This window comes from Balearica regulorum, chromosome 15, assembly GCF_011004875.1.
Source record: "Balearica regulorum gibbericeps isolate bBalReg1 chromosome 15, bBalReg1.pri, whole genome shotgun sequence".
NCBI lineage: Eukaryota > Metazoa > Chordata > Aves > Gruiformes > Gruidae > Balearica > Balearica regulorum.
In genome coordinates, this window is record NC_046198.1 from 9,778,623 (window position 1) to 10,266,209 (window position 487,587).

At 46.3% G+C, this 487,587-nt stretch overlaps 4 protein-coding genes and 1 long non-coding RNA gene across 26 annotated transcripts; 3 read left to right on the forward strand and 2 right to left on the reverse strand.

Annotated features, from left to right (window-relative positions):
• Positions 1 to 422: 422 nt before the first annotated feature.
• On the forward strand, positions 423 to 10,434 carry SSTR5 (somatostatin receptor 5). 3 transcript variants are annotated; one of them, XM_075767389.1, is made up of 3 exons: positions 429 to 870; positions 2,514 to 2,848; positions 8,430 to 10,428. In XM_075767389.1, the coding sequence occupies exon 3, from the start codon at positions 8,494 to 8,496 to the stop codon at positions 9,604 to 9,606; it is 1,113 nt and encodes a 370-aa protein (XP_075623504.1). In that variant the 5' UTR covers positions 429 to 870; positions 2,514 to 2,848; positions 8,430 to 8,493; the 3' UTR covers positions 9,607 to 10,428. The 3 variants fall into 3 exon arrangements, with proteins under 3 accessions (XP_075623503.1, XP_075623504.1, XP_075623506.1); XM_075767388.1 differs by lacking the exon at positions 2,514 to 2,848 and having other exon boundaries at positions 423 to 870; positions 8,430 to 10,434; XM_075767391.1 differs by lacking the exons at positions 429 to 870; positions 2,514 to 2,848 and adding an exon at positions 1,184 to 1,310.
• Positions 10,435 to 37,421: 26,987 nt separating this feature from the next.
• Positions 37,422 to 48,403, reverse strand: C1QTNF8 (C1q and TNF related 8). Of its 18 annotated transcripts, none has more exons than XM_075767485.1 (5): positions 45,516 to 46,268; positions 43,312 to 44,185; positions 42,966 to 43,084; positions 39,912 to 40,152; positions 37,422 to 39,144 (listed from the first exon to the last, which is right to left on the reverse strand). In XM_075767485.1, the coding sequence occupies exons 4-5, from the start codon at positions 40,135 to 40,137 to the stop codon at positions 38,597 to 38,599; spliced, it is 774 nt and encodes a 257-aa protein (XP_075623600.1). In that variant the 5' UTR covers positions 40,138 to 40,152; positions 42,966 to 43,084; positions 43,312 to 44,185; positions 45,516 to 46,268; the 3' UTR covers positions 37,422 to 38,596. The 18 variants fall into 18 exon arrangements, with proteins under 18 accessions (XP_075623600.1, XP_075623598.1, XP_075623602.1 ...); XM_075767483.1 differs by having other exon boundaries at positions 39,912 to 40,157; XM_075767487.1 differs by lacking the exons at positions 43,312 to 44,185; positions 45,516 to 46,268 and adding an exon at positions 47,996 to 48,402 and having other exon boundaries at positions 39,912 to 40,157.
• Positions 48,404 to 84,555: 36,152 nt separating this feature from the next.
• TEKT4 (tektin 4) lies at positions 84,556 to 97,321 on the reverse strand. Its single transcript, XM_010306746.2, has 6 exons — positions 96,636 to 97,321; positions 89,516 to 89,586; positions 87,874 to 88,017; positions 86,867 to 87,089; positions 86,442 to 86,596; positions 84,556 to 84,949 (listed from the first exon to the last, which is right to left on the reverse strand). The coding sequence occupies exons 1-6, from the start codon at positions 97,197 to 97,199 to the stop codon at positions 84,733 to 84,735; spliced, it is 1,374 nt and encodes a 457-aa protein (XP_010305048.2). The 5' UTR covers positions 97,200 to 97,321; the 3' UTR covers positions 84,556 to 84,732.
• Positions 97,322 to 97,467: 146 nt separating this feature from the next.
• On the forward strand, positions 97,468 to 164,160 carry LOC142604044 (uncharacterized). The gene is made up of 4 exons (XR_012837937.1): positions 97,468 to 98,517; positions 112,635 to 112,764; positions 163,677 to 163,851; positions 164,037 to 164,160. It is a non-coding gene; the product is annotated as an uncharacterized LOC142604044 (long non-coding RNA).
• A 67,182-nt stretch (positions 164,161 to 231,342) lies between these two features.
• Positions 231,343 to 484,884, forward strand: CACNA1H (calcium voltage-gated channel subunit alpha1 H). Of its 3 annotated transcripts, none has more exons than XM_075768013.1 (35): positions 231,343 to 231,709; positions 231,965 to 232,250; positions 359,087 to 359,199; positions 362,207 to 362,340; positions 367,056 to 367,153; positions 372,296 to 372,455; positions 381,757 to 382,072; positions 394,872 to 394,964; positions 396,891 to 397,680; positions 401,788 to 402,200; positions 428,604 to 428,755; positions 429,757 to 429,942; positions 430,615 to 430,732; positions 432,392 to 432,547; positions 437,181 to 437,271; positions 439,433 to 439,641; positions 441,340 to 441,774; positions 442,470 to 442,570; positions 442,985 to 443,108; positions 443,249 to 443,317; positions 443,427 to 443,611; positions 445,753 to 445,879; positions 446,496 to 446,621; positions 447,337 to 447,426; positions 448,243 to 448,456; positions 456,251 to 456,402; positions 458,402 to 458,511; positions 459,641 to 459,774; positions 460,354 to 460,424; positions 469,122 to 469,200; positions 471,308 to 471,429; positions 471,866 to 472,186; positions 477,839 to 478,022; positions 481,124 to 481,302; positions 481,920 to 484,884. In XM_075768013.1, exons 2-35 carry the CDS (start codon positions 231,980 to 231,982, stop codon positions 483,093 to 483,095), a joined length of 7,299 nt encoding a protein of 2,432 aa, XP_075624128.1. In that variant the 5' UTR covers positions 231,343 to 231,709; positions 231,965 to 231,979; the 3' UTR covers positions 483,096 to 484,884. The 3 variants fall into 3 exon arrangements, with proteins under 3 accessions (XP_075624128.1, XP_075624127.1, XP_075624129.1); XM_075768012.1 differs by having other exon boundaries at positions 231,344 to 231,709; positions 471,866 to 472,204; XM_075768014.1 differs by having other exon boundaries at positions 231,344 to 231,709; positions 448,243 to 448,435; positions 471,866 to 472,204.
• The last annotated feature ends 2,703 nt before the right edge of the window (positions 484,885 to 487,587 follow it).

The window sequence follows — 487,587 nt, forward strand, 5'->3', positions numbered from 1 at the left end:
ATGAAAACAGGCAGGGGCTGCGGAGCCCTGCACTCGGCTAACCGCACAGCCACCACTCTGATCACCCCCTGCCACATACATGGGGCAAGCGGCGGAGCAAAGGGACTTAGGTGACACTGGTATGGGTGTTTATATATATAATAGCAGAGGAAGGGTGCAGGGCAGAGGCGGGAGCTATGCCTGACTTTTAATCACCTGTTGCATTCAAAGGACAAAATATTTCAGCCCCTTCCTGCCCTGCAGAACCCCGGTGAAGTCAATGAGAGTTTAGTTAGTAAATCAAACACAAAGTTTAGCCTGACGGCCTGGATATTAAGCCCTGCATCTTTTCACTAGCTAGTAATTTTAGGACGTGATTCATAGCCAGCTGGAGTAAACCATCCCCACATGGGATTTCAGCTCCCATTCTCCACGGAGAGGCAGGATGCCGAGCGCGACCCTGTCATTCCGTCTTCCCTTATGTTCAGTGCCCAGGGACAGGAACGTAAAATAAACGTGATGAAGATGACAGTCCCTTCTCATCGCCCCTGGAGGAGCCTGCACGCTGAGGTGCTGCACTTTCCGAGGAGCAGCAGTGAGTCCCCTGAGCTCGGGGAGGGGGCTCACTCCAAACGAGCCTGCAGGAGTCTTTAAAAGGACTTCTCGGAGCTGGAAGGGAGCTAGATCAGAGGAGGAAATGCAGGTCTCCTGTGATACCCCTTTCCCTTCTCCGCGGGCACACAGTGGGTGCTCCCAGCCCCTCCCAGGAGACGCCGCTCTCCTCGCAAGGCGCAGACCCCGCACCCGTGGCAGGGGGCTGCCGCCTCCTCGGGGTGCAGGGCACCGGGGCAGAGCAGCGGGGCCGGCAGCACAGCGGGGCGACAGAGCCAGGTAAGGGCGTCCCTGAGTTTGGGGAGGGGGGCACCGGCATGCCAGGGGGGTGAGGGGGCAGACCATCCCGGCGGAGGGCTGCTACCTTCAGCATCGACGGCTCGCTACCTCCAGCCCAACTTTCTGCAGAGTGGGTGGCCCCAGGCTGTCCCCTCCCGGGCTGCGGCACCCTCCCCTGCCGCTGCTCCGTGTGTGTGTCGTCGTCGTCCCCCCCCCCCCCCCGCCCCGGCGGAGGCAGCCCCGGCCGGGAGCCCCGTCCCTCCTCCCCGGGGGAGCGGCCGCGGTCCCCGCCCGCCGCCGGAGGGAAGCGGCGGAGCGCGGGGTGCGCTCCCGGCTCAGGGAGCGGCCCGGGGGGCTGCAGCCGGAGCGGCGCGGCAGCCCAGGGGGGAGCGGGGCGGTTCATGCCTCCAGCCGGCGGAGAGGAGTCCCGGGAGCTGCAGGTAATCATTGCGGGGGGGAGAAAGGAACAGCGAGCAGGGGTGGGGGAGCCTAAAGGGATAAATGAGGGGAGAGGCAGGAGGGATGGGGACGGGGCAGGCTGGGGCTTTGCAAAGCGCACCCCGCTTTTGAGCGCTCTCTGGGATAAATGAGGCACCGGAGCGTTCGGTCCCGTTTGCGGCTCCCCCGAAGCAAGCGGCCACCCCGAGTTTGCCCTTCTTACGGGGCTCTTGCAGCTGGAGAGCGGAGTGACCCTGTCCTGGCTGGAGGGATGGCACGAAGAGGACCCACTGTCCGAGCGGGGAATGCGGTGTTTAAAGCAGGACAATCCTTAGCGTCGCTTTAAAGCGGCCGCTTGAAAGGGAGGAGAAAGGCACCTGCGGCAGGGATGCGCAGGCACAGCCTGATATGCCACCCGCTCAGCGCTGCTTGAGCCCCACCATGACCCAAAAAGGTGGCAGAGCCTTGAATGCTGCACAGCCTGGTGGGACGGGGGCACAGAAAGCCATGGGGGGCCAGAGCTGAGCACACGATGCTCCTTTCTGATAAAACATGGGAGGGAAGTGCGGCGGTCGGATGTGCTCCAGGGTGGTCAGCAAGAAGTGGATGGTCAAGGTCAAAGCAGAGTCCTGGGAGTCACCCTTGGTCTGGGCTGGGAGTAGCACCATGTACCTGTGTGCCTTGCTGGCTTACTGCAGCTCCCAGCACCTGCAGAACCTGGCACGGCTTGTTCCCTGTGCCCAGACCTTGGCGCTGAAAAGCAAGGAAAGAACAGCCTGGATCAAGCGTTTTGAACTTGCAGGCTTGCATTGGGGTAAACTAGAGACTTTTTATAGTTTTGTGGGGGAGGAGACATGCAGGTCACACCAGGCAGCCAGTACTTAGGGTGCTGGGATCAGCCTGTTAGTGCTTGTGTTGGGAATCCCAGCTCCTGGGGGACCCTGTCACCAGGGCTCTGTGGATGGAGTGGATCTGCACTGCTGGTGTGGGGTGCGCCTGAGCCAGAGACCTCGCACCTCCGGAGGTCCAGAGACCTCACACCTCAGGAGGGCCACAGGACCACCGGTGGGAAAGGATCCCCAAGGGTCCTCTCCTGGACCTGCTCCACTTCATGCAGCAAGAGAAGCTGTTTCTGAGCTCGGTCTGACCTGGGGACTCTCTCCTGGAAGGAGTGCCTGAGCTGAAGGGATCTGTGGTTGTTTCAGCTCTCCCTCAGCCTGGGAGAAGACGCAGCCCATAGTTAAATGCTCAACTGAATTGTCTTTGAATCTGTCATGTCCCTACAATCAATTCATGTCAATGGATGGCAGAGGAGAGAGGGGCAGAAGAGAAACATTTTGGTAAAAAGCCCTGGTTACAGTGATGCACCGGTGCTGTTGTTGGAGTTCAGTCCCAGCCACGTCTGCCCGGGTGAGAGCATGGAGATGTTGGGCTCCACATTTTCCTCTGGCTGAAGTTGCTTAAATCAACCGATCTGGGAGCAAAACCAGAAGCATGTGATTTACACGACTGTTTGTGTGACAGGACCAACTCAGCCAAAGTGAGTAATCTCTGAGCATAACACAGCCTGACATGTGTTTTGGAAGAAAAAGTATTTAGTAAATATTTGGCAAAAGCAAAAGTGGTTTATGGCTCTTTGTAAACTAAAAACAGGATCAAATCATCAGGTAACATCTCTGCAGAGTGCTCTAGGAAACACTGGGCTGGCCTGAGCAGGGTGGTAACAAAGTGTTGCCAACTTGAAAATACAGTTCCTAAAGCTTTTGATTGTGCTAAAAGTGGCAAGACAGTATTCAACTTTGACTTCAGTTGATCAGTGTTTAGTATCAATACAGCTAGTCAAAACAGAAAACCAATTTAGTACAAGAAAGTTGTTATGTCTTCTGTAGAGAAAAATCGATCAGTTTTTTTTGGAGTGAGAAACACATCCTGAGAAATATCAAATGGCAGATTTTAACAAGGAGAAAGTTCCCATCTGAACGGAATCCTTTTGCTTTTTATACCCCAGGTGGTGGAATAGGGTAGGGAGTGGGGAAAACCGAGACTTTTGTATATGAAATGATGAGATTTCTATGCTCTCAGGGAGCTACTGGTTTAGTACAAGAACATTATTATAACTGTAAGAAGTTGAAGCAGGTCTTGGCATGATGCTGCATTTCCCTCCTCCTCACGCAGAGCCCTGCCTGGGTGTTTGTGCTATTTCAGAGCTGCTCTGCCAGGTCGCACCAACTTTCACAGCACCACCTCCCTCCTTTCCCCTTCCATCAGCAGCTCGCTCTCCCTCCTGCAGCAGCAACCCTTGGCTCTGCCTGCTCGATCCGTGCAAATACAAAGCATGAGGCCCCACGGGTTGTATCTGAAGAAGCAGGTGATGAACACTCATTCCCAAAAGGGCCAGTTTACTAAAGGACCAGGAGAGTTTTTCTTTGCTTCATTACAGCAAATTGCTCCACTAACTCATTGCAACTAACTCAACGGGACAGGGGGAAAACCACAAAGTTCTACTGTGATAGATACTTCTTGGATAATTATCCAGATGCTTTTCTTGTCATTACTACCGAGGCCATCTGTTTTAAAAGCGTGTCTGTCTGGATTACCATTTTGTCTGTTCCTGCTAGTTATTCTGCACCTGGAAGCAGGAATCTGCTGTTCTGTTGTCATAATTCTCTTCACAACAATTATGTTTGATGCTGCATAAGAGACAGTTAGGATTCCAGTGGTAAATAGGCAGTGAGATCAAATCTTGACTCATAAAATTAGGTTTCTTCATGTAATTCCTTCTTGATCCCAGCTACACCCAGCTTTGACTCCGATGAAATGCACTTTATAGAGTTATTTTTCCTTTGCTATTGTAACCACAGCCAGAAAGAATTTCAACCTTGATCTGCCTGGACAGTTTTAAGGTTTGTTCTTCCTTATGTTGTGATGATGCTTCAGTCACTAATGGGATGCTCTGTGCTGTTAGACAGATACCTGCTCTTGTGTCCAGGAAAAGCATGTTTGTTTAGAACACCTGCTAGAGAAGTTTTCACAAAGGCTAAATACCTTCTTCCAAGCAGAATGGTCTGTACCATAACACATCTGCTATTTCTTCTCTCAGTTTTCTTGGGCAGGGACACAGGCAGTCAGATATGTTCAGCTGCAGTGGATGCCTTTTTTTTTTTTTTTTTTTTTTAATTTTCAGGGTACTATTCTGTAAAAGGAGAACTTGGAATTATACTAGTGATTACTCAGGATCTATGTTCTTAGCTCCATTGTCTTTTTTTTTTGTTCATATGTTTTAAGCAGAAGTACATAATTTATGAAGTATACCAGTGTGATGTCTTGGAGATCAAACACCAAGGGGAAAAAAAATCTGGACGAAAGTCCCCTACAGGTGGTTTTTTATTAATCCATTAATTAAAAATACCAAAACAAGTGTGTAAGATATCAGTCAGCATGCCTTAATTATGTTTAGTCATCCTTTGTTGAGGTTCATGGTCATTAACTGCTGTAGTGGCAATATAAGTTCAGACAAAAATTGTGCTGGTGAGGGGCAATCTTTCAGCTAGACAGCAGAGGGAAACAGAGGGAAAAATCATCTATGCTCACCAAAGACAGCCAGCAAAACATGCTTTTGCAGCTGTTCAGCTTTTTTTGTTGTCGCTATGCCATAACGAATCCCAAAATACCAGTGGCTACAAGGCAAAGGCAATGTGGTTTCAGTGCCTTAGTGGATAAAGGACTGAACAGGGACTCTGGAGACCTGGGCTCAGTTTCCAGATCTGAACAACTCTTAAGTACATCACCTCCCCAGCCAGTGTACGGGAAATGTGCAGATGATGGCAGCTCCTTGCAGGTGCTGCCAATCTGCAGGCTGTCACCAAATGAAAACACGAAAGACTTTGCATGAGAGCCTTAGCAATGCATTTCCTTCTGAATCCGCCCGCTTTTGAAGGGAAAGGTGCAAAATTCATCAAAAGGAATAAAAAACCTGAAAGTAAAGGTTGATGTTCACACAAAACCATGAGAAGAGCCCCAAAATACTAAAGACGCACACTGACGAACTGCTGAAGTATCACTGACTCCTGGGGACAGCACAGCAGCAGGAGACTGCTACAGCTGCTGTTGAAGGAGGCTGGAAGAACTGTTCCCCTCCACGGAAGGTCCCTCACAAAAATCCTTTGGGTGCAGCAGGAATGCCAGCAATGGATGGCTCGAAGAACCTGAGGCCCTTGGCAAGCAGACATTTTATGTGCTAGGTGTTCAATGTAAAGGAACTCCCTCAGTGCTTCTCCCAAGGCTTGCACTCTAAATGTAATGGAAGGAGCAACAGGCTTGAAGAACTTACTGTGTAATATCTATAGTCAATTAGTTCAAGGATATGTACTGTGGGGGAAAAGGAGGTAACTTTAGAAGAAAGATGTCCATCCTCAGTTTTTATAGTACTAGAATGAGAACCACACATGACTGTGTTTCCTGACCTTCCTCTACTGAGTGGCAGCACTGCTTCCTTTTACTGTCCTCTTATTTTCGCAGTTCCAGAACAAAAATTTTGTTTTTTGGCCCAGACTGGATGTTGCTGACCTAGTCTGGGAAGAAGTGCCTTCCCAATCTCAGCACCATACTTGCTCCCAAAGATGCAGTTCCATGAATATGAGTTTATAAACACTGACTGCCCCATCCCACCACCCATTCCCTTTATATTCTTCCCTTCAAAGATACTGGCTATCCAGCTGGGTCACACAGCACCTGGCTTGCAAGAAAATGCAATCTTCCAAAGATCACATGCTCATAGCCCAAGAGGATTGTGGTGCTGCCTTGGCTTCTCCCAGATTTCCCCACAAATAATCTGAGTTTCAATACCACTTAGTGTCAGAACAGAATTAAAAAGTCCATTTTTTTGGCCAGACCTGGAGTTTGCCTTTTCTTATACAAGCATTAGGTTTAGTCCTATTTAATAGACAAGGAGCATGGTCTCAGCTGACCTCTGCCTGCCGTCAGGGACTGCAATGACTCTTGCAGGGAGCCCATAGCTGCAATACCTAAACCCCAAACACACGGAGGCATAATCAGAACATGCAGATCCTCCCTGCCCCTTTCTCATCTCCATCTCCAAGCCAGCATTTGTTTGAGCTTTGGCAGCTCTTTCAGCTTTACCATCCTAGCCACCCTGGATTTCTGATTTCTCTAGTACATCTCCTCCCAGCCATGGAGTTACATGTGAGACACCTACTTCCCATCTGCACATTTCCAAATCAGAACAGTATATTTATGATTACTACTGGTAGCTGGAGGGACTTCTACTCTCACCCACTGCAGTTTTTCTCACCCAAAGAGAAAGCACAGTAACCAGCCCATGGAGGTGTTTGCATTCCTCTTGGAGATGAGAAGTCTCTTGCATGCTTACATGATGCTGAATTTTGCTTTTGCTTGAAAGGCACGGGTGCAGTGTGGGCTAGGTGTTTTTGAATACAGATTTGTGCCCCCAGATTATTATAGAAACCCAACCATCAGGCGATGGGAACAAAAGTTGCTGGGCACATCTTCCTTGAGCGTCTTCACCACTGTCTGCTGGCCAGACTTGGAGAGATCTTGGGTCAGATTGGTGTTTTGAATCTCCACTCTTTTTTTAGCAAATGCTTTAACTTTTTTGTAGTGGAGAGCTTTATAAACACCTACTTAGGCCATGTTCAGACAAAGAATGAAAAAATCAAGCATGCCACAGAAATAGAGCGCTGGAAATTTTCAACCCTTTTCAGATTGTCTAATAAGACATATTCTGTCACCAAATCTGTTCAGCTGTCTGTGTCCTGAAGCTGCCCACTGCAGTTTGGATTTCCTGCAGAAGAAAGGTGTTTCTTAGACAAAAAGCGCACTTCAGGGTGAGAGGAGAGGGATTCAGAAACACTAACAGAAGAATAGTCTTGAGAGATGGAAAAGAAACAGCTTGTTCCTTTCTGCTGCAGAGTCTTCGTATCTGCGTGCACGTGGCCTGACCCAACTGAAGAGTGTTCTCAGACATGGTCCTTTCCATCTTGGAGTTCACTGATTTTTTTTCTAGGGTTTTGTCGGTTGTTATGGAGGGTTTTGTTTCCCCACCTACACAGCTGCCGGTTTTCCCTGGGGGTTCTCAATTGGTTCTGCCAGGCAGTAAGTGGCATTTGAATATATCAAACTGAGACTGTTTCTGTGTAAACAGGGAGACCTGTGACACATTGCAGCGGAGCTTCAGATACGAAGAGCCAGGAACTGTCTTCGATTTTGGATTCTGAAAGCGCCCAGAGCTTGTACCGGAGTGAGACAGGGCTGAGTCAGTCCCTGAGCCTCCCCAGACACCCTCTGCTAAATGACAGCAGAATTGCACCAAGTTGGACTTTAAAGCTTTCGGCACTAATGCCAGGGCTCTGCTTTCAATCTGACTTTTATGTGCTGTTCGGTCAGACTCTTTTAAAACTATCTTGTAATATTTTCTGTATCAGTTTTATACAGAAAGGTAGGAGGAAGGGTGGGTTCTGGATTTGTGTATTTTTGTGTAAGTTGTGAAGTAGAGGGTATTATCCCCCTGCTCTTTGATTTCATAACAGAAGAAAATGTGTTTACAACAAATTACAGAGAGTGGGACCATCAAACGGTAAAGTTTGCTTGCCAAGTGGTACAGGAAGCACGCAAGAATTAACATTTCTCATCAGCAGAGGAAGAACTGATCTTGTTACCACCAGGCTTTGGACCCGAATGGCCCGCATGCTGGGGTATTCAGCCTCCTATGCTGCAGGAAAGCTTCTGCTCTGACTGTGAGGTGTGATGGCAATCACCCTCTCTCCTCTCGCTTGCGTTTACCGGCGGGATGCATGCTGTCTTACTGCCGTGCAGCCTCCCATCTTCACAGTTACATCCAGCGCCGACCCCACTGCATGGAGCTTGTGAAAATTAAATGGATACCACCATCTACTGGGACGAGCACTTGGGCTCTCTCATTGTGCAATTCCTTTGTTCAGGCCTTGATCTCATCACATGTGCTAACTGCATAATTCAAACACAAATTCTAACTACAGATAGAAAATTAAATAATGTGCAAAACTTAGTCTACTTTGAATTCACTCTTTCTTTCTCTTTTTTTCGTCCTTATTTTTTCTTTCTAGGAACAAGATGCCCATGAAGTTTAATCTCTCTTAGCCTTAAAAGAAAAACGGAGGAGTAAAAGTTATGGATCCTTTATACTTTTCCAACACATTTACCACAGAAGCTAGTTCCAGCGATGTGAATTCCTCGCTGTTCACAAATGTGACAGAGAACGGGACGCTCTCAGAGCAGCCCTCATTCAAATACATCCACAAGGTCCTGATTCCCATCTGTTACCTCCTTGTATGTGCAGTTGGACTCAGCGGCAACACGTTGGTCATTTACGTGGTTTTGCGCTATGCCAAGATGAAAACCGTCACCAACATATACATCTTGAATTTAGCTGTTGCTGATGTACTCTTCATGCTGGGCCTGCCCTTCCTGGCCACCCAGAACGCCATCTCCTATTGGCCCTTTGGCTCCTTTTTGTGCAGGCTGGTTATGACTGTAGATGGTATTAACCAATTCACTAGTATTTTTTGTTTAACTGTGATGAGCATGGACCGTTACCTGGCAGTAGTTCATCCCATTAAATCAACAAAGTGGAGACGCCCCAGGGTGGCCAAGCTCATCAGCGTCACTGTCTGGACATTCTCGTTCTTGGTGGTGCTTCCAGTCATCATCTTTTCGGATGTGCAGGAAGACTTTCAGACCTGCAACATGAACTGGCCAGAGCCCGTCAACATCTGGTCAGCAGCATTCATCATTTACACATCGGTCCTTGGTTTTTTTGGTCCTTTGTTAGTGATCTGTCTCTGCTACTTGCTGATTGTGATTAAAGTCAAATCTTCAGGGATCCGAGTTGGGTCTACGAGGCGCAGGAGATCAGAGAGGAAGGTGACCAGAATGGTGGTGATCATTGTGGTGGTCTTTGTGTTTTGCTGGCTCCCATTTTACATGATGAACATTGTCAATTTGATATTTATACTGCCAGAAGACCCTGTGTTGGTAGGGGTGTACTTCTTTGTGGTGGTCCTGTCCTATGCAAACAGCTGTGCCAACCCCATTCTTTATGGATTCCTTTCTGACAACTTCAAGCAGAGTTTTCAGAAAGTCCTTTGCCTCCGAAAGGGCAATGGTGTAGAGGATGGTGACCCCATTGAACACAGGCAAGAGAACAGCAGCCGCTTGCAGGAATCAATGTTAACCCAGAGAAATATTGAATTCAATGGACATATGCAGACCAGCAAGGTCTAAGGGCATGGTTTGGTACTGCAAAGCACTTGTAGACCTGGAGAACTTGGGGACTTAAAGGAGAGATTAATTCACAGAGAAGCTAAAATCTGGAGACCCAAAAGCTCAAATAAATGTACATAGACTTCTCTTTACTCCTCTCCCTTTTCCAGCTGAAAGTGTTATGGGTTATGCTGGGCTGTGTGAAGATCTTACGATGTTTTAGTGAAGTCAGACATGTGTTACCACTTTCAGTACTCTAGAGAACTGATTTACTGGTACACACTGCTGGCTCTGTACTGGTCCAGTGATGCAAAACAACACTAAACCTATTTTAACTACCTTGTTAAGCTGAGGTTATGGCTGCTTTGCACTGTTGGGATCAGCTCAAAACAGAAAACAGCTCAGATGATAACATCTTTAGAAGTCTTCAAGGGGATCTCTTAAAAGAAAAACACTGTTTCTTAAGAGGAAGTTTCATATGAAAAAGGCCACAGCACTGATCTTGAAATTGTGTATGAGCCGTGGTTATAGAGTGCTGTGTAGTCCATTTACATTGGTTTACTGTCATTAACCCATACAAGAGATTCATAGCATTCAGGAATCTTTCAAAAATAATAAGAAAGAATAACAAGACTAGGAAAACATTGTTGAATGGATTCAATGTATTCATAATACTTTCACATTCTAAACCAAACTGCATATAAAATGTAATGTAATCACTTTATTATTATGTAAGTGACGATGGTTGTGAAGTCCTGGAAAGCTGTTGTGTATATTTATTGGTTCTGAATGTAAGTATGGCCATGAATATAAACTGTATTTTCAGAAATTAAAACAAGTTCAATCCCCTTCTGACTATCCATTTCATGGCTTCACCAAACACTGTCAGGCACTGCACAAAAAAGATACAGCTGAGTCTTCGATGCTTAAATCATTGTGGATGCAATATAGTTTAGTATGGTAGGACCAAGTACAGGCACCTGTGGGGCTCTGTCCTGCTCAGACGGCAAAAGGAAAATCGCTGTGCCACATGGTGCTTGGGAGCTCAGGAGATAAACAGATCAAATGACTAATGTGAGACCATATAGCAGGATGGGGGGAGCAAGGAACAGCATCCAGACCTGATTCCTGCCTCGTATCTGATGCAAACACTTGCACTGTAAAGCGAGGACTCTTCATACACAACCAGAAAGAATGGAAATTATGTATTTGTTTTAATCCAGGAAGAAACTATTTACTTTCTGTAGAAATTGCTTTCTACCACCACTGTCACCCACACAGGTCAAACAGTCCTTCTGTAAGGAAATTCATTTGTATATAATAGCAAGCGGGGCACGGGATACAAAAGGAGAGGGCATCTCAGCTGTCCTTCCAACCGTTGGTGACCTTCTATAGCATCTCTAAGGGATGTGGATGAGCCACGGCACCAGCAGTAAATATCAGCCTGGCATTTGTACAAGCAAGGCAGATTATTCAAATAACTCTAAACAGAACATGATGCTGACACGGTTCCCCCCTAGAGTGCAACCCAGAGAAGGGTGGACAAGAATGATTAGCGTGAGGCCCCATTTTGACATTACTGAAGAATTTGGGGTTGACGGCCTTCCAAAAGGAGAGGTTGCTGTCCTCTCCCCCTTACAGCTTCTCAAAGGCTCAGCAAGCTCAGCAGAGGAACCTGAAGATGTCGTTTCAAAGACAAATTATCATTATCAGCTAGTCTGTGGCAACTTGTTTCCATGAGTCCTTTTGACTGAGGCCTTCAGGTCTGCCTGGGACCTGTTGCTTCTCTTTACTGTCCTTCCCAGGAGATTGTAGTTCCCAGTCCAAACTATGATGTCCTGACATGCACCGTTCAAAATTTACTCACGTGTTGGGCCATCTGTGCCATAAGGTGCTAAAAGTAGGTCTAATTTGTTAAAACATCTGGCATTATGGTACACAAATACTTCTCCTTAAAATGTACTTCCCCTTAAAATACTCTCCAGGAGGTGAAGTTAAATCCCTGCTTACAGGCCTGGTCATTGGGCTTCTTAGTAGGCTAAAATGACCCTGGATCTACCCGTCTTTCCATCAGCTCTAGCAGGCAAGTTCTTTTTGGATTTGTGATCATACCTAAGAGATTTCTAATTGATGGCTGTCTTAGTTGGGAAAAGCATGTGTTTCTGTTCAGTGACATATATTCTGGCCTACCATGGGTGGGTCCCAACCAGCCCATACATCTATCTTCAACAACCAAGTGGAGGAATGAAAACAAGCTCCCGGGAGGGTGAAAACAGAGTAAAATCTGTCCATCTTCCCAGGCTGTTCCAGGAAACTACTGTGCATCTGCAAATACAAATTGCAAAGTGGTGTTATGTCCAAAAATTCGACCTGGGGTGAGAGGTAGGGGCTACAATGAACCATAGAGCTGTGTATGAAGAATGGAGAAAGCAGGACAACAGCCAGAGCAAAACATCTTTTGCCCGGTGGGCTGAGTCCAGCCAGCAGGACCTCTAGCTCAGGGTGGACAGAGCCTTTGCTCCCACCCAAGGATGTCCTGTCCCCTCTTATCTGTGCAGGTGGAGAACAGACCTGCCTGCGTGACCACTGGCCCTGAGGACCAAGCACACCAGGCACAGCGATAGTCTGAGCTAAAACCACTCAGGCCTCAAAACTGCTTACTCCTGATGCAACTATTTAACATGAACTCATAGGATGGACCGATTCCTGTATAAGTTCTTCTCCTGCCTGCTGTTGCTATGTATATATATGCACCTTGTTCCTTCTTCATGCCATCATACATGGCCACACTCACATTCCCCAAACACAAGAACACAAGAACTCACCAGATACAATGAGAGATAATTGTAGGATGTATCCAGAACCTGGTCCCTGGCTTGGGCCATTAGTAGGTACATTTAGACTTCTCATAGTAGCAGGCTGTAGCCCACCTTCCATACACCTGCGCGATTACCATGGCTGTTAATTCAAAATCACAGCACAAACAAGTTTACATTGATTAATTAAGTCATGCAATATCTATTATTTCCGGAATTATCAGGCTGTTCCAGGCATAAATCAACTCACTTATCAGTTCTTGAGACACGTGGAGTAATTAGTGCAGGCCTTTATGTCATCTCTCCCAACTCCATCTGCCTCCAGTTGATTAGCCAGAAGTTCTTCTCCAGTGACAGAATTAGAAAAACCCATTTTAGTTCACAGATCATTTTGCAAGCAGCAGTAATAATTAATACTCTCACAGAGAGAGCGTGCCCCATGTACGCAGCATTGGTAGCTTGCTCTGCAGAAGCACAGAGATGCATAATTCAAGTCAAAGTGTGTTGCTGAGTACATCTATGGTATCACCCATCACCGGCCTGATCCTCTGGAGCAGCTGAGCTCTTAAGCACAAGGAAAATTAGCAAAATGAAGAAACCAGAAGGTTGTTCACACTAGCAGCAAAGCTGAGCAAGGCTGGTTGCTGTCACCAGCTATATGCCATATTAGTATTTGCTACAGAGGTAGCAAAACACAATTATAAGCAGGAATAGCTGAAATTCCAGGGCAAGATTTAGGAATCGTGCAGTTCTAGAGAGAGGCAATGCATCGGGGACCCGAGGGGAAGGGTGACATCCCTGCCAGTCTTCACCAGTATTTTCCCAAGGCTGCCTGTGAGAAGGGCTGCTTGGGTATCTCAGTCTTCATTTTTAAGAGAAATCATTTCACTTGGGGAATATGAAGGATTCCTGATAAACTTGAAACAAGTGCACCCAACAGCCTCGAAAGCAGCAGTCCAGCAGAAACCCTTGATACGCTTGGGACTGGCAGCACCACCAAGAGAATGAAAACGTGCAAGGAACAATAGTCTCATACTTAGCTTTTTATATTCTAAAAGTAGAGCAGAGACTTGTGTATGATGTAGAGAGGTTGTGAGGTGGATACTGGTTTGCCAGAAGGCTGCTCAGAATGGAGATGCAGGAATTTGGAGTCACCCCTTTTAGACATCTTTCAGAACGAGGTGTATCAGACCCACAGGGACTGCGTGAGTGTTACTTTAACGCAAAAATAAAAACACATTGCTAGAATAAGTCACATACCTAGAGATTAAACAATATAACAAGAAGCAGATGGAAGAATAAACTCCAAACCCAAAGAAAAAAAAAAAAAACTCATCAGTAGATTAGGTAAGAACACAGAAGAATTGAGGAATACTCACAAGACCAACACTTGAGTAAAAATTGGCAGAGTTGAATTATCGATGATTTCTGGGTAGCTTCTTATTTTCTCTTCAGGGAAAAAGCTAATATTAATTTCAAACCTCTCTGAGCATGGGAGAGAGCTAAAGAGGTGTGATAAATGAAGATCCAGAGTTTTATTGCTCTGTCACGTTAATCTGGTGCAGTATCAGGAGACAGCAGTGTAACAGTAATCTGGTGCATTAGGGATACTCTGTTTTTCTTTCCATGATGATTTTATAACATGCTGGAAAGAAAAGCCAACAGTGTTTCATGCCAAGACGCTTTATAAACATTAATATTGTGCTAACAAAACCATCATCTTTTACCACAGAGGAAGAGTTTTAGTGCAAACTAAAAAAAAAAAAAACTTCTTTGTGTACCCAGCAAAATTTCTCTGTTGTTTTCTCTGACTCAAAGTTGGGTCAGCATGCACTGTGTGGAGTTACCGTGCACTAAACATCTACCGTGGTCTTCAGGCTTATGCAACAGAGATTGTCTTCACTTTCCACTGATAAAACACTCTGGACAGAGTATACAATTTATGCATCGAATGAAACAAAAGCCAAAATTGTTTGCATGTTTTTCTAGGTCCTAAAAGGTTTTTGGTTGTGTGTTTGTTTTTGTTTTGTTTTGTGGGTTGTTTTTTTTTCCCCCAAGTAATCCGGCTGTTGCTATGACGGTAACTCTAAGGTCTCTCACCTGCTGTGACAAGCCTGCCCCAGCCTGCCTCGCTGGGCTGTTATCTCAGCCCCCAGCTCGTTTCCCGGGTGGCAGCACCGTTCCCGCGGGGGCACAGAGGCTCCGGGCCCCCCGGACATTGGGGCTGCTCCGCTGGCATGTCCGAGCTAGCCCTGGAGGTTACTCTCACATCAAGATTGAACAGAAGTGGAGCAAATCAGTGTTGATTTCAGTGTGAAATCAAATCTGCAGTCCACGATGAAGGGGTATACCTTGCTAATCACCCGGTTTTTTCAATCGCCCATTTGATGCTCTGACCGCAAGTGATGATCAGAGAGACACAAAGGATGCTGAAAAACATGATCTATCTGCTGATCAAGCCAGGGATCCTCTTTCCCTTGATTTCAAAGGAAAATGGTCTTGATAAAACACTGAAGATTAACTGCTTGCAAGAAAGAATGGCACCAGAATGTGGAAAAACTGAGAAGTGTTTGAATTTCTTTCTGATTCTTCTCTTGACTTACAGCAGGGGAACAGGACTTGGCTTCTATTAATTTGCCATAAAAAAGTAAAGAAAACATTTTAGAAATGTGTGCAGCGTTTATCCATGAGATTGAAAAAGCTTTCCATTAGGCTAATGACTGATTTGCTTTTTATTTTAAAAAGTATCAAAACTAATTTTATTTACTAAACAGACAGTAATGGTCATGCTCCAGTGAATGAATAAATGTGCATTTCAGAAGGAATTCTTGTTTTGCAAACACATTTAATTTAACTTAATATATTCCTATAAAAACAGGGGACCTAATGAGGAAGGGATGACTCTGTTCTGTCATGCACTATCTGTGAAGAAAAGATGGGCTTGTGCTCTTACAGTGTCAACCTAGGACTCCATAAATCTTGGTTCAGTTCCTGCTTTTAACCTTACAGCCTTGTTTAATGTCAGGCAGTCTGTGATCCCCAAAGTTTTCCACCTGTAAAACTAACCCAGTGTTTCCTTTCTCATACCTGTCCTACATGGCAGAGATATTTGAAAGTTCCATCACAATGTGTGTGTTCAGTGCCAGCACCACGGAGTTTACATTTGTTTTGTCGAAGTCTTGCAGGAATAGTCGCTTTTTTATGAAAAGGGTAAGTTCTGGTGCATTGATTTTGTGTCTCTTTGACGTAAGTCTCCTTTCCCTTATTCAGGTGGGGGTTTTTGCTGGTAAAAGCTGTGCTAGATGGCCAATCAGGTGGCTCTTGTCAATAATGCATCTCCAGAAAATGTGCAGCTTGCTCTGTGCGCTGCGAGCCTACTTGTCATTATCCTCTCCAAGAGGGACCACTTTGAAAGAAGATTGGGTTTCAGTGTGGCTGTCTTGGGGCAAAGAGGATTGAATAGATCACACAAGCCGGGCCTTGATGGACCATCCAACACGTTAACACACCATCCATCAGTGGCATGGCCAGGATGATGACGCTAAGCCATGCCAAACAACACCCCCGTGAAACCTGGGTAAGTACTCATTATCACAGATATCTGCCATGTGCAATACTCAACAGCCACAATATCGATTAGGGAAATGGTATATGAAGCAGATAACTTTTGCCAGTTTTTAGGGGTTATATATGTGTGTGTGGTATAGGCTAGAAATAATATTCGTACTTGATGGAGAAAATGCAGGTAATTTGTACGCAGTGGAGGAGGAATGAAATCTGGGTAAAGCCTTGGGAAATCACGTCTCTGAAGCACATGAAAGAGCATTTCAGCATACAGCATGAAGTAGGGTCTTTGACATCTTGAATGCTGAAATAGGAATGAAACCCAGGCTGCTGTCTTAGTCCTTCTGTAGTCAGACTTGCCCTTGATATATGCTCTGTCTTATCTGTCATGGTCCATGTTCGATCGCACTCAGCCTCATCCGTAATTTCCCTCCCTATCTCTGAGCCACAAGCATATTTCCTGCCCTCCAAGCACACCTACGTGAGCAGAGTGCTGCTGTGCTTCACGTGTTGAGGCATTTCATTCAAACCTCCTCAAAACCCATAGACTTGTCTGAATTAAAATTAAAAAGAGAAATGAATCCTTCTTTCCTCCTCCCTGCAGATTGCCAATATAGTCAGGCACTTTTTGGCTTTTATAAGAGGTTTTGCATCCAACATCAACGCAGGTTTTACGCTTCAGCAGCCTGTTTGGAGCTTTGCTACCATCTCGTCTGTTGGAGGAAGATAACTCTGACCACCAGAGCCATAGTGCCAGAGACCTTCAGCGGATGATGAGTCCTCAACTTGCATCTGCCAGGTTGCACTGATGACTAATCTCAAAGCACAGCCAGTGGAAGGATTCTGCCAGCGCTTTATAACCAACCATGCCTTACCTAAATAGTATTGACTGATTTTATTCTCTGCTGGTTGCTAATCACTGGCAAATAAATGACTGACTGTGCTGTGACAATATAGAAAGTATTACAAAGCGGCAGCGTGATCTATGAGAAATATGTCATTTCTGTTGCTAAACTAACAAAAAAGGCATGGAAATGTTTTTGCCAAATTCTCTTTATATACATTAAGAAATCAGGCATGCTCCTAATTTGCATTAGAGCAGAGACTCTGGTTAAACAGATTCAGCAGAGGATGCAGCAGGTTTTCAGCCACACTAACTCATCTGCCTCTCAGCCCAAGCATACTCAAAAAATACGGGGCTGCTCCTTATCACAGCAGGCCAAAGCAATCGAGTCAAACTGTGTTTTATCCTGCCCTTGGTACAGTCCACAGTCACTCTGCTCAAGCCAGCAGTCCTTGGAATGTCACTGGAAGCAAAGTGTGACCATCCTGAAGAACCATCATCAGTTCTGGTCTACAGCGAATATCATCCCTCCTGCTGTTTGTGTGGTTTGCTGTGGTACAGCAGCTGGAGAAGGTGGTGTGTCATTTCTCTGGATGCAAGCCAATCTTCTGCTTTGGACAAGTCCTCATTTGCAAGAAGAGTGTCCACACTGTCTTGCTTGGTGTAATATGACTGTTGCTATGGAATTGCTGGCGCTATAAGCACAAATTTTTGTGGACTGAGCTGGAGGAGATGCAATACTGCAAAACAAGATACATGATGGTTTGTACCCCTGCATCCAGAGGGCTGCCTGATGCATCTTCTCTCCTTAAGGATGTAAAACACAGGGAGGAAAAAAGACTATAAGCTGAAAGGGTTGAGTCTAGACCTCAAGGCAGGGCTCACAGCAACTTCATTGGCGGCTGCAAACAGCAGGAGTTGCTGGCATGCACTCACCGAGGAGCAAGATCGATCTTGCACTGCAGCCAGATGCAGGAAGATGATGCTTTCTTTACATGGCACAGTCCCTCTTACTTCAAGGGATCAGGAGTGTGCTGGGAAAGAAGAGAAGCAGGGACCATCTTGGTCCCAGCCTTTCTTTGGTGCCTTTTCAGTGAGTTACAACAGCTGCAAATCGTCCCCAATTGTGGCACTGAAGTGACAATCAGGAAAATCGAAGCTGACAGCAGATAATGACTCTTTAGATGTCAAAAAGCTGCAAGTATCAAACAACTCACATAGTAAAGCTGGAGCCTTTTAACTAACACCAGGGGCATTGTAGGTACCTGGTTTTTGGGCCAGGCTGCTGGGAGAGGGGGCTGCGATGCCTCCTCAGTGCAGACTTTTCCCTGCCACCGTGACCTCTTCGCCTTTCAGGCGTTTCAGTGAAGGCCAAAGGTACCGGACATGATCAATGACTGTCTCTTTTCATTTGGCAGAATGGTGACAGTGAATAAACGCTACCTGCAATTAGGTCATCCTTTTAATGAATTAAACCATTAAGGAAACAATTAGAGAGGGAAGCTTGGTTTGAGGGGTGCAAGACAACTGAGACTTGGCAGGCCATCTCTGGCTGGGTGACTTTTTCCAGCTGATGCTTCTAATAGAAGCAATTATGCATAACTTGACGAGGGGCAAAAGGGTTTGCAAAATTAAAGAGATGGCAGCAATGAGCAGAGCCACATCTACAATGATGGATGAAGGGGGAAGGGTGTCCTGAGATAAAGGGAAGGTTCTTGAAAATATTTTCAACTGTTGAAACCAAGGAACAAGTGCTTTCAGATCCAGCTGCAATCCAGTTCAACACTGGGAAGAAACCTGGCTTTACACCTTTCCCTTTTTCCCCATAATCTAGTTTCCTGCCAGATGAAAATTAAAGAGAACTTTAACCCAATCTAGCCATTTGTTGCGTTGGGTGATGGGGGTCAGGATCCCTCCTAGAAGCTCAGGAACGGGAGATGACTGTAAAAATTCAAGCCTGGGGCAGTCAGGTAAGCTAAGAGCCCAGCTTCAGGACTACCTGGTAAAGCAGGCTTCCAAAGGCTGCCCAGTTAGGAACAGAAATAGAGTATCAATTTCTCTTCCACCCGCCCCCCCCCCAAATGACAGAACAAAAGAGAACTTATTCCTTTTCCTTGGCCACCATTAACCATTTCAAGCTGAGCCACAGCATTGAAATCCCCCTGTCCAACCCAAAGGCATTTATATGCAGCCGTTGTTCTCTTCAGCCTTTCGCTGCACTGCAAGCAAGATTTATGCTCTGAAGGATGATGAGAAGGGCCATATTATTAATCATGAAATCCATCATCTATCCTGGAAACCTGATGGAAGAGGTCCCACAGAGATGCTAACACTGTATTGCCAACTCCTGAGACTGCTCCCAGGAGCCTGGTTGATTTGCCTTCACAGGTTGGCAAAGTGTGGGCACATGAAGTATCTGCCTGCATTGAACGCACCTGCCACACGCAATAGCAGAAGGACAGGGCTGTCCTGCTGGGACCTCAGCCCCATGGCACTTGGGCCACCTACAGCTGCCAAGAAGTTGGCCTTGGTCCCACCTCACCTGCCTGTCTCCGGCTGGCCCCAGGTGATGCAGCTCCCTGCTTCTGTAGCGGCTCAGGTGAGCCTTCTCTAACCCATTTCAGTCCAAATCAGACAAGTTAGCAGAGACTTCTTACCGAAACCCTCACCTGGGCTCAAACAGGCTCGCAGATTTTGCACAGCTTTTTGTTGTGTGTGTTACTCTCCACGTTTAGCAATTGATAAATCAGTGCTATCACATCTCTTGCGTTACACAGTAATGGTGATGGATTGCCACTCTCTCCCCGTCCCTTTTTTGTTTCTGTTTTTGTTTTTTTTTTTTTAAACCCATTTCTGAATATTTTCTTGTTTCCTCTTCTTTTGATCATGCGCTAGTGTTTGGCTGAACGATCAAAGGTGGTGTAGTCAGTGCATGGTGAATTAAGCTCTGTCCTCAGGTTATGTCCATGCAAATCAAGAGCAGCAGGAAAACTATCTTAGACTTTCAAGAAAGGAGAATTTGACCCTGAGGTCAGTGGAGTCAATCATAAGAAGTTTGGCAAAGTTTTTTGGTTTTGCGACTTGGAGGACTCATGGTCTGGCACTAATTTGGGTGCCAAATCAATCCAAACAGGTAGGGTAAACACAGATGGGGCCATCCCATGAGACTTCAGCCCACAGAGGCAACATGGTTGCACGCAGAACAAGTGCAACAGGAAGAGACAGAGATGCAAACTGGTCTGGCATCATTGTGCCACGCTATCTAAAGCCTAAATTAGCCATCACGCAAATACAGCCATGTAAATCCAGCTTGGCTGCTCTATGACAGCAGTCTTACATTTCTGGTCAATATTGGTGTAACTACTGATTTACAGCACTATTTGTCACTAATATTAGTGAAAAGCCAGCTAGTACTGAGCACGCTCATTGCTGTAGTGCACACCAAGAATAGTGCTCCTTCATGCTAGGAGCTGCACGAACACAGAGCGGGGCCCCTGAGCAGCAGGTGATGGAAGAAGCAGGGCACCCCAGGACAGCAGAGCCGTGCTGCTGCATTTAGCCAACATGAAAAAGTATTTGGTCTTTACCTGAAAAAGATGAAAATGGGAGAGCATGGGATGAGGGATGGGAGGTGGCAGTGAGACAGGCAATTCTGAGAGCTCCTGTGGCTTGTACACATTTCAGGTTTTCATCTCTCTCTGTCTCCACACAGCTTGTGATTAACATCAGTAACCTTCCGTCAGCTCATTCTGTATGTGCATAGTTTATGATGAGGCATGTCTTGAGATTCTGGGTAACAAAACAAAAATGACTAAAGCCCTTTGCCTCACAACTCAATAGCGAGGGGGCTATATTCCATAGAGATTTGTGAGAGTTGGGGCAGGGGCGTGGGAGCCAACATTAGCAATTCCCACCTCCTCATCAGGACATTCGTGGACTTCAGGATTTGAGTCATGAGGTGCAATTCAGTTGTCATTTTGGGACATGTCCCCCTTACTCCAGCCTTCCCCTTGGTGCATGCCTACCTTCACTCACCCACTCCTCCCGCAGTGCTTCCCTGCACCCTGGCTCTAAATTCTTTCTCCCTCCCATGGTCTGCGTCGTGATCCTGGATTTTGCTGCTCTGTAGGGACAATAGGTGCCCACATCGAATTTTTTTCCCAGTTCCTGCTGCTGCCTCCTGCCTTCTCCTAATGCTATCCCACACCTCATCTGCACTGGTCTCTCCTAGGAATCCCCCCGCTTTCTCTGATGCCTGTCTCTGACCTCTGGCAGGACAGGGGGTTTGCAGCATCTGGGCACCAGATCTGGGGTGGGGAAGGCAATCCTTCCCTGCTGGTGTTGCCAGAGTGACTCATGGCTGCTGAAAGCAGCGTTACGTGGTTCTAGATGCTCACAAGTGGGAACTGAATTTGCAAACCGCTAAGCTTTGGTATGTTTTTTGGTGTATATCCCCAGCAGTGAAACCACAGGCAGCTCAGCATCCATGGGAGTCATCTGGAGAGTGCGGTGTGTGGTTGGCCAGATGACGCCTGAAAACCCAGCTTGGAGGGAGCGACAGGGCTGTTTCACTGGCATCGGTGTGTAAATGCTTGTGGATTTTACCACCCACTTATCCTGGCTTGATTTATGAATTCAGCCAGGAACATCTTCTGCCTTGGAAAGAAAAAGGACTTTAATAAATGAAGATGTATGGGAAAGAATTAAAACCTGGCATTGCATTAGCAGAGCAAAGATTATTTTTCTCCTTCCTCTACAGAATTTGATCATATTTGGACTTAACCAGGAAAAGTTTTATCTGATGGTAATAGTGAGACACCTGAAAAATAGGCTGATAAAACTGAGATCAAAGCAGGGAATGCAGAAGTCGTGTTGCCCCATGCCCTTGAGCGTGCAGGGACACTGGCTCGGTCTGTCCAACCCTTGTGTGGGGCTGCCCCCCTTAAGCTGCTGTCTGAGGCAGGGGTGAGACCTGTGTGGCAAAACAGGCAGTAGTTGTGCTTGTGTGCTGGGGTTCCTAATTTTGCCATCCTTCCTACCAGCAATCACAGCCTCGGGGAAGCATCAGAAATCAATTGGCCGAACAGCCGGCTCACTGTCAACAGTGTGGAGCTTTATTCCGAACCTGCTGTTACCTGAGCTTTGAGTGTGCAAAGCAGTTGTGAGACCAGCTGCCTGTGCAAGGGCTGAAAGCATGTTTTGGAGAACCAGAGGAAGAAACCCACTTTTACCCATTTCAATGCTTGCCTTCTAACAGAATAGGGAAATATAAGCAGGGTTCCCTCTGGCATAGCAATGCACCTGGTACCATCTGCTATTGCAGGGAGAAAACTCATTCTTGCATTATCCTAATGGTGGAAACTGTCTGCCCCCCTTTGATTCAGTTTCAGCCCTGTTTCCTCTGGTCCCAAGTCAACATTAATCTTAATTATGTCTCAGCTAACAAGCCTCTAAGAGTTTATTAAACAGGCTTTTGTGTTCCCTAATTGAAAATCTCAGCACAAAGCTTTTCAGTGCTGCTTCTGACTCTCACGCTGCTTTGACAAATTGCTACAAGAGGCTGGCGGAGGGGAGAGGGGACAGGGGCACTGTTCCTAACGCCGCCGTTTTGCTCGCCAGCTGCTGCTACGTCTGCGAGGGGAGCTGATGGGGAGAGCTGGGAAGTCGCTCTGAAACACAATGGTCCTCTTGGGCCGACAGTGGTATCCGAAATGCCAGCCGTGGAAATGCCTGATTTCCACACACGGCCACATGCAATCGCTAAATGTCTCTAAAAAAGAAGGGCAGGACTGCCAGGGACTATGCGTGGCTTCACATCACAAAATGTGCCCCAGTCCCTGTAGTTCCTGGCAGGAGCAGGAATGTTATTCAGGGAGCTGAGGTCTGTCTTCTAGTAATGGGAGATTTCTCAATTGCACATGCTTTGCCTTTACTGCAGGTCAGACCCATTCCCAGAGACACCCACAGGAATTCCCACACCTTCCCCAGCTCCATCATCTCTCCTATGACTTTGACGTTTTGTTCTTCTATTCTTCTCATCCTTGGATCTATGTGCTACAAGAATTTGCAAAGAAGGTTGGTCTGAAAAGGTATAATTTTGTGTTCTGGTTTTGAACAGGGTTCAGACCTACCCCGCCTCTACTCCTGCCACCCCTGGGTCAGGATCGGGACCACAGTTACCAGAAAATAGATGTTCCAGCGAGAAGCCTGCCTGCCAACATTTTCGTTGATAATGTTGCAATGCATCATATTTAATGAGCAAATTTAGGAAAGCTTTCAATGCATCAATTTTCAGATAAGACAGCCAAATGACCTTTCCAACAAACAACCGTCTGGGGAATTTGGTTTCATAACGAATGCCTGTCCCCAGCTGGGGTTAGAGGAGGAAGCACGGTGGCAGTTGCAGCCAAGAGCACACGCAGGGTCTGCTTCCCACCCCCCAGGGAGAATCCAGCCCCTGGGTCAGCCCTGTTGGGCTCTGAGGCATCATCTCCTCAGCGTGGCTCACATAAAGCAGTTCTGGGTAAATTTGGCAGCACTTTTCCTGGCCCAGGACTTTTTTTCTGAGAGTGGCTTTGCTCCTTGCAGATCTCCTCCACGGCTCTTGTAGAGCATCTCCCCCAGTGCCATGCAGCCGTTTTACCCCACAGGATCCTGTCCTCATCCCAGGAAGACTTTTCTCAGACTCGAGCTGTGCTTTCAAAAGCTCCACTCGCTCTTTCTCCAAAGCCTATATACTGCTCTTGGGGAGACACGGGTTTCCCCAGCAGCTTGGCAGTGGATTTCTGAGGAGCCAGGCAAGCTGACAGCATCTCTGAACACATTTCATCAAAACATGTCATGCTTTGACAAAGACTGACAAATTCAGATGAAAATCTGTCCTCCCAGCCAGCCATTCCCAGAAAGCAAGAGACAGAAGTGACACTCCCCAATGCAGGTTTTTTTTTTTTTTTACACATTTCAAATCCAGTCACTAAGCCTGAGGGACTGACTGACATTTTTAATGCCTTGAAAGACAATTCTTCAAATTAAACTTCCTATTCAGCTTTAAATACTCCTTTCTTGGCCAACCCTTTGATTCATTAAAGTATTACAAATGTTAGCTCTCCTGCTGCACTACTGAAAACAAACACCCACCTGCACATGAAGGTCAAGGAAACCTTGCCCTGTGCCCAACCGACCTTCACCAGGTTGCAAAATATATTTGCTTGTTGCCATTTCTGTTTAAGTTGCCAGTTATGAATATTCATTCAGATTCATGCAGACCTCTCAATAAACAGACTTTCAAATGCTGGATACTGAAGTGCCTTGCTGAAGTATGTGTGCAAAAGTAAAACAAGCAACAGCTGGGATAAAGGAGGACTTTTCCTAAGTGTACCACTTTTTATTCCAATAAAAATAGGTATAAGTGAGGGGGAAGGTCACATATTCAGTTTGTACAAGTGGCATTTGCAGAACACAGCAATTCTAAACAGCAGCTCCCAGGTGGGTATCTCAGAGGGGTCAGGAGTGACTTCTGGCCCCCTGGGTTTCAGCAGGGTCACCACTGACTCCGCGGCCATCAGGATGTCTCTCTGGTTGCTCTCTAAAGGAGGCAATACCCAGGCACATATGTGAATCGGGGCCCGAGGCAGGAGTATATCCAGAGACTGATGGATTTACACCAGAGTAAGAGCAGAGCCAAGGATGGTATTTTTACTCCTTCCCTCTTTGAGTTGCAGCTAAATGTAGTCTAACTTCCAAAATCAATATTGCTTATGTGTGCCTTAATGCAAACCTCCTTGGGACTACCACAAGCCTAAGAGATCATCTGTTAAAACCAGATCTCTGTTCCCTGAGGCTTTGTGCACTACTGGCTCCAGGGACTGGGTTATCATTGGGGTTCAAATGTTTTCCTGCAATGTGTGGTCCTGGCACAGCCTCCACACATGCAGCAGCATCCCTAAAAATTGCAAGGCCATGTTTCTAGTGCGTGCAAACGGTGCCTTTTCCCTGGTCCTCCTAACTGCCCATTACCTTCTGCAGCCAGAAAGAAGGCAAAACTTGCTCATTTTATACTACTGTGGTTTGTTCATCCAGCTCCACCATCTCAGCTACCTGAAATATCTTAGTTGGTCACCTCAACCTGCACTTTGTTTTCATGTCATATCTATTCCTGCACATTTCTGTATTGTTTAAATAACTCCGTCTAAATGCAGTCTTGTTGCTATGAGATGGACGATGCTCTGGGGTTTCTGTGTTCTCGCTCTCTTTCCTGCTGTAATCTCGTAACACTTAATCCTCTGTATTTCTTCATCTTTCCCTGAAAAGTCACTAAAGGTGAAAGCTTTCCCTACTTGCTCTCTTACCATCTTTAAGCCTTTAAGCTCTCGATCCACGTTTCTGACCTCGAGCACTGAGTCGTCCCAAACATCCAGTGTGTCCTGTTCCCTTAGCCTACTCTCCATTTCCTAGGATGAACCTTCAGAGTTGCTGTAGTATTTTGTTTTTTTCCAACATGGGTAATGAAAAACCAATAGCCCTTAAAAGAAGTGGGTGCTGCAGGGGATGTACAGTCCTGTCCTCTGGTGATGTGAGGTTAGGTGATGTGAGGCCAACAGGTATGTTTGCATCTGAGTCGACTCAACAGCCCCTGTGCTGCAGACGTACACACAGCACAGCCCTGGACCTGCAGCACAGCCGTGGTCTGGGAATTACCATCGGAGACAAGTGTTTTGCTGTATCTTTTCATATAGTCGGGCTGCCCCTCTGCCAGGAAGTCTAAGGTACAAACTGTGGACCTGGGTTTTATATTCCTTGTGCAAGTGAAGAGTGTTTGGATGGGAGGTCCTGGTCTGCAGCCATCACTGATCCAGAGCACCTGCCACTGGCTTCCCCATCTTGAAACTCCAGAAGGAGCTTTTGGGCTTCCCCTCCCGGTGCTCCAGGGGCAAGTCCCACCATGTCTTTCTGTGGAGAATCTGTAGAAAAAAAATTTCCCTCCCAAGGTCTCAATTAACATATGCTGTCCTGGATTTTCCCAGCATAACATCCTCTTGCCTTCTCAAAATTTGAAATAAAAGTGTGTTGTGCGCCTATCCTGGGAGTTAACAGCATTCCCAGAGAGCACAAACAAAACCAGGGTGGAGGTGAAGGGCTCTTAGCAACACCACACAGAAGGTCCAAGGCTTCAGGACTGCATGTTCAGGTTCACCACCTCTCCAGCAGAGAGCACCTTTCAGTCTGTTTGACCATCATGGGTATCTAGTCCATGAACCTATAGCCACCACCAGATAATAACAAGTAGGATTAACGGAAACTGTCTACTCAAATTAATAACATGACGATTGCACAGGCTCTTCCTACCAGCCTCAGATTGATGCGTATGAGTCATGGCCATCACTAACCCTTTGGGGCTGCAGCAGCTCCGCACAACAGGAGAGATCGTGCATGTCACACCCCGACTTCTCTGCAAAACTGCTGCTTCGAACAAGCAGAACAAAGACAGGCAGCACACACGCCAGAGCACTGTCCTGTCACGAGAAGAAATGCTGGCTCTGAAGAGACGTGATGACAGTAGCTCCCATGGGCAGGGGGAATTAATTGTGCGGCTTCCAGAATTAATGGAATCATTCTGCTTTCCTGTTTGCACCGCTATTAAGCCTCACACCACAGGCTGCGTTCGCTTTCTGTAGCCACATGTGTGAATCCAGTCCCATATGCCAGGTGATAGACAGAGGTCTGATGGGTCTCACATCTCAGCCTTGCAAATATTTTATTTTCTGACGTTCGTGTGCCTGACTACTCCAGACAGGGATCAGCGCAGCAAAGTGTCATATACACGGAATAAATTCATGTCGCCAAATTGCATTTGGATTTCTCCAACACCTGTAAAACCTTATGTGGGGGAAATGCAATCGCATTGCATTTCTGACCTGATGTAGCCATGATATAGATGTGGAGCTGAGCTGGAACATGCTGACCAAGGCAACCAATGTGAACAGGGGGGTTCTGCACCCCTGAAATGAACAGGTTCATTGGCAAGGTAGCATCAGCCCTGCCTCCCGGTCTGGGATCCTCAACCAGGTTCTGCAATGCCGGTAGCCAGCTAAAACTGTCTCAGATCACTTCAGGCAGTTCATTTAGGTGAAATTCACTGCTGTGCAAAAGGTCAGAGAGAAGTCTATGAACTGCTTACGTCTCACAGTGACAGACCTGGTGCTGGCTGGCTGCACAGGGGTGGATTTCATCCTTTGTGAATCCCTCGAGAAATTTTCCAGTAGGATATTAAAACACGTCCATATTGTTCAGTGAGCAGGAGCCAGCATTGTCAGAGATGCACTTAGCAAAGAGTATTTGCAGTTTCCAGAGAGCACAAAAAAAGTGTGGAAAGTTGAATTGTATGAAAAGCCCACACATTAAGTTTTTTCTCTTCCTTTTTTCTCCTTTTCCGATCATCCTCCTTCCCCAACCCTTAAAAGGTGCAACCTGAAAGCTGAAGCCGATCCTAATCACCTAATTAAAATGCTGAAAAATTTCAAAGTGCAGAATATGCTGCACATCAAGATGAAAAAAATACAATAGTGTCAAGATTTTTGACCATGCATCACCAGCTCTTCGATTCACTCTGGGACTGGGAAGATCTTTGTTTGAGGAAGACTGTGATAAATCGTAAAAAGAAACTGAGATGCTTATGACACATAGCTGAGACGTTTAAGTTCAGTCTGGCCGAGACAGAGCGTGCAGTTGACCCTGGCCGGTGGCTTGGGGACGTATGTATCACCCAGACCATGCTGGGCGCTGGATGCTGTTGCAGCTCAGCTGGTCCAGCCTGGAGGGTGCTGCTGGTCCAGGGATGGTCTTCAGGGGATCAGAGAGCCCGTATTTCATGGGACATCTCTCAACAGGGACTAGCTACATTATTTTTTTCATGTGACAAAACCAGAAAAGAAAGGTGCAGGTTCTGCAAAAATTAGTTAGGAATTGTTCTGAACTGATTTCTTGATGTTGCACTGGTTAGTCAGGCTCAGGACAGCTCAGCACACACCTGCACTTCTCACATGGGCTCAAATCAGCATGGGGAATAACCTGCTCTGTGGTCAACTGGGCTTAGCTGAATAGGAGGGGGGACATCAATTACACTGTGAATGTTCCAGTTTGGACACTATTTTTTGGTGTAGCCTCTTTTGTGTCAAAGGCATCATTTCAGCTGGGATATTTTGTCCAGTTTGGCTGCACCACAGGTCTGAGACTTAATAGCGATAAAGACTAAAACTTGCTGTTGTTGCTAAGTTCTCATGAGCGTAAGCATCAAGGTGAGGAGCACAATAGGAGCTTGCATACACAGGCTTTCACCGACATTTTCCCTGTCAAACTGAATTTCAGAGGGACATGAAAGCACAAATTTGTGACACTTGACAATTTAGCAAGCGTCATTTCCAGTGAGTAACAATCACAGCAAGTTCAAGAAGCCTGAGAGAAACTCTTCCTGCAGCACAAGGCTGGGAAAGTACCGCTTTGCTCTGCGGCTTCTGACGTGCTATCACATCTGAAATTCTCTAAGAGCCTTTTTCAAGTAGTTCTTTGCATCAGGACTTACTGGCCACAAGCCACTTTGCACAAAAAGCGCTGCTATATTTAATTTGGTTACAAGTGCTAATGCACAAACTGTTTTTACTCGGCAATGACTGAGGCTGCAACCCAGTAGCTGGGGACAAGAGATCACAGGACACTTCCTGAGGATGCGAAACAGATCCCAGGCAGAAAGATATGAATTCTGCAAGTAACTTCAATAATAGCAGGATCTTATTCAACTCACAAATCACATTGGAACAATATTTTATCCAGTGCCACAGGGTATTGTTCAGTGCGAAACTAAAAGCATTTGGGGAATTTTAAACGGAGTGCCATGACTCTTCTTGCATTTTAAAGACCTAATACTTGACTTGCAAAGCCATTCTGCCTCTGATGAATGCCACCTAATCATAAAAGCTTTTGGTATTTTCCTTTTCACTAGTTTAGCAAAGAGGCCATGAGTCAGCGCAGCAATTCAGAGGCTGTTGCACCGCTGCAGGTTCAGCCTGTGGCATCATCACAGCTTCTTCAACTTCACACAAGAGGAGCAGTCCAATGCACCCCGAGACAACGGCTTCTGCTGCAGGTGAACAAGCCACAGCAAAACAGGAGGGACGCCTGTGCCACTACTGATTTTGGGGACAGATCACCTAGTTATTATCTCTCCCACCCATCACAGGGTTGTTCTGAGATGCTGCAGATTGACTTTCAGCTATCCAATTGTCAATGAAGGCAGCGGGCGCTGAGAGGAAAATTTGCATGGGCAGAAGAGCGTGGCAAACTGCTTGAAGTGGGCAAACTGCTTTGTCCAGAACCTCAGTGGGGAAGGAGCTTTTCGGCTTGACAGAGTATATGGTATCCGTCAGCTCCGAACACCCACTGCTTTCTTCCCCAAAGCTCCTAACAAATTACATCGCCAGTAATTAAGCAAATGTGGTTAGCGGTTTTATGGCTGATAAATTGTAACTGCTATTCTTAATGAGCAGAGAGACTCAATTAGATGAGGTTAATATACCAAATAAACGTTATTTGCTCCACTTCAGAATCATCCAAGGTGAAACACCCCAGCACTGGGAGATACTGAGCACAAAATACAGCCACACCAGAGACAGTGATGATAGAACATTTGCTAACGTGCAAACCATTAGGAGACCTGTTGCTAAATACCTGAAATCCCCAGGACACAATAACTGGAATCGTCTCCAGTAACGGGCCAGGTCTGACCGGTACAGGCAGTGCTGGCTCTACAAGCCAGGCTCCATGAGATCACTACACTCAGGCCAGGTTCCCACTCTCTGCTTGATTTTACTTCATTCTAGTCTCAGAGGTATAGGTAGGGGAACGACTGGAGATGAGGTTGAGTCACAACTCCAAATATTTTAGCTGTGGGACCTACACCAGCCATTCCTTCAGCCTTCACAAACCAGAGCAGGGCTGGGGAGGAATCTTTGCCAAAATCCTGAATGCACCAATACCTTTTCTTAGCCCTGGTACACTTTCACTTCAGGTCTCCAGAGCACTAAGCTTTTCTGTTTCTTAATGAAATAATGTAATACATTAGCTGCTCTGGTCTCCTAAGTGTCCCTGTTTTAGCATGGCAGAGAGCGACTGAAGCAATGTCCACTGTGAGAACTAAGGCTGTGCAAGGAGCCTCTATGACTCAACATCCTTGTTGTAGCATCCCAAATTAAATGTGCCTGGTAGGTTTTCTCATGTTTCTTGCATTACATACTCCTCCCAGCCCTGTATTTCCATTCCCAGAAGAGCAGCAAGGCTCACATTCTCTCTGCAATGTATAATAAAGCCAAGACATGCAGCACCGCTGCCAAACGGGCACAGAAAGCATGGCAGGAGAGAGCAAAGAGGAGCTGGCATCACCTGTTCCAGCAGTGCCTTTTGTGTTTTGTTGGATCTTAAAAATAGCAGACAAGTCTTGCACACAGTGAGCATCACCACAGAAGTGTTATGCTGCTGTCAGCTCATTTCTCCACCCTGGGGAACAACTGCCATTAGTGTGTGGTCTGAGGCAGCATTTCCTACAGGGAGGAACAGGTTTCAGAGCCAGAACCTGTGTTGCATGTTTTCAAAGCTTTTTACTGAAGTTTGAAAGTCTTGGCATTTTCCTTCTCTGGAGTACTTTCTGAGCTTGTCCCTACTTGATTTTACCCAGGACTGAAAGTGAAAACAATGGGGACTCCTGCCCAGGCCACTTCAGAGAAATTCTTATCAATGGAATCCAGGCACCACAAATAAGAGTGGCAGACCCCCAAAAACCAGGCAGACACTGTTTAATTCCCTGGATGCTAATGCTTGTCTGGACCTGCCATCCAAGATCTAACACAGCAGTGTGTGATTTACACTTCACTGTACAGGTGCCTCTTCAATCAACAGCAGAGTCAGAATTCTGCCTGGAAAAGGGATGAACAGCAGACAGAGAAACAGAGGGAAGAATGACCTTGTCAAGTAATTGATCTGCATTCATCCTTGCTTGGAAACAGGGTGATGTGATTCCCTGGGTACGCACAGGCAGCCGAGCAGTGCTGGCATTTTGCGTTAGCAAAAAAACCAACCCCAGTGGCAACGCCTCTGTTTCCTGCAACAGACATTTTGCTCCTTCAGTGGCCTTTTGGTGGCAAAGGCAGGAGGAGATCCCCCACTTCTCACACTGCAGCATTCAGCTCCCTGAGCCAGCAAAAAATGTGCCTGCTTCCCGCACGACCGAGGGAGGAAGCAATTTCTTTGTGAGTTGGCTTTAATGCAATTTTCCCTGGAAGAAAGGAGTTGCAAATAGCATTAGGTTGTCATGCCCGATGTATTGCAGCAATGGTCGGGGTGCCCAGATCCTCTGCAGCAGCTTTTGGATGGAGGATGAAGTGCAGCTGCTGTCGAGAAAACATCCGCTGGTTTGGGAGAAGGGAAGCAAAGCCCTCATCAACGCAGCACCAGAGGGGCTCCACCAGCTCAGCCTCCCTGTTTGCCAGTGCCTGAGCTGCTGGCAGAGGGGATAAAGCTCTGCCCACATTTCTGCTGTGGCCACATCCAGTGCTGCAAGGACATAAATAACCAGCTCTGAGCTTTCCCCACAAGATAGGTCCTGCCCCATTGTAGTCACACAGTGTGAGAAGTCTTTTACCCGGGAACTTCTGACTGAGGACCTAGGTAGGTAGAAAGCATATAAAATCTCACAAAATTAGGCAAAGAAAAGGTGGCGAGGAGCCAGGTAGCATGAACTGGCAGAGAGAGGTTTGCAGTTTCCAGGTGCTGCTGCTTGGACCTTTGCCATGAAAACTAAAATCACCATGGAAAATGAGGGCGCAGGAGGAGAAAGGCATCACCAGGCTTTGGCCGGGCCAGCCACGGTGCACAGCACGGGATTCCCCCTCCTCCCCCCGCTGTGTCCCATCTCCCCCTGGGCAACTCATGGGGGAGAGCAGGGAGGGCTCCCCAGCCTGTCCTGGGGCACCCCTTGTTGCGGTATGGAGACACAGCCCAATGGTTTGGGAAATACCATTCCCAACCTCCTACCCGAGCGGGCTAAAGGGCAAGGGTGGGGAGAGCAACCGATGTCTGCCTAGCTTGCACAGGACAAAGTCTCCAGCCTTTTAGCTATGTATTGCTCCCTGGATTGTAAGTGGTTTCTATTTGTTTTAACACTTTCCTATTCTATCTGCTGCATTTTATCTGCTATTTTGAATCTTTGTTAGTGAATAGGTTCTTACTAGAATCATTAAGTTCCATTCAACTCATCCAAACGCAACCCATTAGGTTTATTTGTTGCCTGGTTTCCTTATCTGCATTGATGTTATCTGCCTGTTCCTGTTGTAAAATAAAAGTTTCCTTATTGAGAGGAAAAAAAGCAGTTCGCCGAAGGCAGAGGTTCCTTTTGTTCTTACCCTGACCGACAGAGAATGATGCTTCCAGAAAGCCAAGAGGGATGAAACCTCACCAGAAACAGCCTCCTTACCCAAAACAAGGCTGGGAGAAGATGGGAAAGCAGGATCTGTTGGATACCCCTGCTGCAGCAGATTGCAGCATCCCGGTGACAGAGGGAGGTGAGCACCCATGAGCAGAGCAGGCAGGATGCAGCGAGGCACTGCACGACAATACATGTTTGCAATATTAGCTAATCCACTGAGCAGCTGATCCTTAAGCACCAAGTGTCAGAGGTGCCACACACCTGCAGCTCACACCCATGCCACAGATATTCTCACACATCCCCAGATGTGCTCAGGAATAATTTTTCAGCTTTTAGTTTTCATGTCATCATTGCTTTTAAAACTTGGTTACCTGAAGAGAGGTTTCAAAAGGGATGAGGAGGGTGATCAGGCTTCCAAAAGCATCCAGCACATCCTCAGCGCTAACTGCTTAGTGCCTAGACAGGCTTATAGCACAGCGCACTTTATCACTGCGTGCCCAACATGGGATCAAAGGAGCAACACTAAACTGCTGCAAGGGAGAAGCATGTTTGCTGTTAGGTCCCATTCAGAATATTTACAGGCAGAAAAAACACAAAGAGCTAGAGTTTAGGGGAATTTAACATCTTGAGTGAAAGTTGGCAGAATAGGGATTTCACCAGTCTCATTTGGCTGGGAAAAGCCTGATTCTAGCTCACAGCCCTTACTAAGCTTATGATCAGCCAGAAAAGAACAGTGATTACAGCGGTTACTAAGGGATGGCTTATTGCTGGAGGCTGAAATCAAATCAAGGAATCAGGCTATCTTTGAAGAGCATAGTTGAAAGACTGAGCACTGAGCAAGATTGCAGGCTTTGCAACCCTAACCCTGGCACAAAGAGCTGCTGTAAAGCAGGGACCAGCAGCAGGACAAACACATCCTGTCTTCAGGATAGTGCAAGCACATGGTGAGCAGGAGAGAGCACAGGAGCCAGCTTGCTTTAGTGGTTAGCTCAGGGGACAGTGTCAGTCCTCCCAGGTCCTCATCTTATCTGGCTTTGATTACTCATTGCCATCATAAGGGTGCAAGCAAGGCAATTAACTGTGCTTCAAATGCACTGCTAAACCTACAGCAAGATGAAGACCTAATCTTCACCTGCTGCTCTATTTATTGAGAATTAGAAAGTGCTATGAGGGCTCTCTTAAAGGAGATGACTTTTGCCTTGCAGCTCACCAGAACAGCATCAGAGAGTCAATGAAGGAGTTTAGAAGTTTAATCAACTTAGACAAGACTGACAGTACAGAGCAGCAGGGTTTGACCAGAAGCAAGCATGCAGGAACAGAATAATTAGGGGAGAAAACAGGGAGCACACAGAGGTTTTACTTTCCTTGATGCCATTTGGCATTAAGAGCACTAAGCATCAGCCCAGTCACCAGCTCTGCCAGGTATAATGAGCTCTAGGAGCACTGTAGGAGCTATTAACCTGAACACTGGTTGTTTGTCACAGCCAGGATTATAAACCCTTTAACACCTCTTTTAGGAAAGTATTTTTAAGTAGTTATAATAATATTTAAAGACTGCACAAAAAAGGCATTAAATTCTTTAAGAGCAAGGTCTTCTGCTAGGTCAGCAAAGAAGTTGCAGGACCAGCAACAGGACCCAAGAAAGATCCTTGTAAGAACACCCTCACACTCAGTACTGCTGCAGCTCATCACAGGTAACAGAGAAGACATAAGCACACTCAGAACACTGCAAAGCACAGTGCCTTCTCTAATCTGTTATTAAAAATTAAGGGAAAAACTAATTTTTATTTTTCCCCAGCACCTTACTCATTATACTTACATGAAACTCACCTCCCTCAGCAAGTCCAAAAGGCACTACAGCCTTTACTGCTGCCTTATATAGCCCCTCAGCTTGTTAAGGCAGACTCAGGTGGGCTCCAAGTAATTTGCTGCTTCTCCGTGTAAAGAGGAGTTCAAGCACCACCCCTAAGCTCTGCTCTGGGAAAAGAGAAAAGGAAGAAGGTCTGTATTATTTTTAAGCCTCTAGAGAAAAGAGGGTCAGACTCTGTTAGATGCTTCTGTGTTTGAAATCAGAGAAGTGGTGAGTTTAGGTTAAGTTTGTAAGTGCAAAGATTTATTTTTTTCCTGCCTTGTACCTGCAAGGGTAAGAACTGAGAAAATGAGTACTTATGTAGCTAAGTAAGGGCTCTGTAGAAATCCTACAAGTCATAATGTGATGCTTCATTTAGTGCAATTATGTAAAGAGGGGTAGTGAATGAGCACATTTGGAAGTCATAAGATAGACTTAAGCAGAGGATTCAATGGGGCAGACAGATTCCCAGTAATTACTGAGCTGTGCTGCAGGATTTCTTATGTGTGGGTTAGTGATATTGGAAACTGCAGCTGAAGCGTATTTAAAGAAAGTGAAAGCAGGCCTGACTCAGCTTCTTCATATGGGGATTTTTAGTGAGGAAGATTTCTTGTGGCTTTTTCAGGCTTTCCTAAAGAGGAAAATAAAAAAGCTGAAACCTAAATCTGCAGGAAAAGAAGGTTAAAGGGATACTGTGCAGCTATGTGCTTTGTTCCTCTGCTCTAAGCTAGAGCTGCCCTTGTTGTTCCTGGCAAATCCTAGGATGCTGTTGAAGGCTTTCTCCTCCTACTTGAGGTGTTTTTTCCTTATATTGAACATAAATCCTGCCCTATCCCCAGTGGATATGGGCAGGTTGTTTGCTTGCTCTCTCTGTTCATCACCTTTTTGGTACAAGGACAGATGCTGTCCCAGCACATGTTCCTTGTGAGGTGCTGCTGTGGGGCTCTGATGCTAAAGGACAAGATGTTAGATGAGTTTATCTCTTCCCTGTTGCCAAAGTTTGGGCTAATAAGTGTAAATCCTGTACAGATTTGCTGTCAGAAAACAAAAGGTATGTTTTCTGAAAATCTGTTTTAATCTTCCCATGCCAACCAAAGGAGATTTTTTTTGGGGGGAAGATGCTTCTCAGCTGATGTTTTCCTTAATCTTCCTGTTGTTAATGAAGGCTCCTGTTTTCCATTTACAGCTTTTTCTGCACAGCATATGCTCTCAGCAGGTGCCTCTGCTTCCCCTATATCCTGCCCCAAGGACAGGTAAGGTTATTTTGGCAAATTTGATTATTGGTGCCTTGTACCACGGGGGCTTCATTTTCCACAAGGTTCCTGGGGTGAGAAGAACCTACAGGAGAGCTAATGTTTCTTAATAAAATGCACCTGGGATTTATGGCAGCTGAGGCAGTTTTGTCATTTCTGTGTAATACTGTTTGCTGAAGGATTTGGAAGAAAGATTCTGACGGATCCCTGATGACTTATTTCAAAGTATGAATTACAAAGTGCCAATTTAGGGAAATAATTGGAAAAATAAATACAAATTAAGTGTTTTTTCTTTTCATTTAGATTTCAGCACTTAACCCCTCCCAATTTCTTCTCTTTTGAAGAAAACTTAAAAAGCTTTTTTCAAAGTTTAGTTCTCCAAGCCACATATTGCTGGAAAAGGGATTTAAATTCTGTTCCTATAAGAGAGGCCCTGGCAAGCTGCCTGTATGTTGATGAGCAGATCTCAAATATTTGTGCTTTGGATTTGGCTCACTAAACTTCTCTAAACAGGGATGCTTCTCCCAGCCCTTGAAGTTGGAAAAAACTGATGGATGTGTTCAAAAGGTGGCAGTATGAATGTCTTTGTACGTTAACCTTTTTAGATATTTCAATTTTTTTCCCAAAGAACTCAGAAAGTTGAGACTTCTAGATCTTTGATGCTATAAATGACTAACTTGAATAATGTAGGCAACCCAATAACCTTTTTATTATTTGAAAGGTTATTCTGCACATGAAACCAATATGGCTTTAATGATTTACCTGCTTATGCTACTGGTGTATCAGTCATGAGCATTTTGATTGTGTCCTATTGCTTCAATAATCAGTCTCTCCTACTGTGTGTCTAGGTGTTATGGAGATATGCATATATAGTGGTATAGATGGATGGATTTTTGCTTGCTTCCTGGTAGAAAGTAACTTTTCCAAAATCAGTGCGGATTGAACATAAACACATTCTGGGTGTGTTTTTTCTGTGCTGGATTAAGCACTGTCAATAACTCCAGCTGAGCATGACATTTTAAGAGAGCTGGATCTTTTTTTCTTTTTAATTATAGTCAATGCAGTAAACTGCAGATGGAGGTGAGCCAAAGCTGTGGTGAAACTGCTCAATATGTGAGGAATGTTTGACAGCCCCATGACTGCATCAGCCTCAGTGAATAATCCCTGCTCCACCACAGGCATCTCATGTGGTCCTCTGCCACCCTACCACTGGAGCGGTACCCTGCAGCTGGAGTTTGACTTTTCTGCAGCTGCAAAATCTGAGTGAGAAATGGCTCAAAACTAGGGACAAAGGATGGGAAAAAAGATGTTGAGCTCTTAAATGTGGTAAGAGGCTGGGAAAAACAGCCTGCAGATGCCTTCACTGAGTCCAGTGCAGTGGAAGGGTTTCTGCTTGTGCATGTGTTTGCTCAGGGCTGGCACCTCCCCGCTGGTGCTCTCAGTACTAAGTGGTGTGCTGCAAATAAGCAATGCACCCATTAGGGCTTTTACCATCATCCTAATGGAAACAGCTGATTAGGAAGCTTTTTTAGAAGGAGAGTTGGAAGGAAATGCTGTGCAATAACCTGACCTAAGCAGCTGGGATAGTTGACAGCAGGTCAGTGGAGGATCTACATAAAATGCCCTTGGGAGTGTTTTTTAAGGCTGTGCAAGTTTCCCACTTCTCCTCTTCAGGGTTGCAGGCTGTGATAGAAGCATGCATGATGTTTCAAGGCTTGTAGACCCATTTTAATCATGCATTTATTTTGCAGATAGGCTACTTAAAAGTTCCTATCTTCACAAGGATTGTGAGATGTCAAAGATTTGGTATTTATTTTGCAGCAAGGGATCACTAACTTCTTTGTCCCCATCCTAATACTTGATGATAGCTGTCTCCTGGCCTGCAAGGAGAGGAGTTGGTGTCAGTTTAGTTTCTGGAGTCCTTTGGTGTTAAAGTAACTAAAATTGCCACCTGAGACTGTTATATGGCTGCTGCTTTTAGCCCCGTACTGTGGAAAAGCGTATGGAGGTAAGATAAATAAAACCAGAGTACTCAAAGAAATTGTACTCAAAGCAATATTTTTATTTCAGCTACTTTTCCAAACAGCTGTGGATAGGCAAGGTACAGCAGTGAAGCAGTTTGCTTAGCAAGAACTTTTCATGTATCCTTCATACAAATGGCTTGGGATGCAAACAAGAGACTGGGGGAATGGGCAAGGAGGAACTGGGGAAAATGATGTTTCTTGCTGATGCATGTACCTTTCCACTGTGACGTCAATATTTTTTTCAGGAAAAAAGAAACCAAATCCCCTAAAATATCATTGCTTGTAGTAAAGCACCTTTTTTCTTTCCAGTTTTCCACTTTCCAGAAATTAGGGTGCTATGAGACAGTAATTTTCAAACAGGAGCATGGCCTCAAATTCCAGCTTGGCAATGAGCACTCTGAAACTGGATCCTAAGGCAGGGGCCACCATTTTCCTTAAAATGGGAAATATACACATTCCCAGCCACGCTGGATGTTCTTGTGTGAGTATTGCTAGCAGTACAGAAGACTAGCAAAGTTACAGCATGTGGCTACAGCTGTACTTAAAACTGTGTGCCTCTGAAAAAGCTTTGCCAGATCGATATGCTGTTATTTATCTAATTCTACCATTATGCTCTCAGAATGTAATATTACATGAAATGGAAAAAACCCAAAATTTAGGGTAAATGTACTGTGCAAAATATTGTTCTTAACACTGGTGCATTCTTGCCTACCTGAGTGGAGCAGACCTAGTGTAGGTGCTGGCAAATGTGGGCTCTTTTTAGCAACACTGCAAAGATACCCAAGTATTGTTGTAGGAGTAACGACATCTCTTAACTAGCACCCAGATAACTGGTATCTGAACAAGATACTTAGATATAATTAAAATGTCTTCTATAACGCACAGCAAAGAAGTTAAATTTTTGCTACCAACTTGGCAAACTTTTTAGTGATGTTACTGGGGATCTGTACAGGGCTGCAGAACTGGGGTCATTTCCAGGGCACATAAGGGCTAAAGCCTTCTCAGTACTTGTGTAGCTTGCATCACCTTGAAATAGCAGCCTCCATCCACACAGGTGTCCTTGGCATGGACAGACAACCCTGTCAGCAGGCCAGGAGGCCTGTACTCCTTTGAAGTGGAACTAGATATATGGGTTTCTAAGGGAAGACACAAATCTATCTACCAAAGCCTTGAACCTAAAGCTGATGAATAGCTACTCTACAGCTGGCTTGATTAAATGGCCATTGAAGATGATGTAAACATCAGACTCCTCACTATAGATGGCGTTTTCTCGCTCCCGCTTGAACATCCTCACCCAGACCTCATCTCCTTCCTGCAGGTCCAGCATCAGGCTCTGGCTCTGCATGATGCTCCGATCGCTGGGCTGGGTGTAGAGGATGGCCACCTCTTTCTCATTCTTCATCAAGTGCAGGTAGGTCTCCTTGAAGTTCCAGGTGTGGATGTTGAGGCTGAAGTAGTAAATTCCTGCCACATAGCAGAAGAACTTTCCCGAGAACATGTTGAAGTGCTTGTAGAGATTTACGAACTCGATGTCAAAAGTGACGTGCTGGAAGTAGTCTGAGCTATGAAGGGGTTTTCTCCGACCCACTGAGAAAGCAGCATAGAGCTGCTTGCACGAATGGCCTTGTGGGCCAGGCTGGCCTTTTTGTCCCTTCCGTCCATTAAAGCCACGCAGCCCTCTTTCTCCTTCCTTCCCAACTGCTCCAGGGTACCCTTTCTCTCCCATTTCACCCTTCTCACCTGCGAGCATAAAGGAAAACTTTGTCAAACACAAGCACATGGATCCCAAGCTGCAGACATATCCTGTGGGAGACAAGCAGCAAAGCAGCTGCTAGAACACTGTTTTCCCTGCACAGATATCTGGCAGCATTGGTCAGACACCAGCACCTTCCTAATTCTCAGAAGGATAAAAATGCCAGGTGAAAGCTTGGCTCCACTGAGCTTGTGGTGTCAATGTTCAATGTCCAATTGGAACACCATGGCCTGACCAGGCTGGTTACATGAATGTGGTATTCATGAACCCAGCCCCTTCGTGCAGAGGTTAAGGCAAGAAAAGTTATTGCTTTTGAGGTCTGATTTGGGCCTGGGAGAGGTGGTTGGGTTTGTCTGGTCCGCACATTCCTGCTTGCAGGATCCCTGGCATGTCTCCTGTGTTATATGCTTTATTTTTGTTTGCCTGCCTTACTGAGACAAAAAATGTGCAGTGGTAAAAGTGAGTGTCTTTCCTAGTTTCTAACTCTGTTGCTTAGTAATTCTGTGATAACATTTGCATCTGGTTTTTAGTGTGACCTAACTTGAGCTTCCAGTGATTCTGGGTTTTGATGCACTAGAGCCTTTTGCCAACTCTTCTCACTTGCACACATCTACAGCCTGAGCCATGTCACCTGTTGACCTTCTTTTGGGTAAAGAAAGTGGATGAGTTTCTTAGTGTAGGGAGGACCACAGCTTGCAAAATGAGGCTGAGCAAGTCAGATAAAGGATGTTAGCACATAGTCAGCTTTACCCACCTTTGAGGATAGTGATATCTATAGTGGGTTGGACTTTGGGTACCGAATAGGCAGGGTCGCTGCTCATCCTTGTGTATCGTGAGGAAATGATGGAGACGGGCTGCTCTGAAGGCCCGCAGCATCGCACACATGAGAGGCGCCGCGGTTCCCGTCTTGGCAGACCCTTTTCCAGCGTGGCACCAACGTTCACAGTGGACACCAGGAGCAGGAGAAACACAGCACTCATCTTCAGTGGAGCCAGCTGGACTGAGCAAAGGAGCAGAAATGATTAACATGGTGATTCAAATCAGAGCTTCTGATGGGCCATCTGTTAATGTTACCACAAGGTGCATTTCTTCTGATTAATTATTAGCTTATCTTGTAGTGGCACCAGGAGACTCCAGGTAGGAAGGGTGCCCCACTGCGTACTGTTTACAAGCAACGGAAAAGGCAATCCCTGTCTCTCATTACCTACAGTTGAAATATCTGACAAGGGACACCAGGTAAACAAAAGAAACAAAACAAAACCTGCTGAGATCAGAAGCTAAGCCTGAGATGCTTAACGCTGTTCTGGCAAGCTCTGCTCAAAGTACACTCACTGCCTGGCTGCTGTTGGAACAGCCCTTGCAAAAGGTGCTGGGTAAAAGACATGATGTGTTGCTCTGGTTACTGTTTCTTGCATTGCTGTTCTGAAAAATTCAAAATCATATACAGAAAATGAAACTTTAAATATAGACCCTAAACCTGATTTTTTTTATTTTTGAGGAAAAACCTGGAGGGAAATGAAACTAAAAGAAATCAAAAGCACTTGTCTCTTTAGATAGTTCCTCTTAGCCTCTTTCCAAGGTGACCTAGCCAAGCTGTTTGTGGCTTTGACAATATCCATGTGCTGTTGCTAGCAGAATTTCTGTGTATGCTTTCCATTTTTATTCTCCAATGTGCAGGAGGGAAAGCCAAATATCTGCAGACTGAACTGGGACTTGCTCTGCACAAACACTAGTTTTTGAGATCACCTATTACATGTTCATATGCTACTGGCAAACTCCAGAGGCCCTGAATACTGGGTGAAATGAGCAGAGAAAATGTTTTGGGTGGTGCAAAGGAGGTGAGTTTTCTCTAGCTCCCCATTGCTTTCCTTCCTAAGGAGGGATTGGAGCTGGAGACAGGAGACTGCCTTGTACCATGTGTAATTAGTGTCATTCTACTGATTGCAGTGGTGTTTCATAGAAGGCAGATTTTGGACCAATGCCTTTTTGAACCTTATCCAAATTCTAATTAGTCAGATGGACTCTTGTTGACCTCAGGCTGGGAACAGCTTTTACAGCTCCCCTTCTACCAACTTTAACTCCTGGAATAGAAGGGAAAGCAGTAGCTGGATGTTGTAGCTTTCAGAAGTAGCTCAATGAACACAGGTCCCACCTGCAGAGGGAGGGAGAGGATCCTGCCTTGGAGCTCTACAAGGGCTTCACTGGGCATAAAATGGACCAGTTGAAAAAATATTAAAAACAACAGAAATGTGTCAGTCTGGGGCAAGGTACTGGAATTGTACTGACATTCTTGGGAGATGCTTTCTTCTAGTTCTTACCTGTCCCAAAAGAACTGTCATTCACACCTTTTATTACTTGGTGTAATCCAGCTCCCGGGAAACCTGATGAATACTTATTAGCAGCAACATAATATAATAACTTTCCTTCTGACAAGCAGTGAAAGTTCTTTCATCAAATCCGTCATAACTTGAAATGATCTTTCTATTCATAATTGTACCTCATTCTAGGTACAAGTCTGAGGAGAGATTAATACTCCTTTTATATCAGTGTTCAGGGCCTGAATTTCATTTTCATTAAGCCCTTTTTAATTTTCATTCACTTCTTAAGCCATCTTTGTGCTGCCAAACAGGAACAGAAATGCAATGCAAGTCTAAACAGACAGCAGGTCATAAATAACCAGCCCATACGTGACCAGAACAGAAAGTTGGCACTGTGCAGAGCATTTGGGGTCCACATAATGTTTCTGGGGTCTCCTCTGCTGTGATTAAAGTTTGTGCATATATGTAATGGTCTAAAGAAGGCCCACCAAGAAGCCAGGCACCAGGTGACCCCTTTGGGCAAGCTGAAGTGGTCTCTGTTGATCTACTTGAAGAGATCCCTGCTCATTGCAGTGGGGTTGGACTAGATGACCTTTAAAAGTCCCTTCCCACCCAAACCATCCTATGACTCTATGTTCACTCACAGTCCCAGGCAATCAGGGCTGATATATCCTCTTTGAGACTAAAAGCTATTTAGGTCTTCTCAGGACCATGGGTAGTCAGTAACCTGGGCATAAAGTATAGGGCATTTGATTACATTATCAGAACATTAAAACCGGAGGACATAATTGCTCATAATACCTTCATGAAGGAAAAAGAGCATTCATTAAGATGGGAATTCATAATGGGCGGAAGGGAAAAGATTCATAAATATGAAGAAATTACTTTACATTGTTATAGGCCATTATTCTCCCTAAGATGAATGACTTTCCTATTTTTAGAGGTAACTTAAAAGAAGAAAAAAATGTCGGGGTGAAAAATCAGCGTTCAGGTTGTGCATATTTCACATTACTGTAATCTAATCAGCCATTAAAGAAATCAGGGCTACTTGCATGAAGAACAGTTACTCAGGTTATTGGCTAGAAATTGCATGTGGAAAAAAATAATGAAGCAAACAATGCAACAACCCAGTCAATTCAGAGCATCCTAGGGCTGACACCTCCTCACTACATTTTCCTTGTGAAGTTAGTTCACTAAAGTGGCAGAAACATGTGTTTTGTTGCAATATCTGTGGTTAGGTGAAACCTTAATGGTGCCTGTGAATAAACAGTTTTAGATTCGCAGTCTGCTCCTAGCAGACAGGAAAGGACAGGAGAGGAAGTAAAATAGGAAAGAGGTGGAGAGAAAGGAGTCAGAGAAGACTACAAGAAAAGGGTGATGTATTCAGCAGTATGGGATTATGTTTGGAAGATATCAAGCACAAAGCCAGAGATCAGGTGAAGAAAAACCTCAAAACAGAAATCAAATGTGCAACAGGAAAGGAAACAAACCTGGTAAGGATTTCCTTATAACAAGATCATGTCAATCTGGAGAAAAGAATCATTTGAGTCAGATTTCAGAGGAGAAGCAAATATAACTCTCGTGGTGGTGGTGAAGTCAAATCTTATTCCTTAAAAAAAAAAAAATACAAAAAGGATGAAGCTCAGAATTTAAGATCTGTGAGGTAAAGTGAGAGGTTGTTTATAGCCATTTGTTTTTTCCCCCTAAAGATAATTATTGTGACCTTATTTTGTCAAATGTTGCGATGATGGATTCAACTTCAGCTGTACAGGTTTATCTTCTTGAGAAGACAGCAAACAAGCAGCTGGGCTTTGCTCTGCTATGGCTGTGACTCACCAGAGCACAGGCTGGGAGGCTGCCTCTCCTGCACATCATTCAGATCCCCACACGGGAGGGACATCCATCCTCCTTCCAACCATGATCCGACACGCTCGTTAGTGCCTGAGATGATGCATTAGTACTGCACCGAACGCCCTGAAGCTGCAAAACTGAGTATGTTCCTCCATGGTCATCCTTCATGACACCTCTGTAAAGATGGACAGGAGCATCCTGAAAGCAACAGATTAAAACTGGAAGTATAAATTATCGTCTTTGTCTTCTGCACTTGAACCTGCAAATCACAGCCTGGTTCGATTCTGAAATCTTGTTTTTCCTGTTCAGTAGAAAAAACCAGATGATGACAGATACTCAGACACCCTAATGGCTGGGAGGAAAACTGGTGTCCTGACTTTGGAAACTTTGCAATCAGTAAATGTTTCACCCTAGGACAAGAAGCTGGTCTCAGCCCTCCCTCTCTCAAAACTGTTTTTTCAGTGCATCTTCTTTGGCTCTGCTTTAGCTCTCAGATTCATTTTGAAACAGTTGATTGTCAATTGATGAGTTTGAAACATTTCAGTTGAAAAGCTTGCGGCGGCACGTAGGAAAACGTAAATCGTTTTGATGCTTCTGACACTTCTTGCAAAATGCTCATGAAGCAGAAAGCTCACCACGAGGCAGAGTGCACAGCCCGTTTGGCTGTAATAGGTAATTTCAAGATAAATTATTTGCTCTTCCCATAACACTTACAAGCCTCCCCACTCCAAAGCCATGAAGCACAGCGCAGGCCCCAGCCTCTGCAAGTGGAACCAGGATGAAACCCAACAGCCAAGGGTGAATTTAGTCTGATGCTAAGGAAGAAATTCTGCATGTGCTGAATGGGCAGATCTACCTGCTGGCAAACAAAATGAAAATTTATGAATGATGAAATGAGGCATCTGAACCTGATGAAAAGGCAGTTAATTGCAGAGAATTTTGGTGATGAGGATGACTGGTAGTTGTGTTCATCATAACATTAGAATATATGTTATTGTTGGGGAACTGTTTAAATGTAATGAAAGGTTTCTTTGACTGAAACCACCCTTTAGCTAAGGTTTAAAAAGACTGTTTGCTTTTTCTGTCCCTTTTCTTCCCCTCTGAATTTCTGAGTAGAAAGATAAGATTAAAATACTGCCAAAAGGGCTTGTTTGTTCAGGTATTTCTGCCTGGCCCAAAACAAGAAGAAAAAGCAAGTGAAAATACCAGTCGCCTTGCATTAAATTCAAACACTTCTGTTGTTCAGACCCTTTTGAAAGGGTGTGTCTGTCTTCCTAACCAGAGCTGGCAATATGAACCCTTTAATGGCTGCTGCCGTGCAGAGCTGGTGAGGATGTGATGCCCAAACCAGGGACACTGTTGCCTACCATGCTCAATCCAAGGCAGAACAGATGATTAAATAACATATTTTTGCTTTGCACTGACATTGGAAATACCCTGACCTAAATATAATCCACCAAGCTTATTATTTACACATTTTTTTACCTGCTATGAATAACCTGCATCAAAAGTGCGGGTTTTCCAGCGACATCTGGCATTCCCGGTATCTGCCAGCAAAAAGAAAAAGCCTAATTCCTCCCATGCAAGGCTTTGGAGATGCTACAAACCTTTGCTAGGGAAAGGCAGAAACCATTAGTTCCAGTTCAAGGAGTTAAATGATGTGATTCTGTCTTCTTGTGTGCAACTTCTTATTTAAATATATTTTCTTGACACTATTACAGCTGGAGAGAGCACCTTGATTGATTTTTTTTTTTGGTTCATGATTGAGTTTAATCTTTTAGCTCAAGGTAGACAGCTTATGTATGAGGCACATTTGCTCATGCAAAGCTTTTTAATCATTCTGTGTACCTGAAGAATTTTAACACTTTGATATAAAGTAATACGTCTGGGCAATAGAAATGATAAGGAATCCCCATAATATCTGTAAAAATAGCTTACTTGCTCTGCACACAGAGAGAATAAAACAAGAAGGCAAAGCAAATCAGCCTGGAGGCTGGACCAAAAAGTTTTCCCTGTGATTAACAACATGGAGTTTGCAACCTGACCTCTAATCTTGGCCAAGCCTTGACTGGTCCATCGGCACTGCAAGCAGCCCCTGTGGGATCTATAGGTCAAGTCAAAGGTACAGATATACCTTAATCTACCCCGGGCCCAAGTTTTCAGTGGGTACAGGGTAAGTATGTCCTTACCTCACAGGGATGCTGGAAGAATAAATCCCACTAATAACTGTGCTGAGCTCACACGCTGCTTTATCGCGAGTTCACGAGGCAGAAATTGTTCTTGGATCCCTGAGCCGTGCTTTAAATTTCTGCTAACGTTTTTCTTCCTGTTATTCCTACGACTTCACTCTGAAAAGTAATCTATGACTGTCTTTGCTTTAAATTCAGAGTGCACAGGACAACGTCAGCCACTGCCCATTTTAATTAGTGACAAATCTCGACTGAAAACCCAAGAGGGCAGTTAAGGCTTAAACCTTTCTTGCGCCGCAGAGATGGAAAACACATGGATGTGTCAGCCTCGAACCTCGGCATTGTTCCAGAGATGGAAAATATTCCATTTCTGCTTTTTTACCTTTTGTCTTCTTTCAAGCCTCGACTTCCTCACTGCTCCAGACCTCCTTGCATCGCCAGCAGCAGGAAACGAAGCATCGTTAGGGCTGGGTTTGTCTGGCCACTGGACTTCCCCTTGGAAATGATTTGTTCAGGACTTCTTTTTTTTTTTCTTCCCCAGGAGGATCTAAAATTTCGTCATGAGCAACTTACTGTAGAAGAGCCCAAAATACTGAAGGAGCTTGTGAGTTTTCAAAGGTAAAGCTGTGACAGCTCAGCTGTCCCCCTGCCCGTAGTGCCAGAGCCGAGCGTGGGGCAGGTCCTCTCCAACACGATGCTGCAGAGATGCTTCGCTCGAGCTGAGCATCAGGAGCCTGTTTGCAGCCATGAAATGATTTGAGGGCTCCCAGACAAGAATATTTGGATCCCAAAAAGCAAAGCGGTTTAAAAATTTCCGCTGTCTGTAGTGGTTTGCAGATGACCAATGTTAACGCCCTCCTGTCTGCAGTGTTTACACAACGCACTGGGGTGAAGCAGAAGAGGGGTTGGGAGTGCTGCTAGAGACAGCCGGGTTGGTTCGAGCCCTGTGAGTTGTGAGTGGGGCAGGAATGGAGGCAAAGCCAAGATCTGGCCGTGGAGAGGTCCGGGTGTGTTAGCTGCATCCATATTTGTAAAGGCCTGAGAGAACATTTGGTCAGTGAGTCTGTAGCTCCACTTCTAGTTATCTGATCTGGTTTTTATCTTCTGGTGCTTTTTTAGTGTGTGCCTATTGCCAGTGTGGGTGAAGCGCCCTAATTCCTCTGTCCCAGCAGGAGCTGTGAACCACCTTCACCCCATTAGTACGTGCCCCCGCGCAGCAGCAGTTCATGTGGTCACCACGTGCTCTCTCCAGCTGTGACTTCACCTATCAGGCATGAGAAGAGATGACAATCCCAAGCAAACATCCCTTCCTATTACCTGCACACGCTTAGACCTGGGGGGTTGCATGGATTTAACACAGCCCCTGCAGGCACTATGGGAGTGGGCACACTGTGGGCTGTGCCTGGATGGAAACAGTCCCGTGCGCCTGGGCACCCGCATCTTTGCATGGTACTGCCTTTCCTGGTCTGTGACAGGCGCTGTTATCCCACTTGGCATAAACAGGGAGCTAAAAGGATGTTTGCCGGTTCCTAAACAAACAACTTTTCCCTCTCTCCTACTCTTCTCTGCCTGCACCTCCAGCATCAGGAGCGTGTCTGCAATGTCCCGGGCTAGGCGGCTCCTTGAAAGCGGTTTTGTCTCCGTAGCAAGCCCAGACAGTGATTCAGCCTGGCGCTGCCGAGGCACAGGGCAAGTTACAGTCAGTCATTGCCAGGGCAGCTTCTCCGATAGAGCAAATCATCCTGCTGAAGTGGTCGGCACGAAACCCTCCTTCGCCCTTCCCCAGGGGAAAGGCAGCTTTCCCGTGACTTGCCACCGCTGACTCAGCCACTCCGGGAACTCGGCTTTCAGTGTGCCGAAATAAAGCAGGCAGAGGTCCCTGCAGCAGGTCCCATGTGGTGCTGGGTGGGTGGGTGCACCAGGACATGGGTGCTGGCAGCGGCAGGATTGTCCCGTCCCAGCACTGCTGCAAACCCCTGCTTATGGCTCAGGCACGAGCAGCACATTTCAAATGGCTGCAGTTCTCTGGTGAGGCTGGAGAAGCAGAGTCCTCTGAAAGTTTCCACATCTGCAGAGGATGCCAGGAAACGGCTTTTTCCTGCCCTGGGCTCCCGCAGCGGTGGCGGAGCCTGCATCAGATCGGAGCTGTGCGGGATGGGGCACCGGTCCCCATCCCACTGCTCAGCCACGGCTAAGAGCAAAATCAGACTAGAAGGAAGTATCATTCTGGAGTGCTAAGGGTGGTTAATGAAAGAAGGAGTGTTAGTAAGAACAAATTAAAGCCAGCTCAGCAATAACCTGGCCTTGCACTTACTTCACTGCTGCAGTGAAGCAGAAAAAGCAAGATGAAGCCGTGCAGGCAGAGACCACCTCTATTTATGACTCACCCAAGCAACCTGCTTCTCCAGGGTGGAAACACTTTGTTCCCTATAGCAATAGTATTTTTTTTTTCCCAACTTATTCAGATCCATTTAACTTACCTTGTGACTCAGAACCCCCTGTCTCTTACTTTCCTTGCTGTTGCTTAGCAGGATGCATATTATGAAAGCTGCTGTTCATTCAGGTTTTTTAGTTCTCAGTGGTGGCTGCAGCCTCCTAGCTGGAGTCCAAATGAAACACTGAAAGTCAGTCCGGCTCCTTATGAAACCCAGCAGCTAGGTTGTTTGCAAAAGCAGGGTTTTTTTCTTGTTTCTTTGCTTGCATCAACTTGTGCTGGGTTCCTGTGCTTTTGTCCTGCTACAGTTTCCTTAGGACTTGCAGCCTGTCTGTTGGGTTGCACAGTGCCTCTCACAATGATGGAAATGAAGACCAAAAAATTTGTGAATAAAAAAAAAAATATCAAAAAACCACAGACCCAAAACCACATCCAGTGTTCCAGCCAAGAAAGAAAGTGCTGGGATCACATGGAAATAATTTTTCTTTGGGAGATTTCAGCATCCTTTTAGGCAGGAGAAAGGAGGGGAAAAAGAAAACAAACCCACAATAAAAGCTCTGGCTTTCATGCATGAGCTGTAAAGGTAGCAAAAGCCTTTTGAAGGAGTTCAACTATGGAAACTGCCCCTGCAGTGACTTTGGGGGAAGGCATACATGTGCGGTTGGGTGCCTGGGGACAGGCCAGTGCCTAGGGAAGGCGTCACCCCCACCATCCCGTGCACCTCCCTGCTGAAAAACACAGCACTTTGCTTCTGTGTGAGCAGATTTGGGGCCAGTCTCAGGAAGGTGATGTGCAGCAGCAGTATGCTGCTTTCCCTCCCTGCTTCACTGGTTTAGGGGATAACACCATATGCCAAACCATCCGTGGCAGGATGTGATGAGTATTAGCATCCTACGAACAGGAAAGGAAGGTGAGATCAAACGCAAGCACAGGGATGAAACTTCCTCAGTGTGCGTTTGCAGACAGTCTTCTCTCATCACTACCTATTTGCTGATGTTCAGTTTTGCGCTAACTTCTCCTTGACACCCAGAAACGGCTGAACAGCAAGTTGCCACTATTTCACATAGTTGGGACTGAATTGTCAACTCCTCTGGCTGCAGAATTTACAGCCGGGGTGCCACAAGGCTCTGAGCTGGATGGGAGGCACGGAGATCGTCTTCAAAGGAGGCTGAGCAGAGGGCATCTGCAGAGAAGCTGTCCAGCCCTGTCCTGGCCACGCTGGGCCATCTGCAGAGGAGCACACGGTGGTCCCGGCCCACGTGTGAGTCCCACGGGAAGGCTGGTGGCTGCCTCGGTCCCTGCACTCATGGCAACAATGAGGCTGCAGAACTGAGCACAGCATGGCATGCTGCTGCGTGCTGGCAGGGTCACCCCTTAGCCAGGAGATAATGTGGGATGTAGCACAGATTGCTCTTGTCCAAGGGACCGCTGAGACAAAGTCCCTTGGGACAGGAAGGAGCAAACCCGGGGGTTTCAGAGCACGCTGAACATCACACACCTCCCTGGCCCCGGGGCAGAGCAGCACTGCACCATTGATGTTTGATTTTAGTGCCCACACTTTCTTAGCTGAAATTGTTCACTTGGTCGTTCCCAGCCTTTGGAAAAAAGGTGACTTCATTTAAAACCAGGTTTGGGCTCTGAATCTGGGGGGGGGGTGTTTGCATTTTTTTTTCCTTTCTTTTTCCTTTTTCTGTTTTGTAACTGCCTCCCATGAATTGTAAAAAAGGACGTTAAAAGAGACGGGTACCCTACATAGTGCAAGCTCCAGCATCATTCCTGCACTAAGACTGAAAAAGAAAAGCAATGCTTTGACAGTCTCGAGAACATCAGGAGGGGAAAGGTGTGGTTTGTTCTCTCACAGTGCCTTTCCCCAATTCAGGTCACAACTCAGTGCTTTAAATATTCCTCCCCCGCAGTCCTCCTGCTCTGTCGCCTGCCCTGCACCAGACCCCAGTACTTCGACACCTCACCAGTCCATGGGGGGCACATGCTGGCCCAGTCATGTCTTTTTTCTTTTTTTTTTTTTTTTTGAAACAGTCTCTGCCTTACATAAGGAGGGATGAGATGTGAGAGCACCTTGGGAACTTCTCTGCTTTTTCAAAATCCCTTCAAAACCTCCCTATCCCTCCCTGACCCAGGTGGGCAGGGGACATTCAGCTGATCCTCAGAAAGGTCCCTCATCTCTGCTCCAGGTGCTGATGTGCCCCAGCTCCTAAATGCTCCGCACCACTGTACCGCTGCCCAGCAGTCACCCATCCCCTGTAGCTCGGAGCCCTGGATCAGAGGCAGGAGACAGCTGTCACGATGGAAAAGGGGTTTTGCACATCTTTGCAGAATTAAATAAGAAACAAAACAACCTTTAAAGCTGTTGGTGAACCTGGGTTATATAAGGGAAAACTCAAATTGTTTGCAGATGACTTATGTTGGGAATGTTTTTATATTGGTGGTGTTAAATAAAACAGCAGGTGATTAAAACAGACTGCAGCATGATTTTTTATTTAAAATCAAAATTCTGCAACCAGAGGGGTGAGGAGGGGGAATAGGGGCTATTGGGGAGTGAGGGCTGGCCCCGCATCCAGGTTCGGGATGATTTACACGTGCCACTGGTGCTGTGCTGGGAGGCTCCGTCAGCAAGGACCAGCGAGATGACATGCGGAGGTTTGCTGCTGTCCTGGTATGAACCCAGGCAGCATCCAGCTCTCCATGAGTCACACTCCAGTGCTGGGCTCCTCCAGCCCAGCCCTCCCTGACCTCCCCGTCCCCATCCCCGTCCCCATCCCCTCCCGCCGCAGCAGTGGTCCCCGTCCCAGCCCCGCGTGGATGGGCAGGAGCAGACGGTGCTGGGCAGGAGCCACCCGGAAACGGGCACGTGGAGCCCGGTGCAGCAAGGGGGGGACATGCAGCTGCAGCCTTTCCAAAGCTGCCAGGAAAAGAAAAACTGTACTCATGCTCTTTTTGGAAGGACCTCAAACAGTCTCTAAGAAAACAAATTACTTTGCCTCCCAAATGCCAACCAAAAGCCTTTCCCATCATCTTCTCTGATCTTCTCTGAAATTTGTGTAATCTTTTCTCATCCGTCATGTTTGCCAGGTACCCTGCTCCATCTCCCTGGTCTCTTCTTGATGTTGGTCGACACCTTTTGTGGAAGGGAGAGGTTCCTCCGTGTGTCCTGCACCGATGCCTCCAAAGCTGCCCCACTGGGGTTGCTGCATTATTAATTTGGTCCCACAAATCGCCTGGAAGCCCAAAGCAAATGTTCTGCATCAACGCATTTGTGTCACGGTCAGTAGAGGCTCCACATGGGTGACATCGGTGCCTTTTCAGGATTTGGGTCTGTCTGCCAGAAGCAGATCAGTGAGTGTGTCCTGAGCACCATGTGCACGCTTCGGTGAGTTTCTTTCCCTCCCTTGTCATCCAGCAAATATTTATAATTAGAACGCAATTAGTAAATAATATCTATTAGCCCTGCTGTGACACGGGAGCAGCTTTGCATCAGGTATGTCCTTGCAACAAGAACCAATGCAAACAAAAGCACAAAGGCAAATGCCAAAGCACTTAAAGCAGAGGAACAGCATCCTGGAGATCGGAGTTTGGTTCCTGGCTCTGCTGCCGACTGTGGGGTTTTGGAAAAGCTCCCCTCCGCCCTCCTGGGGATGGCACGTCTCTTCTCCCATTCTTCATCGCTTATTTTTAGACTAAGCTCTTCAAGGCAAAAAAATGTACAGAGTGCAGCCAGGCAGAGCTCTGGTTTCACAGGGGGGTGTGAGGCCACCACTGAGAGCTTACTTGCATGGATATAAAATAGTTCATAGGTGTAACTCAATAGAAAGAGTGTTCGGGGCTCTGAAAATTATCTTAGCTGGTCAAAAACTGTCCAAAAACAGTCTGTATGAGAGATTTTTATTTTTACTCTGAAGCTTAGGACAGAAAAAAGTTATGGTAACCAGTGCCTGGCATCAGAGCCGGTGTCTCCAGATTAAACAGGTTTTCTGCCTCTTAAAACCTTGACCTCCATTTTTGAAATAATAATCACATTCAAGGAAGAAGGATATTTCTGTTTACACAGTTGATTTATAAAGTTTGGCTTTTGTCCATGCAGGGAGGAAAGAAAAAAAAAAAACAAAAACAAAAAACCCCAACAGTTCTGCACACTGCTGAAGGCTTGCAGCAAATTAATAAGAAACTCTGTGTGCACCAGAGCCGCGAGTTCAGGGCACGCTGAGCCCGTCTGCCTCCTTTCTGCAGTGCGATGAGAGACTAACCACCACTCAGCTGGCAAATGGGCACACCTACGGTAAATCTAAGGGACATAAATGGTCGTGGTTTTCTTTGCAGCCTTGGTGTGCTAAAATTGGTGTGGTCTACTGGAAGTGAACGCTTCGTTCCAATCAGTTAATCGATGAAGTGCCTAGGTTTTTAGGAGGGTGCTGACTTTGTCCGGCGGGAAGAGGAGGTTTGCCCGTTTGGGAGCACGCGTTCGAGGACGAGCACTTACGGCTTGGAAAGGACACCCAGCGACACACACGTACACGAGCTGTTGCTCCAGGCAGTCAGTATTAGTGACCCTCTGCTGAACCTGGGATGTGGGTCAGCTGCGGCGTGCCGGGGTGCTGGAGCCTCCATGCTCTGCAAACGCGTTTTCCTGCGTGGTCAGGCCACGGTCACAGCTCTGCTTGCGTAGAAAGGCGTTGGAAATGCCTCGGCCAGTGTCCGCAGGCACACTCAGCCTTTCTCCTTTTAAAAGAAGGCATATAATTTTTTTTTTTTTTTTAGCTTTCAAAAGCACTATATATAATGGCTGAAGTTATTTGAGTTGTAACCAGCTCTTTAAACGAAAAGGCATTTTTATATGGATTTTTCCACCGTGCTGAACTCGGTGAGAGTGATGCGTGTTTGCCCTCCCCTCCCGCTCGAGGCTGGGGCTCTGTGCCACGACAACGTCTGCACCACGTGGCAGAGACGCGCACGGATGATTGCTATGGAAACATTAAATATTAAGCTAAGTTTCCTCCTGGCTTTCTGCTGGGGTGTCATTTTGGATCACAACAGCCCCCCGGCATTCACAAAATGCAGCCAGACCTCTGTGGTGTTTAACTGACAGCCCAGCCGATGCAGGGGAGCCGGGAGGGTGTGTGCAGGGATATGAGTAATGCAACGGCTGTGCTAAACTCCAAAATTAAGTGGAAAAAGCGAAGAGCAGCTCTCTATGCATTGCCATGTCAGCCAGGCAGCCCAGGAAGAGTTTTTCAAAGCCTCTAATATAGTAATCCCCAACCGATAATGTAATTTAGTGCAATAAAAATAAATATATGTATATGTGTATGTCTGTGTGTGCGCGCGTGTGAGTGTGTGGTGCTTTCAAGTGGCCAATTGCACAAAGCCGAAAATAATTAAGAGCTAATTGGAATTTAAACAGCGGCATGTGAATGATAATTAGGAACTGCTTAAGAATAATTTGCTAAATAGCACGAAAGCTATGATTTCACAACAAGTGAGAAAACATTTGTGTGGCTAAAGCCTGGTTCTGAGGGGAACTGAAAGCGTTCTGGATGAGAAGAAATGCTATATAATATTAGGGAACGAGGAGAAGTGGGTAGCTTTCCCCAGGCTGCTGGAGTCTTCCAGGGCTGCTCACACCGAGCAATATTTGCAAAGGGGAAATGAGACGACCTGGATAAGTACAGGTTAATCAGCCTGACGGTGAGCCTGTCAAAGTAACAGAATTGCTGATGATCTCTAATGAAGAGTTAATGCAGGGTAACGCAGGCCAATGCCAGTCAGCCAGGACTGGTGGGAACAGATCTCATGGACCTAATTTCTATTATATATTACAAGTTCATTTGATGCAGGTACACAGACTTTGGCAAAACACTGGTCAAAACCTTTTGATTAAAAAAATGAAAGTGATACTAATTCAGGCTGGCATGGAGAGATGGGTGAGTGTGTTTGCAGCAGCTTGTTGGGGAGGGATGATCTCTCCTGCCATCAGGGCTAATGAGGCACGATGCCACGAGGCCTGATCGCGATGAACCAGGTCAGCTTTGCCAGAACCTGCTGAATAACCAAGTGGTACTCTTAAAATTGACTCTAACTGCACTAAGCTGCAACATCGATTCACCATTAAACTTCATCTACAAGCTGTCAAGCTTTAGACGTTTAAGACCCTGTTCTGAAATCTAAATTTGGAAATCCTGAAAGATTTGAATTAAGGTTTGAGTTAAGCCTTTGTTAAATGGAAATGGGAGTTCATGGTGGTCAGAAATAGCATATCCATCTCTCCTTGTATCCACCTTCCCTTTGCATAAAAAGCAGCTTTGTCTTGCTGAATAACCTCTTAGGCAGGACTTAGAGCATGAATTCACTTTAAACCCTGGGTTTAGTGTGATTAGCACGAGCTAATCTTACAGGGCTTTAGGTATGTGTTGTAATGCTATCCAAGCCCTTTCTGTGCATCACCTTTTAGGGGGAGGTTTGTTGCCATTCTCGTAGCTTCTGTCTGATGGCGGGAAGAGTGTTTGCTCAGGTCTGTGCCACATCACCCAAGTTTCACACCATGCAACAGAAAAGGTGGCTTGACTTTGTGCATTTTCTCAAAAGTCCCCATTATTTAGAGTAATATTAGGCAACATGCATTGTTTCTGCCTTTAGAACCTCTTAAAAATCCAATCCAGTGACAGACCCAAACCAAAATAGCCAAAGCCAGGAAGAAATCCTTGGCACAGCTCTAGTGCTCAGTGTTCGGATAGGTTTATCACACTGACTGTATTTGTACAGAAACCAAAATGAGCTGAGAAGGAAAATATTTCTCTTTGTTGTTTTTCTTCCAGGACAAAAGGGAGTTTTGATTTTTCACTTTAATTTCCTTTCCAGTTTTTAGATTACTTGTAATTATATGGTGCCGAGCAAATAAATGGTGCTCTATCTTTTTGTAAATGACTTGGAAGTTTGCTTTAATCCCTTGGTAGGGTTCACCTGGTATGTCATTCATCATGCTGCTGCTCTGCATTCCAGAAACTGGGCTCATTTAATTTGCTAGGCTGAATGAAATAGCTTTACCATGCCTGCTTATACAGAAGTAATGATGGGTAGATCCCTGTAGCACATAATAATTGCTATTTTCCACAGAGAGATGCATGCATGTTCTCAGAATAATCTTTAAAAAGTTAAAACTTATGAGAGTGAGACGGGCTATGGACAACAGAGTAAAAATGATGGGGGGTGGGTTTCTTCCCAGATTTTTTTCAATCTCTAGTTTTCAGCTTTAAAATGGTATCTGCTGGTTGAATCGCTGGGCTATGGGACACCACGGTCCCCTTCCCCAGGGTGGGCAAGAGCAGCTGCAGGTCCTGTCTCTCCCTGTATGTGAAATGTCCCCACGTCTACATCCCCAGAACTGTTGCAGCATATTCAAGGTTTGAGCCTCTAACATGCTCACGCCCTCATAAAAATGTCAGTCTGAAACCCACCTTTCACCTAAGACTTTTCTATCGGAAAAGGAAACTCAAAACAGATTGCAATAATTTTTCACTGGGACATAAATGCGAGGGATGGGTCCAGACAAGCGCTTTTGTCCGAGGACGCGTTGCCTGGCCGGCTCAGCTCAACCCCGCTGCCTCTGGCAGCACATTGACATGTGTCGGTCACCCCAGCGCAATCAATACGCCGACATTTCGGGTTGTCCTCGCGGACCTTTCCCCAGCTCAAAGGAGCTCCGGCTGCCTTTGCCCGGAGGGTTTTGCACCGCAGCCCACCTCTCCCTCCCCTCCGCTCCCCGGGCTGAGCCGGGGCAGTGCAGGCTGCTCAGCTCCGGCAGCGTTCCTGCTCTGGGATGGCTCGCAGCTCCTCTTGTAATCTCCTGTTAAACACTCCCCGGCTATCGCTCCTCGGGCTTCACACTTATTTCCTGCGCTGTGGCTGACAGGGCTGAAGCTATCGGTGAATTTTGATTCCCTGGTGGTAGTTGCAGAAGCAATGTGGAAGAGTTGGCTGAGCTATCAATAAACTAAATCTGTCTCCTCCGTTCCTCTGAGTATTATTCTTCATTTCTTAAATTGAGGCTATTTTATGAAGTCATAGATTTTTGCTCTTAACATTTGAAGAATACCCAGCCAGAATCTTCCAAGAGAAAGGACCTGTGATTTAAAAGTGGGAGCAAAAATCCCTCATCTGTGTTAGGGAATCAGAGGCAGTTTGATAATTAAATTAAAAATTACAGAATGTGCTTTATAAACAGATACAATGCCAAAATTTTGCTGCTCTCGTGTTACTCCTGAGTTGCCACAAGCTCCAGGAAGAAAGTCTTTGCTTTTACGAATTTGTAATTGAAGGAAACAGAGAGAAAAGACTTCAGGCAAGTCAGGGGCAGAGATGGGCACAGAAAGCTCAGGACAGCCTGGGCAGAGCGTGAGATGTCCCCTGCACGAGCCGTGCTCAGATACAAGACCGTGAGACGTACGTGCTCCTGATGCACGTCAAATGCAGAGCAAAGTAGTCAGACTTGAATCTCCTTCCCTGGCATTTACTTTAATGCTTTCATTCTTTCTTTCTTACCTTCCAAGGTGTGAGCACTCACATAGACAATTCATATGGCTCCGGTGCCACGTCATTCATTGAGCCGTGAACATCAGACAGGAATCCACGTGCCCGTGGCAGCAGGGAGTGGTGATTTCAGCTGGTCTGGTATAATTTTGGAGACTATTTTCATATGGATTTGGGTCTCATTTTTAAGCAGATGCAACATTGTCAGTAGTGTGAGACCTGGATGGGAAAAGGTCTCTGGCCGTTCAAGTGGAGCAGTCCGCTCGGGTGGAGCCAGCACCAGGAACAACCACACAGATCTTTTTTCCATGCTGGCTGCCAGACTGAGAATCTCAGCTCGGTGCCCTGTACCCACAGCTAGCAGTGGCCAAAAGCATCATTTTTCTTCTTGCATCTGGAGAAAAAGAGGAGGAAGGGCAGCACGTAACATTGATCTGCGGGAGTGCTTGACATTGACATATACCATGAGTATTTTTAGCATCCAAGCACACTTTTTCTTGGCCACATCATGACACCTGAGACCACTCCTACAACATCAGTATAAGGGTAATCGTTTTATGACGGGAAAGCGAAGGCACAGAAAGGTTAAATGATTTCTCTCCATCTGCGCAGTGCGACAGCAGCAGACCTGGGAATAAATCTCAGGATCTCCCTGCACCTCCCCACGGCTGTCAGCAGAGCGGCAATGGTTCAAGGGCTAGCTGCCACTTCTGCCGCTCTTTAGCAGCTCTAATGGGGACACCTTTGTAAGGGAGGCAGGCAAAGCATCCGCTCCATGCCAGTGGTATTCCCAGTGCCCTTCCCAGCTTGGCCAATGCCGCTCCCATCCATCATCAAATGCCTTCCAGCACTATACTTTCGAAAGAGGCTGTAGTATGACAACGTCTAGGCACAGTAGCAGCGATTTCGGAGCAGTCCTAGGTAAGAGGTGACAGAGAGCACCAGGAACACTCCCACAGGGCAGGCAACTGCTATAGATTGGTCTAAGCAACTTGCAAAATCAGTTGAGTTTTTGGCAGAGAAGGGCACTGAGCTGGAGCTCTTCCGTTCACACTGGCCTCTGAGAGAGACTATTAATAGCTGCAGAACTGATTAGAAGAAAAGCAAAGAGTTTTATTTGGACATGTTGATATTAAGAAATTGGCCTTTGATGGGAACCCAGTCCTGTGAAATGTTTTTGGCAGCAGCAATTACCCCATTCAGGATCTCTCAGGTTAATGACTTCCAGGCTGGTTCAAATGGGGTCAATGTGACAGTCGGGGTTCATTTTGTTTTCTTCTTGGCAATAGCGTAAGAGCAAAGCTGCTGGCAATGCTCACCAATGTTACTGCAGCTGAAGGCCTCCTATGGACTGCCTGTGCATTTTAAAATCCTATTCTTGCACAACCACCACGGATCAAATGAGGCATTGCGGTGAGACGCTTCTGTGCTGAGCCTACCTCCTCCTTTGTTAAATAAAAATCACGTCTCTCGGCTTTGACATTTCACTATTGGCCACGGATCAAATGCGTAGGATGAAGTCAAAGCTGTCCATTCGCATGGCCAGGAAGCGAAGTCTACGACTGATCTTAGTGATGCTCGTCATCAGGCTGGGCTCCTGCCTCACGGCGGCGAGCGCTGATACAGAAGTACAAAGAGGAGAAAGTATCTGCCAGGGGCAAAGTGTGGAGCACAGACCAAACCGGAGCAGATCTGCCCAACCGCAAACAGCAATTGCCAATAAGCAGATGTTTGTCTGGTCTTAAATTACACTGCCTGCATGCCTGGAAAAGATACTGTCTTATAAATAGCAGTGCTTCGATCCCCTAAGGCTTTGCATATTCAGGTCTCACCGTAAGGCATACAGGTGTTAGTCAAAACGGGCTGGAAATGGGCTGTGGATAGAAAGTCCTGAGGGGTGTCTGGCCATGGGGTGTCTTGAGCTTCTTCATGGGAAGTTTTTGGTGGAGAGAGGGGGAGTGATTCATCCTTTCTGTTCTGCACTGCACAGAAGGAGAAACCCTGGGAAAGTGCCATGTTTCTGGCTGGAAAAAGAGTTTTTTAAGGTTTTTGACATTGAAGAGGTTCAGCAAGAGCCCAAATTCTCTATGAAAAGCAGATACCATGGATATACAGAAGATCCAGCATTTCCCCCACTCCTTCATTTCCTGGGCAGGATCTCAGACACCTTCAGCTGAGTAACAGCCCCAAAGAGATGCCAAGGATTGAGTACTCATTGCAGACTAAAACCCAAATAGAGCCAGCTTCACAGCCCTGAGCGTTGCTGCCAGGGGGCTGTCCCCTGGGACAGGGTGCGGATGATCCTGCGCAGACCTGCGTCTCATCAGCTCCCACTCAACTCACGGAGCAGGGCTCACTACTTGCAGAGTTAGCTTCTATTTCTGTGAGATCCACCTTCTATCAGTGTCAAAACCACTGATGAGCACGGACCCAAAACTTCATCTCCTGCTTTTTTAGGAGGCGGATGATGGAGCTGTGCTGATGCAGCCAACTTGCACAAATGCCAGGAGAAGCAAGACTGCTTTCTCCTTCCCCAACCTGCCCCAAGCTCTCTCCTCACCAGGCGGCAGGGCTCAGCTCTCCTCCCATGCGCGCTGGCCCCAGCGATGCTGCAGCCCGTCTCAGTGTTCATGGGGCCTATTTGGCACCTACACCGGGCTCGTTATGAGCTGCTCCCTTTTCGGACCTCGAGGCATCCTGTCCGTGCTGCTTTCTGTGAGTAGCCATTTCTGCATATTGTACAGGCAGAGAAACAAACGTCATCTAACATTTTGGGGAGAAGGAGAGGGACAGCCAATACGACTCACCCATGGACTAACCTGAAACATTCTGCATTACAATTTAATGTGATGGAAAGCTACAATTAGCTCTAATTAAGGCAGCCTCATTGCCTCGCCAAGAGCAGAGCTGCTGTCAGTTCCATTTTCTTACCTTTCCACAACACCGACAAGCTGCAATTCAGAAGATTAATACTCCCGGCACGAAGTACTCCCCACGTAACACCGATGAATGGGTGCTGAGGATTTATTACTAACACGCTGCTGTGGGGCCCCAAGGTACCCCCAGCACCGGGCTCCCTCGAATAGGGGGTGTATTTATTCAGGGTAAAAAGTCAGAGCATGGAGAGTGCAGATGCGGGATGTGCCCGGGGTGACACAGTGCCCTGGCAGGGCTGGGATGAATCCACCTTCCTCTGACTTACGAGTAGTGATGGACCCATTAGAGCGCAGAGCCAGTTGCCTCCAGGCATCGCAAACTGAGCATCATTCACTGCTGTATGTCCTGTCTCGGTGACATTTCTGAGCTGCATCTCAGAGAACTGCTAATAAAAGGAAAAACCCCAGAAGTTATTATAAAGAATATCTCATAAATTTTTGTCTCAGTCAATGAGCATCGCTGGGCTTCCTGGAAAGAGATTTAAGACCTCTTTCACATCCTTTCTTAGGCTGATCTCTTTGCAAACTATTTCATGTGCAGATAAGGCATGTAACATGCACCTCTGCCTTAGGATGAGTGAGCATTTCTCCCCTTCGGTGTGCGATAACAGCCGGGGCTGCTCCGCTCTGTATTCGGTGCAGTCGTGAGCAAAGCGAATCATTCTCATCTGTGATGCACTGTATTCAACGAGCAGAGATGCTCTATTCTTGTAATTAAACGTAATTTCTCTGTTGCCCTAGAGAATACAGAACCTTACCTCATTAGTGCAGCCAGTCTTTTACCGGGGCCAGGCCAGGATTTTATCGTAGCTGTGTTGCACAGGATACTAAGCCGAGACTTGTGCCATTTTGGGTCATGTTATTAACTGAAAAAATCTCTGTTACAATGGATGGATTCATATCAGCAGTATCTTGAATCTTTTCCTGAAATCAATCACCTTCAGGGATTAATACAGCTCTTGTTATGAAAGTGCCGAAGCCTCTGACAATCGCACGGTATCAGTCTGCGTACTCTTGGGCTTGGCCAGGAGCTGGATTGCCCCACACAGGAAATTCTACCCCATTTTGCTTCTTATTTTGAAGAAGAAAGGAATTAAACAGAAAGTAATGCTGTGATTTAAATGCAAGGCTTTATGTGATTTTCAAACTTCATAAGATCATAGAATCATAGTATCATAGAATAGTTTGGGTGTGAAGGGACCTTTAAAAGCCATCTTGTCCAACCCCCCTGCAATAAGCAGGGACATCTTCAACTAGATGAGGTTACTCAGAGCCCCATCCAACCTGACCTGATAAATATCGGTGCATAGAACGAAACCATTTCATTACAGTAAGAAACTCATCCATTCCCTCCTCGGAGGGTCAGAAGAGGACATCTTGACATGGGGTGGCTTTCTCATCTCCTCCGCAGAGCGATGCCAGGACTTGGGAAAAGGGTCCCAGGTGCTGGGCAGCGCAAGGAGCTCAGCGTGGCCAAGGCATTCGGCTCCATACAGGTAAAACATCCACCTCCCGTCTGCAGAGAGATGTGAACAGCAGAGGGATAACTAGCTGAGACCCAACAATTGCACGTCATCGTGGTTAATGGCTTATTGATGGGATAACAGCTTTTCTCTCCATCATTAAGATGCGAGATCTGGTTTTAGATTTTTACTAATTTGTTTGTTCGTAACTGTTCAATAGAACTTTTCTGCAAACATGCTTCAATCTCTGGGTTGTTCACAAACGTGTTTGCTCAATGTATTCCCGTTCGCTTAATGAATTCCAGCTGTTTATTAGTATACCTATCATATGATATTACTCCTGTTTCCTGAATGGATGCAATAAAATAGATACATTAAATAGAAAGTAAATTAAACAAAAAATGAAGGGTGGAGGGAAAAAAAGTTGCATCGATATTTTCAGGAAGAAGAAGTGAAAAACACATGAACTTTACACTGAAGAGGGAAACCTTTCTCCTGTGGAGGCAGAGCAGTGGGGCAGCGGCGAGGCAGCAGCAGACATATACTGCATCAACCATGGTCCAAAGCCATAACCCTGAGTCATGATGAGTCAAAAACATGGAAAAGTGACAAAGTTTCAGTGTTCACGCCTCTAGTAAAAGCTAAACCTGCTCTGTATAGCCGATTTCACCCTGCACTGGCATTCTCACCGTATAAACCGCAATCACAGTGTAAAGCTTGTATCTCAAGCAGAGCAGAATGGAAAACAGATTTCCTATTTCCCCAAGGAGCTTTTAGGATTTCCAAGTGGTTTCCCGCCCTGAACCTGAGAGAGGATGGAAGATCTCAAATTTTTGTGATCTGGAATCAATGAACTTTCTAATTTTGGCTTAGCTTGCAAGTTATATTGATTTTAATTTTATTTTTGTTTTCCTAGAAAATTATTTCTATTTCACAATGGAAATGAGTTCAGTTAGAAAAAAAAATAAATTACTCAAGGTGTCTCCTTCCCCAGGTGCCAGGCCGGCTGCTTTGACAGATCAATCCCATTTTTCTTCCTTGGGAATTTTTCAAAAACACAGATTCTGAATCCTATCACGCAATCTATGCTGGAAAATGGAATTTTGCAATAAAGATTTTTTTATTATTATTAAATAATTTTATTCAAATACCACAGGATACCTGGCAGATGTGGGATTCATCCTACCTCAGTGGAGCCACCCATATCCCAGCCACCCATATCCCAGTTGGAATAATCGGGACTGCAGACTGGGGAACAGTTCGGCAGCAGCTGTCGCGTTTTGGCACTCTCGCACGAATGTGTTTGGAATATATTTTCAGTTCCTCCTTGTAATTGAATCAGATAAACACGTGGAAGGTACAGCGATATTCAGGCGACACTAAGCACTAGTTGTATGATTACAGCAAATCTTTCAGCTCCTCTGAGCTCACTGACAGTGACTTATTTCTGTATTTGTAAGTGCTGCTGTTTATGATGGAGGAGTTCATGGGGCAATAAACAGGATAAAAAGCCAGGCTGAAGAATTTGATTACTGTAAAATCTATTTATTTCAAGTATACCAGTTATTTCTATTATGGGACATTTTAGAAATAATTCTATGTCTTGAAGTAGTTTAAAGAAGATTAATTTTCCAAGGAAAAAAGCCTTTCTCAAATCCATTTTATCTGCTTCTTGGACAAAGCGTGAAATTAGGAGCTTATCCTAAAAATCACTGAAATCAAAGACAGGTCTTTCTCTTGACTTCAGAGGGTTATAAATCAAATTGGATGTGAATAGCTGAGCATTACCGTTGCAACGGATAACTGGTACACAGAGGAGCGATGGGGCTGGAGATGTGCAGTACCGATAAACAGACGCGTGTCATCTGACAAAAGGCAGGGTTTCGCTGGGCTGAGTGGTGGAGATGCCACCTGAGAGCTTCAGACTTCACCCAAGACATTTCTGGATCAAAATTATTTTTCCAAACTCAGTGTTTTGTCGTACTTTCTGCCTAGCTAAATGACCAGAAACCTTGAAAAGTGGGGTAAAAGGGGGCAAAATGGACAAAGGTTCTTCTTTTACTCTGAAAAAAGGAAAATATGAGGGCAAACCTCATTCTGGGAGGTGACAGTAGCATCTTCCAATGCTCCACCTGGATTCAAAAGAGATTAGTTGTCCCCACCCTTAGAAAAAATTGAGAAATGAATTTTCAGGCTTACTTCCAGTTTCCAGCTAGTTATGGGAGGCAGATGATGAGACCGCTCCTGTGGGCAGGTTGCCCCACGGGCTCTTCCCAGGGTTACTGTGCAGCCCATGCCTGTGCTGGCTGCTCACCATGTCAAGTCCCAGAGAGGGCTGGAAGCTGCTGAGTTTATGCACCAGGAAAAAAAGCTCTTGGCCTTCTCCATCCCTGTTTCTGCATCGTGACCCCTGCTGAGGACACTTCTCAGGAGTTTCCCACAGATCTTGGGACTGTGCTCCTGTGTCTGCTCCCAGGGAGTAACATTAACTGCAGCTGCGAGGTGTGAGCCCAAAAGCACTGACAGATCATCCATAAGACTGATCTGTTGAGATCCTACTGCTCACAAGGGTTACTGGTGCTTCCCAACAAAAATTTTTGCATTTCAGTTACATCCTTCCTTTCTAAATAGAAAACTCATGCTAGTTACTGATGAATTTGTGAGGGGGTTTTGTTTGAATTCCCAATGTTCGTCCTGAAAAGAGTTGATGTTTTATCAGAAACCCTCATTACTGCACATGGGCTAAAATTTCCCTGGATCTCTGATTCTTTTTGATTCTCTGCTCTATTGTTCTTTATATTAGACTGACCCTTTTGCTCAGTCTATTCAGTGTAGTTGTTTTTCAGCAGCTGCCTGGAAATATTCACAAAGAAACCACAAAACCCCCTCTAATGCATCAAAAAACACTTCTATGGACTATTTGAGAGAGAAATTAGAAGTAAAATAATCAAGAGGTGGCAATTAATAAAACATAAAAATGATCTTCCTGCTAAATGGCTCTTAGTTACATTTTAGAAAGTGAAAAACACGGTGGCCTTTGCTCTAATCGTTTATCTGATGGAATGGATGATTTTGTATACATATTCAGATCGCTGTTGCTGCTGCTGCTGCAGCAGAGTTAATTCTAGCTGCCTGTCAAGGAAAAAGGCTACAATTACCTTCCTACTGCTGCAAGCGTCCTGTTCTATATGTGTAAGAGATGGTCCTATCTAAGCAGGTCGTAATTACTATTGCCTGGAAGGGCAGTCTGGGCTAGGTCTGTAACAACGCCAGTGTGTCAGATCTTCTTGCAAACCTAACGGGTTGGTAAAAATCTTTTCCTGGGGCAGCTGCAATCCACAGTACGGATTCTGGCACCCCAGCCCCTTTGTCATTGCTGATGTCCTGCAAACCCTGGGCACGCGCCAGCATCGGCACAGGCAGCTCTGTGTTTGGGGGCTGTGGTCCTCGTACAGCCTGAGGCTCCGGTTGTAGCTCACCTTCAAAATTAGCCTACTCCTACCGCAGAAAAGAATTTATTTCTGTTACAATTAAGGGAGATGCAGGGTTTGATGGCAGGCTGGGGGAATCTTGCTCCTTTGAAGTCAGTTTATAGTATTGGCCTAGAACAGCTGAGATCTGTCTCACGATGGTCTGACTTCAGATTATCAGGGATGCATCTTCTGTGTGTTACTGAAGGCATCGCCTCCCATATCAGTGCATATTAACCATATCCTTCAACTGAACAACCCCCCTTCGATAAACACCTGTTTTGAAATACATCCCTGTGAGGGTCCGCTTGATCAGAAAGGGTGGGATACTGAGAGAGGAGGGAGCGTCTCATTTCGAGGATGTGCTCACGTAGAAACACACTGGGGATATCGGGGGGGTGTGTGTGTAAATGCCACAGTTTTAAACTTTTGCTGAGTTTTTTTCCTTAATGAGTCCTGAAGTCTCTGTTTCTTAATCCAATGGTTTAATTCAGCTTTTGACTTCTGAGTTTAACCAATCAAAAGACAAAGTGAAGCTGAGTAGGATCACATTTACTGGTAAAAGGAACAATCTATTCAATTTGATAGATTTAGAGATAAAATGACCATTTTTTTCCTAATCTAAACACAGGCCTTCATTCATTATGTTTAACCTTGATTTATTAATGCATTATGTCTTTCCTCAGAAGTTCTAAAATTCCTTCTCAAGAGCTGCCTTCACTGCTACACTGTCTGTTCCCCTTTGCTTTGCTCCAATTAGTGTGTCTTCCTGTGTACCTTGAATCTGTCCTCTGAAATATTGATATGCAAAACTGCCCTCACAGCGGACCCCACGTAATGAGCTCTGCACAACGAAGCGCAGGCCCTGGCTAAGGAATCTGGATTAAGGCACCTCACTGAAAACATTTTGCTTTTCATTATTAGGAAGAAGAACAATGTTCAGATTAGCATTCAGGCTTGGTGTGAGTATAGGGAGAATAATTGCGGATAGTTAATTTATTCAAACTTAATTCCTATTCCTAATTACTCCCAAATAATATTATCTATATAAATCTCCCTAGAAGAAGAATAGGAGAAATTATTTTCAATGGTCCGACAAAGAGGAAAAGCTTGTAACAAAGTACAAGTCTGTTAGTTCTGACTAAAAATTAGGGGAAGCTGAAGTAGCCCTGAGAGCTGAGATGGTGCCAGAGGTTCCTCCAGCCTTCACTTGCCCCAGGCTCTGCCCTCCCGACTAACACTAACCTCATGCAACGGCAAAGCACATACGTGATGTGAAAATTCATTCCCCTGGCTGGCACGCTGGAAGGAAATCCCTTTTTTTCCCTTTTTTGGGACAGTATGTTTTAGGGTTGAATGGAGGCTTGCCATCGGGTGGGAGCCGTTCTCCAGGGCAACACGTGTTGCTCCAGTGGTTCCCATCTCCAGCGAAGCAGCTTGATGTGCTGCCCTCGCCACCTGGCAGGACTTTTCCTGCCCATTACTTCTCCACCCCTGCCTGCCCTGTCTGCCAGCGTAGGCAGGCTGCTGATCCACCTAAATCTCCGCAGCTTGCACAGGCAGCTAAACCCCAGGACACCGGCCGGCAGCTTCCCAGCTCCATCCATCACAAGCCTGGGAGGACAACGCTGCTGTCACCCCAGGGGCCTGTCCTCAGGATGCTCTCCGCTCTTTGTTGACAACATGGCAGTTTCTTGCAGGTTGAAGTGTCATTGCTCAAACTCCTGACATTTACTCACCAAAAACACAGGTCCAGCCGCACCGTGAAGCATGTTCCCTGCGGTGGTGAGCACCCGCGGGTTTCACTGGGTCAATATTGGGGTGGCATCGGCAAAGGGTCAGGAATTAGAAGGATAAGCCTCCAAGCACCCACTTCCGACTTAAGCCAGCTAGTACCATGGTAATCAAAAGCAACTTAGTTAAATGCTTTGTCTCTGGGTGCCTGTTTTTGCTGTATTTGGAAACCAGAGGCTGAATGAGGGGCTCCAGCACCACTCTCATGCGGGGGAAAGGGTTCCTGCGATCTTTGCAGCATAGCTGCAAACAGTTCATGCTCCAAATGAAAGGAAAGCAGGAAGGGAAAGCAACCAGATGGCAAGATTTGCCTGTGGCTGCAAAACTGGTGATTAGCAGAACGAGGAGGAGAGCCCCGGTTCCCTAACCCCCATCCCGAAGCAGCTCGTCCCTGAGGTTCTGCAGGGTTTTCCAGCACATGGCCAATTTGTCATCACTTTTCCTGTTTGACTTTTTTATTATGCCAGCTCAAAGCTTCTCTCTCTTGCTGATCAAGTCTAAAATAATTATTATAATCTGAAAAATTGTGTCTGTCTTCCTGGGAATTAAATATTTAAGCTCTCAGACAAATGGGCCTTGCTTATTTCTGTTAAAGGTTCATACTCTCAAATGTCACAGTAAGTTAAATGTACCTTGAAAAATAATCTCATTTCTGGTTACTTTACTTTTCATTCCATTTTACCTCCATATAAATTACCCACACTAATTCAATCAGAGGGTTTGACACCGCAGCTCCCTGGGTGGAGAGCTGGGAAAACAACTGTCACCTCTGATAGGGAAAAAATAAAAATGGTTTGGTGAGAAAAGCCGAAGGGAGTGAACATCTCCCTTTGGGGCACACACCGACCCCGTGAAGCCTCTCAGCCTTCCTCACAGCATTGCTATTTTGTTATGAGCATCTCCTCTTCTGGGGAGTTAACCTCTCCCTGCCAATGGGAAATGTCAGCACATTACGGTGTTCCAGAAGACAGAATAGTGAGGGATATGCTCTTTGGGTTTTGCTTTTATAATTTAATTAGGAAAATTAAAGGTCACGTTGTGTAAAGTCGGTTAGGCAGTGCCCACTGCAGCAGCTCTGTAGGTTTTTGCATTTGCACGACGGCGAGGTCTGGCTGAAAGCTGCCGAGCACCAGCCGTGAGCTTGCTAACTGGCAGCTCGGGACTGGGAGAAACCTCCGAAGGAGAAAGTCACTGCAGTCACTGTCACAGGCTGTGACTTCATGGCCCTGAAAGGACTAAAGAGATACTGGCACTGCCTGAAAGCCTGTGTGAGATTTGACTTCTGAATGATTTCATAAACCACAGTTGGAAAGTCTCTAGTTCAGTGAAAATTGGCACACAGCTAAAATAGAATAGCATAGCATAGCATAGCACAGAATAGAGTATTTCTGTTGGAAGGGACCTACACTGATCATCTAGTCCAACTGCCTGACCACTTCAGGGCTGACCAAGTTAAAGCACGTTGTTAAGGGCATTGTCCAAATGTCTCTCAAACACTGACAGGCCTGGGGCATCGCCCGCCTCTCTAGAGCCTGTTCCAGTGTTTGACCACCCTCTCGGTGAAGAAATGCTTCATAATGTCCAGTCTAAACCATAGACTCTGATGCTCTGGATACTCTGAACACAGCTGTCTTGAAGCAGAAAGTGTGCTGCTGTGGCCTGCTACATACATTTAGTGTATCTCAGTGTACAAAGTCTCATTACCAGCAGCATCTGTTGGATCTGGCTATTTATTTTGCTCACGGGAGGAAGGATGCTGCCATTCAACCTCATCTCCTGGGAGCTCCCATGGCTGGATTCAGTGAGGCAGGATTTGACCCATCAGTATCTGGCACTGCCACCTGCAAGAGGTGTCCAGGCTGGTGGCCCGTAGCACATCAGATTTCATGACTGACGTGGACGTACTTTGACGGCAAGGAGCCGCCAGGAAATGTTTCATTGTGCTGCCACACGATGCTCGAGGTTTGCTGGTGACAGACTTGTCATTGCTTTGATGCCTCAGCTGGTGATGTGCTCTGTTTCAGCTCAAAATGTTGCAAAATGGCAAGAGAAGCCCAGTTTTTAGGACAGAGGGAATGATCTTCCACCAAAATCGCTAAAAAGGCACAGGAATCCTTAAATAGATTTTTTTGCAATCCTTACTCCAGCAGAAGTGCCAGCTCCAGAGTCCTCTGCAGGTTTTTCCCTTCTGGCAGTGCACAGCTCAGCACCTTCAACCTGCCAGTCCTACAGTGCAGCAGTGGTGGGGAAAACGGATCCCTCCTGTTCCCGAGAATAGTCACGATGACAAATTGCCTGTCACCGCATCGCCTGCTGCTGCCGTGGCAGGTGCCGAGCGCCTCGGGACCCTCTTTCCCAGCCCGGCACGGAGCGAGGAGCCGCAGCTAATTTTACTGTCACCTTCCCTGAACTGCCTGAGGAAAGGGCAAAGCAGACAAAAGTTCATTTCTGTGGGATGAGAAATTGGGTTGTAGGTGGCTTCCCAGCTCGGGCGACCTTGGGGATGTGTTTTAAGCAATGACCACGTTGAGTCCCTGCACAGGAGCCTCTGGGTGCTCTACCTGGCTCCTGCTCTCTGGCCATGTGTCTCCAGGGATTGATGCCAGAGGTAGGAGTGGTCCTAAGAAAAGTCTGCAGAGAAACTCTGCACGTGTGTGAACAGGAGTGGAAGAGGAAAGAAACTCGGGGGGGGGGGGGGGGGGGGGAGTTTGTAGACAGAAAACCTCATAAGAACCAAAACTTAAGAAAAAAAATCCATGATTAAAAGAGATTTTGAAAGTGGTAACGCTGCGCTATTTCAATCAATTCATTTGACACCCACTCATTTTGAAGTAATTTATCACAATTAAGATAGGCATTGTAACACAGCATTGAAAACTCTAGCAAATTACATACCATTATGCCATTCAGTGATGTTTGCAAGCCTACAGGTTTTTTTTTCCTTCTTTTTTAATAAAAGCACCACATTTACATAAATCATTATTTTTGAGTGCTCAGAGCCAGAACTCATTTTCAGCTGGTGATGTGGGCTCTGGGAAGGGGGCAAAGCGCTTCGGCTGCCGCCGGTCCTTCCCAGGGCGTTAAACTGGGATCTGGAGTCAGCAACAGGGTGGTGGGGAGCCATCTCCCCACTCTCATCTTCACCCGTAATCACTTCATTGCTGCTAAATGCTGCTGAAAGCCCGAGCCCTGAGGGCCCAGTCCAGCACTGGAGGATGTGCTCAAACCAATTCCCATCAAGGTCCAGTGACTGACATAATTTGATCCATTCCAGGGCTGCTGCTAGACATAGAAAAGCCAGAGGGAAAACAACCTGATGCATCCCCCAATGCTGTTCCTCTGCTAATATGCCCAGGAGCCTTTCTTTTCAACCAGTGATAAGAAAATCCACTTGTTTCTTCAACAAAATGATATTCTGTGGGGCTGAGATGGGTAAGTTTAATAATTTCCGCTAAATTAAACAAAGCTGCAGTTCCCCTGGCAGCCAGAGTTATCTGTGAGTGAGTGATTGCAGAGAAAAATTGAAAGAAGTCAGGACGTTGCATTCTGGCTTTTTCCAGAGGAAATATTTCCATCTTGAAAAGTATCAAGCATTATTTTTTAAGTAGGGGAGGGTCGAAATGGTCAGGATCAGTAAACAAACCAAGCCATTTCAGAGCAGCTCACAGGATGTTTTGCTTGACTTGTAAAACAATACTTCCCCCCACTCCCCAACTTTCATTTCACTAAGGCAAACATGCTGTGAAAAGAAATCTCATATCAGCAGAGGATGGCAAATGTGTTTTGATGGTTTGGGGTTTTTTTCCTCCCCAGCCCTTTTTTCCATCTTCCTTTACTTATTATTAATTAAAGGCAGCAGTTTCCCACTCCGCAGCCCCACCTTTCATGCCCTGATGGCTTGAGGCATAGGTAGGACCGACACTTTGCCAACTGCAGCCACGGGAGAGATGGGGCAAATTCATGTGCAGTGTTTTCCCTGTCCTACCCATCAAAGTTTGGAAAAATCCTTGCTGAAAAAACAGACGTGAATGTGTCCTGGAGTCTTTTCAAGCTGTGAATTTGCTCCTTTCTGTATATAAAGTGCACAAGAGGGAAAAACGTAGCTGGACTTGCAAGTTGTTGCAATTCTTGAGTTTATTTGGTTTTTCTTTAAATTAATTCCTCTTCATCCACAAGCACTACAGGCAATGAGAGCGGACAAACCAGGACAGCAGGATCTCAGTTGCTCCATTTCTCTTAAGCGTTCCTCGGCTCAGCACTCAGTTCATGATGAGCTGTCAGGGAGAAAAATGTAACTCTTGTTCAGCATCATAACCAGACAAACAATTTGTAAAAAATAATCTTTTTGACAGATCATCTTCCTTTTCCTGCATGAAAACAGCTTGTGGGCTTTCCTTTCCCCTTCATCAATTTTTTTCCCCCCGAAGCATTGTAGATGAGTTGAGTGGATTTCGGTGCAGTGATTCAGAGATTAAAGTAGAAAACGGGAGCTGTTTCGACAGGATGCGTTGACGGGTGCTGGTTTCTCTGTTCCCAACCACATCGGTGCCTGGCCATTGCTCAACATGGCACCGATCAGACCTGAACGCAGACCTCCCCTTCCCCAAATCCATCCAGGGCTGCCCAGCCCTGCACCGTTGCTGTGCCGGCGCCATCGGGACAGCGTATTTAAGGGAAGCTGGTACAGGAGCAGTTTTGGCCCCGACAGGCTGAATGTGCTGCATGCCATGAGCACTCGCACTGCAGCGGGAGATGGGCACGTGGTGGTGGCCCTCCTGCATCCCTCGGGGTGAACAGAGGGACCAGAGGGCCAAGACATCACCAGGGTTTGACCATGCACAGTGCAGGTTGTAGGTTTGTGCTTTACACGTGGTGTTTTGCCCAGAGAGGCTTCATGAGTTTTCTTTGAAGGTGAACAGGGCAAAGAGCCTCCTTCGTGCCAGCTGTGGTCCATGCAGGGCTGGGGAGCGGGGCTGAACGCACGGGGTGCATCCCCCCTCGCTGGCCCTCGCCCTGCAGGAAAAGCTGGAGAGGCTGAAGGTGGAGAGATGCCTCTGATCCTGCTAATAAAAGATAAGTGGAGTTGAAAAGTAGAGGCTGAGGAGACACCTCTGGCTTTAAACAGAATAGCTAATAAGTAGTGTCGGCACATCTCCAGCTGCCTCTGGAACAGGGGGTTAGAAAGCAGGAGGAAAGGCTTTGCACACAGAGAGTTTGCTCATTAATACCTCAGAAATGGGTGTGTTGGTCAAGCTGGGTTGTCCCTGCTGCTGTGCAGAGCTCCAGCCCTCCACCAAAGCCCAGGGAACATGTCCACGAGCGGTTCTGCTGGCTGCCTCTCTGCAAAGCTCAGAAAAGCAAAGCTCGGGGTCTGTCCCCAACAGGCCAGGGAGCAGGTGAGGTTCCTGCCAGGGCTGGGGGCAAGTACTGGCTGCGGTAAACCAAAAGCCAGGCTCGTGCGACAGACGTCTTGCTCCCAGATGGATATTTTAGGCCAATCTCAGCACAGGAGTGGGAATAAGAGATTTTTGTGAACTTTTGTTTACCTCTTCTCAGCACAGAAGTGTCAGCTGGAGCTGATGGTGCCCAAAGGTCCCAGAGCAGACCCAGGCAGCCTCAAACCTCAGAAATATGCTCAAAAATCTTCTTCCAGAGACTAGAAATACAGAGCAGCCTGCGGTACCTGTGTGCTGAAAAGTGTTTGACAGGAAGGCAAAGTGACAGGGAAAAGGCCACATCTCCGCTACCGATGGAGGATGGCAGGGGCAGCACCGGGTGCCCTCGCCCAGGGTCAGGTGCCTTGGGGGAGCTGCCACTCCCCCTGATTTAAGAAAGCTTTTATTTCAGGTATAAGTGGAGCTGAGCATTCATCAGCATGAAAAATAATCCATCATTTGAGTCAGCCATTAGACCACAGGGTCAAACACTTAGGGAAGCACCACATCCATTCTGGTGTAATGCTGCTTAAACTTCTCGGAGCCACAGAAGTTATTTGGTTCAAACTTAGGGCAAAACTCCAGCTCCATCTTTTTTTGTTTCTCTCGAACCCATTTGCCAAAGAAAAATATTGTTTATCTAAAGCCCACTTTCATTTGCAAGATGATTTTTAGCTGTTTGCACTTATCACGTTAGTATATGAAAAGTGTTAGCAGTGATTTTTATTTAAAGAAATATTTCTTTTTCCTGCCAAATGGAGTCTTTTGAACCTGGAAGAAAAAGATGGCTGTGAGCACTCAGATGTCTCCCTCGCCTACAGTAAAACCCGATAGCTGGTAAGTCAGTACGGGTAACTAATGAGGATATGAAGACAGTCTCTACAAAGATCCTATTTTGGACAATCTCAAAGCTGACATTTATTTACATAAAACATATAATTGAAATGTCAGAAGAGAACAATTAAAAGCATCAGCTGACATGAATGTCAATGGAAGCAGTACCGTGACACTCTGCTTTCTGTGGAAAGGGAAAGATGGGTTTGGGCTGATTTTCCCTTTTCATTAATTTCCTTAATCTCTTTTCAATGTACCAAATGTCATAATCTACCAAATACAATATGTGGCAATAGAAAAAGGTTTTAGCCTCCAACATCTCAATAGATCTTCCTGCAGCAGCATGGCCACGGTCTCATACTTACTAGGTAGTGATGGCTTTTTTAGAGTGTAAATGACATTTTCCCATGTGTTCGCAAAGGACAGGAGGCATCAGGGTCATGATCCGCGGGATGAGCCCCTGCAGCCCCACCGATGGCCAGGACAGGGTCTTGCATGGTGGCAGCACTTAACCATTTATTAAAAAACATTTGCAAAGTGTTAATGCCAGAGCTGGCTCCCTTCCGGAGGAGATTTCTGCAGCTCCAGGCTGAAGCTGGTGGAAGGGCAGCTCCAGCCCGACCTGGGGCTGCACACCCAGAGAAGGTCCGAGAGGTGTAAGACAAGCAGAAAGGCCCCAAGTAGCAGGGCTGCCCGTTTCCTGCAGGATTTGAACCCAGTAGAGGTGTTTTCAGGTTTCTCCTTGATCTTTGTGGTACACCCTCAGCTTATTCCCTCCTCTGTAGCTGGAAGATCCTCAGCTGGTCTCACTGCAGTTGGTCAGACAAGGTCATGTAAAATAATTGCAGCTCGTATGCAGTCCTTGGTCTCCAGCCTGTTTCTTTGCTGCAGAACATCCTTTTATTGTACATGACCTTCAGGTCATGGTTGCAATTCTACAGCAGTGATAACATTATTCAAGATATGGTCCTTTTGGCATTTCTGGTTGATTTTTCAAACATTTCAGGGAAAAAAAACCCTAAAAAAAAAAGAGGAAGCCATTCTTACACCCAGCATCATGTTTTTCCAGAGAGACACCTAATGAGACCATTAGCACGAATGGTCTGTTTGCTCTATCACATAATTCCACACCAGAGCCCTCCCGTTGTTATTCTGGTTTCCCTTATTGTCACAAGGAGATTTGCACCAGACTGATCATCAGAGGGCAGTAAGTAGGGCTGAAAACGGATGTTTCCCACAAAACTCTTAGCTCATCGCAGCGTGCAATGAGCAGCAAGGAGAACGTGACAGTAATCAGAGCTGGCAGCAAGCAGTGGAAAATGTATTTGTAAGAGCTTTGATTAAACTGTCAGCTGGAATTTTGGAGTAGATGCAGAGCATTTAAACATAGGCTGTTTAGTGGTGGGAAGCCTAATTCTTTTAATTTAAATGTTGGTTTAGGGGGAAAGCTGTGGAATGTATTTACCTCTCAGCGCATACACACATCTTGTGCTATGACACAAACTGAGAATTAGGAGGCTGTGTGTATAATCACAGAGGTTTGATGCTCGTGCTTCTGAAGGATGCTCTCTTGCATGCATGGAAAAGTTTCCCTTTATTCAGCAGTCGAGTACAGCCATGGGGAAGTGTCAGGGTAAAAGGAGGAGGTGACATCTGTGACAAACGCAGGTGGTGGCTCAGCCTGGGCTCACCCCCAGCCTGGGCACCAGCCTCGTTCAAGGTTGGAGCAAGCTGTGAACTAAGCTCAGGATAAACTTGCACCAAGCAATGAGGAAGGTAATTAGAAATCATAAATGATTTTAGAAGGGTATAGCCCTTATAGTGTTGTGCCAAGGAAAGGCCAAAATTAGAGACGATGCTTCCAAACATTGGTGCTTGCAGCAGCAATGAGGCCGGTGTCTCTGCGGGGTAGTCAGTGGCCAGCATGGCTAGGTATCCCCAGGGCCAGTGGCCTTTCTGCACCCAAAAAAGAACAGTGGGATACCAATTTAAAGGGTTATATTAATGGTAATAGACCGTAAAGATTACCAGCATGTTGGGACATAAGACTGTAAATAAGTAAGTAAGTGCCCTGTTTTGAACAACTTTTAGAACAAAAATCCTGTCCCCCTCTGCCTTCACAGCTGTGCCCCATACATCCCAGGCTGGGCACATTAGATCATTCAGTCTGGCAAGTTCTTTATAGATAAAAAGAGAAATAGGAAATGTAATCTCTCTGCTAAATAAGGTTACTTCCAAACTTAGCTGCTTTCTCAGTGTATGTGGATTTTTGTCACGGTTTTCACCTTGCAGGGAAATCATTAGAAGACAGACACTGAACCAGCCCCACATTGCTGCAGCGCTTCACGGGAGGTGCTGTGCCGCTGCCAGCCATCCTGCTCCCCTCCCTGGGCTGAGCACCTTGGCTGGGCTGTACCGCCCGTGCATCCCACTGCATGGGATATTCACAATTTAGGAAAGCACTTAATTCCCAATAGATTCCATGGGACAGTACATGGTAAGAAATAAGCTATGTTTACGGACACTTCATATAAGGCCACATAATGCAGTAAATTTACTTACTTAGAGAGATCCAGCCTAGAAAGGAACGCAGAGGCAGACGGGAGAGGTTTGCTGGGTGCCGGGGCTGGCCTGAGGTGGGGAGGGAAGAGAGCGGCACGATGCACATGGGGGATCGGGATATGGCACTGGTAGACTCAATTCGAGCTGCATTTGCCGGGTGCCTGCCTGCTCTGTCACAGGCTTCAGCTCGGAAAAGCATCAGATTTACTTACCTTTAGTTCTTTATTTTATTGAAGGAGACAGCTGGATACCATTTTGCATCATCAGCTCCAGAGACACAGAAACCTTGTGAAAACCATTCTTGCCTGTAAAGCAAACTGAGCGTGTAATAACTTCAGTGACCAAACAGTATTGTCGCAGCCAGGAGGAGGACACAGTAAGAGGTGTGGGAGGAGGGTGAGGTTTGATCCTTCCCAGCACAGGGTTCAGGGCAGGGAGCACGGACCCTAGGAAAGTTTCCAGTTTAGACCCATGAGACCCATGAAGCAAGAAGCAATAATCTGAAATGAATTAAAGATAAGAGCTTGCTTGTTCAGCTTTACCATCTCTCAGCATAAGCTGAGCTGCACAGGCAAAGCTCTGCCCTCCTTTTCTTTGTAAGCCAGTAGAGACTCAACACAAGTTTTTATAGCTGCTCATTTGTTTTTATACGAAGCTTTCTGCATTTATTTGGCCAGGGGGGTTGAATGAGGCTGGTCTCCTGGGAGGACAAGCCCTGTTTGTGTTATGTGAGCAATGAGGACGTCCGCTCACTCCCCCGCATGCTGCCTGCAGCCTGTTCCCGAGCAGAGCTGCCACTGAGCCGCTCAGTAGCGATGGCCCATGGAAGGCAAAATTGTCCCTCCTGTGCTTTGGGCAGCTCCTGTTAAGTTGCTCTGAGAATATCCACAGCCTCGGTGCCTCAGTCCGTCATCTGCTGTGAAGCCTCTGCAGCTCTGCAAATTCTGCTGTAACGCAGCACTGTTCCCCGTGCCAGAAACGGCGCAAGGATGGTGTCCTGTGAACAAGGAATCCTCTGCTGAAAGTGTAAAAAAGCTGTTTGCTGATTTCGTCGGTCATGTAGACACTACAGCAAACCTGCCAGCTCTCTGATTTTTGGCAATAGACTTTGGTCAGCTTTTAACAGTAGCCTACTGCCAGGTTTCCAGACAAGTGACCACTGTACATGGACAGAGAAAGTCTCCCAGACTTTCACAGTAAGCACAGAGCAGTTTGACAGCCAAACTGGCCTTCGCAAAAATAAATTGGAACACGCAGACTGAGATAGATGCATGCAGCCCCACATTAATCTCTTGCACGCTTGAACCCATTCGGATTTTAAAAGCCTCTCCTATGAAGAGCTCATACACTGCAGCAATCATAAAAATGATCTTCTATTTACAAGGCCTGAAGGCAATCCTTAATCATTCGCCCACATCTGAACAAGGCACTCCATCATTATGGGATAAGCGTACAAAATGGAAATACAGCCAAGGACTTTGCTGGATTTCAATTTGTTCAATGTGTAATCCTGCTCTGCAGTTCTCAGCGCAGGGGATGCTTTCACATCCGCACACCAAAGCTGCAACAGGCAGCTCAGTGCATTGCCCACAGCCAGGACCGCACGTGCCAGCACCCGGGATGGGCTGTCCCAGGGGCAGCTCAGGGACCACTGCTGAGCGCTCCACCTCCACCAGATGTGTCCCACTGGGGACCCAGGACACCCAGTCACTTGTAAGTGCATGAAAAAGGACTTTGAGCACAGCTGCTTTGGTGGGCTCATGCTGCAGCAGGTAATTTCACTGCCTGGCAGAAGAAACAGTCCCAAAATGAACAGGTCCCTCCATATTCCTGTATCAGTGATGTCTCTGACCAGCCTCCTCCTCTGGGAAGGGCAGCTATGGATTAAATTTGTAACCTCTCCCTTTTGCTGCCTGCATCCCACCTCCCCTGAGCTGCTGAGCAGCCTTGACTCAGTTCTGGCTGATTTAATTCCCTTCAGTAATGATTCACCCAGTTAAAAGGTTGTCAAAAGGAGCTGGTTAAGGAAGGAGAAACTGCAAACATTTCCAAATAAAGAAAAAAGTTCTTACATTTAATCTCAATGGTTTTGTCACTTTCTTCTGCCATTCCACATCTGGGACAAACCCCGTATTTTTGCTCAATCTGTGAATGCAGTTCAAGGGAGATGTGTGATATTTTGGAAAAAAAAAAAAAAAAAAAAGAAAAGAAAAGAAACCCATCCTGTTCTCCCCCTTTCCATTTTCTCTCCTAAACAGACATGAAATGAAAAACTTGGGTGGTAATTCATGGTCTAGACACTGTGTTGCCACAACACACTGCTAATGCTGAACTCCGCAAGAGTCCTGCTGGCTTGAATCTTGATTGTGCTGTTTCCTCTGTGACTCCTAATGGGTTTGGGAAAATGTCTACAGAGTGAGAAGAGCTCCAGCTAAGTGCAGCTACAGCTAAGCAAGAATTGATTACAGCCCTACAATTATCAGGGACCATTTCTTCTTCCCTGGCATGCCAATAAGCCCTTCATCCTGGCAGCATGGATGGGCAGGAGTGGCCACGGTCCCTCCTGGAGGAAAGCCCCTGCCTTGGAGGAAATTTCTTTCAAATGTCCTGAAAACTCAAAAAGAAAGATGGGAAGTTCATTAACCCTGCAGGAAGAGAAAGCTCAGCATCTAGACAAGCTTCCACCTGGTGTGCAAGGGGCAATGGAGAGGTTTGAAAGAAAGGTTGGGAGAGAGACCAAGAGGCAGCAATCCTGGCTCCTCACAGCCCTGTTTCGTCTCACACCATCCAGGAGGCAAACTCTGGTCCAGCAGCCAGGGAGTGTCTGCAGATGTCCCACTTGGGAAGGATGTGTTGGCCAAGTCCTGCCCAGAGTCCCTTGGGTGCCCAAGGGTCACAGTGGTGGTTCCCCACCTCCTCTTCCCAAACTGAACACACTACTCTGCCTTCACCCACTCTGCCAGCCTGTCCTCTCCCCAACAGCAACTGGTGGATCAGGAGTTTTCAACACGTGCATTGATGCCTTTCAGCCCTCTGGAGATGGCCTAGCTTTACTCCACAGAGATTTAGGGTAACAATTTTACACCTCTTGGCTGCTCTCTGCTCCATCCACCTCCTGCCTATCCTTTAATGGTGAAGCCAAAACCACATGTGACTCGCAGGTTGGGTTTGTTTTGCTGGTACAATGTGTGTTGTTTACAGCTCTAGAAATACATACACAGAGACCTAAGAGCTCTTTCATGACTGCAGCCTGTGACTGATGCATATGGGAGTTACAAGGCCTTATGATCCCTCCCTCAGTTTTACAGATTTGAATTTATCCTTAGGCAAAAGCTGGTGTCATAAAATGCTAAGAATCTTGGCTCAGGAGATCCCACGTCCTGTACCCTCTCATCCTGCAATTACTGGGCAGATAATGTTCTCAGCCAGGGAACGTCCATGGGAGCACGACATGGCTTGACTAAATGCCAGCAGAGCTGATGTAATCGTTCACATGCTGGGGCTGCGCGAGTAAAATGTGCTACAGTCTTGCGCACATCGTATCTATATAATCCCAAACCAAGGAGCAGGAGAGGGAGGAATCACAGCGGATCGGCTCATTGACATTCTTCTGGAGTCTGGTGACCCATCTCCTGGCTCTCTGTGTTTCCTCATACATAGCCTGGCAGAAAAAGTGTGAAAAATTGAAAAGATGAAGGTGAAAGGATCTTTAAAGCTTGTGGAGAGGAAAGCTTCCCACACTGGGAAGGACAGTGACATTAGCATCAATTTCAGTCTGCAAAACCCAGAGATTTTCTGTCTGTGGGGTGCTCAGAAGCGCTGGTCTCTCTCCACTTTGTGTTGTCGGCATGAGGCAGGCCGCGCCGGGCAGGGATGGATTCCCAAAGTCTGAGCTTCTCAGTGCCTCAACTCTGATTCAGAGCTGTTCGCTGCTGTCTGCGGACCTCTGGTTGTCCATAAAGCATCAGAAATAGCTACCAGCTCCTGTCAGTGCCTGCAAGAAAGCCAGGAGGAATTAGCAGGAACTGGCAATATTTAATAATAATTAGTAACGTTGTGGTTGTTTTTTTCCAGTAGCAAGTATTGTTCCCTGCCAGGTTACCCGTGTTTCAGCCTTTGCTATTCTGCAGATTCCCATTTCCCTGGCCACTGAGCAACAGAAACAGGGTGTTTTCTGGATGTATCTCACATTGTTTGGTGCTGCTTTGGTTTAAAGAAATTAAAAGCCATTGATCTGAAAGACATCTCTGTCCCTTAGCATGGAAGGTCATTGGCAACATTATGAATTTTTAAAGGATGAAACAATAAGTATTTTAAAGAAATAAGCGAATTTTTTCCCCTTCAGAGTTTTTTCCTTTCCGGAAGATTTTTTTTTAACTCTCCCAAATTACCCTATGATGGACATTTCAGTCTTCTTAAGTGTGCATGACTATGTGAAAAAGTAATTCAATTTTTCTTCATTGTCATTACATTTGTATAAAACCTCTAAGAATCAGCAATAAAATACTTCATCTTCCTATTTATTTTCAAAATATTTGTTTTTACCCTCTTTGGTCCTTTCCCTGAAGTTTTCATCTTTTCCTGCTGCTGTTTTACTTTCAGAGTGGCTGGGTTTGTTGAAACTGCAGTCACACTTGAAGCAGTTCTTGGTGCAGCACGTGAGAGGAGCATTGATGTTCTTCCATGGAGACTTGACTTACAGTCTGGCTTCTTTTTTCCATTCCCCAAATAGATAATAAAAGGCATTTAAAGAGCTAAGATAAAGTTTCTCTCCATATATGAAGAAGCATCACAAGCAGAGACACAGCATGTTCAATGTGACTGAATTGCAAGACATAAGGGAAAAGAAGCAAATGGGGGAACCAAAGAGGAATAATTCTCTATCAAATTCCCACGCTTCTGCATTTCCAAACCACAGGCTACATGCAAGCAGGCTGACTCCTGCAACCGTGTCCAAAACAAAGTGTCTCCTAGCATGGTCTGCAGATCAGGTAAACTGAGGCACACCTCCAGAACCCCAGCTTGGAGCTGTTACCATTGTAAGTGTTTGGGGTAAAATCCATCTCTGCAGGAGAGGGTATTACTGCAGTGGCTGATTTTCCTCATAACACAATAGTACTATGGATGATGCAAAATTATAATTTTTGTAATTCCTATCAAAAACCATGGGATTGAAATACTGTCTTAGGAGCCAGGTGTCTAAAAACATTTGTCAACATAGGCTTGCTTCAAAAAGGTTTTCTTACTGTCTAGTCCTCCTAAATACTCAACTTGCTTACTCTTCCCTTCCTCCTTTGTTTTTTCTTCTAAGGAAAGCTTCAGAGGAATTTGTAGGGCTAAAGTGCATGTGCCTGGCACATGTAACAAGTTGTAGTAACCAGAATATCCCCCTATACACACGATTTTTTAAAAAATAATGATGCAGTAGTGAGCTTGTCATAGGAACAACTACATTCATCACCCACAGAATGGTAAGAACAGACTGTGGTTCCTCATTCAGAGAGGAATGCAGCCACGATGTGGTCCTGAGGGGCCCGTCACTCCTCCTGAGACAACAGGCAGTAGTGGGAATTAAAGACATTCAGCATCTCAAGGGACGAACTCTCATTCCGGCACGTCATGAGCGTTTCAGCCTTGATGAAGACATGACGAGGCATGATGCCTGTTCCCGAGCAGACTAAATGTAAGAGTCCCACTGAAGCCTTTCTTCAGGCAAACTTTCTTTGAAGGGACTGGATGCAAAAACTTTCGATGAGATAAACTAGTTCTCATCCATTTGGTGATAAGCATGATCCCAGAGACCGGAGACCACAAAGCCTCTAGTAACAAAGGAGCTTGAAGTGAGCAGATACTGTAAGGTGGTGTGTTGAAGGCAACCGTCTTTGCAGGCTTTCATAACCCCTTTGGTTAATTGTGGGCTTAAGCGTTGGTTTAATAGCTTGAACAACAACAGCTCGAAGTACACTTTGCTCAGAGTGTGGATTGGTCAGAGTCTGCTTGGGTACCCGGGCACATGAAATATTTTCTATCTGTTAACTTCAGGTATATAAACTCTGAACAGGAGGACAAATAACAAACAGCGGATAGCTATTTTCCAAACAAACTTTAAGAAATTTTCAAGATTAATATGTTTATCAAGTGCTACTTAGTTACAAAATAATATCCAATTATGTTATTGATGGCAAGTCCAGCTCAGGTTGTTTGTTCATGGACATATTAACCGCACCAGCCTTTCACTATTCAGCCAGTTCTCCTCATTCCTGTTCAGCTGGGGTTTATTTCTCAATGCTATGAAGACCATGCTGCCACTTCGGACATGGAAAAGGGGATCGAATATATGGAAACAAGCCTTGCAAACAACCTTGCAAAGCTCCTGCAAACAACCCTTGTATGAGGAATTTTTGGATCTGCTTTAAAGGTTCTTCATTGCTGCCTGGACCCGGTGTGTGACCTAGCTATCAGACACATCCGAGGAATAAAAAAGGGCACTAATGAGCACTGTACATAGCTATAAAGTTGTTATTGCAACTTTTATTACTGCTAAGACTGATGTTGGGATGCAATTTACTTAGAGGGGCCAGTAGAACTAAGAGACTATCCAGAAATTACTTGGAAAAAATTGCTCAGGAAAAGATTTTAAAATCATTTCCACTTCTCTGCAGGTTATTTTGTAATTACGCTGCAAATTACCTCAAACAGAATCTTGAACAACAATAGAAAAAACTGCCTGTGTTCAGATCTCTTCTTTAAGACACAGTTGGTATTACTGGCTGTCCTTGTGGCTATTACCACGTACATTGAATTAAAGATCAATATTTTAAGCGGGTATTGTTTGTACCATGTGTCAGGGGTCCAAAAGCAGAGACAGAGTCTTCTGAAAAATCTCACCTCAGCATCTTGGTGCTGGTGTCTGCCACTTTGGTACTAAATTTTTGAGTGACCTGTGACATGGTACAAGGCTGAAATTATTAGACAGCTTTTCTAAGCTTCAATCTTAGAGAAAATCAATTATTCATGATAAAAATACCACACAAATATTATCTCCCATTTCTCTGTAACCTTCTTTGCTCCCTTTGCAGAATGCCATCTGCTCTTAAGGAACAAATAAGTTTTTAATGGGTCCTCACTCCTGTTTTTTCCTGAAGTCCTTGCACCAGGCATTATAAGGTATTATTTATCACATCACTAATTCCTTCCTCTACCTGTAAGCAGATGAGAAAACTCCCAGACTTTCCAGAAATTAAACTTTGTCTTCACAATCAGAAATTTCTCAGGGTAATAAACAAAAAAATCCTAATGAAGTCAAAGAAGTCCAGACTTTTCATATAGATTAACAGGTAGAGCTCAAGACAATTGGAAGCTATAGCTCACCTGTGACCCTAGCTCATATCAGAACCAGCTAAAAGATATTTTTAAATATTTCCTGGTAAATCCTCAACTTAAAAATGAATTATGAAAAATTAATATAAAACATATTTACATGCTAGAGCAGTGGCGTTAATGATTATTTTTTAAAAATCAGTAATTAAAGAAAAAATAATTGCTGAAACTTAAAGCTATTCCGTCTAGTTCTTACTCTTACCACTCACTTGTATTCATCTATTATCATGTGAATAGGGCAGTGATTACACTCCTGTCCATGTATTAGGTTTACCAGAGCAAGATTTTCCTTGATTGGCCTACAGCAAGGACAGACTCATTTAGTTCACAAAGGTAAATTAAACTGATAGGCTTTAATTAGGGAAAGCTCCATTTACTACCCAATATGGAGCAGAAGGTTATTTGTACTCAGCACAGTCTCAGAGAAGATGACAGCACTTTTCTTTTCCTCTCTCTAATGCAAAATTCTTGAATCAAAATAATAGTTCTGGGTCCTGGACTGAATATTCTCCTCATCCTGTCTGCCATAATCATAACCCAAATTCCACTTTGATTCCATGGTTTTTTCCTTTAGTGGGTGAGTAAGGTCAATATGTTGCTCTTTTCTGTACTTTCTGAAAAATTTCTGTGACTATCCCCATTAACCTAAAGCTTGGTTCACTGTCTTACTTCTCTCTCTATTTTAGGTGAACACCTAGAGACATACACGACATCAAACAAGCAGCACTGTCTAGAGGCTGGGGCTAAATGACCAAAATTCTTAACACCACAGCTCTGAATACTGTAAGACCCTTTAAAGCATTTTATTCTTCTAGTGCAGCTAAAGTCAGTTTTATACACAATTGTGCAGTGATGTAGCTGCATATATGGCGTGTAATCCAACCGATTAGGCTGCAAGATTTGAGCATGAAGAACAGGCTAGAATATGCTGCCAAGAAGAAGGGTGGTGAAGGTCTTTTAAGAAAGGCAGAATGAAGAAGAATGTTTTCAGTCTACAGAAATAACCTTTAGTAACTGCTTTAAGTTCTATGCATAGTAGAGCCACATTTATTTTTTTTAATCTATGTGCCATTTCTCTCTAATAAGGATTCAACACTATAAAAATATAATCATGAAGAGGAAATCTCTTAAAAAAGCAAAACAAAACTCTTCAACACAAAGCCTGTAAAACAGAGGCTTGGGTCAAAAGCCCTCACTGACGCAGCTGGTTTTCAAAGAAATGGTAGTAGCTTTTAGCAGGAGCACAATCGCTGTATAGTGCCCCGCACATCCTGAGTTAAGATAATACAAATAGCTGTCTGTGAGAAAAACAGATAGGCTAATGGCCTCTCCTGTTCTGGTTAACAGAGCAGGGCTATTCAGAAATGTATGCTGGCTAGGGTTTTTTTGTGTGTTCTGCTTTTTGAGTTTGTTTTTTTTTTCTCTCTCTTTGATCAGCTGCTTTTTAAAAGTAAAAAACTGTAATACAGGAAACCATAATGGAATTTTGTTCCATGTCATCTTTTCTCCTTTTTTTTTTTGACACACGTCACCTATTTAACCAAGTGGCCTACTAAGCTAATGGATGAACGACATTTGTTACATTGCTCTACTGGAGTAGATGAATTTGATGTGTTCTCCATTATGGGTACTAGTTCAAACACATGCCTTGCTTCCAGGGAATGGCTGGAACAGATCAAGAGCTCAATTCAACATCCAAGTGCTTAAGTTGAAAGTCATGATTGCTATTCACAAGCTGTTTAGGGTTTTTTTTCTGAAAAAAAACCCCTAAATTTATTGACTTGAAGGTTAAAAATCCTTGGACTCATTTTCAAATTATACAAGCAGGTGTCACGGACTGGGAGTGGGTTTGCCAATAGTCAGATTGTCATCTAACCTGTGCAAACTTTTTTTTAAAACTAATAATGTTTGAGGAGCTTAAAAGTCTATCATCTGTTTCCTTGCTGATCACGGGATCTTCTGTCAGGCAAGCAGTTTTATTGCTCTCATTTCAGGCTGCCTGAAAATGCTTGAAAGCTATAAATGTTGTATCTACATCTGTGTATATTATTATTATTCACAATAAATATTCACTCAACATACTCACTTATTAGGGTGAAACCCCCAAATATCACATACTGTGCATGTATGATGTTATGAATTACCTTTAAGCTGTGTTTTAAACTCACTATAAACATTTGTACTCAGACTGAACTTTTAAAGGCAAGACTCAAAGCCCACTATTTTAATGCATTTTACCCCAAACAGAGGAAAACAGAGGAAAATAACAGTGAATACAGTACTTCTGTGTATAATATTATCCATGTATTTGATATGAAATATTCTAGACTACATTTTTCTTCCAGACTTTGCATAGTTAGTACAGACATTACTACTGGTAACCTGCTAATTTAAGAACAACAGGGTGGCGTGTGCGATGGGCCATGCACTTTTGCCTATCAATAAAAATACTGTTTGTTTTCACAGCTATTTCTTTTTCTAAATTCATACGTGTGTCTTCCAGGTTCCTCAGACACTGTTCAGATTCCAGCAGTTTTTTCTTCAGGGATACAGTGGACTCCGTCAGTTCTTCAGCTTCACTGATCAACCTGAACAGAATTACATTAAGTAATAAAAAAAAGAGCAAAAGCCAATTGGTGTTCAAAAAGACATATGAACTGTAACGGGAATAAAGATCAACAGCTATAGAATCATAATACTCGACAACAAAGGGCCTCAGAGAGCTCCCACATACTTGGTCAAAAGCAGAGTTTACTTTCACAGCTTCGGTACAGAAGTCTCCCATGATTTAGATGGTACCAAGAATGTCTTTTGCCACTGAGCATAGTGGAACTATCCATCCTCACCCTCTCCCACTCTGTGGGACACTTGTACTAAGAATTATAGGACAGAAATTGTTAGGTAAGTCACCCAGTTTGACTGGATCAGCATTTTGTTAAGCCTGGTTTTTTACATCTGTTCACTGGTATAAAACTCAAGTAGCAAAGATGATACTTGCACCGGAGATCAGAAAAGTCTTTGCTTTAAAAGAATATAAGCTTTTAAAGAAGCAGCAGCACATCATTTTTAAAAAGCAGCAAACCATTTTTAAAGCAGCACATAATTTCAACTACAAGTCAGTGGGGGTTAGGTGCTTTACTGCAATCTGTCTGCAGAGAAGGCACATATTTACTTCCTGGGAAAACAAGATCCCTGTGTGCTATGCAAACTGAGTAACTACAAACAGTATAAGCCTGGCAATTAAACACATGCCCATTCAGCAAAGGACTTGCATGTGTCCTTAAATCCCATTAAAGGCAATGTACATACTGAAAAGCTTGCACATGGATGGTTTGCTGAATCAGGACCTTAAATGAGTGTGCCTGAGACGATATAAAGCATCTGGATTAACTATATCTTCTTCCTCACTCTATAAAGAACAGCATATTGGCTTTGAACGGTAGGCACCTTTGCCTGCAAAACCTGATTCCCCACTTTTCCTAAGGGTAGGAAAATGTGAAGGAGGAGAATGAATTACAAAGCTTATAATGAGATCAAAGCTGACAAATGTGACATTCAGACCTTTAATTTGAAAGGATTTGTTGACCTCCAGTTTTAAAACTGATTATTACTGAAAATCAAATGCCACCAGCCCAATGCTTTGTAGCACTGTAGACTTGTCTCAGACTATGAGTATGTGCAGCCCATTTACATGCTCAGCACTTGAAGCATAATTCATTCAGCGCATAGTCCACCTTGTGGTGAACTTTTACTAACAGCAAAAGGGTTGCAAGTGATTCACATGCTGTCAGATTTTTTTGGATCATCTAAATCAAAAAGAAACCACACAGTTCAGAGAAGAAAACACAGGGACAAAAGGCAGAGTTGAGTCTATAGATTTTCTATTTGTCAATGCATTAGCTTAAAATGCTATTTTCCTCACAGTGATTTCAGTCAATTGAACTATTTCTGCCTTATATCAGGGTCAAACCTAGTAATAAAAGCTAAAGGCCATGTGTTGCCAATAAAAAGTGCAAAAGCTGTCTAACCTCACTTCTGGATAGAATGGACACCTTGGAGGACTTGTTTAATAGTGTTTACCTGAATTGTGCTTCATCTCTGCAAAGCTCCACATTGGGCCTAAAAGACCTGTCATATAGCCTTGTTTGAGCAACTTTCAGTGGGGCTTCTTTGTCTTTGATAGCTTGTTTGAGAGCAGCAATGTTAGCTTCTTGATCTCCAACCTCCTTAAGGATCTAAAGAGGATACCCAAGAAAAAGAACTGTTTAGAAAAAATACACATTGTCTCTGTGCATGCTATACATCTCTTCACGGTCCTAGTGAGTCACTTATAGTTTTGACCTCCTATTTGGCCAGAATATAGAAGAAATAGCAGTACAGAAATAGAAGTACTCTTATCAGATGATAAGCTGACACAAAGTAAGTGTTCTGTACCTGACATGGATTAAGCCATTTTTCCTGGAGGATAAACCTACTGTAGGCAGCATTTCAAGAATAACACTTACTTTTTCCAAATGATGCTCTAGTTTGTGTTTTGTGTCATACAGTTCCTCACAGCGTTTGGTAAAGGCCTTGTTAACAGCAGCACATTGCATCCTCAGGTCCTCAGATACGTCATGAAGAATATTGTCAATCAAGGCACGAAGATTGATGGAAGCCAGTTTTTCTCGTTCTGCTCTATAGATGTTGTCATGACTGAACTTGGCCCATGTCTCCGGTGTTGAGGCACTGGAAGAAGAGGTGGATGGTATACAAATAGGAACCTTGCTCTTTTGTTCAAGTTGCACTTAAGAAGACGATCTGAAGCTGGTTCTCTCCCTGCAAAAGTGTTGTCAACCTCTATTTGTTTTTGCTGTTGCATGCAGTCTAGACTTACCATGAAGCAAGAAGACTACTCCTTTATAAAATTAATAAACTCTCATTCATCTTGTGGCTTCTGAGGGAAGTAACACATGACACAAAATCACCCAAAGTTCTTCCATCTTTAGCTAATACTACTAAGGCAAAAAAACTATACATATACTTTTTTGTGCAAGCACAAGCAGTTAAGTCATCAGCAAATAAACACAGGAATATATTCAAGCTTTACAGTCTGTGTCTACTTTGAAACAAAAAGAAACAAGATTTTTTTGCAAGTAATAGTAATCCTCTCTGTGTAGAGGAAGAAGCACGTGCCTTTCCTGAAAGAATGGCACGCCTGCTGATGTCATATGGTAAGTCTCAATAGGATTTAGATCAGGCTTTAAAAGTATAAAGCCAATTATTTCTGAGAAAAACTTCTACAAACTCAATCTGCATATAGTGAACCAACTTTGCTATGAGTTGTGCGCCATGCTGAGATGGCAGCACTACCTTTACTATCCATGCAGCTATTTTAAAGCTATGGCATTGTATGTCCAAAGAAGCAGCAATCACACCTTTAATTCAGAGCAGCATTACAGCTTTCACTGACACAAAGGATGTATTGTGTTACCAGGGTTATTTGTCGAGGATAATGACAGTAACTGCTCACCTCTCTTCAAACTTCACTGAGCCAGGATGGAACTGGACGTTGGTGCTCTGGTTACTGTATCTTCCACAGTTAACATCAATGTTGTATGTTTCAACTTTGTCTGACCGGTCCATTTCACAAACCTCTTTCTGATCGCAATTTAATCTGAGAAGTCATCATTATCACACATTGTTAGTGGAAAACAATACACTTAAAACTATCACAAACATTTGTGAAGCTGGGCTCCGAGCCTTTGTCTTTCAAAGAACAATGAGAAGATACACTATCATTTTTGTCCCGAAAATCCTAACCAAACACTCTCTCTGACAACTATCATCTGCTAGAACAGGAAGACTGATGTGCTAACCACTACTCTAAACCTTCAGTACTGTTCTGTGCCTACTGAAGACTTAGGGTAATCTCTCACTTCTTAAAGCCAGAGACAAAAGAGTTGTTGGACTTTGGGTTTTGGCTACAGCTGCAGTTATTATGGGGAGACTAGGTAGGAGGTTTGCCCAACAGAATGCTCTCCTTATGATTCAAAATCAGGTAGTGCTAATAGAAGACCCGTCCTCCTTTTTCACTACTATATTGAGCCTGACTCAAATTTAAGACCTTCATAAAGTGACACTATATCATTCTCCGAGCCCTCCTATCAAGCCTTTCAAAGACTGTAGCATGCAGACAGTGTAATCTGTCTTTGGAAGATACAGGTACAATGATATTCAGAGTTAAAACTGCTGTTTTATTGTCATAATGAGTCACATGTCACTAAATTAATTGGAATGACTTCAGATTACAAAAGACAGTGGGTCATTATCAGCTGTTAACACCAGATGTCACTCTCAACTAAGGAATTAAAAAGACTGTGCTGGCCAATGACAATACTAAAATGATCTTAAAACAACTACAAAAAAATGAAGCCTAACCTCAGTAGATTACTCTCAGACTCTAATTGATATAACAGAACTAGTTAAATTATTTTGCATTTATAGACATTCTTTCTAAAAACAACATTTTATTTTATCTGGTAGAATAGCATAAATTGGACCAGATTAAAAAAAATTAAAAATGAAAATATCAAGGTTTCCCACAGTTAACTCATCCTATTGATGCACCTTAAGATTCGGGTAACATCTTTCCCAAGGGCTTGTTATAAATTAAAAGCAAATATTCTTTTTGAAATGCAATGAACATATATGCTGATACAGAAGGTAGAGTGAAGTCTCATATTTTAAGCTCATACTGACATCTGGCGGCAAAAAATTCATCTTGAAAAGGTCCTTTGATCAGATAAACAATTTTAAAAGATTCTATACTACAAATATATCATAAAGTGCAACAATGTAGAGTGATATCCAGATAATATTTTTATTGCACTGAAGTTTAGTGTTTGAAAATTGGAGAACTGAATACACATACTGGAAATCAGGGCTGAAAATCTAAAGCATGGCTTTAGGGCATGGCTCTTCTCTTACCTTACCCTACTTGAAAATCCCCAAGCTTCATCACTGAGTACCTCCTTTCAGGTTTAAATGAAATTCATGTGGCTCATAAGCCTGGCATGGTTATGAACTTTATCCACTGGGCATTGTAGCCCTATATGTCAGGAATTATTTGGCTATATAAATTAGTTACTAATGGAGCATGAAAAATGTCTTACCGCATCTGGTTGCCAGCTTGTATCAAAGTTCTTTTCAAAAGCTCCTGGATATTTCTAATGAGTTCAACTTCCTAGATAAAAACATTCAGACTTCTGTGATATCCAGTGCAGTATATGCTATCCTGCAGAGCAATTTTATTTCAATGGTTGTGGAAAAATACTTACATCTTCTACTCATTACCCACTCTTACCTTATTTTATTACAAGAAAAGGTCTTCTGAGGAGTTAGCCAATACCGAGGTAACTCAGCTATAAGTCTAAGGCGTCAGCAATACTTGGATACATCTAAAGCCTGGGGATTCATTATTTTCATATTGCATGTGTAGTCTATGAAAAAGCCCATCTTCTATCCGATTAAACAGAACATCTGAATTACTTGCACAGTCTCGAAGTAGGGAAAAATAAGGCAACAGCACCATGCTCAGCAGGAGACCAGAGTCACTGCCCTGCGCAAACACAAGGTGCCATTTTAATACTGAACAGAACACTGTCTGCCCCGCAAACACAAACTCAGATGTCCGAGGCTGCTGCCTTGCACAGGGGTGTGATCCAGCAGATCAGCTTCTCTGGCAAGGCACTGGCTTCTAGAACCTGGAGTCCCTTCAGATACTGTCAGAGCCCGCTGCCTTGCTCTGTAGTAAGCGTTTTATCTGTATGCAAGGCAGAGGCTTCCCATCAGATTCCTGCAGATCTCCAGAAATACAGTTTGTCTGACATATGGTGATAAGGTGATATTTAACATAAAGGAGTGGCAGCATCATAATCTTCTGTTGGTCTTCCTCCTTTGAATGCTTTGTATTAACTAAAAATAGAAGTTGCTACTCTATGATTTATACAGCTATTGTCTGCTTCAGCAGGTATAGGAGAGCTGTAATAATATAAACCCAGCGGCACTTACAGCTTTAATTTTTGTATTAGATCTATTTATTCCAGAACTCATTGTGCCTCTGGTGATAGCCAGTATCAAAGACTGCAGAATTATCTCAAATACGCAATGTCGTTTGACGGGTTAATTTCCTCCGAGTTGCAAGACCGTGACTGCTCAAAGTCACGAAGCTTTGCCTCACCTTGATAATGGATCCGACGTTTCAGCTCAAGCTGGTTTTAGTAGGAACGTTCATTTCAACACAAACGTGATCAAACCAAAAAAGACCACACTTTCTAATAATCTTTTGTTGAACAAAAAGTACCTTGTGCTCATTTTTGACTGCAATAACGCTGCTTTGGTGATTAACTATCAATGCTCTATGAACTGACTTTATTGACCTGGTGATTACATGTTATTATACAAAAGCCAGTCAAGTAAGCATTTTCTTTTTTCTTGTTTAAAGGAATTTAATATTTGAGGCTCAGATATTAAAAAGAGCTTTTGTATATGAAAAACTCCTAATTAATTTTGCTGTTTTACATCAATGACAGTCATCCAATGACAGCTAGGGGAGTATATACTTACTAATAAACTCTGTTCCCAGAACACTGCTGGCACTGGTTGATCCTTGTACTGTTTTTGACAAATAAATGAGTGTGTATGTCCCTGCAGCGTCAGTTTCTCCATCATAAGAAACCAACAGGGACTATAAAAAAGATCATTTTATTCTAAATGGAAAAGAACAATCATGATTGGAAAGAAAATATTCTTTTTTTTTAAGGCTCTGAAAGAGCACAATTTAAATAAATAAATAGCTGAAGGTATCATTTTACAAACTGTGAGAACACTAAAACTCACTTTCTGCAGGCAGGAAGTATTACAATGGCTGAATTATAAAAGTAAAAATTCAAAAGGATTTTAAAGGGTTAGAAAGATCCAGGAGTTGGAATTACATTTATAGTAATTGATATTATTTTGTGTTGGGTAATCAGTCTCCATGTAAATAAAGAGACAACCAGTTTCCTGTGAGTAATGTGCACAATTTTAAATGAGAAAGCCTTCCTTTAGCAATTAAGGTCTCTCACATGGAAAGAGTGAAATAATGCAAAAATAAAGAATTCCCTTGTTGAATGACCTAAAATAAAATTTAAAAATGGATTCCCTGTTGAGGAGATATTCATTCAAATGTGACATTTAAAACTGAAGATACAGTTCCCGTAATTAATGGAAGTCTAAGACTAGTTACAGTGAATAAGCAGGTGTAAATGACAATGAATTTTCAATGCTTATCTAATAAATGATTTTTCTCAACTTTTAAAACAGTTAGAAAAAAGTCAGATTGTGTGGCAGGGAAAAGCTGTGGCACTAGGTTGAGGATGAAGATCCTTTGATTTAGGTCCCTCAGTCCCAGCTGTACTGTTGGCCACGGCGGTACAATCCAGCCTGCTGCCCGCTCGTAGCTGTGGCTGGCTGTGGGGTTGATGTGGGAGAAGGTCCACACTGCATGGATGCCCGGCAGGCAGCACAACCTGCAGAGGAGCAGGAGCTGGGAATCTCATATGCCGTGCGGAGGATTTACAAAATGCCATGTCTGCTCCTTCACATTTTCTTTGCAGAGTAAATTCCATCAACAACCACAGCAGAGAGAGCTGCAGCCAGGAGCACAGCTCTCCCGGACTTTGTGAGTTCAGCCATAAAAATGTGGGTGATTCCACATTAAAATCCTGGGGGCAATCTGGGCTTTAGCAAGCGGCAAAATAGATGGCCTTTACATAGTGTGTGCACAGACTTGTGTTGGCAATTCATTTGAAGGCTCAGTCTGCATTAAGAGAGGAAAAGCATGTGAAAGAGTTTTAGTAGCTAGCAGCATCTCTGGTTCAGAGGACAACATTAACTGAGATTTGCATTTCTTCAGTTCATGAGACAACTTAGTGGATGAAATGTCTTTTTTTTTTCTCCTTATTTTCCCCATATATGTCTTCATGTGCTGTTTATTAAAATGAAATACTGTCAAATCTGAAGTGATCCTGGCTTCTTTTCAGCTGTCTTCTCCACAGTTAATACTAATAATAAACCTCTGTTATTACAAATGGTTGTCAATTAACAGGGAGAGAACATTTTATAGTTTAGTGTGCCACTTATTTTATTACAGTATTTAATGTTTATGATGCAAAAGTTGGATTTTCCTCAAATCTAGTGATAAAACCATTGCGGTTCATCACTTTGTAAGTGTCTAATTAATGGTGCAAAGAAAACGTTTAAGAGCAGATGTTTGTGCCTTCCATGAATTTACAAATTCATTTTTTTTGCAGCCTGTCTTTTTACATCAGTGACTTGCAGATGTCAGCAATGTCTAAATACAGCACCCAGGGCCAGAATGACACAGTGAGAGAGCAGCTAAGAGGAACTGGTAGAACCCCGTGAGAGAGGCTGTGCAGTTGCCCTTGATTACAAATCCAGCTGCATCCATCCATCAGTAACAACACGACACCAGATGTCCCACACATCAGCAAGCTAGCTTACGGTACTCACTAGAATTAGACTCCCAAACAGCATGTAACAGTAAGACTGTTACTCATTACAGCTGGGAGTGAAAGCAGGTAACAGCCTTCAAAATCTCAGCTCTGTGACTGGCCTTTTTCCTGCTGGTCTCCAAGAGTCATTTCAAAATCCATGATCTGCAGATGCTGAAGATAAGCACTGCACTCTTCACTGAGGTGTCTAGGTGCAGGACTGCCCTATTGCACACTGGTTCACTTGGCAAAGCTGCAGATCCCAGTGTTTGAAAATGGTATTCTGTTGTTTTCCTTGCCCCATTATTGCAGTTAGCAGGCATACATACATATGTATCCTTTCTCCGCTTTTCTAAACTTTAATTTTACACAGTTGACAGGATCTTGGCTAATGCCTTTGTCTTCAGCATCAGGGAATAGCTGGGGCTGACTTCATTGTTGAAGCAAACACACAACAAATCAACACTCTGAGTCTACGGTAAAAAAATGGCATAAATGTAAGTACATCCACTTATTCCACAGTCATATCTGGCACTCAGTTAATGAGTCTGGACACTGGACATGTGGAAATAACCTCGAAATGCAGGATATATGCAGCTGAAACATGATTTATGGACAGTATACCACCACGTGGTAAGTCTTTGCTAGGGCTTACATTTTCAATATTAAATGCGTGCACATAAACATACTAAACTGTCATTAAACTGATGCAAAGGGGATTCAGACAAGATGTCATGTGGTTATGAAAGTCAAAAGCCTCATACAAAACAGATGCATGTACTGCTTTTTATGAATTCAGCTATTTCCAATGCAGCAGCATAAAGAAATAAAATTATTCTATTTGAGAGATTTTATCTTATTGTCAGTCATCAAAGATCCTTCTTTATTGGAAAAACAGTTGCGTTCTTCCACTTCTTTTTCTTAACCAGAATTGCATTAAGAAAAGATGAATACGCTGTTAAGTGGAGTCAATGAACTTCTGAGGAACAGCTGATTTTACTATGCATGTGAGCAGCTTTCACTTAAATACCCTCATCCCTCATTCCAGCAGTGGCTATTTAGTGGTGGTATGTATCACAATAGGTGATCTAAATATGACTCCATGCTGCAAAGCAAATAGGACAGACGAGTTGGAACCAAAACTCCCTAAAAGAAATAGATGGTGTGCCAAAAAATAGGAAAACCCCAAATATTATCTGGATGCATAAAGCTTGCATCAGAGATACTTCTGTTTTCTTTGTGAGTCATCTGAAGTGATTCCTACTGAACAGATAATAAAAGTGCAATTACATGCCGAGATTCACAACTGCTTGTGTATGTGTGTTTGATGTTGTCTCTTTAAATGTCATCTGCCAAGGGGCTGCTGAAAGGTGGTTATCTCCTCAGGATGCTCTGGGAACTGAGAAATGTTCTTCACTGTTGCAGAAAGCTGAAAGCAGGAACAAACCCGATGTCCTATGAAAAGCTTTTCCATGACTATGTGAAGTCCCTTGTCCAGACATGCTCTTCCCCAAGTTGCAGTTTCCCCCATGCTCCTGTCCATGGGAGCTGGCAGGAACATCGCAGAGATATCAGAGAATGAAGCCAACACAAGCCTGGGCTGCTAGTAGGAGAGGAAGAATTTCAAAGGAAGGAAAACATCCTAGAATATCAATTAACTGTGCAATTAAAATTGCAAGGAAAAGAATGTCTGTTTCCTCATATAGCCAACTTGTGGAAACTATTTCTTTTTTTCCTCAGTTTTCACATGGGAAGAGAATAAATTAGTCTTGATCCCCCTTGCATTACCATTTCTTAAGAGAGTTAAGATTAGAAAGTGACTGGACAAGTAAGCAACATTCAGAAAAAGTATGTTAGTACTTTAGTGATAAAATTTGCATAACTCCTCCAAATAAGCAAGCGTTATAACACAGAGCTACCAGTGAACTGGGCCATTAACTTGGAAATCTGCATAGTGAACAATCAGAATTCATGGAAGAGCAGGTCTAAGTGTCAAGAATTATTAGTCAGTTTTGGAGAGAGTAAGAAATACAAGGTATCATCTGATTTCTTGCAGTGGAAGAGGTATAGAGTATAGCTGCAGTTTAAAGAGCTGGCAAAGCCACAGAGGGCACATTTTAAAATCTATTTGCAAACATTCACGCCATAAAATCTATTCCTCTCTGAAAATGGGAAGGATTTCCTCTGATGTTATGTACTCCTCTTCCCTCTGCACTGCAAAGGTCATTGGCATAGCAACAAAATCTTCATTTCTCTAGAGTCCATCTGCTGCTGGTATACACGCCTCATCTGAACTCACATCATTCTTTTTTGATGACATCCCACTTGGCTGTTGACAGTCTGTCGTCACAAGCAGAGAATCACAATTTCAGGTGAAGAATTAGCAGCAGCAGATGTACTTCTGAGCAATGAACAAACTATTCTCTGAGATCAGGAGGAAAGAAATATAGGGGAGAAATCTGGCCAGAAAATGTTTTTTTTGCGTAAATCTGACTTTTCACAGACATCTCTAAAACATCAGAAGCTGATCAAATTATTTTTTTCTGTCATCGGAATCTTGTAACAATTCACACACTGAAATATCCTATACACTAACTCTCACATTTATATTTTTGACTAGAACAACCTCTTAAATATTGATTCAGCAATTGTACACAATTTCTATTTAAAATATTGCTAAATACTATCATGCCATCAACTGTGTAAATCTCTTCAATATTTTTCTAACAACAAATATTAATCATCTAGTTTAATCAGTAACTCATCATGAATCAACTTTCACAGTATATTGGAGGCTGCAGGCAAATAATAAATTTATTTGTGGGGCACTAGAATATGTATCACTCCAGAATGAAAAATGACCCAGAATCTGTTCTCTGTAACATGTGCAGCCACTATAATTACATCGGCCTTGAAGGCAATCTGCACGCAGTGTTGGATCTCAGTGACAGATAACAAAGTGTCAGCTGGAGTAAAGAGTCCTCTATGGGAGGAAAGGAATCAAGCAAATTTCAGGAGTCTCAGGTTTGTTGAAGTCACACTGTCAGAAATACCATCTGTCTGTGCCCCTCTGCTTGCCTGGAGCTATCATCTCATACAGGTGTCACACGACTACGTTGTAGAGTTCGGAGAGAGCCGTGCTGCTGTCCTGCAGGACTTTTAAAATGATGGTTTGTGTTGAGACACTGTAGTACAGTGTCGGATCACCACCTCATCATGAACCTTGGCAAGACTACAGCATCAGACTCGGTAGTAAAAGGTAAAGGAAGAAACTGCCAGACTGGGACAGCTTGAGCGTGGAAAAAGGCAAGGAGAATTTCACTGGTCCTGAATAGTCTGCTTATTGGGTACTGCATTTTTAAGGTGTAATGTGCAGAGATGAGGGGACTTTAATCCAAGTGGAGGCTGGAAAAAGTTTAATGCCAGAATAGGATGCCTATCTTGGTTCAAGAAACCTCTGTTTTGATTTTGTTTGTATCTAGTCTCCTCTAGTCATACTCCTGTGATTTTAAATACTTTTTAAACAGAGGAAGGATTTTAAATAATCCATCCTAAACTGTGGAGTGACAGAGTGAGTCCAGGCTGCCAGGAAGGGGCACTAGGCCTCTATGCATTGCCAGAAGATACCCTTATGAGCTGCAGTTATCACCTACTGACCAAGCTGTTCACCATTTTAAAGCCCAGGGCAGCGCTAAGAGAGGGTAGCCAACTACCCTTAACATCCTAACATCCTGCTCACCTTCAGCAACTCTCTCTCCACCTCATCACTGACCAGGTCCGGGGGTTGCCTCCTCTCCCGACACTGCAGGTTATCGGTGGCAATGGCATAGGGCACCTCAGTGGCATCGAGCGCCCTTTCCAGCCGCCGCTTCTGGGCTGCCAGCAGGCCGGTCTCAGCATCAAGGTCCTCAATCTCCTTCTGGAGCTCGGCCTTCCAGAAGTGTACGTCTTGCAGGCGCTGGCCCAGGGCAGCCGTGGAGTCCTGTTGGGCACGCTGGGCGGCGGCAGCAGCATGCTCGGCCAGCTCCTTGCCCTCGGCCCGGCCACGCTCAGCCCGCTCGCAGCCAGCCAAGGCCTTGTGGTACAGACTAGAGTTCCGCTGGTGCCACTCGGGGGGCAGATACTTGGTGGTGCGGAAGACAGCAGTGGCCAGGCCGCTGGAAGAGTCGGGTCCCGTCTTCAGGGCCACCTCGCACACCTTCGTGGGCAGGTCGGAGACGGGCACCGCCTGCGGCGGCGGCTCCTTGGTCAGCAGCCCCCTGGCCTGCGCCATGGCACCGGGGCCTCCCGCAGGGCGAGCCATGGCTGCCCGCTAGGCCGCGCCGCGTCCTCCCGTCGCCGAGGCAACGGCAGTAGCCAATGAGGAGGCGGGTCCCCCCACTGCGAAGGGAAACCCGAGGCGGTAGCGGGCGAAAAGCCCGCCCCTCGTTATCGCGCAACGACAGTGGCCAATCAGAGCGCGGATCCGCCCCGAGGGCGAGTTGGATAGGGGAACGCGGCTGCCCGCGCCCGCCTCCAAGCTGCTTGTTGCTATGGCGACGGGGACACCCAATAGGGAAGGAGCAGGGCCTGCCGGGGGGCGCTGGCAGTGTCATGGCGGCGCCGGGCGGTCGCGGGGCACGGACCGCTGCCGCCCTCGGGGCTCGGGGCGGGAGGATTCCCGGCCCAGGCCTTGGTACATGTTGTAACGTTTGTAATTCGCACGTGCGTGTGGTGAGAACAAAGATCCGCTGACGTCTCTACATTGAGTTCTGGCTCCCCTTTGTGCTGAGGAACTTCTCTTTTCCAACGGCCGCGTGTGCACAAAACCACTTCGTCCTGCTTGCTTTGAAAATCCGAGAGGATCCTGACAGGACTTCAGCCCGATTCCTGCCCAGCAAGCGGTGGAGGCGAGGGAAGGCACTGCATGCCCCTCCGTGCTTGCCTCGAGGCCCAGCGAGTCCCTCGGCCGTGGGCAAGGCCCTGTGGAGGCCTCAGGGCCCTGTGCGCGGCCTGCGGCATCCGCTAGTTCTGAGCCATTCAATTTAATACATTTTTGCACCTCACTCTGTTCTTATACCCAAATGTTCATTCTTTGTAAGACAATTTGTGTGACTTGCCTCTTGATGGATCAGGTGCATGTGAAATCCATCTGCTGCGGCATTCCCTGTTTAATTATTACCTACAGACAGCTTATGCTTGAATTATATTAAATCTTTTGGGCTTGCCATCACCGTGCAACAAGGAAAGGAAATGAAAGGAGAGGCTGCGAGGCAGAGGCGTCTCTTCAGAGCCCTTAGAGGAAGGAGGGAAGATGCTGGAGAGCACGGTGACAATAGAGGGCACTCTCGTCCTTGCACTGCCACAGATCCTCTGTCTTCAATGTCATTTTGATTTAGAAAATAAAAAGGAAGAAAAAGCCATGTGCACTGCAGCCCGCCCAGTGTCATCCAGGCTAATCGGCTCCTTGGGTGTTGAGGAGAGCGATGCCTGAACTGCACCGAGGTGTGCACGGCAGATAACACACGCACCGCAGGAACGGAGTAATGACTCCCCGGCTGCTGAGAGATGCCGTTTGCACCGCACAAACTTCTGCAGAAGACACTTTGCTTTATGAGAGTTTGCTCTAAATCCACAGAAAGGTAAAAGTCATTTTTCCTACGGGGTCTTGCACTCTTTAGAAAGATCAAGTGGTTGTCCCTCATAGAGAGCCTGCATTCGAAAGGCGCATCGTGCATCGGCTGCCCACCAACCCTGTGCCGTAGCTAGCAGCACATGCCCAGCAAAGGCTCCCTTCCACAGAGACAGTGTTGGAAAAGGAGATTCAGTCCCAGCAGAGATAAGAAATCCTTCACCTTCCCTTTTGCAACTAATATAATATAAATTTCCCTCCAATTAAACAGCAGCAGTGGATGATCTATTTGCACTGCTGAAGTCACTGGAATGACACCCTTTGCACTTCATTTCTGTTTCTCTCCTTTTCCATGCATCTTTCCTCTAACTGTAACTATCCTAGCTGTTCCTTTCCTTACGTTGCCCCCAGCCTGTACCTTTCTTTGTCTTTCCTCTGCTTGTGGCCTCCTCTGCATGATGATCTATGCAAATTTTGCATTTTTAAAGTACAATAAGTCTACAGGAAAAGCCCTGCTGAGCTATTCAGAGTGAAAGTCCTTGGTACGGAAAATAGTTTTTCAAAATAAGGGCAGCAACAATTTGCTATTAAGTAGCATTTTTCTCTGAAGGTTTCAAAAGACCTTTTATTAGTGGTGTCTTATCACAGCCCATTCAGTGTCACCCAGGCAGTTTTGAAGGAGGGTCAGTTAGGGCCGTGATGGGATGTGGCTGAGGCTGCAAACTTAGCAGTAGGCTGGGCTGAGTCCCAGGCCCTAAATATGACTAGTAAATTATAATCTTCTCCAATAGGGAAACACTGCACAAACACCTCCCCCCCCAAAAAAAAAAAAAGTAAAAAAGTAAATTCTTCCTGACCCAGAGCAAGGATTACTTCAATGAGCAGTTTTATGGTTGTTGTCCCAACTGGTCAATGTTTCCAAGGACCAGACAGATTTTGGAGAGTATTTTCATCAGGCTGTGGGTTTTTCTTTTTTTTTTTTTTTTTTGGTCAGTCTAAGCCTGTTTTCAAGTGTTCACAGATGCATCATGTCCTAACAGGCTGCATATCACGTTGTTGCAAGAAATAAAAGCAAAATCTATTGGTACCTGGAAGATTCAGGAGTTCCCTTCGTTATCCAGGGCAGACCCAAGGACCCTGTGTTTCAAAGCCATTCCGAAAGCTGAGTGATTTAATATGCCACTGTGAGATATAAATTATTAACAGCTATTCAGTATGTTTCCAGAGCACAAAATGACAAAACATACTGGAAGAAAAGAACAGAAATATTTTCCAGCTCAAATCTTTTGACATGCAATAGATTAAGATTTCTTGTGGCTAAAATACTTTTTACAGGAAACTGGTTCCCCTTCCCACAGCAAATGCTCCTGTTTATGTCAGGTGATCTGTGAGCTTTTTGGCTTGCTGCTGCTTCTTTTTGCCTTCTTTCTTTCATTCGTTCATTCATTTGATTTTTTAAATGAGCACTTAAATTAGCATGAATGGCCAAGGCAATGTTGTCATCTGGATCCAATCTTCATATTTACACCTAATTCCTTCTGTAGGACAGACTGCAAATTGCTCAGTGGAGTAGTATAGGTCTTCTGCATGGAGGTGGGAAACATTCCCTCTCACAACCCAGCAGCTAGGAAATTCATGTCTTGTCCACAGCATAGAATTACTGGAAACGCTTTCTCCAAATCAAAACCAAAAGCTTGAAAATGTGACCCATCTCTGCCAAAATATCCCTCCAAGCAGAGGCCAACACATGATATAGCATTCTGAAAATTGGCTTTTCAAGGTATGTTGATGCTTTGGGCACTGCCCAAAGGGAGGAACCCAACTTTGTTGTTCTAAGCTTAACAAAATCTCAGCGCAGATTGAATGGCCACTTTCTTGGAATTAATAAGCATAATTACTAATTAAATGCTGTCCCATCAGCAGAAAAATCAGAAACAAGACCAACAAGACCACCTGCTATATATTTTCTTGGAAGAAGGAGGTTTGTCCTCATGTTTAATGTAGGGGAACCTTGCTAAGAATGGAGAGCACATCATAAACCTTCTATAGTTGGCCAGGTATAAAGAGATATACTGCAAACAGGCTACAGACTGATCACCTGGCGTAAATATAATTTACTCCCCTTCCCCTCCCAGCTCTGTCCCAATTTCCACAGAGAAAATATCTGGATGTGCCGGCTGGCAGGGAGACGTGGTGCCTCTGCATCAAAAGCAGTGCAGTCACTTCTCGTATCTCTGTGGTGAAGTGCCAAAAGATGTTTCCTCTCTCTCAACTAATGTAGTAGGGTGGGCAAAGAGAGCTGAACCACTTTCCTGGGTGGCTGGACTGACTGTTAGACTTTGAAGTGCTCACTGCTAACAAATAACCAGCCATGCACAAAGACAAGCAATCAGTCACACAGTCAGGAAATACCATCTAGCATTTAACTGTAATTCAGCATTCTGCAATGAGAGGGAAAAAAACATAGCTGAAATTGAGTGGTAGTACATTAAAGTTTATATGGTACATTAGAGGGGCGTTGGCCAGGGCTGCCCATTCTCAGGACAGACTTACTTAAAAAATACATCTCCCTTTTTTTGTTCACAATGGACATTCTCATGATGAATTGTCTGTGAAGCAGGCAAGGGTTGCTTTCACTGCATTTCGGATCCCAGATCCCAGTCCTGTAGTTTGGACTACTCCCATGACACAAAAATTCACACCAATGGCCCTAACTGGTCCACTGTTTTACATCCAAGAATCACTGCATCTGAGGATCCTGATTTGCTTTTCTTACCTCTATGAATCAGGCAGATATTGACCATACCTTTTAAATTTATATAGTTTTGTCATATATGCTGCTGTTTGAATGATCCGGTTTCTTGAGTCATTTAATAGCCTTCAAAGCTGTGGGTTTGTCTCTGAAATGCAGCTTCCAACCCAAACTCTGACCAAGGAGAAAAACTTGCTGGTAAATGGTGACCAGGCCTGAGCCATTAAAGATGCAAAAGCTAGATGCCAGGCTCTTAAATCTGAACAGCTTTCATGTCCTCTCTTGGCTCATCCGAGCACAGCACCTGGTTCTCCTTGCTGACACTGACCAGGACAAGAAATCCTGGGCTCAAACTGGGCATTGGCAAGGATGGCTGTGTGAGCCCCAGCGAGGAGGGCTGGGGCAGAGGGAGGAAAAGATGAACCCTGGCTTTCCCAGGCCACATGGCATTGCAAAGAAAAGCCTGTGAATATCATGGACTTGGAGCACTGCTTCAGAAAAGCGGCGACCCACTTGTTAGAATTTGGGTCAGTTTTTCTGAGAATTTTTGATTTTCTTTATTTAATATAGCATCATTATACTTTTTATCTGCTGGCTGCATACCCCAGTGATGAGTACCTTAGCAGGGTGATAGATAGAAAACACAGTGCATACATCTAGATGATAGATAGGGAGAAAATGTGGTGAATTAGTTCAGAGGAGAGAAAATACAGTCAATTATTTTTACAGAAGGCAGTGTCTGGTACTCACAATCCCTGCCTGAGAGCAACGGAACACATGAATAAAAAGATTAAAGAGTTCAGAAGTGAAATTTTTGTTTTAATATCAACATATGGGTAAAATGTTACATTTCAGCTTAAGAAATAAACATATGATAGCCTTGGGAGCACTGATGTTCAGCAAAAGACTGAGAGCAAAGGTTATCTAAGAATGTAGGCATTGTTGTTATATTGTCTCGTATCATTGAGATTAGAAATGTCTCTGCTGTTTTGAATCTAATCACCCCCTCCTAGAATTTGATAGATTCAGATAACATTAATTATTTGTAGCAGTATTAGCATTTCCTTTTCAAGAGCAGTTATTTCACAAGCAAAACAAAGCATAAATTGAGCCATTTCAGCATGGAGGAAAACACCATTTAAAGCTTCATTTCCCAGCCTTGTATCTCGGAGGCAGACTGTGTTTGATTAGATCCTTCCAGCGGGTGAGATCAGTTTGAGTGACAGCTATCTATGCCAGATCGACGCTCTGTTTATTTGCATTTTCCACCAGTGCTGGGAGTTTGCACTTTCTCCTTCCTGAAATCCATCTTGATGGGGCAGGATTAGATAAATCATTTTAATTATAGTGCAGGGACTGGAGGCTTTTCAGAAGGTCAGGATCTCCATGCTGACAGGTTTGATTAAAACCAGACACGGGTAAAGAGACCAGAGTTAGACAGAGAGCAGCGAGTCTGGGCCGAAAGGGAGAGGGACGGCAAGTAGAGATTATCTCACCTCTGTGACCCCCTGACGTGTCCGTTTTCCCAGCAGTGGCAAGCCAGGACCATGTGTCATACTGAGAAAAGTGAGGACATTTCCACTTACACCACAGCAGGGATGTCAAACTGAGAATGTGCATTGCAGGGACATTTGGATGTTAAGGATCATTAGCTAAAATCCCTGCCGCCTTCTCTCCCGCCCCAGTCAGAGCTGCCATATCCTCCATGTGGGTAGGTAGCTGATTTGCAAGAGTTGGGATCTGCTGCCCTCTCATTAGGTCAGGCTGGTTGATGAGGAAAATCAGGGGCAGTGTTGGTCCAAAGTTGTGCCATGGTATGACTTGTTTTGGCAAGAAGCTGCCCGCCGTGCGCTGCCAGGCAGAAGGACTGGAAGCGGGAGCTGGCAAGTGCCTGGTCAGGGTCAGGCTTGGCAATGTGGTCAGTGGGCTGCTGAAACAAAACTGATACCGTCCTTACCCAGTACTGCCAGGCACCTTCCCACTGCTGGCAGCTCCTTGTACAGGCATGGGTGGAGATAGCTCCTGCATTATTTAAAAAGAGAAAGCAGTCTGGTTGTTCAGATCTTCACTGGAATAAACTGGTTTAATTCCAGTAGGTAAATGAAATGACACTGATGATTACCAGCAGCAAATCTGATCTCATGTTTACAGCAAGACAAGAAACTTTCTCTTTAAAAACTTCTCAGCTTTTGACTTTCAAATTCCATTTAGCTATTTTCTTTTGATATACTTTTATCTTATTAAATTCCCTTATGCTCATCCAACCATTATCTTGATGTCTATCTTTGGAGCATGTCTTCCTTCCAAATCAAACACCTGGCACGTGAGCATGGGTCCCATTGGTAAGAGTGTGGGTGTGGGAGCACAGCACTGAATCATGATTAAGTCTTGAGTTTGTTGAGTTTCCTTCACCAAATTGCCTTCCCATGTGAAGGATATGGTGCTCTGTCCCCTAGATCTACGTGAACGATGAGTCACACGCGTTTATTTTTGCTTTCCAACAATTGCTATCAGTCAGGGAAGCGCTGGGAATTATGTCCTGTGATTCTTCAAAATTGAAATCCATGTGCGGTTGCACCAAGCTCTTCTGCAGAAAGCAAGTCTTGGGCTGTCTTTTTGGTGTTTTTTTTCTCTTTTCCTAATTTACTCTGCTTAAAGGAGACACATGGTGATAATCAGACAGTATACTGCTGACCTTATGGAGTTCAGCAGCCATCTGTTTAAAACGGAGATGTAAAGAATTTCCAGAGAAGCCTTTTATTACTCTCTTGGTTCAAGAGAATAACAGGAGGAGTCCTCAGCATGGACAGCAGTTTTACAGCACTAACAAATTCCACAGCTAAGAGGAAAACAATCAATTTATCACCCAAGGCCGCTGCTTTCTCTGCATGGAGTCCGGAGGTTCGCTGCGGTTTGGAACGATAGGCCATCAGTTTTAGTTAGCTTCATTTTCCCAGTTTTTTCCAACTTTGTAGTTGAAAACAAAGTCTTCCCTTCAGCTTCGTTCTCTTTCTGCAGCCAAAATGTACATCTGCAGGCAGAGCAGAAAGCAGGGGGTTTGTTTGAACAAGCTCAGGCCTGTTTGGGATTTTGTACAAACCAGGGCCTTGATCCTGCACTGAGATGTCCTGAGAAGATCCTTGTTCTGGCACAGAGCCCTATCAGAACCATCCACCCTCCTTATATGCTTCATGCAGCCAGCCGGGGCCTGAGATTTATGATGGATGGCTAAAGTCTATCAACATCATGGGATATATTAGCATAAATTATGCATAAATATTTGCATAAATTAGCAGAGGACTTTGGGGTTTAGCTAAATAATTTTCCTCTTGGGAAAATTTCCTTCAGAGCCCCCTCAAAGGGGAGCATGGTCATCATGGACCACTCCACAGTCTCCAGTAGTAATACTATGCAAGGTAGAACAATCAGGGAGCTGATGCTAAAGCTTTACTTGTTTTTCTCAGCATGTCTAAACCTGATATTAATCATTTGTTAGTAAATAAGGAGTGTCCCCCATCCATTGCATCAGTACTTAAGAGAAATTCACTGAAGCTCCAATGACGGCGCTAAGTTTTGCCCCATAAAGGAGAGATATTTAAGAAAAGAAGCTGCTGCTTTTTTTTTTTTTTTTTTTGGCAAGATATATAATGTGCGGCTATGTAAAACATATAAAAGCCTGAGCCTGAAGGTCTTTGCAAATGGAAGTAGAAAAATGTTTAATTTCCATTTTAAACTTGAGCTGAGGTTGCACTCTGTGCTGTTCACATTGTTTTCAAAGTAGGGAATAAAGAACAAAAATTTTTAAAAGCTGTGACTTGGGTAGGTGGGAATTTCAGCACACGATAGTCTTGGAAAGTGTTTTCCATTGCAGAGCTGAGCATTTCTCCTGAAAAGCACTCCTTAAGCAGTCCCTGCTCCCACTAGGGCAAACCAACCCATGTCCTGGGCAAATCAGTCTGTGTCCTGGGATTTCCGAGCACCTCCAGCTACTGCGTGGGCAGCAAGGCTGGACGCTGCTGCGTTAAGCCATGGGAAGGTCATCTGAGGGAGGTGGTGAAAGCTTTGGTTTAGAGTCAATACAGTTGGGGTTTTAAGTCCTGAAGACAGAGAATGCACATGTTGGGACAGGGCTGCCCTTGGACAGGTGAGTGAGGAGGGAGAGCTCAGGCCAGATTTCATTACTGGAGGAAGAACCACTCTTCCTGCAGGTAGTTTCTATGCGTTTGTGTCTTTGCGATCTGCTGCCAGAGTCTGGACATGTTGCCGCTTTCCATATCTCTGGCAGCGGTAATCAAAAGCACAATATGGTCTGAGAATTTCACTTCATACCAGGGAATTAGTCAGCAGGAGAGAAGGCTGATAATCTGCACCGTGCAAGTTCTCACCTCCTGCAGCACCTTGCAGTGAGTCACTTGGAAATGGCTTTTGCTGAGCTGCCATGCTTTGGCGAGACATTATTTCCTATCAATCAGAAATGTTCAGTGCTCGAAGCCTGTGTGAATGGGCAGCTGGGAGCAGAGGGGAGCTGAGCTAGGTGACAGCAAGCAAGCGCTCGGGGTCACACAAGAGCAGGATTCAGGCCGTAGTGGCAAGAACATGGTGGGGACAATGGCACTAAATATTTGCACAAATAATCTCAATTTCAGGTTATGATCAGTATTCAAGACTCAGACTGTCTAACCAAAACAGCAATCCTGTGCAGTTTAACTCTTCTAGCTCTTTTTTTCTCCTTTTCTGAAAAAAATTGAAGTCCCATAAAATTTCCAAGTATGGAGAATGAAGCCCTCTAATGTTCTCAGGAAAACCAGGTCCAGGCAGAGAGATGAGTGATGGGGAATTAGAAATTAAAAGCCTGAGTGTGAATATGAAGAGGAATCTGAAAGCAATTTTCTTAAATACATAGAAAAATCCACAAACCAGGTTTCCTCTTAGGAAGCTGAGAATTACTGATCTATTACTTCAGTGTGCATTTCACTTGCTAGAAGGTATTTAGTATGAAAATTCACAGGGATATGGCAGGACTTTCACAGTCACTAAGTGGAAGAGCTTTAATGAAAATGACATTTATGTCAGGTTTTTGACTGATCAGCACTAAAAGCCTTTTCTTTTTTTTCCTGTCTTTTGTGGGTGGCTGATTATATTTGGGTGGCCTGGCTCCAGCTCCCATCAGACCACTGTCTGGGAGGTGAGAAGGGGGATTTCAATACGCAGTTAAAATTGATGATGTTTTTTGGGTTTAATGACAACAACTTAAAATTTCTGCAGAGTGTTTCTGTTCTAAGATTCTTCTGATCTCAGCCATTGAGTTTATCTTCACAAACTGCAAGGAAAATGGAAAAGAAATGTCCTTGTCTAAGGAAGGAACTTATTCAAATTTGTAAGTTAGAGTAATATTCACAATATATATTATTCTCTTCTTAGTATTAGCAAATCTGACATTAACAGATCTTCTGCAAAGCTATTAGTCGTTGGAAAATATTTATTTAGCAGCATCAGGACATTTCAGCTTATTTCTTTTCTCATGAATCATTTGTTCGTAATATCTTTCTATTATTATTCTTGATGCCTGATCGGTCCCCTGAATTGCCAACACTGTTTCTGCTCCCTGTTTCCTGGCTGACACCAGCAGTTGACTCTCTGGCGCATTGTTTTGGGTGATAAAACTTTGGTTCTATAAGTCCTGAATGCAGGAGACGGTGAACATTTTCCATAACTTCCAGATACTTATGACAAAACATTAATAATATAATGTTCCCTGAGGAAAAAGCAAACAAGAAGTGATGCGTTTCCAGATCAGCTTATTCTCTCAGATGCTCTAAAACAGGGGCAATGAGAAGTGAAGTTATTCAACAAATGCCTGGACCAAACTAACTGTAATTCTTTGGAGAAATGTGGGTGTATCTCTGCTGGGAAAGTGAAAATCAAAGATGAGTACATTGGGTTCAGCAAAGCTCAAGGTCTTTTTTCAAACAACAAGTCATGTGTACATGAGCTAACCCAGAATGATGCTATTTGCCTCTCTGTCCGCTAACGACACTCAGCCAGCTCCATCTTGAGTTGGCTCAGCAGCTCGGAAAGCTGCTGTAGATGGCAGAGGAAAAGGACCCGAGTCTTGGATGCTCTGGGGAGGCCGGTGTGCTTCTTCAGGATTCAGTGTCTTCTGGATGACACTGGGCTGTGTTCCCAGTGGGAATGGTGAGAGGCAAGACAGCCGTGATACCAAGCTTGCCTCTGTAATTCACTGGCCCTACATATTCCCCGGAATATATCTTATTTATCATACCTGGCTTGTTTCCTAGGACCAAGTCCAAAACTGCTTCTGATCTTGACTGCTGGAGTATCAGTGTAAATACAGCATGCTGTACGCCCTCCAAGAGCAGTCCCCAGCGAGTCAACTGTGGTTATCCCAGACAACAGCCTGATATTAAGATCCCCCATTATCAATGGTTTGACTTTTACAAAGCCGTCTACATAAACAAAGCCTATTTAGCTTGTGATTGTGCCCTGGAGAGTGTCCTACAATCACTTTCATTTCCCCTTTTGCCTTCAAGGGAGGAGTCTGTCCTAGTGATGAGAGCAGAGACCGGGAGCCACGGCTTGGATCCACTCCCAGCTGCGTTACTGCATTGCTCTGTGGCCCTGGCCATGGCAGGGCCTCTTTGTTTTTCAGTCCATTCAACTAAATAATGAATATTCTGTCTGGAAATGGTTGAGAGAAACTCTTGTCCCTACAGAAAACTGCACAAGAACAACTCGATAAATGGTAATACAAGGGAAATGAAAATTTAATGGAAATTAATTGAAAACAAAACAAAACCCAAGCTTAAATTCTTAAGAAATGTTGAACATGATTTTGAGATCTTTGCTTAGTGATAATGGGCACCAATATTTTTAGCTAACCATCCATAAGATAAATTCTGCTTTTTTTCTCTTTGTTCTTCTATGAAAATTACATTTGGTCAGCACTTTCCATGCAAATTTTTGCTTCAAAACTGTGCAACAGCAGTGATTTACATGAAAAAGCATTCTGATAGAAAAGTTTTCTCTCGAGTATATCAATCGCTCCCATCCTTAGCAAAGGATCAGTGCCTTTTACAGTACGTACGTGATATCTTAAAATGTTTGTATCCTTTGTTTATTTACTGAAAGGATACGTGTCTCTGCATGACATGTGCTGGTGAAGAGCATCCTCTGTCCTGCCAGGTCTGTGCCCCAGAGCCCACTCACCTACTGTTCTGACCAGCAGCATCTCTCCGAGGCGCCTTCACTCTTCTAACAGAGATGAGCTTCTCTAAGTGATACCCATGACTGCTAGCCAGAATTTCATTATAAGATTTTCTCAAATGAGTGGACATGTGCCAAATTAACACTTTTCCTGGGGCCATGACTATACATGGGGACCCATTTTGTAGCGAGAGGCTTTGGCAATTTTTTCTTCTCATTAGCACCGACAGTTAATTTGCTGTTCTCCTTTAGTCACTGCTGCTGTCAGATTTGTTTCATCTTCCTGGTATTGCTCCTGTAATGGGCTGAGCCCCATGGGAACATGCTGTCTCACATGTGCCCCCTCCATTTTCCAACCTGGGACGTGATGCTGCCCACTTCTCAGGTGGTTTGTAACACCTCACACCTCTGTCCTCACACCTGTGGCTCTTCAGGAAACCTTAGTTATTTCTACATTTCTACGTTTATTTATCTCCAAAGGCACAAGAAACATTTCAGAGCTGTAAGTTTGTTTGTAGTGCTCCCACAGAGGAAGGGGATTTTCTGCTTCACTCCTGGTACACGTCTCCTTCAGATCGTGCAGTTATCACCTCCAGGCAGTGCTACTTTCCTACATCTGCTCTAACACTTGTGTTTTCCAGCACCTGAAGTTGTAGGAAGGTTTCTGCATGACAGACCTGCCAACCTGCTGTCCTTGGCTTTGAGCTGATGGCCATGCCATCAAGAGAGCAGGCAGGGCCTTTAGACACCACCCGCTCCTTGGGCATACTCCATTGTGCAAAAGACAACATGGGGGACAGCCTCCCAGATCTACAGATTTCAAAGCTGAGAATATCACTGTTGTAACTGAACTGGGATTTGTTTCTTCTTTTTTGTTTACATGGGAAAATTGAGAAAATTAACATGGACTAACTGAAGGCTGGAATTTAAAGTGGATTCATTCAGCTGCATTCGCTTCTATGTGGACAGAATAACAGAGACCTTTATTTGATTTGTTGTGATTTGTTTCCAAAGTGCATTAGGATAAACTAAATTAAATCCATTTTTGTTCCAAAGAAATATTTTACATATGCTCATTCATTTTAAAAGTTCTTAGATTAATTTTGGAGAAAATGTCCCTGTGTAGACACATCAACATTCCTAATAATATTTGGCTGAAATGCAAGATAATAGCCAAGTCCAGGCTCAAATAAAAGGGATGAATCATCTCTAAATCACATGTTACGATGTAGTAGGCTAAAGGACAATTGTTTCACTGGAGAGAAGCTTCTATGCACAGACCAACTGTAGGGTCATCCGCTGAGACAAGAGCAGGGCAAGTTTGGGAATCATCCCCTGTGCATCTTTGGAGGGTAACACAGCCTGATTTCCAGAGCACATGTCAGCCACAGCTCTCACCACCAGCCTGGATGCTCACCTGCAAATACACAGTGGGAGCATTTGATTCATTAGGATTTGTCTCTTGGGACACCAAAAATGAGCACAAGATTGAATCAGACCTCATCCAGGGACACGTGAGGGTGAAGATGTCCTGTCCCCCACCGGACTGTAAGGTACCTGAGTCCCGCTGCTGGGTGGCAGTCTGTGTCCGGCATCCTTTAGGCCATTGTAAGATCCATGGGGTCACACAGTTATTCCATGCACACAGCTTTAAACCTGTGGGCACTCTATGGAAGCAAAAAAAAGTTACTTCATATTTGCATTAGTATATCCCAGAATAGGTGACTCCCTCTGCCAGCAAAAAAATTAAAGACCAAAATGCCTACCCATTACTTAAGCACACATGGACCCATTTTTAGAGCCTTCATCTCCTGTGCCCCTGGAAAAACTGTTCCTTGGAAATTATAGTAATTGTTTTATTCTCTTTGATCTCCACTAATAAAGCTATGGACTATCACTCAGCAGGAGCTGTTTCTCTTAGTTAGGATCTTTCCAACGGTACTTACATTAGGAAGGCTCTGGGGAAATTTCAGTAAATGCACTTGAAAAGAGCTCTGCAAAACTGCTTAGAGTTTCTGTATAAAAATATTTCCCCCGCATTTGCTCAGCACACTTCTCAGCTTGTTTGTTTTTCTCTTTACTGCAGTTGTTGTTGGACTGAGGTGAAACCTAGAGAAAAGAGTTGTGAATCCTTGTCAAGAGATCTTACAGCAGCTGGAGAACAGAGTGAAAGATTTCTGAATCCCAGACAAGTCACTGTAGAAATCACTCTTGGGAATAACAGTGTCTTGCTGTTCGTATTTTACTTTCCAACCTTAGTAAGGAGGATGGAGGGGTGATGGATATCCATTGGTCCTCTAGCAGGGATCCCTTCATGTCCAAAGTGTGACGTAAGAGTCCCCAGCGTCCCTGATTATATCCAATTATAGGAAATACCATTTTATTCCCACAAAGGGCAGCATGGATCAGACTTAAAAGTAGCTAGGTACCTCACTCTCATAGAGATCAGTGTAAATTGGGCCTGCTACATTGAAAAATCCTATTCCCCAGTTTTGTGCATGCAGATGTTAGGAACTGTTGCCCTTTGGTGTGGTAGCCATGTCATTGCCAAGTACTGGGAGACCTGCTGGGTTAGTCCGTTCAGAACTGGTGCTGTACAGCAGCGTCTCAGTTCTCCAGCCCCTTGGACAGCAAAGGGCTTGTTTAGGAATATGGGAAGTTGTTAGATTTAGTTTTTACTCCTTAGGCTTTAAACACCACAGCCAGAGCTGAAGATCAGCTTGGCAGGTCAGGTCAGCAAGGCAAATATCAGCCTACCTCTGGTGCACACAGGAGTGACCGTCATGTTGCGCATGGGTGAGTTCTCACACGTGGCTCTTGGTGATCTACAACACACTGCAGTCACCTTCTGTAGAGCTGACAAATGTATGGGTGGTTGTAAGAAGATGCAAAGAGAAAGCCAAATGTCAGAGCCACTGGGCACTGAGGGAAGAAATCTGACCCTTTAAAAGCTATTCTGCATTTCAAATGAAGCAACCAATGAGTTCCCCAACGTGAGACATCTTTTGGCCACTTCTTGCTGTTGTAAGATGAAGGTGGCAGTGGCCTTCACACCAAATAGGAAGGGTCTAAAGCATATCCATGTACCTGCCTCTTGCATAAACTAGCAATTGAAAACAAGAGTAATCGCACCAGCTGGTCTCTTTTGTTCTTTTCCCCCTCCAGCTAGAAACTGTAAAATCTCAAAAGACCAACTGCACAAGTCATATTTACTGTGTTTGGCATCCTGCCACAGGCAATGGGAATACGGTTCTGTAGATGTTGCTAGCTGACTGCTGCTTTATACTTAATGATCTCATGGATGTGCAAAGTGAAGAAATACAATCCCCAGTGAAGACAGGGGGCAGGGTTGGTAAGGAATAAAAAGCCTCTTCCTCTAAACTGGTTTTGATCTTTCTAGGGGCTGGAAGTGAAGAACAGTAATTAAAGCTTAACTGGAAGAGATCAGAAAGCTTTTAAAATTAATAAAACTTGTAACAGGCATCAAGGACAATCATATTTAAAGACTATGCAGGCTGCAGTGCCAGTCAGCACTTAGAGTGAGGGTATGCTCCCTCTGTATAGGTGTGCCAGCCCTGGCAGTGCTGGTATACACATGGGAGCAGGAGCTGTGTTCACAGCTATGTTGTAGATGGCACCTCCCTCATCTCCTGCTGAGTTTTCCCTGATGTAATTCCTTGGATCACACCAGGAGTATTCCAGATTTACTCTGGTTTGTCAGGCCTTACCTACAGGGATGCCAGCAGGTAATGCATGAGAGCCTTATTCCCAGCCTGGTCCCTCACATGGAGATGCATTGTACTTTTCACCACTCAGTTATTTTTTAATAATGACACCATCACCACTTGACATGCCACCAGCAGCTGATGCTTTATGTGAAGAAATTCAAGGTGCGTGAATTGACAACACTGAAAAAAATAAAATAAATATCATTCGGTCCTGATCTTTTAAAGGCAAGGACATCCTGTGTATTATTTGTAAAGATAATAGCTTAATTGTTCAGTCTGGCATTTTAATTTAGCCATTGTCCTTTTAAACACAAATGTGCTTTATATCAGGGGAGAGGCAGACAGACTGACCACTGCCTCAGAGACTTTGAAAGCAGTCATTTGACAACAGTTTTGGTCCATGCTGCTCATGTTTTCCCACAGGAGATAAATGTTCTTGGTCTTGTCCTCCGGAGGATGCAACACTCACACCAGAACAGCCGGGCTCCCCCGCTGCAGGAGCAACTGCTCAGAGCAGGGGACAGAGACCTTCGTGGCTACAAGTATCTCAAAGGTCTGTGCCAAATGTCTGTGGTTTACATTTTCTTTATCCCACTGTTTGAAGGACTGTGAAACACATAAATGGCAGATGTACGTGGGCACCAAGAGTGGGTCTCCTAAAGGGGAGGAGCTAAAGCTTCACCACGGACATCAGAGAACTTGCCCAGGAAGGAAACATCTTTCTGCAATGCTCCAGCATCGGCTTAGAGCACTGCCATGTGTGTAGCAAAGCTCCAGGTTGGCAGCACCCTGGCAAAGGCATTTTTTGCCAATTAAAAAAGTCCTGTACACAATTAAGGCACTTTTCTCAGCTCTGAAGCTGACCTTTGGGAGAGTGAAGAGAGGGAAATGTTCCACCTCTTTGCTTTTGCCACCTGGATGCCAAAGAGAGCTTAAACTTCATCTGGATGTAAGTGATGTGCAAGGAAAGGACAGAGAGCAGCCGCTACCTCTGGCTATGCTCCATCGAGAGGGGAGGATGGGAAAGGAGAGGACGTTTCAACCCTTGACTGCCATTTATTCCAGCATGAAAAGAAAATGAATTTTTAAATCCTAATGCTGAAACACCTATTAAAAAAAGTACTAAACTATGGCAGAAGAGTGTCTGGGAGGCAGAGCTTTTTGGATTAACCCAACTGAGTTTTTTTATTTATTTTTTACTGCAAATGAACTCTCACTGGCTTTCTTTAAAGGTCACCTTTTTTTAAACTACTATGCTGAGAAAATGCTTTTAAGTTTCATCTGCTTTGTGTGTGTGCATTTTCTAAGCCCTAGGTTTATTTCTTATTGGAAAATGGTCTTGGATCATCTCTGAGTTGGAAATTTTATTTTATTTATCAGGTACAGGTAAGAAAGAGGTTTTTTAACTCTTTAGACTCTTTTTTATTGGTTACTCAGTACCATGTCTGGACCTCAAACTGTGACCCAAATCCTACCTGCTACACTTTTTCTTCCCCCTACCACCCATCCTCTGCCAGCATCTTATCAGAGGCCCTGACGCTCCCTGTCTCATCTCCTCATGTCTCTGCCTTGATGCACAGAAAGGGTTAAATGGGTTCTCTCAATTCTGCTTGACTGCTAACGAGCTGTTATTTCCTCCTGGCACTGACCCTACCAACAGCTCCAGAAGGAGAGGCTGTTTTTCCTGCAACACCCTCCATGGTTGGTGGAGAGGTCTGGAGGTGTCCCAGAGATGCAGATATTTTCACAACTTGTGCCCCTGACTATAACCAGTCCATAGCCTATGGATGTTCATGGGCAAAGTAAAGCTTTCAAAAATTTGATTGCAAATCCAAAATGTTATTACATCCTTCTACACCTCAGTATCTCTCTCAAGAAAAAGCTCCATGCTGGCAAATAACATCGAGAGGGGAACATTAGTGTAGGGATGTACCAACTCAGTTTGCAACCTTAAATCCTTATTAGGGATTAGCTCTCTGGCCAAAACCCGTTGCCTGAGGATTACTAATAGACAAATAGATTTTCAAAGGGTGCCCAAGTCAGGTTATATTATCCAGATTTTGTCCATACTCAGCACTAATTCTCATGAGATGTCTCAGTTTTAGGTGGCTCAGAAAGAAACACAGCAGGACAAATGCCCACATGAAATACATCAATCACTCTTCCTCCCAGGAGACTGCTACTTGCCCCATTTTGCCAGAGCCCTAGGCTAGACCAAGCATTGCAGGATGTTTCTTACGCTCTTGTGCAGAATTCCCTTTATAAAAAAGCCATATCAAGTGGGTTCCCTGAACATATTGCACAAATTATGTTTTTATTGATTACAGAGTAGCACCAGCTCGAAAGGACACTCCCAGGATGCTCCATATGCAAGTATATCACATCATTCTTTTATATTTATCAACTTCCATCTTCAAACTAGTTAGATTTTTGTTTCATTAATCACATTAAAAGGCTGTTCTTGAGCCTCACGCCTCTGATGGTTAGAATTACACTTCTGATTTCCATCTTGATTTATTTATAGCCAGTTGATTCACGTTGCCACATAAGTAATACTAGAAATATAAAAATAAAAAATGATATTTAACAATCTGTCTAGACTGAGGACAGAGAACAAGTCAAAAATCCCTATTTTTATTGTTAACTAAGCATATGATGGTATATTTTACTAATAGGAATTTGCATTTCAAGCGCAGATGAGCAGCCAATAGATGTTAATTTACTGAAACCAAAGCACTTCTCAGTCAGTAAGGTCATGTACAATTTGTAGCCCAATGGAAACAGAAAAAAATCACTGTTAAACCCTGCTCTTGCAAAAGGCCTGGCTCTGCTTCAAAGGCTCAGCTCACTCTGCTAGCTGGTGAGGCTCGGGCTTTGAGGCTGCCTGCCCAAGCTGAGCCAACCCTCCTGCCATCTCTGCCTCTTTGGACACTCGTATCTCCAAGGCATCAAATTTCCATCATATCACTATTCTTCATAGCATGAGTAGAAATCAGAAAGCCACTGGTTTCGTTCAAAGGTATCTGGATCTTTATCTGCTGAGTGTTTTGCCTTCGAGAGGCCAGAAGTTGCCTTAGGTGGGGCTTCTTTATTCATATGCTTATAAGAACAGATCAGCTCTTATGCTCTGGATTGTACAGCAATAAAAAACATCTTCCTTGCAGAATAAAGCTCATGTTAAAGCCAAAAACTCCTTCTAAAGCACAGAAACTCCTTCTATTGTCTCCAGGGAATATTGTCCATCCCAGCAACTTGAAAGCCAAAAGGCTACATCTGAAGCTATTTCATCTTCAAAAAAATCTGCCTTCCACAAGAATATGCCTATCTGCAGCTATGAAAAGAGAGTTATTTGTTAGTGTTTCCTAGCAATGAAATAAGTATTGTCAATTAGAAATGCTGAAGAATTTTATTCCATGAAGACACATTTCAGAGTGTGTATTATCCCTCCTCCTCCAGAGGAGGAAATGCAGTGTAAAATGGCGTAGTTTTCTTGCTTTGCCAGCACTAATAAGTTGTAATCAAGCTGTCATAATCCATGTGATTCAAAGGGTTTCTTGTTATCTGAACTTCCCCAGGGAATGGTTTACTCCTCGCACTGCTCTGCCATGTCATGGTCCCACCTGCAACAGGAGGAGGCAGCTGTGCCCCCTCCACATGCCTCTGCTTATCGGTCAGCCGCAAACCAGCACAGCTCCGGGCAGCTCCTTAAACAGGGTTGGACCTGGCGCACCTCATTGTGCTGGAGCAGGCTAAAAGCTGGTGATGCCCAGCAAAGGCTGGTGATGGCCAGGCACTGGTTCATCTGGATGCAGAAGAAAACATCACTGCATTCATGTTCCCTTTGTTGAGATGACGTGCCAGCAAAGACTCCCTCTGTGCATGATTTCTGAGGTGTATGATTTTTGCAGGGAAATGCTGGCCCTTTGCGCTGCTCGGAGTAACCACCTTTGCTGCCTGTCCATATCTCCTTTCAGAGTTTGGTGAGGGCAGCTTGGGACACGTGCGTACTCATGGGCCATTTCAGAGTCCTGGGGAGCACACGAGGGCTGAGGGCAGCTGCTGTGCTGCATGGCCATGCTGCAGGTTACAGGGGCTTGGGAAACCCATTTTTTTCCAAGCCAGCACAGCTGGGCTTGTCCTTCTGCTTAGATTGCCTTAGCACCATCACTGCTGCTTAAAACCTTTAATGCTTTGCCTCCTGTGCCTAGCCAGCTGGCTTCCCACCTACCCAATGTGCCGTTGTTGTGTTTATCATGGTCAGGGGCTCTGCACCGCCCTTTTGGCTTGTCACTGTTGCAGGGAACGGCTGCCAGCGCCAAGTGCGCGGCCAGCACCCAGGCAGGTGTCGGGACTGCCGCTCGCCTCCCCATGGGCCCCTGGGTGGGAGCGCTGCCTCGCAGGGTGTCACACATAGCCAAGGGCTTATCTCTGTCGCTGGCAATACCATGGTCACCTGGCCCGCAGGCATGAGTCTCAAAGCTAGCACCGTGCTGCTGGAAAGGCTGGAGCATCTAACACACACTGCATTTTTTCCTTTGACATGTGTACATATCTATAATATGGCATATGTTTCTTTTTCATTTGATAACAAGAGACATCAAAAGATGTATATTGATTTATTGCCTACAGAAATGCACGCTGTAATATGGCTGCAAGATCCCAATGAATCTGCTAAGTCAACAGCTCCAGCCCCTTCGAAATGAGCAAACTGTGAATTAATAACTTCCCTGACCTCCAGCCTCTGCGAGGCTGAACAGTCAATGGAGGAGTTAATCCAGTAATCCATTTTAGCATCTGGAAGGCAGCACACTCCCTGCCTGAGCCTGGACCTACAAAAAACAGTGAAAAGAAGGAAAAGCAAACAAATTTTAGTGCTGGGGAGGGGAGGAAATAGAAGGGGAGGAAAGAGAAGGATTGCAACCTGACAAGAAAAGTGGCAGACTCATTTGCAGTCCCTGGCTGCATGATGCCTTCATCTTGCAAAAGAGGTTTGGGGCTTTATTTGTTCCACCAGGATCAGCCGGCCTTTGTGGGCACTCATTGCGGTTTTTTTGCATTGCCTGTTGCTCAGGAGAAACTAAAGCTTCTTGCAGTGACCTCAGCCCAAATTGCTTCTCGCCTCCGCAGCGAAGTCCCTGACCTTTTCCTGCCTGTTCAGCCAAGGGCACGGTGAACCTCCCGCCCATCCTGGGACCTTGGAGTGGTTCAGCAGCCACGCAACTGCCGCTGATTTGGGAATTCTGCTTTCATACACTATTCTAAATCACCTTATTACTTTACCAGACTCTAACTAATCAGCTTGAAATTTCCTCTGTAACATTTAAATTAAAAAAAAAAAAAAGAGGAAAGAAACTGGCTAAAATATTCCAGCCACTCAAAAAAGAGAAGGGAGTTTCAAAAATACATTATATTCCTCATTTTAAAAGCAAGGCAATGGTTTGCTTTGCTGTGAACACTAGCAGTCCAGCTTTCAAATCCCAGTGTGAGGCTCAGGGGGGGTCAAGGATTTGCTATTCTCCCCCTGTGAAATTTGCCTGTGTTGGGACAGAGTGTGAGCCGCTGGCAGACAGCTCTGCACCGGGCTGGAGCACTCCCAACGGGCAGCAGTCGATTTTGCTCTTTTAAGTTGCACCCTCCAGACAAGCCATTGCAGGGACATGAATAGACGCTGCTCCCACTGCACTGCACATCAAAGCACTTGGAGGGGGGAAAACACCTTTTTGAGGTGATGTCCAATGGGATGCTTGGAAATTGTGGAATAGCTGCTATCACCTCTTCATAAAGCCATCTGCTGAGCATACATAAATGTGAGCTGGTGAATTCGATATCATAGATTTTATTAAAAATCCAGTCAGTTGGATGGAAGCTGTTAACAGCATGAATGGACTTTGGTAGCAGACAGAGCCCAGCTGCTTTAAGGAAGACCCACTCCCTGTGCTGGGCATCAACTTGTATTATTTTGATTTTGGATTACAGTACTCTTTAATTAAAGGTCCTGACTTTATAATCCAATCAATCTAGATAAATAACAACTCTCTTTTGCAGATAAAGTTGTAGGCTTATCATTGCCCAACAGCCATATTTTAAAGATGATCCATAAAATTACACAGCAAATCAGCTTACATAGCATCTGGTCGCCGCAGCTGCGTGCAGGCAGAGCTCTGCACTTGTGCTGACAACCGCATTTCAGCGACACAGTGCCATCCTGGGCATATGTCCTACCCAGCCCTTCTCCTGTTCCCACTATAACAAAGTTACTGCTTCCTAAGCAGTATTATACTCTCTACTCCTCAACCCATTCATCCCACAAAACCTCTAGCTCAGAGTTATTGTAATTATAAGGGGGAGGTTACAGTGCTGGAGGATGAAATGTAATGCAATTAGTAGACTATTTTACCCATTCTTCACCTTTTCCTGCCAAATAGCTTTGTTCTAATGAAGGGTATCAAACAACCATTTCATTGTGATTTAATTGAGTAGCTACTTGTGCCACACAGACATCAAGGAAAGGTTACGGGAATGCTTTTCAGGGATCAGTGGAAAATGCAGCATACTGGATTAGAATACATGTCTGTAAGGGATGAATCGTGCCAGTCCTACCTTTAATGCCTGCTTGTTTGCATGAGCCTTGCTAGACTCAGCCTCCCTCCAGCCTATATAAAAACTTAGAGCCCTCTACAAAAGCAGAATAGGGGGATGGAAACCCTTTCCTTGGGTTGGTTGGGGTTGATGGGTGCAGAGGAGCAGTCACGATAGGAGCCATGCTGCTGAGAGAGACTCTGAAGCAATTTGCTCAATATAATGCAAAGAGCTTAGGACTGAGCCCAGACCTTTTCTCCACTCTTGCACATGAGCAACCCTTTTCCCACACCTTGTGAAACTGCATTTTCTCAATACAGCTTTGCAATGAATTTGGCAGAGATGAAAGCAAGGGCAAGTCAGGCAGCCGCGGCAGGGCTGAGTATGAAACTCCAGAGGGTATCCATAGAGCTGAGACAAAAAGCCTGTGCAGACCTATCTAAGCTAAACTTGCCCCCAGATAGCACCACTGTCTCATTTCCTGGAATATATTACCTAGATGTAGCTGACAAAAATAAACAGAGGAAAAGAGACCATTCTGTAGTGCAATCAAACCTCAATTGCCCATTTGTTTTTGTCCTTTAAAAGAGCTAATAACACAGTAATTGGTGGAGATATCTCCAGGGCTCCATAAGTGAAAGCAAGAGAGAGATTCTCCCACCATGAGAGAGAGGCATGTTTTTCTGAAGAAGAGAGGGAGGTAATACACAAATTAAAAGAATACATATAGATTTCTACCTGATGTCCAAACCAGTGAAACCTTGTTCCTTTCAGTGTTGGCTTTTAATGGCTCAGAGATTTTTGGTGTGATTGTGGTAGAAGAGCATCCCTGGAATCTGCTTCTTTGCAAGGAAGGATCCAAGCCCACTGGAGTGTATCGAGGGTCAAAAGTACATGGAACCAATTTCTCCACCATGGTTATTCTAGTTTACATGGGTTCTAGCTTTGCCCCATGACACACCAAAATGGCAAATGTTGTTTTTATGTCCCAAACCCTGTAAAGTGAAGAGCCAACCAAGTGCAGAATATTCAGCTAAGGCACATTTCGCCTTATAAAATAATGTCCCTGAGCTCCCTTGTCCCCCTCCTCCTGTCATCAGATTTGTATTCAAATTCACCTGCTTTAATAACCAGCCATCATCACCCAAAAGGCACACAAAATTTTGGGACACAAACAGCAAAATTGCTTTCATCTTTCACAAAATGCTCAAAGCAGACTCTGATTTTCTGAAATATCTGTTCATTTACTGAGCCTTTATTTTTTTAATCATCATATCTCTAGCTGAGGTCCAAAAACTATAGAAACATCCTGAAAACAGGTCCTAAAGTCCAGTTCTTGCATTGGTTGGAGTCTGACTTGGAGCAGCTTCTTTTGACTCTCCCAGACTGAAGGACTCCTGAGGGAGAGACAAGACACTGTAGATGCATGGGGCAGCCATGAGAGTCAAGATCAGGTGCCCAAATTCCAACAAGTGTCTCTGAGTCTCAACCTTAAAAACATTTCCCAAAATCATAGCCTAAAATTGTGGAGGACTTGAATACTCCACACACACCCCAAGTGTGTCTGTGAAGCACTTCTGGATCTCACTTTGCCACATTGTGGGTGTCCTTGCTGGGCTCTGCAGGGACTTCCAGTGGGCAGTGCCATACCAGCTCATCGGGAGCACGTGTGGGCTTGCACCACTGGGTGCTGGCCTCCACAGCACCCACCTCCACACTGCAGAATCCAAGAGGATGGTCGGATCTTTAAAGGAGAAAAGCAGGAGTGCAAAGGGCCAAGCCCCCGGGCTCTGCCTGAGCCCTCCTCCACTTCATTGTCTTGCACTGCCAGTGCCAGGAAGACCCTGAGGTACATGGCAAGCATGAACTTTTAGTCCTCCATTATCTTGCACATTAATTAATATTATTTAGAGCCTGATCTATGCTGGTTTTATCCTTTGCAAAGTACTTATGGTTTCTTTAGGATCCAGGAGCTATAGAACAGTAAATCATCATTTTATTGAAGTGATTGGCTTTATCCTAAAGCAGGTTCTTAAAGAACAGGCTTTAAATGTTAAACTCTGTGCCAGGGTAATATGTATATCACATTCCCGGGTGCCTTTTGTGTTTAAAAATCGACAGTTTCCATCTGTGAAAAGAGGAATTTAGACATGCTGATACTCTGACATTTAAATGTGAGCAGTGGAAGATAAACACAGTCTGACATAAAGTAAATGGGGTGATATTAGGGAAAGTTACATTTCAAATATTCATGCTCCTGCTTCTACCTGCTGGGGTACTGTGTACCAAAAGGAGCATTACCGTGCATTAACACTGCCGTGTCTCTGGAGTTCATTACAACAGATCGGCACAACACACCCGTGAACGTGATCTTTTCAAAGCAAAGGGCCAGTGTTGGCTGTAAGCTTGTTCAAAACCTTTTCTGGTTAGTGATGAGTCTTACATCCCTACTTTGCAGCTAGCAAAGCTAGGCTCAGAAGAGATTTAGGATGCAGGTCTCTGCCATGATCTCAACTGCAAATAATTTTACAGCAGTTCTGGACGTGCAAGGACCGACAAGTGCAACTTTTAGCACTGAGCTTCCCTGCTCCAGCCTGTGCCCGTACCTGCAACCCAAGCAGGTCGCTGTCTAGACATGGACACCAACTGTGCCATTCTCCAGCCAAGTGAGAGTGCAGGTCTGAGTGGTGATGAATACCTTAGTGGGCTGCTGTGAGGGGCTGCGAGCATCAGCAAAATCCATACAGAGATGTAGTATCTTTTCTCCTTAAAAAAGAGGGGGTTTCTTCACTTGATATAGCAGTTACTGTAGTAAATAGTATTATTACAAATGAAATACAAGCACAGAAAGATGTAAAATGTGCTTAAAAAGGTGAGCTAGTGAAAGCAAACAGTAAAGTGCTAAGGGGATAGCACGATATAACATCCCTTTAGAGTAGTCCCAGTCTGGTCTGATTTTGGTGTTGACACTGTCTTGTACCCAGGCAACCTTGAACTAACCCAGGAAAACTTGCATTTGTGAATATTTCAAAAATCTCCAACACCTTCAGTAACCTGATCCCACACACAACTGTGTGTGACAAAACAGCTCTTCAGGATCTTGTCTGACTTTCTCTCTTCGAAGCCCCAAGGGTGTGTAGGCAGGTTAAATAATGCAAAAGCAGCTGTAATTACGCTGTGCAGTTTCTCTGGAAACATTTCAAAAATATTAGCACATTGTTCTTTTTTTTCCTTTCTTCCCCCCCCCCCCCCCGGCCTCTTTTTTAAAGGGTCTAAAACAAATCTAATAGTTTAATGAGATATATGACAACATACGACATGAAAGAGATTTTTAGTGACTTTCATTACCCAAACTCAATTAGAGGAGAGTAATCAGCAAGTCCCCTGCCGTGAGAAGTGCAGAATGAAACCTTGGCAAGATGGGACAGATGCAAGAAGAGAGACTCATCGTAAAACAAGCACAGAGATACTCACTGTACCCCCCAAAGCACCCAATGAATACTGAAACATATAGATTGCAGCATTAGCAACTTTTCTGCTTTTTTCTTCATTTAAGCTGGATAATTAAACATAAATAGTCCCTCAATCTATTCTTTTAAGAAAAAAAATTTAATGTCATATAAAATCCTTTATTTGCTTGATTCCTGGAAGGGAGAGGAAGGCAAATAAAGGCCTGTTCAGCTTTTGTTTTCTTTCTTTTTGTCCCACTGTAAAACATTCTTGCATTTTGCTGTGCGTTGTTGTATCAGTGCCTGGGACTAACTTAGTGCTGTTTGATGCTTGGTGCCGGAATTTCACAAAATCTGTGAAATCTAGGTCTGCTGTGGCTAGTTCACACATGTTAGTGCTGGTCCTAGGCTTAATGCTTGGAGGAGAGGCAGCATGTCGGGTCGTTACATACTCTTCCATTTCTGATCTTGCCAGTGTTATCCCTTGCAAGCTGCTACAACAAAAACACATCTTATTTATCCAACTGAGGACCAGAGCCACCATGTTGCAGTGACTGAGGACACAGAAAAACCCCACAGATTTGCAGAAAGCGGTGTCACAAGCATTTCTGTGGCAGGTATAGGAACTCACAGCTCAAGAGACTGAGAAAAGGTAGCTTTAAACCGTGTCCGCTCCTCTTCTTCCTCTCTTCTTGTGTCTTTTGTGCCTATTTATGTAACATGCTGAATAATAACAGGTGGGCAAACCATGTATCTAAAGTTCAGATGATCTCAAAGACAACCATTTCCAGCAATTCTGCAGCTCCAGCTGGCTGACCGGTTGTGCACACCCACGCTGACCCTCCAGTGTCTCTTCTCAAAGGGCTTCTCACATCAAATCCTTTGCAATGGGCTCTCAGCAGCTGGTTTCCACCCTCTTTCCTTTCCCTCATGGCTGTGCCCAGCCTGCAGGATGATGCTCTCCTGGCCTATTGCTCAGACACATTGCTTCTTTTGACTCTTCTCCATTAGGCAAGGCAGTGATGGAGGCCCTGTGTTCCCCTCTTTCTAGTCCCATCCGCATCAGTGTGGGAGAGCTGCCTGCCAGCTCCTATGCTCCAGTTTCATCTCTGCTCTCACAGATGCACCACAGCCTCACAGACGTGCACGTTTTGCCATTGCTTTGTTTGGCTTTTTGGTGGCTGGAGCTGTGCCTGCTCAGCTGCGCGTTGGCCTCAGATCCAAGGCTCTGTCATAGCAGGCAGCCTGCCTGGCCCGGCCTGTTTTAACTATTGTTAACTTGTGTCCTCTCCATCTTTCCTCTGCTGGATTTTAGCAGACAACCCCCACTGGAGAAGCAGCCAGCACTCTGCTTTCCTGCCCATCACTCCTTCTAGCAGGGTCCTGTCTTGTGCTATGAAGGATGCATTGCAACGATCCCACGATACAAGAAGGATTCCCTGTCGGTTGCCCGTCTTTACATCTGACTCAGCCGTGTCAGTTCCTTGTGAGCACCAAACCCCTACCTCCTCCAGACCCATTTCAATGCAGCTGCAGCCCATTGCCTGATAGGGAGTACACTTCCAAAACCAGGGCTGTCCAGAGCTGCCCAGGGCTCTGGGAATGCCAGCATTAGGCTGTATGACAGGGGCAGGACTGAGGGTCGTTAGCTTGTGCCAGTGTTGTCACAGTGTCACACGACTAGAGCCGCCCTCACAACCCCGTGCTTGGCAGGCAAGAGCCTACATTACCAGGCTGCCAGATCTGCGCTTTCTCGCAGCCATCCTCCCAGGCAGCCCCTCGTCCTGCAGATCTCTGCTCCACCAGGAACCGAAAGCTATGCTAGAGCAAAGGAGAAGCACCATGGCAAGGAATGGTACTGGGAGACATCCTCTCCTCTGCCTGTGAAACTGGAGAGCTGAGTTTTGGTAGACTGTTTTTGTTCATTAGATACTCTGAACTATTTTGCTGTCTGATGATGGCTGGACACTGATGCCTGGCGAGACAGTACAGTCTCCAATTTGTCTCTGGCACACCTCTCTCATAAATCTAATTCTCTTCACGAATGAAGAGCAATATACTACTGCTAACAGAGGTAACCAGGTAAAGTACTTTGAAGAGGCATATGATGAGTGATTTCCCCCGAACAGCTCGGTCAGTGATGGCTATACACGCTGGCCTGCACTCAGATATACTACAATTTTACTCATGTTTAAGGATAATCTCCATTAGCAAAATGTATTCATGTCTACAGCATAAATTCTTTTAGTAGGAACATGTCAGTCTGCAGTCAGGCAGCTTTGCTGGCTTCTGCAGGATTGGCTCAAGCACTTTCCCAAAATGGGAGTGAACAGAGATCAATTTAAACATGTCCTTGCATTATTGCAGGAGGGCAATAACACAACATCATGTTGTTTGCCACCACTTGCAAGGAGCAGAGTGTAATCCCTACTACAAATCACTGCTTGTCACTGGTGTGGGGGAGAAAGAACTGTCAGCTGCTGGGAAATAAATGACTATTACTTTCTGATCCATTTACATCTGGAGATTCCTTAAATGGTGTAGCTTTAATTCTGCCCAAATGAGGAAAGCACATGCAGGCTACAGGAGAGACAGATAACTATTAATTTAACATTCCAGGCAAGACTTTTGCTTTTATTACCCTCATTATATTTTAAAGACATAACCAACAGCATATGCAAATTATCACCTTAGATTATTAGCGGGGAAAACCTTACTGCATATATAAGTGCACAAATGTGACTTAGTAGCAAGCACACTAAGGATATTATACATGGTTGCTGATATCCATTTAAAGGCTTCTAGATCACTGAATTCGTTCCATGGGGCTGACTGCAGCTGGAGTTTGGCCGAGTTGTACTGTCAAAGTGATCTCAGGGCTCACTGTTGTTGAAAGGGGCAGTTCTGGTGCTCCCTCTGTCCCCATTCTCGTCCCCCAGGGCTGCCTGTAGGCTCCTGCCTCTGCTGCAGATCAGCCCCTTCACTGAAAAAGCCAGTGAAGTTTCCTGCTGGTTTAGTGAGTTGAACCAGGTCTCAGGAGCACCAGGGCAGGCAAAGGAGGAAGGTGCTAGATCTTCCCTTGGCAGCAATGAGATATTAGATCAGCTCAGTCATGACATCAAACGAAGTCTTTCTGTCTTGATTCTGGGATTTAATCACCTGTGCAAACATACAGCCCTTCTGTGCCTCTAGCCTGCACCTTGCAATCCCCTTGCCCACAGGGCATGTGGACTTGTAGGAAAGTGCAAACTGAAAGCACAAAGACAATGCACACAAGGAGTTCTAGCCCTGCAGAAGTGCATTACAAAGCATCTTGCATTCCCTAAGAAGTGACTTCAACTTTATCCTGTAATGTTCCTCGACAAGATGATTTAGTCATCTTAGCAAGCATGACATCCATCCCAGCACTCACCCAACATCCTGTGTTCATCTGACACAGCAGTCTTCCTTCAGGATGTCTAATTCAATAAGTAACAACACAAAAGAGTGGATGCTATAGAAGAAGATGGTATACTCAGCAATGCTGACAGATACAGCAAGACAAAGGGGAGTCTTTTGATAGAAAAGATGAGTATCAGCTGTGCTACACAGGTTTTTCAGTAAAGAAAAATTATTATTCAAAATTTTTACTATAGAACAAATAATACAAGAATAATCTATTTCCATTAAATTCAGTAATAGTCTCACTGGCTTTTGGACTTTTGAAAATTGTTCTAGTGGAATTACATTAATTAATGCACAAAGAACAATGTACAGAAATAATAGGCAGGATATTCCTCAATAAGTATCACATCTTTAAAGCATTGTGATAGAAAGGTCTGCACGACATTGTGGCTGAGGTGCCAAAGGTTAAAAGCTGCAAATGCTGGTCCCAAGTGCAAGATGTTGGGGGAGCTGTCTTGGGACAGAAAGGAGATGAATTGGGTACTCAGGTTTTTTGCTAGCATGTGAGGTGTTTAGGTGTTTTTTGGATCATATAAATAGAGTGTGTTCCCATGACATCTACCATTCATCTGTCTACAGGAAACACCGGGATAAAACTGATGAAATAAAAATCTCTCTGCAAGGTATCATTCCAGTACAGTGATTTCATTAGTCTTCCTGGGACTAAACACAGAGCAGCTCCCAAGACCCTGTCCTGCAGACCTAGCACAGGCCATGCAGGTTGACTACAAGGCAGGCTGCTCCCACGGTCAGCCTAAGCCAAGGGTAGCCCCTGTGCAGCAGAATATTAGCAGGCAAAATACCTAGCAAATGTCCTTCAGCTCATCTCCGAGCAAGTGCTGCTCATGAAGGCACTGCTCACGAAGCTGGTGGTTTAGCAGCACACCCGGCATCTGCTCGCTGGCACTGATTGCTGTACAATGACATCTATCTTGAGAGGCGACAGGAAATTTATCTCCCAGCACCTCATCAAATCAAGTGTAATTCCTGACCATTTGCCAAATGGGAGCGATAACTGTGCTAAGTGCTTTGCAGGAGAGTCTTCTCTGAATCACGTGTGTGGATCATGAGCTCCTGTCGGCCACAGTTACGTATGACTTGATTAAGCCCTTGCATAGAGGAGCTCTGCTGACCTGCTGAGAAAGGTCAGAGCTGTCTCTATTACACTATGGACATTTTCTGCACATGGCACATTAGCTTCCTGGATATTAAGTAGCTGTATCATGCCTTCAGGTTGCCAAACACAGGCCACTTGTTTCCTGTTAGCTAATTTCCCCTGGGCTTTGTGATCTAGAAGAATTTGGTACTTTTCATTTTTCAGCCACTCAAAAACATTTCTCTCCTATTGTACAGGGCTTTTCCCTGAAGTCTTAAGGTGGAGGAAGCTCAATAATAACCTCTTTCAAATACTCCTAAGACCAATCTGTAAGTTCTCCGCTTCTCATCCTTTATCCCTGAAAGGGCTCAAAGACAGTCAGTCCATCCCAGCCTTTGCATTCAGGGACTGCAAAGGACTTTGCAAGACCACTCTGGATAATGGGGGAGGGGAAAACCTTCATCTACGAAGACAGCTGTGCTTTAGCTGCAATGAAACACCTACTTTAAAAATGCTTATCTGGCCATGCAGTTTACCCACTGCTTTGTGATTAATCACAGAACTTCAAGCCAAAGTGATTACTTATAATACAGTGTAATATGCTATATTGGCATGGTTCTTTAGAAAGGTGGCATGCAGTGTTTGGAGATTTTCCAAAAGAGGTGAATCCTTTTAAAATGAATGTTGTGTATCTATAGGGGGACATGTAAAATACTCATAAATATATACACTTACAAAACCTGCCTTTGCCCTGAGCTCAGCTTTGCATTGACGCCCTTAAGCTCTTGCCAGAGACTTGCTAAATAGCACTGAATTCATATTTGGCATTCTCTAGCTATTCCCTTTAGCAACTAAAGGGACGTAAAGACAGTATTGCAAGGTAATCCCAACTAGTTGGTTAATGCATACCTGGCAAGCTCTCAAAGCTAGTCAAGATGTAATGAACAGGTGGAAAACATTGGCAGACTATTGTATATTTTCTTCTTCTGCAGGAGTACAATGGCAGCTTAATCCTTGTGAGGTCTGGTACAATTCCTTTCCGCATGCCTAGGAATCCCTCCCATGATTGCAATAGGAGCTGGAATGGAGCCTTTGTAGCAAACCCCAAGGAATAAACAGGAGCCCTCATCTTAGGCTTTGGGGGTGGCGGAGCACATGGGTCCCCACAAAGAATGCCATATTCTAGCTTCAGTGTTGTCAAGAAATCCAGGTGATATTTGTTTGCACCTTGGCTTTTGGCTTTTGGCTTTTGGATGGGAAGAGCAAATCCAGTCCTTTCAAAACAGTTGGCATTTTTATCTGTCACTTCTACAAGCAGATCTAGCATTTGGCAAAAATATGTAACAAAATACTTATTACAAATGTCAGTAAAGTAAGCTTTTCCTTGTCGATGTGGATGGAGACTTACATATCTGAGGGAACAGAGGAGTTGTGTTTTTAAGGGGCAGGGATATTTTGAATGTGTTTTTGCTTCTGGTTCTGCTAACTCACTGTCCCTTTGGGACATGTCTTCTATGTTTCCTTCTTTATTTTTTCTATTTAGACCATAAAATCTTCAGGGAAAGGATTGCTTTGCCTTGTATGTGCTCAATACCCAGCACTCACCAGAACCTCTTCATGATTACTGTGGATCAAATATGCAGTACTGTGTCTGCAACAAACTGCTAGGTATTGTACAGCACTGAGCACAAGGGTGCTGCTTCTCAATGAGGCACCCAGGAACCATAATCATGCAAGAAATAAGACTATTTTAAATCTGGATTTTAAGAGGTCTGGATTTGACAATTCTTTGCTATATATCCACAGTAATGAAACAACAAACACTAGTGAAATATTTCAGAGTCCTTGTTTGCATAAAATTAGATGCTTCCTCTTCCCTCCCTGTCAAAACTTCAGTGAAGAGGGAAATGTCTGTGCCCAAGGAAGCTTAGCTGTGAATGCTTTGAGCTATTCCAGCACTTGTGTTATAGCTTGGTGCCTACAGTCACAATTAATTAATATGTGTATGCATTATCTCCTACCAGGCTGGCTGGAAAAACACTTTCTAGTTTGGTATGTATTTCTGCTTCATTTGCAGTGGCTTCCAGCTTCACACTCCTTCTCTAAATATTATGTATACTGATCTAATTTATTTACAGTTCATATGCCAAACCAATGGAAGATGATGGTGTGGCCTGGTAAAACCAGTGGAGAAGCTAGTCCTCCTAGTATTACTTATCCATGCCAGACCAGCATTGAAATATGGGTATATCACTTTTATACGGATGTGGCATTTAGACCTTAAAATAATAGTTGTCTTTATAAAGGCAGTGAATTAAGTTAGATGATTCACTGGACCAGACTGATAAATGATAGAAGATGGTACGCAGATTTGGCAGAGCATCCCTGATTTCTCTTTCACGGCTCTAAGTGTCACTGTAAATTGTTTTTAACATAATTTTGAACCTCCAAATCTGGCAATGGGTAATAAATCAGCTTGAATCCATCAGCAACTGGCCTTATGTGTGCATTCTGGCACTCTTTTTTGTGCCTCTCTGGTTTGAATATAGCTACCATTCTGTGAAATTCAGAAGGAAATTTAGACATGATAAAGGGAAGCATGTAAGTGATTCGAATACAAATATGAATAAAAAACCTCTAAGTAGCAAGAAATAGGCATGAAAAGCTGCCAGGAAGATAGAGCCAACAAAGATATATTAGGATATTGCTGATTTAGAAAGAGCAAAGTTTGGAATCTGCTTTGACTCCAAGTTTTTGGCCCCTCCTCTTGCCCACAACATTTTTTTTTCCTTATCCTGTGCCTCCAGGCTCCAACTCCCATGCAGTAAAGGCAGGTGCTGTAGGATGTGAACTTGCAAATCCCTCACTCCCAGCCCCACACTCCTGCCACATCTCAGAGTCAGAAGTGTGGCACACACCTCTGAATATCAGCCATGTCCTACTGCAAATCGCCTTCACTGGCTTCCTGCTATGGAAAAGCATCTTCCAGTGCAGGGGGAAAGTCATGTCCCAGGAGGTAGCATCTGTGTTCACTAGGACTTGCCTGTCAGAGCCATGATACCCTGGACGGGTCCATCTCACCAGCTGTAGGTGCCTAGTTAAAGCCTATCCGCAAGGCTCCTTCTAGAGTGTTTGCAGAGAGAAGTAGGTCCGTGGAGTAATTAATTTGACCCCTGAAGGTGTCCAAGACTGGTGGGTTGGGTCTCCTTCAGGAAATGATGATCTGTATCAGCTTCTGTGGAAGCCTGTAGCTAGCTGGCTTAGATGAGATGCTTGAGTTACAGATGGCAGAAGTTAGGCAAAAACTGCCAGATCTCATTAAGGTGGGCAGGATTTCTGAACTACACAGGCACTGACTAATTCAGATACTCTATGTGAATTTTTAAAACATCTCCCCATTCAGCACCCATTCCTGAGATTTAGTCTTGCCGGCCAGAGATTGCTTTGGAGGATTACTCATGCTTTTGAAAAACTGTAGGTCATACAAAAAAGTATCCTTAGGTCTGCAGAGATAAGTATGTTTCTCGGACTCATACTTGCAATCTGTCCAAGCATGTTCCAGTGCCTCTGAGTTTTAGGGTAATGCCACAGAAAGGATTACAGATATCTCTTCTCATTACAACAGTGCTAGTAGAATTTCAGTCATCAATCATGCTTGCTCCAGAGTCTCTTTATGCTCTGAAGCTGATTAGCTGTTGAAATAATCCAGCTTTGATGGCAAGCAATGCTTTATTAATACCGCAACTGACTGCTTTTCTCCCATCATTTGCTTTTAATGGATCCCATGCTTCTTTGTTCCTTCTGCCTGTGGAGGCCTCAGAAAGGTTTGGTGACTAACCATATGCTTGGATGCACGTTCTTTGCATCAAAACAAAGCCTAAAATGCAAATCCTGCTGGTTGTGTTCTGATTCTAGGATCTCTTCAAAGCATGAACATTATCTGACAGTCTTTCTTCTGCAACTAGGCACTACGCAGGGATTTTCTGTACTCATCTGTGTAGGGATGTGCTGGCAGACTGTAATTCCTTTGCATGGTCTCCATCTGTTCCATCTTACATGAAGAAGGACTATCCCCAGAGCTGGTACTCCCCTCTCATGTGGACCCAGGGAGGTTCTGTGCCCATGACCCATGATCTCAGTAAGATGGAAGAGGATCAGCAATAACCCTACTTCAAATAGAGAGGATTGATTTCAGCAATAGTAACAAGCACACCAGAGAGCCAGAGAGACACAGCTAATAAAGATGCACCAAACAATTAGCAGCACTAACACGTAGCCCCTCACCAGCCTTTTCCCTGCCCACGCCCTTAGCAACAAGCAACAGGTAAATGAGAGGGATAATATGAAAGGATTAGATCTGCAGCCATTAAAAAAGTCTTTTGTCCTACGTGAGTTCTTTCATCCCACATAAGTTGCCTCAAAGATTTATTTTAGATGTAGCAAAATTAGGGATTTTTTCCTGTGTTAGTTAAGTAGCATCTAAATGGCAAAATTTATTGCTGAACACTGAGCAATAGATGCTAAATGACTTTAAATTAGCCTAAACCATTGCTGCAGCTGACAAACTTGTCTTCTGGAGCTGCCAGTTGCAGAGCCTAGGTTTCATGTGATGTGGGCAGAACTGGCCCTGGGGATGGGTTCCCCTTGAAACTTCACAGGACCCGAAAGTAGTTTTGCCTTCCGTGCGTGAGACTCCACAGCACTTCTGTACAGATTACTGGATCACAGGGAAAGCTCTGCTGTCAGCATCTCACATTGGAGGAAGCTGTGGAGAAAGGTGACTGTGGCTTTCTCAGGCAGGCCAGTAAGCCACAGTGGGAACCTCCTGGGGTTTAGCTCTGCTGTGCTGCTGCCCGCAAAGCACTCACCATATCTTTAAATCAGTTCCTTCTTAAACCAAGTGACGAATGATGTGTTTAGTGAAAATATTTAATTTAAGAGCCTCAAAACTTTGTCAACATACTTGACAGTGTTTTGGAGAAATAAAACTACCCAGCGATACGATGTCTCGTTTATATGTAAATTGTGAAGAAATTAGGGAAAGCAGAGGACTGCCATTACAAACATTACATAGATAACAAATATTTTGCATACTTGCGTCCCTAAAAGCTTTTTGCCATGTTTCAGCTGGGTTTTTAAAAATAAACAAGTGTTTTGGGTGTGTAACTTGCTGGCCTGATTCTCAGAGCTCAGCGTGGCTTCAAAATCAGTTCCTTTCATGTGCCTCAAAGCTGGGCAGCAAGAATCACCAGTCTTTTTTTTTTTTAATATAAGCCTTTGATATTAAATATGTATTCAAACCTCCCACTGATACCACGAAGAGCTACATGCACATGTTCCAAGGTAAAAGAAAACTCTCAGCTACAGCATGCCCAGTCGTTCTGGTTCTGAAATGAGACATTTTTGCAATATTAATAAAAAGGGGATGGGGATCAAGGGATCAAAACAGATCAACACTTCATCTGTGATGGAACTGGAAGGTGTGTTTGCAGAGGTGAGAGGGTGGTGTGTTCTACCCCAGAAAGGCAACCTGTACAACTCATGAGGCATGAGTTGTGAGGCTCAGAATAGCTCCTGATGGAGACCAGCGAAATCTGTAGGACATAGATAATGTGTGAAAGCACTACCTGAGGGGAATAATACCAGGGAAAAAACAGCCATAGAAAATATGTTGGGTTTGTCAACTGTCACCATCAGTAGCTTTCCAGCGTTGTCTGTCTGAGCAAAACAAACATTTCTAGATTGCAGGAGTGGAAAACTATCTATCTATTGATTCAGGTTATTGTGCAGGGCGATGCCAGGCTGGGCTATTTTCATTTTCATCTTCAGAAGAAATAGAGAACAAGTCTCTGCCAATTTAACTTCATCATAATCCCATTCAGTTACTCCTAGTACATCTGGGAGGTTGAAGATCACAGCCGTCAGTGGGGTGATCTGTTGCCAAGAGCAATTGTCTCTTCGTATCTGGTTCCAAAGGCCAGAAAGGCCAGCAAGTCTGTTAAATGATCCCTGCAGCATGATGGCTCTGAAGTTAATTTCAGAGATTATAATCACACTAGGCAAATACTCAAAAACCGGGCATGCCTGTAACCTCACTATGCTATTCTGGCATTGCCTCAAAATGTGCCTTGTTATGGCAGGAGTTCAGTACATAGCGCACAGATGAGCCGTCCTGCCCTGGGTATACAATAGAACCCATTATCTCTTAAAAAATAAGACAAATAGCCCGAACTTGAATTGATCGGCTGAGTGACTACCGTCTCACCAATTAACTGTGTGCTGGTACCAATCAATCTTTGGCAAAAAGCTGCCAGTTTATTTCAAGTGTTGCTAACACAGAGAGCCATTTTAGAAAGGTGGTGGCACAAATGCATGATCAGAAGTCACTGATTTTTGTTGTAACTGGAATGTGAAGCAAGAAAGGCAAAGTGCACCCTTAGTTTTGTTGTGAAGAGAGCAGGAGCAAGAGGAAATGCATCTCATACCAGGATTTTTTAATAAACTGTTAATAAATGGAAAGAGATGTTTTAATGTGGTAGATAAATGGTATAAATTAAAACTCAACATATTCCTACTTAGTCCTGGAGATCAGTAAACACCAGAAAGGTGAAAAGCGATAGAGACAGTGCTGTAACTTTATAAATGTATACAGACAGCCATCACTGATTAACTATTTATTAAAACATCTCTTCATCTCTGATTAACATATTATAAACTATTTATAAGCACCTTTGCAAACACTGGTGCAATCCATGATGATTTGCAATAATTTATCCCTTTGTTATAAGAGTTGTCATTGTTTTTAACCCTGCATGTGCTATCCATAGATGCAATGTTAACAAAGCAGGTGGCCAAAGCAAAAATAAAGTTTAAAGATTGTAAGAGCAGGTAACAAACATACTATAGGAGAAGGACAGAGGGAAGGAAAAGTTTTACAGCCTGTCTTTGGGCAAAGTTACCAGATGCAGGTAATGCAGTTACAGATGCCCAGGTGATGCAAAGCCCCATAAAGCAGTTAGTTATGGATTCAAACCCAACCCAAGCCACCCTTGGCCATGATGGTGGCTGGAGGACAGACCCAAGACAAAGCGCCAGGGATCACTCTGTGAGGAGGAAGATTTCTCGCAGATTTGTTACAGAAACAACAGTCTTATTGAGTGCATCACAACCTGTATGAAATACAACCTGCCCCATCCAAAGTATAGTCCTTTCATGATGGAGAAATACATAAAGTATCTAGTATTTGCCTGGGGAACAAAAATACACACTCATGTGATCTTGGCCGCTGGCTTTCTGCTAAGTGAGTCTCAGTTTCCCTTGAATATCAGTAATGGTATTGGTTTCCTTATGAAATATTGCCTTTAATTTTTTGTTGTTTTTTAAATTCAGATGTATGCTGTGTGTTCTGAAAATCAAAAGTCAGTTACTACCTGCTTTTGCCCTATATTCTGGGATTGCATAGATGCTATTAATGACCCCAACTATCTTTGGAAAGGCAACATGTATTTAACAATCCTACACAGGTTATATGAATAGTATTTTTCTACTGAAGGGTGGTGTTTTTATTAGAAGGACTTATATTTTAGAAGAAGATGACTGTTTTATTGTGATGTTCTTCAGCACAATAAAATTCTCAGTAACGCGTAGGATTTATTAATTATGTAACCTGATCTGGAAAAGTATTAAAGTACTAAATTAAGAATCAGGTGAAGATAATCCCCACTGAGATGCTGAGATAACGTCTAAGCATATTAATACTGGATATCTTACTTTTTCCCCCAATATCCTGAGAGGATCCTATTTCACATTTTCTTTACACAGAGATGTAAAGAGTAGAGGAAGTAACAAAGAATGCAGCATTATCAGCAGGATTCAATTGATCCAACTGGCATGATGAAGAGGCTCTTGTCCAGCCAATGCAGGGGAAATCTTTCTGAGCTATAAGAGAATAAAATCCAAATCAATTGGTGACCCATAGTTTCAGGTCTCTGAGATCAGGTAGGTGATCAAGCCAAGTCTGACTCTTGGAGTGTAGGAAACCAAGCAGTTCTCAAGAGGCCAGAGATTCGTCTTGGTCTTTTTGTTATGTCTTTGCAAACATTGAAGTGTTTAAGCATGACCACGTTAATGCACAAGTGACTGTGGTCATTGGCCAATGGTCCATCCTTGGCCTGCTTTGGAGCAGAAGTCACTCACGTTCTGGTCACAGCAAGTTACCCCTGTCCAGACGATGAGCAGTGACCCATGTGCGGTCTTCCATAAGCAGCAGTTAAATCCCTCTGAAGGCAACAAGGCAGTTATTCGTGTTTCTCAACATAATGAGAATCCCACTTAGGTATCGTTTTATCTCAAGTGTTTAAGGGTTTTAGTGAGTCTTTAATAATAGGCAGTCTTTAAATGAGTCTCATAGGGAAGGCTCAATTGCATTCCCCAGTACAGACAGCAAATCCAAAGATCACTATATTGTTTAAAGTATTTGTAAAGCCCTAACATCAGGGTTTAGGTGGTGCTCAGGTGATGGACAGGGCTTTGGACAGAGCTTGAATTTCATCCCTGGGTAACTGTGGCATTGACTCTTCATGGTGAGGTCTGCCCTTGCGGAGAGCAGCAGCCTGGATGAGGCTGGACCCCGCTGTCAAGGGTGCAGTAACATCCCTGCCTCCCTGCCTGCTTATTTCTGCTTTCATGGGATGTTTTCTTCTCCTCATGCTTTTTTTTCTCTTCATTTAATTATATGTATTTTAAGGAAAACAAAACACTAGAGTGAATCTAATTAGAAGGAGTTTATTGACTTGAACCTCATTCACAGCAGACTCCTAACCCCCGTCATCTTTCTGACGAGCAAGATGAGGCTGAGCACTGTTTCTCCCTGTTCTGAGACACTCTGACCCCGATTTGATTTAATTGGTCTCTTGCAATAATCAAGTACTTGCCAAGAGCCAATTTAAAGGTGCTACCATCTGATTTTTCTCCCCAATAGAAGGATTAACCCCATTAGCCATGAACTCTGTGCTGCACATCCGTAACCTTACAAAGGAACATAATCCTGCCTCACTCCACCGGCTCATTTTTTCTTCTGCAGTAAACACAAATCATTAAGAACCTCCTCATCCTTCATCACAGTTTGGACCTGTTTTACCCGAGTGGCCAGAAGCAGGCGGTGATCCCGAACAGGGATGGCCAGGATTTGAACGGCTGGAAACACTTGCCAATTCATTCTGGTTTCTCTTTTTAAAACGGCACAGATATTATTTCATTGTTCCTGGCTTCAGGTTGTGGGTTGGTGCTCAGCTCTGAGGAGGACTGAGAGGCAGCAGAGCAGCCATGATGCAGGGACACGGTGAGACATGGCTTTCAGTCACGGTTTGGATTATTTCCTCTTTCTCCAGATTACTGCCTCTTCCTCCCCAGCCTGTCTATGGGACGGCAGAACAAAAGCCTTTTCCCTCCAAAGTCTCTCAGAAATTAGTTTTACATGTTTTAAGAGAGCCATTTTTTTTAGTGCAAAGGCTCCTTGAGAGCCCCAGTGATGCGTGGGCATCCTTACCCCTCTCTAATGGCAAGCCACCAGCAGTGCAGCTGTGAAAGGAGACGTGGCTGCTCGCGACATGAGGGAGCTTGTGCTCCCTGGGCCAGGCAGGGTAACAGGGTGGTCAGGGTGTGGAGCAGCTCTTTGCTGTTCTCAGCCTGAAAAACGTCCCTAGCTCCATACATCGGCCAGACCCTGCCTCCCTCCTCATCAGCCACTGTCCTCCTCAGTAATCACTTCAGAGCGTGCCCAGGGGACACCTGTCTGCAGCCAGGATTTGCTGAGGCAGCTGGTTTCCTGCAGTTTAAAAATAAATATTGAGATTTCAGTTGACAACGGGCCGCAGGTTGTTCTCGGGATGGGCTGCAGCCGAGCTCGCTGCTTAGCATCGTGGCGGCAGTGAAGCCGGAGAGCCGTGTCAAAGGCACGCATGAGGGAGGGAGCTGTAGGGGAGGCCTGGCTGTGGTTTTTACTGAGCAAGTGTTTAAACATCTAAGTTGTTTTTAACAAGCTATAAGAAATAATGAATAATTAGGAGAGATGGAGTAATTCTAATTTACTAATGAAATTATATTCTTTGTAGATAAGAGCAGAGACACATAAGGATATCACGCTGTATAAGGAACAGAAGGTAGATGTCTCCAGCAGCCTAATTTTATACACTATAATGCCTTCCTTATCATTAATAACACCATCCTACATTTAAAAAGTGCTTCTCTTCCCACAGGACCCCAGAATGCATTATAACTGTCGGCCTAGTCCTGAGGGCAGATGCATTGATAACAATTTTAATAAGAAATTTGTCAGATTCAAGCCAGCAACGGGTGATGCCTTCTCCCAAGGGTGGGGGAAAGCAGCACCTCAGTCCCAATATGTCACAGCTGGATAGTGGAAGCTGGGTTAGAAAAAGGAAAAGCCTTGTGCAAAAGGAGCATGCCGGACTTGCTGCTGGGCTCCTGGGATGGAGGCAGGGCCCTGCGCTTCCCTGGCATCAGCTTGTAGGATAAATTAGCAGTTTGGTTGCTCTGAGCTTGCCCATGCTGGGGAAATGAAGGTGTTGATAAATATTATCTATCAGGAACCTGGTACCGATGAGGATCACACTTGTTATCCAACAGAGAGGGGTGTTAGTGGAGAGGTAGTACACGGGAGGTGAGATGTGAACACGCACTTGCTCTCTGCGGTGCGAAGTGCTGGAATCCCTGGCTGCAGCCAGTCTGGGAGGAGCAGGAGGGGCACATTTGCTAGAAGTGTGAAGATTTTGTTCTCAAATCCCAAGAATGTTCATTCAGTAAACTTATTCTAAAATTAGATTAACCTGTCACATATTGCTTGCCAGGGGAGGGTGGGGGCTCATGGTATGTGGTTGTAATCCCACCAGGATCTTATATGGGATTCTGCTGCTTTCAGTACGCTGAAGCTGAGCGGCTACTCTGAGTGTCAAAGTCTGCCAGGGTCGGACTGAAATCCTGCCTCTGTTAAACCTGAGGACTTTTGCCATTGATTTCAGTGAGGGCACAGTTTTCACTTCTGGCCCTTTCAGTTACTGGAACAAAACACAGCAGAAGACCCTAACTACTGCTGGGTGGAAAGAAAAAAATCGTGTATTGGTTTTGGCTTGAAAGTTCCAACATTCGCTCGTGAATTTAAAATAGAAATCTATTTGCCATATGTTCGATTCCAGAAGAACTACGTCTCTGGAGAACCTGCTTCCTTGGGTTGCTTCGGATGGAGAGGGACTGCTTACAAATTTCTTTGCTTTTCCCTCTTCTGTTTTACTTCTCACATTTACCATTAAACTAGCATTGACATTTTGGTGCCATCTGGCTTTTTTTTGTTGGTGGCTTTTTAAGGGGCTGGGAGAAGAAAGATTCAGGGTAAAACAAGAGTTTGTGTTGCTAGACCAGCAGTCAAGAAAGTGAACAAGGGGAGTCCACACTGAAATACTTTGCCAAGGGAGTCCAGGTTTCCAGGAGGGGTTTTAAGTCTTACAAAAAGGAGAGGAAATCCCTGCACGTCTGAAAGGTCGGTTGGTTCTGGCACGGCTAAACGTGCTCTCCACAACAGCAAAGAGGCACAGTGGTAGATAGCCCAGGAATTGCTGACATGCAGGTTACTGTTTTATTCATCTCTCTAGAGGCCAGGAAATATTCAGACAAATGAGGTTGTCCATTTTAAGGACTAGAAGGAGGTTTGAAGTCCCTCTGGACCTGCAACTTCACATGTTTTAAGGTAGAGGTTGGTATGTTTGAGTGAGGCTACTGTGAAGGGAGAGAATTGGACTTGCTGGCTAGATTTCCCCCTGCTCCTGTTGGATTCATCAGTTCTCGTTAAGGTTTGGACAAGCCTGGGAGAGGCTATTTCCAATTAGGAGGAGTTCTCAGCCTGAAAAACAATAAAAGAGGGTTTCTTGTGAATACTTCATGCAAACGGTTTGTAGCATTCATAATTTTATCACACAGTTTCTTGCAACGTCTCACATTTCCCAGACAATTGGGATTTTTCCTAACTTACACCAAACAGCTTAAAAATTCAGTCTGCCCTTGCTGACCTTGTACAGCTGAGGAAAGAGGTCATGGCTGACATTGTCAGCTGCAGTGATTTCAGACACAGTGTCTGAGGGTAGCATAAGCAGAAATTTATACTTTTTAATTTGGTTAGAAGAGTATGTAAAACAGCCAGAGAAAAAGCCTGGATTGGAGCCTGGCCAACTGGTACGCAGTCAGAGTGTCTTCGGCAGGGGCAGAGCTGGGAGCTGACATCAGCCTGGCCAGACAAGGCCATGCATGCATTGACACACAGATCACCCCTGCTTCACTTTGAGGATGACAAAAGAAGACGTATGAGCCATGAACAAGATCGTATATTGATCCTTCACAGCATGTAATTTATGTAAATTGCACTTAATGTATGTAGATAGAACAGACATTTTCTCCTGGACTATTTATCTCCGAAGTCTCCCGCAGAATGATCAAATTATGACTCTGCATAGCAAGAACGTCTCTTCTCTCAACCCTACAGACCAGATATTTGTTTGTTGTCCGCGTGGGCAATTTAGTTACTAATTCCCAGGGTTAATATACAATATCAGGCCATTACACTGCATTGTATCGCACTTACTGAATAACATTACATGTGGTTTATATTTAATTTCAACTCCATTTCTAATTTTGCTCTGGTGGAATTACATGACCAAACAGGGCTGTGGATGTTATCTGCTCTGTTTGTATTGAGTGGCTTCTAGTTCATTCTTTGCCTGTTTCTCCCCAACTCCACTACTCCTCTTGTGTCCACACAGCTATCTCCAGGTAGATATTTAGTAATCAATGTTCTTTGTCTATTGCAGGCCAAAACATTCAACTATTTCACAACTGATTAAACCACATAACAGCAATGAGGAATTTAATCTTTTTCTACATATTACTGTTTGGTTGCCATATAATGCTTCCTAAAGAGATATTGTGGGCTGAGGCTTAACCTGGTGTTAAGAAAAAGAGCTGTAGACCTACGTGGGGCATGGCACTAAACCAAGGGGTTTAGGATCTAAAGGACTACACAGAGATTTAGAGGACCTGAGTTAATGCCTAGCTGTACTACAGGCTTTTCTTCATGGCTTTGGTCAAGTCACTCGAACTATAAAGTCCTGCAGCAATTTGGGAGTACTTTCAAAAGTGATGTCAACACTTCAGAGTTCACTGAAGTCTCCCTGGAAGTTAATGGGATGCATTACCCTAAGCCCTAATCTTTCACAGACTGAGACATCTGAATTTCATCCAGGTGTCTGTCTTGATATCTGGACATCGGAATCTCACAATACAAGTTACATGGGGGTTTGTCAAGCAAGGCTAAGAGCAGTTCTGCACTTCACAGATGTGCTGGCAGTGGTCAGGGAAGGGTGGCTGTGAGATGCTCATCCAGGGTCTTCTGCCCACCATTGGCCAGAGCGAGGGAGACAAATCTTCCCCAGCAGCACTGAAAAGCCAAACCCTCCCCTGCAGTTCCGGTGCATGAAATCCAGCGAGTGAAATGAAGCAAGTTTGTTTCTCCTAAGAAAATTAAACCTGAAATATGTAATAAATCACAATAAATAGGGAAAAAGCAGAGTAAGAGTAAAGTTCTGCAAGCTCAGCACTGTGGGGTGGGTGGTGGAGGGGGTGTCTGCACTCAGATTAGGCAGTTCTGGGTCTTCAGTCTTTTAAGAGTTCTTTCAGGCTTCACAGTCTTTATGAAACCAGTTATTTTCCTCTTATCTGGGTCCCTCTTAATTCATGTTGTTTCCAATCCTCCATGCTAGGGTGAGTGTTTGTGCTGGACTGGGTGGGAGCAGGGCAATTGCTGAAAAGGCTCCTGTAAGTATTAACAATAATAATGTGCACTTTATAACCATGGTTAGTATTAAAAGACATTTGACAAACACTGGACTTGGAATGAAAGGCTTTTAAAGCCCCAGCCAAGCTATTTGCAATTAGAACACAGTAATGTACATTCATTTTGTATGTAAGTTGAGCTCACAAAAATCTCCTTTTTTGTCCATTAACAAAACCACAGTATCCCCATGAACAAGTCCCCTTAATCTTCATAGTGCATAGTCTGTGATCTTATCCTTAGAAAAGCTGTGCAATGTCATGCAGCTCCAAGAGAAACAAAAGCAAAGTCCAAAGCAAAATGGACTCTCTCCCAGAATAAATAGCACTGATTTGGGGGTGCACCAATGTTTGAGGGTTGTTGCAGTTTGAATTAAGTGCACGATGTATTTAGATCCCAGAAAAGTGCAGAGAGCACAAATTCCTCCTGTTCCTGTATAAAAATGAACAGAAGTCAGAAATAAAGGAGTTGAGCATAAGCACAGCAGTGACTCCATTTCCTCTCCCTGTCTTGAGTGTCTGTTCATGTAGGCTCCAAAATAGAGAGCAAGAGGCAGAGTGCACAGAGGATAAATGTATCTGACAAGGCTTACTGCCTTATTACAGCATTTATAATTTTTTCTGATCTCAGAAGTGTGTATGAAAGATGCAGGAATCAATTTCTTCTCCGCAAGCCGATCACCACAGAGGGAGCGGGGACTGTGTTTAGACAGTCTCCTGGGGCTCCCTCCCACCAGCACAGGGCATGTAAGCCCTAAGCCCACAGGAGTCCTCCTGGGTTGTGGTGACCAACCCCAGCTGTTGCAAGCAGCCGTATTAGATAAACCTGTCCATAAATGCATCTGACAGCCTGCCCATATTATTGCTGTGAAAAGACTCTCCAAAAATCCATTTTTCTAATGATTAAAAACTTTCTAAATTCCAGACTAAGTCTCTATTAGTTGGATCCTATGTTCTTTAAGTCTTCTTACACAAGGTTCACCACGCACCCATCGTGGTGCAGGGAACAGTTATACTCTGCCTAGCCTTTCCCTTTTGACATTTCCAGTGTTTTTCTTCTCTTGAAAACCAGGCTGTCCATACTCCCTGGTCATGCAGTAGCAGCTTTGCAGGACTGGAAGCAAATGTTCCTGAATGGAACCTTATTTCATTTTCTGGTGGCTGGGCTACTCTGAAGGCTTAGAGCCAGCCAAAATGAAGCACGAGGCAATGGAAATCAGGCAAGCTTTCAGCTGTTTAAATACAGTTCGTCCTTCTCTTTTGGATAAACTGTGTTGACTCCCTTTCATAAACTGGATCTAACCAAGTGAAGAGTTGCCCAGATAGCCTTTGGTGGCAGCTGTCGCATCCCCAACCCCAGGCTGACCTCCGAGTGTGTGCTTGCAGAGATTGTTAGTTCTGTAATAAGTAGCCAAGGACAGATTGCAAAGGAGGCAGAGAAGAACCCGACTCATTCCCATCCTTAAGCAAAACATCTGTCTTGCTGTTGTCAGATGAAATCAAGTATTTACTTTTGCACATTAAAAAATTTAAAGAAAAAGTCCTTGTGGGGAGGGCTGTCACCTCCCCGAGGAAGTTATTAGGTTGGACATAAAAGATTTATGGGAAAAAGTATTTTAGCTGCCCCCAGAGCATCATCTAGCCCTAGTGTTGTTCCAGTTATTTTATCTGACTGTCCTTACAGGTATTTCGGGTAATTTACCTGCACTGCCTGCCTCAGAATTGCTCTTTTGAACGCAATTGCTGTTATTTGTGAAAGCACCACTCTCAAAAGCAATGTTTCATCAGTACTGTAAAACATCATCCCTGCAATTATCGGAGAGAGTGTCTGTAGGAATCTTATGGGAAACATGGTGACGCCTGAAGCAAGCCCCAAACCCTAAACTCGGTCTTAATAGTGCCTGGCTGTGACATGACACCGTCTCACCCCAGCACGAGAGGAATGAGAATTTGGCCTTTACACTGTCATGTGTGCAGGCACTGGATTAGCTCAGATGAGTCTGGCTTCTTAAAAGCACATTGCTTTTTGGAAGAAGAACACTGCTTAATTTCCAGCGTAACTCCAAACAAAGAGTATAACACGATGAGGAATTTCCCCTGCCTTGGAGCTAGCCCGTATGCTGCCTTCCCTCCAACCCTTTTCCGACCAGCCACCAGCTCCAGCACTCTGCAGGCTTTCCACACTCTGGGAATTTAGGTTTGTGTCTCAGATGATCACCATACAACCCACCTGGCAACTAAAAGGCTGCAGCTTTAGAGACATCGTAAGGGAAAAAATGGGGAAAGGTGATCTTTCCATGTGTATCGCATAGAATGTCCCATTTGTTCAGCTGATCTCCCTATTGCAATAAAGTTGTCAAAGCTGGTAACAATTTACAGGTAAAAGAGGTTGGAGGGATCTTAAATACAAAGATATGTCTTCCTTTTGTAAATTGTAAGTTAAAAACAAAAAAGATTCATTTGTTTTTAGTCACCTGTCTCCCTTGTCCTCTGGAAACAGTGAAGAGAGAAAAAACAGGAATGGAGAGGAGGCAGTATCTAAAAAAGAAATCAGAGAATGAGAAAACATCCATCAGAATGGAAACGTCTGACTTCAGGAGGAAAAAAAAAACACATTTAAAATTGGAAAATCACCTTGACAAATTTCAACCTTCCATAGCCACTGCCTGAGGAATTTGGAGGAAATCCTTTGCTTGCTGTTAGATACATGCACGGAGATGTAAAATCAGTTAAAGATTGTTACCCTTATCTGGTTACTACCCAGAAGTGTTAGCTGAAAAAGGGCTCCATCTGCTTAGACTCAGAGTTGACCTTCCCTAAAGAAAAGGTTTTTAGATATAGAGATTTTGTTTCCAGATTTCTTCTCATTTAATTTTACAGAATGACTTTACCAAATGGGAAGTGCGTATGATGGTTTGTCCAAATGAGAAATCCAGGTAGTGACAGCTGTTCTGGTGTCTCGTATTATATAGCGCAGGCACACACAAAGCGGGGGAAGGAAGGTTATCCGTGTTATCAAGACATCACTGACGGGTACAGCAATCACGGCAAAGCCTGACTGATATTTTCAGCAGCTCCTGTACTTAAATGAGCACAGATGTAGATATGGTAAAGGCACATAAGCAAAGGTAGCTCCAGCTCAAATCTGGGCAGTGTTGCAGACAGGATGACTGACTGTGCCCAGTCATCTTCAGGCAGGCAGCTTACTTGCTAATTGTATGCAGAACTGTAAAAATTAAAGCAATCCAAAGTTACTAAGATCAGGATGAAATGTAAAGCTTCCTGTGGCATTTATTCAGAGGAGGATATTGTTTTCTGGGGTTGCTTGGTTCAGGTATCTCATTTTTGAACGAACTGCGCTTCACTGTGTCACCCGCTGAGTTAACAATTTGTGACAATTACAGTAATTATTCTGCTACAGTAGCAATGCCGTTGCCCAAATATGTTTGAGGAATGGCTTTACTTGAACAAGAATACCATGAACCTGCAAAAACATTTGTGGATTGAATCATTTAATTTCCTGATTCTGTTAATTCACAGTATTGAAATACCGATAATGCTGTTCCTTAAAGGAGCAGTAGAAAAGTAGGAGACGATTGATACTGTGCTAATGAAACAAAAGCTTTGCAGTCACTTGGGAGAACTCGGTCGCACATTATGTGAGCGTACATCTTCTCTGCAATCTGGAAATTGCCCAAGGTCAAGAACCAAATGCAAAGGCAGCTCTAAGGGTGGGTCTAGCATAGAGCCAAGAGCAGCACCCTGTCGTTTTTGCATCGGCAGAGTGAGCCTGCACAGTCACACCTCGCTTTGGGCAGGCTTCCCTCCCAACGCCCGGGTTGGTGTCCTGCTGGAGAACAGCCTGGCTGGAGGCTGCCCACAGCTGCCCGCTGGACCACGCGCACATCCCCGGGTCCAACTCCTTCTGTATTTCTTATGTCTGCGAAAGACTGAATAAGCCATTCCTTCAAAGGAGGCAGTTGGAAAGTGCTTCTCATAATAACCAAACTATCATATGTGCCACTTTTTGTTTTGTAGCACTCTTCCAGCCTTATCACAGCACTTTTCCATCTCTGAGCGCAGTGTGTATGACTCCTCAATTGACGGATGTTTATTCTTGAGGTCATGATCTTTCAGCCGGGATTTTACACAGAGCCTTTTTCTTCCATTCCACCTTTGTATTTTAACAAGAAGTTGTGGCGTGAAAAGGAGAGAACAATACTGAATACTCCACTTAATAAATGGAAACTCAGCAAGGGCGCTAGAGGACGTGACTACTTCATAACTTTCAAATTATGCTGGATGTGAACAGAGACATTATTCTGGATGGGTCCACTTGATTTCCTGCCAAGGTCAGGACTGTGGCATTCTGGTGAAGAAGTGGTTGCTTGAGTTGCTTCATCAACTATTTACTTCAGGTTTAATGACATCTCAGTGTTATTTTTCCTCTGTTCTTGAGGTGTTTGGTGTTTGTCACTCCATTTGCAGCTGCGGAGGTCACCCATGTAATTCTATGAAAGGCAACATATATCCAGACTTCTGTCAAGGCTGCACCATGTTTTGCCTTTTCATCTTAGTTAGCATTACTTTGCAGTTTTAAAGTCATTATTTGTCACCCTCAGTGGTGATTGCTCTCTGATTCCTTATATATTGGGTCTCTTCTGGTCCTGAGCTACAAAGAAAAGAAAATCTGTCAAGAATAGGTTCTGTGAGGAGTCTGTCCTTTACAAGATCTGAATTTTGTGTATGTCTCCATTTCTCTCCTCTGCAAAATATTAACCAGTTATACTGTGGGTCCCATCTCCATTCTTACACTAGATTTTAGATCTTATCTGGCATAGATTGCTTTCATGATAGTCATTTTTGTCAAGTTAGTCATGTTGTAATTTGGGGGTTTTTTCCCTTAAAAATTCAACCCTTTTTCAATAGGAAGCAACAAAATATGGATTCCTGGGTCTCTGCTGGCTGATGGATTTTCCCCAGACCAACAGTGACATTTGTGGAAGGCACACAAAAAAATGCCCGAGGCGTTGCAGCAGTTGGGTGTTGGGGATGTGAAACAGGCTGTGGAAGAGTTAGAGCAGCACAGTGACAAAGCACTGAAACCTCTGCGGTGAGTTCTCCCTGCCCTTAATCACCAGGCTCTCTGATACTGGCTGAAAGTGTCTTGTGCTCCCTCCTGGAGCCCTTCTGTGGACTGAACAGCCAAATGAGAAATGTTATAGCCTTGTTTATAGCAGACACCTTTTGTAGACCTGGAGAAAAGGGGCTGGGAGGGACCCTGAGACATCACTAGATTACCCTGCCCCCTGCCCCAGGGCAGGATCAGCCATCCCTAAGGATGGGAGCCGCCTGATGCAAAGAATTCTGGAGACAGATCCCACAGTGCCCAGAGCAGATTCTGTCACACCTCACCTTCCCCCTTGACAGCCGATATTCCTACATTTTTCCCTAAATTTTCCACACACAAGATTCATTATTTCTTGACCTGTGCCCAGGCAACAAGCAGAGCAGATCAGTCCCTTCCTCTCCTCACCAGCAGTTTTTCCTGAGGGGTCCCTAAAGCACAAGCCCTCTATAGGCTGTTGTTGACTTCACCTATGTGCCCTGACAACAAAACAATGACATCTTGTCTTAGCTTGCAGTTTTCCTCTGTGACAGCAAAGTTTGGTTTTGCTACATAAATAAATTTTTTCATTTCTTTGTCAGGGATGGAATCATTTCCACAGAGTATTTACAATGCAAAGTCCAGAACTGTGCAGGCAGTGTGTTGTAAAAGATGTTTTCCTCTCCAGGCTGCCTGGGTGAGGACTGAACAGTGAAGCTGAGCATGCCCTTGCCTGACCCGGAGCTATCTCCTGCGATGCTCTGTGCACCACGGGGCAGGTCAGGTGTTGGAAGTCACAGCCTTGGAATATTTATTTGTTCCTCACATGATGGACAAAACATAAATGGGGCAAGAAGTGGGGCTGGATGCAGAACAATGCTTTTGTTGCTGAAGAATTCAGGGCTTTCAAACTGGTTTCATTCTGCTTGGAATGAAAATGAGAGCACAGGAGCTTCTGGAGAAAAAGAAACCATCCAAGACCCTCCCTGCCTCCGATGCTAGCTGCTAACCCAGCACTCAGCTGACAGACGTCTGAATCTCTCCCGTCAACCGCATCCCCTGCAGACCTCATCCGGCTGTGTGTCCTTGCTATGCAGCTTCCCAACTCCTCTGTCCTCTTTCCCATCCTCACCACAGCTGGACCAGCTCTGCTAAGTGATATTGCCTTCATTGCACAGATGGGGAGACTGAGGCACGCTAAACTTGGCCAAGAGAGTTGTCGTCCAGATCCCTGTGATGTTCACATTTATTTTCCTAGTCTTTTCACTGCTTTTTGTGAAACCTGTGGCCAGGTCACTCCAACCTTCATTCTTGTGTCCCAAGGTAATTCAGGTTCCCCAGATCAAGAACTGGTCACTGGTCAGGATTTTTTTGTGTGTGTGTGAAATGTTAGTTGTTGCGGTTTCTTTCCCTGTAGGAAAGTATAATTTATAAAAGCCAAAATTGTTGATGGGAGCTGATTTGACAAATTTCTCAGTTCAAAACCATTTCCTTCGGGGGGAAGCACTGAAAATGTTGAAACAAGCATGTCTGTATTTTTTAAACAAAAAATGTTTTGATTTAGGGTTCAAAATAAGTTGAAAATATGTAGGACAAAGGAAAGAGTCAATTTTAGCTTAAAAAAAAAAATGACAAAGAAAGACATCTAAATCAAAATGAACCCTATTTTCATATCACTTACATACAATGGTTTTATAGCCCCAAATTATTTATTTAACATTTATTTACATTCTCAGGCCCTGAAAAATCTATAGTTTTGGTACTTGTCTTAATTGGAAGGGGATATTTTTTTAGAGGGTGCAGTTTGGAAAGCTCCTCAGGTCACTAAATCTATTTCTTCCCTTCTGGCATTCAGAGCTTCTCAGTTTGCAGACTCAGTTCTTCCCATCTGAAATGGGAGAAATCCCTCGTGGGTGTGGAGACAAAAGCTTGGGTGGGTGAGACTGCCTCCAGGAGAGGACATGATGCAAGCACCCAGTGGCAGTTCTCCCTCCTGCCCTGTGGCTGTATTTATTTGCAAAAGTACTTGAACTGCAGTCTCAGCCCATGAGGCTTTGCCCATACCTACAAAACAGCCACATTTTTGCAGCAGTTTGGACCATGCTGCTGTCACATCTCCAGAACACCATCCCAACATGTGAGACCCACCAGCTCCTCCATGTCCATGAAGAAAAGGGAGGGTGGGATGCCTTGGAGATGGTCATGGCATCCCAAAGTGGCCGTGTTTGAGTCTGGGAAGGGCAGTGAAAAGCCACTTTTGATTCCCTTTTTCAGGGAGACAAGCAGGCACTGGTCCTGAGTACAGGCAGTAACAAAATAAAGCTGGGCCACCTGTAGAGAGCTCATGCCTGCCCTTCCACCGGTTACAGGAGGATACTGGGAGGTGATCTGACTAGATCCAGGAAAGGGTGATGTGGAAATAGGCCAGGTATGAGGTGGGATCAGGGCTCTGACTCCAGAAATGTTGTTCTGGGACTCATGTCTGTGCTACAGAAGAAGACAGCATTTGTGCTTGATCCTTGGAAGAGTGGAACAGCCTTTGCATTTGCCTTCTGTTTCACAGTGAGCTCTCCTGAAAGATGTCTCTGTTTTCCTCTGCCTTGCCTTTTTCTTTCAGCATAGCGTGGTATCCACTCCAGGTGTTAGCCAGGACTGCTGACTGATTAAAGTCAACCAGATGAGAAGGTTTTTTCTGATATTGAAGTGACTTTGGAACAGGCACTATCAACTTACACCTTAATAATACTAACCCATATTGAGTTCCCAATCCAAGACCATGTAGGAACAGTCTCACTTATTTGGTGACTTCAGTGAGGTTTGAATAAGGCTTGTAAGCCTTGACGAAAAATTTTCGTTTCCACCAAAATGTGACATGTTCTGTGCTGGACCGTGACAATAAATCTGCCCCCAAATTACCTGCTTTGCTCAGGTTTTCTTTAGACAAAAGATATCTACTTCTTCACTTGTCTTACCTCATTTCCAAATTCCTGACAGTCCCTGAGAAGGGGAGAAGAGGGTGGTGAGGCTGGCAGGTGGCAAGGGAAGCAAAAAGGCTAATTTGGTGTCATAGTTCAGGAGCCAAGAGTGTATTAAGAAACTGTGAATATTTTTTCTTCTAAATACTACTTTAAATGTTGTTTTACTTGAATTCAATAAGGACAATGTATTGACCTTCTCAAGGTTAATGGCTCAATGATTTACTAAGAAAAAGCATATGCGAGGCCAAATTGATTCTTGTGTTAATTATTTCTCTGGACAATGTAAAATGTATTTTGATACATTTTCCATGATACCTGGAAAGACATTTCTGCTCATCAGGTTATAGATGTTCCAGGCAATGACAAGGATGCTGGGAGTGTGCTGATTGCTAAACCGCATTCCTTATACATGAGCATTTCCTCCACTGCAAAAACCCACTAAAAGAAGTAGATTTCCCATGAAATTAGATGAGATCAGTTTGCTTCTGCCCTGCGTTACCTCCAGTGCAAAGTCTTGGCAGTTGAGCAAGAACTCAACACAATCCAATTTATGGAATCAATTGTGACAACTCACACGGGTCTGAGTTTTACCTCCCCTGAAATCTTTGGCAAAACATCTGCAGCTCCTTGTTAGCATATGCAAACAGATCTCTGCATATAATCACTGATAGAGAGGCAGCACTAAGCGAGGGTGTACCCAGTGCTGGCCTTCAGGGATGGCTTCTCATCCCAGTGCCTTGTCAATACTTGTGTCAATGACCTGGAGGAAAACCTGGAATCATTACTAATAAAGAATGCAGATGACTTAGATTGGGAGAGTGGTAAATAACAACGACAACAAGCCATAGATGCAAGTGAGCTTGATCACTCAGCAAATCAGATGCAATCAAAGTACGTCTTTTTTAATACAGCTAAATATATAGGCATGGGTACCTAGATGAACATACGCATATACTCATGAGAAATCAGTGTGGCTTGTAAATGCTCCATATGGGTAAATTATGCATTTTGCAAGCATAAATACTTTATTGCTGCCAGACTGGTAGGTTAGTATAGCTTGAAAGAGAATTATCCTGATGCGTTACCAACATTATAAAGACACTGAACTGCCAGTGCAGTGCTCTCTTACACCATCTCCTGCTGCAGCCCAGTGAGGCTTGAGAGTTCTGACACAGCGAAGCTGGTTTCGAGCACAGGTTACATGAAGGTGTTACCATCGCTTTGAGATAGGTGGGCACTAAGGTTCCAGTTTTCCATGCTTTCCCCCTAGGAATTCAGCACTTAGCACAGTAGGGTGAGTGGTAACTGGGGATTAAATCTTCATGCACGTGCAGGGCACCTTATCAGCCCATCCAGTGCAACTTTCCTTTTGTAATAATCTCTTTGCTCCTCATGAAATGAAGCCAGACTGTAACTCTCACCAGAACCAGGGAGCTGCTGCGTTTGCAGAGTCCCTTGCAGATGCCTTTTCTATCTGTGGCTCTTTCTTCCCCGGGGCTGTTATTCCCCTCTGTAATAGAAGTGGGTCTCTGGAGTAGTCGCTTTCAGTGCTTGACAGCTTTCTGATTAATGGCAGTGACAGCTCAGGCTCCCTGCGTGCACTGGGGAAGGCTGCACAGGGCTTTCCTCTCTCTCCTCTTGGCTCAGCCCTTACCTCTGTGGAAATCTATCCATCACAGCTACCACCTGGCAGGTAAATTCAAAACACGCAAACTCTGGCCATCTAAGCTAAAAAAAAAAAAAAAAAAAAAAAAGCAAGCAACATCAGCACAGCAGAAACAGTATTGTTGGAGGTATGAGGATATATGAGGATAAAATGCAGCAAGGTTTGTGGGAAGAGACAGCATCATTTATTAGACCACATACATACTTGCAGCAGGGGAAGTGGGACAAGCTTTTGGACCCACAAAGATTTCTTTGGTCTAAAATCAAAGCAACTATCTCCCAAGCTGAACAGAGGTTGAGACTAACTGCTCTGAGGTTACATTATGTTCATCTGTTAGAGAGTGTGGGAGAAAAGGGGGTCGGTACCTGGAAATCATCTGAGAAGGGCAGGAATACAGTCACAAAGCTTCTTTGAGCAGAGGCAACCAGCTAGTTTTCACTGCCCTGCTGATGGATTAACCAGGGATGGAAAAATTTACAATATAATACCAGCAACTCTGCTAGTCCTTGATTTTTAGCAGCCAGCAGAGTTATGAATTTTAATTGCAAGGTTTAAATGCAGAAAATATCTACCAAGGTCTTCTTGTGCTCTTTGACTCTAGGAAGAAGCACAGAAATCATAGCTCTGAGAGCTCTGACGACGTGACACAGGACAGGGCTGCATGTGGTGCACAGAGGGGAGGGGGCTCCCAGCCCTGCCTCTGCTCTGGCTCGGCTGATGAGCTGAAAGGACAAACAGGCAGAGACTTGGAATGAATATTCCCTCCTAACACAATAAAAGAAGTTAAACTTTGCAAGCAGAATCCCAGTTTTACCAAGTGGGAACATGGAACAGGGGGAGAGAGCAGGAACATCAGTGGCAGAGAGCCAGGCAGACGGGACTGAGATCCAAGAGCCTGAACTCAGCCTGCGCCTGCCCGCTGAGCATCCACAGCCTGCATCTGGGGCTGAAAACCGGGGCTGTTCAGAGCTTCATGTTTTTAGAAGCTGACATTCAGTGAGCCCAACCAAGGGCTGGGTTTGCACTGGAGCTCTAGGAACATAGTTGGAAATAAACTTTTTGGCCCCAATGGCTAAACAACAGAAGCCACCGCTACTGCAAAAGAGCACACAGCAGGCATAAACCTTACAGTGATTTATTATTTATTGCAAAGGCCAGAGCCCAGGAAGGAGAGAGAAGGCAGGAGGGGGGCTGTGAAGTTTGAGGCAGACCATCCTAATCCCCTCTTAGGCAGAAAGCATTAGCACAGCCTCAGAGAGAATTTGTTGGACTCAATGGGGTGTGTCGGGCAAGCAAAGTGCTCGGCAGAGCTGCCGCTCTGCACAGGCCAGTAGCGCCCTGATCCTTTGCCATCTCGTAAATAGAGGGAAGGGAAATCAGTTTAATCCAAGCTCAGTGTGTATTGGAATATAACCTAAATAAAACAGCCTGAAAGCCTGAGAACAAATCAGCACGGAAAGAAATCTCCTTATGCTGTGTGCCGTCTGCTGAAACTTCCCACTTAGGAGCTGGAAAAACCCTTTTTGTCTCTTGCTTTGGATCTGTTTCTTCGTTTCCTTTTACACATGCAACTGAACCGCGCTGTCTGCTGCCCTCATGTCCCAGCAGCCTTCCCCCAAAGACATCAAAGCTGGGACCCACGTGAAAGGGAGCACGTGGTAGACTGGGAAGATCCCTTGATTGAAAGATTTTTTGAAAGCTGGTTAAAAAATTAATTGCAGCCGTGTGATCACTGTCTGCGGATGCTTCCTAGAGCCACTGAGGCAGTGTCAGGAGGGTAAGAAAGAAGAATACTTCAGGAAGGCTCTAATTTCTGAATTGTAGGGGCCTGAGGCAGTTTTGGTATTTATCAAAGGACTCAGACTTCCAGTGGAGTTAGGGATTGAAAACCTGGGTTTTCAATCGATATTTTGAGAGGCAGAGCCTGGCTGGTACACCACATCAGATACACCCCCCGCATGACTCCCAGCGTGGCGCTTTCACTAGCTCTGTCCCTCTTATGTGTATTTGATGCATATGGTCACTGTATAAATACTTCATACGCTTCATTTTCTTTTACATGATGTTGACCGGGCAACTGGTCTCACTTGTGCAGTTGGGTAATTTTATGTGGATTCTCTGATGTCTACAGTGGGATTAAGCTCTCACTGGTTGAGGCTCTTTCTCAGCAGCGACACAAATGCCATGGGTTTGCTCTCAATGCAGCCTGTTTGCATGAAAATGATAGCTATAGAAGATGCTGTCTCTAACCTTGCTGCCTAATTTGGGTGCAACTGCCCAACAGGTTTAAAAGTTATTAAAAGGAGACTAATTCTCTCTCACGCACAAACACAGGATAATCACGTAAATCTTGTTTCCTTGGGAAACCAACTGAAAAAATAGCACTAGCACAGAAACATACTGTAAGATCGGAAAACAGACCAACAGCCCTTCCAGTGGGGGAACGTGAGAAAAGCCACCAGCGAAGTCCCCGGAGCTAGCAAGGTCAGCACAAGTAGGCTGCAGCTTAGAAAAGGGAACAGGCGAGCACCTTTCCGCAGGCTGCAAAAGCAGCATATGAATGTGTGAATGCTTCACTAGCTGCTCTCTTTGAGCTCAAATGAAGGCAAAATTCCTGTTAATTAATGCTTCACATAACAGTATAAATCAGAGTCTGCCATGGCAAAGAGAGGTTCACAAACGGCCAATTATGTGTGAAAGTAAACTGTGGGTAACAGCAAGTGCCCTCCTTAGCTGGGGGCTGAGAAGCAGCTGCCCAAGCAGACGACCCGTGTGAGCTCCTCATGTTTGTGTAGCTGCCACTGGTGCTGTGTACACGTCATCTGGGAAACTCCCATGGGACACCCCAGAGTAAATATGGCCTGGTGCATTTGGACTACTGGGAAAACAGCCCTGGAAAAGATGGCAGGATTGGCGGAGCCAGTCTATCCACTCTGCTGCAATCGTGTCATACCTAGGACACAGTGTAATCCAAGAGGAGAAAACCTCCATCTGCAACTCAGCTCCAGTCACAGTACTCGCATTGGCTGGATAAAATGAACGAGGCAGTGAGCGCCAGGCTGGATACCTCTGCTGGGATGCAGCACTGAGTGATGCTCATGGGGAGAGCCCAAGATGTGAGCCTCCTTGGCGGGAGCGTGCCCATCACTGTCACGTTGTCTTGCTGTAAGGCACCGAACATGCTGTACAACACACCCTGATTTTCAGCTGGGTTGTGTTGACCTGGACAAGTCATGCTAAAGCTAAAAGTTTTGACATCGCACTCCTTGAATTCCGCCTGCCATGTAATTAATCCCACTGAGAAAAAATATAAAATGACTAGTTGCCTGCCAAGTGGTGAGGTGAAGCTGCCTCAAAGGGAATCCTTCAAACACCATGCTCTGGCTTCTTTGTTTCCCTTTCATCATTTATGTGGCTATCTCAGTGCTATGCGCACACACGCACACACACCACATCCTGTTTAAATGTACACAGCATCTTCCTCAAAAAGGATGACAGAAATCACTATCCAAGATCAAAGCCAAGGACAGTTTATAAACTAGCCGAGATTTAAAAAAGGCCAAAAGTGTTCCTCAAATGTTTCATCTGCGATGTTGCTTTGTTGTATGAGGGAGTGGGAGGACCTTCACTGGAGATTGTGTGCAGTCCTGGGATCAGGCTCTCAAGGGGAATTTCATGCTGGAGGAACACAGAGAAGGTCAGCCAGGACCAGACCTGCCTGACTGCCAGGAGTCGACAGAGACATCTTTCCTACCACAATGAGCACTGAGGAGGCGTGAGTGCTCGTAATAGATGATGTTGGGAGCAAGTGCCAAGAAGGGAAAAGAATTTTGTAAAGACCAATAACATGAGAGAAGCTGGTCTTGTAATTTAGGCTGGACATTAAATGAATGTTTCTAATCATGGGAAGAGCAAGACTCTGGGATGGCCTTCAAATGGAAATAAGGAGACCAAAATGCCAATCTAGTTTTATAATGGAGCTTGGTACATTTATCACCAGGGATCTGTGAACTGTGTTTTTGCAAGATCAGTGATCCAAAGTGGTTATGTCCAACAGTTGGAGTATTTTGCTCACTGTGTTTCAATAATAAAAAGTTTTCACCTTTGGCCATATGAGAGATGGGAGGAAGTTATCAAGGCTTCAATGGTAGCACGTGAGTGAGAACAACTCTGTAAAATAACTCTTGCAAGGAAGAGGGAAAGACCTGGCAAGATCTGCACAGGGGCAAATAAAGCACTGTGGACCCTGCATACCTTAAGATACTGATTTAATTGACTCACAAACGTCCTGTCAGGATGTCAGTCATTTCCAAACTCAGGGCTGGATGCAGCCATGATGGTGCTGAGAAGAAAAGGAACCTGCATCAAACCAGATGTTGCCAAGGGGAAAGGGGAGAAAGGCTACCTCCTCCTGAGATGCTACCAGCCCAGAAAGAGGTAAGCAACTGGAAAAGTGGCAGGGCAGTGAAGAAAACCAAAAGCAGAAGTGGTGTCCTAAAAGGATCAACAGGACTTCTTGGTGATTAATAACTCCTTGAACTGAATAGAATAAAAACTAGATGGAAAGTGTCTGTGGCAGACCTGGATAAAGGCCAGGAGGACCTGCAGATGCACCTCTCTGGTCTCCTGAAGACACCCGGCACCTCTAAGGGAGCATAAGCGTACCAACTGGGTGAAGTATCACCTGGCCACCAAAACCACCTTGTACCCAAGTAGAGGAAATCTATTCAGGAGAGCGGGGTTGGAGCCACATCCTTCACATCTTGACCCCCAGCCACCTGAGGACAGTGGCACTGCCTGTCTCCCTCGAGGAGCTGCACAGAGCCCTGCACGACAGGCGAGGAGACATTCCAGCACTCGAACCATGATGCCTTAAATATACTCATGTAGGGTTACAAGATTAGACCCCAGGAGGATAAAGTGAATAAATCTTGTCAAGAGGACTTGATTGCTTTTATGTGATATAATTACAGAGTGAACCGAAGGAAGGGAAGAGAGCAGCTGTACTCGGATATATGCTGGGATCTGAGTAAAGGCACTTGGTACTGTGCCTCAAAAAATGGCACATTCAAATTTTCTGGCTAAGCAATAGCTAATTTTGTAAGAAGGTGATTTTTTTCCTGTGAGAAGCCCACCAGAGGCACAAGGAAACAGACAGTCCATGTAGGAGAAATCCATCGCTCTCCAAGAGAAGCACCACCTAACATCTCACCTCCACCAAGCTCTTGGTGGTGGGTAGAACCCTTAACACCACATGTTGGAGTTAAAACCTGGCTGCTGTTCTCACACTGACTGAAATTAAAGGCTTCTTAAGGGAAAATGTGGGTCAGCTGCTAAAAATCAACAGGGCTCCATGGAAGTCCATGGATTCCTGCTGATTTACCCCAGATGGATAATCCAGCTGGTTCTGATTTGCACTGGCTTTGCCACTTGTGTTTTCATTCGTAGCCCTTCCAGGACAGTTTATGTAATCTATTAGGATCCACCCACTGATCTCCAAATAGTTTTCAAAAGCCAAAGGTGGTGTTTGTGTTTTGAGATTGATATCTTGCTGGCAGCATGATTCAGGTTTCCGGCAGCAGGTATGAGGTTTAACTGCAGGAAATGAGCTTATTTTTAGCTGAAGCATTCGCTGGAGCTTTGTGTAAATGGATTTTTGCTGGGTGTCCTGTTTCTTAGGTAATTGAGTATAAAATTTTAACTCTTACTTTTAGTATAGAACCTAGTCTGAGGCCATGGTTACTGAGTGGATCCAGAAAAGTTCATATCCAGGTAAATACCTAAGGCTGGGAGGGATACATGAGCAGACAGTCCTGGAGACTGGCAAATTAAGATGTCCATGAGATTTCCAAGCAGCAAATGAGTGTTGGGCTAACGAGAAAAACACTGGTTTTGATTCAGTTTTAACTTGACCCTGTGGAAATAGTCTTTTGATTTTTCTGATGGGACCTTGAAAAACTGATGGAAAACTCTAAATATTCTTACAGAAATTTTGTGTTCTGCAGAGACTGAATTTCCAGCTTGAAAATCAAAACAAAATCATGATGACAGCAAAACACCAATCAGCCCTAAGCAACTATCTACTTGTCTCCAGAAATCTGGGCCTGTGATTGATTTAAGTATGCGTAGAAAAGAACAGCCGGGGGGTTCAGCCTTTCTTTGTCTTCTGTGGGACCAGGTATCCATTTTTCCAGTGGGTTAAAGCTGTCTGTCTCCTCCTGTCCCTGATAGGATAAATGCAGTGTTATTAGAGTGCCAGCACCTCCTCTCTGAGGTCCTCCGTGGGCGCTTGCTCCCGCTGCGTGTCTGTGATGGCAAGGTCTGAGACCTGCCCAGCTCACTTCACGTGGTGCAGAGCTAATCTCTCCAGCCTGCTCAGGGGAAGAGCAGCAGATGGGCACGGAGAAAAAGCTTTTATGGGGGAGCAAAACAGCAAGAAACAATGTGTAGCTTACATCACCATTGGATGCAGATTTTTGTGAGTCCATAACTTGCTTCCAGCCTCCTAGCCTGGTATTGCCAGGGCTCAAGCATTCAAAAAGCTTCTCACTGCTGCTCCTTTTAGGGTGCTTTTCTGGAGAGGGAGGTTAGAGGACTGGCAGCATGTTGGTAGACATCTAGGAGGGGAGGGGGAGCGAGGGTTAAAGCTTGAATCAGGTTCATTCCCCTGGCAGAACCCCCTCCCCTCCCGCACAGCTATTCCAGCGTGCAGAAGCCTAATAAAGAGGATAATGGATCGATTTAACCTTTAGGGGAGAAGAGTGCAGCTGTGCATCGGCTGCCATGTGTGCGCAGCCCCCAGCTGGGTGTGAGCACATCCGGCACACACGCATGCACACACACCCCACGGTGCTCCCATCACACGCGTCGATCCATGTGAGAGTAGATCTGACACGGTGCAGGAGACATTCGCCCACGCAGATCTCATTAGTTGTCTCGAACAGGGAAGGAAACGAACATGACTGGAGAAGCCCTAGCCCTCCTTTCCGTCTGCCTTACACACCCTTGCAGGGGTGGGGGGAGGGAGGGGGCAGAGACAAGAAAAGCTTTTGGGGGGATTAATGAGCGTGACTGTGCTATAGTGATGAATTTTTCATCTGGCCTGAAGTGTAATTGTAACGCAGGGATTAGTGCTCTGGGGAGTTGTTTGGCTGTTGCCGTCAGGTGGTTTTTAGCTGGTGATGCACAGGGCGTAAAGGCAAAAGTTGGTTGTGCTGCACTTTGGGGGGAAGTTGGCAAAGCGAAGGTGTCTGGCGTGGGCTTTGGGGCAGGAAGATTTTGAACAGCCCAAGGGTCCGGCTTGCTGCTGCTGCCGCCACCTTTGATCCCGGTGCCGAGCTGTCTCTGATGCTTTTGGTGGGGCCAGCTCTGCATCAGGACGTGGCTGTGCCCCATGGCTCTGGGAGTGCCAGGGCTCCGACAGGGGAAAAATGCCACGCTGCCCTCCTCCCTGCCTGGCTGTGGCTTTTGTCACAGCAGGGGCTGGATGGGAACAGGGAGTCCCCTGGGAGCGTGGGACACCAGGATGGTCCCTCGGTGTGTTTCTGTGCCTTCCTCAAGCGTGCAGGCTCCAGGGGTCCTGCAGGGCTGGCTTCATCCAGGGCGTTGCAGCTGCTCCCACCCAAAAATCCAACCCCACCGTGCAGTTCTGGCCCATCATGTTGGCCCTGGGCTTAGTGAAGAGGCTGCATTTGCTGAAAGCTCTTGAAGCTGTAGGTCTGCCCATATGGTGTTACCAGAGCAGCAGAGGAGGGGTATATCCAGCAGGAGTCCAGGCCGAGGTGAACAGCAGGTGGAGATGGAAGCCCTGGGGAGACCCGATGGGGATGAGGATGGAGGGAAAAATTCACTCCCTACTAGTACTTAGTTATTATTCACAATCAGTTAAGAGGAGATGCCACGAGCATGAAGAGGCTTGCTAAGGTGCTGTCTCTTCATAGTCTGTGCGTATGTGTATCAATGGAAAGTGTTTTGCGGTCAGGTGCAATGCCTCCTCCTCCACCAGTCTCATGCAGAAAGCTGCACCATAAACTTACAGGAGTTTACAGGGATTCAGCGTGCATTTGCAGATCAAACCATTTCTCTGCTTTGCAACTTCACAGCTTCCAAATCTCCTCCCTAGCATAAAAGCACACTGGACTGAGCAAGTGCCCATAGCTGAAAGGGAAAAGCTGGATGGGTTTTTTATTTTATTTAATCCACATTATAGTCAACCCACGGGAAATCCTGTTAAAAGATCAGTGCGGATTTTCTGAGTCGAGGGAAATGTTACATCTCAGTCAGGGAGTCCTTCAGATTAGCTGGGCTTCAGGAGGACAGAACCGCTGCAAAAATCCCTGAACAAAAGGCAGAGAGGCCACACACTGACCAATTTGTTGGCCCAGTTCCTTCTTAGTATTTTTCAAAGAGAAAAGGAAAAAAAAGTCTTTTTCAATGTACTGAAAATATTGTGTGCTGCTTGCAATTGCTGATTTTATATTGTTTGTTTCCTTGGTGCCACCTTGCTGAGGGGGGAAGCACCTGCCCTGGCAAAGGGACAAAACTCAGGTGTGACAGGACTGCCGCCAACGCCACCGGATCCCCAGGGCTGGGATTTCGAATGCTGAAATATGAGAGAGAACAAACGAAGGTAAAACATCCGAGAAGCTTGAAAGGCAATGGATTAAGCAGGACACAGACAATGAGTCTTTTGAACCGAAATACACTCTCAGCCACGCAGGCAGGGATGAAGCAGGATTTCCTACCGAGTGGCGTGCAGCCCCGTGGGGCTGATGGGGTGTCTCACCCCGGCGCTTCAGGCAGTTATTCAATGAGTAGCATCCTGCCTCCCTTGGGACACAGAACAAAATGTAGGCAGGATATTGCTCAGAACAGTCAATGTTGGTCTGCAGGTGTCATCCTGGGGAAAACCCAGCCAGATCAGGAGAGAGAGTGGTGCTGATTCCCCAGAGATTTTTCTCCTGTCTGCTATGAGAGAGAGCACAAGAGCGAGCAGGGCTGTGCCAGCCCAAGGGCTTACTCCAGCCATGCCCTCAAGGGAGTGGGGAACAGAGCGGGGAGAGGCAATAGGAAGTCCCAAGGTGCACGCTACGGGATGCTGGATTATGTACCAGGGACCCACCACTACCAGCTTATGCTTTTCCCCAGACTCCCACTGCTGGGCAGGGTTCGACTGGACCCTTGGTTTGACTCTGTGCATCCTCTGGGAAGATGGAGAAACTTTTCTGAGCTTCCAGTGGGGAAATGGAGATCTGCACAGTCTCCCCCAGCCTTGTGGTTCAGATGCAGTGGGGGCTTGGCGGGGACCCGGGGTCCACTCCCCTCCCTGGAGGGGATCTCCTTACAGAAAAGAGGCTTTTTCCAGCCACGTGCAGGAGCCCACGCGTGCTCCCCCAGCCTGGCCTTGGCCTTGAAGCTGCTGCTGAATGCTGAGGCATTGGGGAACATGCCAAAATACCAATTTATAGCCATTTCTTTGTGCTGGATGCTTATAAGCCCCTTCTATTCCTTTTGTTAGCAGTGGGCAGGTCAGGGAAAGAGCTGCCCAAGCTCCTCGGTGCTCTTGCCCACCCAGCTGTGCTCAGCACCTCGTGTTCCCGTGTACAGGCGCTGCCTTTGTGACCTGGCTGGCTCCAGGTGTTTTCCATTAGACCTGCAAATGCCTTCTGTATTTTTTCAACCTCACTTTTGGGAAAAGAGCAGAAGGATTTCTAAGTGACTTTAATTTGGGAGGCTGGAGTATTTCTGCTTCCTTCTTTTCTTTCCCTCTTATTCTTTATTTCTTTGTCTGCTATCTAAACAGCTCCTTCCTCTGTCTCTTCTCACCCCGGGTGCGTGGGGTGGGATAGCACAGGGGTGTGACAGAGATAGCGGACGAGCAGTGGGAACTGGAGGATGCCAACGGGGGGTTGGTGTCCCCACCTGCCCAGGATGGCCTCTGCCATGTCCCCAGCCCTGTCCTGGCCCACATGATGTGGGGCAACCCCATGTACCCGGGACACAGGTCATTGCGCAGACCCCTTTTCCAGCGACAGCCAGTGCTGCTATCAGCTGGGAGCCAAAATGCTTTCCCCAGTCATCCAGGGAACATCCCTTGCTTTCCACGCAGGGCCCCATAAGGCTAAAATTAGCAGTGTTTCCCTCTACAAAGCAAGTAATTAGTTCAGGAGAGGGTATGAGGAGAAGCGTGAAGAGAAAGGGAGCTCCCCTATAAAATATTTACCTCCTCAGCCTCAGCAAGCGCCTCCTGAGAAATTTTGGAGAATGGTCTAATTAGGCTCAGAGCTCTGCTTCTGTTTCCCACGTCTTCTTCCCTCCTCTTCGCTCATCCTTTATTAATGAGGCCTTTGCGTGACATAACGCGATGTTTGTTTCCTAAGGGGCGCTTTACCCCTTTGTTCTTGCACAAGAAGGGAAAATACCATTACATCTAACAGAAGGGAGTTTTAGTAAAAGATGTACAAAAAAGTATTTTTAGATATTTTATATATATGCGTATATGCATATATATATACACACACACATACATACACACGCACACATTCTTGAAACACAAGTGAGTCTTTCTTGTGGCAACCTACAGTTCCCTGTAAGTCCTTTTCCTGATATTTACCCTAGACATACCTTACTCTTTTTAACTCAAGGAATTCCTTTCTAGTGACACCATAGCTCAATGATAGAGCATCGGTTTCAAAATGAAACACGTGGGGGTTGAAAAAGTATCCAGCGGCATCTTATTTGACTTAGATTCTTTTCTAATGTCAGAATCAAGTAATTGTTTTATAAAACTAGAATTTGCTAGAAGGGCTTAGTGCATTTTTTAGTAGGACTGAGTAATAAAGTAATCGTAGATTTATTGCCCTTCTTAACACTAGGGGAAAGCTACACTGTTCCACTTGGGACCAGTTAAGCATATAGCGTTCTACAGGATACAATTGGACAGCACAATTTTATTAATATTTAGAGAAGTGTTGATTCACCTCCCTTTTTCTTTTTTTCATGTGTACTTTGGGGAAGGTGTGGAAGTGTGGCTCTGCAATGCCTTACCCTCAGCTGTTAGGGACAGCAATCTGGCTTGGCTCTCCCTGATTGCCCAGAGCCTTCGTGGCACCCCCAGGCAAATGACCGACTGCTGTCACAGCCCCTTGCACTCGGGCACGTTTTTATTTCCAGTGTAAAGTGAAGCAAAAGACTGCTCTGAATTTCTTCATATAGTGAGCAAGCTGCTGAAATAATATCGCCTGGCAAGCCATTATGTATTTTTTATTACTAAGATAGTAAAATATTGAAATGGCTTCCGACAGAAAGAGAAGAGCAAAGGAAAACACCCAGGAGAAATTATTTTATCTCAGAGGCTTTAATTGAATGGTGTAAAACATTTTTATGGTAAAAGAAAGATGATTTATTTTGCTCTTATGATCATCTATACTGTAAAAGAATGCCGCCTTCGAAAAGCTTTCACACTCCCGTATTTACCTGCCGTCATGTATTTGGGAGTTTCTGCTGTATAGATGATTCTTGAGGATAGTTTTATTTTTTCCTCTCCACCTTTTTTTTTTTTTCCTCACCGCTGCCTAAAATCTTGTTTGTTTGTGTGATTGACTCTGCAATGGTTTTGCATCTTCCCCGAGAAAGCAGAGGAAGGCGGCGGTGAGCCCGGCATGCTCCTTAGCAAACCTGAGCCCGATCTTTTCCAGGGGCCAAGCGAGATCCCTGTGCACACCGTGGGACCTCTGGGGCTGAGGGTGGCAGAAGCGGCTCCCGCTGTCCCCAGGAGCCCATCCCCTCCTTTGCTCCGAGCAGAGACAAAACCTCTAAGAAAGGCATTCACTCGAGGTTGATTTTTGTAACATTCAGCAAAATCCCCGGTGAATGGGATTTGCCGTCTGGCGACAGTTCGTTACACAATTTGATTGTTTCCTGGAGAATCCTGGAGACACTGTAATTTAGCAAATGATTCTTGCAAAAGAGCCAGTTATCCTTGTTTTTATTCACTCTGAGTGGCCTTGCCCATGGCTGGAAAGCAGATTTCATTTTGAAGTTCAGACTAGTGGGTCCTTCTTTCCAGCCCTTCGTGCACGCTGTGCCCGGGGAGGGGACCTTGGTGACACCGACTGTGAGCTCGGGGGAGCAGCTGGAGCAAGAAGGTCCCATTTGCTGATGCGGCGTGTTGGAGGGTCTGGGGTGGGGGCTGCACTGGGTCATGGAAAGGGAAGAGTTCTGTTGAAACAAGGTGGAAAACAGCAATGCCCTGAGAAACTTTGATATCTTTATTTGATGTATGGTTGCCAGAGGGAGAAGTTCCCTCCTCTAGCTGTCAGTGAGGGTGCAGGGTATCATGGCACAGGTTTGTGAGGATTGCCCAAAAGCAAACACAGCCCAAAAGCAATGAAAAATTCAGCAAATGCTGCTGGTGTGCCCTATGTGAAGGGGAATCAACCACCAAGATGGATCAGAGAGGACACATGCACAAGCCCCCTCGTTTTGAGGGGCTGGACGGGAGCGGTTGGGTTTGGTGATGATGATGATGACTGGTGCCATCTCCTCTTCCTGTCTGGTGAGCAGCAGTTTGGGGCTCCAACTTTGCCATGCTGGCCCAGAATAGATGGGGAGAAAAGGGGGAGGCGGGTGGCACTTATTCCCTCCTGGGTCCTGCCAGGGACCCCGAGGGGACACACAGGAGGGTCTGTGGGTGCCCCTTGCCCAGCGCCCATCCCTGGGAGCCGTGCTGAGCTCTGCTTCTGCTCCAACGCTCTGGCAGCACTCACTTCACTGACACTTTTTAAAGAGGGTAGCTGTTCTCCTTTTGCTGAAGCAGCCTCCTATTGCTAAGGCAAGATGATTGCATTTCATACCTTCCCAGCTCTAATTTGCACTTCTTTGGGGAAAATGATAGGACAAGTTACATCAGAGCAGCTGCTGTCTCACTGGGTTTTAAAGGAAAACGAAACAAAATCCTCTGTATTTCTTTCATATTGTTTTAGTGCTTACGAAGTGCACCTGGCTGCCCTCTCAGAAGGCTGAACATCTGTACCAACAGAAGTGGGGGTGTTCTAAACCATCGAGGGGTAGTTTTCCGGGCTCCTCCTTCCTGCTGTTCTGGAACTTGCCCCCAGATGGGGGACTGCAATAGCAAGGCCTGTTCACTCAGTTCCTACCTGGTACCCCAAGGTACCTGGTGCTGTCTCCTGAAACAGCACAGCTTGTCCTAGGTAGGAGCCAGTGGATCGAAGGACTTTTTTTTTTCTCACCAGGGTCCATGCAGAGGTGACTGTCCCTCCACAACTGAGGGGACAACCTGGTCCCCATGACCGGATTGGGGTTGGCCCATCTGCTCACATGTCATCAGCTCAAAAGCTGTTTCAATCTTATCATCTTCCTGAAGTGCAAATGAATGCCACAGATGGTTTTCGTAGCAGCCTGATAAGGGTGAGTACCTCCAGGACTGACCAAAAAAAAAAAAAAAAAAAGGAATCCTGTGGTGAAATTATACAAAAAAACATGTACTGACTTTTTAATATTATGTACACTACAGAGCAAGTGAAACCATAGGCGTTGTTTTGAGTAATTTCTGAAGATTTTTTTATTATTTTCTATTATTTTTTATTTCCCAGTGCGCTGGAGCAGACTGCTGACACACTGGAGGTAAACCGCGGGGCACACGTGAGAAGGATTCCCTCACTGTATTTCTATTGTTTGTTTTTTTTAGTAAATGCCAACATTAAAACTTGTCCATTTTACGTGTTAAATCCTGGCTCAGTGTTTCTATAGAAACCAGCCGGCTGTTCATGACAGCATGAGGATTCCCGGGCTGACCTCATCAGAGTCTCCCTCTGTGGTGTCTCCCCCACTCTCTGGTCATGCTGTTATCTCTGTCACCCATCTCTGGATCCAACCTCCCCTTGCATCACTACTCAACCCTCATCCCCTCTTCTATCCCCTGCCACTCAGTTGCCCCCAAAACTGCAAGTACCTGAGGACTGAAAAGGATTCCCAACACAAAGGGGCTGGTGTTTGCAGAAAAGTACCATCACCATGGCAGGAATGATTTATATTTCCTTTCTTCTTCTGACAGTTCTTTGCCATTTACTTGACGCCGAAGGAAAACGACTCTCTTAAAATACCATTTAAATATTCCACCAGAGGATTCATGTACATGCATTATATGCCCAATAAAAAGAGAATCCTCTTGACTGCATTTGACTTCCAAGTGTAAAATGTGCACATTTTGCAAGCATGCTGCCTCTTAATTGGCAGGAAGCATCTGCATAAATCATAACACTCCTATTCCTGCCGTGGCTCCGCACGTGGAACGGGGGCTGCTGCAACAGGCTCCCCTGAACTGACAGCTGCCATCGCAGCATCCTGCACTTCTCCCAGCACTGTTCTCGCTGTCTTTCCCCTGTGTTACTTTGATACAGCATGCTGTTTCCCTGCTTTTGGCAATGTTTTTGCCCTGGTGAGCAAAAGGCTCGTTCCTACCAGCCTTTGTGCGCAGCAGACTGTTTTCTCCTCCCCATCTCCGGCTATAAATGAGGCTGGACTCAAAGCTGGAGCAGGTCACGCATCCAGCACCTCCGCAGTCTGTCCCCAGGGAGGCAGGGATGCAAGCTTTGTTGTCGGCACACTGTGCAGCATCCCCCCGTCCCTCCTTGCTGTGCCTGCAAAGCAAAAGCCCTAGCGCAGTGCTGGGGGGGCAGTCCTGATGCATCCCCCCATCAGAAAGTCTGCGCTTGCTCAACCTGGGCACTGGGGATTCAGAGGAACATGCTATAGATACACACCCGAAATGGGGGATATTTGGGATATTTTAGCTGGAAGGGGACAAGCCCATCACCCTTAGGTGAGCTGGGAGTGCTGCTGCTCCTGTTTGTCCTTGGCTCAAAGGGCATGGCCAAACCCACAGCTCAGAAGCCAGCACTTTCCAGGGCAGGTGTCACTCATTGTCATTGCCTTTCCCCTCTTCATAGCTTTCACCTGCTTCTTTTAGACCGTCTTATTTTGCCAAAGATTATTGCAGAAGGCAATAAGGGCAGCATCCCCTTTTAAACTTATTGACAGGATTATTGTCACTTTAGCCTGAGCACTTTGCAAGTCCTTGGGGCCTGGCTGGGTTTTTTCCTCACTCAGGAGAAGCAGATGAAACAAATCAGGTATACTTAGACATGCAATGTGGGATATTTCTCCAGAACATCCATATGCCCCTGTTTCCTCAAAGAGCAGGTGAAAAGTCTCTCAGTCCTATTTCCAGGGTCTTTCTGAAGCATCTGCTGAGCTGTTAAGTCACATTACTGAACTAATTTTCCCAGTTAGCCAACCTCCAACTCTCCCATATCTCCTTCAACCTACCCATGTGTACCCAGACCCAGGATACTCCTGTCTACTTCTGCCTTCACCAGGTGCCCATGGTTAGCAGTTTTGAGTGTCTCCAGGTCCCTCTCCTATAAAAGGAGAGGCTTTGTTGCTTTCTCTCCAGCTTGCAAGAATAGTAATTAGCACCTTCTTCTTTTCCAGCCTGGTTCATGCTTGATGGAGCTATTGACAGCACAGGCTGCCATGGGGAGGTTTGGGTGTGCTCTCTGCTCTGGGCAGGTTGTGTTGGGAGAGGACTGGTAGTGAGGAGGCACTGTCCAGGGAGAAAGGTAAGCAGGGATCTGGTGGGTTGCTAAAGAGCTTGGGTTAACTTGCTCTCTGCTGTTGAAGTGCCCAGATGTAGCTTAATATTTGGCAATTGTTTGGTGGTTGTTGTGTTTTGGGTTTTTTTTCTCCTTCCTTTAAACTCATTGTAAGGGGGAAATAATGCTCTTTGTGTGTCTGGAGCCACCTAATTCAAGTGGTGTTATCCTGAGCTGTCAGTTCAGGACAGATCTGTTGGATTCTTACTGCAGGCAGGTTACTAGATGGTGAGAGATGGGAAACCCTATGAGAGTAGAGCTGCTGCTTGGTGTAGGTGGATAGTGTGTTCTTCTACCTGTGTCTCTCTGTCCACCAGCCTTTCTTTGGCTTATTCCCAGTAATGGGACCATGAGAATTCCTGTTAGCTATTGAACAACCATCTGTTGGTACCTCCATCTACTCCTAGAGTTTGGGAGAATGGATGAGAAGGGATTTAACAGTAAAGCAAGGAAAAATATAAACACCTGAAAAAGAGAATTGCACTTTGGAAACCTTTGAAGAATTAGTGCCTCTTCCAGTTTTCCTATTCTAGTTAAAGAAACAATACTGAAAACTTATTGTTGCTTTTCAATCTTATGTATTAGCAGAAAGCATTGGACAGGCACACAAATGCAGAATGATGCAAAGATCGATATTCAGCTGAATAATTGCCAGGAGATATTCAAATGACCTTCCAGAATAAGTAGCACTTTGTACGATGAAGCCAACCAGAAAGGACACTTAATGTGGATTGGTTGGTACACTAGACTTAGTTGTTGTAACTGTTGTGAGAGTTATTACTGCTGTGAGAGAACGGAATAGTGAAAATGGAAGAAAATAATGTATGGGTAGCCTAGGTATATGGACAAGGAAGAAAAGTGAAATACAAGAGGTGAAGGGAAATGTTACAGGGAGATGACTTGCCCCATGGGGTAAATGTATAACTAGGCAATACATTGGCCATATATTTTGGGGAATTGTCCTGACTAGGAACAGCAATGATGTTTCAAACAACCTGATAGAAGACTTAAGAGGGCATGAAAAGAATTGACCTCACAAGAAAGGACAGAAATAGGATTGAACCTGTAGACTGTAAATACCTCAGCTGTGAGATGAAAAGTAAACAAATTGGGAAAGCAGCTCTTAATAACCGAGTGGTGAATTGGAAATAAGCTGCTTCCTCTGCTGTGATTTAAGCTGATTCCTCTGCCTTATCATTCCCTGCTGTAGTAGGGGTTTGCATGAGCCTGGTCTAAGAAAGTGAAACTCCCTCCCAGGTTGCACAGGGAGGAACGTGTGCTGTGTGGCTCTGTGGGAACCAACACATTTAAATGGATAAAATCTGAGTTCATAATAACTAAGCCATAAATAAAAGGCTTCCTACGCAGGAGTCCTTTTATCAAGGAAGAGAAATGCAGAGCATCTCCTTTATCTTGGTTTCTGGCTGCCCTGCAACTTCTGGTGATGCCTTAAGAGCTGAGACCCACTGTGACCTGCAGAGGAGTAAAGCTGGGTCCCCTGAACTGCCTTTCAAAGGGGTTTTGTTGGGAGCACATCACCCATCTGAGCCCAACCTGCTGCCTTCCTGCTTAGCCATTGCAGAGCTCAACCTGACCTGTGTTACTTGAAAGTCCCTCAAATTTTCAAAAAGAGATTTGGTTTCTTTTTTGCTCCTCAGTGTGACAAACCCAGCTGTGGAAATTCTGAAAAATTAGCATCTTAGCACATCTGTGCATGCAAAACTCTTGGAAATGCTCTCATTGGTATGCCACAGGCCAACCACAAGCACTAATAGGCAGAAACAGCAAAATACATTTTGCCCATATTCCACCAACTGTGTCGTAGCAAAACGTCAGCCTAGTGCCAGTTTTCTCTTGCATTTCAGATCTGCTGGAATCCCATGCAGAACACCAACAAGCAGAGTACAGCAGACAGCAAAAAAAAAAAAAAAAAATCTTGTTTGTGTAAATAAGTCCATTAGGTTGCATCATATCATTTGCTTTTGCAAAAATCACTGGGTAGTTGGAAACTGCTCTGCAGCTGAGTTTCTGTAACTGTGGCAGCAGTTATGCAGTCTCTTAACACCTGTCTTGATGCCCCTGCATCTTACAGCATCTCTGACAAAGCTACTAACATCACGTGCTGGGTCGTGACACCCGGATTGTGTGCCTGAGAGCTGGGGGAACTGATATCTCTAGCCCAAAGCTGTGGTTTGTAAGGTGATGGCTTCATGGAACACATAACTCTGATTCTTATCTGGGTTTTAACCTGGATCTACTTCTATCCCTGCAACAGAGTCTCCTGACCTAAATCTGGGTGTGATTTAAGTCTGTTTTCAGCCAGAGATGTGAGTCAGAGCCCTGGCTCCAGCTACCTGCTTGCCTACAGCCATGCGGGCAAAATGATTCACAGGTTAGTTGTCCTTCTGCAGCTTTCTGCAGCTTTTCCCCCTTTCAAGAAGAACGGACAGGTTGTAACATCCTCCCATTCCTCTCTGCCCAGACTGGTGTGCATTTTATCACCTCTTTAATGTATTGGTCCCTCAGCATTGAGTCTTGCAGGTTATTTAAACATAATATATCTTCTTCCCCCTTTAAGCAGCTGCTATCTCATTTATGGAAACAAACTGATCTTCTACCACCTCCCTTTTGACGTGGAAGAAGAGATGCTCTCAGATCAGGAACAGAGAGCTCCAGAGCTCCCTATGCTGGAGGTTCCTGGGCTGGGACCAAAATGCATCCCCTGGCTGGCGAGGGGAGAGGATCTAGCGCAAGCCGAGTAGGAGAAGAAACCAGGACTTGCCAGGCACAAGTTGCTCAACATCATCATATTTCAATATTTATAGAATGCTGTCTCTCTCAAATGTAAAATTGTGCTGTTATCTCCGTATGTGCAGATTTCCTACAAATGCAGATATACTCACTCCATATAAGAACTCTTTCAATCCCTTCCATGATTTCCTTTGTAGTCAAAGCAATGTCTTTAAGAGCTTGTCTTTGTTTTCCTTCTCACATACTAAGGATGGATTTTTTCTCCAGCACACAAAATCCCAGGTGATGCACCCCAAAAGCACTGCATTTTGGGGGTACTGTTTCCTGGGTTTAGGAGGACTCAGACTCCCCAGAACCATCATCATCTCTTATAACCTGGGAGGTTCACATCTTTACTAATTTGCAAAGTCTAATGATGCTTTTTTTGACAGTTCTACCACAGATTAATGAGAATTTTCACCTGAAAAGCTGAGTTTCTGAAAATTGCAGTTTCCAAAAGTGGGACTACAGGGGAAAGTAAGTTTGGCAGGAAAAGCTGTTACCTTATTGTGCTCTAATCATTGTTTCTGTGACTGCTGTCTTCAGGGATGCCTTTAAAAGATGAAAAGGCACCTATTTCTCCCCCTAGGTAACCTCAGTAAAACCAGAAAAGCTTCACCGCTGGAAAAGCGTTGCAAGTTTGAAGTGAAACAAGAACCACCCACTTACCTGCCTGCTGATAACGAACCTGATGTTTTCCCCTCTGCCCCAGCCAAGGGTTTTTGTCATTTTCATGCAAAATTATGCAGCTCTGCCCTCTACGCCTTGTGATGGGAAAGATATATCTCAGCTTAATTATTTACCCTGTGAAAACACATTTCACTCCAGGCAGATGGCTGCTGGCTGGGACAATTTCTCATTTTCTGGCAACCTCAAGACCTATAGGGACCATATGTTGTACCATATAGCTTATGCTATGTCTGCGCAGCCCCAGTCAATCTTCCCTTGCAGGAACAGATCTGATTTTTAATAGCACCCCTGTCCTTGTTTTATCAGGGACTGTCAACAGCATAAAGAAATGCCTTAATAAATAGTGATACATAAATACCGAAACCCTGTATTTACCACATTCAGTGCACTTGCTGAGCTGTTCATCATCTAATGTTACTGGTGTTGCATGGCAACCAGTGTTTAAAGGTTTGCTGACTCAAAGAGCCTCTGTACTTTAAAAGGTTTGGTGTATTTATTTGACAACCTCTAGCTTCAATGGGTCCTTTTTCATCTTTGTGTAACTGATGTTTATAATGATTATGAAAACAATTTAATTTTGGTTTCTATAAGGCTGGGCATTTAGTATTTTTATATTATTATGACTGCAGAAAAAAGATTGGGGCCTGTCAACAAAGAGGTCCCAGCGTGTTTATTACTTTCCAGGTGTATTTTACATCGCCCACCATTGCATCACATCAGGTAATGGCAGCCTTGATAGAGGCACGAGCCCTGTTCACTGAGCTGCCATCTCACCCAGGCGTTATTTTGGTGATGCTCAGTGGGTGCCCTGCTGCTGTCCAGTGGCTGGACCAGGCAGAGGGATGGCAGGCAGCATGGGATGGCGTGGCCAGCAGTGCCGTGCACCCCCGGGCAGCCCAGTGTGTGTTCTGCAGTCCGTCGCCTTGCTTGGTGCTGAGCTGAGGTGCTGCTGGCAGCGCAGGATATCAGGGATGCTTTCCCCTTTGCAGCCAGGCTTGGAGAAAGCCCAGGTGGCAGCCAGATCTCTGTTCCTCTTTAGTTGTTTGCCCCAAATGGAAACTGTTTTCAGTTTTATTTAGAACAGAGCAAAACCTCACCCCAGAGGCTGTCGGCATAAAACCAGAATTAGTTGTTAAACACAAACCCAGGCAGGTTTTAGGCTGGTTGAGGCTTCATAGCACAGATTTTTACTATAGTGGAAATACCACTGCATAGCATATAGAATTACAAATTCATGATCAAAAGGTACCAAAATTCTGTGTAACAACATGGCATTTTCCAAAAAATCCTCTGGAGGCCTCTGATATTCCCGGCATGTGTGGTGCTGTAGGTACAATGCTCAGATGTGTTACGGGGCTCGGCAGCCGCTTGGTTTCAGTATGTTGCATTACATTATTAAATCCCAATGCTGTGGCTAGCAACACATTTGTTTATATCTATTAATCGAATGAATATTTGATTGATACTAACTTCTGAAGTTTGTCCTTCACTTCTGCGTGCATTTGCTGATGGGTATTAGCAGTTTCCCATCTGTATATTAAGCTATTACGAGAGGGCCAGACCTCAGTGAACCTTTGTTTATTCAGCCTCCCATTTTGAGTTCCAGTTCTCGGCACTGAGGGAGTTTTCCATTGGTTTCAGCTGGTTTTAGCTAAAGCCTGTGGAGAGAGACAATAAACTCCACAATTTTTATTTAAGTGGGGCTTTGGGGGAGGTCTTATCTAAGATAGGAGATGAGTGACCTGCTCTGGGGATGTGGAGTTGGAGGGGGAGGAATAATTTCTTTCTTCCCTGGAAAGCCGCAGGGATGAGGGACGTTGTCTCAGTGGGAAAGCACTAGCAGAGCGATGCGCAGCTGGGATGCACAGCCTGACATGCGGGTCTGCCAGGAAGGGCTGGGTGGTTCAGGCTGCTGGGGCAGGGGGTTGCTCATGGAGAACAACCTTTAGGGAATATCATGAGTTAAGCTGCAGGTGAGAACCCTGAGAAAATGAATTAATGCTCTCATGTGTCTGCCACAGTGGTGTTGCTACATCTCCCCTGGGAGGCTGAAGCAGCTTCTCTTCCTTCCTGCACACCCTGGTGAAGGCGAGTCCTTGTCAGGCAGTTATCGGCTCGTGGCCATGCTGCTGCCACAACCTGCTGAACCCCAATAGATGAAACAAGGGCTAATCAGTCACTGATGTCTTGTTTGTGCCACTAGAAAATTAAGTAGCAGCCACAGGTTGTGTGTGTTTTGGTTTCTTCTTTGCATGTTTGTTTTGTAAATGACATTGCAGCAGAAGTTCAAAAAAGGAAAAAAGAAAAGAGATGCTGAGGTTGCGGCAACTGGGAATCTGGGTTTGCAGTTGGCCTTTTCAGGCATTGTCAAAGCACATCTTACCTCCTGCTGCCAGCTTGATGCATTGTCAAAGGGTGCCGTGTTTAATTAATACTATGTGCAAAGGTTGCTGGAGAGGACACTGAATTTTGCTTATTAAAAGAAGATTAGTTTTTCAAAGCAGGTATATTTAAATTAAAGGAAAATTTACCCCTTGTGTTCCCCACAGGCAGGGGGAAGCAGTCACATGCGGACTCTTCCATGGATGCTTCATTTGCTTCAGATGTGCTTCACTCATCTGAATTCTGTGGAGTTTTTCTGCCAATAGTGGTTTTTCCAGAATCACCTTTCAATGCTCGTTTCGCTTGTGATCTGAAGGAAAACTCTGTGTATTGGAAACACCTTCCACTGTCTGAAGCCTTGACTAACACCATGTTCAGTGTCACAGTTCCCACAAAGCAGCCATGTGATGCAGGGTTTTGCCCAAGGCCCTTTCCCTTACCTGGGTGCTTGTAGTGACTTTAGCAGCACCAGCAGTGGAAAAGAGACCAAGGATCTCAGAGCTGCTCTCACCTGCATCATCACGAGGTGGATGGGGAGTCAGAAAGCATCCCCCATACACAGTTCCCTGCTGTGCAAACCAAATGCTGCAGCATGAAGAGGTGCCTTAGCGAGCCAGGCTGTGCCCAGAAAACCGGAGAAGCCTCTGCTCCCATCCCATGGCTGGCTTCTGCCCAGCCCTTTGGTGAATGGCACAGCTGCACAAAACCCCTGGACACCTCCTTGGCTCCATGCAGGAAGGAGCTCTTGACCTTTATTTTTCCTTTAAGCTGATGGGGTGGATCAATCAACATAAATATTTAGGAGTGGAGCACATTTCCAGGGAGCTGATCATAGTTATAATACTCTACGGGTTATTTTCTAGGAGGGGTTTGAAATCACTTCTTCAGACTAATCAGTGGTACCTTGCCTGGTACTGAGGAGCTGTTTGTAAGGCATCAACATAAATTAAAGGAAAAAACAAAAAAGAGGAGCCTGGAGGTCAGGAATCCACCAAGCAGCCTCATCATTTTCTCCTTCAGATGTAATATTAGTAGCCATTTTTGAAAGAAGAAATGACTTTTAATTATGCTGCATTGTAAAACAGTGCTTTTGCATCTTACATACACCTTGACAATACTTCATCGTTAACCCACATAAAAGCACTCAAGCAAATGAAAAGGTTGCTATAGGCAACCTCCTTTTGACATTGCAACATTAATTGCAGGACTCCCTGAGTGCATCTGGGATTCCCTACCCATTACCTAACCACATTGACAAGAAGGCAACAGCAGTTAAAATTAAGAAACCAAGCTGAACTTTGCCTTTAATGGTAGTAAAAAAACCCCACAAGTTTTAGCCATTGCAAATCAGAAAGGAATTTAATTGTGTGAAAAGAACAAGAATTGTTTTTATAGAATGCAGTGAAATGAGTATAAACAGTAATTAAACAAATCTATTCCAATAGAGGCATAATTGATACTTGAAAACTCAAATAATAATCTTCTAATCTACATTACTTGTGATAACTTACAGGAAGGAGTTATTAACAATACTTTCTAACAGGTAGTCTTGATCAGGTTCTTATCCCTCCAAATAAATCTCTTTGGAAAAAAATAAATTATATCTTAGAAATTAATGAGTTCTTCTAAATCAAAAGTTAACTAAATTCTGACAAATCTATAAAGCCAGCTCCATTTTCTTTATTGGAGTCTGGCAAAGGATTATGTATATGTCATGAAAGTGCTTTGTGCTGTGCCTGGGAAAATCATCTTGTGTTTTACCAAGTTATAATCTTCAGCAAAAATTGCTGTTTTCGTACACTTGGTAAAGACTTACTGGAACATTGCAGAGAAATCCCCGAAGATCATCTGTGCTGTGAGCCCTGTTGGAAGTCTGCAGGCAGACAAGACGTTGCAAGCCTGGGTTGTACGGTGAGCCCAGGCAGCAGAACTGAAAGGACGGAGCCTTGCCTCTGCCCGCAGTGCTGCTCCTCCTCGTGTCCCCGAGGGAAAGAGAGGGACGTGATGGATTCACTTCAAGAGGGATGAGGGCTGAATTTGGCGAAGGCACGGGGGGACTGTGTGACTAGTGGGAACTGGGACAAGGAGCCTTTGGAGATATCTGGAAATGGCAGTCTGGCTGGGTTTTGGCCAGCAGTTAAGTTAGTAATGAATTTAAGGTGGTGGGGAGTCATGAACTTTCTGAGGATTATTGCTTTCTGCCATACAACCCGTCAGCTCTTGGGTCCTGGATGAGAGCACGAACAAAAACCTCTGCTCTTACCCCCAAAGTATTTGCCATTGAAGCTACACTTGCGTGATTTCTGGGGATTCCCTTTCCCATCTGTTTTCAAATTTGGCTTTAAACACCTCAGAGGAGCAGGACAAACTAACTGCCTGGTCTTGCTGTGAGGCTGCTGAAATCAGTCTCTGCTAGGGAAAATTTTTTAAAAATGCATCTGTGGACAGCTGGAAGCACAGCATATGTGTGTATCACTTGAAGATACTGAATTTTTTTTCCTTTTGAATGCACCTCTGTAGCTACTGCCATCAAGAAGGACAAAATACATAAGCCAAATTTCCACAAGGTTTGATAAGCTACCACCAAAACCCATACTTGCTCCATTTTTTTCTTTTCATCTTTCTAATCAAAATGTAAAATTAATCTTACTGGAATTAAAACTGGGATTTTTCTCCCCCCCCCCCCCCCCCCCCCCCCTTTCCTGGGATCAATCTGGAATAAGGACACCCACATCCTTCTTATTCACATTATGCTAATTGCTAAATCATCTTATTATTAGCTGCCCCTAGCTTTAATTAGAAGCTTTTCAAAGAGGTGGAGAGGGCAGGTCTGTGTGATGCCGAGAAGGCCAGCAGCAGTGGGTATCTGCAAACCAGACGCATGGAGTGTGCTATCTGTGCTCCTCCTGTCACTCCTGGAATGAGGGTTTTGATGTACTGAGCAGAGAATATACGTTTACGTGAGTATATGTTTTATAAGGGCTATTACCTGGATGCAGCCACACAAGTATCGGCACCTTTTGTCCAGCTGCTGCTATTGCACAAAGCATTTCTAATACGATGGGTGAGCTTTCATGGGGCAGAAACTGTCCGGTGCTTGGACAGCCGTTTCCGTGGCTGGGTGGTGAGATGTCCAGCCCGAGGCTTTGATGTTCACCCAGAGGAAGAGGAGAACCACAGCGCAACCACTCCAGCTGCAAAGCATGTTTCAAGCCCAGCATCGTAGATGTGGCCTAAACTAAGTTTCATTTTACTTAAGTCAGGAACATTGAAAAAGAATGAAAATTGATTTACTCAAAAGCTTTTTAAAATCTTGTCTTTATTATAAGCTTCCTGGGCTTTCTGCCAGAAAAATATCACTGATTATTGTTTGCACCCTTGCCCATACTGAGCATTTCAGCATCAGTAGCCTTTGAGAGATACTGAACTCACCCAACAATCATCCTAATGGACTGTAGCTTTCATTACTAGTTAAGAACAACTATATATCAAAAAAAATCAGACCAAAGTCACAGTGAAGTATATTTAAGCAGAGAATTTTACTGGAATGAGTGGAAAAAAAATCAAACTTGTACACAGAACTTTTTCTAATGCAATGATTTGCATAGGGTCAAATTGTGAAAGCCTTTCCTTGGTGATCAGCTGTCGGCACAGGTAAGCTAATGTAAGTTGCTTGAAGAGTGGAATAAGGCTTGTTTCAGAATAATTATGGGCATGGACCAGGATGCTGGTCCATCCCTTATAGGCTCAACTTGGCAACTTTCTTTCATGTTAGCCACGATAATTACCCCATGAGATTGAATGAAAATATTTGCAAATTGAGGTACTGTGAAGGGAACAGTAGGCAGGGTGGAAGAATCTGGCTCTTTTTTTCCCCCCAATTTGCTTCTCAACCATGTATCATGAAAACTTCTGAAAAATGAGAAATTAATATTTCCAGCTGATTTTTTGGCAAGGATGGGAAGGGAGGAGAGGATTGGGTGACCAGCCAAAGCAAATAGGTTTGAGAAAGGGAAACATTTTCAAAATGTCATCAGCAAACAGAGGAAATAAGCAAAAAAAAAAAAAAAAAAAAAAGCTGTCCACAGGAAAAAAATCATTTCAGTCAAAAAATCTCAGCATGAATGAGATATGACTGGATAACATACCACTCTCTTAGTTATTAACATTCTCAGGAAAAATGTTAGATCCATCAATGCCAAAAGGCCAGTGAGTTTGCGTTCGCCTTGCTTCACAGACAGCACCCAGAAATGCCCGATTTTCCCTTATCTTTGCTTGCTTTGGGAGGGCGTCCCTGGGCACGTGCTCCCGGGGTGGATCCGTCCTGCTCGGCTGCACAGAGCTCGTCTTAATCATCTGCCACATTTCGCAGGGACCTGCTAATGAAAGACAGAGAGAAAAACCCCATTCTCGTAAAATCCACGTAATGAAATATGACTGAGCTAATGTGTACTGCCACTAATTTCCCAACTTAATGCCTGTGAGCAGCCTCACACAACACGTCAGTTGGCAGCACTGTACTAAGTGTTACTTCTTCAAATTGTGCAGCAAAGGGACTTGTCACTTCCATTTCCTTCACGGGTGCAATATTTGCTTTATAACCACATCAAATAAGGGAGGCAATTTTTACTTTATTCCATTTAACTCTTGGGCTGGTTACCCAGGGTTTCAACCAGCTTTAGGACTTAGGGCTGAGATGGGTGCAGCAATCAGCAATTCCCCTGTGCACACACACGGCGCTGACCCCATCAGCACTTCAGCAGCTGCTGCAAACATGACATATAATTTTTTTTTTTAGCTTGTGTTGAAGCTCCCTGCCCACCTCATCGCAGGAGGAGGAGAGGTAGAACTGGCTTAGACAAGCAAGCTATGTATCTGCAATGAGCCCAGCTTTGAAAAAAAAATTTGCCTTAATTAAAGCCTGGGGAATGCTTCCCCATCTGCAATTGCTGGCAAAGAGCCTGAGCACAGGCTGGTCCTCAACATGTAGCTCTGAAGCCAGGTTCACCTTCTGCAATGGCTGGAAGCCTCCAGCTGGGATTGGGTTGGCCTTTCTTGGTGCTTTCTTGATCTTCTGCCTTCTTCACAACTTTGCCATCAAGAATGAAACCCATTGCATTGCTGGAAGAAACCCCATAACTTCATTGCAAGTGAATCTGCATAGTCTCAGTGCTTCTCCGGGGCAGTGGTCTGTTAGGAGGCAGAGCAGCTCACAAGCCCTTGGTACTCACCACCTGAGACCCAACGGGGCACCCCAGGGTGCAGGCTCAGCGAGGGTGCCGATGGCATCGCATGCCAGAGCGACGGAAGCGTTCTCCTGCCATGATGTGTTCCAGCCTGTGGCACCAAGCAAACCCTTCCCCTCCTGGTGCATTTCCCTGTGCTGAGCTGCGTGCGTTGGGTACTGCAGTCAGGTTCTGATGTCTACATGTTTCTCTGACAAAGAAAAAATGCAAGTGCTTTTACTTCCTCTGATTGACACCCTGTTGCATGAAACAGCAATGATAGAAGAACGGCTTAGCTCCAGCAACTGACTGCGTAAACGAATCCATGTCCAGGATGTGTTGTCTATCAAAACCAGCCTCTAAAACCAATTTCTTGGCTTTTCCTTGTGCCAAGGCTATTGCAGAAATAAAGCCCTCGTAACAAACCTTTCTTGACCTGCCAAACTAGGGACATACTGCAAAGGTTATTATTTAAAAGGAAAAGTAAAAGGAACCTTGCCAGGCAAAAGGCTGGATGATGGAGTTGTGCAGGGAAGACTTCATGGGCATGAGGAGGGCTGAAGCTGTAATCCCTGTGCCAGGGCTAAATTATAACATCTCATTTTCTGGTTTGGTCACTATTCGATGCAGAAAATATTCCCTCAGTTGTTAACATTTCCTGCTAATTAACTCATATTTCTCCTGTGGAAGGTGGTAGGAGTTATGTGTGCAAGTAGCGTGTGGTTAATGTGAACATTCAGACAAGACTTGAACCCAACCTTGGAGAAGGGAGTTTGGAAACCTGGAGCTTAATACAAGCTCTCACGCAGCTCTATCCATAAATACCTCCTCTGCTTTCATTCTGTTCACTGGCGGGGGCTGGAAGTGCCAAAATGCCCAAGGAAATGTTGTTTTTATGACCTGTCCAACCCAAGCAGATGTACCAAGCAGGAGGATCTCACCAGAAGAACTGTTTGCATTCAATTTTCAGCCCAGTTTTGCAAATTCACACGGCAGAACCATCACTCGGAGAGCAGCCTGGCAACTTTAGGTGCTTTACTCACACCAAGAGAGAACAGGGCCAGGCCAACCTGTCCAATGTGTTGTAAGAGCATTCAGAGACCGAAACACACAGCGGGCCCCTGTGCTGGCAGCAGTGCCCACAGGGACATCCCAGTTCACCCCTAGACTGGAGAGGTAGACATACAACAGAGGGGAGCCTATTTGCACCCCCTTTTGCGGATGAGATGGGGCTGCAGCAGACTTTAGGACTGCTCCCAACCTGCCCCTGCCACAGAGACACCAAGGGACCCCATGCACAACTTTACACTATAAAAGCCTTTGTCTGCACTAGTCATCCAAACTCCCCATGAATGGAGAGAAGTAGGCACCCAAGAGGGTGATTCATCTTGTCCTTATGGAGCTGTCTAAAATAGGTCAATGAATCATGCTCTAAAAATGCCTTTTTCTCCTACAGACTAGCAAGGGAGTTTCAAGGATGAGCTCAGATGTAGATGTTGTGGACATCTAAGGATGCATTTGCCATCCTACCTTTCTATTTCTTATTTTTTGTGTGGGCTGGCCCAGGGATGGCTTTTCATAAGCTTGCTGGGAAGGAGCAGCTTTGCTACGGAGAAAGCTTGCAGGTTTGATGAAGAGCCCTAGTATCTCTTGTCAGCTGGGTGCATCCATCCAGCCTCATGGACAGTGATACCCTCCTATGAGGGCACCGTGGCTCAGTAGTGCACCTTCAGACTTTCTCCAGCAGCACACCAAAGTCTCTCCCAGATACAGACAGTGCCTTGGACTTGCAGACAGTGGGTAGCAGCAGCCAGAGGACTTATGGTCTGTACCAGTCTCTCAAATGCTGTTGGTTGGAGTAGCATGGCCTAAGGGAAGCGAGTGGACCATTGAATAACCTTCTGCACCCACATGCATGCACATATGGAGTTACAGTTTTATTCTGACCAAGCCTGGCCCCCACCAAGCTGGTGAAAGGCTCCTTCCTTGATCAGGAGTTTTCTTCCAGCCAGTCCAACACCTCTTCCCCCTGCCAACTGGGCTCAGGATCCAGACAGCTGCTCCTCAGCTCCCTTGCAGACTCCATCCAGTTCCTGACACCAATCCTGACCTCACTTCTGGCGCTGTACCCGACTGATCAAACCAGCTCTCATTGCTCTGTCACAATCACCATTTATCTCAGCATGCAAATGTGCTGTGCAGATTGCTCTGAGCTTGACGAGCTCCCTCTAATGAATTGCTCAGGAAGGGTGGAGACGGGTCAGCCCTTTCCACAAACAAGAACGGCCAAGGGCATCGTAAACAAACAAGAATAATCTGCTTACAGCCCCGTTGCTCCAACCTTTCCGGAAAGCTGTCGCTTTGGCTCTTCTGATTTTGCCACCTCGCAGCTCAGACTCTGCAGCCTCAGGCGTGTGAGTCAGATCTTCAGCTGGGAGACGTCAGCCGAAGGCAGATCTCTGCCTGGCTCCGTATTTCATCGTAACCGCCTTTCCAAAGCCAAAGAGGGAACGCTTCATATGTGGGGGTCCAGATGTCATCCATACCTAGACAATCCCAATGCGATCAGGCCCCATTAACAACTAGCATAGTAATGAGGAGAGGAAGGTCATTTTTGGGGGGTCTCTTGGGCAGACTGGCAAGTGAACAGCTGACACTTGGCAATGTAGTCAATGTGTTCCTCAGCTCTTGAAAAAGCTGTAACTGGTGTAAATTATCGTACCTGCGGTGGCTTCAGCGGAGTGTCAGAGCTGAAACCTTATTACAATGTTTATTCATTTATTTTTGGAGTTTAGTCAACCCAGACATCTGTCTTTAACACAGCATATTAACGATACTGCCAATGGGTTTGAATTTAATTTTATGCATACATGAAAAGCATAACTTCAGTCATGCCACACACTCCTGATTTACAGACAAAATTAATAGCAGCTCTACCAATTTACGACCGCCTGATTGATACTGTGATGTCTGTAACGTAAAATTAAATTGAATGGCATTATCTCCGGAAGGACGGCGAGGCAGGCTGGAAGTGCCTTCCTCTGCGACCGGCAGTGGGAAGCAGAGTGGGTGTCCAGCTGTGGCAGCCCTCCTGCCCGAGCAGTGTCTCCATTCATGGCTGCTTTATCTTCTCCTCTGCGCATCGTGGACCGCTCAACTGCTTGTTTTTAAGTGCTTCAGAGCACAATTATGATTAACAGCCCCATTTGCTTGCTCAGCTGGTGTACCTGCTTATCAGGAGAGTCATCTTCTGCAGATGATTATGGGATTACCTCCTCACTGCTCTCTGCACCTTACCTGCAATGAGCACACCGTGGAGGTTTAGAGTCACTCGTGCTCTGCAAAGCTTCTTGACATTCCCCAGAGCCACCTCGCAGTGGGGGACACCAACCCAGCCCCTCCAGCCACCCAGGGCTGTTTCTCTTCTGGCTTGGTTCACAGAATAACACGATAATGGGATCCTTGAGGAAGCCAGGCAGAGTTCAACCATGGGAATGTGAAAGCATCGCTACCTTTAATTTTTAATTGCACCTTATCAGCTGGCATCAGGGAGAATGAAATTCCCTGAAATTTTAATTGGCAAACCCATTGACCCATTTCCTGCTGCGTCCCTGGGTGCCAGCACAGAATACATGTTGGGCTGGCAAGAGGACGTGCTTCACGCCAGGCCTGGGGGTCTGGGGCTGAGAAAAACCCAAATCCTTTTGCAGGAGGGTATCTGCCAACTAGCAAGCCCTGATCTTGCAAGGGCCGATTGCACTTGGTGGGTCTCTTCAGTTGCAGAGATGCTGACAGAGCTGGAGACATTACACTGATAGCGAGGGACATCCTCTTGTCCAAGCAACCAAAACTTTCCAGAAAGGGTCAGTTTGGGTGAAGTTGTTGGGCGAGAAGTCACAAAGTTCATCTAAGTCACCTTTATTCCACCCAAAGCTTGTCATAGCAGCTGAAGATCTGCCCTGGGCCACTGAATATTTTAAAGAAAGCTCCGAGCAGCAGGTCTCAGCTCTCTGGGAAGATGGTAGAACCAGAAATCCTTTTTAGAGGGGGGAAGCCAGGAGGAAATCCTGCCAGATGAGATTCCTGACATTGCTGTGCAGACTCAGGATGCTCCAATGTTTTGGATAATCACAGGAATTTGGAGCTGGGCGCAGAATCGATGCCAAATGTGCTGTGCAGGACTGGGGAATGGACTGCAGGGCTTTCCCTGGGGATCATTTCTCCTGGAGCAGAGAGTCCTGGTATGTTCCTTGTACAATGCACGTCCTCAGCAACACTCGGAAAACTGTGTCAACTCGACATCATGTTGATGCTTCATTTTCATAGAATATACAGCATAGTTTAACAGTGAGGAAAATTCTCCTAGAAAGAGAAAAAGGCTTGAAATCCTCTTATATATGAATATGAATTCGGAGTCGTATGTAAAATAACATCCTTGTCAATCAGGAGCCGTGTTATAGACACAAACCTGACGTCAAATCCAAGCATAACAAGGAAGCTGACTGAATGACAGATTGTGTGGAAGGCATCCAGAAACGGGCTTTAAAATGCAGTTGGCCAGACACCGGATTCAACGGCATTTAGAGATGAACTCACCATTTAAAGTTTCAAGTTCCATTTTTAAGGAAAACAATGTGCTCTGTTACCCAGATGGAGGTTTTCTTTGAAAAGATGTCATTAACTTTTAAATCGCCTGATGTCATCCGCCATTGATACATACACACACCTACGCAGGGGGAGCAGACAAAGAAGCTCACAGCAATCCACTTCAAGGTGATGCATAATGCCTTCACAAAAAAAAAAAAAACCACAACAAAACAAAAAAAAACCCCACCAAACCCCAGAGAACCCCAAAAAGCTGACTAGGTACATAACTGCAGTTTTTAATCTGCACACAAAATTCAGTGATAACACAGCGTTTCCTAGGGGAGAGCAATCACAGGAAATGGGCGAAATGTATCCAGTGCAATCCTCAAATTAGGACTTCCTACAAAAAAAAAAAAAAAAATTCAGATAAAATCCTTACTGTGTGGGGGGCAGCTGGGAAAACATTCATAATTCAAAAAGGCAGATGCTGCCTCGAGCTGCAGGGAGGTACAACCAGGGGAGAGGAGAGCAAAGCGTTGCAAACAATCGATACAGCAATAGAGCAAGACTCCAGCTTGGCTACCTCCCCACCGGCGAGTGAAACCGGAGCACGCTTGGCCAAGCAGCAGCGCCGCTATTAATAAGGGTTGTGTTAAGCAGCTTTTCCAGGAAGCAGCAATGTGTGTTGCCCTCTAGATGACAGCAACGCCACCTCACAGTATATTCTCTATAGAGATGCTCACTTTTCTTCATCCCACCTCCAGCACTGATGCTTTGCACACTTAGCCCTCGCTGCTTTGGAAATTAGGATTTAATAGGGATTCATAAGGTGGGTTCTTTATGCTGGTTTAATGCTAGTTAATTATTCAGGGTCTAGTTAAGAGCAAACCTGGAAAAAATCAGCTGGCATTTCAGTATTATGCAATAAGCACCGCTATTATTTGCAAATAGATGTGTCTCCTTAGATTTAAAATGGCAGCTCATTCCTCTGTGTTAAACACCAATTGAGATTATTAAAAATATCTATTGAGGCTTTAGCATCTCTGCAGTAAAATATTCATCAGTCCCAACTTTCAGGGCTCAAAAGAGCAGATATATTTTTAATAATCAATTGCCATTTAAAATGCCATAACATTCCAATTAGAAATTAAACTTAAATGTCCCAAATAAATTAACTTCGCATTTAAAATGTTAATTGAATAAAAATGCTTATAGCTTGGAAATATTGTTCCTCGTTTGAATAAAGGTGTGCCACACTAAATGAAATGTGAGTTTAAATGCTCATTCTTTCCGCTCGGGCTGTGTGTGAGCTCCTCCACAGACTGTTTTCACAGCAGATGAAATTGCCACACACCAAGAAATCAGGCCTATTAACTAAATACCTCATCAAAGTCTTGACACTACAATTTGCCGGTTGGTCTTGGTTGTTGGCTTCAAATTCTCAGCACCTTGTGACGGCATCATGCAGCTGCAAGGTCACACGCTGACGGGCATGTGGGTGGCAGTGCCCATCGCTCCAGCCCAAGGCCCAGAAAATAGGTACAGAAATCTTTCCCATCCGGAAATTATTTATTTTTAATAGCGTTTAGGTCATTGCCGATCCACTGCTGATAGGATGCGATAGTTGATCGGTGACATAATGGAAAAGAGTTTGCCGAGGTCCCACGAGATCAGCGTGGGTCCATAGGGGAATCCTTTCCAGCCACTGCACTACTTCATTCCCCTGTTAGCAGCCTCAGCAAAGGGGAGAGAAAACGGACTGCGGAGGGGCAGTAACCATCTTAGAGCTGGAGTCAGCCTCCCCAAGTCAGTTTTCATCCACGTTACTGGAAAGGGACCTCAGTTTTCCTCTGCAGGGAGGTTTACGCACTTGCAGTGGGGCAAGAGAAGGTCTTAAAGTCTCCTTTCACTATTACAGTTTTCCACAACACCAGATTTTAACCTAAGAAGCCCTTCAAGTACGTATGCTCACCCTGTGTTTCACTGTGTGTTGGTAGTGCGTGTAGAAAGGAGACTTCTCTGATGCTGAATTCTCAACGCCTTGTTGTTTTGCAACTCATCTCCAGCCATATTTTACCTCCTTCCCTTGTAAATATGGATTAACATCCCTCACTGGGTCTTGCCATCATCAAAATCTCTCCTTTGCCTACCTAGAAGGCAGGCAGACAATAGCAGTTATTTTTGTACGGCAGACGCTCTCTGCTTCCAAGTGGACTTAACATTTACAAGATTAGGAAAACCTGACACATACAGAGTAGGAGGCAAGTCAGAGGTCAAGCTTAAATAAGGTCTTGGAGCTCACCTATGAATAGGTAACGGTTGCAGAATCTCAAACTCCATTATTTCTCCTCAATCCCTTGGGATTTACCCAGGTCTGCTGGAGCCAGAGATACAAATTGCATCCTCTGGAATTTGCTGCCGAAAAGGTCACGGTTTCCCCATCCAGGATTGTTTATTCACTGTCACAATTAGCAGAAAGGAGTAGAAAATGCAGCAGCCCACTTGCAGCAATACACCAAAAGCCAGGGGCTTGACTGCCTCTTTTGTTTGTCTGGGATTATCCTTATTGTTATTTTATAATCCTCTGAGTGCATCTTCTTGCAGAGAGAGACACTTTCAAAATGCCGACAGGGAGCCATCAGCAATGATCTATCTGGAGAGCAGGATTAGAGGTCCCATCATTTAAACTAAAGAAATCAATTGAGATTCATTGGATGCCTTGCTTACATTCTTTTTACTGTTATTTTTATCATTGTTTTACACTTTTTTAAAGCTTCCTGGAAATTAGAGATAGAAAGACATCCAGCCTCTCTCACCAGATGTAGATCAGGAATGATCCTAGTTTGTCTGGTTTGAGATGTGCCAGGCAGCAAAGGTCCCACCACGTCTTCAGTGCTGTCCTGAGCACGGGGCTGGTGGCCATCACAGCATCTCCTTTATTCCACCTGCAGCTGTGAGGTTTGGGAAGTGAGCAACCTCAACACGGGATCAACTCCTTGAACCCCTTGAGTAAGCAGAGGTCTTGCTGGAGAGCAACATGGGGACATGGCATTTTGCAGGGGAGAGAAGGAATATTTGGGGGTTGTATTTTTTGAAGGAGATGGCTTTCAGCAAAAATCTGTGCCTGGCTGAACATTTTCCATCAAAAGTGGCTTTGGGGTACGTGCACTTTTCTCAATGAAAAAAGAATTTGTTGCCAGCTGTGTGGAAAGTTCACGGTCCTTCCAAAGCACATCAGGCTCTTATTGCTTGATCCCTGTTTGGGTCTGAGTGAGAAATAAGACAGCAAGGAGCAATCATTTTGCTAATGCACTTTATTTGGCAGCCAAGCAGTTAACAAAGCGTAAAATACTGAAAAAGAGGGCAATGCCCTGCTTGCAAAACACTGCCATGTGCGAGGCATCCCCTTGCTGATAAGGCTGCAGATACACTCTGACAGACCTGCTCAGTCTTTGTCAGGTGAAACCTGTAAGGTTGTTTTAAATGACATTTTTTGCATTTTATCTTTTCGCATTTAATGGCGTGCAGGTCCAGCTCAGTTGCTAAGCAACATCCCCACCGGGCCCTGGGTTTCCTTCCTCCTACAAATGGGAAACAACAACAACAAAAATCCCTCCGTGTTCACCAGGATGAGGTAAAGTCCTACGATTTAGTGATCTTAATTGCATCCTCCCCTCGAAGAGCTCGGTCCTGCTGAGAAGGGAATAAGATACGTAACTCCCATCACGATAAACAGGGCTTCAAGCAGCGAAAGCAGAATATACCTCTGACGGGAAAAGCACCGTAAAGGTACATAGAAATAGCACAAACAGCCCCGCCACGAGTAGGAATCAGCGTGGACACCCACGCACACCTGCCCGGCAAGAGCCAGACCATTATAATTAGCGTGTAACAGCGTGGTAGGCTTGGCTTGGCTTGAATAGACTTCTATAACCTCTCCTGCATGCTGCAGGGCACCAGGGAGGCTTTCTGGGGTGCTTGAAAGCTGCATTTTTGCACCTCGGCATTGAAGGAGGGGTTCTGTGTTATACTCACTGCTCCGTTTCTTGGAGACGTGTTTGGTTTTGCAAAATCCCTGCACCGCATTTCAGCTGTTTGTTGCTCATATGATCTTCGCACTGTTCTAACAGAGGTTGCTTGCTTAGGATTTTTTTTTTTAAGTAAAAATTATAGCCGTGAGCAAAAAAATCCAAGTATTTGTGTTACCCTATAATGTTTCTAGCGGTAAAGGCAGCAGAGTTGCAGAAGCTCAGGAAGATCTTCCCACGCCTTTAGCTGTCGGATGTATTTCTAAAGGGGCTCTTTGTTTTGAGGAGCCTCTGTTCGACTGCAGTCATCTCCAAAGGCTTTTGAAGTGCTGGAGATGTGCAGCTCCCATTGTCTTCAAGCAAAGGAGTGACTTTCCCCCACTCTACAGCTCCAGGTCAGACCTCTCCCGGCAGACAAACTTCAAGCACCCAAAACTGGAAGCTGTAGGGCCCAGATGCCTTTATTACTTTGCATCCAACTGTGCAAATGTTAGAAGAGAAAAACACTGGTGTAGAAATATCAGATATATCTGCATTACTTCGGAAAACTTCCTAGCTAATTAGCAGGACTCAAGGCCAGTTAAGCTGAGATGAATGAAGGGCTCATATATCTTTTCCTTCCGTGTGGATGGAGCACCCCGCTCGGCACTGTCACCCTGCTTTGCGTTAAGACTTTCTGCCTTTTTTTCCCCTAAAGCGGCAGCTCTGCAGAGCAGACGGCAGCTTGAGGAGCTCGCGGGGAGTTGAGGGCGATGCGCAGGGCAGGTCGCACATCCCGCTGCCCAGCAGTGCCACGCGAATGCAATTTGCACCCCCTCATCACACCAGCCCCGTGGGTGCAAGGCGAGTGGGAGAGAGAAGGGAAGAAGCACGCTTTTAACTTGGCAATTTCAAAATAAAGCGATTTGCACGCCCGATCACAGCCTTGTCATGGTGTCTGCTCGGCGGTAAACACGTATACGCACGCTGTGATCTCGCCGTGTCGCTGCCAAGAAAACAGCCCTGCAAAAAAAAAGGAGCGAAGGTGAAAAGCGGGAAATGAGGATTTGTTTGTGCCATCCTGCGTACGGCCGGCGGAAGATAAAACCTTTCAGGAGTGCCTTTGATGAAACTGTTTTCTTGGGAAAACATGATGAATTACAAACTCAGAATACTAACCTGTCGCGGGGAGCAGCACTGGGACTGCAGACCCAAGCCTGCTCCGATGGCCGGGGGTGGTTTGCAGGCAGCTGCCTGCATCCCGCGAGTGGCACTGCTGTCCCCAGACTGCCCCCGGGGAAGCGGGGAAGCCTGCCGTGCTGCCGCCTCTCCCCCCGATACTCCTGGTCAGGGAAGTTTGAAGGCACGTCCTGGTGTCCATCCAGCTGGAGACAGCACCTGCGCTGTGCTCAGCTTGCAAAACGAGCTTAAGTGTTATTAAACTTTATGTTTCCCCAAACTGGACCATTTAACACCCCAATAAGTTACACAAGTATTATTCTTATTAAGATTATAATCCATTATTATTCATATTGCAGCCACGCAGCCTGTCGCGTGATGTGTTCTACTGAGCCCAAGCAGGTAACGCTCTTCTTCCCGCAGTTTTCACATGTTTTCATTATTTCTCTGGGTTTTGTAACAACGCACTTGTAGGGTTAGGCTAATAGATGGAAAACAACTTCAGATTGTCTAAAAGTTGCAGATATCATTAGGTAATGAATAGTCATAATTTCTTTTAATGATTTTAATTAGTTTTACTTAGTGGCATTTTCAATAACCATGCCGTGTACACACTCACTGTTCCTCCCCATCGCTTGGGATTTTTGCCAGTGGCTTCATTACTTTCAGGTTCCTTGCAGCCTGTCTGTCTCAGGAGTGACGACGCTATCAAAATAAGGATGGTTGAGCTGCCATCTGTATGGCAGGAAGCTGTTAGCAGCTCATCATTTAATAACATACATGGTCTGCAGACACAGAGCCAAGGTTGGCAGGTTCCTCCACATTCCAGGAATGCAAGCGGGGCAAATTTAACCACGTTTAGGTTCTTGTAAAACATGCTTTTACAGAATTTCAGAAAAATAAATGTTTCCATAAAATGTAAGCACAATAGAAAAAAAAGTGAGGTTTTTTCCTAAGTAAACGTTTTCCTGCCTGTCTTGCAGCTGAGATATTGCAATTTTATGCTAGTGCATGTGGCCAGAGAATGATGCTGAATAGGAACAGATGGGCAATGTATGCAAATCGCTCCAATGAAATGGAGACTAACGAGTTCGCGGTGACCCAGGAATCCCAGCACGGGAAGGCGCGGGGGTGGCAGGGCGCACAGCGAAGCTTTCCTCGCTGCCACGTGCTGCCTCGCTAACGGATGGATGTGGGAAAAAAAGACTCCTTGGGAGGCTTTGCACGTAACTCACTGGTACCCCAACGTCAATGTGCTGCTGCAGATGCAGTGAGGACCCTCTTGGATGAAAACCAAAATGAAATGTTAGTGTTTCTGTGGCTTGCAGAGACTGTCACCACTCCCAGCACAGGCCAACCACAGATTTGTAAAGCTGAGCTCCCTGGAAATGCGCTCAGAGGCATCAGGATTTAACGCTACATGACATTTGTATTAAGAAAAGTCCCATCTTGACAAGCCAAGGGTCGGTATCACCTTTAGAAATGCCTGGTGTTCTTCTCCCCATGCCCAGCTGGGACATCTTGTCCTTGTTCTGCATCTCTGTTGGCAGCCAGTTCCCACCCATCCTGCACCACCCGTTTAGACCAGACAGCATCTGGCTCTAAGGAAAGGATCGCAGGTCCGAAGCTCGTTCTCAAGTAGTTTATTCCCCGTAGCACTAAGACAGCAAATGCACTGCTAACTTCAGAACCCTGAGCCAGCTTCTGCTGAAGACAACAGCAGTTCACCCCCTAATTACAAAGAGAATTTGAGCAGGTCCTTTGCTGGCAAAGAGCTGATAACCTAGAGAAAGGCTGTCTTATCGGGTGGTGAATCTCCATTTACATCAGTCGGACTGTGCCAATTTGCATCAGCAGCGGATCCGACCTCCATGCCTGCGACACCAGTGTCAGCAAGGAACTGTACGAAGTGGAGAGCATCTCTACCCAGAGGAAACATTGTTTTTCAAAAAGCTGTCCATTGATTTAGCTGTAAAAAAAGAACAAGTTTTTAAACTGCATATGAATTGGGACTTTATTATTCCTTATCTACTTTGTGATATGGCTGGTAAATTTATTTGAGCCAAAATGTTATAAAAATGCACTTTAAAGGCCTAATAAAACTGGAGTTAACATTATGCACAGCTTGAAACCTTGGGAATTGACTGTAAGGCAAAGGAAACCTGCTCCAGCTCTCCCTCTAAAAAACTGCTAGAATTAAACATACCCTTCATCTTGTCTGCAAGGCAACCTTGAGCGCACAAACAGCCCACCAGCCACGCTGCCGAGGGGAGCGGGTCCTGGCACGCACAACTGGCACCATTGCTGAGCAAAGGGGAGGCTGTGCATGCCCTGTCACCGAAAATGCTGTTCCCAGGAGCATGGAGCTGCCTCCAGCACAGCTAGCTTTCTGCTGAAAGAGTGTGGGATGGATGCTGGGCTGAAGCATGGGAAAGAAAGGCAGATATAGAGCAGATAAAAGCAAGAATCTCTAAGTGCCCTTGTAATATGGGAACGGGAGTGGAAAGAGCCTCCTGGGCCTTGAAAGTCAGCTCCCTTTTGCTGTGTCTGACAGTCCCCTTCGCATCCCATATTAACCCCCATTATCAGTCTGGATCATTTGTTTTTCCCTATCCCCACCACTGAGTGGCTGGTCTAGAAATTCTCTTCTGTGGAGAATGAAAACATCCTTTTAGCCTCTAGATAGTTTATACTTATTTGTTCTCATGCCAAAATTGTCCATTAGCTTAAATAGCACAACTCTCTCTCTAATGTTTACCTCTCCGATGTATTCATAGCGAACAATCATCTCCCTGCCTTTGCTGCATCTGAACATGTCTTTTTTTATGGCTGATACCACAGCAAGTGCTTAATGTTTTCTTTATCACTATAATTGCACTGCAGGTTTGAAATGCACATACTCATCATTCAAACCTCTGGATGAATATCCATCATTATCGTCTTTTCTGATCTTGTCTCTCATGACACAGCTTGCCAGAAAATCTGGCAGCCCTTCCATGGTGAACTGATGACCTTGCAGGGTGCTTGTAGGACAGGACATCGGACATCTGGGGCTTCTACTCCCAATTTCACATGAATCTTGGGTCAGCATTGAGCATTGAGTCATGCATGTTTGACCTTTAAAGCAGTTTCCGATCTCAACTAGTGCTTTAGTTGCTTGTGTCCTAATACCAGATTAAAACATCGACCACGAGAAATAAAAGGTCATTAAATCTGAACCTTTCATCTTTATGCCCAGAGGACTAGAAACAACATGTGGAGTGACATTGTTGCTAAGGTGCTTTTAAATGTCTTTTAGTCCCAAGGAAGCGTTTGGGACCTCCAATATGTCTAAACAATAGAGCTTTATGGGCAAAAAGGTTTCTGTCAGCATTTCTCACCATGCACACAACCTTTGCCAGCTCCCTGCAAAGGTGCCGTCCCAGCTAAAGAAGGACCCCGTGTGCCACCAATGGCTGCAGCAATAAACTCTTGAGCAGCCTCAGTTGGAGGGGAAGGGAAGGGTGTGAAACAAAACTGGAGCTTCCACAGGGCTGACGATGCCCATTTGGACATTGATGGAATAGCAATGAGGACCCCAAGGAAGCAACCAGGCAGATGCAGAAGTTATACCACCATCATGGGCCAGTTGGACCTTACAGAGGCTGGAGCGAGAGACCATCAACAACTGCAAGGGGAAGAGGGCTCAGATAGATTCAGCATTGTTGGGGTTTTTTTTAATGTATGTATTTAATAACTTTCTTCAGAGCCCTGAGATACCCCCCATTCTGTGGGGCTGGATGTCTCCCTGTCCAATGGGGCTGTGAGCACTTGTGGGCAGGGAACAGAGCCTTGGCTGAAACGGAAGCACAAAGGCCAGGAACGAGCAAAAATACCTCTGGCAACCAAAGGAACCATTCCCAAGTGTCTGCTTGCGGTGAGGAGATAAAGTTTCTTGCAATATAACAACAATGGAAGTGTCAAATTGCACAGAGAAAAAGAAATATCCCAGCCCAAACCTGAGCCTGCAAATGAAAATACTGTGAAAATTTAAAATAGTCTTTGCAAGCCATCCAAATCAGAGCCGCTGGGAATGCAGGCTGCTGCGGAAGCAGCATGGTGCAAACGCCGCGGCCAGTGCTTTGCTCTCCCCGTCTGACCTGAAGTGCAAAGTGATGTATTCACGTGCCAGGCCCAGAAGCAAAGCAGTGCGAGGATACGGGAGGATATTCAGCTGCCTTGGGGAGCTTCAGGCAACAATAAAACCTCTCCTGTCCCTGTAGCATTTGGACATCTCCCTTCTGTTTTGCAGACTTTTATCAGGTAGACAAACCAGGGTTTTTTTGACAGGTGCCCACAAAGTCCTCGAAAGCGCTGCTTTCCTTCCCTGTCCTTCCCATGCGGTTTTTTCTATTAACTTTAAGAAGTATCTCAGGTAACCTTGAGATACTTCCAACACTGCCTTCCAGTACATCCCCCATGGAATTGTGCTGGTGTAGAGCCCTTGAACATTAGGTCTCCACATGAACTGGAATATCCTGGGATTCAAGTCCCTCTCAGGAAGACTCTGCAGAAGGACATCTCTGAATAAAATATATTCATGACATAAATGCCCCCTTCACACGTACTTTTAGGCCTCTCTTAAATGTGGGGAGTAACATGCTCCAATAGCTACAGAAATGAGATGAAGAGGAGCCGATCCTCAGCAGCGTTCCCATCGGAAGATGAGGCTGAGAGGTCACCACGTGCAGACGCCCAGGCAGCGAGCGCCATGCAAAGGCAGGCCATCGCACAGCTGAGTCACGCCGGCTGCGGGCATTTGGCCTAAATGACTCGGGGAAGAAAAGGCAAATTTGAAACTATTATAACTATAAAAATGCCAGGCTGATGAATCTTGTGACTCCCACGAAAGAGTTTGTACCGTTGACAAGATGAAGCACCTTTCATTCGCCCCCAGTTCTTTAGTACAGAAGAGATTTTCATTGAAACCTGCCATGGCCAGGAACCTCATGCACCCCTTTGCGAGGAGAGCACTGTACCTCTGCTGTGATGTGGGAGGATTGCATTTAACATTCATAAATAATCCTTTAGAGGCAGATTTTCCACAGCCTCGTTTTGTAACCTGATGTCTTGTGTAGCCATTTACACCTACGCAGAGCATGAGAAAGCAGTGGAGGTAGAGCACTGATAGGAAGTACGGTTTTGCAGCCGCTTTACATGACTTTAATACTGACACAAGGCACTCGGTGATGCCGAACCGGCCTTTTAGTATTCACAGACTTTGCTGCTTGTGGGTTCTCAGCTCAAGACTAATCCTAATGCAAGCACAGTATTTTGGCAGCCTAGGGAGAATAATGACCGTCCTACTGCCTGAGAAGCACCCAGTCCCTATGCGTTGTCCTTAGTTTACTTGCCAATAACCACTTCAGTCTCAAGGGTTCAGGCTGTCAGGATCCCAGGCTCCCATTGCCCGCACTGACCTTGGGCAGCCCTCCGTTCCTCAGTTTCCCCACCAGTGAAAGAGAAATGGTGCTTCTGTCCTCTTTGGAGCCCTCTGAGACATGCAGTAGAAAAGCACTGCTTAAGTGCACTTATGATGACAATGGATTATTTATTATTCCCCCAGGAAGTTGTTCCTTAGCCTGATACATCTCATTGTTAAAAAGCTATTCTTGATATTCAGTATGATTTCTTTCCTTCCCCAATTCCATCCCATTACTCATAGTAATATCCCTTCTCTTGTTTCCTTTCCCAAGGGGAAAGAAGTGGGTTGCATTTTTAAGAAGTGACATTTTGTGGCTTGTTTTTGTACCAAATAAACCTTTCCCGAATGCAACTGCTGAGCATCTCCAGTGTCTTTGAAAATGATAGTGAAACCCATTCTGTGAAAGCCACTCTGGCCACAAAAGTAATTAACTGGAGGGATTAGAAAAGAACACAATGCACAAAAATTCATTTGCTGCTTTCTTCATTTTGTTTGAATACAAAAATGATCTACCTCCAAGGTCCTCTAGCGTTATTACACATCCTCCTCCATCTGCTAAAAAGAGGCAAGGACTTTGGATGAATTGTACTGCTATTTTTACATAAAAATAATATTAAGAGTAAACGTTAATGTATTAATTAAATAAACCCTCAACTGCTTCCCTTTCTGTTATCTTTTTTAACACACTTTGCATTCATGTCCCTGTGGCTGAGTTTCAAATGCCTGCCCTGTAAAACTCAGTCGAGATCAGCAAACTGAACAGACATTTATTTCCTTCTGGGACATCACATATAAACCTGGCCATGGCAAGAGCAGAACTGCATAGTACAAAATACACCTTGTAGAGGTTAGAAGTAATCCAATGAGAGACAAATTGCCATACTGAGGAGGAAGGACATGTCTCTTGTCCCTTCATGCACACCACCAACTTTTCAGCCTTTCTCCAGGGCCTTTCCCAACTTCATCTGCCTCTCTTGACTTGAGGTTGCAAGTTGAGGGTCTGATCCTGCCAGCAAGTTCAGAGGTCTGAAGTCCTGCTCCCACACGTGACACAGGGATGGACCACCATTAGCAATACCCATCACTCTGTGTGTTGTGTGTAGTGGTGCAGGTTCATGGAGGTGGTCATCTGTAATGGGGGAATTCAGATCATGCATGGGGACTTTCCCAAAGGAGAATCCCCGGCTGGGGAAAGCGTTCAGATCCTCCGACATAACCCAAACAAGATGTGTCTCCCACAGGTCCTGCTCCACAAGGAGAAGCTCTGTTGTGGAGACTGCAGGGGATTTGCTGAAAACACTCATACTGGAAATACTGTTCAGAGAACGAAACACCAGCTGCGAGTTTCTGATCTAAATCTGGTCAATATTTCAATTCCCAAGTCCCACAGGCAAATTAGCATGGGCAGATGATCCTTTCAGCCTTCTAGTCAAATGCTTTCAGAATTCAGAGAAACCAAATGCCTTCTTTTTTCTTTTTTCTCTTTTCTCTTTTCTCTTTTCTTTTCTTTTCTTTTCTTTTCTTTTCTTTTCTTTTCTTTTCTTTTCTTTTCTTTTCTTTTCTTTTCTTTTCTTTTCTTTTCTTTTCTTTTCTTTTCTTTTCTTTTCTGAAATGGCTGGCAAGGAATACTACATTAGTATATATATTTTGGGTTATTACAGTAGCACCTAAAATCCTGCCCTGCAGCACCTCGGGCATGACTGAGACTCTGTATTGTCAAGTGTTTCGAAAACACAACCCTTTACCTGGACCAGCTTAACAACTAAATCGTTAGGACAGGCAGCAGACGTGCTCTCAGTTACTCTCAAGAAAATCGAGGGGAGGTTCTCTGCGGTCAGCGAGGTTTTCCAGAGTCGCAGCAGGACTGCTACCATCACGCACGCTCACTGCCTCAGGTACCATAGGGCACCAGCGGCTCAGGTCCGTTTTCCTCCTTCTTCCTCCCACACGTCCCATCCAAATTTGATGGGTTTGCAACAGAAAATGACATATACGGACTCTGGAAAAGTATGAAATCCAGATGTTAATTGTGTCTGGGCTAAGAGCAACACAGCAGTTCATTAATGTTTTTTCTCTCCTTTTCTATATACAGCTGGACAGTGGCAGCCTGTGATTATTTTAACTGACTAATATGCCTGGAAATCCTTTCATTATAGTGAAGAACCTTGTATAAGCAAATGTGTTTGGAAAAACACAGACACACATGTGGGAGACTCCTGCACCCTTCAAACCATGCAGAAGGGGAAGGGAGGTGGGGAGGGGAAGCCAGGAGGGGACATTAAGGAAGGATTAGTGCTCCTCTGAAACAGCAAACAAAATTAAAATGGAAATAGAGAGGGAGGTTAAAAAGTCAGCTGCTAAATGCTCTGCAAGTAAATGTTGTTAAATATTTAAATTTCACAATCAAGCACATTTTTGTTTATTAAAAAAAAAAAAGATAGAGAAAGAAAGAGAAATGCCCAGGAGGACTCCATGGTTGAGTCATTAAGCAGGGTAATGACATTTCCACCTCCCTCCTCCCTTCTACAAATAATTATAAGTGAATTATGTACAATGGAGGAATTTCAATTGCTCATCTGGAGTTGTGTAGGTACGTGATGGACTGGTCTCCCTCTCACAGCCCCAGCCAGGCACCATTTCATCCCCCCAGCAGCAGCAGCTCAAACCCAGGGCACCAAGCCCAAGCCCTGTAAAATGATGGAGCTTCATGGGGACAAGAAGAAGCTGCATGTCCCCGCTCGGATTTGCAAGGACTCGTTTTAAGATGCACATTCGGCGTGATCCTGTTAAACCTTGTAGCTTATTCCAATTTGTTTACTTAAGAGTTGAACTAAAATAAGTCACTCTGCCAGAAAGTGTGTCCGTTTGGGGCAAGGTCATGATTTGATGTAAGCAGTTTTATTTTAGGAAATTGAACATATCTACACCCAATCATAAGCAGGTGGATTCATGCATCTTCCCATCCCATGGAAGCTAGCACTGTGTGTACTTATTGTCTGCCACAAACACAGAATAAAACGGGTCTATTTTAATCACCAGGAAGGGGCTTTGACCTCCATGAGCATTTCTAAGGAGCTACCAACACCCGAATTGTTGGCACTGTCTGGGTGTTGGGAGCTGACGGAGGAAGCACCTTCCAGGAGGGATTTCTGCTCTTTCAACAGTTGTTGTTCAGCTCAGCTGAGAGTAAAGTTACAAATATGTATAAAAATGAGTAATGAACAAGGCTGAAACATCTTGTTTCAATATTTTCAATTAAAACAAAACGCCTGGGGCTGACCTGAAATTTGTTTTCTCTTTTTATTTTCTTGTCATTCCCCAGTGGAGATTTCAGTGGAGCTGATAGGATCGGAGATGCCAGCATCATCAGGGATTTTTTTTGTTTTTTTTCACAGAGCTTGATTGTTAATTTGAAATGTTTATTCTGAGGTGCTATAAAAGGCTCCTAATTTTTAGCATTCAGAAGTTTCCACAAACACCAAGCCACTCTCAAGTCTCTCAAAGCAGATGCTCAACCCTGAAGAATTCCTCCACCACCCCGGCCTTCACCCACCACGGCTGTTAAAAAGAGTTGTGCCTTCTCTGAACTCCAATGAAAGCAATAGCAACACTGATATAAGCAAACACTAAAATGAAATTGCTCATAAACAGTGAATTCCTCAACCCAGACTCCATTCAAATAATCATTTGAATACAAATTTCCAAACCTATCTCCTGCCAAAAAATAAATGCATTTAAACAGTCCTGAGACGTATGTACATTAATGCCTTTTTCACCCACTCTAATGAGCCTGAAACAGAGATAAAACTCTCAGAAAACATTCCAAATTTCTCTTTCATGCTGATATTAACAAAGATCTGAATCAAGGGAGGGAGAAAGGAGAAAGAGTGAAAAAGTGATTTCTGCTTTGAAGCTTTTAACACTTAGGCCTAGAACAGATAAAGGGCTTGAGCAGGGGATGGACTTTCATGTCTCCATCCTACCTAAGTGCTGCTTGAACCCTAGAAGTGCCTGAGATCTGAATCACACTGTTTGACATTAAAGTATTTTAAGCTTGCATTTATGGTGGAAAGTTTGGCTCTGGCCTCTCCGCTAGCCTCGAGCTGCAGAGTGAGGTACTCAGGTGCTCACCGTGCAAGTGGCAGTGCAAATCACCCTTTTGCCCAGATCAGGGCTATGGTCCTTCCTACCCACACAGGGACAAACTTCCCATGGATGCTCTCCTCTGGTGAAGGCCAGAACAGCTTCAGCCTGAGCAGGGGTTCAAGAACAAATCTTTGGAGGCCACTCCTGCTACCATCCCTCTCAATCTGCCTCTTCTGCTGCAGACAGACACCTGGGGTGAGCTGACTTGCAGAGGATCCCAGCGGAGGGGTTTGCATCCCAAGCTCCCACTGACCTGGCTCCAGGTATTTGTAGCTGCATTTGAAAATCCTGCTCTGTGCCTTTTCAGTAATAAGGCTCTTCTTAAAGCAGGCTTGTGCCATAAGACATGCAGTGGGAGATTGTCTGGCATTCAGGAAGGGCTCAGGTGCCCTTGGACATCCCTCAGATTGCTGGGATGACCCAAGGAGCACTATGAACCAAGGTCTGGAGACCCCACACCACTGGGTGGGCTCCGCACAGCCAGCTCATTCAGCAAAACCACTTGTCTGTCCCTCCAGTTTCCTCACGTTCCCTAGGGAAATAATTTGTTAGGAACTTGGTGAGCAAAACTGCAAAGAGCATCCTGATGCCCTGGAGAGAGAACAGCTGGCTGGGCTGTGCACACATCTCCTACCATCCCTCGTACAGTAGGAAATGCTCCCTTTCTCTCTGACTACACTTCAGGATGGTTTTGTGCATTAACATTATTATTTGTGCATGATGCAGAAAATGTAATCTACAGAATAACTGGCTGCATTTAATAACATTTTCCAAGCTACACTGGTAACATTATTTTGTTCTGAGTGACAGTTTAGTAGTACAGAAGGAACACTTGGTTCCTCCGCTCACCAACACAAAATAAAACCAGGGCATTTTGCAGGGATCTGGTGGTGCATGAATGAATTTGTTCCAGCCTCTTGAGCATGTATCCCATGGGCAATATTTTATTTTCCACACGGAAGCAACTTTTCTCTTTGGAGATGAGCAGGCCACCAACGTAACAGAGCTATCCTGCTTACGACAAGAGAGAATTGCCTGGAGGGGTTGCACGCTATCAATAAAGTAATCAATACAAGAGAAACTCCATCCCATGGATGGCCGAGCGCTGCGACACCGAAGATGTTGCACGCACATAGGGATGGATGTGGAACCAATGTTAACACTTGAGGACAGAGAAGGGCTTCTTTGGGGGGAGTTTGTCACTGAACAGGTATATTCTTGTTCAATGAAAATGTTTCCCTTTTTTGGTGAGATTTCACCTCTGTTTGCTGTCTCAGGGTGGAGTCATTCATTTAGGTCAAGTGGGAGAGGTGAGTGCAAAGGTTGCTGCCACAACATTTTTGATGCGCGCTGGGACACGAAGCATTTACTGTCCTTTGGCAAGATGTCCCATCAGTGTTTCCGATATTAACTCTCCTAAATCTGCCCATATTCTCTGACCAGGCTGAAGCTGGCCCTGTGTATCTCGTGGGAAGAAGCCATTCCATCTGCTGTGGCTGGTGGGCTCGGAGCCAGGGTAGCGACTGTGATTTCAGCACTCATCAGTGTTACAACAATGCCTCCTTTGTTAGAGTTTTCTTAGGGAAAAGCTGCTAAAAGAACTCTAATATTGCATGCCATAGGGGAAAGTTTAGAAACACAGCACAATTAGGAAGAGAAAAAGCTTTCTGGCTTTCCTTACACTAGGGATTTGCCACAGTTAGTTTCTCCTGAACCACAGAAATTTACTTCCTGGAACTGAGTGAATGGTAGAAACAATTTTCCACAATGAGGCACACACTTGACACCCCAGGGCTCATAAACAACAATTCTTATACGATAAACCTATTTCCAGGGTCTGCAAACTCCTCCCTGCAGCTGGCAGAGCCCTGATTTTCCATTTAGTGATTGAGATCTTCGGTAAGCTCCTTGGTGCATTTTATGTGTTAAAGACCCTTCAGTGAAAATGCAGGAATGTGGAAGGTAGGAATAGGGGACCTCTGCAAAATAATCACAAATCTGCCTGGAAAGGGGTGCTTGAGCTAGTTGGACCTGGTGTCTGAGCCCTGTATTGAGCCCTTTCCCTCTGAGACCAGGCATCAGGGTTGCAAACCTTAATGGTCAGGCAGTGTGGGCCCAGGAGCAGGGACCAGTGGGCTGCTGGGAGAGGTGGGTGGGTATATAAGAGGATGCATGTGGGGCAGGAGGAGGTTTGCAGGTGGGGTGTTGTCTCTGCAGTGGCTGGTTAGGGGCTGGCTTGCTGCATGGAGCTGAGGGGTTTCGTGCTGCTGGTCTTGGAGAAGCAGCACCTGTTCTTGCCTGGTGTCTTTGCTTTAATGGGAGGAAACATTGCTTTGCCTCTTAAACAGGGAGGAGGGCATGAAGAGGATGAAGGGTCCCTGAGAGGAAACCCAGGTTGGTGTGGCACCTCTGTGGCCAGAGGGGAGAGTGCAAGAGGGGGTGGTGAAGAGATGCTTGTAGAAGCTGCCTGTGGATGGGAGGCCTGGCTCTGCAGCATCTCCAGGTGTGGGGAGGAAGAGAATTACAGCCCCAGATGGCTCTAATCTGGGCCTGGCTGAGGCTGCTTCCCTCCTTCAGCAACAAGGAAAGGTTTGAAGTGCTGCGGGGGGGGGGGGGGGGGGGGGGGGGGGTGGGCAAGCAAAGGATACTAACAGTATCAGTACACAGCCTCAGAGGTGAGGGCTTTCTGCTTACCTGGGGTCCCCAAACCTGTGCCAAGAAATCTGAGAAGTACTCTGTGTCTGGGATGCTCCAGAACTTGTGTGCTGGTAAGGGAATTTGGGTGCACTTGTGGCAGCAGGCCTCCCATGCAGAATGGGGCACTGCAAACCCTGTATTTATCCCCATCCAAAATATTCCAGCTTGAGCATCTTGAGGCAGGTCAGAGTCTGGTCATACGTAGACCTAGACCTGCCTCTGGTGCTTCCCACTGCAGATCTGCAGCTGGGCTGGAGCAGGCACTGTGGACACCTGTAGCTGGGGGCGGGGGGGGGGGGGGGATGATGGGAACGTGTGGTTCAGCTTTTGGCTATGGTATCTCAGCAAGTCTGAGAAACTCAGGGTTTCCACAAATCCAGGCAAATCCTGCCTGTCAGGCAGCCATACCCAAATGCTGCTGTGCAATCTGTGAGCTGGGATTCTTCATAAAACACTCCTGTGTTTGTGTTTGCCTCTGGCTTTCTGCAGGTTACCATAAAAATGAATATTTCTTGTAAACTTTCTGCGATGGGGGTGGGCTGCATGTCCAAGGAGGGTCTAGGTTGTGGCTGGGAAGAAGGTGGTCAAACAAGGAATAGTAGGAGCTCATCTTGCTTGCAGCGTGTAACCACGTTACATGTCTCTCCAGGGCATGTTTCTGTCTCAGTACCTTTGAAAACTGAGTGCCTTTACAAACAGATCCTGCTTACCTCACTCTGAGTGTGTTTTCCTGACTTACGGACTTCACAAATGCAAGAAGCTTAAATTTTTAAGCATTTTCGACCAGTTTTCTTCCCATCTGTCAGCCCAGATGTAACTGGGCTCAAAGAGATTGAAGTGTTTTCCGGTTTGGTATTTGAAAAATGGTTTTGTTCAGGTCACTGATGGCTCTTTGTACAGAATAAATATTTGATGGTGGCTAGTACTGTGAAAACACATGCTGTGTTTTAGTTGGGTAAAACAATTTTATTAAATTGTGCCGACTATTAATGTATGAACTGCCTGCTGGAGGTGTATTTTGGTAATGGTCAAAAAGGTTGATGGCAGAAGTAAGAAAACAAGAGTCTCCAGAGACTTGAGCTGCCTGGCAATAGTTATGAATCTTCTTTTTCAAATGGTAAGGACCAGCTGCAGTTGCCTGCACATCAGGATTTTGGTTAGTTGACTCCAGCAGCTTCCCATCCATCACCTCCTGCAGACACCCATCTGCAGAGGACTTGGTGCTCTCTGCCCAATGGGCACCAGAGCTGGGTCACAGCTCCCGATCACACTGTACGGTGCACATCCAAGAAGCAGGTTTTCATTATCAGGCTCTTATCTTGACAGTGGTTTGCTGAGCTCCACACCACCCCTCCCACCCCCCCAAAGGATGCTCTCTGGGACTGTGCTGGGGCTTGGGGCAGCAGCAGAGTTCATTGTTCCTGCTAACAGAGTTCATACACCTCTAATGCCTTTCCCAGCCTCTCATGCAACCTCATCTGTGGTGGCTTGACCCTGGCTAGGGGCCAGGTGCCCACCAGAGCTGCTCTATCACTCCCCTCCTTCTCTAGACAGGGGAGAAAAAGTGCAACGAAAAGCTTATGGGTCGAGATAAGGACAGGGAGAGATCACTCACTAATTATCATCACGAGCAAAACAGACCGAACTTAGAGAGGGAATTCATCTTATTTATTACTAAGCAAAACAGAGTAGAGGAATGAGAAATAAAATTAAATCTTAAAACACCTCCCCCCACCCCTCCCATCTTCCCGGGCTCAACTTCACTCCCGGCTTCAACCTCCACCCCCCTCAGCGGCACAGGGGGATGGGGAATGGGGGTTACGGTCAGTTCATCACACATTGTTTCTGCTGCTTCTTCATCCTTGGGGGAGGACTCCTCTCATCGTTCCCCTGCTCCAGCGTGGGGTCTCTCTCACGGGAGACAGTCCTTCACGGCCTTCTCCAACGTGAGTCTCTCCCACGGGGTGCAGTCCTTCACGAACTGCTCCAGCATGGGTCTCTCCCACGGGGTGCAGACCTTCAGGAGCAAACTGCTCCAGCGTGGGGTCCCCCACGGGGTCACAAGTCCTGTCAGCAAACCTGCTCTGGTGTGGGCTCCTCTCTCCACGGGTCCACAGGTCCAGCCAGGAGCTTGCTCCAGCGTGGGCTTCCCACGGGGCCACAGCATCCTTCAGGTGCCTCCACCTGCTCCGGCGTGGGGGTCCTCCACAGGCTGCAGGTGGAATCTCTACACCCCCTCATCCTCCCTCCATGGGCTGCAGGGGGATCTCTGCTCCGGCGCCTGGAGCACCTCCTGCCCCTCCTTCTGCACTGACCTTGGTGTCTGCAGAGTTTCTTACTTCTTCTCACTCCTCTCTCTGGCTGCAAAAGCTCTAACTGTTTTTCTCTTTCTTAAATATGTTATCACAGAGGCACTGATTGACTTGGCCTTGGCCAGCGGCGAGTCCGTCTTGGAGCCGGCTGGCATTGGCTCTATCAGACACAGGGGAAGCTTCTGGCAGCTTCTCACAGAAGCCACCCCTGTAGCCCCCCCGCTACCAAGACTTTGCCACACAAACCCAACACACCATCCATCCTGAGGTGGCTGTGCCACAACCTGACCAGTCTTGTCCACAGCAGCAGAGCCAGCTGCAGTCCTGCTGCTCCCTCCCTTACCATGCTGGCTTGGGAAAGCCCCTCTGGCTATTGCACAAAGACTCATCAGTGGTTGCAAATAATATGATGTTCTTCCTTTAAATGTGGAATTTAGAAGATTGTCTCATTAGAAGATTCCCAGCTACTGTCTGAATGCCTCTTCTGTAGTATGTTAGGCAGGCTGTCCTTATCTTTTGGTTCTTTGAAGCTGTTCTAGATGCCTGCATCTTTGATGCTCCCTAATTTAGGAACAGTATCCTGTAAGTAAAGATTTTTCAGCTGAGGATCTTGGATATCCTTTAGTTTTCCATTACGAAAACATTGTCTAGAAACTAATGAGCAATCAGTCATCTCTCCTTACTGAACCATCTTGCTGTTTCAAGAGTCTTTCTCCTTTACAACTTCAGAACCAATTTTCTGCAGCTGGCGCTTAATGCTGCATTAAATGAGGTTTAAAGGTAGAGAAAATGCTAAATGAAGTCTAATCCTTTCCTAGCATATATAAATATTTTTAAGTAGCTGAGTATTTGTAGCAAATTGCTTCCCTGGAGACTTTCTCCTGGACCACAAGCACGTATACACTTCTAGTATCAACTGAACATGAGAAGAGACTGAGGTGGGGAATACCATGACACTTAAACTTAACCCACCGCTCCAGAGCCCAAACCTGCATGGATGCTGCCTGTTTGAGCCTTGCTAGCCGTTGATCCTGATGTATATGCAAAGAGGTTGTTAGCAAGCAGAAATCAGTGATGTAATATTGGAGAAGATGGCCAGTGTAGCTCACCACAGTGTACAGTGACAGGATCTACCTGTTGCTTCAGCTAGCTGGAGTGAGTGAAATGTAACCACTGAGATTGCTCTGACTGAATTAGCGTGATGGATTGCCTTAAGACTGAGATCACTTCCAAAATCTACTTGGTACCTTTGTAAAATACCCTGCTGCATCCCTAATGGTTACAGCAGCCTCTTGCCTGTTGCTTTTGTGTCTTCACGTGGGACAGGGACGCTATGCTGTTTAGCCCAGGAGCAGGCTTGCTCCTTCAACAGAGAGAGCTTCATTAAACTCCGCTAAACTCTCTAAATCTGCATAAACCAGAAGGACTGTTTTGCAGTTGTAAAAAGAGCAGTAACAGATGTGGATAGATGGCACGCTTGGGCTGCTGGAGAAAAGCAAGCTGCTTCCCAAGGCGCAGGGAAAAGCCACGTGTCCCTGCGACTTGGGAAGGAGCAGCTCCGGGGAGAACGGTGTGGTGATGGAGATTCTGATGATGAGTAACAGCACAGCAGAAGAGCAAACGATGCTTTCAGAAATCCATGCACACTGAACTGAGGTTGGACCTGAAGAATTGTTCTTGGAAAGACTTCTTCTGAAATGTGACAGCAGTCGGAGTCATACACAGTTCGCAGTCCTCCTCGAGGAACGAAGGAAGATCCAGTATGTCTGTAACAGAGCTGTGAAAAGCTTACTGCAGCTGGCTGTGGTTTCATTTTTCTTTGGGGACTGTCTCTGGCTCCTGCTGTCAAGATACATGAGAGGGTTTTCATGCAAAAGAGACGTGCAGAGGTCTGTGCCAGGAGGGCCAGGATCCTTCTGTTGTGTAAGTAGCTGGATGGTGGGTTGCTTTCCAGGGAAGAAAACAGCGTTGCAAAGATGTGTGGAGGGGAGACGTGCCTCTTCATGCTCACCATGGTGAATGATGTCTACTAATGATTTTGAAAAAGGCTTTTTTTTGAAGCAATTCTACATAAGCTGCATAGAACTTCATTACAAAAAAATATTTGTTTGCACTGAAGTAACTGGTAGTTTGGGTGTTATTTTTACTTGCAACTTCTGGGAACAGCTTTCAGCTTGTAAAAATGAGCGTTGCCTTCATGGGAGCCACGTGCATCTTTTGATGAGCTGTGTATAAGTACAGTGTGCAGAGAACCTTGAGAAAGAAAATGACAGCCCTGGACCTATATGGACCAGTATGGACATGCTTCTCCTGCCCATCCTGGGCATGTGGGATGTCCTAGTTGGTCCAGCCTGCTTGTGGAGGATGGCTGGGTACTACAGTCCTCTGCTCCTGGGAACCTCCTCCATCAGCCCTGGGGGAGGAGACGTGGCTGGAAGTCTCTGACTCCTTTCTCAGGCTGACCACTGACACGAGGAAGGATGCAGGGATTGTTGTCCAAGGTCAATGACTCTGTCACCGAGCCTCATAGCTATCTGGTCTGGAAAAGGCTTGCTTTGTAGAGAGGTGTGGCATGGTTATAAGCTGGTCTAACCACTAGCCTTAGTATCTATTAATCTGTTAGACTGATACATGGGGGGTTTATTCTTTCCATTTTAGAGTCTCTCAGACTACAAAGGAATCTGGAACAATTTGATAGCTGAGGCTTTTCTTGTCGCAAGAACAAAGGGTAAGTAGCTATCTCTTTCAGCAGCCTAGAGAGGCTTCTAGCCAAGACTGAGAGATTAAGAAAAGGTACCTGGCAGGCAAGTTGGCTTTTAAAGGGAAAACCAGGCTTTTAAGCTATTGAGACAAGGGAGAGCTGAACTGAACACACAGGAAGCAGTGAGCGAAGCAGAGGTGTTTAATATGCTTTCCTGGTTGCAAGGGTAATGGAGTAGGAAAGAATTAGCAAAACCCCTTTTTTGCTTTTTGGACTCTTTTAGCATAACAAGTAAATGTTATGTAGTACAGGCGTATTCTAATTGCTCTTGATCATTTCTGGCTTACTTGCTATTTCAGCTATTTTGGTTGCAGTGAGGAGTTTACATCTCTAAGTGACCTCAAAGGCTTCTCTGGCTTCACCTTTATCAACACATAAATATTTTAGGCAGAAGTGAGCACAAGGACCATGCACCTTACAGTTGCAGAGATGGATATACGCTCAGAAGTGCCTGAGTAACTTTTCCATAAGCCTCATTCACTTTCGGCTGGCTTTGTGCTGCAAAGTCACTTGGATGCTCTCAGGACCTCAGCGCCCAGCTCAGTAGTGTCTTGCACACAAAGTCAGAGGCTCCCTGGGGAAAGCTGGCTCTGGAGTGAAAAATGCAGGTTGTTCAGCATTGTCGCAGCAAAATACTCTTTTTTTTTTTTTTTTTTTTTCTTCTGAGGTCTGAACTTCTGATCAGCTATGACTTTGTTCCTGCATGGGTTGGAGACTCTTGTTTCAGACACATGGGTGCTAAGGGAGTTCCCTGACTCTGTAGCACTGTCAGTCTGCAGCCTCTCAGGAGCTGGTGTCTGGCTTGGCTGGCCAAGCAAGAAAGCTGGCTTTGTTCAGGAAATCCCACTGTCCTCTTTCACCATGCTCACTTGGTTTCATGTGATCCTAAGCAACCACAATTAGCTGCCGTATGGGGTTAAAGCACTCCCCCTCCAGCTGATTTCCCTCTTGTAGGAGAGTGCAAGAAAACCACAGCAGTTGAAATCCAGTCAACCGTGTCCTTCTGCTGTTCAGTCATCTTCCAGGATGCTTTTCCTTTTGCTTCTGCTGTCCTGGCTGTGCTCTCTCTAGAGCAGGGAGTGGAGAAAAGCTGCTGTGTGTCCCCTAGCTGCTATCTCTTGCTTTTGGGATCTTTCCACTGCGGCAGGGGAAAGGACCCAGCAGTGATGTGCCCACATTGTAAGTGTTGTGCTGTGGTTGGGTCAGTTCTCGGGGATTTTGTGCATGGATGGACTGATATAACCAGGCATGGCAGGGGATCTCCCCCAACAATAACCCATGGTTTGATCAAGCCTCTGAGAGGTGATGGTGTAATTGCAACCTTGCCTCCAAAGAGCATAGCCCGACTGCTGTAATACTGAAAGCCTGCTGAGAGCAGTGCTTTGAGCAGGAGTGCAGGTGTCCCTAAACTGACATGAGTATAAACTCAGTGGTGCACCCAGTGTCTGCCTCATCTTGTCAGAGCTTGGCTTGAGATCTGGCCTGAGGTTACTCAACCTCATCCTGGGGGTGTGGGGATGGGGGGGGGGGAAATGTATCTCATCTGTCCTGTGCTGCCCCTGAGACTTTTGCTGCTATTAATCCAAGTGGCACTGTGGATGCTGAGACCATCCTTTGGCTTTTCTAGGACAGTCTTGATTTGTGACAAAACACTTATTTGCTGTCCATTGGTGCCTCAGAAAACAAGCTGTGCCAAGACTGTGGGTACCAATAACCTTCAATAAGGCTGTAATTGCTTGCTGCAGCTCTAAAGAACGCAGGTTTGAACTTTTCGTTTAAAGAGTTATTGCCTGAGGAAAGCAGTCTTCCCCCCATCCTCCTGTGCCTTTGGGACAGGAGAGGGCAAGGTGTCCAACCCAAACTGCTCAGCAGTGAGCTAAACCCACATAAGGTATCATAAACGGCCAGGTAAAACCCGAAAGAAACTGTTGCATCAGTTAAAAGCTGGCTGCCAAAGCAGGCAGTTCTTCCAGACTTGGATTTATACCAAACCACAACTCTCCTCTCTTCCTCTCCTGGAGAAACCAGGAGTCCTGCTAGACCTGGGGATTTGGGTGGGAGCTACAATAGCCTGTCCCCAAACAGAAGGAGCCTTTGCTGTTTCTGTGAAACCGTTCTATTCCTCAGTGTGCTGGCCCTGGCAAGGACCATCGCAAAGCTCTGGTTTGTGCTGCCGCCTCTGCTGAGCTGACCAAAGGATTTGGTGGAGCTATCTGGGCAGCTGTTGTGTGTTGGTAAACTCCAAAATGACTGTTCTCCCCTGCTTCATTCAAAGAGAAGGGAATAAACCTTCTGGTATTGTGAATTCTGGGGTTCACAAATGGTGGAGTAAGTCTGTAAGCTGCTCACTGGTGGATATTTAGGAAATAAAGAAATTGGCTTTGCTATTATGTGAGAATCTTCCAGGGTTTGGGAAATCAGGTCTCCCTTGGCAGTGAGTGCTGCCTAGGCTCCCTGCTCTCATGGCCACCTAATTAGACTACTCTACAAGTAGTGTTTTCTTCAGAATCATTTACATTATGTCCAACATGGCTAGTCAGTTTGGGGAACACTTATTAGGATTTAAAACAATAAGCTACTAATTATCTCTTGCTCTGGGGCTGAGTGGGAAATGCAACCTTTTGTCTCTCCTCCTAAATGAGGAAGCCAAGGAGCCATGCAAGGAGCTGTGCTCTGCCTGCAAAGCCACCTTGCTCTCTCCTGGGACATCCTTTATTTATGCTTTGCTGCTCTCCCTCCTGTGCTGAGCAAGTGGTGGCTCTAATGCCTTTTCCACTGCGGAAATGCTTGTTCAAAAGGAGTCCTGTGCCTCTGGGCAGGAGGAACGAGCGCAGCAGCCATCCTAACCCTGGAGTCCAACCTGCCTCATTAGACATGTCCACTTTGGACTCGTTACAGCCTGGTGATTCCTCTTTGGTCAGTAAGAAGTCCTCTTGTATCATGCTCTGTAGCCTCCAGACTGCTGGCTGCTTCTTAGGTGATTCTAATATGTTTTAAACAGTGCTTCTTGGAGAGTTCAACCCACCTGGTCAAGACTGTTTTCTTCCAGCTGTGAAATGAAACATGTCAGTATGAGGGGCTCTTCTCTGGTAGGGCCAAACCCTCTGGGCAGTCAAAGATCTTTTGGGGAACATAATCTGGGCTCTGCAGGTCTGCCATGCTCCTCTTGGTGCTTTGTTCTCCTATGAAAGCTGACCTTTGACATACCTCAACCTTGTGTTCAATATCTGTATTCATATTCTACTGAGATAGAGGCCAAGTCAGCCAGCTCATGGGTTCCAGCACATCCCTTGGGTAGCTCTTCACTGTTGTTTAAGGTACCTTATCACAAGGCTGTTGGACTTCCTAGCTCATACACCAATAGTTGGGGACAGCAGAGAAGTGTGTCCTAACCTCTGAAATGACAAGGGTCTTTGGAGTCAAGCCCTGTGGAGCTGGCCTGTGTCTGTACCAGTGTTTCTTGTGACCTTCAGTTAACGAGTGTTTTGGTAGGCATCAGGCTGTAAATTCTGTGGTCTAAAAAGCCTGGGTTCTGCAGTGAAACTGCAAAGTGTGAGCAGTTTGGTGTTCTTGCTTCTCTGACTGGGGTCCTCACAGTTTGCTAGGTGAATGAAACTCTGAAATTTTGCATGGGCTTAAATTGGGGAGAGGGATGGACACTCCAATGACTGATCTGGGGGAAACTAGGGATCATTGGAGCAGTGCATCTCAGTCATGAAGAAATCAAAGCTCAGAGGCCAACAGGCATGTCATGAGCCACCACGCTGCCTGCAACTTTAGTGACCTGTCCAGGGTGTTCTACTCTTCAGGGTAAACAGTAGCTTTCAGAGCAATCTTCAAAGCCACAGTGAGCTGGTAGCAAACCTTGGCAACACTGCTAAAGGTACACCGTGCTTTATGGACCTGAGCATGTGAACTGACTTGCTAATTGGGCTTGTTCCAAAATCTGAGTTGGTTTAATAGTGAACCTATTCGAATACTAAGGTATCTTCCATTGAAACAGATTTACATATCTCATTTTGTTCTGCCAGTCTGGAATCCCCCAGGATGCTCTTGCTGTAGTCATGTTCCCCTTCTGCTGCAGCCTTTCCAGTTGCAAATGGCAACTCTAAAGCAACACAGATCTGCTGGCTGGCACAGGCAGCACTGCTGTGGTCCTGTGCTGTCACACCTGAGAACATCAAGTGGTGACCTCATATAGCGTGAGATCAGCATTGTACAGACACTGCAGTCCTGGGAGATGTGGTGCAGCTGTTAGACTGCGGTTGGCTGAGGGGGCTCCTGGCCTCTATCAAGGGTGTATATTGACATCTAATAAAAACAATAGGCTGCTTTTGCATGAAAACATCATGGAAAAGGGGTAGAGAAGGTGGTGCTTCTGTTCTATCTTACAACGAGGTGTGGGTTTACTATGAGCTCAGGAACGTGCTGTTATTTTGAAAGGAGCAGCAGCAAAGTCACTTTTTGCCTCATTCATGGCCTGCAGGTGTTGAGCACAGGAAGCAACCTGGTACCTGAGCTTTACGCTGGAGTTCACGTGCAGATAGAGAATGGCAGTGGTGGAAAGGTGCAGGCATATGTGACTTGGCAGCATGTTCATGGGGCTGCTGTTCCACCTTACAGCTTGTGATGGACACAAGCTCTTGCCTTGTGGGGAGCCCTGACTGCCCTGATGCAGAATCAAAGTCTTGCCCCTTGCTGGTTTTAGGAGGAATTGGAAGCTTCTCTTGCTGCCTGCACAGAAAGCCCCAAATTCAACATAAGGACCATCTTGTCCATGAGATGCTTCAGCCAGAGTCAAGATCAGAGCATTACTCATCGTTAGCCCTGTGAAATAGGAGTAGCTGGGGAAACTTCAGCCAGATTGATGTCTTTATTTATGCTGAGTGGTACTTTATACCAGCCTGCTGAAGCAAATCACCATGATTAAATGTCAGAAGCTGGTTTCTTGTAACCTTTGGTAGGAAAACTTCCAGTCTAGAGGAGTATTTCAAGGATGAAATACTCTCCAGTGCAGTGTGTGAGTTTAAACCCTCTTGAAATAAAATACCCTCACAATAGGCTTTAAATACAAGTTAGGTGACATGCAGACAAGTACATGTCTCCTGTCTGGGAAAAACTTCATCTCAGATGGGTATCTAAGCTCATTTCATGTTGCAAATCCTTTCTCTGCCCCCAAATGCCATGGCTAGAAATTTCTTTGCTAGTGATCCTTAAGTAAAAAGCAACTTTGTGGTCCTTTCTTGGTCATCCTTGATGTCCAGAGCAGATGCCTGGTTCTGCTGGCTTTGTCTTGCTGTAGCTCACCAGTCAGCACCTCAGAGCTGCAGAGGCTGCTGTGGATGCAAGAAGTCTCCCTGTGGTTGTGGTGGAGTAATTACAGGGATAAAGCCCTTTCTGCACTGCTCTGTGGATGCAGATCTGTTAACATCAAAGGTGCTGACTCACTCTGGGCTGCGTGACTCTTTGAAGCATCCGGTGGACCATTCACGATGCCTGGGTCACAGTTTGGGACCCCTGTCTGCAGTGCCACAGGGCTTTGTTGGAAGTGATGAGATCACACTGTCATTAGGAGTTTTTGTAAACTGTAATCAATGAAAAGTGTCCCTGCTTGTCAACCCCATCATCCCAGCCCCTGCTGAGCCACTAGAAATGGCTGATTTGTGAGCTATTGCTTTGGGTTGTCACCTCTTTTCTCTGCATTGTTTTTCACCTTAGACATTAGAGATGTTAAGCTTTATCACATCCAACTTGGTGAGCCTGCTCCTACACCTACTGCTTCCCTAACATTGTACAAATGTTCTCCAAGTCAGCCAAAATCTCCTTTGCCATTTAACTTTCTGATTGACTGCTAATAGGTTACAATTCCTTGGTAACTGGAAATCATAAATCTACCATCTCTTGTCCTTTCTGTAGTCTTCCAGGAAGCAAAAGCTATATTCTCAGATACCATAAATCTGCACACCTCTGCTAGATCCAAGTAGGAAAAGCAAACAGCCCAGTTTCTTGCCTGTTATCTGGATGTAAGTAACAAAAAGACTCAAAAACTGTCTTTACTTTGCAGGTCACACTTGAAAAATAGCTCTTCTAGTCTCTCCAGGAGATTAATACTTAGGAGAGGCACAAAAGCATTGCCGCCTTCTAACAAATTACAAAGACATGACAGAAGTTGTCTAATGGGGACATCTTATTCATAGGATTAATGACACATCTGAAGCAAGTTTTCTTATCGGGAAAGAGCTGTCTTAACAGAGGATCCAGTGTGTGGCTCAAAAAGCCCCCTCAAATCTGCCACAGTTGAGTTACAGGCAATGTTTGCTTCAGATAACTTGTTTGCCATGTTTGACCTATTGGTGATGGTGATCAATATTTAAAGATCATTGCTTGAGAACAAGCGTAGATCCGATGGTGCTAGGCTGTTTCCAGGAGTGAGAATTGAATAGGGAAGAAAAGCCAGTGGAAAAGCAGTGATAAACATTGTGGGGAACATGTACATCAGAGGACGTGCTACCCGTGAATGTGTCTTCAGGCACGTGTAAGTGCAAACCTGCCTTGGCCTCCCTCCTTTCCCAGAAAATGATGCTGCAGTGACAATTCCCAGGGTGCTGCAGGGCCAGGGTGTTCCCATGGCACATCTCTCCGTGCCAGCTGCTGACTGCCTTCCTGCCAAGCTCAGATGTGAAAATCCAGGGGGACCTCATCAGTCTGTGAAGGTTTAACTCGTTCAGCTGAGCGACCTCTGTTAGTCTGCAGGATTAATCAGTGAATTTAACCAGAAGCAAAACAAGCCAGGAAGACAATTAAGCTATTGATTCAAGATGCTGTTGCTGTTGGGAAGGAACCTGCAGTCAGGCTATGCTAATAAAGCTACATGGATTGATCAGTTGCTGTCAGTAATTTTGGTGTAGGCTGAAGCTTGATGTTTTCTGTTATTCAAGTCAACTTAGTTTTGGAGCATTTCCTCGTGAGAGGCAGGGGAGTTTGTTACTGGTTTGCCGGCCCTGGAGCTGTGTGTGGATATCAGGAATCACAACTGTGTCTGTCAAGGCGGGGGGTGTATGTATAAGTAGTTGCTAAATATTGGGATCCCGGCATGAAGCCAGCATTATACAATCATTCACCACTTATGATTCTGGTCCTCCCACCGTCTCCCCATTTCTAGGTGGCTCTGCTTGGACAACTGCAGTGTCTGACAAGCTGTAAATCTTGCCTGACTGTCAAAGCGAGGGCTTGTCAGGTTGTCACTGAAGAGCAGCCAGAGACGCAGCGGATGTCTACAGCCCTGATGTGGAGTCTGAGTGGCATTGCTGCAGAAGAAGGCAAAGAGAAGAGCACGGACCCTGGCTGAGGAGGAAGGGTAGGTGCAAGCTGTGTTGAGATCCTGAGAGTTCCCTGGTTATAACTGCTCATAAATCTACCTGCACTGTATTCCTTGGGGTTGGAGGATAGGAACAAAGCTGTCTGGGTGTGCAGTCCCTGTGCCATGTTGAGACCCTCTTGAATTAATAATAACCAGTCCTGTGGACAGAGGATGGTCTAATTCCCATCGAAAAGCTTGAAGAATGCAGGATTTCTCTAGCTTTTGGGACAAAAAGGTCTTATTGTCTGTTCTATCACTCATCTGGCTTTTCTTAAGTCACTGAACCTCCTGGAACCTCAATTTTTTTATAATAACTAAAGAACCATCACCCTCCTCTCCTAGAGAGCTGCAGTGTGTGCTGACTGCTGAAACTCTCATGGGGCAGGGCTTTTTCCCACCTGAGCTCATGCTTTTGTTTGCATGACAATGCATCATGAAGTCACCCTGATTTATATTGAAATGCAACTTTTTAGCAGCTGAGCTCTCTGGACTTTATAAGGTCTTCTCATACATATTCTGATGGCTATAAGAGCTAGCCTGTTACTGAATTGAGACTCTTGATGGGAAACCTTAGTGTGGGGCTTTGTTCCAAATAGGGCTAAAAGGGATTTCTTTTAACAGCAACCTAGGTTTCCTCTGGAGTGGAAACTCTGATGTTCAACCAGCGCTGATGAATAAGTTGGTGGAAGTTCAGCATAGTGGGTTGCATTTTTTTTTTTTCAGTGTTCACATGGGTGTAATACATAGTATTGTAAAGTAAATCCCTTGACTGCTCAAACTAATGTGCTCCAATTTTGTTGGCATTTGGCCTACTATTTCAGAAAGGAAAATGTCACTGCTGACCTAAATAAGATTTGGTTCTAAGAGGCTCTGGAGTGAAAATCTGCCCCCATCAAAATCTAGAGGCAGTCCTTGCATGGATTAGAGTAGAGCTAGCTCCATGTTTTCAATGCAATTCTGTGCCAATTAAAAAGAATAGGCTTCCAGGATAGTGCAGTCAGTAACGAAGGGTAAGCCTCCAAGTTTCAGAAGGTCTGTTTATAATGAGCCCCTCAAAACATGGATGTGTCGTGGAACACATTGTGTCTGGGCTGGGATTGTTGATGCGAACAGGTTTTATTCTGGATTTTTCTGTCTGAGCCAGAAAAATTCTAGGAGCAGATGCTGCCTTTCAGCTTTTCCAGCTGAAGGCAGAACCCCAAACTGTGAAAGGTAGAGAAAAAGCTGTGGGATTGATCAGAAAATTAAATATGGGGAGAAGCAAGGATGAATTTCTCTAATCCTTCTGAGCACACATGGGGAGAAACATTCACTCATTTATCTTTGCATAATATAAATACGCCTTATTCTAGAAGACCTGTTTAGGACAAATCATTTCATTTTGTACCTTTGCTATGAGGCTTTGTTTCAAAAACTAGTTGGCCCTTTCAAGCAAAGACATGGGAACCAGGACACTGGGTTCAGCCTTTGCTAAGCTGAGCAGAGGACTTGAACATCCCTGTACATCTCTAGTCCTGCAACACTGGGACAAGAAAACCTGCTCCAGACTAGTAAGCAAAAGAACTCTTAGGTCCAGGAGAGTTTTTGAAATGTGACTTGTGGGGCAAGAAAGCTTTGGGACTGTTTGGTGCCTCTTTGTTCTTATTAGTCTGAGGCTGTGAGGTTGCATTTTGGTGTGGAAAAATATCCTCCTCTGAAAGCCAGCTCTTCAGTTCTGGGCACAATGTCAGGTGGCAAAAGAATGGAGAAATCAAGGGCTTTTGGTGACTTAAAAGGAAAACTCAAACAAAACACTTTTCAGGCACAGTAAAAAGAAAGAAATGGGGAGGGAAAGGGGTAAAGATGGAGCAGACCTTCATTTACCAGAAATGTTTGAGACTTCCAATTTGTATCTGTGCAACCCTGCTGTTGTCTTAAAGCTGGTGGTACTGGTGCCCCTCCTGCTGCTCAGGGGAATGAAATCCCAAAACTCCCAGAGCAGGCTGCTTCCTGGAGAGGCAGGGGCATGAAACATGGAAATGAAGTAAAAATGAGGCTGGCTTGGGAGGGAAAGTGTGACGGTTCCTCTCCAGATGTGACAGAAAGGGACCAGGCACACATCGCTGCACTTAACCCCTTTCATTGGCTGGAACAACAAGTATTTCTCCTACATGTGCTGCATTTCCTTTATTTCAGTTTTTTTTTTTTTTATACCTACCCTATGAATAATGCTTTGACCATTTTAAAAGCTGACATGCTAATAAAAGACTACTAAATCCTGCCACTTCCTCTGTAGAGCAGGAATAAGTTAAGATAAACACAACTGTGGAGAGGGAAAGAAGGCTCTGAATGTGATGGTTTATGAAACATTTCACCCTCAACATATTTAATATGTATGAGGCTTCTGTCACTGTCCTACTAATGCTCCTTGAGACCACAGTGACAATAGAAAGGAGCCTTAAAGCAGAGCGAAACACGTGCCTGGCAACGCCACCTGCATGGGAGGTTCCTCTGGCTGTTGCAATGCCAGAAAAAGGGATGGGGAGCAGCCCAGAAAACCCCAAGCCCATGGCCAAAGGCACCAGGATTTCCATCTGGTCCAGGGCGATGCCTTGTCTCGCTGCAGGTGGGTCTGACGCCACATCTCCTCCTTTGAGCTGTTGTTACCTGAAACAAAAGGATGCTTTGGCCAAAACCTGGAGCCCTTCTACATGCATGCCCCATGTAGTGTGTAGCAGGAGGGACAGCCTTGCAGGTCTCTCACCCTATTTCTTAGGGTCACAAAACAATTTTGTGTCATTTGACCCACTCTTGCTCCCACTGTTCAGAGAGTCAGATAGGCACCTCGCCACACTTATCTGTGGAACAGATTTTTAAATTTTTTTTCTCGCTGCCAGCATAACGCTTTGCAGATATTTCAGAGTAGTCCTCAAGAAATGATAATGTAGGCCAGTAGAGGAGGCAGACGAATTTGCTGGCTAACAAAGATAAATTTAAATTAAATTGTGCTTGACTGGCCATCCTGTCACAACAACAAGAATTCCACCCTTAACTCAGCTTTGCAGATTATCTGGAATAAACACAAAGTTGCCCAGGGCTGGTAACCCAGCTAAAAAGGTTTTGTGACCCCATTTCAGGTTGAAAACCCTAGTTTGAGAAATGCTGAGCTTTCTGGAAAAATGACAACCTTGCTTATAGTCATTCAAAGTGGACCTCTGCTTAGGAAGATGGAGGCACAGAGCTTTCTCTAAGGTTACATAAATGTGAAGTTTGGATGGGTGAAGGCAACTGCGTCCATCTCCTGCTCCATATTGCAGATGTACTGCAAGGGAGAGTGAAATATTTTACTTTTGGTTGCTGTGATGAATTTCCAGAGCTCCTGGGGATTCAAACACATTCTGGCTTTTTTCCGCTTGCAATAGCACTTCAATGGAAGATGTTGAGGCAGTATTTATTCCAGCAGTACCAGGTCTCTGTGCGTTCTGCTCCATTATGCCTTGGAAAGGACCCAAACATCCCCAGATGATGACTATGGGAAGCTGGAGGGAAGGAGCCCATTCAATCCCAGGGTCCCCTTAAGTTTTTTTATGATTGTAAGAGAAAGAAGGGAGTGGAAAATGTCAGAAAATAGGTTTGCTTTTTAAATGCATCCTTCATCCCTCCATGGTGCAAGGAGCACCTGAAGACAGAGCACAGGGAGTTAAACTCTGCTTGTAGGTCAGAGTGTGGGGAATAACCCCACCTGGCCGGGTCTCTGCTGCCAAAACCCACAGTTTGGAGCATCCCTGCCAGGGAGAGAGGCTGCTGGCACGAGCTCGGACCTCTCCTGAGGTTTTAATCCTCACTTAGGCCAACTGTCACGTGAAGGGGCTGGGGCAAAGCACCACAGAGCCTGCAGGAGGAGGATGAGCTAGCTCTTAACTGAAACAGTGAAAAAATCTTATGTCCACCAGAAAAAGATGCATATTGGGAAGCTCTTATAGATGGCAGGAGGTCATTTGATTTTTATCTCCTGGATTTGTCTCTCCACTGCCTCTTTCTTCATCTCCTTTGAACCTCTGGGTTCAGCTGGTGCAGTCCAGGAGATCGCAGGCATGGGAAGAGGGAGAGACCTCTGGGGTGGTCAGCTCTCTTTACCTCCAGGTGATCTCTTCAATGTGTTTTTTATTCAGCTGAAGTTTTTAAATATATGTGGCTGAATTATTCATAGTGCATAAATTAGCTGATGGATGCTGTCTTTTTGTGACTGTTCATCATGGAGATTTTTTTTTTTCAGATGGGACATGCGCTGCTTAGAAATTCCAGCCAAATTTGAGTGTTTCTAGCAATTTGCTCAGACAATTTATGTTGGCCTTGGTGGTGGTGGTCTGCTTGAGATGTTTTCTTTCTCCCAGAGGGTGACTTGTGCTCTTGACTGGATAACAGCATATAGCAAGTGCTCTTCCTGCAGGTTTCAAGCAAAAATAGCTATTGTGGACCAAAGAATTTCTTGCCTTATCCTTGGGGGGGGTGTGGGGGAGCCATTCGGCTACAATAGCATATGGCTATCAGTAGCAAATGGCCAGGGAATACTCTTGGGAAGAGGTAAGTGCATGTGCCCCTGTGCAGGACCTTATCTGTGCTTCTGGGGTCTCTACTATATCACCCTTTTGCATGTGCAAAAAGGAAACTTGTAGTTATTTCCACAGCCCTTGGTTTATCAAATCTGAACAGTTAGTAGAGAAGGCTTAAAAATTTATCGTGTGCATGTGTCTTGCTCTAGTTTTTCTCTAATATTCAAAGTTCTCTTAAAATTCCCAGAAAACATCATTGTTCCCCTCCATCCCTCCAAGTTACCTTCAAATTCTCTCTCCCCTGGTTTTCCCACATTTAGGACCTGGGAACTATCATCATGCCTGTTGTGAGTCTGCAGTCCTTTCCAACGTCCAGTCTTTCTATACCCTGGTAGCTCTAAGGTGCCCCGTACAAAAGCTCCCATCGAAATGGGCTATGTGAAGATATAACTGTTAATGCTTGATGTAAGCATGCTTTACTTTTTGGGTTTTGCTAAGTGATATCCCAAATTCCCTGGTCCTGGGAGTTACCGGGCACCTGCTGCTCTCAGTGGGGACGGAGGACACGCGGCACTTCGCAGGGCTCAGTCTGGAAGTCAGCACAGAGCCACTTTCAGCCCCAGCCGCTCCTCTCCTCCCTCTGCCACAAAGCTCTCGGGTTAATTTTTCTGTCGTCTTTTGATTTTTTCCATCAAATTATCTTGTTGTTGCACTGCCCATACTTGTTAAAGGTCACAAAATAAATGCTGTGCCACTGCCTTGTGTATCAAAGCTGCTTTCTACATCAGCTTTTCATGTGGTTTCAGATCATTAAAACTGTATTCTTGCTCTTTGCTTTTGTGGATCAAAGCATCATTCATGCAGTAATCTCATGCAGAATGTGCTTTCTCCCCCAGCAACTATTGCCTCCTCCTGTGATGCTGCTCTTGGAGGATGTTTCTTTTTCTCCAGTTGCTTTTCCCCTTCTCCCTCCGCTCTGGCTCTGGTTGTGCAGGCCTTCAAGGGACCAGCTGGGGAGGGAAATAGTTAAGTTTTTTTATAAGAGGGAGGGAAAAATGGTAAAATGGGCCTTCTTTGTTCTGTAATGGGACTCCTGGTACCACCATATGCAGTTACTGACTGTTTGTCAGTAAGCCTAGCAAATAGAAAATTGTCTTATAAACTGTAAAAGCTGAAAGGTCATAAAAAGGATTTAGCACTATCGCAGGAGACAACTTTGTTTAAACAGTGTCATTAGTCTCTTTGTAGGCCTTTTTATAGTGCTTTCTCTCTTGTTCATTGCTCTCTTCTCTTGTGTTTTTTTTGGGGGGGTTCCTTATTCAGTATTGAAGTTGTTATAATCTCCTGAAAGCTGCCTTGAGCAGAGGTGGGCTGGCTGGGTGAGCCCAGGATGGGGCTTTGCTGTGGAGCTGCGGGGAAATGGGGTCTCTAAGGAAAATGGAAAGGGAAACCCGGGTTCATAAGGAACAGAAGGTGACGTGGTTGGGGTGAGGATGCTCCTCATCATTTTTGGACCGTGTTTTTCAGGGTCAGAAATCCCAAAGCTCCTTTGAGCTTTGTGAAAGGAAGCGATGTGGCAGAGACCCTCGTAGCGCTCCCATGAGCTTGAACAACCAAAAACCTTCAGAGTTCACACAAACCCATCCTGTTTTCAATAGCAAACAGTGCTACAAGGGGCGGGAAGCACAGGACATTCAACTATAGGAAAATAATTCAAGTGTGAAGCAGACCTTGGTGCATTGCTGGCCTGGAAATGGGGGAATCTCTGCAGAGGGATCCTGAAGGGGCTGAAGCTGGCCAAAAAAAAAAATCAAACCCCACAAAAAACCCAACCCACAAACCCAAAACAGTAAAAGAAGAGTCTGTTGGCAAAGTATTTTTACAGATGTGTCATTCAGGAGTGGTTCATATAGCCAAAGAATAGCAAACAGAGTTCTCCGTATGAAAGGAGGAGGAAAAGCAATCCTGGCAGCGACTGGCCTTTCAGTCTGCAAAGCTTTAGACAAATTGTGAAGAAAAGAATAATGGGATGAAAATAGGACCGAGTCCAATCCAGACTTACAAAGGCACATTGAACCTGCTTGTCTTGATATTTTTTGTTGGTAGGGGAACTGGTTTCTTCCATAAAAGAAAAAAGCATTTCTTCAGCTGGCTTTTGGTTAAGTAATATTTTGGGGATATTTCAGTGGATGAAGAGAAAAGAATCACCTGTGCAAAAAGACAATGTTGGTGCATGAAGAAGTAAGTATTAATAGCTGATAAAAAAAAAATCAGCTTGGAAAACAGATTCTTAGCAGTCAGAGGAGAGGCTTTTGCTGGGGCTGAAGACCCTGTTGGCCATCACTTTGAGGAGATCTGAGGGGTGCAGTGGTCACAGCGAGGGCTGGAGCAGCGACATGGGTTTATGTGCTGCAGGATGTCCCTCTGTCCCCCCAGGTACCACTGGTGTAATCCCAGAGCCAAAAGGGATGGCGAGGGAGGATTAGCAGGATCAAGTAAAGCAAAACTTACTGGAATTGCACAGGTTTTCAAGCAAATCAAACCTAAGTACCCAAATATTCATAGTACAAAGTTAAGGCTGTGAACATGGCTAAAATGACCTTGGTGAAGACCAGGACTGCTTGCTGCAGGTGATGTATACCCCTCCACCAGCTCTGTCTGTTACGCAGCCATGGGTATTTTCGTCCGATCTATGCTTTGCATCAACAACTCCGGGATACTTGCTGTGATGCTGCTGAACTTGGGCATCACCTGATAGATGATGGGATAAATCACTTAAATCTCCCCTTTGCCCTCATTTATTTCAGGGATGTGGTTATATTGGATGAGTGCTCCTTGGAAGCAAAGTCTGAGTATTCGGTTTGCGAGAGCTGCCCCAACACTGCTGGGGTGCAGGAGCTCCTGCAGGAACCAGCCTGGTCCAAGGAGCATCAGAAAAGGTATAATCTCATTACCTGCTGCTGTACTACGTGCAGAAGGAAATTCCCTTTTCTATTGCTACTGCTCTAGTTTTATGGCTCATGTGGTGTCTAATTATTTTCCTACATTTGAAGGAAAGACCCTAGTCCCATCTGCCCTTCTCTGCGGGAGTTTCCTGTGCGCCTGGAAAATGAGGCTGCCAGCAGAGGGCACACAATATATGAATATGTAGATCCTATATAGGTCCTGATAGTAACTGCCTCCTAATGCTTGTCAGCACACCCTGAGCTCCTTTTCTGAAAGGAGAAACAGAGGCAGGGAGCGAAGTGACTTGCCCAGGGTTTGAGAGCATCAGGAGTAGAATGCATGTCCTGCATGGCAAAACTTGAGACAGTCACTTACTTGTCACAAGCAGCAATTTCCAATGGCCGGTAGGGATTTTTCTGGGTGCTCCCCTTATTGCCCCAGAGCTGTCAGGGTGGAGAGGTGGAGGCAGAGGCAACCTTGCTGTAGCCTTCCTCCTCTTGGTTGCATCCCTATCACAGGGGGCACAAGTGTGAATGTGGAGGGTCAAACAGGAGGATCTGCTGACCTCCTTCATCCTCTGCCAGGATCTGGGGGTCCTTGGCCAGGAGCTAGGATGCAGCACTTACTCTGGTACCCAAAACATGGGTGCTTAACCCTTCTGCATCTTGGATGCCTTCCTATACTCTGTTAGCACACACACCAAATAGATTTTTTTTTTTTTTTTCTTTCTTCCCCTTAGAGACAAAGATGTCCCTAAACACGTGTGTTTGCCAGCTTCTAGACAGCTCTGATCAAAAGCAGTTTAGTGCGCTCAACCTTTGTGAATGGAAATTTCCCCCATCTCCTTCCAGGTCCTTAGGGTTTCCAAATGTCAAGCCGTCAACTGCAAATGCTATTTGAAAATGTTTAGCAAGTTGTAGTCTGTTGGCATCAGTCAGTCACCAAAGATAACCAGCTTGTTTTCTTGCTCTTCTCTTTAATATTCCCTCCCAGCAAAGCTCTAGAGACGTCATTAGGAGCAGTGAGCTCTTTGGAGCTGGGCAAACAACTGCTGAGTAGGTCGTTCCTGCGTAAATAATTTGCTTCTCCATTTCCCTCCGTGCCATGAGCTGAGGGCAGCGAGTCCTGCCTCGGTGGCAGCGGCTCAGCAGTTGAGAAGGTGCAGGCTCCAAGCACGTGGAAATGGTGCTGTTCCTTTTGCAGTAGCGGTTTCTGGAGGGGGAGCAGTAATTGCGTGGACCTGGTAGCGACCCCAAAAAGTCTTGTGCCATTCTCCAGGGCTGGATATGCCAAAATAGCGGTGAGAGGAGAGGGAGGGAATAATGATGCTTGCAGCTCTACCACATATGGAGCCTCAAAGCTAGCACAGATGAAGCTGCGATGGGCTCTGAGCCCTGTTCTCCCCCTCTGTGGTCAGTAAGGGAAGTCATGTGCAATGAAGTGACCACGCTGGGTCAGAAATTGCTTGTGTGGCAGCCTTCAGTGCAATAATCAGGCTCTGTTATTAATGTCTTTTTGTTTATCCACCCAGAATTTCTCAGCGGGATCTGGTTTTCATTCTCTTCCCACTACAACCCCTCTCTCAGGTCCTCTGCATTATTATAAAGAACCATGCCATTAAATAATTTCAGAAAATAACCCTGAAAATTGTACCTCAGCCTTAAAATGAAGGGCTGAAAACGTCCCTGGGAGGTTCTTATACTTGTCACCTGAAAATAATAATTCCAATTAGCTTCCATGCCTGCCCTTGGGTCCAGCCTAATAAATCCTAATGAACAGTAGCTGATTGAAATATATCCTTGTGAGTTATTTAAAACAATAAGTGTGCTCCACTCCAAGGGAACAGTTAATGATGTTGGCGGGTCACCAGTGGATCTCCTTGCAATGAAAGAGGAGGGAGGGTGGAAGAGCAGAGGTCTGATGTTTTCCCTGGGACCCTGGGGGATGCAAAATGCTGACTTGTAGACTGGTGACGAAGCCTTAACTAATAGAAATATCTCTGTCTGCAAATCAAGGCTTTCGGTGGTGGGTTACCAAGTGATCTGTTTCTGCTTAAAATAGCAGTAAGGATGAAGTAACTTGGGTATGAACTCATGTTAGGGGCACGGTTTAAGACTGGAGGGAGCCAGGATGTGCCTGCTTCTTTCTCCGTGCGGACACAGGCTGGGAGAGAGTAAACTGTTGTAATTTGCGTGATGGGAATGAGAAAGAAGTTATCGATTAAAATGGGATAAGAGGTGGCTTTATTCTTGTGAATTACCCAGATGGCAGCAAACGTGAACGCAAATCTTTACATGTAAAGTCATTTGCTGCTTTGCAAATGACCTTTTTTTCCTCCTCACAAAATACATGTTGTACCTCTTGTCCTATAAATCAAATCTTTTGAATTTTCAGGTTTTCAGCAAACTGGATTTCCTTTAACAGGACAGATTTTTATTGGTGAAAATACCTACTTTTGTTACAGCTGTTTCTCTTTGCCTGCCCCATTGTAGGAAGGCTGAAGCAGCTTCAGGTGACACCATCAGTAAGATGGACTGAAAGGTGCCCAGAAGTCCCTGATTGTCCCCCAGGGACAGAGCTGCCCAGAGAGACCCACCTGCAGCAAATGCTTCTCAGACAGCTCACAGGCTGGGGTGCATTTGCTGAAATGGCACCCCTGCATTTAAACACACAAATCAGCCTCTTCCTCTCGGTGCTGTTGTGCCTCTGGACTGTATTACTCAGGAGTATGTTTTTTCCTGTGCATCCTGATGTCTGTTTAGCTGCCCCCACCAAGCTGTTCTTTGTCCTGCAGATATGTTTAACCTATTGCTTCTAGCTTGTTTGCGCCTTTATTTACTTGCCTGCCTCCATAGGTCTATAAATAAGAACATTTTCACATACAGAGCTAATGAAAGGGCAAAGGTAAGCTCAGGTTGGACTTTTAACATTCAGTTGTCTTTGGTTTGCAGAAGACTTGTGCTCCTGCTAAATTTTTGATACAGATTAAGCTGCATGGCTCCCACTCGAGCTAGACACAGCCTTGCTGCTGTAAGCATACTCTGTCTTTTTAAGCTTCATCTCCCGTTCTGTGTCTGTCCCCCACATCTGTTGGAGCCCTGCAACATGCAGAAAACGGGTGATGGAAAACTCCAGCGTGCCACTGGTCTGTACACGGCTATCACAGGGTTACCCCATAAGTGAGACCCTGGAGCATTTTCCCCTATTTGCTTCTAAATTACCCAGCAAGAGGATTTTACATCCTCCTGCCCTTTTAGGATTACCCTAAATAATTCCTATTTCCTTAAGTATCAAGAGTAGCAAAGCAAAGAGACGGTTGCACAGATTTCAGCTGGGGTGCGTGGAGTATTTGCTCTCCGGTTGCTAAAACCTGCTGGTGCCTTTTCCAGCAGCCCCTCTTTGATGCGGGCAGCACAGGTCCCTGGAAGCAGCGCGGCTGTTTAAACACATGCTCTGCGCACACCTTTGCCTGGCTGTGTGGGTGTATCTGTGTTCCTGCTTATCTAAAGCTTGTTGCTGTGAACAGCTTGTGACACTGACGGAAACGCTGGTTGACAGCAGACATGGGGAGATCTTTCAGAGCCCGTTTTGTCGTCCATAGGCTTCTTTATGGCAAAACTATGTCATCCCTAAGGCTATAGCAATTCTGGATTTTCTCAGGAGCTTTACCTGGGCATAACTTTAAAGCTCTGGGGTTTGGAGCTGCATCTCCAACAGGACTGCCAGACATGTCTGCACATTGCATGGGTGTAAATCAGCTCTAGAGTTCGTGGCAGCAGGATGTTATGGCCATGTAAGATTCCCATCCAACCTTGTACCTGTGTTCGCCTGCATCTTCCTGGGAAACCCTGGGGTTTGGGGAGCAGAAATAATGTTGACTCTGTCTTGCATGTTTGTCCTCTACAGCTGTCGGTCAGATCTTCTGGGTTTGCAGGTCTTGGAGAACATGATGTAGAGTGGGTGTCCTTCACCCTTCACAGGACAGCAGAGCTCTGCACCCCTCTGTGGAGCTGGACATCCATCCCGGCACAGCCCCGTACGGTGCCATGGCCCAGCAGGAGAAGGCCAGGTGTTTTAGGGAAGGTTTGCAAACGGGGACGTGACTGCGCCTGGCCTGGGCCCAGCACGTGCAGCTGTTCAGTGTCTACTGCCTGGGATTAAAATAGCCAACATGCTCCTCGTGTCCCACCGCGCTCTGGTTTGCGTGCGTGGAGCAGGGCACTACAGCAGCGCCCGGGGGTGCAGCCTCACGGGGGGGCTCGGCGTGGGACAAGCCCTGGCTCTTTCATCCAGACGTGCTTGGTGGGGCAAGGAGTTGGACAGGCATCTACAGAGCTCTGCAGTACGACTGGTGGCACAGTCCACGTTATTTTATATATATTTTTTGGGAGGGGAGTTAACAGAGTTTCATGAGAATGGTTTATACTTTTGTGCATTTGGTCTGCCTGTTTCTAAACCAGTTACTCATTTAACTTGGTTTGTGTAAAGAGATTTTGATAGACAGAAATTTCGGCTTTACAGCAATAAAATCTTTTTAAATACTGCCCAAGCTGAAATATTTATTTTTGGCTTTGTTAGCTGTCTGAAGTGATGAAAGGATTCTTTCGGGCAGCTGTTCCTTATGTCTTGTATCATCGTCTGCCCCACAGAAAGGGAGGAAAAGATGCTCTCCTGACTTCCAGGTGCTCTCCGTGGGTCTGCAGTAGTCCAATACTTACTTTTGCTCATCTCCTTGGAGTAGTTGGAGATCACTCAGATGTCGCCAGCGCCAACTGTTTTGTGCAAAAAGTGCCCTGATATCCAAGGAGGGAGATGCTAATTTTATAATTAAGTCTTGGGGGAGTCTGGATCTGCTCTTCGCTCTGCCACAGGCTTCCTGTGTGGGCCCCAGGTAAATTTTGGGGTGTAAAATGTTGTTGTGTCTCTGAGGATGTTCATGTTTTTGTTTTCCTGATCTCTGCCTCACCAGACTGTCAGCCCTTTGAGGAATATGGACTCTCTGTGCCAGCGACAGAACGGAGAGCTGCGGGACCATGATCTCGCCCAAGATCTGTAGGAGCCACCACAAAACAATAAGGTAAAGGATAACAGGAGCGGGCAGACGAGTGAGTGGGCTTGCTGCTGACCCCCCCAAATCAATGGGGAGACAGAATCCCAGGGCTGTGCAGTGTGGTCCTCAGTGCGTTGGTCTGGCAGTGCTGGACCTCGGTGGGCTGCAAAAGGAGGAGGGGAGCGGAGCAGCACTTGACCTTGACCCCTGTGTGTGTCCATGTGGTGCTCTGGGCTCAGTCCACTGCACGTGGGCTCGCAGGATGCTGAGCGTCACGCAGGGACTTCGGGTATGGGAACCCTCAGCTGTGGGCTGTGAACCACAGGTGTTTGGGCTTTGATTAAAGACCATAAAGCCATGGCTGCTGCCTTGCCGTGCAGGGTGGCAATGCAATAAATCAAGATAAAATCAGCGGAGTGTTAAACAAGCCATGAGTGATTTACAATAAATTGTGTAAAGAACATTATATGACTTTCATAGCATGAGGAAATTACTACTGGAGAAGGATGCAGTACTGCTCAGGTTTTGCTTCCTGTTGCATTTAGAGTGAGCTTTCACTCGTCTCCGCACCATCCCAGGGCAGAGTGGCCAGTAAAGCACAGCAGCTCCACGCTTGTGTATCCCTCGGGCTACTTGCACGTGTCCCAGCTGAACAGTTTCCTATGAGATAGCCAAACCTCTGCAGCAATGCAATATAGAGCAATATTTTGTTTCTTTGGGTACACTCCCTTACCTTGCATTTGCTGTACAACAGTTGTCTTTGAAGGTTGGAAGAGAAATTTCAAACAATTTAGCATGTAGAAGAGGTGCCTGCTTGTTTCCCCTCTATGGACACATAACAGCAGAAGCCTGTGGTCCCAAATTAAGTTATTTCTCATGCAAAGCATCCTCTAATGTATTCAGCCCATACATATTCTGTATATATCCCCCACTATGTTAAGTCCTCTTATACATTCAGCTCTTCAACATCATCTTCTTGGGTAATTCATTTAAACTATTAGCAGCTATTTAAAAGACTTCTGCTCCATAAGATTTGGTTCTTAGTGCAACAAAGGTCATTTTGTCCAGTAAATTAGCTAATCTGCACCATCAGCAGTTTGCCTCAGTGATTTCAAATACTCTGTCACATCATAAATGCATTTACCAACAATATAATCAATTAGAATAATTTTACCTCTGAAAGGGCCTGACCTACAGTGAAGTCCTTTAAATGAGAAAATTTATTTTAATTCATTTTAAAACTGCTCTGATGCCTCTTTTGCTAAATTGTATTTTATTTGTCTTTAATTTTCTGTTGTCTTCTCAGTAAAAGAGGCATAAATTTTCAGCAAGAAATCAGATTTGTGCAGGTTTTAGATCTCCACCAAAAGCGTTTTTGATACTGGCAACAAATTGAAAATTCATTATTTTTGTCTTGTCTTGCCCATCTAATAAACAAGTGGGAATGTATCAGGCACCTGTAAAAGTGAAACTCCTCTCATTCTCACTGAATACAATTACAGAGCAATCAGTGAAATTAAAGCACATGAAATTCCAGGTCTGTGAAAGGCAATGCTCTTGCTGGGGAAATCACGGCCACGGTGATTTCTTGCTGCAAGCAGCGTTATTCAAAATGCAGTCAAGAAATCTGGCTCACCGGCACCTCCACGATTCTTAGAAAAGGTGTTGGGAAGGCGCTGGTAAGTGGTGCACGGGTGCTCAAGTTGACCTTTGAGCTTTAGAGATGAACTTACTTACAAACATCAGCTTGGGCCATGTCCCAGGGACTTCAAGGGGGCAACAACCTGCCCTTAAGGGTCTTCCCTGGAGATGCTTCACTCTACAGGTCCATGAGTGAAAGAGAAGAGGTAAGTTATATGAAGGCAGGGAAATTAATTATCAAGCCATAAGCTGACGTGACTTTGCTTGACGTGACTCTGCAACTCTTGGGCTCCTTGGCATTGCTTCCTTCTGGCTGAGCAGGTGTCCATATCGAGGAGATGAGGAGGAGGTAAGGCAAAGGGGGAATGCGGAGACCAAACTTGTCTTCCCCACTCAAAGTGGTCTCTTCCAATAAGTTTGGGGAACTTTTTTAGAAATGCGCAGAATGTTGCTGCCAACCTGGTAGCTCCTCTTCTGCCTTTCTGGGGCAGTTGGCTTAGAACTAACTTCACGTGGAAATTATTTTTATCAAATATTTATTATGGAAATATTCTATTTACAACATGCTATAAAACATGAGAAGGCAGAGCTGAGCAATGTATTTTTTTTTTTCTCAAGGACTTGGAGAATATTTTGCACAGTTATTTTGAACAGTTTTTATATTTAGCAAGTCTAAACATGATATAAGAAGTAAATAAATCAAAGAGGCAAACACAACAGAAGAGAGAAGGCACAATGCAGTTTTTGAGCCTGTCCAAAATGTGTGGGTTTGAAATACACTCATGCAGTGATGTATTTGGAAACGCTGCACATTCAGCCGTGAGACTAGAAAGAGTGCAAGGTGGGTGAAGGGTTTTGAAGATGGATAGCCTTGTGCTGCTTTAACGCAATGCCAAAAGTTGTTAAGGGACGCTTTCTCCTGAAAAATGATGATTTTCTGGAGGATAAAACATGAGTGGTAGACTTCATCTCAAAAGTATCATGTTGATTGAGGCATCATCTCAGTTTTTCCCAGGATTCAAATGGGGCTTAAAGCCTTTGTACTCCTTGTGTGGAGTCTTGGTGGATTTCTCCAGGCTTGGCTACAGACAACCTAAACATTGTTCCATAATGGCATTAAGACCTAGTATGAGACTTTCTGGGAAGGGAACACTCATTAAATTGCTGAAGGCAAGGAAAGAAAATCTGTGTCTGCTGCTGCCACTGGAACGCAGATGGAGAGCGGTTGTAGGGGCTCTGAGATACCAAAAACGCATCAGGACAATCCAGTATGTTTGCGGGGGCTCCCTGCGGGGCTGCTACCAGGATAGCAGGCACCTTGCAATGTCACCCCTAAATAAAGGGCCAAGCAGCGGTGGGGGATATTAGACCAAGGAATAGGGTGGGGGATCGCATCTGGTAAAATAGGAAGGGGAATGATTGAGGTGGGAGGAAGGAAAAATGAGAGGAGAAGAAGAAAGGCTGCAGGAGCAAAATACTGGGGTTTTCCTCAGAAAAAAGGTGCAGATTCCATGTGGGAAGGCAGTAAGCACTGCGATCTGCCCAGAGGCACGTGCAGTTTGGCATTCTGTAGTCAGTGGTTGAGGAAGGTATGTTGACTGCAATGGAGGAACCAGCCCTGGAGTAGATAAGTGTTTTCTTGTACTGAGGAAATGAAAAATTATTGGTGAATTTGAAAGTCATAAAAGTAAAAATATAATTTTGGCTGGGGACCTATTTATCTAACTATTTTAAAATGCATTTTAACATTTGTATATTTTAATTAAAAATACATTTTAGCACCAGCACAGCCAAACTGCCATGGTGCCAATCTCCTTTTTTGGAAATTTCTCCTTAACATTTTGAATTTATTATAAATTCATTGTTTCTAATACAATTTTTCCCTTCTCTCGTCAATTTATTATCTGTTTTTCATTTCCCTTCTCTTTTGTTAATCTTTCTAAATAACTTTAAAGTGGTCCTCCATCTATTTAGCTAAATGAATTCACTCCACAGATACTCATTATTTTGAGGATGATTTATGCAAGCACTATTAGCTAGATTGTTCCTTGTTTGAAGGTTTTTCTGCAATCAGAAAAACCCAGATTTGAGTCAGCTAGAATTAGATCCAGTAAAAAAAAAAAAAATTACATAAAGTATTCAGCACCTCTGTCAGATTTCATATATCAGAGGTCAGCTTAACAGGCATAAAAACACAAAGAAGCTTTAAACTATGGGGCTGACCTACTGATCTCATCTTAGCCTGGGAAACGCTGTAGCATCAAACCCCAAAAGTCAAATCGGATTTTTTTTTTTTTTTTCTCCCCAGCTGATCCTCGCATCTCTATGGGAAGAGGCTGTGCATCACGTACGATCACAGACTAGGGCATTAAGCTGTGCTATGCCGCTTAATTTACTGTCTGGGTTTCATCTGACAGTACACTATGATGGCACACCCAGCACATTTTATAGATGTTGGCAAAGGCTTCCCTTCGAGCCTCGCTAGCGAGCAGGGTGTGAGCCGTGCAGGGATGCCTGGTCCTGCTCTCACCATACCCGTGACCTTGAGAAATTGATTTTTAATCCTGGTGGGGTGTCACCTTGGCAGTGGGTCTCCTTTGGGTTGCTCCTGGCTTAAGGCGTAGCAGCTGGGAGGAGAACCGTGCCGTCCTCCCCGGAGCTGGGCAGGCTGCAGGGCTGGAGACGCTGCTTGTTCCTTCAGCAGGGTGGCTGGAAAGTTTACAGCCTTTGAGAGGTTGTAGGCAAGATTGGAGGAAGAATATTAAATAGATTTTGGCTGCTTTATGAAAAATACCTAAGACAACTGGGGATTTTCTTGTAAAGTCCTATCTTGTCTTTGTGACAGTTTGCAAATGGCTGTTACGTGCTAAATAACATCAAACGGGGAAGATCAGGCAGAAAATGAGGTTAGGTGTCCTCAGTCCATGTACTGGCTGTCATGGTGGGAGCAGATCTGGTTTCTCAGCAGTTGAAACCACTGTGGCTTCGGTAACTTCAGAAGCCCCATGAGTTTGCCGTGCTGAGCTCCCACCTCCGTGAGCACCGACTGCTTCCTTGGCCTGGTGATGTCTCCCATGACGGGACCCAGCACCGCTGCCCTCCCAATGCTCACACACCTCACTCGTGAGCCCAGGACAGGGACCTCAGCTCTCCTCTCCAGGCTGTACAGTTTGGGGGCAGATGTGCCAATTTGGGGGCTGATCTCCAGCCTTTCCACCTTGCATGCAGACTGGAATATACCTGGGTGCGTGCCAGCGGGGGACAGTTTATTAGGGCCAGCGAAGAGCATCACACATCCCATTATGTCAGCTGTGATTTTGCAAGCCAAATGCCCATTCAGGGTATACTGTGTATCCTCAGATTGGTATTGATCTTAAAATTTCTGGTGGTTTATTAATGACAGAAATGCTGTGGCCAGATCCTTCTGACTCGTGTAAACCCAAAGAAGTGATACTGCTGTCAGTACAGTCAGCTAGAGACAAATCTGGAGTAAATGGAGCAGAATCTGGCCTACTCTTTCCAACCACTCTATGTAGGTTAAGCAGGAACTATGGGAGGAAGCAAATACTTGCCAGCAAAAGGTTGTCTCTTTTCAATAACGACCACCTTTGGAATTAATCCTGATCCTTTGCAGAAGGAGCCAAAAATCCCCACTGGGGTCAGGATTTGGCCTATTCCTCGCCATTCTTCAAAATCCTCCGTTTTACAGTAAAAGTCCTTTCCAGACGCCATCGTTGCATGGAGCTTATTAATAAGGCTCTTGACTTTAAATACTCTCCGTCAGGCAACAGGTTAAGACCTTGAAAATGTCAGGCTCCCCGTGCTCAGTCTGGCTACGGAAAGGATGTCTGCAGCCCGCAACAGCTTTGAGCTTCCACCCAGCCTGGGGAAGGGCAGGAGCTGGTGCTCCAGACAGCTGGTGGGGGAAGAGCTTTGACGATGGATTTGTTAATCATGGGAGCAGCATCCCGCTCTCCTGACACGGGGCTGGAGGGGAGGCATGGAGGAAAGTTTATTGCCTGGGTAGCTTCTGCCTTTGGGAGAGGGTCAAGAGGTGTCACCAGCTCTCGAGGCTTGGCCTCTCCTCCTGATTCCCATTTTAGTAAACCTCCTTTTCTTCCTGTAAAGGTCATTTTCCTGAGCAAGATAATTTATGAGTGGAAGACGGTTTGCTCAAGGAGAGCTCCACCAACTCACATACAAATCTTCCCTTCCTACAGTTATTTATGATTTGCCCTAATTAGCTTGTATAAACGTGTGGAAACTCCAAGTGCAATCTCTTCTTTGCACAGTTCACGTTCGCTTTGCAGGCTGTCCCCTGCTTGTCAGAGGCATTGTTTGTTCAATAATAAAATTGCCACATACTGTTAATCACAACCTGCAAACATCTAATAAAACAACCATCGAAAGTGTGTATGTAAAACCATCTCTTCACTAGCCCCATTAGGCTCGGCTCTTTCTGGTTTGAAAGCTGCATGACCTCTCTTTTCAATCAATTCCCAGTTATTAACCATGAAGAATAGCATTGGGAACTGCATTTGCAAATTGAATGTGGTGGTATATAATGAACTCACTCTTTGAAACATTCCAGTTGAGGGGAACGTATCTAGCTAACGTTTTTTAATCTCTCTTTCCCCCCCTCCACCTGTACTACATTCAGATATAATTCACAGAATTTAAAATAACTTGGAAGAATAACACTTCCTAAGCAGAGTTTAAGGGGACGGTGCCTGTAACAACTTTCTATTATCTGTTTATTCTGATCCCTCCAAGCTAAGCCCTTGAGAAGATTAGCTACTCAGCTAAAAATCACCGCAGTTTAAGAGCCGATCTTTATTTATTAAAATGCTCCGACCTCTAACTTGGGCTTATACATTTATTTATTAAAACTAATGAATTAATGCCCTGGTGGCAAGCGGGGTTTCCAGGGGGCTGTGGCAGCCTCCCAGCCCCCCCGTGGGAGCGGCGCCGGGCGCCTTCCCACGCGGCAGCGCTCCGGGGCGGGGGGGGGTGCGGGGCCAGCCCGGCCCTCCCGCCCCCTCAGCCCCGGCTGGAGCCCCCGGGGGTGGGGGTATCTCTCTCTTTGGGGGTGCACGGCCGCGGGGAGCCCGGCGGAGGTGGAGTCGCGCATCCCCCGCGGCAGGGAGCGGGGGGCAAACCCGGCTTTGCAAAGTCCTTTCCGCCTGCCCTGGGTGGGGGTGTCCACCTCCTTCCTCCACACAGTCCCCCCCCACCGCCGCCTTCCACTCGTGAGGGTGGCTCGCCGGGAGGGCCTGGGAGACCTGCCCTTCGCCACGTATCGCCCGGAGCCTGAACAAAGGCAGGGGGAGGGCAGCGTGGCCGGGGGTGGGGGCCGTCCGCACGGCCCCCCCCCCGACCCCCCGGGGCTGCCCCGGCTCCTCCCGGCTGCCCGCCCCCGCCCTGCCCCGCCGCGCTCCCAGCCCCCTCCGCCTCCGCTTCTCTCCTCCCCTCTCCTCTCCCTCCTCCCCCGGTAAATCCGAAGTTTCCTGTTAAGCACGGGCGAAGCTTTGCAAAGCGGCTGCGGAGCTGCCTGCTCCCTCCTTGGGATTACCGTCGGGAGAGGCTCCGCTCGGCTCGGCACGGCTCGGGAAGGGCCCCCGCCGCCACCTTTCCTCCTCCTCCTCCTCCCCAGCCCTCCTCCATCCCCGCGGGCGGGCGCCGCACGCCGAGCCCCAGCCCCCCCCCCCAGCTGGATTTACGGGGTGGTGTGTGTTTGGGGGGGAAAGATCCGCCGCCTCCCGGCGCCCCGATTGCTGCCTGGTCCCATGTGAACTGGAAGGCACGGCTATGCTCGTGGGGACACCGCGCTCCGCTAAACTAAGGTAGGACCCCCCCCCCCCCACCCCCATCAATTTTCCATCGCCGAAAATGAGAAGGTGGGTGGGGACACCCCGGGGGCTGGAGGGGGGAGACCCAGCTTCCTCGGGGGGCGGGAGCGGCCGCGCCCGGGAGGCGGCTCGACCCCCATCGCCCGTCTTTGTTGCGGCTGGAGCGCCGGGGCCAGGTGGGAGCCGCGCCGGGGTGCGCCCCGCCGCCGGGGGGGCCGCCGCCCCTGACCCCCTGCCCTTGCCCCGCAGGTCCTGGCCGCTACCATGACTGATGGCGAGAGCCGAGAGCCGCTGCCGCGCCCGGCCGGCGGCGAGGTGCGGGTGCCCATCGCCACGCCGCCGCGCCGCCCCGCTGAGCAGCCGCCGGAGGATGCCGGCTCCGGCCCCGGCGGTTCCCCTGGCCGCGACCCGCCGCCCGACCTGGCCTCCGAGGAGGAGGAGCAGGTGCCTTACCCGGCGCTGGCACCCACCGCCTTCTTCTGCCTCAAGCAAACCACCCGCCCGCGCAGCTGGTGCCTCAGGCTGGTCTGTAACCCATATCCTTTCCCCCAGGGACACCGCACCCCCCGGCCGGTTGGGACACCCCCCGCTCCGGGAGCCCTCCTGTGCCGTAGCATCCCGTTGGGGCTCTGTGTCCCGGGGGCTCACGGCTCCGTCCAGCGCACGGGGATGCCACAAAGCCCCCGGGGTCCCCAGAGGTCCCCCTCTCTGTGCTGTCCTGATCCCCAACCTCGGGGAGGGGGATGTGGGGCTTTGCAGGAGTGGGACAGGCAGGGGAGCACATCCCCCCCCCCCCCCCGTGCTCATCCTGCTGGCCTCAGTCAGGGACACGCATGCCAAGGTCCCCTCGGCTCCATCAGCATCATCCAACCGTCCGGTGTGGGAGCGAGAGGGACGGGGTGGCTGGACGTGGTGCCCGGCCTCGGCATCGCAGGGTGGCGGAGGATGCTGAGCCGCAGCCCCCCAGGACCCACAGAGGGGAAAAAACCCTCAACTTCACTTCTCTCTCAGTGGGGCGGGAAGGAGCAGAGTTTAAAGACAACCTGGTATTTATTTTAGACACAGTGGGGAATTTCAGACAGGCACTGACCCTCTTGCTGTTTATATAAGAGAGCTCGGAGTGCATGTGCGCTTTCTAGTCGCAGGAAGATGGAGTGGGTTTGAGTTGGTTTGGGAAAGGCACATGCCTCGCTCGCCTCAGGTCCAAAAACTCCCCTTTGCTTTTGTTCTTTTTGCAACTTGCAGGCAGGGAAGGAAGAGGACAGTCAAGCCTCTAAATCTCCCCCCCCTCCCCTGTGTCCTTTATCCTTTTTATTAATGTTAAATGAAAAAGAGCAGTGTGTTCCTCTCGGTTGTGACATCCAGAAAATTGAATTTTACCCAAAATGCTTGTGTGCAAGCAGAGAGTTGTCAGTCTGTCTTGATAATCTTAAGAAAGTGAGCTTTTAGCTTTGCTCTGCACGTCAGCTCCAAAGCATTGACATTGTACAGATAATTAATGCTTTTACCTATCCCTGATACCTGCCTGTAGTTTACTGCCTATATCCTGCCACTGCTATTAAAAGCATTACTTATTAATACGGTTATTATTGATCTCGCTTCAGTTAACCAAAGAAACCCATGTGTATCTGAGATCACTGTTTTCCTCAGCAACACCACCAAGTTGAGTATTGTCGTTGGGAGGAATTGCACAATCCTCCCCAGAATACTGCCTCGGCCTGTTATTAGGAGAAATACTTGGAGGGAAACCCCACAATTTTTATGGCCTTGGGTCTCCTCTTGTTTAAACTATGTTTACACATGCTATTGACTTTTGCAGAGCTATTTCTGCTTTACACCGTTGTGAGGGGTGAACCAGGCTCCTATACGTGTGTGGATGGAAGGGAGAAGTAAACAAGTAGTTGATCTCCACAGTGATGCTTTAGCCGTGTAAATATTAAATGTAGATGATGGTTCCATAACAAAAAAGTGATATACCCAGTCCTGGAGGGGCTTGGCGAGGGCACTGTTCTTGTTACAGCTGAGAGTGAGTCAAGGCAGATCTCTTCCCTTAAAGCAGGTTATCGCGTTTCAAAACTTTGGGGGCAGGCGGGAGGGAGAAGCCTTCTCCTTCGGCTTTGGTGGGGTCTTGCTCTCCCACGCGGCACTGTGGGTTTGGCATCCCCAGAGCCGGTACTGTCAGCAAATTAACCCGCGGCAGGAGGAAAACAAAGTGGCATCGGCACTGAACGAGGGAGGTTTGCGTAGAAGAGGGTTCAGGTGTGCTCGTGCCGCTGTAGGCTGAGGCTGTGCTTTTATTTTGCCTTTCAGCATCTCTCCAAAGAATTCACAGGAGAGCGAGTTCCTTTGCAGAACTTACCCGTTTGACATAATATTAGATGGAAATTGTGACGGTTGGTTAATAGTGAAGCAGAAATTTAATAAAACTACATAAGCCCTGTGTTGTAGTGTTATTGCTGTCAGAGCCGGTATGTTTTGGTTGTAGCAGAACAAAGCTCACGACGTATCGCAGCAATAGAGACGAGCTCCTTGCTGGGATTTTTTTTCCCCTTCTCTCGGTCATCAGCAGTCCCACGCATCGCAGCGAGAATAGTCCTTTGGTGTTGACTCTTAAGTTTCTTGGCGAGAGCACTTGTGTTGCTGGTGGTTGTGATTTCTGCAGCTGCTTAACGAAGCTGTGTTGAATAACCTCAAAGCGAGGAGATGTGCATCCTGCTCAGGAGCTGGTGCTGTGCCCAGGTGGTGCTGGGTGCATGTCGGACCGCAGGCAGCCAGAGGTCAGGTGGCTCAGGGACAAGTGCCACCACCGTGGGCTGGGACACTTGGAAAGCAGCTAGAAGGGGACATGGCTTGAGGAGGAGTGCGGGCGGATCGATGTGACAAGGGCTGAGATTTCCCAAGTGCCTGTCCCGGGGGAAGAGTAACTTGAAAGAGAAGGTGGCAACAACACAAAGGTGGTCTGTGGCCAGTTGTGCAGTTTTGGTGACTGTTCCTGCCCAACCAGAAGCATAAATCGAAAAATCACGATAATGAGCTTTATGTTTGCTTTAAAATCTCCCTCTTAAGAAGGAAGGGACGTGACTGTGAAGTCTCTTAAAATCTGAGTCTGAAGAGCATCGCTGAGGTGCTTGCTCACCTGGGAAGCACTGACCTCTTCTGAAAAGCAGCTCCTTTCTCTCAGTGGTGCTTTTTCTTGGTGGGGGAGTTATTTTTGCTTTCTTTGGGGTTTATCTGGGGGGGCAAAGGCGGGGGGAGGAGAAGGTCTCGCTCCATGCCCCCCCAGTGCCTGTGTCCCTCATCTCCCTGTGCTCCCCAAGCGTTTCCCGGTGTGGGAGTGCATCTCCACAGGTCTCCCCTGTGGTGGTTCAGCTCCAAAACTTGCACACGCTTCCCCCTGCCGCCAAGCAGAAAGACTTCACCCCTGTGCCCCCCGGGCTGCGAACGGAGCCATCCGTCTGTCCAGAGTGCCTTGAAAAGCAAGGGTGTCTCATCCTGCACATTCGGGGTCTGGCTCTTGGGGATGGTCCCACGGGATGCTCCTGACAGAGGCAGGGAGCTGCATCCCACCGCGCCACGGGGTTTGTGCCGCGGACCTGGGTGCATCAGCATCCAAAAAACCAAATGCCACTGCAGTTCGGGGAGTGCGGTCGAGTGCATCTCGCGTAGGGCTCCTGGCAACCCCCTGTCAATCCAGATCGCTTGAAGCACAAAAGCCACCCGGCCGCTCTGAATATTTGTCGGTAGCAGAGATAGCCCAGACCTGTGGCCTGGAGCAGGTGGAAATCCTCCGCGGCTGGGCCAAAAGCGTGGTTTGCTTCTGCGGTTTGAGCAGAGGGGGTTACTGCCAGGCTTAGAAATAGCTAAAAAAAGCTGTTGCCTGGTTCTCGGGGGACAGGTGGGGTGAGGATCAGCTTACGGGGCCGGGAGCCTGCCTAGCCCAAGGCACGTGTCTGCCCAAAGGGTTGCGCATCGGAGGAAAAATGGGGGAGTGGGCAGATGTAGTAGATGCACATTTGTGTTTTTAATAGCTGTGCTGCATTTGGGAATGTTAAGAACAACCTGGAAAAAATCCCATGCCTCCCTCCCCCTGCGTCTGCGTGGTTTTGTATTAATAAAACCAACAGACTTCCGAATTCTCAAACAACAGAAAGCAAAAGGTCTGCAAGGAGTTGATTTTCAGGTGTGGGAGCGATAATCAAAGAGTTTTGTTCATTAAAGTTTAATTACAGGAGCAGAAAGTGTTCGGACTGGCTCTGGGTCTGATTTTTCACAGTTGACTTTTGTTTGCTGTGTACTGTCATTCTTCAGCTTTCCAGAGTGATGGCTCCAGCGTGAGAGTCACCTTCCGAGCTCCAGGGTTACCTCCAAACCCAAATTCAACCGGAAAGTCACTTGTACGTGACAGTTTAAAGCAAGTAAACAGCCTGAATATAGTTCTTACCATACGGACAATGGTTGAAATTGAGTTTTCGCTGTCGAGTTGTATTGTGTTTTCCCTCTGTTATTACTGATTTACTTTAAGTTTGTTTCCAATTGTATATCAAGGCAAATTAATTTATTTCTTCAGTCCTGGATCTCTTAACGTGGGTTTATTTATAGAGGTCTGTGGGTGGGACTTTGTGTACTCGGTGTGTATGTTGGGTGGTATAGAGCAAGATTTTGGCTTCTGCGATCCTGCAAGATCCTTTCCTGGCTCTGCCCAAGCGCTGCCGCAAACTGACGGCCCTACAGAAACAGGGAGCTGTGCCTGTATCCGGACGGGTGTTTTCTTTAATATATTATTTTAGTGTTGCTAACGCTTTGATGAACGAAGTGTTGAGTCACTTTCTGTCAATCCCTAGATGTCCTTGTACCTCGGGGGGGGGGGGGGTTTGGCCGCGGCTCCTGGCCCCCGTTGGTTGATGCGTGCGTAACCAGCGATGGGCTGGGATGGCCATTGGCAACCGGCGCCGTCCACGTGCCTGAGGTGGAGCGGTGGGGAGGAATGCTGACTTTGTGTTCGTTGCCAGTCCGTTGCATCGCTGCGAGGGGTTTTACTGTACGGCTGGCTGGAGGAACGGGCTGTAAACCGGGACGTAACGCGCAGCGGCGATTAAACCTGCTTTCCATCACGGCATTGAGTGTCAGCTTTGCAGCGTGGCTTTGATAAGGCTCGAGCAACTTTGCTGGTTTTTTTTAGTGATTCATAAAAACATTCAGTGATTCATTATAGGTTGAATTCTGTGTGCCTCAGTCAGAAAAAACCCTCCGCTGATTTATTTTTTCAAGTGGCTACAGAGCTTGTTGGTTCCAGCTGATTGCTGTGGGACTTGGCTCTGTTCTCCTGTTTGGGTAGAGTCTCTGCTTGCATCGAATCTGGTTTTTATTTTTTTAATTTTTTTTTTTCCTGAAGTGCTTCTCCTAGCAGCACTTGCTAGTTGCCCTTACAAGTACTTTGGGGCAGACCGAATGTCCACAATAACATCCTGTGTGTTATTTCCAAGCACTCCCTTGTATAGGTGTCTGTAAGTCTGCTTAATGGTGAAAAAACTGTATTTCATGCAAAATAGTGTATCTGATCTCTTTCTAATGCTCTACTCTTCACTCCATCTCCCCGTTCTTCATACTGGGCTAAGCTGTTTGCTCGGCGGGGTTATAAATTGTTCTCTGACACGAAGCTTGCAGTTCTCTTCATTCTTTACTGCACAATTGATGTGTTCTGGCTCCCGCGTCTGTGGGAGCATTGCCATTTGTGATTTGGGGGGGGTTATACTGAAACACACGGAGGTGTGGGTATCAGTGACTGGTCTGGGCTTCTATCAGTTTGACAGACTTCATTTGATTGCTCTATAATAAGTACGTATCAGATTTGAGGAGCTTTATCAGAAAGCCTTTGCTTTTAATCTGTTCTTATTTAGGCTGTATCCTGACAAGTGCAATGGGAGGGTTTGACCGAATCACAATTTGTCATCTCCGAATATAAATATTGCAGTTAAAATATTTAGCGTGCTGTGGAAAAACCCGTTAGCGAATAAATGTATTTCTGGCCTCATCCTGGGAGCTGCTGAGCATCCTCGACGCCCACTGAATCTGGTGAGAGGCGCAGGTGCTGTGCACCCAGCAGCATCTCCTGCTGAATGACAAGCAATTAGGAAACATAAGGAAGAAAAGTCTTGTAAATTGTAACTCATCTAAAAATATGTTGTCCACATGTGTGTTAGCTCCTTTCATTTCAGCATTCTGTGTTGGCTCAATACATCTAATCAACAGTTTAGCCCTGAGTTTCGTCTTTAAAACCAACAGAAGTGATCTTGTCGTGGTCCCTGCATCCCTGGCACCACCAAACCCCATCATCTCTGACCTCTGTATTGCACCCTGAATTCCTTAAGCACTGCTCAGAGGTTTTACCTCTGTGAAATCGCTTTTATCCCTGCCTTCTAGCCAAACTTGGGAGTGTAGGTCAGTGTTGGAAATCCCTGCCCTATGGCAAAGCTGCTGGAGTCTGCCATACTTAGGAGAAATGTCATTTAAGCGCCAGTGTGGGCAGGGGGTGGCTGGTCGCTCAGAGCACGGGGTTAAGCTCTCTGCAAACTCAAGCAGGCATTAGTTGGTGCTTGGCTCCTGTTTTCGAAATGACTTTTGCAACAAAAAAAGGGTTAGCTAATTACAAAAATACTTTTGAAGCAGATGAGGTTTTGCCGTAGCTCTTTGCAGCAAGGACTGGCGGTGTGTGGTAATACCTGGGTGCGTTCGGAAGTGTGACTGTAGGGAAACAATAAAAAAAAATGATGCTGGTGTAGAAGAATGGAAATGTGAAACTGTCTGATGAAATGAAGTTGATTCATAACAACAACAACAACAAAAGTCCGTCTGAGGAAAAGTGTACAAAGTAAATCAAAAGCATAAGTAATGAAAATAAAATTAGATCTTTGATGTTAATGGAATAAAATATTGAGTAAATGGAATCATATTTAACCCCTCCTCAGCCCCAGTTCTGATCAGCCTTGCTGCCTTTCCCTTGAGCGCTGGCTGTGGTTGGAGCCCCTGGCGCTCTGTTTGCATTTGTGTTTGAATTCCAAGCTGAATGTGCAGCTCGTCTCAGTTATGTGGCTTTATCTCAGTATTGTCGCAAGTCAGGATTGCAGCAGGTATCTCTGAGCAGCTTTAATTCACAAATGCACTTAGAAAAATTTTGCCTACCTAGTTCTTCCTCACCCTTTAATCTAGGTAGTGCTTCTATTGCTACAGAAGGCAATTGATTCCAAAGTTAACTCTGTCTGCATCCACATATCCAAATTTACTATACATATAGTTTCACTGAAGAAAGTAATTTAAATTATTTTAGGATGTCTTTGTGTGTGCTTTTCCTTTTCTACTAATTTTTTTTTTTCAATTGTTCTGGGCTGGATATTCCCCTTCAGTGAAAAACTGAGAGATGCTAACTTGTTGCATCAGGTTTTACTGAAGATTACTCGTAATCTCTGTGAAATATCTACAATTTACTTGTTATTTTCAGACTGTAATTTATAACCCTTCAGAGCAATTAATTTGCTACTTTTCAAGGCATTTACAAGATGCATCCCAGACTCCAATTTGTAAAGTTTTTCCAGTTGTCTCACCTCTCAAATCTGGTGGGAACCAATAAATGCAGTTTCAATTTGCAGTTTGTTTACAAGTTTGGTTTATGTATTGAGTCCATATGTATTTTTTTCCAGCCTGTTAAGATGGCAAATCCCTTCGCAACGTAAAACAACGTATCACACAAGTTGAACTGCACTGAGCAGAAGATCAGAGCCTATAGCTAAGCTCTTCTTTATGTTACAGATGAATTTTATGCAGTATAACCTCAAGTTGGATATAGATATTTTCTGAATTATTATACAGCTGTCTCTAAGATACTCTACTGTATTTTAGTGAGTTGTTTTAAAATACAGAAGGAGTTTTAGATTTATTTTAATTGAGTTTAAGCTTACCTTTTCTTTAGCTTTTGTTACTTGGTGTTTTGGGGCTCGGATGGGCTCCCGCGGGGCCGGTCAGCAGCATCCACCCGGGCTTACTTGGAAGCAAAACCTCCGCTTTGTTTGCCGTGCTCCGTCTAAATGACACGTTTGGAGTTACTCCATTAGAGCAACCGGGACCACGTTAGTTTACAGTGAATGAACTCTGAATCATGTTTTTCTCTGTGTGTTTGTGTGTTGTTGTTTCTTGTTTGTTTGGTGTTTTTTTTTTTTAAAAAAAATTGCTTCTGCAGACAAGAAGCATCGAGCTGCCTACTTACAGAGCTCCGATTAGCGTTCCGCTGGATTATGCACGTAGGTCTGTCATTTCCTTATGCTGGTGTAAATCAGGAGGAGTCCCAGGGTTGCAGCCTTGGCTCTGTGGACCTCACACCCAGAGACACACAGGTGTGTGTGTCTTTTCTCACACATCACACTCCGAATTCAACCTAGCCGGGCATCTGACCTGTGCAGCAGCAACCTTTGCCGCCAATGCTAAAACTCATGCAAGAAATATGTTACCTCTGTTTGCACAGATGTTTTAAGAGAACTCGAGCTCAGATTTTGCCCTTAATTCTTAAGGTAGCATCTGGCATTTGCGTCCAATCCGTTAATCCAACTGCTGAAGCAACCTTGTGATTTTAAGTACGATACTTTTAACTGAATATGTAGCTGCCTGGGACGGGAGGAGAGTTATTACGTGATCTCCCCTAATAGTTAATTCTGAGATAACTTAGACCAACTTAAAATCATCAGGGTATGTGCTGTATTTCTGAACCAGCAATTAGGAGTCATCAGCCTGCATAGAGACAAATTGGAAGTGAATTAGAGGCTGATGAGCTCTGTACAGGGCTTCCAGGGCTGTTCCCAGCCTCGTGCCGCAGGGAAATATCAGAGCGGTCACTCCGGAGCTGGCTGGCCAGGCTGGGGGTGGAGGAGGGAAGCTTTGACAAGATGCAGCTGTAAAAGACAATTTTCCTCTTTCTTTCCCTTAATAAAAATCTGTTCTGAGCACTGTACCAGGCAGACTAGTTTGGCAATGGATTAAATGCGCAGCTTCGAGATCTAATTTTGCCCGTTTCCATTGACAGATGGAAATTGTGTGCTTTCACAATGCTACTAGTATCTCGCAATTTTGCGCAGAAGCAGTGCCTCCGAAAGCCATCCGGAGAAATAAGATGACTTTGTATGTGTGTGCATCTATTTGTGATCACGGTTCCTTCAGAGGGTGAATTCAAGCAGTGTGACTGCTCCTGGCCCCTCTCCTCCATCCTTGTGGTGCAAAGTAAGAAGGGGATTTGCCTGAATATCTCATATTCTGGTAGATCTTGCTGCAGAAAGTAAACCACAAGTTATGGTACAGGGTGTCTGGGACATCTGTTATGTTCCGGAAGGCTGGAGAGCTGGGATGTTGGATGAACGTTACAAACAGGGATGTTTTGAGGGGAGTATCCCCCGGGACCCTTGCGAAGCTTGGCGTACCCAAACTCTTTCATCCCCATCGCCCTCCTCCCTGCCCGCACGTTTGTTTTGATTTTCTTGTTGTTCTATTAAACCCTCTGAGATTTGCGATGGGTACGCAGGTATTTGCGTAGAGATCTGTTCCGGTCTCGGAGGAGCTGCAGCCCAGGCTGCTTCTTGACGTGGTTAAGGAGAGAAAGCACGAACTGACACCTCCTTCACTGGGGATGACAGAGGGAAAGGAAAGGAAAGGACAAAGAGCTCATCAGGAGACAAAGCAAACCGTGGTTTTTGGTAGCACAAATAGAAATTCTTTGGGCTTAGGTTTCAGGCACAGCTGATGGGAAAGCAGAAGAACACAGAAATGCAGTATTTGTGTGTACATACTTAATACATATATGTTTTTACTTACCTTAATGTGTACCTATGCTGTTGTTTCTAGCAGAATAGACTTCACTTTGGTTTTGAATGAATGAAAACCTTTCTCATGGAGGTTGATAGCAAGCGAGTTTATTCCTTGGTTGGGTTTGTCCATAAGGATGCTGTCAGACTTGGAGGTGCTGATTGAACTCCTGGGGTGAAATACTGAACCTATGAGATCTTTGTCATTGCCTTTGGGTTTCCACCTGTGGAGGAGTAGAGGTAAGCATCACTTTGGGTGTGGAAAAGAAGCAGAGACCCTGTTCTCTAGCCGCATGTTCCAGGTCAGGTAACTTCAATGCCAGCAAAGCTGATGAGTCCAGGAGCAGGATTTAGCCCTGAACACGTATATCCCCAACCTCTTATTACCAGGCCCTTTTGTAAGTGTGTTTGTGCGGAGCCTGTAATGGTATAACGTACGCTGTAATTTTGTTGTTAAATCTGAGCTACTTTGGCATGGCGGGGACTAGGCGGCTTGTAGCGATTGGAACATTACGGCTTATTGAATTTCATAGCCTGGAGGATTGAACCGTACAGAGCAACTCTTGAGGAAGGGAAAAAAATAAATAAAATGTCACCTATTTCTCCCGAATCTTACTTTTCTAGGCCGATATTTAACATACTTGGGCTTCTGGGCATGGGTGGGAGAGACACCAGTGATGGGAAGCAAACCCTGGGATGGTTGCTGTCCTGTTAAATAGGCTCCCAAGGAAAGAGGTTTGGATCTGTTCCCAAGGGCACTGGTAAATGCTGCATCTGTAAATGTGCTGGGATTTGCTTCACCTCTCTTCCCGCTAAAGATTTGAATTTAATCTCTAATCAACACTGGTTGATAGAGAAGTCAGAAAGAGCAGAAGTCAGAAGGGCATTTTGTTTCTCACGTGGTTGTGTTGTTTTCCCTTTATCGGGGATCCTGAATATTGTTTCTGTAATTTCAAGCACACGCCAGTGCTGTAAACACTTTTATTACAGTGACAACCGCTGGTGCAGGTCTCCTGGCTGCTCCAGTGCAAACCTCAACCTCGCAGGGGTTTATAAGGCAACAGTAAAAATTAACTTGATGCTGAATCATGTGTCTTTTACATAAAGAGAGACTCGTGAAGGGCTTGATTGACCACCACGGTCTCTTAAATCTCTAATCAAGGCACAAAGTGAAAGCTGGGTAAGTTCTCACACATCATTTTGCAGCCGGCTCCTGAGGGCATGGCTCGGCCAGGCAAAAGTCGGTTTAGTTTCTGCGTGCTGTTGTCCTTTGCTTTTCTGATGAGGATTGGTAAAATGCTCACTTGTGAGAGTGCCTGTTTTTAGTGTCTGTGTGATCTGGACTTACCTGCTCTGGGCAGGAAAAATGCTACATTTCATACAGGCTTTGAGGAGATTTTCTCATTTTCACTATTAAGTATGAACCTGTTTGTGAATGGATAATTTGGTATTTAAAAGGGGAGCTCTGGACCTGCTGGAGTTGGAGGTAACTGTTGTTGAGGCGAGGGCGAGGGATAAAGAGGGATTTCATAGTTGGGGTGCTGGCCAGATGCTCTTCTCCCATGTCATAGGTTAACCCCATTTTTCTGACCCTGTCTCAGTGTTTGTCACATATATGCGAGTCCTGCTCTGATGGCTCCATCTGCAACCTACGGCTTGATGCCCCCATTACGATGAACTGAAATCTTACCCCATTGCTAGAGCAAGGGTGTGCTGTGACTGGGAAAAAATCAATGCTCAGCCAAAGCAAAATGGAGGGTCTTAAGGCTATATTTATTCTATTTTTACATTTTAATTTTTTTAAAAAAAAACAACATGTGTCTCATTGAAATTTCCCAGGCCCTGCTGAGTCATGGCTGGGGGTTTTTTTTTGTAGCTCTGTTGAGGTTTTGACAAGTACCTACTAGACTTTCCCGTGTCAAGGGATGGAGCTCGCAGAGCTGCTTCTTGTGTGCATGGGTAATCAATTATGGAGCCCATTTGCCATTTGCATTATTAGCGTTTGCATCAGGCCAGCACTTAGGCTGAGCCCAGAGCCGCTGCGAGTGCCGCAGAGCTCAAAGTAAGAGGCAATCTGGGGCTTGAGAGCTTCAGAGAGAGTGAGTTGGCTTCTTGCAGAACGTGAGAAGGAAACCAGCACCAAGGAGCAAGAGGTGACTTGCAAGAGGTCGTGCAGCAGATGAGTGGTGGAGGTGGGGGAGAGGCTGTGGCTTGGGCACCTACAATTCGTCCTGTGAAGCATCTTCAAAATATCTCATATCCACATGTACAGATCAGAACTTCATCTACGAAACGAGTACCAGAGATTAGGACTAATTTATAAAGCCATGCAGTGCATGTGGTTGGTGTTCTCCAGATGCTCCAGAAGAACCTCTGTTGGCTTGAGGAGGGATGGGCAGAGCTTATGGATAAAGGGAAGGGTATAACTTCAGCTAAATGGTGTAAAGCTCTGGACGCTACATGGGTCAGCAGTCCTATCTTGCTGTGAGCTAATCTGGTGTTTTACTGTTGCTGTTCAGACCAGTTTTTGCACATGGACTCCATGGGCACGGAGCTTTCACCATGGAAAGGCAGTTGTTTCCTATTGCATTGGTGTGTTCCCATGGTCCTGTTGCGACCCAGTGGGACTGTTCATTTTGGTAAGGGCTGTGGAGTTTGCCCTTAAGCGAGACAGGAGGGATCAGTTAGGCAAAATCAATCCCCTGCCTGCTCCGTATCGCTTTGTCCTGATAAGCTGTCAGTTTAGCTCTAAATGCCGTGTTTGAAAGCACATCTCTGCTCTCCAGGATGGGTCAATGTCAGCAGCAGTATTAGCTGAAGGATGGATTTAAGCCACCAGCTCATCACAAGAAAAGAGAGCTACATCTGAGGCATCATTTCTTGGCAGCCTGTGATCTTTCATAGGTTGGAGAGAAATTTGGTAGGATAAAATATCCTCGGCTACCTCTGAGTCAGTGCTGCAGTTTAATGTCAGTCCTAATACCGGGTTGTAGCAGTGAGGAGCTGAAGGTGGAGATGCGGTTGGGTGGGATGGAGCCGTTTGCTTACCAGCCAGGTGTGGTCTTACCTGTGTCCCAATGCTCCCTCAGCGCGAGGAAAGGGGGGGGTCATGAACGGGATCCCCAAGTCCTTCTGCAACCTCTGCTTGGGGAAGAGCCAAGGGCACAAGTCATCCCCTCGAAGCACTGGTGCTGCTGGAGTCCCTGAGGAGTAATGTCAGGGGGTCACTTAAGGACCAAGTTCAGGCTGGCCTTAACCCTGCGTTTCCTGGCTTTGCCTGATGGAAGCCAGACCCGTTGCCTTGTTTGAACACCGGCTTTGCGGCAGGGGTGATGGATTGCAGTGTGAGCTTTACCACCCTTCATCACTGCTTCCTCTGCTCTTTTGGCCCGTTGTGTTCAGTTCAGTCAGAGTTTATTATAAATAACTTCAGATAGCTGGCTGAAATATCCCGGGCTCACTTTTCTTTTCTTTCCCTTTTTTTTTTTCCCCCTTGGCAGTTGCAGAGCATGAATCGGCTTCAAGGCAATAGAGGTATTTTAACGTAACATTTACAGCCCATATCTATACAAAATGTGACTTGTGTTTATAGAAGTGTGCCTTTAACTGTCTCTTATCAAAACATATGGGACTCTACAGCTGGATGCTGGGGTTCCTCTGAAGCATTCCCCGGACAATACAGTTCCACATTAGGTTGCCTTATGATGTCTGTAGACTTAACTGAGTCTGTTGTTCCGTACACACAGTTGTGCGTCTTCCCTGTCAGGCCTGCGGCACTCGCTTCGCCTCCTCCGAGCTCCTTCCGAGAGCCCTTTGAAACTCCCTTATCGCTGAGTCTTCCCTTCGCCCATGCGTGTCCTTGGCAGGCAAGGCAATGTCACCATGCAGAAAAGCACATCATGCAAAACAGGATAAGGTATCAGCAAAACGGAGCGACGGGCTGACAGAGCAGTATGTTTGGGAGCAGGCAGTGGTGAATAAGTCCCAAGAAATGAGGCTTGAATTTTTCCCTGCTGCAGATCTCGTAGAGGTCTCGTTCCAGAGCAATCACTCCTTGTTTGCATGATGTGCCCTAGCCAGAGGCTGGGGTCGCGCTGGGCTCCCTATCGTCAGACCATGAAACAGGGAGACGTGTCCTCCCCCAAAGATGTTAGTGCATCGAGGAATGCATTTGGCCCCAGCAGCGTGTTCTGATCCAATCTCACGTTGGATTCTGTCCAGGTTTTCTGCAACTTCAAATGGCTCTTGGTGCAATCCATTACCAAACAACCATTATTTCACCTACCGTAGCAAGGGGGCCAGATGTCCACTAGATGCTCTCTGCCTTATAACGCCCGGACCAGCATCCTTAAAAAGGCACACAGCCCTGTTGTGCTTAATAGCGTTGCCAAGAAGAACAAGATCTATCGGGCTCTGCGCTGCTGTTGTATCCTGTGGCATTGCTTTCTCTGGTACGCTGTGACGTGCTGCCCTTTCTGGAGGGCTGAAGAGCTGAGAGCCTTCCAAAAGCTTCAGCTGCTCATTCAGAGCCTGTCTGAGTTTCCATCCCAAGCTGCTTTAGTCTGATCCATTTATTTCAAGATGACGTTTGCAAAGGGCTGTGGGGAGTTTAGGAGGATAATGCTGTGTCTGAGCAGTATTGCCTAAATTAACTAATAAAGTCATCTGGCTGTGGGCAGGGTCTGGTTTGCCTTTCTGGTGAGTGTGAGTGCTTTGGTTTACCCAAGTTCACAAGCTGGTGGCCCAGGTCATGCTGCAGCTCCCAGGACAGACCCAGCAGCTCCTACCAGTCTTTGGCTGATAACAGGTGACTCTTCTGAGCTGCCATTTTTGGACCCAAATCGCTCGGGTCTGATGGGACTACGCAGCCCCTTGGGTGCCCCAGTTTCCTAGCAATGCTGCTTGGGCATGAGGGAGACAGTGGCTTGCTCACGGCACTTCGAAAATAGACATGTACGGCTCTTGTGTTTGCTTGGTGTCTGACCATCGCCTACCTTGATCTTGTATCTCCTGCCAGTGCTGAACCTGGGTAACCTCTCCCACCAGCCTGGCTTGATCTTCCTAGTTCTGGTGCTGCTTGGCCTCTTTTGGCTGGATAAACACTCTGGTTGTTGCATGTTTTTCCATGGGTGCCTGGTGAGCCACTGCTCCTTGGGTCCTCTCCTGCTGGGAGGGAGACTTTGCACTGATGTCCCCTGGCAGTGCAGTGACAGCTTCTTGGGAGCCGTCTGTCCACTAGATGTCAAACCTCTGCTGCAAAAGGGGTGCTCCAGCTCGCAGGGAAGGTTGCAACCACAGATGACGTGTAGGGAGGAAAATAGGATTTGAAGTCTGACATGGGCGGACGTCCACCGATTACCTCACTGCCCATCTGGGGAAAGTGTGGGATTTCAGCTGGCTTTCCCTGTTGACATATTTCAAATTAAAGCAGGGTGGGAAAGGAATGTGGTTTTTTCCCTTTTTTTTCCTGGAAGTGCATGAATTATTTCAAGTGAAATGTTGTGAGGGTTCAGTTGTCCTCCAGCTGAAGGCTTCAGACATGCTGCCAAAGGGACTTCCAGATTTAGAAGTAAACTTATGGGGACTCGATTCTGATCTCATGATCTTACTTTTACAGCAGTTTTTATGGGAAGCACCTGCTTTAACATTAACTGCTACTGATCATCATGAGCTTAATTTGAAGCAGAACCTCCCCCTTGAGATATTGCTGGACATCCATGGAGTTGGAGTATGGTCAGGACCTCTGTACTCGTACAGATTGGATGTCTCTGGTGCCATTGCTTGGTAAAGTGATATTTAACAACTTATAGCAGGAATCTGGTACTTCTTTTGTAAAGTCAGGAAGTTTCATTCTGTTTTATTGACCTTTGGATCAAGAGATCCCACTGGTTGCTGAATACAGGGAAGGTTATTGCTTTACTTTCCCTTGGGTTTATGTTCTTTTTCTCTGTGTTTGCACTGCCAAGGACAGGAGGTGGATAAACCTTCAGGCTGACCTAGCTGCATTCCTTTGGTGGAACTAGTCATGAAGATATGGACATAGCTTAGGGTGTTGTATCTGTTCCCTGTGTGTGTCTCTCCCCTGAAGGCTTGGCTGGGGTCCCACACTCGGGTGCCCCGAAGGAAGTTGTAAGTAATCCAATGTCTGCTGTGATCCCACCAGGCCCGGGAGCTGAAAGCATCCGTCCAGCCCTTGGCACGTGCTGCTCAACTTGTGTCTCAAAATTCCCATCAATAGGGCTCTCCTTTTGTCTTAAGTTCCTTAGTTCAAGTGTGAAGAGAAGATTCCTGTTTGGGATTATTTTTAGTCTGAAATTATTCATGAGGCTGTTTTCCCTGATTTATGACGATACCCAGCACATCGCCATGTAAATGACTTTTAAATGGAATGTTTCAGCAGCTTTATAAGAATTCCTCATGTGAGGGGAAAATAAACAGTTTGTCATTTACCAGACTGTATTTGATTATTAGATTTGTTACTATAAACATCAGGCTATGTTTCCTTCAGCTGAGGCTGCCGGAGATATATGACTTCAGAGAGCCATATCATTAAATAAAAACTAACCTGACGTGAGAAATCAGCACAGGATTGATCAGACCTGTTCCCCACCGGCCAAATAGATGCTTGTTGGCCAAAAATGAATATGTGATGTTGAGATTAATGCGATTCCAGTTTTTCAGGTCTCATTCAAAGAGCAGACAGGCTACGAAAGGTGAAGCATGTGGGTTTGGTATCCTGGAGTCCTGGTAGAGCACCAGGCTGTGCCGTAGACTGTGGTGCTCCATCTCTGTGCTTGTTACTGGCCTTGTCTGGTATTTGTAGAAGCAAGAAAATAAATGTACAGTGGTGTGGTGAAACCTTGCAGTTCTGGTGAGGGGACTGGCTGGGCAAAGCGTCACTGATGTGCGCCAATGCCTTTTATATGTAGGTACCAAAATGGAAGGACTGTCATGTGGGTGGAAATACAGCCATGGAAATTCATCAGTCCATTGCTAAAGGGGTGTAAAATACCTCTCAGGCCCTTGGGGATCAGGCCTAGAGAGTAAAACCTTAACCAAATAACTGCATGGCAGCTTAGGAGCTTCTTATAGGACTCATCCTCTTCCCTTGAGTTAAAATGCATCCTGCTTGGAAAGGAGTTTTTGTAGAATCATAGGATGGTTTGGGTGGGAAGGGACCTTAAAAGCCTGTCTAGTTCCTTCCCCCTGCCATGGGCAGGGACACCCTCCACTAGACCAGGTTGCCCAAAGCCCCATCCAACCTGGCCTTGAACACTTCCAGGGATGGGGCATCCACAGCTTCTCTGGGCAACCTGTTCCAGTGTCTCACCGCCCTCATAGAGGGTTCCATAAGGCCAGTGATTTGGAGGAACATCTTGGCTCTAAGGACCATGAAGAATGTCTGGGAAGTGGCTGGACTTTGGTGTTGAGCTGGCTGTGTTTCCGAGGCGTGGTGCAGTGAATGGCAGGTTAAGTGCAGCATCAGGTGTCTTCAGACCCCCGTGCCTGCAGTTACTGATCTCATGCTCCAGGGATCCTGCGCTGGCTCTGCAGATGCCGTTCCTGTGTGTGCATGGCACTCACATGTCTCTGCTACACTTGGAAGGAAGTTACTCCTGCTCTGGGATGCACACAACCAGTGACATGTGTCCCATTGCAAGGCTCCAGGCAGCTCTTCGAACCCCTGAACGTCCCTGCTGCAGTGTACCCTCTCACCAGGGAGCAGGGAAGCATGGGGGGGGTGAGAGTTACAGGCAGAAATGAGCAGAGAGAAAAATCAACCATGAAATTGGTAATTTTAGGAGCTCTACAAGGGAAGAAAATGCTTCTTGTTAGACACCCTGTAATTGCACCGCAGTGCCGTGGGTTACACACGGCAGGTGGTTTCAGTTTGCTCAGGAATGGTCCTTATGCCTTCTGACTCTGGTCTGCAAGGACCTGGGAAGAGCAGAACTGATGAGAAGAGTGAGGTGTCACCATGGCATGGGCCAAGGCTGCACATTTGGGTCCCAGGGTGGGCAGGGCTTGTGCTCATGAAGGCAGTAACCTCCCTGGTTGTGTTGCTGTGGGTTATACAGAGGAGGAGACTCATCCCATAGTGCGATTCCCACGTTCACTGTGGCTAGGACAGCAATTCTTACCGAGCCCCTGCTTCTCTCCTGCACATGGATGCAGGCCTCGCTTAAGGTGGATGATTTCAGGTGCTCCCCTGGGCTAATTCAGGGACCTGCTAAAACTTTTATGATCACAGTCTCCTTGTTTTGCAAAAGTTCAATTTTCATTCAACTCCTCTGTTCCCCCAAAGCCTTCCGTGGAAAGATAAAACATAGTGATAAGGATTAAAAAACTTGCTTGGAGTGGGACAAACTGCCTTTCCTCATTGCAAGGGACAGCTCGTGCCTCCATGGGCCTCGAGCACTCCCCTTCTGAGCGCTGTGACTGTAGCGGCATTTGCACAGGGTGTATCTCTGGGTATCCCTGTGACGGTGATGAGCTGAATATTCACAGTGCTGACACTTTCACTGCCGGGCACACAAGCTGGATGAGACATGAAGGATGTGTGAAAGGGTAAATGGTCTGAAAGGTCACGGTGGTAGATGAGTGGGTGAGATTAGGGGGGGCCTGGAGGCACATATCCCTTTTCCCACTGCAGCAGGTTTGGCTGCAGTTCCCCAGATCCCAAATTCATCCTCTGTCCCCGTTCCTCAGCAGTGCTTGGGTTGGCAAGGGCAAGAGCCAAGGAGGGTGCAGGCAGGAGCTCGTGCTTCGTCCATCACGAGAATTAAACCGGAATTAGCGGCAGAGCCGAGCCTTGTGAGATCAGCAATAAATCCTCCTGGGAATATGGTGTTTGTCTGGGCTTCACCGGGTGAGCTGTCCCGGGGACAGGCCCCTTGGAGGGGATGATGAGATGCAGGACAGCCTGGCCGTGGAGTGAGAGCTGTGTGGGGAGGAGGCGCCGTCCCCCAAAACCACGTCTGCGGCTGTGCTTTGGCCGTCCCCGAGGGACGCGGCTGGGGTACCTGCAGCCGGGGTCATGGAAAGCAGGAGGAGCAGGGGCTTGGTGCTACCACCACACCTCAGTGGCCCTTCTTCCATCACCTCTGATCGCTTCTCTCAGTGCCGGTTCCCTGGCTTAGGCGCTGTCCTTCGCTGGGGACGATGCCATCCTTGCTGCTCCGAGGTCCCGCATGCATTTCGGTCTCATGCAGAGTACCTGGTCCCTGGCACCACTCTGCTCAGGGGGATATAAATTAGGATTTTACATGCGTAGGTTGTTTTGCTGATACTTTTTCTTTTTATTCCTCTGTGAAAAGCTAACACCATGTTGTGAAAATAAATCTCTGGCCTTTTACTTTCCGAATAGCAAAGGGCCGACGTGTTAATAGGAGGGAGGGATGGGGTGGCGGGCTGCCAGTGGGATGTGCTTCTTCCCTGGAGCTCCACTTGCCAGGATGCCATCAGCCCAGCTCTGGGAAAGCTTTCCTGCAGCCTCACACTCTCTCCAGACAGTTTTCTCCTCTCCAGCCTGACTCAAGTTAATCATACTCAGCTGCCTGGGAGTGGGGGGCTTTGCGAGGAGGGAGATGTTTGCTTGGAGCGGGGAGGTCCTGCAGTGCCTGCTCCCATGGAGCACCCCGGGCACGCACCCTCGCCCTGCCCTCCTTGTGCACCCCTGTCATTGCCCTCCTCACCAAGGGGAACTGTTTAACTATTACTTCTGGATGCAGAAAAGGCCTTTTTCTCCCCTCGTGCTGTAAACGAGTCTTTCCACAGACATATCTCGGTGCGTTTCTCTTCTTCCCCGCCCCCCGACCCAGCAAAAGAGAAGTTTAGAAGTTTTCTTCCCCTTTTGCCAAGGCACATCTCTGTGTCTTTATCCTTTTTACAACTTTGGATGTTTAGAGCTGTGCTGAAACTGATTCCAGGTTTAGGAGCGTGTTTGCATGCGTGGTTTTGGTTTCGCTCCTGCTGACGTCGGGGCAGCTAGACGTGGACGTGGCTGTCCCATGAATTCAGAGCCCTTCACATTCATCCGTAGCACCCCATCGCAGAGAGATTATTCCATATTGGTTTAAGATGAGCAACAAAAGCCTCTTAATCCTATTAAACCCCTCTTTAAGCTCAGCTCATTTCAAAGTGCTTGTGGCAGCAGCCCGTGCAAGGCTACGGAGCACGCGAGCCCCTGCGGCAAGCTCAGGTTCCTTCTTCCCAGGGGCTGGTTCCCTGCAGCGGCCGTTTCTGCTGGTGTTTATTCACCTCCTGGGAGGCTGCAACAGGCTGAGGCCCCTTTTTAAGAAAGCACTTCTGAAACTTGGTTATCCCCATCTCTCCTTAAGATTAACGTTCTAGTGTGATGTACTCAGTAGCTGCTGATCCGGGTCTGGTGGAGTTTCACTGTACTCAGGGCCAAACCAGGCTTGGTAGGGACTACGAGGAAAACTCACATATTGACGCTAAACAAACAAACAAAAAAAAACAGGTTGAAAAATGGAACCTATTCAATGCTTAATGACCATCTATTATTTTCCTTTTCCATACTGTTTTAAAAACAAAGTATGAAACTTCTGATGCTCAAAGGATCACTTTCTGGTATGCAGCTGTGCTGCACATAATATGCAGCACACGTTCATGCTCAGAAACCCAATAAAACTGGTAATTAGCCCCTGAAACAAATTAGAACAGAAGATACAATTTTATTTTGCGTAGTGCCTTTTCTGCAAACTGTGTCTCAAACCGCGTTGGAGAGTTAAGTAATGCAGAGCTTAAACAATAAGCGCACTGGGAGAGCAAATTAATAGAAAAGGATGTATATTGCTGCAAAGTGGGGAAAATCGAGGTTGGGAAGAGCCGAGGTCGTTTGTGCGGGTACCACGTGGAGGTTGGGTCAAGCCTCGGCTCTCCTTGTGTGTTTCCCCTCTGTGGTTTGGTGTCTGCGGGTGTTAAGGAGGGGATGTGTCTGTCTGCGTGGGTCAAGGAGGCATGGAGGGCTTCGGGAGTGCAGCACGGGCTGAGCGAGCTGAGCCGTGAGATGGATGAGGTACGTACAGCAGGCTATAAAATTAAGGAGGGCAATTTTGTGCCAGTTTGTTCATCTTTCCCTTTCATGGCTGAAGACAGAGTAGCTATTGCACCTCGGCTCTCCCTTCCACTCCCTCTCTGCCTCATTGACTCAGCAGCTTGCTTTAAATCTCAGCTGAAAACATAACTTTTTCTCCTTCCCTATAACTCTCGCTCTCCTTCTCCATGCTATTATTTTTAATGCTAACTTTGTAGCTGTATTTAACGCTGGGCAGTGCCGTGGGAATACGGGGTGTGAAATACGGCTGGACTGCAGCATGCTGCAATGCTGTGGGCAGGAGAGGCAAGGACTGTTGACCCTTTTCTCCTTATCCTCCATCCTTAGAGATAGGGCTGCTGATAAATCCTCCAGCTTTCACTTAACACTCCAGGGAAACTTGAAGAGTGTGTGAAAAAAGTTTGCAAAACATCCACGGGTCTAATGGACCTAATCTTGGACACATAAATCAATGACAGTTTGAACTTTAGGGAGTCTGTGCCTTGCCTTACTAGAACGGAGTTCTGATTTGGGCCAGGCTGTCTTCACATCACAAGGAGAAAGAGGTAAAATTGGGAGAAACCAAAAAAGAGCAGTTTCTAAAGCCGGGGCGAGCATCAGAGCTCAAAGAAACCTCATGTCATAAGCAGAAGAGAGGACCATCCCAGCACCTTTGGGATGCTCTCATGATGATGGTCTCCTTCCTCCCCTGTCCCCCAAGCTGCCCCCATGCCTGGTGGGAGCCCACACACCTAGAGTCCATCGTGAGCCTCTTTGGTGTGTGTGTCTGCAAGGGCAGCACAACGCACCATTGATTTTCCTTGGAGTTACGTGGTTTCAGAAGTGGATGTCGGCCAACCCACAGGACCTTCACTAAACCTCCAAGCCTGTTGTGAGCTGTGCAATCTGTTTTGTTTTGTTTTTAATTGCTGTTGCATCTACAATTTCTCAGTTTGTATTTTTTTTAGCACATTGATCTGAATAGTTGTTTGCTTTGAGAAAGCCAGGTTGCTTTACTGAATGGAAACATGGATGCAGGTGGTGTGGTCTGAGGACAGAAGCAAGGCAAGGTTGGGGGAAAAAGCTCTCTTTCTTTAGGCCAAATAATATGTCAATGGGGACCAAAACCATCGAGATTTTGGGTTCAGTCTCACACATTCAGCAACACATGCAACTTATGACACAAGAGCTGATGATTTTTGTCCCGGTGCATGGGAGGAGATGTTAGCTCCTGCATGCAAATTCTCCAGGCAGATCCCGAGAACAATGCCTCTCCACCTGAATTATGGCAGGGCTTGCAGCAGAAGGAAGCTTTGCTTACAGCAAGCAGACCTACTACGTGGCTGTTCCCAACCAAACTCAGCCATTGAAAGTCTGTGGTGACTCTGGTAATTCTGTTATTGGTATGAAAGTAGTAGCCCGAGTAAGAAACAGTATTTTTCAGGAAGGAAGAAGCAGGTTTTATTGTGGGCTTTACGCCTGACTCAGGATGAGACATGACATGCTGCTGCAGGGAGGACATGGTGGTGACCTTGCAGGAGGCTGGGTTTGTGCCAGTTTTGTGGACTTAAGGCTTTTTAAAGCTGTAAGTGAATGACAAACATTAAAGCCAGAAGTTTTAATAGGAGTGAATGATTTTTAGGTGTCTGTTGCAGCCATCCAGGGCTAGCTGGCCTCTGGTTTAGTCCAGGGCCATTGAGCAACTTGATGTCTATAGAAGTTGGTGACTTGCGGAAGTTCAGGGCTGTTGAAAGTTGGGTACAGAGAGGCTTGAGCTAAATACCTTGGGGTCTCCGATTGGAGAGTTTTGGGCTTATAATGTCATTATTGCTGTTCTTGTAGAAGGATTGTTTCAGGAGATCCATAACCCACTTCTGAATGATCTCCAGATCGGGTTTGCTGCCTTGTGCTGAACTGAGGCTGTGGCACACGTTCATGGCTTTGCTAAAGAGAAGTGGGAATACTTGGACCTCTTCACATTTAAAGCAATCTTAAAGGTAATAGTATAGTTTGTTGAACCGTCCTTCCCTGGAGCAGTCTTTCCTCTGCACATGGAGAAGGAATCGTCTTCCCTGGCCTCCACACACTTATTTCCTGTTGTTTTGGTGTTCTGGAAAATCTTCCTCGTATAGATCATTAATGAAGTCAGATATGCGAGAGCTCAGGAGGGACTTGGCTTTCCCTATGTTTTTAGGCCATTTATATACCGAAAGAGGCCTGCAGGGCTTTTATATGCTGAAAGATGAAACCATCTCCTGAAGCCACGCTGTAGAGATTCAGAGTGATTTTTGGGAACCTGGAGCAGTTTTTGCAGTGCTTTTAACTCTTGCTTTAGTCTGATGGGATTTCTTCATCTCATTATACAGCAGATAAAATACTGTCCTTGAGGAAAGGAATTACTGTTTTATACAAAGACTTAAAATACCTTGATTTTTCTTTTCTCTCGAAGCCTGCTTATTTAAAGTGAATTTTGGCTGTGGTGATAGGTACCAGAATGATGGCCTTGAAATGGAAGCCTTTTATCTTAGAGGAAAAAGCACAGCTTGGGCAGAAATGGTGCAAGGTGTCTTATCAGTTTGCCAAAGTGTCTCAAATTCTACCCTTGAGGGAGCATCTGCAAAGGACAGGTCCTCCACAGCTGGAAGTCTGTGCTAGCGGAGGTAATTGCAGCATAGGTATCCTGAAAAGCTTAGCTCTTCAAGGCCATGTAGTATTACAATACCACAATTTTTGAAAGACCTACATTAACCCAACAGCAGTATTTAATAGAACATAACAAGTAGCATTTAAAATCCTTAGTCTAATCCTACCCAGGGTAAGTTGTTTTTAATTCCACTTGTTATGGCAATTAAACACCACTATTAGAGTAATTCTTTAGGTTAAAGCTATAGACATTTCTAAAACCATCTTGCTATTCTACACTTCATTTTTTCCTGAAGGACGTGTTCTCGTAGGTGGTATTTATTGTGTGCCTCAACAGCACATGCACATCGGAGCTGGGAGATGTGGAGACTTGATTGACAGGAGTATTTCACCTTTCTCTGCCACCTTCTAAAGGGCAAGCTCTGTGTCCATGAGGTCTGAGGTGTCATTGCTGCCTATCACTGGATGTGTGACGAGAGAGAGGGATGGTCCTCTCGCTTGTCTCCAGGACTTATAGCAGTGTGGTGTTTCATATTTGCGTGATTTCCCTGTATAAGGGATCAGGGCTTCCTAACAAGGATGCTGCAAGTCCACTCCCACCAGGTACCAGGGGCTTCGTGCTCTGCAGAGCATCCCTTGAGGCGCAGAGCATCCCTTGCGATGTTGGGTGGCCCTGGGTACCCACAGCCCGTGCCTCTTGCACCAGTCTTGCCCTATTACGGCACAGCTGGACTGTCCGCAGCAGCGAGCCAAGCAACTCCCTCCTGAGTACTATTAATATCTTTCTTCTACAAGTCTCACAGTCTTATTATGGTGAATAATGAAAGCATATTCCCTGACCTTTGCTCCTTCTATCCAAATTGCATTCTAACAAGTATATGTATTTTTGACCCATCACATGATGGGAAAAAGACTTGGTCCTGTTCAGACAGAATTAAAAGAAAGTCAGACTTAAGAACATAGCGAGATGAAGGCTTTCCTGTTGGCAGCTTGGTAATTTGCTGACTGCTGTCTCTCTCTTCCCTGCCCCTGTGTTATGATGAACTTTAACAGCATCCCAAGCAGTTGCAATAAAGAGAGGCTCTGAAGTAGCTTCTTGCCTTTGTCATTTAATTGCTACAAGGAAAAACAGTTATGAACGCCAGGTTTTATGATATCTGGAGCTAGATTTATTAAAATTGAAATAAGTAATTTTAGATTGGGAGCTCTTGGGGGGAAGGGCTGTCTTTCTAGTCTGCAACACCTAGTGTGATGGGATCTCATTCTGTCTTGGGCTTGGGGGTACTTCTGCATTATGAATATATCATTGTTCAGTTAATTTGTTTATGGTTGTTGCTCTTCGGAGAATTTTAAAATGCTAGAGGATTTTATTTGTAACTTAGGAAGCTTGTAAAAGATCTGTGTTAGATGTACATCTACTGCTGCAGCATGGAGATTCCCAAAAGGGGTCTCCTTGTCCAGAGGAGAGGCTGCAGAGGGAAAAGTTTGGAAGCATTGCCCTAACATTAACAAGTAGAGAGAATCAGCTGTAGACCTGAATTTTTTATTGACTTTATCAGATTTCTGTCTTATGTCAGCAGTCTCGCATAGTGAACACATTTTGCTATTTATATAAACAAAAGAACTCATATATGTGTGTGTGTATAATGTACATGTGATGTATATATATGCCAAATGTGTTAATCTGCCCTATCTGACAGTTTCTCTGATGTGGGAGGCTCTTTCAGCCAAAATGTCAGTCTTACTATTTGGCATCTAGCTGAGAGATTAGGCTGGAGGTATAGGAAATAAACCCTCTCCTGGAAGTTTGACAGCTGTAGGCTGGGATCTAATATTTGCATGTGAAATGTATTTGGTTAATATTGCCTGAGACTTTTTATTGTAACTGCAGAGGATAAGAACTGTGGAGATGGTTTGATTTGTTTGATACTCCTATTAGTTTATCATAAGAGATTATATCTCATTTATGTAAAGCAAGCAAACATGAAAAAATAGAAGCCATACGTTCTCCCCCCAGGCTTGTTCAGTTATTATACTATTATTACAGTTAATTCAATATTATTTGGCTTTGAGAGGAATAGCTATTGTTACAGAAGTGCTCCAGAACACTTAATACTACAAACACTACCTAATTGTCCTGCGAGCAGTCTCATTGAAATCCATAGGAAAAATCATAGGAACAGGTTTGATATTAGCTCTGTTTTGAACTATGGATTTGGGACAGCTTTTGAAATGCTAGAGCTCTCGTCTTGAGAAAACACATGCAGAATATCAGCAAAACAAAGCGAGGCAAATGCTTTTCAAGCCCCTTTTTCAGTCAGGTTGTGAGTTCAACACAAGCTCCGTGTGCCTGGGGTTCTGGGGACTGAAAGAGACACTAAGGCATAAAAGGGGATATCTTCTCCCAGGAGTATTTATATTTTAGGGATCAAGTATTGCTGTCCCTTAAACTTTTGTTGCTCCACAAAAGATAACAACAGATGTAAATGAAGAAAACCTCAACTCAGCTGGAAAAAAGGGAATGTTTATTAAAAGAAACAGGGGGTCTTCTGTGCTGCTCGACCCCATAGCGTGTATTTTGCAGCTGCTCATAGAGGATGCTCTTTCTGGTCCAGATAATTTACCATTTCCCTTTCGCAGCTCCCAGCAGCATTACACTACAGGTGTTTCCTCATTCCCGGTAAATTTGCTGTTACAGCAGAGAACATAAAGGGTTTCTACGTTTTTATCTAAGCCCTCTTAACATTTGCATCTCCTTCCCTGTCCTGTCCCAAGTCAGATTCACTCTGACTTGTCACTGACACCTGGACTGGCACGTACATAATACAGCGAGATTTCCTGGAAGTGCTATAAAAACTGAGAGCTGGGGTATTCCCTGCCCAGACAGGTAATTTTTGAGGTGTGAGGGAGCATGTTGTGTTTCCTGGGAACGCTGGGAGGGAGCGAGCAGTGCTGGAGTTTGGGTCTCCCTGCTCTGACTTTGCCCGTATTTTCCACATTCTGCTCCTTTCTCGCACATAGTAACACTTTTTGCAGCCAAGCTGCTTTTTTAGGACAAGAGGAGAATTGCTGTCTCAAATCCGGGGCAAACAAATTTAGCAAGCAGAAAGCAGGTCTCGATGGCAGGAGATGAATAGAGGGGATTTGGGGGATGCGGCAGCGCTTGTTGGGGTAGGCAGGAGAGAGAAAGTGGCCGGACTGCAGCCACATCGGCGCCGCTCTTTGCTCTTTTTCCATGTTAACGGAGAAATCTTATTTTTACCCTTTGCAGCAGCTCTTAGGCCACGTGCTGCCCTGCAAGTGGGGTGCATCCACCCTAAGCTTAGCAAAGCTTAAGCTTAGCAAAGCTTGCTAAAGCAAGCTTTAGCTTGCTTTTATTTTATATTGGGGGTTAAAAACGCAGGTTCTGGAGGTGGGTGATGGGGAAGTGGGGGGGATGGCTCTGTGCTGCTCCTCGCACGCGTGTGCATCGTCCCCTCCCTTTGATCAGCCTCCCCAGAGGATTTTCACACCCACGCTCAGAAAGTTGGTTTTTTTTTTGGGGGGGGGGGGGGGAAGGGGGGCAGGGAAGGGAGAATTATTAATGAGTTTGGAGCGGTTGCTATGGGAACCTGTTGCTAATGAATCTCTGGGGTTTCCTCTCCACCTTGAGCCATGTTTCCTGGTAATAGTGTTCCCATGGCAACGAATGTCACTGGTACCCTGGCTGGCTCCTGGGCCACCGCCTCGGATGGGCCGATAGAGCTCCTTGTTATGTCAGCCAAGGGGATTCATATCGTGTAAGCAGGCTATCAAACCTGCAGTCCTTTCTCTTTTACCTCCTGCAAGTTCAAAGACTTTTGGGTTTTTTTAAACAGTTTTAACATTTACTAAAAATTCCAGACCTGATCCCTTTCTCTCTACTAGTTTTTTCACCCAAAGCCCAGCGTTGCCGCAGCCTTTGCCTCCCACGTCGGTGCTTGCTATCTCCTGGCTGCCTCCTCTTCTTCGCCGTCTCCCCTCCACTGACTCACTGTCTGGCCCTGCGCTGGGGTGAGACGATGCTGCGCGTTTTGGGAGGAAAGCCTGGGAAATGTGGGAATTTCTCCCCAGGTCTTTGTGGGGTGGGCTCAGTTGCAGAGTGTGGGATAATGAGCCACAAGGTGATTAGTTTGCAGCCCTGTGTTTTTTCAAAGTGCGATGTGGTCCTTTTTAGCTGGCTGGGTGCTTGGCTGGGTGCTTAGCTGGGTGCCTTGGGCTGTCTGTGCGTCTTTGAACAGTGACACACGTGTAGCTGATGGAGAATGAAGAGTTAAAATATGCTTTGCCTGTCTCCAGCCCTTGCACATGGGATGGGAGCTCTGAGGGCAGGGGAACGGGGTCAGCGCCTGGCACAGGGGTGGTGGGATGACAGGAGAGGGCACGAGCTGAACCAGTTGCACTAGGGAATTACCTGGTGTTGGTTTGGGGGTCTGTTGGGGTTTTTCTCCCCCTAAAACAAGTTTTTAGGGTTCTTTTGGGTTTGGGTTTTTTTCTTTTCCTGTGTCCTGGAGTAGGAGGATGCTGCAGTGGTACCCCAAACCATGCAGTGCCCACGCTGAAATCTCTGGCTGGAACCAGGAGGATTTAGAGGCACTATGGAGCAAGGGCCGTGCTCAGCTCCCCATCGCCTGTCCTACAAAAGTTGCTCAGCTACTGATTTCTCTAACTTATCCTAACTTACTTGTCTGATGGTATAAAGTGGATTGGTTCAGGAGCTTTGATCCAGGCTTGCTCTGTGGATGTCTGCAGGCCTGTGGCCCTGTTCCCCCAGAAGTGTTGTGAGATGGGGACAGTCCCCGTTTTCATGCTGTGGGCAGCTGCACCCAAGCCAGCGAGGGCTGACACTGTGTGTGTTTATTTTTTCGAGGCTCAGCTTTGAAGCAGTTCAATCCTCACTGCCTGGCTCCCACAGCACCTCTCACAAGCAGATACCAGTGCTGCCAGAGTCGGGAGAAGCCCCTCTCCATCCTTGCTTTAGGCAGCTAAAAGCAAAGAAGGAGAATAAAGTGGGGACCAAATGGTACCTCTCCCTGATCCGCTGGCATCCAAAAACACTGCTGATTTCTAGATGGACAGCATCTCCGAGCACAGCCAAAAGCAGGACTTGAACCTGCTCATGGTGAAATTTTTTTGGAAGAGTTCAGGGTTCTGGTTCCTGGGAGTTTCCTGGCAGTCCTTGAAGAGGGATCTTTGAGTCCCATGTGTATCCAGCACGCTGGCTACCCCCAAAACTCTTCTTACCGCCTAAAGGGGATTTTCAGCTCTGAAAATCAGTTAGACCTGGTGCTGCTGTTTTAACTGAAGGGCTCTTTGTGGTGGTGGGAGGCACTGGTGCAAGGAGCTGGCTTCTCTAGCAGAGACAACGCGGACAAATGAGGGTGTCCGAGTGACACCTCACTCAGAGAGCTGGATCCCGCCGGATGGTCGGTATGCTGGACTGGCTCTGAATTTGTGTGTGTGTCTACTTGATTGTTGTTCTCTGGAGAGAAAAAAGAAAAAAAGTCTTGGTTTACTGTAGCAAGATTAATTATACACTCTAGGACTGATATTCAGGCAGCGCCATCCCTGTACAAACTGCGTATGCAAGAAAAAACACATTTACATGCCTGTTTAATCCCAACTTTCTGGTAGCGATGGTAAATGAGGTGCATTTCATTAATGGAGAATGTGCCTCTGTGTAATTGCCTGGTAGCCGCTGTCCTCCGGAGCAGTCAGCAAAGCCTGGCGCCATCAGCTCATTATGGAACACAAATTCATTAGGAGAGACCACTGCTCTGATGGCAATCCTTGACAGAGGTTTGCCTCGGAGTCACAGATGAGGCATTGCTTGGAGTGGTGAGTCTGGTCAATAGTTTTCCAGCCATCTAAAAGCTGGTTTTCAGCAGGAAAATTGGGTGTTTGAACAAAAATGGAGCAATTGAGAAGATCCAATAATGTACAGTAACAAATAAAAAGAAAGGTGTTTTTTTCTTTAATTTATGGGATGAATGCAACAGGACAAAAATCTCCTCTGTATCAGCAATGTCTCATTGGCAAGCAATGGAAAAGAGCATAATAGATGATTAGTATCTTCTGGGCCTGGCAGTTTATCTGCTCATGCCAGCTATCTTCCAGCCACTACCCCTGGTTGTAAATTGTCAATGAAGGGAGCAGCAGTCTGTGTAAGCACTTAAGTGCTTTTGCTATTCAAGGCAGAGCAGACACTGAAATCCATCAGAAGGTCTATTTTTCACCAGGCAGTATTGACTAATCTGTTAAAGCCAAGTCACCTCTCATCATGGGCTTTGGGCATGATGGTATTTTTCCTTCTCATAGCACCTCTCATACAGGGATATTTTTTTTTTGGTAGCAGTTTGTAGGTGTGAATAAATCAAACCTCTGCAATTGACGTGGAAGAACTGAGGCACAAGAGGGCTAGAGTACTACAGGAGAGGAAGAACAGGACTAGTAGTGCTCAGAAATCCCGAATCCTTATTCCATGAACAGGCTTTGGCTCCTTAACAAAATCAGGATCGCAGAGGGCATTCCTCCCAGAATCACTATCACTGAGATGAAAGCTATTAAGCATTAATAGTGATCATCTAAAGCTTTCCATATGTGTGTGTATTCCTAGGTATGAAAGAGCATGGCTAATGATACCTTGTAAAACGATGAATAATTTATTTGGTGATTGATGGTAGCTCTGAAGTAGATATGAGATCCTGTACCCATCTCACAGATGAGTAAACTGAAGCTAATTGAGTCTTTGAGAGATCATAAATAAATTGAACGTGTTGTAATACAGGATGTTGCTGTTGATATTGTTTATCTGAAGGAAAAGGTAGGCTCATGGCAGCGTGAAATTACCATGGTGCAGGGAAAGGAAAATTAAGTAAATGCAACCCACCAAGTGATTGGCAGGTGGAGTGGCATTCAGCAGAGCGAGTCAGTCTGCGTTTGTGTCTGTCCAGATTCCCAACAAGTTGTTGTACCGTAGTTGCATGTGATGACATATGATTAGAGGATGGACAGACGCATGGACAAAAATACCTCATGGAAAGACACGCTCCATCGCAGTCCTGTTTGTCTCATTTCTGCTCAGTAAATAGGTGCTGCAGATAGAACGTGTTATGAGCAGTGCTCGTTTATTTTCCTTGTATCATGGTATGCAAGTGACCACAGGACTGCATGGGCCTTGTCTGTCTCCAGGTACTGGGTAGCTGTCACCCTTGTCCCATGTACCCAGTGGTGCTCAGAGCTTTGGAAAATCTGTCCCCAAGAAGGGAAGATGCAGAAGGAGATGGCTGATGTCCCTAGGAATTGAAATATCTCCAGTTCAGGTCATCAGTTTTAGGATGGAGGAGAAAAAGGCCACAGTGGAAAGCCCATAGTTGTCTTTGATGCACCACTGCATAAAAAGAAACTTTCTCCACCAGCTACTTCAGAAGAGCGTCAGCTGCTGAGAGCCCGTGGGAGGGAACAGGTTTATGGAGCTTGGAGAAGGACTTTGGCCAGACTCTGACCATCGCTACATGCTCTTCTCACGTTCTACAAAGGGAACCTGACAGGTGGTTAGCAGTTTGTCTGATTTTGGCCGCACATCAGTGCTACCAGATGTGATTATATCTCTTGAATGCTTTATTCTGTGTTGCGAAAAAGATTATTTGCATCTGTGGCACCTCAGAGGAGGATCTGTAGGCAAAATTGCTTCCCCTTTGTTTCTCCTGGAGGCTGTTTGTTGCCTCTTGACCTGGTGTGCACCAGGCGGTTCTTCCCATCCCACGCACTCATCTCTCCTGCCAACTACTGCTCTGCACAGAGTTCTTCCAGTATTGAAAAAATCTCATCTCATCATTAGGCAGCCGTTGAGCTGGAGTGCTCTCATCTGCTTTGATTTTCGTACCAAACACGACGAGTGGATGAGAGATGATCTTCCCACTGCCTCTCTTCACAGGAGCTCCTGGCTGTGGCGAGGACCACACGGGTGGTGTCCTCCCCACCACTCCGGGATGTTTGCTGCCGATCTTTCCACGCACTGCCATAGGAAATGGCAGCAGTATAGCCGTAACGAGAAGGGGCTGGTCCCTGCTGGCGAGGTCTCTGTCTGCCTCCCTATCCACTCCTGTTATTTGTTAGGCCTCACAGATATGGTGGTGGTGGTGGTGGTGTTCCCAGTGTTCTTCCTCAGAACTGCACATTGCAAAGAAGCCTTTTAAAAAATACACTTCCCTTGTTGTTATTTTTTTCATTGATTTTGAATGATAAATATTTCATCAAATGCCTGCCTTCTAGCCTGTGTTCTTCAGTGCTTTCCATTTCAGTATGTGCGGTGATCTAAACAGATTTATTTAGATGAGAAGCACTCAAAAGAGCTGTCTGCTTTTCCAAAGAAAGTTGAATTTTGGAGTAAACTGGTCATTTAGTGTTTAAATCTGTGGAAGACCACTTGGAGTCACCGCAAAATGTTTTGATGTCCTGAGGCCATCTCCAATAGATGCCTTGCTTTCCAAGGGCTTCTCCGAAATGGATGGCTTTGCTAGGGAGCCTGGAATGTTTTGCTGCTTAATTTAGACTGTTTATCTCAAGAGGTCCTGGAGTTCAAAGACTAAGAGATGCACAGAAGCCGTTCTCTCTCTCCCAGGCAGCTGCCTCTCCGAAGCACCCATCCACGCTGCAGGTTGAACCATCCTGGGATGCCTGACCAGAGCATGCTAACTCATCTGTAGTAGGACTTCTCAATACTTTGATAACCTAGCCTGACTGATGCTTCTTGCTCTTCCTTTTTACTGGGACTCCAAAATGTGCATGGAAAACCCCACCAACCTACATGATGTTGCCATTCCCCTTACGTTTGCAACTCTTACTAGTCCGCTGCTTGCTTCCAAGCAGTGCCTGGAGAAGAAATATCGGCTTTGAGGAAGATTTATTAAATCTGGCAGCCTTTCTCCAAGGCTGTCGTTCCAGTTTTGCCATCCTTGACCTTGGATGAGAGACTGATGGGGAGGACTGCAGTTTGCCAGTTGGCTCATTGGCATGAAGTCCCCAGCCTGTCAAGCTTGGTAGAAATGCTGACGTTTTCAGTGAGGTTCAGATTTCAGTTTAGTGGGTGTGATTTCATCTCACCCGGAGTCTTACAAATCCAGGGTAATTACAGTGGAATTATATCATTGCATGCGAGAAGCTGTTCACAGCCAGTTCCTCTTAATCTGAGGGACTGATTTAAGCTTTACTCACAATTTCTACTATTATTGTTTAAAGTTAAATAAATAAATAAGTCCTCAGCTCAATTAAAAGAGGATGTAAGTATTGCATTTAGATCAAAGCCAGACCATTATTATATCCTTCAGTTGCAAGAAAATAACCATTTCTACAACAAAATGTTAAGTGGTCACCTTCTGATAAATGCCACCTTTTAAGAATTTAATTAGAAAACATTTATTTCATCCAATAATCTCGGAGTGCTGGAAAGGTATGCCAGTTGCCAGGACAACCCATTTCTCTCTCTCTTTTTTTTTTTAATCTTTATTTTTCCTTCCCCCCTTTATTTCTTTTATGTCACTTTTGATCACATCATCTTGAAAGGAGATTTTATTATTTAGGTATTCAGGCTAGCTTGATTGAAAGGCAGATTTATTTTTTTTTTAAAGCTAATGTAGTTTGTGGAGGTCTTCTTGCAGAGTCCCTCTGCATTTGTGTCCGTCCTCTACGGAAAGTCACGGCGAGATGAGCAGAGCAGCGGGAATGACAGGGAACGCTGCAAAATCAGAGCAGAAGCAAACAAGCGGCATGTCTCCCCTCTTCCCCCAAACACCTCTTTCCTGCAGATCTCAGCTGTGCAAGTCCTTGAGCTGTCTGCCTGAGTTAGTTTTGTGACGTGGGACAAGGCGTGAGATTCATGAGCACACACGGCAGCAAAACTCCGGTGGCAAAAGGAGGGTGGCTCAGAAAGTCTGTCTGATTCTGGCCGGTTTCCTGGAACACCTCTTTTCTCTCTCCCATCCTTCCCTCCCCACTGAAACAGTCTGAATTTCAGGTTGGGATTTATTTTTAATTACCTAAGACGCAAATAAACCCAAAAGAAGTCATGCATGCAAAGCTTTGCTTTCCTGCCCAAGGCTGATTAAGCCCAGCTAGTCGGCTTGCAGCAACTAGATGCCACCTGCAGCCCTTGCTCAAGCCCCGTGGAAGAGTTATTTGTGGCAGGTCCATCCACGTGCTGTGGGAGCGGGTCAGTTGCTGGAGCTGGGGAAAGGAGCCCTGGCAAAATACCAAAAAATGTGAAGTCTTCAGTGCAACCATCCTAAACCGGGTCAAAGCCTGGAAAGCTGCTTTCGGTCCTTACTAGGGCAACCCTTGGATAAATGCCACAGATTTCCTACATGTTTTACAGAAGGGGGTTATCCATCATTCCGCTCATGGGATGCAGCCGTCGCTGGGGTGAAGCTCTGAGTGTTTGGCAGAGGACAGGTTGATGGATTGATTTAAGCCAGCAGAGGAAGAATGATCTCTGGTCCACGGGTTCAGAGGCTGCGGATAGCCAGGATGAGTTATGCAGGGACTCAGGCAGGGCACGTAGGGGAAATGCTTTTTTTTTATATATATATATATATATATATAAAAAATATATAAAAATATATATATAATATATATTAAAAAAGTATTTAATCCACAGTTATGGGGATTTCACTTTGCAGTCATGAGATGAAGTGTGTTAGTGTCTAGTGCAATGCCAGGATTTTTGCATCTCCCAAATTTCTTTTGACTTTAGGACGGCAGACTGCAATCCGTCAAGCAGTAACTGTGACTTCACCCCCATCAAGGTCGGGTCCCGGGGCTGTCGCCCTTTCCCCGCCGAGCTTGCGAAAGGAGCAGCATCAGAAAAATTCCTCGCTTGCTGCAGACGGTGGGAGATGCTCCATTAGTATTCATGGGGTGCAGTGTCAATGCTAAATATTTTTTTTTTTAATGAGAATTGCTTGCATATACAATTTTGGAAGGAAACGTTCCAAATGTATTAGTTACATATAAAAATGCGACGGCGCGGTGTGGGGAGATTCAGGTCGGTCTCTGCTGGTGTGATGGTTTTCTGTCCCCCCGGTGTAATTGTGGCTTTGTATTACAATGATATTCGTTTCATATTCAACCTAGATAGCCAGGAAAAAATGGAAAAAAAACCCCCAAAACTGTAGAATACATAAAAGAAATGTAGCTGGACTGCAGTGATTTGCAGGGAGATAATTTTGTTGATTAGTTTTGGTGCTGTTCCCACATTACACAATGTCACACAAATCCCAGCACGCAACCAGCCCAGATGTTTGATTTTTATTGCTTTTACATAAGATTGGGAGTCGGGAATGAGCTCTGATCACATTTTCTTTTTTGTGAAGTATTTGGGAAGCCCAAATGGTCTCCTGCCAGATGATGTATTGCCTCTCTGCCTGGATTATACTGCTTTGCATCAGGCCTTATAGAAACGCTCGATGGAACTCGTGGACTTTTCAGTCCTTTCTTTCCTAATTTGAAGCAATTACAATAGCTGTGTCTTCTTCAATAATGATACAATACGGTTGTGTTTAACAAAACACTGTTGATGGGTAGAAATGTTTAAAGCAAAGATGCAGAGTTGGCAGTGCTGGAGTAGGCTGTGACTTGGGCTCAGGGCTTCTGAGTTGTTTGCATGTGGAAAAGCAGAAGATAATCAGATTTTCAAATTAGATATCTCAAAACTGAACTGTACAGTTTCTTGTCTTTGCACCTACTTTGGGATTTAAAATTTCCATCAACCTTATTTTACAGTGGAGTTTTTTTTTGCTCCTTAAAAAAAAAAAAATCAAATTTGAAATTAAGCCCTGAGCTGGTAACAGTTTACTTTGACCTGCAAAAACTGGAGGAGGATGAAAGGGGATGGATTAAAAAAAATCTCCCAGGGCTCAGTGCTGGAAATAATGGACCAGTGGGTGTCAAAAGACTTGAATTTTGAATCCTGCCTTTGCGCAGATTGCTTGCCATATGATTTTGGGGAAATCACTTACTAACTCTTCCTGGAATTTAGTCCCTCTATAAGACTCTAAAAGAACCTGGAGCTACTATGACAAAAAGCTAGATGTGTCTCCAGAGTTTTATTGATTGCACCGACGATCCCATTCCAGGTGGGCAATGCCGTGTCATCATCTCCTCCACAAAAATCTGGTTGCTGCAGAGGTGACATCTGGACATGGCACTTGGGGAAGGTATTTGAGAGCTCAAAGCTCTCCTGAAGCAGATGTGACTTGTTGGAGAGGGAGAAGTCTGGCTCTGGGGGGTAACAGGAGAAAATGAGTGACGCTTAAAGCTGAGAGCGGTGGCCCAAAGGGCTGGTAGATACGGCTGGGAAAAGCTGAAAGGCAAACCACCGTGTCCTGATGGAGAGCGGGAGCATCCTGAGGGACCACACAGGGCAAGGATGAGAGGCAGCGGTCAAGCAGAGAGGGTGACTGGGAAGGACAGACAGACAACGGGCGTGCAGGGTCCTGATCATGGACTTTTGTGGAACAAACCACAGCTGAGCCTTGGGAGGGCTGAGATACTCCACGGGGATCTCATCTCGCACGTGGTGATCTGGCCCTGAATGAATGGGGATTTTCAGTTCCTTATCCTGAAAGAAAGAGCCTCCGACAGATAAGCCCAATTCAGTTTGTGGGTCAGTGGCATTACTAGGGATGATTTTGATTGGCATGATCCAGATTCTACAAGTTTTTCATTTCAACTTCTGTCAAAGCATATGTATGAGTTGGAACGCAAAGCCTGTCTCCAAAATGCAGAAAATACAATTAAAAAGGGACTTTGCATGTATTTCAGAGAACATTGAAATGCCGAGGGTGTTTCAGTCTTTCATTTCAAATTTAATAGTGCTGAACGGGTGAGATGAAGGATGTGGAGTTTTTTTGTTCCTTGATGGGGGCAAACTTGTTAATGGACTTCATAAATTGATTTTTGTGTTGTACTTTCTCTAATCAAACAAAACTAACTAGAAAATCCTTTAACAAATTTCTGTGCGACCAGTGTTTGAATTAGCAGCACATCCTCGCGTGTTACAGAACCAGCGTTTGTTGTTTAATGAAACCATAAACCCAAATGTTCATACAAATACTTTCATGAACGATTAATTTTATGCAGACCTTCGCCCCAACTAACTAATGAGTGTGGCTGTTTGTTTGGCTTTTGGGGGCAGTCTGGGCAGCCCAGATGTTGCAGCAGGATGCCCGGGCGTGGGACCAGCCACTGAACGCAGTAGGGACCGGGGCTGGTTGAGCCATCTGCTTTTATTACTCACAATCAGCAGAAAGCAAAAAGGAAAAGGTAAAATTACTAAATATTATGCTGAATTTAAAACTTTTTTTCATTTTAAGAGACTTGTAAATGTTTCATATATTTTCTTCATGACCAAAATCATGAAACAGGCTTAAAAATGATAACCTAAAGCCCTCAAAAAAACCTCAACCTCTCCCACCCCCAAAGGCTAACCCCATAAAAACCTCCCAGCCTCAAGTCATTAAGATGTTAAGATGTTCCTTTTCATCTTTTTGGCTTAGCCTGGCCTGCACACATTTTTGGGTGAATAAAACTGTGGACTGGAGCTTTTTGAAAAAAAGGAAAGAAAGCTGATTTCTAGACAGACATCTGACTTCAGAAGTTACACTGAAAAAAGAAAAGCCTCAAAAAAGGTTCTTCCCACAAAATTATGGTAATTGGCTGGGATGCTTTGAAATCCCAGTGTCTGCCAGGCTCCTGCTGGTCCTGTGGCGTGTGCTGCTGGAGATGGCTCTGCACTCCCGAGGTTGTCCCAGGCATTTCAGAAAGATGGTGGCTTTCCGGTCTTCTGCCATAGGGGAATGGCAGAAAAATAAGGCAAATAATTAAGGCAGCAGCTTCCGCTGCCCCGGTCATAGGCTCGCAAGAGCTATCAGGAACGATGCCAAATGGGGTGGCGATTCCAGCTGTGGAAGAGCGCTGTGAAAACAGGAGCCTGCTTGTGACACCAGTTTATGGGGTGTTTTTTTTTATCGTCGTCATTTTTTAGCTTAATTCTTCTGCTTAACTCTTTTACATGCTCTTGACCTACTGTCTTTTGTCCTGAGGCCAGCTGTTGACCTTTGATGTCTCTAAGCACTGGTTGTCCTGTCCTGATTCCCAGGAGACTCGTGATGTTTTCCCAGTGCGCTGGGTGCTCCGCAGCGCTCGTGGCCACTGCATCTTTCCCTGGCCTTCGTGTCCTGAAGGGACATCTCCCCAAGTCAAGGGAGAAAAATATTCTCTCTTCTGTAATTTTTGACAGCAAGCAGTTACCCAATTTGATTGCGCAGGGTTGGCCAGCGGAAGAGAGAGGAAGCCAGCGGTGTGCTCAGAAGCAACAAAAAGGTGGTAATGTTTTATAGCTTGCTTCAAAATGAGATTAGCGGTTCCTGCTGCATCTTTGTCCTGCTGGTTTCCCTTATAATTTAATCAATAGTATTGATTGGTCAGTAATGGCATGTGTGATGCTTGGGAGCTTTATTTTTGGCCAGAAAGGCTATGATGGAGATGAGGGGCTTGTCCCTGTTTGGTGCGTGCAGGGGGATGGGGAAGCCCCACTGGAGGAAAGTCACCAGCCTGCTCTTGGAAGTGATGTGAAGAAGGACGTCTCTGTCTGCTGTCACCAAAACCTTCTGGGCTTCATAACTCCACAGTTGCTCCACGGGGATTCACCATGGACCCCAGCAAGCAAAGGGGATGAGGATGATGGGATAGAGGATGAAATCTTGAGCTCTCTGGTGGCTTAGTGGTGAGGCCCTCTCTAGGGGGCCATCAACATATCTTTGCTGTGTGAGATAAGTCAGTTTGTGTCACCTCCTGGCACCGCCTTGCTGGATGTCTCATGTTGAGTTCTGGGTTGGACACAATAAGCAAAGTAAACCATGGATGGCTGGTCGGGCTTGGTGCAATAACATGCCCATGGCATGAATGGAGGTAGGAGAAGCATCTCTCACCTGGGAAGTGAAGCCTTTGCCCTGGCAGGATTGTCTCCCTCCGGGATTACTTGGTCTCTTGGGTACCGGTTTTTATGAGGTCTAAGAGCTCGCAGGACCAGATCTGTTCTTGCTGTTGCCACTTACTTGGATTGTGTTCCACTCAGGGAAGTGCTGGCCGTAGGATGCCTTTGAGGCCACAGGATTTATTATGGTTTTTTGTCTCAGGGATCCACCTTACAACCAGATCTACATAAATAGGGATCAAGTGGTTTATTCTGAAGCAAATGTGTCTGGATACAGGAGCTGTTCAGGAATAGTGAACTTCAAGTTAACCCCTTAAAATCAAAATAAACCCCTTAAATTCAAAGGAGAGTTGTGGATCCTTTATGGATGTGGGGAGGAAGAAACTCTCAGATAAAACCCTTCATTTTTGGCAGAGAGGATAAGTTCAGTGCGGCCAAGCACTGGCTGCTCCCGGAAAGAACTGGGATGATAATTTGAGATGCATATAGAGAAAGTTTATTTCCTATCTCTCCAGTGAGCCACCAAGCTCGTCAGGATAATGTGCAGTGTGTGTGGTAGCTTTAGTACAGTTGGTAATTCCTCTGTGTCTCCTTGTGCTTTTGGTGCTAATCTCACATAACTCCTTCCCGGTGGCAAGCAGAGGCTGGCCGTGGTTTCTTACCAGGCTTTTACCTGTAGCCGTGCTGCTTTTCCAATAAAACCCTATGGAGAGTGTCCATTGGGTTTGCAAGGATTGATCCTCAGCCTCTCGTGCTGCTGATAGCAGCCACAAAATCTGGAGGCGACTGAGGCATGTCCTGAGTACGTCCACACCTCTTGTATCTTTTAAACCATGCATAGGTGAGGATGTGAAGCACGTCTCCAGGCTGGCACCTGCAGGGGACAACGTCCTGGCCAGGGCTTTATCACCACTTAAGTAAAAGCCACTCTAAGCTGAGCTGCGGGCTGAAGAGCTAATGGGGAGGAAAAGCAAGAGAAACTGTACAGCTGCTGTTTAGTTGACAGCAACATGGATTTTTTTTAATTGACATTTCAAGAGCAGATATGACAGTCTCTCTGCAGAACCTGTCCCCCACTGTCACTTCTCTCTGCTCACTTGGTTTGTTTGTTTTCTGCAAGAGAGGATTTTGTAAACCCCTGCCCCATGGCCACGTGGTCCCGCTGCTGGAATACCACAGAGGTTTCCCTAATGACAAATACTGGATTCAGGAACGTTCAGGCTGAAAAATCAAAGTCCTTGGTATACACGTGCAATTGGTTGCTGACGTATTTTGCATCCATACCTCGATGTAGATGTTCCTCTGATACATGAAGTGCAGGTCACCTTCCTGCTGAGGTTTTCCTCTGCCTGCTGGCCACATGTCTAACAGGGGGCCCTGGGGATGCGGGGACCCGGGCGTGCTCAGCAGCGTGTGTAGGACTATGTGTTCAGGCACTGCAAAGACCATCCCAAAGTTTTCCCCATGTGTTCAACCAGCAGCAACTTTCAGAAGTGGCTTCATGAGTGAGAAGAGCCATTACCTCAACTTTGACAGGGATGGGACCGACCTGGCTTTGAATGTCAAACTTAGAGTCCTTTTTTGGGGAGAAAATAGCGGTGTTTGTTTCCAAGGGTCCTGCCGCCTTTTCATTTCAATTCTGTGCCCCTTTGGTCATCTGAGTCCTGGCATGTGCTGGGTTTGGCAACATGTTGTGTGGATTTTCTTGGAGATTTTGTCTGGTCCACATCAAGTTCTCTGGCAAAGACTTGTTACTCTGAGATGTCTCGCCTAAGCTGGAGACCCTGGACGCCTTGGTAGGTGCCGGGCATACGGTGAGGGCTTGGCTGAACGGCAACGAGCTGATGCTCCCCTTGCCCATCATGCGAGGGTGGGGCTTTTAGCCCCATCTTTGCCCTTTTATCAATTTCTGCAGTGAAATTAAGGTGAGATAACCCTCATCTCGGGTCATTGGGGGACACCCTGGTGTTTAAGACCTTGCTGCAATTAAGAAATGGCATTTCCTAGCAAGAAACAGTCAGGAACTTCTCATATGGCCCAGCCAGTAGAAAAAGGCAAAGGTTCCCACTGGATTAAGGTGAATTATGGAGGGATTAACCAGTTCAGGGTTTCCTGCTGTGTTTGGGCCCTAAATGCTAATTATTGAGTGCTCCCAGCCTTTTCTGATGCTGCGTCTTGCAGAGCTCATTGATGCTGAGGGTATAAATCTATTTACTCCAACCCCATCTCTGATTCATTATTTATCGCTCAACATTTACTTTGTAAAACATCTTGCTGTAGTCGGTTCAGTGTCGGCTGCCAGAACCAAACAGACCTTTTGATCCCCAATTTGGGTTTTGTCTGTTTAACTCGGTCTCGGGGGGCAGGGGAGGGGGGTTTGAGGGGAGGGTTGGGAGGGGGAGACGTTAAACAGAGCAGCTGATCTCCGCTTCATATTTTTTGCTGCCGTCAGTTGTTCCAGTTTTGTAGAAGATATCCTCCCAGTGAGCAAGATCAAAGCAAGAGGGAAAATAAATATATGCTGAGACACACAGCGCTGGGGTGGAACTGCCACTTGTTGCGCTCTCCCCTTTGAGACGCCTAAATTGCAGCTTTGCTGTTCCACATACTAATTACCCATTGTTCGATTTTTGCATTTAATTAGGAAAATAAACATTTTTTTAATTAAAAAAAGGAAAAAGTTTTTTTTTTTAAAAAAAAAAGGTGGTCTTAAAACTTTCTGGCAGCACATTGCGCTAGTCTGCAGGCTGGGCTTTGCCTGGGGTGGTTTAGAGAGCTGATCCGTCCCATCCCAAGGGTGCTCCCAGGTTTGCTGGAGGGAGCTGCGTGGGCACCATGGCCCCACATATCTGCACCCTCCTCCCCTCCCACGACCATCCATACCAGACCCACTGGGCATTTGGGAGCCTCGCTGCATTGATCTTGCTCTAAGGTAATAGGATGATTTATTTTCCTTTTGCAAAAGTATGAAACAATCCATATATGTGTACTTCGAGGCTCTAATCCCTCTTCTTTGCCCCCAGGGTGATTACATTCAGTGCGGGGGTTTTTAAAAGCTTTATTCCTGGAGTTGCCTGATTCTAAATTAAAAATGAGTGGCTAAAAACCCAGTATGTAAATACAAAATGAACATATGTTGAATATTTTTATTAGATTTGTCCTTTCCCCATGACTTCGTTTTAATTTTTTTTTTTTTATCTTGAAACTGTCCCCTCCCATCCTTCTCCCAACTTCCTTACCCAAGGATCAAAAATTACAAACCCTTAAAAAAAATGAGAGGACTCAGTGTAGCTTCCTGGCTCACCACCCAGCACAGTCCCCTCCCATCACAGGCATCGCCTCCTATATAAACTCTTCCATAAACTTAATGGACTGCAAAGGATTCAGATTTCCCTCTCCTGCTAATTTGGGAGTGAGCGAACTGGCCGGGCTCGCACAGGACATGGTGCGTCATGGAAAAGGCTGCTTTTACCCCCTGAATGGAGGAAAAAAACAAAAGAATAAATCAGAGGAATGCAGCCGCTGCCATTAGCCGGCACAGCATTTCCAGCAGCCCCTGATGGTCGGAGGGTGCTGCTCTCCATTCACGGTGTAGCGGTGGCACGTGAGCATGACAGCAGTGTATAATCTCTTGCAGCATCATTGATTCCCATCAGTAAATTAACAGTGGGTGAGATCACTGGATATTGTTCTGCGTGCCAAAGTGAAAGGTGCTTGCCCTTACAGATAGGTACCAACTCAAAACATCTTAGGTAGCCTCCAGCCCTCCATAGGTGTTGATTTTGACTTGACTATCAAAAGGCTTTCCTATTGATTGTATTTTGTGACAGAATCAGTTGTCCTTTTTTTTTTTTTCCCCCCACTCCATTACTTTAATTGACAGATCTGGTTTTGATATTTTTGTTTGTTTTGTTCATGAATTTTTATGATTGGGAGATACATTCTCCTGTGTAGCATGCATGACAGATTTATGTTGGAATAACTGGATCAGCTTGGCATACGTACAGTGGCCGCACAAATTACTCTTTTGAAGCTCCGTGGAGATAATTAAAAGTGGCTGCATCGGCATGAGACAAACAATGGACCAAATTCTGTCTTGGTTGCACCGGGTCACCCCTCTCCCTTCTGCCCAGCTGATGCTGGTGACCAGGAGTAGATCCAGCACATTCTGTGATCTCCTGTTGCATATTTATTAATTAAATTTTGCACTCATGAAAACACTTAAGGCTTTTAATGGAAAAATTAAAACTGATCTACAGAGCCTTAGTGAGTGACTGAGATTGAGACACGTTGTCATGAGGGAATTGATGCTGAAACTTTAAGAGAAGTACAGTGACAACGGAGGATATAAATGGGATTAATGGAAGAGAAATTGCTCAGAGGAGATGTTGAGAGGAACACAGCGTGAGCTGCCCATAGTCTTCCGAAGAGTTGAGGGAAAAGCTAATTTCTGGAAACATTTTGAACAGGATTGGGTTATGGATGGGTTGCAAGATGAGATGGGATCAATGGGGCTGGTAGCTTTGCCAAACGCACCAACATGATCACATCTGATTGTGTGAGTGTGTTTCTGATGGGTAGGAAATACACAGCAGAGAGCAGGTTTGTGGTGGCCTTGGATAAGCAAGAAAACCTCAAATGTTTCTTTCTTCTCTGTTTTTTCTTATTCCATCAAATACTGTTACAGACTGAGTATGGCTGAAATGATTTTTTTTTTTTAACCTTTTTTAGCTTGAAATCCAGATTTGATCCATTGGTAAAGTAGGCAGCTAAATCCCAGTTTCCCTTTTTTAATTAAAAGTAATACAGTGAGTTGTGTGGCTCTGCGCAGCAGTGAGCAAAGCGATCCCTGCGGTCCCCTCCCGGCTGATGAAGCATTGCCTCTGAAAATCTAACCGGCTTTTCTGAGACGTGGGAAAACCCCTCCACAGTACAACAATGCAGTAATTTGTTTTTTAATATTGCTTTGTTGCTACGCTGGCTAGGAGTGCTGCTCTTGAGCTCTGCCGAAAGCAGTTTTAGGCTGGGGGAGGTCCATTTTTTTAAGTAATAATTTAGGACTTAAGTAGAAAATTCCATTTTTTTTCTGCTTTTGTATGAATATGAGGGGTTTTGACCTAAGAATAAAGAACAAGGAATGGTTGAGGTGGAGGAGGTCAGAGTGTTTCTCTCCTCTCCCTTCCTTTTGCACAAGGTTATCAGCAACCTGCTGCTGGTCTGGGATGTTCTGCTTTGCAGATCTAAAAGAGCTCCAAAAGTTGTGTTTTCAGTCCATACCTCTGGACTGGAAGTTGCATAATTGAAATAGGAGTTGTGCTTTCTTCTGTATCTTGGCTACAATGGCTATTTTGGCAGATAAACGAGGGCTGGTCATACCTGTTTTGGACCTAAAAGCATGGGGCTGCCATGGTTTAAGGGATGAGGGTGCCTGGGATGTCCTTTATCCCCCTGAGCTGGTCCTGTGCCAGGCGAAGGGAGCCTGAAATGGCCGTGGATGGGGCTAGCTACACCAGTTCCTGGTATTTCCACTCAGCTGGAGAAAATGCTTTGAATGCTCCAGAGATTTGGTGGAGCAATTTGTTTGTTTGCCCTTACTCCCTTCCTGCAGCCAGGGTTGGAGTTGGTCCTCTCGCTGCTGCCAGGATCTGGCATGGATGATTTGATTGATCTGCTTGACCTGAGTTACCTGCTCTACTCTGAGCACAGGTGAGCTAGAGATGTTCAACCCAAACCTTGGCTCTGATACGCTTTTGTGGGGTCCCTCTTTCCCCTCCAAAACAATTTAACCTGATTTATATCCACAGACTTTGGGAAGAAGCAGGTCACCATGCTATTTCTGGTGGGAGGGGGGTTAGATTATATGAAATATCTGGAAAACAAGGTATTTATTTGATGTAAAACATTAAAAACCAGGACTTTTTTCCTTTACTCTGTCCCTGCAATACATAACTAGCTGAATCCTTGTTCATGGTCTGCAGTTTCGGTGGGGCAACTGCTGTGTGCGTTGAGCTGGATGGTGTCCAGGAGGTTTCCCCAGCGCATGGTTCAGTGGTCCATGCCTGTTGCTGCTCTGCCAAAGCCCCAACCAGTCTTGCTGTATCATACCTCAAATAAATAGTGGGAAGGAGGCAAATACGCTTGGAAAGAGCAATGCAAGTCATTTAAACCCTCTTTTCTTTTCAAAGCAGGGCTGAACTTTGTGCACCTCTTCTATGAACATCTTTTCTTGAAGTCCTTTGAGCTGGCTTTCCCAATGTGTCACTTTAGTTCCCTGCACTTAATGTTTTCTAAATACAGTGTGTTTTCTGTTGTTTTTTGTTTGGTTGGTTTTTTTTCCTCTCAGCAAGTCTGGTGGCAGAATAGCTCTGCTGGGTTCCTCCAACAGGAGCGTGGAGCACATTTCACCCGCTAAACAAAAATAATGTGACATTTGCAATATTTTTGCTGGCATCATCTGCGCCAGACACTTAGAGCAGCAATTAACACCTGGTCCAAAACGTGAATTGGCTGGTTGAGTGCCTTATAAAAATTAAACCACTTTTTGTCTGATCTTTTCCTTCTATTGACTTCCACTATGTGGTGGCAGATGAGCATTCAGTGCCGAGAAGAGAATGGTCCTGGCGCGAGGCTGTCGTTCAGGGCTGCATCTGGTTTCGATTGCTGGCCCCGGATAATATCCTGCAAGTGCACGGCTCTGGTGGTGAGGGTTGGGAACGGATGGGCGCTGCCAGTAGCCTGCAGTCGCTGTTTGGGGGGGGTGTGTGTCTCTGTGGGACCCCGTAGCATCCTTGGTGTCCCTGAAACTGAGCATGCACAGAAATGTGCTAGGTGTCTTGGCAGAGATTTTTATAAAAATAATAAGATCTCTGCCCAGTGAGATATTTTAATGTGTGTATATATATATACACATGCATACATTATACACACATATATTCTATGTGTATATAAATTATATAAATTTATAAAATATACAAATACTCCATTGGAGCTAATCTTTACAATTAATTGGGTAAGTTTGCTGTACCATGGTATAAAAAAAAAAAGATCGCAGCTGGGGTTACAGGTATGAGATTTCTGGGTTTTTAATTCTGTAGACTGCTGGAATAAGGCAATTTATATCTGTAATCTTTTCTTATTGATCAGATATGAGATGAGGCACAGACGTTTGGATGCTTGAACGCAGATTGGTACCTGTGCTTATGCTCATGTGTAGAGAAAGGTACAGTGAGTGCTGACGTATGGGTAAGGGAAGGACATGTGTGTATTTCCAGTGATGCCACGTATTCCCTCCAACCAAGAGAGGTGCCTTTGACGTACGTGAGGAACAGAGGCTTCAATTTAAAGCCCGGAAAGTCCTTTAAAATAAATGCGTTCAGCTCCCACTGTGTCAGTAACAACATGCACAGAATACAGTTATTCTGTGTCTAAGGTCAAGTTTGGAGCAGAAAAGAGCCCGAGAGCTATTTCTATAATCCCCACTGACACCATATCTCACAATTTTTAATGTATTTATTTTCACAGCACCCTGGGGAGGGGGAGTCCTACTGTCCTTTCTTGGCAGGTTGGAGACTTGAGAGAGTTAGTAATTTATCTGAGGTGGAAAGTAGTGGTGCAGGGAGCGGAGCTGCGCTCTGCAGTCCCAGGCGCAGGCATTAATCACCAGCCCGTGGTTTTTCCTCTGTAAGTGAAGGTTACCCAACCTATAGATGGAGTCTGGAGAGCTTCAAGGTGTCACAGCAGCAGGAGCAATAATAAACTCCGCTGCTAATAAACTCTGCCAGAAATTTGGGCGATTTTTTTTTTGTTGCTGTTGTGTTTTGTTTGCTGGGAAAGACGCATGAATGGGTGCTCTCGTTAGTGGATGTGTATTTTTGGGAAGAAGGAGGATGTTGAAACAGGATCCGTAGATGTGTCCGCAAGCAAGCCGAGCCCCGGTGGTGGCTGGCACGGTGCCCACCTGGCTGTGGGTGCTGGGGACACAAAAAGCCACCTCAGAGTCGAGTCACATCACCTACGCACCCAGCGGGGCTTTGCTGGGCAGCGCTTGCTGTTAGATAACCGTGCGAGGCAATCGTAGTACCACGGGTTCACAGCACTGCCCGCCTGCAAGCGTGGGGAGTGCTGGGAATAAAGGGGCGGCATTAGTGGCTTGTAGAGACCGAAAAAGAGTTTAATAGTGAGCTCTGCACTGGGAAAGCTTGGGTTAGATGTCCAAATACCTCTGCTTAAAGCTGGCTGATAGCTACGACAGCAGGAGGGAAAAAGCTTTCAAAGTAAAAGCAAGTCAATGAAAGTTTAATTCCCCCCCCCCCCCCCCGAGTAAAATTCCTCCAAAAGCTGATAAATCTCTAATAAGCCACATGCTTACGCACAAACCCTGTCCTTTCCCTCCGTGCAAGGTAGTGAGCTGCGGGAGATGTTGTCTGGGGAAAGAGCAGGACTGGCTATGGTAAGGGTTTGTAAAGAGCGTGGAGGTGTCCGGGCTTTCTCCTACGGAAGGTGAAAAATGCACCGAACCCTTGCGTGTGCCTGAGGTTTGTCAGGAAATCTTTTCTAATGACTTCACTCTGCGTCTCTGCTCTTAGCTTCAACTTTAGACAGTGTTTAGAGGGGAGGACATCTGTAAAGATGAATAACAATGATAATTTAACAAGGAGTCCGGCCAATTTTACTTTTAAATCAAATTTCAACAAGGCAGTCTGTACCACTGTAAATGCCAGGGCTATTTATAGTTCAAGCGGAGAGCAGGGATCAAGCGAAGATTTAGAAAACTTTGGTATTTCAGCAGCTTGTTATCAGAATGCAATTTGCAACGGGACAGAAGCCATTAATACTGACGCAGACCGTGATGAGACTTCTCTGGAAGGAGACATTTTAAAAGCCCCGTGCTTTGAGCAGGCTGTGGAGCAGAGCCTCATGGCTGATGCTCCGGTTCCTTTTCCAAGGAACCAAGGAAACCAAAGGAGGCATGAGCCAGAGCTGCCTGGGCAAGACCTCCTGCCCATGCACCCTCCACACCCTGGCTGCGTTCAAGGACAGGGGACCTCCAGGGTGGGTTTTGGTGACTTGGCCCTGATGTTATTTAGGATGAGCAGGTGCATCCTCGTTTCTCCTACTCTGCCACTTCAGAGGTCTTACTTGGTGAAAATCACTGCTTTTTTGCTGAGACTGGGCCTTGCCTGGCATTGCTTGGGCTTTTCTTATTTTCCTCCAATGGGCTGAGGAACCACCATGAGCCCAAGTACTCGAAAGCATTTGACCTAATCAGTCAATTCAATGTTGAGTCTGTTTTTGGCAGGAACATGAAACAGCCTCAGTCTTAGGGCGAGTTGGCTAATAGATATTAAACAACGTTCTGCCAAAGCAAACAATGTCGGGCAGTAAGGGAGATGCCTCTGGTTGAGCTGCGGATCTGGAGGCTTCGCAAAGTGGGTCTTTCCATAGTGATGGAGTTGTGCTGTAGATTTGCAGCGCAGGATTCGGCCCTAGGCTGCCTGAACTCACGGACCACGCGAGTAGGGGAGTTTATCCACTCCAGTTCGTGCTCCTTTCAAATCAATGACACATTAAAAAGGACAATTTCTGTTTGTACATGGAAGGGTTGCTTTAAAAACCGGAGTGGCAAATGTTGACTTTTCCTTTCAAAGATCTGACCCAGAGCAACACAGGAGAACAGAGGGGTGATCAACCACTTAATGGCAGTCCAGGGAATTGCAGGTCTTGACTTTTAAGAACAAACCATCAGGTGACAGGTTTTTATCAGAGAGAGCAATGTTTCCTTCCATCAGGCAGAGTAACAGTGCCAGGAAAAGGAGATTTAGATATTGTCATCAAGCTTGTGGCACCATCTCTGCATATTTTATTGTGCTGAACTGTTAAGTAATCAAATGGCCAGGTGGGAGGAGAGGAAGGACACCTTTCCAGCCCCAGTTGAGCCTTCCCAATAGCACTTACGGGGTTGCTCCCAGCTCCATCTTCCTCTGCTGGCAGCAATTGCCAGCTCTCACTCCTGACTCGGAGGTCGATCGGGATGCTGAGACATCACAGGAGAGATTTGCTAGAAAATAGCAGAGAATTGCCCTATTTTCTCTCCTGCTTCTTCCTCGGCAGTTGTCCCCAATGCCCTGTTCCAGCGAGCTGGACCTTGCAGCCTCTCCTCCGCTCCCAGCTCCGGGACCCACCGAGATACCTGCAGGCAGCAAACCCCAGCAGCGACAGGGATGCTTATGGCTGCTGAGTCCAAAATACTGCTCCCTTCTTGCTTTTTGTTCTCCTTGTGAAATCCATATACGGGGTGTTTCCAGGAGAAACCTCCCAGTAGGGCTCTAATCTAAACAGTGGCAGCATCCCAGTACTTCTGCACAAACGTTGCAACTACACCCTCCTGCTCGCAGCAGCAAGGAACAGACTCATACTCAAATTAAGAGATTATTAGGAATGCCAGGCAGTACTGTTTCATATAAAAACCCACCTGGAAGTTGGCTTTTAAGTAGCTGTGATGTTATTAGAAATCTGAAAGGAAGAAACCTCTGTCTACTTGAAATGCAGAAACTGGTGGCAGTTGAGCTAATACTTTGCATGTTCATTTTCAAGGGTTTTCTTTTTTTTTTCTTTGCTGTACAAAGCTCTGCTCCCACATACAGTAAATGAAGCTAGCTAACTGTATCTAGTTTTATGCAATGCCACCAGCATCCTGTATTTATGCTGTTATATCTATAATGAGACTGTGCTGCATCCGGAATTCACTGAATTTCTGTGGTTGGACTGCAAAGGAAACGTAGCGGGCAGAAAAGAGGAATATCCCCTCTCCCCCACGCTTGCGCACCCGTGTGTTGGCAGGGAAGGCTGTATCTGTGCTAACTCCCTGCAATGGCACCGCTGAACAACGGATGAAAGAAGTTTCTGAAAATCACGTCTGTGTTGGCGTAGTGCGGATGCAAGCATTTTCCTGCTGAAACTCAGGTCCGTGGTAGTCTGGAGATTGCATTTTGCAAGTCTCCGTCTACAGCTGGCTGGAAGGAGAGCAGAGGAGAACTTCCCCACGGACTGACGGTCCCGTAATGCAAATAAGCAATGAAACTGTATTTGGAGATGGATGGCGGTTTTACAGTGGGGTGAATGCAGAGCTCCAGTTCATATCCATCAAAGGAAATGTAGAAACAGATTTTATTACTGCAAAATCTTCTGACTTCACCAAAATTGTTTTTTATCCTTTTGTTTTGGTTTGGGGGCTGTGCTTTGAGGGTGGAGTGGCAAGCTGTGGAGAAAAGCAGGCCCTTCACGTGAACGCTTTCATGTAGCAACCCCCACCGTCTCCATACTCGATGGGAAATCTGTGATCAGCCCTAAAATTTGTCATTTGAAAAACAGCAGCATCCTCCGCCCTCCTCTGGAGCCACTGATGGTTTTGTGCATCACCATGAGAACTCTGGGTTATTTTATATGTTCACAGCGTATGTGTATCATGAATGAATTCATTTGTCTGGGAACGAGTTGATGGCAGCAATTAAATTGGCTCCGTAGCTGCCAACGTGTCTCTAACTGGCATGACTCTTAGAGGGCACTGGGACAAAAACTTTAAAGCTTATAGAGAAGAAAGGGGTAGGCATCGCTCTCGTCTGTTCGTGTACCAGGGATGTCCTTGGGGACAGTATGTTTCACATTAAAGCGCTTGGAAGGGCTTGAATAAGGTCCTTATTGCCATAACCGATGCCAAACTAGCTGCGTGGAGCAGGGCAAGGTTTTCTCATGCGTGCCTCCGCGTCCCGTCACGTTGTTAATACCACGCACAGTTTTTAGGGTTTTTGAGGGCTCTTCCAGCCTGTGCCCAAATAACCCCACCCTTATTTTGGGGGTGTGGTGGGGGAATATGTCTGCATGTATATATGTTTGTGCACGTGTGTGTGTGAATTACGAGGCTTGAAAACGTCTGGTGGGAGGTGTGAGCCCGCAGAGCCCCTGGGACAGAGGGGGTGCCACGGGGGGACGTCACCTCCCAGGGCTGGCGGGGACCGTCCCTGCTCCGCTCTGCTCTGACAGGTCCCACCTGCAGCATCATTAAATCAATGATGCTAGGGCTGACGCTGTTGGTAAGTAGTATTACACACTGCTGGTTTTCTCCTCGGTGTTTTGCGTGGAGATGGGGCTGTGGATCTTTCAACCGTGTCACCACAGAGAGCGGAATTTACAGAAACCAGGTCCCCTCCGTGTGAGCTGTGGAGTGGACGGAGCTTTTCTGGGCTAAGTGGAGCCCTGGATGTTTTTCTCACCTGCAGTACCTGCGAACTCTGGGCTCGCTTTGCTCTCCCCATCCCTCTCAAGGACCTGGCTCCCCAGGGACGGCGAGAGATCAGGGAGGAAGATCCTCAGCCCACAACACACAAAAAATGGGGAAAATAATCCAGTGAGGGAACAATAATGTTGGTTCTGTTCCCTCGTCTTCCTGCTGTTGGGTGTTAATTAATGTAAAGGATAAGAATGGCTGGGAGTCGTGGAGATTGAGGCTTTTTCAGGGACTTAAACTGGGCTGGTGATGCCGTAATCTTGAATTTGTGACATCAGAATTCACATACTGACAGCAGAGAGAGTTCATGGTGTCATGCTGGAGGCTTTGGGTTTGGATGGGGAGGAGCAGGGAGGCACTTATAAAAAGTTATAAATAACCCTTTTACCTAATAAGGGCTAGTGAAAAAAAAAAAAATGCCATCCCAATTTTGGCTTTTCTTTCCCCTTGCAGCCAGCCAGCTTGAAATTCCCCATTCATAATATATTTAAAAAAATATTTCTTGAAGACTTTTTGTTTTCTTCTCTGCATTAATAAATGTTAAACACAAACTGCTTTTGCCACAGTCCACTCTACCTGTGATGTGAACAAAGATATTAAAATGCCTGATGCTACAGCTTTCCAGCTCACTGGGATTCGGGGATGGGACCGGGAGCTCCCAAGCTCCCGGACAGCATCTTTACCTTTGGGCCACTGTGGTTCAGAGCAGCTCATTTATTCTCCTGCTATATCATTGTTACAAGATGAGGCTATTTTGAAAAAGTATGGTCTGATGCCAAACCATAGGAGTTAATGGGATTTTTTTTCAGTCTCTTTGTGAGACTTTGGGTTGACCCGTTAAGTGACTAAGCGCTAAGAGCAAGCATCAAGAGAAAAGAGGTGGTTTGCCATGAAAATGCACTGAGTAGCGGATGATTAGGGCAGGTTGGAAGCTGATGCCCAGACTCGGAGCAGTCAGCTGCCTCTTTGGCCAGAGCCGGGCTTTGGGTGGAGGTAGCCTTTAACCAATGGCACATATGAAAACAAAGATCCTCAGGCTGAATATTTTCTTTTTAATGACAGTGTTTTATTTAGCTGGCAATTCTCCCTGTGAGTGGAGCAAAGAGCTGCCACTGTTATTACTTGCAGGAGTAAGGAGGAGGGGAAAAATGCAGCAACTTGGTGCAAATATTGCCAGACAGCAGAGGCGAGCCAGATGAATTTGTTGTTTATTGAGCTGGGTTGCCTGACAGATATGAAATTTTTCGCGTGAACTGTGTCGGGATTTCTCTGGAGAGCAGCTGTTCCCTTGTTTTCCCCCTTTCTCTCTTTCTGTGTGCAGTCACTGAGCAATTTAGGAGGACCTGGGATAGGGGTCTAGAAGGGATGTACTGTAAATAAAAAAATTAATCAGATTTGTGTGGCTAGGGAAAAAAAATGCAAAACAATAGCTGCAAAACTTGGATAAATGAGTTTGGGTTTTGCTTTTTGGTTGTGGTTTTTTTTTTTTTAGTAAGTGTTTTCCTGCAGCCAACTGCTTTGCAAAGCGAACGGACCTTCTGTAGCTACCAGCAAATAATGAGATATTCCTTTTGTCTGTTTATTTTAGTTGGGCTGTGTTTTCAACTGAAGTAAACAATTTTTACAATATCTGGCGCTGTAAAATGTAAAGCGGAGCATGTGTTAGGAAAAATAAATGCCTAAATAAATGCAGTAAAGTGGAGTGAAACATGATTTTGAGCATGACGGAAAGTGCTGACCCACCTGGCAAGATGCTCCTCTTGTCTTCAGCTTCAACAGGAGATTACGTTGTTAACACGAGTTAGGAATTGGAAATGAAAAGCATCCTCAGAGCCCAGCTCAGGAGGGACTGGAGTCAGCAGCGAGATGCAGGCTGACTTGCATAAGATTTGGATTCTCCCCTATTTCAAAGAAATAACGTTCCTGGGAACAAAGGGCAAGTTGACCATTTGTAGCACCGTAAAAACTCTTAATAAAAGAGCAGAGATGCTGGCAAAGTGCCCCCGCTCACACATCACTTTGCATCCAGCTGCCTCCCTCCCTGAGGAGCTCAAAGCCCCCCCAGCATGGGTACGTCCCTGTTGATATCCCTGTTTTCCTCCGCCGTGTTAGAAGTTGTGTCCCTTTTTTGCAAATTTAGTGAAGAGGCTGGGAAGACCCAGCAACATCCCCTGTGCTGCTGCGAGCTCCAGCACCCACCACTTTTAGACGATGCTTTTCATCATCAAGCAAGGAACAGCAATTTTAAATGACCTTTAAGCTTCTTGAAACTCAACAGCTTGATTCTGCTGTGTGTTTGCGGAGCCCCGTGCTTCTGGGGTGGTGCTGAGGGTGAGGAGGGCCACGGGGGGTGAAGGCAGTTTAAATAATCATGCTGCGTTATTGCTGTTGCCGTGCAGGGGTGATGGAACCTCTCCGAAGGTTTGTTCCTCTCCAGTATCCTTCATGGCAACAAAAGTTTCAGCTATCTTGGGGTTTTTTGCCTGTGGAACAGATAGCAAAGCTGGTTGGACACTGGTTGTTCCCTAGTCTGTTGATAAAACAAATTAATGGAAATTATACTGTGCATACATTCAGGAATTTTTTGTTTGGGTTTGGGGAAGTCTATGGCTATTTTGTTTATGGTTTTGCAGATTGCTCCAGCTTCACCTGAGAATTAATTTATGCCTGGTTTTTGCTTACCACAAGCAATTGTGTAGATTATAATTTCCTAGGACAGACTCCTTAACTGATTCTTATTTCCTCTTCACCCTCTGCAGTGCCAGGGGACTATCAGCAATAGTAATTTCCTTTTTTGCTGATTTTATTAAAATATGCTACAATGAATTGCCTCAACATGTGCAAGCCTACCAAATTGGTGTAGATATTTTAGACCGTGCAAGTGTTTCCCAGGCAGAGTCCCTGCTCAGATGGCTCAGCTGCCGTAGGGACAACGCTCTCGCTCGTTCGAAGGGCATTGTCACTGTGGGCCAAGAGGCAGATAGCAAAAGCAAAACTGTCTAGTTTTGTAGCATGAACATGAGTGTGCTCTGACCTGGGCTTTGCATGGTCGAGACTTGTTATCTTCAGCTGCGTAAGAGCAGTTGACCAAAAAATGAGAGTAGGTGCCGCAATCTGTTGGCATCTGCCACATCTTTCCATGGCAGGAGGCAAAATCCCCAACCGTTCCACCCACATCATGTTGAACAGCTCTCAGAGGACGTTTTTGCTGCTGCCCCAAAGCTTTCACAGCATGGAGCTCCATGCTCCTGGAGAGCACCTGAGTCAGTGCAGGGGTGGTGGGCGCCCGTTTGCGGGGAGTTGACAGGAGCTGGGCAGGTTGAAAGCCAACGCCTGTCATTCCCAGAGCTGGGACTGCAGCGAGCCTTGAATGTCCTGGCCAGGGTCTCCCCTGCTGTATGAAACAATTTCTTGTGGCTGTTCCGTTATCCCAAATCACTCTGGTTGAGAGATTAAACCATTGCGTCTTTTAACAGTAGTTCAACGTGGAGCAAATCCAAGCAAAGATCTTGCATCTAAAAGATGCTCTGCTCAAAACTCTCCATTTCCAGAGGGAATGAGCAGAAAGTCCTCAAATTGTTGCAGTTTGAGTGTGAGGGAGAGGCCAGGAGTGTGACCAGCTCAAACTACACCATTAATTAGCAGAGATTGATGGTACCGTGTGAAGCTTCCCAGTTGGAATGAGATTTTCTCCTGGGTTGTGTAGGGCTGGTGTGATGGGTTGGTACCAGGCAGATTTATGACAACTAGAACAGGGTATGATATTGGATGGGATGGTGCTTATAGCTCCTAACATCAGCTGCTGATGTCCTAAGGAAGAAGATGAAAAGCTGGAAGAGAAGTGTCAAAAACAAGTGCTTTTACATTCTTCTTCCTCTCTCTGTCCTCATAGGTTGGTAATATCCTGCTCAAACCCATAAATCCAGTTCCTGGCTATCTGCGGTGGAGTTTTCTCCTCCCTGTGAGATGTAATTTCAGGCAGTATGTGCAGTGCACAACCTGGCAACCCACCTACACATGGTACCCGAATGCACGGAGGCAAAGTTATCTAATAACAATTGAATATTTGACTTGAAGCAACTTACTTTGCAGCCTTGAACTATTGACTTGCTGTGGTACCTGAGAATTAAAAATACAGACAAGAAAAAGCAAATTGGCACCTTAAAAGGTGACTCTAAGTGATCTATTCTGCTGTGATGAGGTTTTCTTTTCTATTTCCTATGGCAGCAAAGACAAAGCCCCCTGCCTTAAGTCAGGCTGATATCCATCACCGATGTGGACATTGCATTTGGCATTATCTGGCACGGGAGAAGCCCCAGCCAGGTCCCCTGGCTCCACGTGCAGTACTCCTGCTCTCCAGAAACTTCAGATCACTTCCCAAAGCCTTCAGAGATACTGGTGCCTGAAGCGCAGCTGACTCCAGGGTGGAGCGTGTTGGGTGCTTCATAATACCCCGATACACGATATAACATTCAGCCAGGAGCAGGCACTGAACATAAGTATTTGCTTAAAACTGCCTGGGAATTTAACCCCGAGTTAAATTCTAGTTAAACCCCAGTTCTCAGTTGTCGTCTAATGACTGCTTTTTAAAAGGAAAAGCAACAAGAAGAAAACATCTTAACAAGCAAATGGCACAACGCTGGCTGAGCTAGTGCCTCTTTTTCAGAAGGAAAATTCTCGTGCTATTTGGGGTGTTTATACATTGGGATACAGGGAGCATACCGGAGTAATGCAGTTCTCTGTGCAGTCACTAAATTATTCTTGCGTTTCTTTGTCAGAAAGTTGGCAACACATCCTGTCTTTGTGAGCAGCAGGGTTAATGAGCACATTCTTCAATATTAATCTTATAATCAAATTCTATTGACTCATCATCTCATACACATCCTACAAAAGTCTTGCTTTGTGAAAAGCTGGAGAGTTGTGCTGGCGGGAGGAAAGAGTTCGGTTTGGGGCAGGAGCCAGGCGTCGGGCTCTGCGGTTCGTGCGGGGATGGGTCCCATCCCTTCTGGGTAGTGCGTGCTGTGGGTGCATCATCGGTACCGATGATTTACAGAATATTTTGGTTATGACAGGATAGATATCCATATGCCAGAACGCACGGTGCAGTTTGCAACTTTGGTTTTGGAGTTTCCCACTGACGGCAGTTTGTGTCGGGGGTAGTTCGCTCTTGGGAAGCCAAAATAAAAGGGGGAAGTTGATAGATGGCAGTAAACAGGCTTTGGCCTTTGAGATGCTGTGTTTGGATGATTCCTCCCAGAAAGGTGATATTTACCCAGGGGCCGTGGGTAGGCGAGGGCTCCCTCTTTGCTTTTCCATGCTGCTTTTCCTAATCTGTGTCTATCAGTCCCCAGACAAACTCTCGTCACTGAATAACCACGGCTCTTTCACAGTTTTTCCTTTCCTCCTCTTATTCTTTCATCCACTCTCCTGTCTTTCACCCTGCTCCACTTTTCCCAAACCCTCCGAGTTCAAACCCAGTCACAGTCAGGTTTAAGTAGGACCGAAATGAGGCCAGACAAACCCACTCCGTCCCCATTAGAACACGGGGAACATTTTTGATGTTGAAAAATACATTTACAATGTCAGTTGCGTTACACATGAAGCCAAAGCCGGTACAGCCTCTTCTCGGTCAGGCCTGAGACGTCGCCCGATAGCTGTGTTTATTGTACAAGTACATCTTTTTGCATTTTCAAAGACAAATCAGGTACTCAGCAGTCAGGAATGTCTCCTTTGGTGCTTTTACATATTATTTATCGTGTCAGTGAGTAATGCAGGGGCCCCTCTGTATTGATGTGAATACGGATGCTGAAATGAGTGTTTAAAATGACAGTGCATGCTGATCGCAAGGGTTTGGTGCTGAGAGGCCACTATCACCACCACATCTAAATCCTGCTTTCACCTAATGGTTGTTGGAAATAAGCTAAGCTCTCAAGGGAACTCAAAACTTAAGGAGGGTGAATGGAGAGGGCTGAAGAGTGCGGCAGGGTTTGGGCGCAGCTTTGGAAACCGCTTGGCTTGATGGGGACCAAAGGTTGGTGCCAGCAATCACTGTATAGCCTGGGCATTCGTCATGTGTCATCATGTCCCCCACGAGTCCCCAGAGTCCTGAGCAGCCCCTCTTGTGGGTCAGCGTCTAAGGAGATGCAATTCTACCAAGTTATTTTGCTGGGCTGCTGCATCTTCCAGCATTGCCCAGTGAATTTCAGTTCAGAAGTGACAGAATCTGCGTTTCCGCTCCAAAACTGCCAGCCCTGCTGACCTAATCTGGGCTTGCAGCTGAATGGGATTTTCCTCCGTATGCGGTGCTGCCAAGGGCTGTGTTCGTGCCAGAGCTGACAGCCCTCCGTCCCCCAGCGAGCCCCTCTGCCCGACGTCGCGCCTGCTGTCCCGTGGTGCATCACTCCAGCATGGGCATCAAACCATTCTATTGCTGATCTGCTACTTCATGAGGGTGGAAAACAGCAGAAAGGCTCATTTTGTCCCCAAAGCCAGGTCTGGACACCAAACACCCCTGGGGATGTGCGTCTTTAGGAGGAAGCAGCAGTTTTAGAGCTGATTCTCAGAGCAGCATCGGGATGGGTCCGGCTGTGGCATCTCTGCTGCTGCCATGGACCGAGATTGCTTTGGGCATGATTTGGCAGTAATTAATCCCCAGTCCGTGCACTTCCAGCCGCCCCCCCCCAGCAGTTCAGACTGGGTCTGGATGCAGTGTGAACACTTTGGGGAATTTCTGTCCAACTGACCAGAGCCAGAAATACAGAGTTTGTGTCAGCTTTGTATTTTTGTGTTGGCATCTTGCAGACCATAGAGGACCGAAAACGCCTGATCCAGCATTTCTGTGATAGAAAAAGTTCTAAAGCCAGACTTTGTATGACAGAAGAGCCTTGGTTTCCAAGGCTGTCATTTTGATGTCTTCTCTCTTTCCTTTCCAAACAGAAAGGAGTGAGCATGCCCTGGAAAGCTGGGAGGCACCAGAAAATTGCTCTAGAAAAACCTTCTCCTACCACGTTCCTGGAGAATTTTTTTTAGAAATAATTTATGAGAATTTTAATAATTGCATTCGGGGGTTTCTTTGGGGCTGTGAGGACTGTACGTGCCCTTGCTCTGCACTGTGGCTATTGGGGTGCACCGGGGCATGGCAGGGGACCCCCAGAGTTGGGGGAAGCAGCGGGTCCCACTTTTGCCTCCTACACAGCTTCAAAGTGGTTAATGGAGGAGTTGGGGAAAAGGGAGAAAAATCCAGTCGAGAGTATGTGTGTTCACTGCTGAGCTATAAACTTCTTGAAAATACGGACTTATAAGGCAACACTTAAGAGAATCTCATTTTGAGCCTTGTTGCATTAATGAGTAGTGGGTCTATTTTTAAATAAATTTACAAGAGGAGAAAAGTTCCATTTTGTGAAATGGAGCAAAAAGAAAAGTATTTTGAGCGCAATGGTTTTAAACGGAGCATCCTTGCTTTAGCAGCCCAGCATCTAGTTACCGAAACCTGCTGGTTTTCTTTAATTTTCCATCTCTGCTGGTAAAATAAGGGGTCGGGAAGGAAGTGACAGGCGTGAAATGAGCAATGACACGGAGGGCGATCGCGTGGGGTGGGCACTGAGCCTGGGATAAGCCTCTGACAACCCGGGCATTAGCAGCGCCTGCTCCCACCATAGCTGCCATCTTTGCCCTTTCTCTTAACAGTTGCTTCCAGTTGTAAATGTCAAATTTGGCTTCGAAGGGGAGGGAGGAGCAGAAGGCTCTTGTCTCGGTGTCTGCGTGTTCATCTGTGAAAATCTTGGGGGTGCACGTGTATTTGATTGATGACTTTGTGTTAGTTGTGCTGCGTTGGGTAAGCGAGAAGAAACTTAAGCATATGCCTGAGTTCAGGTACAGGTATGACTCCCACCTACACAGTAATCACCTATGGTGCATTAATGAGCAATCGGCAGCAAAAGTTCTGCAGGCAGATGGGTCAGCGGAGTGGGGCCAGGCTCTCCAAGGGAGCCTCGTGGGAAGGCTGGGCTGGAAAGGCCCTTTCCTCACCAATTTGGGCTTGACATGAGTGATCCTCAAATTTTTCTGCTTCAGCTCAGCAAAACAGCAGGTCTTGGATGCATAGAGGCTGTTTCTGCATCATCCCACCCGCTGTCCCCTCGTGGGTACAGATCCAAAAGCTGGCTGGTACGATTTACAGTACATCCTCTGGGTCTTACTTCTTTTCTCAAAAGAAGACTTGCAGAGGGGAAAGCAGGCTTGGGTCTTAGAATTTCAAAATATCTAAACCATCTTTTTTTTTTTTTTTTTCAACTTCTCAAATTTCCTCTCCAGACGCACAACAGGTCTCGTGCAGGAGGGCTTTGCAGCTCTGCTGCTGCAGTGTGATGTGCTGGGGTGGCTGGAGGAAGGCACAGAGAAGGGAGCGTTACAGGAAGGGAAAACTGCATATCCAGCACATTTTTTGGTCACTGTGAAACTGCAGGTGATGAACTGTTACCCCCAATGCCAAAGGTTGCCTGAAACTGAGCCTGAGCTGTCTTTGCAGTTGGAGCAACCCCGGTTTGCTGCCTTCTGCGACGGCCACAGCACATCAGCTGCCTGCAGCAGCTGCGGGTCCAACCTCAGCATCCGCGGGGCCGCGACAGGAGACAGCAAAGTATCAGCCAGCAGCAAAGCCTGCACCGGGAGGGAGTTTCTTGGATATAATTCCTGGGTGTTCACAGGCAGTGGTTTGTACTCCTGCAGCCTTGTCCCAGGGAAGCATCTTTCCTGCCCCATCCTGCTCTCCGCGGGGAAAGACGCGCTCTAACCCTGCAAAGCACCCGGACTCAGGCAGCTCACGCAGCGCAGCTGGGAGATGGTTGCTGCATGTGTGGGGCTGAGCTCAGCTAACTGACAGCCCCCCGCAAGCTGCAGTGGGGATGCCAACCCAACCTGCTTTCTTGACAGGGTGCTGGGCTGGCCAGAAGGCAGCACCCTTCAACATGGGAGTGGTAGTAAGGCTCTGCTGGGATCCTGGTCCGGAGAGGTTTTTCTCCTCGTCGCCGTTGACATCTGCACAGACATCCTACACCCTTGCGTAGCTCGGGCTCGAGACACTGGAGCTCTCCCAGGCAGAGGAACTCAATAGGGTGGTTTAATCCTTGGCTGCGACAGTGAAAATATCAAGGTCAAATGTGCACTGTCATGAAGGTTTCGGTTTTCCCCCATGCCACTCTAACCTTTCCTTTTATACGAGATACACATGTCAGCATGACTCCTCTCCAGCTGACGAGGCTCAGCTGATGTTTCTGTCCCCATTGCATGTGCGACAGTCGGGTGGCATGAAGCTTCTTCTCCTCCATCCCCCCGGCTAGGCATCGTTGCTCCCTGCGGTGGTCCCCCAAAGCACGTGCTTGGGGGAGATGCAGCAGCCCTGGTCGGCAGCATTGGGGCACTCAGCTCCCCCTTTGCATGGCCAGGAAACTTGGAGAGGCTGGAGCACGGGGACTTCTGCGTGCTGGGGTCTCCAGCTGCATCCCATCATGGCCAGAAACAGTGGAGCAATCCCAAAGTGTCTGCATAGCCCTTGCCAAGCGCAAACGCTTGGCGGTGATGAAGGGATGCGCTGCATCGGTAGAGCCTTGCTCTCCTAAGGAGCGCTAAAAGCCACCCTGTCCCCCTGCATGTGTGCTTCAAGCCGTGCAGGGGGGAAGGTATCTCGCACAGGGACAGCTGCGCCATGGGGGGTTTGGCACGTCACTGTCAGTCCCGACAGGAGGAATGCGTCCTCCTCCTCCTCGGAATGCTGGGCAGGCCACCCTTCCCGCTCCCGCCTCAGCAGGACCCCCGTCACCTGCACCCTGCACATCGGAGCAAGGGTGGGTGGGTCTGGCAGCAGCAATACGCAGCCCCCCCCCCCCCCCCCCCGTGCACGGGGTGAGATCACAAAACGCGGCTCAGGTGGAAAGTCCTCCATGGGAAAGAGCAAATGCAGCAGGATGAGCCCTGTGCCGAAGAGGGTTTGCTCTTGGCAGTGTGTGGAGGTGGATTTGAAGTCACCGAGGTCCTGCCAAACCCCTCTGGGGCTTCCCCAGGCCCCTTGCCCCGGGGGGATTTCGGTTAGGAAAGCCCACAGCCGCCTCTGAAGCCATGAAAGCCATCGTGGCTGCCTGTTTGGATGCCATTGCCTGTGCTGACACTTTTTCTGTCTGAGGTTCAAAGGGAGGTGTTACACAAGGTAGTATTTTTACTCTTGGTCTGCGGTCAGGGAGGAAGAGCAGGAGCCAGAGGGGGTTTGGCCTTTGGAGTTTTTCTGCATTTTTAAGTAGTGGGTTGAATGCGTGAAACCATCTCCTTTCCCAAGCGAACTGGGAGCACACACTGCTTTTTCGGTGCTGCAAAACCTGGGGCGAGCACAGTCTGGTCCCATCCAGGCGTGCCTGGGCACGGGGAGAGGTGACGCTCGGCTCCGTGTCACCCCGGTGCTGTCCCCATGCTGTCCCCTCCTTAGTGCGGCAGCAGCCGACGCTTCCACCCAGCAAACGAGCCAGATGTATTTGTAACTTAATAGGATTTAGGAAGGCAGTGGAGAGTGTGTGCACCCGGTGTGTGGGAAATCTATTGATATTAAACTCGAGGAGATTCTGTTTAGCAAACTTTGTCACTGGGCTCGCAAGGCAATGAATCACTGCAGCGCAGCGGGGACGTGAGAAGGGGGTGCGGGCTGTGAAGGCTCGTGTTTGCAACTGAGAGAGGGGCAGCTTGGACGGGAAATGCCTGTCCTGGGTACGCCATCCCCCAAAACCCCACCTCCTCTGTAAGGGCAGTGCCTCGGGGCCTCTGCTCTGTTCCCCAGGGCCGTTACGTGCTGCAGGGTCCCCTGCAGCCAGGAGGCCACCATGACGGCTGAGCATCACGGTACACTCACCCTAAAGTTTTGCTTTTCTTTATGCGTTTACCAGCAGTTGAAATAGCAGTTCATCACACAAACAGCTCATTTAGCATCGCCCCACAGTTGCACATATAGTCCAGGTACGTTAACCACACTGCACTGACGCGTAATTATTCTCCATCAGGTAGTGAACTTCCTGGTTAAATGAATTAGGAGTAATTATAGGTATCACAGCGTAATTGCAACGTGACTGCTGTTTGCAGGATGACTAATTGCCATATCCCATGAAGCAGCTCTGCCATGTGTACACACACGCCGGGGTCGAGGAGCTTGCATTTTACTTCACCTCTTGCACTTTGAAGCTGTGCGGTTCAGCTGGCTGTTCGAGTGTCGGGAAGCAGCATATCGATTCATCTTGATGGTGGAAATACAGACTTTTTCTGAGAGCCTCCTTCCATATCTTCTGCCTGCTCTTGGGCTTGGGTCTGATTCGACTGCCCGGGGACTGGCTGGGCTGGGGGATGCTCGCTGCCGCTTCCTTGCCCCCATGGGCATCTCCACCTCTGGCCACCGGTGAAACAGCAGCAAACCCACGCAGGAAGGGCACTGTCCTTGCTTTAACCTCGGCTCAAAATGTCTCCCTGATGTTTGCATGCTGCAACACGTTCGCCTTGTATTTGTGCACATTAGGTGATGCATTGGAAGAGCATTTTAGGACTGAGGGGTTTCTCCCAGCAGAGAAGAAAATTGCAGTCCTAATTCCTTTGGTGAATTAATGTTTTGCTGTACGTTGCGCCGTCCTTTCTCCCTGCGCCCTGACCTGTTCCCCTGCCAGCCAGGATGTGTGACCCATCAGAAATGATGTTGAGTCTGTAGTTGCGGTGTGCTACCTGCCATAATTATCCACCCTGAGTTTTCAGTGACTTGGATCCAAAAGTTTGCTGCTGAGCTTGGCTCGCTGGGAGGCTTGTGTTGGTGGGATATGAATGACGTGAGCTCAGGTCACGAGTCCTGGTGCAGAAAAGCAGTGGCTGCAGCTCAGAAGACAGCTGTTTAAGTGATGTTCAACATCTGGCCTGGTTAAACAAAGCAAATAATCACGTTGTAATCGGCCAACCTGTGAAATACCTGCTTCTGTTGGGAGTATGCTCTTTATGGAAAGGAAAACTATTGCTGGGGTTATTTTTGCACTTGTGTGCACGGTGCTTTGCAGCACTCTTAGTTCTGTTTCCTTGGACCGCTGGTGACATCCAGTAGCCAGCAAGCTTAATCACAAGAAAATATTTTCTATAGATCTTTCAGAATATCTACTTCAGCCTGAATTTCAAATAAACATTGCCATGTTTGGAAATCTCTCTGGTGCACCCCCCCCATCCTCTCTGCATGAACTTTTGCTAAAGGGTGACTCATCATAATCCCTTCCCTAACAACAGAAATACCAGGCTGAGCTGCCTTTTGGGATCTGGAGGGTCTGCACTCGGGTTTTGGATACAACAAAAGACAAGCCACTCGCACACTCTTGGTCACCAGATGGATTTCCCCCCATTTTTCCCTCCATTTCCCCCCCTATTTTCTGATTTTACTGCCCAGTTTGGGCTCCTTTGCAAGCGGCAGGAGTGATGCCCTGGGATGGACGTACCATGCTGATACGGTGCCGCTCCGGGCGCTTCCCGAGCAGGGGGCAGCTTTCCCCCAGGAGCTCATTAAACATAGCCCAAGGCACAACCGGGATGTATTTATTCCCCCCTCCCTGCCCTTTCTCCTCTGTGTAGTGGATTTAAATTTAAATGTTAACTTATGGCTTTAATCCTCCTGGGCAACGGGTTTAGGAGGTGGATGAGCATAAAAATTAGCAGAGGCTATTCTGCTGGTTGTCCAGGCTCTTTATTTAATGCTCTGCAAAATTGCACTTTGATGAGGGATAACTGTAAAGGTATTACTAATTATAGCTGTGCAACAATTAGCTAGGCTGGGGTGGATGTGAGTATTTCCAATTTACAGCCAACAAAAAGCTTGCTCTTTGGCAATCGATAGGTACAAATCTATGAACTCTGGTGCATCAAAGGGGACCAAATCAGTCAAATATATCACAAAACCCCTTATTTGTTTCTCCAAAAGAAAAGGAGAAATGAAATGATGATGACCCACCAGCGATGAAGGCATGTTTCCTTTGGTGGTGGACTTCTTAATTAAGTTACTTGCATGTTAAGCATTAGAAAAAGCCATCGTTTAGGACTACGGGGAGCATTTCCAGGGGTATGCTGTTAGTTTAGTTAAAGCTTGACAGCAGTGCTCCGGATGAACCTTATCCCAGCAAAGCACAGGTGACGGGGAGATTTCCCAAGACCTATTTACTTTTTGTTAAAAGTCACTAAAAATTACCCCGAAGCCCAGAATAAGAGCATCAATTTGTTACACGCACAATACACAGTCAATTTTATCCGAATTAAATCACTTCCCTCCTCTCCCCTGTCTCCATCCCCATTCCCGGTTCATCTTTTAAGCAAGTTTCATTAGAAACCTGACAATTTCAAGCTCAAACCCTCCTTTTTAGGGTTTGCACAGCATGAGCCAGCAGCAGTCCCCAGTGATCCATAATCACAACCTGCCCATGGCTGTGGTTTGTTTTCCAGCTCAGTCGGCCTCTTCCCGTTGATCCCCCAATGAAGCCCCCGTGTGTTGGTCCCCGCTGCGAGGGTGGGCGCTTGCAGGGCTCTAAGAAAATCCAACGTCTCCTGCTTTTCTTTCGAGGTGTTTTGCACAAACACACATATGCATGTTGAGAGTCCTGGCGCAGAGAGGGGCTGTAATGCTCTTCTGCTCACTGGGAAAATAGCCAGTAAGGAGAAAAAAGTATGAAAGGAAAGAAAGATGCTGCCTTAAACATATCTTATACTTCTTAATTTATTTTAAAAAATACCATAACCAAAGATTCCAGCTGCCAACTTTTTCTCTTTGACGGCTTCATAAGTTCTTTAAATTAAAATTCAGCTTTTTCCCCTAAATTGAAGTTAAAATCTATTGTTTCAGTAGAGAGAGGATGAAGGTCAATGTGTATTTGTATGTATGTCTGAACACTACTTAAGAACATTTGGGGAAAGGCCTTTAAATGAAGTAGTTTTGCATTCATCCTTCTTGTTTCTTGGTAACTCTGCTCAGTGGTAACACCGAGCTCTCCAGGTAGAGAGCTCAAACGCTGCCTGGGAAATCATAGCTACGAATATACGGAATTGCAGGGATATACAAGTCCTTTTATCAAAATTCAGATTTGTATTTAGGTTTGTGAGGTCAAATTTATCTTTAGGGGGAAGAAAAACCTTCCCATACAACTTTCTTTCTAAATACTGAATAAGAGAGCATGGCTAAGGACTGCATGGAGAATCTAGGAATGGTCCCAAAACTGGGGCTGAGAGGGGTTCACCAAAGGCATCGTCGCTGTGTTGGGCTCGTGCGCCGGGCGCTCGCTGGGTTCAGACACCCTCGTGCACAGCGCAAGTATTTTGCAGGCAGCTGGGAGGAATCGTAATGAATTCTTCATTCAGTAATCGAGCGAGTGGCCAGCCTGGTGAGTGCGAGGATGGATGATGCTTCGATCGAATTGCTGCCAAAACGGCTGCTGCCGAAGGTGCTGCTGTCGTGGGAGGGGATTTTCCACGTGGGCATTTATGTCCCTGGGCTTTTCCAGCTGCAGAGAGCTGCTGGGCTGTTGCAGAAGGACTTGCACAGTGCTGGTAGGGAGCTGTATGGGGCCACTGAGCTCCAAAAAATAGGTGGGCTCAGCTCTAAAGTACTGGGCTTGTAAATGCTGCTTGTCTTTGGGTTCATCTCGGTTTTGGGGGGGGTGATTTCTGGCTGTCACCCCATCCCTCTGCATTCCCTAATTGCTTGCCTGGCTCCGTACAACTATTTTAAGGATACCTCCTCTGTTAAAAACTGACACGCTGGAAAAGCATTCGTTGCTTTAGTTCCTTTCTTAATTTCTCTGGGCTGGTTTTAGCCAGGCAGTCGTCTGCTGGTCGGATCCGGGACTGGGAGGGAAACAAGAATTCACGTCTCCCGAGGCGTCGGGCGGGAGAGAGGGATCCCTGGGAGCTCCTGGCCGAGTCCCGAGTCTCCGGTGTCCCTGCCTGCACCCTGTCCTCACCTCCACCAAAAGGGCAGGCTCCTTCCACAGCCAGTTTTTCATCAAAATAAATAAAAGGAAAAATCAATTAATTTGCCTTTTCCAATGGGAATTGTAGTGGCACAAAGAAGAGCCTAATTTGTTTTAGTCTGAGCTAATCCTAGCGCTCCCCATCCTGTTAAGATTAATTCGTGTTTGCGTTACGCCCATAAATAGTCCTGCTGAATTCATAGGGGCCCAACGTATGTGCTGGTGAAGTATAGAAGGGGGCTCTGAAGGATCAGGGCTGTGGCTTTGCAGTAATGGCAAACCAGGGCACTGACATATGACTGACATAAATCGTGTGAAACTCCCTCTCTGATTTCGATGAGCTGTTACCTTCCCTTGCCTTGATTTGTAGTGAAGGAAATGGTGGTGGTGTAATTTTAAAAAAAAAAAAAAAAAGAAAGAAAGAAAATGCACTGAGGTTTCTTTTTTATATCTTTTCTCCACTCACTTCCTCATTATTTAAGGACTATTGGCTACATATATACCTGTGGAGGTATATACATATGCAGATATATGTGTACAAATATGTATGTGCATGTATGCACACAAAGGGTATATATCTCTCCCCACCCCTGAGCTAGGTCAAAACTGTATTGTCCTCCAAGTTCAAAATGCCATGCCTTTTTTCCCAGTGGATTTGGCATTCCTCTCGGAGCCAGCAGGATGTTTTAGGCAGGGAGCCACAAATAATACAAGAAGCAAAGCCAGGACTGTGACTTTGTTTTTGAGCTTTGCTTGTAGATCATGGCCATGGAGCAGAGTTCAGCACGGAGATGCAGCGGTTTCGGGGGCAATCGAGAGGTAGCAGGGGTGGCATTTTGGCTCTTAATTTACTTTTTTCCAATGCTCCAGCGATTGCGTTTCACCTGCCTGGGCTGCCACGTTGAGAGCAAGTTTGTACCTCCCTTCCAGAGTGATTAGAAACCAGCTTCCCTAGAAACCTTCTGGGAACATATTTAATTGGGCTCTAAACAATAAAATGGGAACTTCATAGATTATTATGCATATGTGACTTTTCTTTTTTTTTTGCTTTTATACCTTGTCAGCAGCTTGCAACTATGGTAACAACACAAAGATGAAACAGAAACTTGATTAAATCAATACATTAGACAAGTACCTAACATATACTCTGCTTCTTCACCCCCCAAATAGAAAAACTGCTAAAGAGCAAGATTGAGCTAGATTATAGGGTGTTTTTTTTTCCCCCCTGGCAAATCATTTGGGATCACTATATTTATTTTTTCAAACTCTTGCTTTTTCATTTTTCCCCCTTTTTAACAAAATTGGGCCTGTCATTTAGATTGCAATGTTTCACATACTTTCAAAGTCACAGGGCAGAGAAGAAAAATGAAATACAGATTTATTTATTTTTTTCTTTTTTACTTGTGAAACTAGCGGTGGTCCTAAAAGCAATTTAAACAGAGTGTTTTTGCAAAGCTCTACCTGTGTGAGGAGACGTACACAGGACTTGGTCCCAAGTCTTTTTGCAGGGACTTTGAGTCACAAAGCAGCCGGGAAGCCGCATCCACCCTTTATATTGTATTTCCCTAGCGTGTTTGCACAAGGGTTGCAAAGTGCTTTGAAAATACTCATCGGCCCCTTAAGAAACGTGTCAGGGAGGGTGATAGTGATTTCAGAGGTGCAGGCTGTGCAGCCCCGTTCCTCCAGCCTGCAGGGAATAGGTGCTGTCCCTCCGGCCGCAGCTCCCGGGATGCTCCGGGGATGTTGTTCCAGCTTCACCCCGTGACTCAGCCGTTGAAGCGGGATTTGCATTCAGCCCTCTGCTTCCCATCCCGATGGCATGCGTAAACAATTACTGTCATCTTAAACCTCCCTTTTAATTTGTAAAAGCCCACTTTTAGTGGGGCTTGATTTTCCCAGGCTGACAGGCGGATAAACGCTGGGGAGAGCGGGCAGGGATGTGCACGGCGAGGACAGGAGCCCGGTGCGGCGTTCCTCGCATGCTGGGAGGAGAGGGATAAATCCAGCCAGCAAATATCGCTCCATATGCCTATGCGCTGGTGCAGAAGGAATGCAGGATGCAGCCCGCAGGACTGATGAACAAAGCGAGGCACCAGAGTTTGTGAACCCTTAAAATAAACACGTGGCTTGTTTTCTTTTTTTTTTTTTTTTTCAGCACGCAAACTAATTTTTACTCGGTTTAATTATTTTCGTGGAGAAATTTGAACAGACAAGGGAATGCAACTGCAAGGAGCCTTAGCAACCCGAGTAATAAAGAACCTCGGATGAATGTAATTCCTGCTCTGTTTCTACCGGCAGACTAAATAAGAAATGCCGAGAACCAGACTTCTCACTTGCTAGCAGACAGGATCGGGGCCCCAAATTGAAAGCACATTCTTAAATCATGTTAATGGCCCTGGGATGTGGTTCCTCATTCAAGCTCCATTGTCAGCCATGGGAAGGCTCCTTCTCCGGGTTGGGCTGGAGACAGTTTGTTCCTGTTTGGTAGAACCAGCTGGTAAAATCACAGCCAGTTCCCAAAATTGCTTCTTTAAAAAATTGCCGTCAGCAAGTTTCGCTCCTGGCCTCTCCTGCGCCGCCCCCCAGGAGCAAACGCAGCTGGCATCTCCTCTTGGGCTTTTCCTGCCTGCTCAGCCTCAGACAGGGAAATCCTCATCCTTTTTGGGGTGGATGGAGAGGAACAACCCCTTGCCAACCCCATTGCTGGTCCCACTGTGTTGCCCTGCGGCTGTCAGGGTGAGGTGGTCGAGGAGCCTTGGTTTCTGTACGGTTGGGTGGTGCTCGTGCGAAAGCTCACTGGGGGTGTTGAGATTTCGTATGGCTGTAAACGAGGGTGCAGTTTCTATCGTAGCGAATTGGGGTCTTCCCTCTGCCTTACGCTGTAATCAGCTCCCAAAATGTGGATGCTCCCATGCCCTCTGACAGGCTGAGATGAGTGTCCTGCTTGCTCGTGCCTTTTCTCTTTGGACACTTTCCCAAAGTTATAGACAATTTGGGGGTACTCTGAATCACAGGCTGTTACAGAATCAGAGAGTCATAAAACGGTTTGGGTCAGAAGGAACCTTTAAAGATCATCTAGTCCAAACCCCCACCGTGGGCAGGGACGTTTTCCACCAGCCCAGGTTTCCCAAAGCCCCATCCAACCTGGCCTTGAACACTTCCAGGGATGGGGCATCCACAACTTCTCTGGGCAACCTGTTCCAGTGTCTTACCACCCTCAGAGGGAAGAATTTCTTCTTAATATCTAATCTAAAGCTACCCTTTTTTTAGTTTGAAAGTGTCCTATCACTACAGGCCCTGGTAAAAAGTCTCTCTCCATCATCTATTGCGGTTACGTAGTCATGATTTTGGAAGTGCTGTTCCTGTGGTATCTGTGAGCTGAGCTGCCTCAGATGATGTGATCTCCTTGGTACTGGCTGGCATAAGGTTAAATCTCTTATCTTTTATACGTTTGTATTCTTGTGAAACATGGTTTTTAAAGTCTCAGTAAATGCATTCGGGCAGTTTCTTTAAATAACCAGGGATGATAAAACGTTATCAGTGGAAGGGCCATCTGTTCCCCTGGCATTGTCAGAGGAGTGGAAGTGCAACTTCTTTCCGCACATCCCTTCCTCCCTCCAGCATTCCCGGGGTCTCCAGCTCAGGCACTGGTGGCTGTAATACCCATTGTCAAACCTCTTCTTCCAGTGTGCTTTTTTCCGGCTATTTGTGTACCCAAAATCCAGGTCTCCTTGGAGCAGAGGTCGCTCTCTCTGCAACTGGCTGATGTACCAGGAGCTCTTCATCCCTTTGAATTTCTCTATCGTTTGACACCACTCGTGTGTTTGTTTGGCCCAGACCAGGGGGACCAGTTAACCTTAATCAAGGCAGGCAAATCAAAGGCTGGGAAATAATCTTGTTGAAGTGTTTAGATTTAAAGATCTGACATTAGAGAGAGTAAATGTCAAATTGAGTTTAAACAACAGAGTAACACTTGAAGGGCCAAATTTTTCTCTGGTGTATATGGCTGCAAATCCACTTACTTCCCACAAAGAATTTGGCTGTATTTCTAAGCAAGCCTTGCATTCCTGTTCTGAATCGCGAGGCTGCTGAAGGTCACGGCAGCCACCCACCAAGTAACCTGCGGCCCTCCAGCCCCTCCAGCCACGGGGGCTCTCTGCAGCCCACCACAGATGTCGGCAGGAGCTGCTGCCTCTCATGTCTCCTGCATGCTGTCAGACCAACGAGAGGCTTTTTTTTGTTCTTCCTTATCCTATAATCTTCCTTTTATTTGGATAGCCCTTGTATTTTCCCTGCTGTTTCTGCCGTACCTTGCTTTCTGTGTTGACGGGGTCCTTGTCCAGTGCATTTTCCACTAACCCCACGAGCCAGGATTCCCCCGAGCACTCCAGGATCTCCACTGTCATTTCCCACCCACTCTCTCCCTTTGAGGATGAGCAAGGATGAGCTGCAAATTGAAAACCCCCATTTTGAATCTATTCGTGTTTCTCCTGAAGGGCTTTTCGTTCCCATGCAGATGCTGTGCTCAGGAAATGATGTTTAATCATCCCTTGATTGAACAGAAAAACAGCGAATATGCTCACATTTGGGTTTTTCTCAGAAGCTGTTAGACAATTGATCAAATGATGAGAAACCTCATTTGGCTCAGCGGGAGCATGGTCTTCAGTTGGGAACTTATTTATGAGGTCCTCTAATGAAGATAGATGATGCTTATGGTACCTGGAATAGAAAGCAGAGCTTGTAATTGAGAATGCAGGAAGGCAGTGGTGGTATTGTTAAGTACAAGCACCGAGAAAGCTCCTGAAAAAATATCAGCACCCTGATGCAGCCTTCAGGTACGCGTGCTTGAGATTACTTCCAAATGCTTTCAACCAAAATTATTCCATGTAGCCGCACCCACCAGGAGTCTGTCGAAGGCAGTGGTCCTTGCAGCTCTACGGAGGGTGAGTGGCAGGAGCAGCATGGAAGGAACATTAATTAAAGAGCGCTTATGAAGTAATTGGCATTAAACATCACTGGAGCTGCTTTGCTGAAGAGTTGTAATTATTGCAGAACACGGTTGCCGGAGGCTATACACCAAATATGTTGTCACAGAGCACAGGCGCAGCCCAGAGAAATAGCACGTGGATGGCTTGTCTGGTGGGATGGAGAGCGGGCGAGATAACACCCGGCGTGCTCCCGGGGTGGCTGCCGCTGCTGCTGCTGCTTATCAGCTCGCCGGGCTGCTCCCGAGGCTACCGAAATGTGCCGTGCTCCTCTGCCGTGCTAGCAAAGTAATGTCGTTACATCTCCCTAATGAACAAGTTCTCGTGGGCAGAGGTGGGGAGCAGAGAGCCGGTGCTGCGCAGAGGGCTTTCCTGTGGGAGTTACTGAATCCGCCTGGGGCTGGCTGCGGCCAACGGATGTTGATGAATGGGAGAAAATTCATGAGATCTTGTTAAACAGGGAGCAGGGAAGGCTCAGGAGGGTTTGGTTATGAGAGCTTGATAAAGTGGCGGCAGGGAGTGTATGAAAGGTGCAGACACGTTGGAAAAACATTAATGTTGCTGGTAAAGAGGGGGGGTCGTGTGTGTAGGTCACAAGGATGAGCTTATCTGAATGAGTTGGAGATGTGTTAGGATAGTGCGTGAATATCAGATAAAATAATAACCTTGTCTAAAAGGTGGGGTTGGACACGGTCCAGGCTACAACTGATTTTCAGGTCAGTTTGTGCATTTGCTTTTCGGAGGCAAAAGGCTTGTTTTTCCAATGGTTATATTGTGTGTTGGGATTCCCTGAAATTTAGCGGTGGCTTAAATTTTGCACACCCATCCCACCTCAATCAATCCATATTGGATTCTCCATCATCTGAAGTCAAGCACCCAGCTGGACAGGCAGCTCTGGCTGACGTTTGTAGCCTTGTGGTAGGTCTCTTCTGCAGGATGCTGAGGGAGATGGTTTCTCTGACTGTATTTTGCACGGAATAAAAAATTTGGTTTGCATAAAGCAAAGACCACCGTCGTAACAGCGGGCTGGTTCTGGTTAGCTTGCTGGTGGCTTTGCAGCACACTGCTCCCCAGCACTTCATCTCTCCATGGCCACTTTCAGAATAACATGTTTTTAGAGAATAACGCACGACTGCACGAGTCAGGCCATCAACATTCGCGAATTAGGTTCTGCAAGCTTATAATTTGGGGTGATATAACGGCAAAGTGCTATCCTCTGGGAGCAGCACTCACATCACACGCGCTGGATTCCCACTCCCGTATTATCTTTCAGGGCTTTCCCCCTCCATGGCTCCACGTCCTCCGTCCCTTCTCCACGCAATTACTCAGCTGTTTCTCAGCTGTTCCTCGTAGCGTGTTGCTGTCGGGGATAAGAAAGCAGTACTGCTGCTCCATGAGTAGAGGTATTACTTCTATTTTTCTTTCCCTGTTTTAACGGCTGGGATAAGCTGCCCCTGAGCTGCCGGAACAGCTGTGGGTCGGGGACAGCCGAGTGCCGGGCGTAGCAGTGCCCGGGTCCGGAGGGAGCAGTGAATTGAATGGCTTGAGATGGTTATTTATGTTTTGTCAGCCTGGCATTGCTCATGCTCATAGGAGACTGATTCCTGAGCTTTACCAAATGAAGCTCTTCAGAGGTGTGTAATTAGGGGAGGGCCAGTAAAATAAAACTGATCTCCTTAGGCTCAAGTCCTGACAAATTGTGCTCCCTGAGCGGTTGCTGGTTTTCATACAGTGTTCAACCCGAGGCTGATGAATGAGGAGCTGCTTCCCTTCTTCACCCCTTTAATCTACTGGGAAGCCCATCTGCAGTTACTGTTAGATTTGTTTTTAACCTGCTTTTCTTTTTTTCCATATCTGAGGGCATCCTGCTCTTGGCCACACACGCTAGCAGCCTGTTATTATTGCTGCTTATCAGACCATGCCCCTGTGGCTCCATGAGTCGATGCTTTTCTTTTCCTGATGGAGACACAAACCTGAGTTTCTCTGAGAGGATTCTTTATATTGACAACAAGTTTTTTCCAAAACCTGCAACCTCCTTATCCTGTGCGAGGGAGAGCGGGGATAAAGCCATGGCATGAGAGGGATGCTCTGCTGGGCTCTGCCTTGGGAAGCAGATCGTGTCACTTGGGCACGTTTCTGAAATGCATGCCGTGCAGGTTGGTCTTAGTTCGATTTTGAGGCAGAAAAAGCTTATTTAACTAGAGAAAAAAAGCAGCAGCAGCTATAATCATTGTCATCTGGCTGTGTGAGGTTTTAATTAAATACCCATCGTTGTTCCTATTAGTTGCTTTTACAAACCTGGCACCTTTCACGCTGCTGAGAGGCTTTCACGTGCTGTCAGGAGGAAAAGCCTGATCAGGTTGGACCCACTTGTTCTCCCCTGGCTTCTCTTGTTAGTCCATTTGTCTTCACAGGCTGCTGTCAGTGCTTCTCCTTACAGACACTGAAGGTGCTTGCCCATGTTTCTAGAGCTTGTGGGAGATTCAAAGGCACAAGCTTTGTCCTCTTTGCATCTTCCAAGCCCTATCTCCCAGTGCAAAGCCCTTTGCTTCTCTTGCTCTGCAGCTTTGCGTGTTGTTTCATGGGTGCCTCCCTGGGACCTCTGCGTGGTGATGCTCAGCCGGCCGGGGCACGGGCAGGGCAGTGGAGATGAAGACCTGGCAGCACGGAGGAGCTGCTGGGCAGGATCCACCTTGGGTCTTCATCCATCTTCACTTTTTGAGGTTGTCTTTCTGCTCCAGTGCCCTTTGGGAAAGGACATTCCGATATTTTCAAGGCACAAACTGCACCATTCTCCCTTGGTCCTTTCCATCCCCTCTCCTGAATGCTGCTGAGATGTGAACCCTCAGAATCAGGACCCTGCAGCTCTGTGCCCTCTTGTCCATAGCAAGGCATGGCATCGGGTATTAACACCCAAAATCTGAGCCCCACCAATGTATCCGTAGTCATCCGGTACCTTAAACAGCTGTGTGACTTAAGGAAACAACTGGAAAGTAACGTGTTAATAATTTTCTGCCGTTTCCTAATCGTGCTTGCTGGATCCTTTTCCGTGTTTCTCCTGACCTCAGAGTTACGCTCATTCATTCATGGTGTGGTGTGGCCCATCGCAGCTCCCCGCCGCAGCCTGCGTTTCTCCCAGGCTCGGTGTGAGACATTTCGGCACTGAATTGTTTCCCAGGGCACCTGTTGAGTTTTTCTCCAGGAAAAAGTGATGCCGGGGGATCCTGAAAAAATTTCCTAATTTCAAAATAACAAATCGGTTTGGGGAAGATGAATTGTATTTGTGCATGTTTCCTGAGCTGTGCAGAGGGAACCGCTCGACTTGGCTTCGCCTGCTTTGCGTGTTCGTGGGAAACAAAAACGTGTGCGTAAGGAGACGAACCCAACCTAATGCCTTGAAGCGCCAGTTGCTTTTCACAGATCCAGCCGTCTGTTGATTATCACAGGAGCAAGTTGTTATCTTGCTGTTATGTGTTGAGTTTAGGGAGTAAATGGAGCGTACGTTGTGCGGCGCCTTGTAACGCTCCCACCCTCGGCGGTGGCAGAGCTGAGAACGTGGAGGGAGCTGCTCACGCACCGTGTCGCGGCGTCTGCTGCCGTGTTCTCCTGCCACGGCTCAGGGCGAGAGACGTGCTCTTTTCTTGTGGTGGGGATCAGGGTTTTGCTGGGGATTGCATGGTGGGTTTGCCTTTGATGGGGCATCTTCATGACCCAAGAGGTTCCTCCTTGTCCTGTCATCACCAGTATGCTCCAGACACAGGGGTGGGGAGAGCTGGAGCGTCTGAACCCCGCCGGGGAGATGGCTGGTGGGGCTCAGTAAAGCGGCACCTGCTCCCGGGGCCAGCTCGCTGCCGTCACTTAGAGGCACAGCCCGTGTAATCCACACTGTCCCCTCAACTCCAGTTTCTTTCCCACATCCGCAGCTGCTGCGAGAGTTGTGCTTGCTCAGGGCTTTTCCAGCGCATTAGGTTTTTATGCGGTGTTCAGTTTTTCTGAGCTGCTTCAGCCTAGTTTTTTTACTTTATTTGCCTAAAAAGTGAGTGTTGGCTCCTCGAGTCCCCCTCGTCGCAGATGCCCCAGGTAGGACAGAGTTGGTCATGGTGCTTTTCTTCTTGCAGAAATTTGCAGCTCAAAGCAAAGAAGTCGATGGACTGAACATTTCATGTTTTCAGGGAAAGAAGTTTGATTGTAAGAAACCCGAGTCCCCAAACATCACGCAAAACCAACTGAAAATGGCTTCACCTTTTGAAATGGGAAATGGGGCTCCTCTCTGAAGAGGGGACTCTGTGAGGATGTTTTTGTTGCATTCACAAGCCCACTTTCTCCTTGTTTGGGTAGGAGCCCCCTCAGAAAATTTATGACCTTTGCTATGGTGGGAGCTGAGCTACCGAAGGACAGTCCCTAGATAGTAGGGAAAGGTGGGAAATAAGGAGGCAAATAATGAAATATGTTACTATATCATACATCATAGGACAGCCAGAATTCATCCACCCTGAAGACTGAGGTACACATGTGGGCTGTATATGTAATTGAGGTTCATGGCCCACAGGAGTGACTCGAACCAAAATGCAGAAGGGTCCCTGCCCTGCCCCTGTGCCAGGTTCTCCCGGGCTGACATTTCGAAGGGGGAAATCATTTCTCCATCACTGCTGCTGCTGCTTCTCTGCCACCGAACACATTCACATTCCCAGCGTCACACACGGAGATAACTGAAAAGCTGTTCTGGGCTTGTTTAGCAAAATGAAATAGTATCTCCTTCGGCCTTTAAGGAAAAGTCATGTCACTAGTCAAGTATAAAGAATTGCTGACCCTTGTTCCTGAGATAAGGATATAATATCAGGCTTTTTTCTTCCCTCTTCTCCCTGCTTGATGGAAGTTAGGAGCGTGCCTGCCTAAAGACACAAATCAAAGCCCATCGCTTTTACCTGGAGTGAGATAATGCCGTCAAGAACAGAAAGACCCAGAAGAGCGGCTGGTTCGCAGAAGCTGGTGGGACACCCCCCCCCCCATGTCTCCGACACCGGGACCCCTGTGCCCGGCAGGAACCCCCCGCGGGGCTGCTGCCCATGCCGGTCAGCGTGAAGCCCAGCGCTCGGGCGGAGGGTGGCTGAATCCCGGCGCCTGCGGTTTTCCTCCTGCTGGGTCCCGCTGCCATTCCAGAGGGTGGAAAGAATTCCCCGAGCCCGGCGGGAGCTGCTTTTATCTGCGCAGATACCGGGGCCCCTTTTGGAAACTCCGCTGGGGAGAGGAAGATAATATAATAAGAATGTGACAGTGAGAAGGAAAGGTAAAGCAATGAGAAGAGACAACGCCTGACAGCCCGGGATGGAAAGAGATACTTACAGGAGCAGATAATTCCTATCTTTATGCCCAGGGAGGTTTCTGGCCATTAGTCACTTTAACATTAATAAGAGTTGTGTGGCCAAGTCCTAAAGAGTGGCTTATTATGAAGAGTGCAGCCCACTATAAAACATGTCATCCAGAGTGATAGGCTTGCCTTGCAGCTCCGTTATCCCAGAAATGTGATGATAGAGAGCAATGAGGGCTGCAGCCTGCTGCAGCTGCTCTCCTGGAAGAGGTGTCCGGCTGGCGCTCGGCTGCCGGTGGCACTCCTGCTCACACCCTTGGCCACCTCCCTGGCGTTGGTGGGGACAAGTGGAGGAGAACAGAATTTGGGGGATAGGAGACAAGCAGGTGAGTTGGATTGAGATGTAAGAGAAAACAAGGGGCTGCCTGTGAGTGGGAGAAGGATGATCCCTGATTATCTGGGCTTGTTCTCGGTGCTCACTGCTTTGGAGTCATAGCTGACTCCTCACCATGCAAGAGTGGAGCAAGACAGCCATGTGTTCAGTTTAACGACCAGAAAAGAGAAGCCAAGAGGGAGCATCCAGGGTCAGCTGCTTTCCAAGGTGGGCAGCCACCTCCTCCACGAGTTTATGGGATGATTTGATGGTGCAAACAGCCACCCGATAGGACTCGGAGCAGCTCACCTGAAGGATGCTCAGGTGCCAGACAGCGGCTCTCACCCGCACACCTTCGGGGCAGACCTGCAACAGCAGCAGCCACCTCGTCTCGCCCACGTGCACAAGTTGCCCTTTCCAATTTGGCAGCTGCCAGGTGCTTTTTAAATGCTTCAGCAGTATTCCCTTGGTAACATTCTCAGATGCAGATCACAATGTGTGTAGGAGATGTATTGAACTCTACATCCAGCCACGTAATTACACGATGAGCACCGTCCTGTTAGCGCATGAAATGCACGGCTATTCCTATTTCTCAAATGTAGATGTTATTTTTAGCTCTGACACGTTGCAAGTATCAAGTAACCAGCAGGATCGGGTGCTCTCGACGTGGTGCCGGGGAATTCGCATGGGGGAACCCTTGGGATTTACCGTGAAAGTTAAGACTGGCCCCGGCTGCCAAGGACGAGTCTGGATTTCCCCAGCCATCCCAACCGGCTGCTGCTGCGTGCCCGGTGGGTTTGGGTTTGCTCTGGTGTTGGGCTGAACTGGTCCCAGTGTCTGCTGCAGCTCTGCCCGATGTTTGTGGGGGGTCCAACTCAGCATCGCTTGCTGTGAACTTGGTGCCACCTCCAGCGGGTCCTTGTCAATGCAATAAGGTTCCTCTCCCGCTGCTCCGCGCAGCGTTCCCCATCCCAAGGAATGACCGACACAGTATGCAAAATTACTTATGCCGAAGCAAAGGAGGGAAAAAAAAATGAACTTCTTGTTCAATCCATGGCAATCTGGGTTCATTATATCTTCCTGCCAGCTCTGGTCTCCTTCTACCAGCTGCTCGTTTTATTAATTTGTCCATCTGCTTTGAGGGAAAGTGAGTGAAGTGGTATGGGGGGTTTTCTCTTTCCTTTTTCAGTCCGGGAAACCGGAGAAAAAAAATCAGCTGGGAAATCTAGGCCATCCCATTGTGGCTCAATCTGGGTCTTGAAACCATCAAGCTGGGTTTATTTGAAAGTGGTCATTTCTTTCTCGGTCGCAGTCTTTTGATTTTATTTTGATTTTATTTTATTCAGTCATCTGGAACAAGCAAGCGCGGAAGGGAGGTGAAAGCAAAGAACGCTGATAATAGTTCTTCAGCAGCAAGTTGGGCATAGAATAGCTTTATGTGTGGGTTTTGTCATTTTTTTGCTCCCATTTGCAGCAGTTGAAAGGCATTTGCAGAGGGGCCAGGGCAGGCAGGCACGGGCGCTGTAGGAAGGCTGGCTGTCCCCGGGCTTTGCAAAGATGATGTGCCAGCCGGGGTTGTGCCATGTGAGCCAGCGGCCCACCCCCACAGTTGATATTTTGCTGGAAATCGCTGTCCTTTCTGCACATCGAGCATTGTGGGGAGGCTGCTGGCAATTGCTGCCGTGTCCCTTCCTTCAACCTCGGCTGCAGGGCAGCAGAGCCTGCGCCCACCCCGCTCCTGTGCCCACCGCTGCCCCAGTAGCATCCCTAGTCTTAGGATAAACGCATCAGTAAGTTGAAGGCTTGCGTGTTCAGACTGTGGGGTGGTTTTGGCCCACGTATCCCAGCTGACAGCCACCCTGACTGGGCTTTTTACCCCCAGTATGTTCCCGTTGGGTTTTGCTGCCTGAGCTTGCTGCTTTGATACAAACTCCTTCCCTGCAATCTCTGAATCTGGTGCTTGCAATCTCTTGCTAGTTCATTTTAATCATGTCATTAGCCCCAAACTTCACAGTTCCTTGCTCTCGCGGCAGGATGCTCAGAGGTGTGCATCGTAGCTGGCATGGGATGCCTGCTCACAGTTTCCCACGGGAGGGAGAGATGCAGATCCCCTGTCCTCTGCATGTTGCTCTGTGCCCTCTCCTGCGTTGGTTCACCTTCTTCTATCTGAACCTTTCTTTAAACCCACAATGTGGATTTTTTCCTCCTTCCCCCAGCCTGTCTGTTATCCCTGCAAGATCTCACAAGGTGGCAGTGTTATTGCTAGTCCACCAGTGGGTTGCTTGTTATTTGTTCAGCACAGTAAATATATGTGTTTAAAGTCAGCTTTGATATTGGTTATGATGCTGCAGAATGTATTTGATAACGTAGGAGGAAATACTGGGCGCAGGTGGCCGAGAGCAGCCCATCCCCGTGCCCACCACAGAGGGCTTGCTTGGTTTGTCCCCCAGCATCCACTGGAGCACGTGGGACACGGGACATCGCCAGCGCCTCCGTTGCCTGGGGACCAGGAGCTACTTGCAAGGGCAGATATTAAAGCAGCCAGAAATGTTTTCTTCAACTAGGAAGCAAAACCTCATCTGCGCCGTTGTAGCAAGGTCCCCGACCATTAACGGATGCAATCTTTGTCGCTGTTGTCTGGTTTCTATGTTGTTGTGTTTCCCTGGTTTTCCGAAGGGGCTGGTGAGCAGCAACCACAGCAACAGAAGCACACTTCTGTGAGCACAGACGACCTGTTTGTTCAGAGCGTGTTGCCTGGGTCTGCTGCTGGCTCCCCCGCGGGGAGAAACGGGTTTGGGGAAGCAAAGTGAAGATGGGGACGGGATGCACGAGGCCGGGACAGTGCTGCTCTTTGCATTAGCACCACGGATCAGCGGCTTGGCAGAGCTGGAGGTCAGCCCGGAGCAGGGGGTGCAAAGGGCACCCCGGCACCAGGGTGCAGGCAGAGTGCTGCCCCGGCCCTGCCACGCTGCAGCCCTGCAGTTCCCCACATGCACCACAGTAACTCAGTACCGACATGGAAATCCGTCACTAACAGACAAAACTGGAGACAAATACCAGCTCAGGCTCTGGGAGGCTGGGACCTAAGAGAAAGCCCAAACTCTGCCCATGTTTTCCATAAACTGTCCCTGTGCTGCTCCCCAGTGTTTTGAAGCAAAGCTTTGGGCTAGAGGATGGACATCAGAGCATTTTCCTCGGCGGTATTTCCTGCATTTATCTGCTCCTGCTCTACCTCCTGCATTGGTGTCTCATGAGTGCTTGAATTTTGTACTGCGTGGGCACGTGGTGCTCGGGGATCTCAGAGTCAAAGCCCCCAGGAATACCAGGGAGGTTTGGTGGCCGACACAGCACGTTGGGGTGGGAGGGAGCTCGGGCAGGTCGAACGTGGAGGCTGCGTCACTGCCGGACACACAGATGCCATCCCAGCACTGCCGCGTGGCCAGGCAAGTCCTCCCACTTCTCTTGCGCCATTGGAGATACCTGTAAAATCCCAAGGGGGAGAGCAGCAAATCCCAGCTGGTGTGGAGCTGCATGCATCGCTGGGGTGGTGGGGTGTCCTCTCTGCCACCCCAAATCTGGGCTAACTGGCGAGATGGTGCATCATGCAACAAAGAGCTTTGCTCCAGCACCCGGCACTGCTGCTCACTAAGCCAGAGCCAAAGATGTTCCGGTGGGTCCCCCATTTGCCCCCCAAAAAACGTGCATCAGCCAGCACCAGGTTTTGGAGTGCTGGGTGGGGAGCTGAGGTGTGCACCTTCACCTGCCTGCACGCTGCCGCTTCCCGGTGATAACGAACTTTATGGCTCGCAAAAGCGATTTCCCATCTTTGCAGCTCCATCTGCATCGCTTACTGATGGAGCAGAGATGAGGTAGCCGGGCACCACCGTTATTTACTTTATTGAAAAGCTTCTGTGTGTTTCTGTTGCTATAGTACGGCAGGATTACAGTTTCAGAAAGCACTTAGCTGATCATGTGCCCAGCCCAACAGATTTTAGCCTAAAATGCTTAATGTTGCGCACGTGCTTAAGTGCTTGGCTGAACGGGAACCCATAGGATTGTGAAGTGCCGAAATGTTTTGGGTAGAAATCATCACAAACACCGAGCAGATCTCTAAGTCCTCACTGTTGCTGAATATCAATGGGAGTAAATGTCATTTGGAATGGCTGACGTGTGGTTGGGGGTCCATCAGAAGGGCTGGAGAGGGGTCTATTGATTGTACAAGCTCCATCAGGCAGCAGCGGCAGAAGAGATGGGGGCTGTGGGACTCCCCTGTGAACCCGCATTAAAACAAGCAGCCCCGGAGCTCAGCGGTGGCGGTGATGCTCTGCTCGGTGGCCACAGGCACGCACACATCTGCCGGCCAGAGCTCTTGGCTCTTCTCTGGGTTTCTCGTTTCTTTGGTGTGAAAGCAGCTTTTGAAACCCGGGGGACTCCTCGTGAGTGGAGGGGGGACCGGGAACTCTGAACAACAAATGCTGGAGAGCTTTTTCGAAGAGTGAGCTCTAGGCTTTGTAGTTTGCAGCCTACCCGCCCGTCTCCCCATGGGCGATGGGGGGGATGAATTCAGAGCAGCACCACCCAACACTCCTGCCAGAGCGATGGCCACGCAAGGCGTACGCAGAGACAGCATTAGACGCAAAGCGTTAGACTCCCTGCGAGGAGCAGGGAGTTGGACTCCTTGATAGGACAAGGGGTAGTGGTTTTAAACTAAAGGAGGGTAGATTCAGACTAGATATAAGGAAGAAATTTTTTATGATGAGGGTGGTGAAACGCTGGCACAGGTTGCCCAGAGAGCTGGTAGATGCCCCATCCCTGGAAATATTCAAGGTCAGGTTGGATGGGGCTCTGAGTAACCTGATCTTAGTTGAAGATGTCCCTGCTTCTTGCAGGGGGGTTGGACCAGGTGACCTTTAAAGGTCCCTTCACACCCAAACTATTCATGATTCTATGATCCTTACGGGTCCCTTCTAACTTGAGATATTCTATGATTCTATGTTTTACAAGAAGGAATTTAATACCTTCTCCTTTTATACTGAAGAATTAAATCCTCTCTCTGCGGGTTCCCATCATTTAGCAGCATCCAGAGGAGCAGATCTTGCTCTCAGCATCATGCTGTGATGCTGCTGTCACTGGGCTGAGCCCTTGGGAAGCACTTGCTGCTGCTGCCCCGCTGCAGCAAGGACCGGAGCGGTTCATTCCTACCCATCCTGTACGGTAGGACTGGGGACCCAGAAAGCTGGTTTAAATTGCGATGGAGTTGGGCTTTCTCCAAGCTTCAGCTTTAGGCTTATATCCCAGCCATATGGCCAAGGATGCCACTAACTTCTCTCCAACCTCCCTGCAGAAGGCATCTTGTGATGCCTCGCATGCGTCGCCGTAGGGCTTTCAGCGTCGTTACGCTCGTTGCCGATAAGAGTAATATTTAATATTGATGTAGATCATCTGGCAGTCTTAAAGTGCTTTTAAATTGATGATCTGAGCATCGGAACAAGTGTTGGTTGTAAAATCAAACCGCTGCCGTTCTGCGGTATTGCAGGCACAGGCTGAGCCAAGATTTTGAAGTAAAAGGCAATTTCGGGGACTGCAGGACCAGTGAGAGTTTTTTCGTCAACCTCTTTTGAATAAAATTGGTTTGTTTGCTCTCAATTAATATATATGCTTTTCCAAAATGCATCAATTAAAAAAAATCCTGAAGGGGATTCTATGAAATAGACACTTTTTCTTTTCTGAATTTGGTTTCGTTGGATATTTCAGAGCTTTCCTTTAAGAATTCAAAGTTTTTTATGGGAATTTTCTGTGGAGGGTTTTTTCCACGCATTTCTTCATGCTGTTTCATAGCATGTCAGAAGTGGCAGAGCACAGAGTCCGACTGTTTTATTATTGCACAAAGATGAGGCGCTGCTCCACAGTGTTTCAGTCTGTCTCTGGTAGCATCTGCCCATAATGACTTTTAAAAAGTAAATAATAAAAAAATAACCTTGAGTTGCTGCATCTGTAGCACGTGTCAGTAGTGAATAATTCCATACTGCTATTAGTACTGCAGCAAGGAACTACAGAAACCTCATCAAAATAACTTACAAAACCACAAGGAAAAAAAAAAAAACTAAATTAGAATTTCTAACTTCTTGTCCTTTTTTTCCTCCGCTGTGTTTTTTCAGAAATGCTGCTGGCAATGCATCAGCAACAGCCTCTCACTGGGGACTGCGAGAAGGTGGTGGTGTCAATTTGGGGTGCTGGTAGTATTTCTGTCGGGGTGGGAAGGGCGTATGCCTGCTTTGAGATGTGCTGAGCAATTTGGGCTGGGCAAAGGCTCAGTGCGGTGTTTCTCTGTACGGCTGTTTGGAGCAGGGCATGGGGAAGGCAAGCAAGTGAAAACCCAAGCTTGACCAAAAGTTTCAGTTTTGGTGCAGGAAGCAGGGGTTCAGGTTTGCAAACTCAGCCCGTAGCAAGGAAATAGAGACACATTTTGATAATTAGGAATTTCCTAAGAGATGTGATGGAATGACCCTGACTTCATGGCAAGGAAAATCTGTGATTTAGATTTTAATTCAAAAGGTGCCAGATAAAAACCAGGAAATCTGGAAATGTAGCAGGGCATGGGGAGGCCTGAGGAGCACAGGGCACAAAATTTCTTCATGAAGATTAACACCAATATTGCTGCTGTAGCTTTCAGATGACTGTGCAAGAGAATTGTTATGAAAATATGGAGCTAATAGTTCTATTATCCCCTAATATTAAATGCAACCAGAAGCCTATTATTTTTTGGTATCCGAAATAACTTCTGTATGTGCGCTATGAAGTATGGTGCAAGTGGGCTCCTGCTGCAATTTCATCATCTCTTGGTCAGGGCTGGAGATGTTTCCTCTGTCTGGGCTTGCTCACCCAAGTAAGGGTGACATGAGGACGGGCTGGGTGTCACCTGTAGTGACCTGGGAACGGCGATGCCTGGCTGGCCCCAGCAATGCCCCATGTCCTTTGTGAAGTTACTGGTCCTGGCTGGGACATCACAGGTGTCTCCCAGCTGCGCTCAAGCGGGGGGGCTTTTTGCGGGCACTAAGCGTCACCTTGTCCTCCTCAGCCCACAGACGGGGGAGATGTCGCGTGACTTGTACGGCTTTGTGCAGACAAGAGGAAAAATCTGGTTAGTCGCAGGTCTGGCTTTCCAGGGGGTATTTCTGCAACAGACAGCTCAGTAATTAGGAATATAAGCTCAGCAGCATCAAGCATGAGCAGAGGGAGCCAGCAAGTATGACTTTGTCCTTTGCTGAGCCTCACAACAGTGAGAAAACCTCCCTGCGGGTCATCTTTGGCTCGGTCTTGGCATCTCCCTGTAGCATGGATGTCCCCTGCCTCGTTGACCTGGCCAGGAACTCAGCAGGGACAGCTTTCCCAAAGCTGCAGGAGGTGGCTGAAGGAGGCCCCTCAGCTTTCCCTGCACACATGGTCGTGGCAGGAAACATCCCTCTGGTGCCTGAGACCCCACTCGGGGTGGCAGGTCCCAAAGAAAATTTCTGGAGCAACTCTCTGAGCTTTGTAGCGTGGCGTGGAGACACCCGGGCCACCCGCATGTAGCAGAAGAGCCACCTCCCCGCGCCGTGCACAAAACCATATGGAAGAAGAAGCGTTTCTCTCCCACGCTTCTCCCCAAGAGGCCCTTCTGAGAGATGACATTTCTTCTTTAACCTCGTGATTTTTCCAGGGTCTGAATTAACATGTGAAGCCCACAAATGAGGGTGGGGGTTTTTTTCTCCCCCCCCCCCCCCCCTTTTTTTTTTTCTTTCACTAAAGGCTCCAGCGTGGGGATGTGATTCAAGGAATGGGCTGCTCTGAGTCTTTGAGTTATTTGGGTATCCAGAAAAAGCCAATGTAACAGCATCTCTGTGCCAGGTAAACTCACTCAAGACATGCCTTTAAATGGATCTCTAGGAAGAGACGAGAGCTGAGGGGAGATAATTTCGATGCTGCATCCCAGCCTCGCAGGGGTGGGTTGCAAGTGCGTACGTTACCTGCAGCAAGGCTCGGATTCCTAAATCCCCCGGCAGTTTGAAAATGTCACCCTTCACATTCACCCTATTCATCAAGTTTCATTTTACCAGGGAATGGCCCCAAAAAGAGACTTTCCAGGGTGTGGTATTGTGTGGAGAATGAATGTCCCTGGAAGTATATAAACTTCTGCTTTATCCCTTGCCTGAAAAGTCCCAAAGCTTGTTAAATCCAAAGGGTTGTAGCAATGGTTTAATATCTTAAGCACTGACCCAAATTACCTGCTATCTATCCTATAAGTGATTAGAAACGCTGCGGCTTGGGGAAAGATTGTCTCTTCCACGAGCCTTCCCATGGCCCGACAGTTCTGCATTTACAAGTTTTATTGGTTTAGAGTGCGTTTGATAGCAACAATTTGACTTTTACTTATTGTAATGCTTTTTTTGTAAGCAGATTGGTTTGGTTTGAGTTTGTTTTTAAAAGCCTTATTCATCTCTAATCCAGAATAATACTATCTCTGTGGCTTTTAACATGATTAAATACGGACAGCCTGTGACGACATTGAGCAATTCAGTTTCCCAAAGTATATTGGATTTAGCACCGAGTGAGGCTGCTGGGCCATAAAAGGAAGAATTTGGGTGGGCTGGTTCGGGCCGTCCTTAGTTCAACCCCCACGTTCTCCCTGAAGGTCACTGTAGTACAAGTGCTCCACGATTAAAGGGTGGAAAAGGAGAGACTTTTTCAATGGGTTTTAGCCCCATCTCTCGATCTGTTACTCTAAGCTGTGCCGCATTCCCCACCTGTGATGCGGGAGCTCTTAGCATCACAGGATTTCCTTGCTTAAAAGCTTTTTGGTGACCAGTGATGGGACAAGGAGTGGGGTGACCTCTGCATTGCCATGGCCGTGGACTTGTCCACCAGTAACTAACTGCTCTGCAAAGCTCTTGGAATTGCACAGCCGGCACCGTTGCATCTCCCGTCCTCCCTGCATTACCCTCATGCACGTGCTCTGCTCTGGAAGGGAGATGCTGAAGCACCCAGGCAGGTCCCAGGAGCGATGAGTTCCCTGTGTGATCTTGTGCCAGTCACTCAACCTCATTATGTCCTGCTTCCTTTGTGCTTAACCAGCAGATAATCTCTGGTAAAGTAGCTTTCCGTGAGGTGCTATAGGATAGACCCGTTGGTGGCTCCGAGGTGCTCGAAGGTGCTGTGCTGCAGGGATGTGCCAGCAGCTCAGCCCACGGCATGGATGGGCGATGAATCCACTCAGCATGGCAGAAACCTGTAAATACAGCAGAGAAAAGAAGTTACTAGGAAAAATAAAGTGCCTGTTTATTATTATTGCCGCTCCTCGTAATAGTGGAGCGCTGTAAAAAAAGTAAGTCACAATTCAGACACAAGGGAAAGACACGGGTCAAAATCCTCCAGTGGTGGAGAGTAATCTAGAGATTGGGCTTATTATGTCTGCTTGCATAAACTTGCATGTCTCTCTTGATATGATCTTAAAGCTCTTCAAATCCAAGTTCCCCATGTATCTGTAAAAATGTGTAATCTTTCAGGTCTTTTTTTTCCCCAAATCCTGCCAATCCCTTAAAAAAAGGATGCTTGTCTTCAGCTGCAAGGGATCAGGCAAGGGTGCATGTGTCTTCCAGGCTTGAGACCAGGGCTCTCAACCTGTGTCCTCAAAGCTCACTGCCAGTTTGGAAAGGGAGACACAACTCCCATCAAACCATGTCTCATCACCACAAAACCAAAGGGAAATATCGTGGCATGTCTTCAGGTTCCTGTTTTCTTGGCTCCTTGGAAGATGGTTCGTAATTGTGGGGCAGCTTCTCCATGTCCACGGTGTCATTAGTAGCTGTTGGAGATAATGGACAGTGATGGTGGTGGGATGAAAGCAAAGCCACTTCTTCTGCTTCTCTGAATGTAGTTGCCCTTTAGGTAAATGATAGTCACTTCCACAGCAATTAATGCTTTCTGAAGTGTGTTTGATTAAATCAGATATCCGTCTTCCAAAAGTAGGAATAATTAATCTATCAGTGACTTGAGTGCTGGCAACTTTGTCACTTTACTGTCAACTTTCAAAGACATCTCCAAGTAGTGGGGGAAGGAGGAAATTATTTTCAAGTCCATATTTCTATGAATACTGAGACTACCTGTTTGGGCCTTTTCTCTTAAACGTATGTTTAATTTCTGAAGCCTTGACTTAGCGTGCAGTCAGGTGGATGGCACGTTAAGCACTGAAGCGAGGCATATGTCTTGTATTTTGTTGAATCAAGACCACATCTCATGGTTGATAGGTCCAGACACTAGATTCCCTTTTTTAGCAGAAATAGAGGTGCTGTAGGGAAGCACAAACAGCAAGTCTGGCGAGCAAAGTGCAGGACAAGTCTCTGCGCCCATTCATCTCACAGCATTTCTGAGCCAGGAAACGCCAGCAGCTGCCAACAGTGGGAGGACGCTGGCCCTGGGCCACCACCTCGTTTCAGAGCTTCATCACCGCCGTGGCTGCGGAAGCCACTCCTGGCACTGAAACGGCGCAATGGGCTGCCGGGACGCTGCCAGCAGGGCAGCCTTGGTGGCCTTGACCAAGGCTATGTGGAGATGGCCACCATGCACGTCAACCTCCGCCTGCCCCAGGGATGTGCCGGCTCGTGTCGGCGCTGCTTTGCGTGCCTCTGTGCCAGGCTCCATCAGCAGTCGTGGCGTTACTGTCCTCCCTTCCTAGCAGGAGCTTGGCCGTTGAGGTCAGCTCATGGCACGCAGGTCTGCTGACAACGAGGGAAGTGGGCATGAAGTATAATTAAATTGAAAGCATATTTAAACTGTTTTCTGAGCACTACTTATGAAGGAGCACAGATATTCAGAGCATATTAAACTGTCAAATTTAATAAATCTTAAGCAGCATGGCCGTGGGCCAACACCAATGCATATTTTTTGCAGCACCATTTAATTAAGAGTGAGTATTGTTCTTTAAGCTTATTCATTGTTCATCTGAAGCAGAGTGCACAGTAAGAGCCATGGAAATTAGTTGGTTCAGTAAATTAGACCTGGCTGCCGCTTTTTCGTTTGGTAGCATTCAATTTTAACCCAGAAAAAGGAAAACCCTTGGAAAAGATAAGGGCATTACAGGGAGAAAATCGCCGTGGTGTCGTGACGGAGGGATCGGCGCCGCTTGTTCCATCCAAAAGCAGTCTGATCACAAGGGCTGCATTTAACACATTCATTGAGATGAGTTAAGATGGCAACAGGTCTGGAGCAGGTCTTAAAATCGGTCATCGCTGTTATCCCTGCGGCACAGCTGGCTGGTCGTGTGTTCTGCAATGAGTGTGCTGAGCTGGAGCGCAGCTGTTATAACTTCAGTATTATCTTGATGAAGATGGCTTTTCTTTTTCTTCCATTACAATCTTGTTCCTCTATGGCCTTTTGAAGCAAGTTGAGCAAACCAGGTCATGAGAAACCATCTCCTACAGAAACCGCTCGACTGTGGTCTCTGGCATTTAAAATGATGGCGAAGTCGTGAGAGCTGTTGAAAAAGAAAATGGTAAGAGAGGCAAAGGACCCAACCGTTCTCCCCAGCGTCGTGCATGTTGGGAAATCACCTCCAGCCCTTCTGAGCAGCTTTTCAGGGGTGGGGTGCTTTGCATGAAGGCATTTGTGTGGTTGCATGTGCGGACACATTTGTATGGGGTCGATAGCTTTTTTCTGCATCTCAGCTTTCTGAATCAAAGGGCCTGTCAGGGTTGCAAGTTCCTGAGCAAAGACTGCAACCAAAAATGCCAGCAATTTTAGAGGGAAAGAAAAAGCAGGTGATGGAGAGGCTGGAGGTGCTCTGGGCCCTGCAGAAGCTTCCTGCCTTGTGTTGCTGCTTGGTCCATCTCTGGGCGGGGGTTGACCGCCCCCAGTTTGGCAGCGCTACACTGGGTTAAGAAATCTCTGACAAAGAGGGTGTGTTTTGTATGTCTCAAAATTTCACAAATGTTGATAAAGTTTGGGGAAACCAGTTACTTTTCTATGGACGTGACAGGAGAGCTAGAAAAATCGCTCCAGAGCAATGTGTGAAAACAACCCCCATTTTTTATGATTGCTTCAGGGTTTCTCTTCCAAACCCCTCAAAGGCAGGGTTGCAAAGGGCTGCTGGGTGACACAAAGTCTGTTCCGTGAAAACTCAGGTCCAGGGCTTGAAACCGCTGCCTTGCTTTGCAGAAACTTCTTGAGCATATCTCCTTGCACATACTCCTTCACCTTCTATATTATTGTTTTTATTGCTTTTACTTGGTTAAAAATTCCTAGTGAACAAGGGGAAATGTCGCCCAGCGATGGGTGAGGAGCAGAGCGAGCGTGTAACGGTGTTACCCCGGGTGCCAGCCCTGCCTCCAGCACTCAGCAGCTCTCGGGCTGCTGGAGCCAGGTTTGTCCTTGTGCATCTCATAAACCTCCATGGATTTTTCTCCTCCATGGATGTTGCTGTTCCCCTTTGCCTGTGGTAATGGATTTTTGGTAAAGTGGTTAAGTCATATGAGTGACATGAGCATTTTAGTGCGTAAAACGGGCTCGAATCTTGTTGTTCCAGCAAAGTTTCTTACCGGATCTGGGCGAGGAGCAGAGGGGAGGGATACCTGACAGGGCACAGCATGGGAGATGCAAAAACTCATTTGCTGGGTGGTCATCCGGATTCATTTGGAAGTTAATGGCTTGGCTGCTGAATTTACATTTGTATGTACTGATCTGTTTGGCCCCAGCCAGTCCAGCTGCCGGTCCCCAGGTGATCGCAACACCATTGCAGAAACTAGGTGTTTCTTTTTTTTAAAAGTTGGTTAGATTTAGTTCAAAGATGCATCCGGCGATTATTTTTCCTGTACAGGTTTACAGCAAAATGGGGACCTGTGTGCTGTAAGACCCGGCGTGAGTGATGGGGGGCTCGGGCTCTACAGCGCTTCTGCACCCCATGGAGTTAGTTTGGGAAATGCATGCAGCTAACGATACCCCGTAGTGGCAGTCACCTAACAGTGCCACAAGCCACCAATCCTCTGCCAAAATGACAGGCAGGCAGGTGGCTCGGTGAAGCTTTGAGTCCTGCCTGGAAGCCGTGGGGCCTCGGGTCCGTGTCCGACGGGACGAGACACGGGGTGAAGGTCCCTGGGCAGCCGCAGCCTTTGCGAGGGGCTGGGAAGGCAGGGCGTGCTGCGGGAGAGCGCCGACCCACCTGCAAGCCTAATGTATATGTTTACTCTGCTTTTGCTGGAACTGCTTGTAGATTTTAATGAATTTTGAAGCCCTGCAGTTTGAGGAACTTGGCACGGAAAATCCATCCGTGTAATTAAACGTCAGAAGCGGACCAGGCGCAGTGCTGATAAGCAGCTGAGGCCAAGGACGGCGGTCGTAGCCCTGCTTCCTACGGCTAATGCCAAACCTTGCTCTCTGGCCCCTTGCTGAGCGTACACATCCCTGCATGGTTCCACAGCCGGGCAGGGAGGAGGCAGCTGTTCAACTGGGGCAGAGCGGAGGCGTTCCTTAATTTTCTAAGGCACTTTGAGCTCTGATGAAGTCCTACTGAAGGCCAAAACTCCTATAAATGGCATTTGAACTGTGCTCCACAAGGCTGCTGATAGCAGATTTTGGGACACAAGGATGGTTTTTGCAATCTAGGTCCGCCAGCGAGGCTCTTCTTTACCCATTCCCATCCTTCAGAGGTACCTAAAAATTAGAGAGATTGTTGTAATGCTCCAGATGTTGCTCTTTGGAAAAAAAAAAAAGTGAGTCAGAATAATTTACTAAGGAACTTCAAATGCAAACGAGGGAAGCTTTCCCAAGATCAGGCAAAATAAAACATTAAAATTCACACCCACCACTTCTGTCACACTTTCTTAGGCTCTGACAACGAGGAGGCCAACATTTGGCAATTCCTCATTTGGAGCTGTCAGTCTGTAACCTTCAGTTTAGATAAAACGCCGGAGAAATCGAAGTCCCCTTCTCCGTGTCTCCTTTCCTCCTCCCCGCTTGGTTCCCTAACAAAAGCCCAGCTGCTCCTGCCCTTTTTTCCTTCCCAAATCTTAGGACCGATAAGATGAGATGAGATAAGAGAGGCTGCAGCATTGCTACTTCCCCTCCCGTGTGCTGCATTGAGACCCTCATGCCACAATTACAAAGAAATCCGAAATAATGAGTGCCGGGCTGTGATAATCTTTGCAAATTCAGAGGTGAGGTGCCTTTCTGCCAAGTCGGGGTGCGGTGCATCCCCTCCTGCCCACGGGGCTTCAGCTCCCCCTTCCTTCAGGTTGTCTTTTTGCAAACCTGTTTGCAAAAGCTCTTTGTGGCCTTGCAGTCTGTAACCGGATCAGGGGGACGCTGCCGGAGAGATGCTAAACTTGGCACAAAGCTACAAACCGTGTTTGAGGGGGTTTCTCGGTGGAAGCACTTTCCGTTTTCATGAAAATCAGCTGCTGCTAGTGACACAGAGGGAATAGCAAGAACACAGGATCAGTCTTTGGGTGCCCACCGAAGCTGTGCTCAGCAGATCAGGGAGCAAAGCCCCTTTGCTGGATCCGACTCCGTCTCTACCTATGAGGGTGTTAATTGTTACAGCTGAGCTTTAATTGAGTTGGTGATGCACCGTGGAGAGGGGGAAAAAAAAAAACAAAAAATAAAAAGGAAAGAAAAAAATGTGGCTTAAAGATGACAAGTGATTAGGTAGCGATGGGTAGATTGTCAGAAGCAATTAAGCAGAAGATTGACGGTGCAAGCGCACAGGGATGTACGGTGTCACGCGTGGTGGGACGCGGGGCAGGGGAAGGCGCCGCGTTGATAAAATGAAATGAGGTAACGGGGGAAATCCTCCTCTTGCAGTTAGTCACTTTTAATTGCTAAGATGTTTCCAGAATTACATGTTCCATTGCCAATAACCTCCCCAGAAGTTTGCAAAATGCTATTTTAAAGTGCGTTCTCCACCCCCAACCTCCCAGCCTGGCTTTTGGAGAAGACCTTGAAATGGAGCGTAGCATATGCTTCCCTCGTTACGCTGCGGACGGGGTGTATTTCTGGCACCACTCAATGTCAAAACACTCCCAGTATTTTTAGTAAAATTGCTCAGTAGGCACGAGCTTCTTGCAAACCAAGGAAAAACAGAGCTCCCTTGCAAATATTCTTGGGATTCCTTGAAAGGGTACCAGGCTCTTGCTTTCCTCTCGCCACGATGGCGCAATCCCACTTTAATTACGGAAATGCCGAGGGTAGAAATGCACGGAGAGCAGCAGACGGGATTGCTTCACCCAGGCCTGCGGGCTTGCAGGGTTTATACGCGTTTTTCTTTGTGCCCCATTTGTGAGGCACCCGGCACCATAGACAAGTGGCCTTGAGGGGTTTCTTTGGGTTTTCTGCAACCGATCAGATCTTAAACGCAAAAATTTTCCATGTCTTAGGAGGAAGAGGTCTGGAGTTCTTTGCTATGACTCTGAACTGGAATGCAAATATTTTTCAGTTCAACCTCTGTCTCCAGCTGGAGAGAGCGAGCAAACAAACAAGCAAACAGAATAAAGCAACGCGAAGGGCAGATAAGAGAGCTGCTGAGAGGGAGAGACCAAAGTCATTCCCTTCTGATGACGATGCTGATAAAACATCTGAAGTAGGACAACGTGACAACTCGGTGGGATCAGCTCCAGCGAGCTGTAGCCACTGTGTGTGCCGGTGGTTTCACAGGCTGGTTTTCCCTGTGCTTCAGCCAGATCCGCCGTCTTTTGGCGCAGGGAGGATTATCTGTCTGATTGGGTTTTAAATGAACGGCGCACGCTGGTTTTTTGAACCAGTAATGTGCCCAGGGAGGTCTGAGCATGTACCTGTGTTTTCTGGAGCCTGGAAAGAGGGAGAACGGGCTTTGAGTTGCTGGTCTAGCTCAGGCACGGCAGACGCCTGATCCACAGCGGGTGTCTCGCGGTGATTTAGTCCGAGTCTGTTCTTACTGTTTCGAGCTATTTCTTCAAATCAGGGGAAAACAGAAAAAAAAACATTCTTCCCTGACCACCCCTGTGCTCCAAAACAACCACATCTCCTTTGGCACGTACATTCTGCAGCTTCAAAATATTCTTCTCTACCGTGGCCTTCATCTCAAATTTAATATGCTGGGTTCGGTTGGTGGGGAAAAAACCCTCAGATTTTTCCCTTATTTTTAATCCTTCAAGGGACTGTTTAGTCACGATTCAAAGTGGACTTGTATTTCTGTGTTTTGTGAAAGATGCAACTTTGTCATTGCAAAACAACTGTATGGAGAATGTGAAAACAGAATAAATCATGAGATGGATAAAGGAAGGGGTGGGATGCTTTTATCTATTTACTTAGATGTTGTCCCTAAGTATTAACATTTTATGTCACTCACATTCACTTTCAAATCTGCCAGACAAGTAAGTTGCATTGAAGGGGATGAGAAGAGATAATGCAGTGGAACATAGTTAATTATTAATATTAATATTTCAAAAGAATTTATGGTGGCTGCGGAGGGCTCTATGCCACGTGTTTATCTCGGCAGCGTTTTCTGCTTCATGCCTGCAAACTGTGGGGTGCAAAACTCAGGTTTTGCTGGGCACGGCTCTGCATTTAGTCTCGTGCTAAATGCACGTTGGCAAATTGAACTTGAGGCTTTTAATGAGAGCGAGGGAGAACTTGAGTTGTTCACTGAGATTTCAGGTACATGTATGCAGGGCAGCGGATCCCTGGGCAAAAGCTCCCCAGCCAAGATTTGTTCTCCATGATGCTGCCACATCTTCTTAGCAGCCCCTCACCAGGGTTTCTGGGTTGATGAGTTTGCTGATGGAAACCGGCACCATCCTGGTGAGTATAACGGGGCAATGTGACCTTCAGGGCCAGGACCGTCTCTTGTGAGATCCAGGATTTGAGCAGTTTGCCCTTCTGCCCTCTTCTCTTTGCAGTCTTCAGGGTTTCAGGAAGCATAGGCAGATATTTAGGTTTAATTGACAGTGGGTATCTCCTAAGCTCCCCTGAATGAGCCATGGCTGTGTCCTTATAAAAGACAGGAAAGCAAGATATATTGTTACCACTGAGCTCCTGGAGCCTTCGGTAAATTTATCTCCGCCTGCTCTAGCGAGGCATGGGCGATGAGAAAGGGATACATATGCACATGCCCTTGCTGTCACTGCTACACTGTAAATGCAATTTCATCAAATCCTAATTTCATTCATATTCTGACACTTTGATTGAGCTGTACGCCGGTGCTGTCCAGGGCTGCCACATTAACGTGGGTTAATATAAATTTGGAGGCAGTTCTGCGTTTGCCACTCTGCAGGATTGATGGGCTCTGCCGTGAACGGAGATGAAACGGATGCTCCTCCATCAGCCTTCCCCAGGCATCGGTTTCCAGCCTCCTGCTGTGTGTTGTTTCAGAAAGCTGGGAAATCTGATTCATGCTTACGCCAGCTTGCTAGTATTGCACGGGGGCAAAGACGTGACTCTCAGTTGGATGGAAACCCCAAAATGTGAATATTCATCAAAGCCATCCATCCGTGAGTCTACAAAGCTGGGCTGGAAACACAGGGGGCAGGAGGTCCTGCTCTGCAAACCTTTGCTCTTCACTTGGTTCATGACTTAACCTCAATCAGATTATATAAATACAGAAAATTAAGTGCACATGGGATTTCTGGGTCTAGGTTTTTGTTTGATTTTAATATCAGGGTCTTTGATGCCTTCAGGCATCCCCAGCCCTTAGACTTGGCACCACCTTCTAGCAAAGTGCCTGCAGTGCAAATTGGACATAATGTGCAAAAGCGGCTCCTTTTGTCCAGGTAGATCGAGACCATCCATCACAGCCCGTCTGGTCACCCAGACAAGAAACACTGGCACGTTTCCAGCACGTGCTGAAAGTCAGGAGACTCCAACTTTGAGCTTTAGCACAGCTCTGGACTGCAGAGCTGCCCCATGGAAAAGCTCTGGCAGGAAATTTCATTCACTGCATCCTCCCATTTCGGGCCATACAAATATCAGATCAGCTTGCTGGTGCTCCATACTTTCCTACCCAATTAGCAGAGTGCTAATTGGTGAAAGCAGTGCTGCTGCTGCAACTAAAAGCTCTCTGATGCTGGGCATTACCAGCAAAGCCTCCTGCGCAGACCAGTGCCACCCCAGTGTGCCACTGAAGCCCTGGCTCAAACGTGCTCTTTGCTGCGGTGGTGTTTGCTGGAACAGCTGTCTCGGGGAGACCTATTTCCAAGGGAATAACTCTTGACTTTTAGTTCCCAGATGAAGCAGAGCGAGTTTTGTGTTGTAATACTCAATACAGCGTTTTTTAAGTCCCAGAGGGACCATATGATGCTTTAGTGGCATGCAGGTCCTGTGCTGGGCTACGACCAATTGCTGGTTAATGATTTCGCCATTAACATCTGGCTTTTTTATGACCCTTCCTTGTCTGTAAGTCCCAGTCGGCCGTGCTGGGCAGCCTCTCGCCGACGCCGGTGTCTCCATGCACAGGGAGGACTGGCGTACTTATTTCTGAGCAGCAAATGACAGCACAGATCAAAAGCTGCTCTTCTCAGCTGTGAAAGCTGTTTGCATAATTTTAATGCCTTTTCCTTCCCTGGATTGATTTCCCCATTAGAAATCCTTTCTGCAAAGAAAAGCAAACGGCGACAGAAATGGTCGGGGCTCTCCAGAAGCGGTGGGGCTGCGTTCTCCATCAGGTGGGCTCAGCGATCAGGGCCAAATTACAGGTGCTGCTTCAGTCCTTTTCATTTGGGGAGCGAAAGGTATCATCAAAATGCAATTTGGCTTCTGAGTTTAGACACGGTCCACTCCTCCCTGCAAGGCAAAATTCCCTCTTCAGAGAAATGATGGAGGGAAAGTAGTTTTGCAACATGAAAGCGGCTCTGATGAGCCACGTGCCCTGTGTTTCCCTTTGCTTTGCTGAACCTTCTCTCCATCTCTCAGCAAAAATTACTTGGAGCCAATTGCTACAGTCTGCAGGTATTTCTCATTTCTATTTTGCATCGAAGGCAGCTATCAGCATTTCAGCCAGCTCCTCTGCTCTTACAAATTGTTTGTTTGTTTTCAGAGGAGCTTGCAATAAAGACTCATAAAAACTAGGGTTACAAAATAGCTAGAAATTTGGCTTGCTCCTCTCTTGCCCCAGCCAAAGGAAGATGCTACAATTCTCCAGATAATTTAATTAAAAATGACCCGAGTGTTGGGGCTTTCCTGGGTGACCCTGGCATGAAGGCGATGCCCGTGCTGTGCATCATCCTCCTTTCACTCTGGCCCTGTCTCCTCAGAGGAGCAGCAAAAATTGGCGGTGTCCTCTTGAAATGCCCAGCGAACAGTTACAGAGGCGGCCTGGAGAGCGGAGGGTCCTTGGAGACAAACGCCAGGAGCCTTTTTTTTAAAAGCTGTTAACTGTTATTGATATAATCTTAGAGTTCTCTGCAATTTAAAAGGTCAGAAGTTTGCTCCCGAGCAGTGGTTGGGATAAACAGAACCCAGCCCAGCACAGGATGTTGGTGGCCGTAGGGTTTGTCCCTTCTGTACGAATGGACTTTGTTGTCAAATTTTCCAGAGAGACAAAAAGAGGGGGAATGAGATTTTCAGCAGAATGAAAGCCAGGATGAAACAGTTTGGATTCAAAGGAAAATTGCCACTGAAGCATCTCACAATTCCCAGTCACTGACTGATGAAAATCTTTTTAAGTTCATCTTCCTTTTTTTGCAACCCTGATTTTGTTATTCTGACCAAACCAGCCATCTTCTGTGGAAACTTATTTTGCCAAATAAGGAGCCAGGAAAAGGAGGAAAGTTCAAGTGGGGAAATGTCATTGGATTCTGCTGCTCATTCTCGCTGCATTGGCAGATTGCTCTCAGCAAACAGGAACCGAGGGACGCACCAGCCATTAATTTCAAGGATTCAAACCCAATTGTGAGATAAAAATCTTGAGGTAGGACCAGGTTCACCCCGCGCGCACACCCAGCGGCACGGGCAGCATCCGCAGGCAGAGGCGCCCGGTGCTCAGCTCAGCTGAGATGCGATGTAGCGGCAGCGTTTCGGATGTCCCTGAGAGATAGGCACAGCAGAGCTTTGAAGTTAAATGAAGTGGTTCCTTTCCTCAGTGTTGCTAAAAATAATAAATAATAAAACGATCCCGTAGAATGATTTATCGTCATCAGTAAAGCAAGGAGGAGATGAAGGGAGGAGCTGTGTGTGGTGACCGCCTGGGTGGCTCCTGGGAGCTCGGCTGGGGGGCACTTTGCACAGGGGTGAGCAGAGCCCCTGTCGCACCCGCATGTTTTTAGTCATATCCCAAATTTGCATTTGGGAAGGAGGCAAAGTCCGTTGCTCATGCAGGATTCATTCACGGGCCAGGGACGTAAATGTGAAATGCTTGATAAGACCAGGGCTGTCTGGAGCCCGTACGTGCACGGGGAGGTGCCTTTGCTCGTGTTCTGGCTTTAAGGTGACGTGGGACCTGGTCTTCCCAGCTACATCCAGGAGGCTCAGCCCCTGCCCTGGGGTGTTGGGATGCAGGAATGGTTCCTGACTCATTCCCTCTTCCCAAAACATGACCGTCATTGCCCGCTGTCCAAGCCGCAGGGCTCGGATGTGCCAGGCTCCTTATGCAGAAAAAAACCCAGAAACTTTGGAGTTTCACCCGGTAAAACCTGCCCAGAACAAGTGTCTTGTGCAACCGGTGGCTCAGCCTGGTGCTTGGCCTTCCCTGCACAACCTCTCCTTTCCCAGCACGTGGGATGCCGCAGGTTTCCCTTGCTGCCCGCATTTTCACGTCCGTCGGGTTTTCCTGCTCCTGCGTGACCTGGGGTCCCGTGGGGGTGAGCACCCCCAAAGAGGAGCAGCTCCCCTTGCTCCCAGCTCTCCGCGGGGTGCGGCCTTGCCTGAGTGTTTGCAGACTGAAGGTGTCGAACAGACTTAAATTAATTCCTTAAAGCTGCTCAGCACCATTACAAGCTCTGATATGTGTTTTTATTGCAGCTTGTTAAAGCATCAGTGGTTGAGTTTATTTTTGATGTATTTTATTGCATGATGATTTACAATAAGCTCTTAAAGAATGCGCAGTCATTGCTTCTAATAATCATTTAATACATATTCATAAAGCATTTCTAAATGGTACCTTCATTCAGAATATTTTATTGGAAGCGACACACAGGCTGGAGTCTTCTGAGCTGTGCAAGACACAAGGTCTGATAAAGAGAAATAATTTTTTGCTCATCTCACAATGCAGTGCTGTAAACCTCCAGGTAACCTTTAACTTCTTTGGAGATGCAGTTCTCCAGGGGAAAAAAAAAAAAAAAAAGAAGAAGAAAAAAGCTGTGTTTAACTGTCTCAGGGGTCAGGCAGCTTCAGGTATCGCTCTGCATCGAAACCTGGGGCAGCTGATTTGTGGGGAGGGAAAACATGTCGGCTGGACTCCCCAGAGAGTTAAAATAACTTGGGTTTGGTTTGTTTAAGTGTTTTTCTTGCCTGTTGAGTGTGCAAGTGTTATTGATGGCGATAGGATCACCAAGTACGGCACGAACATTTAGATGTCTGAAAACTGAATCTCTAATCACAGAGAGAATCCCTGAGATTTTATACCAGGAGAAACCCTCGGAGAAAGCCATTATAGTACAGACAGGTTGCCTTGCTCCCCAAATGTCAGGAGAGGGGATCCCACTTTGTCTGAAACCCTGATGATGTAACCCCAAAACAAGGTTTCTCATTGCAGCAGCACTTGGTCCCGGTGGTGATCGCGGTTTGTCATAATGGGATTTTGTCATATGTTTGGACAAATCCAGGGAGAAGAGATGGGCTAAATGACTTTGATGGTCAGGTCTCAGACTGGTAAATTTAGGTGGGGACAATGGGGAAGGTCAGAACCTTTGGGAGTAAAATGCTTAAGTTTAAGCAATGATGATAGCTAGGCTTTACTTACTTACTTTTTCTCATTGATAGAGCTTAAAGCACGTTGAAAAAAGAGGTTGTTTGCTTCCTCCTGGTTGTAGAGATGAGGAAACCGAGACACAAAGTGGCAAAGCGTTTTTCCCAAACACCACTCTGAAGCAGAGCCCGGCCGGCTGCGTCCTGTGCCGGTCCTGTGCCCGCCGACTCTAATTCTCCGTACAGAGAAAAGCAGCAGCGCTGGGCAGAAGGAAACACACTTCGGACAGAGTTACGAAGAGGGTAGGTGCTGCTAAAAACTAAGTTGGTAGAAATCAGGTTTCTATATGAAATTAATCAAAAGAGGAGAAGTTTGCAGTGAAATAATCGGGGCTCAATACTTTGCTCACCATGAACAGAGATCCTGCGTTTTCTTCTTTGAATCTGGGCACGGTGCTCTGTTGGGGTGCTTGATCCATGTGTGCCGGGCAGGTGGTTTCATTAGCTTTGTGTGACTTCAGCGAGTGATCTGAATGTGTGCAGCCGTCGCCCGTCTCCGGATATAGGAGACTTTCTTTGCTATAGGTACCCTGCTTTTCCTGATGTGCTAATAAGGAGTAACGAAACCTTTAATTGGATGCTGGGGTAAGATTTGTCCGTGGAGCTCTTACCTCTCTCCGTAGAGAGGGTTTTGTCCTTTTTGCTGGTATTCATTTGCAGGGAAAGGGTGGATTGCTGTCAATTTAGGTGTTTCATTTCCAGGCTGGAAGGGCCTCCCAGGGCTGCTGCGGAACTCAGCATCCCCCCCGCAGCCCCCAGCTCCTGGTGCCAGCTCAGACCTGGATCCTGGGAGGCTGCATTTTGCATTTTGTCCCAGCTTCGTCACCCCACGCTGAAACCCTCGGGGGCTGAGCAGACAAGCTGCTTGCCTTTATCTGCAAAGATCCTTTCCTTGAGCAGGGAGCCCCAAGCACAGCAGTTTGCTCCTTCCCACAACACACCAACACCTCCGCTAGCGAGAACGACGTGCATTCACACATACAGAAGCAAGGCTTGTATGCAAATACCACTGGCAGTTGTGCAGTGTGGAGTCATTAACATTTAGGAAGCTGTGATTATATAAGAAAACAAGAAAATAAATCAGCAGATACTTTGTCTTCCTGTTTAAATGTCCATCGTGAGATCTAGAGGAATGGTTTTGCTTAAAAGGAGCATCAAGTGCTGTTTTGCGCAGGGGCTGCTCTTGGGTGGTTAATCACCAAGGCAGTAATTGACTGTCATACCGCTTTCTTTCTCATTTTTATTCTCATTATTCATCACCCAGAGAGAAAAAAAAAGAGACGACAGCCAGAGAGAATAAGAGCAAGTGGTGGTGTAGTGCTCCCCGGGATCCAGCGTGGGTGTCCCCTCCTCCGCGTGGCTCAGTGCCACCGAGGGGGACGCAGCCACCGGGGAGCCGCGCATCGCCGGCGTGCGGGTGCACGGTGTCAGTGTGCCTCTGCGTGATGGGCGTTAGAGAATTTCCCCATTAATTCTTTGGTTAAATATTTTCCAACGGTTTGTTGGCCACCGAAGCGCAATTCCCAAATTTAAGTCTGTTGCAATTAATGAATTCTAGTCCACAAGCAAATGTGGTTGTTTCTTTTTCTTCTTGGATTTTATTTTTTAAGTTAAATGTATTTCTCCACATGCCTTAGAGCTAGAGCATCTTCTGAATTTTCAGCCTTGCTATTTCCAAAGCGGGTTGTACAGCTCTGCACCCCACTTCTGCTCCAGTCCCCACCACTCATGCCACAGCCCGGAGCTTTTCCTTCCTCTGCCTTTGCAAGCTCTTTCTCTCCCTTTTTTCCCCCAAACCCTTTTTTCGCTTTCCCCTGTCCTTGTTGTCCCCATCCTGGCTGCCCTCCCGCAGGAACCAGCCCCAGCATGGTGCCCTGCGGTACCAGGGGACTGGCGGGGACTGAGCCGCTTTCTCAGAGATAATTTGAGGCAAGAAAGGCTCAATTAGATGCACATTTCAGCCCTTCATGACATTCAACTAATTGAGAGGGGAATTGAGAGTTATTTTTACTCAGTGCAGAATCTGGAGACGGCAAAATATTTTTCTTTCTGGAAAAGTTGTTTGGCTGTCCAGCACGGACGAGCGAATTTCGCTTTTGCCGCAGCAAAGCGCCAATTATCCAACACAGCCAGGAGAGGAACAATACTAAAAATTACAGCTTTCAGCACCAAACCATGCCATCCTGCCCCGGGGAGAGGGATCATTTCCATCACGTGGGAAACATCAGGTCACGATGGGGACTCAGGGCTACAGCAAGTCTGTTGTGCCGAGTCTGGTGTTACAGACAGTGCAACATCCTGGGTGGAGAAAAGTGGATTATGGGATATAACTCATGGATAGAAGAAGCGGTGATAAGTTCCCTTGGGAGGCTGAGGAGTTTCTGCTGCTTACAGCCAGATACGAGCAATTTTTAAAAAGAATTCTGGTTTTCTTATTGGGGGTGGCACTATTATTGCATGGTTTGGTTTTTGCTTGCAGACAGACTGGGAACTTTTTAATGGCTTCATAGTGAAAAATGGGTTTAGCAAGAGCATCAACTCATTAGCAATGATGTCCTGTGAGTGGTAGGAAGCTGTAGGAGAACTGGACACAACTGGGCTGTGAATTGAAGCCGTTGAGAGGCAGAGATGCACAGGAGATGTTGAGGTCTTGGTCCCCAAACTGTTATTTACAATGAGAAACATGGAAACCTCTGGTCCTGATGTTAATGGCTGTCGCCATTCTTACCTTGTTCAGCCCATGGGGAAGGGCACACAAGTCTTCTAGGGGACAAGTTTACTTCAATAGCTGTGTGTCGTGGTTTAGGCCCAGCCGGCAGCTGAGCGCCACGCGGCCGCTCACTCACTCCTTCCCCAGCATGATGGGGAGGAGAAGTTAACAAAAGGCTCGGGTCGAGATAAGGACAGGGAGAGCTAATTATCATCACGAGCAAAACAAAACTGAACTTAGAAAGAGGGATTCATCTAATTTATTACTAAACAGAACAGAGCAATGAAAAAAAAAAACAAGTAACATCAAGCCTTAAAACACCTCCCCCACCCCTCCCCCCTTCCCGGGCTCAACTTCACTCCCGGCTTCAACCTCCTCCCCCCCCTCAGTGGCGGGGGGGGGGGGGGGGGGGGGGGGGGGGGAAGGGAATGGGGGGAGGGGGATGGGGGTTGCGGTCAGTGCAGCGCACGTTGTTTCTGCCGCTTCGTTGTCCTCGGGGGGAGGACTCCTCTCATCCTTCCCCTGCTCCAAAATGGAGTCTCTCCCACGGGCTACAGTCCTTCCCGAACTGCTCCGGCGTGGTCTCTTCCATGGGGTGCAGACCTTTAGGAGAAAACTGTTCCAGCGTGGGTCTCCCACGGGGTCACAAGTCCTGCCACCAAAACCTGCCCTGGCGTGGGCTCCCCTCTTCACGGGTCTACCGGTCCGGCCAGGGACTTGCTTCAGCCCGGGCTTCCCACAGGCCACAGCCTCCCTCGGGTACCTCCACCTGCTCCAGCGTAGGGTCCTCCACGGGCTGCAGGTGGAATCTCTACACCCCCTCATCGGTCCTCCATGGGCTGCAGGGGAACAGCCTGCTTCACCATGGTTTTCACCACGGGCTGCAGGGGGATCTTTGCTCCGGTGTCTGGAGCGCCTCCTCCTCCCCCCTCCTCCTGCACTGACCTTAATGTTACATCTCCGCACTTCCCCCTCCGGATGTAAAAAAACTTCCCACCTTCTTAAATATGTTATCACAGAGGCGCTGATTGGCTTGGCCTTGGCCAGGGGCGGGCCCATCTTGGGGCTGGCTGGCATTGGCTCTACCAGACACTGTGGAAGCTTCTAGAAGCTCCTCACAGGAGCCACCCCTATAACCCATGCCCCCACCCGCTACCAAAACCTTGCCACACAAACCCAACACACTGTGGCTGAGCTCAAGGGAACACTGTAGAAGGTCAGTGGAATAAGTCTGCCAGATGATTTTGAGAATCTGCGCCACACTCAAGATTTTACAGATGTGGGTAACTTTATAACGGGGGAACTCTGTCTTTGCCATCGACAGAAATAGCAGATCCTTCCCAGTGCAGATGCTGAGCTGCTGGCGTGATGGGAGGTAGGAGTATGTAGAAATGCATTACCCACGGGCAGGGTGAGGGATGCAATGCCCTGTGCCTGTCTCATTTACCACCCCTGAGAATGACTGCCATGGACCAGCGGGAGAGGGAGGAGATTGCCTTGTAGCATCACACTCATCTGCAGAGAAGTCTCTTGGGTACAACACAGAGCATTGGATATCCTATCCAGAGTCTCTCGATGAGAACAGGGAGAGAAAGCAATCACGTCAAAACCACAGGAGTGCAAGAGCTGTGGTCATTAGGGCCACAATTAACTATGCTAAATGAGTTTTGGTACTACCAGGTCTTAAGGGTTTTCATCAGGTTGAGGGCACTGCAGCTTGGTATCTTAAGCAGGTTGGATGTGTGCTGATGGCTGGAGCTTCCAGAAAATCCCCAGAGAGGAGACACACAAGGAAAAGTTAGGAAGAGCCTGAAGTGCCAGTGTCTGCACCTTCAAAAGTCCTTTTTGGGAGAAGCGAGGCCAGTGAAAGCTCTCGGCAGCTCAGAAAGCAGCGCGGCTGACTTGGGGCTGGAGGTCAGACGTTGCATTAGCTCCTGAAAGAACAACTTGGACGCCGTCTCTCTCTGCTGCTTCTAAACCTTTGACCTGTTCAGTCACACCAAATGTTAAAAAGGCCCAGAATTAACCTAGATCAATTGGTTTAGGTATTTCCCTGGATTTATTGTGCACATTTAATGACTTGAACATCGAGTACATTGGTACTAAATCCGTGAGACAAATTCTCCCAGAGGAGCACTGCAAAGTCTTTTCAAAAGGATTGCCCATGCTGCTTCATGCGAGTGTCTTTTCTCATTTTTCCCAGCCTGTCTGTGTTTGCAAATGATTTGCTACCTGCCTTATGTTTGGTTTTATATCCACATCACGACGGACAATTCTCTTATGCAAGAAAAGGAGCTTGGCATATACAGCCCAGAACACCTCCAGAAGAGTTCACCCTGAGGTGGGAATTGCTGCATTGGGCTTGTATTTATTGCTTTCCAGCTTATGTGCTAAGCCTGGAAACCTTTCTGCAGCTGTGTGCTTCCTGTAATGCCTTTAGCTTTTATTTGAACACCATGTTTTATCTTTGTTCTGTTACTAAATGGGAGAAACACCAGATGTGGGTTGTTCTTTGCTCACCCCTGCCATCCTGCCTGCACAAGATGCCAACTTCTCATTGCCACAGAATTGCCCAATTAAAGCTGAAAGCCCTGGGTTCATTCACTGTTGGAAAATAAACCCAAGGTAGTACTTTTTAGAAGAAGAAAATTGAGACAAAGAGAACTGCACTGGCAGAACTTGAGAAATTCGGGTTAATCATCTGTGTGCCACCAATTACCATCATTATATGCTTCCCTGGTCCCGACTTGCCTCTGAAATACATGTAAATAATACCACCGGTGATCTCCTGGGAATTCCCTTCCTGCCACATCACTCGTTGCTGACCCCATCCTCTCCCGGCCATCAGGCAGCATTGCATCCTCCCCTCCTGATGCATCAGGCTCACCCTCCATTTACTGCCCTGTCCGCTCTTTAAGCCTGGGTGAAATCCACAGGAGAAGGCACGTTTAAGTGCTTTGCTGGATTGGGGCCAGAGCTGGTCGAGTTTACAGATGTGCTTGACCAAGTACTAAACCCTAAGTGCCGTCGATCGCTGTTGCAGCTTAACGTTAAAATGTCCACCAGTGCTCTGAGCAGAAAGCCTCTTCCCTGCAGCACCCTCAGGAGGCAAACACAGAAAGGAGCAGGTTCAAATCCAGATGATTTCTATCAAAATTTAAAGCCCGGTTTGCAGAGGCTCTCGGCAGCCTTCACCTCGCTCTGGCTGGTAGCTGTCGCTCTCCATTGCAAACATCCACCAAATTTTATAACCATTTAGCCTGAGTAAAAAGCAGATGGTAGCCAAAAAACCCTCCGCAAGCGGGGCTGGGGGTCAGACCCCAAACTCCCTAGACAGCTGGTGTTCCCCAGGGAGCCCATGCCAGGACCCCGACACCCCTGCGGGGCTTTGCACGTACCCTCTGCTCTGAAGGCGAGTCTGACGTCCGAGAGCCTCTCCCCGCCCTGCTTTCCCAAGCGGCTCTTCTGCTCCGCTGGCAGTAACGCTCGCTAAGAGCCCTGGTCGGGCATGTGCGCTCCCAGAAAAATGCGCTTTGTGTTTCCTACGTGGTGGGGGCGGATGCAGGAAGTTGGAGCATCCCTGATGCTGAGCCCAGCACGGTGCCTGTCTGCCCACCGTCGGTCTTGTTGGTGTCTGAGCACGCTGAAAACGATCGGAGAGGTTGAGTTTTATGCGTTCTCCCCAAAGTTGTGCTAACGTCCGTGTGCATCCCAGGGCTGTGATCATTTTTCCTGGTGATTTGCCGACACGCTCTTTTGAAAGCTGTAAGTGGTACTGAGGAGGGGCCTTATTAATGCTGAAGTGTGTTTATTAGACGGGGAAACCAGATGAGTAATTCTCTCTCAAGGAAAGACCATAGTTTGCTGCAGTCTTTCCAAGTAGCTTTTACTGATCTTTTTTCTTCTATTAGCAAGACATTGCTAAATAAATATCTTATTGGAGACCTGATGCATCAGGAGATAAACCGGTGGGCTGCAGCTCTGGTTCTGTTGACCCAAACCCCGCTGTTCCCTGCAGGCACATCCCTCCATGAGGGCTTGCACAGGTCAGTGCTGGAGACACGACCACTGCCCAACTCGGGTCAGACCTATGTCTGAGGAGCCATTGGTTATTTTGCATCCTCTGGTCCTGTAAGTCTTCTTCATGCCAGTGAAATCCAGCGTGGAGAGCGGCATCATGCCCTTCCCTGTTGCATCGTGGCTGCCAGCAGTACCTGAACTTGCCCATGCGCAGCCCTCAGAAACCTCCTGCCTTTGCCATGTCACCAGTTTACTCCAGATAACTAGAGAAGGAGGTAATGAATTTCAGCTGTTTACCTCTTTAAAGAACTCGTTTCTATTTAGACATAATTACCTAGCCACTTCTAAGAAAGGCACCATTGATTGCAGAGCTGAATTAGCACTTTGTTGCATCGGCTTTGACAACTGCCTGCACTGATACAAGAGCACTTCATGAACATTAACTCATTTAAAGTGTAAATTGCAACTCCTTTTTCATTTTCCAGCATGGGACCCAGCTAGGCAAAGCTTTTCTTGTGGCTTCTCCAAGCGTCTCCCGTGCCTGTACCACACCAGAACGCGGGAGCTGCCGGCACGTGAAAGGGAGGGAGCGAGGCTTCCCTGTTTTGGGAGAAATTTTGGGTGCTCCCACCTCCACGCAGCGATGCTGCGGGGTGAGGATTACAAGGACGGGTTAGAAATGTGGCTGGCGGTGGTGGTGACACCACCTTGGGGCAGAATTGGGCCAGTAAAGACACTGCAATTCAGGGGCCCTGCTGCCTGTGCTGTGCCATGCAGATGGTTTCACCCTTGCAGAGCTGCCCTTGGCGTCAGTGGGAACTGAATTTGGCAAAACCGCTGGAGGAGCATCGCTGCCCGGCGCAGGAGCCGGCTGTGGGACAGGGAGACAGGTCCCTTCACCCCTCCCTCGTGCTGCGCTCGCCCAAGCCGCTGCCCTCAAGTTGTTTTCCACTAGTTACAAAGTACAGCTGATAATCTTCCCCTTCTTTGCAAAACTTATTAAAGCCCAAGGATGTAAAAGTTTAAACAGCAGCAGAGTAATATTAGTTTAATCTCCAACTGTATGAAAAACAAGCCTGGTTTTAATAAAACCCCAGCCCTTTCCAGCTAGCCCCCGGTGCCAGCATCAACCCAAGGTAAGCAAGTCAGAGAACCTGGGCTGGCCGAGGTTAACGCTGGCCGCAGTTACCTCCTCGAGAGCTGCGCTTCCCAAGCTGCAACAGGCACTGCGGGTCCAGACCTGGGGCAGAGCCGGACTGATGTGCTTCCACCTCCGATGCTGCATCGGGATCCGCTGCACCATCAAGGCACAATCCTGCAGCTCTTAATTTGCTCGTGAAGCCAGTTAGTCTTTTCTAGCAGGTTTAATCCCAAATGGCATATTGTCCGTGTGTTGTTGCAGCAATCGGTGCCCCGGTTTGCAGCGGTGGAGAAGGCACGGAGTCACGTTATTCAGCCAGAAAACCTCACAATAAATACGCTGCTCTCTCCTCTTTGTAAAAGCTCCTGCCCATCGCCTTGCGTGCTGTGGCAGATTTTCCCTTTACCCTTGCAGGGATAGGGGGGTTAGTGCCTTGGGAAGGACTTCGCAGTGGACAGCAGTGTTGCATGAGTTCATCACGGGGCATCTCTGATGTTCCTTTTAGTGCAGTTCAGGCAAATTAAGAAAATACAATAAGTTTGAAGTTCTCCCATTCCCATTTGGAGCAGTTGGAAAGTGAGGCATTGCGATGCGTGGATCCTCTCAAAACAAAAGATCTACACACCCCACCTTGCAGCAGACTGCTTTAAGTGTCCTGTATTTTTTCAGGGTTTTCCCTTATTTTTCCCTCAGCGGGTTGTGTGGCTGTGGAAGGAGCTGGATGTTACTTTGTGCCTTGCTCAGGCTTGAAATGTGTACATTTTACTGGGATGGCGTGCGGAGCGATGCCTGCGCTGGGCACTGCTGGTCCGTGGGGCGGCTTCACTGCGAAACACTAACTTTCCGGGTGAAATGCGATAGGGTTTGGGGTTTTTTTTGCAATACCAAGCTGGGCTATTTAGGGCTTAGACCAAGCAAATATTCGGGTGTCTGCCCATTCCCAAAGTATCTGGGGCTCATGCACGGGCCAGGATTTGGGAAAGGCTTTGCTGGTCCATCCTAGGGCAGCTCCAGGCTGCTGTGTGGTTTCGATCCCCTCCCGGCTGCCCCCCAGCAGCAGAGGAGCTGCCCATGCAGCTCGCATGGCAGAGATCCCACGTCCCCACCATCGGCTCCGTTTTCCTCTCACCCCCTTCCTCTCCATCCCGCATTCCCAAGAGCCACATCCTCAGTAACGCTGGTCCTAACCCCTCCCAGCCCTGCTTCGTGGGAGCGGAGCTGCTACGTGCTGACCGTGACGGTGCCCTGTGCAATCCCATAGTTTGTGGGGGTTTTCCCCAATTTGAGACAACCTGCAGCATTGCCCTGGCAGCACCGAGGAAACACCTACTCAGCCCCTCAGCTGGTCCTTTCTGCCAGCTGCAGCTATCAGTACCACCGCTAATGATCAGAGGCTTAACGAAGCGTGAGGCAGCTGGCTGCTCTCCAACCTGGCCTGCTCAGGAGGGAGAGGGAGAAAATGCACTGATGTTTCTCGCGGTTGCAAGCCCAAATTTTTTTGCTTATCCCTGCCCTGGGCTCTGCTTCTCCAGCACCGGGTTTGCAGGCAGCGCCGGGACCCCTACAAGGGACAGGGGGTCTCTGCACCCGGCTGCTGCCTGTGAATGGGAGCATCCTCCTGGGGAGCCCTACTGATGCCAGGGGGGTCTCCAGGCGGCTGAGAGCACTTGGGTTTGCCAAGCTGAGGTAGGAGAGCTTGGGGATGATGGTGAAAGGCAGGGGGGCAAGACGGTTAGAGGGCTTTTCATCACCTCTCCTGGAGCTGCCCTCCGTACGCCTTCTCTGCATCTCCCGCTCTCTGCTCCTTGTCGGGTTCATTTCTCGGGTGTCAGAATAATGCTGTTTTGTTTGGGTTGCAAGCACTGCAGGGGGAATTTTTAAAAAGCTTTCTTTTATTGCTGTGTGAAAAAAAAAAAGCAACCAACAGCCCAATAACTTTTCTATTAATATCAAGCTTTGTAAGTCTTTTGTTTGGTTGGTTTGTTTACAAAATCTCTCATATTGGATCTAAACTACTTGACAGTGTCCCTTTGAATATGTGTTAAAATAGATCTTGCTTTCATTCCGTGCATTTTGGGGAGGATATGAAGCAATTTCACTTGTCAGCCATGAGCAGGAGATGGATGGGGCCATTCCCCGATGGGTCGCCATCTGGGGAGGGGGAGCAGAGCTGCGCTCGGGAGGAGCCATGTCACCGCTCAGCTTCGTTCCTCTCCTCTCGGTGCTTGATGGTGCTTAGTGGGGAGGATCTGGCTGGGACGATAGGTTTTACATGAAAAAATAATGCAGAAAGAAGAGCCTTGTTGGGGACCCAGATGATTTATGCACTGACCAAACTCCTTGCATGCCACGCTGCCTGCGTCTGCCTGAAGGGCTCTCCAGCCAGCACAGATATTTGGGGGTTGCAATGCAGGGCTGAATAAGGCTGGAAAGGAAAGCCCATCTCCAGCACCATCCTTACCATGGGCTCCCCAGCCTGTCCTGCTCGAGACTGGCTGGACCATGCCAGTGGGAGGGAAGGATCAGGCCCTCGGTGGGACGTGCACCCATGGAGGGAAATGTGAGCATCGCTCTTTGCTCGCTGCTTTCAGCTGGGCTTTTGTGGAGCTGCTTTATGGATGCAGACCTGACCCCTCAATACTGCGAGCCCCCCGTGGTGCCATCACAGCTCTGGTGCTCAGTGCTTCCTCCCCACCTGTAGCTCTGAGATAGGTGGGAGATAGACTTGGCTCGTTTGGCATCTGCTGTCACCTGACAGCTGTCCCAGCTGGCCACGCCAGCACGCCCGGCTTTTGCAAGCCAGAGAAAGTGAACTCAGAGATAATGCAGCAATGCCTCTCCCTTCCTTCAGGATGCAGCCGGAGCCCCAAGGTGACTTGATTCTCCGGATTTCCCTCACCCCATCCCACACCACTCCCTAGGGTCTGCTTCTCCTTTCTCCTCCCTTTGCCTCTGTCCCTCCTGACCTTGTTGCTTCGTTAGCAGTGCAGGTGTAAGCATTACAGTAATGAGGAGCCCGGGTAAAGAGTACGCTGAGCAGTGCTGTCAGTGTTGGGATGCAAAGGACTCATGGTCCCCAAACGGGGCGCACTGTGCTCCTCTCTGCGGTGCTGAGCAGCACAGAGTGTCGTTAGCAAATGCAATTCCAGGCTCTGCTCATCAATGCAGGGGGTTAAAAAAAAAAAAAAGAAAAAGCCCCAAAAAACAAATCCACAAAACTGAAACTATTTTGCACCAAAATTTAAAAAAAAAAAAAAAAAAATTAAGGCTGCGGAAAAAAATAGTTCTCCATCAAAGCTTGGCTAGGCAAACGGCTGGTGGAGGTCTCGATTAGAGACTGCATGTCTAAACCTTGTGTGGCCTGAAAATCTGCTGAGAATTGTCTTATGTTCCCTCAGTTCGAAAGGGATGGCCAGCACTAGTTCATTTTTTCTGTCAGCTGCATCTTGAGATCCACTGTTTATTTATTTTGATAATATTCCAGTTGGAGGCAGAAGCAACAGATAGCAGAGGAAAGCAGAGAGAAAAATTAAGGCTGTTAGGGGCTTTTCCTGGCTTGCAAGAGCCTGGCTGTGCTGGTGTGGCTGGTTAGGACAGCTGTTAGAGTCACAGCTGGTTGCAGACAGCTGCAAAAGTCACTTCCAGGGACATTTGCCCCTTCCCGTTGCAGCATCCCCATCCCAGAGCCACTGGGCATCCCTTTGCCACGGCCCTGTGGACCCCACTGTGGGATTTCAGTCCCTGTCTGGGCAGGAGCAAGCATCTGGTGGACTGTGCACAAGGAGATTGATTGAGGTTGCCAGGATTTAGCTTGTTGGCCATTGCACTTGAGCACAATTATGATTTTCAGCATTATTCTAGCATGGTCCAGTTGTCAGGCATGGAGTGGTAAGCCCTTCTCTCACCAGGGTTCTGGAACAGCATCCAGTCTTGATCCCTAGCAAAGGTGCGGTTCAGATGCTGCCTTGCTTTTATTATGCTGGAGACTGGCTTGTCTGTGGGGCAGATAGATAAAAAATTTGTGGAGGAGCCTGGGAATCAGCTTCTATCCTAGAGATTCATCCGCGCAGCCAGACTCTCTGCAAGGAAAAAAGGAGTTGATATTTTCCAACCCAACCACTGCAGCTGGGTAAAACGTGTTTTCTGGCTCCCCAGTTTTTCCATCAGTTGGAGCGATAGCACAATGCAAGCCAGAGTTAGCGTGACCTGGTGCAAGGCAGCCACTTGTTTCTGCATCATCGGGCGTTTTTAGGCACCCCTCGTGGGAGCATCGAATCGGTCTAACCCCAGCTAGAGCCAGCCCTGGGGCTTTGCAGTGGGTCCCACACAGAGGACTCTGGGCACCACTGTGCGGGTCATAACCGGGCACTTTCATGTTGGTTTTGTCACGGATGATGCAATGTAAACATCACCACAGACCAGAATAACTAGCTTTCTTCTTATCCCCCCCTTCCATCCCGTTGTGATAGCTGGTCAGGAGAGAGGCACTGAAGAGGGTATTTCCCGTTGAGCTTGGAGATGACCAGCGAGCCTTGCCAAAACGCTGGTAGCGAAATGTTCTCAGTGGAGCAGACTGTAGAGCAATGGGGAATCAATAGGCTTTTTGTGTAGACATAGTTACTAAATGCATGCATGATCGATGGGCGCTGCATAGCTGGAGATACCAGGACTGGAGGATCCAGATCTGGAGGATCCATATCCCATAACCTCAAGAAGTTTGTTATAAAATCGTCACACTCCTCAGTTTTACTACATTAACATACCGCATGTCCATTCAAAACCTGCCAAAGCAGGTTCAAAGGTTTTGAACTTGCTAAAACAAGTTGTGCTGAAATACAGGGACCTGCAATGGCTAAAGCAGCCGGGACCGTGCCACTGCTGCCTGCAATGCGTGGCTTTGTGCCCATCTCCCCCCACCCCAATTTCTGTAGCCAGTCCCCGTGAGGCAGCCCCCAGGCTCCCGGGAGGAGATTCGGGGCCATTTCCCTGCTTTTTGGGTTAGGTGCATCTGTGATCGGTTGTTACCTTAGAAGTGCTGCATCCGAAATGTGCCTCATCTCCTTTGGCATTAAGGGCTGCATTTGTCATCCCAGCACAGGCTACGGCTCAGATAAAAGGGAATAAAACTGGAGAGTTGTGCCAAGGAGGAAAAGCACACAGAGAGGATGAAAGAGCATTTTGGGTGAGATGCATGTAAATGTATTACTCATGCAAAGAAGCCATTAAAGATCATGAGGCTGTCGGATACCACAACAGCGAGGCTGGTAAGTCCCTGGATAGAAAAGCCACAAAGAACATGGAATGTATTTATATTTGCATTCTAACCGTTAAACCACAGGGAGAGCAGATGATGTGTCACAGCTCTTGGGTGAATTCAGCCATCCAGAAACGCACATCCTCCCATGCCAACCCAAGGGAAGGGGTAAGGACCGATGCAGCCCTGGGAGTCACCGGAAAATGTTTGTCTAGGCATCCAAACCTGCATCAGGGGCAAACATCGCTTGTTTACCAGGAACGAGCCCTCAGGTGGAGTTTCCAGTTGGTTTTGCTCCAAGCCCTAGCAAAGTCCTTTTCTTGGTGATGTTGCGGTTTTCCTGGCCGAAGGGTGGCAGGGCGCTACGCGAAGGGAACTGCTCACAGGCATCTGAGCCACGGGGCATCCCCGGGAAGCAGCGCTTCAGGTTCAGCTCCCGTTTGGGGCAAAGGTTCGGATTTCAGCTGCTCTCTTGTTTCCCTGGGGTTCGTTCAAGCTTGGAGAGGTGCCAGTGGGATGTATCCAGACCCCTCCATTCACCAGCTGATTCAGGACATCAAAGCAAAGAGAAAGCACCAAGACATCCAGCCAGACCCGAGTTTGTCAGAGGAAACCTAACCATGCAACATAAATGCTACTGTACCAATGTGAGGGTTTTGGGGAGGGTGAGAAAGTTCAGGGAGGAAGGTTAACTCCAAAGTCCCTCAAACCACACTGTGACGCTGCCCAGACCAGCACCATCCTGCACTGGGATGCTGCGATGTGCCTCCTCTGGCACCGTAAAGTACCTGACTGCGCAGGGACCCTGCGCTGCTGGATGGCGTCCCCGTCACCTGCCTCAACCCAGAGCACTTCCCATGGCAAAGCGGGTCACTCTGTCATTAAGGTCCTTTGCCTCCTGAGATTATTGTAATTTGGGGAGTTATTACATTGCAAGCATGGGACACGGAGTTATTTAAAGCAGTAAGTAGAAAATCACTAGCTGATAATACAGCTCAGTTTAAATTTGAGCTCATTTAAATGTCAGTCTAAACTGCCCCTTGAATCAGAGCTGCTTAAATTATTCTGAAAAATAATTGCCTCTATTCATCAGAAGAATGTGCCATGGATCCAAGTATAACATGAAGTGTTTGATTGGGGATTTTATTTTATTTTCCTCCTTTTTTTTTTTTTTCAATATTGCAGTCAGAAAAAAACCCCTCTGCTCTCCCAGTAATACTCTCTTTTAACAGAGCAGGTCAATCCGTCAAATTGCAGTAGAGATAGGTAAGTTTTATCCGTCCGTGATGGATGTTGCTGCTTATGCAAATCTATCATGAGACCCCAGCTGCAAAAGCGCATGGCTCTTTGGGAATAGGACTTCAGTTTCCTGCAACTGAATTAAAATGTGCAGCTGTCCTGCCTGAGAAGAGTAAGCGTGGAGGTTGTCTTGGGGCAGACCTTGGGGACTTTCAGTGCTGGAATGTCAGCACGGCTGTTCCTTGAACTCAGCGTTGTAGCAGATACATCCCTTGAGTCCTGAGGATGAGCAGGCAGTGAATGGCAAGCGGTGGAAGGTACCAAAATCCCATCTGCTTATAATGATTGCAATTATTATTGCCCTTTATGTTTGCCACTTGTCACCTCAGTTAGCTCTGTGGACGGCCCGGCTCAGGATGTGCCGGGAGCTCAGCAGTCCCCGAGGGCTCGGCTGCGGCTCCTCTCTGGCAGAGCTGCTGCTGCCTCGGGGCTGTTTGCACCCCGGGCCCAGGGAAGGCCCAAGCAAACCCTGTGCCGTGCGGTCGGCTGAACCACTGCAAACGCCCGGCTGTGCTCTTGTACTCACTCAAAATTGCACTGACCCTCTTTAATTTTGGGGCATTGGGGTGTTTGGCAGAGGCTGAAAGCCTTCCCCAGGCCAGTCACCGCTGCACAGAGACCGATCGAGCTGTGGTAACTTTGCTCACTGAGCTCAAGCATGAGTTGAGAATTGCAGTGAAAACATCTGAACATCATCAGTGAGGTTAAAAGGGCATTTCTTGTGCGGATCAGCCACACGTCTTGGACCTATTCGTCTTCTGCAGCACAGCACATGGCAGGAACAGATGTTATAGACAATGAGTCAGAAACATTTTGCCGTTTTGAAGCCACCTGCCAAGCCCTGAGCTGGCCACGCTGCTGTCTGCCAGCTCCTCAAGCAGGTTTCCCTTTCCTCAGCCCCCCATGCACTAAATGCGCTGCCAGACAACGGCTGCGTTCCCTTTTCACTCAATTGCAGTTGCGAAATGTTTTCTCTCCTCTACTTTCCGAGTAACCCTAGGGAGAATCGTTAGAAATCCACGCAGGGCCCCTACGCCGGGAACTGGCCACGCAGGGCCCCACGGGGCTGGCAGGGCAGCGCTGGGTGGCCGTGCCCTGAGCCTTTCCCTTCCCCGAGAGCGGCTGGAAAGCGTCTGTGGGAGCGCGGAGGCGGCAGGCACTGGCCGGTGTGGATTTGTGCCCAGGTAAAGCGCAACTGCGGACAGAGCACACGGGCAGCCCCTACCCACGGCGGCAGCGAGAAGTAAGAGCCGCAGCGGGACTGAGTCCAGAAGCTGTCAGAGCTTTGTGAATTTAGTTTCTTCCTCTAAACAAACTTCGCGCCCCACGTGCGTCCCTGATTTTTACCTTTGTATTAGCAGTTCCCAATTACTCAACGCTGTCCAGCTGGATGACATTTGGTATTGCTGTTTGTTGACCCTGGGGACTGCGGCGTTGACATTATTACTACCAAGTGACATTTACATGGACACCGATGTCATATTGATATCGATAATGGCAGCCAAGTCTATGACACAGCATTAACTATGTGAGGGAAGAAGGGCAGCTTCTGTTATTGATGCTGATACCGTTTAAAAAAACCACCCAGCCGTTCTTAACTTTGACCAAATTTCTGGCAAACCCTTTCCCAGGCCACGAGAGCAGGTCTTGACGAGCAGTCAGAGCTTGGGGACCTGTGGGGCGGTGATCCCGGCTGCCAGCACAGGGCAGCCAGCCCAACCACCCTTGCCACCTCTGTTCCTATCAGATCCTTCTGTCCTGATGTTGATGGAATTGATTTTTGCTGTGCATGAGCGGAGGACCAGGTTTATTCTGGTGTGCCGGAGCCATTTGCTGCTCATTCGTGGTGTTTGCTCGGTGACTCAGCCTGTTCCACCCCGGGTCGTGGGCAGCAGGACTTTGCTGTGGTGGTGAGCCTTCAGCTCCATCCCTGGGCTGGGTCATGGTTCCTCCCCATGCCACACCACACTTGTCCTTTGCTCATCCTATTCCATAGACCATTTGCTTCCCTGTTATTACTGCTGTTACTGTTGTTGTTATTTCCTCCTCTATGCAAAGAGTGTTTTGGCTTTATCCAAAAGCCTGTGAAGTTCAGCCCGAAGCAGCTCAGCAGCCGGTGGCTGGATCCCTTCAGAGGATGAGGACTTAACTGTGCACCGAAAATGCTGGGTCCTCAGGCAGCTGGTGTCGGGCAGGTTTCGAGGATGTCGCTGGTTAAATCACCCACGGGGTGAGAGCCGGGCGAGGAGGGGCAGGGCGGGAGTCAAAGCAGTGTTGTTAAAGCATGACGACCCTCCTCGGCTCTTGAATACTTCATACCCGGCTGGGGGAAGAGCCCCAGTGCTTGTCTAATTCGTGCTCTGAGTTTCTGCCTTGTTTGCTGTCAGAGAAATCATTACTTATAATGGTGGCTGGTTCTCCTGCCCGGCACGGACACCAGCGCGTGGGGAACCGCCACGAGCGTGACTGGAAACGGGCAGACATGGGGCTAATTGAAGCCAAGAAATCCCCTGCCGAGTCGTTACCTTCTCCTCAGGGCTGATCCCGTTTGACTGCAAATATTTAGAAATCCCAGATGAAGGCTATGGGGCACATTGAATTTAAAAAGGCAACAAAATTTTAATGCGAGTGACCCAATTTTAAGATGAAACACTCAAGTGGAGGGAGATAAGATCAGGCTGATGGAAACATCCCTCCCTCTGGGTGCAGTTTGGCTGATTAAAACAGGAATCAATGTTGATAATAAATGAAATATTTAAGACTTTTGAAAACACCCCAGGCTACTCTGATGCTGTGATGAGATCGATCCTGGCTGCTGGGGGGGGGAGGTCGCCCCTCCACTGCGCGTCACCGCATCTTGGCCGGGACCCCGATGGCAAAACCAGCAATGGCTGAGGCTGGTTTACAGAGGGAGACCAAAATGCAGCAGGTCAGGGTTTTTTTAAAACTTTACCCTTTTTTATAGAAAGCTTGGCCCAAAGCTGAATTGTAGAAACAAGGAAAAACCTCCATGGCTGCTCTCTAAGCCCTTGCAAGCACCAGCCCTGAATGCCATGATGAGATGCTAACGCCTGAAGCATCTAACGTAGGGATGAAACCCACAATTTTTCTGTTCCCTGAGAATCAGATTAAAAATTCTTCCTGAAATTATTGCAGCATGGGACATCTCGGCACAAAGTGAGTATCGAGGAGCCTATGCTGGGGAAACACAGGCCCTTTCCTGGGGCGGGTAGAGCGGCGTTGGGACCACTGGTCCCTCAGGAGGGTTTTCTTGTCCCCTTATCATCTGAAGGCCAGTTCATGCTATCCCCAGGGTTACTGAGGCACATTGCATCTTTAGTCCCACGCAGCTCTGTCTGCAGCTGAAGTGAAGGACAGAGGGGAAAAATAACTACAGCATCTTTCATCTTTTGGCCTTTTGTTTGCCCTTGGAAGCCTGGAGGAGGATTTGGGTTTGGATGAGGTCAGAGCGAGGCATCCGCCCTCCGCGCGGCATCTCAGGCAGCTGCACGGAGGTTTGCGATCCTGGTTTGAAGGGCATCTGCAGCAGGGATGAGAGTCCTGTACCCACTGCGAGAGTGTTACTCGGAGCGATTGATCCGATAATCCCTGGGGTGAGATCGGCATCCCCACAAGTGATATTCTCATGGGAAATACCAGCTATCATCCTGCTAATGCAAACACGGCCCGAGGTCCTGCTGTCCCTGCGTGGATGATACCAGTTATTCTGGCCTGAGAGGTGGCTCAGGGGGCTCAGGATGGGGTGCAATTTCTGCCTGACACCCCCCCCCCCAATTTGGGTGACTCACGCGGGGCTGTATTTTGTCTCCTTTGGCTTGTACCGCACTGTGTGGGTGCAAATTGGGCTTGCGAGCAGGAGCGCTCGCCCTCGCAAACCATCCCTCCAACCTCTTCCTCTGCTGATATTTCCCATCTGTAAAAAGGGATTTTTCTTACCCACCGCACAGCACTTCTGCAAAGTTTAATTTATTTGCTTGCTTTATCTTGTAAAGCACTTTTTCCCTGGCTGGATAGATGAGGCAGAGAAGACAGAGTCACCCTCTTCTCTTTATTTGCAGGATTCCAGCTGAGTTTGGCTTCCCAAGGGTTGCGCTTTTGAGGCAGCGAGCTGGTGGAGCAATTTAGCTGAGCGCAGGCTGGGAACAGCACGCATTTTGCTAGGGGCATGTGTAGGGAAAAGGCAAATGGGATGCAAAGGTGACGTGTTTCCAGGGGAACTGCAGCCCCAGAGCAGCTTCATCTTTGCTCTGACCTTCCTCAGAAGGGGATGCTGTAATGTTTGTCACCTGCGTGGTCCCCTGTGGGTGACAGCTCTTACTCCTCAGTGCCGAGGGCATGGGGAAAGACTGCTTCCCATCCTCAGCCTATCTAATTCATCAGGATACTGGTGTTAATTGGGGAAGCCGTGCTTGGTCCAGACCTGCTGACGCACCAGCTGCATGAGGCCAGTGGTATTTGCTCTGAACCCACCTGTGTGCCTCCCCACGGGAAAAGCATGTTTGCATTTACCCACAGACAGAAAGCAAAAACCCGAAAGCAAAATAAACCCCAGGAGATATTTAGGGCTCAATCCCCTGCCCGGGGTTCACCCCCAGCAGCATGGTTTCGGGAAGCCAAGCTGCAGCCCCGAGTTGCCATGACACTGAGCCGCCCCCAAGGATGCGGCTGCGGCTCTCTGCCCTCCGTGACCCGTTTCCCTGAGAATTTGGCGTCTCGCCCACGCACCCGTCTCTCTCGAGCAATTACCTGCTCTGATTGCTCACCCGCGCATGTCACTGCTTAGATAGGTGCTTATATGTATTTTAATCAAGTGAGTCACGCAGGCGGAGGGGACTAGGCAAAACACTGTTTCTGTCCTTGTCTCCTTGCTGGGTAAATGATGGCTGGGAACTTAGTGAGCATGAAATGCTCTCATTTGGGTGGATTTAGTGGATTCAGTGGTTGAACAGGTTGTGATGTGTTTAGAGATCATTTGAGTTTATTTTGGGTAAAGTGGTAGAGACTTGATCTCTGGTCCTGGCCCTGAGATCTCTGTGCACCGTCAGTCGGGAATTGCACCTTTGACTTACTGAGGTTTTGAATTACTGAGGCTTTTTATCACGATATGTGGAAATGGCAGGAACAGAGGCTTTCCTGGGTCGTCTGAACCCCCCACTCAAGGGCTTCAGGGCAGTCATCACAGGCAAAAAACCCACACTAATCCCGACTCCTCTGGCACAGCCTGGCTGTGAAGTTCCAGCTGCGGAACTTAAACCATGTAAAACTGTGTTTTCCATCATATAGCAGAAATGAAAATTCAGAGGGCAGGTTCCGAGCCAGCCCGGTGCAGCACAGCTGTGCTGAAGTCCATTTATGTCACTTTAATCGATGCAACCTTGTTTCCTCTTGGGGCATCTTGGAGCAGTTAAGGATGCCTTAACAACATGCTAAATCCATTTGCTATCATCACTCCAGGCATCAACAGGCACTAATTTAACACAGACAGGGGAGGTGATGTTTCCAGGGTGATGCGTGCCGGCGGGCTGACTGGGGAGGTTTTTCCTCTGGGTTTGGGCGTACCAACGGTTTGCGTTGCCTTGATTTCCCTGCTGAGCTTGTTTGGGAAGTACGAGATCCACCAGGACAGGTTTGTGCTGGGGAGGTACGTGGCAGGGAAGAGCAACGGTAGCGATCGGCTTTTACGGATCCTGGTTTTACGCTTGGAAAGCCCCAAGAACAGGGGGGATTAGCGTTGCATCAACTGAGCCGCATCGGGAGGCAGCGCGAGCATGTGCACCCCTCGAGGTGCTTTTATGCCTGTGTCATCCTTTTAGTTTGAAGTTTAATCCCCAATAGCTGTGACTTGCTGCATCGCCTGTCTTGTAACAGCCTTACAAAGCTGTGACAACAGGCAGGGAGAATGAAGCTGTCTGACAAATGACACATGACAAGGACTTGGAGTTAACTGCCTTTAAATTCATTATGGCTCCAAAAGATTGGCTTGAGCAAGGTGAATGATTTAAGGTGCATAACGAGATGGATTTAGCCTCCATTGAATGATCTGTGAACAAGCTTTGATCTCTGCATTACAGTCATTACCGAGATTTGTCGGTAAGGGGGCGTTATTTGAGGGCCACTGGCCATTGCAGCGGTGGCTCGGTTGCACACCAGCAACTTTTCCCTGGCAGAACAACTGCCGACTCCTCGCTGCTTTCAGAGCAAACGCCTTTGGTGCTGCCCCAGAGTGCCGAAACCAAAGAGGAGGTGTTGAAAGGGCATGGGGGCAACCTGGGCGCTGAACGTGGCCACTGTGCAACAGGTCTCTGGTTTGCAGAAAGCTGTGTTTGTGCAAGGGTCTGGGGAGCTGCACCAAGGTTTCTGTGTCGCGTGATGATGAACATCACAACAGGGAGGTCTTCCAGGATTGGGATGCTCTGGCCGAAGCACATATGGCACATCTGGGAGGCCCAGGGCTGCAACCTGCCATGCTTCAGCCAAAAAAATGATCTAGCGAGGCCAGATCCAGGAGCTCTGCCCCAAAATCAGCTCCCCGATCTGTGGCTGTGCAAGGCAAGGGGAATTACTTGCATTTTGGGGGAGAAAGGCACATCCTGCAGCACAGCAGCAGAACAGCCTGTTGCTCAAGGTCCGTTTGGGGCTGGTATTGGGTTGGACTCCCATTATGGTTATTTTATAGCAAACTAGTGGGATGCAGTTATTCCAGTAACTCAGGCTAATCCTTTCTTAAACAAGAATTCTCTGCAGTCAGCCCCATCTCCAAAAACATGCCAACTTGGTGTCTTTCAGGCTGAAATATTGCTTCTGGTCTGCATGTTTGTGGTGCTGTTGGGGAGGTATATATTTCTGAAGTGCAGCTGCCTCATTTTGGTTTACAATTCATAAGCAAACGAACCCGAATGATCCAGTGCAGTATGGGCACTAAAAATAGCTTTAATCAATCAACTTTTTAAAAATAAGAATGTTCCTTAAAATTATGCCAGCACCAGCCAGCGCTGCCTCTTGGGAATTTTATTCTGACTCATTTTTCTTCCAGTTCTCTTCTTTCTTTTTCTTTCTTTTTTTTTTTTTTCCTGCTCCTATTTACTAAATATCATTGAGTTTGGGCTGTTTTCCTGTTCCTTAACATATAGGATGAAGTGGATATTGCAAACTTTTAAAGATATTTTTGTCGCTGGTGGCATGAGCGGATGGGAAGCTTTATTACTGTAATTTGCCAGTATTTGGGTAGCACCCCTAAATACTGGTAAAACAGGCACTAAGTACTTTTAAGTCAATATTCCTACAGTGGAGCTGCTTCCCACCCATACGCAAACCTTTCAAGGTGGCCCATCCATCAGTCAGAGGACATGGGCACACAGATGCGGTGGCAGTGCCGTGGGGACCAGGCAGTGACCATGCCCGCCCTCATCCCCCTGCCCTCCCCGCATCCCCATCACCCTTTCCTGCAAGTGCTTCCGTGCTCCGTGGCTTCCAGGAGCCCTGTTGCCATCTCGTGCAGCACCTGCTTTGTGGTCCGACCATGCGGGTGGGCATCCTTGTGGCCTCGAGGTCTGCTGGACCACTCGGGTGGAGGACCGAGCCCCTCTTCTGCATCCCCAAGCTCTCCTCCTGCAGCCAGTTGCGCTCTTGCGGCGGCCGGGGGCGAGATGCCGGGTTGGGTGGTTTACGAGCAGGTGCTCAGGTTTCCGACCAGTCTCATTTCTAAAGGCAAAACAAAGGTGTGGTTTTGCAAAGGAGGATTTACATGCCCAAGTCCTGCTGCTCTCCGGTGAGCAGTACACACCCAGCTCACCAAGAGCGGTCTGAAAATCCCAGTCTCTCAGATGCGTGTGTGTGTGTATATATGTGTGTGTGTGTGTGTATATTTAGTGCATTAGTCACATCTTAGACTATAAAAACTGAAACTTCAGTTGGCTGCTTCTCCTGTAAACATATGTTCTCCTTGTAACTATAACTTGGCTTTTATTGCTTTGTGTTATTCCTCAGCATCGTGCGCAGCACATACAGATACGTTAACAATAATAATCACAATACTGCCAAATCCGAGCATTTAAAATAGTGGGTTAAGTCTCCAAAATCCCCTGACTGGCTTAAAAATAATAAGATTATGTGAAAATAGTAAGCGCCATGATCTTGTCTTGCTGCTTTTCAGTTGCTGACCGTTCAGGCTTTTGGCTCCTGCCTCTCTCCAACATGGGCATTTAGAAATGCGGGTTGGTGTTGGGGGGGGAACTTTTAAATGAAGCTGAGATTAATCCCTCTGAAGGACCTGGGAATTTGAAGCAGCATGTCCTTCATCACGAGGCATGGGATGAAAGCAAGGGAGTTTGCGACACAGTGGTGATACGGTCCCGGCATTTTTAACTGTGTTTATTGCAGAAATATTTTTAGACTGAGAGTGACGGATGGTAGAGATTATTTCCCTGAAAATGGGGAGGCGCAGACTGGCCGAACTGCCTAGGGAAGGAGACCGGTTGCGTTATGGTACGTCTGAGCCTGACCTATCCCCACGTCACTGGAGGTTTCTGTGCATTATTTGGAGAGGGGAAATGACTGATGCAAAATGAACGAGACACAAACCAGGGCTGCAGGCATGGCAGTCTCCTCTGTACCTATGCAATTTTAAAAGAGAAATCGAAGCCCTAGCTTTCTAACAAGACAAGCGGTTTATTTTTCTTTCATTTTTATATTTAAGGGGGCCTCCAAATTTTTAAAGAAAATATTGGACTTTGACTTGCAGGCCAAGAAATCCCCTTACAGCATTGCACAAATGTGCAAAGATCTGAAAGTCTTCTTGAAACAGGAACTATCCACATTGTTTTGCTGGCTAAAATGTATGAAACAGAGATCCAAGCTGCATCATTGCAGTTCATTTTACTTTTCTCTTTGGGCCAAGAACTGGAGGTTTATGGTGGGAAGGAGCTGGGACATGCTGGGCTTGGGTTTGGTGTTTTTCAGTTCAGCAATGCCATTCTTTTCTTCTGCCTGCGACCGTCCATATCACGGTGTACAGACCATCTCTGGAGGAGATGGAGCTATCAGGCCTGGCTGGTCTGGATTAGAGTTTAATTAGGTCTGTGCCTAAACCTGTTGAACTAAACAGATGCAAAGTACAGTGTGAGCTTGGTGAGGACATAGCTTATTTCTGCTTTTGCTTAGGTTTGTTCTGTTGCCATAAACTCAACAGAATTAAGTCTCTTTTAAAGTTAAATGCGAGGCTCTGGATGCCAGGGTGTTGAAGTTCTCCCTCTGGGTTTTGTCCTTGGGACCGCTGGGCAGGTCTGTGTGCCACTGGCCGGGGGGTGCGTGGTGACACCGGGGTCTGCCCCATTCCTCTGCTCCTCGCTTTGGGGCCTGAGGTCAGCAATGCAAAAAGTCACAAGTGCACTGCTTTAAAAAGGGAGATAGGAAAATAAAAAGTTAAATCAGAGGCCAAATGCAAACTTGTCTTCAGGAAACACTCACCGTGTTAAGAAAAATTGTTGATGCTATGAAATGCCATGCCAGTGCAGGCATCGTCGCTCCGCTCTGCATCCTAAGATGCAAAGTGACTCTGATATCCCGTTCTGCTCTGGACCCACCTGACAGCAGTTTTAAAGACAATTTTTTCTTCTGTGTTTGTCAGCTGTATTCTTTAATTAATCAGTAATGTCCTTAGGAGTCTTGTCGTGTCACTGCCTCAGTGCGGAGGAGCCGTGTCAAACCCCACTGCCGGTGGCAGAGGCAGGAGGTGCCAGGAGCCCTCCCTCTGGGCAGGACACACGCACAGCTCCTCTACAGCTTTATTTTGGGTTGCCTACTCCTCAAACACACCCCCTGGCACTGATAGCAGTGACTAGTGATGTGCAGCCAACGACTGGTCACCCAACCTCAACTCTGTGTTGGGCTCCTGCCATTTGGTTTCACTGCTGGAAACACTTGAGCTTTGCTTGAGCAACTGCTTCAACAACCCCTTGCATTCCCATCTCTCTTTTTAAATCCAGTCAAGGCCTCACCAGCTAAACTGGCACGGCAGAGGTCAGCGGGAAAAGCGGATCTTGCCCATGCTGAGGCATCTTCTGGCAACCAGAGCTCTTCATCCTCAAGCCACTGGTCTTTTCCTGGAGGTGATTCCAGTAAAACCCTGTGAAAAGCTGCCAGAGAGCATCAGCATCAGCCATTGCGCTAACAGCAGGTGGGCCCAACGACATTTTGGGGCAGAGCCTGGTTTCTGTGTTGCCACTTCTAAACTCAAGGCTAGATTTTAGTGTAAGAGACTGTGTCGATCCTGCAGCGTGGTGCTGTGTGGCCGGGAGCCGTCCCTCTGGGCGGGCAGGGCTCTGTTGCTCCCCAGCTCCTGCCCGAAGGGTGCCCAGGGAATTTGAGCTCAGCCCAGATAGATACACTTGAGATGTCGTCACCCTGGAATTTGTGTCAGAGGAAGAAATATTAAGCAAATCTTTTGCAATTATCTTTGCCTCCAGCGGTTAGTCTAGATGTCCTCTTTGCATTTTTTTCTTTTCAAATCTCCTAGCCGCGAAGGTGGCTGCTTTTAAACTGGGTGGTGCTTCGGTGGCCTCCAGAGCAGCAGTTTCCATGGTAACTCAGAAGTACCCGTTTTTGCACAGTCACAGTTTTAGGTTTTAGCAGGTCGCAGCCACCACTGCTGCTGAGGACCAGGAGGGTCCCGAGCCAGTCCTGAACCAGTCCCGTCCCAGCTCCAGCAGCATGAGCACCAGTGCTGCTCAGGGTGTGAGCAGGAGCCCCATATGGCTGAGTCTGGCGTTCCCATCCCTCAATCTCTTTGACCTCCTGGTTGCAAAAAAGCCGGGCAGGGTGTGTGGCAATGCTGCAGGGTCACCCACGAGGCCGTTCTGTGCCGTGGGACTTCTGTCTCCAGCCACATCTTTGCTATTTGTGCTGGCACAACCCGGTGTTGGGCTGCTCTCGGGCTTTTTTCACCTTTTCCTCTCTCTTTTTCTCTTCTGGGTGTTTTCTCATCATTATCAGAATGAGGATTTTCTTTCTTGATGGGCATTTTGAACTGGCCCGGGGTCCGTGGGAAGGATGCTGTGAAAAGGTGCCCTCTATAATCCCACCCTGCAAAGCAGCATCACCTCCCGCTGCCCAGGGGCTTTGATTTGGGGCATCTCCACGTGACTGCTGAAGGCCAGATGGCTTTGCGGGGGGCTCTGGAAAAGCAGCTGGCCAGGGGTTAAATCACAGCTTTCGGGGCTCCTCCAGAGCCAGGAGCAAGGAGAGGGGAGTGAATGGAAATTCCCTTGAATATCTGTGCACCAGAGGGAGGAAGGATTAGTCCCATTAGGGCAGAGCACTCAGGGTAATCCCGCTTTCAAATTAGGGATTTCACTGTCATTAATCTGATGTGAAAATAAATAGGGCAGGAGCTTAATGCCTTTGAGGGAGCCGCAAGCACAGGAGGAGAAGATGGGCTGGAGGGGCTGCGCAGGGACAGGACCTTTCAGCTCAGAGCCTCCAGCCGCAGCCCCTCGGGAGGGTTCGGGGATGAGGGAGGACAGGAGCATCCCCAGGAAACCTCTGAGCCCTGAGCAGGGGCCTCCTCCCTCCTCCAATCCGTTCTCCAGCCAAAGCAAAACCCTTCCCTACAGTGGGTTTTGTTCCACCTTTTCAGCCTTTTCTTCAGAGGCAACACAAGTTTTCTTTTGTCTCTTTTCTATCTACGTGTGGCAGTGTTGCCGTTTTCCATCTCGCAGCAGTGGCTGACCCTTGCTGACTACGCTGACAGCCTCTAAATGTCTGTGACCACAATGCTAGGGGAGAGCCTTTCTTTTTTTTCTGTTAGAAAATTAAAACAACTCTTCTGGCATCCTGAAAGACACCGAATTTGGTTTTGGTGTCTGATGGGACAAGAGAGCAGTGGCTCTGCCTGTCTTTAAGGAATGGGGACACTCGTTTCAACTCCAGTGACAATTCTTCTCATGCAGGTGATTATTTAACCATAAAAACCACAATTAGATCATTTCAAAGAAAGAAAGAAAGAAAGAAGGAAAAGAAGTTTTTTAGAGATCTGATGAGCAGAGCACCTGAACAAAGGTCCAGGGTAGCACAGCAGAACGGGGGCTTTACCCTGCAAACATCTTCAGCCTTAGGCTTCAGTCACTGCTGAAATCAAACATCAGGGGCAGATGCCAGGTCCAGAGGCCAGGCAAGTTTTCTGCTCAGGAAATTTTCTTTTTGAAATGTTTGTCATTTTGTATCATGATGAGAGTGATCTGAGCGGCAAACAGGCACCAACCCAGAAGCCGGAAGAGCCCGGGGTGTGGGAGACCCCGGCATCCCTCAGGGTTTCCCGTACTGAGGATTCCCTTCAGCAATGGGCTGTGCCTCTGTCTTTCTGGGGATAGACTCTCCCACGTTTTATGCAAAAAAGTCTGTCTTAACTGAACATTGCCATAAAAACTGGTCCACACCAACAATTCACTTTTGACATATCAGTGTTTTCTAACAGAAAACAGAATCTAATTCTTGACGGGTTCTGCTAGAAACAAGGGCTCAGGCAGTGGTGAGCAGGATGGACAGCAGTAAAGCAACCAGCAACCCTTGGTGGATGGTGGATTCAAAAGCTTTATCATCTTGTGGTGAGGAAAAGTGTAGGAGTGGAGCTTCCCCACTGCTGGAGCCGCAGGGGATGGAGCCGGCATGAGCCCAGGGTCACTGTCCCAGGGCAGGACGGAGCAAGGTTGGAGCAACCAGGTACTGGGCCAGTGCTCTCCCCTCCTCTGGGAGAAGCAGGAGACCTAATTCATCAGCATAGTTACACCTTTTTTTAACAGTTCAGAATCCACATGCTTTTATTTTTTGTACTTTAAAGGAAAAGAAAATATCTGCAAGTATAATAAGAGAAATGAATGCAACTGCAGGCACCCTGGGAATAGCGCAGGAGCCCTGTTTACAGGGAGTTCCACATGAATCCCATCAAGCAATGCAAATATTGTAAGTAGGATATGGCCACGGGTTGGGCTTTGTTTGGGTCTGATGCGGGCTGTTTTCTCTATGGAGCAGGATTACCGCTCTGTTCCTAATTAGGTGTAAGGGAAGGGGATCCAAACAGCCCCTAAAGATGTCAAAAATGAGAAAGCAGTCATTGAAGGGAGGGAGAAATTAAAATAAACCGACGTTGGTATTTCAGCGATGCACAAGTCCTCTGGGGCTGTGGCCAGGAGCTTCTCCTGCTCCCGCTCCTCCTGCATCACTGACGGGGTGTTGTGGTTTAACCCAGCAGGCAGCTGAAACATCCACACAGCCGTTTGCTCACTCTTCCCCTTGAGAGGGAGAGAATTGGGGAAAAAAAAAAGGCAAAACTTGTGGGTTGAGATAAAGACAGTTTAATATGACAGAAAAGGAAGATAATTATAATAGAATATACAAACCAAGTGATGCACAGCACAGTTGCTCACCACCTGCAGACCATTCATGCCCAGCTAATTCCCGAGCCACAGTCCAAACCCCCAGCCAGCTTCCCCCCAGTCATATACGGAGCATGACATCATATGGTATGGAACATCCCTTTGGTCGTTGGGGTCAGCTGTCCTGCCGTCCCTCCCAGCTTCTTGTGCACCGCCAGCCCCTCGCTGGCAGGGCGGTGAGAGGAGCTGAAAAGTCCTTGACTTGGTGTAAGCATTGCCTGGCAACAACCAAAACATCGGTGTGTTATCAACATTATTCTCATCCTAAATCCAAACTGCAGCACTAGACCTGCTACTAGGAAGAAAATTAACTCTCCATTTTAGACAAGTGGGTTTCCAAGTCTGACGTGTTTGGTCCCCAGCATGGGCTCCAAGGGATTCCTAGCTCTGAAGTCTCAAATTAAAGCCCTCTCTAAAACAAGAAGTGGGTTGGGTTCAGGTTTTAGGGAAGCTGCAGGACCTGACCCTGCTGATTTCTCTTTTTTCTTTTAGTCTGGATAAATGAGAGTGTGTGTGCAAAAGTAGTTTGAGACTGTAGCCCTGCACTTGCCTAATGTTATGCTGTGATAAATATTATGCTGAACTGCTAAAATGCTGGATAAAATACTTCTAAAAGCAGCAGGGATAAATACAGTAGGAATTTTTGTTCAGGTTTCCAGAGCAGGAGAAATGTTGTTATCAGAAATAAGACAATGTCTATGTGCTTCTTTCTCCGTGATCCCTTGCTCACGCACAGTTGTGTGTTTGAAAAGCGTAAAGGTTTATTTATACACAGATGTTTCCAATTATTTTTCCTAAGAACAGTTCTCTCATTCATGCTTAATTTGTGAAACTCCTGTTTAGTTCCCCAAATTCTTTTTTTATTATTTTTAATAGTCATACCAGCAGCAGTAATCATAAGCTCTGAGCCTGTTTTGCTCTGATGCAAATCACCACTTACGACTTTGAAACTATTAACGTTAGTGCAGTTGAGCACTGGTGAGTCCTGTAAGAGAAAGTGAAGGCTTTTTACATGTAAATAGCGCTTTGCTTCAGCTTCCCCCCTCCCCGTGACCACTGAAGCCTGTGCTCTCCTTAACGCCCTGCTCTCACCTGGTTCGAGCACATCAGCATGCTGGTCATCCTCCTGAACTGCGTCACCCTGGGCATGTTCCAGCCCTGCGAGGACGTGGAGTGCCAGTCGGAGCGGTGCACCATCCTGGAGGTAAGGATCCCGTGCTGCCCCGCTTGCCTGGGATGTGCGGGGTGCGGTGGGGTGGCCATCTCGGGAGCTGGGACCCCCATCTTGTGCCTTTTCCCCAGGATCCAGCCATGAAAGCCCTTCCCATAGGGATGGTTTTTCCAATGCAAAGTCTGTCCTCCGAGGAGACCTGCTGCCTTGGTCCTAGGTGAGACCCGAAGGCTGACTGATTTGGACTTACCCCAGCAAGATCCTTTCTCTACACAACCAGTAAGGGTAGGGGGACTCAAAACTGGGCATCCAGCTCCCACTGGAAGTGTTGAAACACATTTAATTACAGGATGGCCAATGCCACAGGGAACCTCTTGCTCCCAGTCAGTTTGTTCTGCCCCAGTCAGCTCGCTGCTGGCATCTCTTGGATTGCTGCAGTCCGATCTGTGCAGTACGACACCGCTGACTCTGCAATTTCATTCCCTCCTTTGTGCACAAAAAAGCACGGGACAGGCCCGTGCCTTCTCCTCCGCAGCAGAGCCCACCAGCTGAAGTGCAGCATTGCCACGTGCCGGGATAACTGACCTTTGGGAAACGCATACGCGTACAAAGCTCACAGACCCTTGTTGGCTACCCCAAGCTTAGTGGGGCATCATGCTTGTCACTTCATCCCTCGCTGTGTCCTGGCAATCCCCTCGCTGCCATATGCCCACAGGATTTGTTTTGGAAGCACATCCCGGCAGCATCTGGTGTGTGGGCTGCACCTTGGCGCTGGGTTTCCTGCAGCAACTCGGTTCTCAGGCTTGGAACCAACTTCCCTTGTTTCTAATGCATTACATCAACCTAGGCAGGGACTACCGACATGTGGTAGTGTAACAGGCTTGGTTTGTTCGAACCCCGCACAGATCTGCTGCTGTACTTCCCTTTGAGTGTTTTAGCCATGCGGGAAGGCCAGTGGGATCCTTCCAACCAATCTCTCCTGCCTCTCTCAAAGATTGGTCCAGAACTGCCTGCAAATGCCAGGAATAGCAGAGCTGATCATCAAACCCTCTTTCAACCTTAGAAGAGGATCTGTTAAATGCAGAGCCAAGTAAACCAGATGAATTGAGAACCCACTAGGTTTGTTATGGAATGAGATTGATTTTGGAGGAACTGTTGCCACCAGAGGCATCCAGCATAGGGATCGTCTCAGAGGGTCAGGCTCAGGGTTGGTGTGAAGCAGCATCCAGCAAATGCCACACTGCAGGCGGCTGTGGGCTAAGCTGCCCCCAGAGAGCCCATCGGAAAGTGTCCGATCTCACCTGAAAGGTTACACTCCATGTGCCTGCTGTCTTTCTGCATGTTTTCACCCACGTGGGACTTTCCTTGGAGGATGCCTGTCCCTGCCAAAATGTCCAGGCAGACAAAGGGAATCCTGCCTGGACGAGGAGGTGACTTTATTGAATGCTCATTATTTGCTTCCTTTTTTTCATCATTTAATCAGGTTGCAATCATACGGCTTGCATGGTCTGTTCTCCTCAGAATAGACACTCATACATTTGCAAGGAGCCCAGGCACTGAATTTGGTTTCTAGTAGCGGCTTAATGATTACAACATATATTTGCAAAACCCGAAGTATTATCCTGAAGGGTTTGCAGGCAGAAAAGGGCTGTAAGTAAACCCATCGTTATCCCTCACCCTGTCACAGCTTGCAGGAGGGAATGGAAGCCAGAACATGAGGTAGAAAAGCCTGAACTCCTTTATGGAGGCGTTCGGATGCCAGTTATTAAATGAACTGAAATAATCGAGCAAAACTTCGGTGTAGTTTATCAAGGGAAAGATTGGTTGATAAAACAGCCAAAGAAGATGGTGCTTGCACACAGCCACGCAAAGGTACGTGGATGCATAGTGGGAACTTGGCTGCTATGTTGATGCTCTCATAATTTACCATTAATCCACTCAGACCTCAAATTGAAAGTGCCAGAGACACAATACCAAACAGTATGATCATTGGTTTGAACAGCAGCAGTCATGTCTGTAGATCGAGAAGTTCCTGTGCTTTATCAAGTGTGTTATTCAAAACAGGAAAGCCTCTGCACATGATTTAAAAGCAATCTGTATCTCCTGATGTTCAAGTTTACAGGCAACATGTAGAAGAGTATTTTCAACAGAGTCCACTTCACAGTATTTTCAACTACATCCACATTTCATGCATGCACATTTAGCCTCCAAGAAGGCTGGAGAAATTACAGCTGTCCAAGTCCCCACCACCCTACAGAAGTCATTCTTTAAGTAAAGGCTGAAGCATATCCTATAGGGCATCACTGGATTAATTTGCACACCTTTATTTTCTCTTTTTGTTTTCATAGTAATCTAAAACCCAAAATTTTTACCTTCGTGGGCACGCAGGCTTGCCAGCAGGATGCCCTGAGCCTCTGCACCACAAGGAACCGCTCCGGTCCTTCCTCACATGCAGCAGAACTGCCCTTATAGCTCCTGCATCAGCCTCTGCTTGGTGTGCACGTTCACTCCCAGCTGTATCTGGGTCTGTGGGTAGGAACCTGGTCCCTTTCAGAGTCCATGAAGGCATCAGCAATGAAGCACATCCCCCTGGATTAGATGGGACAAAGTCTTTCTAGGAGGTATGAGCTGCCTAGTCTGGACACGCAGCTTCCACTCCAAGTTACTGAGACCTCACGGACCAAACCACCAGCTGCTGTTGAACGCGTAGGCTTTAAACGCCAAGAAACATAGGCAGCCTGTACAAGAGCCATGTCCTTGTATCTTTGTCAGTAGATCAGTAGAAGCTGATAATGCTTCCCAGGCAGTAGACTGACCCAGGAGCTGTGTTCAGGGCTTGCCATCACCCATCAGGTATTGCAGGTTTTATTTCTGAGTTCGGTAGGTGGCACTTTGGTACCAGTGCTTTGCCTTGCAGAGTCTGCCAGGGTGTACAGAGTGCCTCTGCAGTGGGAGCGCTTCTGTCTCTGCTTTCCCCTTCCCTTTCCCTGATAACAGAGCGCAGCAGAACTGACTGTAATAATCTTTTACTGGTCTCTAGGCATTTGACGACTTCATTTTCGCTTTCTTTGCGGTGGAGATGGTCATCAAGATGGTGGCTCTGGGGATCTTCGGGCAGAAGTGTTACCTTGGAGATACATGGAATCGCCTGGACTTCTTCATCGTGATGGCGGGGTCAGTAACAAAACCTCATAAATTTACTCTTCACAGTGAAAGCAAGAAAACCCCAGAGAGCCAAATCTGTAGATTGTCCTGGCTGGTTTTCATAATGTCTTGTGAAAGCTGCCAGGCTCAAGCCAAAGCAAAGTCTCACAAGTCTCATTTGGTTTCACCTCTGGCAACCGCACCGGATTATGGGGTGGGGTATGAATGTCAGGGCAAAAGGTTTTCAGTAGCAATCCTTTTGCCAGTGTCGTCTCTGTCAAATCAAGTGCACGCTGATCTCGTCCTTGCGATGGCCGGTATGTCCCAATGCTCGCGGTTAAGACTGCTGTCTCAGGTGGAAAAAACACACAGCAGCTCAGCCCCGCTCCTGCTATGTGACACCATTAGACTGAGACAGAGAGGCAGAAATTGGCCAGAAAAGAAGAATCTAGCCCAAAAATCTGGTTCAGAAGGTTGAAATCCCAGTGGAAGAAGCTGGCCAGAAGTTGACCCAATTACAAGTGCAAATGCCTCCTGTAAACTTCTCTCAGTTTACATTTTAATACCATCTCCCACAGCTGCTTATTTGTGCAGGATGTGTTAACAGACAGATATAAGGAAGATCGGGTGCTTTTGACACCAGTTCCCTCACACCCATAGGGAAAAACTGAGTGGACTAAAAGCTTGGCAAGTCTGAAAGTTCTTTCTATAAATAAATGGATTTTAGAAACCCCGGGCTCTCTTACCTGCTTAGTATACCCTAGAAAGGGACAGACTGCTTTAATTACAGAGCTCTGCCTTCTTTCTATATTCCTGGGCTTATAATGACCAGCCTGGGGTTAATTAGAACATTCCTGTAATATGTTGGGGCATTTTTACCCTTACGTTAGTGATGTACAATCTTCACTGCACTAATGGAATTTTGGTTTGCTCCATGTTATTTGTCTGGAATACAATTAGGAATGGCCTTACCGGTTTGAATAAAACATGAGCTCTCCTGAGCAGAGCTTCCTTTGAACCCGTATGTGGTTACAGCCCAGGAAAGAACAGCAGGGACAACAAAAGCAGTTAATTATTTTTTCGTTCCAAAGCTGCTGCAGCGTTTAAGCCAGAAGTAGTAGGGGAAAAGCAAGGCTGTGGTTGCAGGGGGAACTCGGGATCAGAAATCTGCCATCCATAGCCAATGTGCCGACAGTGTTTCCCCGCATTGAACCTGTGGGATAAGCTTTCCTGATGGGCGAGAAGAGGTTCCCCACATCATCAAACAGATTGTTCCAGTGAAGTGGGAGAATAAAACATCCCATGCAAGCAGAAAGGCTGAGCCCGCTGCTCATACCTCGGAGTCAGGTTTGGCACCAGGATCTCTGTTAGCACCTGGGATGAGGGGGAAGGTGGCTGGTGAGTCAATTTGGTAGTTTTCTGGGGCGTTTCCCCACCCTCCGTGGCTGGCATATGTTTGAGAAGAAGGAAAACAGCAGAAGCACCAGGACACCCCGCCAGGAACCCCTGCTGCCAGTCTGGCATTACTCAGGCTGAAGATGAGAAGAGGAAGGGCCCCTTCTCTGGCTGATCCTGGGCCATCCCCAGGTGATTTTGGTGTATTCGAGCCATACCCGTGACATTATTTCCCGTCCCTCAGAAGAGAGGCTGGGCTGGGAGCTGGGCTGGCCCCAAATGCTGGTGGAGGGCAAGGAAAAGCTGCGTGATGGGCTGAGGTTCTTCACCTCTCCCACCGCCACCATTTGATCCAGTGTCTGCTCCTAAAACTGGAGGTGGTTTTAGCAGGGAGCACGCTACTGGAATAACAAGAGTTGCTTTTTCCAGCAAGTGGATGGATGTGATGAAGTAGTTATGAGACTTTTTCTGATAAGGGAAACAAATGATAGGCAGTGCTGCCTGCTTCATTTGTCCTGTTCGGTCTCCTCAAATAAGCTGATTTGGCTTACTTGCAAGTATACCAAAGAAAGCGGAGGGTAAGCAGGGAAACTACAAAATAAACATATCTTCTGCCTCTAGCAACAGATTGTGTCTGAAGTTTGTTCCAGCACTGAAAACCCTTTCATGTTTTGCTCGCCTGAGAAATGTACCCTGGAAAATTTCAGACCGAATGGAGCTTACAACCTTTCAGTCTGTCCAGCAGCCAAGTTGAAGGCATTTCCCGAGCATCAAAAATGTTGTCCACAAGAGCTGAAACCAGAGTTTTCTTGTGCATCCAGTCCCTGGAGACGTTGCAGGCTCATATGATATGCTTTGGACATCTTTAACTTGACAGCTGAAGGACTGGAAACTGTTCATGGTAGAAGACATCACAAATGCTTGTGTCTCCTTTTTTCCAGTACCCAGAGGCTGTAGAGGATCACCTACCAAGTGCCAGTCCATGCAGCCCTCTGGTCCCTGCATACCCAAAACTTCCAGCTCTAGTAGTTTTCTGTTGGGGATTTCCAGGGTATACTTGGTTTACAAGTGTGACATGAGAACAAGACTCCAAGATTGGCTTTGGCAAAGAAACCTTTGATTTTTTTCTTGAAGGTTTCAGATGTTTTCACTGCTTGTAGAAGGTCCAGTATGGAATCCATCAAGTGGTTCAGGTTAGCTTCGGTGGGTGATGTAGATCCCCCTCCAAACTTACTTTCAAATCCTAAATGGAGTATCACGGAAGTCCAAAGTATCAGGGTCAGAAAGTCTGTTTCCTAGCCCAAATCCTGGATTATTCGTCTTTTATCAGCCCCATTGAAACTCCAAAGGCCAAGTAAAAGTGAGGCCCCAGGAGCTGGCCCTTTAACACGCTAATAGTTGCACGTGCTCTCTGGAGTACACCACCAGCTCCCGCTGGAGCATTTCGTACTCCTTTTACATGCCATTAGTAGTTCAAAAACTGTATCAGTTACACTAAAATCCACTTACTCAGTCACCCGATAAATTGTGAGTGTGCTGGATTGGGACCACGCCAGCAAACAGATTCGGGCTTTGGTGCTGTTCACTTCAGGGACTTTAAACAATGCTTTGTCTATTCCTGCAAGGTCTGTTTAGAGCAGACACCTGGTGCTGGCTCCAGGCCCCTCGACGCAGGTGTGAACGGGCATTTCCGATGGCTTTCCTGCTGTGTGGTCCTTCATGCGGCTCCGGGCTGCTTAATGAACATACGTTAGATTTAAAACCTGTTTTCGTGCCGTGCTGAGTTTTAAAGCTATTCATCATGCTCGGCTCAGTTCCTACATACAAGCTTTAAGGTGGTTTTGATTTATAAAGACTCACTAACTACTTCAGGAAAAAAAAATATATCTCTGGAAGGTTATCACTAAAACTAGCTCAAAAACACCAGAGCCTCGCCACGGCAAATTAAGGCTAACGGGCCAAAGTCACCTCAGTGCAATGCCAGTGGTATCGCAGAGTTACAACAAGCAGCTTCAGGACAAAGACAAAAGAGAAGCAAGCATCAGAACATCTAGATATTCCCAATTAAACTTTGTAGAGCAGGGCAAGGCATCAAATACGAAGTGCAAGGCTCGGGCAGAGCAGAGCAAGGGCACAACGGGCAACGATGCATTGAGCAAGGCTAGCCCGAAACCAAACTTCGCTCTGCTGTTGCCTGAAATCCATTCAGCTGTTGCTTCTTGATGGCACATAACGATTTTGGTCCATCCTGGCTGTAGGATGCTTCAATTGAAAATTTCTTTTTCCACTGAAGCTTCTGAAGTGCCTGGTTCCAGCAGTTCAGCTTATATTTCCCTTCCTCCTTCCATATCTGCTTGTTTATTTAAAAAAAAAAAAACAAAACACCCAAAAAATAAAACAAAAGCTCTTTCTCCATGGGATCCAATAGCTTACTCACAGGGTTGCTTTTGATGCTGTTATGTTATTTGAACAGGCGTGGTGAGAGATTTGTGACATATTTACAAGTGCTTCCCCGTAGTCAAACTCATAAATTGTAATTACAGCCATGCTAACTAGCCATAACCCCATTAAAAAAACAACACTACACACATTTGCCACTCATTGCTATAAAAGAGCAAGAAAACTGACTTGACTTAACATCCTTCCCAGCCTGGGAGAGAAATGTTTATGTGAAATGGAGACGGAGCATGAAAAAGAAAATGTTCCCTATTCTTAATAATAAAATGGAAACCAAACTACTTTAATGTCATTTGTCGGCTTGGTTATTCACATTTTTGTCATAGGGGGAGAGATGAGCTGGCGTGAAAATACGCTGGGTGCTAGTAGGGGGTATAATATCAGAAACATCTTATTGACTTTGAGCTGCGTGGAGTTGTGCAGCATCTCCCCGAGAAGGCTGCAGATGCGCCACCGGCCGGAGCACGATAAGCTAATGGAAGGGGAGAGCAGCACAGCTGGGGGAGCTGAGCAGATAGGTGGGGGCTCCCCCTCTGTCCCGACTGCTGTGGCCCTGACTTTGCAGCTCCTCGTGATGCCGAGTCCTGCTTTCCTGTGTGTTACCTGTGCCTGCAGCTCGTTAGCCCGGGAGCACGTCTGCCTGCTGACCCCTGCAGCATCGCTGCTCGTGTGGGTATTTTCAGTCCCTTAGAGCCTGAAATATCCCTCATATCCCCTGTTGACAGCACGATGCACGTTATGAGCTGCAAACACAGAGTGGGTGGTTTTGCAAGCCTGGGCTGCTGCTCCCAAGGCACTCAGGCAGTGACACCCCAACCCCGGGCAGCCCCCACACCCTCGTGCCCGGAGACCGAGCATCCCACATCCTGACGCCTTTCCTCTTTCCCCCGCAGCATGATGGAGTATTCTCTGGACGGACACAACGTGAGTTTGTCTGCGATCCGCACTGTCCGGGTACTTCGGCCGCTACGAGCCATTAACAGGGTCCCAAGTAAGTATCGCCTGCGACCGCACCGCAGCCACGCTGCCAGGCTGGCCGGCTGCAGCTCTGGCTCTGCCTGCTCACCCCTGGGAAAACCAGGGGGATAAAGCCACCCCAGCTGGCTCTCTGCCTGCTGAGCCTTGCAGTAGTAGTCTACTCCCCTGCTGCTGAGAGCAAGTTCATTTATTTTAATTTTTAATGGCAAGTTAGAGATCATTTATTAATGATTATCAGTGTTGGTAAAGGGCAAGGGTGTAGATTTTAGACCTGGGGTGCTAAATTTTTGTGGCTGTTTTCCAACATTTTTGTGAACTCTTTGAGGCAAGTAACTCTCTGCTCCTAGTGTGAAGTAAATAACAAAGTTCCTATAAAGTAAGGGGAAAGGTCAGGTCTAAGAAGGATCTTCTTGCCCTGGACGGTTCGTTTTCTCCTCTCAGCTATTTAAAGTCTTTCCATTTCTTTGTGTTCGGGATTAGAAGCACAGCAGCCTCCGTTGCTGGTAAAATACCACAGAGGGTTTGCTGTCATGTAGAACAAAATTGGGTTCATCCATGATGGAAAGTTCAAGTGGCCCCTAAATCCATTTTCAAGTGGCTTCAGCTGCTTGTCTTCTAAATCCAATTTGAAAGACGAACCAACAAGTTGAAGTAGTATCAGCCGTCTAGTGAGCAAGCCTTTGCAAGGCACTAATTTCATAGCGCTTTCATCATTTTTTAACCAAAATCCACTCAATTCAAAACGCAACGTCATTGTATGGAAATCATAGAGGTTCCTTCCAAAAAAAAAAAAAAAAAAAGTACATTTCCTGTTCTTTTTAAAAGCACGTTTGAATGACACAGCCCCGCAAGTCCTCGCTGAACTTCCTGCCTAGACTAATTGCCCATCGTGTGGGCACATCTAGGGACAGCAAAACAAACTCCCCCAGAAGGGTTTCAGTTCCAGTACCTCAGATGAACATGCAAGGGAACAGATGGATCTTTACGCGCAGGAGCCTTTGAAGTTTCTCTCTGAGCTCAAATTCTTCAGGATTTTTTTCTTTAAAAAAAAAATCTGTAAATTCGACAGTGACATCATTAGAAGTTAAAAACAAGACGAAAAGAAACGAGAGGCTAAAAGGGACCACAAAACCCTCCGGAGCTTTGTTTTCCTAATGAGGTTTTGTTACCAGGGTTTCGGAGCAGCCTGAAAGCACAACACGGTTTTCCTCCGGGATTTTGAGCACGGTTGCTCCGTGGCCTCACTGCGATGGGGAGGAGCGGAGGGACGCTGGCACGTGTTCAGCTCGGAGTCCTGACGAGGTTTCAGGCTGGGGCAAGGGTCAGGCTCGCTCTGTGAAGTGATTTAAATCCATGAAGCCCTTCGTAGCTCTCCCTTGAAATAGTGGGAATCTCAGGCTGGGATTTAGCTGGGCTGAGAGCAGAAGCCGGGGGAATTTGAGGATTTACGTGCATATTAAACCGAGGCCCAGGGATCCAAACGCCTGCAGGTCTAGGTGAAATTTTGATCTGAGCCCAGCTTGTGTTTTTCTTCCTTAGGAGTCTGATATTGAAGCTTTGAATTAAGCCTTTTAGGCTGTCTTTTGCTGCACTTGCCACTTCAATTTTATTTTTTTTTACTCAAAAGACAGGCAATAGAAAATATTGAATTTTCTGTTAATAGTATGTGAGATTAAATCCAAAGAGCTCAATCCATGTTTGGAGTTGAGTTGCCCAGCCTGATGAGCAGCTGGGCTGGTCTCACAACACTACCGGTATCTTGAACAAGTGCCAGGACAGGATTAGTAGTCTTAGAAATATCTCAGTTCCTGGAGGGCAGATAATCACACACTTGTTTATGAGACGCTAACTCCATCCACTTTTAATATCAGTACTTTTACTGTTTCAGACTGATATAATCCAGGATCTGTGGAGAATGGATAGCGACAACCATCTATTTTGTTGTATTTTTGCAGTTTCCGGTGATAACAGAGTTACATTTCTAGTCTTTCATCCCTGGGGATGCTACCGCTCAGCCGGGGGATTACCTCAGATGTCCACCACATCCCAGCCAGCGGCACGGCAGCGGGTCCCACTCAGCCCCGTCCGTGCCATCCCCAGTGCTGGGAGAGTGACGTTGCCCTGGCCACCACACCGCAGGCAGGAGCAGGGTTTTCGGCTCAGTGGCAGTCGCAAAAGGACAACGAGCAGATAGGAATTATGGCTGGGTCAGAAGAGATGAGCCTGGTGTTCAGTGGCAGGCAGAGGGGAAGCAGGGACCCATGAGAAATAGCCTGGCGATTTATCCCTGTGATGCCTGGGCACTTTCCTGGGTTCCAGCCAGTGCTATTAGCTCTTCGCTTCCAGGCACAATAAATTCACCCACAAGATTATTTCATTTTTATTTTATTTGTTAAGAAATGAAAGGAGAACCGTGGCCAATAAAAACATCATGTCTATTAGAAATTATTCCTTGAAAATGACTGGAAAAATGTAATTCCTGCAATTCGTATGTTTGGCAGGGGCTGTAGTTAGGGGTTTTTTTTAGTAGTGGTCACTGTTTTTTCAAATCCATTTCACTGCTTTATTTTTATTTTTCTGCTGTGTGGTTTAAACCAGGCATCACATGGAATGGGAACAGAAAGAAACCCTGATCCTCGTTCAGCCTAACCGATGCTCGTGCTCTTTTCCCATGGCACACTTGACATTCTGCTGAGAGCCCAGAGCACCCTTAGCGGATAGCGAACAGATGGATTCAATCTCGAGAATGGTGCCACTAAACAACCCAAAATACCAAAAGTAGCTGAGCAGAAAAAAGTTGTCTGGCACAGGGAGATAAATTTTAACCATTTTTGGGAAAAAGAAAGCAAGGATATTAGTGAGAGTGGGGGGAAGAAAAAGAAGAAAAGCCCAGCATCCTCTTTCCAGTGGGAATTAAGTGAGTCTTTTCTGCTTTTCCAAAGATAGATTTGCAAGGAAAGTCTGAAGGGCAGTGCCGTGGGATGTGCTCCTGGGGGGCTTACGACGACAGCCCGTGTTGGGAACAAGCGTTACGAAACCAAACCCCCATTTGCCTCCAACTCTAGGTTTCCCCCGGCGCATGGAGCAGAGGCCGGTGCTGTCCCCGGAGCTGGCACCGGTGTGGTGGTTACAGGGGATGGCAGGGACGCTGGCTGGCATCCCACACCACCCATGGCACTAGCCAATGCAGCCTGGCTGCCAGTGCCGTGTCCCTTCCCCGCGGGGTGGCATTGGCGCCGGGGCGGCACGGGGACAGGGCTTGGAGGGCAGCCGCCGGCGGGGCTGGCACGGGGCCGGGCGCCAGGATGGCAGCTCCTCCGGAGAGGCATCCGCTGCCGGCGCCAGCAGCGGGGAGCCACGCCAGAGCCAAGATGCAGCTGGGCATGGAGACCTTGAAAGGCTCTTGCCCTGGGATGCAGAGGTTATTACTCACACCTAATTATTTATTAGCGCAGACTTCTTGGCCAGGGCGGTTTATCCACTCATGCTGTGCTGACAAGGTAATGGCGGCTCCAGCCCTGCTTGGCTGGGTTGCATTTCCGCTGGCAGAGTGACACGAGGAGGCGGGTGAAGCGGCATGACGGGGCTCCGGCTCCTGCTAGCGCTGCCTGCCATGGCCTGGGAGGTGCCAGGTTGGACGGACGCTGCTCTCCTGGAGAATCTGCTCCTTCCAGCACCCATCCACGTGGTCTACAGATGCCAGGCTGCAGCCCAGCATCGTCACTGAATTAGCAGGAGAGGTATTGGGCATGACTTGGAGCTGGCTGAGGGAAGAAGCCAATGTGGAAATTGGTGGGGGAAGAGAGGCTGTGTCAGTGTAAATGCTGCGCTCTGTTCAAATGGGATGACTAATGGAGAGCAGTATCCTGCTAGGGGAAATGGAGGGAGAAAAAGCTCCACACGGGCAGGCAGGAAGAGGTGTTTGCAGAGCAGCATTTTAGTGGGATAAAACGCCTCCAAAGGCAGCAGTGTCACCTTACCCAGCAGCCGCATTGATTTCCACCATGGCATAAACTTGAGCCCTGCTCTTTGCTGAGTGCCAGGCTCCCAAGGCTCTGTTTCTGGTTTTATTCTTTTCTATAATTTAACATTTGCCTTTGTCTCTTCCTCTTTTCATTAGTTCTCCTCTCATCAATTATCAGCTGTTGAAATGATGGCTGGTTGATGTCTCAGAGGTTCATTTAACCTCTATTGAGCTGCAAGTCGTTATTCCCTTTTTATTCCTGTTTTATCCTTGAGTTTGAAGGTGCCCTGATGTGTCAGACAGGAAGTATGCTGGATGGAGATGCAAGGGTTAGCTGAGGCTCTGCAAGGTTGACTCATTCCTCAACCTTCTTTTTTAGGATGGAAGATCTTGCACAGAAACCAGCATTTCCCTGGCAGCAGAGGTGCTGGGGGAGCCCCTGCTCTGCTCACAGGTCCACAGGGAGCCTTGCAGAGAGGTGTGGGACCAGCTGGGAAGGTCTCCCAGCAGCTTGCGCAGGAGGAAGGGAAGGCAGCAGAGCCGAGAGCTTTGCTTAGAGGAAGAAACATTTGCATCCTGCTTTTTCCCCCTCAAAAAAGTAAAAATTTTTCCTGCTTCCCTTGCTTGGCAGTCCTGCAAGCTTTGGAGCATGAATGACGCTCAGCTGCCAGTGGTGGGCAGCAAGGAGAGGAGCCCTGCGTGGAAGAGGAGTTGTCCACAGAGAAGGCCCAGAGAGCAGCCATAGCTATCATCCTATACAAGGCTTTGTATTGTTTAGGGGAACAATTTGTGTGATTCATGAGGGATGTTCAATATGTTTATAAATACATATTTTCACAATTTCTCAGGAGGTTGATGGTTTGCAGGGGTGTTTCTCCAGGAAAGACTGTCTTGCAGTTTTGCTCATGTTTGCATGTTGTTGAGTGCTGTGTTACTGAAACCATCTGAAAAATCCCACTCTGAAGTCCACCCTTTGGAGAAACACTGTTGTTCCCATGTGTTGCTAAGCCTTTTGCACTCCTTACTTTCCTTTTCAGCCTTAAGGTTTAGGGGAAAACATAAACATCCCAATTCCTCTGCCCAAGATGCGCTGGCTGCATGACCAAGCCTGAGAGCAGCTGGGATCCATGTGGCATTCACACTTTCCCTGTCAAAGGGCTCCTCTCACCTGTTTTCTCTTTCTCCCCACAGGTATGCGAATACTCGTCACCCTGCTGTTAGATACTCTGCCTATGTTAGGCAACGTCCTCCTCTTGTGCTTCTTTGTCTTCTTCATCTTTGGGATTGTCGGTGTACAGCTCTGGGCAGGGCTGCTGAGAAACAGGTGTTTCCTAGACAGGAATTTTGCAATGTAAGTACAGCAAAAAAATCTCCACCTTTTCTTCCTTTCTCCCTCTCCCCTGCCAGAGAAACCCCGGCGGTCAGCAGGGTTAGCATCCAGCCAGGGTGCAGCCAGGGCCAGATCCAGCAGCACGTGGATGAGAGCAGGACGTGACCGTGCCACACAACTGTAATGGCAGCTCTTAACAGGGCTGTCATCTTGATTCACAAGGTTGTTGGCTTCAGGACTCCGAGTCTGGCTAGGTATTTTTTGTATGAAAAAACCTATTTGTCAGCAAGTAACTGAGGGTTTGGAGTGGTTTTTCTCATGTTTTCCCTCTGCACCTGAAGGACAAGGACATTAGTGGTTTGGGTTATCTCTGTCTGGGAAGCTGGGATCCCTGACTCTGAGAATTTAAGGATTTAGAACAAACAAAAGCATTAGAGCTCTCCTAAAATTACCAGTTCCCCAAAGTGTACAGGTCTGGGAGGTCACCTCGCACACCACACCACCTGGCAGGGAGTTGATTAGGTGGTCTGCAGGCTGGTACAGACAGCACCATGGAGGTGCTGCTGAAACAGATAAATCTTTGTAAGTGTATTAAGATAAGAAGTTTGATGTGAAAGGCATTAAAGACATTTGTACACTGCTCGCAGTCTGGGACAGGCATCAGGGATTGGAAGCACGTTTGATCACAAGCTCTTTTTGATGCAAACTTTAGTTTTGCTTCTTGCAAGCTAGGCAGTTGCATGGACCAGAATCCTGACCAGGTGCTGAGGGTGCTAATGGGCCTTAATTGTCCTAATGACCCTGGCCTGGGACCCCGCCCACACCCTGCCCGTGGCCCAGGAGCTCTATTTAAGCTCAGCCTGTGACTCTCAGTCCTGGTTTGAGCCTGTCTCCAGCTTTGTATTTATTCTTGGTTTCTTTGGCTTCTGCCTGAGTTCCCTTGATGGAACCTGGATCTGATTCATCACTTGCCATGTCTGGGGCTGTGAGTGGCCACTGCTGCTAGCCCTGAGCTCTGCCTGCTGTCTTCAGGCTCTGTCCATGCAGGTGCTGCTTCTGGCTCATCCCCTGCCGTGGGGCAGCCTGGCTCTCTCTGCTCCCCAGCAATCCCTCGGTGTGATACTGAGCTTGGGCTGTTTGGCACTTGCCCCTTCAGAGATGCAATGTAAGGGCATGCCGTAAAACCCATGAGCACAACAAAAAGCCTGAAGCTTCCACAGAAAAGGGAGGTCTGCCTGGGAAAATCCTTCTGAAGGGCTCCTGTCAGAGACTGCTGAAGATGTCAGTGCTCAGAGGTGAGGAAATGCCCGAGACCAGCTAATCAGGGCAACTCGAGATCTCTAAGAGAAGATAGGGCCTGTAATTATATCTGGTTGTAATCATCTGCTGTCTACAACTTGTATTGTGTCTGGAAGACAAGCAGAGATTATCCCTCAGCTCTAGACCAGGTCCTGTTCCTGCCTCTCACTGATTAGTCCTGTGACTTTCAGCTCTCTGACCCTTCCTCTGTGCTGTAGACCATCTCTGATGGGCATTACCCATCCCATCAGAGATGCTGAAAGGCAGAAAATCGATGAGTCTGCTGTGTGTGTGTGTGCACGTGCACTTCTGCTCCTGCATCTTGATGTTCCAACCTTGTGAGCTCTCCCGTGTGCCCATGGCAGGTATTTGCTGGTCACAAAGACCCTCTGTCACACAGAATAACCCCTGAGGTGTCATTTCAAAGCCCAAAGAGTGGTGGTAAAGCTGTGCCCGGGTGGCCCTGTTGCATGGGGCAGCCACCGTGCATGGGCAGTGTTTTGAGCACAAGGAGTGCAGAGCTGTAATTAGCTTCAGCAAGTCCCTCTCATCTCTTTGACCAGGTTTCTAAAATGCTGTGTGATTTCCTGCAAAGTGGAGCTTTTAAAATTAACCACAGGGGAAATGTTTGCTAAGTGGAGATATTAAGCAGCCCTGGGAAAGCAGGCTGTTATATAATGGCCATTAGCAGCATCAAAGGCGTCGTAGGATTTTCTTATCCAGGGTCTTGGTCCCGGTCACTGAAGGCAAAATCAGGTTCCCTGTGCTAAGCCTCAGGATGTGTTTGAAGAGGCACCAAGGTTTGTGAGAGACCTCCTCCTTCCCGCTTCACCACAGCTCTGCACAGGTTTCTGGGGCCCCCCAGCAGCAGGTAGTGATGAGTTTGGGTGGCTGTGGGCTGTTGGTTGCCTGTGTCCAAGTCCTGTTGCTTGATGCCGTGTGCTCAGGGATAGTGTGAACCAAGTTAGAGCATTCCAGAGAAATTTGGAGAAATGAGGCTTCTGGCATGCCCACGGGGCAGCTCTCTTGTAGGACAGGGGTACCCAGCTCTGCTGGTGCCAGTGTCAGTGTAACGAATGTGGGTTGCTCTGGTACCGTCACCCGGACTGAAGCTACTGACTTGCTCTGGGTTTTTCTGGGTTAGCTTTAGAGCTGAGAAACCTGGCTGTACTGAACCAGTCCCTCCTCTTCCAGCTAGAAACTATCCCAGGTTGATTGGAGCTTGGTGGGAAAGTTTTGGGGAATCCAGATGGAACTATTCCTATCTTTTCTGTTATTTCTTATTCATTGTCCTGGATCCATAGCTCCAGGCACTGGGATATGGTTCACTCCTGCAGTGGTCTTTAAAACCCCAACAGCAAGTTGTACGGGGGGGAAAGGCATGGAGTGATTTCAGTGTGGCAGTAACGGGGAAAGCACTTCAGCGTTACATCATTCTGCTGTTGTAAAGAAGGGCTAAAATATACAGGACTGGGCCAAACTAGCAGGTCCTGCTGACCAAGATGCCAGCTGCCTGCAAGATAGTGTGGAGACAGAGGGCAAAGTCAATCCTAGGGTTAGACTGGAGAGGGTCCATCACTTTGTGTCCTCATGCTCCATCCCTGCACCGAGCTGCCATGCTTGGCATCAGTGCTGGAGAGCCCTGACCATCCATCCCCATGCAGGGAGAGCTGCCTAAAAGAAGAAAAACAACAATAAAACCTTCACACAGGGGATGCAGGATTAAAGTTAAGCTCTGGGTTTGGTTAGAAGTAAACAGAATAGAGCTCTGTGGGAAAGGGGGAATGAGATTCTGGTCATTTAGTTTTGTCTGCCAAGTTCCACTAAATCCCAGTGGTGTTGTCCTCAGCCTAAAATAATGTTTATTAGCCCTTCAGCAGACTCAGGAGCTGGAGGATGGACAGGCATGCTGTGCACCTGGGTTGGGGCTGAGCAGATGATGGTCCTGGTTCAGATTTTCCTTACAACCCCGTAAAGGGGAAGACCTGAGTTATTGGTGGGGCTGACCTTGGTGGTGGTGTCAGACCCCCCCAGATGAAAACAAAACTGCTTTAAAGCAACGGTGAGCATCTGAACACAGTCCGGGGTGCCAGGCAAGGAATGGTCATAGCCCCAAAGGTTTTCTGGAGTAAAGCAAGTGTAAATGAGCTCAGAGACTGGTGCTTCAAATATAGTTTCTTCTCTGCTGCATGTTTTTTTGCACACTCACTGCCAGCAGCTTTCTGGGCCATTCAACTTTACAGCAGGCATCAGTTAGAAGTGACTTTGATTTTCCCATCATTCTTCTTCCTGTGGAAACCTTTTCTTTTAAATCCCCCTTGAAAGTTGTCTGCTTCAAGTAAAGAAACTATTTTTAAATATAGTACATTCCGATAAAAATTTGGGGACTTCTTTGAGGTGCACTGGAAATATCTGCTTTCTCTCTCTCTCTCTTTGAAAATTGCACTGTTGCAATGCAAAATCATGCTGGAAGGAGGTTGTTTTATTAAGAACTCTCTTTCAGTAGTGACTTTGAAGGGATTACAGGCAGTTACTGGGCTGTTGCAGTAGTGAGTTGGCAAGCAATAAACTGGAGTGGGTCACTGCTGTTCCGGACATGTGGGAAGCTGTCACTCCGTGGCCAGCTCTGGAGACCAGAGTGGTGCTTCAGAGGTCCCTGGTGGCTCAGAGACCTCTTCAACCCCTCAGGCAGCTCGCTGGCCAGACTGCTCGTCCCCTGGCATTACTCAGCAGTGGGGAACAGCAGTGCCAGGATGGTCTCCACTGCTATGTGAGTGAGTGCAGGATATCCCTGATGGAGCTGGAGGGGGAATTTCAGAAGGGCTTTTTGGTTGGTGTGGTCTGAGAGGGGAAGGCTCGGTATGCACGCGTGGGAAGGGCAAGGGAAGCCAGCGGTTTATCTGTAAGATCTCCAGGATGTGTGTCCCCCCCTCACGCAGCCCCTCTGGCTTCCTCCTGCCATTATGAGTTGCTGTCACTGTAAATAAAGGAATTAGGTCACCCTCAGCTTGCTGGGCTGTTGCTGTTCCTTGCTTGTGTGTTGTTATGCAGGGGAGCATTTTACCCCTCCTGAGCCTTTCAAGGAACTCAGTGTGTTGGAAGGAGAGGGGAGAGCTGTGAAGTGCTTTGTATTTATCTAATGCTGCAGGACAGTTATAATGGGAGCACTTCAGTCTTAATTAACTCCGTACCTGCTTGGCATTGTACTGCCTTTGGCTCCTTGGCTTTTGTAGAGCTGCAAGAAGGCACAGACGGCCAAGGCAGACAGCTCTGAGTTTGTCTGAAAGGTACTTCTGAGTTCTGCTTAATTGCTCCTCCTGGCATCGCTCTGTGCTGCAACGTTGGGTTGTCAGCAGGATTTCCTCCAGAGAGCAGCCTCCTCTTGGAGGGAATGGATCCTGCTTGGTGCTGAGTTTCCTCCACCTTTTCCCTTTCCTCCTCTGCTACTCAGCTGTAGCAGGACTGTGTTCAATGCACACACACCATACTCCAGCAGTTGTGGATGTTCCGCATGGGATGGTTGTACTGGGGGGACAGAGCCTGGGGTAAGATGGAGGAGAGAATAATTGTTCAGTCTCCTTTGACGTGGGAGAGAATGGGCTTTCCTGCCCCACTGCTGTCCTTCCCGCACATGGATGCGGTCAGGGACAGAGAAAGGGAAATACATTGCAAAGCTGCTGTAAGCCCAGGGGAAGATGTACACTGGGCAGCTGGCTGAGAAAAGGGTGTTAATCCTTTCTAATGTGATAACAAGATCCATTCTGGGGCTTAGTTTCTCATGTCTTTTCCCCAGAGCACAGGAGTCTCGTGATTAGTGGATTAATTACCATTAATAAGTTATTTGAACTATGCCTGTTGGCAAGTAACAAAGGAAGTCAGATTGATCTTTTCTGCACGTGGAGGTAGATGGTCTTGGCAGAGCCAGTTCATTTGTTTTGTGGATATTGGGGATTCCCTCATTCTGCAACACTGTTGTTTCTCATTCTTGCTCTCCTTCTGTCTTTCCCCTTTTTGGTTTTGCCTCCAGGGTCGTCAAGCAGAGGAACTAGAAGAAGGTTTTGAATTTGCATTGCATGCTGTCAGTTGGTGTGTCCCTTCCCCACTGCACTCGGTGGTGGCAGAGGACCGTGCAGGTGTGGGTCCCTCCCAGATGGACGGATGCTCGTGGTGTCTCTGTGCCCACGGCAGACATGGGAGAGGGAAGGGCTTGAAAAGGGCTGGACAGAAATTGGCCCCCATGCAATTGATTTTGCCCTGTCATAGGGAGGACTTTCTTTTAGTTTGTAAATTATTTTGGGGACAATTGCAAAAATGAGCAAGGCAGTAAAAAGGGAGGATAAAATTAGGCAGCGGCAGAACCAAATCAAGATTCATCCACCCTTCACAGTCAAGCTGTGCTTTGTTTTCCTGGTTTTATTTTCCTCCCACAGCCACCAAAGTATGTCATTCATTTGATTCTCCAGAGGGTTTGTGCCCAGATCTTTTCTACGCAGCTTATTAGATCGCAGCCTGGGGTGCTGTGTCTGCAGGCAGTATTTCTCCTTCAGCCCAAGGCTTCTTAAATGGTGACTCAGGGGAAACATGCAGCCTCTCAAATCTGTGGATGTGGCTCATCAAGGGCCATTCCAGTTGCAATATGTAGTGAATGGAGAAGCATTACATGGGAAGGGAGTGAGTCGTGTAGGTCTCAAGCCTGGCTGCATCCCCTCCTTCCAACAAAACTGGGTATGTGGGCTCCAGCAGAATTGACTGGCACACTGGTCTCTGGCTAGCTGTGTCCCTGGCCACCCTGCCCAGCTGGGGTGGGCATATCAGGAGACCAGAGACAAGCTCAGGGGACCAAAATAAAGGTGATTCATCTGTGACAATGGACATGTGTCAATCCTGCAGCTGGGAGGGCAGACAGCTGCAGGGTTGCGTGTGGCACTGAATGTTGTGTGTATTGTGCCGTGGTGGGAGAGGGAGCTTGGGTGTGAGGTCAGAGTGGAGCATCATGCTGATGCATCAGCCCGTCTGTCTAAGCACTTCTTCCATGGTCAGTGTTCTTGGCACAGGCATGCGTGTGTCTGCATCTAAACATGAAACTGTTCCCAGGAAAGGAGCTTGTGCAGCCATAGCTGCTAATTACACAATCATCCCTCCAGATGGTCCATCTCTCTCTGCAAGTCCAGCTTTGCTCTGGGTAGAATCCTAATTACACTGACCCATGAGCTGCAGTGTGCTGAGCCTTCCCATCCTGCCTGCTGCCAAAAGGTGTTTGTGATCAGGAAACTCCTGCTGCTGGTGTTGTGGTGGGGTGCTGCTTCCAGGGTAGTGAAGGAAATAAGTTTTTGCTGAGTTTCACAGCTCCACCTGGCTCTGGAGCAAGTTTTCCTGGATGATCAGTTGTAGTTTGGAAGAGTATTTCACTGGAGTGGCACATCCAGATCAAAGAGCCTTGGTCAGCATTGTTTGAACGGAAATGAGAAAGAGCAAGGGATGCTCCCAAGACCACACAGGGTTGTTGCAGGGCTGGGAGTTCAATGTATAGTTTTAGGGTTGCAGGTTACTGTCTGAGACTCACCTCTGTGGCTGTTTCTGATGCAAGCACCAGGTTTGGGCTTTGAGCTGCCCAGACAAAGTTTTGAGTTTGTATGACTTGTCACATCGGGGATTTGAGAACTGCAGAGATCTGTTGAGCCTGAGCTGGAGGTCCAGGTGCTTTGATGAGAAGGTACCAAATGAGATGTCCCCTGCCATCATTCTGGGGACTTAGAGTAGCTCTTTGCCTGGAACCCACAAAATCCTGGCTTCAAGAGTGGTGAAGTCATCCCCAGGGAAGCCGGTCATACCCCAGAGTCCTGTGGCTGTGATACTTTGCTGTATCAGGCAGTGGACAGCATAGTCCAGGCTTGGTCTGGGCTTTTGGGGATGTTAGACCCCTGTCACCACCACAGGATGTGGAAAGCCCTGATCCCAATGTCCTGTTTGAAAGACTTCAGAGCTATCGAGCACTGCTATAGTTCCTTGGGAGGAGGCTAATGAGACATGCACCCATGGCCTCTCAATCCTGGCAGTTTTAGAAGAAAATGTCCTTCCTGAGGCTGGTGGGGCTGGGATGGCTCTGCCCTGGGCTGCATCATGTCTCATGGGGGTGCAGAGCCCTCCCAGAACCTTCCTGGGCAAGGAGGTTCAGGCAGGCACTGTGGCTGTACGCAGAGGCACCCCAGGTGTGTGGGGTCCCCACCACTTTTATTAGAGGGTGCAGGAGCCCTTGCATCTGAACGGAGCCCCTTTCAGCATACCTTCTAAGGCCGAAACAGAGCTGCTGGGGCTCTGTCTGCCACTTGCGAGTTAGAAGTCACTTCTCAGGTGTCTTTTCTCCTCCTCCCCCTGTTTCTTCTCTCAAGTTCCCCAGCTGTCTTTGCCTGCAGTCTGTAGCACTCCCAGACACATCCCTGCACCTCGGTGTGTTTTAATCCTTTGCAAGCCTCCGCAGTACCCTCTCTGTGTGACAAACTCTGCTGGTTGTAGTATCTGATCTAGCAAACACGGTGCTAGCGTAGCACTTAGCCTTTTCTTTAGCTTGTTTTATATGGAAATTTCCTCCAAGTGAAACCAATTTGTGGGAGGAGAAGGAGAAGGCTTTTAGGCAGTCCTGGAGGAAAAACATTTTTCAAGTTTCATCCTTGTCTCCTGAATCTAAGGCACAGAAACTAGGAGGAAGCTGTTACAGTTTTGTCTAGAGGTGTGGGAACACTATTGCAATGGGAGGGGAATAACTGGTGAATACGTTTAATCATCAATGAGCAATGCCCAGTTCCTCTGATGTGCTACTCTTGCCTATCCCTGAAGCTGGATGAAGGCTCAACACCCATCTCAAGTAATTCATTGATGGAGAACCACCAAATTCCCCAGGAAAATTGTTCAGGGTTAATTTCCCCTCAGCTCTGCCCTGCAGCAATTGTGCTGTCCTTAAAGTGCAGTTGCTGAGTGACTCCTGCTTGACTCAAGGGTTTTGGGAAGCAATTGTATGGAATAACACTAGTTCAGCACTCACTAAAGCCAAATTTACTCAATAGTTAGGTACATTCAGAAACAGATAAAAATACAGCTGTCCTGTCTTGAAGAATTACCTGCTTATCCTCTACCCATATCTCACTTGGTTGTATAATTTGTGTTGCCTTTTCCCTTATCTCCTGACTGATTATATAGCATCTTAGATCCCTGCAGCTCTGAACACAACAGATAGTCAGCTCTAGGACTTTGCACCTTCTCATTTTGAGCAGTGCTTCAGCAGTGTGAGTGCTGGTGGGTCTCACTAATGGTAATGAAAGAGCATGAAAAGTCCTGGGCTCTGGTTGCTCACTGATCTGCCCCAGAGCATGACTCAAGAAAAGGCACCTCCCTGCCATGCTACAATTAGAGCACTTGCTTATCTTAGCTGTAACAGAGCCATAAACTTTATCCAGGCCAATTAAATCAGATATGCAGTAAGCATGCAGTTCCCATTAATGTGGGCTCTTTCTTTTCTTAGGTAAGTACAGAAGGAATTTGAGATGGCCTGTGGCTGCACCTCTCCTTGTTAAAGTTCGGCTCACTCATCCCAGAGAGGTGCTGAGGGGCAAATTTATTGGAAAGCTGCTTTGCCATCAGCTTTTCTGAAGCATGTTCTGAGCATCAGAAGAGCTATCTTAAAATCCTTAGATGGAAACAAAAAGTTCCCTAGATTTTTGGGAAGCACCTGGCCCTGCTGGGATTTTTTTTCTCTATACCATCTCATTTCAACTGCCCTGTTCGCTTGGGGAAGCTCAGGCTGATCTTTAACTGAAAGATCACTGGTGCCTTACAGGATGCTCTAAGCAAAAGGTTTTGTAGACAAAGGTGATATCTCAGCTGTGACTTGCTGTCCCCAGTCAGATGGGGCTGAAGGGCAAAGGAGAAATAACACACCCAAACCAGGGACAGAAACCAGCGCCTTTTGCTGCTGATGAAACAAGGGATGCATTGTTTGTTCTCATCCTTCTCTTTCTTCCCCCTCCAGGACATACAACCTTACCTTCCTGCATCCGTACTACCGGACAGACGAAGCAGAGGAGAATCCATTCATCTGCTCATCGCATCGTGAAAACGGCATGCAGAAATGCTCCAACATCCCAAACAGGAAGGAGTACAAGGTGGAGTGCACCTTGAGCATGGACTCCTACACCCCGAGTTTATACAACCCTGACTTCAGCAGCAGGAATGCCTGCATAAACTGGAACCAGTATTACAACGTATGCATGGCAGGGGACATAAACCCACACAACGGAGCTATCAATTTTGATAATATTGGATATGCCTGGATAGCTATTTTTCAGGTAGGATTCTCCTAAATATTTTTCTTTTTCTTTTGTCATCTTTTGCTTGGAAAGATTTTGATAGATGCATCAGAAGAGAAAGGAATTTGCTTGCACCTACATAAAACTGCAAATAAAGACACGTTGAGTAAATGAATCAGACAATAACCTGCACAAATGTTGCAAGAGAACATTTGGGGAGAACAGCCATTTTTCACTACGTTTTAGAACAGGGGAAAAATACTTCTTGAAGCAGACAAAAGCATGACAAGTTCTAGCACTGCAAATCAGACCTGGATAAATCCCAGAGATTTTTGAGAGTTAGGGTCTTTATTGCTGTAGTATCAGGAAATTGAGAGTGTTGTCCAAGTCCTTAAGCAAGACTTAATATCATTCTAAAACGTAGGAAGTAGCTTGATGGCATGGGCTTGATTCTAGAATTACAGGGTTATAGCGGTTAGCATGATATGCTGGAGGGAGGAAGAAATAATACTAATGGTCCGTTCTGGGTGGAATACATGTGAAGAGATACTACTCATGTGGAATTTGAGTCTCTCTTGATCCACACCTACACAGCTCTTCACTAGAGACCAAAGTGCTTCTTGCTCAGACTGAGGGAGCCTTTACAGGTGACAAAAACACTCCAGCAACTGAAGCATTTTCAAGCATTTGTAGCTCTGGAATGTTGGATACCTCATCTACACAGTCCAGAGGCTATGGTCTCTTGGGGGTAGCCTATTTTAAATGAGCCGTGTGCTGTTTTCCATTTTTAATTTGCACTTTCTGTTTTTAATATAAATTTCTTTATGCTTTTGGCTAGATGCCCTGCTTTATTTAGTCCTCCTGAAGTGTTGGTGATATCTATTCCTAAAAGATAAAAAAAAATCATCTCCTCCTAGTTTTGTTAATGATGAATAATTACTCGTTCAGAGCTCTAAATTTCATTTATGAATTTCCTTCTAGTTTCATAATGTAATATGAACTTAATAACTTTCAGTTTTCATCTGGAAGTTGTAAAGGGGCAATTGCTTGCTCTGAGCATCTTGTTTGTTCTCATACTGTCACAGTAGCATACCTTGAATCACACTGCTGCCAGTGTCAGAGGCTTAAAGCCAAATCCAGAAGGATTCAGGCAGATTCCAAGTCTCTACTAGGCTATGTTTTTTAAAAATGCTTTGGGTCTTTCCTGGAATTAGTATTTCAAGAGAGGAACTGCCAAACTAACTTTGAATTTTCCTGCCTGGTAGTGAGTGTTGCATAAAGGAAAGAGGGAAATCAAAGCGAGAAGAGTAGATAGGTCTCTGGCTGCACTTGCATTCTTTTTCTGCTCTTGCATAGTTCTTTGATGGAGCTTGATGGATGTGCCCAGGAGGTCCTGTCTGGCTCCCACCGTGGGGCACCAGTGTTCTTGCCAGAGAAAGGGCAGAGGGCAACATGCTGCGGAGTGCCTGTGCTAGTGCATTGAAAATGAGCAGGTGCTGCTCGAGGGGTCCTGCTTCCTTTTTACTTCCTGAGCCTTTTTGCAGGTTGCAAGTTTTCATTTCATGTTGGTATTTCATTTTCTCCGCCTGAGAATGTACAGTTTTAAGCCAGGGAGAACACACCAGCCACAGCAGAGGTTTCAACTGATTCCTTTGGGCAGAGCGGAGTGCCTGGCAAAGGTGGATATTGTATCCATAGATCATTCTGGCAGCTGCCAGGAGGTTTATGATTGGTTTTAGTGCTGCTTAGGCCATCCAAATGCTAGAGTATTTCCAGCCAAAAACTCTTCTTACGTCTTTATTCGTTTTAGTAATAAGGATTCACTTTTAGAAGCTGAAAACAATACCACTCCAGGTAAAGCAGCAGCTGTTGGGACTAAGGTGCTTGCTTAACTTTGATATGGAAAGACTAAATCATTACTGCAAGAGGTTGGATGCTAAACCAAAACAGTTGCTGTAAGCAAAGAACATTTAACAAATAAAGCTATTGAGTTGTGTTCTTGTTACATTTAATAGTTGAAGCTGGGTAGCACCAGGTCAGCGGTTAGATGAGGCCTCAAAGTATGTAGTGCAGATAGTAGAACTGATGAGTTTAGTAGCTCAAGAGCTTCCCTGTGAATTGGTATTGAATTTCTGGGCAGAAGGCACTCTGTTCTGGATGAGACAGGTCCAATTGTCTCAATCCTTTCTGGGGAATAATGAATACGTGGTACTTTGCAAGAGTTATCATGGTGGACTGAACCTCAAGGTCTGGCAAGCCTCCAGTTTGCGTAATGGCTATCTTAGGACTCAGCTGGATAGAGCATCCCTCATGATTTATCCCAAATAAGTTGGAAATCTAGTATGGTTTAAGAGCTGTCAGAAGGGAGGTTAGTGAAATAAGCCCCACAGGTGAGATTCAGAAGGAAGCTTCCAAGGGCAGTGATGGCAAGTCACACCCAAGCATTTCCAAGGGTGCAGTTTGATACTGTGCAGACTGCAAACAAACAAAACCAAAAGCAGACTTTGACAAGGAAATGTGAAGATCTCATCCAAAATGTCCTTGTGAATGGTGTGCCAAGGCAGGAGGCAAGCAGTATGGCTAAGCTCTTTCAGCTGCCAGAATTTGGATTTAAGCAGTGAAGCTGAAAGACATTAAACTTCATGGTAGTGATCCTGAACTTGCAAGTAACCTGGCACGTGGCAGTGGGGCGTACCAAACAGTGAAATGTACTGTTGACCTTCCAAGCAGAAGAGTAAGTGAGATGCATCAAACATGAGAACCAACCTAGTGCAAATAATTAAAACTTAAAGCAATAAAGATGATGGCTGCATCCATGGGTGTTTGAAAGGATAATAATTTCTTATGTAATCCTGCAAATGATTCATGTTTTGATTCCCCTCATTTGTTGTGTAATAGGCTAATTCATGTATATATTTGTTACAAAGGCACGTTCAATGGCAAATTATGTGAACTAATTAGCTTATTACAGAATAAATGAAAGGAGATGGAACTTAAATTAACTGTGAGGTTTGGCATGATATTAAGATCCCTTTATTGCACATGAATTTCAGCCACAACAATAAGAGCAGTAATTACAGGTATTGTTGTCACGCTGCAAATGATGAATTACCCACCTAACCAAAGTCCAATTTATTTTGAATTATTGACAGTCTCAGTGGACCAACCAAAACACTGCCACCTTCCAAACCATCAGTCTCGGTGCGGCCAGGCCTGAATGCAGAAACCCTGTTAAAACAAAAAGGGGTTGAATGGCTGGTAAGATACGCAGTTTGGGTAGAAGAGATGATTTAGGCTACTTTGCAAACCACAGAACCATTGTTTGGATGATTTCATGTCTGACTTGCAGAAAAATAAGACCTATAATAGCACTTTGCATCAGGAGACAATGTTTTTGGCAAAACTAGTGAGGCAAAGTTGAAGGAGCAATAACCATCAGCTAGGCAGAACTAAGACAAGATCAAGGGAACAAGCTGTTCTTCTGTGCCTCCTTCCAGGGTGTAGCTGCAAGGACTGAACTTTGGGAGCAAATGTACAGAAAAAATTATGTTTCAGGAAATGTCCATCCAATACAAGAGAAGATTTATCTGGCAGTTCAGAGAGGCTCTTGACACTGCTGTTGCTGTCTGAGTTACCTTTTCTATGGCCTCTTCTTCACAGACTGTATTTCAGAAGTAGCTGCATTTTCTAAGGGGCTTCCTTAAAGAAAGACCCTCTTGAAATTAGTTCTTGGATGCAGCTCTCAGATTCATGATTCTGTTTCTGGCTTATGTTATTCTGAGTGCATATTGCTTCTATGTGGTTTTGCTTAAGAAGACATCTCAGTTAACAAGTTAATCAAGTCATACAAGTAACACATCTCTGGCCCATCATCAGAAGGCCCTAGCGAGGAAATTCTCAGAGGAGACTGTTTTGCATTCAGCAGCCCCCTTGCTGCTGTCAGGGAAGAAAAAAAAAAAAAAGCCTGGTTGTGTTCACGAGTGCTGAAGACAGCCCAGCAGGCACATGACATGATAAGAATGCCCAAGAAAGGAAAAGCTGAATCACCTTCTGAAGAAAGATGTCTGGAAATAGAGCAGAGTTAAAGAAACTGTCAGCAGCAGCAAGAGTTCAAGGTGTTATCTTGATAGCGTGCTTAGATGGAGAACTTCTCTTTGCACCTGGTCTCACCAAAGCTAGGAGTATGTTACAGCCACAAAGGGGTGGGTGACCAGCTCAGGAGAGAGAACAAGTTTGGGGTGGGAAGGCGGGGGGATTGATGCCACCCACTTTTTCCTTCATTTGTCCTTCTGCGGATACTTTACTCCTAATGCGATGGCAGGCTGCCTGAGCAGGTACGACAGCTGGCAGTGACAGCCGTATGCTGCAGGCCACCTGCTGAAATCGCCCTTTTGTTTAGATGTGAAGTTACCTCTTCTGCACTCTAGCTTGTCAAAAAAGCCCCTGGGAGCTTGTGTAAGCTATCTCAATCCAATCAAGGATTTATTCATTTTGACCCTGTGCTATCTGCTGATGAGGAGCTTGTTTTGTCTCCGTGTTGCTGACTCCGCTTCTGCCAGGATCTGCACCCCTGCTAGCTGTGCCTGTAGATGGGCCAGCTGAGAAGGTACAGAGCTTGGGGGTGGATTTCAGGTTTGGAGAGAGGAAGGTGCATTTGTCTCGTTTCAGCGTTGTTTGGTGTCCTGATCTGTTCCACAGCAGTTGCCTACTTCACATTGTTTCAGCCTCTGTTCATCGTGATTGAAATCCTTCCCTGAGGATTTCTCCCTTGCCTGGAAACCTTTCAGCTAACTCTGTAATGGAATCATATTTTTCCATTCGAATTAAAGGAATAAAATATATGCACTTCAATGCCCTTCTGCTATGGCCAAATGCAAGAATGAGCTTGGAGTCCCTCCTCGTTTCTACTGTCATTCAGTCAAGAAAAGATCTCATTTGAGGAGACAAGACCTGAAGCTCTAACGTTGCTTTCCCTTAGACTGAGCACAAACCTCCAATCTGGAATCTATTGGCAGGGTCATTCCTCTTGGTTCCTACTCACACATCTTCTTAGCTGGGCTGTCACTCAGATAGATACGAATAGGGACCTTTTGGGGCCTGTTTTTCTTTGTTACTGGGACCTCAGGGTACCTCAACCAAATTTCTTACAAAATGACAGCTCGGGAATGGTTACCCCAATGTCTCAAGAGAATTGCACCTGAGATGCTACTAATATGCTTGCTTGCCTGTCTGCTGCAACCTCTCTTCTTCCACTTCCAGTAGTCTTTAACTGTTTTGGGGAACAGCCAAAAGGCACACTGAAGCAGAAGGAAGTGAAAGAGCCTGAGGCTTCCAACTGCAATTGTATTTATGCATGCAACATGTAGTTTTGTGGGCCATGTTTTTCAGAAGCAGCTGTCGCACTGGGTGCCCATGTTTTCAGAGTTCATTGAGTAGATAATTTTTTGGCCAAAATTACTTTTTTTTGCCGAATGGTTCATTCTTTAAACAGGAGATACGTGTCAACAATGCTTATCTGTGCTGAATTTGGCAAGAAAAGAGTTCTAAGCTTTTCATTTCCACTGTTTCAAATGATGCTTTGTCACTAGACTTGAATTTGTTTTGGATCACAAAAAATATTTCACTCTACATGATGGGGTTTAAGTTTTGTTGGTGTTGTTTTTTTAAATTTCGTTGGCCAAATAAACATTATTTTCTGCATTTGAAGAGCTTTCAAGCTGAATACCCAATCTAAAAATATCCAGCCCCTTTAAAGCATCTCGGAGTGTGCTTCCAAGAGGATTAGCTGCTTTTGGGAAAACCTCTTTCATTTAGAGGGCTAGAAGGAACTGTCCTATGTAGCGCAAGTCAGAGAGGCCATCCTGATTCCAGGTCTGGGCCTGCTAACCTATGGGAGGTACTGGAGTCAGCCGGTGTGACCCAGAAACCTGCTGCAAACTCTCTAGCTTTGGAAGTGTTTCATCCTACCTCAATCATAGATTCTTTTATTCAGAGCAGAAAGAGGGGTGCCTGCAGCAAGCCATGGCCTAATCTGGAGTCCAGTTAAGTGATGAAAAAGCCACTGGTCTTGAGGTGTGTCAACAATTTTTACAGGGAAATCTTACTTTGGTTTGATTGCTCCAAACCTGCTCTATGCTCAGTGGATGCTATTGCACCTTGCAGTGTGAGTTGAACATATCCTAGGGGAGACTTGTATGCTAAGCCAAAGGTTCCCTGATGTCCCCACACAACTGTCTCCAGACTGCGTGGAGTTGGCAGATCCATCCAGGAGGACAAGAGACACACACACTCTGATTAGTGTGAATGGGTAAAGCTTAGACACTTGGACACCTGAAATGTGTTTTGTGTCATAGCCCTGCACAGAAGGGTAGTTGTGCTTGAAGCTGTGCATCCCTTTGTCCCTAACAGTCTCTAATATAATTTGAAACAAGGTGTAACAATAGGAATAACAAAAATCCTTGCTTTTTGCATTTGGGCCAGTACCTGAAACTACTGCTGTGTTCCAGACAGTGGTGTCTGGATAAGCGCTGTCATTCATATAATTGCTATATGGTACACTCATCTGTAAGCAAGGATCTCAGTCTGGCTTCGGTTCCCTTCTCTTTGCAGACTCTTAAATCTTTCAGCTTTCCTCTGCTATAAAACTCTAATTTATGGTGCTCTCTATGATAATGGACTCATTATTGCTGAAGCTAAACAGTTAAATACATTCCCTGTGCATAAGATACTTTACACAAACAATGAAGACAGGATAATTATCACAGTAAATCAAACCTCATGAATATGGACTGAGATGTGATTATTTTATAAGCAGCAGTCGTCTGAAATCTGCGATGTTTGTGCTATCGGATGAGGATCTTGCATTATTTAGTGTGAAATGGACAGACAGCAACTAACCTTCCTTTTGTGGCAAAAGTTGTTGAGTTTTTATGCCATTTTTAAGCCCGTAGATTCACTTTTATGAGGTTTTGGGCCACCAGTAACAGTATCAGTGATATGTCCAACTTTATTGCACGCTGGCTGCGCTCTGCTTTTCAAGATCCACTGTGACCTGGTAATGCTGACCAGAGATCACATCTATGTGGAACAAATTTGAGAGGTCACAAAACCAAGACATGGAAGGTGGCATGGTTTCCTTTTTTCTGTTTTGCAGGGCCGCTTTTCAGAGCAGATGCATGCTTTGCAAGACTCTCAATTTATAAAGAATAAGTTATCGCTAAAGTTGCTTTGCAAAGTAAGTAGGCCCTTGAAGTGAAAGGAAAAGCATCTGTTCAAAGGACATTACTCAATATCATAAAACCTGTTTTTCTGACCACAGAGGTTACTTAACATGTGTCATGAGGAAATAATTAAAATTGTGAAGTTGACTTCAGAAATAGTGATTTGATTAGCTGCCAAGCACTCTGCATGCAGAAAAGGAATACTCCATTATTCACTGGTCAGTGCTTGCTAGCCAAATCAATATGCCCGAGAGGGCAGAATACATAGATAAGAGGCTTTCAGAAATGAATACTGAAGATCTTGTAAAACTTACTGGGACCATCATAGTAATTAATAAATCGTGAGAGCTATCTCATTGGATGATGTCTTGATGAGCTTTATAAAAATAAAAAAACCTTGCAGTAGGGCCAGGGAAATGAGACAAAAAGTAAATAAAACCAAATAATCATGGCAGTCTTCAGAGTTGCTATTTGATTCAGCATAATTGATTTTGATGCAGATAATGCCCATCTTGTCCCCAGAGGACTCAATTTAGGCCAAAGAAAAAGAGGCTGAGCGCAGATTATAGATGTCAGTTAAGATGAGTGCTTCAAATGGTTTGGAAACACTTGGGTTTATATCTCTATAACATCTCCAGCTTTGGCCAGGCACTGAGTTGAACAAGCACCTGCAATTCTGAAATCAACCACCAAGGAAATTTCTGTTTGCCAGAGCTATGCTTTGTAGGGGTTTTGATCAAAGTGTGAGATGCTGGTTTTGGTTCCCATGCTTAGGGACGCTCTCTCTACAAATGAAGTTTGTTCAAGTAGTCACAGAAGTGAAATCTTGCCATGAGAAAAATCAAGCCTCAGGGTTAGGCTGGAGTTTTGTATGCTGTGCATTCAGATCTCATAATCTTTTCAGCTTTGCTTCACACAGTAATTTTCCAAACTTTCTTCGATTGATTAGTGGCACCTCAAGGTTGATTTCTATCTGCAGCAGTCCATCTGGCACTAGCCATTAGTGCTTTCTAATACACAGAAAGTAATTCAGTGTTTGACTTTAATTAGTAAATGAGTTTGTGTTGGAGTTGGGGTGTTGGGTTTTTTCTCCTAAATGATTCTTTTTTCCTTTGTCTTAACTGACACTAAAGCAAAAAATAACCTGCTCTTGAATGGATTATAGCCAAGAACTTGCAAAAATTTTGGCAGAGCTTAAAGACAAGGATTTTTATGATGAAAACTTCTTGACATAATAAAAGAAATTGTTCTGCAGAGACCTTTGAAGTGACCCCAGAAAAACAACATAAACCTCCTGTCTCCCTGGGAACAATGAGGAGGACTGAGTTAATGGCCAGCATCTTTAATCTACATCTCCTCTGTGATTTTCACTCTGGAGTTTTAGATTGATTCTGATTAGCTTGAGTAGAAGACCTAATTCTGTCCCCAATTATGCTCATCTGATTTAATGTAGCATCTTTGTTACAACTGAAGGAATTATTGTGGCATGAGCGAACCAAGAAGATCAGAATCACAGAACAAAAGACATTAAAAAAAATAAATCTGATTGTCCATTCTCATCCTGCTCATATTAGTATGGTGATCAGGAAGCGCCTGACTGGGGACTGCATGAATGGTGTCCAAGCCAAAGATCAATTCGGTCAAAATCTGGTTTTATGTTCACCTGAGTGAGCTTTCCGCTAAATCCTTGCAGTGATGGGAGAGAGGATCAGACACAAGACTCAGGGCTTTAGTACTGAGCCTCATAGGAATTAGTGAGAAACAAATAATTTATCCCATCCCTGCCCATGTTGTGTGAGAGATAAAGGACTGAATGAGCAGGCAAGGAGAATCAGACTGAGCATCGTACAGGGTCTCTCATGGGTTCGAGGACAGGTCTGTTCTCTGCCCAGTCTCTCAGTCCTTCAAGGGCAAAAATCATTTCCCCATGCTAAGGGGGCAGCTCTGTCTTTCCCCCTGGGTCTGCAGCATGTCATTACAGCTGGCAGCACCCTCCAGGACAACCTTGCCAATCATCTTAATTGAATCTTTCAGCTATTTCCTTGCAGCTGCCAATTTTAGTGTGCCACGTATCTTGCACATCTTTTTCATCAGACCAGAATTAGGAAATGTGTTTCTTGCCATCTTATCTCTGTTGATAAATAATTGTGTGTTGCATTTATTGGAAGCTTTGAACTGGTACATTTGGAGACACTGTTTAATATGTCTGTCTGTGAACAATCATGGCTTGAACAGAATTTAATTATTGAGAACGAATTGCTGAGATTGGAGAGCACAAGAAGGGTGCTCCAGGTCCTTGGAAGACATCTATAAAGGGCTTGGAGGGCCAAGTGCTGGAGCTGCAGTCAACTGGATTAATCAGGTTGGGAAGTGAAGAGAGGAGGAAGATATTTCTGCTTAGTGAAGTAGGTGATACTGCATTCAGGGTCCCCCAAGGGAGGAACAGCAGGAAAGGCAGCGCTGAAAAAATATATCCATGTTCTTGGGACAATAGCAAGAGTTGTATTTCCCTCTGTGTTCATCTGGTCTGAGAATAAACGTGCAGAATCAAACTGTGCATTGCAGCAGTGAACCTCGCACCCGTGCGGATGCCTTTGACTTGGTTCCAAAAATAGTTAAAGAGTTTAGTTCACGGTGTTATACACCAGCTGTTGGCAAATTCAAATGGTCTGGTTCTCATTTACACCAAGGCCTTGCCTGGGATGTGCAGTGGGATCTTGGAGTAGGTAAAAATGTACTTGTAAAGTCATTCAGAGCACTTTAAAGGAGAGCATGAAAGAAGTCCACAGCATGGCAAGAATCAGGCTGTAAAAATCATAGACACTGTTTCAGTCCAGACAGGTGGCTAGGCATGTGTGCTGTCCTGCATTTCTCCAGAGCTATTTGATTAAAAAAAAGACAGCAGATATCTGTGAGCACACTCCCTTACAGGATTGCTAGTACTCTCTAATCCTTGGCAGCTCAGGAATCCTTCCCCTAGGTACTGCTGCTTTTATACTGGGTGGTGAGTCCAAGAATGAATCCACATTCATTTTTTGAAGATGTCAAACAGGAGAACAAAAGCTCAGTGGTCTGTTTATCCCTCCTGTGTCCCTTTGGTTTACAAGTGAGTAGTAAATAATGCAAATTCTAATTACATCTTAAATATTCTGAGAGCCGGATGAGCATTGTCAGCCCTCCAGAGGAGAACTGTGGTGTGTTGCTTGATTCTTGCTGAAAATGCTGTCTAGCATGCAAGAAGAATACTTCTATAAATGTTGGTTGGCTCTCATTCTTGTCTCAGCAGCTGTTTCCCAGGTGGGGAGCTGGCAGTGCCTGCAGAAGCCCAACAGCAGCCCTCAGGTAACTCCTTTTGTAGAGAGGGCTCTGTGTTTAATCGTTTTAATACATTTGATTTGAGGATTGCCACCCAAATGCAAAGTCGGTGAAGAGGTGTATCCAATATGTTTGGAGTCTCTGGGCTCGTTTTTCATCCCCAAGTGTAAATGGATGGAGCACCTGCTGTGCCAGCTGTGGCAGCCTGATTCTGAAATGCCTGTCCAAATAGAGGGGAAGGAAGGGAGAGGACTTTGAACAGTGCAAAGGAGACTATTTCTTAGGCAGTTGGCAGTGATTTGGTTTAGCCTTGTGTCACCTCCCAATTTGATCCCTCCAGCATCCCCATGAACCTACACAGGCATCAAGTGCAAGAGATGATCAGCTGCCGTGCACAGCCCACACAGGCAAGCAATGCGGCTGAAAAGAACTTTGCTCTCTATAAATGTTTCAACCGTGTTAAAGGAAAGGCAGAAAAGGGCAGTTTGAGTTTGATTGCTTGTCCGTTTCACACCGCTGAACAGACTGATTACTGCCTGTGTCTGCCCAGACAGCTTAACCCCTTCTCAGACTCCAGGGCGAATAACAGCACTTGCATCCGCACGAAAAAATGTGTCTGTTGCTGAAAACTTTCTACCACAGATTGATCTCTGGGATTCCTATTGACCAAAAGCATTCTTTGGTTTTGTTAAAGCTGTGCCACTGGAAGCATAGCATTGCTGTCTGATATCTGTACATCACTAACCAACAGTGAGGAAGTGATATGAAAGAATATCTAATGCATGTAATGAGGAACAGAAGTGGGTGCAGTTGGTGTAAATGCAGCCAGCATGTCATCAGACCTGATTGCTCAAAGTCTTTAGCAATGCTGACAGAGTAAAACAAATGCAGAGACAATTTTTACCTGCTCTTTGGCAGATTGTGTTTATTGGTTTTAGCGTGGAGCTGTATGCGCTGGCGGCTTCTCACCCAGCTGCACGATGGGTGGTAACTTGCGTGTGCTTCACTGTGGGAAGTGGGTTTGAAAACTTGCTGGTAAGACATCACCACATTTGACTTTAGGGTGAGAGGAATCAAGAGTAAGTAGTGTTTTTCTTCCAGCACCCATGAGCTGATGCAAGGTGCTCTGACAGTCTCAGGGAAACTGTGAGTGCAGATGCTTGTGTGTACGGCAATGCTCTCCTCCTCGCAGATGTGGTCATATACCAAAGATCCATATCTAGGAGCTTCTTCCAGCTCCTTGAGTAAAAAAACAGGAGAAGAGACAAGGATGCTTGTTTGACTTCCCTGCAAGTGTTTTGCCCTGATGCTTCAGGTGTGACAAGAACATTGTTTTATTTTAAAAAGTGCTTTATGGATCATCTTTTCTGTATGCGCCATGCAGAAAGTCCTCTACACCAATAAGGCTTGATCTTTTTCTTGTTCACAGCAAGCTAATTCACAGTTCCATCGCTGCAAACATGGTTTAAATCAGGAATGATGCCACTGAAATTGGAGGCAGGCAGCAATGCTAGGTTTATGCTAGGACCACCAAGGCTCGCATTAGGTATAGTGAATGGGATACGTCAGTGCAAGTAAATTCAGACAGGAGCTTTGATTTTGTTGGAAATTGTGCTGGCATTTCAGCTCTAGGACTAGTAGCAAGATAGCACTAGAAGTTTGGTATGTTTTATCTAAATAAAAACTGTAAATTACATGGCAGAATTCGCTTTGCTCTGCACACAGCCTCTGTGGTGTTAATTAAATCCTCAGCTGCTTTTTTAGTGGAAGGAAGACTGAGAAAAAGAATATGAAATCAATTGTACATTTAATTAAAGTAACTCTCTTTCATTCCGATGCTTTCCCACTATATTGATGATGCAGTTGTAATGGTGAGCCACTAGGAATCGCAAAGAATTCGGTTTTACAGAAACAAAATTGACTTAACTTAGGAATTTTATGGGTAGCATTACAAAACCAGGAGCCTAAGGTGAAAGTCCAGATCTCTGCACAGAGAAGCTTTTGCTTTGTTTATACTCCTTCCTTGGAATTCCTTTGCACTGGCTGAGAACCAGTGTTTCAGATGTTTTATTGTAATGTTTTATCATTTTAATCATGCCAGATTCCTGTAGAAATCTCAGGCCAGTCCTTTGGTCACACATTGCTGCTATCCTAAGCCAAATGGGAAAAGAAGTGCAGCAGGTCTGGATGGATCCTGAGAGATGCTGTGGAGTGATGAGTACCAGGCACTATCAGAAGATTGATGTTTACTAACTTTTTGATTGACTCTCGTTTTTACACTTTCTTTCTCTGTCTTCCTGTAGGTTATAACCCTGGAAGGATGGGTTGACATCATGTATTATGTGATGGATGCACATTCTTTTTACAATTTTATATATTTTATATTGCTTATAATAGTAAGTATGAACTGTGAGATGCTCCCGTTCCTTGTTCTTGTCAGGTAAAGCTGTACCCGGGGCTTTTCAGAGAGGAGAGCCAGCTAGTGTTCAGAGTGGGAGACTTTCCTCCCGCCATAAAGCATAACCATGCAGGTTGTGATTAGTGCTGTGGGGACAGATTATTGGCTGCAACAGTCCTTTTTAGTGTCACATGTGATGCACAGTCACAGCTTGTCAAGCCATATGGTCTTCCCTCCCTCTTACTCTCCCAGTCTTGGTCTTGTCACCTTGATGTGTCCTAACTGTTGTGCCTTGGCCAAGCAACTGCTAATCAGAACAAAAGCAGAGAGGCCATAGCTTTTCTTCCTTCAGCCTCCTCAGTGTGCCAGAGGACACCTCATTTCAGTGAAGGGCCCTCAAACTATTGAACTTCACCTGAGCCCTTTAACAGTAATAATAGCAGTGCACCTTTCTGAGGTCTTACAGTGCTGTCGTTCCTAAAAACAAAATATTACTCACTGGAGGTGCTGGAGGTTGCTTTCAGAAGCTGCTGTTCCATGTTAGCAAGGTTCTTTTTTTACAATGGGCGCAACCTTTTCCAGAGGCCTGCATCTGTGGAAAAGTTAAGCATTTAAGTCAGGAGGAAAGCAAAGGTAAAAGTACCATGTAGATGTCAGGCAGGACATGGGACGGAGGCACTTCGAAGTGCTTTTGTAGCTAGATAATCTTTATATATAACCCCATCCTCGTCAACTTGGTTTTGAAGGCTTTGGGAAGTCAAACCACCACAGCTGTCACCACAAGTGGGAAAGGCACGGATCAGAGCAGTGTGAGAGTTTCCCAGTAAGGGATAGCATTCTGACGCCAGTCATTTTCAAGCCTTTAGCAATGGGCCATGCATAGGAGGGATTCACACTCCACTCTTCTGAGCCCTTCTCTACATATGGATCCTTGCAGAAAAGCCAGAAGGTGACTAATCTCCAAGTCACTTGGAGCTGGGAATGGCACCCTTGCTGCTTCTCAAACAGCATGCAGGCTGATATTACAAACTGGAGAATAGCACTGCAAACCATCTCCCAACAGCTTCCCCTGAGGATTCACCAGACAATGGTCCAGATTAAATCCATACGTTTCCTACTGAGCGCAGCACAGAGGTTTGGCCATGTAGACGGTGGCACTTTCTTGACGTCAGTCCCTTTCACGCCGAAGGGCACTGATTCTCTGATGGGAATATTTGACATTTTGCTTTGGCTGATTTATGAACCCAAGTGGTGAAAAAACAGTTTGTGGACTCAACAGCTGAGGAAAGGACGTAGCCTTAGGTCACTTCACATTCTTGTCCTTGGGACTTCATTTTGAAAACCTGGTATCACCCAAGAACACATCAACTCAACCAGACAATAAATCAGGCCTTTGCAGGAGCACTGAATCTTCTGGAGATGCATTTCTCTGTGTCAGAGAGATACAAGAGTACAAGGTCACAGATGCATGGACCCCAACTGTCCCCCTCAAAATGAGGGTGTACTATGCCAGGGTGCGAAGTGATAGAGGAAGAGACAATTTCAGTACAGCACAAATTGGACTTCAGACCGTCTTTCCTTGCAGGTTGGCCAGGTGTTTCCTAGTGATCTGTTTTGTGGTGGTAACTGATTGTCTTGTGTTTCATACGCCCTGTGTTAGTAGCAAATGTCATCACTGTTGAGGGGAGGAAAGTGGTGAAGACTATTGTTAACAGTTTTCTTTGCCATTGCCAAAATAATTTAACATGGCCTAGGAGCAAGTTTAGCAGCTCAGGCACATGTTGACATAACATTTGGTGAGCAGACCCTGAGATTTGGCATGTTTGGAAATTCTAAGAACCACACTTCAGACAGCATGTGGTGGTGAAGAGTGTGTCTTGCTTTGTAAAGTCCCTGCTAATTCTTTTCCCTGTGTTTTCTCCAGGTTGGTTCCTTCTTCATGATTAACTTGTGCCTGGTTGTGATAGCAACACAGTTTTCTGAAACAAAGCAGCGGGAGAACCAGCTGATGCAGGAGCAGCGGGCCCGTTATCTCTCCAATGACAGCACAATTGCCAGCTTCTCAGAGCCAGGTAGCTGCTATGAGGAGCTGCTCAAGTACATCTGCCACATCTTCAGGAAGGTGAAACGGCGGACAATACGCCTGTACAATAACTGGCAGAGTAAGCGCCGGAAAAAAGTTAACCCAAACAGCACCACCAATGGGCAAAGCCACCGAGGCAAAAAGCGCATCACCTCTATACACCACCTCATCCACCATCATCATCACCACCACCACCACCACTATCACATCAGCAATGGGAGCCCTCGGGGGCCACGCTCCAACCCTGAGATCTGTGACCTGGAACTCAAGGTCATGAAACCTGGAGGCCAATTGATGCTTCCTTCTCCATCACCCAACTTGCAGAGCCCTGCTCCTCCTCCAGATTCGGAGTCTGTGCACAGCATTTACCATGCAGACTGTCATGTCGAAGGACCACAAGTGAACTGTAAGTCTTCCAATGCCCCTGCAAGCATTAAGCTGACTGCTGGACTCTCCAACCATGGCAACATGAACTATCCTACCATCCTGCCTTCCCCAACTAGCAAAGCCAGTTCTGTTCCAGTTCCCAAAGGAAAGAAGAATGGCAATTCACCTGTGGCTGTGGTTAATAGTCCTGTAAATTTGGGCATGGATTCTTATGGGAAGCTGCAGCAACTGGTAGGAGAGCACGGTAAGGACAAACCTGATTTATTTTTTTTTTGTTTAGGAAAACTAAGTAAAGGGCTAATTGCTCAAGAGTCAAGGTGTCAATGATAGCCACATAGGGTGCTGAAGATGGAGGCTGTTTTGTGAATGCTATTTGAACTGAGCACTGAAGCCAGAAGTAAGACAGTTGAGGGACTGAGAGCTCTGTTCCTTCTACCCTTGTATTTGCAGTCATTGGGTAAAGCAAGATACAGGATGGTCCGGGCAGTGAGTTCAGAACTCTGCTGGAGGTATCTTTCTCATGGTTACAAAGCACATGGTTTTGAGCTCCTCTCATGTGCTTAGTGATACCCTGGAGGTTCTCCCTCTGTTCCCACCCAAGAGCAGATCTATACAGCCCCTGGAATTACATTTCTCGTGAATGACGGACCTGCTGGCTGCAGCCCTGCAGCAGAGAAGCCGCAGCTCCTGGGAGATGGTACATTGAAAGGGAAGAGCAGGTGGAAGCTGATGGAGAAGGATAAGCTATAGGAAACATAAGAAGTTTAAAACAGAGGCACTGAAAGAACTCAAAACAAACACTTCTAGAAACTCCTAGTTCTACTCTGACAGGCCCCTGAGCCTCTGAATTACTTTTTGGCAAGAAGGAGCAGAAGGTTTGGAGGAAGTCTCACGGCCACTGCAGGGTCTTTCTCTGTGCTAGTCCTCAGAGGATGCGTGCGAAGGTAGGAGTGTAGCAGAGCTACAGGTCTCAGGCTTTCCCTCTCGTCTTTCCCCATGTGCAGGATAATACAGGACTGTTACTGCAGATGTGGAGTTCCATTCAATCTGAATGAATGAGGAACATCCTGAGGACTCTTTTGTACCTTTAGTCCATCCCTGTCTGTACAGACTGCAGCCACACCAGCACTGCTAATTAGTGTAGTTTTATCTCCTTTCACATATAAATCACACACTGCTAGAGTAGTGATTACATGCAACACTTAAGTTTCTATTTTGCAAAATGCTTCCAGCCCTCATGGCTGGAGCTAAAGGCTGAAAAATAGAGTCTTAAGCACTCAAACAGTAAAAAGGCAAAAAGATCTAGCTTCTAGTTTTTCAATTTCTTTAAGCCAAACTTATGATCTGTTTTTTTCAGTGCCTGTGTTTTACAAAACTGTTTATCTGCATGTGCATGGACACAAATACTTATCCTAGTGATGTATGTGCTGAAAAAATACCAAGCCTAGCTTGGGGGGGTCACAGTAAAGGTTGCTTGCCAAATAGGTTGGTTGGCTTGTGTTTGTTAATTTTTTTTTTTAAGTGACCATACAAAAGGGTAAAGTGGATTGTTTATAGAAATTGCCTTCAGCGGACATTTCTGTACGCGTTGGAGCTTAGTAGGAGGGCAGAAGGGGGCAAGGTTAGTTGCAACGTTCTTCCGTTGTTAAGCAAGGGCTTTATATGAATCACTGGTTCATCTTTAACTATGCAAGTTAATGAAGGTTATTATGAGAATGTGTATTTACCTTGAGATAAAAGCCCAGGCTCTGCAAAAGTCTGGAACTGGGAAAGCAAGGATGAGTGGGAAGAGCTGTTGCTTGGAAGGCAATGCTCAAGTCAGAGGTTTAGTTCTTCATGCTTGAAAGGGGATTTGCTGCTGGGGTCTTCAGGAGAGGAAAGCCCCAGATCCCAGTCCCAGCTGTGACATCCCAGGGCCTTCATTGACTTAGGAGATTTTCACGTAGCCCGTGGTGGTTCTTCGAAAGCCGGAGGTTACATGGAGATGCTATTAATTATGCAATTATAGTATCCTCTTTTTACAAAGGCATTTCAGTCCAGAGGATGCCAAAATGCTTTAAACAAACCTCCTGAAATTGTTTTGTGTCTTTCAGAAGTGTGGTTATATGTAGGGGAAGGGGTGGATGCTGCAGCTTTTGGCTGGTGAGCAGCAGCTTATCTGGCAACCCAAGGAGCACGGGGGCTGGGAAGGGAAGCGAGTCGGCCGGGTCCATCTGGAGACCCTGTCACACAATGTGTCAGTGCCCAGCTCTTCCCCTCTGTGGCCCTGGCTCTTTCCAGGCCCTCCTGCCACACCAACAGGGCTGAGTCAGATTCACTTCTGCACCGCAACCATCTCTGTACAGCAGGGATGATGGATGTGTCTTCCAGGCTTCAGGAAGATCTTTAGGTGCCAAACAAGCTAGCTCCTGAGGATGTAGTTCTGCCAGGCACAGCTCCCAACTCATATTTCTCCATCCCAGTCTAAACTTATCAAAGGAGCCATGTGAAGTCCCTACCCTGTGCTCAGCAGGGAAGGTGAGGTGGGCTCAGAAACTCACCCAACCCTTCTGGTCAAACAAAGAGTTATTTCACTTAATTCTCTCTCCGCTCTTACAATTCAACAAGCAGAGTCTGTTCACTGCAAGACTTGTGCAAGGAGAGTACACAAGTGATAACTGAGAGCATTAAGGAGGCGTTAGCAGCCAGGGCACTCACAGCCCCAGCTGGAAACAAGGTTGGTGTCTGCTGGGAAAGATGCAATTGTGGGAGAGAGTATTCTCTTCCCTTCTTTTGTTGTGGAATTGAACAGCATAAAGTACAGCCTGTTCCTCCGTGTTCTCGTGCCCTGCAATGCTGCGAGGTTATTTTAGCAGGCAGCCAAGGAGACTCTGGTATTTTGAAGACATCTGCGGCGCCAGTATTTTTCATATAATTTTTAACACTTTGATAGCATTAAAAGACGTCTGGCAAGCCCACTACCTCTGCTATCTGCACTACTGTGGCTGTGCTGCCGTCTTTCCTTGTCAGACCATTCCCGATCAGAAATGCTGTGCTAACATGCAGTGCTGCACCGGTGCTGCTCACGGGTTGAGTAAGGGGGCAAATGTGTCTGATCCTCCTGGCGTCTTTGACATACTGACCAGGAGGAAGACAGCCCTCTCTTGCAAGGCTGTTCTGAAGGCCAGTGATATCCGAGTGACATTCAGGCAAGTAAAGTATCTTTTGATTTGTCACAACCCAGTTTTCAAGCTAATGGGGTGCTTTATTTCATTTGGCGCTGCCTTCTCTTTAAAGACGTCCTCAAGTGTCAGCCAGGAGTGGCTGAAATCAGCAGCATTCCTGCTGGGTGAGCTTCAAGCTCCTGGGCCCTAAGCCAGGAGCATCCACTGCCTTTTGCTTGGTCTCCCCAAAACTGATCCAAGTGTCCCCATCCAACCTCTAGACAGGGGCATGTTATGGGGGGGTGGGGGGGTGGGAACTTTCCCTTCACATTATTTCCCTGAACCTCAAGGAAGGTTTTCATTGATGCTTGAATGGCATTTTGTAGGAAGGAACCCACATTTGCAGTATTGCATTCCTGTTGGGTTTTTCCTGCCATTAATATCTGGTTCCTAAATATGAGGAAACTAGGAATTTAGTTCCTAAATAAGAGGAAATAAGATCTAGTTCCTGTTCCACCCAAATCATCCTCGTTACTCTTGTCCATATCATCTCCATATCCTGGCTCTGTGAGGGCATCCAGCATTTCTCCTCGCACCACAAAACATGTGGCAATGTGTTTGATTTTAAAACACCCTGAACACTCAGTCCTGTGCCTCAAGCAAAGAATTCACCTGAGCTTTATTAAAGGCTGAAGGAGGGATGAAGGAGACTGAAGGGACTACGTGACTCTCCAAGCTGTGATCCATGGTTTGTAGCCACCTTTGGTCCATTTCTCCCTCTCCCTCCTCATTATTAGCTAAATGGAAGCGCTATCTAAATTGGGTGTAACAGCTTGATAGCGCTCAGATCACCACTAATGATGTTAGCCTGGTCAGATATAATCAAAAATAATTTAAAGTGAGGGGTGTGCCAGTCAGTCTTACCACAGGTGCAGAGCACAAAATGGTTGCCGCACTGTGTGGAGAGACGTCCCTCGGCCCCGTGTCCGTGGAGGGGGCTAGAGTGTGGGTGTCGGGGCTTGGGGAGAGGGGAGCAGAGGGAAAAAATGAGGCAAAGTGAGAGGCGCCTGCTAAGACAGATGACTAGAAGGCTGTATTAGGGTATTGCATTTATTTGAGGAGGCAGCAGAAGCTGCCCAGCAGGGACACAAGGCTATCCGCCATGTTGAGGGTGTGAGGTGGCTCACGGTGTGTATCTCCCCTTGCAGGTCTGCGGCGGACACCCAGCCGGCTGTCAGGGCTGAGCGCGGCCTGCCCGCTGCCCAGCCCACCAGGTGGCACGCTGACCTGCGAGCTGCAGGACTGTCCCTTCTGCGCCAGCCTCCTGGAGGACCCCGAGTTCGCCTTCAGCGAGTCCGACAGCTGCGAGTCTGACAGCAATGGCGTCTATGAGTTCACCCAGGACCTGCGGCATGGCGACCACAGAGACCAGCTCCAGCAGCAGCGGGGCAGGAGGAGGAGGAAGAAGAAAAAACCCAAGGAGAGGAACAAGGTCATCCGCCTGTGGAAGGCTTTTGGTAGCAAGCTGAAGAGGATCGTGGAGAGCAAGTACTTCAACCGGGGGATTATGATAGCCATTCTCATCAACACACTGAGCATGGGCATTGAGTACCACGAGCAGGTGAGTGAAGGACTGGCCTCAAGAGCCCTGAGGGTCTGTGGTTTCAGCTGCTCACGGCATGGCGGCTTGCGTGGTGGCTTGGGGTGACTGTCGAAGCCATGACAGAGCAGGAGCAAGTGGTTTTCATGCAATTTGGGAACACTAAATGCGGCCGAGGGCCTGATCCTGCAGACATGTGATGAGCAGGAGCATCCTTCTGTGTGCAAAAAGCCTGGAAGGTGGCTGGCAGCACTGCTGAGGTGTGGAGAGTTTAAATGTGTCAGAGCCTGACTGCTTAAGTTGTTTGCTGTGAATCATTCGTATAAGTGTGAGTTGTTCTGATGGAAATACCCCTTTGGTCTGATCGTGGTGCAGAGTGGACCTTGTAGTGCAAATAACCCACGCAGAAGTTTCTTCTTTGATCCTGGACCTTTAAATAAAGACTTAAACTGTCAGGCAATGCTAAAAGCGACAAGGGGGGAAAAAAAAGTGAGTTTCTCACTGAAGGCTCCAAAACCTTTGATTTGATCTCATAGGGTGCAAGTACGTCTTTCTTTTAAGTGTTTGGAGGGAGGAAAAGATAAATCATTCTGTTCTCAGTATTAGTCTGAACATGGTGATGGCAGAAAGCAGTGCTGGCAGCTGAGGACAACTTGTCCTTGTTGTTGGCTGATGGGAGCTTGAGGGGCTGTGCGATGGGAGAGGGAGGTGAGTCATCTGAGTATCTCCAGTTGGTCACTCTGGGGAAAGCTGTGCTTTTCTGGGCTTTTCTTTCTTGGAAAAACTGGTTACTCTCAACCATTTTCTCAAAACATGCTCTGGAATTTCTCATGCTGCCTCTCTATCAGGTGTGGAAAATGCTTCCCAGTGAGGCCAGGAGATCCTCATACAGATTTTCTATGAGGTGGATGGTCAAAGGTTCATCCAGTGCTCCCCCAAAATCTCCACTGCAGAATCAGGTCCAGGTCAAGGTTATTTATAAAGCTATTCCTCCTCTTTGCCTCAGTCTGTCTGCTCAGGAGTGAGGAGAAAAGACAGACAGAGCAGTAAAGTATATCTTTTTATATATATATATATAAAGGCAAGACAAGAGACTCTGTATTTTCTTCTCCATCATTTCCCAGGATTCAGTCCTGCTCAGGACCATGGCAAACAATCCTCCAAAGTGCTGCTGCTTTGTTTTCTCTCCACTTATGTGCTTTAAGCCCCTATGTTCTATGCTATCTGAGGCACATTTTCTTTCAGAAAAGCAAGTACTCAGCTAAAGCACATGAGCCTCAGCCATGCAACAATAAATTAGTTCACACTTACAGCAGAAAGCGTCCAAACCCAGCAAAGAAATAGTTGTCGCTGTCAGCTTTCTGTCTTGTTAGTTGTTCCACAACAAATTTTAAAATTAGGAAATACACCTTGTCAGTCACCTTTGAATAGACCATTCATTCCTTGCAGTGGCTGTGTTTCTGCATGGATACTCTTTTGTGAGGCAGATACAGCTTTATCAGTCCTTGGATATTGCCTTGATGGGTGCTGAGGGAAAACCTTAGGCTGCAGTGAGAAAGCCCAGGGATCACATGGAGTCTGTCCACAATCACTCGTATAAAGGTAAATTGTGATAATTACATCCTTGCTGCTAACAAAGGAAAACCATAGCCGGCAGGTTTATATTGGATTTTGCCTTGTAAAAGATTTTTCTTTAAACCATCTCAAAGCCAATGGCAATAAAGATTCTGAAGCTTTTGGCTACGGAGCATCAGACTCCCGCCAGCTTTGCTCGCAGGCACTGCCCAGTGTGGGCCCAATAAAGAGGGAGAAATTTTGAAGTGAAAACCTGTAAAAGTTCCTCCACATGCCTGACTGCAAAGTGTCTCTGGTACGCAGTGGGGACAACGAGCCGTGGAGCTGTCAGAGCCCAGCTTGGAAACACCTCACCCAAGCACCCTCCTATCAACAGCATGACCTCCAGGGCATCGCCAGAGGCACTGTCCAAAAGTAATAGAAAATGGGTCTAGGCTCCCAGACTCTTTGGCATGAAAGTCTGGGGCTTCTGTGAACAAAGCGGGGTGATTTTAGAACCCTCAGCCCTTCTCGTGTGAGAACTGGCTGCAAGACTTGGGGTGGGGGGCTGGCTTTGTGTGGAGATAAGGAGGATATGCCTGAGCAAAGCTGTCAGGAAGCCACAGCGTGCTGTTGGGGTGGAGGGGAGGTGAGAATGGCTCGTTTGGGTATGCTATGATCCTTGCCAGGAAAAACAGTTTAATCACAGCTTTCTGGTTAGTGAGTGACAGATGCTGCCCAGTCACTCTGCACCTCTGCTTAGAGCAGGTATTACAAGGGGAGAAGGTGTGAGCCTTCCCCAGGCTGTTAACTAGGCATGAGTGTTGCCATCATCTCCCTCCATCCTCCCAAGGGCAAACCTGGAGGCCAGTCCCCAAGTATAAGGATTTAGGAGCTGCCTACAAGGATAGCTATTCTGTGGGTCTCCTTTCCTTGCTCCCACCAAGCTGTTCAGTGTCACCCAGAGAGCAGGGTTCAGAAGCTCCCTTTGGGGAGACCTCCCGTGCTCTGTGCCTGCTCACAGCAGCATGGGCAGGGGACTCCTGGGCCCTGAAGCCCTGCAGAACATCACCTGCCATGGAGACACTTGCTCTGGGTGGAACAGCTTAAGCAGGTTCCCTGGTCTTGATTCTTGCCACTTGTTTTCAGCCACTGACTGGTTTTATCAAACTAGGCTGCAATCAGTGCAGCAGCCACAGGGAAGCTCTCCTCAGACCTCACTGTCTGTAAGGAAATGCCCAATGCCTTTTCTAAAAAAATTATTAATGGCTGCTTGCTTTTCTTTTCCGGCTTCTTAGACTTCATAGTCATCAGTGGCTTTGCAAATAGATGGCCACACCATATACATTTTTGTTTCAGAGTGCTGTTCAAAGCCAAGGCATCAATCCTCTGTGTGTGTGGGAGGGGTGGAGGGTACTGATCAACATATGGCATGGAAGATAGAACAGTACTAGTCTTTGCTATATCTCGCCTTTCATCCTGGGACATGGCAGTGCTCTGTGAAGAAGTCTCACGGAGCCCTCTTGAGGCAAGCAAGCATTATTGTCCGTATCTTCTGGATGAGAAAATCGAGGGTGCAAGGTGCCAGGCTGGAGACAAAACCCAGTGGGTTACTGCTGGCCCTTATCATAGCTGCAGAGCAAGGGGTCGCGTGTGCCAGAGCAGCGCTTTGGTAGCCCCCTTTGACAAGACAGGAGGGTGGTCTGTGTCTGTACTGCCGCAGTCCCGCACCCTGCCTCCAGATGAAAGAGAGACTCGTCCATGTCCAAATCCCCTCAAGGCTTCCGTATGGTTTTTTATGGGAATTTGAAGCTCACAGCAGCCTGCTCACAGTTATTCTGGCTCCTCTTGGCTAACATAGTTGACACCACCCCATTTAATGCACATAGCCCATGTAATACCCTTTTAGGCAAGGATTGTGTCCTGTGGCTAAGGTCATGACTGCTGTAGCAGCTAGCTGACTCATGGGAGATGCTAGAACTGCTTTGTGCAGAGCTGTCCTTTAGCAGTCCTGCTCTTCTCAGAGGCAGCACAGCCAGTTTGCGGCAGGAGATCCCGGTAGCAGGAGCTGATGATGGGAAGAGAGTTTCTTTGGGACTTCAGTCATTAGCAGCAATCGAATCTGCCCGCACAGCGCATCCGCAGGGTTAACAGCCAGCTCTGTCTCCAACTGCCACGTTTTACATGGCTGGTAATTAGGAGGTTACAGGATGCTGTTAGTTAGCAGCAGCACAACTTGTATTTCAAAGGTTAATTGGCTGGTTTGGAGTTCTCCCCCCCCCGCTTTATTTATTTATTTGTCTATCTCCAGCACGAATAAGCACTCCCACAGATGAGGAAAGCCAAGTACAAAGAAGAAGGCAATCCTTGCATTAATCTTCCAGGCAATTTCAATACATGATTTTGTTATGCATTCATTGCAGCTGACAATTCTCCAGAGTATCTGAGAACGTGCCATGGCACTGCAGCAACCAAGAACGAACAGCGCACTCCAAAAGCATAACCTCTGCCATGCCTTCGGGGCAGCGGGGAAAGATGCCTGGCACAGGCAGGTCCTAGTCCAGGAGCTGTGTTTCCAAGTGCCTGTCTGCCACCGAAAGCTGATACCTTTTTGTCCCAGAGTCAGCTGCTCTGTGTGCTTCACTGACTAGTCTGAAGAAATAATTGCTACTTCTTCAGTCCGCCTCAATTCCCTAATTGTCCAGTAGAAGGACAGAGTCCTGTTCATTTGTCCAAGAGAGATGCTGGCATTGTCCCTGCAGAAGGGTGAGCTCTGAATTCATCCCTGAGGAACCTTGGTTTAAGTTGTGAGGAGAGACCCCCACTTGGCTTCCCAGAGGTATTTGCAGAAGTAGCTGTTGGTACTTGTAATGATTCCACATAAAAGGCTCAATTTACATCAAATGGCACTAGAAATGCTATTTTATATTCGCTTCTCAGAAGAGATGTACAAATTGGTATTTGTTCCAAGCTATTGCTGTTCAAAGAGCTTTTAATTGCTTTTCTGATCCCTCATCCATGGCATGTTTTGTTCAGAGCAGCTGTCTTTAGAATAGGTTGGAGCTGACCTTGGTGGGTACCCAGTGGTCCACTGCTTATCAGTGTAAGAGGAGTACTGGTTTTGTGTAGCACATTTTATTTTATTATTCTGGAGTAAAAGTAATTCTGTGTGATTTAAGGTAGCAACTAGCTTCTCTAGTGATGTTCTATTTTAGCATTTGTCAATTTTGGCTTGAAAAATTGGTTTGGTCTGGAAAGCTCAGCACTTAGAAAGCAGAGGAGAATCTTTCAGCAGTGTTTGAAGCAAATTGACTCACAACTCAAAAGGAATTTAAGCACTAAAATATTATCCTGATCTGAGATTTTCACTTAGAACTTGTTCATTCTTCCAACTTTTTGCACGATCCAATTTTAAGAACTCACACACTGGCTAGTCTTGAGGCAAACAGATTCCCTCAGCCCAGGATGTGAAAATTCAGCCCAATGTGTTTGTACTTATTGCATAAATGATGTGAGACTCATTCAGCCCTTAGCAGTCCTTTGGTTTATGGTTTGGGTTTTGTCAGCTGCATACCAAGCTGTCCCTCCCTGCTTACCATCCAAGGTCCCAGCCATAAGTGTGGGGTGGACAGCTTTCCCCATGTGCTGGTTTGGTAGGGAAGCTGCATCAGTCGAGAACACATGCTGGGTCTCCTGAGCAGAGCAACAGAAATTTGACTGATTCAACAAACACCTTGTGATAATCTGAATTCTGTCCCCACCTCTTGGGAGGGAAGAGAAGGGCTTTATCTGGACACCTTGGGAAAGAAAGGTGTTTCCCATCCTCTTTTGTGCCCCAAGATCACACCACCTTTTTAGTGTTCTCCAGATCACCTTTATCCAGGCCCCCTTTTTCGTAGACAGCCACTCTGTCAGGACATTAACAAACCTGGTGATGGTTTGGGGATGTTCTCTGCACAGTTCAGGCTGCAAGGCTTCCGATCAGAGCCAGCAGCAGCTCATACGTGGAGCATTTACACCTGGCAAGGTGTCATTCCCATGTTAGAGGGAATCAAGGGTCAGAGACAAGATAGCATGAACTGATAGCAATTGTTTGCAGTTAAAAGCCAGGTGTCCCAGCTCAGGGCTTGATCCCTGCCTGCTGGACCTTCGCAGCTTTCATGGCAAAGGGTGTAAATCATGTCCTTCCACAGGGAGCCTGCCATGAGTGGCGTTCATGGAGCCTTCGCTCTCTCTTACTCTCTTCTGTAATTTAAACTGACTCCACTGCTCTGTTTTCCTTCTGTTGGATTGTATGTTCTTGGTATATTTTTTTTTACTATATAAGGGAAAACGTACTAGAGATCCATCCATTCCTCTGCCTCTTACTAGACAGGAACAGTACCTCTCCAATGCAGAAACTGAGTGCAATAACTCATTCGAGTGTTGACATACTGAGCAGTCAGGGGAGAGTCAGGAGAACAACAGAGCTAGTCATGGCGAGAGGAGTTTGCAGTCTGATCTGGTTCCTATAGATGTGCTCATTAGTCTAGGGAATAATATTAGGATATTCCCTGTGGAACTGTAGGCACGTTTTACCACCACCGATGGTTCAGTTCCTTCCCCTCACTTACGCCATTAGTTGTTCTCTGTGGTGAGGGATTGGCCATATAAATCACATCTGCTCTCTGCCAAGATGACAGACTTCTTAAGCAGGTGATAGTAACATGCTTCCCAGCATACGCTGTTGCAGGGAGACTGGAGATCTGCACAGCGCCAGTAACGGACCCATGCTGTGTAGCCACAGTGTGCAGGACCCACCAGATGCATTTCTTTCATCTGGGTCATGCAGTGAGTCAATTGAGACAGTTGTGGTGCCCTCCAAGGCTTCTGAGACTGAATCCATGAAACCCCCATGGTTCATAAACGTACATGATGGCAACGGGTGGTTATATATAGGACGTAGACAGATTGTTTGCATTTCAACTGGCAGGTAAAATAAACCAAGTGTAATATAGCCCCAAGAATGAAAGCAGAGTGCACTTGCCAGCTGCATTTCATCACAAAACTGTGCGTAAATCACAGCCATGGGCGGCTAGCTTCAAATGTTATGCTGACAATGGCTCTAATGTGCTCCAAGGCAGGGAGGCTTGACACAGCTGGACAGCGGGGTGTTCGCTTTCTGCAGAGGGAAACTGCAATGAGAGAGGACCTGTAATGAAGAAGGTGTCTTTCACAAACAAGAAGTGTGGCATTGTATTGAGCCTGTGCCTTCCTGCTGGCTCTCAGCTGAATGCTTTTCATCTGGAAGTGGGTTTGGTGAGAAGGAGGTTGGCTTTGATCAGGTAAGCAGGCCTCGGGGTGAGCACGCTCTATGCTCCACAGCAGGTATACCTGGTAGTCCCTTGCCTGAGTGATGACAAGATTCAAGTTTGAGGAAGAGCTCGAGCATCTGGTTCATGGCAGCTGTGATCAGTGGCTCCAGAGACATCATGATGCCTGCAGGCAACTTGCAGAGCCCCAGCCGGGTCCCTCCAAGCAGCCCATGTGGCTTTGGTACTGCACATGGCAGCAGCTTACTGTCCTTCCAGCTGCCTTCAGGTAAGGCAGCTGGGCTGCAGGGACAAGAGCAGGGTTAGCAAAGAAAAGCAGAGGAGGAAATGCAAAAGACTGAGACAGCCAAACCAACCGATTGGGGCAGGAAGACGTGCTTAGGCATCATTGGCAAGGCTTGGAGAGGAACGTGCTCTGGAGTGGCGGGAAGCAAGGAGTGGCTTGGATTGTCTTGGGAGCTCTGGTCTACCAGGAACGCCATCTCCCATGTTAGTCTCTCTGTTTCTTTACAGTTCCCCAGTCTGTCTTCATCTTTTGTCGTCTTGGATTTTTTTGTTCCACAAGACAAAGATTGCATTTTGTTCTGTGTATATCACCCACCATGTGGGGCTCCTGGGCAGGGCCTGCTGGATGTTATTACAAGTAATAACAACAGTGGGAATGGGAACAGAGTACTGCACTTCTCCTGGCACCGGTTTGTATGCCTGGAGGTTGCAGGTAGACTCGGTGAAACTGAGTTTGCAGCGCAAATGCAACAGGAGTGTAACACAAGGGGATATGCAGATAAGAGGATGGAGAGGGCAGTACGTGATGGTGCTGTGCCATGGACTAACAGTGCCTGTAGATTGGTGGTTCCCAACTCTTTAGGAGGCAAAGGAAATAGTCATATTTAATTTAATGCTTTTGTGCATTTCCAACCACTCCCTGTGGATGATTGCTTTCTCTGTAGACCTGGAAAATACAGAAAAGGTTAAAAATAGATTTAACTGAGAAAATGTTAGGAAAGTGTAGAAAAGACAGTCATGCCACACCTGAGAGCAAAGTCAGGTTAGTATCTGGCAGTACATACAAAATGATGGCAACTTAGTCTGAAAGCTCTGGGTGGAGATTCAGTGGTATTGCTAAGGTGTCCTATATGCTGCCCTTCTCTGGGTACCGCAGTGGTGAGAGGCAGAGCCGGCTGTCCCCATCAGCAGGCAAAGGATTAAAGATGCTCAGGGTAGCAGTCAATCTCCTTACATCAGAGGAGAAGAACCAGTGCAGGGAAATAAACAGGTATGTTTACTGCTGCTGCCAACCTGAATCATGAATTTTCCTCAGCTTTTAACCAGAGTTCTCCAGCTGGGACAGTGAGATTTTCCAGAATTATGAATGAAGCTTTAAATGTCTCCTTGAAACCTCCTTCTGGATCTTTTGTTACAAGATCAGGATGCTTTTTTATAAATGGTTTTGAGAGGTAGGGGGAGAGAGCTCCATCTGAAAGGAGTGAGACTATTACTCGAAAATGAGGGAGATTTGGCATGCCTACATGCATTCTTTTAAAGCTCTATTTTTGTTTGCTCTGTCTGGTTTACAGCCTTAAAGACAGCCTGAGTCCCAGTTTGGGAAAAACACTCTGTGCACAGGGCTTGTACCATCAGTAGTAAAGCTTGCTAGAGCAGGGACTGCCACCAAGGAGCACGGGGCAGGAAGACCGCTTGGCTTCTTTCCCCCAACAAAGGCGTTTCTCAGGAGTTTCCTCTCCTGTCTGATGCCAGCACAAATTAATACTCCTCTCTCCCTGTCCTGTCCTTGTCCAATGCACAGACAAATCCAACGCTTTTTACTATAGTGCCTCTGGAGAAAGCAGCAGAAAGAGAAGTCATTTATTTTATAGACTCCAAAGGGAATTGAATTTGCTACAGACAGATGGATCCTGTAGTTCTCTGGCTCTTGGCATGACTATACATGGACTTGTCTGTGCTTTAAAGTTAGTTTGGATTGAGGTGGTTTATGAAGCCAGAGCGTGCTGGCTGCTTCTATGATCTCTACCTGGAGCTTGATGATGGGACCAGGGGAACAAAGCCCTGTCTCTGTGTTCTCTAGGTGTGCCTTGTTCTCAGAGCTATCCAGAATCTAGGCAGAAACTTCACAGCTCCAACCTGCCCCAAATCCAATCAATAAGAGGAAATAAATCGAACCACAGGGAGTTGCTGAATATGGGAGAGAATCAGAGTTTTCCTTTTGTTTGTGAAGGGTTCAGAAGCAAAACAGTAACTGTGTCAGTGTTGTTCATCCGCAAACAGTTTAAAGTCATTTGTGTAAATTAGTTTCAGCCAGAGAGTCTGAAAGCAGCATGGGTTGCCGGGCAATTATCTCCTTGCGAATGGCCTGTGTTGTGGGGGCCATGTTGCAGAAGATCTCTCACTTGTGCTAAGGTCTCTTGAAGCTGCCAAAACAAGAGATCAGCATCTTGAATGTCTTTAAAGCAGAACTACTAATACGGTACGTTGGAGTGCTGGCAGGTATCAGCTGATATGCGTGCCAAAGTACAAGGGACTGAACTGCAGAGCGTGGAAGTGCAGGGGGATTAAATGCCAGAAATCTCAGTTTATGCTGAAGATGATTAGGAGCTGTGAATGCCTCTGAAAGCCCTTTTTCAAAGATATCCAAAAGAGCATTGCTGGTCCTCTTCTTGTTTTCCGCGCTTCTTTCCCTAGCTGTGTCCCCTCTTTAGGGTGCCGCTGGGATCTCCTATGGTTCAGGCTGGAACGATGTTATTTACATCCCTTCCTTCCCACTGGCAGAGTACCAGCATATACAGACACCCCACAAAGTAGCAGGAGTAGTGTGGGGAGTTTGATGGCTGAGGATGTGCCTCTGCTTCTTCCTTTCTCATGCACAGAATCTCCCTGTTCCTGAGACTGTTTAACCTGTGAGTGATGGACGGGCAGGCTGAGACCAACAGATACTGACCCTGCAGCTAACAGTGGAGCGGATGTTTCCCACCTGAGCTTGCAGAAGTCCTTTTGTGTTTCAGAAATGTTTTAATGCTATGGGTTTCCTCCCACTCCTTCCACCCCTCCCCCGCCTTTGCTGGTTGGTGTGTAATAGCAGAGGGTTTCATACATATTTTATTTTTTAACTATAGCTTGAAATCTGAATGCTGTATTTATGGCTGCAGCTGTCACTCCTCTGAAAACATGCAGAGAAATGAAGGTTAACAAGTTTGGGCTGTCAGGAAAGCATGTAAAACAGCACTGCAGAAGACTTTGTGTCATCACACCAGAGTGAATAACAGATATTTTCTGAGGTTCTCCAGTCCAGGGTTATTTATCATCATCTGAAGCAAATAGTTTTCTAATTGTATATCCTTGTTTGAAATTCTCAAAACCCCAAATCAAATTCTTTTCCCTTGTACAATGTACACAGAAAGTACGGGATACAGAGCCTGAGGGGGTGGTTTAATAGTTTAAGAATCAGGTTGGCACTAGCCAGACTTGATGCAGCCATATGTTCAAATCCCAGGGGTGACCACTCACCAGGAGGTAGACAATGCTCCATCCCATTTATTGTGTGTTCACTTAAAAACAGATGTCCCGATTACCGTGGCTGAAGGAAGAGATACTCTGCCTCTCTTCCAAAGAGCAAGGGCACATCGTGCTGTTCAGTCATCGTCCCCCGCCACATTTGCACTATTTCTGTGTGCTTCCTTACTCCTGTGTGTGCGGTCTGAAGTTTGAAGCCCTGGCTGGTTAATTGGAATGGAGATTTGCTTAAGTAAGACAAAATGGGTTTTGGCCTCTTTTTTAAACAGCACTTTGGTTTGAAAACTACCAAATACACTTGGGAATAGTGTACTTGGTATAGAAGGTCTTGTTATACCCTTAGGGCTTGTGACTTTGTCTCTCTAGGGTCACTGCGCTAAAGTTTTGGCTCTGTGTGGCTCCAGGTAGTTGTGTCAACACAAGACGTGACGTTTCAGCCCTGCCTATGGACCCTTCTGCCTCCGACTTGGTGCCTGGGAAAAGCAGAGCAGAGCTAAACTGAGACCTAGCATGGGTGTTGAGGGAATTGGGCGCTGGTGCAGACCAGAGCTCTGATCCAGCAGGACCATATGGATGGGATGTAAAAGTTCTGTCTAACGATGCAAATGGTGAAGCCATCAGAATTGATGGGGCTGGGGTGTGGGAGAGTTCAAACATATTTCTAGTAATTGCATCCTTCCTGTTGTGTGTTGTTTTTGTTTCTAAGACTCTAAAATAGACTGTGTAGGAAGTTGCAAGATTTGGACTCCTCTGCCCAATTTTGCAGATTAAGGAGATAGAGCTGCTCTGAGAGGCAGCCAAACGCAGCTCCAATGCTCTTCTGAGAAACCTCTTAATGCATGAGGATCGCTTCTGCCTTGCAAATGCTCACGTCCCCCCCTCTCCCTATCACGTTCACACCATAAGGAAATCAGGCAGGCTGTCCTCTCCTGTATTAATGCCCCATTGCCTGCAGTTAATTAAACTCCACATGATACTCAATGCAGCGTGTCAGTTTGGTTAACGTCTGTCAGCCAAAGTGGTAACTTAGCGCCATTATCTGCGGCTCTGAGTAAGCAGTCGTGTTCTGGGTCTCAAATTCACTCCTCACGCTCCTCTCGACCAGCGTTTGCTGCTCACCCAAGTTTTTGCCACACCAAATTGGGCACGCAGAAGGTGTCGTTCCATTTTTTTAGCATCTCCATAGAAACCACTTTGGAATTGTAGACTGCAGGGCTTGTGCAAATTTAAAAAGAAACTAATGTGATGGTTCAGTTCGATCAGGTTTCAGACTGCTGGTTGCTTGGAAAGAGTGTGTGTTCCAATGATAAAGTTGAGAAGAAAAGCAGCAGAAGTTCTCAAAGGCAGAGATGCAGCAATTTTCTGCTATATGAGCCCAGGATAAAGCTTTTATGATAGCACAAAGTTTATCTGAAGATTGTTTGGAGGGAGACACAGACGCGTTTTTTACTCTACCACAGAAATCTAGGTAAATTTCTTGCCTAGGAGGATACCTGTTTATGTGCAAAGCTGCTTTTTTATGTGCAAGCTCACTTCTTCACCTTTTTAACACAACTGCCTCTCTGACTGACCTCTCAAAAGGTTTAAACGCATATAGATTAACGTACTTTTGATGTTTGGGCTAATGAAGTCCTCTGCCTCCTTTGCTTAATTTTCTAGTTTATAGGTAGAGGCTCAGCACTGCTCAGGAGTAGCCAGGATTGGACCTAGAGTCGGTTTGCACCTGACTAATAGAAAAGTTAATTTTGGGTTGTGTAGCAGAGAGGCAGGTGTGAACAGAGGATGCTTCTCTGTAGTAATTTGTGCTTCTCTATCTCTAGCACAACCACCTAAGGCAACTTTTAGAAATAAAAAAACATCATTACACAGCAAAAGAGGAAACTCCTTGCTGTGCTCAGATGTCCAAAGGTCGCAGTGGTTTAGCAGCACCAGTCCAGGTCCACGGTCACCAAGGCAATAGCTCATTGCCATGGAAACACTCGCCACCTTCTCAAGCGAGAGCATTTGAGCAAGTCCTGATGTTTAGCAAATAATTGCTTGAGATCCACTGTGTATCCCACCCCTCGATACATTTGGGGACTAAGAAATACAATACTTTGACAGCTTTCACTGTGATCTATCCGTTTTGGAAATCCATGAGGAGGATTTCCATCAGGGCAGAAACATTTGTGAGCTCAGTTTCTTTCTCAAGGGCTCACCAGTTGCACATGGTTGTTTTAGCTTTGCTAGTTTATTAAAGCCACTATGCTGGAGACTGCATCTAAATTCTTTCACTCCCACTCTTCAAATAAAACCTTGTGTTGGCTGTTTCATATGAAAACTGACATAGCTGTTTGAAGGATATGGATCAATTTGGCTTATTCTTGGGATTGCCTCTTCAGCAAGGGATGGTTGGTCCTGCTCCGAGAGAGCTGGATCAAAGCCCTGGTGCGGCTGGCGTAGCTGTGAGGTCTGGTTAGAGCAGAGGGTTGGAGCAGCCCTTCCTGTGCAGTTGTTTGTGGGTCTTGCTGCAGGAGAAGCATTGCTTCTGCTAGTCAGAGCTATGGCAGGGATGTGAAAAGCTGTCAGGAAGAAAACTTGAATGTGGCATAGAATCATTTAGGTTGGAAAGGACCTTTAAGATCATGAAGTCCAACTGTTAACCTAGCACTACCAAGTCCATCACTAAGCCATGTCCCTAAGCCCCACATCTACACATCTTTTAAATATCTCCAGGGATGGTGACTCAGCCACTTCCCTGGGCAGCCTGTTCCAGTGCTTGACAACCCTTTCGGTGAAGAAATTTTTCCTAATATCCAATCTAAAGGAAGGTTGCAAATGAAATACTTTTCTGCTTGTTCATTTGTTTGAGCTGTCACTGTCTGACAGGTTTTCCCCAAGTGAATGCATGATGTGGGCAGCGGGTTGGCAGAACCAGGTAATTCAGTGGGGCTGTGGAGTGCTGACATGGGGGAGCAGGCAGTGCAGCGAGCCAGAGCTCATCTCCTCTGCCTGGAGAGGTTCTCCTGACTTGGTTCCCCCACACAGCGTGGATTCAGGATGGGGGCATCGTGGCAAGGCAGCACAGAGGATAGCATGGCCCATGCAGAGCACGAGGGCCAGGCACAGCCTGGTGTCACATGGGAGGAGGAAGGGAAAGGGCTACCTGGCCCTTCACCCAAACTGGGCATCTTCCGTAGAGAAATTGCTGCAAGATGATAAATCAGGAGGCGTGTGCTGCCTCTTTTACCTTTGCTTTTCTCTGCCTTGCAGCTCCCCTTGAAATGACAGCAGTGCATAATTGCATTGCTTTGGCGTTCACGGCATCAGTGCTGATGATATGAGAGGTGTTATTATTGTTGCCATTAGCAGTGTAATTAGTGTTAGCATAACAGTCTCCTTTGCCCAGCGCACCAAGGCTGAACTAACAACCTCCAAAACCAAATACATCTACTCCACCAGCTTGGGGAGAGAGTCTCTACTCTCAGGTGTTCAGCAATCCTACATCTTCTGCAGCTTGACATTGCAGCCTCGTAGTAGTAGTGAATTACAATAATTTTAATTAGCACTACTGTTATTAGGGCTAATATAATAGAATTTCATTATTTTAGCAGTGATTTTATTTCATTACATAAAATCAGAATGACTAAACTTTTTCTGAATCATTTTGTTCCTGTAACAATAGAAACATACTGCATATCCAGGGCATGCTTGGAGGTGAGGCATATTTCATGCAAAAGGAATGAGAAAAATGGAATGGAAAGTCATCTCCTCATTTTTAAGTCCTGTTTTCCAGATTTTTGTAGTCTCCCCCCCAATATTAGATGTAAATATTATAAGAGAAACACATTGCAAAGCCAGCACAGTTATTTTCTGTGAATTTTGTTCCTTGGTCATCTCTGAATATTGGTGGTGGTTTAATATAATTTCATTTCACTGGGGTTTTTTTGTCAAGAAGGTGAAAATGTGGAAGTGTTGGGCCACCTCCAAACTCAGTGGCAGTTCCACTGAAATCAAGGAATTCTGCCAGGTGAAAATCCAATAGCTATCTGTAAGATACAAACAGCTGATGTGAGGAGGAACAAAGAGTTGCTGAGCTCTCTTGCTGGTTTGTGCTCACATTCAGTAATTCCAGGCTTTCACTTCCTGCAGTGTCCAAGTGATGCGACCACGCTGAAGGACAGCTCTGGTAGTTCCTTTCTGACCTCTTGTGTCCTTTCTTGCCTTAGCAAAACAAAATGCTGTTGTCTCAAGGAGCAAGAGGGATGATGGTGATTGTAGTCGTTATTTTTTAAATTTCTGAGTTGGAATTGTCTGTATTGCGCACGTGCAAAAGCTAAATTGGGGCAGTGAGCTCCCAGGAGTGGCTCATTCCCATGTCTCCAGCAGAAATGATGGTGGTGTGTTGCTCACCACTGTCTGCCTGCTTTAATGCAGACCATTATCGAAGACACACCTGAAAGATCAGGACCCAGAAGCCTTCCTTGCCAGTTGTAATAGCACATGCTGCAGGCTGCTGGCAAATACAGATGCTGGGTTTGTACCTTTTTGTCTTTGCTTTTTCTTTTTGATCATTGTGGATGGTTTTAATTGCCACTTTACTCTGATGCTCATGGCTAAGAAGAATGTATCAATAATTCACTTGCAAGAACAGCATGGCAGCTCTAAAGTTCCCATCTGCCTGCTTTGGCTGCAGGCTAGAGCACCCTGAGCTGTTCGCAGCATTGTGTTCTCAGGGACAAAAACAAGCTTGTAACGATTGCTTGGGTTGCTAGGTTTGCTGAAGGGGAGGAAAGGTGAATTTCCCCTGAATTTGTTCTCTGGCTCCTACTGTATCTTTGATGCAGAGCAGAGAGGAGTTGCTGCCTGTATTACAGATGTGGGTTTGCAGATAATCATTTCCATGCTGATGAAGCTTTTGAATTTTAAGTTCTTGATAAGTGTTTCTGGAAGCTGCAGAGAAACTGAGCCTGTACCAAGTACAATCCTGTCTTGGAGGACAAAAGGGCTAGAGGTTCCCCCAGCAGGATGTCCCTGTGGGTAGGCCTTCCTCAGCTTAGGAGAAAAGTGGTAAGATGTAGCTACCCACCATACCAGTGGCTTGGATCCTAATAACCCAAGAGATCATTTCAGTCCAGTGTCCCAAAAATGACAGTAGATAGAGCTCATCTCACCTAGGCCATCCTCTTGCTCTAAGGCAGGGTCAACTCTTCCTATATCAAGGTCGTAAGTGATTTCATATCTTTTAAGACAACCCCAGAACGTAAATATCCTTGGTTAATTGAAAGTCTCTGCACATCCCAAAGGGAAGCCCACAAAGAACTGCCTGTGCTCAAATGTCTGATACATGTTCAGGACCACGTGAGAAACTAGACATTTAGTCTAGGAGTTAGGAAAAGGGTTGGGGAGTCCTGAGAGCATCTCATTGTAGACACTGAACCTTCCCTTGGTGACCCAAGAATGAAGGCTGAAGTAGGCAACACCCTGTTGTTCTGTAAGATACACCACCAAATTTTCTCCTGATGTCCACCCAATGTTTTTTCTTCTTCTACCCCAAGGTTCTTCAACCTCTGTAGAAAAGCTCTTCTAATCTTCTTCATCTTTCCTTCTTCCACTCAGCACTCAGAGGTCAATTACAGCAGATTGCTCAAATTTTTCTGAAGCATTATCCTTTCCTTGAACTTATTTCCTCATCAGGCCACTTCAGCTTCCTTTCCTTAAGCTTAAAAGATGACTAAGTCAAGGTCTTTGACAGATATAGACTAAACATACTGCCCATTTTGTTCTTCCCATCAGCAGTCCCTCTATTGTGTTTTCTTGATGTGCCTCATCTCCTAATACCAGTACACAGCCTGCAAATCACCAATGTGCATTTTTCAAAGGGACTATCCATAAAGGTCTATTAGCAAGGGATGAGTAATGGTTTGACAAAATAGATTTAAGTGGCCCCTTCTGAATCATCTTGGCAGTAATAGAGAGAGTGTGTCCATTTTTTGATTAAATATTTCCAGTGCCATTAGCTTGGGTGAAGTAAACAACTTCTATTGAGTTTGCCTGCTAATGACAACCCAAAGGCCTTTGATCTCTCTGTTATCAGACAGTAAGCCTGTTGCATGTGGATAAAGATCATATAATCATTGCTAAAGGTGCCTCTTGCAGTACAATCAAAGAGTTTGGAAATGGTTCTTTATTCTCTCGACGTTCATGCTCCTGTCACCTTTAATGGACGTGGTCAGAGCCGCCTGCGATGGGCATCCTGTCACCTCTGTGCATAGTCAGAAATACACAATTGTAGTTTGGCTGCAAGATTTTAGCAAAGAAAATCAACAATTAACCTTGATTTCTTGTCATTTTTGTCTGAAAGGGGCTGTAGCATATTTCCATGTTCTTTGTGTCTATCCTTTTGTAGCATGTGATTCTATGATTCTGTGTCTCACAATATCATATGCTTTTTCTTAAAATCTCCAGCGCCTGGGATCTTGTGATTCAGTTCACATCTAAAAGGAAAAGGTAGACCCTAGCTCTTCTTTCTGTTAATGGTATGGAATACAAGATATTTACAGCCTAAATATAAGAAGAAAAAAAAAATCAGTATGAATGATGCATTATTTTTTAACAATGTATGCTTTGTGATTAGTCAGCAAAGCTGATTTCAGCCATTAGGCTGATGATTTTTGACCAGTTGTTGTTGACTTCAGCACAGACAGTGGTCAGGGACAAAAAGTTTTTCAATGGGCAAGAATTGTGTGAATATAATTCCTTATGTGAGCATAATATTTTATGGCAAGGGATAAGCCAAATATATTGGATGAGAATCAACACAGGCCTTGCTAAGAGACGTCACGCCTCACGGATCTGCTGGTTCTTTGAAGGACTCAACCAGCATATGGATGGGAATGATTCAGTCTGTATAATTTCCTTGGATTTTTGCCAGAGGCTCTTAAAGGAACTAAGCTGATGTGAGGTGGGATGGCAGTCTGCTTGTGGAGAGAAGCCTGCTCATATTTAACAGCTGCTTAAGAGAAGAGGGAAGGGGTACAAGTCACAGGTCCATTTCTGAAATACTGGGAAGTTGCCAGAGGCATCTCCTGATGCGCTGTGGGACACGTGCTGTCCTGCGTACTCCTGAACGATGCTCCAGTCACAGCATTGCTGAGAGCGAAGGGGTGGTCGTGGCTCCCCTTGGCACCAAGCTCGGTCTGAACAGGCGCTTCCTTGCTTGCACCCAGCACTGGAGGAATGATTAGGCATTCACTGTCCTCAGTTCAGGCATATTTCCATTTTTCTTCTTTTTCAATGAAACTAATCAGTGTATTAGTACTGACAGAGATGACCAGTTCGCAGAGTCCACACTCGAGCATCTCTCCCCAGGTGAGTTATTACAGTGGTCTTGGTGTATTGCTGGAGGCATTCGTTCTTGGTTGTTATCTGGAGAGTTGGCTCCTTCCTCCTGAGATTTCTTATTTAATGACAACATGAGAAGTTCTGGCCTTGTTTGGGGAGTTATTTTATAGGGTGAGGGTGAGTTTTTTTCATTTTAAGGCTTATTTTTTCAGCCATCTGTCAGACCAAGTGATCCTCCATCAAGATATAATCCAGCTGATTGGCCTACTTTTCAAGAATAGTAGCTTTAGTTTTGTATGCTGATAGCATTTTAGATTGCTCAGGTCCTTTCCTCCTGAGGGTGGAGAAGACAGCAATTGATCTAATCCAGCTTGGCGTTTATGCCACTTGAAATGAAATTGCATTTTGCTGAAAGAAACTGAGAAATGGGAAAGTAATACTGCAAATATGTTGTGCCATGTGGGACCTTCCGCCTGGGTAGCTTCCTAAGGAAGCTACAGTGGAGTTGATTATCCCAGAGAACAAACTCTCTGATCTGTAGCTCTTGTTGCAAGAGATGGAAGCGTGGCAGCCAAGGCTGCTTCTGTAGAAAACACTCCCAGCCAGGAGTCAACACCAACCGAACTTGAAGGATTCACACAAAAATCTCAGAGAGTATATGACTTTGGTATATGGTCACTGCTGGATAACATTAATGGGTTTTTTTAAAAATGCTGGAGTACATCACACTCCTATGCAGCTTGCTCCATTCCTCCACTGATGCCCTATTTGCAAGTGCAGAAAGGAGGAGTGCATTTTGCATTTGGCTGGCCATATGCAGTTGGGTAAGTAATTATTAGCGGTGACTTTCATGCCACAGAACAGAGAGGTAAAAGCAATTCCGTAGAGCTTTAGGAGATCAAGTAGGTCAATTGAAAGGAGGAAAAATTACCATTGGCTATCTTCAATTAAATTGTTATCGCTCCACATGAAGGATCCCATTTAGAGGAAGGCATAAAACCTGAGAATAGAGGTGACTGAAAGAATAAATTCTCCTTTTTAATTCCAAAGCCAGAGAGTGAACATTCATCAGTAGGCATGAGGAGGAGATCTCTTTTTCCTTCTGTTTCCAGCCTACTTTTAAGTAGACCCCATTTGGAAATCTCTCAGCAGAACATTTTTTTCATCAGAAAGCACAAACTCATCGAAGCCACAGCTTTTAGTGGAGATATTAGTGACAGCTAAACCCATCCTGAGAAGGGCTTTTGGTTCTGAGAGCTTGTGGTGTCTGGCTGTCAAACACAGGGCAGAAGGCACCTCAGAATAGCAAATATCTTGGTGACCAGGGCAGTCTTCTAGGACTGGGGCATCTTGGTTCAAGTCCCTGGTTCCTTTCCAGGGTCAGAGAGCATAAATAACTTTCAACTGCACTCATGTGCATGGGAAAGCACTATCCAAACCATTTTTCCTAGTAAGAGAAGTTGTATCGTACAAAGACAAGGCAATTCCTGTGGTTTGAACCAGTCTAGATTGACTAAACTGGTTTGAAGTTGATTTTAAGACTGTAAGAGCCCTATGTTGTAGTAAATAAACTACATCAAAACAATTTACAAAGGAAATATTTTCAAATGCAAAAATTGAAAGGTCCAATAATTGCATTCTTTTTTTTTTTTAAGGGCAAGGAATGCAGAGGAAGAAAGAAGCCAGGTCTTAAATTGCTTGCGTTTTTTTGTTTGATTGGTTTGGTTGTTTACTTACCTTAGAAATATCAGAATTATTCCATTTGGTCTTTGACAAGCAAAAAAAGGGGAGAAAAATAAAGGTCAAAATGAAGTCTTCACATTTGCTAGCACTCTTCCGAGATGTCACTTACATTCCCTGACAGCTCTCTGCTTCAGCTGCGAGCTTCTCGCTCTCTAAATTCCCTCAAAGACGACCTTTTCCCACAGTGCTTCAGAGACATTAGCCAACCCTTCATCCTATATTCAGAAGGCAAACGGGTCCAGCATTGCAGACTGATGCTCACTGCCTAGCGCAGTGGGAGTCTCCTTGTAATAGTAGTATTATGCACACATTCCATACGTGTGCTAGTTTTTTAGAAAAAGTTAGAGGAATATTTTTTAATTTTGAGCTCTCTTTAGCAATTTTATTGATTTGCTCCCCTCCTGTGGTGCCAGTACTTCAGACTCATTTAAGCTATTTTTCCACAATTTTTGAACAATATTTCTTATTAAAAAAGAAGTCTAATTCCTCCCAAACCATCGCTTTAATCTGTCCCAGAAAACTGGCTTTCATCTCGCGGTTGCTTTCACAGTGGCACGTAAACCCTACAAATGCAATATGGAGTCCAGTAATCCATCAGTTAAACAGATTAGTTATGTAGGAGGCTGTGTGGCTCAGTGAGTAAAGCAAGTAGGCTTTAATCTCCCTCCATAGAGGAAAAGCTGGCTCAAGTATAGCTCTGTGCTCTGCAGTCGATGTGCACTGGAGATGCAAAAGGTTTCCTTCCGCTTTGCAGATCTCATGGCAGGGATGGGCCCTGGAGGGTGGCTGGCTGTGGTGTCTGGGCTCTCGGATGAGTGAGCACAGATGTTCATCATGAGATGAAAAGGTGAAGCATGAGGATGAGCCTCCAAGAGGCACCGTCTCCCCTCTCCACTGCGAGAGGAGGAGAGTTGCACCACAGTTGGGGTCCCATTCCATAGTTTTTCTGGCACTGTTGCCTTTTTGCAGCTGGTGACATCATGACTGAGGCTGCAGGTGTCCTGGTATCACCTGTGTATCTGTGAAGCATGCAGAAACACCACTTGGAAAGGCAGAAATTCTTGAGTTTCCATTCTGACCCTGCCTGTGGCTCACTGTGAAATGGATCTTGAAATCCTGATAATTAGGTTTCCTTTCAATAGGGTGGAGCAGAGCCTTCACTCCCCGGTACCACAGATCAGGCAGAGCCACAGCTGACACCACTGCCTGGCCTCTTGTATTTGGAAGGAGGAGCAGGCTGTGCACAAGTGCCAGAGGGAGGGTAAGTCCTTGAACCTAGACCTGTTCCTTCTGGATGTTGTTCTGTGCTTGGCTGTTACTGCATTTTTGCTGGAAAGTATCAGGCAGTGCTGAGCAGTCCCTCCTTTAGTCCCTTGGGCACAGCTTGCAAATGCCTTTGCAACCTATGGACATACTTTTTACATTTTAGTAAAGTTGCCTAGTGCTGGGTAGGTTATCCAGTATTGCACTAATTGCCATGGTTTATGTTTATTAATTTTAAAAGTTGCGTGGTTTGGATTTTCCCTCCCTCTTCCATTGCATTGTGATTAGCCTGAATGCCTTCTCTCCTGCTCCCTGCCTCTCTCATGCATTCCCTTTGGGTTTTAATCCCCTGAAATGGGGATGATGCCCAGGACTGCAGACAGGTGAAATCTGTTGCAGTGGAATAGCTGGTAATTGGAAAATGACAACCCCTCGAAAATGGGGTAAAGAGAGAAAATATGGAGTGTCCAGAAGCAAAGCGCAAATTGACAGTTCATTGTGTCTCCTCTTCTTGGTCAGAGTCTCTGCAGACCGAACTTAAAAATATAAAGCAGAAAAGCCAGCATAAACAAGTGCTCAAAAACCCATTGACAGCTTTAGGCCCAGGACTAGAGAAAAAAACAACACAAGTGCAAAGGATGTTTATGAGACTAAATGTTCTGGATTTGTTTACCACTCCTCTGTGTCTCTGCCAGCCTCAGCTCTCCCTGTTCAGGAGGAGTCGAACGGCTGCTTTGAGCTCGGGGGGAATTTCTGAAGCAAAGCACATGTTTTACTCGGGAAACTTCCTTCCCTGTTCATTCAGCAGGAAGGACCAGGTGTCTAACAGCCCTTTTCTCCAGTGTGATGCAGGCATGATTATTTCTAGTCGGTATCAAAGCAAAAAGGTGCTCCAGCCAAGGCGTGGTGCCATCCTGCTGGTGATTGAACCTAAGCTATGTAAAATAGATGGTTGTGGTTGCAGCAATCAAAAGATACAAGGTAGAAGAGAGGTGGGAGGAGAAAGAGGCACAAAGAGATAATGACTTGCTTGAAGAAATGCAGTAATTCAGTTGTACAAAGAGAATCTAAGGCTGCAAAGTCCTACTGGTGTTCTTCATCCTCTGCTTGTAGGAGCCATCAATAATTTGACCGTTATGGGTTTCTCTATTATTGAATTTCTCCCGATTCCAGGAAGGCTCTGGGATTGTGTTGCATCTTGCTAAAACCAGAAGTATCAGATTCTCAGAAAGAGACTAGTCTTCCGAGGTTTGCAGACCCAAACTATTTAGAAAAGGATTTTTTGTCTGTTTATCTGAACTCAGAATGAACTGCTGAAACGTTTGAGGTTTGTCCCTAATAAAAACACGGTTTTGAATCACTGAAATATTCCACAGCACAAATATGCCCTTCAAAGTGAGCAGAGGTGGTTGTGCTTTCCTGGGACATGTTTTGCCTGGGGTCAAGGCTAACTGTTAAACTCATATTCAAGGATGCTGAAATCTTGCAAATTGATCCCATACAGTTTCTGTCCTTCTTTTGAATGGTGAGAAATAGTACTGCAGCCAAATGATGAGGATTCATTTGAATCTGAAATCTATAAAATTTGCACTCTGAACCTTTTTTGAACGTTGCCTGGGATGTGATGGTAGAACTTGTGGGTTAAACCATTCTATTTTTTCGTTTTTGCTGACTGTCTCCAGCGTGGCGGTTCCCGTTCCAGCCTTTACATCTGGCACTGTGGACCCTGGTATCAGTGGGACAGCATTGCCACCATCTCCCGCATTGCATCTGTTGCAGAGATTCCTGGGTGTTTTGTGGCCTCATGCAATGCCACCTGGTTGTTTGGCCATGCTCCAGTTGGCCTGTCCTGTCTCTGAAAACCTGGAGGTCAGTCATTGCAGCAGCAAAAGATGTGGAGACATCCAAAGCTGATGAGGGGTCGTGCTCTCTCACTGTCACTCGAAAAAGGAACTTTTCACTGATGGCGGTTGGAGCTCTACGGTGGGGAAGTAGTTTCCTTCTGTCAGAGTTGTTAAGGTTTACAAAATATTTAGCAAAAAGCAAAAAATGCCACTTTAGAAGTACCCTGTTGGAAGTGCATTGTTTTGATGACAACCTTTCTTTGTTAACCATTCCTTGCTAGGAAGTTGCATTTTGTGACAACCACATCTCAAGCAAAAAGCCTGAAATTTCCTTTTCTGAGAAGGTCAAAAGAAGACATTGCAGCAATTTTAAAGCCTTGTTGCAACTTCTTTTTCTTCCAGCCAGGAAGTTTGATAAAAATAGTCCTTGCCATGAAAAGTTTTGTTTTCAGCAAATCAACATTTTGTTTTTCCCAGAGAAAAAGGCTCCTGGAAAAATTGCTGCTCTGGGGTTGGCTTCAATTTGAACAAAACAACAGTGTCTCCTAGTGGCTGACTCCAGGGGAATGGCCAAATCCATCTTGGCTTTCAAGTGTCTCTTCCTTGACCCTCCTCCTAGATCTTTGCTGGTCAGGGAGTGAGAGAAGTGGGAAATGAATTGTGCTCTAAGCAACAAACCATTTCATAAGCCATACAAATATCTATGGGAGGCTGTTTTCTAGGCTCCAGTTGGTGTTGAAAGAAGGTAATTACATTTGAAGGCTGTATCACTGGATGCTTGGCTCATCTGCTGTTCAGCTTCCACTCTAATAATACAAAGGCTCACATCAGCAGCTTAGCCAGCATGCAGAGCTATCCATCCTTGTCTTTGCCCAGTGGGTCCTGCCTCTGTGTCACTGCAGGATTGCGCTCCAAACATCTCGCGTTACAGCAGACCTTGTCATCGAATTAGTTCTGCCTCACACCAGATGTGATCACTAAAGAATAAGGAAGATCTCATCTGAAGCACGACTGGCTTTGCAGTGTCAGCCTTGCTCATGCGCCCCCACCCCCATCATCTTGATCTGCTGGATCAGCTCCTCATCACAGCTATTGATGATCTCATCTGGGCCACCTCCTTGTCCTCTCCTTTCCCTCTTCCTCGTGCCCTCTCTCCCCTCCCCTGAGCGATCGTTGCGGCTTTTCTCCTGTACTCTCTGAACTCGCATAAGAAGCAAAAGTCGCAGCACTGGAGACTAAGCAATAAAAGACACCAAATTGTCGAAGGAAACTGGCAAATCAATTCAAGCAATGATACCGGCAGATTAACTGGCTGCAATGCCATGTGTTCACCAGGCCATAGAAAAATCTTGCGGTTGGCTTAGAAACATGAGATTTTAGAGAATAACAACTTACACGTTCTTTTTATTTGCCAGAGGCTGTTTTGTAGTTTCTTCAGCTTAGGCTTTGCAGACTGGACACCGACTTTTTGGTAACGACTCCTGAGATTATCTTGTTATATTTGCACAATTCCAAGATCAGGGATTTTGAACTGATCACCAGCTATCCCAATTTTCATGGTAAAATTGTGACTCTTGACAGCATATCCAGCAGCAGCAAGGTGAACGTGGAGAACACTGAATTAAGTTTTACTTTAGCAGATGAGACTGCTGCTGTATTGCAGACTACAAGGTACTGTAGGTAGCAACAGGCAGGTTCTCTGCGTTTCCCAGCAGAAAGTGCTACAGAACTTTGTCCTTTCAAAGCTGCCCAAGCTGCAGCTTTATTGCTGATGACTGTGCCATTAATTTCCCAGCTTCAACATGCTAACGAGCCGTCCTCGGCCCTCCATGAACACCCTGTCCCAAGGAGCCCTCAGTCTGCTGCCTGGAGGGATGTAAGAATTTAGCAAGTTATTTTGCTTCTTATTAAGAATGCCCTTGTATAACCCCAGCGGGGGGGGGGGGAGACCGAACGTGCCAGCCATGGGCTGCCTCTGACAAATGGCTCGAGGCCGCTGTGAGCATGGTGTCCCGTCACCGCTGTGGCTTACAGCGGGACAGGCGCCTGGGAGCCCACGGGGCTATTTCAGGGTCAGTCCCTGTTGGGGAGCTGGTTAGATGCAATCCTAGAGCAGCCCTTTTCGTCAGCTGTGTTTTCATTGCAAAGGGAAGACCTCTGCCTGGGTTGTTTTGGCATCGTCGGGGAAGGGAATAGCACAGGCGAGCACTGATTGATGTTAGGGAGGGAATCGCTGTTCCTGCAGCAAGGAGGGTGTGAGGAGAGCAGCCCGGTGATCCTGCTGTTCAGGTGCACTGTGCAGCCATCTGGGCTACCCCTTGCTAGAGACTAAAGAACTGAAAATTGCACAGTCCTTCCCCTGGTGTCCCTTAGTAATTAGTGTATATGGATTATAATAATGCGGACTGAGGCTCTTAGTGCTCTTTCTCCTGCATAAATGGTTGAGCAAAAGACAGTCTGTTGCGTAAAGTAATTTAGCCTATGAATGATGGTTCATTAGCAGCCCACAGACTGTCACTGCCTATAGTAGGGGACGTGTGGGCTCTTCCTGCATTCAAGTTAACTCTTTCACCCTCTCCTTCAATTGCCAAGGATTCAGTTTGCAGAGTGTGGAGTTAAATGTGGCCGTGCCACAGTATTACAATGGTCTTCTACCTTCAGAGCCTCAAATAATGCAACAACATCCCCAAGAAACTGCCAACTTTTAACATAGTGTCTAATGACAGATGGGGAATAAAGGAAGCTATTATCAGTCAGGAGATGAGTCAGATATGAAAATAACACCTTTTTCTAGACAATATTATTACACTGAGGAAATGAAAAAGACTCATTTTCTTTTGCAAAGGAACAGGCCTTGCGCATTAGAAATGCGCATTGCAGAGCCTGGTGCTGTTTGAGGGAGTAGCTCCAGTAAGAGAGCAAACCCCATCCCACCTTTTGCATCTGTCCCCGCTGTGTCACATTTTCAGCCTGGGCGTTGGGCAGAGATTGTTGCAGTTGCCAGGAAAGGAACATCTAAGGCTCTGGCTGAAAAGCAAAATTGTAGCCCAAGGTAATTTGGTGCTGGTGATAGAAGAGGGAGATGGAGAAATCAGTTCTTGGATTTAAGCTGCATGCAGTCTTGTACACTCAGAGAAACCCACATTGATCCTGGAGGAAATCCTGACATTCAGGACCATATTTTTGTCATTTTAATAAAATGTGCTCTACAGTACTAACTAGGACTTTAGAAGGAAAACTCATCTTGGGTTTTTTTGGGGACAGTTTCCAAAGGGAGGTATATATCTCAAGGAAGATAAAACTATTGATCCTACTGACTTTCACAAGTATTTGTTTTCCTAATTCTCTTAATAGATGTCTGCAAGAAAAGTGCTTTGTTTGTATATGAATAGAACTGTGCTGTATTGACAGTGGTCCTGCTTTGGATATAGCGCTATCCATAAAGCTCTGCTGGGATTAGTGCAATAAAAACAGCCTGACCAATGCGAGTCCAAACAGAAGCCTTACAAGCCATACTAGCCATTCACCTGGATAATTGTGTCTTGCAACAGTGAACAAGACCTCTCCTTTGCATAGCTTTAGTTTTTTGGGCCCGTGTTTTGGGCACAGTTGTTCTGCAACTGCTTTAGAAATGGGCTGGGATTCTGTGTTTCCAGTAAGTCTCACAGGGACTGTCCACGAGGCTTGTCTGCTGTTCCCTTCAGACACTTATCTGCCTCCACGGCCCTCCAGAAGAAACATGGGAAGATGCAGCATTTGTGCACTGTTAACACAACTCCCAGAGTAGGAGGAACATACTAGCCTTTAGCCATTTCCTCTGTGCATCTCTTTGACCATGTTGCTTTTTTGCCCCATAGCCGGACGAGTTGACCAACGCCTTGGAGATCAGTAACATCGTCTTCACAAGCATGTTTGCCCTGGAGATGCTCCTGAAACTCCTTGCCTTTGGCCTCTTTGGCTACATCAAGAACCCGTACAACATCTTTGATGGGATCATAGTTGTCATCAGGTCACTGCCAGTTCTTTCTCCACTGTGGGTTTTCTGCCGAGGGCTCAGACCAGTAGGGGAGTGGGATAGGGAACAAGAATGACGTGGCTTGCTGGCTATGATGTGCTATAATTATGCTGGCCTTTTAGATTCCTGTCATTAGAAGGGCTGTCCAAAGTAAATGGACCTGGCAGATGGAGAACAAAGTCTATTTACGCCACACATCTGGCACTGTGGTCATTTTTCCACTGAAGCGCAGAATGACTGGTCCTGGGAAAGGAGTACTGTGAGTGTCTGTATCCCAGCAGCATGCCCTCCCTCTCCTGAATTAACACATAACTCAGGCCAGAATAGGGCAAGCAGGAGGGTAAGAGAGGGCACTGTTCTGCTGTCCTCTCTCAGGCAAACACTATCCCAGCCTAAACTGGGGATGTCACAGTGTGTGGGTGAGAAGCTTGTACGGCACCTCTATGTGCTGGAATTCTTTCTAGCAGTGCTGTTCACCCCTTGATCAGTAATTTGGGGCAGAGAGTCAAGGCAAACACAGAAGTTGTAAACCAGGATAGTGCTCTTGGCTTCAGTTGGCCCATCCCTTTCATTCAGAGAGGTGAGGATCAATAGAGGCCCAGAACAAAGGTTGATCAAATCAACCCACCCCAACAAATGTAAATCCCTCTGGATATCAGCTTGTACAAAACTGTGATCCACGTTTTGTGGCTAGGCTTGTGACTGATTGTACTGATGCAGACTAGCAGGAGATGTGCTGTGTTGTAAAGAACTGCAGAAAGTACGGGAATTAAAGAATCAAGAAACCAGTTATAAAGGATGTAGGTTGTGCATGAGCACGTGTGTCTGCACAACTGGGAAGTGAAGGTGTTTTTCAGAAGCAAGAAAGCAGCAGGCAAATAAACTACTCCTTTGGGGATTAAATGATGTGAAATCCTGTAAGAAACCTGCCTGTTCAGGGCTTTCACCATACAGTACTGCTGGTTTTAGTTCTTCTCTATCTGGTGTTCCTGCAGCGTCTGGGAGATCATCGGCCAGTCAGACGGAGGCCTCTCTGTGCTACGAACTTTTCGGCTGCTCCGGGTGCTGAAACTGGTGCGTTTCATGCCCGCTCTCCGTCGTCAGCTGGTGGTCCTGATGAAGACAATGGACAACGTAGCCACCTTCTGCATGTTGCTCATGCTCTTCATCTTTATCTTCAGGTACCAGAGTCTGCGGCTCTTCTTTGAATTATCATTCAGCTTGCTTAAGTAATATGTAGATTAGAATAACAAGACGCTGCATTTGCTAGGCTGCCTACATGATAGAAGTGCTCACAATAGACTGACAAGCAGACACTCAACAGACTATTTACCTCTTTTCGGTCTCAGTTTTTCATGCAGTACTGTAATTCTGTAGATGAATGAAGTACGCAAGCAGGCAACAATTGCTCTGGAGTTCCTGGGAAGCTTGTTCAGCTGTGTCTCAGGAAGCTGTCAGTGACTGGACTCTACCAGTGTTATATTTGAAATGGAAGTTGTACAGACTCCAAAACTTCTGTCTGTTTGACCCCATAATGCTCCTCTGGATCCTGTTCTTGGAAACCAGTTGGATTAGGAAGCTGGCAATATGGTTTGTCATTTTTTTTAGATAAAGGAGATCCTGATTTGACTTCAGTGTAGACAGTTGTAATAAAACATGACACAGAAGAACCAAATGGCTGAGTCCGATCAGTGATCATGTCAGTGGTGGAGCAAATTCCCTCTTCCTGGGAGGTACCACTGGCACACAAAACACTGGGGGGAGGAAAGTGTCTGAAAAATCACTGCAATCCTCCCTGCAACCATATTTCACACAATAATGTGTTTCTTCATTTTCTTTTTTTCCTACTCTAGCATTCTCGGCATGCATCTGTTTGGATGCAAGTTCAGCCTGAAAACTGATACAGGGGACACAGTTCCAGATAGAAAGAATTTCGATTCCTTACTCTGGGCCATTGTGACTGTATTTCAGGTAAGTTCTGGATCCTCTGGGAAGTTTTGATGTAGACCACCTGGACAAGTTATTTCACTTTAAAAAAAAAAAAAACCAAAACTATTCCAGTAGGTGTCAAACTTGGAGTGAAATGGCACTGTAGAGTTATTAGGGCAAAGTGATTGTGTTTCTGAGTTAGCTGGTCTCTATAAGCCCTGACAGAGAAGCAGTCTACTCAAAATCATCACTCATCACTGTGCATATTTATTGGCAGTAAAAGTAAAGTCTAAGAAGGCATGGAAATCCACCCTTATTTTCCTTTCATATAGTCGGTAAGATTAAGACCCGCAGTCTGCTGTCCATTCTGCTCCTATTGTGTAGCTCTCTATCTCCTTACTTGCCTTCACTGCCCCAAAAATGCACTTTGCAAACAGTTTCATTTAACTGGGAGTGACAAATACTGTTGCAAATCAGAGCTGGAGTTGCTGGCTTTATCTACTAGGAAAGTCTTTATATAAAAAGTTGTGTTCCCTCTGCAGACAAGATCTGTTATGTGCTTGAAATTACTGGCATATTCCACAATGGAGCAATAAGCTGCTATTTCCAGGGCATTCTAAATATAAAGATTAGTCTTTTCTGTTTAAAAGTTCAGTCCTTAGAGCCCAAGTGGAGCACAGTGTAAACAATGTTAAGGTAAGTTTCTAAATGCAGAGTAGGTGTTCACCACAGTATCGTTCAAGGTACAACCCAGTCCACAGTCTTCACTGTGAAGAATATAACTTCTTGTAAAGTTTTCCTCCTTAGAAAGGAGCAAGGAGAAATCAGCATTAGTCTCACAGGTTCATATTTTTCTTTTACCAACATAAATACAGATTTCTGCATTTATTCTAGCAGTCCCTTGGGAAATAGAGTTGGCACAGAACACAAGGGCTCAGTCCTACATCCCATGAAGGTTAGAGTGGCATGCCTCAGTGCAGCTGACTGCATTCCCGTCCCCAAAGCTACCTTGTTGTTAGGAGGGTTAGAGGCCATTTTCATTGTAAGCACAAATTAATGTGGAGCATGAATCTGTCATTCATTTTTCATAGGTCCCTGAATTTTTAAGCTTCAGGAAAGGTAGGAGAGTGTGAATCCCTGAGGAAGGTCCCTTGGTGCAAGGCTTTGCAAAGACATGTGTTTTTTTGCCCAGTTTGTTAGTGCTTTTACCTAATGGAAACCACTTTGCTTCCCTGAGTTTCTTGAGCCACCCAGTGTCATTTATCTCATCAAATATCATGTCCCCTACCCTTTCCTTCAGCTCCAGATGCCTTATAATGAGCAGCCCAAAAGGAGACAACAGCTCTGGCCTCTGTTGTCTTCTGATGGTTATCAAAGGAGGCAATACTACCACCAAATAATGGGACTCGTACCAGCTCATCCTTCATGTTACCATATCTAGGATCTGAACTAGTCATCTCCGTGGGCAGTGGTGTGCTAGATCTTCCTGCAGAGAGGGGAGGTTTGGCCAGGAGAGAGCTCTCACATGCAAAGATCTAAATAAAAAGATGTTTTGCTGTCTCATATCATGAGACCTGCTAATGATTACGCTCAGAAAAGGTCAAAAGGAGAGGAAGAAATGGATAAGTCAGTATTTGAATGCAGCTGCTGTGCATGAGAGAGTGGAGTAATTAGAGAGTCTTCCCCTTCACCTCTCTGCAGATCCTCACTCAAGAGGACTGGAACGTGGTCCTGTACAATGGGATGGCATCCACATCCTCATGGGCAGCACTCTACTTTGTGGCCCTGATGACCTTCGGCAACTATGTGCTCTTCAACCTTCTTGTTGCCATTCTGGTAGAAGGCTTCCAGGCAGAGGTAAGAGATCTGAGCAGAGGGAGGGAGAAAACTGAGAAGCACATGTAGGCAAGAGTGTAGGGATGAATCCATGTCAGTGCAAACATCTAGCCATGCAAGGAACCCTAAATTTAAACTTAAGGGGTATAGATGAGCTGTGTTGGGCATGTGAAGCTTTTGTGAATCTGTTTTTGCAAATAGTCCCCACTAGCCTTGGCATGGGACTTGGGAGACCAGCACTTTGGTTGATCTGTTATAGGGTCTGTTGTGTGACCTAGAGGAAATGATGTAGGATTAATTTAACTCACCAAATATCCCATATGTCCTGTGTTTTGTGTTTCTTGATGGCGGGCCTCAAGCTTCGATCTGTCTATCCAGTGCTAGTCATGGGGACCAAGTAAGATGTGAACTGGTTCTCAATCCAGACCTTTCCTTATGTGTTATTTAAGGCTAGTAGCACAGCTGTTCAAGAGCTGCGTTGCACAGTTACAAACATTACATTTTGAGGTACTTCGGATGATGTAGGACATATAAATGCTAAAAAGATTTTTATCTATACCTGAAAATAATGTCTGTATCAGGTCAATGAGCAGGGAATTTATGATAAACTGCAGGCATCTCATCTCACATGGAAAGGATTAGAGAAATTATTTTATTTCTCAGTCAAAAGTGATATGCCATGTCCTGATCTGAACTAGACAGGAACCTTAGCAGCTGTGCAGGCAATCCTGTGCCACATGATGCAGAGCAGCAGGCGACACTGGTGTGAGTGGTGTAAGTGGTATAGTACTGGTGTGAGTGGAGGGCCCTGCAGTTTTCCTCCCCACTGGAAAGTCCACTCCAGATCTGCTTTTAGCATCCTGAGAGAGTGAAAGCAGCCATCACCTGCCCTATCCTGCTCATCTCCATCTTCCTTTCAGATCACAGCAAGTCCATTTGGCGGAGATTTTAAGTGAGGATGATCTGTTTAGGTTGTAAATATAATGATATATGTGCACATACATATTATCCAGAAAAAATTACTTTTTTCAAAGTCCTAGTGCAAATGGAAATGATTTTGAGACTTAGCAAAAATCATCCCATCCCAGTTAAAGCTAAGAATAGTGGCATTGAAAGGGCTTACATTGTGCTTTGGGATTTTTTAATTATTACTTTTTTATTTCTGCAACTATCAAGAAAGGAAAGTTTGCTTAGTGCTGGATTGGCTTCAGAGACACACAGACTCAGAAAGGAAATGAGAAAATGGCTTCAGTTTTCACTGCCTTAGCTCCCAAGGGAAAGAAGAGAAAGAAATTATTTTTATAGGATTTTTTTTCACTTTTCATTTTCTCCCCAGAAATGGTATCATACTCTCATTTGCCGTGTTCAGCTCACACTTAGACAAACCTTTACTGACCATGGAATATAAATGAAATATTCATTGACCAAAAAATTCCCTTCTCTCAAGCCAGCACAGCCACATTTATGTCTTTCAAGAATGTTTGCATAGATTCATTATTAAAACATCCCTCCGAGCTTCCTCACAGCACTAGCAGAGGAAAATTAATTGAAACAGGATCCAAGCCCCAGTTTGGAAAACAACAACCCTGATCTACGTCGCTCAGGGCTGTTTCATGGATGCTGAGGGTAGTGAGTGCCACCTGCACACACAGAGAAGACACAAGAAGTCCAGCTCATCACTTTCAAAGTGAACAGCTCTGCACTGCATTAGTGGGCATTTTAGTGTCTTGTACAATGTGGTCCATGCCCTGAAGATTCAGCACAGCTGACCAAGAAGAGCAAGAAGGTCTTTTTCCAGGAACAAGCCTATACTCTATGTGTCAGTGACTAGGGGTCATGCTGACACTGTTTATTTCCAAATTCCTGTAGTTTTCTCAGTGTCACTGATCTCGACATCTTCTGGCTTTGCTCTGGATACTGTAGCACCTTGGCCTGTTCTAGCGTTACCTGTTGCAGATGTACATGGATGTTTTAGCCACTAACCTAATAAGACCAAAGCAAAGGAATTGGCAGTATTTCTGCAGGCTCTGCAGTAGCTGCTGTCTTCCAACCCAGAAGGGGTTTTCTTCTAGGAGAGTTGTAGCTGTATTCAAAGTGGTTGCGCTGGACCTCAGTTCTGCTAGAAAATGACACGGGCCATAGCAGACTAAAGTCTGTGCTAAAGTAATAGATTTTCTTGAACTGAAGGCAGAAGCAACCAATACAGTTGGCCGTATGGTAGCTCAGAGTTTTCAGTGGCCAGATGTGTTAGATATCCTCAGATTCCATCAACCGGCAAATCTGGCTGGAAAAAGAGGACATGCCAGGGAAACCCAAACGGACAATAGCCATGTGGGACCTGACTGACTGGAAACTGCTCCTGCTCAAGCAGTCTTGTATTTAGGCACAGAGAGCCCTTGTACAGCAGTTTGCATCCTTTGTTCCTGATTGCTTTAAGGCAGAAGAAAGTTTTCTTTGCTCAGCATCCTGGCAGCTTGCAGGTGTCTTTGTATAGTACAGATCCAGTTCCTTACCTGCCCTGTTGGAGGCTGAATCACCTGCTAAAGTGAAGCCAGAAATGGGCAACCTCATGAAATACCCTCTGAGTGCGTGATTACAGCCCTAGCCGAATGGCTGTCGTTTGCTTCCTCAGTCTTAATGGCTCCTTTCGGAGCTGTTACGGACCATGATTTAAATGTGTGTAAGGAGTAGTTTTCAAAGCTTGTATTATTCACTCAGTGCTTCCTCAGAAAAGGCCAGCAACCACAGGCATGACATTTGCAGGGCACATTTTGCTCTCCACTTCCATTTATTATACATCCTGACATTAAGCCTATGGGCTTGTCAGTTGTCTCATAGTGAGGTATTAGCTCTGTTACAGAAAACCCTTCTCAGGGCTGTATTTCAGCTATCAGGGCTCAATTCAAGCCTTGCACTTATAAATTCATAACTTAGCTCTGGTTGTAAACCAAAGATGTTTACAGTCTCCTTGGACAACTCCCAGGAAGAAGTATCAGTGGAGCTGGGTTTTCTTTTGTCATCCTTGGTTCTGTTGGTATGTTGTGAATATGGCAGAATTTCTTGTTTTGACCTCTTTGACTTTGCCCTCTTACAGGGTGATGCTCTTAGCAGTTATAGAAGACACTGAGGTGCATTTCTCCTCCCTTTGCTCAGGTTTTACTTTTACTTAGATGGAGAGAGACTCCTGGGAGACTTGTGCAGCTAAGAGGGTGCACATTAGAGCTGCTCTAAGCTCTGAGCCCTCAGCAGCATTTCAGCAAGGACACTAATAATTGTACTGTGAATCACAGTACACAGTCTCGGCTTGAGCTCGGGTTCTGATCTGCCTGTGCAGCAAGTTTGGCAGGAGTATCCCTAGAAGAGAATAGGCTTAAATGGCCGCAAAACCATTTTTAGTACATTTGTGCTTAGGACAACAAGCAGTCAGACTTCACACAGGACCATAATTGCATATTTGTGCTTGTATTGTTCCCATGTCATTTTGAAATCTGCCCCAGAGCTGCTCTGGAAAAGCAGACAAACCTTCCAAAATTATGCAAATCTTTCATCTACTCTGCACTAGCGCTTCTGCTCCAAAACAGAGAAGATGAATAAGGGAGCTTAAGCCTTTCAGTCATCCTGTCTGTTTGGCTGCACCAGTTAGCAATACATCACAGATGAAATTAAGTTCACTGCCACTTCAGCACCATGTCTCTAGAAACCATGGTGATTTGTTCAGGCATCAGTTAAGGAACTGTGCTCCTTTTTCTGGGATCAGCTGCTTTAATCCAACCATTTGCTATCAATTTGCACAGCTTTTCTGCAGTCTTGATGGATCAAGCCAGAGTCATGCCGACAGCCTGCTGGAATCTCTCCTCTCTGCAGACCTCTCCCAGCAGAGGAGAACCTGACAATAGCTCTTCTGTCCCAGGCTTGTACATTATTTAGGCTGATCATTTTTGGTAGCAGAGGCAGATATGTATGAAAGGGAAAAATAACTGGACTTCCAGGAGGAAAGCCAGTCTGAGGGTGGTTGGCCGTTCTCTGTCCTGAGATGATGCTGTGCTGGCAGGCAAGCTGGCCTCATTCCCTTCTGCCTCAGCTTCAATGTTGCCAAGAGATTTCCCAATACAATCTCAATTACCAGCCAGCGTGAAGAAAGCAAATCAGGGCTGGGGTTTCAGAGCTAAGTCAAATTTACAGTGCTGTCAAATAAAGAAGAAAAACCTTTTGACATCCTTTGACATGAAAACCTAAGTGCTTTCAGCTGGGATCATGGAGAGTGCAAATATGGAACCCCACAATGCCAATTTTTCTTAGTCACTCCTCTGATTACAGCTGCACTTTCATGTTCTCCCCTGGGATACACTGTTCAGTGAGGCTGGGCGCAGTGTAGGAAACATGACGACATTGCAGGACCCGTAGTCACAATCACAACATCATCCTTTCTGCCCCAGTACAAAAATGAATCAAAACAAGGGAGAGGGACTTACCTGAGGTCATTCCCCAGGATAGTATCAGAGGGAATTTGGTGTTCTGCCCTCCTAGTTCTTGGGGCCATGCTTAAACTAACCATAAGGAACTGAGGTATCTCTGAGCTGCTAAGTAATTCAAATGCCTTTGTGCTAAAGGTTACATGAATTGGGTCTGTTAATTATCCTTCTCCTCTCTGCAGGGTGATGCCAATAGGTCAGACACAGATGAGGACAAGACATCTGCCAACTTCGATGATGATTTTGAGAAGCTAAAAGACCTCCGAGCAACGGGTAAGATTTTGTCTCTACATTTTCCTGGGCATCTGAGAGCTCCAACTCTGCTCCCACAGTCATCTTTTCACAGAAACTGAGAGAGAGAAGTGGAAGAATCCATTTTATTTGGCAATTAATCTGATAACTATGTTAACAGAGCAGCTATGCAAAAAAGCGTTGGGAAAGCTAAATGAGCTTTGATATTTGCTTTAAACGGATGTTTTTCTAATTTAAACTGTACTAGAATATTTAGATATGTCTCATCATTTCTTTATCATTACCACAGAATGGTTTGCTGACAGCAATATTTTCACACTACTTCTCACCAGCTTTTCAAATCAATCATGTTCTCATCTGTTCTTTTTGGTTTCTCACAAAAATGCATTTAGGTGAGGTTTGATTGATGGAAATGTTGCTGTTCATTTGTGTTACAGGAGGCCCTGGCAATTGATTTGAGCTAGGGCGACATTGTACTAGTGTACTATAAGCATGGAGTAGTAGGTGATAGCCTTTGCTCTGTAGAGTTTGCAACCAGACGGGGGACAGGAAGGCATCACATATTTTAATGGAGTGAATACCATGATGGTAAACATGAGCCAGTTTAGTTCCTCTGTACTTTGATTCTCAGCTCAGGCTGTTGTTAGGATTACTTTAAATGCTTCTAAACCAGAATTCATTTCAGCTGAGGAAATTATATTGATTGTGGTGAGCAGATGGAATTCAGCTGAGAAAGGGGCAGAAATAGTTTGTTGGGGAAGCTGAGACAGAGGTGGATCACAGCAAGGTGATGGGGTTGCTCAGTCTGCAGATGAAGCAATAAATTCCAAACACCAAGTGATCAAATGAATGTCCAGTGCAAATAGTTGACAAGGAACCCACAGCACCAACTTTGTACCAACTATTTGCTCAGCAGCTTCAAATAATAAGAGTTCTAGGGGAAAGAAATATTGTCACCTCTTCTCAGGTAGTGCAGGAATAGAGAACAGGACTGAACTTGCCACCAGTCAAAGTCCATGAGTAATTGCGTGTCTCCATAAGCCTCATAGATGCCAACCGGTGACTAAACAGCATAAGGACATTAACAATTCTATTACAATGCCGTTAGTCTGTAAACAGATACACTGGCAAGAGGAACGTGTATTGCAGATTAGCAAATTTTGAGCTGGATCTTCCACCCCTCAAAGTGAATGGCAATGTTCCCATGGACTTCTGTAGTGCAGATCAGGTATTTGTGCACAAGCCAGCAGCTAAACAGAAGACACAATGGAAGCACACTGCATTACAAAAGCAGCCAATGGCAGAAAAATAACAGTGGTAATGCACTCATTTGGGTTTCTCACTGAAGACTTGTACTTCTTTCCTGCTGGTTGTACATGCTCCCATCCTTCCCCCTCCTTAAGTCTTGATTCTGCAGTTATTAAACCAAAACCCACCAAGCCCAGTAAAAAAGGAGCTAGTTTAACTTCAGTTTTGTGTTTGAAATTAGGCATTTGGATTTGAGTATTACGGCACTCCATAGGTCTGGAGGTGTTATGTCTGGTTTGTCTTCAGTGTGAATATGTTTTTTCAGTCTGCACTTGCCATATAGCTAAAATAGATGCTTTCTGCAGTTATCGCAGAAAGGTGTGCCATTAGATTTCTCTGTTACAGGAGATTTACTCTTCTAGGCAGGTGGATGTGTAAAAGCAACTTCCATTTCCTGTCCCCTGAACAGATGACTAAAGACAATGACTGATGTTTGCTTAGTGCCTTCCCCATGAAGGAACTTAGAGCACATCAGAACTCCATAAAAATCTCTGTGCAAGACTGTAAAACAAGGAGAAGAGATTAACTTCCTAGGGTGAATTTAGTCAGTCCTCAATATTCTTTCCCTGGAAACTCTCTCCCAGTCCCCCAGAACTGTAACTCCACTCTCTAAATCCCAAGAAACAGCAAGCAAAAGAACCTTTCTGTGGAGGGCAATGGGTTCCAAGTCCAGGGAGGGCTGAAGGCCTCCTAAAAGGTTGTGACATTTGCCTTATGCCTTTCAACGTGGTGGGAGTGATCTTATTGCCCACAACATTTGATCTCCATTTGGCAGAGTTCCTAGAAGACCCAAGGAGCAATGTCCATTTTGAAGAGTGATTTCTGTAGCTGTAGCTGAGCATTCACCTCATATTCTCTCTCCCCTTCTCCCCAGAAATGAAGATGTACTCACTGGCCGTCACCCCAAATGGACACTTGGAGGGCAGGGGAAGCATGCCGCCTCCTATAATCATGCGCACTGCTGCTACACCGATGCCCACACCGAAGTGTTCCCCACACATGGATTCAGTGCACACTTTTGTGGACTCAAGGAGAGGGAGTAATGCTTCGCTAGACCCCTTGAGCTACGATCAGAAGTCCTTGGTAAGTTCCTGTTGCTAACAACTCTCCCTCAAGTGCCTGCAAGGGACAGGCACACAGATGTGTGTGTGCGCGCACATGTTACTGGATAATAAAAAGGAGGATGGTAGAAGTGAGAAGTATCTGGAAAGTCATGGGAAGAACAGAGTCAAGAGGGAGAAATGGATGGGTGTGCTATGCTGGGGCAGAACACTGACAGCATAACAGTCAAGGACAGTGAGTATATGAATAGGGGAGACAGGCATGTACTGGAATTCAGTGTTTTCCTGCATACTATCTGATTGGAAGTCCATGCCAAGCTACCTTGCTGGAGAGATGCAACCTGAGACAAGTCATAAGTTCATGCAGTTATTCCAGCAAACCCCTCTGAGGAGGAGCAGGCATCTTTTGCTAACCACACTGGCCATTTTGTGGTGTCTTGGAGAAGCTGTCAAGTGTTCCTATGAGGATGAGGCCTGTTTCCCCCCACAGTGTTTTAGGGTTGCATCTTGAATCCACCTTGTGTCAAGGGAAATGAAGCGTTTGTCCTTACCAGTGCAGCAGCTGAGCTCCAGTTACAGTACAGGAGCACCATTGGAGGGGAAACAGAGGAAACAAGGTATAAGCTGACCGATTGCCACCAGGCACAGCTCACAGAGCAGAGATCTGGCTTGAGCTGACTGCTTTGGCAACTGATTGCATTTTGCCTGCAAGAGGGGAGCAGGAGGGTAGCTCTATGAAAACAGAGGGAGCAGAGTTAATAGACAAAGTGGATTGCTGCTGCTGCTTATCTATCCCATTCCTCGACTCTGTAACTGCAATATCATGTTCAAATCAAGGCAGCGGACCATGAAGACACTTCATGCAGAGACAGAGCCACTATCCCCTTTGGTAAGCTGCTTAGTCAAGGTAATGCTTTTGAAAAGAAGATAGAAATGACTGTAGTTTGCCTTGGGGTTTCATGGGATTGTAGGTTGCTGGAGAGGGTTGTTCATCGTTTGAATCCTTTCTCTGAGAGCACATCAGTGCCACCAGCCAAAGGAAGATGAAGCAATCAGAGGAGAGCTGGCCAACACTGAGAAGGAGGAGGAAGGCAGTTCGCCTCGTTTTGTGCTGGGAGGAAGCCGTGGAGGGAAAAGGAGTTTTCCTTCTAGCTTTTCTGCCCTGACCTTAAGTGCTTTCATCCTGGCAACTACCTACCAGCCTAAGTGCACTGCCACGCTGATCAGTGCCAGAAATTTGCTGTAAGAGAAGCATTCATTCCACCTCCTTATGCAGCAGATTGAAGAGAAAGTAATGCAAATAGGGGTATAATTTCCAACAGACACTTGGGTGGCTCAGGAGCCAGAGCCCCTTTGGAAGCAAGGGAAGTTGCGTGCTGAAACCACTTGAACATGCAGAAAGAAAATGCCACTTCAGCAATAGTGTCTTTGGGTTCAGTTTTTATACGCAGTTAATGTTGCCAGGACAGAAGGAAGTTATGCAGCACAGAGAATTGGTAGCTGTGCTCCAGGTGTAGTTCAAAGAGTGCCTTCAGTGTGGGCTTAGCTGGGTGCTTGGCTCCTACCTCAAGGCATTGGCATGAGGAAATTGGAGCAGTGAGGAAAGCTGGAAGGGGAAGACATGGCTTGCAACAAGAAGGGTCTTCGAGTCTGGGAAAAATGCCATATCCTTTGGCTTCCTCCTGCAAACAAACCCTCAAATGTCTGTCTTCTCTCTCAGTCCAGCCTCCGCAGTTCCCCTTGCGCCAACTGGGGCACCAGCAGCAACTGGGGAAGCCGACGCTCAAGCTGGAATAGCCTGGGCAGAGCTCCAAGCCTCAAGAAGAAGAACCAGTCAGGAGAAAGAGAGTCCTTGCTCTCCGGGGAGGGGAAAGGCAGCACAGATGATGACTCCGATGACGCCAAGTCCAGCACGGTCAGCAGGCCCTCATTGCACCGCCGGGCAGAGTCCCTGGACTACCGCAGCTCCCTGGACCTGCCTGAGCTGCTCCAGTTGCCCACCATGCGCCACTCACTCAGTATCAGCCCCATGGCCGTTCTGCCTGCCGAGTACCAAGACTGCAATGGCAAAATGGTTCACGTCCCCAGCGAGTTCTTCCTGCGTGTCGATGGCCACAAGGAGGAAGCCATGGACTATGAGGATGACATGGAGGATGTGAGTTGAGGGGAAAATTGGACGCTCATGTGTTAAGTGGCTTTTTCACTCCAAGAAGGCTGATTTAAAAACCAGGCTTTGAAATGTGTTACTGCCTAATGAAAGTGTAGAAAAAATAAATCCAGATCCAAGGGATGGGCATCCACTTCCCAAAAGGGTTTGGTGTTTTTTAGGTAGTGGGTTGGGCTGTTACCTTGCAGCGGTCTCTAATGAGGTAAAACTGCAAGGGGTTGTGCATGCATTTGCCTAGTTTTTGGACTGGTTGAGATTGTCCCCCTGTCCCAGGATGCTTCCAAAAATGAGCTGTAGACACAACAGCTAGCTAATGTCTTTGCTCACAAGAGCTGTTTGGCATCTTGAAGGCCTGAAAGCCTAGAATGTTCTCTATTTAACTTTTTGGTTGTTTGAGGCCTTTATGATTTTGACACAACTTTGGATCTCAAAATGATACCTGCCTAGAAAGTCTCGCTTTGTTATGCTATCTCACTGTACAGCGGCCCCTTTCTTCCACCCCTTTCCTCTCTGTTTTGTTGAATAAATGTGACAATACCTGCCACATCTCTGTCCCAAAAGCCATGACTCCCTACAGGTGCTATGAAATGCCATGTACTGCCCCCTTTCACAAAAGGACTGTGAAAGTTGAAGAGGCAGGAAAATAAAAGAGGAAGAAAAGGTGTTTTTTCTCTTCTGTCCAGAGTTACTGTTACCGAATTCGTAAAGTCCTGGAGCCCTACAAACCACAGTGGTGCAAGAGTCATGAAGATTGGTCCCTCTACTTGTTTTCCCCACAGAATCGGTAAGAAATCTCAGTGAAATGCCAGCCTTTCAGGTTTTTGTGGTAATGGAACACTACATTTCTAGCTAGCCTTCCCTTGAGAAAAATCCCTCTCTGATGCAGAAGCACTGAGAGTTTTAGAAATCCAGTTCCCAATTTTTAGGTAACTTTGTTACATGTGGGCAGAATTGTTGCATGGTTCACTCCATGCCTGTCTAGGAAGAAGGGTGGTTTAACCAGCATTAATAATAACTGTTATTACATCTGATTTACTGCATTGATAATAATGGCTGAAGCTTGTGGAGACACTAGCTCACTACCTGGTCTGATGCTGGTGGCACAGCTGCTGAAGACTTTTAAGGATGTGCCATTCGGGTGGGAGTCTCGTGCTGACCCAACATCTGAGGGATATTTTTCTCCCCACTGTTTCTTCAGGTTTCGAGTGATGTGCCAGAAGGTCATTGCCCACAAAATGTTTGATCATGTGGTGCTGGTCTTCATATTTCTGAACTGCATCACTATAGCACTGGAGCGACCAGACATAGACCCACACAGCACGGTGAGTACCTGAGTCATGGTCTTCCTTGATGCAGCCTCCAGATCTTCGCCTTGTCAGGGCAAGACCCTGCAAGATGAAAGATGTGTGTTTTTTAATGTCTTTAAATAACTTGCCTCTTTTTGTTGTTCTATGTTTTACAGGAAAGGGTATTCCTAAGTGTTTCTAATTACATCTTCACTGCAATCTTTGTAGCTGAAATGATGGTTAAGGTAATTACATCTTCAACCCATGGCCCATAGTGAGGCCTGGCAAAGACCAGAACATGACATAGTTACGATCTAGGTGAAGATTTAAATGTGTCTCTTCTCCTGGCTGTAGGTGGTAGCTCTTGGCTTTTTCTCTGGGGAGAACACCTATCTGCAGAGCAGCTGGAACGTCCTGGATGGAGTCCTGGTCTTTGTATCTATCATTGACATTATTGTCTCCATGGCATCAGCAGGCGGAGCTAAGATCCTGGGTGTCCTTCGCGTTTTGAGACTTCTACGGACCTTGAGACCTCTCCGGTACGTTCACCAATAAGGTGGCTGAGTTTGCTTTGTGTTGATAGATCAAGGAGTTTGAAAAAAAAAATGCACGTGATCTGTCAAGGTCTTGCTTAATAACACAAAAAGCTGAAACACAGTATGGGTAGAATCATCTTTGGGGAGCTCTTATCTAGTGAAACTGTTTGAAAAAAATGAAATTAGCTATAATATAATTCATCTTTGCCAGCATGGAAAAGAGCGGATTGAGTTTGGATTGAGAGGTGTTATCATACTCTGGCAGTTAGTGCAGAGAATGCCTCCTCCACGCTGCATTTTTATCACCGTTTTACAAATCAGTCTGGCTCCTTGTTAAACTGCACAACCTCACAGTCATTCCCGAGCAAAGAGGTCGCGTTGGCTGGGAGAAAATTTGCAATTGAACAGGTGCTGACAATAATTTGATAAGCTCCAGCATCTATACCTGCTCTCCTGTGCCTGCATATCTAACACTACTGCAAAACAATTTAGCTCTCAGCTAGGAAGAGCAAGGGGAGACGCTTTCACTATGTGAGAAAAGGAATAAAGAGAATTTGTATTTTGTTTACGATTATGCAATAACAAAGAGTGTTAATGCTTGGGGGATTTTTATCAGCTCACGGCTTCTGTTCTATTTCCATCCTGCTTGGCAAGAAACACAAGCCTTTTTTCATGAAATTTCAGGGGAAATAAGATAGGCACCTCCTGAGACCTGTAGGCTTTCTGATGAAAAGCTGCTTGCTTATGAGAGTAATAGGAAGAGGCAATCTTGTTTAGACCCATGACCACAGGAACAACAGCTATTTGTCTGCTGCTCTGTATTTCCTTAGTGACAAGTAACTTTGTGTTTCTGTCTCCTCTCTTGCTTCCATGCTCTGTTCTGCTGGTGGCATCGGGGTCCCCTTGCAGTGGTGGCTCACCAGGTGCCTGTCTAACACACATAACTAGGAACAGAAATCAGGGCAGAGGCAGTTCATAAGTAAATGTAAGGGGAAAAAAGGGAATTGGTCTCGGAGAATAACTAGGCCAGATCCTATTAATAGAGAGGAATTCATCACCTCTCACAACGGCTTCACTTATCACAGCCTCTTCTAGGATTACTCCAGGGACCATTCCTAACACTTTATAGGTGCAGTTCAGACTGCCACATTATTTGCTGCCAAACAAGGCTCTATTGAAAAACTTTGTCCCTGCAGCATACAACTCTCCTCTTTTCTGTGTTTGGCAGGCATGAAAGCATTGTTAGCCATGCAAGCTCAAGCTACCTGCAAGGACTCATCCCCTCTCCCCTCTACAGGCCCCTCCTAAAAAAAAACTTTGATGTTCTTCAGTCAAAACATCCACCTTCCCAGAAAAGCTTGCTTGGGGTAGTTACACTTATGTGTGCAAACACATTTTTCACATGCCCATGGGAGAGCTGTTCTCCAGGCACTCATACAGGAAGGGAAAGCATTTTGTCTCCATAATACCCAAAAGCTGCTTCACGCTGTGCTCAGAGCCTGCCTGGCCTCTCAGGGCCTCACAGCAAGCAAGCAAGCTGCTCTTTAATGGGATGACCCTTTGGCTGTGGAGCTGTAGATCACAAGTTCCTGTTAGCTCAGAGTCAGTTCAGGAACTAATTAGGGAACATATTGAAATTACTTTGTTTGAAAAGTTGTCATGGGGCCCAGGCCACTAGGGCAGGTGAGCACTTATGCCTGTAGAAAGAGGACAAAACATGCTCTCTAGTACCACTGTGAAGCTGTTCACACGCTGTGTTAGGAACCAGGCTCCTGCTTGGTGTGTGCCCCTCTGCTTGGATGAGAGAGACCTCACAGGGGATCAGGTCTCTGGACTGAGTTACAAATAGCCCCATAGTGGGAACCTCTGTGATATTCTGCCCAAAAAGAGTATTCCTTCCTCACTGTTAGTAAGCAATTGCCCGACACTGTGCTGACAGGGTGTCTTGCACTTTTTTAATTCCATCTAATGTGACTGTGAATGTTCTGGTTGTCCAAATAAGTCACTAATCGCCTCTGCTGCCTGCAGGTAGAGGAGGATTGTGTTAGCTTTACTGCAGCCTAAGCAGAGGAGGAAAAGCAACCATATAATAACAGGGCATGCATAAAAAAATAAAAGCTTTATTGTTTTGCCATGTTTTCCAGAGTCATCAGCAGAGCCCCAGGTCTGAAGCTGGTGGTGGAAACCTTGATCTCCTCCTTGAGGCCTATTGGGAATATTGTTCTCATCTGCTGTGCTTTCTTCATAATCTTTGGGATTTTAGGGGTCCAGGTAGAGTATTTCCCTCACCATGGCCATCTATAAGTGACTGCTGCAAAGGAGAAGCTATTTTTCTCACCACCTGGGGTTAAGGTGGAAGTAATGAGCTTAAATCTCTCCAAATGAAGAGATTAGGTGTTAGGAAAGAAGAGCCAGGCCCTAGAAGAAATGCTCCAGCGTGAGGTTGGCATCTGCTCATTGGAAGGTTCTCAGGATTAGAAGAGCAGACCTCCCTGATGAACACCACAGCACCAGCTAAGCCTGCCTGAGAGTAGGGGAAGGAAAAGACAAATTCCCAAGATCTCTCCCGGCTCTCTGTGCTGGGATGTATATAATATCTCTTCCTCAGAGGGGAGATTGTCATCCTCCCAACAAGACAGGGCAGGCCTGCAGGATCACCCTTCTGTGTCTGAGGCAATACACAACAATGTCTCAGGGCCTGAAGTTTCACCAGAGGTGTTTTCCTGCCAAGTGTGTTAAGACAGGTATCTGAGCTGGAAGGAAAGGAAAGGAATTTGAACTTGGCGAACAACTCTGCTAGGGGAAAGAAAGATAAATCAGGTGATAGACTTTTCAAAGCTGCTTCATTTTTTGGTTTTTTTTTGTCGTTGTTGCTTCTCAAATACAGCTTTTTAAAGGCAAGTTCTACTATTGTGACGGTCCTGATATAAAAAACATCACTACGAAGACTGACTGCACTAACGCACACTACAAATGGGTTCGGCGGAAGTACAATTTTGACAATTTAGGACAGGTAAAGTCCTCATTGCAGGGAATTTCTATACCAGTTTTTAATGGATGAGCACTTAAAATATATTCCTTGAGGAGGGTGTGGAACCGCTGTCATAGGAAATTTCCACGAACGATGTAGGCATTCATCTATCAGAAGCAACCCTAACTAGGTAAAAATGGATCAGGTTACCTCTTGATCTCTTGCAGCCAGACTTCCTAGGGTTATACAGTTCTTTGTTTATAGGAGAATGTTGTCTTAAAGCCATGGGTTTTGCATGCAGTCCCTCATGTATGGACCTCAACTGTCACTTTTAGTCTCTTGAGTTCTAGCTGTTATGTTTGCAAATGAAAAAACCAAGGTGCTTTATATTGGCGGAAAAGCAAGACAGCCCATCGTAGGAGCTGGGATATATTACTGCTTTTTAAAACCCCATGACATTGGGCCAGCCTGACATCCTGATTTTTTAATCATGCTTTGGTGATCAGAAAGCCTGATGTATCTGAGCAAAAGTCAGCCTATATGTGAGGAAAAAAGAGCATTAATGACCACAGTTTGCTCACTTTTAAGCCAGATATGGACATAGGTAAAAGCAAGCCACAATATGTTGCATTTCTCCACCAGCTCCAGGCCAGATGATGTGTTATGAGCTGTGGTTTTGCTGAGCGTTGTCTGTTGTTAGTTTCTTTACTGGGGACTAAAATGAAAGACCAAACTTTTCTGTTTGTTTGTTTTATAGGCCCTCATGTCCTTGTTTGTCCTCTCCTCCAAAGATGGCTGGGTGAACATCATGTATGATGGTTTGGATGCCGTGGGTATTGACCAGCAGGTAAATGTACTGCAGAGTCCAGATGTGTTGCTCTCAGAAGTCTCGTACCTGGGTGACTCTGGTGTTTATGAAGTCCCAGGAAGGAGCAGAGCTATAGGACTTTCTCAAGGCCCTGACTGCCCATTGTTTTGAGAAAACCTCAAAGTTTTTCATTCCCCACTAAGTAGCTTTTACAGTGGCTGTGCCCCATGTAGCACACAAACAAGCACTGATGGGGTTTTTAATTGGAACATGGAAGGCATGATGAGTAAGAGCAAACTCACACAAGAGGGAAAACAACCAGGAATGTTGTGAAAGAGACTTTAAGTTTGTGTGTTATATGGCATTTGCAAAGGAAGGTCAAGAGTCTTAGATCAGTAGTACCCCGTCATAGCTACAGTAACACTTTGCACTTAATTTTCCCCTGCTGCTGAAGGTCTCATAACAACTGAGAAACGTTAACCAAGAGCCCACATCTCATAAAAAAGAATAAGCTGGAGCCTATCTTTAACTAAAATGATCTTGCAGCTGGGATGATGCACATGCACTGAGATTTATCTCAAGCTGTATGAAATAAATGCTGAAATAATTAAATCCTGTAAGCCAACTTATGGAGACTAGGATGAGTTTTACCACAAAAGTAAAATTGTAATTGGTGAGAAAGTGAATGAGAGGAAACTGTTTTGGAAAAAATCTTAACTCCTCGCAGCCCTCTCCTCCTCCCCACAAAAATGTACTGTGCTGTCTTGTTGCTACAGAGCGCCCAATATCCTGACTTATACACATCTTGTCTATGCTGCTTCTCTTCTCTCGTTTTTTAATTCCCCACCTCACCAGCCCATCCAGAACCATAACCCTTGGATGCTTCTCTACTTCATCTCCTTCCTGCTCATCGTCAGCTTCTTCGTGCTCAACATGTTTGTGGGGGTGGTGGTGGAGAACTTTCACAAGTGTCGACAGCACCAGGAGGCGGAAGAGGCCCGGCGTCGGGAGGAGAAGCGGCTGAGACGCTTGGAGAAAAAGCGCAGGAGTAAGGAGATATACCTGTCTGGTCGGTAGACTGCATTACAAACCAAAATCTTTCTGAGCCCTGCCTGCTCCCAAAGCAAGACTTTCATTTTCCTTTGGTTTTGTTTCCATGGGATTCAAGAGGCTGTTTTGCTTCGTTACCTCTTTGGCGGTACCTTAAGTCTAGGGTTGCCAACACCCTGGAATTGTCCTCTACAAGCCTGATGTAAAGCATTACCTATTTGCTTGGAAGGGGAGGATATCCTCTTCCAAGCAGAGTCCTCTATCACGCTCTACAAGGCAAAGGTGTCCCAAGCACCAAGCGGGAGCTTGCGGTATGATGAGGGATGCAGTGAGTAAACAGCTGCAATGCTTCCTGTGCGTGAAGGCCAGTCCCGAGGGTAGCCCTGTGGCTTAATGTGCCGCTTGCATCTGATGATGGTGGTGGTTTGATTTATTGATTCTTTTCTAAAAGAAAATAATTGTGATGCTTTTTAGAGTCCTAGCGCATGGCCCCGCATGCCACAAACATGCTGCATGAGGGCATGAACAAACTGACAGCCCTGGGGAGAGGAATGGAGCCCCAAGATGGGGCTGTCCAGAAAATTCTTGTCTGGAAGATGTCCATTACAAGAGATGCTTGCCCCATTGCAGGCTGAGGGAGCGCTTCACTGCTGAGCAATGTGCAGGGACTCAGTTTGTCCTTGCAAGCAGTTGACATGGAAATACTGGCCAGATGCAGGGCCATTAGGGTCTAAGAGAAGACCTTTAGCTGAAATCTGCTTCTTAGTGAATCTAGTGGGGATGATCAAACCAGACCAGAAAAACACCTGAGCTTGTGCTCCTTTCCTAACCCAAAACTCCCCAGGGGTTCTCATGTATGTATTCTCACCTCTACTGCTCCTTGGCAGGCTCCACCAGGGACAAGCTGGTTATAGCGTCTGGTGGGTTTTCCCAGGGCAACTGCCAGGAAACTAGCCGCACTGACTTCCCAGCCAAATTTAGTGAACAGGGATAGCCTGCATTAGGTGCTGGCAAGCATTTTTTAGAAGTGAGGGAACATGGCTTGGCCACTGTGATCAAAGATGAGCTTAGTCAGGGGTAGGGCTTGAGTGCTTCTGGCCCTGCTTGCCGCAGCAGCCCTGTGTCTCTTTGCCTAGCACTGTGCTGCCCTGTGTAAGCTCCTGTGAGGACCTAATAGCTCATTGTGACAAATGGCTAGGTGTCTCCCATGCATCAAGCCATAAGTATCCATTTTCTGCTGGGAAAACTGCAGTTAGATCACATAGTCTTTTGCCTGGCTCTAAGAACAGAGCAGTCAGAGGCTTTGCTAGTAGAAATCCCCACAAATTTCCTTCGTCCATCCAGGCTTGAGTCAGAAGGCCGGCAGCTCTACCCCTTGCAGCTCGTCTCCTGCTTTAGTGGTCCTCTTTATTAGAGCCATAGGAGACCTCAGAACTAAATGTCTGCACCATGGTCTCCTCAGGACCTTAATGACAGACTGACATGACACTACAGTGAAAGCCAAGCTCATTTCATTCTAGCTAGTTGTGAGTTAAGTAGCTGGGTTAAAATGAAATCTAGATCAAACTAGCCAGCTGCAAACAGACTTTGAATCTCTCCAGACATTCAGAGGAGTTCAAATGCAATTTCATTTCCCTTTTCCCATTTTGGTTTTTGAGTTTGAGGTTCTAGCTAAGATTAGAAGTGGAAATCTTGAAGGCAGCATTACCAGCACGATAATGAAAATCAGTTTCAGGCTCTCAAGAGTCCTCCTGCTTGTGCAGTATTTCTACCCCAATGTGCTGGCCCAAGAAGACATTCAGATACACTCAAAGTTTGGGAGAGGGGAGGGAAAAAAATGCTTATTTACAAAGAACATTAAGCATCCTTAGAGAAAATAGACTAGGGCACATGTAAGGAGAGATAACTTAACCACAGCCAGTTGCTGTTCCTGATTAGTAAGTAAATCTTATTACAAGCCTATCTGTGGCTCACTGCTTAGACACCAAAAAGAGCCAGTCCCTGTCAAAGTGATGAACACTGTTACATTGCCCCTCGTTATCCAGCTATCTCGAAGGATAGGGTCAAGGAGATATTTCAGACCACAAACCCAGGCATTGGACAGATGTGGGTTGTAACATTTCACTGAGAACGCACACGGAGGAGGACAGCTTTCAAGTCCAATATAGCAACTGAGAGGCTAAACATTTGGCCATGTGCTGGGCTTCCAGGAGGTTACCTCAGATCTTCCAGCTCTGAGGTCTCCTACCTGCCTCTGTTCAGCATGGAAAGCTCGGCATCCAAATTTGAGTTGTTAACAAGTTGAAATCAAATATCTGATACACATTTTGGAATATTACTATTTACATTTGAATGGATTTTTTTAATTGAAATGGGAGGAGTTTTTTACCTCTGGGGTAATTTAGAAGATGATGGATTTGAAAAAATGAAAAATGTGGCAGACTCAGAAAGATGTGAGATGTGGTTGGTGCCGTGCATGGCGGATTCTCTGTGGGGGGGTGTCTGTGTGCACGTGCAGACACGGGATGCTGCACAGTGGCAGCGGGCTGGCCAGGTTTCCACGTGCCCCAGTGCTGTGTGTCTCACCCATACGGAGGATCAAGACGCCAGTCCCCATGGGACAGGATGGGCACAGGAGACCAGTGATCCTGCAGAGGAGCAAGGAGCCTACATTGGGAAGCCTAGCAGAAAGCCCTGCTTTTACTTCAGTTGCCATTTCTAGCATTTGGCCTGAAGATATCATAAGGGGAGGAAGAATTAGGACTGTTACCAAGAGTAAAACCCAGCATAGCTAACAGATGTACTATCTGAGCAACACCCGTCCGTCTGGACTTGCCCTGTCTGCCTAGCATCTTGTCTTTGTGTCCTATCTCCTGTCTGTAATGTCCTCTGTGTGTAGCAACCCTGCATGTGTTTCTGTGTTTTGAGGTCTTTGGGCATCTGTAGGTACCGACAGACACAGAAACGCAGCATTGAGCCATAGTAGCCTTGGGCTCAGGCCTGGAAATGGGTTAAGCCTCAGCTTATCAGTGCCTGGACAGTCCCATCCAGGCAGGCCCTGGGTACGAATCCCAGGCTCTGCAGGCTGGGACCAGGATTTGGACCCTGTGTGCAGAGCTATGAGCTTGGCAGAGGGCTTGCTCCGTGGAGGACACAGCCCTGCGGCAGGACACACCTCCTTCATCAGACCCCATGCAGGTGGGATGGGGAATCATCACGTGTCTGTTTTGGGGGTACTTCTCAGGTCTTCCAGGAGCCAGGCAGGAAGGTCCCTCTCAGCCCACATCTCTGCTGTCAGACACCACCTCAGACCTTCCCATAAAGATTCTTGTTTCCCATCTGAAGGCCGCTTTCATGAAGGGATTGGGACAGGATGAGACCCCATGCCCCTTGTCAGCATGCCTTGACTCTCTCTGCTCCGGTGGCAAGCATCCCTCGAGGCACCGGCAACAGAGCTGATGGACCCAACATGTCAGCAAGGCACTGCTGCCATGAAGCAGCAGTGGCCGCAGGGCCCAGCCTTCACGACCAGGCTGCAATAAACTCAGCACTGAAAGAAGGCACTGGCTTTGGCATTTAACTCCGCTCACGTGAGAAAGGAGGGCGGGGGGTTGAATACACCGTAGAAATGCATTTGATGTGGTTTTAAAGGCAGAACTGCACAGCATACTTTTTCATGTGAAGGTAAAAATTCAAGATAAACTAGAATATTTTTCTGACACAGTCACTGCCTCCATCCACAATATCTTCTATGTACATAAGTGTAGTGTAATTTAATAATCCTGCAGCTCCTAACATTTTAATGAGGTTCTCAGAAGACACAGACTGAAACCAGCTTCCCCAGATTAAAGTTTTTGATTAAAACCACATGGATCGGCTTGATCTCCTCTGGATTCAGGATACGGGGCCAAATCCAACCGACCTGTATCTACTGTGAAGCCAGCAGCCGCTGGCCTGCTGAGCAGAGCACAATGTCAGGTCAAACACAGGCAGTACCCTGGGCTTCAAAGGCTACAAGCGGAGTCTGGGTGACAATGTGTGCCGAAAGCAGTGCAGGCAATGCTGGAAAAGCTGGAAGTGCCTGACACAGCCCGGGGGAGGCCCTAGCTGAGGAGCAGAGAGTGCCTTTCAGTAGTGTCATCGAGTCACTGGTCCCTGGGAAGACCCCAAAAACTGAGAACTGAGAAAAGGCAAATGTTTTTTTCCTGATTTCCACTCTATACAAGAGGAGCGTGGCCACAGCTGTGTTTCTCTGAGGCATTTCCCAACACGGAGCTGAATGTGTGGGCATTGTAGAAGGAAGAGGCCAGTTTTGTTTTAAGACCCAGCAGAGATGCCTTTCAGAGCGCTGACTGTAAGCCTTTCTCTCTAGGGGTGAGCAATCGTGGGCAGCACACGGTGGTGTTTAAATTAGTCCATCCTCTCAGTGCCACAACCATCTCTGTATCCAGCAGAAACATTTGAGCTGTAACTAAAATTTTGGGCACTGCATATCTGAGTGTTTAGTATTTCCAACTAGGGAATTATCAAACCATCTTGCTTATTTTTCCAGGCAGCTGCAGGTATGGAGCTACTCTGTGCCAAGCATGCATATAAACCCATTAGGGCTTTCTAATGTTTCATGCAGAGGAGAATAATGGAGGAGCTGTAGCTAGCAATTGTAATGCCAACCTAAATGCTTTTAAGCTAGGAGACAGTGCTTCATTAATTTTCATGTCAGCAGAATCACAAGCAAAGAAGTTTAAATACTCTGCGGAGAGGTGAGATTAGCGAACATCTAGAAGTGGGGTTGGGAAAGGACTGTGGTTTTCCTTTCGCATATGTTTGATGATTTCTCCTTTCCCTCCTGCATTTCCACCAATTCAAACATCAGCTGCAGCTGAAGGGATACTTGTCTTTGATATAAGTCTGCTAGTTGGCTGATTGGAGTCTCATCCCAGAAGCCATTTCCCTGGAGAAACCAGGCGCAGGTTGCATTTTGCCTACTGTAATTAGTGATGCATTAGATCTCCCCTGTTTGCTGTGCCCACATCCCCATGGTCCACTCTCTCATACAGGTTCTCCTGCAGAGCCCACATCACTGGTTGAGCAGGCTGTAGCAGTAGGCGTGCAGTGAACACTTACACCCAAACTGGGGAGAATAACATAGTATATTCTCACTGAGATGTAAAAAAGTGTGTCTGAACTGAAAGGAGACCAGAGCCACGTGCTGTCCTGTTGACTGAAGTAAAGCTCTTGTTCCTAAAGGGACTGGGAATGAACGGTGACCCAGCGGAGCGGGTCAGAGCTGCAGTGAAGCTGTGTGGCTGATCTCTCGCTGCTTTCACCCTGCTGCAACCTCTCTGCCTTCACAGGATTGCCCAAGCCTAACACCAGCATTGCCGAGAGCAGAAGCTGGTCTGTCCTTCCTGCATACCCATGCTCACTACCGTTAGCCTTGCATGAGCGGTATCTCCTCTAATGGACATTGCATGGGTTTCTGCACTGAGCATGACAGTTGTTGCATGTGTTTCAAAGTGTTGTCAAGTTTATTCGAGACTGTCCTTGTATGTGTGTCCTCAGGAGAAGTTTCTTTTTCATCTGTTAACCTGGCTTCAGGGATGCAGTGCATCCTAAATGAGTAAGGCATTTCCTAGAGCTCCCTCATCTCAGATCGAGTTAAACCTATCCCAAGTTTTCTGAGCAACCAGTTGACCAGGCATAGCCAGCACTGAGCACTGGCAGAGTTACAGACACAGACCTCTGAGACCCTTTCATACAATAATCAGACCCACCTTTATGGCTGGGTGGTTCCTCCTTACTGTTGGTATATCCAGCCCATGTGAAGAGCAAGCTGCGTTGCTGTCAGGCAGCCTAGGAGGTTTTCTGTTCAGTGGCTTTACACTGGAAAGTGTCTTCTTGTGATTGTGCTTCAGAATTATATAAATAGTTTCTAAAACTTAATAAACACCTGATCTTTTGCTGTATAGTTAATCAATGGCTGCATTTGGGCAGGTCAGAGAGTAGTTGCAGTCACCTACAGCCTGTTTTCCTTATGTGCTGCTAGCCAGTGTGTTCACACGCTGCCCATCACTGCTAATGTTCTTCTGAGATCCATTAATCAACCATTAGTCATTAATAAACAGTCCCTTAATATAAAGTTTGACTATTTGGGGTGTTCTTGGACCTCCCAACAAGCTGACTTTTTGCATTCCCAAGAAGACATTTCCAAAAAGAAGAAAAAGAAAAAGTATGTCGTAATCCTGAATACACATGAAAGCACGTTGTATTATATTGCAATGTTGTTATTATTATTTTTTTGACACACCGGAAGATTAGCCGAGCTCAGTAACAAAGACAGCCCTACCAGTCCAAGATGACTGGTAGGACTAAGGCACATGAAAGTAACAGAAAAATGTATTCAAAAACAATTGCGTTTGCTTTCATCTTGTTTTTCCACACCCACTAACAGAAAAAATAAGTCCAGATGACCTCAGATAGAAGGAATTTTTTTTCAAATGCCTCCACTCCACTTTTAACTACCAGAAAAAAACAGCAGAGTCAGTTTCCCTTTATCCAATTTGTTTTAGGGTTTTGGACTGTAATCTGGCATCAGTTGCACTACCAAAAAAAACCAACCCACATTTCAAGAGTCACTCAATCTGAAAGACATTAGCAGGATGAGAGGAGTGGAAAATGTATTTCAGGGGGTCACTGAATACTTTTCAACCTATTTCCCCCCTTATTTTTAAGGTGAAGCAACTTCTTCTTCCCAGCTCCTCATGCATTTAAACCTGAATTTGCTGAAACATTTGGAAAAAAATCCCTCTCTATTAAGAACAATCCTGCTCTGACTTAGTATGAAAAGAATTCAACTCCATCCGAGTGCCCACAGCCATCTTGTGGTCACTGTCTAATTTAAGAGACACACGCAGTAAATACAACTCGGGCTCAGGGCAGTGTCCAAACACTCTGCTTGGAACAGCTCCGGGAACTTGGTCATGTGCAGAAATTTCCGCATTTCAAAGAGAAGAAAGAAGGAGTCACAACCAGAGGCAGAGATAGAAAATTCATGTGGTCGTAGCCTGAGGGGTGTTTTAGGTGCAACCATGCCCTTGTTCTTACATTTCCAGAGGAGCTTATGCTGACAGTCTTTGTCAAGAAAAATGCTGAGCACCCCGCTCCATTGCTGTTGATGCTGTCCTGTGTGCTGCTAACCCTCACGCATGTGTCCTTCTTTGCCACAGGCATTGCTATGTTTTCTTTAGACCTTTAAAATACACCAAAAGCCTTCTCCTACAGAAGCTGAGCTCAGGTTATGTTCTTTTCTTACTTATGTGGAACGTGCCTGAAATCAGTGGGATTAGGAGAGATGCATATCAGAGTCCAGTCTGATGGGACCTGCTCTCGGCCCTTCCTCTAAACTGGAGTTGAATCTTTGCTGGATTTCAAGCTTTTCTCTTGGCTTTGGGTCTCATTTCCATCCTGCTTCTCACCCTTCATGGTTTGTGACAAGGGTCCCATTAAGTGAAAAGGTTGTCCTCTGAGCCTGAGAGAGAGAGCAGTAAGGACAGAGAGCACTTAGGAGAAAAACGGACCTGGTTGTCAAAGCTGTGGAGGTCCCTCCTGCAGGCACAAGAGGTTTGGCTCAGCCTGATAATCCCACTATGGTTCTTGAAGGTTCTAGGTAGAAGCATTTGGCCATTTCATGTGGCTTGCTTGAATCAGTTCTCCCACATACTGAATCTGAGCCTGCAGGCCACATTGTGATGGTTGCCAACCATGCAGCAGGGCCTGCGTTCACTGTGTTGCCTTTCTTTCTTTTTTTCTACAGAAGCCCAACGCAGGCCTTACTACGCTGACTATTCCCCAGCACGGAAGTACATTCACACCCTCTGCACCAGCCACTATCTTGACCTTTTCATTACGTTCATCATTGGGGTCAACGTCATCACTATGTCAATGGAGCACTACAACCAGCCAAAGGTAAGAGTCACCCATCAATGTGTGGGCTGTGAAACACAGCAGTGTGGAGTAGCAGCAGACCTGAGGACCACACACTGTTCCCTTGGGATACCATTGACCAGTGAGGTCTCCAGGCAGCCCTGCTTCCCTGGGAACATTCCCTGGTGTTTGAAAGCCTCAGCAGGCTCCAGGCTCAGCATTGCAATCTGTCTAACCCTAGGCCAGCTCTACCACTTGGGAGTCACTTGCCCCAGCCAAAAGTTTGATTTCCCTGCTCTTGCATAAAGCAGAGAATAAGGCTAATGGAGAGTGAGCTAAACTTTTACTAGGAAAAGACCAGTCCAAATATTTCCTCTCCTGATCCCAGATGTGACTGACCCTCAGACTGTAAAACAGTCCAGAGTTTCAGAATATTCCATTAACAGATATAAAGATGAAGTTAACACATGCAGAGCAATGTTTCTTTTCCTCAATGAATTTAGAATAAACTGACTCTTAAGTACAACCCTTCTTTTCTTTATGTATCATAAAATTTTTCTTTCCCAAGTAAACCTTTGGCATAAATCATATAGCCTGTCCATTTGCCGCATATATTAACCTTCTATCACATTATCATTCACAGAGCTCTAGGCTCAGTGTTTACTTTTCTAGTCTTCCATGGTCTGCTGGGTAACCTGTAAATGCCTCCTGGAAGCTAAGCCAGAGGGGCACCAAGCCACAGGATAACGCCTGTGTGTTTTACGCCAGCTGACTGTGTGCTGTTCTGCCCCCATAATTCCTTTGCATAACAGCCATTGTTTCGCATGTAAATGTTATTTATCCAGATTAGGTCTTGTTTATACTTGTTTTATGTTCATGTAAAACACAGTGTTGTAAATCTGAATGCAAACCATCACAAATTATATGAGAATTCAGGCTCAGGCAACGTGCTTCAGATGAAATAGTAAATTGTCCCACATTCTTCTAAGCTGCCATTTTATTTTAGGCACTGGAACAAAAATAGGGATAGTAATGCATTGAGGAATGCCAACATCTGAAAAACTTTCACCTCTTGTTCTCAAAAAAAATCAGTGCATGGTCATCCCACATGTCTGGGGTCAGCAAAGCACAGTCATCACACAAATGTGACGATGAAGGCTTTCCTGTGGCCTGAGGTTTCCTCTGTCAACAAAGCAGACATTGCTTTGCAGATTCCCCTATTGCATTTTATTTCCAATTGTGTCTGTTTTGATGTTCATTGTTGTCATTTTGTTATTGTAAGACACCAATACTACATTTAACAAAATTCCCCTTCCCTCCCTCCTCTCCTCAAATCCCTACCCAACCAAAGAGCCGTTTCACTACGCAACTATCTATTTTAAGGTCCCAGCAAGATTCTTTTGCTATTGTTGGCCTACAGTTTCAATGAAATCCATTATAACCACTCATCATCTTAAAGTATAAACACTGTGGATTCCTGACTTCCGAGAGCAGCTCTATAGAGAGCGTGAACATTGCACCAAATATGGACATACTTTGCCCAGCTCTAGAGATGTAACATTTTTCAAGAAGGCAAGATTTAATCCGTCTCCAACATTATTTATTTTCCTGAGTGTTTTAAGCAAAACCATTGTCCTAAGGATTGCCATGCTGGACTAAAGAAATGATCTATCAAGTCTTTTATTCTATGCAAGGATAGGCAGTTCAGAAGAAGTAAACTTTATTAGGGGAAGGGGTAAAATTTTCTCTCTGTCCCAGACTCTGAACAATTTATACATTGAAGTTGGAGGATTGATAGCTCTTGTCATTTTTAGCACAACTAGTATCAGTGCTTATGAGGTTTTTGTTTGCATCAGTGTCTAATCCTTTGTTTGAGTTTTGCTGTGTGATTTAGTGCAGCTTTGTAACTGAGCTCTGCAAGCCATTATGACTTTACTTTTTACATCTCTGTGCCTATGCCACCCTTGTGCCTGCCGGTCCCTCTGCAGGGGCTCTAGGAAAGGATAGCTTGGGCTGGTTTAACTGGTATCTCTCTTTTCAGTCCCTGGATGAAGCCCTGAAGTACTGCAACTATGTGTTCACCATAGTTTTTGTGTTCGAGGCAGTTCTGAAGTTGGTGGCATTTGGTTTTCGAAGGTTCTTTAAGGACAGGTGAGAGTATTTTAAACTCCTGTGTATTTGGGATAGAGCTGTATTGACCCAGTTTCAAAGCCAGATGCTGGGTAAATGTAGCATCACTATGATAGTACTACATGCTGTGTGCAAGGAATAGAAAAGGGCTGTCTCTCCGTGGGTGCAAACTTTATAGTGTAGGAACTAAAAATTCTGAGAACTGCTGGTACTGCTTTGCAGAGGGAATTCAGGAAATCTTACAAAATTCCAGATACATCCACCTAGTATCTGTCTCTCCTCCAGGTCTGACCGGCTCAGCTTAGAGGTCAGAAGCAACCTGCTGGCATCAATCCAGTCCTCAAAAGAGTAGTTTTGGCAACCTAAGGTCACAGAGTCCCTCAGAACCAGTATCCTTTGCAGTCCAAACCAGTCCTTTGGTAGACTGCTGACTTTGTAAAGCCTTTGGCAAAGACAGCGGTAGTTGTGTTCAGCCCCACTGCCTTCAGATCCCAGCTGCAGAGACCTACACATGTTATTCTGCCTCACATTTAGCCAAAAGCAAATATGCGTGAGAGCACATTGTGGTCTGGCAATTTGCTGGGGAGCAGGGTACGATTGGAGACTTTTCCACAAAACCAGCTTGTTCACCTCATTTATCCTGACTGAGTGGTTGGAAGCTGCTATGAGCAATATTACTTAGGAGGGAAATTGCATAGGAAAGACAGTTTCTTCACATCTTAATGTCTTTCTAGTGCTGCTGTGAAAGGCCGTCTACAAGTGTTAGGCTGTAAATCAATGAAGATACTCAACTGGAGTAATTCAAGAGACAGGTGACGTAACATGGCAGCAGCTGTATTGCATTGCACCAAAGGTCCCTCTAGCCTAGTATCTTGTCCCTGAGAGTGGCTCTGAGTGGATAGCAGGGGGACGATAGGAATTGGGAAGCAGGCAGGGACACTTCCCAGTCACAGCTTACAGCAGCTTGTGGCTCAGAGGCTGTCCATGCCAGCTGCAGTGAGTTGATTTTGTGCCACATAGAAGATCATGAGCTCAGATATGAGAGGAGAGGCATTTGGGGTTTGCTTGTGCTTGCTGTTAACAGATAATTCTCTACTCTTGGGTGTCTGTCCATGGATGATTTTTTTTTTGTCCTCTCTTTGTCTGTTAGGTGGAATCAGCTGGATTTGGCTATAGTTCTCTTATCAATTGTGGGAATCACGCTGGAGGAAATTGAGATGAATGCCGCACTGCCCATCAATCCCACAATAATACGCATCATGCGGGTGCTGAGGATAGCAAGAGGTATGGCCTGCTCTGTAGGTCTCCAGCCATCCCTCCAGACATGTCAGGAAATGGTTTGGCCATTTGTTCTTCTAGTCCTGCTGTTTCAGTTCAACTTGAGAGCAGTTAGGCAATGAGGCTCCAAAATGTCCATTCAGAGGCAAGCTAGGTGGGGTTCGTGGATGTTTCCAGTGGCATCTTAGATTGGTCTCTAATTCAAACCTGGGATCACAGACCTTTTATACTGATACCAGACAAGAGCAGGAAGCAGTGGAGAAGGGAGGATCAGAGCATGAGATGATGCTCTTCACTGACAAAGTGTCTCCCCATCACTATCCCATTTTCCTGCTAGGGTACGCTGGAGTTCTTCTGGCTTTTGGTCTGGTTTACTGATGTCCTTAACATTACTTGGTGTGGGAAGTAGTCAGGATGTTCAGACGTTCTGTGGGCCCTGCCAGGATGCAGTGAGCTTGCCATCTCTATGAATAAATGCAAGAGAGATGTAAATTCTCCCTACAAGACCTGAAGCTAGATTTCCTTTATGGGTTTTACTTGAAATATTTCCCAGCCCTGCTGACCAGGATTTGATTCTCATTGTAGTGCTGAAACTGCTTAAAATGGCCACCGGGATGCGAGCTCTCCTGGACACAGTGGTACAAGCGCTTCCCCAGGTAAGCCCCCAGACCTCATCCATGCCTAGTTTGTTCCTCTTGGTGGACTATGCCTTTTGGGCCTGGGGACAGCTCTGTGCCACCGTGTTTGGTGGGCACTAGACATCACCTGGGGAGGATATCAGCTTTCTCTACTGCCACCGGTGCCTTGGTAGCAGTGTTTTGCATGGCACATCCTGCTCACATAGTGTGTGGGAGAACCAGAATGATGGAAAAAGAGTTAACAGAGAGCCAATTGCTCTAGGCAGAGCTCTTCTAAAACAGATTTCACTGGAAACTTCAGAAAACACAATGATAGACAGCGGAAGCTGTTGCTGAAAGCATTGGAAGTAGACAGCTTCCAGTTCAGGAGTTTTCTTTATGAGACAGGAGCAACCATGTTTATTGACACCTATTGACAGAGGAGGTGCAGACTTTAAAAGGCAAATAGGAGAGACATTTCTGAGTGTTAAAAGCTTGATGTGGGGTCTCAAATCACCGTATTCTCATACACTGCAAGAGGAACAATGATGCTGCCAGTCTTAATGATATTTGATAGGATCCTTCAAGTATTCAGTTCCTGGTACCACTTTTTTATGGATCCATTTATTTGAAAAAAAAGAGAAGGAAAGAAACTTTTTGCTGACTTGCACTCCTCCCTCAAAAAGATCTAAAGCACATCAGAAGAATTCCAAGAAGTTTAGGGTTCCTTTGTTTTTAAAATCTTATGCTATTTAAGCTGTGTTCTGCTAGTTTGTAGGTTTGATGGTCTGAGTCCTAATCTTTCGGTCTCTAGAGTCATCTCAGCTGCCTACATATTCCAATTTCATATATCACCAGGATCCTGTAACCCACCAGACAGTACTGGAAACGTTTACTGCCACACTTTACCCAGAAGTGAGTACCAATATGAGGTGCCAGACCTTCAAGAATGAGGCAGAGGAACTCTGCAGCCTCCTTGTCTGAGCTGGCAATTCAGAAGCAGCACAGGCATGGTCAGACAACTCCTTAGTTTTCAATGCCTCCAAAACATCCCACAGCTGAGTTGGTGGAACAAGCTTTATGAGTGGGCCTACTCCATTCTGGGATGGACTGGGAGAGTCAGACCTCCCCTCTCCCAGCCCCAGCCCCTAGGCACGGGGAGATGGCAGCACACTATGGTGGGCAGTCACTTCTTGATCAGCTTCAGCTGTCTGCAGAGGGCTGGAGACAAAGGCGTCTCAAAGGCAGGATGATAGCACTGTGGCTTGGCCAAAAGCAGACACCATGTAGACATCTCTTCCAGCATATGAGTGGCCATATGAGAATCAGTAGAATTAGTACATGTAATTACCCAAATATACCCCTATGAGTTAGTTGCTAAGTACAAAGGAGCCCATGATCTATTCAAAATTAACTGGAAAACAAGGGGAATTTCTTTTTCTTGGAAAGACCCATTTACTTTTCATCACTGCCATAAAGATGTTTCTAATCTGAGACATTTGCCCTTTGGTATTCAGATTTCCTTTTCAGTGAAGGATTTTGGCTGAGACTAAAGCATGGAATTTACCAACCTGACCCCTGTTTTGGCATTTCAAGAAAGCATTTGATTTGTGTCTTTTTTTTTTTTTTTCTTTTGAAAGCATTGTGATTACAGAGCATATTTTCTCTCTCTTTTTGTTTTCTCTCCCCCCCCAAACAATAGGGTGGCTGCAGGCCAGGCTTTTTGTTTCCTTGGTGTGTTTTTACAGTTTACATTCAAACCAAAGTCTCTTTTAAAGGGAAATCCCCAGGGATATTCCAAGAGATCTTGTGCAGATAAAAATACCATTTTGTCCTCCAGTGAAATTCAGAAAATGAGAAGGGAAGTTTGGGAAGACCTCTCAGACAACAATCACTCTTCATAAAGCTACAGCTTTCATTTCAAAGGCAAGGGAAGAGTTCCTACTCCAGTTAATTTAGCAGCCTAAAACCACAGCTGGAAAATCCTCATTGAATGTGACTGCTAAGTGACAAGAAAAATGAATTTGATGTTTATTCATAAAGGTTTGGGGGAAAATTCTTTGGTGTATGTAGAATGTCCATTTATGGGCTTACCATGACAAGCTATTGTCATTGCAGTACACTTTTTCTCTTTTGGGTGATTTTCATGAGCTTCCTATTAATTTTTATTCAGCAGCAGTTACAGCTTGAGCAACACAGAGAACCAACTATCCCCAGACTTGGGGGAATGTTAGCGTTTTGATCCAAGATTGAAGCTGTCATGGTACAGGCTTAGTCTCCTCTTTTGGAACTTTAGACTGACATTGAGCTGCTGTTTTCAATACAGGAAGACTTCCTATCCTACTGCATCCTCCTTGTCAGTAACCTTGTGTCTACCAGTTCAGACATCTTCTCCTCCACCATGTCTCTGAAAAAAATGAGATGAAGTAGAGGAGAACAAATGAGGAGAGGCAAGAAAGACAGAAAGAATGGTCAAGGAAAGTTCTCAAACTGGCAACTTCTTTGCCTACCACCTCCATGCCCTCTCAGTCCCAGCAAATGTTTGGGATAGTGTGAGTTGATCATCACGTTCCTGCATATGCCATCTTGCTTGAGCAGTGTTGGCTCTTCTACCTGCTACTGTGCAGTCTTGAGGCAGTATCTCCTTCTCAAACAGGAATCCAAGTTTTCCAGCGTCACAGCTGGCTGACCAAGAAGCTGAACTTGTGGTGAAGCCATGGTCACCCAGAAAGGTACTGCCAGCCTCAGCTCTGAAGGTGTACCCTCATGGCATACCCTTTTGGGGAACAAAGAAAAGCTGCCTGGACTTTAAAGTATAAAGTGCTAAAATCAGCTGCACTGGTGCAAACTTGAAATAGATCCACTGTTTTAAACTGAGCAGCTAAAAAGAGCTGGGCTAGCATGACCAGCACTGACTTCATCACTTAGACATTGCCAGTCCTAATTAAGTCAGTTTAGTGTTGCCAATCACAGACCGAAAACTCCTCTGTGATCGCAGAGGCCTGCTCCTAGCATAACACAAGCCACACAGCTCTGCACTGAACTTCAGCATGTCTTCTTTAAAAGCCACCTGGTCTTGCTTAAAGGATGCAAAGTGTTAGGGAATTGGCCATCCCCTGCTGATGAAATACATTCTTCCAGTAGATGCTAAAAAAAATCTGATGTTTTTAGTCTGAATTAGCCGTGTTTGTTTTCATTGGATGTAATTTTGCTTTTTTTTCTTCTAGAACTTCTCCTTTTTGGAGCAATAAGAGATAAAATAATCTCTTGCAGTCTGTCAAACAGAAGAACATTTAACTCCTTTAATTTCTCAGTATGAAGCAGGTTTTCAAGACCTGTTTCAAGTGTTTTCTTCTTCTTTATGGGCTCTGGTCCCACTAAAGCTATATAATGAATTACACCACTCTTATGCTTCAGCTGAATATTCCCCTGCTTATACATCTGGTGGCTGCATCGGTTTTGTAAGCAATGTTGCTCTGTACGACTCTGATTCGATGGTAATCCTTTAGGCCTTTTCACATCCCCTGCTTTCCAAAGTACGATTCAGCCTTTCTGTAGCATGGCCTGCACTTCACTCTCAGATTTGTAACTTTGCGTTTGGCTCGGTTAAAATGCTCATTGTGTAAGTGAATCCACCCTACTGAGCAGCCCAGCTCAGTCTGCAAAGCACTTCTAGCATCAGTTGCCAGTAAGAAAACCTGCAGTCAATGCTCAGCTGCCAGTGCTCTTCCTGGTGGAGAGGACAAAGTGGAATCCAGTCCAATTGCCATCCTGACTCCGCAGGGCCAACAATAGTAAAATGTGGAACTTTCCTATCAAAAGATCTGGGTTCTTTTTCCTTCTTCTTTCTCACTTGGTCTGTGGACAGCAAATTAATTAAATGCAGAACTGTGCAGTATACCTCCTCTTTGTCTTCAAAGCTTGGAACTCCCCCCAGATGGACTCTGTGCCAAGAAAAAAGTGAAGAACTCCTCGTTCTATCAGTACCCTGAAGGACAGAGTTTGTAGTTTGCTCCTGTCCAGAGTTTAACTCCTTGTGGTGCTGTAATTCCTGTGCTTATCTCCACTTCAGCTCTTGAAGAGGTTTTCTGGCATTGTGTAACAGCAGTTATGGGACATAAACAATAGCCTGCTTTTGCCAGACGCTGAAAAACCAGTGACTGTGAAGCTCAGAGAGCAAGACTAGAAATGTCTTACCAGCAAGTGTTGCAACTGAGACAGATTCTGGAAGATAGGTATGTGTGTGTAGTGCTGCACACTGGAAAGAAGTGCAGGGATGCCTGAGACATTTGAGTAGTGAAGCAGAAATCATTAGGTAAAGAAACCACCATTCTGCTGGCTGTTAGCACTGGTCTCAGTGAGGCTGAGTGAATACACAGAAAGGAGAGCTCGTTCAGTTCAGCTAGTGGCCTTGTGGTTGCACCGATGAGATGACTTTAGCTTCCAAGTTTGTTTGTCTGGCCCTTTCCACTAGTCCTGAAAGTCACACAGATGGCCTCCATTTTCCAAGTAGACAAATGTGTCCATTTTCTCTTGGGTCTAGTGCATAAATTAGCCTGTGTTGTCTTGCTGCCAGGCTTATTGCTTTGGCTGGAGAGTGCTGGAACGAAGATGAGGAGGACTCATGTCCCTGGGAAGGATTGGCAGGAGCTTAGTTTTATGAGAAATTGCTCTTGACAGGCATCCCAGGGAGCTGTGTGCATTGCCTGCATGGACAACTGAAATGCCAAGGTGTGGGCCAGTGATGCAGAAATAATTGATGTCAGAGCAGGAAGAGGCACAAATGGAACTGTAGTGTGCTTCAGCCAGACATTGCAGGAGTGGGGCAGCAGAAGACATGTATTTCATCAATGCCTCCCCCAGAGAAGAGAGATTAGAGGCCAACAGGACCTACAGGGATTTGGGTAGGATCACACAGCTGAAAGTTCAATAAAGAAGTGATAGTGCACAGGTGGTCGGTGTCCTGTTGTACACGATCAGTGCAACACATTTGCGTAGCCAGCTAACACAACGTGGCCCAGTTGCTTTGCATCTCAGTGCCTGCAGATACGGGCTTTTTACTTAGTGGCATAGGTCAGAGGTTGAACACTGATGGGATGTGCAGTGGTGCTTAGCTACTGCAGTCTCACTTAGGGGGAGGCAAAAAACTAAGAGCAGTGATGTCCACAAGAGCTAAAGCAGAGACAGCCTCCCCAGGCCACGTAGGGGCAGTGGGAGAAGGGTTTTGCTGGGTATGCGGAGAGGAGGGTTGCTTTCCTTGCTGCTGAGCAGGGTTATTCCAGGGCTTTTGCAATGGTAGATCACAGATCCAGCTGGGATGCACCATGGTGAAGGGTGGTAGCTCCTCACACAGGGCCTCCCTGCTCCTCTGGGTGGGATGGAGGACTCTGCTTCTCTCTCCACAGCATCACTCTGTCCCAGGCACACAGACACTTTTGCCAGCAGTATAGGACAGTCAGGATGCCAGAAAGTGAAGGTCCAAGAGGAATCACAGATACTCACCAGTGAGGTACCGCTCACTCTTCTCTTGTGGCTTCTCTCAAGTACTTTAGGGCATCAAGAACATCTCCAAGATGTTCTTCACCTATGCTTCACTCCCTACATGCCACAGCCTCCCCTCAACACTGGAGCCACAGCAAATGATTAATAGCCCCTGGCTGCCAGAGAGAGGGGTTATCTGAAGTTTTCTCTGCCCAGCCAAAGGCACCAGCCCAAGTCAGGGGGAGTTTGATAGATAAACAGAGCATGGGCTGACCTGTTCAGTGCTGCTAGAGCAGAACCACTTCTCAGAGCCTGCCTGGGTGACCGGTTGCCAAAGCTGAGGTTGCTGACCAGAGCTGGATCTCTGTCCCTGATGCGGAATCCAGAACAAGCCTCCCAGCCTTTGGCTGCTGGAGAAAAGTGCCTGGATATGCTCCTGCCCCATCCCATTCCTCCCAACAACATGATTCATGCACAATCTTTTTCTTGTCTGGTCTCAGTAGATCTCAAAGTGCTTTAGAGACATTAATTACCTATCCGCAAGGGTATTACAAAAGGGTACGTTGAGTTACAGGAGAGGAATGACTCACTCAAGGTCACAGATACACATCCAGTTCTGCCTTCTCTGCTACTCAGCAGCTGCTGGCTGACCTCGCTGCTTCCATCTCAGCCCATCTCTGAGAGCATGCCTTGGGTCCTTCTCTGTCCTCAGGCCTTGGTGAAGGCTGTGGGCTGAAGAGGACCTTCCTTTTTTTTCTGAGCAACATGTACCGGAGACCCATGGGCTAGCACTGACAAAATATTAAATCTGGCACTGACTTGTACTGATTCAGTTCAGCCAGAAGCTACACAAATAGACCAAGTGGTTTTACTGAAGCACCTAAGCAAGAGGTGAGCCATTTTGCTCTTGAGCATCAGGTGTTCACGGGCTGCTGAGAAACTCATGCCCTCTCCACCCTCATGAGCCACCAACTGCCTGCACATGTCCATGCGGATGCTACATGTGCAGGGGGCTGGTCAGGGCAGCTGGTTGTTCTTGTGCACGTGGGGAACAACCCGCTTTTTAGCTGACACTCCAGAGCAGCTATGGATGTCTAGATACAGGTTGAGATGGAGTTTAACAGTAAAGGTCGTGCCATCGCCCATCCCAGAATCTTTGACTTGCTGCTGTCTCCCACATCTCCCTTTCACGTAGCCACATTTCCACATCAGTCAGACATTCAGTCACTTCCCAAGAGAACCTGTGCATCAGCTGAGCTTCGGAACTGCCCGTATCTGCTCTCAGCCAAGAGCAAATGCAACGTTAGACACCAGCAAACACCACATTAGCAAACATGCTTCTGTTAGCATTTTTAGAGTATGCCTATGGCTGGGATGCCTTGAGCCTATACAGCAAACCCATGAGTGTAAACTGGTCTTTGAAGGACTACTTATGAGACACGTTGGTTCAGTAATGTAATTAGTCACGATCTTGAATACAGAGTCTTTTACAAATGCACATTAGATAGTAGGCAAATTGTTTATGAGTAAATGTTAGCTCATAACATGCTTTGCATGTTGAGAGATAGATAATAGTTTTAACCGATAACCTGGTAATAACTTTGATGTTAGGCTAAATTCTTTGGAATTTCATCAATGCCAGAAGTTTCCAGGTTGATTTATTAGGCATTAAAATAGCAGTAAAATATTCAGCTTATAGGCTGCTTTGAAAAAATTCCAAGACCCTCTTCTGCAGTGCTACATTATCAGGCTTTAATTTACACTCAACCTAGAAAACTTGTTTATCACTTTTATTTTCCTTCTCTTTAATTATTTGCTCATTTGCCTCCCTGGCAGTGTGTGTGTGCATGTGCGCATTTGTGCGTGTGCCTGTTTTCTTGTATTTTCTAATTTGCAGTCATTTTGCAGACTGCCTTCTAATGTCTTACAAACCATCAGTGGTCTAGCAGACATGAGTTAGGAAACACTATTCCAGGAGACAGTACATGCAGATGAAATAATCCAGACCAGTCATCCACATCACTGTATTATCTCTATTATTCCCTGGAGTATGGTAATAATGTTAGTGGAATTGCAAAGCTCTATGTGTAGTAGCCGGTTTAGGCTTTATAGCAATTACAGTCTCCACTGGGTGATTTGACTATTCCCATTTCTTTAATACAAAAAACCCACTACTTCATAAGTGAGAGCTGTGTTAATTTTATGATAACAGTTATCATACTGATAACCTTTCTAATGAAATTAAGCAGCATCGTCAAAATACCCAGCAACACTGTGGCTGTGCTGCCTCAGAGAAGAAAACTCTCTCAAACTGAAGAGTTCACTAGAATATACCTTGGAGGTCATGAATCCCCCGCCCTGACTACCTGAATCACCACCTAGTTCATTTTTATTTAGAGATAAAATGATACTTGTGACACCACATCTAATTGGGAACTCAATCGCTCTATCTCTATTACAAGCCAATAGACACAAGTGGCAGGAAAGGTAAATGTGACTAGAGTTGCAAGTGAAATGCAGGTGGTCAGCTGGTCAGGTTACTCTACCCTTCATGTTCTCTGCCCAAATCACAAAAAATCTGCTCTTTGAAATGTTTTAAAGGCTTCAACTCCATGGCCCCACACAGATAACTATAATGCCATTGTTATTAAGAACTTTTGTGTTCCTTTTAGCATCATTGCACATCTATTACCATCCCTTCAGCCACCTTGCAGTGCATGTTAATACCTAATAGTAGCACACCATGCAGTGTTTGAACTGCAAGGTGCCTGCATTTAAGAGATGGCACATGGAATAAGGCTTTTCCTTTGAGACATTGAAAGCTAAACTTCAGGTCATTGTTGTTGAGAAATATCTGTAAAAGTGGCAAGGCTAGGAGAGCTTTACATCTTACTGGAGCATAAGTTCCTTTTCTGAAAGCCCTGAAGTGCAGCGCAAGTGCCGCTGAGGTTACGGCTACAGGTTGGCCAAACTACAGATGAAGGCAGCATCCCAGGTACGTGGAAGGGCGATGGAGAGGCACCAGCCACAGAGACTGCTTTGCACGTGGGAGCATCTGCTCCTTCCCCAACACAGGAGACCTCTGGGTCTGTTAAAGCAGAAGCATGAAAGAGGACCAAGGTGTGGGTAGCCAAGGAAGATGATGATTAGCCTCTGGCCACCAGTTCCTCTTTTGCTTGTGTTGAAAATGTGATGGAGCAATTTAATTTGTGACCTCAACTTGCCTGACCCTTGTTCTGCTTTCTCCTTGTGTAGGTAGGGAACCTTGGCCTACTTTTTATGCTCCTGTTTTTTATCTATGCTGCACTGGGAGTGGAATTGTTTGGCAAACTAGGTGAGTAATGTGCCTGACAATTTATTTCATCCGGTTGATGTTTATTTGGTATCTAGCTGTTTCCTTCTCTCTCATTCTTGGGCCTTCCTTAGCTTCACAGCTCACAATCTGAAGATTAAAGTTTTCTCTTGATCTCAGGGTCACAGATGACACATGAGGATGTAATACAGAACCTGTCTAACGTGCACACACACATTTAGAGATTTGTCCAACACCATCCTTGGCTGTAGAGGAACTATTTACTGTTTAAATGTAATTGTCCAGCACGGATATGTTCACAAAGATGGAAGTTTGCTACTTAAGACAGTACATGAGTCTGCAAAGCTGGATGGTAGTCAGATTCGTGCTGGAGAGATGCCACCATAAACATGTCCCTCCTTAGAGCTTCCACCACACTCCATTAGTTTTCTGCACTTGGCGGATATTGCTCCTCCAGCTGCCCAAGTCTTGTCTGTCTGTTGTTCTTCTCAGCATCACCTTCCCCTTTCTACATAAATTGGGAAGCATCCACTGGTTCCTGATTATCCAGCATCATTTATTTCTCCAGCCTGAGTATACCATGGAGCTGATCATGAATGGTTCCCCTGCTAAAAAAAAATCAGGTGGAGTCAAAGAGAAAACAGTATAGCCCTACCTTGCCCAGATTAGGCAGGTCAAAGCAATTACTGCCTTTAAACATTCTGTTAGAAGGAGATCTGTCTGCCTTCTCAACATTTCCATCCCAATTAGGGCTTCAAGAGCATCAGAAGGGCCCTTCCTCTTTGGTGATTTTATGGCTGTCATTAATCCCCTTTATGAGTCCAGCCCTCTGCTTGGATTACAAATGCCTGAAAGCAGAATATTTCTTTCAACCAAAGACAAATTATTTGTCAGTCTCCAACAAATTGTGGGGAAAAAAATTAGTTCTGCATCCACCCCAAATGAAATCCTGTGGGGTTTACATTACATGTGTGTGTGTGTATATATATATATAGGTATGTATTTGTTTAGCCACAAAGGTGAAAAATGTCTTATTCAGAGAGGCACCTTCTGCTGCTCTGAATCCTTTTTGTGTTTACTCACACACACCTTGCCAATGCCAGCCCCCAGGTAACCACAGCATGTGGTCAGAGACTGGGAAAGCCCTGATCTTGTCCAGGGAAAGCTGCAGGCAAGCAGCACACTGCTTCCCATCCTGATTTAACTGGTAAATGCTTTCACTTTTTCCCAATTATTGCTGGTCCATGTCAGCCACAAGAACCATCAGTGCTCGCTTCTCCAAGACTGGTCATTTGTGGGGGTTTTTTTCTACTTGCTTTTCTGTTTTTCCTTCTTATTTGCCTCTGAAATAAATACCTAATAGTGAAATGCTCTTGCAAGAGGCATTGCTGCCTGTCCTAATGAATATTTAATGAGCCTGTGTTGTATGGAAAGAGGGACATTTCATATGTTCGATTTAGATTCATTAGTATATTAATTCTCAGGGGAAAAACACGTCAAATTGCTCCACTTTATCTCAGTGAAATATCCCTCATGGTAGATGTGCCCTTTGAAAAATAATCAAGACAAAGACATAATCAAGAGGACACTGTAGATTTGTAAACAAATCTACTTGTTTCCCCCTTTTAGATCTCTTTAAGTTGGCTCTGCCTGTTGGGGTAAAGTCAAGAGAATCACAGGAATGTTGGTGGAAGAGACCTCTGGAGGCCCCCGCTCAGCCTCCCACTTGAAGCCCCATCACTAGCTCAGAGCAGCTGTGGCTTTATCTAGCCAAATCTTGAAAACTTCCAACGGCAGAGCTCCCCTACCTCCCTGGTGACTTGCCACAGGCCTGTTGGGCTCTCCAGATGAAAACAACTTTCCTAATGTCCAACCTGGTCCTAAGCCACAGTGTGTTGCTGTAGGTTACATCATCTGCCTCCACTGAGAAGAGTTTGGCTACCTGATCTCTGCAGCTGCCCTTCAGTCGTTGCAGGCCACCATGATATCACCACTTAGCAGTCTTCCCTGATGCCATGTATCAGTGTGACATAGTTCAGGGTCTCACTGCCAGGTTTGGGGAGGCTATTCTGAATAAGCACTGGCAAACATGACTTCACTGACCTGCTTCTGCTTCTCTCTCCTGCAGACTGCAGTGAAGAAAATCCTTGTGAAGGTCTGAGCCGGCACGCAACTTTCACCAACTTCGGCATGGCCTTTCTCACCCTCTTCAGGGTGTCAACAGGGGACAACTGGAATGGTATCATGAAGGTGTGTCCACCTCTTGGGTGAAAACAAAAAAGGTTGCCTTTTAAAACATCAAAATTAAACTTCCCATTTCAAAGCTAATTGTATTTTCAAGGAATAATTTGTCCTAAGTCTCGCCCAACCTGAAACTTCATTCTTTTTAACACGTATGTAGTATTTCAGGAAGATGATGCCGGTTCTTGTGGCTGAGAGTAGTAACCATGTACTCTGTGCCCTGTGCCTTTGGGATGTAACACAATCCTCCTCTTTGTAGATCATGTAATTCATGGTGTCCATATTTTCTTCTATCCATTTTAGTTGTACCTACAGTCTCTTGTGTCTGGGATATGTAATTATATGCTTTTCAGTCCTCAGCAGGTTATCTTTGATGTTTCTGTATTTGAAGCCCAAGCAGAGCCCCAGCCCTTATTAATCCCTCACCTTTCCCTCTCTGTTGCAGGACACTCTCCGGGAATGCACTCGGGAAGACAAGCACTGCCTCAGTTACCTGCCTGTTATCTCTCCTGTCTACTTCGTCACCTTCGTCCTCATCGCACAGTTCGTCCTAGTCAATGTGGTGGTGGCAGTGCTGATGAAGCACTTGGAGGAGAGCAACAAGGAGGCCAAGGAGGATGCTGAGATGGATGCTGAGATTGAGTTGGAGATGTCCAGAGGAGCAACCACCTCGGCCACCAGTGGGAGCAGGGGAGGTGCAGTGGCGTTGGAGAGCAGGGCACCCTACAAAAGTCAGGAGACCATGAAGTCGGAGTCAGTGGTGCAGGTGAAGCACCAAGCCCTGGTAATAGTTCACACAAATCGTCTGCTCTTCTTGTGCTCAGGGTAGGGAGGGAACAGCTCTCACCAGTCGCTGCAGTCTGATCATCAGGCAGTCAGATCCCAAGTGACATAGAGCAAAAGAGGCAGGAGACAAAGCAGCGTGGGAGGAAGGCAGCTTTCCCAGGTCCCACTACGGCAGACATGTCACCGCCACCTCCATATCTTGAGTCGTCTCAGGAAGGCTCCCTGAGGTGGAAGGGTGCTTGAAACACACTCGCTAGGGCTAATGCTGCCCTGACCATGGCTCTGGGGAGGTTTGAAAGTCCATCTCTTGCCATTTCCAGTTCATCCAAAGGTTGTGAATTTTAAGTTCAGAAGCGTAACAGCCACAGGCCCCTGTCCTGCCCTCCCAGCCAACGCGTCGGTCCTTGTCATTTTAGCACGTGCAGCAGCACCAGGGAGCAATCTCATAAAGCCGTGGGAATGCTGGCACTGTCAACCCTGACACATACAGCGAGGGATGGCATAAATTCCCTTCACACAGACAGAGAAACGTTCTTTCTAATCAGGTTCTTTTTAATCCCACTTTGGGATTTCCAGAGGACCCTCAAGCAAATCGTAGCACGCAGCTCAGGAGGGCATGTCTGGCACTGGTGTAAGATGCAGCTTCCCACTGGTTCATGCTCTGCTTAGGGCATGGCTGACTTGGACCCTGGGAATTGTCAGTGGCCTGCAGCAAGAAGATGGAGGTTCCTGGACTGATTTTCCAGACACTCCCTGCTCTCTGATTTCTATTAGTCCGCTAGAAAAATAGGACAATCAGAAGTCAGGGGGAGAAGGAGGGGCATGAGATAATTGTCTCATCCCATGTCAGCAGCATATGATTAAGAGTGAATATGAAATTGCTTTGTCACTGTGATCGCAAATAAATCTACTGCAAAATCAATGGGGGATTTGAGATTAAATTACATTAAATTAGATTTTTGTAAAATCTATCAGACTCTATTAAGTCAAGTGAAAGAAATTTAGTTACACAGCAATGGGGAATTCACCATTTAAATGTAGTGTTTAATAGACATTTCTGCAGGAAAATGCACCATAAACACCCAGGTTGCTTTTCTCTTTGGGGGAAGAGAGGGCACATCCTTTCACATAGGCTGTGATTGCTAACTGAGTTCATTCTCCTTGGGTTTTCCTCATCTTCCAATACCTGCCAAGCACATCGGGAGCCATGCAGAGCCTCCTCTTAGCCGTAGAAAACCTGTAGTGAGAGGCGATGCCCCTCAGAGGGAGAACAGCGTGAGCTGGGCACAGATTTCCTCCTGCAGATGAGATTGCTTGAATGAGATGAGAATTTGCAAGCCAGGGCATCCCCATCCCCTATGCGGTAGCGAGACAGAGGCACCGTGGTGGGACTGGGTTGTGGCGATGCCCTCACTCACGCCTCAGACACCCAGGCTGTTCTGGGCAGGCGTGGATGGCTGGCAGCTCAGTGCTGCACTCCCTGCTTTCTGCACTGAAGAGGTCAAATACGTAGAGCTCTGTATGACTAATCCTGCCACTGATGGTGGCATGGGCACCCTGGAAGGAGTTGCAAGATGCTTTGTATTTTCTTGCCGTTTGTGCCAGTTTTTGCAGCCCACATTTCCTTTTCTCTTTCTTCCTGCTCTGGATGAATGGGGTAACTAGGAAATGCCACGAGGCAAATGTCTTCGAGCGTTAAGAACCAGCCTTGCTCTGCTACTGATGCTTTTTATCTCCCTAATTTGAAGGAGACGCTGAGCTGTGAGAATGTGTCTTTAGCCATCCCAGACTCAGACACACTGGAGGGGGCAGAGACTCCCATGATGGAAATCCCGTCCTTCTGCTCTGTTTCCCACCATATGCTGACACCTTCCCACAAAACCCCAGGCCACGAGGCTGAGGTGAATGACGCCGCGCCATTGCTTCTGCATTGTGGCATTGTGCTTTGGTGCTGTGCATCTAGTGGTGGTGTCTGAATTGTCCTGAACCTGTCGTTTCACAGCCACAACAGTCGTTTCTGTCCTCTGTCCTTCGTGCTGCCTTTGCGTGTGCAGGGGTTGGGCAAAGAATGTGTCCCAGCCAACTCTGCTAGCACCCTTGTGTGGGACACGAATGAAATACTTCTTTTAACTAAAAAAAAAAAAAAGACTCGCATTTAATGTGCAATGTGATGTGTGAGCAGTCGGTCTTCAAATGATATATTGAGAGCTGGAGGCAGGCAGAGTCCTTTGTGGAGAAAACACAGCCCACTTTGGTTTTCTTACTGTAAGAACCTGTTTATGATACAGTACTGAGGAAACAAAGGCGTAAGTAGATCAACGTGTTAGGCTTTCAGCAAGCACCAGAGCTGTGGATTCAGGAGATGCTCTGGGGAGATCACCCAGCAGACCAGAAGGGCTGTAGCCCCCTCTGCCCAGTCCCTCCCACTTACACCACAAACTGGTGCCCAGGTCACATCACGTGAAGATGCTGCACGGTTTGCCCTGCTGCAGCACAGTGCCCTCCTCGGGGTGAATGCGCTGCAGATGTCCTCCGGTGGGCATGAGAGCATGCGAGCCACAGTCAGTGATGAAGGAGCACACTTGCTGTCATTAGAGAATTTGCAGTGGCCACCCAGAATTAATCTGCTTTAGAGTTGGGTCATTTTCCCTTTTATTACCTGTCCTCTATCATGACTATCAAGGCACCTTCTAGCGGCAAGTATCTCACAGCATCTCCAAGCACATTCTGGGCTTGGATTAAACTCTTGATGACCAAGTGGTTTTTCCCCATGCAAGATGAGTGATATGAAGGTATAATCCTCAAGGAAGTTCTCCCTTCATAGCTCTGCAGGGTGTCCATTAGGAAGATGCAGAGGCTCAAAGGGAGATCACAGGGAAGGCATCTTTCAGGGACAGGCAAAATTTGGGACTTTGTAAATGCAACTGCAAGGGGCCCTGGGTTTCTGCTGGCAGAGCTGAGAGCTTGTTACCCCCACGGGGACCGACAGCACCCTGGATGCCACCAGAGTTGGCCTGTACAGGGGTGCCAGCATTAGGAGGTGTGGGCAGGGAGTTACCTCCTGCCCTTGTTCTGCCTCTGCCTTCCCCACTGCAGAGGGTGCGGGAAATGGCTAAGCTCGCTCGCAGTGCTGGAGACGGACGCCTTCAGAGAGGGATCAGGAGGAGCCCTTCCTCTGGGAATTTTGCCCACAGCTTGTTTGCAGGCTCTTGGCTCCAGGCTTCTGAGAAGTTACAGTGTTCCCTCTTCCAGAGTATCCTGCCAGTCACCTCTGCTTACAGAGTATCTATCTTCTGGATGTTTAATCACCCAGGAAGGGTCATGTCCTGTGGAGGTATTTGCAGGATTATTTCTTCTTGAGCTCCCTCTGCACCAGAGCAAAATCTGAGTTTCAACAGACTATTGATTCCCAGACACAAGAGGAGGGAGTTGTGCTCACTGATTAAAGACGCTTAACTGAGCCTCTGAGCTGCATCACCATGAGCCTCTATGATCAATTTATTGCCTTTCTACTTGGCCTGTGAAGGGTCCTCTGGCGTGTAGGCTCCCACCTTGCACATCTCTATCAGGTGCCTGGGATCCTCCCAGGCTCTCAGGGTGCCAGCAGGCAGGGTTCACCATACGCAGTCTCAGCAGCACTGATCCAGGTTTTGAAGGAGCCACATTGATTTCCAGGGGCTGGGATCAGGCTCCCAAGTGTATCGGGTGTTTCCCACCAAAGAGGAAGAGCAGCAGTGCCCATGGTGGTGTGTCTCCAAACCTTCCTAGCTGTCGAGAGCAGCTCACCAGGTGTGAGCCAACAAGCTTCCTGTCCATGTTTCATATTTCAGGTGCTTGCTGCAGTGGCTTTGAAGCCATTTGAAATGTGCCTACATCCCTACGTCAATTTGGTCTCAATAGCTAAAACCTTAAAAATTGCAGTTGTTTATGTCAAGAGGAGATTTCTGTTCATTTGTCCCAGCGATAGAAGATGAATACAAGATCCTGTAAAGATGAACTGAGATTTAATTGACAGCTACTGTGATCCTTCTGTTAAGACTACTGAGAAAGTAGAGCGAGACCTTTTGTTCTCTGTGTGGCACTGGGGTGTTAACAATCGCCCGCCTGCCGTCAGCTCAGGTGTTGGGATGCTGATGGCTTATTAGCTGTAATGGCCAGAGGCCAACTGGCACAGCCACACGGCTGATGCATTAATACATCAGACAAGGGACCTGGGTTGCACCCGGAGGGCTGCTGGGCAAGGCAGCAGTCAGCACTGGATGCCAGCTACCCATAAATAACTGCTGCTGATCCCCCCGCATCTTCTCAGCCAAGCTCAACAGGGTAAAAGCATCGAGTAATTTGCCTTGGGACGTGTCTCTTTAGAGATCTGAGGAAATAAATTTGTAAGCCAGAAATGTATGGAAAAAAACAGATTTAACCAGATCCTTGGTGACCTCCAAACTATCCAGCGAGGGATCTCAGGCCCAGATTTTGCTAGCAGACAGGGAAAACAGTCCAGCAGAGCAAAGCAAAATACATTTAATTTAAGACATGCAGCTGGGAACATGTTTTCCATCAGTCACTGGGAGGCTGACATTAAAGGCAAACCAGAGTGATTAGTCGTACTTTAGATAACATGGTAAATTGTGAGGGGAATGTGTCTAAGACCAAAACCTTGGGGCCAGGAGCCAGGTTGCAGGTCCTGTTCCAAGGGCTCTCGCTCCCCCAACACTTGGCCAAGTCATGGCACCACCTTTCACAGCTGCTCCATCAGCACCACAGAGATATTGTTTGAGTTTCTGAAGCTTCCTAAGAAGCCAGGATACATTTTTTTTATAAGGTGCCTCAAGTGACAAGGGCCTCAGAGAAGGAGTGAGGGGTCAAGTTTAAGGTTTGTGACATGCTCTGTCCAGGCATTTCCAGCCAGACCCATTCCACAGCGAGAGCAAACACAGAGAAATCCCTTTTCTACCCCTAAACTGGCTCCACACCCACATACATGCTGCCATGATGTCTTCTCCTTCCCTCTGCCTCCTGCCATGTGGCTGTCTTCTTCTGGGGTCAGCGATGACCAAAATGCTCCATGTTGTAGGAGAGAGGCCACAGGGTTTGCAGTGGTGTTAATGTATATGTTTCATTGTCTGCCTGTATGTGTGTTTCGGAGAGATAATACATGAATTTCCAGAAAGACTTTGTACCCTTGGTCAGTGTAGCCAAGGACCAGCCAGTTTTGGCCATCTGTCCCAGAGTAGCTTTGAGGAGAAGGGCATCACCACCCAGGGTGGGCTGAAAGCATCCCTGGGAAAATCAGAGCAGAACAGTGTGAGAACTGCTGGCTTTCTCCTGTGTTTAGAGGGTGGGACCCTTTTGCCTAGACCTTACTTTTTCTCTGCAGTGTCCAGGAGTTGGCTTAGTGATGGGTCATTGATGCCTCATTTTACTTCAGCCACAACTTGAGGTCTTTTTACTCAGCTAGCACGGCATAGCTCTGGAATCCCGTTGCAGTCACCAGGGCAGCAGGCTCTCCATAAGATGCCAAGAGGAACATCTGCACAAGGTTTTAAACCATAAATCAGACGAGAAGGAGACTGCTGTAAATTCACCATCAAGATGCTGAATGACCCCATCTCCCTGTCTCTTTGCTTTGCAGGGCAGCTCAGCCTCTCTGAGGCCACAGGACTCTCAAAACCTCCTGACGGTCCGCAAGATCTCAGTTTCCCGTATGCACTCCTTGCCCAACGACAGCTACATGTTCCGACCGGTGATGCCAGCGAAAGCCCCTTTCCCACTGCACGAGGTAGAGATGGAAATGTATCCCTGCAAATCCCAAAGAGGTACTGCTCACAGAATTTTTCCCTTCTTCCTCCTAGCCGAAACCATGGGGCAGCCCATACGCATGGTGGTTAGATGGGGAGTAAGCGACCCGCGCCGAATGTGGGCTGAGCCAGGGCTTGCTCGCTTCAATTTGATACTGTCAGCACAACTGCGGTTTCCTGCATGCTGTACAACTTCGTGTTTTCATCACGTCACTGCATTTTCTCAGGAGAAAGCTGGCGGCTCAGGTGTTTGACTGGGGAGAAGCAGGGCTCCCAAGCTATGCCGGCGATGTAAAGGATAGGCTGTTAGCTGAGGTAAAGGGTACGAGCTGCACATTTCTTCTGAAGTGATCAGCCCTGACATGATGACTACAAATCAATAAAATCAACATGAATAAAAGCCAGAGTCGGTATTACTTCCTGGCAGAACTCCTTTACAGCTATTGTTTCAGGCAGTCTTCAGTCTCAGAGCAGTATCTTTTTAGCACGGTACATTGAGTTCAGGGATGCAGGAGTTTCTTTGGGAGCATAAAGATTAGAAACCACTCTCCAGTGCCTCCCTAGCCTGGCCTTATAATTAATCTTGTGGAGAGACCCCCCCCAGTCAGGGAACCACGAGCTACACAGAGCCTTTGAGTATATATTTACCCAACTGCCTCCAAATACATTTCCCCTAAAATGCCTTTCTCTCTCTCTTGTTGTGCGAGTTGGTTTGAAGGGGAAATCAATAAGAAAGAAAATATCTGCCTCCCAAAAAGCACATGTGCTTCTTGAGTGGCTCCCAAGAACTTAACCAGCCTGGTTTCCTTTGATGCAACGTTGTTTGAAATGCAAGAACCACTTGGACAGATGAGTAGTGGGTTTGCAAACCCTGGTGTGGCTGGCAAGATCTGCTCTGATTTCCTTGCATGATGTAACTCTATATTTGTTCAAACTCTCTGGATACCAGTTAATGTTCTCTGCTCAGTATTTATTATTATTTCACCTGCAAATTCTTTGCTAAGCAAAGAAAACAGAGGTTGAGTTTCACGGCTGGACTACTGGGGATGGTTTTCATCTCTGTAGTGGGTGTAAATCAGGATTTATACCAGCATAAAACTGCTGTGATGTTGGCAGGGGTGGGTAGAACTGACCAAGAATTTTCTCATGTTTCCCAAATGAGAGCACCTGAGCCATGGATATGACCGGGACTTACCTTTTACCTGGTCTGGTAGACGCATCCAACCAGCATCATCCACAGCTGAGCTGCTTCTGAGCTGACCAAACTCTGATTTAAGTGACAGTCCCATAAGTTATGTGCAAGTAAAACTGAGCACATGGAGAGACTCACATTAGCATTTGTGCTTTCATGGACTTTTCAATGTCAGTTAAGAATGCCTGGTCTTCTCCCAATACTTTGGTGTCTATTATTTGGTGAAATTATTGAGATGACCAGATCTTGTCATTTTGGTCTTAGGTGCAGTTTTCTGACTTACTAAAAAAACAAGAGAAGGATATACAAATCCAGAGATATTCAGTGTTCCTGAATATGCAGTTTAGAGGGGGTGTTTGGTTTCCTATACGAGATGGAAAGTTTCCAACAGAAGGAAATTCCAGCTAGGGATGGGGAGGAGAACATAGGGTTTTGATTTTATGACCATGTTTGTGACAGATTTTTATGACAAAGTTTTTATGCACCATAAAAAACATTTCGTAAAGCCTGGATTAGCACATGAACGGCACAGACTCAGCCTGAAACTCTGGCTGTAGGAGACCCCAAAAAAGAACCAGGGAGAAGTGGGGTGGGTTGGGGAGTGGGAAGCATGCTGCTCTGCTCTTTCTGTGGTGTTCTGGAGAAAAACTCCAAAAGAAAAATGGTTAAACACTAACTTTTCTTTCTTCCCAACAACAAATCTCTTTCTGAAATGCAACTGCAATCTGTCTGGATGGCTTTTGTCATAGGTTCAAGTTCCCTGACCTCTGGGTGAGATCTCTTGAAGTGATGGATAGCTGTGTTTTTAACATGGAGCAGCAATGTAGAAACAGACGTTGGGTTTCGAGCTAATGAGGACAATAAATCCTGCAGCCAAAAAAATAAAAAAGCAAAAGGTTTTTCATACAACACAGAACTGCAGTAAAGCAGCACCATGAAGGAGCTGGGGAGGAGGGATTGCCTTTAGACTCAGCCAGGGCACTGGGAGCCTTTAGGAAGAGAGTCGTTCCTGCCCGATACATGAGCTCGGGGACTGTCAAAGCACTTGAAGTGGTCTCCCTGCTGCTGATCAGACTGTGTTCAGCCAAGGTCTGCCTCGTGGACAGACGGCGGTGGTGGCAGTGTTTGGGCTGTAGTGAATGGGAAGACTGCCCTGTGCATGCCAGCGGTGTTTCCTCCCGGAGAAGTCGGTGGCAAGGTGCCCACCCGCTGTAGGAGGCTGTAGGCTGGACCTGTAAGTCGAGCTCTGAAGGCTGCGAGGGAGCTCACAGTGCCACTCTTGCCTCCGTGTGGCAGAGCAGTGTAAGGTTGCAAGCCCATCCCTGGCAGCACTGCAAAGGCATCCCGCCTGACCCAGAGGATCCAGCACAGCCACCAGACTTCCCTGATCCATGTTCTCCGAACGGGCAACATCCTTTTACAAATCCACCCAAGGCAATGCTACCGGGAAAGCAGGAATGGCAGGCTTTCAAATGCAACCCCACCTCCTGCCCTTCACTTGCTGCCATGTGGTCCTGGTGGCCGTCATCCACCCTAAGTGTCACAGCAGCTGTAAGAGAAGATTCCTGTTGCCTGAAACAGAAAGTAGAGATTTTGAGCATAAAGTTTGTAACAGGCAATATTCCGGAGCAGGCAGAGCCACATGCAATGCTACTGAATTGCAGAGACTTCATCTGTAACCTCCCTGCCATCCCTGATGAGATATGGCCTAGTATTCAAAACAGGAGACAGGACAAGGGACACCTGGTTTTTAACCTTGGCACTGCTCAAGGTTTATGCTGAAGCTTGGGATTTCAGCCAGACTAGACAGGCTTTTCCTTTCCCCTCCTGCAGTTACTCCCCTCCTGAAGTCTGTGGGCACCAGTTCTTCCTCAAACCTTCACAGCCCTGACGTCGGTGGTGACTGCTCGCTCTCTCTGTTTCCTAGGATCCATCACTTCCATCCGCTCCCAGCCCGTGGGAACATGTTCCTCTCTGAGAGTCCCAACGGAGTCCCTCCAGCTGGCAGTCCGTTCCCCCAACCACGAAGGCCGCCACCGCTGGAAGATCCTCCCCCCCCACATTGCACCTCGATCTCCTACTCTCAACAAGCTGCTGTGCAGACAGGTGAGAGGCCAAGAGCCTGCAGAGGTAAACTCCTTCATAGTCACCTGGATCTTTCCCTTCTTTTCCAGTCCCTTCCTGGGTTTCTTTTCTTGGAGCTGAGAGCAGAATTCCCCTTTTTAGAACAAAACATTTCTGGTGCCATAAATTTTAATATACTCCAGTCTCAGCAAGTGACATACAGGGGAAGGTCCTTTTTACCTACTTTCATCTTTGTGGATGTACTGTTCTATGAAAGAATAGCTCAAGCATAGAGAGAAGATGCCCAATTCAGTTTTGCCAGCACTGTGACAAGCCTGCAGTCAGCCCTACACCGTGTCCCTTTGGACAGTTTGCATTGACTCAGGATGTGGTGCTAGAGCAAGACCAAGACTGTGCAGAAGGACCCAGCAGATACGAGCCCTGTACACGTAGGCTCCGGGTCGGCTTGCTGGCAAAGTTGCGTCCTCTTGTATGGGGAGGGTCTGATGGGGGCTGGCATGATGGGGTGCTGCGGGGGGGGGGGGGGCGGGCATTAGACTCACCGACCATTCTGCCACGTGCCATGTTTCATCACTAGAAGTGCCGCTGCCCGGCAGATCCCCAGGCTCTCGCCCCATCTCTCTCTCCTCACCTTCCAGGAGGCCGTTCGAACAGACTCTGTGGACGGGCAGACTCCGGACCGCAAGGACAGCCTGCAAGCAGAGCCTGGAGAGACGCTACCATCAGCAAAGCAGCCCCAGAGCACCTTCACCCCCAGCCCGCTCCATGCTGCCTCCCTCCCGGGCACCCCCCCGTGCTCCCCCCCATCCTCCCCACATCGGCACCCCAGCACACTCACGCGGAAGCACACCTGTGGCCAGCACGGCGTCCCCAGCCGGCCACCCAGCCCCGGCAGCAGCTCTCCCAACCCCGAGGGCGGCCTCTTCGAGTCCTCCGACCTGGCTGATGAGGAGGTTCGTCACATCAACAGCTCAGCCAAAGACTGGGGAGGGGAGCACTCGGATGCCGGGAGCCGCTCGACTTCGCCGTTCATCTCCCCGGCCCCGTCTCCAGTGCCCCTCAAGAACTGCAGCACAACCAGCCTCTCTGGGGGCAGCAGCAAAGAGAAGGACTTGAAGAAGTTTTACAGCATCGACACAAAGGGCTTCCTCAACAAGCCCAGCTGGGCAGACGACCAAAGGCGGCACTCCATCGAGATCTGCCCCTCCATCAGCGATGGGGACTGTAGCTTTGAGGACCCTGCTGAGGAAAAGCAGCGGTCCCCTGCCCACATCCAAACGGAGTCCGAGTACATCCACGGAGCCCGGAGGAAGAAGAAGATGAGTCCGCCCTGCATTTCTATAGATCCTCCCATGGAGGACGACGGCGGGGCGGCCTCACGCACCAAACCCTCTGAGAACAGCATGCTGCGGCGAAGGACCCCATCCTGCGAGTTCCCGGCTTACAGAGAGTCCCTGGAGCTCGCGGAGAGCCAGCCCGGGGAGCCGGCCTCCAAAGCGGAGCGCCGGGGCCAACCCCCGTGCCGCGGGGAGCACCTGACCATCCCCAACTTCTCCTTTGAGCAGTCGGACGGCAGCTCCTTGAGCAGCCTCTCAGATCTCCTCCTGGACAGCGGTCAGTCCACGCCGGCCTCCGTGGACTCCCGGCCGGACCCTGCCGCCTCCGAACTGAAAAAGCCGGATCACTTAAAAACTCAGTGGAGCAACACCGAGAAAAGCAAAGAGCTCCTGGGCCTTGCTAAGAGCCCCCTCCGGAAGCAGGACTTGGTCCCGGTGACTGTTGCAACAGAAGAAGACATCGATGACCCAGTATAGCTTTCTGGGAGGGGGGAGCGGGGGGGGTCTCAAGGGCTTGACACCAGTGGGGGTTTCCAAACCCAAGGGACTGAGCGGCCACAGGTACGCGGGTGGCTGCTCTCTCGGTTTTTCCTTTCTCGCAGTCACTTGTTCTTAAGCGCTGTGGAGGTTTGCAAAAAAAACCAAAAAAAAAAAAAAAAAGAAGAAAAAATTAAAAAGAAACCAAACAAACGGCTGGACGGAACAGTGACGGGTTTTGGGGTGGGGGGAGCAGATTTGCAAAGCGGTTTGGGGGTTTCTTTTCTAAAGGGAAGATGGAGTCGATTCAGGGGGTTGTGTCGTTCCTTCCACCCCCCTCTGTGGCCTCAATCACATTGATTTGGGTTTGAGGTGGTGGCGGTTGGGATTTGGGGAGATTCTCTTTGGGTTTCATTGTTTTGTTGGTTTTGTTTTTTTTAAAGATGCTCAACTTTTAACAAGGCACCTTTTCGAGATGTCACATTATGCGGGAGTGCCCAGGAGATGGGAGCTGTACATTGTCTGTATATCAGCAGTCATATAAATAGAAATAATGTATTTGTGAGATACAAAACAAGGAAAAAAGACAAAAAAATATACCCACAAAAACTCTCTCTTCATAATGCACATATTTTTATAGAGAAACTATACTGTTTTTTGCATTACATGTGACTCCGCAACTGGGTGGTGTTTCCTTGGGTTTTATGTGGAACTAATTATTACGGCCATTCGTTTTCCAAATGTTTCTCTTCCTTCTTTGCTTTCATTTTTTTCCTCTCCTTCCCGCCACCGTCATCCCACCAGCTTCTTTTCACAGCTGATGCTTTAGATGTCTCTCTCGTTTTTCTTTTGTACTTTAGAGGTTATCCTAACTACAGAAAAAAAACCAAATCACTACTGAATTGTAGCCAGTGCAATAATAAGTTATTCATTCTTCTTGTCTGTACAACTGTTCTGTTGCTTTTTTTCCTTTTTTAACTGAAATTCAAGTTACATGTTGCAATAATCTGAACAAACGTGCACAAACACCATTTCTTGTGTTACAAAGAAAAAAATTAAAAAAAGGAAAAAGTTAAATTTACAGAGAGATAAAAAAACCAAAACAAATAAATAGTAAATTATTTAAGAAATGTATTTTGTTTACTGCAGTTCAAAGTAAATTATTGATACAGTATGTAAAGGTATAAAGAGCTGTCTTAAGGTGATGTTCTCTGTGCGCATTTAAGCTAACGATTTGTCCTCCTCATAGCAGAATGCCTTCGAAACCTCGGGGGTAGCCGTAACCGTCCCACTCACACTCTGTCGGTTTTCCCTCCGCACCCCCTGCACCCACACCTGGACACATTCGCCTCCCAAGGCCCTTCCGTCGCCAGCTCCGACCGAGAAGCCTCTAGAGGAATTCAGGTCACCTGTTCACACCACTTTTTTTTCTTTTTTCTTTTTTCTCTTTTTTTTTTCAGTTTTGGGGTTGATTTTTCTATTTTAGCCTCCAGTCCCTGCCCCTCCCCACCCCTCATCCAGGCCCTCTCACCGTGGGACAGCTTCGCCATGGAAAGATGATGCTAAATAAGAGCAGCAACGAGTCCGTCGCAAGGATGCGCCGTCAGCCCAGGCAGCGGCGGCAAAAAGACATATGGAGAAAAAAAGATATTAAAACAATCGTTTTTGTTTGGTTCGTTCCATGCCGCCTCATATTTATGCATTCACATATATCTTCTGTTATTTATGCATTCATTACTCAAAAGGAAATGTATCTTGTTTCACATGTATTAAACTGTATAAACTGGAAGCGTGGCCTCACTTTGTGCCGCAGGGCGGAGTGTCGCTGGGATGCCGAGCCCTGCTCCAGGACATCGCCTCCAGCCGGCAGGTCCCGTTGCCCGCAGCCCAGCCTGGAGGTTTCCATCCCGCTCCCGGAGCTCAGCATCCCTTAAATCCTCTCTCCTAAACCCGGCCGTCCGGGCTGCAGGCCCTGGGTCTGAATTGTCCCCTTCCCCGATGGCGTTTGGAGCCGGTCCCACCGCCCGCTCGGCTCCAATGGTGCTGCTCGAGGAATCCCCACCTCGCACAAGAGCCTCCATATGTCGAGCAGCTCCGTGCCGGCTGCCTCCGAGCACCTGCGCCGCTGTAATTAAGAGGCATTTAGGATTATTGTAAATAATTATTCTGTCTCAGTGGGATAGCAAGGAATTCCAGAAAAGCACCATAAAAGTAATTATTAATAGCGCTTTGGGGAGGATGGCAAACTCCTTTTGTTGCAGTTTAAGCAGCAGACTGGAAAGGAGGGGAGGTGAATCCCCTTGCGCGGGACACCCCGGTGTGTCCCTCGGCAGTGGGGGGGGGGGGGGGCTGCACCACGCAGCTGCTCATGGTGTTACTGCTGTAATTGTTTCACTTTGTGGGGAAAGGCAGCATCCCCCGTGCCCAAATCCCCTTCTCGGTGCCCCAGAGCTGGAGGAAAAGCCTCTCACCATGGACTAGCGGCTGCTGATGGTAACTCCTGGCAGTGTGTTGGGGACAAGTTCAGAGATTTAATCCTGTGCGCCCTGGTCCTGGCTCTGCGAGATGGCTCAGTACTGGGGGCACCAAGGTCCAGGTACCAAAGCTTGACTTTGCAGCGGGAACCACAGCTTGCAGTGCATTAATGAGGCTCCAGCAGGCTAAAAAGCAGGCAAGGGGCTATTTTATTTTATGCTAGCAGAAAAGTAAAGGGAGGAAAAGAAGAGGTGCTCCCTCTGCCTACCACCCAGCCAGGACCAGGACCAGGATCAGGATGGGATGGGACGGGTGTCTCTTGCTCCTCTGCGGCAGGACCCCAGCACAGCTGCAGCTGGAGACGAAGAGAAACCCATGGAGATCACCCAAAATACACACAGCAAGTCCTGGGGGTGAGTTTTGTGTTATGAACCATCTCCTTTGTAAAGAGGTAACTTGTTAAAACCAACACGGTTCGCAGACTAGGAGCTTTGAGGACACTGCCACCAGGGAAGGGGTTTTATTACGTTGTTGGGAATGAACCCTGGTGAAGCCCTGGCAAAAGGAGCCCTGGCCCAGCACAGCCCGGAATGCCACAGACAATCGTAGGCAAGTCTGGCTGCTCTTCCCGGGGAGCTGCCCTGCTGCCAGGGGGAGCAGAGGAGGGAAAGTCTCCTATTTCTGAATTTCAATTATAAATCTTTTTTTTTCTTTTTTTTAAGAAACAAATTTAGAAGCTATTTGTTCCTCCCTGCTCTGGAGTGGGGATAAAGGGAAAGAGCCTTTTCCCATTACCGTCCCAAAGCATCTTTCCAAATTCACGGGGGTCTGAGGCACTGCAGAGGAGTGTGAGCTGCAGCCACCATCCATCTTCAGCAGATGGATGAGCCGTGGGAATGACAGTGCTGCCCCACGTTGCCAGAGCAGAGGTGTCTCTCCAAACCGAGTCTCTCTGCCACTTGTCACCTTCCCAACCAGAGGTTTCCAGCCAAGGAAAGAAAAATCCAATTTGAGGCAGGAACCTCTGCTGTTAGAAGCTTTTTTGGCAAATTTATGCTTTATTAGGCTAACAATAACCCTAAATCAGACCATTTAATTCCAAGCAGGAATGCTCTCAGGTATGAAACGCCTCAGCTCAGGGGCATCGGCAGAGCAAAATAACCTTTTATTTCTTATTTCTGAGCTCAGTCAAAGTACAGGCAGCTTGCTGAGACTGGGATATGGTCTCCATCCCACGACATCCCTCCTGCAAGGTGTGGGTCACCAAGACATCACCCATATCCCAGCACAAGCTTCAGCTGGGAACTGCAGGTTCAGAGCTGCTGCAGCCAAAAGGAGAAGGGATTTAACGGGCTTTTGCTGCCTCTGAACATCTGGCAAGGCTCACCGCCTCCCGGGGGCCCGACCTCCCCTGCGCAGCCTCCCTACCACAGCGGCCTCCCACCACAGCTGCCTGTGGGATGCAGCCATCCCCGGGATGGCCCCGCAGCCGCTGAGACCATCCCTGGAGCCGTGGATCTGGGTCTTGCAAAAGTGGGAGGGAAGGACAAGGCAGGACCCTGGGACCAAGAGCAGTTAGTGAAGGGAAGGTGTCTTTTGTAGTTTGCTGGACACAAAACCCTACTCTGTAAAGATGACAGTGAGGATGCTGATGGGGATGTGACCGTCTCTCTGACGTTGAGGTGAAAGTCTGCACCGTGCATCAGAGCACGGCTAACTTGCTTCCCCGCAGCAGATCTGATGTTCCCAGCCAAGAGCGTCTAGATGTGCTGAGTGGCTTCAGGATCCCCCTCTCCTTCCCTGCTGGTCCCAGTCCCAAGGCCGAGGCGTTCATCATGGCACAGGGATGCCTCTCGGTACATGTGGGCATCCCTCCCCACCCAGCCATGTCCCCACTCCCTCCTTCCCTGCAGGTCTCCGTCCCCTATGGCTCAGGGAAGCCCTGTCCCCTCAGAGGCTGCTGCAAGACTTTGCATGTGGCCACAGAGCAGGGAACTTGCCTGTCCCCTCTGACAAA

Excerpts from the sequence above, each read along its gene's own strand:
- SSTR5 (XM_075767388.1), top strand. The coding sequence starts at position 8,494 with ATGGATCCTTTATACTTTTCCAACACATTTACCACAGAAGCTAGTTCC.
- C1QTNF8 (XM_075767480.1), bottom strand. The coding sequence starts at position 43,375 with ATGTCCCTCCCGTGTGGGGATCTGAATGATGTGCAGGAGAGGCAGCCT. Across the intron at positions 40,158-43,311 it reads GCCTCCCAGCCTGTGCTCTG|TCCAGCTGGCTCCACTGAAG; the intron begins GTGAGTCACAGC and ends TCCTTTGCTCAG. Across the intron at positions 39,145-39,911 it reads AGATATCACTATCCTCAAAG|GTGAGAAGGGTGAAATGGGA; the intron begins GTGGGTAAAGCT and ends TTATGCTCGCAG.
- TEKT4 (XM_010306746.2), bottom strand. The coding sequence starts at position 97,199 with ATGGCTCGCCCTGCGGGAGGCCCCGGTGCCATGGCGCAGGCCAGGGGG. Across the intron at positions 88,018-89,515 it reads CAAGCTGGCAACCAGATGCG|ATTAAATTGCGATCAGAAAG; the intron begins GTAAGACATTTT and ends ATGACTTCTCAG. Across the intron at positions 87,090-87,873 it reads TCAGTGAAGTTTGAAGAGAG|TGCCTCAACACCGGAGACAT; the intron begins GTGAGCAGTTAC and ends CTCTTCTTCCAG.
- CACNA1H (XM_075768012.1), top strand. The coding sequence starts at position 231,980 with ATGACTGATGGCGAGAGCCGAGAGCCGCTGCCGCGCCCGGCCGGCGGC. Across the intron at positions 458,512-459,640 it reads CGAAGGTTCTTTAAGGACAG|GTGGAATCAGCTGGATTTGG; the intron begins GTGAGAGTATTT and ends TTTGTCTGTTAG. Across the intron at positions 459,775-460,353 it reads GGTGCTGAGGATAGCAAGAG|TGCTGAAACTGCTTAAAATG; the intron begins GTATGGCCTGCT and ends TTCTCATTGTAG.